Here is a 542,657-nt window from a genome sequence, read left to right as displayed (position 1 = left end):
TCAGATTCCTTGGATCCCTTCTGAATTTCCCTGCAGAATTCCACAGCTAGCACTCTGGACCTAGTACAGCCTAATAATTATCTTGCCTGTCACACCCAGCCTTCCCAAAGGCCTCTTTCTCCTGCCTTCTTACTTGAGTCTCTGAACTCCTTCCTGCACTATCTACTGTCAACTTCTGGCTGAGCCACCTAAGAAAGTAGAAACTCACACAGTTGCCTTCTCCCATCCACCCTCAATCTTACCAACCCACCTGGAATGATTGCCAGCGGCTTCTCTTGACCCTCTTTACCTCTGAGGAAAGGGACCACATTCGTAGGGAGGCTAGAAAGGCTTTCCTTGCCTTGGCAGGCAGGCTGGAGGAGGAGGCCTGAGACCTTCTGGAGGAGGTTTTTCCCTCCACTTGGCCTAATTGGGATCTAAACACATCAGGAGGGAAAAGAGCTTTGGACAAGTTTCACTGGTATTTCCTAGCGGGTATTAAGGGAGCTGCTTGGAAGTGCACGAATTTGTCCAAGACAACTGAAGTTGTCCAGGGGCCTGATGAGTTGCCTGTAGCATTTTTAGGGTGTCTCCAGGAGGCATATTGACTTTACACGCCATTTGATCCAGCAGCTCCTGAAAATGCCCGTGCTATTAATTTGGCACTTGTGGCCCAGGCAGCCCCAGATATTCAGGGAAAGTTACAAAAACTTGAGGGATTTGTCAGAATGAATATTTCTCAACTCCTAGATATAGCTCAAAAGGTTTATGACAATTGAGAACAAGAAAAACGGAAATAGGCAGCTCTGACAGCCGAAAAGGCAACTCATAAGGCATCAAAGAGGGAGGCAAAAATCATAGTTGCGGCAATCCAGGAATCTAAAGCAGATACTCCTACAAGAAAAAATTATACTGGGGGAAAGCCTGAGTCAAAAACGCAGGACCCCACAGGAGAAAAGAGAGAACTCCCCTACAACAGGATCAATGTGCTTATTGTAAAAAAAACTGGACACTGGAAGAATGAATGTCCAGAGAGTTAAAAAAAGGTTCTAACACTCCCAAAGACAGGAGACTGAAGAAGACTGATGGGGCCGGGGCTCCCTTTCCCTTGGCTGCTGGGAGCCCACGGTTACTGCTTCTGTGGGGGGCCAGCCTGTATGCTTCTTAATTGACACTGTGGCGGAGCACTCTGTACTGCAAGCACCCTTGGGTACTGTCTCTGACAAAAGGGTTGCCGTGCAAGGCACCACGGGAACTATCAGGAATATCCTGTCACCCACAAACGAGAAGTGAATTTGGTTCAAAAGAGAGTAACCCACTCGTTTCTTGTAATGCCAGAGTGCCCTTACCCCCTCCTTGGACAGGACCTACTCCATAAGCTACAGGTATCCATCTCTTTATTGGCAAGTCAAACCCACCTTACACTGGGGGCCACACCACCTCCTACCACACAGCTCCTACTAACAACCCCCTTGTCAGAAGAGTATCTCTTAACTTCATCCTCACAACCACTGAAGAGTAAAACTAACCCTCTCCTACAGGGTCTGCAGACTCTTTTCCCCCAAATCTGGGCAGAGTCAAATCCCCCAGGGCTAGCAAAACACCACCCGCCAGTGGTTGTAGAACTCCTGACCACTGCCCTCCTGGTATGAGTAAAGCAATATCCTGTAAGTCAGCAGGATCAAGAGGGAATCAGTCTCCACATTCAGCAACGATTACAGGCCAATATACTTTCACCTTGCCAGTCCACCTGGCATATCTGACTCTTGCCAATCCAGAAACCCAGAACAAATGACTACTGGCCTGTACAAGACCTGTGGGAAGTCAAGAAGCAGAGAGTTGCAGTAAGTATAACTATCCCTAATCTGTACACTCTCCTCAGTCTGCTCTCACAAGAACAGACAGTGTACACTGTCCTAGACTTAAAAGATGCCTTCTTTGCATCCCTCTGGCTCCCAAAAGCCAGCCAATTTTTGCTTTTGAATGGACAAATCCCAGTTCAGGTGACACCACCCAGCTCACTTGGGCTCGATTACCCCAGGGGTTTAAAAATTCCCCTACTCTTTTTAGGGAAGACCTTCAACAAGACCTTATACCTTTCCAAGCCAGCCATCCTAATGCACTCTATTCCAGTATGTAGATGACCTGTTCTTGGCTACTGAAATTACTGACAGCTGTCTACAGCATACTAGAGACTTGCTTCATCTCCTGCAGGAGCTTGGATATTGGTTCTTGGCCAAAAAGACCCAGCTTTGCCTCTCCAAAGTTTCCTACCTGGGGTACAAAATAAACAAGGCAAAAAGGGCACTCACCAGTGCTTGAAAAGAAGCCATCCTGGGAGTTCCCATTCCCACCACCAAAAAACAAGTATGTGAATTCCTGGGGGCTGTGGGATACTGCCGCCTATGGATACTGGAGTTCACAGAAATCACCAAGGCCCTGGACACAGCTAGAGGTGGGAATGGCCCGCTAGTTTGGACTGACACAGAAGAACAGGCTTTTTAAAACCTAAAGAAGGCACTAACTGAGGCCCCTGCTCTAGCCCTCTCGAATATTTCAAAACCATTTCACTGATTTGTTCATGAAACTCAGGGAGTTGCTTAAGGGATACTCACTCAAACCTTGGGGCCATGGCGACAGCCAGTGGCTTATCTGTCTAAAAGACTGGATCCTGTGGCCTCCGGGTGGCCGAGTTGTCTGTGAGCCATGGTGGCAACTGCAAGCCTGGTCCAGGAAGCTGATAAACTAACACTGGGCCAGAATTTAACCCTCACGGCTCCACACACCTTGGAAACACTGCTGCACAGCATTTCTGGTAAATGGATGTCAAATGCCTGCATATTACAGTACCAGAGTTTACTGTTAGATCAGCCTCGTTTAACTTTCTCCCCCACAAGGTGTTTAAATCCAGCTACTCTACTTCCTGATCCAGACTTCACCATGCCTGTCCATGACTGCCAAACTGCTGGAGATTATGGAGACTGGCCCACCCGATCTCCAGGACGTTCCGTTGGAAAAGGCAGATGCTAACGTCTTTACAGATGGTAGCAGTTTCCTTGAGCAAGGAGTGCGGAGAGCCAGTGTGGCCATCACCACAGAAACGGACATACTGTGGGCCCAAGCCCTGCCAGCCGGTACCTCTGCACAGAAGTCTGAATTAATTGCTGTCACCCAAGCGAAGTCCTCTGATGGGGTGAGGACAAATGTGTTAACATCTACACTGACAGCTGATATACTTTTGCCATAGTATATGTACCTGGAGCCATTTATTGAGAGCATTGGCTACTCACTTCAGCTGGAAAAACTATCAAAAACAAAGAAGAAATTCTAGCCCTGCTCAAGGCTGTCTGGCTCCCCCAAGAGGTGGCTGTGATTCACTGCAAAGGGCACCAGAAGGAGAACACGGGCTGTTGCCCGGGGAAACCAGAGGCGGATTTTACAGCTCGTAAAGCTGCTGCTCTCCTGGTCACCCCATTAACTTTGCTTCCAGCCGTCTCTTTCCCACAGCCTGATCTACCTGACCACTGAACATACTCTTCTGCCATCCAAGTACTAACCAGGCCTGACCCTGCTTAGCTTCCGAGATCAGACGAGATTAGGCGAGTTCAGGATGGTATGGCCATAGACAAACATACTCTTCTGAAGAAGAAAAGTAAGCATCAGATCTTCTGGCCAGCAAAAACCAAGATGGATGGTGTATCCTCCCAGATTCCAGAATCTTCCTGCCCCGAGGCCTCGGAAAAGCTTTAGTCAGTTGCCTCCACTCTTGCACCCACCTGGGAGGAACAAAGTTAGCCCAGCTTCTAAAAGTCCGTTTTAAAATTCTTCACCTCCAGGGCTTACCTGACCAAGCAGCCTCCCAATGTACAGCTTGTGTGCAGGTAAACACCAGACAGGGTCCAAGGCCAGAACTGGGCCATTGCCTCTGAGGATGTAGCCCAGGAGCAAGGTGGGAAATAGACTTCACAGAAGCAAAACCACATCGGGCAGGATATAAGTATCTCCTGGTGATGGTAGACACATCTTCTTCATGGACTGAGGCATTTGCCACCCAAAACAAAACTGCCTCTACGGTAATTAAATTCTTACTTGATGAAATGATCCCTCTATCTGGACTGCCATTTGCTATAGGGTCTGATAATGGGCCAGCCTTCACCGTGTCCATACCTCAATCAGTCAGCAAAGCTCTAAACATTCAGTGGAAACTCCACCGTGCCTACCGACCTCAGAGCTCTGGAAAGGTAGAATGCATGAGTCGGACCTTAAAGAGTACTCTTACAAAATTAATCTTGGAGAATGGTGAAAGTTGGACAAACCTCCTTCCTTTAGCCCTTCTCAGAGTCAGATGCACCCTTTATAAGGTGGGGTTCTCTCCTTTTGAAATCATGTATGGGAAGGCTCCCCCTATCTTGCCTAAGCTAAGGGGTACCCACTTGGCAGAACCATCCTGAACTAGCTTGTTATAGTCCTGCAGTCTCTCCAACAGGTTCAAGACATCATCCAGCCACTCATCTGGGAAGCACACCCTAATTCCGTTCCTGACCAGACTGGGCCCTGCCATTCTTTCTGTCCTGATGACTTGGTGTATGTCAAAAAGTTCCAGAAAGTAGGACTCACACCTGCCTGGAAGGAACCTCACACCGTCATCCTCAACACCCCAACAGCCGTGAAGGTTGATGGCATTCCTTCTTGGATTCACCATTCCCGCATCAAAAAGGCCAGCCAAACTCAGCAAGAGACATGGGTCTCCAAGCCCGGGCCAGGCCCCTTGAAGTTAAGACTGAGTCGTGCAAAGCCCTCCTGCTAGTCTTTCTTATTCATTTCTTTTGCCCATTTCCCCCAGTTATGTCCTCTACTCCCATCTATTTTTTTCTCCTCGCTAATTCCAAAACAGGACATGTGTATGCAAAGACCACCTGGAGAGAAGGTGCCTTTGATAAGGTTTCTCTTGTGGTCAGTTTGTGTGCTCTGTTCACAGGATCCAGCCCCCAGGTCACTACCCGCAATGTTGTCTCTGGAAAGCACTGAAGGAGAAATTACCAGAACCAAGTCGGTTGCAGAACCAAAGCAGAAAAATGGCTTCAGTCTGTTGCTTTTTATCTTTGTCCTGGAAATCACCCTGATACTAACTGCCAGGACACTTCCCAGCTTTTCTGCCCCTACTGGACTTGAGTAACCTTGGCCACTTATTCTGGAGGACCAACATCGTCCTCAACTCTTTCCATAGCTCACACTTCTCACCCTAAAACATGTACCATAGGGACTTGCAATCCTCTTACCACAACTGTTCATAACCCTAGTTTAACTCATTGGTACTGCAGTATGACAGGGGATTAAGACTCTCTTTTACAGGGTATGACCGTGGAACTCTGTTCATCATCCAAAGGAAAGTTCTGGTCTCTTACAACACTCCTAAGCCAATCGGACCTTTAATTAATTTAGGCGACTCTATGTTCCAAAGGCACCCAGACAGTGTCAGCTCAATTGTCCCATTGCCAATCCCAGCTCCTCAATCTCAGTTGCAACATCAATACCTCCAACCCAGCCTGATGTCCATTCTAGGTGGAGTGCACCACCACCTTAATATTGCTCAGCTGAAACTGGCCCGAGACTGTTGGTTATGCCTAAAGGCAAAATCCCCACATTATGTTGGACTGGGAGTTGAAGCCTCGCTTAACGTCGGCCCTCTTGCTTGTCACACACTCCCCCATTCCCTTACACTAGGAGACGTTTCAGGAAATGCTTCCTGCCTAATTAGCACTACGTATAACCTATATGCTTCTCCCTTTCAGGCTACCTGCAACCAGTCCTTACTCACTGTTATAAAACCCTCAGTCTCCTAGCAGGCACCCAAAAATACCTGGCCTCACCCCCTGCATTAATGGAACTGAACCGGGACCTCTTCTGTGCATGTTGGTTCATGTGCTTCCCCAGGTCTACGTGTTCAACGGACCAGAAGGACGACATCTCATCGCTCCTTCTGAACTACGTCCCAGGACTCGCCAAGCTGTTCCACTCCTTGTGCCCCTTCTGGCTGGCCTTAGCAGAGCTGGGTTGCAGCTATTGGCACTGCCACTGTGGTTCAAAGAGAAATTGGACTAATGTCCCTATCTCAACAAGTAGCTGCTGATTGAAGACATCTCCAGTCAGCTATAAGTGTGTTATATACCCAAGTAGAATCCCTAGATAAAGTTGTTCTGCAAAACCGTCAAGGCTTAAATTTACTGTTCCTCTCCCAGGGAGGTTTATGTGCTGCTTTGGGAGAGAGCTGCTGTTTTTATGCTAACCAGTCTGGAGTCATAAAGGACATTCTTCAAAGTGTTCAGGAAAATTTAGAAGGACACCGACAGGAATGGGAAAATAACACCGCATGGTACCAAAAAAATGTTTAACTGGAGTCCATAGCTAACTACCCTCATAACTGGGTTAGCGGGATGCTTTCTCCTTCTCCTATTGGGTTTAATCTTTGGGACTGTATACTAAAACTGGTTCCTTAATTTTGTAAAACGGCACATACCTTCTGTCAAAGTTATGTATCTCAGAATCCACTATAACCCCCTCGTTATAACCTAGGAGTCAATGATTTGACTCTCCAAAAACACAAGTGCAGAATGTGCTAACCTACGCTGTGTTAGCCAGACAGACTCCATCTTGCTAAAAGCCAGACAGACTCCATCTTAACCTCCGCCTCACCCCTCCCGCCATTTCTCCCTTAAGTGCATACCTGGGTCATGCTACTGTGCTGGGTCATGCTGTACTTAGAACTATAAAGGCATATAACCATTGTAACAATATCCTGCTTGGTAAGCCCACTTGCTATGGTGAACGCCCTCCCTTGATTGATTGTATGACAAGTACCGAATACCCCCCTTGGTAACCGGTAATCATGGGAACCATTTGTGTATACCCTCCTTGGAAATCAACAATCATGAGAACCTCCTGCCTTCTAGTTACCAGCCTCCTTATCTAACTTGCTTGTTCTGCTTCTGTAAATTCTGCTTCAGCTAGGCTCCCCCTCTCCTACCTTAAGCAAGGTATAAAAAGGAATCCTGCCCCTTCCTCAGGGCTGAGAGAATTTTGAGCATTAGCTATCTCTTGGTTGCCAGCTAATTAATAAAGGACTTGTGATTCAAACTCAGAGTGTGGCACTGTTCCATCTAACTCACTTGGGTATAACATGTTAGTGTATTAGTCTATTCTTGCACTGCTACAAAGAAACACTGAAGACTGGGCAATTTATAAAGAAGGGTTTAGGCCAGGCATGGTGGCTCACACCTGTAATCCCAACACTGTAGGAGGCTGAGGTGGGTAGATTGCCTGAGCTCAGAAATTTGAAACCAGCCTGGGCAATATGGCAAGACTCCATCTCTACAAAAAATACAAAAATTAGCCAGGCATGATGGTGTGTGCCTGTAGTCCCAGCTACTCAGGGGGCTGAGGTGGGAGGATTGCTTGAGCACAGGAAGCAGAGGTTGTAGTGAGCTGTGATTGTGCCACTGCATTCCAGCCTGGACGACAGAGTGAGAACTCTCTCTCAAAAAAAACCCAAAATAGGTTTAATTGGCTCAAGTTCCACCAGCTGTACAGGAACCATTGTGCTGGCATCTGCTTGGTTTCTGGGAGGCCTAAGGAACCTTACAATCATGGCGGAAGGTAAAGGGAAGCCAGTTCACACAGCCAGAGGAGGAGGAAGTAGGGAAGGTGCCACACACTTTTAAACAACCAGATCTTGTGAAAACAAGAACAGCACTAGGGAGATGGTGCTAAACTATTAGAAACTGCCTTCATGAGCCAATCACCTCCCACCAGACCCCACCTCCAACACTGGGGATTACACTTCGACATGAGATTTGAGTGGGGACACAGATCCAAACAATATCAGTAAGTTCTTTATTTTATGACTGTGATGGGAGTAACATCTGTGCTTCTCCATTGCTCCATTTTCCTGTAACTATTTGTAATATTATGATTATTTACACATACGTTTTTGCCCATGGTCCCTGGCTTATAACTCCCATAATCCTTGTTATAGTCTTTTGTTAAAATGTTGGGGTGCTTTAGGCCTCAGAAGCAAGCCCCAGAAAACAATCTCTGACCTTCTGTCTTACTTTTACCTGCCCAAAGCAGGACTCTAATCTGATTGTGGCTCAAAAGATCCTCATTCCAGAGAGGATCCTGCCCCATACTCTGGTACACAGAGCGGCCAGGAAGAATCTAGACAGGACTTGCTGGGTTTCTACACTCAGTCTACAAGTATGAGATCATTTTTTTTATTGTCCAATCACATTTCCACAGGCTTGTCAATCATGCCTATGTAATGAAGCCTCCTAAAAAACCCAGGAGGACAGGGTTCAGGGGCTTCCAGATAGTTGAACACATGGAGTTTCCCAGAGGGTGGTTTGGGCGTGGAAGCTCTGTGCCCCTTCCCCCATCCTTCGCCTTATGCATCTCTTTATCGGTATCCTTTCTGATACCCTTTAGAGTAAATCCATAAGTATATTTCCCTAAGTTCTGTGAGTCACTTGAGCAAATTAACTGAACCCAAAGATAGGGTTGTGGGAACCCCAAAGTAAAGCCAGTCAGTCAGAAGGTCCAGAGGCCCAGACATGTGACTGGTGTCTGACCTTGGGGATGGTCTTGAGGACTGAGCCCTCAACCTGTGGTTTCTGAAGCTGCCGATAGGTAGCTGGCATCAGAACTGAATTGAATTGGTGTCTGCTGCAGAATTAATTGCTTGCTGGTAGGGAGAAATCTTCACATATTTTAAGAGTCAGAAGTTTTCTGTGCCGACTGTGGTCTTGGAGATGAGAGTGGAGGAAAAACATCATGTGAAGAGTTTTTCCTAAACATCATCGGCTGACCCCTCACCATAGTGTCTGCTTCCACACAGGGCATTACTGTGGCTCCCAGGACCTTCCTGCTCTACCTCCGAATTAATGCTTCTTCATAATTCCTGCAAGAGGGGATTTGATGAGCTCACCTTTTCATCTTTTTCCATTGGCCCACATCATAAGGAGTTGCTCAGCATATGGACTAGGTGCCTTGCTTCCAGTAAACACATCTGACCCAGTCAGGTTCAGGTGGAAGTGGAACAAAATATGGCTCCTGTGGTGCTCCCATCTGCAGAGTGTTCAGTGGCACAGTTTCACCCTGTAGGGGCATTAGGTGTGAGCAAAACGCTGGTCCTAGCGCAGGGTAAAGTGCAAAATTGGATTCGGGTCCTGGCTCTAAGTGAAATAAATTCTCTGTATCTCAGCTTTGTCATCACCTCCCCTCCCCTCTGAGCTATCCAGAATAATTAGGAGGTCTGACTAAAATCATATGTGAAAGGGCTTGGAAAATTTCTAGGTGCTTCACAAATGTAACAGTAGCGACATATTTCTTCAATACCAGGATACTCATTTTTATTGCATTAAAGAAAGCAGAATCCTCTTCCAAGCTCACCAGTTGTTGGCAAAATTCGGTTCCTCGCAGCTGTAGGGGTGAGGGCTTCAGTGATTAGAGGCCATGCACAGTCTCCTGCTATGTGACCCTCTCCATAACACAGCAATGTGCTTCTTCAAGGTCAATAGGAGAGGGTGTCTGCAACCAGAAACCTCTCAGACTTCTTCCATCTCTGACCTCTGAACTCTCATTTGAAGGGTTGACCTGATTAGGTCGGGCTCACCTAGGATAATCTCCCTTCTGATTAACTCAAAATCAACTGATTAGGGGCTGTAATTACATCTGCAAAATCTCTTTACCTTCATCATATGACAACCTAATCAAAGAGCAAAATCTCATCATACTCTCATCTCCCTTAAGAGGAGGGGCTTAATTGTAGTACATACACCAGGGGTTAGGAATCTTGGGATCATCTTAGAACTCTGCTTACCGCAGTAACTAAAACTCTAGGAAACATGGCAGGATTACAAGGAACATTTATTATGAGCCCAATTTCCTTTTGTGTCTTCCTGTTCCACCTGACAGCTGTGACTCTCCAGACACCCCTAGTAAAAAATTTATTTTTAAAATTCTTTCCGTAGCCTTTCCTCCATTTCCTTCGGGTCACAGGGTGGCAAATAAACTTCATCTTGCTCACTAAGTCTGATAGATAGTTGCTGATAGATAGTTGCTGATAGATAGTTGCTGCCTAGTGTCCCCAGTGAGAAGAATTGTCAGATTGCTTTTGGGAGCGGTCCTCAGAGAATGAAGCCCTAATACTCAAAGACGCTGAGTGTAATGGATTAATTTCCCTCTTGTGCGTCTACAATGGGTCTACTTGGGTAGCATCAATTAGTCATTTCTGTTCTCTGTGATTCAGCTGAGGAACACTGGTTGAGATCAGGTGGGCTGATCAGTTACTGGCATCTGCTGTGGGGGCTTGCAAGGGGACTGATAGCATAGGTGTTGTGAACCTGCCATCCCTGATCCCCAGCCTTTGGTCTGTGGTGCATCACCATCCCCAACCCACCCCTCTTTTCGAATGTCTTCCGAGAAGATTCCAAGACCTCCACTGTGGTGTGTGCAGAACACATAAGAGAAAAGATACTACTAGCAGGTCAGTGCAAAAGTAATTGAGGTTTTTGCCATTACTTTTAATGGTTAAAACCATGATTACTTTTTCACCAATCTAAATAACCAATGAGCTAAGATAGTGCTCTCTCTCTCTCTCTCTCTCTCTCTCTCTGCACTCATTTTCTGTCTCTGTCCTGCTTTTCACTCTTCCCCCTTCCTCCAAATGTTAGGAAAATGAGTCCAATAAGAAATACATCCACAAAGCAAAGGCATTCTGGTGACTCCTGTACACATCATGACTGCCCACCCAAAGCCTGGCATTGCCTTTAGAAGGTCCTTAAGACACGATGGTCAGTAATGAGAAAATCTGGAAACCGTCAATCAAATCAGCAGATGTCATCCTTCCCTTGTCTTTAGCCTAAACCTGGTAACATACTTTACCATGGTAACACTCAAGCTTATTTACATTGACTCTCTTGTAAATACCTAGGGTGTTTGTTTGTCTCTGTGTTCTACTAGACTGAGTTCCTTGAGAGAAAGGGACTTGTTCTCCTTTTAATCCCTAATGCCTGGCATAGGGCTCAGTTCATAGTCACCTTCTGGTAAATTCTTAATGGAATGAACAAATTAATGAATGAATTTACTAAATTTCTTCCAGGTTCCTAGGACTAAATAGCCTGTTTGGTTCATCAGTTTCTTTCTTAATAGTGTCCAAAGAGGCTACCTCTCCTCTCCCTTTATCTTTATAAGGCAGTCTGGTTGGATGGCAAGGAAAAGAGAATGTGGGAAGAAGGTAAGTGAGTTACACCAGGATCTGAAAGGAAACAGATAATGCTGGTGATTGTTCTTGTCGGCTTGCAATAGGCAGGATATAAATACACGTTAGAGAAGAGGAAATTCAAAACAGATACAGGGAAGCAGGTTTGAGGCTTTGAAGAACAGCGTGTTCAGAACCTGCCTACTCAGGCAGTTAGACCCGTGACCCTAGGCAAATCATGTTTTGTTTTGCTGTCATTGTCGGAGATGACATTTTGTAAGCCTGGGAGCCCCACCCCTTCCTGCCCATTTCATTAGAGAAGAAATGATTTTTCAAGGGGTAAGGTTTGGTTTAACGACAAGCGCTTTCCCCTTTATCATGAGCCCAAGTCGTTGGAGAGGAGTGCCCCTTTTCTTCTTGGTGGCCCCCCAGTCTCACCTTTTTTGCTAAACCTTAATTTTTGAAACATTCATGAAACATAAAACCCCCAATTATAGCTTTCACTAGACCTACCATGGACAACTTAAATTTTTCTTGTGGTTGTTGCTGTTAATGTACTTGTTTTCATCTAGGGAAGAAAAAGTTGTTAACACACAGATGGATATTTTGAGTTCAGGAAGACAACTTCCCTTGCCCATGGCAGCTTGTAACCAAAGGACTCAGAGTCCTTTAACTATCGGGCCATACTGTGAACTCGAGGGTAGCTACCCTAGACAACAAGATGGAGTGGGCAAACTGTGCTTCCTGGAACTCCAGGGGTTCGGAGGCCAGCACTTTGCAAGGGAACCCACCGGCCTCATGCTGGTGTCTGGTTAAACTCCAGACCAGAAAGACAGGGTGTGCCATGGGAAACGGAGGGGCAAAAGTCAAGTGCTTGGCTATCATGCGGCTCGCAAGCTTGATAAAATGCAGAAGGACGCAGAGAGGAATTTTCAAGAGCCCAGCCAGCTCCTGCAGACCTTATGTAACTGCCCGGCACCTCCATGCATCCTAGTTGCCCGAGTACTATGTTCCAACTTGGAAAATGCCACTGCCCCCTGTTCCTAAGAACTCCCAGGAAGAACCCTGCAGGCTCAGTCTTTTATAACAGGCATGCAGAGCGCACATAACGGCTAGCTCACGAAGCAAAGCTCTTGCTTGCATCTGTTACCCTCCTCTACAGGAGAAAAGCCTGCATATTTTGTTTATTTATTTGTTTGTCTGTTTGTAGAGCTAGGATCTTGCTCTGTTGCCCAGGTTGCAGTACAATGGGATGATTGCAGCTCACTGTAGCCTTGAATTTCAGGGTTCAAGTGATCCCCACCACAGAGCCACGACTACAGATGTATGCCACCACTCCTAATTAAAAAAACATTTTTTTTAGAGACAGCGTCCTGCTGTTTCCCAGGCTGGTCTTGAGCTTCAGAACTCAGGGGCCCTAGCCATCCTCCCAAGTTGTTGAAGTTTACAGGTGTAAGCTACTGCACCCTGCAGTTGTGTATTAGATATTTAGATGCATGGATACAGTTGTGTATGAGATTATTTAAATATCTAAATATGTGGGCTCCAAGTCCCTGATTTATTTCTAGAGCAACTGGATAAAGGGCTCAGGAAAACTTCCTCAGCCAGCTTGTGATGCTAAAGAAAGGTTTTTCTAGAATGGAGTCCAAATTAATGCTCAAATGCCTTCTATGGCCGGGCTGGGAATAAGAGAGAGAAACAACAGGGGAAATTACCAAGTCAGTTGTTTGTGTTTTTTAAATCATTGGCCAATGAAACACTGCTATGGGTGGGCCATCTTTTGTTGCCAGGTGTGATTCTGAATTATTATTTGGTCTTTGTCCCCTTTCCTGGCATACAACTCCTAAAATCCTCAGAATCTCCAAAGTACTGTCTCTCTTTCTGTATGCTAGTGTTGACTGACAGCTTTAGGGTGGGGCTGGTCACAAGAAAGACCAAGGCATGATTAGAGGGTTGGGCTCTCAGCCGAACTCCCAACCTCCTGGGAGCAAGCAGAGGCTGAAGGTCAAGTTGATCACCAATGGCTAATGGTTTAATCAATCGTGCCAACGTAATGAAGCCTTTCTAAAAACCCAAGAGGAACATGGAGGCTCCCGGAGGGTGGCTTCCTGGGAGGCATGGCAGCTCTGAGCTCCTTCCCTCACACTTAGCCCTGATACAGGAACTAAAAAGAAATTATTCAGGCAGTTAGTGAGAGTAAGAGAGCCCTCGGTAAAGCTCCCCTTTAAACAAAAAGCAGCCCCCAAATCATTTCTTTTCTAACAAAAAGCAGCCAGAAAAATCAAGCTGCAGACATAGAAAAGCAAGCTAGAAGCTTGCCCGGGGAAATGCCAGCAGCTGTGCTAATAGGAAAAGGCTACCAGGCGGCCAGACAGTTCAACATGGAGGGTTCATCTTCCCTTTTCTTTGTCAACCACGTGTACTGTGAGGCACAGACAACATGGTGTTGACCAGGTACAGAACCCATTGATATAATAAAAGATTAGTGTGGAGAGGCCAGCTTCTTCGTGGGCTATATAAATGGCACACTTAGTCTGACCAATCTTTTGGGCCCTACATAAATCAGATATCACTTCCTTAAGCTCATCTATGAAACCCTCTGCATTTCACCACAAAACTGGAAGATCCACTCAGAAGCGCCTCTGTCTCTGCAGGAGAGAGATGTTCTCTCTCTCTCTATTAAACTTCCACCCTTAAACTCACTCCTTGTGGGTCCATGTCCTTGATTCCCTTGGTGTTAGGCAATAAAGCTCAGGTATTACCCCAGTCGACTGCACTTCAGCCCTATGCATCATCTCTTCATCTGCATCCTTTGTAATGTCCTTTATAGTAAACTGGTAAACCTAAGTGTTTGCTGAGTTCTGTCAGCTGCTCTAGCAAATACTCAAACCCAAAGAGAGGGCTGCAGGAACCCCAACTTGAAGCCAGTCGGTCAGAAGCTGCAGAGGCTGGGACTTGTGACTGGTGTCTGGACTAGAGGTCTGGGGCATTCTCAGAGACTGAGCCCTCAACTTGTGGGATCTGATGCCATCTCCGGGTAAATAGTGTCGGAATCAAATCAGAGGACACCCGGTTGGTGTCTGCTGCCAAATCAATTGCTCTCTTGGTAGTGGGGAGGAACCCTGGCCACATTTGGTTACAGAAGTCTTCTGTGTTGATAATTGTTGTGGTGGTGGGGTAAGGGACGCCACCAGACCAGAAGTCTGCAATCCCTGCCCACACGAAACGTTACCCTGGAAAGGTTGAACATGTTGTGTTTCCCCTCGTGGCCTTGGGTCAGGGATGAGGGGGTAGACAAACCCTCCCTACCCACAAGCTCCACCCCTTCAGCTCAACCCCATCTACTTGGTCAACGTTGTCTCCAGACTTCTCTGAGTCTCAGTGTCTTCATTTGTAAAATGGAGATAACACCCACTGCTCAGAGTGTGAGGATGAGGCAAGATTCTGCATAGAGAACATTTGCCACTGTTCCTGACACACATCAGAGATGGCAAGGAAACTGCGAGCCACTTGCACACACCAAGCCCCCAGTAAAAAGTAGCCCCAGGCAACCAGCCCGGTTGTGTCCGAAACCTCCCAGCTGCGGCTTCCACACCCGCCTGGCTCTGCACCTCCTGATCCTCTCCTGGGGCTCTTTGGTTCCAGCCCCCAGCACCCCCCTCCTTCCCAGGCCCACCACACTTGCTCCTGGGACGCCACTGCAGATTCAGCTTCTCTGGCTTTGCCTGTGTCCTCCTGACCCATCTGGAGGTAACTGACTCATCCCTCCAGCGTACCTGGAATGAGTTTCTCTGCTTCAAGTCTAGGTTCTGGGGAGCCCAGGCTGCAGCACCCATCAGTGAGGGAGACAATTGTGAAACTGAGAACTGATTGAAAATTTGCTGTGGAGCTCTGCTCATAGGGCCTTTTTGGGGTCCCACTAGGGGCCAAATTATCTGTGGCCTCAGAATCTTCACAGACACTGTTTTTTGGCCTCTCTATTTTCTCTGACTAAATTCTACTCATCCAGTAAGCCTCAGCTTAAATGTCCCCTCCTCAAAGAAGCCTTCCTTGACTGGCAATTAGAAACTAGTCCTTCCTTCCCTGCTATATTCTCAGGAAGACTTCTATGTTTCTTTCGTTATGTTTATTATCATTTGTACTTAATATACTTGAGTGATTATTTGTTCAATATTTTTCTTCCCTTATAGCTATTAGGATACATATATAAGAGAAACTCCAAAGGACAAAACAAGTTTATTTCTCTCTCACATGAAACTTAGAGTTGACTGCGCTCCACAGAGTCACTTGTTTTGCCATTCCCTGTGTGTCACCTTATTTATAAGATCTGAAAGAGCTCACCTCAATGTCCTCATTCCTGTCAGTGGAAGGGATGGGAGTGTGGAGGGGAGGGCCACAGGGAGGGTAGTCAGACCCTTTCACTTTAAGGGCTGGAGATTAAAGTTGCTCTTGTCATTTTCACTCAAATCCCATTGGTCTGAACCCAGTCACAAGACCACATGCAGCTGCAAAGTCGACTGGGAAGTGTAGTCTTTATTCTGGGCATCTGTTTACCCTGCTACTAACCAGAAAATCTATTGCTAGAGCAGAAGAATGAGCAGATATCAGGAGATACCTCATGGATATCTGCCTACCACACCTTGACTGTAAAAAAACATGATTTCAGGGACCCCATTTCTTTCTGTCAAGACTTTCAGCCTCAATCCCAGTGCTTCATCCAGATGAGAGATGGGGTGCCTTAAGGTATATGATAATGGAAATTTAGAGAAGTGGACAGGCTTAGGATGCAAGTTGGAGGTGGGACCTATGGGACCTGCAGATAGCTATAAGTGATACAGAAGATAGAAAACTATTTAGACAGATAGTGAGGGTCAAAGAGTTCTCAGCAAGATTTTCCTTTGAACAAAAGCAGCCCAAGAAATTATTTTTTTTCTAACAAAGAGCAGCCTAGAAAATTGAGCTGCAAACATAGATAAGCAAGCTGGAAGCTTGCACGGGTGAATGCTAGCAGCTGTGCCAATAGAAAAGGGCTACCTGGGGGCCAGGCATGTCCAATATGGAGGCTCCATCTTCCCTTTTCTTTGTTACCGTGTGTACAATAAAGAAACAAGCAGCATGGCACCTGCCAGGCAGAGAACCCATCTGCATTAATAGAAAATTAGGGTGGAGGTAGCCAAAAATTCGTGACCTCTGCAAATGGCACACCTACTCCTACCAGCTCATCTATAAAAACCCCTGCTTTTCACCGTGGAAGCAGAAACCTGTTTGAAACCCCTCTCTCTGCAGGAGAGAGCTGTTCTCTTTCTTTTGCCTATTAAACCTCTGTTCTTAACCTCACTCCTTGTGTGTCCACATCTTTGATTTCCTTGGCCAGGAGGCAATGAACCTCAGGTATCATCACCCCAGACAATGTGGCCGCTTCATAAGTACAAGAATCTGTGGCGAACCATGGAAAGGCGCCGCAGCCAGACAAATGTGAGCTTTCCACTTGTATTATTATTTGTCTTTTCAAGCATGTATTCTTTAATTATCCAACAAAATTCTAAGCTATTCAAGCTGGAAATCAAGGTAGAATATAAACATGGGTCCCCACCTCATTTCTGCCATTTAACTAGTTGTGGGAACTTGAGCCTCAGTCTTTTTACCTGTAAATTGAGGATTAACATGCCACATTGTGGGATGAAATGGGCTAATTCTGATGTAAATACAAATGTTGAGCACAGTGCCTGACATATATTAGGTACTGAATACATAAATTTGAGCTCTTCTACTGCTGCGTAACCCCTCACCCATCCCAGAACCTAGTGCAGGGAGTATCGATCACTACTTATTGATGAAGGGATATGCAGATGGGATAATCGTTACGCTCTGAACAAAGTCATCTAGCATTTTTTCCAGGATTGGTGTCTCTCGATCCCTACGGGACTTCAGACTCATAGTGGCGCCTTCTTTATGTGCTCCTCTTTCCCAAGAAACAGCTTCTTCCTGGATTGGACCCCCTGAGTTATGCGGAGATACCCATGACCCATTGTCATTGACCTAGCACCCACGCTCAGTTCAAATGTTACCTCTTAAGCCTTCCTTGGCCTCCTCCTTCCCTCTTGTTCCTGCCCAGGAAGACCTAGAAGAACTAGTCACTTCCTATGTACTCTTCCTGCTCCCTGCTCTTGTATCTGTTTGAGCATTTATCTCACTGATGACAGGGGAAGATTTGGGGGGCTGGTTCCATTTGGTATCAACCAAGCACAGCCTGTGAGGATTTTCCTTCTACACTTTTATTACTCGGGGACTTGGACCATTAAAAGAAGGTTATCTGTACAAGATTAGTCAGAATGTGATTGAGCAGAGCCTTGCAGGCACACGTGGGCACCACTTTTGCTAATTATCAGAGGGCAACATGCTGGTTGCGAAAGAGGTCAGATACCAAGGAGAAGACGTGCAGTGTAGCTTCCCAACAGAGGCAAAGTGCATTGCTCAGAAGTGTAGAAATGGCATAGGCTGCAGGTACTAATCAAGTTTTCAGGGAACCCTCTGGTTCTGACATTGACTCTGTTTGCTGGGATGGAAACCAGGCAGATCTAAGAAGACTGATTCTGCACGGCTCTGGTCTACATGGTTTCTTTAGGCTGGGAACTTTCATCTTGGTCCCCAACGATCCCACTGACATTGCCCCTTCAGAATTTCTGTAAAGAATCTTTTCTAGTATCAGAGGAAGAAAGTGAAGCTTTACTTGTAATAATGTCTCAACTTCAGATCTTATCAGGGACAAGCATTTTTTTTTTTGGAGACTTTGTCTCGCTCTGTCACCCAGGGTGGAGTGCAACGGCACAGTCTCGGCTCACTGCAACCTCTGCCTCCTGGGTTCAAGTGATTCTCCTGCCTCTGCCTCCCTAGTAGCTAGGATTACAGGTGTCTGCCACCACCCCCGGCTAATTTTTGTATTTTTAGTAGAGACTGGGTTTCACCATGTTGGCCAGGCTGGTCTCCAACTCCTGACCTCATGATCTGCCCACCTTGGCCTCCCAAAGTGCTGGGATTACAGGTGTGAGCCTCCATGCCCAGCCAGGGACAAACTTTTAACAAGACACTCGAAACCTTTTTCTATAATTCTTCTGTATCATCCCTTCACTGAGGCACAGGGGTAACTTATTCAGTCATCTGAACAAGGGAGGGGGCACAGGCAGCAAGAAGCATGAGTGGGTGCTTGTGGGAAATTTCAGTTATGAGTTCAAAGATCGACTGCATTACACTATCGTGTGAATGTTTACTCTCATCTCCCTGCAAGCCAAAACTGTGCACTAGCACTATTGTCTTTACGTGCAAGGCCTCTTTGGGACACATTTTTTGAAACACCACATTAGTAAGCCATAAATGTGAATGAACTTCCTTTGTTAGAAAATCATCAGCACTTCATTAGCCTCTCGGGGTTCAAAGTTAAAAAAAGGGAAAGAAAATGATCACAACTTCCATTTGCAGATTCGTCTCCATGACTTTATTTAATTCTCAGAACAATCCTGCTAAGAAAGGATAGCCATTATTTCTTACTGTATGCAGACCAGAGAACTAAGAAACATGTCCGGAGTCCCCACGGCTGGCTAAAAGCAGGGCTGAGGCTGAGATCAAGGTCTGCTTGTTTCATAGTCCATGTTCTTTCCATTAGGAGGAAGAACAGGAAAAGGAAGTGGGAAGCATGTGTTGTCATTATCAGAACCCTGGCTTCCCTGATAGCATCTTCGACCAAACTTGGAAGTGAAGTCCCTTATTTCAGGGTCACATGGAAGCCTAGGGTGGGTGAATAATCTGAGAAGGAATGCTAATGCTGGATAATGCCTCACTTGGTCACAGTGGCTAATAGGAGACTTCGCTACTTTAGCAAAGAGTCCCCCAGCTTTTTTGCCCCCCTGCATTCTTGAAAATTACTGAGGCCCTAAAAGAGCTTTTGTTTATATGGGTTGTACCTGTCTATCTTTGCAGTAGTAGAAATTAGAACAAAGAAAAATTTTTCAACTTTATTTTATGGAGTACATATGTGGGTTTGTTACCTAGGTATATTGCATCATGCTGAGGTTTGGAGTACGAATGAATTTATCACCCAGGTAGTAGGCACTGTACCCAGTATGTAGCTTTTTTCAATCCTCACTGCCTCCCTTCGTTTCACCTTGGTTTTCCCAGTGTCTGTTGTTCCCGTTTTTACAACAATGTGTACCCAATGTTTAGCTTCCTCTTATAAGTACGAATATGTGGTATTTGATTTTCTAAAACAAGAATTTCGACTGGAGCAGTGGCTTACACCTGTAATCCTAGCACTTTGGGAGGCCAAAGCCAGCAGATCACCTGAGGTCAGGAGTTCGAGACCAGCCTGGCCAACATGGCAAAACCCTGTCTCTGCTAAAAGAAAAAAAAAAAGAATACAAAAAATTGCCCGGGAGTGGTGGTGCATGCTTGTAATTCCAGCTACTCGGGAGACTGAGGCAGGAGAATCACTTGAACCCAGGAGGTGAAGGTTGCGGTGAGCCAAGATCACACCACTGCATTCCAGCCTGGGTGACAGAGTGAGACTACATCTCAAACATAAAAATAAAAATTAAACAGAGGGATTTTAAAAACATTCATTTATTAATTTAACAAAAACAAAAACAGTGTATGGAGTACCATCGCTTTACATCTTTGATCCCCAGCTTAACAGAAGACAGATTCTTCAATCAGCCTCTGCATTGAGTCTACTCCATGCATTCCTTTAGTTGAAATATATGCAGAATGTCCAGCTTCATACAGCTAGCTAATTGAGAAAGAGAAGAGTGTTTTCATAACCTCTTCAGATTATGGTGGATATTCTTTTTTGATACTACAGAAAACTCCGTAAGGAGAAGTTTTCTAAAGATGAGTTGCAAAATGGGATCTGAAATATATCAATGAAATGTTTATACTCTGTGACATTAAAACCCATTAATCTATATTATGCTTTGAATGGGTCTTCAAGTCATCCTAATTTGTACCAGAATGCACTGGTCACTAAAAAATTATTAGCTTATGGAAGTGTCCAGCTCCTTCAAGCGCAAGCATGTTTCTTTTTTCTTTTCCTTTTTTTTTGAGACAGAGTCTTGCTCTGTTGCCCAGGCTTGAGTGCAGTGGCACAATCTCGGCGCACTGCAACTTCCGCCTCCAGGGTTCAAGCAGTTCTCCTGCCTTATCCTCCCGAGTAGCTAGAACTACAGGTGCATGTCACCATGCTTAGCTAATTTTTGTATTTTTAGTATAGACAGGGTTTCACCATATTGGCCAGGCTGGTCTCGAACTCCTGACCTCGTGATCCATCAGCCTCGGCCTCCCAAAGTGTTGGGATTACAGGCATAAGCCACAGCACCCGGGCTGTAAGCACAAGCACATTTCTCTATGCAATAGCAAAACATCTCATTTATTAAATATGACCACTGATATCCTCAGAAATATCTTTAAGTATTGGAAAGCTATCAAGTGCATAATGGCAAATAAAATTTTTTTTCAAAACTTCCAATTTTCACTCAAAAGCTCAAATGTTGTCATTGGCGACAGTCGGTAGCATTCCTTGATGTGACAGGCACACTTTGGTCATTTGTTAAGAAAATGCCTGCCAAATACCCAAGTCTAAATAACTATAGTTTGTCAGCCATTCTCTCAAGTAAAACTTGTATTGCATTCAAAAAAGAAAAAAGAAGGAATAGCTCAGCTTGCAGCTTTAATTGCGGAAGCTCTTTTTCTCAAGACAACCGTTTTATTTTGGTATGCAGCAGAAATGCTTTTTGTGTACTTTCCATTTAGTAAGAAATCAGTGTGACGCTCCAAACCCCGGTGCATGCCATTCCTGCTTTAGAAACCCTCCTGACCTTCTCCTGACTAGCTTTCTCTTACTGTTTCTAGTGTGAGTGATTGAGGGAATGAAGAATGCAGGGCCACTGCCTTGATTGATGCTAAGGCAGTTTTACCTGTCTTTGCTTTGGCACCATAAGTGAAAATGTCAACATGGAGAAAAGGCAAATAATGTTTTTGCATTTTTGGGGAAATAGCTTTGACCTTGGGGACCCTCTGAAAAGGTCTTAGGGATCCCTAGGGGCCCATGGATCATCCTTTGAGAAACACTGGCCTTATGAAATAGCTGGTGGCAGAATTCACGATTCAGCTGGTAGAGAAGAACAATCATTCCTCTCCGTATCAGGAGATTTGTGTTCAGTCCCATCGCTTCTCTGGCCTCAGCTGTATCTTCTGTAAAAGGGGATAATCATATGTCTTCCCTACAGAGCTGTTATGAGACGTCAGCCATGACAAGGTACAGAATGAAAACATGTGATTGTGGATAAAGCTCTGGGTGAATCAAAGAACTAGACAATTCGTTCAGGGTCTGTGAGTATCACGGGGGAGGAAGAACCCTAAGCCTCCAGTCATATTGCCAAGATGACCATCTGCTCTGCCCACGTAACTCAAGCTAGAAGGGGAAGGAGCTAGCCATAGCCCCCCCCCACCTCCAGTGACAAGAAATAACCTTGAAGCCTGTTCCCTCTCCCATTCCTTTGCCCTTAGTGACCCCTCAGGTCTGCCCTCTCACACTGACTAAAGCAATGTAGTCATTGTTTTAGTCAATGTGAGAGGTAGGAAAGTTCTTCTTCAGAGTTTATACCTTAGACTGCATTATAAGGAGTTATATCTCTTGCTCTATGGCCACTATCCGCTATTAGCATAAACATATACCCATGTATATATATTCTCTAAATCAGCTATGTCTTAAATCAGCTACTTTGACTCGCTCCAGCATGTCTGAACAGGACTGGGCAAGCTCCAAACCCTGGTGCATGCCATTCCTTATTTAGAAACCCTCCTGACCTTCTCCTGACTAGCTTTCTCTTATTCCTTGTCTTCCTTCTCCTCTTATTTCCCCTTATCTATTCAGGAAATTTCCAAGTTTTTAGCCAATCAGATCAAGCATAGAATGTGAGGTCCCGTTCCAGCCAATGGAAACTGGACACAGCAGTAGGGCGATTGCATCAGGTCATGGAAGTTAATAAATGTCCCTGTCTCCTTTGTTCAGGTGTGCTCTTGTAGCAAGACTGCCAGTGAGTTGCACCCTTCCTGAAGGAAGTAAACTAGCCTTGCTGAGTGATTCATTGTCTTGGTGTGGATTCTTCCCCACGTCATAAACCCATTTCAAACAGTCAATTTACTCCTTCCCTTTCCAAGACAAACACAGGAGAAAATCTAGCTGCAGGGCTAGGCAAAGGGTTCTTACACTTGACATCAAAAGCACAATCCATAAAAGGTGAAATCGATCAATTGGACCTCATCAAAATTAAAAGCTTTTGCTCAGGAAGAGGCCCTATCAAGATGAAAAGGCAAGTGAGTCACAGACTGAGAGAAAATATTTGCAAGTCACACATCTGACTAAGGACTTGTGTCTAGAATACATAAAAAAAAAAAAAAAAATTCCCAAAGTGAACAGTGAAAAAACTGTTAGAAAGCAAAACACAAAACATAGAAAATGAGCAAAAGAGTGCCAGGCGAGTGCTGCGGACTGGGCTGCCACGGTCCAGCATGAAGGCCTGGGGTCTGGCTGCTGCCTGCTCCTAGCTGCAGCCCCATGAATGCCTGCAGAGCTTGCCTGGCCTTGGCATCGGATCTGACCTGTGTGGGCTCCAACGTGGCAGGTGAAATGCACCGGTTTAGAATTTCTCGTCTCTCAAGGCACTTTAGCCTGTGTAGCCCCAGTATTTACTGTAACAAACTATGACAAACAGGGAAATGTTACCCTTTTTGAGAGGAAGAAAAGTGACTTATACCAAGAGTTAGGTCTTTAGGTCAGAGATTTGAGACTTCAGGACGTCATTGACTATCACCATCAGAAACAAGAGGTTCATTATGAGAATGGAGGATTTGAAAGCTGTGATAACTTCAGCATGTCTCCTGATATTAGATTATTGTCATTTCAACTTAGAGCAATGGCTGTTCTGGGAACTCCCTTCACAGTTGTCAGAGAGGGTCAACTAGTTACATAACCCTTTATCTTTTGAGTTTAGAGCTATGGAAGCACCCCTGCAATACTGGATCAACACCCTATAGCGGAAACGTAGAGTTTTGCAGTCATTTGACAACAGATAACAGAAAACTGTGTATTTTACCTCAGAATGACAAAAATCTATCAGAGTTAGAAACCGATATTAAAATGTTCAAAGAGTCAATTTTGGAGATCTTGGATGAGGAAGAGTTACTAAATAGCTCTATCAAAATGGAGCACCCGGAAGTCTTTGAAAAGAGCAGTACTGGGATTGATCATGCAGAAGAAACGGACTTGCTATTGGAAAACTACTACTTATTGGCTGACAATCTCTCCAATGCAGTTTTGGAGCTTAGGGTACTAACTGATGATTCACAAAGTATTATTTTTATCAATCTGGACAGCCACGGTAATGTGATCATGAGGTTGAATCTACAGCTGACCATGGGAACCTCCTTTCTTTTGCTCTTTGGACTAATAGGAGTCACTTTTGGAATGAATTTGGAATCTTCCTTGAAAAGGATCATAGACTGTTTTGTCTGATTACAGGAGTTATGTTTATGGGACGTGGCCTTATCTGGAGGCACCTGCTTTCATTCCTTGGACAACAGCTAGAAGTTCCATTGCCTCCCACCAAAGTTCCTTTGCTGCAAAAGACTCTTCTGGCAGATAGAAGCATGGAATCGAAAAAACAGCCTCAGACTGGATGGACTTGGATCAGGCGGAAGCATCTTCACAAACCATTAGGAAGAACCCCATGAACACTGACGTGTTGTTATGGTAGTTACAGGAAACTTCTGATTCTCTTTTATTATTTTCTTGGTTAGCGTCAGACACTTGAAAAAAAAATAATGTCTGATGACAAAAATACTTTGGCAGTCACAATATTAGAACTTGATTGCATTTCCAGAATTCTGAGTTAAAGAAACAAAGTGCTTTGTAAAAGGCCAAAATTCTATTTTCTACAAACTTTAAATGCTGTTTCTGAAGACATAGGGTGAGCCTACACAAGAACAGACAGTGGTATAGATTTTATTTAATTTACACACCAAGAAAAGTGCGATTTTGTGCTGCATGAAGCCTCAGAACTTGACAAAACCACAGGTAGCCATAGTTCTTTGTCAGTATAGGAAATTACTTTCATGTGAATTTCCTGATTCTCAGGTTAACTGAAAAGCTAGCATTCTATGTATCAACCTTAAAACTCCGGAAGTTTGTGATTTAAAAACCAAACTTTGACATAACCTTATTTTCTTGTATTTGCACCCCTATTTAATATAAGGTGAATAAAAAGAAATGATAATTAAAAAAAGAAAATGAGCAGAAGACAGGAGCAAACATTTCACTGCAGAAGATGTACAGATGGTAAATATGCACATAAAAGGATGTTTAACATCATTACATTAGAATACAATTGAAAACCACAAAGAGATATCCTGTACCATATACAGTGTGGTAAGATATAATCATTGGGGAAAATGAGTGAAAGTTACACAGGTTCTCTCCGCACTATTTCTTATAATTATACATGGGTCTATAATTACCTTCAAATAAATAGTATCTTTTTTTTTTTTTTTTTTGAGACGGAGTTTCTCTCTTGTTACCCAGGCTGGAGTGCAATGGTGCGATCTCGGCTCACCCGCAACCTCCGCCTCCTGGGTTCAGGCAATTCTCCTGCCTCAGCCTCCCGAGTAGCTGGGATTACAGGCACGCACCACCATGCCCGGCTAATTTTTTGTATTTTTAGTAGAGACGGGGTTTCACCATGTTGACCAGGATGGTCTCGATCTCTTGACCTCGTGATCCACCCGCTTCGGCCTCCCAAAGTGCTGGGATTACAGGTGTGAGCCACCGCGCCCAGTCCATAAATAGTATCTTTTTAATAAATTAAGTAAATAAATAATGTCACAGCCTGCTCCAAATTTCCAAGATTTTCCCATCACACTTGACAAAGAGGGAAATGTTACCCTTTTTAAAAGGAAGAAAACTGACTTATACCAAAAGTTAGCTCTTCAAGCAGAGATTTGAAGCATGTCTTCAAGTTACTTCTTCAAGCACGTATCACTTCAGAGTGTCTCCTGATATTGTCATTTCAACTTAGAGCAGTGGCTGTTCTGGGAACTCCCTTCACAGTTGTCTGGAGAGGGTCAACTTGTTACATACCCTTTATCTTTTGAGTTTAGAGCTATGGAAGCACCCTGCAATACTGGATCAACACCCTTTGGTGGAAACGTAGCATTTCCACTAAATCCCAACTACTGATATGTCTTACAAGTCCAGCAGGCTATGGCCTCTGCCTCTAATTTCATCGCAGATGACTCTCCTCTACACATACTCCTTTCTCAGAACACTGGCTTTCTTGTGATTTCTTGAATATCCCACCTTATTCCTGCCTGATCAGGCCCTTTGAATTTTAAGTTCTTCTACTGGGAACCCTCTTTTCCCAGGTCTTTGCATGGTTTTCCTTCATCACTCTGGTCTTTGTATATCTGTATATTGCCTGCCTCCCTAAGTGGACTGTAGGCTCGCTCACTGTGGGTGGGGTATTTGCCTACACGGTTCACCATTGCATCCGTCATGTGTGACATGTGGTAAGTGCTCAATAAATGGTGTTGAATGAATGAATGAATGCATGAATGTTAAAATGGCAGGTTGATTTAGGTCGGTGTTTGCTTTGCCACATTCCTCTGTGCTGAGCCCTCTTTATGCTCCTTACAAAACAGATCTGCTTAGGCATGGGGAAATAGTTTCAGAGATAGAAAGATCTAGGTCTGAGTCCCACTCTTAACAGTCTTCTGCCCATTATCCATTTGAGCAAATCACAGCAACTTTTTGAGCTCTGTTTTCTCATCTGAAATATGGGTCCCCCTAAGGAGTCTGGGGATATTAAGGTATCAATATCTCTCCCCTAGACCTGCTCCTCTTCCTGGTTATTCCCATTTCAACTCATGGTGCCTCCAGCCACCCACACAGCCAAGCCAAGAACCTGAATGAATCAGCCTCAGTGCTTTCCTTCTTCACTCACCCCACACCCAAGCAATTGCCGAGTCTTGACTAGTCTACTCCTAAATCTCTCCCATCTATCTCTTCCACCTCTCTCTGTCTTCCCTGCTCATCATCTCTTGCCTAAACATTGCAATCCTCCCTAATTGGTCTTTCCCATTCATCATCCATACCGCTGATGGAATAATCTATTATGCAAATCTGATTATATCAGTGCCTTGCCTAAAACCCTTAAATCGTTCTCCATTGGTTTCTAGATATAAAGCAAATTCCTTCCCTTGGCACTGATCTGGCTCCGACCCATCTCTTAATCCCTTTATTCGCCCCTCCCTAATACTTCTCATTAGACGAGCAAGCCATATGCTGGAGCAAGCCGTCCTCAGCCACACCCCCTGACTTTGTACATGTTGTTCCATCTGTCTGGATGCCCCTCCTCACTGCCTGGCATCTCTAAGACTTCCAGAGTTCAGCTTAGCATCACCTGGTGGGTATCCCTAACTAGCCAGTCTATTTGGTGCTTCTCTCTGTACTTCCATGATAACTCAGGTCCAAGTCTATCACAGCACACAACAGAGCTCAGCACATAGTAGGCACTTAAACAGTCAGCAAATCGATAATTTGGGCTAGGCATTAGTAAGAGTGTTAAACCTACAAATCCTTGTACATGCTGCAATGAGTTGTGAAGGGATGGGGTTTTTTCTTCTTTGCTCTAGCACTAAACGAAGATTCTAATTATAATCCTTTGCTGATAATCTGGCTTCAGCCCTGCCCAAGGGCAAAAAAAAAAAAAAATGGACAAGATGATCTTGGAAATCCCCCAGCTTCAAAGTTCTTCCAGCTCAGTATGTGATCTTAGCTAATGAATGAAGTCTGAACTCAAAGAGATGAGGGTTTGAATCCCGGCTCTGCCACTTTGAGCCTTAAGCTCTGTCAGGAAAATAATGAACCTCCACAAAAGGTTGTCCTGAGGATTCAATCAAATCATGCAGGAAAAGCACTCTGAATGGTGCGTGGCAGTGATAGTAAGTGCTCAGTGAGTATTTGTATATCTCCATCTAGTGGTCTTGGCACAAGAAAGGAAGGTGAAAGAAGAAAATAAATAACAGGAGTCAAGAGGCACCCCAGAATCAAGGATGGACAGGGAGGGGCGGTGAGCTGAGCTTGGCTGAAAGAGCTGTAGCTCCTTCAATGTAGGGAAAATAAAGTGGATATAGACAGAGAGCTTGTGGGGAATGGGCATCGCCCTTTACAGACAATTAGGGAAGCTAAGGTTTAGGTCAAGATCATGAGGATGTAAGGGGAATATCCACCTGGGTGGATATTCTGGCGGATATTCCCAGCCTGCGAAAGGGTCATTATGCAGCCTGGCATTTTCTAGTTAGAGAAAGTAGATGCTTAGGCTTCTCTGCCAGCCCCTGGCATTCTAGCTGAAGGCCATTTTGGTGCCTTCACTCTACCAATGTGTGACAAGCACCTAGTCAACGCCAAGTAGGGCTGTGCCAAAGGGTGAGCCCCAGGGTGAGGGCTGCAAATGAAACCCAAATGATAACCTGGTTGGTGTTCAGCAAAGAGCACTAACTTCAGGGTCCTAGTGAAAAACCATCTGGGCCCAAGAAAATCAAAGAGACCAACTTGAACTGTTGTCAATAAAGATACAACTCATTGCACAATTCCCTTCCTGCATGCCCTATGACCTACTGTGAGGGGGGTCCTTCCCTGTGAACCTGGTAGCCCAGGTGGAGATGAGTTGGGTGGGCGTGGAAGTGGGGGTGTGGCAAGAGCTGCTTCAAGGCGGTCTGAACGCCCCTCCAGCCTGCTGTCCTCCTTCAGCTGTGTCAGGCATGAAGCTTTTCTGAGTCCATGGGCTGGAAAGATGTGGGAGATAAATGAGGGAGAGACAGGGAGCAGACAGTAAGCACCCAGAGCCTCAGCCTGAGATGGTTGGGCCTTCAATTATGATTTAATATTAGTGCTCCTTTTTGTGGCTTCTTCTGCATCTGTATCCCTAAGGAAATGAAAGCACTTCCTAGCATCCTCCCCTAGTACCCATCGCCAAATAAGCCGAGTGGAGGAGCAAGTCATTCTTTGATTCCAAAGGAAGAAGGAGGAAGCCAGGAGGATAAGGCCAACTTGCCTACACAGTGAATTAAGGAGGGAGGCAGGTGGCGGACCACCAAGTACGAGTGGGGAGGGGCCTCTGGAGATGGCCTGGAAACTGAGCCCGGCAGAGCGGCCTGAGAAGGGGCATGAGGGCTGCACTCCTGCTCTGCAAGCTGCAAGGCATTCACGAAGAGCCACTGGAATCTGATACTATCCTCTGCACAGTGGACCAGCCCTAGTCTCACCAGCCCCTTTGGGAATCTGAGGAATTGCGAACCCAAAGGGTAGCAGATGGCTCTTCCCACCTTTCCCGTGCTCTCTGTGGTCCCAGAGAAGCTGCTCCCCAGGCTCTGAGGGTCTCTGTTCGCCAAGCCATACTACAATCCAAAGGCATCAGTCAGTCACCAAGACACTCCTTTGTACACTAAGGGACATTCACGTCACACCCAATTATTATCACCCTCTCCAGGTGGCATGAAGAAATCAGGCCACAAACACCCACAGAGCACTAGCACACCAAGAAGAACAAGATCTGGTTCCTGGCCTCACCCATGGTGACAAACTAGGTCATAATGTGGGGTTCTGGCCACAGAAAAGCCCAAGGAAGGAAGAGGTCAGTACTCCAAGGGGCGGAGGTGGGAGGCAATCAGAAAAGGCTTCATGGAAGAAGTGACTTTTCAGCTGAAACTTGGGAGATAGTCTGCCAGACAGATTGCAATGGGAAGGCATCTTGGGGAAAGAAACAACTTGAACAAGGGCAGCAGAATGACATGAACACCGTGAGTCTTTACTGGGCTCAAGACTAGGGTTCAGGATGGAGCACAAAGAGGCAGAGCCTGGGTCACAAAGGACCCTGTGACCAAACCAAAGGTGTGCATTTTCCCCCAAAAGTCAAGATTTGGGGTCATTGAAGAGTAACATTTGACTAGACATTCCATTTTAATGGCTATGGGATCCCAGTCATGAAACCACTCTGGGCCTCAGTTTCCATATCTGTTAAATGGGAATAGTGAGAATATGTTTTTATAGGGTGCTTAGGGAGCATTTAAAGGATATTATATACATGTAAGGAACTCAGCATATAGACTAACACATAGTAAATGCTCCACAAGTCATAGCTGTAATAACAATAATAAATCATTAGCACTGGTACATTTTAGAAAGCTCACTCTAGTTTCTAGGTGGAGAATAAAGAAGAGAACAAGGATGAACCCAAAGGGACCATGTAGGAGGCTATTGCTCCAGTCCAGGCATCAAGTGATCATGGTCTCATGGAGGCCCCTCCTTGGGGAGGGTTGCATCAGGAGATACTGAGAACAGAGAATCATCTGGAATGTGTGGCTCTTGGGAAATGGGGGTGGTGAGGGAGAAGGAAAATGTGGATTTGCCTGCTAGTCACTGAGATGGGAATGACAGACTGTGGGAGATCAGAAAGGGGAATGATTCCATGGTTATTGACATTTCAAGTTGGAAAATGTCAACCGTCCAGGAGGAAGCAGTGAGGGGTTCATGGCTAGAGAAGTTGGTAGGGAGAAGTGACAGGCAGCAGCACAGAGCTGGCAGCAAACGCCATGGCTCAGGGGCAGTGTGTAGCCTTGAAGACAGGAAGAATAGAACAGATATGGTTTGGCTGTGTCCCCACCCAAATCTCATCTTGAATTGTAGCTCCCACAGTTCTCATGTGTTGTGGGAGGGACCCAGAAGGAGGCAACTGAATCATGGGAGCAGTTCTTTCCCATGCTGCTCTTGTGATAGTAAATAAGTCTAACAAAATCTGATGCTTTTATAAAGAACAGTTTCCATGTACAAGCTCTCTCTTGCCTGCTGCCATGTAAGAGGTGCCTTTTGCCTTCTGCCAGGATTGTGAGGCCTCCCCAGCCATGTGGAATGGTGAGTCCATTAAACCTCTTTTTCTTTATAAATTATCCCCTCTCGAGTGTGTCTTTATCAGCAGTGTGAGAACAGACTAATACAAGAACCCTGTCAAAATATCTGAGAGGGCAGGCTGAGGCCTCCTCTCACCCCACAACCAGAGTAGGAAATGAAGGGAACCTTAAAGTTGTTGGCTATATCCACCATTAAGAATGCCAGGTTTTCCGTAAATTAAACTTCATTTTCTGTGCTCCAAAAGTGGTTGAAGATGAAAGTGAATAATAGACTCTTAATGTGGACAGTTTTCTAAGTGGAAATCTTCATATCTCTGGTGACAGGACTCATTTGAAACATTTGAAATTTGAAACAGGGCATTGTCCCGTCCCATGATTTTAATCCCATGCCCTCTATGGACAGGGCAAAGTCTTCAGAAAAGCATGTCCCCACTCTCTAAACCGGAGCCCACCTGTCTTTCCAGACCTGACACAGACCCCACCTCCCTCCACCGGCTCTTCCTCGCCTGCCCGAGGCAGTCTTGGCACATGGATGTCTTTCTAAATGATGCTCCACAGCAAAAGCAATGGGACATGATTTTTGGTAAAATAAACGTCACAATTCTGCCTGCAGGTTAGAATGATCTATGACGTTTTTTATTGTTGTTTCCTTTAAAGTTCCAGTCCTGGACCTTCTCTCATGCTATTAGAATCCCCTGACTAAGGAACTGGTTTTCCTCATCTGACTAACCTGGTCACAGGTCACTGGTCGCTTGGGAGAAGACAGTGCCAGAGACCTGCATGGAGAAGTGCAGCCCCCAGCTGTACACCAGAGCCCCCAGGCCCACGGAAAAGGCACTTCTCTAGCAGGACCTCAAGCACAGCAGCCTGCTCCAGCTCAGGAGTGAGCTGAGCAAGGCCGGAGGGAGCCGGCGACTGTGATGGTTAGTACTGTCTTGTCTAGACAATCGCTGTCTGCAATCGTGTAGAAAGGCCATGAGCTGAAGTCTCAGCTCCACGGTATCCTAGGTCACCCCTCCACTGTGAAAACTTCCCAGGAATCGTCCTCCCAGTTAGTTTTCTGTTCACGGATCTTGGTTGGATGAGCTTCTGGCACAGTCACCTCTTTGCTTTTCTTCTGCCTTGCATGACAGTTTTCATGTCCATCACTACCAACATTTTGGATTAGATCATTTCAGGATGCAGGGACGATGAGTCGGGGGTGCTGTACTGTGTATTGTGGGAGACTTAGTAGCATCTCTGGCCTCTACCTAATAGATGCCAGTAATACTCCCCTCTTCCTGTCTAGTTGTGACAGCCAAAAATGTCTCCACACATGGCCAAATGTCACCTGGTTAAGGACCTCTGTTCTAGAGGAAGAACTCATTGAGAGCAGGGTCCATGTTTAGTTCAGCTTTGTTCTCTTCTGGTGCTTCACAGAGTGCCTGGTGCATTGTGGGTGTCCACCAGCTGACTGAGAGATGAATTTTCTGTGTGATGGCTCGTGTACTCCTAAAAGTGGGGGACAGAGAGCTTTATGAGATGTTAACCTATGATTGTCCCCTCCCACTCAAGAACATAGGTAACAGGCTCTGTGCTGCTTCTCTGCCTCTGGGGAGGTTTGTGACCTGACTTCTGTTTCCAAAGATCCACTGAGGTCAACAGGATTTAAGAATAAAATGATTTTTTCTGGGTTAAGAAGAGATTTCCAGAGACTCGAGTAAGAATTAAGAGAGGTTGGTGGGTCCTGGGAGTGTTCTGAAGCTGTGGCTGGAAATGATGCACCAGGAGGTTTGGTCCAGGGCTGAAGTCTCCGGGTTTAGCCAAGACCTAGAGTCCTAAGTGTGGTACAGACGCCGCAGGGACCTCCTGGGATGAGATAATGGACATCTGAGTGGATGGGGGATTGATAACAGGCCAGACTCTCCGAAAACCTGGGCATTGTATAAAATCGCAGATCCCTGCCACAAACTCTGGAGGACCCAGGGAAGAGAAATTCCAAGAATGACTGAGGCAATATGAAGTCTTGGAGTTGAAATAAAGTTGATTTACAGAAAATAGAGGTTCCAGCATTTCTGGCACACCTGACTCTTGGCTTGGGATTTGTACAAAGTACTCCATTCCTTTTCTACACTTGCTTAATCTTCACCTGCAGCATCTTTAGGAACACATCCCAGTATCTAATAGTAGCTAATATTTATTCAGTGTGTATTGTGTACTAGATACTTTCATCTTTTAGTGAATTATCTGTTTCAATCTTTGCAAGGTTCCTATTAATAGGTTCCATTGTAATCCCCAAGCTAGAGATAAAGAATTGGAAATATATTCTAGTTAGATTATTTGCTCAAGGCCTCACAACATCTCAGTGGTAGAGGTGGGATGATAAAAATAGCAAACACATATTCTCTATCAAGCACGTTTTACAGACTTTGACTATTTATTTAGTCCTCACAAGTACCTATTGAGAAAGATATTTTTGCCACTCCCATTATATAGATAAACAAATGGAGAAACAGAGATCAATAATTTGCCCACATCTCCCAGCTCATAGTCGGCAGACCTGCAATTTGAACTTGGGAAGATTGGCTGGAAAGTCTGTGCAATCTAACTACTAAGCCATGCTTTAAGAGACTCCAAGGCCTACACTCTTAACCATGCTCTGCTGGATGGACCACTGGATATTTGAAAATGACTAAGTGGTAAAACAGGATTTTAGTAGGAACCAATGGGTAGTTAGAATCAAAAGGGCTTGCTCATATCTGGAAAATGAGAATTAGGCAAAGCTCTGAGTTGATGGGCCAGGTCTGCATTTAAAACTAACACTGAGCTCAAGACCAACCCGCCTGCCTATAAAGTTATTAGCTCACTTTATCCTAAAATAGAAACACCAGTGCTGGTCCAAGCTCTGATAACTGAAGATAGCAGCTCCCTTGTAATACGTCTACTAGAGACATTCACCAACTGGAGCATGCTAAGAAGAGAAGAATAGAAAGGAAGAGAAAAATCGTGTCATAAGAGAAACAATGGAAAAAATTGAGAATGCGAACTTGGAGAAGAAAAATCTTAGGTGCCTTCAACAACCCTCCAGCTCTGGAGATCAAACCATCCTTGGGTTAGCCTGGTGGCTGTCCTTGAAAGTCTGTTTTATCTTTTGGTGAGAAAGCTCCTTTGGGTTCACACTTTTTGTCAGTTCATGCCCTGATTTGAACTAATGGCAAAAACAGGTTTTTGGGGCTTCCTGGAATTTTTTTTTTAAATAGAAAATTCTAAAATTAGACTGGATATTGGATGATAATAAAAAATGCTATTTTTATCATTTAGATACCAACCTTGTAGTTATGTAAGAAAATGCCCCTTCTTACCCCTCACCACCTACTTCTTTTAGAAAATCTACTTAAGATCAAAGTGATCTAATACATGGAATTTGCTTTAAAACACTTCAGAGAAACAAAGTTGGGATAGATGAAACAAGTATGGCAACATGTTGATGGTTGTTGAAACTGGGCAATGATTACATAGTTTGCTGCATTCTTTACTTTTGTTTATGTTTAAAATTTTTTAGAATAAAAAGTAACAAATTTATATGTAAAAATAAATTTATATTTATATGTAAAATTGACCCATAGATATTTTGATAGAAAATACAGAGATCACATGCCTAAAATGACCAAAAAATTTGACAACTCACTTAATGGAATTCAGTAGCTAATACAAAGTACAAGCACGGGGGTCTAGGTCTAGGTCAAGGTCACTCCACTCCTTTTCTACACTTGCTTAATCTTCACCTGCAGCATCTTTAGGGACACATCCCAGGCAAGGCAGGGAACATTTCTCTAAAGGAACTTTCTGTGGTCTCTAGTAAATTGCCTCACCTCAGCCATTTCTTTAATCAAGAACATCCTCATTTGTGGATACATGAACGACTTCTTGGCACATTTATCACCAGAAACAAGAGCTTCATCAGAGGTCAGATTTAGGGTAACTCCCAATCGCATGGGAGAAGTCAGCCATAGGATTTGAAACCTTGAAAATTTGACATTGAGTCACAGAAATGTCCTGGTATATCATTGTTTCTTCTCCATCGAAGGCTTGACTCTTAGTGCCTACCACCCAGCTTTGCATATAGTAGCCATTCAGATACTTCAATTAATACAGATACATAGAAATCCTAGCTCTTAGGTATACACACCAGTGTTTATAGTGTGCAGCCCTTTCCATAAGGGGGTAATAAATATAATAGACGTATAAACATGTAAATGCATATTGGCTTATATTTTTGTAAAGCAACAATGGAAGGATAAACCCCAAAACTAGTGAAAATAATTATTATAGACAATTGGAGGAAACAGAATGGAGAGATGGAATGGTGGCTTTTTTGGACAGTATCAGCTATTCAATATGTTTTACATGGCTGAAAAACAAAATTAAACTCAAATCAAACAAACTACCTGGGGACATATTTTTACTTTGGAACAATGTACATGTTTTACATTTTTGAGAAGAAGCAATATCTAAAACCTGAAAACCACAGAAACAAATGAACCTAACTATACGTCAAGTTGGTGATATAATCATGCAGGGAAAAGAAATAATTTCAAAACACTTCAAGTCTCAGTATTTTGACTGTATAGTCATAAAGTAGTGGCCTTTTATAATAATAAATTTCAAATAGTAATATTTGAATAATATTTCAAATATATATATAATAAGATGTATATTGTAGGATACATTATCTTATTTATCATATATATATTTATTGCATATATATTGTAAATCAGTGATTATGTTAACGAATGGCATTGGGATTCTAGATTTTGAGCATAGGAGAGATACAAGTATAGAATCAGATAAATTGTTAAAATTCTGTAATCTTAAAAGTTCTTGTGTCTGGTTCCTCATGACCCTTGGCCTCTCTCCCTCTCTCCAGTGGACCATGGGCTGCTCACAGCATAGTGGTCTCAGGGTCTAGACAAACTTCCTTCTTGGTAGCTGGCTTCCAAGAGACAGAAAGAAAAGCCACAGGGCCCATAAAAGGCTCAGCCTGGGAGTAGCACAGCATCACTGCCAGGGCCTGCCCAGCAATCCCAAGGCCTGCCCAGCTTCAAGGGATGGTGAAACAGACACCACCTCTTGATGGAAGAGTGGCAAGGTCACAGTTCAGGAAGCTACACAGGAGGGGACATATTGTTGTGGCCAACCTTGGAAAATACAATCAACCACAGTGAGGTGGTGGATAACAGAGCAGGGCCCAGCCTCCCCACCAATGGCTCAAACAGGGCTTCTGACTCCAGAAACAACAAGGAATGGCAAATTCCCAACCCACTTGCCACCTGACATTAGCTAATCAACTCTTTTAGGTCATTAAGAGGCTTCCAGAATTCTCCTGATTTGCAAACACACTTCCATTTCCCCCGAGGGAGTGGGCAGCCGAGAGGGAAATTTTCAGCAATCTCTGCACTGGAGAAGACTGAGTTTGAGGTCCCTGTGCTCTGGAAAGTGCTGCCTGTAGTGACTGCTGAAGAAGTAGCAAGGCCAAGAAAACATCCCTCAGGGCCATTCCATCACTCTGTGGTCAGAATGGGTTGATGAATCTGAAATATCAGGAAGCTGTTGTCCCAGGAACTCAGGGATAGTGGGAGTGCAGGAAGGATGCTGGGATGGAGGGGCACAATTGCAAAGGAACAAATTTGCCTCAGTGCTTTGTCATTCTGGCAGCTTCTCAAAACATGTGGGGATAAGAAGCTTTGTAGGCACAATGGCCATGCTCAGAAAGTTCTAGGATGGATACGTGGGTGAAGGAGAGCCAGTTGGGGCTTCCAGGTGGGATCATGGTGGGGGAGTGGAGGACCTGTGGACATGGGGGAGGAGCCTGCAGACTGAGACACTCCTATGAGTGGAAGAGTCCTGGTCTTAGGTTACATTTTGCTAATGGCTCTCTGGGTCCACACATTAACAAAGGTGATGAAAGGAGAGAAGACAGGCTGAGATTTCATTCCCTGATGACTGATTTGGCCAGCAAGGCTGGTATGGGAGGTGACTGGCCTCTGCCCTCGTCTACCTGCCACCAGCAGTGAAGGACTTCATTTCCGCACTCCTCGCTTCCAGCCAAGATTTTCTTCTTTACCCTGAGTGATTATATCACCGACTTGATGTACAGCTCAGTTTCACTCCACCCTCAGAGGACAGTGGAGGGGCCTGATTAAGGTAAGGATGCCAGGAGGAGGTTCTTTTGGTGAAAGAACAAAGAGAAAGAGGAGAGGGAGGAGAAAGACGTCTGATTCTGAGCTTTGTCTAGCAGGAACAGGACCAGGGGCAGGAGTGCACCAGACTTGGGCTAGACTAGCCGAGTTCTGCAGAGGAAATGCTTTGTCTCCATGTGGTCTCCACCCTGGCCTGCTCTGGGCATCTGAACTAACAGTGAGCTCTTGCAAAGGACACTTGCAGAGAGATGACCCAGATTTTAGCAAACCTTATTAAAAAGTAAGTATGATTGCATAGTTCCACCCATCTTTTCTAAGCCTTCCAGACCCCACGAGGACTGTGGCCCCTGCTGATGGCCAGATGTCTCGGGTGCCTTTCATTTTTTCTTGCCAAGCCTACCTTCCCCTTTTGTCTGACAGCACCTCCCTCTATTTCTTTTGGGAGGTAAAAGAGGGCCACCTCTTGTGTACTTTATGTGGTCCCAAATCAGATCCCTGTCGTGACACTCCCTGCTGCAGTGGGCAGATGTCCCAGGCTAGCCAAAGAACTCCATCCCATGGGCCTCATGATTGAGGTGGGTATTGGATGTTAACTGGGCCAATGAGGAACTTTTCTAATCCTTTATATATAGATGCTGAAGGAGCTTACGTATATCTTCCTAAAAAGTCAGATGTGGTAAGGACTCCGTAGGCTTAGGAACATTGATGAAGGCTACCTGAGAACCCAGAGGACAGCACAGACAAAAGATGCAGGGAGGGAGAGAGAGAGAGACCTTATGACAACGTTAGAGTCCTCAAGGAAACTCCAAAGAGTGTTAGCAAAAGCTCAGACTGTCCTCAAGCCTTCCTCAAGCACTGCTATCCAGAGCTCTCTTCCAGGTAACAGAAGCTCTGTCTGCTTCTCAAAGTGTTTAGATGGAGAGAGAGAGAGAGAGAGAGAGAGAGAGAGAGAGAGAGAGAGAGAGAGAGAGAGAGAGAAACTCATGACACTGAGTTCTCAAGGAAGCTCCAAAGTGTTAGCAAAGGCTCATCAGACTTTGTCCTCAAGCCTTCCTCAAGCCCGCTGCCAAGAGCTCTCTGCCATGTAACAGCAGCAAAGATCAAATCAAGGATGCTGCCTCTCATCCAAGCCTGTTTCTTCAGATAGACTCAGGACAACTGCATTTACATTGAGACATTGGGGTTAAGCAGAGGGTGGACGTCAATAAATGAAGTTTTTAGACTAAAAACATGCCAAACCAAATATTGTCTTTAGCTATTTGTGCATGAAATGGACCAGAAGCAAATATTCTTAAAATCTACATGGGTTTCTTAGGGGATTTTACTGCCCAGGAAACTGTAAGTCTGACTTGACAAAGCACTGGAGCCAGGGGGTGGCCTGGGCCCCAGTCATGCCCCTGCAGAAGGAACTGTAAAAGCTCTGCAGCCCTCACCGCCTCTCCCAGGGCCATCACCCTAATGCCTGCCTCGGATGGGCAAGGAAGAATCTTCCGAAGCATGCTTGCCAAGGGAGGCTCTCCTGGAAAGTAGAGGCGGGGTTGCCAGATGGGCTGACAGAGAGACTCACCTGGTAACACAGAGAAAAGGCTTCTCAGTTCTTGCTCAGCAAGATTTGAGCATTGCTATAGACCTGAGTAACTTACATGTGTTTTCTTATGTTTTTTCAGAATGGGAAATGTTATTGCAATTTTCCTATACATAACCACTGTTATATATGGGGCATGGGAGAGCTTGGGGGTGATGGGTGATCTAGTTTCTCCAGGAGCTCTCCCTGGTCCTGAGTGCTGTTCACGCAGGTGTTCCTGGTCTTTGCACTGAATCGAGGCATTTGGGCCTTTGTCTCCCTCAGAGAGAGGGTAGGTGTGCCCGTGAGGAGGACCCACAAATATTTGGTAGCCAAAAGCATGGACAGGGACAGACACTGTTAGATATCACTCAGAGCTAGTTCCTCCCTTCTTTTAGACTAAAAAACACCCCATGTTTTGGTCTGGGCATGGGCAGTATATTTCCAGTCTCCCTTGCTTCTGGTGTGGCCAAGTTCCCAGATAAAAATGAGCAGAAGAGACAGAGAAACTTCTGGGTCATGCTTTTCAGAGAAAAAGGTGCGTCTTTCCTTTCCCTTCCTTTCTTCACCCTGCTGCTGGAATTCAGATGTGCTTGTGCCCATCGTCGACCACACAGGCAAGGACAGTCCCAGGAATGGCCAGTTCTGTGTCAAAACTCCCGAACATATAAACTCAGCTGTTGTTCTGAAGTCCTATTTTTTTTTCCTTTGGGGGCTTTTGTAAATTCAGCAACTCTGTCTGGGAAAGTATAGAAATTTACCCTATAAAAATTACTGTGATACTGAAAACGTATAAAACTAATAACCTTGGGAAGCTATAAAGTTAAACAGTAAAAGTTAGAATGAAGAGAATAAAGAGGCAAATTTAAATTCATAGTGGACTATATTAGCACTTTTATGACCTGTTTTAGTAGTGCAAGCGGATACAGCTTTTCAGGGGGATTATAGCACTGGGGAGAAGAGACCTTTCTTGATCTTACTCTTGTGTGCTCACTCTTGTTCTACTTTTCACTGTAAAGTTCCTGACAGAATTAACCAAGGATGCAGAATGTGAACAGAAATCTGGGCCCATAAGAAGCTGGAGTACCAACACATATTCACGACACAGCAAGCTGTTGCCCCCAGAATTCCCAAAATAAATATACCCCTTCGGAAACAGAGTCCTTGGGATGGGAGACTAGCAGAGGTAAGGTGCTCATTTCTACTGTACTGCAGCCTGGTTTTGCTATGGAATTGTATCATCATTTCAGAAAGAGTTATGCCAACAGCTCATGCACTTAATTGAAAATATGCTGATAGACACCTCGTACTTTTCTTGCCACACAGCATCAGCAGGTGCTCCCTACAGAAGGAGGAGAAAACAGAGTGTGTATCCTTCACATCTGCGAGCAGTATCCTCTCTGGCTCTTCAGGGTCTCGGCAAGCCATTTCCCCATAGTATAATAATTTCTATAATCAAAGTGACATTCTGTGCATGTGTTGTCTGCTTCTTAAGGTGTTTAGAGCATGCCAAAAAATCCAATTTATTAGAGTCCTAGTTTTAATTATTTGTTTATCTAAGAGCTTGATTACAAATTTGTAATGAATGCTTAAATGTCTGGGGAGATTTAATGTGAAGTTTTGTGCTTTTGCTGATTATGTGTAAATAGTGAATAAATATTTAGAAATGTTAAATGCTAAATATTAGAAGAAGTGTTAATTCTTTATAGATTAATGAATTAGCACATTCATAAAAGACAGGTGAGTTTTTCTCTCTGCATTAATAGCCACTCAGACATCAATGGGTGGCAGTTTCCTTATTCATGCGGAGAAGGGGTTGAATTCAGTCATGGCTAAGTTTCCACACATCTCTAAAATGCTGGGTCATAATGAAAATTCAGAAATTCTTTCGCTCATGTTCACACCAGATTTTAACCATCCTGCAACAATCAGCTACAGAGACAAACGGAAGTCACACCCTCCATAACAACTTAGACCTTCAGCATGCTTTTCATTCTTTTATAATATCACAGCTGCCTCTGTGTAAATAGGCTGTCAGCATTACATCAAGGCACATGTCTGATTGAAAGGGCTACCAGGCTCCCTTACTTACAATCAAAACTCAGCCTGTCTTGGAGATAATTACCAGCTTCAGCATTTCTCAGCTGCTGTCAATAAACTTTCTTATTGTGGGTGCCAGCTTCCTATAGCAATGGAAGAAAACCAGAACTGCCCACTTCTTATGACATTTTCCATCCAATTTTTCCAGAGCCTGAGCATTTGAATAGTGCTTCACTGTTTACAGAGCAATTTCCCTTTCTCACAACAATCCTCATTTTACAGATGAAGGATCTAAAACCTGAAAAGAGGCCAGATGACTCCTCAAAACCACGCGAGTACTAAGTGGCAGAACAGATCTCAAACCCGGCTGTGTCTGACTTCCAGCCTAATGGCTTTTCCATAAAGACACCCCCAAACCCTCAGTAACATCTATGCACCAAAAGGGTTGTCATGAAAACTACTTCCCGGTTTGTTAAATTTTTATGCAGGTCTCCAGTAGCAGAAATGCTGAGTAACACTAATCTCAAGACCTTCTCTCTGCTATATGAGCCTGGCAGAGCTTGTCTCTAAGGGCTACACAGAAAAACAAAACAAAACAAAACTGGGTTCAATTAAAATATATCAATAAAGAGAAATAAAAAGAGCTCAAAATGTTGCTGCCTTTCTGCAGGCTGTCTTTGCTTAACGCTGGCTCCTTCACTCTGTTGTGGCGTCATGACTGAGTATGTTTTCCCTCCCAACTGTTAACTGCCAACTGTTAACTGCCCCAGGTTGCCCTGCTGATGTCATGCCTGACCATATGACTTGCTCCAGCCAATGAAATGTGAGCAGAAGTGACATGCGCAACCTATCAGGAGAAGCTGGAAAAGCTATTGCCAATTTCCACTCTCTCTCTTTTCCAGTCATGAGATCTGCATATTTTAGATAGAGGCTGCTTGCCTTAGTTTGGGCCCCTAATGGAAAAGATGTGGAGGCCAGGTGCAGTGGCTCATCCCAGGACTTTGGGAGGCCAAAGGAGGGGTGGATCACATGAGGTCAGGAGTTCAAGACCAGCCTGGCCAACATGGCAAAACCCTGTCTCTACTAAAAATACAAAAATTAGCTGGGTGTGGTGGTGTGCACCTGTACTCCAGCTACTTGGGAAGGCTGAGGCAGAAGAATCGCTTAAACCCGGGAAGTGGAGATTACGGTAAGCCAAGATCACACCACTGCACTCCAGCCTGGGTGACAGAGTGAGACTCTGTCTCAATCAAAAGAAAAAGATGTGAAGCAGAGATGTAGCCAATTTCTAAAGAATAAGTAATGTGTGGGAGAAACAAACCTCTGTTGTTGAAAGCCACTGAGATTTGGGGGATCATTTGTTGTTGCCACATAATTTAACCTATACCAAGAGACTCTAGCATTTGTGCCATTGTATTGGAAAGATCTGACAACTCCACAGGGCACTAGACTCCTTGTGAACAGGTACTATTCTCTGTCTTCAAATCCTAGAACCCAGCTCCCTTAGGTACCAAATGAATCTTCCATGACTGGCTGGCTGGGAAGAAGGAGGGATGGGTAACTCTCCTAGTAACTTAAAATAACACTGAGTTCAAAATCGAGCACAGTTTCTTCGGGATGAAACCATGCATCAGTAATGCTCACAAGGATGTCACTCTGTGCTGAGTTCATTAATTCCACTGCTCTCTAAATGATACTGTAAGATATGACTGATTAATACATTAATCCCACCATCCAAATCTACCCTTCCTAAAACATCATGTTTGGATCTTGCTATTCTTCTCCATTAGTCAGCAATTTGTGTTGCCTAGCCAGTAAAACCCAATAGAAAACAGGGCACAATAGTTATTTGCCCTATCCCCAAAACCTTAAGTATGGCTGACCCTCCAGCCCACTGTGCTCCTGCGAGTGGAAGAAAAGCAGGTTTAGGCAACAGCTGTTGGCCCAAGCATTCACTAAGAACACACCTATGATATTTCTTTGTCCGACTGTCTTCTGCATTGTTTCATGCTAGCAAAATAGCATAGAGTGTGGTATCTAGGTTCAGAAAGATCTTCAGCAAATAAATCTTGATTAAACCACTGACATGGCATTGATGCCATGGGGAACTCTAGAGCTAGGATGGCCCTTCAGAATTGTCCCAAGTTCAGCCAAGATGATTATGCCTTCATATCCCTGTGACAATCAGTCACTGAGTGCTGGCCAGTGCAGAAAGATCCATTTCTTGAACCCCTTCTCCCCTCTCCAAGTCCCTGGTCACGCTTTCAGCCTTTCAGCAGAACAGCTTGTTTGCTGTGACTCTTGAGTTCAGGAGACTGCTGGACCATGGCCAAGGAGCCAGAATATGCAGATTGAAAGAATCTGTCATGAGGTATGACCTATTATGACCCATCATCCTCTTCCAGCTCTGACAATGTCCCAACGTGTGTCTCCAGAATCTGCTATGGAAAAACCTGACCTGCACTGTTAAGATATGTCAGCTGTCACTTGCTGCATCACAAAAGTCCTCCAGACTCATCGGGAACTTTTCATCCTTGGCACCTGCCTCCTGAACCACAACCCGAACAGCTCTTTCTGTTGTCCCAGGTGAAGCAGAAGCAGCCATTCATTCCGTCTTCTTCCTTCCTTCCCCACGAGCATGATTCTCTCCCCTGGTTTTCTGTTCCAAGTCACAGTTAACACCTGTGGGCTAAAACATTCCCTTCCCCCAAAGGATGCTATTGACAGACTATGTAAAAAACGATGTCCCCAACAGCACAGTGCTGAGGTGTGCATGGCTGGACCCTGCAGCTAAAAATGTGGATTAAGATCCCCAGACTTTGCCTCTTTCCTGAGGTGGTTCCACCAAGTTGCAGATGTGTATGGAAGCTCCTCCTGCCAGGTCCCCTCACTGGCTGCCCCCTGCATGAGGCTGCCTCTCTCCAGCTCTGTCCTGAGCCACATCTGCTGCAGATAGTCTCCTTAACTAGCAGGGGCTGGGTACAGGGCTCTCTGCTTCATCCCTCCCTTAGAAGCTGTGAGTTATGCAATGAACTGGGAAGTGGTGAGGGGGGACAGGACACAGAAGCATAAGAGAGCACAAAAGTGATGGCAGGTGGCCTAACACAAGTCTGCTCTTATAAAGCCTATTCAACTTCAATTTCCAGTGACTTCATTGGAAATGTTAATTTGTGAAATTTTTTTTTTTCTGAAGAAATGCAAACACAAAGAGAACCACATGGCTAGTTTCTACCTGAACATTGTAAAATGATTTCATTCTTAGAAACATGGTTGTGAAGTGTGGACACAGCAGTCTGGGAACAACAAGAAGAAAATCTAATCCCTCAAGCTTGCTGTGTGCCAGCCCTGCTTGCAGAATTCCCAATGTGGAACTCTTTTACTTCTCCTTACAACTCCATGAGATAGGTTTGACTGATTGTTCTCGTATTGTTGTTAGGGAAACTGAAGCACGCAGGTGTTACAGAGCTCGCTGAAGTGGCAAGCTTTCTGAGTGATTACAGAGAGGCAGAGCTAGGGTATCCCATGATGTCACCACATTGCTATATGGAAAGGAACATTAATCGAGTACCTCACTGGCTGCCCCCTGCATGAGGCTGCCTCTCTCCAGCTCTGTCCTGAGCCACATCTGCTGCAGATAGTCTCCTTAACTAGCAGGGGCTGGGTACAGGGCTCTCTGCTTCATCCCTCCCTTAGAAGCTGCGAGTTATGCAATGAACTGGGAAGTGGTGAGGGGGGACAGGACTCCTGTGCTTGAGTCTCTAATTCTGTGACTGAACTCTCAAAAAACCCTGGGTAAGTATTAGCATCTCCTATGTCACAAAGGGAAAAACTGGGATTCAAAAAAATTAAGTGACTTACCAAACATTCCAGAGCTAGTAAGCCAAGACTTGACACTGAGATGGAATTCTACCTTTAAAGGTGGCTAAGTAACAGAAAGATGTTCCTTTCCCAAGGAGGTCAGAAGCCGTGGCCACGTTCAGCGCAATTGCCCTATCACAGGTTCCTGGCAGGGATCGTGAGCAGTGTGGATGGGCGCTGCCCTGTGTCCTAGCAGATGGCTGCCTTCTGGCTCCACAGTCTTGGCCAGCAGCCCTTCTATCTTCATGCCATGACCTATTTTTGCTCACCCAGTTAGTGTATGGCCTATTTCTTTCCTGAAGAATTATTTTATAACCGTCACAGAGTAATAGCACATGCTGAGCACAGCATTCATAAACTTGGACACACACACACACACAAAGCGTCTTCAAATTCAGAGAGCAGTATCTGAGATCCAGGTAGAAAGACCGACAGGAAAATTAAGAACAGACTCTCAGACCTGCCTTCCCCTTGCATTCAGATTGGTTTCCTTTTTACAACTGCCCGAGTCATGGGTTCAAAGCCGGATTGCTCTCCAGCTGGTCTCTCTGCATCCAGAAATTTCTACAATTCATTGGGATAAAATCTTTCTCAACCCCGCTTTTCATCATCACATCTTAAATACCTCAAGTTGGCTCCTTATTGCCAATAAATTCCACTGTCCGTGTAGGGTCCTGCTGCCGAAATCAGGAAAGAGTGAGTTAAATGTTGGTAGGTGTTGTAGAGGTAGTAATTAGATGCTGTTGAAAGAGCTGCGCTATAAAATGCATTGTGATAAAGGGGCTGCCTATGGAAGTAAATGGGCGTAATGACACATAACACTCCCTTTCTCTCTCTCTGCTTCACAGGCCTTTCTGCTTCTCAAGTCCAGACCTGCTGGCTTTGGGGTTTTCTTCCAATTTTTGGGCTGCATCCGGGGGGCCTTGGCTCCTGGACCTGCTGCCTCTTCCCACTCTACACCTTCGGTTTCCTTATCTTTGGATCCACCTTATTGCTCCATTCTCCAAAGACAAATCTACAAGGCATAAGATTTTACAGAATATGTGGTTATAAAAACAACATAAAGAAGTGTAAAAGCCTACAAGTTTCTTACCAACACAGCCCCTTGTCTGTAGTTCCTGACTCCTACCTGAACGTCTGTTGGAAGCACCCTTGGATAGCAGGACTCAGCTCTGAAGATGGGGTTCATCCACCATGCCCTCTCCTAACCTGACGCCCACCCAGATAATCTTTTCAACATGCAGACTAGAGCATATCACCCCCTGCTCAGAGCCTTCCTGTGGCCTCCCTTTACGCTTCATGGGACCTCCTTGCTTCTTACCCAGGCCTTCAGGTCCTCCGTGATCAGGTCTCTGCTCTTCTGCAGCCTCATCTCTGCCACTCTTTACCTTTTGTGCTCCAGCTCAATCTGTTTTTCTTCTCATGCTTTGAATATCCCAGGTCTCTCTGGTTCAGGAGCTTTGTACTGGCTAATCATTCACTGTAGCATATCCCATGTATAGGGCTGGCTCTCATACTATGGGTCTCAACTAAAATGTCATCCCCTTGAAGAGAACTTCTTGGACCACCCCAGCCACCCTCTATCCTATTTCCCTCTTTTATTTTCTTCAAAGTACTTACCCACTTTCAGAAACTATCTGGCTTGCTCATGTGTTTGTCTTAGATTGCCCAATTCCCCTGCTAGACTGTACTTTCCACATGAGGGCAAAGGCTGTTGCATTCACTGTTGTCTTCCCAGCAGCAAACAGCATGCTGGAGGCCCTCAGATACATGCGAAATGAAGGCACACCCTGTTTCATTTCACCTGTTTCCATCTGTTTCTACAAGGAGAAAAGCAGTATATTTCGAGACATGGGATGCAGGGCCTTTAGTCCCACGGTGTGAACACCACATGCACTGGGCTGATCTAAGTGGGCTCTGGGGACGTGTACCAGGCAGGGAGTTTAGAGAACTGGCTTCTGTCTAGTCCTTCTCTAACAAACTCTGTGACCTTGAATGCATCGTCTCCACTCTGAGTCTCAGATTCTCTTTCTGGCTAGCGTTTAATGAAACCTAAACTTAATATTCCAGACCTTCTACTTGTTCCATAAGTGCTCAGTCCTACACTCACTGTCCTCTGGCACCAATATACCAATTACTCATTTTTTTTTTTTTTGAGATGGAGTTTTGCTCTTGTTACCCAGGCTGGAGTGCAATGGCGTGATCTCAGCTCACCGCCATCTCCGCCTCCTGGGTTCAGGCAATTCTCCTGCCTCAGCCTCCTGAGTAGCTGGGATTACAGGCACACGTCACCATGCCCAGCTTATTTTTTGTATTTTTAGTAGAGACGGGGTTTCACCATGTTGACCAGGATGGTCTCGATCTCTTGACCTCGTGATCCACCTGCCTCGGCCTCCCAAAGTGCTGGGATTACAGGCGTGAGCCACCGCGCCCGGCCCCAATTACTCATTTTATGCCCAGCAGAGCACCAAGTGTTTTGAAAGATACAAATAGTGGAAAACAAAATTTTTGTTCTGGATGCAGTTATAATTTGGAAACAGAGGACATAAATTATAATAAAATTAGGGGAAAAGTAGTTTAGCATAACATGTTAAAACATTTGCTAATGATTTCACATGCATTGGTATTATTCCAATTAGAGGTCAAGCTTTAGGTCAGAAACTCTGTTCTTTTCTAATATAGTCTCTACCATTTTCTAGCTGTAAGAGATGGTTCTAATTACCTTCCGAAGCTTTCATTTTATCATCGTCAAATGAAGAAAGTACCTAATTTGTAGGGTTGCTGTGAGGAGTAATTGAGCTGTTGCACGGAAAGCACTTAGCATGGGGCCTGATACGTAATAATTACATCTTCCATGCTGCTAGACACAGAGGGATTGAAATGCAGAATAAAGAGACGAAACACAAAGAGTGATGAACAAAGATTGAGTGTACACACCTTCTGGAGGAGCCCTGATTGAGTTTTTAAAATAAGTGAACTAACTGCATTATTGTTGAGGAATTAGCAGCACGTCAGTAGAAAGCTGTTTTAATGACTCAAGTAGAAGGTGGGGTCAGAACTGGGATGGAGGCTAAGAAGGAGACACAGTAGAGAAAGAGTCAATAGGATCTTGAGGATGCTCTCAGTCGAGGGTTTTGGTATCTTCTCTGAATGGGCAAGCCGTTAGCATTTTTTCATTGCCCATGGCTACCTGTTGCAGGGACTTAATTACAAGTGAGTGCATCTGGGAGGTCTGGTGTTCCCTGGTTTCACTTAGCCCCTACTCATAGACAGGTACAGTGTGCTGAAAATTCTAAGGTCACAATTGCCCTCACCCTAGTTTGCTCATAAAGCCAGGAGAGGTAAGCCAATAAGAACAAAGGCCAGCACCTCCATGAAGTATCTGATCCTAAAGCAGGGGTATTACTCAGAGAGAAGTGCACCATTGTCCCTACACCCAACTCTGGAACCATAGTTCAGAGACTGCTGTCAGAGTAGGAGTTAACCCATCAAACAGCTCTGAACCTCTCCCCTAGAAACTAACTTTATCTGAAATTAAGTGTGGGGAAGTTCAAATCTACAAGCGCTCTAAAAAATAATGGAGGTTTTGATGGAAAGCATTTAAGAGAAGGCTGGATTTTCCATGGAAGGTGTAGGCTAAATCACAGGCCACATAGTTTGCCAGAGAGAATAAGGAGAAGAGACAGCTAAGAAGAGCCTGCCTGGGGTCGGTACAAACCTCAAACACTAATCTTGGAAACTACCTCTGCAAAGGAGCCCAAATTTGATTGGATCAATTGGATAATTGTTGAATGATTTATGCCCCCAAGGTATTGCCAAAAACAATAGAGCAATCGGCTGGAAATTAGCAAAGCCTAAAAACTGGGGTGATCAGAGAAAGAGACAAATAGAGACCTGGATTAAAAAAAAAAAACACCGTTATCCCAAAATGACTGTGTACATGTCCAAATCTGAGTCCTCTGAAAAGCAACATCAAAAGAGTCACACTGTGGGGAAAATACACTTTACTAAAACAGTTCAGTAAGTCACAAAAACAAATAAGTGTGAGCAGGGAGGGAAACTCTAGAATTGTCGTAATATGTTATCTGAAATGTCCAATTATCAACACTAACAGAAAATTATGAGACATGCAAAGAAATAGGAAAGTGTGACCCATTCACAGGGGAAAAAAAACAAAACAAAATACAAGTGGCAGAAATTATGTGTGTGGGGAAACAGGTATTGGATTTAGTATGTGAAGGTTTCAAAGTAGCCACTAACTATGTTCAAAGAACTAAAGGAAATTGTAATTAAAGAAGTAAAATGCCGTATAATAATGATGTCACATCAAATAGAGATCATCAATACAGAGATTTAAATTAGTAAAACCAATTGAAAGTTTTGGAGTTGAAAAATAAAATAAATACTTTTTATCTAAAAATAAAAATTTTAGAGAGACTCAACAATAGATTTGAAATGGCAGAGGGAAAAAACTGGCAAACTTGAAGTTAGATTGGTAGAGTATATAGTCTGAAGAACAAAGAGAAAAAATAAGGAAAAATGAACTGAGCCTCAATGTGGAACACCATGAAGCATGCTAACATATGAGCAATGGAAGTATCAGAAGGAAAAGAGAGAAAAAGGAGTAGAAAAAATATTCAAAAATAATAGCTGAAAACTTTCCAAATTTGATTTAAAAAAAATTAAACATTCAAGAAAATCAACAAACTTCAAGTGGAATAAATGCAAAGAGACAGATATAGCATAGAAAAACTCTGAAAGTCAATGATAAGGAGAAAATCTTAAAAGCGGCAAGAGAAAGATGACTTATCACATATAAGAGAACCTCAATAAGATTAACAGCTGATTTTTCATCAGAAACAATAGAGCCAAAAGGAAGTGGTATGGCAGATACAAGGTGCTGAAAGAAAAACTGTCAATCAAGAATCTTGTATTCAGCAAAGGTTTCCAATGAAGGAAAAATTGAGTGTTCTCAATTAAAAAAGAAACAGAATTTATTGCTAGTAGGTGTACCTTACAAGGAGTACTAAAGACAGTTCTTTTTTTTTTTTTTTTTTTTTTTTTTTTGAGATGGAGTAGTTTCACTCTTGTTACCCAGGCTGGAGTGCAATGACGTGATCTCGGCTCACCACAACCTCCGCCTCCTGGGTTCAGGCAATTCTCCTGCCTCAGCCTCCTGAGTAACTGGGATTACAGGTATGCGCCACCATGCCCAGCTAATTTTTTGTATTTTTAGCAGAGACGGGGTTTCACCATGTTGACCAGGATGGTCTCGATCTCTTGACCTCGTGATCCACCCACCTCAGCCTCCCAAAGTGCTGGGATTACAGGCATGAGCCACCGCTACCAGCCAAGACAGTTCTTTAAGCTGAAAACAAATGATCCCTGAAAGTTATCTGAATCCACACACACATACATTTAAGCACCAGTAAAAGTAATTATGCAATTATAAAAGATAATACACATGAATATTCTTTCTCCATTCTTCTGTCAACTGATTTAAAAAGCAATTGTATAAAACAATATATAGATAATTGTTTCATTCTAACATATTGAAATATGACTTATTTTCCAATAACAGCACAGAAGTGGGTGAGAGCAAAGTTGTATCAGAGTAAAACAATGACACCAAGCCAGAAGGGGTTATTGAAATCCACAGGAACAAATGAAGAGTACCAGAAATTGCAAATAAGGACAGAGTACCAGAAAGGAGAGAGATGTACAGAGAGAGAATTATGGAGGTGGCGCCCCTTGAGTATGCAGCTAAGTCATGATTAATGCATGCATATAAGAAACCCCTTGAAGACAGAGAAAGAACCACCTGTAGGGATTAAAGGTAACAGTGCCCAACACTCATATGACTGGAAATAGTGCCTTTTCCCACCTGCCAGACTGGAAAATTGCATGATCCACAGGACATTGAGTAGAGTTTTGCTTCATTAGTAGGAAACAATTAGCCCTAGCCTAAATACTGCTCTGGTTCCACCTATCAAATCTTAAGAGCAACACCTGAAAGGATCAATTATTTCCAAGTGTTAATAATTTAACTGAGCTCTAGAACAAACTCAAAAATATTTATTGGAATACAAAAATATCTAGATCCCAAAAAGATAATGTTTAAAGTATGTGTCAGCCAATAAAAAAAATTGCAATGCATGCAAAGAATCAAGAAGATCTGGTCCAGAGTAAGGAGATAAATGGATTAATCAAAACCAATCCGGAAACTGACACAGATGTTAAAATTAGCTGACAAAGACATTACAGATGCTGTTTGACTTGTGATGGGATTAAATCCTGATAAACCCTTGTAAATTGAAATTATCATAAGTTGAAAATGCATTTAATACATCAAACCTACCAAACATCATAGCTTAGCCTAGCCTATCTTTGTTTTTTTTTTTTTTTTTTTTTTTTTTTGAGACGAATTCTTGCTCTGTTGCCAGGCTGGAGCACAGTGGCACAGTCTTGGCTCACTGCAACCTCCGCCTCCCAGGTTCAAGCGATTCTTCTGCCTCAGCCTCCCAAGTAGCTGGGACTACAGGCGCTTGCCAAATGCCTGGCTAATTTTTGTATTTTTAGTAGAGATGGGGTTTCACCATGTTGGCCAGGATGGTCTCCATCTCTTGACCTTGTGATCCACCCTCCTCGGCCTCCCAAAGTGCTGGGATTACAGGCGTGAGCCACTGTGCCCAGCCCAGCCTAGCCTATCTTAAACATGCTCATTAGCCTATGGTTGAGCAAAATCATCTAACACAAAGGCAATTTTCTAATAAAGTATTGACTTTGGCTTCTAAATTCCATTCTCGACTAAAAGGAATCAAGGTTCTTTGGAGAAATGACTGATTCTAGGATTTGGACTAAAAAGTGCAAGATGGATCTAAAATATATTTTTGTGCCAGAAAGCAAGGAAGCTCTCAAAGACTTATGGAGTCCTATCAAAAGGACCCAGAAGCTAGCTTGTAGGTATTTCGCATAGCCAATTGGAGACAATTTGACCATCAAAATAAATAATATTCGTAAGGGATTATAATCCTTGTGGTAGGCAGAATAATGGTCTACAAAGATGTCTATGACTGAATCACTGGAATCTATGAACGTGGTATCTTGATTAAAGACCTGAAGATAGAAAGATTATCTTGGATTATGTGATGGCTAATACTGAGTGTCAACTTGATTGGATTGAAGGATGCAAAGTATAGTTTCTGGGTGTGTCTGTAAAGGTGTTGCCAAAGGAGATTAACATTTAAGTCAGTGGATACTGGGAGAGGCAGACCCACCCTCAGCGCAGGTGGGCCCAATCTAATCAGAGGCCAGCATGGCTAGAATAACGCAGCCAGAAGAGCCTGGAAGGACTAGACTGGCTGCGCCTTCTGGCTTTCACATTTCTCCCTTGCTGGATGCTTCCTGCCCTTGAACATTGAATTCCAAGTGCTTCAGCTTTTGGACTCTTGAACTTACACCCGCGGTTTGCCAGGGCCTCTCAGGCCTCCAGCCACAGACTGAAGGCTGCACTGTCAGCTTCCCTGCTTTTGAGGTTTTGAGACTTGGACTGACTTCCTTGCTTGCTCCTCAGCTTGCAGACGGCCTATGTGGAACTTCAACTTGTGATCGTGTGAGTCAATATTGCTAATAAACTCCCTTTTATATATACATCTATCCTCTTAGTTCTGTTCCTCTAGAGAACCCTGAGTAATAAAGATTATCTAGACAGGCCCGGCCCAGTATAATAACATGAGTCCTTAAAAATAGAAATCCTTCCTGATTACAGAGAACCAGAGAGATGGCAGCAAGAGAAGGACTCAACCGGTGTTGCTGGCTTCAAAATGCAGGGAGGGATCCAGGAACCAAGGAATGTGAGTGGCCTCTAGAAGACAGAAAAGGCAAGAAAACAGATTCATCCCTGGAGCCTCCAGGAAGCAATGTCACCCTGTCAACGCCTTGATTTTTGGCCCAATGAGCCCTGTGTCAGACTCCTGACATAAATAACTGTCAGATAATGCACTTATGTTTTAAGCCACTAAATTTTTGATCATTTGTCTCAGCAGCAATAGAAAACTAACACAATCCCTTTGAATGAAATAGAAAGGTGTTAAGTCCATAAAGATAGAAATAAATAAATGAATAAATTGAAAGTTTGATGAGGAATGGGATATCTATTTCAAAATAACTCTCCACAAAACACTTATCAATCGCAAAGGGTTAAAGAGCAATTTGGAACTTATTCCTAGTTCTCTGCGAGGAGGATCCTAGCAAATACCACCCTAATCGAGTGATCTAACTGAATATCAGCAGCAGTGGGACAGATGTAAATTGTGCCTCAGACAATAGTGCCAATGAAAAGAACGCAATACTTCTGTGGTGTTTCCACCCAAGATGCATTACTTAAGGAAACATTAGAAATACTGTAAAAGAAACTTAGATTGAAGGAAATTCTGTGTAATAACTGGTCAGCTATGATCAAAATTGTCAAGGTCATTTAAGTTGAGGAAAGACAAAGGAACTGTTCCAAGCCGAAGAACACTAAAGAGGCTTGAAAATTAAATGCAATGTGCGGTTCCGAACTGGATTCTTCTGTTGAAATCACTGGCAAACTTGAATGGGTTCTGAGGATTAGATTGTAGTTAGTATCATTGTTAATTTTTTTTTGAAAAGTCATACTAACAAAGATAAATAATTATCGTAGCTTGTCTCCAAGGTGGCTGACCAGCATAAATTTCTTCTCCCCATATCCACACGAGCCAGGGTTGCAGTTTATTCCTTTGTTTCCTTGACTGTGGCCTGATTTGTGACTGCTTTGGTCAACAGAACACTACCAAAGTCATGCTGTGTGACTTCTGAAGCTAGCTCTTAAGAAATCCTTGCAGCTTCTGCCTGCAACTTTTAGAATACTTGCTTTAAAGGACACCATACGCTGTGTTAAAGTCTGAACACTCTGAAACCACCATGCTGTGAGGAAGCCCAAGCTAGCCACATGAGCAAAAAGATGGCCTCTGACTGCCACCATTTAAGACTCTAAACTGCCTCATTGAGCCCATGAGGCCCTGTGAAAGATAATAATAAATTGTTGTTTTTAACCACTATGTGTTTGGATTTGTTATAAATTTATAGATAACAAGAAAAAGTTATATTTGCATGGTAATGAAATTATGGATATGTGTAAAATTGGTGTTTTGTTTCTTTTTTGTTTTGCATTAAGCCTGTATTACTATTGTAACTTAGAAAATCACTTATTTTCTTCCAGCACTTTGATGTAAGAGTGGCACTACTTAGAATGTACTTCTTAAGATATGGCTATACACAGAACAAATTATTCACCATGATTTCCTTAGCATCCAATGGAATACCTGAGCCTGAATGTAGTAGATGCTTAATAAATATTTGTTGAATAATTGACCTATGGGAGAGTGCTGCATAAAGCTGGATATACTTTGTGAGGATGACAGACTATTCATTTATCTACTTATAGTTATGTGAGTATGGCATCATTGTTTATTTTATTTTATTTTTCAACTAGTTCTATGCTGTCTTTTTTTTCTTTTTTCTTTTTTGAGATGAAGTCAAGCTCTGTCACCCAGACTGGAGTGCAGTGGTACTATCTCAGCTCATTGCAACCTCTGCCTTCTGGGTTCAAGTGATTCTCCTGCCTCAGCCTCCCAAGTAGCTGGGATTACAGGTGCCCGCCACCATGCCCAGCCAATTTTTGTATTTTTAGAGAAGTGGGGTTTCACTGTGTTGGCCAGGCTGGTCTCCTGACTTCGTGATCTGCCCACCTTGGCCTCCCAAAGTGCTGGGATTACAAGCGTGAACCACGGCACCCGGTCTATGCTGTCTTTAAAGAAACCAAGAAGAAAGGCCATGTGTTGAAGTTATGATTTATTGCTTCTGATCATCTCCTCTGCTTTCTTCTGTGACTAACTCAATGTAGCTGTGTGGACATTATGCCACCATTCTACTCCCTTATACATGCCTAGGCAAAGACTGCACGAAAAATGAAATGATAAACCAAGCTCTGTTGCAAACAAAACTTAGATGACATACCAACAGCTCACACCAGCCAATATATAAAAAGAATAATACCCACAGTCAACTAGGGTTAATTTCAAGAGTACAAGAATAATACTGGGTAATTGGTTAATATAAATAAGTCATGTTTCATAGATCAAAGGAAAAAATATAATCATCGGCTTCTAGAAAGTTCTTAGAAAACAAGACCTTGAGGAATACTTTATTAACATGATAAAGAAAATTTGCATTAAATAAGCATTTATTGAGACATAGCATATACAAGATAATGTTAAATTTTAGGGATTTAAGATATTAAATAAGGCAAGTCACTGTTCTCAAGAACTTAAAATATATAATATTAATCACAGAACCTTACCAGTCTCTTTTTCTGCAGTGGATCTATAAAATGTCACAACCGGACATTAATGCAAAGGAAATGTTGTGAATTAACACATTTGCATAATAATAATTGCAGTGCTATTTTTAGTAGCCAAATGTCCAACAAGGGGATAGTTACGTAAATTATTTCATATTAACTCAATGGAATATTATATACTCATTAAGTTTCATTCAGTAGGCATGATATACTGAATGAAACGACCTAACACACACATTAAATTAGTTCAAAGGCAATGTAGAAATATTGAACACTGTATATTAAGTAAAATTTGTTGCAAAAAGTAGGCACAGTGGCTCACGCCTGTAATCCCAACACTGCGAGGCCAAGATGGGCGGATCACCTGGGGTCAAGAGTTTGAGGCCACCTAGGCCAACGTGGTGAAACCCTGTCTCTACTAATACAAAAATTAGCTGAGTGTAGTAGCAGGTGCCTGTAATCCAGCTACTCAGGAGGTTGAGGCAGGAGAATCACTTGAACCTGGGAGGTGGAGGTTGCAGTGAGCCAAGATGGTGCCACTGCACTCCAGCCTGGGCAACAGAGCGAGACTCTGTCTCAAAAATAAATAAATAAATAAATAAAAATTTTAAAAATAAAATATTAATCACAGAACCTTATCAACCTCTCTTTCTGCAGCGGATCTAAAACGTCACATCTGGAAATTAATGCAAAGGAAATGCTTTTGAATTAAGACATTTGCATAATGATCATTGCAGAACTATTTTCAGTAGCGAAGTATCTTAACCTTAGTATCCGATAACAAGGGGATAGTTACATAAATGATTTCATATTAACTCAATGGAATATTATACACTAAGTTTCATTCGGTATGCATGGCATATAACTTAAGACACAGATTAAATTAGTTCAAAGGCATTGTAGGAATATTGAACACTGTATACTAAGTAAAATTAGTTGTAAAAGGTATAATGTGATACAGAGTTTCTGAATTCTGGACCAGATAATTCTTTGTCTTAGGGAGCTGTGTTGTACATTGCAGATGGTTAGCGGCATCCCTGGTCTCTACCCATTAGATGCCACCTCCCTCCCTTCACTGTGATGATCCAAAATGTCTCCACACATTGCCAAATGTCCCCTGGGAGGAAATTTGCCTTTGGTTGACAACCACTGGTATAACACGATATTTTATATAGTTTGACTACAACTATATTAAAAGCTGGTATGCAGGCTGAGCACAGTGGCTCATGCCTGTAATTACAGCACTTTGGTAGGCTAAGGCAGGAAGAACACTTGAGGTCAGGAGTTTGAGACTGGCCTGGCCAACATGGCGAAATCTCATCTCTACTAATAATACGAAAATTAGCCAGGTATGGTGGTGCATGCCTATAATCCCAGCTACTCAGGAGGAGGCTGAGGCAGGAGAATTGCTTGAACCCCAAGAGGCAGAGGTTGCAGTGAGTCGAGATATTGTGCCGCTGCACTCCAGCCTGGATGACAGAGAGAGACTCCTACTCAAAAATAAAAATAAATAAAATAAAATTGCTTAAACCAAAAGGTGTATGTGGCCGGGCACAGTGCCTCATGCCTTTAATCCCAGCACTTTGGGAGTCCAAGGCAGGTGGATCACTTGAAGTCAGGAGTTTGAGACCAGCCTGACCAACATGGTGAAACTCCATCTCTACTAAAAAAAAAATACAAAAATTAGCCAGGCATGATGGTGGGTGCCTGTAATCCCAGCTACTAGGGAGGCTGAGCCAGGAGAATTGGCTGAACCTGGGAGGCGGAGGTTGCAGTGAGCTGAGATCGTGCCATTGCACTCCAGCCTGGGCAATAAGAGCTAAACGCCATCTCAAAAAAGAAAAACAAAAAACTTATATGCAAATAAATAAAAATTAAAGGAAACAAATAATAACTGCTGTGATAATTGATGAAATTTTGGATGCAATCTTTTTCTTGGATTTTCTAATTGTTTTAGCAGTAAAAAGAGCCCAATTATAAAATTTGCTTTCTAAATGTTCCTAAATAAAGAACAGCTCTCTGCCCAGGGATACAGCAATGCTCTCTGGCAATGTCAACTCCCTCTGGTGGGCTGATGCATAATCTTAATTTCCTTTATGTCTCTCAATTTTTAGCACTCCACAAAGAGGCCTTGGCTCCTGCCTGTGTCCCTACATGGGTATGTCAGGATCACCAGCTCTGCTTATAGCAGTTTCCAGATGAAACTCTTCATAATTTCAGATACACCTTTAATACCAGCAAAGGTTTACCTCCAGGCCCACAGTCTGGGCCTTTCCAGAGACACCCACAGCAAGATGTCAACTGCTTTTTGTTATCATCAGAGTCAAACACAAACACCCACCACTCTGGTTTCCATGTCTAATTCTCAAATGGCTTTGACTTTGAGCTGGCCCACAATGTTGAATCAACCTCACTCAGATCTCATCTTTCTGTGGGTGGACCCATAGTGACCTTTCCTTCTGATTTTTTTTTTACTCTAAGGACATGATTTTGGCAGACTATGTACACGTACACTAGAAACAACTTCAATTTGATTTTGTGTTGATTTCACATCTCCAGTTTCAATGCTGAAAGCTAATCAGCAATGCCCTAAGTTACTGAGAGAGGACAATTCTCTCCCAGCCCATTGAGTTATGAGCATTCTTTTTTTAATGCAGCAAAAATGTATTCTGACAGATGCTCTTGGTCCCTTGGTGTCTTTGCTAGGACAGCTATAGAGAGTGGGCTCAATAAGGTGGGGCCTGTGATGGGACATTGCTTTTACTGCACTGGTGATAGAACACAAGTCAGACAGGACACAGCACACACTGATACAGCTGATCACCCGGTCACACTGCAGCCTTAGGAAACCAGCGAGCTTGTGGCAGCAGGCAAACTTACTTCAGAGTTCTGAGAATCCAGATGTTCCTGGAGTGTCTGTTGCCTTGTGATATAGACTGAGATCACAGATCGAAGATATTGTGTTCAACAGGACCTATAGAATTGTGACCAGAGTCATGCTGTTGAGATTGGCTGAGTCATGATGAAAAATAAACTTGGCCAATCTATGCTTAGTTTCTTTCTCTTTCATAACTGTTCAACCTACTTTGTAGGCTATTTGTGAGAGTCAAATGAAATAATAGCAATAATAATAGAAAATACATAGCACTTCTTACATCAGACAGGCACTGCTTTAAGCACTTTATTTGGAACTTAAAGCAATGGTAAAAACATTAAAAATAATAAAGCATTCTGCAATGGTCAATGCTATCATTAGAAATATAATTAGAGCTCAAGACACCAGCCTTGAGCAACATAGGAAGACCTCATTTCTACTAATTTTTTTTTAATTAGCCAGGTGCTGTGGTGTGTGCCTGTAGTCTCAGCTACTTGGGAGGCTGAGGTGGGAGGATCACTTGAGCCCAGGAGATCGAGGCTGCAGTGAGCCATGATGGTGCCACTGCAATCCAGCTTGGGCAACAGGGCAAGACCCTGTCTCAAAAAATGAAAAAGAAATATAGGCCAGGTGCAGAGGCTCATGCTTGTAATCCCAGTACTTTGGAAGGCCCAGGCAATGAGATCACTTGAGTTTAGGCATTCAAGACCAGCCTGGCCAACATGGTGAAAACCCATCTCTACTAAAAATACAAAAAAATTAGCCAAATATGGTGGCACACACCAGTAATTCCAGCTACTTGGGAGGCTGAGGCCAGGGAATCACTTGAACCCGGGAGGCAGAGGTTGTGATGAGCTGAGATGGCACCACTGCACTCCAGCCTGGGCAACAGAGCAAGACGTGGTCTCAAAAAAAAAAAAAGAAAACAAAAGATTTGGGTGGGTGCAGTGGCTCAGCCCTGTAATCCTAGCACTTTGGGAGGCCAAGATAGGAGGATCACTTGAGGCCAGGAGTTCAAGACCAACCTGGTCAATGTAGTGAGAAAGAAGGGAGGGAGGGAGAGAGGGAAATTACTAAATCATTTCATCCTGCTCTTCTATGGCAGCAACTACATCCAGGAGCAAGTGTTTGCCGTAACAGATACTGCAGTCACCACTGACATATTAGTGTTGACCAGAAAACAAATGGTCTAGCTAGCTAGGTGGAGGAGTCTACGCCCCACTCTGGGAAACCTCATGACCTCATCCACACTATAATATTTGCCTTTCCCAGCAGAGGCCCCAGACCAATGGTGACGCCCAAGTTGCTTGCTGCCCAGCTGTTGGAACTAGTTGCCCAGGTTGTCTCCTCTGACAGTTCTCATTGGCCTCGTTCTTTATTCTACAGGAGCCGAGTCATTTTTCTTTCCTTTACTCTTAGTTGTATCCACCAAACACTGGCCATATTTTTGGAGCCTTGGGGTCCAAACTGGTCAGATGCAGTGGCACAGAACAAAGGGAGGACTGGCTCCTAGTGACTGTGCTACTCCCAACTATGTCTGTTTATTGACCTTTGTTGCTCAACTGAAAAGCCACTTGCTTTCCAAAAGAGAGATGAAGATTTATGTCTCCTGCCAAAGGAAAGAAATGTCTGCTTCCGAGCCATGACAGCGTTCTCCCTGCTGTAGCAGATGAGCAGGGAGATGTACAGGGCTCCTCTGCTTTTTCCTTGTGATGCAGACAACCATTCTTCTAAAGTGTTCACAGGAGGGTCCAGTTTCCAGTTATTGTCTCAGCATAATTATTCATAGAGCCTCTTTTAGTCTCCAGAGGGTGTCAGTTTCAGTGATAAGTCATATGGTCACTCTTCTTAGCATCCAGCATGGGGTGCTGCATTCCGGTACAGTGGAAGACACACTACCATGGCGCTGGATGACCAGGACCCGAGGCCCGCCACCATCACTGCTTCCACCGGCTTGGGCAACCTGCTTCCCCCTCTCAGAAGCCTCGGTTTTCCTGCCCGTTGAAGGGACATATTTTCCTTCACAACTTGTGATGAGAATAGGTAGCATATTGGCATGAAAGCACTTGGTCAGCTTTGCACCACTAAACAGAAGAAAGTCCTTCTTATCATGACAACATACATCAGAAGCCCATAGTTTTGTCCTATTATCCAATCCTATTATCCCCAAGACAATAGCTTGGTAAATAATATCATTAACGTCTTGCAACAAAATCCTATTTTTCAATACGTTTCTCCTTTGTGCAGGTGAAGAGAATCCATTTTAGATTAGTCCCTTTCCCAGGTAACAAATGACTTGTTCTGCATGTGAACTTGACATTATGCAGCTGTCCCATTGTAAACTGCCACTCCCTTTGTGCATTTCCCCTTCCTCCTTCCTTCTCCCACTCTAATAATAATTGCTTCAAGCCAAGAGGCAGAGGTTGAAGTGAACCAAGATACTGTCCCATTGCATTCCAGCCTGGGTGACAGAGTGAGACTCCATCTCAAAAAAATAAATAAAATAAAATAAAATAGTTAAAAAAAAAAGTATATGCAGCTGAGCACAGTGGCTCACACCTTTAATCCCAGCACTTTGGGAGTCCAAGGCAGGTGGGTTGTAATTCATGTAATTGGAATTTCATGTAATTCATCCCAAAGGAACGTGGTTGAACTTTCTGGACACGAACAGACAAAGAACTTGATGGTTACAACCCTTTGTGAAGATGTGTATTCTTGATCACTTGGCCTGATGTTTCCCAGGACTGTGTGTGTGTGTGTATGTGTGTGTGTGTGTGTGTGTGTGTGTGTGTGCGTGTGTCCCAACAGTGATGGCCAAAACTCAGTGATCTGAATGCACAGGATTTCCTGCTAGAATTGTTTTCTAATGCAGAATCTTATCTTCACCTTTTCACCCCTACATACTTCCTGCAGAGATGATGGACAAGAAGGAGGTACCACTTCCTTCAGTGACATGACATGCTGCTCTCGGCAGCCGCATGAAGACCCAGGAACCTGTGAGGTTCTACTACTGAGAAGGGGTCACCAGTCACAGAAAGCATTCCCAGGTTTGCCTGCCAGGAAGAGGCAAGCGCCCAGGGCATCAACTCTATTTTATCAGTGCACTTTCTGAGCAATTAGTGGCCCGATGCCATTACAGATGCCATTTGTCACACCATAAACTTTGTAAAGGAATTCAAAAGGAGCAAACGTGGCATGCAGAACAATGAGCAACAAGTCAGAGATGCTCCTGTCCTTAGATCTCTCAGGATGAGATTTTATTAGGCCAGTTTCTAAATTTCCTCTGAAGTAGAGAAAAGCCAGTGCACAGCTTCAAAAACAAAAGCTTTTAAGATATGCTCTCCAATGAAATAATTTCTTCTTCTCTTTCTTTAGATGTTGCAGGGAAAGGAGGAGAAAAGAAAACTCATTTGTTCATTCAATTGATGTATTGAACTGCCAGGTACTGTTTTAGAGGCTGAGAATACAGCGGAAATTAGACGAAGAACTGCCTCATGGAGTTAACCTCCTAGTCAAAGAGAAAGATAATAAACAAAGAAACGAACAAATATAAAACAAAATGTCAAATAACCATAGGTGACTGGGGTGTAATTTTTAGACAGATGACTAAAAAGGCAGAAGGGGACAATAGCTCCCCCTCCCACTGTTACCGTTTTAAAATCTAAAGTCTTCACCTTCAGTCGAAGGACTTCCCCACCCCCTATCTCCTCATTTCGTCTTTCTGGAACTCCCTTAGGAAGAACTCTTTGACTGAACCCCAGACAGGCCCTTGATGTGTTCAAGAAGTTTAGACAGTTCTTTCTCAAGACAATAGCAAAGAATGCCATTAGTGTCTTGCAGCAAAATCTTATTTTTCTATGTTAAAAGCTGACGAGTGTCCCATTCTGCCTCTGCAGTCCTCGAGTAATAAGTCCTGCATGATATCCTCCCAAGCAGATGTATGGCTCAGGTGAACTGAGATGAAAGGCAAAATGCACAGACACACGCATAATGTTTAAAATATCATGCCCTCCCAATTATTAAGTTTCCACTGAGTGGCAGACACAAGGCTGGCCAATGGCAGGACAGAGATAAAGAAAATATGGTGTCTTCCCTCAAAGAAAAGTCTAATGGGTCATCTACAATGTGAAGAGTAGGGACCAGATTAATGTTTCTCAAGGAGATGCTATTTGTATTTGGGCAGGATTTTTGTTTAAGATGAGTTCTCACCTTGTCACCCAGGCTGGAGTGCAGTGGTGTAATCATGGCTCCCTGTAGCCTTGACATCCTAGGCTCAAGCAATCCACTTACCTGTCTCCCGAGTAGCTGGAACTACAGGAATGAGCCACTATGCCTCGCTAATTTTGTATATTTTGTAGAGACAAAGTCTCACTTTATTGCCCAGGTTGGTCTCAAACTCCTGGCCTTAAGCAATCCTCCCACCTCTCAGCCTTCCAAAGTGTGTGTATTACAGGCGTGAGCCACCATGTTCAGTCTGGGCAGGACAACTTTTGAGTGTGCAGAATCTGCCATCCTGTCCTTTGTAGGGTCTTTGGCATTCTTGCTTGTTACTGTCTTAGGTTGCTAGGGCTGCCATAACAACATGCTACAGACTGGGTGACTTGAATAACAGAAATTTATTTCTAACAATTCCAGAAGCTGGAAATCTAAGGCCAAGGTGTGGGCTGATCTGTTTCCGCCTGCAGCCTCTCTCCTTAGCTTGCAGATGGCCATCTTCTGACTGTGTCCTCATGTGGTCTTTCCCCTGCACATGCATCCCTTCCTCTTCTTAACCAACCCCAATCATGTTGGATAAGGATCCACTCATATGACCTCATTCAACCTTGATTACCTCTTTATATCTCCAAATATAGTCACATTGGGGGTTAGGGCGTCAACATATGAACTTTCAAATACTCGCCAGTCAACTCCTGATAGCACTGACCAAGAATAACACAAACAGTCCCACGCATTCTTAAATATTTCCTAGCACTGTAAGTAGAATTCCTATTCTGATGCACAATGTGCAGAATTTCCACATCTTCTTTAAATAATTACAAATACCTGTGCCCCTGCCAATTTGGCTATCATTTTCTGACAACAGGTGAAACATTTCTCTGAGAAAAGTGACTTTTTAATGGACTCTGGGAAATCCAATGCATTACTTACATCATTAGATAAAGCTGACAATATCTCTCTGTTCAGAGGTTGCTGGCACTGGAACAATACACTATTTACATGGCAGAAAGATTTAAAGTTGGTGTTTATGTACGTCTCCCTGAATCGAATACATTTTTTGACAAGTGAGTATTATAAAAGTCAATAACATTCTGTTCTGAGACCTAGTATAAAAAGAATTTAATAAAGAATTTAGAGGAAGGAAGAGTCTTGGGAGAATTAAAAGATGGGTTCCAGATAGAGGAAGAAGACAAAGGATTATCCCCCAGCGGAGCTGCGGCTATGATATTAAACACATTAACCTGGCCAGGTGCAGTGGCTTGCACCTGGGAAGATCGCTTGAGTTCAAGTTCGAGGCTACAGTAAGCTTGAACTGGGTGACAGAGCAAGACCCTGTCTCTAATAAATACATGAATGCATGATGAATAAACACATTAACCAGGAAGTCATTTGCATGCGATTTCCCTATTAATACTCATCCCGTGTACTGAGTAGTCACAATGTTAAGCACAATGCTCTAAACATTCCATATATACAACTGTTTGATTTAATATTGTGAAAGGGAGGTTGAAATATAAGGATACTTCTGTGGCTCTTCACTATTCTTCAACACGCCCCCCATCCCACCATGCACACCTGTTAATCCAACATGGAGCAGAGAGAGGCACGAACCAGAAACAATGGTCGGTGCCCTAGGAAAGTGACAGTGGGGATGCCGAGTAGGGGACTTTTCTTGAGTGTTATTTAGGAGGTGATAGCCACATAATTTGGGGCATGGTTGATTACGGGATAAGGGAAAAAGCATAGTCAAAGGTGGTGCCCAGGCTATGGTCTCATTTAGCTCATTGCCTGGGGATGCCATTCACGGTAGTACAAAACACAGGGGAGGGAACAGGTCCATGAATTCAAAAGAGATGGGTCAGGCTGCCCCCTGGGCAGGAGAAGGTTTTGTTGAGGGCTCGGCTACCTCTACCTCCTAGTGGTATCATGATTATCCTCAAGCTCTTTCTGTTTATCTCCTCAAAAGTGAAAAACTGAAATAGGAATCCCTTCCTCATACAGGATGATTGTGAGGTGAGAATGGATGTGACAGTGTTTGGGTCGTAGAAGATATTCACCAAATACTCCTATCCCTCGCCCGCTTTTCTCCTTCCAACTCTATATCTATATAATTCCACGAATGCCATTCAACCTGACCCTTGAAAATATCAGATCCTCCAAGGAAGCATTAAGAGACAAAGAATAAAATACAGGAGACTAAAGGAGGTGACACCTGGTGGGTGCTCACTGATGGTACATTAACCTAAAGTCGGAGAGCAGGTGCAGAGTTGAAGGTAGCGGGTAGGGTGTTGGCATTAGAAGAGAGTGCAGGAAGATATCCTGGAGAAATGTTGCTGTTCTCACAGTTGGACTGGCAAGCCCCCTGCTTTGCAGCATTTGCTATATTTAGAAATGCATCAGGCACTCTTCTCAGGCCATGTTTCATAACGTGTACTCAAGCATTTCCAATGGGTATCTTCCTCTCTCGGGGTCCTGCATAACCTGAAACAAGTCTTGTAGGTTTCCACAGCTTTGTGGCACCAAGAACTAGAACTGGCCCCCAAGCACCGGAATTCTCCTATAAAGCTGGGAATGAGAACGGCCTAATCTTGATGTTTTGTCTTCTGGAGGAAGCCTGGCTTGCAGAGGTATCAGTGAGTGGAAATGGGGGTGCCAAGATGAGAAGATTTGACAACAACTAACTTTAGAGAAAATCTGTGGCCCAGGAGGAAAAGTAACCCATAACATTCTGGAGCATGGCATTTGGCATCTAGGCACTCTCTCTCTAGTAATGAATTCCAAATGGTTCACATCAGAGGGTATCCATGCTCATAATCCTCTGTTACATCGCGTTTATTCATGTTAAATCTAATTGGTGCAAATATTGTTTTATGTTTGCATAAAAGATTCCTGGAGATTATGCGGGGCTGGTTTGCTCTGCAGCCTTTCATTTTGTTGCTGTCTTACCAAACGGCTGCCTCTGGAGCCACCTGCCGGCACAGCGTGGAATTTTGAGCATTTGACCTAACTAAGGAAAGGGCTATCCCAAGCTAATCAGAGAGAAGCCATAATCATGCCACTGCGCTCCAGCCCACTCAATCGATCCCCTGGGTTTGCTGTAGCACCAGAGTCAAATCATCTTGAGCAATTCTTTCCCCTCCCAAAGCTCACACCCACTCTTCCAGCCACGTTCAAAAGAGATCCATTTCAACATAGGCAAGCCTCTGCATCCACACTCTATGCTTCCTGGGCTTCCAGTAGCCTTGGTGCTCTGTGCCAGCCCATACTCACCACCTAAGCCATGCCTCTGCTCTGTTTCGCTCCACCCTAGAGGTGCTGAGTCAGGTGCACAGGTACTTAGAGCAGTGATCATTTCAGTAACAATTCTCTGTATACATGTCCAGGTCAAATGACGCAGGAAGGAGAAGGAGGGGAGAGGCTGGAGAGAAGAAAAAGAGGCGGAGATCTGCAAGCACCAGAAAGCCCGCCACTAAAACTAATCACAGCAAACCCCAAAACTGGAAGATGAGTATTACTTTATGCAAGTTACTGAGGCTCAGACAGACTCAATTTCTTGGTCAAGGGTCACAGATGTTGTTTCTGAGGCAAATAATTTGCCCTGATTATTGTTACAGTAGGTAGGTAGTTAGACATGAGCAGGGCAGGAGAGCGCCCGCCTCCCCCACTACCCAGCCATGAATGCCAGGTTACCATCATGTGATAGGCAGGCAGTTGTGAAACTGCCTCGCTAAAATGATAAATGGTTGCAGCTGGCACCTGGGAACCGCGGTCTCCCAATAACTAGAAACACCTGAAACTGGTGATCACCAGCTTCCAGTAAGATCTCAGGAGTCGGGCCAGTGGGCTCAAGCATGCGCACTGAGACAAAATGGCAGAGTTTAACTGGTGTATGACCTTCTACGGACACGTGACTGGTAAGGGAAAACAACCTCAAGTCACTAAGAGGCAAAATGGTGGAATCTAAATGGTATATGACATTCCTCCGGGAACACTCAGCTGTCAGTAAGAGGCAAAAATGGTGGAGTTTAAATGCCTGGGTAAGGGGAAAATGCCTCAATTGAGCATATGTACAACTCCATAAGCACACTGCGCATGCTCCCCTCCCAAGTGCTGGCATGCCCCTGTGTATGTGGACAGCCCACCCAAGGGAAGAATCAGGGGAGAAGGGACGCAAGACTCCAGAGCCATGCCAACATATAAAACCCCAAGTCAAAGATCAAACCACACACGTGATCTCTCAAGTCTCCTGCTTGGCCCTCTTTCAAGGGTACTTTCTTTCATTCCCACTCTAAACCTTTTTTTCTTTTTTTGAGATGGTGTCTCACTCTGTCGCCCAGATTGGAGTGCAGTGGCACAATCTCAGCTCACTGCAACCTCCGGCTCCTGGATTCAAGCAATTCTCCTGCCTCAGCCTCCCTAGGAGTTGGGATTACAGGTGAACACCACCTCGCCCAGCTAATTTTTGTATTTTCAGTAGAGATAGGGTTTCACCATATTGGCTAGGCTGGTCTCAAACTCCTAACCTCAGAGGATCTGCCTGCCTCAGCCTCCCAAAGTGCTGGAATTACAGGTGTGAGCCACTGTGCCCAGTCATTCCTGCTCCAAACCTTTTAATGAACGTTCACTCCTGCTCTAAAACTTGCCTCAGCCTCTCTCTCTGCCTTATGCCCATTGGTGGAATTCTTTCTTCTAAGGGGGCAAGAATTGAAGTTGTTGCAGACCTGTACAGATTCACCACTGCTAACAGTATGACATTACGCTGCCCCTCATTACACGGCTTCGCACCACCTGCCAATTAGTGGCCTCACTCATCATTTTAGCCACCTCCTCACTTAAAGTGCAAATACCCCTGTGAAGAATAAAACTTACTGACAACTGACTGCAAGCTGTTCTGATTGTAGAGTCAGCTCGGTACCAAACCCATCTCCTAGTGACAGGGGAATTCCTGGGCTTGCAGGAAGGAGGAGAGATTCTCATTGTTTTCCTCTGGTGGTGGTGGGAAATCAGCCGAGTTAAGAAACTTTTGCCATCTGAAGCAAGTAGGCAGTACAAGGAAGAGGATCAGATTAGTAGACAGGACGGCTGCTTTCACACAGTAAAGAATTTGGCTGGTCTTTGTCACTGGTTCCTAGAAAGGGGCCTCTCAACCCTTGTAATACCGCAAGTGGTAGGAGCACCATTGTTACTCATGGGGGGCCCCTCAGACCTCACTTGCACTTATGCTCATGAGGCCACTCTTGGTGCACCCCTGGAGAGTGTACACAAATGAGATGACTCAGGGTGGGGTCTGGCCACACTAGAAATGCCCCTTGTTTGATTAGGCTTTGAGTTGTAGCTACGCAGGAGGCTGAGACAGGAGAATCCCTTGAACCCAGGAGTTGGGGGCTACAGTGAACCATGATTGTACCACTGCACTCCCGTCTGGGTGACAGAGCGATACCCTGCCTCTGAAAAAAAAAAAGATAGGAGAAGGAGGGGAAGATAAGGCAAATCTCTAACCCCTTTCACCACACAGTGCATCCACTATTTTTACCCTCAAATGCTAGGTTGCAATGTGTAAGGGAATGCAGGATTGGTGGCTTAACAATTCCAAGAAGAGAGATTTTTAACTGGGGATCCTTGAGTCCTCTGCCTTCCCACATCCTTGGCTGGGCTTCAGAGTGGGTCTGAGGAGCCCTTAATATTACATGCAAAGCTTTTATAAGTCCGTCTATTTTGTTTTCTGGAGAGAGTATCCTGTCAGCTAGGTTCTTAAGAGGAAACGGATGGCATACTGAAAGATGGACAAGAAGCAGTTTCCTGTGTTACCCCTTCCCATGCAAAGGGGTAACAGAAGCCAGTTTACTGAACTGTTTACAGAGTTGTGAGCAGGGTTGTGCACCAAAGTGCACCAAGGACTTGGCAATGTTGTGAAGACATTCTGCCTGTAGGCCTGCAGGGGAATGGACAGGGAGCCATTGACAGAACCCAGGGAATTGCAGCCTTGAGATAGGGGCCACCCAACTACAGGTGTGAACTTGGGTAGAGGCACAGAGCCTCTGTCAAGTCACCACTAGCTGAGAGGGTGCCAGTGAACAGGCACACCCCTCCCATCTCCAGCCAAGGCTTCTCATTGGCCTAACACAAACACAGAGAAAGGAGTCAGGGTAACACAGTCCATAAAGCTCAGTCTCTGCCTACAAAGATCAGCCTCCTTGGGCGTAGAAAAGGTCAGAGAATACATTTGGAGGCAACAAATTAAAAATAACTAGCACAAGGTCCATGGTTCTTATCAAATTCCTGCAGAGGTACCTGCCAATAAAATTTTCAGAAGTCCTGGCTTTACATCCCACCCGGAGAACCTTCTTCCATTTACACCCCAAGTCCTCATTAAATCCATATTCTCTTTCTCTTCTGATGGAACTTTAAACACATTTATTCCTGATAATCAGAGGTTCTGGGTGCCAGTGCTAACCGGGAGCCTATTTCTCATTATTTTATGTGGGGAAAATTACAGTGCATTGCAGTGCAACCCCAAACCTCCAGATAACCTCCTAAAGGGTAACTCAACTATAAAAGGAACATGAATACTTACAATGTTAGAACATAAAATGTTTAAACTTTGCTTGGTGATCACCAGACAATACGATTCTTAAGAAAGAGCTGTTTAGTTGGCAGTAACATGGCCTCTCTCATGCTCATCTTAAAACATGGGCATTTTGCGGGGGGAAGGGGTGTGAGTAGGGTCTGACTCTGTCACCTAGGCCAGAGTGCAGTGTGGTGTGATCATAGTTCACTGCAGCCTTGACCTCCTGGGCTCTGGTGATCCTCCCACCTCAGCCTCCTGAGTAGCTGGGACTACAGGTGGGTGCCACCATGCCTGTCTAATTTTTTTTAACTTTAAAAATGTTTTTGTAAGTTGCCAGGCTGGTCTCGAACTCCTGGGCTCAAGTGATCCTCTCACCTCGGCCTCCCAAAGCCCTGGGATTACAGGCGTAAGCCATGTTGCCCGGCGTCAACATGGGGTATCTTGTCTGCTGGTATAGGACATGTTCTTCAGAATACCAACAGCAGTGCTTCTCAACCCTCTTTTCACTGTCATCCCCCACCCCATCTTTTCAGGCCTTTTTCATTAACCACTCCCACTGTTTTAACATTTAACACACCACAAATATACTGTATAACTGTTTAAGTCTTCTATGATGTATGCCTGTGTTTAATGAGGAAAGAGTATTTTTCTCATGCTCCCCCTGAAGAACCCTTTTGTCACCTTGGGGGCGATATCACCACTGTTGAGAATGCACCATCGACAATATTTCCGATGTTTCACCAATTGTATTTGGAATGTAACTCAAGACCTTCCTGCCTGTCATTTGGTTAAAACTGTTGTATAAAGTTTTAAAATATAAATGTATATTTTCCCACATAAATGTCTTAAGATACCTATAAACTTTTTTTTTTTTTTTTTTTTGAGATGGGTCTTGCTCTGTCACCCAGGCTGGAGTGCAGTGGTGTGATCATAGCTCACTGCAACCTCTGCCTCCTGGGCTCAACTGATCCTCCCACCTCAACCTCCTGAGTAGCTGACTAAAAGCATGCGTTACCACACCCAGCTATTTTTTTGTTTGTTTGTAGAGACAGGGTTTTGCCATTTTGCCCAGGCTGTTCTCAAACTCTTGAGCTCAAGCGATCCTCTTGCCTCTGCCTCCCAAAGTGCTGGGATTACAGGCCTGAGTCATGGTGCTCGGCCCACCCTATAAATTTGTATGACTGCCTTATTGAGATATAATTCCCATATCACAAAGAGTACCCGAGGCTGGGTATGATGTCTCAGCTACTTGGGAGGCTGAGGTAGGAAGATTGCTTGAGCCTGGGAGGTGGAGGCTGCAGTGAGCGGAGGTTGTACCACTGTACTCCAGCTTGGCCAACAGAGTGAGACTGTGCCTCAAAAAAAAAAATTGTATGCTTGTAAAGCATACAATTCAGTGATTTTCAGTATATTCCCAGACTTGAGTAACTCTGACTAGTATCTAACTTTATAACATTTTTGTCACCCTCAAAAGAAGCCCCATAGGTTGTATAAATTTTTGATGATAAAAAAGCAAAAAGAATTCTACTGAGAAATGTGAGCCAGAGAGACATTCTGCAAGATTGTTTGTATATATTTTCCCAGTTCTACATTTGAAACCTACATCACTCCCAGAATTCAAAAAGTGCATTGTGGGCCGGGCGCGGTGGTTCACGCATGTAATCCCAGCACTTTGGGAGGCTGAGGTGGGTGGATCACGAGGTCAAGAGATCGAAACCATCCTGGTCAACATGGTGAAACCCCGTCTCTACTAAAAATACAAAAAATTAGCTGGGCACGGTGGCTCGTGCCTGTAATCCCAGCTACTCAGGAGGCTGAGGCAGGAGAATTGCCTGAACCCAGGAGGCGGCGGTTGCGGTGAGCCGAGATTGCGCCATTGCACTCCAGCCTGGGTAACAAGAGTGAAACTCCGTCTCAAAAAAAAAAAAAAAAGTGCATTGTGGCCAGCGGCCACTGCATCTGAACTTCATGTCAGGAGTGTGTAGAGGGGAAAACAAAAATAAGAAACATAAACGACATTGCAGTGTCCTGTGGTTTCTCATTTTTGTTATCTCTTGGCTAGTTTCCCAAGGTAGAAATCGCAGTCATCACTGATTCCTTTCTTTCCCTTACCTCCCACATTGAATCAGACCCCAAACCCTATGACTTCTCCATTAATATGTATTTGAAATCCATGCTCAGCTACTCATCTACTCTGCCATGACTTTAGTTCTTTTTATTATTTTATTTATTTATTTTTTTTAGACAGGGTCCCACCCTGTCACACAGGCTACAGTGCAGTGGCATGATCTTGGCTCACTGCAGCCTTGACCTCTCCGGCTCAGGCAATCCTCCCACCTCAGCCTCCCAGGTAGCTGGACAACAGGTGCACACCACCATGCTTGGCTAATTTTTTAAAAAATTTTTATAGAGATGGGGTCTTCCCATGATGCCCAGGCTGATTTTTTTTTTTTGAGACAGGATTTCACTCTTGTCACTCAGGCTGGAGTACAGTGGTGTGCTCCTGGCTCACTATAACCTCCACCTCCTGGGCTCAAGTGATCCTCCTGCCTCAGCCTCCCAAGTAACTGGGACTACAGGCATGCACCAGGCTGATTTCAAACTTCTGGACTCAAGTGATCCTCCTGTCTCAGCCTCTAAAAGTGCTGGGATTACAGGCCTTAGTTCTGAACCTCATTCTCTCTTACCTAAATTATTATAAAAGTCTCCTGTTTAGTTTTTCTCCTTACCAGTTCAGCAGTCACATTTAAAAACAACAATTGAATTGAACTGAATTCCTATTACCTATAGATTTAAATTCAATTCCTCAACTTGGTCTATGTGACCTATTACGATGTGGCCTCTTCCAGTCTATTCACCCACTTCTCCTACCTGCTTCTCCCTTCTGCTCGACATACCAATAGGTATCAGGTTTTCTGCAAGCCCTGAATTGTTGACCATTCTCCAAACAACTGACCTTTACAGAACTCTGTTCCTATGCAGGTACAATTCCTTCTGCCTAATATGTCTTTCCACCCAATAAAGCCATCAAACTCTGCCTGGGAGTATTGGCTCACGCCTGTAATTCCAGCACTTTGGGAGAGCAAGGTGGGGAGTTAATTTGAGGTCAGGAGTTCGAGACCAGCCTGGTCAACATAGGGAAACCCCACCTCTATTAAAAATTACCTGGGCATGGTGGAGCACACCTGTAATCCCAGCTACTCAGGACACTGAGGCAGGTGAATTGCTTCAACCTGGGAGGTGGAGGTTGCAATGAGTTGAGACTGTGCCATTGCACTCCAGCCTGAGAGACAGAGTGAGGCTCCATCAAAAAAAAAACCAACCAAACAAACAAACAAACAAAACCCACTGTGGGAAGCAAAAAGGTTCCTCTTTAAAGTTTTCTTTCATGTTGAAGAATAAGTGTGCTAATAACTGTTTGTCAAGCCCTATCCCATGTAGCTGTTAAACATGCCATGCTTACAGGCACGTAGTACATTCTATGTCCTTGTACCTTAACCAAGATATCTGTGCTGGATGTGCTCACAGGCATGTCCCAGCTCGCCATTGCTTTTACCTATTTAGAAAAGTTTTAAGTTGTAGCCAATTGGGTTTTACTTTAGATTGTGAGGTCTGGCTCCAACCAATGGAGATCAGACACAGCAGTAAAGACGACTCCAAATGCATAAGGGACAAATATGTCTGCTTTCCTTTATTCATTGTACTCTTGTGGCAAGATGGCTAGTGAGAGTACCCTTCCTGCAGTCCAGGAAGTAAAAATTGGGTTGCTGAAAGATCCTTTGTCTTAATGCTAATTTTTCTTTGTGGCACCAAGCAACTGTTTCCAACATCCACCAAACTCATTCATCCTTCAAAGGCCAATTGATCTCTTTTCCAAAGTGTTTCCCTTGCTCTGGAAGGTAAAGAGTTAGTCTGACAAGGTCAACAGATCGAGACCATCCTGGTCAACATGGTGAAACCCCGTCTCTACTAAAAATACAAAAAATTAGCTAGGCATGGTAGTGCGTGCCTGTAATCCCAGCTACTCAGGAATCTGAGGCAGGAGAATTGCCTGAACCCAGGAGTCGGAGGTTGGCGGTGAGCCAAGATCGTGCCATTGCACTCCAGCCTGGGTAACAAGAGTGAAACTCTGTCTCAAAAAAAAAATAAATAAATAAAAAGAGTTAGTCTGCTCCCTAGGAGGGCAAAGTAATATTTTTGTTAATTTCTGTTGCAGCATTTACCAGGTTATGCTGTAATTTTCCTCTTCACACACCAGTCTTTCCCAACATCAGCTGTCCTGGTAGGTGTTGTATGCACAACACAGATCAGAAGAAAAAAGGCATGGATGAGGTGGTTTGTAGAACAATGAAAGTGTTACATTAGTTAAGTCCTGGGGCAACAATGAAAGTGTTACATTAGTTAAGTCCTGGGGAGCTTATGTAGTCAAGATAAGCGAAGAAGCTGCAAGCTCTGCAGAATGTTCTGACTCAAGCAGGGTCAACCAGTCACCTGTGCAAATGAAGCACAGTTGGAATCTGCCCACATGGAGCAGAGGCTCCCACGGAGGCCAAATTCAGCCTGCAGGGCTTCCAGCTGCCCTGTCTGCCAGCCTCTTTTTCCATGGGTTTGACATTATAATAACTTTTCTAAAAAAAGCACCACAAATGAGACACATAGTAATCACATCCAGGGTAGTCTATTAAATGTCCCTTGAGGGGAAGCTCAGGATTTTGGAAGAAGTTGTAAACCCTTCCTTGAGGGTTTACTTGAGGTCCCTTCCTTGATACACACAGCCAGACGATACACCTTGGGTTGCAGCAGAGAAAGAGGTTTAATCATAGCGTCACCAAGTGAGAAGATGAGAGAACACCTTAAATCCATCTGCCCCCAAGGAACTTAGGGTTCGGGTTTTTAGGGTTTTGGAGTGGGCTGAAGTGGAGAGATCACTGGGGGCATGGGAATGAAGAAGCTGTGTTCTCATGCTGCTTCTGTGCCTCTGTGAGGATCTTCAACCTGGTTTCTGGAATTTGGGGTCTGAAAAACATCTTCAGCAGTCCTGAAACAAAAGACAGGATTCTAATGTCAGAGATCCTATCTATAGGAACAAAGGGAATATAAATGGTCACTATCTAGTGACTTTTAGCAACAAGGAAGTGCGCCAAATTGCAGCTGATAAATGCATTCGTTACAAATAACTATATTTGTGTCCAGAACCCAGCATGCCATTTTTGTCAACCCTGTGGAGGTGGTTTCATTTGTGCTCCAAAAGAGTGAGGTCATAGGTGAAAGAATTTGTGTTTTAGATAAGGCGGTCATCCCAGGCCCATGCCCTTCAAAGAGCTTGTGGATACTGCAGCCCAGAGGCTTCTCTCGCTATTTTCTGCTCATGTCTGTTGTGGGAGAGGGTTGTTTACTAATTCAACTGTCAGTCTTCCCTTTTTACCTATTCGATTTGGGCAGCAATGTGCTCAGTTCCAGAGGATAAAACACAATTGGCCTCAGCCAATCACGGCACCTCCATTCCCCCTTGGCAGTGATCGGTCTAGTCAGTGGGTGTGTGATCAGGTTCTGGCCAGTGAAAACGAAGGGGAAATCTACTGGGGGGTTTTGAAAATATGTTTCTCCTCGATAGGAGAGAGGCACATGAAAATAAAGCCCCCTTTGCCCCTTCCCTTCCTGCTTTGAACACTATCGTGTTAGAATGTGATGGGAGGAGTTGCTGCAGCCATTTGTAGTCAAGAAATAAGAAGCCTAAGGGAAGATGTCATCAAAATGCTGAGAATGATGCACAGGAAGGAAGAAAATGGCCTGGGCCCTTGAAAGCATCACCCAGCTGCTCTATCCGTCACAGGACTGCTTGCTTTAAACATTTCTTCAGTGAAGAATAAAGTTCTTATGGTTTAAAGCAGTGTAAGACACACTGTCTATAACTTGAAACTGAAAACACTCTTAAGAGACCCATATCAACACAGTTTCAACTATTATCCTTATTGACACTGATGCGTGAAAACAGCCGTGGCTGAGGAAAGGCAAAAACTCACTCTTCCAGTGCCCTGTGTCAGCTGACCAGGAGTCAAGGCAGTCTCTACAAACGCCTGTCCAGGATGACCCTCTCCAGGAGTAAACAGCAAGAGACAGTAAATACTGTTTAATAAGTGAATGAAAGAACAAAGGAAATGAAAGTAAAAATATAAGAACCTGATAAATTTTCCATACTTTCCCATGCCCTCAATATCCTCCAGGCATCGTACCCTAAGAGTTTATTTAGTCATTGTAAGAATGAGACAAGATTGCTGTGTTCACATTGTTCGCCTGCTAGCCTGGATGACAGATGTCCACACAACATACTATAATATAAGACAATCTAATGAACAAATTCATTTTTTTAAGACAGAGTCTCAGAGTCTCACTTTTTTTTTTTTTTTTTTTTTGAAGTGGAATCTCACTCTGTCTCCCAGGCTAGAGTGCAGTGGTATGATCTTGGCTCACTGCAACCTCCACCTCCCAGGGTCAAGCTATTCTCCTGCCTCAGCCTCCTAAATAGCTGGGATTGCAGGCACCTGCCACCACATCCAGCTAATTTTTGTATTTTTAGTAGAGATGGGTTTTTACCGTGTTGGCCAGGCTGGTCTCAAACTCCTGACCTCAAGTGATGCACCCACCCCGACCTTCCAAAGTGTTAGGATTACAGGCGTGTGCCACCACGTCTGGCCTCATTTATTCATTCTTGATTTCAGCCAAAGATGTTTATTAAATGGCTTTTCAAGAAGCTTATAGGCCAGGCACGGTGGCTCACGCCTATAATCCCAGCACTTTGGGAGGCCAAGCCAGGCAGATCACAAGATGAGGAGTTTGAGACCAGCCTGGCAAAATCCTGTCTCTACTAAAAATACAAAAAATTAGCCAAGCATGGTGGCAGGCAGCTGTAATCCCACCTACTTGGGAGGCTGAGGCAGGAGAATCACTTGAACCTGGGAGGTGGAGGTGGCAAGAGAGCTGAGATTGCACCATTGCACTCCAACCCCAGGTGACAGTACAAGACTCTGTCTCAAAAAAAAAAAGAAGCTTAGAGATGTAAAAGAAAGTCATTCTTTCCTGTTGCCCACATTTCTACAGCCCCATAAAAGAAGAACTGCTTTCTTGGAAATAGTAGAAGATAACCTCTGCCCTTCATTTCATTGGCCCCATCCTTACCCTTTACCCATCTATAGGATCATGAAGACTGACTTCTATGATGGGTGAAATGGGGCAGGAAAGACTGAGCCTATGTGGTTTAGGCCCCCTTGAGTTCTCTAAGACCTTCCCACCCACAGAGCATTTGCTACCTGCGCTCTGCTTCTTGTGCATATGGTCAGTACAATTTCTTTGGCAGGGTTTTCTTCCATGGAAATGAGACAATCAACTGGTCTAATGCATGGGGATGGCGTAGGAGGCCTGCGCCCCCAGGCTATCTCTCCAATCCAGCTTTACCTGTGACAAAGCTGGTCATTTTGATACGGGTGCCAGATAGTCTCAATTGGTTCAGAACCTTTGGGCATGTAGAATACATGGTTGCAAGCTGGGGAGGAGAAAAGGTTTAAGTATTCCTGGGAAGAGTCAATGGAGGCTAATTGGTGAGATGATATTTCTGGTGAGAAGAGAAGGAGGGGACATTTGCTATACAGATAGATGGGAAGTAGGGGAGGAGGCAAGAGTAGGAGTGATGGGGCAGTGCCATGGTGGCAGAGGGTAAGACACAGAGGTGCAGAAGAGCAAGCTGTGTTCTAAGAGCCACAGGCAGTTTTGCATCTACTGGGAGGCTCATGGTGGTCAGAGTTGAGCCAGAACAGAAGCGTCTCAAAATTTAGATACCTTGATGGTAGTAACCCGTATTTGTGCCTGAGTAGTTTGCTCAGTCTGCTTCATGCAGTAGAAGTTTGGGATTCTGAAGACCTCTTGCTGTTTTGTACTGTCTCTGTGCCTATCAGTCCATGCTGACAGAATACTTTCAGAAACCTTGAGGCTTTTGGTGTGTTGATATATCATTCACTCTGTTAGACAAAAGGTATGCCCGCAAATGTCATGAGATAAGCCCTTTTCTCCCTCGGCTTTCTTATGTGGTTGCTCTGGTCCAGGCTCTTTGGTGTCCCACTGTTTAACACAGAAGTTCTTCAAGACATGTTCTGAAGACCTGCACAGGTTTTTTGTAGTTTGCTGACTCTTACTTAGAACATTTTTTCCTAGCAGTGCCCAATATTTGACCTTTTCTCAGAAGTCATTTCTTAATTTTAACATTATTAGCCATCTGGAGAGGCTGGGATGTGGCAAAAAAAAAAAAAAAATTGTTTCCAATGTAGCAGTTTCTAGCTCCTATATATTCAAGGGTTTGGTTCTTTAGCTTACCTCTTTTCTCTTGCATTTTACCATAGGCAATGAGAAGAAGCCAAGTGGCATGCTTAATGTTCTACCTTGAGATCTCTTAGCTAGCACAGAGGTCAGCTGGTGGACAAGCTGCCCATTTTCTTTCTTTCTTTCTTTTTTGAGACAGAGTCTCACTCTGTTGCCTAGGCTGGAGAAAAGGGGCACAATCTCGGCTCACTGCAACCTCCGCCTCCTGGGTTCAAGCGATTCTCCCGCCTCAGACTCCCAAGTAGCTGGGATTACAGGCATGTGCTACCACACCTGGCTAATTTTTGTATTTTTAGTAGAAACAGGGATTCACCATGTTGGCCAGGTTGGTCTCAAACTCCTAACCTCAAATAATCTGCCCACCTCCACCTCCCAAAGTGCTGGGATTACAGGTGTGAGCCACAGCTCCCGGTTGCTCATTTTCATATACAAAGTTTTACTGGAATGCACCCATGCCTGTATACTAGTCTTGCATATGTCTGCATTTGAGTTACTGTGGAGGAGTTGAGTAGCTGCAGCAGAGACCATGCAGCCCACAAGCATGGAATAGTTACTCTCTAGCCTTTTATAGAATGAATTTTCCAACCCCTGACCAAGATGTTTGAGTCGATTAGGTGCATTTCTAATTTTCTACATGTTAGCACAGGTGACAGTGTTACCAAATTTCTGCCATAACAATGACTCCTTTCCCCGCTCTTCCCATAACAGTTTCCTCACAGCTAGAGTAGATAGTAAGAAGGCAAACGTCACTCTTCATTCAGTTCAGAGCTGGATCTATGACGCCAGTCTCAGCCTGATTGCACACACCACATAGCCATCCTCCAGCTGGAAGTTCTGTCTGCAAGCTGGCCACTCCAGGGAACCCACACACTTTCTCTGTGTGCCCTCAACCCCAAATCTAGAGCCTCCCTAGCAATTTAGCTGTGTACTAACTCTAGTCAGTGACAGAGAATAGAATTCACTTGAGCTGACATAAGGAATAAAAGATATATTATGAGGATTAAAGAACTTTCCGAATCACTGGGAGAACTGAGGAAATGGGTGCGCTTCCAGGAGTATCAATCAAAGCTGCCATTACAGCTCTGCTATTATAGCTTCAAAGAAGTCTCAGAAATGTAATGTTTAGCTTTTTCAACTGTATTCATCTGTTTAGGCAACCATAGCAAAATACCAGACTGAGTGGCTTAAACGATGGAAATTCATTTTCTCAGAATTCTGGGGCTTTTTGGATGTTTTTTTTTTTTTTGACAGGGTCTCACTGTGTCATCCAGGCTGGAGTGCAGTGGTGCAATCATGGTTCACTGGAGCCTTGAACTCCTAGGTTCAAGCAAACCTCAGCCTCCTGAGTAGCTGGACTGTAGGTGCATGCCACCATGCAAAGCGTTTTTAAAATTTTATTTGTTTGTAGAGATGGAGTCTCACTAACTATTGCCTAAACTGGTCTCAAACTCCTGGGCTCAAGTGGTCCTCCTGCCTCAGCCTCCTGAAGTATGGGGGCTACAGGTGTAAGTCACCATGTGTAGCCTCATTTTCTCACACTTCTGGAAGGTAGAAGTCTATGAGCAAGGTATGGTCAGTGTTAGTTTCCATGATGCCTCTCTTCCGGGTGTGCAGATGGCCACCTTCTTGCTGTGTTCTCACCTGGCCTCTCACCTGGCCTTTCCTCTGTGTGTACACAGACAGGGATGTCTCTGTTGCCTCTTGTCTTCTTGCAAGGACACCAGTCCTATCAGATTAGAGCCCCACTCTATGACTTCACTTAACCTCAAACACTCCCTTGAGGGCCTGTCTCCAAGTACAGCTACACTGGGGGTTACAGGTTCAACATAAGAATTTTGGGTGAAGGCCAGACACGGTGTCTCAATCCTATAGTCCCAGCACTTTAGGAAGCTGAGGCAGGCAGATCATTTGAGGTCAGGAGTTAGAGACCAGCCTGACCAACATAATGAAACCCTGTCTCTACTAAAAATACAAAAATTAGCAGGTTGTGGTGGTGCATACCTGTAATCTCAGCTACTCGGAGACTGAGGCATGAGAATTGTTTGAATCCAGAAGACAGAGGCTGCAGTGAGCCAAGATGGCACCATTCTGTTCTACCCTGGGGGGATAAAGAGTGAGACTCCCATCTCAAAAAAACAAAAAGAATTTTCGGTGGACACAATTCAGTTCATAACATCAACTCTTCTCTGCAGGAAAGCATAATGAAAGAAAGTTAGAATGGATATTGAGCAAACCAATTCACAATATCCACCACAGCTTTAAAAAATAAAGGTTAAATTATTCATTGCAATATAATTGCAAAAGTTCAGAAGCAACATAAGAAACAGATTAAATAAATACTGGTATATTTACACAATGGAATACTATGCAACTGTTAAAGAAAAGCATACAGGGAGCTCTATGATGAATGTCTGTACTATTATATTGCTGGGTGCAGTGGCTCATGACTATAATCCCAGCACTTTGGGAGTCTGGAGTAGGTGAATCACTTAAGCCTGGGAGTTGGAGATCAGCCCGGGCCATAGTATGATCCTGTCTCCACAAAAAATAAAATTAGCTGTGTGTGGTAGCACACACCTGTGGTCCCGGATGCTTGAGAGGCTGAGGTGGTAGGATTGCTTGAACCCTGGAGGCTGAGATTGTAGTGAGTTGAGATCACACCACTGCACTCCAGCTTGGAGTGAGATCCTGCCTCAAAAATTAAAAAAAAAAAAAAAAAAAAAGGGAAGAAAAGAAAACTCTCTGTGATATGTTGTTAAGTGAACAAACTAAAATTTAGAACAAAGTGAATAGTTTACTATCATATGTGTAGCAAAATAAATGAATGAATACCTGTCATCTATTTATTACCTATGTATGTGTATATGTATGTATGTTTGGGAAGTAGAAAAGTTCCTCTTTAAAGTTTCCTTTCTTGTTAAAGAATAAATCATAAGTCTGCTAATAACTCTTTGTGAAGCCCTATCCTATGTAGTTGTTAGACAGGCCATGCTTACAGGCACGTAGTACATTCTATATCCTTGTACCTTAACCAAGATATCTGTGCTGGATGTCCCAGCTTTCCATTGCCTTTACCTGTTTAGAAAAGTTTTAAGTTGTTAGCCAATCGGGTTTTAGTTTAGATTGTGAGGTCTGACTCCAGCCAAAGGAGCTCAGACACAGCAGTAAGGATGATCCCCAGTGCATAAGGGATAAATATGTCTGCTTTCCTTTGTTCGTTGTACTCTCATGGCAAGATGGCTAGTGAGAGTACCCTTTCTGCAGTCCAGGAAGTGAAAGTTGCCTTGCTGAAAGATCCTTGGTCTCAGTGCTAATTTTTCCTTTGTGGCACCGAGCATCTGTTTCCAACAGTATCTATATATGTAAGTAGTTAGGTAGGTATTTGCTCACATTTGGCATATCTGTGAATAATACACAAGAAACACACAACATTGGTTGCCCCAGTGGAGAGAGGAACTGGATGGCTTGGAGCCAGGGTGAGAGAGGACATTTCATTTTTTGTATGTATTTTGGAGGTTTTTGTTCATTTGTTTGTTTGTTGAGAGCAGATTCTGAGACCAAGTTTAGTGTCCAGGGTGTTGATTAGGAAATGGCCTTGGTATCTAAACCTGTGGAAGGGTGGGAAAAGAATTAGGATTGAGCAGAGGGGGAAGACCTGCAATTTGGACAGATTCCTTCATCAAGGCCATCAAGAACTCAAAGAGTTGTCTGGGCACCATGGCTTAAACCTATAATCCCAACACTTTGGGAGGCCAAGGCAGGAGGATGCTTGAGCCCAAGAGTTCACATCGAGGCTGGGCAACAAACTGAGACCCCTCTCTACAAAAAAATTTAAAAATTATAGGGCATGGTAGCATGTGCCTGTAGTCCCAGTTACTCAAGAGGCTGAGATGGGAGGATTGCTAGAACCTGGGCAGTTGCAGCTGCAGTGAGCCATGACTGTGCCACTGCACTCCAGCCTAGGTGACAGAGCAAGATTGTCTTAAAAAACAAACAAACAAATAACACTCAGGAGCTGAAATGTGCATTTAAGAGTTATCCTGCTTTGGGCAACTTGGACAGGCTTTTATACTTCTGCCTTGATCAGTCACCAGACGTGGGCTGCCTTGGAAAGGGCATGTGCTCCAGAAAGCACTCTCAAAGGTGGGCAACATGTACTTCCTTGGAGTCTGCGTGATGCCTCGCTGTGTCTGTCACTTATGGCCTATATGATCTGGCCTCTTGAAATGTCTCTGACGTTATCTCCACGTACTGTTCATTTCACTTGCTCTGCTCCTTACTGTTTCTTGAGTTTCCATCTCAGAGTCTTTTTTCTTACTGTTCCTGTCTTAATTGTTCCTCCCTTAAATAACAAAGAGGCCCATGCCTTCCTTCCTTCATACTTCTGCTGAAATATCGCCTTACTGAGAGGACTTCCCTGACCTCCTTACCTGAAATAGTGCACACTTTCTTCAGCATCCTAGCGTGTCTGTTTCTTTAACTTGCTTTACTTCTTTTTCTAATACTCATCACTGCTTAACATACATTTCTTTGTTCACTTTTTGTTGATGTTCATTTGTGGTCTCACCCACATTGTTCGGTGCACTGGTGTATCCTCGGTGCCTAAGATAACACAGTAATAGGCACACAGTAGGCTTTCAACAAATATTTGTTAAATGAATGAATGAAGGAATCAGGCACTGTGCTAAGTTGTAAGACAGAATTATAAGCAAAACGGAGGCAGGCCCTGTTCTCATGGAGTTTGCTGTCTGAATAGAAAGGCAAAATAATACATCAATCACACAAACATAAAGCTTCAGTCATGACATGGGCTACAATGGGGAAAAAAAATATGGTAGGAGAAGACCATATAGAAGAGCCTGGAAAGCTTCTGTGAGAAAGTGATGTGTAAGCTGAAATCTGAAGGATGAATAAGCTTCAACTAGGTAAAGGAACATGAAAGAATCTGGTTCATTTTTGGAAAAGATCCCTCTGGATTCAACAAGGAAGAGTGAATGAGAGGGAACAAGGATGAGTATCTATAGGACTGTTAGTTAGGAGGGCATGGAAATTCTTCAAGTGAGGGGTGATGGTTGCCTGAATTAGTGGTAGCCCTGGTGGTTAGGAGAAACAACTACATGTGAGAATTATTTATTACACAATAGATGAGGCTTGTTTATAAATTGTATATGGAAGGTAAGGAAAGGGAAGTTAAAAGAAGGACTTCTGGGTTTCCATCTAGCTGGATGGTTGGTTGAAAGAATATTGGAAGAGAAACAAATTTGTTTTGTTTTGTGTTTACATGTGTATATGGGGAAGAACAGTGAGAGAAAAGACAGATTATGATTTTGATTTTTGACATTTTGGTTTTGAGTTGTTATTGAGACTTGCTGTATGAGATGCCAAGCAGACCATGGTTATAAGTGAGGAGCTCAGACATGTAGCTTGGGCTGGAGAAGAAAATTTTTGAGTTGTCTGTCTAGGTGGTATTTGAAAATGGGGGTATGAATGAGATTGCCTAGGCAGAGAACATTCAGTAATAAGAGGAGAGGGATAGAATGACCTTGAGGGACTGACTTGGAAAAGAGATTAACAGAACTGACTAGAGATGTTGGAGGAAAAGGAGGAGAATGTGGTATCACCTCAAAAGTGTTCTAGAAAACGAGTCCTTAGCCACGTCAAACCTCCTGAAAAGGGACCTGACAACTAAAAAATACCAGTTGCATTAACAACATGGAGGTCACTGGTGATGCTAGTGATTTTTTCTTGTTGTTACAGGAGAAATGTTAAGGTTAGTGGAAAATTGATGAAATGGAAACATTGTGAGTATAAAGAGAAAGGAAAAGCGGAGGGACTATTTGGGGGTGGAAGTGGAGGGATTGAGAGTTTAGTTGGTAGTGTAAAGTTTCCAAGAAGATGGGTAGGAAAGTGAGTACCAGTAAAGGGCTTATTAAAATGCCAAAGAGGGATTCTCTTGTAACCGGAGGGAAGAAAGAAAATGGCAGGGTGCCGACCTGAGTAGATTTCTGTTTGGTAGAAGTGAGATGAAGGGATTGCCTTCTCTTTTCTCTGTAATGAAAGAGGAGGGATTAACTACTTTTCCGGGTGTTAAGTAAACGGATTGTTTTATATGTGAATGGATGCCTTAGCTCTCTAACTTTCACAGATAAGTAAATATATATCCACTCTTACAGCGGTGGGAACAGAAACAGTAGGTGTTTAACAAATACTAGATTGATTTTGATTCTAATCGTGATGATAATCAATCTGATGATGCTCTGATGGCAAGGAAAAATATAAGCTCCAATCAGGCCCCTGTCGTAAGCTGCCTGAGAAGTGAGAGGAATGAGGTTCACAGTTGGCTGGTCACAGCACAAGGAAAGGAAATCCACCCTCACGCTCCTTCTGGGTCCAGGACCCTAAGGGTTAAGATCAACGAGAGTTGGCCATCACTGTTTCCTAGAGCGGCCCCAGCATAGCCGCTAGGGGATATGGGGTAACTTCCTGTTTCTGTCTGACGGGTTTGAGGGTTTAGGAACCTGGGTTGGTGGGGTCAGAGACAGGGTGGGGGCTCCTTCCTCCTGGACTTTTGGGGGTGCTGGCGCCTTGGGTGTAGCCCCCAGAACAGTGAGTTCCTTCTTTGGGGGAAGGGAGCCGAGGGTTGCGGGCTAGAGTGGAAACAGCTCCGACCAGGCTGCAGTGGACGTCCGGGAGAGAGATCCCGCTGCTGCTCCCGCCGGCAGGCCACCGTCATCCTTGCCTGCCAGGTCCCTTAAAGCATCTTGTCCGCCGGAGACCGTCTGGTATCCTGGAACTTCACCCCCTAGTGTCTCCAGCTTGTCCCTGTTAGCGGTTCTTAAAACTAGGCTTCAGGCAGTGCATTTTCTTTGAAGGCTTTCTGATCAAAGCACGGCCCCACCTTAATCACCTGTTTGCTCTATAACAGTGAAAACAGCCCTTCCCCGTGGAGTGACATCTTAATGGCAGCCTTTTATGGCCTTGAATTTGCCACCATTTTGCTGAGCCACTGTTCCTGGGGCTCCTTTGCTGCCAAATTTAATAGTATTTTAGTAGGGAAAATGGTCGGATGGTAATGTGTTACCCAGAAGGAACTGTTCCTTCATGCTTCTTTTGTAAATACTTCGATGACAATACGTAACTAGGACAGCAAAATATATAACTCCATTCGAAAAACACCCCCTCCCTTTTTTTGCATTCAGGTGTATGGTTCCCCACCTCCCATTCAAACACTGAGGATATTAGTAATGTAGACAGTTTCATGCTTCTCTAGAACAAATCTACTTGCTAATGACTGTACTTGTCGAATGTCAACTCACTTTGTTACAAGGCTTAGGAATGTAGATCTATTTTCTAAAATGCCAGCCAATATATTCTAAAATAAAGGGACTCTTTGAGGTTTATTTGCAATTTGGGATTATGTTCAGCTCTGCTTCCTGATCTAGTTTACGATAATAAGTAAGTGGGTTAAAAAACGTCTGCATCTAGTCAGACTTGGAGCTCAATCCTGCTCTACCACTTTCTAGGTAACCTTAGGAGAATTTCTTCATACCTTTTAAACTCATCTGTAAAATGTTGGTAGTTGTTCATACACCTCAGAGAGCTATTGTAAGAATTAAATGACAAATATATGCAAATTATTTCATTGACTACCTGGCACATACTAGGCAGTAATGGTGAAAATACAATATAAGTACAGATGCTATTTTTGTTTTAAAAATATGTACATTTGAATATCCTTTTAGGTCCGTATTTTCTCCCAAATTATGATATTCTTCATATTCTGAAATGGATGCCAAAAGTCCATATGTTACTGCCTTCCTGTGGTAGATCACATTTTCTGGTCCCTTAAAATAGGTTAATGATTGTTGCCTCCAGAAGACAAAGTTTAGGCTGAAATGGATTTTGTGAATATGATAGACTTAGAAAATAAGAGCAAGGAGGAGGAGGCCCCTCTTTAGCTTCCTTTTTATATTTCATGGTTATTGGCTCTAATTATTCCACCCCTGCTTTGTCCTGATTTCTCTTTAATGGTTATATAAATCCTAACTTTCCTTTGAAATTGACTTCAAAGGGTTCCTTCTGTCAAGACCAAGTTATTCTTTTGAAACTAAACAGAGTGCTTCTTTTTCTTTAGCTGCTTCTTATGCTTGTGTATTGATTCCTTGAAGTCTTTATATGTTTTTTAAACTAAAAGTGTTTCTAGGCTACGCTTGGACAATGAAGATTAGTATTCTATCTTTGAAGCTTGATCTTCAAACCTTTAATGTGGAGATTTAATTTTCTGCACTGTTATTTCTTTAGAAAAGTTTAATTGGGTTAACCGTTAATTCTAAATACTTGCATTAGAGATAAGATTTTCTAAAAGGGTTGCTAAGAGTTGTGTTTCTTATTTTCAGTATGGATCATGAACATTCTGTGCTTCCTATTGTTATGTTGGAATGGTTGGGAAGGAATGTTGGAATGGTTGGGAAGGAAGGAGGAAGAATAAGTATGAACAAATACCTCCAAACATAATTTATTTCCATCCACAGGGTTTTTGATCCATAACTTGGCTGTGATCATTGTGATGGAGCAAGAAAAAGAACTGTTGGTCTCAGACTATAACAGCTTCACAAAGAGGGAGAATTTGGAAAGCCCCTTCACAGGTGAGGGATCAAGAAAATGATCTGAATCCTTAGGAAATTTGATGTAGAAAGAACAAGACACTATAATGAGACAAACATTAATTTAATTCCTTGTGCTGTCACTTATAAGTTGTGTTAATTATTTCAGCCTCATTGTTCTCATCTTTAAGAAAATGAGTATCTGTCTCACACATATTTTAGGATTACTGAGATACCACATCCAAAGCCACTGTTCTTAATAAATAGTGGCTATTGTTATTTGTATAGTATTTGCTCAGATTTTAGCAAAGCTGTTGCCTAGTTTTTACCTGAGATGGTATTCTGTTCAATTTCACTCCTGTTCTTATCAGTCCTGTTTTTTTCTCTTAAGTCTTCTAGAATAAAATTTAATGCATTTATTTTTAGTTTGATGTTCCCTTTGCCAATAATGATTCAAATAATTCATCAGTATTGTTGCTAAGTACAAAAAAACATCCACCTGCTTCTGATAAACAGAGGAAAAGAAGTAAAACTGTCTTTAAAAACTTTTTTTTTTTTTAGATGGAGTTTCGCTCTTGTTACCCAGGCTGGAGTGCAATGGCGCGATCTCGGCTCACAGCAACCTCCGCCTCCTGGGTTCAGGCAATTCTCCTGCCTCAGCCTCCCGAGTAGCTGGAATTACAGGCACGTGCCACCATGCCCAGCTAATGTTTGTATTTTTAGTAGACGGGGTTTCACCATGTTGACCAGGATGGTCTTGATCTCTTGACCTCGTGATCCACCCGCCTTGGCCTCCCAAAGTGCTGGGATTACAGGCTTGAGCCACTGTGCCCGGCCTTAAAGACTTTTTTATATGTAATTACTTATGAGGTTTCACATTGTTATTTCCTCTCTTCCACTGCAATTTAGAATTTATTTCTCTGGCAGAGATTTAGGAATATGGTTAGGATATTTGTTTATTCTTGCAGGAGATGAAAGTATGAATAATTTGGAAACTGTTCACCACAATAATCCTAAGGCAGATAATCTTAAAGAGAAACCTTCAGAATGGTCTAAAAGACATAGACCACAACATTATAAGCATGATGATGCAAAAGAAATGCCATTGACATGGGTTCAAGATGAGATTTGGTGTCATGATTCCTATGAGAGTGATGGTAAGTCAGAGAATTGGGGAAACTCTATACCTAAAGAGGAGGAAAAACCCAATCACCAGGAATGGGACCTAGGAGAACATACCAATGCCTCTGTCCAGCAGAATTCATCCTTTGTAGACAGACCCTACAAATGTTCCGAATGTTGGAAAAGCTTCAATAATAGTTCTCACTTGCGTACTCACCAGAGGACCCACTCAGGAGAAAAGCCTTATAAATGCTCTGAGTGTGCGAAATGCTTTTGTAACAGTTCTCACCTGATTCAGCATCTGAGAATGCACACGGGAGAGAAGCCCTACAAGTGTGGTGAATGTGGGAAGAGCTTCAGCAATACCTCCCATCTTATTATCCATGAGAGAACTCACACGGGAGAGAAACCCTATAAATGTCCCGAGTGTGGGAAGAGATTCAGCAGCAGCTCTCACCTTATTCAGCATCACAGATCACATACAGGCGAAAAACCGTATGAATGTTCTGTCTGTGGAAAAGGCTTCAGTCACAGTTATGTCCTAATAGAACATCAGAGGACTCACACTGGAGAAAAACCTTATAAGTGCCCTGATTGTGGGAAGAGTTTTAGTCAGAGTTCCAGCCTCATTCGCCACCAGCGGACACACACAGGTGAGAAGCCCTACAAATGTCTTGAGTGTGGAAAAAGCTTTGGTTGTAATTCTACTCTAATAAAACATCAGAGAATACACACAGGAGAGAAGCCTTATCAATGTTCAGAATGTGGGAAGAATTTTAGTCGTAGTTCAAACCTTATTACACACCAGAAAACGCACAAAGGAGAGAAATCCTATGAAAGTTCTGAATATGAAGAAAGTTTGAATCAGAACTGCAGTGTGATAGAAGACTGCAGAATCCAGCTAGGAGAGAAACCATATAGATGTTGTGAATGTGGAAAGAGTTTTGGCCTTAGCTCCCATCTCATTAGACACCAGAGGACACATACAGGAGAAAAACCTTACAGATGTTCTGAGTGCTGGAAAACTTTCAGTCAGAGTTCCACCCTGGTGATTCACCAAAGGACACATACAGGAGAGAAACCTTATAAATGTCCTGATTGTGGTGAATGCTTCAGTCAGAGCTTTAACCTTATCAGGCACCGGAGGACCCATGTAGGGGAAAAACCTTACAAATGTACCAGCTGTGAGAAATGCTTCAGCAGAAGTGCCTACCTCAATCAGCATCGGAAAATTCACATAGAAAAGCCTTTTGAATCTCCTGATGTTGGGAATTTTCCTCATGAATGGACTTGGAAAAACTGTTTGGGGGAAGTGCCCCCCATCCCTTCATTTTCAGTATCAAATACATCTTCCTGAGTCCCAAAACCTGGTGACTGTTTTTTCTTTCTTGTTGGACCATGACAATTTAGGTATTCTCTGATTATTGTGATCTATAAAGTTTCTTTGGTGTGTTTGTCAAAACATTTGGAAAAAGTCAACCTCCCAGTTTAAAGGACGGGAAGAGCCCAATCACCAGGTTATTGGATCTGTCCAGTGAGAGATTCATCCACCAAGGATGAAGAAAGGAGGACTTTTTTGATTTAAGGTAAGATAGTAATAGCTTCAAAAGAACACCTACAGAGTAATCCTGAGAGTAAGCAAAGGAATCTGTGAGAACCTGAAGCTAGAATTCCCATTGATTTATGTTTTCTTCCTTTATTGGGTAGATATACATCATTACTGGCCTAGAGAAAAGGTCTTTTTGAGTAAATAATGTGATTTCCTGGCTATTTTGTTGGGGCTCAAGAAAGAAAATATTCTATTTTTTTTCATTTTTAGTCACTAAAAATGAACTATTATAGCATCTAGAAATATACTGTCCAATACCATAGCCTCTAGCCATATGTAGCTATTTGTATTAAGATTAATTGAAATTTTAAATCCAGTTCCTCACACTAGCCACTTTCTAAGTGCTCAGTAGCTCTGTGTGACCAGTGGCTTGTATAATATTGATTATACAACGTTCTTTCATTCAAGATCATCATTCTTGACAGACCCATAAATATTTTCTATAAGACTGTAGAAATGTGCTCTGAAGGATTTGCTCTCCAGAAGGAATTATACTGTAGAGTAGAATTGGGATAGAGTTTTGAAGACACTGGGTTTAGAGATTGGATATTTTAATGATTGTGTGTTCTAATTTATGTGCAGCCAACTGAGTTATCTAGTGATATGATCTCACTGTCTTGACCAAAGCCAGGATAGGAAGAAGGATTCCTGAATTCTGTCTTAAAATTTTTAATGAAGAGTCTTTTCCCCAAGTTATCCCATTATGTAATTCTAGGTCAGCTCAGGAACTGGGTTCTTTTTCTAATAATTAGCTCACTAATTCTGAGCTAGTGTCCAAGGACAGTTTGCCATTAAGGAGTACTGAGACTTCTTCACTTCAGTACTGACAGTTTTCTTTTGCCTCTTGACATAATTGGTATATGGATCTGATAACAGGCCTCATCTTCCCTACTCATTCATATGGAAATATTGCTTTGGAAAGTATTAGATATATCCGATTTCCTTCCTCCCATTTTTTCCTACTAGTGTAACAGGTAGATGAGTAGGAAGGTTAGGACTCCTGAGTTGCCCGTGATTTCATCTAATTTTTGGATTCAGAATATATTTTATGAATAATATGCAGAGACACATATTAGGAATGTGAAGCCAGAATGGGTCCATTGTAGCTGATGCAAAGGGCTGTAGCTGATGGTCATTTAATTGCCTGGGGATTATTTTATCTTTCATGATTGTGGTGCACCTGATGCTGGCAAGGCATTTGTGTGTTTTTGTATTGTTATTTGATTACAAAAATAAAGCAAAAACTAGCAAAGTTTTGAAGAAGAATTTGGGGGAAATGTTCTGCTTTCAAAATGGGGACAACATTGGGCATTGTTGGCTTTTAATTTTTTTCTTATTAATTTTTTTAAGAGATAAGGTCTCACACTGTCACTCAGACTGTAGTGCAATGGCACCATCATAGCTCACTGTAGCCTCAAACTCCTGGCCTTAAGGGATCTTCCCACCTCATGCTCATGAGTAGCTAGGACTACAGGTGCACGCCACTGCACCCAGCTAATTTTTAAATTTTTGTAGAGACAGGGTCTTGCCATGTTGCCCAGGCTGGTCTTGAACTCTCCTGGCCTCAAGTAGTTCTCCTCCCTCAGCCTCCCAAACTGCTGAGATTACAGGTGTGAGCCACCACACCCAGCCCATTATTGGCTTTTATGTGACCTCACCTGAGTATCCTTCTATCTTTGTATGTTATATAGTATTGCCCACATTTTCTTAAATTGTAATATTTTGGGACAGATTTTTACAGTAAATAGTTTGATTAATGCATTATAATTAAACTTAGGACTTTGCTGTTGAGGCTGAAATTCAGTTGCAAGTAAGCAGTAGTTGGGGTGATAAAAAATCAATCACATGCTGTGTGGCAGGTAACCACTCTGAGCCTCAGTTCCCTCATCTATAAAGCAGAAATAATGTCTACCTTACAGAGTTACGATAAACATTAAGTAAATGTTTGCAAAGCACATAGCTTAAACATAGCAGGGTATCAGTAAATGGTAATTAGTTGTTGCTATTATTAATTGAAACAAACTGAAAAAAAAAGTTATCTACGTTTTAAAAATAGTAGTATAGCCCCAAACTTATCTTACTTGTAGATTCTTTATGATCCAACTTCAGAAGTTTTAAGGGATAAAATGCTGGAAAAGAACAGGATTATATTGTTGGCAGATGGTCTAAAACACCTTTATTCACTCTGTAAGCAGCTATAACAGAGAGACAGGAAATTTTACTAAATTATCTTTTTATTCATGAAACAAAGGATTTGGTTTAAATTAGGAAAGAACAGAGTTGCAAGTTCAATTTAATTTAGTTTGCACCTGAAAAGATTAACAACAGGTACAATTTATGTCCTGTCACCATCACCTGTACAGTGTAACATGATGGCTGGCAATATATAAAACTTATTTTACTTGGGAGGCCGAGGTGGGTGGATCACGAGGTCAAGAGATCAAGACCATCCTGGTCAACATGGTGAAACCCCGTCTCTACTAAAAATACAAAAAATTAGCTGGGCACGGTGGCGCATGCCTGTAATCCCAGCTACTCAGGAGGCTGAAGCAGGAGAATTGCCTGAATCCAGGAGGTGGAGGTTGTGGTGAGCTGAGCTCACGCCATTGCACTCCAGCCTGGGTAACAAGAGCGAAACTCCGTTTCAAAAAAAACCAAACAACAAAAAACCTATTTTACAAACCTTGATGTCAACCAGAAAAAAGATGTACACATCTTAGATGGGTTAAGATGGGCTCCATTAGTAGAACAATTTGGCAAAAATCCTTATCTCTTTGGATTGAAAATGAGGAAAACAAAAGAGAGATTTGTACCTTATGATGGAGAATATAACATAGTCAAACATAATAAGTGATGCTTTTATTTCAGTTTCATTAATCAGCATGAGAAAGACATATTCTTTGTTTAGATCCATGAGAAAGACATATTCTATAGTCTCTCTTTTTCTTGCTAGCACAAAGGATTCAGCATGTGAATAAAGAAAGCATTTTTTATTTATCAGTGCTTTATTTCATAGTCTCTTTTTAATTAAATAGAAGACACCTATATGAATATTTTCCCTACTCAAAGAAGGAGCTCATGTATATTTTCATGCCATAGCATAGGGGAGAGCCATGTCAATGCATGTACTCACAACTATCACAGGGAACTCACTCCCTAACTGCTGTACAGCCTACCAGAGGGCATGTGACCATAAATCTGTATTGTAACTAAGATCTACTGTTTACTACTTGGGATTACCTCCATCATCCCAAGTCATCCAAATTGGGTCTACCAAATGGGCCTTCTCCTTAGTGCTGTAGAAGTTTCTTCACCGATGGTGAGAGGTAGTGGAGTTTAGCAGTACTGTGACTGTTGTTTTTAAGCATTAATTTGACACATGCATCTCAGCCAGTCTTATTTTCTGAAATCATGGTGTTAGTCTCTTCAGTGTTGCCATAATAGAATCCCTGAGGCCCGGTAATTTATAAAGAAAAGAGGTTTATTTGGCTCATGATTCTGGTGGCTGGAAAGTCCAAGAGCAGGGGCCAGCATCTGCTTGGCTTCTGGTGAGGGCTTCTGTGCTATGTCATAACATGGCAGAGGTCAAGGGGGAAGAGAACATGTATAGAGGGGCAAAACATGAGAGTTGTAATCGCTTCCTAACAGCTCGCTCTCAGAAACTAATCCTGTCTCATGTGAGAGAGAGGTCACTCACTAATGCAAGAATTGGCAGCACGCTGCCCATAAGGTCAGAGGGAGTCCCCATGACCCAGATGCCTCCCATTAGGCTCCACTTCTTAAAGGTTCCACCTCCCAATATTGCTGCACTGGGAATTAAGGTCCCAACATGAGTTTTAGTGGGGATACTAAAGCGTAGCATTTGGTAACAACAAGACTGCCATTACAGTAGTCCACCCTTATCCATGGTTTATTGGCTCCTGGCTGAAGTGATCCTCCTGCCTTGGCCTCCCGAAGTGCTGGGATTACAGGCATGAGCCACTGCACCTTACCTGAGATGGTTTTTTCAAAGATAGTCTTGTTCCTCCTCTCCTGGTCTTAGGATCAACTGAGATTCACCTTGGGTTGAGTCATTTTAAGAATTACTTTTTCCTTTTGCTGCCCTATGCATAATTTCAAGGAATATCATCAAGAACTGCCTTAAGAACTAGGGAAATAAGATGAGGGTTTGATACTAGGAGTACTTCCAGAGGAACAGAATTTTAAGGGATTTTCTTAATTGGTTTTGGGGTTTCTGGAATTGGCCCTCTAATCTAATTAGAGCTAAAAATGCTAGAGACTCTAACAGTACAGACAGCACTGATAGTCCATTGTCGAGCTGTTTATAGAGATATACAAAATAAATGCACGTGACAGTCCTAATTCACCACTTACAAGGGGCTATGCACTTGGTGATTCTGTATGTGATATTTTAGGACATTTGTGGAAAATCAAGAAACATAATGACATTAGTTGGTTGCTACTAATATTGCTGGACAAAGCAATGAAAGAAAAAGATGAGCTCAGAGATTTGAATTCTCAACTCCAGGTATACATAAATAGTCCAGAAACTTCTAAGTGTTCCCTGAAGGAGAATCTTCTCCCCAAGAGCCTTAGGGTTGAAATTACCAAAACCCAAATGCAAGCCCTGATCATGCAACTATTTTTACCTACAAAGAAAGGGGCACTCAGCCTCACAGGATGTTTACTGTTAAAGTGAGGTCACTGATTGGAAAAGAATGGGAAGAACTGGATTCCAAGGTGGCAAAACTCAACTGCCAAAGGCAAAGTGGGCATAGTTACCATAATGAAGGAATAGCAGAGGCAAAGCAACAATCAGAATAACTCATGTAGACCTTTGGCTTTGGCTAATTAATCTTGGTGTTCCTAGAAGTGAAATAGATGGGAAGCTTACTATCTTCTTACTTGATCTGTATAAGCAGAAAACTTCCAGGTCAAGTAAACAAAAGTCTAATTCAAATATTAAAAACATAATCATGGCTGCTCAATTTCCAGACTTGAACCAGTTTACAGACCCAGAACCCCTTGAATAAAGGGTACACTACCCTTTACTTGGGTATACTACCAAACATTTATACTGTTAATACCTACAGCTTTTTACTAGGATAACTGTGCATTGGGGAAAGAGAAGTAATCAGAACTTTCAGGGAACTACTAACAACTGGCTCTGAACTGACATTGATTTCAGGAGACCCAAAATATGGTGGCCCTCCAGTCAGAGTAGCAGCTTATAGAGGTCAGGTGATCAGTGGAGTTTTAGCTCAGGTTTGACTTACAGTGGGTCCAGTGAGTCCCCAAACCCATCCTGTGGTCACCTCCCCAGTTCAAGAATGCATAGTTGGAATAGACATACTTAGCATACTGAGCAGAATTTCCACATTGGTTGCCTCATCTGTGGAATGAGGGATATTATGATGAAAAAGGCCAAATGGAAGCCATTAGAGCTGTGTCTACCTGGGAAAATAGTAAATCAAAAATAATATCACATTTATGGAGGGATTTCAGAGATTAGTGCCACCATGAAGGACTTGAAAGATGCAGAGGTGGTGGTTCCCCGCCCATTCTCATTCAACTCTCCTATCTGCCCTCTGTAGAAGACAGACAGATCTTGGGGAATGACAGTGGATTATTGTAAGCTTAACCAAGTGCTGACTCCAATTGCAGCTGTTGTACCAAATGTGGTTTCATTGCTTGGGCAAATTAACACATCTCTGTGTACCTGGTATGCAGCTATTGATCTGGCAAATGCATTTTTCTCTATACGTGTCCATAACGGTCAGTAAAACACCTTCACTATCTTGCCTTAGGTGTATATCAAGTTTCTAGCCCTATGTTGTAACTTAGTTTACAGAGATCTTGATTGACTTTCCCTTTCACAAGATGTCATACTGGTCCATTACATTGATGACACTAAGCTGATTGTTCCTAGTAAGAAGTAGCAACCACTGTGGGCTTACTGGTAAAACATATGTGTGTCAGAGTGTGGGATATGAATCCAACTAAAATTCAAGGGCCTTCTATCTCAGTGAAATTTCTAGGAGTCCTGTAGTTTGGGGCCTGTTGAGCTGTCCCTTCTAAGATGAAGGATAAGTTCTTGCATCTGGCCTCTTCTGTAACCAAGAAACAATGCCTAGTGGGCCTTTTTGGATTTTGGAAGCAACACTTTCCTCACTTGGGTATGTTGCTTTGGCCCATTTACTGAGTGACTAGAAAAGCTTCTAGATGCAAGAGGGGCTGCAACAGATCCTGGCTATTATGCAAGCTGCATTGCCACTTGGGCCCTATGATCTAGCTGATTCAATGGTACTTATGATGTCACTGACAGATAGGGATGCTGTTTGGAGCCTTTGGTGGAACCCCATTGGTAAATCACAGTAGAGGCCTTTAGGATTTTGGAGCAAGGCCCCGCCATCATCCACAGATAACTACCCTCCTTTTGAATGATAGCTCTTGGCCTGCTGCTGGACCTTAGCAGAAACTGAATGCTTGATCATGGGCCACCAAGTTACCATGTGACCTGAACTCCCTATCATGAACTGGGTGTTATCTAACCCAGCAAGCCATAAAGTTGGGTGAGTACACAGCACTCCATCATCAAATGGAAGTGGGGTATACTTGATCAGCCTGAGCAAGTCCTGAAGGTAAAGGAGATTCCCTGAGGAAGGGACCCAAATGCCTATGTTTCCTGCTGCTAGTCTCTCTTCTCTCTCCCAACCTGCACTTATGGCCTCATGGGGAGGACCCTGTGACCAGCTGACAGAGGAAGAGAAGACTAGGGTCTAGTTGTCAGATGGTTCTTCATATATGCAAGCACCACCTGAAAGTGGACAGTCACAGCACTGCAGCCCCTTTCTAGAACATCCCTGAAGGAAAGTAGTGAAGGGAAATCCTCCTGTGAACAGAATTTCAGGCATTGCACCTGGTTGTGCACTTTGCTTGGAAGGAAAAATGGCCAGATGTGTGATGACATGTTGATTCATGGGCTATAGTGAATAGATTGGCTGAATGGTCAAGAACTTGGAAGGAACATGATTGGAAAACTGGTGATAAAGAAATTTGGGGAAGAGGTTTATGGATAGACCTCTCTGAGCAAAATATGTGATGATATTTGTGTGCCATATGAATGCTCACCAAAGGATGACCTCAGCAGAGGAGAATTTTAATAATCAAGTAAATAGAATGACTTGTTCTGTGGATACCAGTAGGCCTTTTTCCCTAGCTACCCCGTCATTGCCCAATGGGCTCATAAGCAAGGTGGCCATGATGGCAGAGATAGTGTTTACCCATGGACTCAGCAACATGGACCCCCACTTACCAATGCCAACCTGGCTACAGCTACTACTGAGTGTCCATTCTGCCAGCAAGCGACCAACATTGAACTCCTGATATGGCACCATTCCCCAGAGTGATCAGTTATCTGGTGGCAGGTTGATTACAGGGGCAGCTATATGTCTACTGGAATAGACACTTAACTTTAGATATGGATTTGTCTTCCATTCATGCAAGGCTTCTGCCAAAACTCTATCCATGGACTTACTGAAAGCCTTATTCACCATCATGTTATTCCACACAGCATTGCTTCTGACCAAGGAACTCATTTCACAGCCAAAGTGTGGCAGTGGGTTATGCTCATAGAATTCATTGGTTTTACTTTGTTACCTGTCATCCTGAAGCAGCTGGCTTGATAGAATGGCAGATTGACCTTCTGAAGTCACAGTTCCAGTGCTAGCTAGGTGCTAATACTGTGAAGGACTGGGACAAGGTTCTTTAGGAGGATGTATATACTCTGAATCAGCATCCAATATATAATACTGTTTTTCCCATAGCCAGGACTCATGGGTCCAGCAGTCAAGAGGTGAAAATGGGAGTGGTACCACTCATAATTGCCCCTAGTGACCCACCAGCAAAATGTTTGTTTTCTGTTACAGTGACTTGCTTCGCTGGCTTAAAGGCGTTAGTTCCAGAGGGAGGAATACTTTTACTGGCAGACACAACAGTAATTTCATTAAATTGGAAGTTTAAAACTGCCACCCGGCCAGTTGGTCTCCACATGCCTCTGAGTTAATAGGCTAAGAAGGGAGTTAAGGTGTTGGCTGGGGTAATTGATCTGCACTACCAAGGGTGAAATTGGACTATTACTCCACAATGGAGGGAAGGAAGAATTTGTGTGAAATACAGGAAATCCCTTCGTTTTACCATGCCCTTTGATTAAGGTCAATGGCAAACTATTATACAATAACTGAATCCAGGCAGGACTACAGCTGGCCCAGACACTTTAGGAATGAAGGTTTGTGTCACCCCACCAGGTGGAGAACCACAACCAGCTGAGGTTCTTGCTAAAGTTGAAGGCAAAGGGAATACAGCATATACAATAGAAAAAGGTAGTTATAAATACCAGCTATACCCACATGACCAGTTAACAGAATTGAGGATGTAATTGTCATGACTATTTCCTCCCTATTTTGTTAATACCTTCATGCGTAGATACATATATCTTACACAGATATCTTTGTTTTCTTTCCTCTTACTCATTTAGCATTAACATATAATTTATTGACTTTATTTTAGTGCTGACGTATTGTTAATTTTACCTCATAGTATTTAAGTTATAGGGTATCAGAAGAGTAAACATCACTAAAGTTCACTTCTTCTGGAGATGGGATTTGTGCGTTTTCAGTTGTACACAGGATAGTTGTATCACGTTAAGTGGAATTATGACCTTTTATTGTCTTTATTTGGAGAAGAAGTATGGTTTAAGGAGATGTGTATGGGTGATAAGTTTAACAAGGGGTGGACTTGCAATGGTTAATTTTAGGTGTCGACTGGATTGAGGGATGTGTAGGTGGCTAGTGAAACATGATGTCTGGATGTGTCTTTGAGGGTGTTTCCAGAGGAGACTGATGCAAGAGTCAGTGGCCTGAGAGAGGAAAACCTGTCCTCAATGTGGGCAGGCACCATCCAGGTAGCTAAGGGCCGGCTGAGACAAAGAAGAAGATGGGGGACCCTTGTTCTCTGCTGTCTGCTTTCCAGATCTGGATGCTTGTTCTTCTGCCCTTGGACATCAGATTCCAGGTTTTTTGGCTTTTGGACCCTGAGATTTGCACCAGTGTCCTCCCAAGATTGTCAGGCTTTTGTTTTCAAACTGGGGGCTGCATCATCTGAAGCTTCCAGACTAAGCCATGCTACGGGCTTTGCTGATGCTCTGGCCTGCACATGGCCTATGGTGGGACATCATCTCTGTGTCAGTGTGAGCCAGTTTCCCCTAATAAATCCCTTTCCATATATCCTATTTCTTCTGTCTCTCTGGAGAACCCTTACTAATTCAGGTGAATTCCTAGAAGTAGGATTATTGAATCAAAGGGAATACATTGTTTTAAAGGCATATTGCTTAATTACTTTCCAGAATCTTTACCAATTTAAATAATTTTGTTAAACCCTTTAAGGGAGAGGGGGAGAACAACAAATAATTGGTAAATAAATTACATATTATTGTAATTCATGGCCAATATATTAATATGATAAAAACCTTTTAAGGCAGCTTTTTTAGATATCTTTTTCCTCTTCACTCCCTTTCTCCTTGGCTTAGGATCAGCTGAAATTCACCTTGGGTTGAATCATTTTAATAATTACTCTGGCTTTTCTTTTACTGCCCTCAGCACAATTCCAGTGGATATACTAGGACCTACTCCCAAGAACCAGGGAAGTGAGCCAAGGCTCACAGCCTGAAGTGCCAAGAGGAAGAATGGTTGAGGAAGAGGCTGGCTAGTTCAATATATATTGCCACCCAGTTCAGAAAAGGAGGGGTACCCCATATCTAGGAGACTAGATTCAACTCTGATTTAGCAAGTGAATATTTTCTAGTTTTTAAAATTGATATTGTGAAAGTTGATTGTATAAAATGGAGTCATTCTTGTTATTACCAACTAAAATGGAGTAAAGAGGCATAGGAAAGGGCACCCAGTTCCCATACACCTATTCCATAAACTATTTTTCAATTCAACAAAAAACCTACAGTAACCTACCTGTGGCTTTAAGATTACATCTTACCTGATACGTGCTGCCACTCATCAATCAGAACTTGCCAGCTCCTGGCATTCACTGCCAGCACCAATGAATTTTCTTATAAAACAACTTACCTTCCTCCTTTTCCCAATAAAGCCCTTTGTTCTTTGGACACATGCAGGGGCTGCCCAGGTCTGAGTGTCCTGAATTGCAATTCTTGCACATTCCCAGATAAACTCTTTCTTAGAGATTGACCTCTATATATATTGAACGACAGGTTCTCCACGCACTCACGGCTCTCCCTACCGCCCACTCCACATACACAGGGCAGGGAAGCTGTGTCTGATTCGTCTTTCGAACTCCGGGGACTGATACATAATAAGCGCTCATTAAGTGCTTGCGGAATCAATGGAAACGTTCCGGACCGAGGCAGATCACCCCAGGTTTCTCCTCAGAGCACCTCTGCCCAGGGAGGGCGCAGGAGCTGGGACTGCTGCGGTGAACCGACCCCGACCCGGGTTACGGAGAGCGTCCCGGGCGACCCAGGCCCCACCCCCGCCCGAGCCGGCCCGCGCCCATCCCCACGCCCCCACCCGACACCACGCAACATCGCCCTAGAGTCTTTCGGGGCGTCGCCGCGCAGGCTACGCCGCCTGCGATTGGCCGAACGCAGCATAGCGCCATCTCGGCCTACCGCGCGGTGCGCGCCCTCATTGGCCGGCGGCGGCGGGAGCAGGGGCGGGTGCGGGGTGCGGGGCCGGCACGTAGGGCGCGCGGGACGGGCGGACTCGCGCCTGAGCCCCGCCCCTTGGTCCCTCGCCTGGGCCAAGCCCGCCGGGTCTGCGGAGGCGCGTGGGGCCCGGCGGCGAGAGGTGGCGCGCGGTGGTTACTCTGGTTACTGCGGCCGCGCCGCCCACGAGGGATGCTAGTGAGGAGGCCGTCGGGAGCCGCCGCAGCCGTCTGAGGGAGGCTCCCTGGAAACTGCCTTTCACCGGTGAGGAAGCGTAGTCGCGGCTGGCAGTTTCGGGGGCCGGCAAAGGGGGAGGCCGCTAAATCTTGAGGTTGAGGCTACGCTGCCCTGGAGCCGCACTCGAGTCCGAGGCCATCTTTTGTTGGAGAAGGCGGCGGCACAGGCGTTTTCCCGAGGGTGAGATGTGCAGCATCGCCATAGGCGGAAAAAGAAGCCTCTGAGCCCGCGTCGGCCCGCAGCCTTGGTGCCTTCCGGCCACTGCTCGCCACCGCTGTCTACAGAGACGAGGCCGCGTTTCCCCCAGTGCCAGGGTGTTTCTGTGACCCTCCCTCCACCTCCATTCCCATCTGAAAGGGCACCTGCTGCTGGTGAGAAAAGAAATAAATTACAACACGAAGAGCCAGCATCAGAATATCCCACCCCCAGCAACAGCCCCGGGAACCCCACCAAAAAAGAAAAAAGGGGATTCTGGATTTCTTGGGCGCGGAGGAGCGAGTCTGCTCGGGAGCTGTTACAGCAGGCAAATTTTAAGTATTGCTTTCTACGTCCTATACAACTTGGATTCACATACTTTTACACTAACTTTATATGATTTTTAAAAACTGGTCTGATCGGACTTCTCGTCCTGGGATACTGTTTACTGGAGTCTGGCCGGCTCCCTGTGCTCCTCTTGATACCGCATATTGGGGAGAACCTTAAACCCACCCGAGAAGAGAATCTCCGCCTTGACTGGTGCCACCAAAGAAGCCTTGGAACCATGTGGACTTTTCTGGGCATTGCCACTTTCACCTATTTTTATAAGAAATGCGGAGACGTCATCACTTTAGCCAACAGGGAGCTCCTGTTGTGCATGCTGGTGTTCCTCTCGCTGGGCCTGGTGCTCTCCTACCGTTGTCGCCACCGAAACGGGGGCGTCCTCGGGCGCCAGCAGAGCGGCTCTCAGTTCGCCCCCTTCTCGGATATTCTCTCTGCCTTGCCTTTCATTGGCTTCTTCTGGGCCAAGTCCCCCACTGGATCAGAAAATAAGGAACAGCTCGAGGCCAGGAGGGTAGGTTGATTTCAAAGCGGGCAGATGAATGAGTGTCTTATTTATCTCATTGGGTTCGCTCAAATCTAAGTTTTATTTAAAGGGTTAAAGGTGGCAGGTTAGTTGCTTGTATAAATTCTCATTTTTTTTTTAAACTCTACTGTGCCTTGGTTACTTACATGTACCTTCTTAAGGATGAGTAAAAACATTTGTTTCATTTAGCATCTGTTGAGCCTCAGATGGAGGTTGGATATTGATTTGATGATGAAAGATGGAACGAAATGTTAGAATTTCGTTTTGATGAAGAACAACCACTTTCCATGATGAAAAGGTTAAAAAAAATTCTTGGGTAAGCATTGGATTTGTGCCTGAGGGATAAAGAAACGTGCTGCGGGTAAGTCCACTGCTTGTAGGAAGTGACAGTTGAAAGTGACAGAACAGTTTAGAAAGCAGGCAGAAGGAAAATGCTCAAAAGGTCTCCTCCCCCGAATATTGAAGCATCTAGTAAATGCATGCAGTAATGTCCTAAAGCAAAGGCCGGGTCTTCAAATACTGGTGGAGTTCGGATTCCTGTAGAGAGCAGAGGCAGGCATTGGGAGATGAGGGGGAAGAGTCCTTTAGGCCAGATTATTTAGGGCCTGTTGGCCAGGAGTGTTTGGACTTTTTTTTCCAAGAGTTCTCCCAAGAGCACTGGAGGATTTTAAGCATGGGAGTAGCGTTCTTTGATGTTTACTTTTTTTTTTAATTTTTATTTTTTGAGACAAAGTCTCACTCTGTCGCCCAGGCTGGAATGCAGTGGCGTGACCTCAGCTCACTTCAATCTCCGCCTCCCTGGCGGAGAATCAAGGGATTCTCGTGCCTCAGCCTCCCAAGTAGCTGGGATTACAGGTGCAGGCCACCACTCCAGGCTATTTTTTTTTTTTTTTTTGTATTTTTATGGAGATAGAGTTTCACCATGTTGGCCAGGCTGGTCTCGAACTCCTGACCTCAAGTGATCCGCCGGCCTCCTTGGCCTCCCAAAGTGCTGGGATTACAGACATGAGTCACTGTGCCAGGCCTTTTACTTTTTAAAAAGAACATTGCAGTTGCTATATGGAGAATGGGTTGTTGGGGTACAAGGATGGAAGCAGGGATATCAGACAAGAGACTATAGCAGCAGACCCAGACTTGCTTTTTAAATTTTTGTGCCACCGTTTCTGAATGTGAGACCTTCGGCAAATTGCTTAATTTCTGGGAGAATCTGTTACCTCTTCCATTAGAAGGGAATGGCACCACCCTTTCTAGTAGTTAATACTAGTCTATAACTGCCTAATAAATAATAGTAGCTGTTAATATTAGTCTAGAGGTAGGATACATTTCTTAGGAGGAGCCTTTTGAGTAGTATATAGTTCAGTGACATGGTGAATGGGTTTGAGGAATGGGAAAGGAGAGAGGGAATCCTTCCTGTTCAATTTGAACTCTTTCGTATTGTGATCTGAGATAATTTCCCTTAGTCACTAAGCTCTAGTTCAGGTGGCTGGAATGCTGTTCCTGTTTTCATGGTATGTAGAGAAATTTTGGAGTAGGAAAATTGGGTTACCAGCAATCAATATTGGTTCCATTTTGTGAATGCCTCAGGATTTGTCTTTATTTTTGGTAAACCATGGAGTTGTTAGATTGTGATCTGTCGAATTCCCATTAGTGCCTCCTCTACTGAAGAGGCTTTGCAAGGCTTGTATTCCTCCAGAGCTCTCCTTTCAGAGAGAGAGAGAGAGAGAGTGTGTGTGTGTGTAAAACAGGAAAAACTTATGAAGAAGCACATTTTTTGGTTAAGATGACAAAAGGGACTTGCCTTTTCCCCCTACAGTAATTTAAATAGAGTCAGTTCTGGCCATTAATAAATACTAATGGGAAGAGTAGAATATTGACACCTTCTTGTAGTAAAGGACAGAAAAATATTTTTCTAAGATAAATTATTTTTAAAAAAAGAAATAGACAAGTTCCCAGTCCATTAGAGAAGTAAAAGAATGCTGAGTAGAAATTGGAATCACAGAGTAAAGTTATAAAGGATTTTAGGCTTCGTCTTCTTCCCTTTTGCCTGATTATTTTAAAAAAACCCCTTCAAATGGCATTTAGTCTTACCTTAATCATTAAGGTCAGAGAACTCAAGGAAGGTGGTTCCTTGCAATTCTGTATCTGAAATGTATTCAAATATGTGAATCCACCTACCAAGAAGAAATACTTATTACAAAATTATTCATTTAAAAAAGCCAGTGTGCACTATATTCTCAGTGGGCATAAATCTCTCAAGGCAAGACTTTACATCTTCTTATGATTAAAGTTGAAGTTTTGCTGTTAGTTCAGCCAGAAAATTTAGTGTTTTTCCTTGTTCCTTTTTTGGGGACCAACTGTTTGACTAGGATCTCTTACAGTATCAGGATGGGGAAAAAGGAGGGATAAGTTAAATAAGTGCTTGTAAGTTAAGGACCAAAATTGTAAACAAGTCAAATCCTAAGGGTCAGTATGAGTTATTTGTTTTCTTGTAATTTTGTTTATTTAGATAATCTTCAATTAATAGATTGGTAGCCAGGATTTGACAATCTTTTTGTCATATAAAAGAGGTATTAGGATAGATTTTTCAAATGAAAATCCAAAAGCAGAAAATATAGGTGAATGATGAAAATATCTAAGGGCGGTGGCTCACGCCTGAAATCCCAGAACTTTGGGAGGCAAAGGTGGGCAGATCACCTGAGGTCGGGAGTTCAAGACTAGTCTGACCAACGTGGAGAAGGCCCGTCTCTACTAAAAATACAAAATTAGCTGGGCGTGGTTGCTCACGCCTGTAATCCCAGCTACTCGGGAGGCTGAGGCAGGAGAATCGCTTGAACCCCGAAGGTGGAGGTTGTGTAAGCTGAGATCCGAGATCATGCCATTGCACTCCAGCCTGGGCAGTAAGAGTGAAACTCCATGTCAAAAACAGAAAAAGGTGCTGAATAGTTTGTAACATGAAGTCAAATCAGAAGTTGTAAGTGATAATGCATCTTGATGATACCTGGGATATATTTGAAGAATTTAGTTTTCAGTGATATGGTTTGTACTACAATAAGTCTTTGAAGCCCTTTATGAACATTTATTATATTTGGCCCCGTGTAGATTTCTAAATATGTCTGTATAACATTTTCCAAATATCATATTTAGAAAACAATAAATATTTAATTTTATTGGGATATTACAACTTTTACTTAATGAATATTTTGATGCTGATTTTTATATATTGTCTAGATTTTAAAATGTAATGGTTAGTTTGGTTTGATAATGTTTAGTATCTAGCTCTAATCCAGGATGCAAAAGTCCAATGTGTCTACATAGTAGTAGCACGATTTAAATTGAACAAATTTGAATATGTAATTTACCTTTTTTTTAAACAGCGCAGAAAAGGAACCAGTATTTCAGAAACAACCATAATAGGAGCAGCTGCCTCTACATCAACATCTTCTCAAAATGATCCGGAAGTTATCATCGTGGGCGCTGGCATACTTGGCTCTGCTTTGGCAGCAGTGCTTTCCAGAGATGGAAGAAAGGTGACAGTAATTGAAAGAGACTTAAAAGAGCCTGACAGAATAGTTGGAGAATTCCTGCAGCCGGGTGGTTATCAAGTTCTTAAAGACCTTGGTCTTGGAGGTAGGTTCATATTGATTTTCAGGAGAGTTATGTGGTATAAACAAACACTCTTCACTTAGACCATCCTATGACCAGTAAGAAAGTATTACATTTTATTTTCATTTACAAAATTTTCTATACTCATTTACCAATAAATTTGCATGAAAATGAAAGCAAAGGATAAAATAAGCATTTAATAGTATGATTAGATGTGAATTAGACTTAATGAGATATAAGAAAATGGCCAAAAGATTGTAATGGTCAAAATTAAGGACTGGAAAATCCTAGAATGAGGGCATTAAATTTTGTGAAAGGTGAAGGTAACCGTCATTGTAGAGCATATATTGTATAGTTGTTATAGTGTTACTACATAGAATCTTTTATTTAAGCACCATTCATGTATTCAGTCAGTGCTTTTTAAGCACTGGCTATTCATTTAGGAAATATTTGTTCACTGACTACTTTGTGTGAGGAAAGGGTGGTGGGGTGGGGTGGGGTGGGGAAGGTGGGAGAGAGACAAAGAAGCAAGCTGTCACCTGTCTTATTTTACAAGAGCACTAATCCTATCATGAGAGTCTACCCTCATGACCTAATCATTCCTAAAGGCTTCATCACCAAATATCATCACATTGGGGATTAGAGTTTTAGCTTAGGAATTTTGGGAGGACACAAACATCCAGTCAATACCATATTTAAACATTTTATGTCACTATTTTATTGAACATACTAGAGTCCACTTTTTCACCTGACATAAACATATTTCTCATACTGTTAACCATTCTTTATCATTATATTTTAAGCCCAAGCACAGTAGTTTTTCAGTTGACTTCATAATGTACTTCACTTTTCAAACTTAGATGAATGTTTACGTTATTTTCAGTTACCATCTTTTAGGTAACACTATAGTGAACCTATTCTTGCATGTAACTTTAAAGATTATTAAATATTATGTCTTTAGGATGAATTTCTTACATGGATTTCCAAGATTAAGATTATTACATCAAAGGATGCTAATTTCTTCATGGTTCTTGATAATTATTGTTATATTTTCTAAAATACATTAGTTCATAGTACCAGTAATATATGAATTCATCAGCTTTGTCATAATCTCATCAGTGACTTTGATGGTGTCCTGTTATTTCAATTTTCACTTAATTGATTTTTTTATCGTTCGAACATTTTTCCTGATTTGTTCAGTTTCTTTATTGCTTTATATGAATCATGTATACATGTTTTTGCCCATTACTATTGGGATCTTAATGTTTTTCCAGTGTTAATGAGCTTATTGTATATATACATATTAATCTTTTGTTCTATGTGATATATCTTTCCCAAAGTACTGTTTTAGTTTTTATTTTTAAAATTAAATTTTGAACTTTCAAATTTTCAGTTGGCACTTTAAAAATGTTATATTTTCTATTGAAAGTTTTTTCTTTTCCAACTTCTTTTACTGCTTTAAATTTAAGAAAGCAATTTTTACGTGAATCTGATGAATTCACTGTTTTGTTTGCTGCCATTTAAATTATTTGATTTACTAAAAAATTCTTTGCAGTTTGTCCTGAGTCAATTTTGATGGATAGTATGTAATCATCAACAGTTGGGAAATAATTCTACTCTTTCATTTGGTTCGGAAAATCTGCTTTTTCATATATTTAGTCTTTATGTATGAGCTGGGGTTTTTTTTTTTAGTTTCCATGCTGGTTTTATTTTCTTTTTATTTCTTTTTTGGTGACAAATCTACATGTTCATACATTGAAGAAAGTGTTCAGAAGTACTGAGTATGTTCCTATGCCTTTATGGCAGAACAGGTTTACTCAGGAGAGGATTATGGTTTATTTCATGTTGCATTTTCTTTCTGAAGTGAAGTGGAATTACAGACCTAAAATAGTTATGTTGTTATCTTTAAATGATATTATACATTTGCTAAGATTCTCATTGACCTCCACAAGCATCAAGGTTTCTGAAATAGTTACATTAGGTTTGTTCAATTCTCCAGATTTGAAGGCAGAGACTCATTTTTGATGTGTGTGTGTCCTCCTTGGTTCTTAGTTTAACTCTGGGTGTGTTAACAGAATTGATTGTTTTGAACTGGATTGTTTTGCAGATACAGTAGAAGGTCTTGATGCCCAGGTTGTAAATGGCTACATGATTCATGATCAGGAAAGCAAATCAGAGGTTCAGATTCCTTTCCCCCTGTCAGAAAACAATCAAGTGCAGAGTGGAAGAGCTTTCCATCATGGAAGATTCATCATGAGTCTCCGGAAAGCAGCTATGGCAGAGCCCAAGTAAGACCACAGTTTTAAATATATAGTTAACTAAAGAATCAGTGCATTTAAATTTGACCTTTGTACAAATAAGATTTTATAAATTCTAATGAATATAGAACATGTGTATATTAAACTATCAGAAGAGTGTTAAGATATTCAGTGCTTTTGTTAAGTATATCATATAGAGAATTTTCCTTTGATACAGAACTCTGAAGAGTTCTCCTTTGACTGAAAATGATATAATTTTTATGTGATTGGAATTTAGAGGATATATTTGTAACTAAGGCATAAGTCCATTGTATACATTTTGGAGTTTGAGTTTGTGGTTATGATACTTTCTATTAAAAGTCAGGACATAACATTGCAAGGAGAAATCTGTTTCATTCTCACTAAAGACCTAGTCTGACAGAAATGGCTTCTTCTCTTGATTATTAACTCATATTTACCAGTAGCCTTTAAACACTGTAACTGAAGAAGTTTTAAGCATGAGAACCCTAATGTGATTGACACAGACTAAAATGTTGACAAAGCAAGTGAAGAAGTAAATGGACTTATTCTTAGGACTGAAGAGACTTGATACCATTGAAGAATATGTTCATTGTGTGAAAATGGAAAAATACTCCCAAATATAAAGATTATCTTTCTGACTAGAAATAATTACTCATAACAGTTTGGTGGTTGCATTCTGACTCTGATCTTTCTGACTAGAAATAATTGCTTTCTTTTTTTTTTTGAGACAGAGTCATTTTGTTACCCAGGCTGGGGTGCAGTGGTGCAATCTCGGCTAACTGAAATTTCTGCTTTCCTGCCTCAGCCTCCCGAGTAGCTAGGATTAGATGTGCATGACACTACACCCGCCTAATTTTTTCGTATATTTAGTAGAGACAGGGTTTCACCATGTTGGCGAAGCTGGTCTTGAACTCCTGACCTCAGGAGATCTGCCGGCCTCAGCTTCCCCAAGTGCTGGGATTACAGGTGTGAGCCATCGTGCCCGGCGATATAATTACTCTTAACAGTTTGGTGGATACATGCAAATTCTTGTTTTCCCCTCTGTGTATGAACGTATGAGGGTATGTAAAGTTTCTCTGCCTATATTTTATTTTTTAATGAATAAAGATAAAAATCCAACGTTACTTTTTTAGATCCTTTAAAAATCATTACATTAGAAGTATGTATTGAATGTTGATGAATTAGAAAATAAAAACCACACATTGGACATGTGTTTGCACCCACATGCATATCCAGTTTATATGGATAAACTGGAGATAAGGAGTTTATATTGAATATAAATTGCTGAAATGTGCTGCTTTAGAAATGTGTTTTTTTTTTTTATTCTTTAGTGCAAAGTTTATTGAAGGTGTTGTGTTACAGTTATTAGAGGAAGATGATGCTGTAATGGGAGTTCAGTACAAGGATAAAGAGACTGGAGATACCAAGGTAAGAAATACCAAATGTCACCTCTTCCTAAGAGATGTTGTTTTTCCTTCTTTTTCACATACCCCTTTAAAAAAAGTAGGCTTATCAGTTTGCAGGTTGAGTATCTCTTACCTGAAATGCTTGGAATCAGAAGTGTTTCAGATTTTGGATGTTTTTCAGATGTTTGCATTATACTTACCAGTTGAGCATCTCTAATCTGAAAATCTGAAATTTGAAATGATCCAATGAGCATTTTCTTTGTCACATTGCTGCTCAAAAAGTTTTGCCTTTCAGATTTTTGGATTAGACTCAGCCTGTGTTATTTATCAAATGGACTGAGTTCTTTCTAAGCCCTATGCAACAGGATGGGTTTCAGATTGCAACAATTGTTCTTTAGAGGACCTCAGAATGCTGTACAAAAAACTTTTTAAAGGAAACTAACATGAATAGTTTTTGAAACTGAGTAATACACATTAGCAGAGAAGCAGAGGGGAATTAGCAGGGGGAAGAAGGCAAGATTCAAAATAAATGATTCAGATAAAACGAGCCATTGTTTAACTCAGAAAGGCAACAGTAAGAGAATCTTTTTAAAAACAATTTATCCTTTTTTAAAAAAACTTTATTGTAGTAGATATAATAACACATAATTCTGGACTGCGCCCTATAGGGTTACTACCTCTTAAAAATGGACTCTAATGAGGGTGACTGGAATATTTTCTTTGCTTATATTGTAGTATTATAAATACATGCAGTCATTTGTACAAAAATTCTTCTAAGCCCTAGCAGCTGACTAATAGCACTATACGAGGTTAGAAAATTTTAGAGGTCAGGCACGGTGGCTCATACCTGTAATCCCAGCACTTTGAGAGGTCGAGGCAGGTGGATCACAAGGTCAGGAGATCGAGACCATCCTGACCAACATGGTGAAACCCCATCTCTACTAAAAATACACAAAATTAGTCAGGCATGCTGGTGGGTGCCTATAATCCCAGCTACTCAGGAGGTTGAGGCAGGAGAATTGCTTGAACCAGGGAGTTGGAGGTTGCAGTGAACCAAGATCGTGCCACTGCATTCCATCCAGTCTGAGTGACAGAACGAGACTCGGTCTCAAAAAAAAAAAAACCCCAGAAAATTTTAGGATGAAAGAATCTGGCTAGTTCTTGGAATTTGTAATGAGATTCACTGCTCTGTGTTACGTGCCTGCCTTGTATTTGTTTCCCCTGTTGTCTATCAAAGTGAAGAGTAATCCCACGTGGTTTGCATGGGAGGGCTACAAAGGGAGATGATCCCCAGGGACTCAGAGGAAGTGTCTAAACACTGCTCATGCGTTATCCGAAGCCATAACAGTTTCTTCAATAGTGTTATCTTCAACTACCCTCTATAATGCTATCTGATAATATATTTAAATCTCTTCATGCACATTTTTAAAGAATGGCTTTTTTTACTGTGTGTTTCTCACTACTAAACTGAGTAGTCTTTATCTCTGTTATAGGAACTCCATGCTCCATTGACTGTTGTTGCAGATGGGCTTTTCTCCAAGTTCAGGAAAAGCCTGATCTCCAATAAAGTTTCTGTATCGTCTCATTTTGTTGGCTTTCTTATGAAGGTACTATAAGGAGAATATTATTTTAATTTCAATAAAAGCAACTTGAAATTTGAAAATTATTAAAACATTTTCTTTTTTTTAGAATGCACCACAGTTTAAAGCAAATCATGCTGAACTTATTTTAGCTAACCCAAGTCCAGTTCTCATCTACCAGATTTCATCCAGTGAAACTCGAGTACTTGTTGACGTTAGAGGAGAAATGCCAAGGAATTTAAGAGAATACATGTTTGAAAATATTTACCCACAAGTACCTGGTAAGAAATAGCATCTTCAGTTCTTACAAAAGCTGTGTCCAGTATAGGCCAGAGATAAGACGTCAGGTGAAACATTCATCCAGTTAACCAGATATGCTGGAACTGAACTGTTTAAACTAGCACATAAAAAAAAACAAACTCCAAATAAAAAAAAAAAAAGTTTTGGCTGGATGCCAGTGGCTCATACCTGTAATCCCAGCACTTTGGGAAACTGAGGTGGGCAGATCACCTGAGGTTGGGAGTTTGAGACCAGCCTGATGAACATGGAGAAATCCTGTCTCTACTAAAAATACAAAATTAGGCGAGTGTGGTGGTGCTACCTGTAATCCCAGCTACTCAGGAGGCTAAGGCAGAAGAATTGCTTGAACCCAGGAGGTGGAGGTTGCAGTGAGCTGAGATTGTGCCATTGCACTCCAGCCTGGGCAAGAAGGGCGAACTCCGTCTCAAAAAAAAAAAAAGTTTCAATATGTTTTTGTCATTTAATAGCATAGTTTTTAGAATAATTCTTGGAATATATGGTATTTTTTAAGGTAGTCTGTACAGGAATCTGTCTCTAAATTCTTTAAATATCTCTAATCCCTAAATGTACTTGGATTTTGTAATAATGATAGCCAAACATAATTTCATTTAATCTACGTAACCACCCTGTGAGGTAGGCATTGTCATTATTTGTGTTTTACAGATGGGAGAACTAAGCGAGAGATGAGTTAGCTCCTCCAACTATAAACTATTAGTTAGTAGTGGCAGAGCCAAGGTTGGTATCAGGTCTGCCTGGCTCATACGTGCCTGTTTGAACAGACATGTCCTGTCCACAGAACATGAGAATTGTAAGGAATCTTCAGGGTCATATTAGTTTTGAGTTGAATACAAAGGCTTCATGAGATTTAGATAGCTTTGTAAAAACATTTGTTTTTATGGTACTAGTTTGTATGATCTTTTTTTTGAGAATGGGTAGATGTAGGAAAGAAATGTAAAAACAAAATTAAGAATTTTGATAAAATGAAGGGAAACCTTGATTGTCAATTATAATATATTAGAGTAATAAGAAACTATTTTTGGTATGAGTACATTTTGATTAAATATTCTGTTTTTTTCAAGTTATTTTTTAAATTAAGTAAACCACTTTATTTAATAACAAATTATTAACATAAATGAAATGGAGTGGGCAAGCTTAGATTTTAAATAATGACATTTTCAACATATGTACATGGAAACATATAAATAAATTTTCATTTAGTTAAGCCACTTCTGAAGCTTTCAGATGGGGAAATTATAAAAAGGGTTGTCCATTACCTGATTAATTAGCTTTTTTTTAAACTGTAAGTGTGGTTCCCCACCCCACCAATCTAGGGGTTAACTAGAGTACACTGCCCTGAAATTATGGAGAGAAACCATTGGTAGGTTTATATTAATATTAAATTGCCAAGATTCTACTCCTTATATCAGTGGAATAATTTTCAACATAGGCTTCTGCTCCGCTGTTCCCAGATTATACTGGGAATTGTATGACAGTTCATTTTCTATATAAGTGGCACAGAAATTTAAAGCTTGCTTGGAGGTATCTCAGAGATGAGCCAATCTAACCATTTCATTTTTATAAATGACGAAGTTAAAGCTCAGAGAGGTAGGGCTGGTCTGTACTTCTAAATCTAATTCTTTTTCTAGTGTACATACCCCCTGCTGTTTGTGCATTGGTTACTACCAATTTCATCTGATTATTACCAGAATATATTGATTATAATATATTAAATATGACAGTAGTCTGTTAACATTTGGAAGAAAGGTGGGTGGTTTTCTCCATTTCATTTCATCTGATTTTACCTCATTCTTCATTCAATTGTATGTATATTATATTAACTTTTTTTTAGATGCCTTAGTCATTCCTTAGCATTAATAGCTAAGTGCTTAATGAATAATTTTATTAATAATCAGTTATTGATTTATCACAAAAGATATATGTAACAACCATAACAGATATATAGTAGGCATTTGTTTATACTTGATAAGAAAATATGTGATAATTTAAAATTGAAGTGTTATAACCCATTTCTTTGGGTGGGTGGGATTTATTGCAGATCACCTGAAAAAACCATTTTTAGAAGCCACTGAGAGTTCTCATCTGAGGTCCATGCCAGCAAGCTTCCTTCCTCCTTCACCAGTGAACAAACAAGGTATTTTTTTGGGGGGCTTATTTTAAAAAGGAGTCAGTATTCCAAATGATAAATATATGGTTAAATTTATACTGTTAGGAATAACATCTGGGACAGTTTGTTATTGTGGATTACTGCATTATTAATGCCAAAATTAGTTTTATGATCTATTTAGTCATTAACATTAAGTGTATAGAAGTACTGTGCTAGTCAGGGAAACAACAGTTAAAAACTGACCTTGACCGAGAGAAGGCAATTTTCTAGTTAGGAATGTAGACAGATAACTTTACAACACTCTTGATAAATTCTGTAATAAAATCTACAGATTCAGAGTCAAGGAGTGTGCAAAGCAGGGAGGGAAGCTTGTGAAATGTGAGGGATAGTTAGGGAGGACATTGCTCAGGAACAGTGGAAACAAAGGACCTTGGACCTGGAGGATGAGTGGGAGTTCATGGTGGACAGTAAGATGAGAAATTTCTGAGTAGATAGAATAACATTGCCAAGGGATGAGAAGTGGTGGCACTTTCAAGGAACTCTGAAGCAGTTTCCTATGGCTGGAGCATAGGGTGGGTGTCAGAGTGGTAGGATTTATGTTCAACATTTAATCTTAGAGACAGTGGAAAGTCATTCAAAGTTTTTTATTGAGATGTTTTCACGAGTCATTCTGTTTGTCTATTTAAAATGTATAATTCAGTCATTTTTTTAGTATATTCACAGGTGTGCGCATCACCACCACAATCAAATTTAGAACATTTTTATCATGCCCAAAGAAACTCCATACCCATTGGTATTCACTCCTCATTTCCTCCTAACACTCAGCCCTAGGCTACCCCTGATTTACTTTCTGCGTCTAGATTTGCCTGTTCAGGATGTTTCCTAAAGAAATTGTACAATATGTGGCCCTTTGTAACTGGCTTTTCATTTAGCACAGTATTTTTGAGATTCATTCATGTTGTAGTATGTTTCAGTCCTTCATTTGTTTTTATGGCCAAATAATATGCCATTTATGGCTGTATTACATTTTGTTTAGCCATTCATCAATTGATAGACATTTGGGTTGTTTCTATTTTTTGGTTATCACAAGCAGTGCTTCTGTGAACATCTGTGTATGAGTTTTTGTGTGGACATATATTTTCATTTTTCTTGGGTATATACCCAAGAGTGTTATTGCTGGATTGTATAGTAATTCATGTTTAAGTTTTTGCGGAACTGCTAGACTTGTTTTCCAAAATAGCTGTCCCATTTTACATTCCCTTCAGCAGTGTGAGTTCTAATTTCTCCACATCCTTGTCAGTGAACACTTGTATTTTACCCGTGCGTAGCTATCCTAGTAGCTGTGAACTAGGCCTTTTATCATTGTACTTTTGATTTGCATTTCTTATAGATGATGTTGAACATCTTTTCATATGCCTATAGGCCATTTGTTGTTTGGAAAAATGTATATTTAGACTGCATATTTTAAAAAATTGGGCAGATTTAAATATTATTTATTGTTGAGTTCCAAGAGTCTTTTATATATTTTAGATACAAGTCCCTTATTAGATGTGTGATTTGCAAAACTGTTCCCATTCTGTGTTTTCTTTCCACACTTCTTGATGGTTTCCATTAAAGTACAAATGTTTTTAGTTTTCATGTTTATTTTTTCTTTTGTTTCTTATACTTTTGATGTCATATTTAAGAAGGCTTTGCTCAATCTAAAGTCAAAAAGATTTACTCCTACATATTTTTTTCTTTTTGAGACAGTTTCACTCTTGTTGCCTAGGCTGGAGTGCAATGGCGTGATCTCAGCTCACTGCAACCTCCGCCTCCCCATGGAGGGGGGATTCTCCTGCCTCAGGAGATTCTCCTGCCTCAGCCTCCCAAGTAGCTGGGATTACAGGTGCCTGCCACCACGCCCAGCTAATTTTTGTATTTTTAGTAGATGAGGTTTCACCATGTTGGCCAGGCTGGTCTCGAACTCCTGACCTCAGGAGATCTGCCAGCCTCAGCTTCCCATAGTGCTGGGATTACAGGCGTGAGCCACCATGCCCAGCCCATTACTCCTATATTTTCTTCTAAGAGTTTTATTAAGTTTTACCTCTTACATTAAGGTCTTTGATCCATTTTGAGTTGTGTTATGTTGTGGGGAAGGAGTCCAACTTGATTTGTTTGTGGATATTCAGTTGTCCCAGTACCATTTGTTGAAAAGACCATTTGTTCCCTAGTGAATTGTCTTGTCATTGTTGTCAAAATTCCCTTGACTGAAATTTAAGGATTTATTTCTTTCAACAATTGTTTGTAGTTTTCAGAGTATAAGTTTTACATTTCTTTTGTTACATTTATTCCTAAGTATTTTACTTCTTTTGATACTATTGTAAATGGAATTTTCTTAATTTCATTTTAAGATTGCTCATTGCTAGCGTACAGGAATACAATTGATTTTTGCATATTTATCTTGTATCTTTTTTTTTTTAAGATGGAGTTTTGCTCTTGTTACCCAGTTATCGCTCTTGCGATCTTGGCTCACCTTAACCTCCTCCTCCTGGGTTCAGGCAATTCTCCTGCCGCAGCCACCTGAGTAGCTGGAATTACAGGCACGTGCTAACATGCCCAGCTAATTTTTTGTATTTTTAGTAGAGACCGGTTTCACCATGTTGACCAGGATGGTCTTGATCTCTTGACCTCGTGATCCACCCGCCTCAGCCTCCCAAAGTGCTGGGATTACAGGCGTGAGCCACCGCCCCTGGCTTTATCTTGTATCTTAAATCTTGCTGAGTAATTTATTATTATAGTAGTTCATTGAAAAGTTTTAAATGAGGCAGTGGCATGATTAGACTTGTATTTCAGGAATATACTCTTGACATTTTTGTGGAGAATGGTTTGGAGGAAAGTCCAGACTAAAACATATATTAAGATTATTTAATTATTCTATGTCAGTGATGATAAAGGGCTAGAACTAGGGTTGTAAAATGAAAGGTAGAGAATATATTTGGGTGATAATCTAGGATGTAGAATGTACAAAACATGGTAATGAATTGGATATTGTAATGAGAAAGTGAAATCTCTATGTAAATTCCAACTTTCTGACCTAGATAGTTTTGCCAGCCATTTGCTGACATAGGAATAGGGAAAGGAGGAGAGATCCAAGATGGCTGATCGCTAACAGCTCAGGATTGTAGCTCCCAGTGAAAGTGCAGAGAATGAGAGGACACCACACTTTCAGATGAATTTTCGTCGCTCACGGACCGGAAAATTCCCAGTGGAGGAGCCCCACAGGTCGCCAGCGTGACTCTTGTGGCCGGCGTAGCAGCTCTTCATGCAGAGTAAATGGGACTAGTTCCCCTACTGACCGATGCTTGGAGCTCTGGGAAGGCAGAGCTGCTTGTTACGGACTCAAGAAGGAAGCCAGACCGGAGATTCCCAGGTAGAAGAGCACCATCAGTCTTATTGCTGCTGTTTTGGCCGGCGCAGTGGGTTGCTCGGATTCCAGCACTGGGAATCAATAAATTGGACATCCACTCAGAAACCTAATTAGAAAGGTGGTAATTGTAAAGATGACAGATGGATAAATTTATAATAAAGGGAAGAAACCAGCCTAAAAAGGCCAAGAATACCCAAAATCAGAACCCGTCTCCCTCTACAGGGGATTGCAGTTCCTCATCAGCAACGGAACAAGCCCTGATGGAAAAGGACTGTGTACCATTATTGAAGTAGGCTTCAGAAGGTGGATGATAAGAAACTTCTAGGAGTTAAAAGAACTTGTTCTAACCCAATGTAAAGAAACTAAGAACTTTGAAAAAAGGTTTGACGAAATGCTAAAAAGAGTAAACAATATATAGAGAAATATAAATGAACTAACAGAGTTGAAAAATACAACATGAGAACTTAGTGAAATATGCACAAGTTTGAATAGCCGAATTGAACAAGCAGAAGAAAGGATATCAGAGGTCGAAGACCAACTTGATGAAATAAAACGAGAAGACAAGAATAGAGAAAAAAGGATAAAAAGGAATGAGCAAAGTCTCTAAGAAATATGGGACTATGTGAAAAGACCTAATCTGCGTTTGATAGATGTACCTGAATGTGATGGAGAGAATGAATCCAAGCTGGAAGGAAAATACCCTTGAGGATACTATCCAGGAAAATATTCCCAATCTAGCAAAGCAGGACACTATTCAACCCCAGGTAATACAGAGAACACCACAAAGATATTCCTCAAGAAGAGCAACCCCAAGGCACATAATTGTTAGATTCCCCAGGGTTGAAATGAAGGAGAAAATACTAAGAGCAGCCAGAGAGAAAGGTCAGGTTACCCACAAAGGCAAGCCTATCAGACTTACAGCAGATCTCTCAGCAGAAACCCTACAAGCCAGAAGAGAGTGGGGGCCAATATTCAACATACTTAAAGAACAGAACTTTCAGCCCAGAATTTCATATCCTGCCAAACTAAGCTTCACAATTGAAGGAAAAATAAAATCTTTTATGAACAAACAAGTACTCAGAGATTTTATTACTGCCAGGCCTGCTTTACAAGAACTTCTGAAAGAAGCATTACACACAAAAAGGAACAACCCGTATTAGCCTTTCTAAAAATATACCAAAAAGTACAGAGCATCAACATAAAGAAGAATTTACATCAACGAATGGATAAAATAGCCAGTTAACATCAAATGGCAGTAACCCTAAATTTAAATCAACTAAATCCCCCAATCAAAAGATACACCCAAAACCTAACAGTATGCTACATCCAGACCCATTTTATATCCAAAGATACACAAAGACTCAAAACAAAGGGTTGGAGAAAGATTTACTAACCAAATGGAGAGCAAAAATAAATAAACAAACAAAAAGCAGGAGTTGCAATTCTTGCATTTGATAAAATAGATTTCAAAGCAACAAAGATATAGTGGTAAAAGGATCAACGAGACAGAAGATTAATAAGGATATCCAGGACTTGAACTCAGATCCAGAACAAGTAAACTTAAATATTTATAGAGCTCTCCACTTTAAATATACAAAATATACATTTTCCACTTTAAATACACAAAATATTGATTGGCCATTATTAATACCCATTTTTAGAATAAAGCAATATTCCTGTTCTCTCTCCCTCTTTTTCTTCCCCTTTCTTCCTCTCCTTCTCTCCTTTTTTTTCTTTGAAAAGGAGTTAATTAATGGGTTTTCTTTCCATTTTCTTTGTTTTAAAGGTTTGTTGATTTTATCTTTTCAAAGAACCAACTTTTCATTTTGTTATCTTTTGTATTTTTTTAATTCATTTATTTTGGCTCTGATCTTTATTATTTTCTACTAATTTGGAGTTTGGTTTGTTCTGGCTTTTCTAGTTAAGATGCACTGTTAAATTGTTTATTTGAAGTTTTCCTGCTTTTTTGACGTAGGCACTTACTGCTGTAAACTTTCCTTTTAAGTATTGCTTTTGCTGTGTCTCATAGGTTTTGTATATTGTATTTCCATTTTTTTTTAATTTCAAGAAATTTTTATAATTACCTCTTAATTTCCTCATTGACCCACTGGTCATTCAAGAGCATATGGTTTAATTTCCATGTGTTTGTATAGTTTCCAAAGTTCCTCATATTACTGATTTCTAGTTTTATTCCACTGTGGCCAAAGAAGATACTTGATATTTCAATTTTTTAACTGTTTTAAGCCTTGTTTTGTGGCCTACCCATGATCTATGCTTGAGATTTGCTGAGGAGAAGAATGTGTATTCTGCAGTTGGATGAAATGTTTTGGGGTTAGGTTTCTTTGACCTATAGTGCAGATTAAGTCTGATGTTTCTTTGTTGTTTATCTGCCTGGATGATCTATTCAGTGCTGAAGGTGGGGTGCTGAAGTCTCCACCCATGATATATTGGGGTCTATCTTTCTCCTTAGCTCTAATAATTGCTTTACATATCTGGGTGCTCTGGTATTGGGTGCATATATATTTACAATTATTACATCCTCTTGCTGAATTGACCCCTTTATCATTATATAATGACCTTCTTTGCCTCTTGTATAGTTTTTGTTTTGAAATCTATTTTATCTGATGTATCACTACTGCTCTTTTTTGGTTTCCATTTGCACTTTATCTTTTCCATCCCTTCATTTTCAGTTTCTGTGTGTCTTTATAGGTGAAGTGTGTTTCTTGTAGGCAACAGATCTTTGGTTCTTTTTTTTCAATCCATTCAGCCACATTATGCCTTTGAGTGGAGAGTTCAGTCCACCTACATTCAGTGTTGTTATTGGTAAGTATGTACGTCTGCCATTTTGTCATTTGTTTTCTGGTTGTTTTGCCATCTTCTCTTCCTTCCTGTTTCCTTTTTTTGAAGGTAATTTTCTCTGGTGGTATGTTTTAATTTCTAGCTTTTTATTTTTTTGCCTATCTCTTGTAGGCTTTTGTTATGAAATTACCATGAAACTTGCAGATCACATCTTGTAATCCATTATTTTTAAACTGATGACAACTGATTCCAAAAACAAACATGCAAGCAAACTAACAAAAACTCTACACTTTAACTTTATCCCCTTGCTTTTTAACTTTTTTGAGTTTTGTACATGTTATTGCTCATTAATGTCCTTTTCTTTCAGATTGAAGAACTCATTCAGCATTTTTTGTGGGAAAGGTCTGGTGTTGATGAAGTCCCTCGGCTTTTGTTTGTCTGGGAAAGTCTTCATTTCTCCTTCATGTTTGAAGGATATTTTCACTGGATAAACTATTCTAGGATAACAGTTCTTTTCCTTCAGCACTTTAAGCATGTCATGCCACTCTATCCTGGCCTGTAAGATTCCCACCAAGTCTGCTGCCAGACATGCTAGAGCCCCATTGATTATTGTTTATCTCACTGCTTTAAGGATCTTCTGTTTGTCCTTGACCTTTGAGAGTTTGATTATTTAATGTCTTGAGATGGTCCAGTCTGGATTAAGTCAATCACTAATCCTTGCTTGGTGTTCTGTAGCTTTCTTATGCTTGAATATTGGTATCTTTCTCTAGATTTGGGAAGTTCTGTTATCTTTTGTTTGAATAAACTTTCTATCCTGATCTTTCTCTCTACGTCTTCTTAAAGGCCAAGAACTCAGATTTGCTCTTTTGAAGCTGTTTCTAGATCTTGTAGGTGTATCTCATTCTTGATTATTCTTTTTTCTATTGTATCCTCTGTGTATTTGCAAATAGCCAGTTTTCAAGCTAATTCTTTCTTCTGCTTGATCAGTTCTGCTGTTGAGATTCTGCTGTGTTTTTCAGTATGTTAATTGAATTTTTTATCTCCAGAATTTCTGCTTGATTCTTTTTATTTCAATTGTTTTGTTAAATTTATCTGATAGTATTCTGAGTTCCTTCTCTGCGTTGTCCTGAATTTTGTTGAGCTTCTTCAAAAGAGCTATTTTGAATTCCCTGAAAGCTCACATCTCTGTTACTCTCGGATTGGTCACTGGTGCCTTACTTATGATAGTTAATTTAGTGAGTTCATGTTTTCCTGGGAGGTCTTGATGTCTGTGGATGTTCGTCAATATCTGGGCACTGATGAGTTAGGTGTTTATTGTGGTCTTTGCAGTCTGGGCTTGTTTGTACCCATCCTTCCTGGGAAGGCTTTCTAAGTATTCAAACGGAAGTGAGTGTTGTGATCTAAGTCCTTGGTCACTGCTGCCATATCGGCATTAGGGGGCACCCCAAGCCCAGTAACGTTGTGACCCTTGCAGACTCGTAGAGGTACCACCTTGGTCGTCTTCGGTAATATCCAGGAGAATTCCCTGGATTGCCAGGAAAAGAACTCTTGATTCTCTTCCCTTACTTTCCCCCAAACAAAAAGAGTCTGTCTTTCCCTGCTGAGCTGCCTGGAGCTAGGGGAGGGGTGACACAAGTATGCCTGCGGCCACCACCACAGGGACTGTGCCAAATCAGACCTGAAGCCAGTGCAGCACTGGGTATCACCCAAGGCCTGTGCCGATGACTGCCTGGTTACCGCTGATGTTCCCTTGAGACTCAAAGGCTCTACAGTCAGCACAAATCCAGCCAGGCTTGTGTCCTTCCCTTGGAGAGAGCTCCTGGGGGCCCAGAACTGGTCCAGAAATGCTGGGTGGGAGCCAGGGCCTGGAGTTGGGAACCTTAGGAATCTGCTTGGTGCTCTTTTCTACTGCAGCTGAGCTGGCACCCAAACCTCAAGACATAGTCCTTCCCACTCTTCCCTCTCCTTTCCTCAAGCAGAAGGAGCCTCTCCCCGTGGCGAGTACTGCCTGGCTGCTACTGATGTTCTCCGAGCTCAAGGGCTCTTCAGTCAGCTTGCGGTGAACACTGCTAGACCTGGGTCTCTTCCTTCAGGACAGTGGGCTCCCCTCGCCCAGGATGGGTCCAAAAATGCTGTCCATGTGCCAAGACCTGGAATCAGGGACCCCAGGAACCCCATTGGTGCACTGGCCAAGCTGGTACCCAAGCTGATTTTTGGTTCTTACGAAGATGCTTTCCTGTGTGGATAGTTGTTCATTTTGGCATTCCCATGTGGGAGGGGGATCGGAAGAGGACTTGCTTTTTATGCCTGGATCCCTGTAGATTCTTTTTATTTTCTTCATATTTTAATTTTAAAGAGGCCTTATAACTATATTGACATTGGACTGATCATTAGGTTTATGTATGAATTTCATGAGGGCAGAGACCACACTCCTGTTATTACTGTATCCTCAGTGCCTGGCAACAACTCTTGAATTTTTGCCTCAGCAAATTTTAATCATTATTTGTTTGTGTGTTTTCACATTTTTCTTATTATTAGCTTATATCAGTAATCTTTATACATCGAGCAGTCATTTTTTTCTTTGTCTCAAAGGATGCTCTAAGATAGTCTTCATTACCTGTTTTCACAGGTGTTCTTCTTTTGGGAGATGCATATAATATGAGGCATCCACTTACTGGTGGAGGAATGACTGTTGCATTTAAAGATATAAAACTGTGGAGGAAACTGCTAAAGGGTATCCCTGACCTTTATGATGATGCAGCTATTTTCGAGGTAAGATCAATTATTTTGATAAAAATGTCGCAAAATGGATTTATTTCTGGGGGTTAAGAGCATGGGGGCTCTGATGGGGAGATCTGTATCAGGGAACCTGATGCTTTGTAATAGCTCTTAGGCATCTTGCTTAGGCTTAAAGAACCTGACTTGTAACCTGCGAATCTTAGAGAATTTATAAATTTGAATATTATATAACACTGGATTGCTATGAGCCACTTAGCTCATAGTGGTTGTAAATTTAGCTTCAATGTCATATAACCCATTGCTCTGAAAGTAATTTCTTTTTGTAAACATAAGGCAATATTACTTGTAGACAGTACTTAGTGTAAATATCGCTTTGAGGGGGTTATAAATATCAGTTCGTGCTTTTTTATCCTTACTATTTAATAAATGAGCTTTTTCTTTTTTAGGCCAAAAAATCATTTTACTGGGCAAGAAAAACATCTCATTCCTTTGTCGTAAATATCCTTGCTCAGGCTCTTTATGAATTATTTTCTGCCACAGATGGTAAGTATAGATGCTTTTTAGTGAATATTACTCAATTGCAGATTTTTAGCATAGGAAAGGAATAAAAAAGTTAGTGATTAGTCCAAAAATCAAAATGTTACCTGAGTTTGCTAACTCCCAAGTTGGTCGTTTTTGGTTTTTTTGAGGCGGAGTTTTGCTCTTGTTGCCCACGCTGGAGTGCAATGGCACTATCTCGGCTCATCACAATCTCTGCCTCCCGTGATTCTTCTGCCTCAGCCTCCCTGCCTCAGCTGGGTGGGATTACAGGCATGCACCACCATGCCCCACTAATTTTGTATTTTTAGTAGAGACGGGGTTTCTCCATGTTGGTCAGGCTAGTCTCGAGCTCCCAACCTCAAGTGATCCACCTGCCTCAGCCTCCCAAAGTGCTGGGATTACGGGTTTGAGCCACTGCACCCGGTCAGTTGGTAGTTTTTAAAAAAATTCCATTTTGAGCAATAATTTTGGTTTTAGTTTGGAAGGCAAACTTTAGTTTTAGTTTGGAAGGCAGTAGAATTTCCTTAGACAACATTAATAGCAATGCCTCAGTAACATTCTTATTTTGAATTCCTCTGGTCCAGATGAGATCATGCATTTCACCCCACACAAAAGATTGTGATGGAATGTGTTTTTCGCCATGTATTAAAAGGCAATGTAGTCCTTTTTCTTCCTGAACACTCGTTTCAATTTCTTTTTATACTAGTAGTTTATAAAATGAATACAAGCTGGTAATCTTGTCCCTGTTAAAAAGCACAAGTAACAGAATGCATTCACCCTTTACTTTTTGAACTAGTTTTGTGCTTTTGTTTCTGTTTGCATATTATAGAGAGGTCATGGTCAGTGTACATATTACAGAAAACACAACTTAGCAGAAGCAGTGTGAGAAAAGGAGGAAAAGAGGCCAGCTGAAGTAACTCAATGCCTGTAATCCCCGCACTTTGGGAGGCCAAGGCAGGAGGATCACTTAAAGCCAGGAGTTTCACACCAGTCTAGACAATAAAGCAAGACCCCATCTCTACAAAAAATTTAAAGATTAGCAAGGCATGGTGGCATGTGCCCGTAGTCCCAGCTATTTGGGAGGCAGACGTGGGAGGATCACTTAGGGCCAGGAGTTTCAGGCCACAGTGAGCTAATGGAGTGAGCTGTATATAGTGGGCAATATGAAGTGCTACTGCACTCAGCCTGGGCAACAGAGTGAGACTCCATCTTCTCCAACAAACAAAAAATAAGCAACTGTGCCACCTCCTTCCACAGCAGTGTACACATCAGTTTAGCAGGTCTATGAAACTAGGCTTTTCAGTTTTCAAGAATAAATATGACTCAAATCCCGTTACTCTAGCATATTTGCAACATAGCTATTTGTATGATCTGGCTGAGGCCCTAGTGATCAGTGCTGTGGTTATAATTACAAAAGATGATACAATAAAACTGCTTTATGTTGCCTCCATAACCATCAACTCTTCCTAAGGAGAAAAAAAAAACCCACCAACTTCACTGCTTGGGATTTTCCAAGCAAATTTCTCTTGCTAAATTGGCACTGAAGTTAAAATGGTTGGTTGGGCAAATGAAAGTAACTAAGTTTAGAGTTTTGGGCAAATAAAAAGAACTAAGTTCAGAGTTTTTCTGAGCTCTTCTAAGTTTTTCTAACTTCCTGAATTCTTACATCATGGATTTGAATCTACCAACAAAACAACATTTTTTTAAAGTTACAAGATTGGAGGAGGAAAGACCTTTATTAGAACAAAAGTTTACTTATTTCATTCTTTACTGTTTTAAATCTGTTGTAAAGAAAAATCTAGGCATACCTGAATTGAACGTTGATTCTAAACGGTTAAAAAGATTATTGATGACTATACTATGTTGTGAGGTTCTTCTGAGTTACTTTGAAAGGTATTTAAAACTTTATAGATATAAGGAATTATTATTGATTGCTACTCATGGCTCTTCTTTTTTACTTGATAATTTATTGCTTAGTTAGAGATAATGGGTTGGGCATCTTAGAGACTGGGAATTTGTTTTCTAGAATTGTTTTTTTAATAATAAAAATAGCTTCCAAAGTATTTTGCATCACTTAAAGAATTAACAACAAAATCAAGGAAGTGCCTTTTAAACAACTCTTCCAAGACTGAAATATTAGTAATATATTTAACAGAAATATATTGTTTTAGAAATGTTATTATATTCTGTTAGAAAATAATATTTCTTTAATAAATTTTACAGAAATGTATCATTATATTCTAACAGAAAAAAGTTTATTGATATTTGTATTACTCTCCATAATGCTGATTATGAAATTTAAAAGAAGTCCTGGATGTTGAAATTGTAGGAGTAGATATTTAAAAATTATCTGCAAGATGTATTTCTCGTTTTTTCTGACATTTACCTAGGTAATGTTTGATTATTTTTACAATTTTATTTTAGATTCCCTGCATCAACTAAGAAGAGCCTGTTTTCTTTATTTCAAACTTGGTGGCGAATGTGTTGCGGGTCCTGTTGGGCTGCTTTCTGTGTAAGTTGTGATGGCACAGAGGATACAGATCTGCCAGATTTTCTTAGGACTGTTCAGTCGATGAATTACTACAAATCTTTCTTCCTTACACATTTTGTCATTTTATTATCTTTTAGTATCCCGATGAGAAGGTAGCCCAAAGAAATGAAGGCAATATTTAGTACTGTTTTCTTTCTAGGGAACAGCAGTTAAAAGTGGTGGTAGAGGAAGCTATAACCCTTGATTAAAATAGAAGCTTGTTTTTTTGCCTATGGATTTATCCGTATGTTATGATCTATGGGAGGCAGGAATAACTGAAAATTTTTAATTTAAAAATTAGTTTCATTGAAGTACAGGGACTTCTACAACCCAGTTTTGCTTCTGACAGTACAGGCATATGTGAACTGCTCTTGGAAAGTCTGCAAAGTGATCCTGACTCATTTCTCATTAATCTATAATCTGAACAACAATACTGATATTTTTAAAAGCCCTACACCCTGACAGACCGGGCCATCTAGGTATTTCAGCACGGCATCTCGGATTGAGTAAAGAAAACAGCTAAAAATATATGACTTGCGTAAATTGGAGCTACAGGAGTCACTAGCTTCCCTGAAAGGATATATTCTAAGAAGTATTTTTCTTTCTTTTTTTTTAAAAAAAGGATTTGCTCCTACCATCATACTTAACTTGTAGACATAAGTTTGTGAAGTCCTCTAAAATGTAAAACATTTGATACAGAATTATGGTGCTTAGGTAAAAAAAAAAAGTAGGATGTTTGTTGAGCTTTATAGATGATATGTAATTGGAACCTTTGGAGTAAATTTTAGTTTTGGACTCTTACCAGTATGTATTTTTTTTCTATTACAGATTGTCTCCTAACCCTCTAGTTTTAATTGGACACTTCTTTGCTGTTGCAGTGTATGCCATATATTTTTGCTTTAAGTCGGAACCTTGGATTACAAAACCTCGAGCCTTTCTCAGTAGTGGTGCTGTATTGTACAAAGCTTGTTCTGTAATATTTCCTCTCATTTACTCAGAAATGAAGTATTATGGTTCACTAAGCTTAAAGGGGAACCGTTTGTGAATGAATATTTGGAACTTACCAAGTCCTAAGAGACTTTTGGAAGAGGATGTATATAGCATAGTTCCATACACTTTTAAAGTGGGAACTCTTGGACCAAGATTGGGATTGATTTGTTTTTGAAGTTTTTTGTATATAAATATGTAAAGACATGCTTTAATTTGCAATTTAAAATGAAGGGTAAAATAAGTTAGATGTGGAAAAGAAATGATTGTTACCATAAATTCGTGCTAATACTGAGGAACTACAGTTTTTCTTTTGAATTTAGTATCTGAGATGAGTTGTTGGGAAATGCAAATAAAATGAAGGATGGACTTTGGTGTCTTTTTGTTTCTGGTTGTGGACTCCTTTACATGGCTTCATGATAATGAGAAAGAAAACCAAAGTGGGATGAAAAGTGCAGAGGGAAACCTGTTCTACCAAATAGCTCTGACTTTGGGGAAGCTGCCTTGTCTTGACTTGTTTTCCTTATCATCTATCCAGTGAAGCAATTTGACACAGTTCTTTTCTTAAAAAACAAATTACCTATTTATTTTATTGTGTGGCTGTGACTCAGATTTGAACCAAAAGGGTCTTTGCTGAGTTCTGAAAATAACAGATTCTGACAGGAAAAGCAATTAAGGGCTTTATAAGTTACATGGTGTAAACATTAATAAATCAGGCCAGGATGACATCAAGAAACAGTGAGTGAATGAATAAGCACTTGTAATACCTGGCACAACACCTTAAGATCCATTAGAATTTACTGAGTTTAGTATCTATAGTAAATTTGAAGAGACTGGATATTCAAAGGGTATCACAAAAGTTCAGTAAATCTCCAAATATCTTGAAAGTAAACTGTTACCCCTGAAACAGCAGTAAAATATAACCTGTCAAATTAAGTTACTACTTGAAATTCTAACAGGCCTAAAATAATTTATAAAGCTTTTACAGTAAAAACTTCAATTTTTAAGTTATTTCAGTTGAGAAAAATATTTCACTGGCCAAATCACTAGCAAAATCAGTTTCAAGCATCACAGTCTTGTTTTGACAGAGCATAGGGTGGACCCATTTGCTTGGTTTCTTAAGACTCCTAACTGACTCGAAACTTCTATTTTCTGGTTAAAAACTTACTTTCCAAGATCTGGCCTTTTTAGCAGTTAGCTTTCTTTTTAGAGAACTAAAGCTCTCACTTCATGCGGTTAATGTTAACAAGATTACAAATGAAAAATAGTACGATAACTTTGAGGTTTAGATGTTCCCACATACCAGCTCTGCAGCTGGTGAGAATTCCAAGCTCCCTACATACCAAGCAACATTTCACTTAAAATTCTGCCCTGGCTTGATGCCCTTGTGGCCAGGATTCGAGGCTTTCCTTGTTCTCCACTGAGACTCCTTTAAAATCCTTTCTACTATGACAGTGAAATAATCAAAGCCTGTAAAGTCTTTTCTTCCCTTCAATATCAGAATTTGAGGCCTTCAGACAAAAGTGAGAAAACTGAAGGAACCTGAGAAATCCTTTAGTCTTAATTTCACAGATGATGCCAATGGGCTGGCTTGCGACAAGGTGGAGCTAGTGGCGGAACCAGGACCCAAGTTTTGTCTCCTGACCACAAATCAACGCATCTTTCCCCACTAGCAAAATGACTGTCAAACAGATTTTAGCTTTCATGTTTGGTTTGGTTTGTTCCTCTTCTCTCCAAAGGAGGACATAACCATAGAGATTCAGGGTGGAAACATCTTTCTTGCTCTCATCCAAGTTGTTGATTTCCAAGCTGCCACAGTAGGATGGCAGTGACAGGTTTGGTTCTGTGTCCCCACTCATATTCCTTCATAGCAGTGTGACAATAGACTGATACAGGCAGCTTCCTTTTCAGGGTCATTTTCATGAAGAAATGATTTAGGATTTCGAGGGAGTTAAGCTTATGGCAAGACTATTACCAAAAAGGCTTATGGATAATGATTATAGTTCTGGGGACTTGGGGCAGGACTCAGGTTGCTAAGGAAGACACTGGAAGGAGCAGCTTTGTTAGGAAGCCCTATAGAAGGAACGCTGCGAACTTCCTAGGGCATCTGGGATTGGAAGAGGATGGTAAGACACCAAGAAACTTCCATGGTACATAACAGATTGTGTGGCTACTACATTTGCTACTACTCTGGCTATCACCACATGCCTGCCAGCTTGTTGAGGGTGGGCTACCATAACTAGCAGAATCATTGCTTAGCTTCCAAACAGGGTTTTTTACAGGGTGAATATACAATTTTTGAATCATAAGCAGAGATGACTTTGGGTACTGGTAATACGATTTTACTGAAAATCTGGAGTTGCACAAATAGTTGCTTAGAACATAAAACTACATGGATTTATACATAACAGTTACAGTCGGCATTTATGAGAGGCAGTACAAAAATGTGTTCTGCTTCCACATGATAGAAATTGCATGTAATATCATGATTTAAACAGTATCAGTTATATTGACTAATGGCATGAGATACATCTTACTCAGAATGTCTGACGTTTCCGATAATGGAGGGCAAAAAACACAGTTATATGAGCAACTGAGTTTCTTTTCATTTTCAAATTTGTTTTAGTGATGGTGGGAAGATCTAAGGACAATCCTTCCATTGAAGAAGTAGAAAAAAGTTACAGCACTGTTCTGAACTCATCAAAAATGAAATTAGGCACATGTGCTTCGGCAACCTGAAAAATTAAAAGAATTAAATTACTCATAGTGTTATATTTGAACAATTTCAAAATCTTTATACAAAAAAGAAAAGATATCCTTGGAGCATGGTGCATTACAGGGAAGAGGAGACTCCCATGGGTCGACTACTACTTGAAACAGCCCCTTTCTGTTTCCGGTGCCCTCTGGACTACAGTCTCATTTCTTGGCGCTGCTAACATTTGAGGGGATGCAGTATAGCTCTCCCGCCTCCAAACGTGAGCTCCTTGGCTCTGAAAGGCACCTCAATCTGCAAAGACTGTTCACACTTCTGGGAAGTACTAACAAGTACTCAGGTCACCTAAGACTCTTTATTAACTGATGACCAACCAAGGAAGAACAGGATGTCTAGAAAGTGATGGGGTTGGAGAGGTAGGGGAGGGCAGGAATGAGACACCAAGGCCAGAAGGGGAAGAGCAGGATGGCCCTCAGGCATGCATTCCTGAACCGTTGTTAGGCAAAGCCCCGAGAAAACTAAATTGGGCTGAGTTGGGTAAGTATGTAGAGCTGGGTGATCTCCAAGGGCTGGAGATGAGTATTTTTTATGAGTAGTGTTTAATTTTTTTTCTGATCATAAAGGTATCACCTGCTTATTAGAGGAAATTTAGAAAATGCAAAAGAGTATAAAACTTATTTTTACAGGGGGTGGAGGGCAAGGGGAGGAAGAGAATTAGGACAAACACCTAATGCATATGGGGCTTAAAACCTAGATGACGGGTTGATAGGTGCAGTAAACCACCATGGCACATGTATAATATCTATGTAACAAACCTGCATGTTCTGCATATGTATCCCAGAGCTTAAAATTAAAAAAATTTTTTTAATCTTAATCCCTTAGAGAAAATAACTGGTAACTTTAGTATTGAATTCTTCCAGTTTACACACACACACATACACACACACACACACATCAAAATTAGGATCACATAATACTGTGTCCTTCATTTCTGCTAAATCTTATGAATATAGCAGAACATATCTTGTGCACATATCTTGGTGAACTTTTCATATAGATCCAGCAGGTAAATTCACAGCAGTGGAATTGCTGGGATCGGGGTAAATATATTACAAATGTTTTTAAAAATAGACAAAGCTGGCAGGGCACGGTGGCTCATGCCTGTAATCCCAGCACTTTGGGAGGCCGAGGTGGGTGGATCATGAGGTCCGGAGATCGTGACTATCCTGGAAACATGGTGAAACCCCGTCTCTACTAAAATACAAAAAAATTAGCCGGGCATGGTAGCATGCACCTGTAGTTCCAGCTCCTTGGGAGGCTGAGGCAGGGGAATCTCTTGAACCTGGGAGGCGGAGGTTACAGTGAGCCAAGATCACGCCACTGCACTCCAGCCTGGCGACAGAGCAAGACTGCATCTCAAAACAAAAAAAAGATAAAGCTAAATTGCCCTCCTAAAAAGCTGTTAATATACATATTGATTAACAGCACTGAGAAGTCCCATTTCTCCAAATGCTTCCAAGTAATGGGGGCCCAACATTTTACTTTTCACCAACCTGATGGGTGAAAACAGTCATTTTCTTATTTTTTGGATTTTTGTCCCTTGAATCTAAATGTTTGTCATTTGTATTTCTTTTCTTGAAAACTGCCTATTAATATCCTTTGCCCTTATTCATCTTTTTACAACTGGGTCATTACTATTGTTCTATTGTTCTAGGATCTCCATTCCTGCAACCTCCGCCTCCTGGCTTCAAGCGATTCTCCTGCCTCAGCTTCTGCAGTAGCTGGGATTACAGGTGCGTGCCACCACACCTGACTAATTTTTTCTATTTTTAGGAGAGACGGGGTTTCACCATGTTGGCCAGGCTGGTCTTGAACTCCTGACCTTGTGATCCACCCACCTCAGCCTCCTAAAGTGCTGGGATTATAGGTGTGAGCCACTGCACCTGGCCCACGTTAACCCTTTATGTGTAATTAATTTTGATAACATAGAAGATGTAAAAGGGACTAAGGTGCTATTTTTTATCTGTATGATGAACTTATCTCTGTTGACTAATATTCCTTTTCTCCCTTAATTTGAGATGCTACTTTTCCTTATATGCCACTGTGTGCAGAGGATTTGTTTCTAGGCTACACATTCTTGTTCATTATTCCTTCTGTTCAGTTGCAGACCAGTATATACCAGTACCGCCCTATTTTGGTTTTTATAGTTTTACAATGTTTTAATACTTGATATAATGTTTTAACATCTTTTTTTTAAAGTACTTGCCTAAGTCCTAAGAAATTTTAAAAATATATTTTTTGAAGTTGAAAAAGTACCTGAAATCTTGATTGTAACTGCAGTAAACCTAGAGAGAACTGTTATCTCTGTAATATTTGAGGATCCTCATTTAGAAACATGGACTTTCAGATTTTACATTTAAAATTTTTATAGTTTTTAAATAAAGTGTTCTTTCATATTTCTTATAGAGGTTATTCTTAGCTTTATTATTTCCCTGTCATTTCTGTGAATAGGTCCTTTTTCACACTGTATTTTTTTTAACTGATTAGTGTATTTATTTTGTACATTTATTCTGTAGCCAGCATGTTTTCTGAACTCTGTATTATTTTAATAGTTTTTCACATGATTTTATTGGGTATTCAAGGGACAGTTATCCAGCAATCCCACTACTGGGTATCTACCCAGAGGAAAATAAGTCATTCCTTGAAAAAGATACTTGCACATGCATGTTTATAGCAGCACAATTTACAAATGCAAAATCGTGGAACCAATCCAAATGCCTAACAATCAATGAGTGGATAAAGAAACTGGGATATACATATGATGAAATACTACGCAGCTATAAAAAAGGAATGAATTGGCAGCATTTGCAGTGACCTGGATGAGACTGGAGACTATTCTTCCAAGTGAAGTAACTCAGGGATGGAAAACCCAACATCGTATGTTCTCACTGATATATGGGAGCTAAGCTATGAGGACAAAAAGGCATAAGAAAGACACAATGGACTTTGGGGACCTGGGGGGAAGTATGGGAGGGGGATGAGGGATAAAAGACTACAACCAGGGTGCAATGTATCCTGCTAGGGTGATGGGTGCACCAAAATCTCATGGATCACCACTAAAGAACCTAGGTAACCAAAAACCACCTGTACCCCAGTAACTTATGGAAAAATAAAACAAAAAGGAAGACAATTATATCTCAAATAATAGTCTTTTTTCCAATGTGCATTTCATTTTCATTTCATTTCTTACGGTCTCGCACCTGCATAACAAAAGTAGTTGCAAGAGTCTGTATCGTTGTCATGTCACTGCGACAGTCCTGGTTTTAATGCCACTAGCATTTCACTATTATGTACTAACATTGCTAGTTAATTTTAAAAGTGTATCTTTGGCTCGTGTTGGAAGAAAGTATGTTTGATTCCTAATCTACTAATTTTTAAAAATCAGAAATGATCTTCAGTATCTACTCAAAGTCTTTACATGTCAGTGTCGAGCTCTCTACTTTGAGCTAAAATTTAACGAAGTGGAATTACTAATGAGAAGGGAAGAGGAAAGAATGTCTCAGCAGGTAAAAGGTAGTCTGTCATTTTTGGAAACAGTGGTCACATACAAGTTTAGTTGTGGCATGAACTTAACTGTACTTATTGTGAGAACCAGGCCAGTGGAGAGAGAAAGAACAAACCACACATGATTTTTTCTCTCCCCTGGCCACTTATGGAATTCTCTCCTGGCTTGCCTATTTCACTTAACTCCTGAACCAGGTGAATTCCTTTCAGGAGTACATGGTGGAGCGGAAGAAGGTGGGGAGGGGCATTGTGTTAAACTCTGCAGTTGGTGGAAAAGGCAGGGACATTTCAGCGCTGGGGGCAGAGCAGTGGCAAGAGGTACAGAGGCATCTGCTGTGAATGGCCCATTGGACTTTACTCCTAATGAATCTAGGGCCACTATTATTACCATCTTTTTACAACTGGGTCATTACTATTGTACTTTTCTTTGAGACGGAGTCTCTGTAGCCCAGGCTGGAGTGCAGTGGCACAATCTTGGCTCACTGCAACCTCTGCCTCCTGGATTCAAGCAATTCCCTGCCTCAGCCTCCCAAGTAGTTGAGATTATAGGCACCCACCACCACACCCAGCTAATTTTTATATTTTTAGTAGAGACAAGGTTTCACCATCTTGGCCAGGCTGGTCTGGAACTCCTGACCTTGTGATCTACCCACGTTGGCCTCCCAAAGTACTGGGATTACAGACATGAGTGAGCCACCACACCCGGCCAATATTGTTCTGTATTATCTATCACTTACCCTCCTGGGTAGCTTTGTGTACCGAACATAATCCTCCAGGAACAAAAGGGCACCCACAACATCTGCAGGTATTTCAGGTATCTTCTGGCTGTAATAGAAAAATCAATTAACTGCTTTGCATATAAGCCCTTGGTCAGAATACTGAAAGACTAAATTACCAACAGATTATCTAATGAAGTCAAAGATGAACAAAAACATTAAGCATGCTGTTGATTCCCATCAAGTCATTAACCTTGCTCACATATTTTCAGGAGCTTACACTATAGGGTAAATGTGAGCTTCTCTATATGGTTTATGTGGGCCTTTACAACATAGTCCTTGCTATCTGCGCAGACTCATCTCCCTCTGTTTACATGACTCAGCACCTAGCAGGTCCCATAGTTTCCCATCCCTGCACACTGATTTCAAAGTAAATTTCTAGACATTGTTCGAGTCCCAGGTTGGGTACTTCTTCTCCTGTGGGATCCTCCCTGATTCTCCAGGGCTCTCATAATAATTAGTAGCATTCTCCAAGCCTCTGAATTTTTCAACTGTGTGCTGGCTTCCCGACAAGAGTATCAGCTCCTCAAGGGCCTGGGTCATGTGTCCATCTTCGTATCTCCAGCATCTGGAATTGTGCCTGGCTTGTCCTGCTTATTTGAGGGTATCAAATAAATACAGCATCTAGCAATTTTTCATATGGGATTTTACTCATATATTCATTCATTCGGCAACTACAATCCCAAGGACTATCCCAGAACTGGGAACACAAGCAAAGTACATGCCAGTCTCTTTATAGAGCTAATGTTCCCTGTTGTTTACATCAAAATGAGTTTTTAGATGTTAAAACTATTTCCAACTTCTGTACCAATTGGCATTTTCTAACGAACAAATAATTTTTGGTACTATTAATAGATTACTGGCTAATTTCGCTGATGAATTGTTGCCTTTGGAAGGGTTGAGTGACTGTACCTAGCAAAGTTCTCCCTGCTCTCAGTCTTTCTGTCTGTGACCAGGGCTGTATTTGCTCTGCTTGGGGCAAAAGAAAGGCTGGAGTCACAGCTGGTCTCCTGTAGCCTGATCACCACCCTCAGGGTTGCCAGTAACATGCTGAGCCATACTTAAGCCTTTACTGCCATTAGTGAAGAAAAAATAGAAGAAGGAGGACCTGTCCAATTTGACAAGCAGGGAGCTATGACTGGAATAGCCAGTTTTGTGGAGGTTACTTGCTAATCATCCCCTCACCACCTGACCTGGAGTCCTTCGCCTCCTGTCCGGGATCCTGGGCCAGATGCGCTAGGTTTTTATGAGCCTACTGCTTTCCTTGTCAACTGATCTCACTTTGTGATTGTTACAATTTCATTTTTGAGATTTTTATCTTTGAATTCTCTTCTATTTTTCAATTGCTAAAAACTATGGTTTTGAAGCAAGTCTAAACATATATCCCAGGAAAACACCAGTGTTTGTTGTTCAGTTCATTAACTAAGATGAGGAGGAAATGGCCTGATGGCAGCTCATGGGAGGAAGCAATACTGGAATTTAGAAAAAATACAAAATCAGTATGAGCCACTGGTGTGCACTGGATGTCAAGAACCCATCACTGCAGAGCCGAGATCACGCCACTGCACTCCATCCTGGGTGACAGAGCAAGATTCTTTCTCAAACAACAACAACATAAAAACCCACCATTGCAATTACAGCTGCTCTACTGTCCACAGAGGGCCCAGAATGAAGAAGTGTAATACTCCTCTGCGCCAAGGGGAGGGCTGTGCTTGGAATCCCACTACAAGTTTGGGAAGCCACATTTTAAGATTGTTAATAACAGACTAGAACACCCAGAAGAAGTCACTCGCTATGGTGAGTAGCCTCTAAACTCCAACACATCAGGAAGAGGGGGCTTATCTAAACAAGGAGAAGACCTAAGACAGATGACATACCAAATTGGAAGTAATGTTGCAAAGTAGCCTGCATTTATTCCGTATGATTTCAAAGAGTAGAGAAAAGCTCAGTGAGTAAAATATCCAGAGACGTGGGCTCTAATAATCACAATCAGGAACTTTCTAATGAGAACCACACTTAGCCAGTGGACTGAGTGGCCTGGAGAGGTAGCAAGAGCCCCATCAGCGAGTGTTCCAGCGGTAGCTGGATGACGACATGTCTTAGAGCTCACTCATGCACTTAGTGGGAGGTCATCTAAATGACCTCAAAATTTCCAGTTCGAGGAGTCAGTAGTATTTTGTGTGGACTTAGAAGATCGCTTTTATTCATTTTACTTTTTTTTTTTTGAGATGAAGTCTCACTCTGTTGCCCAGGCTGGAGTGCAGTGGTGCAATCTCGGCTCACTGCACCTTCAGAGGCCTCCTGGGTTAAAGCAATTCTCCTGCCTCAGCCTCCCAAGTAGATGAGATTACAGGTGCCCACCACCACACCCAGCTAACTTTTGTGGGGTTCTTTTTTCAGTAGAGATGGGGTTTCACCATGTTGGTCAGGCTGGTCTTGAACTCCTAACCTCAAGTAATCTGCCCACCTTGGCCTCCCAAAGTGCTGGGATTACAGGCTTGAGCCATTGTGCCCAGCTACTTTAATAAGTTTTTAAGTTATAGTGGCAAAAATCACCAAGTGGACATGACAGAAAAGGTTATTTAGCCAGGCTGACCCTTTAGGATAGCAGAGAAGGAGGCTCAGGACCCAGCATCTCATGGAAATAACTTTTTTTCCTTATCCCAGAAAAGCCACATTTAGGGGCAGGGAGAAAGAACTGGCAGGAATGAAAGCTTTATAAGTACTGTATCAAATAGTGACTCCTGTGAAATTTGCTTCTCTACAGGCAGAGACTGCCCAGGCTTTGACACTGACATGTTCTCTGACTCCCACTGAAGTGAGTGGAATCATCTCTTGGCAGTGGCCCAGCAGGAGTTCAGGCTCTCTCTGAGATCGAAGAGCTGGATCCGAGAGTGCAGAGGAACAGGGCTACAGTTTCTTTCCCATGGCAGTTACTAATCATAGTCCTGAGTCACTCCTGGAAAATCACTGTGAGTATACCTAATGGAGTTCCCCTGGCAAGGTGACTAAGGATGGGCACAGCCATAATTGCTATAAACAAGGAGATATGCCCTGACTTGCTTTACAGAGAAGGGTGAGCAACCATTTCCCAGCTCTGTGAAGGCTATAAGAAGAGGAATTTGGTAATGTGAGGTTTAAGTTAGGTTTTGTGACATGAAGTCCCCTGTAGTCACGGTTGGTCTTCTGTACCTCGTACACTGCTCCACCGTGGAGCAGATGAACTGACCGATCAGCGCCAGGAACTGCTCGGTGTACCGGGAATGGAACTGCTTCAGCAGAGTGAGCAGTCCCAGGACAAGCGGCGGCCAGTCAACCGGGTCGGTTGGTTTTCGGCAGACCATCCCTGCAAGGGGACAAATTGCAACAGCACATGAATATTAGTTATTAACATGTTAAATGTTAACGCTGTGAATGTCAAAATGTTTGGGGCCCATAGCCTCACTGGCAGATGATTTTTTGGAAAGAATGACAACCCTGGACCATATTTTGAATTAGCCACAGGATGCTGGGGCATTAAAGTGGTCTGAAGGATTCAAAACCAATAAAACAGTTACTAAATTTTATAATTATCATTACTGGTTCTTTTGAATTATTCAATTAACATATACTATTGTAGCAAATTTTAAAGATATAGATAAATGCAAATGAGAAAAAAAAATCACTCTAACTGACTTCTGTTAACAGCACCATGACATAATAGATACCTTGGACTATAGATACACTTAAGTGAAAAGCTGGACTAAATATTTTTAGAGTATCTTTAAACAAATGTTGAGTATTTTATATATAATATATAAAAACATATATATAATATATATGTATTATTTATATATTATATATTTATATAAATATATATTATTTATATTATGTATACATATATATAAAAGAATCTGCAGAAGTTAAGACAGTGGAAGAAGGACATTTACAAAGTGAATGAGTATCAAAGCTGACCTTTACACTAAAGATTTTTTTTTAAATTGGAGATGGGATCTTGCTATGTTGCCCAGGCTGGAATGCAGTGGCTATTCACAGGTGCAATCATAGCACCATATAGCCTTGAATTCCTGGGCTCAAACAATGCTACTGCCTCTCAAACAATGCTGCTGCCTCAGCTTCCCGAGTAGCTGGGACTATAGTTGTGTACCACTGTACCTGGCTCTACACTAAAGATTTCTGTTGAAATGTGGAGACCCTGAAGTCTGCCTGGATGGCTGCATGGGAAACCACACAATGTTGAAAAAGAGTAACATCGGAAGACTTAGGTTGCCTGATTTCAAGCTCTCTCTAGTTTCAATAATCAAGACACTATGGCATAAGAATAGACAAATAGATCCATGGAACAAAATCGAGAATCTAGAGATAGTCCCGCCCTCATATGAGTAATTAAATAGCCACAAATATACAAAATAATTTTTAAAAAGATAAATCTTTCAATAAATGACACTGAAACTGGATAGCCTTATAGGGGAACAATAAACCTTGACCCCTACCTCACACTGTACACAAAGAACAATTAGAGATGGACCACTGGCCTCAATGTAAAAGCAAAGTTTATGGAACTTTTAGAAAAAATATCGAAGATATCACTGTGACCTTGGAGAAAACAGAGATTTCTCTTTTTTTTTGAGATGGAGTCTCACTATGCCGCCTAGGCTGGAGTGCAATGGTGCAATCTTGGCTCACTGCAACCTTTGTTTCCCAGGTTCTAGTGATTCTCCTGTCTCAGCCTCCTGCGTAGCTGGCATTATAGGCACATGCCACCATGCCCAGCTAATTTTTGTATTTTTAGTAGAGACAGGGTTTTACTATGTTGACCAGGCTGGTCTCAAACTCCTGACCTCAGGTGATGCTCTCATATCAGCCTCCCAAAGTGCTGGGATTACAGGCATGAGCCACTGTACCCAGCCTGGGAGATATTTCTTAGACAAGATCAAGAGGAATAATTATGGACAAAGGAAAAAAATGGACAAATTGGATGCTGTCAACAGCAAAAACTTCTGCTCATTAAAGTTACCAGTTAAAAAAAAAATACATAGATAAGCCACAGCTTGTAAGAAAATATTCTCAAAACATATATCTAACAAAGAACTTGTATCCATAATATATACATAACTCCTACAACTCCGTAATAAGAGGGCAAACAATTTAGAAGCGAGCAAGAGTAAAACAGGCACTTTGCAGAGAATATAAGGAATGACCAATAAGTAGATGAAAAAGTACTCAAATGATTAATCATCAGAAAAAGGCAAATTAAAGCTGCAACAAGATATCATACATACCCATCAGGATGGCTAAAATGGGCTGGGTGCAGTGGCTCATGCCTGTAATCTTAGCTCTTTGGGAGGCTGACGTGGGTGGAACACTTGAGGCCAAGAGTTCGAGACCAGTCTGGCCAACATGATAAAACCCGTCTCTAATAAAATGCAAACATTAGCTGGGCATAGTGATGATGCCTGTAGCCTGTAATTTTAGCTACTCAGGTGGCTGAGGCAGAACTGCTTGAACCTGGGAGGCAGAGGCAGCAGTGAGCTGAGATTGCAACACTGCATTCCAGCCTGGGTGACAGAGCAGACTCCGTCTCAAAAAAAAAAAAAAAATGGCTAAAATGAAAGTAACTGATGCCACCAAATAATGGTGAGGATGTGGAGTACACATATACTCACTCTTCGGACAAAGGGTTGGCAGTTTCTTATCAAGTAAACTGGTTAGACAGACTCTCAGATCCCATATTTGAGATCTTGTGAAGACTGGGAAATCTCTTCCCCAAACCAGAGAAGCCTAAACAAGTGATCCTGAATTACCCAACGTAGGCCTTGGCAATTCAGAACATGGAGGAATAATCCTAACAGGGCTCAGTATGGAAAAAGAATCCTTGGCTGGGCGTGGTGGTTCATTCCTATAACCCCAGCACCCTGGGAGGCCAAGACAGGCGGATCACGAGGTCAAGAGATGTAGACCATCCTGGTCAACATGGTGAAACCCCGTTTCTACTAAAAAAAATACAAAAATTAGCTGGGTGTGGTGACATGCGCCTGTAATCCCAGCTACTTGGGAGGCTGAGGCAGGAGAACAGCCTGAACCCAGGAGGCAGAGATTGCAATGAGCTGAGATCATGCCATTGCACTCCAGCTGGCAACAGAGCGAGACTCCCTCACAAAAAAGAATCCTTTCCAGGCGGAAAGCAAAAGTTAACAACAAACACCAGGCCCAGTATGCATTTCTTAGGTCAGTCTTGAGAACAGTGTTTATAAGATTAAATACATGTTTTTAGGATATATAGTTTCAAGGCTCTCTTTATAGTTTCGATAATCAAGACACTACTGGCATAAGAAAAGATAAATAGATCAGTGGAACAGAATAGAGAGTCTAGAGGCAGTCCCACCGTTATATGAGCAAGTGAATATCCACAAAGATACCAAACAATTGTTCCTTCCTGGTCCTACCGTAATTTAGTTCCTACATTAACACATCAGTCTTATTGACGAGAAGAATTAGTCAGTTATAAATACTACATTTCTACGATAAATAAAGGTTTTGTTGTGTTATGTTTTGTTTTAAGATCTGGGAATTCCAATGGAGAGTGCTACTTTCCATAAGCAGCTTTACAATCAAGGTGCCAGATGTAGGCCTTGGCAATTCAGAACATGGAGGAATAATCCTAACGGGACTCTGTACAGAAAAGTAATCCTTCCTAGGTGGAAAGCAATGAATCATATACACAATGAAAAAAAATATTATCTTAGAATGAGAATAGTTAACAAAGAGTTATTCTTTGATGAAAAGAAGATTCTTTCTGTACTGGCAATTCTTCATTATCAAGAATCATATATTCCTATTGAATAATATAGCGCAGAGAACAGAGAGAGAATATGAATCTCTGAATCTTGAGATGAACCTTTATATTATGCTTGGGATGGTCCTTTAAATGTATTTTGACCAATATTTAGATAGGGACTCAAAATCTGTTGGGCACTCAGTTTGTGGGTAACTTGGCCAAAGTAACATAGGTGATAAGTGGTGGGGCCAGAATCCAAACACCCATTTGTTCCCTGCCTCCTACAGCAAGTTTATTAAGGACATCATTCCCTACCCTCTGTGACAATCACAGGCATTGTCATGGAAGCAGTGTCTAGAATCAATGACTACTTTTGAATGAGAGAATAAAACCATTAAAGAGATTCCACATTTTCACCCTGAAAAAGCTTATGAAATAGGAAACTAAGGAAGAAACGTATTTAGGAATCTCTAGTTAAGAAAAAATAACGATTACATTTGTAGAAATGTTCTTATAATGTTTTTAAAGTAAATTAAAGTCTATAGTGAAATTCTTAAAAATTCATTCAGTTAGATACAAAGTTTGAAGGCAGAGGAAACACTTGCATACCTATTATGTAACTTCAAAAATATTCTGACCAATGACAAAAATAAATTAGGGTTATATTCCTGGAGAATGAAAGCCTTTGGTGTCCCTTGTTTGTTCTGAATATTATGACATATAATCAAACATAAAATATTAGATGTTCATATATTCATATAAGGCTCACACCTGTAATGCCAGCACTTTGGGAGGCTGAGGTGGGCGGATCATCTGAGGTCAGGAGCTTGAGACCAGCCTGGTCAACATGGTGAAACCCTGTCTCTACTAAAAATATAAAAAAAATTAGCCAGGTGTGGTAGTGCGCACCTGTAATCCCAGCTACTTGGGAGGCTGAATAAGGAGAATCGCTTGAACCTGGGAGGCAGAGGCCGAGACCGCACCACTGCACTCCAGCCTGGGCAACGAGCAAAACTCCATCTCTAAATAAATAAACAAATAAAAATAAATCCATTGTCTACAGTTCATGAAAGGGCATCGTATTTCAGAAGCATAAAGACTTGAATTTCATAAACACAAATTTAACTAAGAAAAGATCTCATATCTGACATAGGCATTCTATACAAAAAGCTATTTAGTTAGATGTAAATCTGTTGGTAGTGTTACTCACTGCAAAGAATAAATGTCATACGTACCTAGATTTTTGGTGTACTGAAGTTTTGGCAACTGAGCAATCAAAAATAGGAAGTTGACAATTGGAAAATAGGGTAAGCGCTTCGTTGTTATGTATATCTGGAAAGAGAAAGGTAAGAAAAATGGATGGTTAATTCATACTGTACAGTACCACAGAATAGGTTTCCAAGTGAAAAGCTTCAATTTTACTTCAATTTGCTCTTCGGCCTTCCTCAAACATGGATGGTTCCATTTATTTGCTGCCTTCCGAGTTTTATTTAACACACCTGGCCCTGCCCACATAAATACCTGTATCACAATTTGCCGAAAACAATTTTGCTTAGAGTGACATTCCCCCTGAATCCTGTTAATGTCATTAATAAAGAGAGGGAGGAATGAGTGATGAGCAACAATGGGAGGGGAAGGCAAAATGAAGAGCAGTGGCGGCAGAGCTGGAGGGGAATTCAGCGGGAGTGTAGGAGGAAGAAGAGGAGCAAGAGATGGAAAGAAGGAAGAAGGTGAGGAGGAGGAGGGAGAGTGAAGGGAAAAGATCTGTGTAGCAGTGAGTGGTGGTATCTAAGTAGAAAGAGAGCAAAATTCTTGTTTGTCATTTGCTGTCCCCTGGGCAATGTCACAGAGCAGTCTCTCTTCCAGATATCACAGCAGAAACTATAGTCAGGGAGTTCACGGCCAGGTCCAGACTCCCAGCTGGCTGATTCCACAGGAGACAAGGTAGCACACAGGTCAGGAGCACGGGCTCTGGTCAGACTGCCTGGCTCCTCCACTTGCCAGTTAGCCTCTGATCCTCAGGTTCCTCACCTCATAATGGCATCTTTCATAGGGCTTGTTGTGAGATTAAGTGAGATAATACATGATGAGGGTTAAGAGAGTCCACTTGTTACATAGTAAATATTCAAGACATTAGCTACTATTCAGGTTTGTAATCCTCTTTTTTTTTTTTTGAGGTGGAGTCTCGCACTGCCGCTGCCTGGGCTGGAGTGCAATGGCATGATCTCAGCTCACTGCAACCTCTGTCCTCTGGGTTCAATGTGATTCTCCTGCCTCAGTCTCCAGAATTTCAAATTTTATAGATTTTAGAAAGATAATATAGGGGATAGGGTGATGCACTATAATCAAAGTCTGCATCAAAACATTTGAATGTTTATAGAAAGGAAGATAAATAGTATAAACAGCCTTATGTCAGCTCAGGACAGATTTTGCCACCCAAAGAGATCTGGCACTGAGTTATGAAAAACCTTCAGTTCTTAAAGGTTTTCTGAGCTCAGAACTGCAGGAAAGAGTCTGTAGCTCCTATGATGACTGGGATTAGTGGCAGCCCCAAAGGGAAGCATCTCTGGGCAAGACAGATCAATGCTACCATTTTGGGTTTGCTGGGTCTTGATGATGAAACTGCAAACCCCAGTGAAACCCAAAACAAATCTCTTCCACTGATGCAGCACTTTTTGCTCTGTCAGGAGCTTTCACTAGCGCTATAGCACTTGATTCTCACAGACCTGAGCCAGGCGGGGAAAGTGTAATGATGGCTTAGAAAGGGCAGGGAACTGAATGGAATGAAGGCTCTGGGGTCTGAACCCAGGTTCTCCTGGTATCTCTGCACAGTGATCTGTTACCTGGGCTAAATCCCCTTTGTACCATTCTGTTCCCCTACCCCCACCATTATATATTTTAATTATTCACCTTATTCAGTGGGTTGTGAATGCCAGCTGCCTCCAGATAGGCTGTGATTTCATATAAAAGTGTGTTGTCTTCTTTGGGATAAGGAAGCGAAGGGTCCTGATAGTGGGCTTCAATGTCTGCTAGGAGAGCCCTAAATGAAGAAAAACCCCAGAGATAAACATTAGTGATTAAATAAATTTATACAAGAGTTAATTCAGGCCAGTGATGTAAACTTTTCAAGCCTTAGTTTCCTCATCTGTAAAATGAGAGCTTGATCCCCTTAATTCTCAATCCATGCCTGTGATTAGTTTTAAGTGGAAAATTTGACCTAGAATTACTTTATCTTTTGGAATCAACCTCAATTAAATGCATTCACCATTCAAATTTTCATGAATTGACTGAACTGTTCTTAATACCTGCTTTGTCAAAAACACTGACTTAGTGAGTGAGAAGCAGGGATTATTTATCTGTAAGTAGGCAGCCTCAAATGACAGCAGGTTGCTGGTGAGGCGGAGGATATGAGTTCCCTCTGGGACAGGCCTCCATAACCACTCTTGGTAATCAGCATACTTCCAACTGCCCTCTGGATGATGAGTGATCAGCCCTGTAGAAAGCCAGTTGTAGATTTTGGTATTAATTGCTTTCTAAAATCGGTGCAAGTATCTAGCAGTGGTCTGGTGTGTCTCTCACTCACTCTCTCTAATGGATTCATTTATTCAGCTGACATGTATTGAATCATGTGATCAGTAAATGTCAGCTGAAAAACAAATCCATTAGAGAAAGTGAGTGAGATACAGAGATACACGGAGGGGACAATAATGAGGAAAGAGGCTCCGGAAGACAGATTTGATTATCCATTGGCAAGGAAGCCTATAAATTCAGACCTCTCACCTAAAAGTAACTTAAAAGAGTAAGAAATGTGCTTAGATGATGAACAATCCAAGCCCACAGATGGCTGTTTCAAACCCTGGCACTTACTTATTGAGATTCTCCAGAGCAGCTGCCAGATGTTTAGAGTCAAACCGACAAGAATAATTTAATTCATTGGCAATCTGTTGTCTCAGAATCTGCATCTGCCCAACCTGTGCACAAGCAAGAGAAAGAATAGGTAGAATATTCAAGCATTTCAGAGTGACTGAGGAGGTAAACACAAAGATGGCAATTCTTCTCTGGGCCTTCACAACACTCTACAGGAAAAAAAATAAGGATTTCCTGGACTAATCTCTTGGCTAAGACTAGTACTGGACCTGATGGAGCACCAGAGGCCCTTCAAGGAATGTCTGGATGGACTCCCATACCCCAACCTATGGGAGTCATACCCCGAAAGTCTATGATTAACAAAGTGATCTATTAATGTTCAGTTGTTCATGTATCAAAGGTGTCTTTTTTGAAGCTGTATTTTTGACTTTTGGAATAAGTGCTCCGGGTTTAGTAGCTGCTGTGAGAAACCTTACTTCCTTTTATTTACCCTAAATGGAACTTTTTCAAGTCCTAAGAATGCCACTAGACCTTAGTATTCTCAAATTGGGTGAATATTAAGTCTGTCCATGCCACTCAGGATTATAGGTTATATAATTACCTGGATTACAAAATAATCTACATAAAATCTTTCATGAAAATTTTAACAATGATAGCCCCTTAATCCAGGAGTTCTTACATTTTATATCTGATATGGTTTGGCTATGTCCCCACCCAAATCTCATCTTGAATTGTAGTTCCCATAATCCCTATGTGTTGTGGGAGGGACCCAGTGGGAGGTAATTGAATCATGGGGGCAGTTACCTCCATACTGTTCTCATGATAGTGAGTTCTCATAAGATCTGATGGTTTTATAAGGGGCTTTTCTCCTATTGCTCATACTTCTCTTTCCTGCTGCCATGTGAAGAAGGACATATTTGCTTCCCCTTCCACGATGGCTGTAAGTTTCCTGAGGCCTCCGGAGCCATGCTGAACTGTGAGTCAATTAAACCTCTTTCCTTAATAAGTTACTCAGTCTTGAGTATGTCTTTATTATGTGACAATTGACTAATATAGCCTTGGGCCCCTTTGGGAATCTGGTGAAGCCTATGGATACCATTTCAGAATAATGCTTTTGAATGTACAAAATAAAGCATAGAGGGTAACAGTGGAAGCCAATTGTAATAAAATATAATTAACCATTCAAAAAACAAATCTGTGATATAGAATTATGCTAATATGGTGGATTAACTATGGTAATTTAAAAGTAGCTATGAGCATAAATGATATCTGGAGATTATCTACAATGGTTGGATGATAGGAAGCAATCTTTGGGTCAGGCTTGAGAGAGTTCAGTTTGACCTCATAATGTTGTCTACATCATAAGGTCAATAGCATACTCTAACTTTTTCTGCCTATAAATGTCTTATTTTCTACACTAGACAAGGTATTCCTAAAAGACTGGCAAAGGGGAGTGAGGGAGTAGGGGCAAGGGGGGAAGCCAATATTACCATGCAAGCACAATAAGGTGGAAATCAACAATTTCCTCTGAGTTGCTGGGGGCAGAGAAGAGTTAAGGAAAAGACAGTGGCTAAGGCCTGTAATCCCAGCACTTTGGGAAGCTAGGCAGGCTGATCACCTGAGGCCAGGAGTTCGAGACAAAGCCTGACCTAAATGGTGAAACCCCTTCTCTACTAAAATTATAAAAATTAGCTGGGTGCGGTGGTGGGTGCCTATAATCCCAGGTACTCGGGATTGTTTGAACCCAGGAGGTAGAGGTTCCAGTGAGCCAAGATTGTGCCACTGCACTCCAGCCTGGGTCACAGAGCAAGACTGTTTCAAAAAAAGAAAAAGAGAGTGGCCTTCTCTAAGAGTGAACAAAAGTTATTTAGCTGAATGGAGCTTGTAATGGTCAAAAGTGTTAAATGACCTCAGATGTATTATTTTTCAACACTATTCATATATTTTATTCTACTTATATGAAAAAAGTCAATCCAAAAATGCTATTTATAAATAAGAAGTCTTTAAATTTATAGAGTAGCATTATTTAAAAATCAGAATGCAGCAAAGCCAAGAAAATAGTAGGTTCTTTCAGGCCATGTAAAAATGACCCAGAAACCCTGTATCTAGCCCATATCATTCTTTGCTTAATTTTCTATGTCTAGTATACTCTATGTCAGGGATCCTCTTGAAAATATCAATCTAGAACTGGAAATAGAAATAAAGTCAGTTTAATATAACTTCCTCTCATTTAACTCACAATCAGTCTTTGTGAGTGACATTTTCCATTTTTGATACTCACAAACTTCAAGCTTTAATAAGCTGCTGGAGAGGCTAAGGAGCCTGGGATGGACGAGAAACTTATTTTACCCACTCACTTGCCTCTTTGAAGATATCTGGCTTACCATACTTTCTCCAAGACTTTTTTAGAGTTGCACTGTTGAGTATAGCAGCTACTAGTCACATGTGGCTATTTACATCTAATTAATATGAAATAAAATTTAAAATTATGTTTCCCAGTCCCACAACCCACATTTCACAAGCTCAACAGCTAGACAGGGCTGGGAACTGCTGTCATCATCAAATAGCACAGAACATTTCCACTGTCGTTTCTGATCATTAACACTGGCTCAGTGACTGCAAGCACCCTAATTCAAGACAAAAATACAAATTTGTCCTTGGGGCCTTTATTTAAAGATCACTGACTCAGACACAGTCACGTGGCCGATACTAATACTGGCAACTATAACTAATTAGGGTCTGTAACAGCTACTGGACTGAGAGAACCCTCTGGTGGACAAGGGAAAAACCTTCCAGTTTCTTGGAAGAATCCCTGTAATTCCCCCAATGTCTCCTACAGAGTTGGGACTCACAACTGTCCAAACATAAGTGATTTTTTATTCCTCCTAAAAGGTTTTCCAGCAATTAGAAACTTGGCCTGGGATGTGACAATCATGAGGCGAGGGGAAGGCAGACTCACATCACCAGAGGACATCGAGCAGAGCCACGGCTCCTTGCCTTACCCGTTCTGTTTAGTGATCCAAACAACAGCAACAACAGCTACAACTACTCACCAAAATTATGGGAAACATACTGTGAATGTGGCTGAGGTATCAACGAGTGCTGTCTCAATGAAACTTACATAACTGGGAATCAGAGAATGGAACTTTTCAAAATTCCCTTAGCATTCCAAAATTCTAGACTTTTCTACAGTATGTGATACTTTTAACTGCAAATCAGTTTTCCACCTGGAAGTCTACTCTTTTCTACTAGATTGTGAGTTGCTTTCTGAGGAGAGCAGTTGTGTTTCATTTAACTCTGTCTCTCACAACAACTGACAATGCCCTGGGTTTAAGGGATGTGTGAGAATGGGCTGCTGATGATCTCAGATTATCAGATGTTAAGAGAAGACTCACAGAAGATGCAGGAGTCCCTGGGAGCTCCTGCCACTGAGTAAAGGCAAGAAAGTAGGTGGCTGGATTCTAAAATAAGTCAGATTGCCACCCAGCAAATTAATCTCTTCATTTGTGTTTCTTACTCATTTCCAAAGTAAGAGTGCTTTATGCATAGTATAAGGATAATTTATGCCCCAAAAAACCTGGCTTCCTAACATCTATGCAGACACAAGAAGGGAGAGAGACAATGTTCTCTTCTAACAGCAGCTTGGAGCAGGTGAGGCCTGTATAAATGAACTTGTTATATAAGGAGGGAGGATTACTGTGTAAGGAAAAGTTCCATTTTCATATATAAAAGCACCTCTAGCCAAAAGGTATTTTACAAAGCCAGTTTTCTTGAACAAAAGGTAAATAGTAGGCTTCTAAAAAGCCTAGTCAAGAACAGCTCCAGAAAGGGATATAAACAAAATGAATTTTAAAATAATGATAAACTGAAGTATGAAAGTATTTTTATTTAATGACAAAAGACAGAAGAGTAGCTTTCTTTGGGCAACAAAGTTACAAGAAATTGAAAAACTGAAAACTGTAAGTATTGACTGTCACCCTCTCTCCCACAACATACCTTCATTATAGCTTCAAGGTATGCAGTCCAAATCTTCTGTGTTTTGGCAATAGCGGAAAAATAAATTTTATTTGAATTTGCTGAAAGGTGAAAACATAATTTTCTCTTTATTATATTCAAAAAGGCTACAGTGTCATCCCCACCTCAGGCTAGTTTGTAGGAGACTTACCTACAATACTTTTTAGGGGGCTGACAGCATTCATGAGGGTTTTTAAAGTCTCCTGAACAGTTCTGTCTCTCAGGATAATTTTCTGGAACATACTGAGGAAATTCTAAAAACAAAAATGGTCAAAGAACAAAACATAATGAATTAAACTAACAAATATTCCAGTTACTTAAAACACTATGCAGAGCAGAGACTGGCCCTAAGTCACATAAAACCTCTAAACAGGACGACAGCAAAAAGAAGCAACTTCAGGTTCCTGTTAGAAACCCCCCTTGCTAGGAAAAGTCATTGGTTTCAAAGATTAAAAAATCTTATCTTCCCAAGCTGAAACTCATGGAAACGGTCTAATCCTATAAAGTACTACACTGGCCAAAGAAATATTAGTTTACTCTCAGCTCTTATCTACATAATAGGTATCATATGTCTAAAGTCAGTATAAGAACTCATGGGAGAAAAGTTAAATGAGTTCAAACTGCCCATTAAGTTATGTTCTTGCCTCTCCCCAGGGTCGCAGAAAACAGGCATGAAAGCCAAAAGGCTCACCTGTAACTCTTTTACAATCATAAAGCACAGAAGCCTGTCTAAGCCATTCAGACCGAAAGTCCCCAAGGTGGTCTGGATTTCTGAGAAGAGGCGGCTGCTGGTCACTTCCTGATGAGTTTTCATGTCATACCAAGTGTTCAGCTGGTCTATGTGACATGTCATTCTAAAATGAAAACAATGCAAAAATCCCAGAATGGCTCAGGATTCAACCTTAAAGAGATGTTAGGACTCGACACGGGGCACCAAATTATGAAGAATGGCAGTTACATGATCTGTGCTTTCTAACCTCTGTATTCAGGCACCCAGTGCATCTTCCCAGTGAATACCCAAGGGAACAGGAAGGTAAAATTCAGTCGGACCCCCTTTTCCTGCCCTGTGTCATATCATTGGTTTGAATCACTTATTTCCATTGAGTTAGGCTGCTGACCTGGAATCATGCTGAGAAGACAAGGTCAGGTTCAGCTGTCAGGCTGGAATACTTTAGAGCTCACTTATCTCTCTATGTGGCCTTTCTTTAAATTTCCAGTTTGGAGCAAAAACAAGGCCATGTGTCATTTCCATTTGGTAAAAAAAAGAACCTAGAATCTCCACACGCTACCTAACATTTGAGACTATGATGACAAAGCCATTTGCTTTTGCCTCCCAGTTTCTTCAACTTGCAGATGACATCTTCTGGTCATCTCCAAATGATTCCTTGTAGACTCAGAAGTGTGATGATGACAATGACAATAACCACCCAACCATATTTACTGGGCACTTATTATGCACCAGGTACTGTGTGTGCTAAGACCTTTTCATCTTCATAATAGTTCTGTGGAACACAAATCATTTAATCCTCATTTTATAGATGAGATAACTGAGGCTCTCAAAGGTCTGACCACCACCCTTAACCACCATTTCAATGGTTTTCAAACACTGAGAGAGGGACCCTGAATCCGTGGTGGAGCTTGTTTGAAATAAAGACGCCCAGCTTCCACTCCTGGAGAATCTGATTTAGTAGTTCTGGGGGAGAGCCCCAGCCTTTGCATTTTCAGCAAGCTCCACAGGTGACAACCTACTGTCCAAAGCCACCACATATCTTTACCAGAAGGAGGCCTGAGGAGCTGAAAGAGCCTAGATGCAAGGGAGGTTTAAGCCGGGAAGTGAATGGGGAGAACAAAACGAGAGGATTCCCAAACTGCATGCAACTTCACCTGCTTGCTTCAGAGTTCTTCTGTCACCAAATATACTTTGATACATCACGGAAGAGGCCCCCAATTCTGATGATAAAATTTATACATGATGTGGAAATTCTGGTCGCACTTAATCTGCTCTGCCTGTCTTAATAGGGCACTGGGTAGTTTTCTAAAAAGGCTTCAGTGATTGAAGGGTACCAAGAAAGAAGGAGCTATAAAACTTTTGAATCACTTACTCTCTCTTTTTGTCCCATGAGTCAAAATTCCTTATTTCTGCTGGAAATTTTGGAGGAAGGTTATATATAGTTTGTCAACTTTCATAAGTTTTGAAGGACAAAATAAGCCTGGATTAGAAGACCGTACAAAGGATCCGGGTCCTAAGAACATTTAACCCACACAAGGCCAACGACATGTGCTTGGGCGGACAGAGAACAAAGAGAATCGCTTTCTCCCTGGGTAATTCCACCAACCCTTCTGCTCAGTGAGCCTGTACCCAGGGGTAGACATGAGAACCTGCTCTTCCTCGAACTGGTCTCGATACCAATAGCTTCTCCTGAGGCTCAAATGAAGAAAAAGGAGGAAATCTGGCTCAGCTGGACTTACTAGAGGCAGCATGCTAGTCTCTGCCGTGGTGCTTGCCTAAAATATTCTCAAAAGCAGTTTTAATTAAATGAGATTTTCATCCAGTTACTGCTGAAGGTAGAGCCCACATGACCTGTATGTAGACTGTGATTTCTGTATACAAAGCTATGCAGTCTGCCCTTCACCAGAGTTCTTCTGCCACCAAATATACTTTGATACATCACTGAAGAGGTCCCCAATTCTGATGATATTGAGGAGCTGGGAGCTGGGCTCTGGAGTCAAAGGGCCTAGAGTGTATTCTGGGTCCACCATTTATTAACTAACTGTGTAATGCTGGGCAAATGACTAAGCCCTTTTGTGCCTCAGTTAGTTCATCATTAAAATGGGTATAAGAATAATGCCAATCTCATAAGATTGCTGTAAATGGGTTAATGACTGGATATGTAAAATGTGCTGGGAAGAATGCATAAGTAAGTGTTCCATAAACATTAGTTGTTATTATCAAAAGTGCTACGAGGGTAATTCTTATAAAGAGTGCACAACCCAGATCCCTCACATGCAAAGTTCGTGCTCCTATGAGAATCTAATGCTGCCACTGATCTGACAGGGGTGGACTCAGGCAGTAATGCTTGCTTGCCCATCACTCACCTTTTGCTGTGCAGTCTGGTTTCTAACAAGCCACAGACCAGTATCAGTCTGCAGCCCAGGGGTTAGGGACCCTTGTCCTAAAGGGTCAGAATATGAGTTGACAAGTGCAGGACCCCCAAGACTGGAACGGGGGCTGTGCCACAGGGACAGAGGTGCAGATGAGACTGCCTATGCTATTCAGGACTCTGCGGAATTCAGATATACCTACTTAGGGTCCGTGATCCGCAGGATTTCTCTGCAGAGTCTACCAATAAACGTTACAGACTCATCCACAGGGGTAAACTTGGGTATTGGAATATGAGTGGACTGGTACATGCTTTGCCAATCTTGAATCTAGAAAACAAAACCATCAATATTTAGCACACCTTTGATAAGATAACCTAGTTATCCTTTTTCCACATAATTTTACAAAGATAATACTGCATAAAGACTGACAATAAAGGTTCTTTGTATTTTTTTTTTTTTTTTTTTTTTAGATGGAGTCTTGCATGGAGTGCAGTGGTGTGATCTCTGCTTACTGTACCCTCCACCTCCCAGGTACAAGTGATTCTTTTGCCTCAGCCTCCGGAGTAGCTGGGATTACAGGTGTCTGCCATTACGTCCAGCTAATGGCATAGAGATGAGGTTTTGCCATGTTAGCTAGGCTGGTCTTGAACTCCTGATCTCAAGTGATCCTCCCGCCTCGGCCTTCCAAAGTGCTGGGATTATAGGTATGTGCCACTATGTCTGGCTAATTTTTGTATTTTTAGTAGAGATGGGCTGGTCTTGAACTCCTGACCTCAGGTGATCCACTTGCCTTGGCCTTGAAAGTGCTAAGATTACAGGTGTGAGGCATTGTGCTTGGCTGGTTTGTTTTTTAGTTTAGAGACAGGATCTTGCTGTACTGCCCAGGCTAGAATGCCATGTGCAATCACAGCTTGTTGCAGCCTAACCTCCTGGGCTCAAGCAATCCTCCTGCCTCAGCCCCCAAGTAGGTGGGACTACAGGCAAGAGCTACTGTGTCTGGCCTGTTCCTTGGTTTTGAAGAGGAAACTTCTAAAACTGCATTAATAATAGTCTCCCAGAAATGCCACATGTAACATTTATTAAAAAAAAAGTTTGTGACAAGGTGAAGTGACAATGGAGACGTGAGAAGTAAGATGAGCCATGGGGACTTCTGGCTTTCTGCCTTCTAAGTTGACATGCATCCAGGTAAAAATCCAGAATATCCTAAGGCTGGAACAGACTTAAACTTTGGAGAATGTCACCCAAATCATGCCAGTTCCCACATAAAAACTTGCAGAGTGGCTCCTTGTTCATTACTTACTAAAAGCAAACTTCTCAGTATGGCTTTTGTGCATTTGGTGCTCTTTTTTTACCCAATTAAAGAAATGGGCAAAGGATTTTTTATGCACATTTTCCCAATGAAGACATATAATGGCCAATAAGCTGTTCATCATCATTAGCCATTAGAGAAATGCAAATCAAAACCATGATGAGACATCTTCATGTGCACTAGGGTGACTATAATTTAAAAAAGTGGAAAATAACATGCGTTGGTTACGACGTGGGAACCCTTGTACACTGCTGCTGGGCATATAAAATGCTGCCGTTATTGTGGTACAGTTTGGCAGTTCCTCAATAAGTTAAGTATAGAACTACCCATTATAGGTCCCAGTATATACCCTGCCAAACCCAACCCAAAGGAGTCCTAAGAGTCTTCTAAACTCTCAATCACGTGGATTATAACAATTACAACAAACAGCTTCATTCTGTAGCCATTTAATGATGTCTGCCTTCTTGGACAGTGAGCTCCCACAGGCCAGGTGCCATGTCTACTCCTCTGCAACCCTCCTGGCTCCTAAAGGTACTCTGAATGTACTGAGACTATCCAGTGTTTACAGATTTTTAGGAAATAAACTTTCTTGTTGGCATTTCTGAGGTTTGGGGTGTGTAGTTTAAACACGAGAAATAAATATAGTCAAAAATTTTAAAAATTATTAGATACCTTTGTTCTTAGGAAGTTATTACACTCTTGCTCCACATTGTAATTTATAATACGAGACACTTCTTCCTGCCAAATCTTCAGACCATAAATGTTGACATAGTCCTGTATGTATTCAAAAGAACGATGGAATCCATCCATGGTCGCTCCCAACTCTTTCAGCCTGGGCATCAGTTCACTTGGCTGTGGAAAAGGGGAAACATAAAGCTCTTATAATGGAGTAAGCTGTCAATGATTAATACTAATATCTACACTTGACTTTAAATAGTATAGCAGACTGGGTGTGGTGGTTCACACCTGTAACCCTAGCACCTTGGGAGGCCAAGGCAGACAGATCACTTGAGGACAGGAGTTTGAGATGAGCCTAACCAACATGGCGAAACCGCAACTCTACAAAAAAAAAAAAATACAAAAATTAGCCAGGTGTGGTGGTGCACACCTGTAATCCCAGCTACTCGGGAGGCTGAGGCAGGGGAACTGCTTGAATCTGGGAGGTGGAGGCTGTACTGCACTCCATCCTGGGTGACATAGTGAGACTTCATCTCAAAAAAAAAAAAAAAAAAAAAAATAGGCCGGGCACAGCGGCTCATTCCTGTAATCCCTGCACTTTGGGAGGCTGATATGGGGGGATCACTTGAGGTCAAGAGTTCAAGACCAGCCCAGCCAACATGGTGAAACCCCCTCAAAAATACAAAAATTAGTCAGGCATGATAGCAGGAGCCTAAATCCCAGCTACTCAGGAGCCTGAGGCATGAGAATCACTTGAGGTCAGGAGGCAGAGGTTGCAGTGAGTTGAGATCGTGCCACTGCATTCCGGCCTGAGTAACAGGGCAAGACTCCTTCTCAAAAAATAAATAGTACAGCAGCCAAGAGACCATAGTCATAGTTTAAGACATACTTTAAGTTTTGGAATTACTTCTTACTTCACCTAGGATGAGTAATAACTGATGTCAGAAATTCAGCAAAGAATTGATTTCATTCATTTGGGAAGGGAGCCTCATATAAAGGAATGTAAAAAAATAAATGACTACGATTTCTCTTTCATTTGATGAATATATCTAATCTTAGAGTACTTAAAACATTTTAAATTGAATTTACTATAATAAATACCTTAAATAGAAATTTCAGGCCTATTTTTTTTCTCCTGAGAAAAATTACCATATTCCCAGCAGATAAAGCAAAATAAAAAATTATAACCTTTATAGTTCTTATCTGCTTTAGGGTTAGCAAATTCTTTTAACTATAAGAAGTAATTCTGAATCATAAACATCAGTTTCATTCTGAAATGATGTTTCAGAATAGGTAGAGAAAAGATGTACTGGTTTTAAAAATATGAACTTTTAAATATAAAATCTAAAATTCACATTTATACTATGAATTTATAATATGAATGGATTATGTTGAAAATCACATATTAGATATACATTAGCTAGGAGGTAAGGTCTTGTTCACGATAGGTTAAAAATAGTATTCTAGTCCACTCTGCAAGCTGAGTGGAAAAGAGGACAGGCCCGCTTTGGTCACTGGGTACCTTGGCTCGAGGGTTGAATATCAGTCCCCTATGCAGGGCAAAGGCAACACGCTTCACAAGCTCCTTCCTTATTCCATCTTCCAGCAACTGCTTTGGATCCACCTAAGTGCCAATCAAAAGTATTAAATGATATTTATGAAAAACTCAGTCCTGATGAAATCCAGAAGAAAGATGGCTTCCAGAATCTGCAGGGGAACACGTTCCTACCTTCTCACAAATAATTTGAAATTTTTTCCTTTCCTGCCCCTGTGATCTTGCACAGCTTGGATGGAATTATTAAACCTGTCACTTTTTTAGGACTCTTGTTTATCTTAGCAAAGTTCATGACGATAATTTGACGACATGGCATTTCAAAGACGGTGAATAGGGAAAGTTTTAAATGGCCTCACATTCTAATTAATGCATTAAAAGCCTTTTCTTATTAGCAGGAGGGGCGGGATGAAGGAACTCCAGTTAAATTTGTAGATGCATGGTCTTCCTCCAGATTTTATTTCAAGGCACCCTATATCCATGTGAGCAAACTCAGATTTGAGGTTGGACCACTCTGTAAATGGAATACTTCTCTTTTCTTTCAGCATTCTTGGAATGCTGCTTGCTTGTAATTAGGGAGATAAAATAGGAAAGCAAATCTGCTATCTAACCCTATAAGCTTTTTAACTTATTCATTTTGCTAATTAATTATTCTATAATGAAAAAGCTTTTGTTATTCCTTAAAAAAGTCTCTTATCAGATCCATAAAACACCAAATGGTCTTTATATACTCCCTTGAATTCCCTGAGACTTGTTTCTTTTAACTTTCAATTTGTAAAGAACCATTATTTAAAAAAGTCATAAAGGCAATTAATGGGTTCCATCTGGTTTTGATTATATTTAAATTTCAAATAAGACAACTGCAGTGGGAGTTGCAAAAACACAAAATCCAGAGAAACACATTAAGCTACGTAATGAAGCTATGTAAAGACCATTCAATCTAAGCTATGTCAAGACCATTCAATCAGGGAAATCCAGACTGTGGACCAACTAAAGGCGAAAGGCCCTATGTTCTTCAACAGATGAATTACAGGGAAAGAAAGGAAAGGAGGAGAAGTCTGTAGATTAAAAAAAGACTTAAAAGACATATTTTTTTCAATGGGCAAGTCTAAGTTACAGTCTAGAAATTAATGACATATAGTTTCATTGGATAATAAAACTATACACAGGAGGCCTAAGATTAGCTCAGGGGGCATGAGGGGGCTTTCAGGACTGAGGCTGGCTAAATCCTATTTCTCCACTTAGGTGGTAGTTAGAACGATTGGTGTTTATCTTGTAATAATCCAACAGGCTACATCATTCTTTCTTTAGTTTTCAGTATCTGTGCTTTACTATACAATAAAAAGGTAAATTATAAAGATATAATCAATGAGTACAGAATCAAAGAAGTATCATGAAGCTTTCAAAGAAATATTCCTTATAAGAACAGATTTAGTGAAAGAGTTCAGTGCTTTCATGAATCTAAAGATCTCAGGTGGCTCCTCTAATCCTTCCCGGATTCTCACTCGTCTGTGGAAGTGTTCACAGCTAAGAGAAAACCATCTTCACACAGCCCCTTCCTCACATTTCTGTTCCCTTCCCCCGAAGTCACAACCGTAACTGTTTTCATATGGATCATCCAGACCTTTCTCTATTCATTTATATACATAAATATTCATGCTTAAACATATATTTAATTTCAAAAATCTAAATGGGATCATATACATATATATGTACAGAGACATATGCAGGTATATCACACACATATATACTATACATATACACACAGACACATGCATATATATCACATACATTTATATATATATAATCTGTGTGTATATATACATATATATGTTGTTCTGTAATTTGCTTTTTTCACTTTCCATCTTGGAGATTTTCCAGTGGTAAATTCTTTTGTAGACCAATCCGCAGTATGAATGCACCATGGTATACTTAACTATTCCCCTACTGATCGATGTTTAGCATACTTGACTTACAATGGGGTTGCATTCCAATAAACTCATCATAAGTCAAAAATATCAGAGGTCAAAGATGAATTGAATATACCAAATCTACCAAACATCAGAGTTCAGCTTAGCCTACCTCAGATGTGCTCAGGACACGACACTTACATTAGCCTATATTTGGGCAATATCATCCAACACAAAGCCTGTTTTATAACAAAGTATTGAATATGTCATGTAATTTACTGAATACTATACTGAAAGTGAAAAACAGTACAAGTATCATCATGAAGTTCAATCATCGTAAGTTCAAGACCATATATATATATATATATATATATATATATATATATATTTTTTTTTTTTTTTTTTGGCTGCCTCTAACTATGAAGATTATGCATATACCTTCACTTGTTTTCAACCAAAGAGAACCTACATTTTTTTTTTAAAGTGTTTGAAATACAACCTCAACATTCTGAGGTTAAAGATCAGTAAGGGCCACAGGATTCCTTTCAAAAGCCCTTAGTTGTTGTTGGTAGACTAGCAGAGAAAGTCTACTGGGTTGAATGGAGTTGGTCAGCAGGATATTCCTTCTGCTGTTGTCATCTGAAAGACTGTGGGAAAAGATTAATATTTTACCAAGCAGTCTTTCTTTTGATAATTATTGTTAATTACCTGTATTAGGTTTTATTACATCCTTCCTATGCTGGTCATTTTGGAGTCCTAGAATTATCATCCTATATGTAAGAAGTGAGTAAAATGCATGTACCTCTCTGCACATGCACTGAATTAACCTGGCATCAGGCCTAAAGCATGTTTAGCAAATTCTGTTCATATTCTAAAAACTACAATGTTATTTACTTGAGCATACTTCCAGAAAACACATACTAAAGTTCCATTTAGGTTCATTTCCTCTATTTTCTTTGATTTTAATAACACAAATGTTAATATGGCAATTAGAAATGTTTAGATTCTATTGGTGTCAGATAAATAGAAAAATAAAGAAAAGAAAGTACCATAAACTGTATGAATAGGCCCATCACTAGTCACCATAGCATTCCAAATTAAAAAGGCAATGAGATATCACTTTATACTTCTTGGGAGAGCAAAAACTAGAAAGTGAATAACATCAAGTATTGGCAAAGATATAAGCAGGTACACAGTCATTTGAGAAGGTAATCTGGGAGTACTGAAACAAAGCAAGTATAAATGGGCCTTAAGTCCCAAGGGCCTTCTGATATTTTCGGTTTTGTTTTTTTTTTTTTGAGGCGGAGTCTTGCTCTGTCACCCAGACTGGAGTGCAACGGCACGAATTCTGCTCACTGCAACCTCTGCTTCCCAGGTTCAAGTGATTTTCTCTGTCTCAGCCTCCTGAGTAGCTGGGATTACAGGTGTCTGCCACTATGCCCAGCTAATTTTTATATGTTTAGTAGAGACAGGGTTTCACCACGTTAGTCAGGCTGGTCTAGAACTCCTGACCTCAGGTGATCCGCCCACCTCGGCCTCCCAAAGTGCTGGGATTACAGGCATGAGCCACTGCACCCAGCTGCCTTGTGATATTTTCAACGTGCAATGAGTTTATTAGGATGTAACACCATTGAAAGTCAAAGAACACGTGTGTCTAAACATCCATCAGTAAGGGAATGGTTAAATATACCATGGTATATTTGTACTATGGATTGGTTTGCAGCCACTCGAAAAGAATGTAGATTTCAGAGGAATTCTTGCACAGGTCCGGAGTGGGGATATACTCAGAGACGCTCATCATGACATTGGTTGTGATAATCGGGGGGCATAGGTGTCTGTCCCAAGCCGGGTGGTTAGGAACAACATGGAATTCTGCGCAGCAATAAAAAGTAACTTACTATCTGACCTATAGCAATATAAATAAATTACAAAAGCAATAACCAGTAAGAGAAGTTGGAAAAAGAATGAGATTTAGAGCACCATACGATTGAGTTAAATCAAAAGCACATGCACACATCAAATAATGCCATCCGCTAAAAACAAGAATACCTGCACATTTAGGAGCATTTACCAAACACACACAGTTGGAAGCAGGGACCGGAAGAAGAAGAAAACAAACAAACAAACGAAAGATGAGAGGAGCTTGGATGCCCCAGTGATGACAGTGGTCTGTGAAAAGAGGGACATGATTATCTTAGCTCTCTGTACCTGGGGTATGAAATAAAAATACTAAAAATAAAGGAAGGAAAAGAGAGAAAGAAGAAAGCAATTTTGCCTAAGGAAATTGAATTTTTGTTTTTTTTGCTTTTCCCAAAATTAAATAAAATATTTTTTCTTAGATTTAAACAACTCTTTGGTAAAACAGTAATAGCACCACACATTTTCTGCAGAACTGCAAGGTAAAGAAATTCCCACTGCCCTCAAGTATTAAGAGAAATACAAATTACAATGCTTTCTCTTCCTCCATCAATGAGTAAAATGGGCCGGGCACAGTGGCTCATGCCTATAATCCCAGCACTTTAAAAGGCCAAGGCGGGCGGATCATTTGAGGTCAGGAGTCTGAGACCAGCCTGGCCAACATGGTGAAACCTGTCTCTACTAAAAATACAAAAAATAGCCGGGTGGTGTGTTGCGTGCCTGTAGTACCAGCTACTTGGGAGGCTGAGGCATGAGAATCATTTGAACCTGGGAGATGGAGGTTACAGTGAGCCAAGATTGCATCACTGCACTACAGCCTGGGCAACAGAGAATTCTGTCTCAAAAAATAAAATAAATGAATAAAATGAAGACCAAAATTGGAATGTGAAATAGCAAGATGATGTCACTCCCTTTTCCATACATAATTACCACAAAAGTCCAAACAGAGTCATGGTACGAGGCCACACTGACTAACAAAACTGTTACCTTGATGATGCCAACCAAAGTCGTTTTCATCATTAAGATGCCTTCAGTAAAAATGGAAATAGCATGAGTAAGCTTGGCAACCTTTAACAAAGAAAAAGAGGTATGAAAAGTACTTCAGATAAAAGACTCATCACTTCTGGGAAATCAGAAATCATTGGCTAATAGTCCTGGAATGGGCAAAGATAACAGAAAATGAACTTGTAGCTTGAGGATACCTGTGTCCACATGTTCTGGACAGAAATGTGGCTTTTATGCCCACTGTTAGACATATTGGGTAACTGAGTAAGAGGACATCAGTTCATTCTTTCACATTTGACAAAGCATTTCTTCTTTAGGCTTCATTTTTGCATGTCTAAAATTTAAGGCAGAACTCAATGATCTAGATCGGCCCTTCCGGCTAGAAAAGACTATGAGACTGAGAAGGCAACATCCCCTTCACTAGCCTCCCCATTATTTGCAAGCTACACCAGCAGATACTGATAAAGTAGACAGGTGCTAGCTATATTGTTCAATCAGAATAAATGTGGAAATACCAAGTTTGATAATCTAAGTCCCTGACGTATTTCTTGAACTTGTGTGAGAATGGGAAATTAACACTACATCATATTTTCTATTTTCACTTGATTTTACTTTTGATGTCTTTAAATTATAAGCTCAGGGAGAAAAAAACCAGAGGTGTTTGGTGAGAATAACCTCTGAGGCTGCTGAATTATTACTGAATGAGCTTAAAATCTGCCCACAGGAAACAGTTAACAGAATATAGATTATTTTGAGCTGCTCAAAAAGCAGGAACGTGAATATGAAAAGTCAGGTAATCTAGCTCAAAGAGAACAAGGGCTGCTTTACCAAGACTATTCTAGAAAAAAGTGACCAGCTGAGTGAGCTCCTTTTCCCCTGAGCATACTGAGGCAAACAAGGCCTTAAATGACACCAGGAAAATATCAAGAATAAAAGGTATAATTCTACTAAAATTGTAAACCATGTTTATCATTGCGAATGTTAGAAAACAAGTCAGAATTGGTCTGGTGGGTCCCCAGCAAATGGCAGGTGACACAGGCCTGTGATATTTCACGACTGTTAGTTTTTAATACGAAAAGGCAGAAGTCAGAGGGACATCATACCTCGTATCGTGGGCCCAGCTGGGCATAGTCCCTCAGCTTGTCTTTGTCCAGACGGGTAGGCACTTCAATAATATCGTGAGTCTGAAGCTTTATGATCTTTAGAAGAGATGTAAACATGCTTTCTGGGATGATCTGCAAAACCTTCAATGAAAAGGAAAGGAGGAAACGCAATGAACACCCGTTTTACTTTACTTGGCTGACAAATATTAGGATGACAGTAAAAGCAATTTGTCTTTAAAGGGGATGCTGAAGAACTTAAAAGAGCTGTTATAATAACTGCTAGGAGGCACAGGGCTCCATTCCATTAAACGTTAGTTGCTTACAGAATATAAAGTTAATTCTAAAATGCTGTAAAAGACTGTACATTTCCATGTTACAGATCTTAAAAAGATCGAGGTTCAAAAATGTTAAGTAACATCACTATAGAGGGCTCAGCTAGTATGTGACGCCCGTAAATTTTGAATTCAGGCCTGTCTGGCTCCATGTTCTATAAGAAGTTATTAAAATGAGGATCAAAATTCCCATGAAAACCTGAATTGTGCTCTGACCAGGAGATGCTGGATCTAGATGTGGCTCTGCGATTTAGAAGAAACTATTATAATTTCTGCTTCTACATCTAAAAAATAGAGGTGAATACCACCAACATTTAAAACACAGAAATCAAAGTTCCAGGCAAGTAAAAACAGCTGTACATCCACAGTAGCAATAAGAATAAGTTTATTTTAGGTGTTGCAAATTTCTGGAATCAAATTCTAAACAAGAAAAGAGACATGAATGTACTTTTGTACTTTTTAAAACCACAGTTATCTGGTAAGAGTAAATATCACCCTGATGCATTTCTTACTTTTCTCACATAGGATACCAACTCTCCAGAATAGTACTGCGACACACTGAGCAGATCAGGGCTATTTGCCTGATTAATACGAAGAAGGGGCAGATCGAGGGCAGAGGCAAGCTGGAAGAAAAATAAGGCATATCTGTTTCTGTTTCAGAAAGAGTCCTAGAAATCTTTCCTTCCAGAAATGTAACATACAACAAAACATTTGAGCTTTACCCAACAGAGGGCAACCACCACCAAATCTCATCCATATCATTAAGTTTCTGACAATATACTTTTTGAAAAACTCTAGTTAAACTGTGATGGCAGTGGTTATTTATTTATTTATTTAAGATGGAGTCTCGCTCTGTCACCCGCTCAGGCTGGAGTGCAGTGGCGCAATCTTGGCTCACTGCAACCTCCACCTCCTATGTTCAAGCGTTTCTCCTGCCTCAGCCTCCTGAGTAGCTGGGACTATAGGTGCGCACCACCACAACCAGCTAATTTTTGTATTTTTACTGGAGACAGTGTTGGTAAGGCTGGTCTCACACTCCTGACCTCGTGACCCGCCCACCTTTGCCTCCCAGAGTGCTGGAATTACAGGTGTAGTCCACCATGCCTGGCTGGCAGTGGTTCTTAAACTGTGCTCCCTGGACCAGTAGCTTTAGCATGACCTGGGAACTTGTTAGATATGCAAATTATTGGGCCCCACTCCACAATGATGTAGTCAGACAGACGCCCTGGCGGTGGGGCCCAGCAATCTGTGTTACAACCAGCCCTGCAGGTGATTCTGATGCATGCTCAAGTTTCAGGTGCCACAGAGGACAGCCACTCCTGTGTGGAAATCAAGACGTTCTGATTGATGCGCTACTGAATCTGTCCAATCTAATAATGCCGTCAAGTCTAAGAAGTGCCATTATTTTCTGTGCCACTCAGAAAAAAACAAAATGCTGACAACTAAACTATGATATACCATCAATTATAAACCCATCCCCAGTTACAGAAACGTTAACATATGAAAAACAGTGTAGTAGCCAGGCACAGTGGTGCACACCTATAATTAAAGCTACATGGGAGCTATGGCAGGAGGATCACTTGAGCCTGGGAGTTTGAGACCACCCTGGGCAACACAGTGAAAACCTATCCCCCTCACCCCCAACTCCCCCCAAAAAAAGGTGCATTTCAGAATTGATACATACGGTACATGGGAGCTCTGCCAGAAGACATTGAGTAGGCCAGGTGTGGTGGCTCATACCTGCAGTCCCATCACTTCGGGAGGCCGAGGCAGGAGGATCATTTGAGGTCAGGAGTTTGAGACAAGCCTAACCAACATGGTAAAACCCCATTTCTACTAAAAGTAGTAAAAATTAGATGGGCGTGGTGGTGAATGCCTGTAATTTCAGCTACTCGGGAGGCTGAGGCAGGAGAATTGCTTGAACCTGGGAGGCAGAGACTGCAGTGAGCCAAGATCATGCCACTGCACTCCAGCCTGGGCAACAAAGGGAGATTCCATCTCAAAAAAAAAAAAAAAAAAAGAGGAAGAAGACATTGAGTAGATTCTTCGTTCATTTACCATGAACTGAAATTACCATAAGAGCATGGGCTGTGCCTCTTATTTACCACTATTCTCTGTTATTGTAGATATTAATACTAGTTTGTAGCAGAGGCTCAGTAAGAATTTTTGGAATGAATAAGTAAAATAGCTTAATTCATGCCTAGGGAATAAAGGACACAAAGGTCTTGCATTTTTAGTACACAAATAAAACTTAAAAAAAAAACTATTCTTCACTTAAAAAATAGTATTCCTAAAGACACTCCAACTTATATTAATTCAAACTTTAAATATTTCTAGCATCTTTGATACTATGTTCTCATGGAAAAATTGCTAACAATTTCAGTCTATAAAAATACTGAAATGATTTACATTCCTAAAAGGATAAAATCCTGGGCTGAATTAATGGATGAGGTATAAATGAAGGCCAACTCTTTCCTAGTAATAGAGAATCTCATTGTTTTTGCTCACCTTTAGGAAGGTAGCTCTGAGTTTAGTAACCATGGATGGATTTACCCTTATGCTTTCTTGCATGATGGATGTGAAACTGTAAAAACAGAGAAATGGTAAGAAGATGCTCCCAGGGCCTTCCATCAAGGGCAAATGTCAGGCTGTCTACGCTGTCTACATTACCTGTCAATCAACTGCCAAGCAAAAGAAAGGTCCCCAACGATCTGCATTGTGATCAGAACCTCCTCTTTAATGTTAATAGTTCTGATCATTTGATGAAGAAATTTTCGAGTATCGGCAAGAAACTGACATACTTGCAGATTTGATTCCAACTGGTGGAATTCTTGAACCTGTGTTACAGAAATATACTTCATTTAAAAATCCTGAATGGACTCTATGGTGCTCATCTGTTCTTGAAAACACTTCAAATAAAGCACACTACTTCTGACAAGTTCTTGATAAAATTTTTATTTCAAATTATAATTTCAGAAATATGTTAGCCAAGCTATTTAAAAAATGCACAAGTTTCTAGGATTAGACAATGTTCCACCGCTTATTATTCTGTATATCATAACCAGTGTGTTGGCACTTGTATATTATTAAGTTCTTTTGATGCACTTTTAAAACAAAATAATGATTCTACAATGTCTTTAAATTTTAATGTATTTAACTCAAGATGCCTGGGTTATATGCCAAAATAAATAAGGCAATACAAGTGTGCAATTACTCTGGAATAAGAAACTTTGGTAGGAATATTTTACTGTGTTGCTGTTTCTAGTGACCATGCTAAAAATATTGCAGAACAAAGAAAACGCCTGTAAGAAAATCTTCCAAGGGAAAAAAGTATTAATTATATTTCTAAAAATATATATTCATACCATTTGGATAGGGTTATAGATTATGAATAAAAATTATGTTTTAAATAATAGAGTTGTCTGGGCATGCAGTGGCTCACGCCTGTAATCCCAGCACTTTGGGAGGCCAAGGTAGGTGGATCATTTGAGGTCTGGAGTTTGAGACCAGCCTGGCCAACATGGTGAAACCCCATCTCTACTAAAAATACAAAATTAGCTGGGAGTGGTGCCAGGTGTCTGTAGTCCCAGGTACCCTGGTGGTTGAGGTAGGAGAATCACTGGAACCCAGGAGGTGGAGGTTGCAGTGAGCTGAGATCACACCACTGCACTCCAGCTTGGGCGACAGAGCGATTGAGACTCCATCTCACCAAAAAAAAAAAAAGCTTATGGTTATTTTTCTGATGCTTTTCGTTACCATTTAAAATCCAGTTAAATACACAAATAAAATTTAAGAGTGGTGAGGTATAATTTTTTTAGTACAATCATTTTTAGTTGATAGAAAAACAAACTATTTTTTCAGAAAAGAAAATATACCACTGTAGGCATATGATCACTATATAATTATTTTCATTTTTTATGTTTTTTTCCCCAAGGCACACACTTTTTTTCAACCCTAAAAATGATATACACATGCAATTTTGGTTTTGCTTTTACCTCCTTCTCACAATTTGCCCAATGTTTCTATATTATTTTTATAATTATGTTTCTAAGATTACATGTTTCCTCAAGTTAAAATATTGTAATTTTTGCTACCATTCTCTTCATACTGGTCATTTATTTCCCCAAATTTAGGAAACTGTTACAGGAAACATATTAATTAATGTTGCTTTTATTTCTGATGAAATAGTCTCTTAGATATATTTACACAACACACTGCTGAGTGGGTCATAAGGTATGATTCATAATCTAAGAAACTTCATTTTAAAACTTTCCTTACCTCCTCCAAAGCTTGTATCAGTTGCACAGTTTTTCTGCCTGCAGCAGTGGAATCATCATAATTCAAAGACAATATTTGTTTTGAGATCTCTCTGAACCAAGCTTGAAGATTTTCTAGAATACAGAAATAAGAAAAGATTACTGAAATCCTCAAATTCCTGTAGCTGTGGCTTTGAATTGAATTACATAATCTCTTACAAATTCAGTTCTTCAGAGCTCTTACCATGGGCCTAACACTAGGAATTTTCCAAACGACAGAAATGCCTGGAGCATGCAACATCGTAGAATAAACTTTCTACATAAACAGCTTAGTCTATAACACTTGGCAGACAAATACTACAACATGCTATCAAGGGTAAGTGTGAAGGTGGTAGTGGCAGTGGAGAAGAGTCAGAAAGGAACTGAAGGGTGTCCCTAGTTCCCAGGGGGAGTTTTCTGGAGAAGCGAGTATAGGTAAAGATCTGGATGGTCGGAGAGATGAAGAAGGGTATACTGTATCAAGATGAAAGGCAGACACAGGCAGAGACATCAGGGCAGATGTCTACAGTACATCTACAGCAATTCTATAGTATAATTAACTTCATCAGAATTCGGTCTGATAATCAAAACAAAAAAGAGCCTATCTTGGAGGGGAAAGAAGAGACCAATATGACAAAAGTGTAAGGTGTGACTGGTGAGTCACAGGGATGTCTGAACAGTTCAGGGGGTGCCATTTGCATTTACGAACCAGCAGACATTTCATACAGTGGAGAAAGAGAAGGGTGTCCATATGCTCTAAGTACCCTCAGTATGTCAGACAAAGTTCTAAGTATTTAATCTTCACAGCAATATAGGGAGGTGGAAATTGTTAGCTATTTCCCAGATAAAGAGGCTGATGCTCAGAGACACTGAAAATGCTATGCGGGGTGACATGGTCACTAAATGGCAGAGCCAGGACCTAACGTCTGTTCAGGTTCAAAAACTCTGTGCTCTTTACCTCACCAAGTTGGTCCTCTAGTTTTTTTTTTTTTTTAAATCAATGGGGTGGTTTCACGTTATTAAAAGGACTTAATGACTTATAATCTAAGTTATTTCAAGAATCAGCATGACGAATACTCATAATTTTGTAGATTTTTGTAGGGCTGAGGGGCAGCGATTGGAGGAGTAGAAAGAGAATGACATTTCAGGTCTGAGATGAGTGAGACCCTGGCTCTCTACCTTCGTACCTTTGGCAAATGATTACATTTTTAAGCCGCAGTTTCCTTATATATAAAATAAAGATTAAGATGTGTATCTTATAGGGTTGTAAAGATCAAATGAGAAAAATGGTGAAAGTGTGTTCTAAGCTGTAATAAACTATACAGCCTGAAAAAAATGTAAAATTGTTATTTCATCTCTGAAACAATGTTGGTATTTGTAAGGACCTAAAAGAAACAATCACAGAGATGAATGTACTGATTCTAGACAGCTAATCAGGTCAGATTGTTACATGTGATTGTTTCGCAGGTCACAATATGATAACCATAATATTCATTTTAGACTTCAGGTTTCATATCACAATATGGTGACCTGCAAAACATGTTTCTAGTTTATATCATATCATTATACATTGGCTGATTTTTCCCTATAGGAACAACAATACAATTTGGAAATATATTTTTGACCAACCACTCTGCATCAAAGAAATAAACAAAAGCAAAAAATACAGTAATCACAAGCTCAGACTGATTAAAAATAATAAAGTTTTTAAACAAGAAGCTACACTACCAAGCAATTCTACAGTATAATTAACTTCATCAGAAATCGATCGGACAGTTAAACCAAAATTAAGCATTAAAAAAATAGTTTGTCACTATTCATTATTCTGAAAAACTTCAGAAAGCTTTGGGGAGCAGTTAGAAAATTTCTTATTTATAAAAATTTGAAATAGTGCCAGAATTTTCCTAAAAATAAAATTTCCTAGAAGCAGTAGGATCAAAATCATTAAAGTAAAACTTGGGCTGTGTTTTTCCCCAAAAATAGTCTGCAGTACCCTCTTCTGCCACTAGAGAGCAGGTGCACTGGCGGACAAGAACGGAGAAAGATCAGAAGAATTTTAGATATCGTCTATGTTAGTAGACTACTGACATTCATGGGTGATTTATCATCCTTGAAAAGATCATGAGAATTTCAGATCCTTTCCCCCTTTTCCCCAAATGCACATAAACTGACTCAATAGTTTTTCATACCACGGAGGTGGAGGCCAACTATGACTCTATAAACTTGTCTATGAACTGGTGCTACCAAAACCCCTGGTTTAGCCTAACCTCACATTTCAAAGATAAGATGTAAAACCTCAACTCTACAATGGACATGAACATTGCCCAGGAGAGCAGAAAGCTAGAAGCAGCCAAAACTAACCTTCAGATCTTTATTAGCAACACTAAAGAGGGAATATCATAGGATACAATAATGAGAACATAAAGCCTTTTCCAAGGTTTCAAATAACCTGTGCCTACATTTCAAACACACCAGTGTTTCCTCTTCAGCAATTACCATTTTTCTCCACTCTCGTTAGGGGTTTCACTCCTGAAAAGACATCAGCAAGCTCAGTCATCCGCTCTGAACCCTCTTTCTTGTAATGCTCCCATTTGGTTTGCTTTTCTGAAAGCATTTGCTTGAACATCTGTTGAAGTGACAAAAAAGATCTATTTACTTAAGAGAAAATCCAGACTAGACAGCTTATGAAGAGAGCTTGAGGAAACCCAATTTAAATTTTAAAGAAGAAGCTGCACTATAAATTAATATTGACCCTGATGTCATCTCCTAGTAGAAATTCAGAGACAAAGCTAGACCACCTCCAAAACAGTAGTTCTCACACCAACTGCACATAAGCACCACCAGGAGGGCTTTAAAGTTCCAGAACCCCAAGGCCTACCCTAAAGCTTCTGGTTCAGGTGGTCTTGAATAGGGCCAGAAATCAGCATTTTTGATGTGAGATTAAATTTGTGACCAGTGCTCTGTGGTTCTTTCTAGACAACAATGTCTGCAGTTTTAACTTAAATAGTCAGGGACAGTTTGCGTATTACCTTCTCCAATGACTGGAGAATGAACTAAATTACCTACAAAAGTTCTTCATTTTATCATTTAAGTTTCATTTTGTTTATTTTTATTTATTTATTTATTATACAAGTAATTGTTTCTTTGTATTTATTTATTTTTAGCAACAGGGTCTCACTCTGTTGCCCAGGCCAGAGTACAGTGAGGTGATTATGGCTCACTCAACCTTGAACTCCTGGGCTCAAGTGATTCTCCTGCCTTAGCCTCTCAAGGAGCTAGGGCTATGGGCATGTACCACTACGCCTGGGTAGTTTTCTTCTTATTATTTTTTGCAGGGATGGGAGTCTTGTTATGTTGCCCAGGCTGGTCTCAAACTCTTGGTCTCAAGTGATCCTCCCTCCTTGGTCTCCCACGGTGTTGGGATTACAGGCATGAGCCAACGTACTACCTTAATTCTGTTTAATTCACTCCTTCATAAAATTTAAATGCTATGAAGTCTTGGGCAGAGAAGAAAAGGGTGTAACTCAGGGCTGGGCTTTTTTTTTTAACCTGAAACAAAATTTAAAAACATACTTATTTCTCACTAAAGGACACACCATCTCAGACAAGAGTAGATGGTTCATTACACTGGGCTCTTACAAGGTAAACAGGCAATGAAATACTGATTCCTCGCTTAAGAAATTCCTCACTTGCCAGCATCATAATGAAACTTGAAAAGCTGAGTGATGGGCTAGGGAGACTCCATCTGCATGTGGAGAATCAGGGCTCTGTGGAATTTTGCGGGGCCTGTGGAGGAAGAATCTGAGTGATCTAGAAAATGACTAATCAATAAGATAATGAGGAATAATGAAATTATTTATAAAGTCTACCCTAACTTTCTGAGTGCCTCAGATCAATCAATGCCATTTGACAAGGGCAAAGCAATGACATAAATAAACACCCTGAGGCCTTTGTAAGAGACTACATGGCATCCAGCCTCTCCCAACATGCATTCACATGAACTTGCAGGTTTCATATCTTATAGGACAGAATTTGGGATAGGGGATGGTCCCTGAATTAGGAAATGTACTGTCATATAAAGATTAGAAGAAACACAGGTCCAATTACTGTGTCTACAGGAAACTCAGAAAGTGATTCTATAAACAGTGCAGGATGGGAAGTAGAAGAGAGAGAAAGCATGGGTTAAAGAACCAAGCTGAAGGCCAGGCACGGTGGCTCGTTCCTGCAACCCCAGCACTTTGGGAGGCCGAGGTGGGCGGATCATGGGAGGTCAGGAGTTCAAGACCAGCCTGGCCAACATGGTGAAATCCTGTCTCTACAAAAATTAGCCAGGCGTGGTGACAGGCGCCTGTAATCCCAGCTACTCAGGAGGTTGAGGCAGGAGAATCGCTTAAACCTGGGAGGTGGAGGCTGCAGTGAGTAAAAATCACACCACTGCACTCCAGCCCAGGTGAGAGAGCGAGACTCCATTTCAAACAAACAAACAAACAAACAAATGCTGAAATGTCAGAAATTCAAATCTGTCATTTCTTTGCTCAATTTTTATTAAGTATATTTTTTTCATTTTACCAGAGCTTTCCCAAAGACCTTTAATGAGTTTGTACTCCTTTATGTTGTCTTGTTTCCTGTCTACCTGAATAGACAGAAGGAAGCTGTCCATTTGGTTTCAATAGATTGCAGGGAACAGACTTATCATTAGAAATGTAGGGTTGGTCAGTCAGACTATGCTGAACTATGTATTTTCTATAGAACTCTTGGGTCCCTGGGGCTCCAGTTCATGATTCTAACTGGCCTCAGGGTATTTCTTCCTTCGGTTTTTTTTTTTTGAGAAGGAGTATTGCTCTGTCACCCAGGCTAGAGTGCGGTGGCGCAATCTCGGCTCACTACAACCTCTGCCTCCCGGGTTCAAGTAATTCTCCTGCCTCAGCCTCCTGAGGAGCTTGGATTACAGGTGTGCACACTATGCGCAGCTAATTTTTGTATTTTTACTTGAGTTGGGGTTTCCCTACGTTGGCCAGACTGGTCTTCATCTCCTGACCTCGGGTGATCCACCCTCCGTGGCCTCCCAAAGTGCTGGGATTATAGGCGTGAGCCACTGCGGCCTGACAGGGCACTTCTTCCCTGGGGGCATCATTTCACTTGCCTTTGAAAGGCCACTTTTGCTTTGACTTGGTTCCTGTTCTTGGATCTTTCCTGGTTTCTCATCTTGGCTTAATCTTTCTTCCCCCTAATACACTGACAGCTCCTAGATGATGGGGACACTTTGTTCATATTTAAATTTCCAGTACCTAGCAAAGAACAGAGTAGATACTCCATAACTATTTGCTATTCAGAGGGAAATCATTAAATTATTAATAGATCAAAAAGGAGCAGCATTTACCCGATTTGATAAAATAACACCCAGACAAATCACTGAAAATGCTCAGCACAGGAATTACCGTTATGTCAGCAGTTAGCATCTACTTTTTCTGAGCTACTTAATGGGGAATAGTGTCCTCAGACACCCAGAAGATAAACATCTAGAATTCCACTAACCAAACTGAAGCAAAAGGAGAATCTGTTCTGAATGGGTGTAAATATTTGATCTATTCCTGGCCCACCTGATCCAAACCCCAGGGTTACTGGGGTATTCCCAGCTACCTCTCATTTTTATTATGCTCATATAAGTTTCTTTGGAGGTAAGACTAACCTCAGCATTTCCTTCAGTGAACTCAGATGCCTTAAAGTCCTCAAGATGACTTTGTACAAATGCAAATTACCCATCCTACTTAATTCCTTTTTGGTAGGCTCTCAGGTTCCTACAATAAAGACCAAAGTCCTACAAGGCCTAGTATGGGCTGGCTCCTGCCTACCTTTCAGCCTCCTTTCACACTACCTTTCTCTCCCTCTCTCCCCTCCAGCCAACTGGTCTTTCAGGTCTTTGAATAGTTTACGCTCTTCCTCACCCAAGAAGACTTGATACTCTTCTTCTCACCGGAATGTTCTTCTGACTGGAATCCCTACCTTTGTCTAGCTAACACTCACAGACCCCTTCTCCAGGTCCTTTCAGAAGCTCTTGCTTTTATTCTCATGGAAGTCTCCCAGGCTGCAACAGGATACTTTATTTTAGGTACTTGGAGAACTACATTCCTTTCCTTCAGAGCAAATATCTCAGTTTGTATTTACATTTTTATTAGTGTGATTCTTTTTTTTTTGAGAGAGGGTCTCACTCTATTGCCCAGGCTGGAGTGCAGTGGTGCAACCTTGGCTCACCGTAACCTCTGCCTCCCTGGTTCAAGCAATTCTCATGCCTCAGCCTCCCCACTAGCTGAGACTACAGGCGTGCGCCACCACACCCAGCTAATTTTTGTATTTTTAGTGGAGATGAGGTTTTCACGTGTTGGCCAGGCTGGTCTGGAACTCCTGACCTCAGGTGATATGCCTGCCTGGGCCTCACAAAGTTGTGGGATTACAGGCATAAGCCACTGCACTTGGCCTAGTATGAGTGTCTGATTAATGTTTATATTCCTCCTTAGGCTAACCTCTACGATCTCATGTACCTTACCCCCAGTGAAAGGAGGTGTGACCTGCTTGTTAAATTTTTACTATAAGAACTATCTCAACAGCTGAAATCTGTACCCGATGGAGCAAGCAATCCTAGTCTTTTTAAAAAAAATATTTTTAAGCATAAAAAAGCTAAGACTGTGGTGATATTCAGTCAAATATTTTTACCTCTTTGAGTATAAACTCAAACTGTGCAGTATCCAGTAGCAACTGGAAGAGGATCCTGGGATTGTACCGAGAGTCCGTTAGAATCTGGTCCTTGATTTGACGAAGGCGTTTGTTGTTTGGGTCACAGGCTAGAAACAGGAAAAGTGTTACCTGCTTACAAAATGTGTAGAAAATATCTATAAAAATAAGATAAATTCTTAAAATACTTTCCTTCATTTTAAGCATTTGAAAAGTAATAAGCAAAATATATGTCAACAAAAGATAGTGAAATACAGTACCTCTATGCAATGGAGTACAATTAAAATGTTAAATGACAATTGAATCTGACACGGAGTATCATCCTTGAACCATTGTTAAATGAAAAAAAAACAAGCTGCAAAACAGTATTTCCAAATTTTGTGAATTTTCTGCAGCTTATTTATAGCAACTGCCCAACATGAAAGGGGGCGGTCTCCTTGTACCACTTCAGAGGTGGGCGGTTCCTCATGTCCTGTCTGTTTGGAGTTGCTCTTGCTTTAGGCAGTGATCCCTGCCATTCAGTTGCGGCCTGCTATCCCTAGAGAGGCCTGTTTGCAAGGCTAGCTCTTGGTTGGCATCTGGGAACTTGAATTTCATGAAGAGCTGCCATCATTTTGAGAACTTACAAGATCAGCTCACTTAGCCTTAACTGTCTGTACAAACAATGCTTTCCTTCTGGAAGTCTGGAATTTTGGTACATGCTGGGCAGAGGCTACCTAGGTGAGAAGCTCCCAATAAAAATTGAAGGAAGCTGAGTCTCCTGCCTTCCTAGTTCTCCCACCATCAACATCTCAGATGTCTGGCAGGTATAGAACAACAATGTTGTACATGCCATGGGTGGTTTTGATGCGTTAGTTATGATATAGCCTGTGGAAGGTCATTTTATATGCTGATTTCTAAGTTACTCCATCCGGAAGGGAGACTCATGACAACCTGGAAAAGAGGCTCAGTTTTCAAGAGAAGCTTCAGAGTTCTGATTTTTCATGAATTCTCCAGAACTATCTGGGAAGAAATATATTAGAATTGGTGACAATGATTACACAAAGAGAAAATTTTCAGCTCCATATTGACCTAACTAAACACAAATCAGACTCAGGAGTTCCACTTGTTTTTATATTAATTTTAATTCAACTAGAAACCTTCTGATTTTAATCTGCTTTCTTATTTGCATAGAGAATGTAAGTACCCAGTCATTGGACAAACACTCCATATTCCTCAATGTGCTTTAACATTTAGCTACTTCATATAAACCAGGAGCTTCTTGTGTTCCCAGGGCCTGACCATCTCTTTCAGATCTGACCCTTAAGGATTCATACCCAGAGAACTGCAGAATCATCACAATTTTCAGGTCAAACTTCGGTAGCCAGCCAGCCTTTCTCATCCAATATTTCCTAAGAGAATGTTTCTTCACAAGGTTCTGTGTAAGCATCCTATGCCTGGGAAATGCCTCCAGCAACTCAGTAGGAGGCAATCTGAGAATAAGCCTACCTTTCTGTACAGCATGACTGAAATTCCATAAAAGTTAAGTAAGCAGTTACTTTTCCTATGTGTGACTCACAATCAGATAGGCCAGTCATTTGTTTCTGATAAATAATGACCCTGGGCTGGGCATGTGTGGCTCAAGCCTATAATCCCAGCATTTTGGGAGGCCGAGGCAGGCAGATAACCTGAGATCAGGAGTTCGAGACCAGCCTGATCAACATGGAGAAAAAAACCTGTCTCTGCTAAAAATACAAAATTAGCAGGGTGCGGTGGCGCATGCCTGTAATCCCAGCTACTCGGGAAGCTGAGGCAGGAAAATCACTTGAACCAGGGAGGCGGAGGTTGCAGTGAGCCAAGATTGTACCATTGCACTCTAGCCTGGCCAATAAGAGCGAAACTCCATCTTAAAAAAAAAAACAAAAACAAAAAAACTATGACCCTGTGCGATACAATACAATCAGGTCAGGCAATTGCCAGGCACAAAAATGAAAGACAAATGTGGCTGAAGATAAACCACAGACCTGTGGCATGCCAAGGTTGGCCCTGGCATGAGTGCAAATTCAGGAGACTACTGGCTTTCCGAACACAGGCAGGGCTGTCAGGCAGAGTCACGCAGAAGACAAAGAGGAGGCTGAGTCACTAGAAAACCGTCGTTGGTTTTATGATAGGATAAAGTGAGGGCTTGAGTTGTTTATATGCTTGTGAATGTAAGACTTTTTGTAAAGAAGATTAAAAGCTGAGTCAATGTAGTAAAATCCTCAAATTAGAACTGGAGTTTATGTAAAAAATAAACTCAACTAATTAAAAACAGATGCAGTGATTAAAAACTTCAGCCGTGGTATTCAGATTGTGGGTGAATTGTAAATGGATATAGGCCAACAAGCACTTGATGAGCAAACTGGAAAGCAGCTCTCAGAATAAAGGTTGAAGAAGCTACACATTTTCAAAGATATGAAGGATGAGGAAGTCCAATTGCTGTTTTCGCTGTGGATCACCCATAGGAAGTGGAAACAGATGGTAGCTAGAGGGACTGTGAAGTCATCTTGGCTGGAAGAGCTGTGAGACAGGCTACATTACAAAAGGAGGCTACAGAGGAATCTGGTGTGCACAGTTTTTTAAAGAGACATAGTCTTATCTCAAAGAACAAAGAAGTGCTGCACGCACTGCCTGTCTCAGAGTTGTTCCTCAAGGAAAGTTTGTTGAGTGAAAAACAAAAAGCAGAGGGATTCACAGGTCTGCTGAATGACAACCTCTTAGGGGTTGGGTATACAGCCATGGATGAGGGATTGCATTGGTTAATTAGTGTTGATCCAGCATTTACTAAGAATAAGAAACTTTGCCAGCCCTGAACAAGCTCAGAGATGTTAGTTCAACTTATTTTTCTACCATTAAACCAAAGGTTGAGGTGTTTCTCACAATCTGAATTTGATGGTCAAACTGTTGGATAGAAGGTCTCAGAGACCATGACCCATAAAAGGCTCTAAGACCCAATCTACCTTAAATAAGCACTCGGGTCCAGCCAGGTCATCAACTCAGTGGGCCCATATATTTTTCTGTTATTTCCAAAATCGTAGCACTTATTCCATCATTTCTGCAGTCTAGAATTTCTTCTGCTTTTTGCTTTAAAACCTCATCACAGGCCTGGTTGGCTCGTGATTCCTGTATGGTGTTTTCCTGACTTCCTCTGCTCCGCTAACCCAAGCTATACTTCCCTCTCTGCTCTGGACTCAAATCACACCAACTGTCTGTTTGACACACCTGGTCTCTGTTTACTGCCTTGGGCCTTGGATTAATTTCCCATTGCGGTCCTAACAATTACCATAAACTCAGTGGCTTCAAACAACACAGATTTATTCTCTTATCATCCTAGAAGTGACAAATCTGAGATGGGGCTCACTGGGCTAAAATCAAGATGTTGGCTTGGCTGGGCTCCTTCTGGAGGCTCTAAGAATCTGTTGTCTTGCTGTTTTCAGCCATTAAAGGCTGCCTGTATTCCTTGGCTTGTGGCCCCTTCCATCTTTAATACCAGCAATGGCCAGTAAAGTTTTTTGTCACACTGCATCTCTCTGGTTCTGACACTCTGCCTCCCTCTTCCTGATTTAAGGACTCCTATTTACATGCTGGGCATGGTGGCTCAGGCCTGTAATCCTAGTACTTTGGGAGGCTGAGGTGGATAGACTGCTTGGGGTCAGGAGTTTGAGACCACCCTGGTCAACACAGTGAAATACTGTCTCTACAAAAAATACAAAAAAGTTAGCTAGGTGTGGTGGCACATGCCTATAGTCCCAGCTGCTTGGGGGGCTGAGGCAGGAGTATCACTCGAACCCAGGAGGTCAAGGTTATAATGAGCTGAGATTGTGCCACTGCACTCAAACCTGGAGGACTTGAGATCCTGTCTAAAAAAATAATTAACAAAAAAAATTTTAAAAAGGACTCTTATTTTATTATTTTTTGAAACATGATCTGGCTCTGTTGCTCAGGCTGCAGTGCAGTGGCACAATCTTGGCTCACTGCAGCTGCAACCTCCCAGGCTCAAGTGATTTTCCCACCTCAGTCTCCTGAGTAGCTGGGAATACAGGTGCCTGCCACCATGCTCAGTTAATTTTTTTACTTTTTGTAGAGATGGGGTCTCACTATGTTACCCAGGCTGGTTCTTAACTCCTGGGCTCAAGCTATCCTTCTGCCTTGGCCTCCCAAAGTGCTGGGATTACAGGTATGAACCACCACGCCCAGCAAGGACCTGTATGATTACATTGAGTCCACCAGGGCAATCCAGAAACATCTCTTTACTTTAAGATCAGCTAATAGGCAACCTCAATCCCCCTTTTTCATGTAATATATCTAATGGTTCAGGGACTAGGGTATGAACATCTTTGGAGGTGGGCTGGAAGGGATTATTCTGCCTAACACAGATGAGCAGTTCTATTTTTTTCATATGTCTACATTTGATCTCCCCAGTCTGATGAGTGACAAGCTCTTTGAACATGAGAGCAAAATGTCCTCTTATTCCCTAGCACCTAACAGTACCTGACAGGGGAGAGCTTTTCAAGTGTGCTAGTGGTCTATCCAAGTTGACACAAAAATGACTAACTTTAAAAAGCAACTTGATTCTCATCCAAGGCCCCTCTCCCTGCTAAACCACTCTGCATCGTGAAGTAGGTCCTGATTCTGAGAGTCTTGATGTGGAGCAATATAAACGGCCATGCCTTTTGTGTATTACCTGAGTCTGCTGTATGAAGCATCAGCCATCGGATGGCAACGTTACAGTCTCTCAGGCAGTTCAGAAGCCTCGGGATATTGTCCAGAACCATCTCCTCCCTTAAATAACCTTCTTTTAGAAACTGCTGCACTTGAGCATGCACTCTTTCACTGACGGTAGCATATCTGCTTGCCTGGAAAAATCAAAAACTTCAATTCCATTTAAAGAGTCATTTATCTTGAAAACAACTCACATTCAAATGAATCCACTGACAAACGGTAACATTTCTATATAATGTGAATGACATATGGACTCCAGTTATAGGGCTCGAAGACAACATTTTATATAACATGAATGACACAGACCATAGTGATAGGGCTCGAAGACAAAATTTCTATGTAACATGAATGACATATGGACTCCAGTTATAGGGCTCAAACACGAACATTTTCATATAATTTCTATATAAGTAACATATGGACTACAGTCCTAGGGCTTGAAGACAATGTTTCTATATAAGATGAATAACATATGGACTATAGTTCTAGGACTCGAAGACAACTGGCTTATTGAACATATTTAAAAAAAGCAATCGACTTAGAATTCTGAGACTACTTCCTAGTTCTGGCTGTGGATAAACTTTGGTGTGACTTGGGACTTAACCCCTGTGTATCGGTTTCTTCAAATTTCCAACGAAGACTTGGACCAAGCAGTTCCTAAGAACTCTTCTACTCTTAACTTAGATGAAAAAGAAACAAAGACAGAAGCTCAGTTGCTTATTCTTGCTAATACTGTTGACAAAGAAGGCAGAACAGAACAGAAATACTTCAAAGTTAAGAGTTCTTCTACAGGTTTATGAAAGCTTAGCAAAAAATACACCTTAGTGTATCAAAAATGAATTCCCAAGCCAGATTTTTGGAAATTTTGGTCATTCTGCTGTACTTAAAGCAAGTCAAATGTTAAACATCACTAACCTTGTCAAGTTAGTTTAAATCTATGGTATCAAGAAACCTCTTAAAAATGTCACAAATGAGAAAATGCAATTTTAGAAAGGGATTTTAGTAATGAAAAATTAATGTTCTGATGTTGGTAAGTATACAAGTGTCACTTTCTCTAATATCGTTCTAGGAGATGTGCCAACACTGAAATTGTTTTGTGCATTATTTATGGAATTCAATTTATTTGAATAGAACATGATGAAGTTTTTTTGAGTCAATATTGTTTTATCCACACAGGAAACTCAATAACTGAACCAGGATGAGGAACATAACCATTTAGAAATATCAAATATGCTCCCCAATAAAAAGATTTTATCTTTATTCCTCTACTTACGCCGATGTTTCCTTCTGCCTTGTGTAGAACAAAAGAGACAGAATATAAGCATTTAAACTTTAAGATGAATGTCTTGAGTCTTGTTGCTTACTTAGCACATCAGAAATGACAAATTTAAATGACAGTGACAGGACATATTATATGTATTCAGTTACCATCTTCATTCATCCTACTGATAAAAGCATATTAATTCTAGCTATTGGTAAAACCAGCTTTGGCCATAAGAATACAATCTTTAAGCAAAAGTAAACTGAGTCAATTGGGGCATAAGCCACACTTATTTGTCTGAGGGTACTGAATCTTCCTTAGAATCCTAATCTTCAATTTACATATGCTATATAACTTAAAAACCTACGATTACCTATCTTATTCTAACCTATAAAATTCACCTTTTATTAACACTGCATTAAATTGTCTGAGTGATTATTTTCCAAATTCCTTGGGAAATCTACTTAGCTTATTTGCTACTTCATAAACTAGGCCTGCAATTATTGGAGAATGTCCCCAGATTAGAACCTACCTGTTCTCTGACATTTGAAAGGTCCAAGGTATTATTTAAAGCAGTTTTTGCAGCTTTGTAAGGTTCCCAAGCATCTGCTAGATTAACTGTGATCCCCATGTAAATGCTAATTACCTGAAAGAGGAGACATTCATTCAGTATTTGTTAAATTCCTACTCACTTCAAGGCAAGGGGATGGATACATGAAAAGTTACAGAAGACAATACCCACTCCTTCATGTTTAAACTCCATTCCAACAAAAAATCAAGATTTTTCCAAATGTATAGGTAAGCGTTCCTGACTGTTAATTCCCCTTGTTAATAAAGGCCTCTTTATACCTATTAATGTTTCTTTTTGAAATTCTCTATCGTATAATATTAATGTTTTCTCACCAGTTGTTTTATTGGTTGGCATTTTCCTGGAATATTGTTTTAAAAATCCCTTTCAGTGTGCCAGGGCATTTTTTTTAGGTGTGTATCTTATATGTTTCATGTAATTGGATTTTGATCTTGTTTTTTTTTTTTGAGATAGTAGTCTTGCTCTGTCGCCAGGTAGAGCAACTTCCATCTCTCAGATGGAAGCTATTCTCCTGCCTCAACATCTGGAGTAGCTGGGACTATAGGCACATGCAGTCATGCCCAGCTAATTATTTGTATTTTAGTAGAGACAGAGTTTCACTGTGTTGCCCAGGCTAATCTCGAACTCCTGAGCTCAGGCAATCTGCCTGTTGCCTTGGCCTCCCAAAGTGCTGGGATTACAGGCGTGAGCCACTGCACCCAGCCTTGGTCTTTTTCAGTAATAAATATGTCTTTAATTATAGTGTTATGGCCAAAACTTCTTTATTAAACTCAGGAACATGAAGCCACACTATCAGTGTTTTCCTCTTGGTTGCTCAATTCCGAGCTCACTAATATGATTCACAATTGGCCAGGAACCATCACTTGCTAACGCAGGCTGTTCTCATACTACCAATAAATTGAAGGTCCCTCATAACAGATAGTTAATGTGATTCAAAGCTGATATAGAAGCAGAACAAAATCTGCTACCTATGACTATGATACAACTCACTACATTTTGTTAAAGCCTCTTTGTGTAAAGAAAACATTTAATATATATTAAGTATGAAGCAAGTTTTATTCCTATAATATTTTTGGCCAGGCATGGTGGCTCACATCTGTAATCCCAGCACTTTGGGAGGCTGAGGCAGGTGGATCACTTGGGGTCAGGAGTTTGAGACCAGCCTGTCCAACACAGTGAAACCCTGTCTCTACTGAAAATACAAAAATTAGACAGGCATGGTGGTGCACACCTGTAATGTCAGCTACTAGGGAGGCTGAGGCAGGAGAATTGCTTGAATTCGGGAGGCAGAGGTTGCAGTGAGCTGAGATTGCGCCACTGCACTCCAGCCTGGGTGACAGAGCAAGACTCCGTCTCAAAAAAAAACAAATTTTTAAATAAAACAATGCTTACAAAGGTACAAGCATATCCTTGCAATAATATAAACTTTAATAACACATCACAGTTAGCGTACACTTTTATTATAAAAGTGAAATTCCTATTCATAAAGTGACGAATTAGATGAATTCAGCTAGCTTACATTCAGAAAACAGAAAAAAATAAATCCTTACACAACTTAGTTGTAATCTCAGTAGGTAAAGCAAGATAAATTTTAATAAATGGTTTAATTTTGAGAGTATCCATTTTAGAAAAAGACTAATGGGTTCTTCAGGATATCTCCTGACTCATATATTCCTTCACATTACAATTATAAAATTTTCAATAGACTTAGAGCAACTTTACCTAAGTGATGTTATGTCTCGTTATTTACAACATTACAACCTCTGGGTTAAAGGCCAAAAGAATGGGAAATTAGTTCTCTAACACATTTACAGTAGGGGAAAAAAATTAGCAATACTTGCCCAATTATCTGGAAAGTATTTATCCACTATCTCTCTCATTTTTGCTGGATGGGTGTGAAGAATGGAAGGGTCGAAGTAGAGAATCACGTACAGCATGGCAGCTTGGTTTGCCAGGGCCGTGCTGCGATGCTCCGGCAAAGGATATGCTGAGACCTGCAATGTTGAGACAACACCCCAAGAGGGAGCTGTTGGCAAGATTTGCGTGTAGAATGCTCAAATTAAACTCTGGTTGTAGGACACACATCAGTTTCTCCCAAACCCATCACCTTTCAGGATCCTGGACACTGGAAGTCATTCTCAAGACTGTGCCATTGCTTGCCAAGGTCTTTCTTCTTATCCCTAACCCCATAATATTCTCTTCCTTCCAGCCCTTGACTGTACTGCAAATCTAAGTCTTCTCTTAAGGAAAAAAAAAGAAAAAAAGTCCTATCCCCGTGTCTCCCATCACTTGTCCTTTGTCATATCTTTCCTGTTAGAGACAACTCTTAGAATTGATAGGCTCTATTGGCTGTTGCTATTTTCTCACTTTCTGTTTATTATTCAACTCACTGAAATTTGACCTCCGCCATCATCCCAGTGGAATTCCCTAAGGTCGCTCATGACCTTATCCAATTCGCCAGCTTCTTTTAGGACTCTCACTTACATTCTCTGAGGAATGAAACCCTTTCCTCCTCTGGTTTCCCAGATACCACTCTCTCTTCTCAATCTCCTTTGCTGAGTCCTCATCTTCTACCTTTTAAATGCAAGTGTTACCTAGGGGTCCATCCCCTCATGTACTAGAAATCTTGGGCTGCACATATTAATTACCTTGAGCTCCCAGAAGCAAGAAGGAGAGACATTGTTAGAAGGACAGACATAGCCATGTCACATGAAACCTGCAGGCAGGAATGTTGGCCAGGCCACAGGCAGGGGCTGGGGCTGGGAATGGAAATGCCTTCTTTCTCCCCCTGATGTGTGGGCCCAACTTTTCTCTCCCTCCAGGCTACTCTCCATATACATGGCAGAATGAGGCTGCCTGCAGACTCCCAGTTTTGCATATTGTGGGTAAACTCCAATCCAGAAACTGGTTCTCAGGCCCAATTCTAAATTACCTGGAGACAGAGAATCTGATCTACCAGTGAAGACCAGGGATGGGGGAGGTGTAGGACAGAGAGTGGGGTGGACACACAGAACAACCACAATTGAACCCTTGTCCTAATAAATAATAAAGATCACAGGGCAAGGAGAAAATAGAAACACACTCTTTCAGAAAGACGTGGAATAAGAGGCAATCAGGAATGAGACACTCTGAATTCACACAGACCAAATTCCAATTATGGCTCTTCTACTTAGTAATAGGAACTCGAGGAAAGTATTTAAGCTCTCCAAGTCTTATTTTTCTCAACAGCAACATGGGGATAATGCCATCTTTACAGGGCTGTTGTGAGGAACAGAGAAATGGTATAGGAACAAAACCTCCTTTGTCGCTGGTTTGGACTGAATTCTCAATGAAAGGCAACAATTATTACAGAGACTTGGCATCTGCTGATTTTGAATTGTCCTAAAACAACAACCAAAAAAACCCCTCTTATTTATACTTAACATATTCACACAAAAAATTAACAAGTTACCTAAGAAACTGCACAGATCAGGTTCATTCTGTGATAAATGATACCCACAGTTATCACAGGCCTCTTTACTACTCCACCTTTTTTTTTTTTTTTGAGACAGAGTTTTGCTCTTGTTGCCCAGGCTGGAGTGCAATGGTGCGATCTCAGCTCACCAACACCTCCACCTCCCAGGTTCAAGCAATTCTCCTGCCTCTGTCTCCCAAGTAGCTGGGATTGCAGGCATGTGCCACCACGCCCAGCTAATTTTGTACTTTAGTAGAGATGGGGTTTATGCAAGTTGTTCTCGAGCTGTTCTCGAACTCTCGACCTCAGGTGATCTGCCCGTCTTGGCCTCCCAAAGTGCTGGGATACAGGTGTTAGCCACCGCACCTGGTCTCTTTACTCCCTAACAATAATTTGTACAAATATTTTAAAATATAACATCTAAAATTATGTTTTCTTCAGAACAATGAAGTCAAATGGTAATAACCCCATCTCTACTAAAAATACAAAAAATTAGCTGGGCATGGTGGCGTGTGCCTGTAATCCCAGCTACTCAGGAGGCTGAGGCAGGAGAATTGCCTGAACCCAGGAGGGGGAGGTTGCGGTGAGCCAAGATCGCGTCATTGCACTCCAGCCTGGGTAACGGGAGCGAAACTCCGTCTCAAAAAAATTAGAAATAAATAAATAAATAAAGGAAGTGAATAATAAATACTACACATACCAGCAAGGGGAGTGGGACAATTTTCAAATGCTGCTTGATCTTTACAGCCTTGCTCAGGTTGCCTCCTTTCCTGTTACCTTCCTTTTGTCACCTGTTGTGACCTTGCCGCTACTGCTGCATCCTCTAGTGGCACCCTTTGCTTCCGCTAAGATAACACCCATCCTGCTTTACTATAGTCTTGTCATCTGTCCTTCCTAAGCTACAAGCTCAGTATGAGTAGGGATGTGGCCAGGCTTCTTCGGTGATGGGTCCCCAGCACCTGGCATGTGAATGGGCACATATCACACATTCAACAACTACTTCTTGAATGAATGACTAAAATAATGCATCTTCTTCCCAATAGCTCAAATCCCATCTTCTCCCTGAAATCTCGAATTCTGCCAAAGTTAATAACCCTCTTTCCTTTATCATCCTACAGCACAGCTCAAAAGGTTTTAAAAAGTTTCTACCTGCTTTCACTCTTTTGGAAAAGAAAGAAGGAAAGGAGTAATTACAGAGGGAAGTGAAATCAGTCTGTTAAACTGTCTTAATAGGTCTTAACAGATTTAATTCTCACCTGGTTGTAAATATCATCAGATCTCAGTCGACCAATGACCATACTGATGAAGGATTCGTTGATAGGCACTCTCTGGAAATAGCTCTCGGGATAGTTGGGTGGTCTTTTGGCACCTGGTTGGCCAGAATAACCTGTACTTCGAAGCAGCTTACAAATATCATCCATATTTGAATCAGCAGAAGATCGCGCAGCACTGAGTCATATTCACAATGGGAAACAAAGGCCCAAACCACATATATTAGAAACTGAAAAGTCCAACAAAGGAGAAGAATTCCATTCTACTTTGACTCAATACAGTTTTAGATATGACTATAGATCCATCTATAGCCTCAAGATTCAAAATTATGTGTGTGTGTTTGTACACACATACACATGAGTGTGGTGGCGTGATCTTGGCTCACTGCAACCTCTGCCTCCAGGTTAAGGCAATTCTCCTGCCTCAGCCTCCTGAGTAGCTGGGATTACAGGCAACTGCCACCACACCTGGCTAATTTTTGTATTTTAGTAGAGATGGGGTTTCACCATGTTGGCTAGGCTGGTCTTGAACACCTGACCTCAACTGATCCACCCACCTCGGCCTTCCAAAGTGCTGGGATTACAGGTGTGAGCCACCGTGCCTGGCCTCAAAATTATATTTCTGAAAGCCTATTTAGAAGATGGGTATTCATACTATGTAAAGGTCCATAATCCCTTTTCCAAAATCCTTGGGACTGTATTTGTTTCAGAATATAGCATTTTTCAAATATAAGAAAGTAATATGGCACATAGATCATATACAATATATATTATATACAATATAACACTCCAGCAGGGTCTGAATTGGCATCCCATGATCAACACAGGTGAATAATTCTGGAGGAAAATTTATAAATACTTACAAAAGTGAGATAAGTGAAGAGTATAGATAGCCTCACATCTATTCCAGGCAAGTTTTGAATCCAAATGATTTCAGGTTAGATCAGGTTTTGCTGCCAAATGAATTATGACATATATACACATGTGTGTGGTGTATGTACTTGTGTATATACATTTTTTCACAGCTCTTTGAATTTGAAAACCGTGGATAAAGAAGGCGAACTTGACGTTTTACAAATTAATAAAAATATTAGGTCAATATAAACTGAAATATATACTAACTTTTTTCTTGGCAAGCTGTTCCTTCTACAGAGATCTAATAAACATGTCTGTGGTTTTCAGGATAGAACAGTAAGCTCTGAAAGAAATGAACTAGATTCAAAGAATCTGAGACTTGGGGATGACCTCCTATTTGCTGTAAGAATCTCTCTTGCCATGACTGTGGCTTGGAAGTGTTCACTGTCACTTCAATAATGAACGCTCACATTCTAATGAATTAGATGTTGTATAAAGCCGTATTTTCAAACTGGGCTTGATAAGCCAATATTTTTTTTCTTCTTCTTTATACTATTCATAGTTTTAGTTTTTCCAGGTACTCTCAGAAATACAAGAAAGGCCATTCGAATCTCATTTTCAAAATCATGGGTGTTAAAACAGCTTCGTCAGCTGGGTGCAGTGGCTCACGGTTATAATTCCAGCACTTTGGGAGGCCGAGGTGGGTAAATCATGAGGTGAAGAGATCAAGATCAGCCTGGCCAACATGGTGAAACCCCATCTCTACTAAAAATACAAAAATTAGCTGGTGTGGTGGCCTGCGCCTGTAGTCCAGCTACTCGGAAGGCTGAGGCAGGAGAATCGCTCGAACCTGGGAGGGGGAGGTTGCAGTGAGCTGAGATTGTGCCACTGTACTCCAGCCTGGCAACAGAGCGAGACTTCGTCTAAAAAAAAATACAACTTGGTCAAACTCACATGAATGAACACAGATAGAAAACCCCCTTCGCCTACTGATACAGCTGAAAGGAAAAGGCTAGTTGAGGAGCCTAAGATTAATTTCCTGCTGAGGACACACTAGTAACGGGTATCGCAAAAGTACAATGTCCCCAAAGAACCCCCTCTCCTTGAGAGTCTGCTTGTTTATTTTGTCCTGATTTTTAAGTTTGAAAATGTTAATTCTACTCCTTCCATCTTTAGCTCAAGCTCCTAATTGACTCCTTCTTACTGACAGTTTCTTCTCTGAATCTTCACTATTTCCAACACTGACCTGGTATTCCATTTTTAGCTCATTCCACAAATTGAAAACCTGTGTATTAGACACTAAAATTAAAAAGCTGGAAGGTGGCTCCTGGTTTCAAAACCTTACTTCCTGAAGAATCACAGTTCTGTTTAGATAGACACAACAAATAATTGTGGATATGTGCTACTGCTTGATTTGCTTTTGTTTCTATGCAAATATTTGAGAGAATTCATTTTCAACCTGCCTTTGAATGACAACTTTTCAGTCATCAAGCTGAAAATGACAACAGAAAGCACACTGATTCCCTTATATCTGCCAAGGAGTTTCTAGCTGCTTTTACTCAAAAACAAAAACAAAAACAATCTTCATTAGATTTCTAAGACTTTGAAATTTCGCCTCAAGGTAAAGAAAGTTCACAATATAGACTCCTTTTTAAAACTGTATTTATCATTAGGGACAGTATAATCCATACCTATAATAATCTATAATATATAGAATATTTTATATGTAATATATAGATTTTATAATCTATAATCTATTATTATGAAATATAATAGGGCATAATTGTTATATTCCTAAAATAAGCTCAGAAGAGATAAGAATCTTACACTTTTTTTTTTGAGACAGAGTCTTGCTCTGTCGCCCAGGTTAGAGTGCAGTGGTGTGATCTCGGCTCCCTGCAACATCCCAGGTTCAAGCAATTCTCCTGCCTCAACTTCCCCAGTAGCTGGGATTACAGGCACCCACCACCAAGACCGGCTGATTTTTGTAGTTTTGGTAGAAACAGGGATTCACCATGTTGGCCAGGCTGGTCTCGAACTCCTGACCTCAGATGATTTGCCTGCCTCGGCCTCCCAAAATGTTGGGATTATGGGCATGAGCCACCGCACCTGGCCGAACTGTATGAGACAGAGTCTCACTCTGTCGCCAGGCACCAGGCTGGAGTGCAGTGGCGCGATCTTGGCTCACTGAAACCTCTGCCTCCTAGGTTCAAGAAATTTTCCTGCCTCAGTCTCCTGAGTAGCTGGGACTACAGGAACACGCCACCACACCCAGCTAATTTTTGTATTGTACAAAAATACCATGTTGGCCAGGACGGTCTCAATCTCTTGACCTCGTGATCTGTCCACCTCAGCCTCCCAAACTGCTGGCCACTGTGCCTAGCCGGAATCATATACTTTCTTATTCATTTTTTTACAACTGCTGTTCACAGTAGAAGGAGTATGGGAACATAAACTGCATTTTACCAACAGCTGTGCTTTGGAAGTACAGTCCTAGCCCAGGAATACCTGTATCGGTAGTAAGAAACCAGCATCCTCTCTCTGACTTCTCCTTCAATCTTTTGGTCAATGACCAGTAGCATAACTCCATATAAGTATAGTGCTTCACACTAAGAAGAGAAGAGGACAAAAGCCAAAATCACATTTCTCCAAAAAGTTTCAGATTTCAAGGAAAAGGTAGTAGGCTTCCTCCAAAGAGCTCTTACCTTCTTGCAAAATGGGCCTTGAAGTTTATGTGAAATAGAGTTTAATTCCCAGTGATGATCTTTCAGTTGGCCTATTTTGGCTGTTTTGCTTGGGACACCAAAATAGTATCCCAATATTGTGAATACCTCTTCATCATAAAGTCATTCACTTATTCAATAAGCATTTCTTAAATGATCAGTAGGTACTAGGCACCAGGACAGATGCCTGGGATGCAAAAAGTAAGTAAGACAGAATTCTTACAATGAGGAAGCCCATAACTTCCTTTTTAATCGTTTTAAATTCTGTTCAAAGTCTATGTTCTAAACTCAGATATGGACCTGCCAGTTTGAAGATAATTAAAAGCTCATTTCACTTCTCTTTAATAAATGGTATTTCATATGTATTTGTGACTTAAAGGAAAAAAAAAAGTGGTACTAAGTTTGATATTCTTGAATTTCATTTTAAATAATCACTATTACTTACCAGAAGTTGTTTTCCATCTTCATTGAGAAGCACAGTTTCTAAGGTTTGCTGAATATAAACCCCTTCATTGAGATCATCTAGGTATCTAGAAATAAAATCCCAGAGCAAGTTATTAATTTATAATAGAAACTTTAACATCTTTAAACAAGGAAAGATTTTTAAAAGATAAGGCAGGATACCAGGCATTCTGGCCTTTAACTAGTTCATGGTCCTTCATGTTCTTAAGAATGGAGTCTTATAAACTGATTTAGGGCCACAGTTTGATATTTATGGCTGTTACAAGTAACACAAATATTCCCTGGTCCTGATTTATGAATTACAAGTATCCAGGAGTAAAGGGAGAAAAACATGGAATATCTATTTAGTTTAAAAGTTAATGAGCAATGAATTCTTAAGAAATATAGAAGAGACAGAAAGTTAATGATAAAAATAAGTTCTTTTTCCCAATTTTCACATATAATACACTAGAATATGATAATGACAGGATTGGAAGCTCTATGACTTAGCATAAACTAAGTTATATTATGATACCTCACAAGAGCAGGACATTATAGTACAACTTTAAAATTCTTTTTTTTTTTTTTTTTTTTAAAGATGGGGTTTCTCCATGATGGCCAGGCTGGTCTTGAACTCCTGACCTCAGGTGATCCACCCACCTTGGCCTCCCAAAGTGCTAGGATTACAGGTGTGAGCCACCGCACCCGGCACAACTTTAAAATTCTTAAGATGACCAGTGCCACAGGAAGAAAAAGACAACTACATATGGTATAAAGTAGGAAATTTTATAGTAACTCAGAGAGATTTACATGTTGTTGCGTGTCCTGTTCCCTCTCCACTATTTACTACCAGAATAAGCTATTACTAAATTGATCAGTACCTGTTTAAGTCTACAATATATTTATGCACACTTTGAAATGCTAAATAAAATCTGGTCACAATTTCTATGTTGTTCTCACGAAATTCTTCATCTAAATCCTGTAGCTCTGGTTTAGCATCCAGTTTGCTTTCCCATAATTCTGGACCCTAAGAAAAAAAAACACATGTATGTGAAATGTTAGTAAAAGCATACTTGTCGGTGACAATTTCTAAAGAGTCTCCTAAAAATTTGTTCTTATGTTTTTAAATATCTCAAACTTAAAGCAGAGCAACAGAAAGTAATGAAGATAACAGAAGCTTAGCTATAAAATCCCTTTGAGAAAAATAAATTTGAATTGCAACCAAGAATAGCATGCTTTGAGTATGGGGCCCTAAAATGTGAAATATCAAAGTTATCTTTTAAAAATACAATTATATTGTGTTAGGGCTTTCACATAATATCTTCAACTTACTTTCAAGTTAGTAGCTGTTATTAAATTTAGTCCAAAAGCTTTTCTCTTTAGCTTTTTCCATAATTACCTAACCTTACAGTTTCATGGTACCCAGAGAAAATATGCTTTTGCAGAAAAGACAACAATAAAAATTCTAGAGGAAGATTACCTTAAAATAGCTGAAATCAAATATGATATCGCCATATTTCTGTTGATCAGCTCTGTCTTTTAACCTGAATACAGCAGGAATAAACTCAGAGAGCCTCAAAAGTTCAGCAATGATGGCATTACCACAGGAAACAATCCTTAGGATTGCTTGGCCACAGAGGTTGTTCTCGGCTAGAAAGTCCACCATTGTGAGCAGGACTGACTACTCCGTGCCTGGACACTGGGAATGATTAAATGGCCTCAGAGATGGTGTCTGCAGATTATTAGATGAAACCAGGTGTGCAGAGAGATTGGCTGCTCCATTAAAAAACCTGTAACCAAAAAAAAAGTATGAAAATCTCAATTTATTCCTGCAGAAGGTTTGCTCAGCTGTGTCAAAGAAGAAAAAAAAAAAAAAAGAAAATCTCAATTTAAGGAAGCACATGTGTACCCATATGAAACACATATTTTTCTCCAAAACTCACTAAAATTTGTAAGAAATAATGAGTTCCTTTATGGGGGAAAGGGTATTTATCCTTCACTCTTCATATTTGCCATGTGGAGGGACTTCGCTAGATTAACACCCTTGGCCTCTTCTTCAACATGTTAGCCACCGCTCCTCTTGAGGAAAAGGTACAATATAACTCATCGCTGAGCTAGGGAGAAGGAACCCCTGGGCATGTGTGGCTTCCATGTACCCCACTGCTATCTAATCTCAGAAGTGGTATCTTTCATTTCTATCCTATTTCCTCTTTTCTTTTCTTTTTTTCGTTGAGATGGAGTCTCACTTTGTCACCCAGGTTGGAGTGCAGTGGTGTGATCTCAGTTCAGTGCAACCTCTGCCTCCTGGTTCATGGAATTCTCCTGCCTCAGCCTTCCCGAGTAGCTGGGATTACAGGTACATGCCACCACACCTGGCTAATTTTTGTATTTTTAGTAGAGACAGGGTTTCACCATGTTGGCTAGGCTGGTCTTGAACTCCTAACCTCAGGTGATCCTCCTACCTCAGCCTTCCCAAGTAGCTGGGATTACAGGTACATGCCACCACACCTGGCTAATTTTGGTACTTTTAGTAGAGACACGGTTTCACCATGTTGGCTAGGCTGGTCTCAAACTCCTAACTTCAGGTGATCCTCCTGCCTCAGCCTCCCAAAATGCTGGGATTACAAGAATGAGCTACCACACCTGGCCCTATTCTCTCCTTTAGGAGAGAGTAAGTAAGTCAGCTTATACTCAAGAGAAGGAGCCTATATAGGACATGAATACCAGGAGCCAGAGATCATTAGGGACTGCTTTAGAAGCTGCTGACCATCTGATATACCCAGATATACATACTCCTTGCTCTCTCATTTCCTTCTGACTTCTGCCCAAGGTGCTCTATGGAAACTAGTACGCTCCACCCTTTATTATGCTTTTTCTTCACAGCACTTATCACAACCTGATATACAAAGCTCACTTTCATAAATTTCAAGATATGTTTGTAATCAAAACCCTTTCTTCTCCTTTTTATGAAATGTTTTTCCATACTTTAGAATCACTCTAGCATTTTTCAGATGTGAACTATTCTTGATAGCAAGAATCTCCTATACTTGGCATGTGAGAAAACCTTTTTGTTTTTGAGACAGGGTTTCACTCTTGCCCAGGCAGGAGTACAGTAGCATGATCATCGCTCACTGCAGCCTCAACCTCCAGGGCTCAAGCAATCCTCCCACCCTCAGTCTCCCTTGTCAGTGGGACTACAGACATGCACCACCATATCTGGCTAACATTTCTTTTGATTTTTAATAGAGATGAGTTACCACTATTGTTGCCCAGACTGGTCTTGAACTCCTGAACTCAAGCAGTCCTCCTACCCTGGCCTTCCAAAGTGCTGGGATTACAGGTGTGAGCCACTGCTGCCAGGCCTAAACATTTCTAAAGAATGTTCCCTCACCTACTTCTAGTGGTTTTTAGGACACAGCTCTCTTTTTCCAAAGATAAGACAAATGGCACAATTCCTATAAGGCAATTGTAATACTCAGAAGCAGACAGCTGAAAAGAAAGAGACTGGAGGAAAATGCAGCAGCACAATACAAAAATATCTACATGGACATTATTAAACAGAAGCAGTGACTATTGCACAGCATTATAGAAAATGAAACATCACAATAACAGCATCAGCATGCTGTTTAAATTGACAACTTGTACTGTTAGTCCTCAAAACTATCTCAGTACTATGGCAAACTACCCGAAGACTTATTTGCCCAAAACAATACCATATTTTAAAAATTTGTCATGATTCTGTGGGTTAGGAATTGGGAAAAGGGACAGAGGGCTTGACTGGCTGCCGTAGCTGAATGCTTACATGTCTAGCACTTCAACTAGGAAGACTTCAAGAGCTGGGTGCTGAGTGGACCTCACGTCAGCACTTCAGTTTTTGCTGTCTGCTGGCTTTCTTCATGCTCTTCCGTGTCAGGACTTTTCCCTCACCATGGCCTTTCCTCTTTGTAACTCCTGTGATCTCTCTAGCAGGATTCCCAGACATCTTACATGGCAGCTTGGGACACCCAAAGAGAGCCAAAGGAGATACTGCCAGGCCTTCTCAAGGCTTTGGCCTAGAATTGATAGAGAGTTACTTCTACAGTATTCTTTGGGTTGAAGGAAGGAAGACACAAGCTGTTATGAGCTGAGTTGGGTCCCCCAGAATTTCTGTGTTGAATTCCTAACATTCAGTACCTCAGAACATGACTATATTTGGAGACAGGGTTTTTAAGGAGGTGATTGAGTTAAAATGAAGTCACTAGGATGGGCCCTAATCCAATATGACTGGTAACTTTGTAAGAAGAGGAAATTTGGATCCAGAAATATACAAAGGAGGGCCAGGCTCGATAGCACATGTCTATAATTGGGGCACTTTGGGAGGCTGGAATGGGAGGATCACTTGAGCCCAGGAGTTTGAGACTGCCCTGAACAACATAGTGAGACCCTATCTCTATAAAAAGAAAGGAACAATGGGAAGGCCATGTGAAGACACAGAAAGAAAATAGCCTGCTACAAGCCAATGAGAGAAGCCTGAGAAGAAAACAGTATACCAACACCTTGATCTTGAACTTCTGGCCTCCAGAATTGTGACAAAATAAATTTGGTTGTTTAAGTCACCCTGTCTGTAGTGCTTTGTTATGGCAGCCAAGCAAACTAATAAACATCCCCAATCCAGATTAAGTGAAAGGGAAAATAAGGTTCACTCCTTCACCTAAGGAGCTGTATGCGCTGACTTAATGGCAGGGAATTGTTGGGAACCATCTTTGGAAACCAGTTACCATATTATTATAATCAGATTGCCTTCCTAGCCCTGAGAACTAAGAAAAATGATTGTTGCAAGGGAAGGCATGCAGAGGGGGAGGCTGAGGCAGAATCCCATGAACCAGGAAGCAGAGGTTGCAGTGAACTCAGATCATGCCACTGCACTTCAACCTGGGTGACAGAGTGAGACTCCATCTCAAGGAAAAAAAAAAAAAGAAAAGAAGAGGAAATAGGATAGAAATGAAAGATACCACTTCTGAGATTAGATAGCAAAGAGACTAACTTCTGGCTTGGTCACCCTCTCTAGCTTGCTAGATTAGGGGAAGCAAGATACCATGGTGTGAAAGAACCCTATGGAGGAGCCCATATGACAAGGAACTGAGGCTTGCCAAAAACTACCTGAGTGAACTTGAAAGCAGATCTCTATAATCCCAGTCCAGCCTTCAGATAAGACCATAGCCCCTTGTTCCAAGGTTGACTGCAAAGTTCTAAAAGACCCAGAGCCAAAGACAGCCAGCTAAGCCAGAAGAGACTCCTGACCATAGGTACTATGAAGTTTATTGTCTAGGTTTTGGCATAGTTTATTATGCAGCAATAGATAAGGATCCTGAGAATAGCATTGCAAGCAGAGGTTACAAGTAAGGGCAAAGGCCCCAGGGCAGGAATGTGCTAGATGTACTAAGGAAAAGCAAGCTGACTAAAGCAGAGTCAGCTAGGGACAGAAACAGAAGAAGTAGACTGGATTGGGTCTGAGAGCCAAGAAGCCACTACAGCCGTCTAGAACGCTCACGAAGGTATCCACTAATATACATTAAGGCATATATTATTAACAAGTTCTTTTAGTTTCCTCTGTGATGCCTGCTTGTTAAACCACAACAGGCTGAATTTCAGAAAATTTTATTTTCTGCATGGCTATGGTCTGGCTCGGGAAAGGAGAGGGGAAAGGGAAATAATGGACAATGCACAAAAGAATCACCTATTAAAGCCCTCCGAAGACCACCAAACTAACGCAGGTCTAAGTAGGATAAAACTTTACACCAGGGGTGTCCAATCTTTTGGCTTTCCTGGGCCATATTGCAAGAAGAATTGTCTTGAGCCACACATAAAATAAACTAACACCGACAATAGCTGATGATCTTTAAAAAAACTGCAAAAAACTCAAAATGTGTTAAGAAAATTTACAAATTTGTCTTGGGCCACATTCAAAGCCATCCTGGGCCACATGTGGCCTGCAGGCCTTGGGTTGGAAACCCTTGATCTAGACTCATGAAGAGGAGGGGAAGCTATGATGAACAGTTCCAATGGCTGCCAGATTTTGGATACCATGACAGGGCAACACTGTCCCTGGGAAAAACATCTCAAAGCAAAGTAACATTACCTGCCCTTGACTCTACTCTCTCCCAACATACAGAAGGACAGACAGACTCAGCACCTGCATGCACACATTGAGGGAAGCTTCAGTCTGGGATAATGGCAGAAATCAAGGCCTTTATATGTCAATCTCCTATTTTAATCCTTAGGCCCTTACTCTAGAATTATACTGTAGATGACTTTAAAGGAACATGAGAAGGGTAATAATAATCAAGTATGTTTGGCAATAGTAAAACAAATATTATGGGTCTTTAATACCTAGGTGAATCACCTTCTAAAATTCTATATATAAACTTTATATTAAATTTTTTAATGCCAAAGCAAAATATGAATTATATTTAACAAAGTTACTGAAATGAACTCACTGCTTGTAATCTCTTTTGCCCCATGAAGAGCACTTGTGTTTTCTATTTCTAATAGTGTAAGTATCTCCTGCTAAGTTTTTGAAGATGGAAGGGGTTAAAACAAGATTATCTGAAAGAAGGAAATCACTTAGTTACATTTTATGTACTAGACCTCCTAACCTGGACTAGTTATATTTTCCATGTAACAAATGGAATTTCCATGATTTGCACAAATATAATTGGCTAGAGTATCTGGTAAATAGCCCTCAGTTGGTTGAAGTACTAGTCGTGAAGAACAGAATCTAAGAATCATCACTAAAAATGCCTAGCCAGGAGCAGTGGCTCACACCTGTAATCCCAGCACTTTGGGAGGCCAAGGTGGGCAGATCACATCAGGAGATTGAGACCATCCTGGCCAACATGGTGAAACCCCGTCTCTACTAAAAATATAAAAATTAGCTGGGCGTCTTGTCGCATGCTTATAGTCCCAGCTACTCGGAAGGCTGAGGCACGAGAATCCCTTGAACCCAGGAGCAAGACTCCATCTAAAAAAAAAAAAAAAAAAAGCCTAAGCAAGTTGCAGCTACCTAAGAAGTAGGTGGATAGCTTTACAAAGTGTTATGACTCAGTTAAGTCTTAAAAAACCGCTTTAGAATTAGGTCCAAATAAACACTGTAGAAGAAGCAATGCTAAATTATCCTTTCAGAGGTTCTCTTGGTGCTAGGGATTAAGAAAACTCTGAAAGATCAGTTTTCTCAATACAGGCTATATTACCATTGGCATCAAATGGAACCAGAGATCCCACTATATATATATTTTTTTTTTACAAGTTAGAGTGCCGGTAACTTCATTTTTAAGAATTTGGCATGGAACTGTGATTTTCAGTTTGGGAGACAATCCTAATCAAAAGACATGCTTTCAAGAATGAAGCATGGCATTATTACACCAATTACTCAGAGTACAGAACAATATTTCTTAAGGAAATCCAACTGTCGTGGGAAAACACTGTTTACCCTATTCAGAGGATAAAAGAAGGCAGTTCTTATTTTTAAGCCTTTCGCCAAACCTCAGTTCCATAAAGGAAGCACTAATCTCCATAAATACATTATCACAAACAAAATATAATGGTTGTTGATCAAGATAAATGCAAGCTGCATATGTTTTCCAGAAAAGTTCTGAAATGAGGCTGATCCTGAAATCATGGGAAAGGCAGGTGAAGGACAATTAGAGAAGGTGGCTCTCGTGCACAAAGACAGTAAGTAAAACTTCTCGCTCACTACCTCCTGCTGATGTTTGAAGGAGCTCCATACACTTGCAATCAGGAGACCCAGTTGCATGGCTCTGTGACTTTTTTCTTTTTCCTGTCCGATCATAGAGGAATCAGGACCCTGGGAACTTTTTTTCCCCCCAAAATAAAGAGGATTTTGGCATCAGTCTGTCACAGGTGAAGGCATTAAGGCGCAGCAAACAGCAATGACTTGCCCAAACTCACAGCCCATGGCATAACTAGAATGCAAACCTGGGCCCGTCAGACTGTAAAAGTCCTCACTAGCCTTTCAATTTTCTCAATAGCAAATAGAGAAATAACGACGATATCCACACAGCAGTGTTCCCGGAAACTTGGGAGGGTGAGATTCGGACCAAGCAGCGGAACGGCGCTTCCTAAAGCGAGGAAGGGGTGTGCAAAATGATTTCCCCCAAGCGGAGACGAAGAGCTGGACTGCAGCCCCCGCCCCAGAAGACTCCTAAGCCCTCCATCCCAAGTCTCCCACCCAGACTGCATGCGACGCTGCAAACCTCCCTGTGGCTAGCGCGGCACAGCGGGGAGGGGAAGAGGACAGTGCAAAAACGGGGAGCGGGCACCGCATCCCCACTCACCTGTCAGCAGGGCCGCGCCAGCGGCGCACGCGCAGGGCAGGCGGTCGCGCGCCGAGTCCGCACCTTGGTCTCACCCCTCCCTCACGGTGACGGTCCTCTTCTACCTACAGTCCCCGACCAGGAGCGGGTCCGAGTACTGCTTCCGCCCCCTGACGCCCAAGGCTGTCACATGACCGAAGCGGCGGGGAACAGGGAGGGACGTCATGTGATCACTCGCCGGCGACGGCTGATGACGCAAGAGCCCGCGCTCACTTTACAGAGGTAGGCGAAGGGGGATGAGGAAAGGAGGTGGGTCCAGGTGGGGGAAGTCGGTGTGGCACCAGACGGAGACAGCTCAGGCAGCCAGGTAGGGCAGAAGCGGGGGACAGCATTGGGGAGGGTGGCGGGAGTTGTCGCCTCCTTCCGGGGCGCTCCACGGGGACCCTGAGCCGGGGGTCCTTCGACCTGGATTATGGTTGTGGCACTTTTCACGCCACAGTAGTGAGTCTGGGACAGTTTACCCTCCTGTCCGAGACGCCATCTCCATCCTTTAGCCCCAGGTGTGGAGGGTAGGGGCAAGACCACAGATTTTTTGATCCAAATAGATCTAGTTTGAACTGACTTTAAAAGCAAGGCCAAGGGCAGGTCATTTGAATAAACTCTCTGGATCTGTTTCCTCTTCGCTTATGTAGATTGCGCTGAGAATTGGCGATAAGGAGAATGAAGTGCCGGGACACCAGTTTATGGCATTCTAGGTGACCTAGAAATGATGAAGTCTGTTGTTATTTTTGTAACTTGCCGAATCTTTATTGATCCCCCATTTTGTGTGAGAAACTGCTTTATATGCAGTAGCATATATCAGGGTTCTAGTTTTAAGAAGTTCTCAGAATAAAGTAGCTGCAGACATGTGAGCAAATAGCTGTGATGAGTTTCATAGTAAGAGTATGTGCATGTGATACGGATAATGGTAGCATGAGGGAAGGAACAGGCTATTGTATGAGAGAAGGATTCAGAGAGGGGTATATCCTTGCATGCTGAAAAAGAAGAGGCAGCTCTTGCTGACTTGTACAAGGCTCCCACGGATTTAAAGGAAGTCAGCATATTGTCTATAAATAACATGCAGAGAAAAAACTCAGGAAATGCACAACCTTGTTCTAAACTTTCTTGGAGATCATAGGTACCGGGAAGAAAAGATCAGTGTTATTAGCTGGGGAGACATCCAAGAGAGATTGATTTAAACCAGTTATTCTAACCGGACGCACTATTGACATTTTAGGCTAGATTCTTTTTTGCTGTGGGGTTGTGATGAGGGCTGTCCTGTGTATAGTAGGATGTTTACGAGCATCCCTGGCCTCTGCTTACTAGATGGCAACCATAATGTCTACAGATACTGCTAAATGTCCGTTGGGAGAAGGGTAAAAATCTTTCTTGGTTGAGAACCACTTAAACCAAGCGATGAAAGCTGGTGTCTTAGTCAATTTGGGCTTCTGTAACAGAATGCCATAAACTAGGTAGCTTATGAACAACAGGAATTTATTTCTCACAATTCTGGAGGCTGGAAAGTACAAGGTCAAGGTACCAGCAGATTTGGTTTCTGGTGAGGGCCTGTTTCCTGGTTCGTAGGTGGCTTCTGGCTGTATCCTGACATGGTGGGATGGCAAAGCACCTCTCTGGAGCATCTTTTAAAAAGGGCACTAATTTTACTCATGAAGGTGGGTTGGATCACCTCCCAAAAAAGCCCCAGCTCTTAATACTATCACCTTGGGAGTTAGGATTTCAACATATGAATTTTGGGTGACACAACATTAAGACTTTAGCATATGGGTAAGGTATGGGCAGATAGAAAACTGAAAAGAGGGCCAGGCATGGTGGTTCATGCCTGTAATCCCAGCACTTTGGGAGGCCGAGGTGGGCGAATCAAGACCAGCCCGGTCAACATAGCAAAACCCCTTCTCTACTAAAAATACAAAAAAATTAACCAGCATGTCCTGGTGCACACCTGTAATCCCAGCTACTTGGGAGGCAGGGGCAGGAGAATCCCTTGAACCCAGGAAGTGGAGGTTGTGGTGAGCCGAGATCAGGCCATTACACTCCAGCTTGGTGACAGAGCAAGACTGCCTCAAAAAAAAAAAAAAAAAAAAAAGAAAATTGAAGAGAAGGTTTTCTCACAGTGGGAGCAAGATGAGCAAAGTCCTTTTCCTTTTTGGAGACAGCATCTCACTATTGCCCAGGCTAGAGTGCCGTAGCGTGATCATAGCTCACTGCAGCCTTGGACTCCTGGGCTCTAGGAGTCCTCCCACCTCAGCTTCCCAAGAAGTTAGGACAATAGGTACAAGCCACCATGTCTGTGTAAGTTTAAATATTTTTGTTTTTGTAGAGATGGGGTCTCACTGTGTTGCCCAGGCTGGTTTTGAACTCCTAGCCTCAAGCAATCTTCCTGCCTTGCCCTCCTAAAGTGCTGGGATTATAGGCATGAGCCACGGTGCCCAGCCTGAACAAAGTCTGGAGCTAGGATTAAGACTGTTGGGTATGAATGGGAGAATGAAAGAAGAGAGCTGTGCATTTGACTGAGGCAGACAGTTTATTCATTTATTGACTATTTTCAGAGCACTAGCTGTGAAGCAAACATCTTTCAAGATAATCGCTAGCAAAGTAGAGTGACTGCTAAAGGCTCTAATTATATTAAAGAAGGTGCTGCTAGAGTCAGAGAAAGGAGTTGTCTTTGCCTTGTGCTTGGCTGTGTTTATTGGGAGAAATTGAGAAAAGTATGTCTATTCCATCTGTCTGCACCATCCATTGTCTTTGCTTCTCAATCCAATCTCAGTCTTAATCTTTTCCTTGCTCCAGAATCACAGAAGAGCAGGGTTTTTTTCCTTGGCCCTCTGCAAGAGTGAAGTTTCAATTGAGTAATGTGAGTTTTGCATTCAAGCAAATAGTGACAGCCACCATTTGGTAGATACTTTCCATTTATACTGCATTGCATTAATCTTCGTAGATATTGTCTTTGTTCAGGCTACCATAACACAGTATCATAGATTGGATGGCTTAAACAACAGAAATTTATTTCTTGCAGTTCTGGAGGCCAGAAGTTCAAGATCAGGTTGCCAGCATAGTTGAATTCTGGTGAGGACTTTCTTTTTGGCTTGTAGATGGCTGCCCTCTTTCTGTGTCTTCATGTGGTGGGGAGAGAGAGATAGAGCAATCCCTGGCATCTCTTCCTTTTCTTTTCTTTCTTTTTTTTTTTCAAGACAGGGTCTCGCTCTGTTGCCCAGGCTGGAGTGCAGTGGCATGATCATGGCTCACTGCAGGTTCAACCTCCCGGCTCAAGCGATCCTATCACATCTCCTCCTAAGGATCTGTGACTACAGGCCTGCATGACCACACCTAGCTAATGTTTTATTTTCAGTAAAGACAAGGTCTCACTTTGTTGCCCAGGCTGGTCTTGAACTTCTGGGCTCAAGCCATCCCCACACTGGCCTCTCAAAGTATTGGGATTATAGGCATGAGCCACCTTGAGTCAAACTAACCAGATCTTACATAATTAGTACACATGTGCCTAGGGCTTATCATATTGGACAGTGCAGACTATAGAACGTTTTCATCACAGAAAGTTCTATTGGACAGTGCTGCTCTAGTCGATTTAGACTTACACTAGAATCAAGACTGACTTGAAAACTGAATACTTTTGCCAAGCATGGTAGCTCACGCCTGTAATCCTAGCACTTTGGGAGGCCGAGGTGGGTGGATCATTTGTGGGCAGGAGTTCAAGACCAGCCTGGCCAACATGGTAAAACCCCGTCTCTACTAAAAGTACAGAAATTAGCTGGGTGTGGTGGTGGGTGCCTGTAATCCCAGCTACTGGGGAGGCTGAGGCAGAAGAATTGCTTGAACCTGGGAGGCAGAGGTTGCAGTGAGCCAAGATGACACCATTGCCACTCCAGCCCAAAGGACAAAGGTGAAACTCCATCTCAAAAAAAAAAAAGAAAGAAAAGAAAAGAAAACTGAATACTTGAATGATATCATTTGGTCCTTGCAGGTATGTGGTTTTTGATTAATATAGTCCTGTAACAGATAAACCCCACAAATCTAAATGGCTTTGCCCAGTTGAAGTTACTTTCATCCATGGAGCCTTATAGGTGAGTAGTTTTCCTGCAAGCAGTGATGTAGGGCCCTAGGCTCCTTCCATCTAGTAATTCTCCATCATCAGTATGTAGCTTTACTAAGGTCCCTGTGCTTGCCTGCATCAAGCTATCAAATGGGAAAATGTGGGTTTTCGCAAATGAGGCCTGGAAATGGCTCACATTTTATTGCCTTGGGTGCAATCATGGGCCACATCTAACTTCAAGGAAGGCTGCAAAATGTGGTGCATATATAAGTATATGACTAGGTTGAAGAGGAAATAGGTTTGGTGGGCACCTAACCAGTATTTGTTACAAGTGTTTGGTCCTTAGCCTGCCCTGAGAAATAGTCTGAAGAAACAGTCTTAGAAGTTTGCTGTGGCATTTACTGTAAGAATATTTGTGAGGATTATTTTTTCAGTATAACTCGTTATTTCCTATATGGTGATCCATACTTGCCTTGATTGCCATGGAAAGCTTAATATTTTCTTGAGTTCCTAGTGTACTTTTTTCTTTATGGAGAGAGTAACTGTCACTTTTTGTTTTGATTTTTAGGAAGCTCACTGCCGAATGTGTATGCAAGTATAGTACTGTGTAGAATCCCTTTTTTTTTTTTTTTTGATATGGAGTCTCACTCTGTGATCTGAGCTCACTGCAACCACTGCCACCCTGGTTCAAGCAATTCTCCTGCTTCAGCTTCCCAAGTAGCTGGGACTACCGGTGTGCACCATCACATCACATCTGGCTAATTTTTGTATTTTCAGTAGAAATAGGGTTTCACCATGTTGGCTAGGCTGATCTTGAACTCCTGACCTCTAGTGATCCACCACCTCTGCCTCCCAAAGTGCTGGGATTACAGGGTGAGCCACCACCCCCGGCCCCCTGTGTAGAATCACAAAGTGTGCATGACTGCATTATAACTTTCTCATGTGCTTGGTTTGCCCTTAAATTTCTGTATTTTGATCCTGATTTTTCTGAATTTGTATTTTTTCATCTTTTTGTGTATGTTTATATTTATATTGTGTAAAATGTCTCAACTTGTTTGGCGTAATAAAGTGAGATTGTAAACAAGCAGTCTCTTTCTCCAAAATGCGGATGTTTGAAAATCATCATTGGCTTTCATTCCTATTTGTATTTTCTCTTTTGTGGTGTGAAACCATAAAATCCCAGAAAAGAACACGACAAGAGCCCTTGTTTCATCACCCAGATTTTAACATCTTTAACATTTTGCCATATTTGTTTCAGGTCTTGATTTTTAAGATGAAGTTTTAAAAATACATTGAGCTCAAAGTCCCATGATGACCCCTAGATCCAGAGAATGAAATCAATTTATCGTCCCATTCCTTTGTCCCTGTGTGCCAGGCAAAGAGAACTCATGTCATAGTTCACTCCCTTACTGTCTTACTGTTTCCTTCATCTGAACAAAATTGGTGATGAGTTTGGTATAGGATATGAGGGGAGGAGGAGAAGGATCAAGTGTGTACCAAGATTTTTGGTCCAAGAAATGGAAGGATGGAGTTGCTATTTAGTAAGATGGGGCTCTCCCTGATAATTTAGACCTTTCCAAATCCTGAATACCTCTTATGGTCCAGCTTCAGTGCCTTCATTTCCACGAAGCCTATGTCTCCCCTGTTGTACCTATAATCCTTTCCTTTTTTGAACATCATAGTGTAGTGGGTTGTGTAATCGCTTTCTTTTTTCAACTCCATAGTACTTGGTTCGTACTTTTAATATGGCGCTTGTTCTCTGCCAAGCTTGTTTCAAGGGGTTGTGGCAGAAAGGAGTTGCATTTATTCTGAAATATCAGATGGTTAAGGTTATGTGAAATGTATGTTTTGTCTTGGTAAAAAGTAGAATCTGTGGTTTGAAAAACATGTTTGCATTGTATTGTAGAAAGCTTTGGATACTGTGCTAATTATGTTGAATTTTATTAGGTAGGCAGCAGGGAGTTAAGACCAACCCTTTCTACTTTTTTCTGTCTTTCTTACGGGCATCTCTGTCTTATTAGCAAGATCAAAGACCTTAAGGTGGAAGCATGCCTAGGTTATTGAAGTACTAGCAATGGCCAGATAATGTAGAACAATGGTGTTCAAAGTGCAGTTCTTGGATCAGCAAAATCTACATTACTTGGAAATTTGTTAGAAATGCAGATTCTTAGGTCCCCTCCCAGACATACTGAATCAGAAATTCTGAGGGTGAGGTCCAGAAATCAGTGTTTTAATGGGCACATGCCATGAGGTGATTCTAATACGCTGATACTGCATGTCTCCTAGATATATCAGTTAGAATTACATAGAGGACATGTTAAAACATAGATTGTTGGGGCCTGAGAATTTGCATTTCTAACAAGTTTATAGGTGATACTGGTGACGCTTGGTCAGGAACCATTTGGGGAACCACTGTTGTTGGTTATGATGAAGCTCTTTGGCCACTGCTCCCGGTGAGTCAGGAAATCCTAAGGAGTTTTTGAGCAGAGAAGTCACATGGTCTTACGTACATTTTCAAAGGTTTACTCTGGCTGCTGTGTTGAGAATTGGGTGGAAGAGGCAAGACTGAGAGCAGAGAGACCAGGTAGGAGCTGTTGGAGTAATTCAGGCAGGAGATGATTGTTTGAATCACAGTGGTAACAGTAGAATTGGTGAGAGGGGTTAGATTCTGGAGACATTTTGACTGCAGAGATGGCAAAATTGGTGATGAGTTTGGTATAGGATATGAGGGGAGGAGGAGAAGGATCACGTGTGTACCAAGATTATTGGTCCAAGGAATGGAAGGATGGAGTTGCTATTTAGTAAGATGGCACAGGTTGCAAAAGGAATAGGTTTGGGAGAGGGGTAAGGTAGGAGAGAAGGAACATGGGCCTTCCATGTTGGACATTTTAAGTTCTGGAGTGATCTGGCCAATGGTATTTAGATGGAATAGGCCTAGCCTGGAATACTAGGTGGATAGGAGAGGATGGAAAAGAGAGATTAGAGCACTGAGCTCTGGGCATGCCACCTGTACTACGGTTTTGGAGAGATGCGCTGTTTTAGGTGCTGGGGATACACAGACAGTATTCTATTCATTCCTTCTTTCAGTAAGCCTTTGTTGAATGGCCACTATGTGGCATGCATAGTAGGTGCTTGGAATGCAGCAGTGAACGAAATGGAAAAAGTCTGAAAGTCTGTCATTTTGAGGAACTTACAGTGTAATTGGGGACTAGAGACTGAAAACCTAATAAATACAAGAATGTTGTGTGGCAGTGCCTACCTTGAGGAAAGATAAAGCAGAAGCAGAAGGATGGGAATGCCTGGGGGTGGAGGTTGGGAGGGCTTGCATGGTATATCAGACAGCCAGGGAAGGCCTTACTGATGAGGTGATATTCCAAGGGAGACCTTAGGGAAGTCAGGGAATTGACCTAGTAGATATCTAGGGGACAAGTATCCTGGCAGAGGGAACCAGGAAGGCATAGCCCTGAGGCAGGGCTGTATTTGATTTGGGGATAGAAGGAGAAGAATTCTGAATTTTGGATTCTGAATCCTGGGGCCCTACAGCATTCGGAGCTCTAGGAGATGGAGAGGAACCAGTAAAGGAGAATGAGAACAAGAACAAGGGAGGCAGGTACAGAAAGTGCATCAGGAAGGGAGTGATTAACTGTGTTGCATACTGTTGGCTGATAGGTCAAAGGGGATAAGCGCTGAGCATTGATAATGAGTTTAACATTAGGTCTTGTCAAGTGACCTTGACAAGAGTAGTTGCAGTGAAGTAGTAGAGATGGAAACCTAGTGGGAGTGGGTTCAAGAGAGTATGGAAGGAGAGAATGTGGAGACAAATGTAGACAAACCTACAGAGGAGTTTTGCCCTAAGGCTGAGTGGAGAAATGGGGCTGGTAACCAGAGGGGTAGGTGGGAGGAAAGTCGGAGGATGTTTTTGAGATGGGAGAAGTAACGGTGTATTTGCGGAAGGGAACGATTCAGTGGAGAGGGAAAATGTAATGGTGCAGGAAAGCAAGGAGACTTGCTGGGAGAATGTCTTGGAGTAGGAGGGAGAGGTGGGATCTAGTGGGTAAATGGAGTAGAGGTGGCCTTATCTAGGAGCAACAGTTTATTCATTTTAACAGGAAAGAAGGCAGAGTGTATGAGAACTGACGTGGATAGGTGGGGAGGTAAGCGGTGGGAGCTTGCAAATCTCTCTTCTGACTGCTTCTGTTTCCTCAGGAAATTAGGAAAGAAGATCTTTCAGTGAGAGTGAGGGTGGAGGAGGACGTGTTGGAAGTTTATAATGAGTGGAGTCGTAAGGGAGCATAACAGGATCAGGAAAAGTCAAGTATTGTCTTGAGTTATGTACTCTGCAACGATTTGTGCTGTTCATTCCTACCTGCCTTTTCCTTTGCCCGAATGCCCTTCTCCATTGCCCTTCCATTTGCTAAACTTCGTCCTTTATCCTTTAAGCTCAGTTCTATGTTGCCTTCTCTGATCCGGTCAGGCAAAGTTGAGCATTTTCTTATCTGTGCCTCAGTTTTACAGTAACTCTCATGTTGCTTTGATTATTGAGTTTGTTTTATGTCTGTCTCTGCTGCTCAATGGTGAACCCCTGGAAGTAGAGGCTTTTTTTTTTTTTTGAGACTGAGTCTTGCTCTGTCACCCAGGCTGTGAAGTGCAGGTCTCAGCTCAGTGCAAACTCTGCCTCCCAGGTTCAAATGATTCTCCTTCCCAGCCTCCTGAGTAGATGGGATTAAGGCGCCTGCCACCATGCCCTCCTAATTTTTGTATTTTTAGTAGAGAGAGCGTTTCACCATGTTGGCCACGCTGGTCTCAAACTCCTGACCTCAGGTGATCGTCCTGCCTTGGCCTCCTAAAGTGCTGGGATTGCAGGTGTGAACCACCGTGCCTGGCCAGAGGCTGAACATCCTTAGTGCCTAGGATAGTGCCTGGCTCATGATAGGTTTTCATCAAATTAGAATAACAAAATGATGCTTTAAAAGGAAAGGATTTCTCATCTTGAAAACTGTGATATTCTCATGCTAAAGGAAGTGCCTGGCACTTAAGGAGATACTAAATATTTGAATTGACAATGAGTTGTACTGTGGATGTTTGCAGTAAACAAACACTTCGAATTAGAAATCTTATGTATCTCTGTATCTTACGTGTCTCTATGCCCTTCTGTTTTCATATCCTGTGTATTTTTGAATGGGTCTCATGATTGACATGGTAGGTACTCAATACTTATGAGTGAAATGAATGAATGAACCTAGTTAAAAAGGACTAATAACAGAGAAACTACAGAAGTAGTTCACCTGTGAGATGAAGGTGATAGCAATGATGAGGATGAAAATGCCAGAGATACTGCACAGTTCCCCACTTAGGTAGGGCAGAGGGAAGGTTTTCATGCTAATTAATTGTGTACTGTGTGCTATACCACACCATGATTATTCCTTCCCATTTTAAAGATGGTAAACCTGATATTCAGAGATGGTTAGCAGTTTTCATGTTATGTCTATCTGATTCCATGAAAATACCCACTTTGCTGCTGCTATACAGCCTTGATAATAGCCCTTGCGTCCCTTTACAGCTACTAATTTTCCCCACTTTTCTGGTTGGCTTCAGTGGATTGAATTTCAAATGGCCTCTGAATTAAGCAAAGCTGTCCTTTTGTAGGCAGCTTGACATTGCTTTACTAAGCTTAAAGAAACTGTGGTTGAAGATAGCGATTAGGAAGTGTTAAATATGAAGGTAATACCTGAAACTGCTACAGTGGATGTGCTGCCAGAAGACAGGAATATAGAGAAATTCTGCTTTTACTGACTCTGGGATCTCACCAAGTCTATTCATCTGTTTGAAGCCAGAGGAACTGGCAGGAAAATAGATTTTCTCTTTTTTTTTTACAGTTTGCAGAATTCAATACGCATATATGTTGGAGAGTTTAACAATTATGGGTTTTCAAAACAGTTTACTAATGAACTATTGTATCAGTATTTTTTTCCCTTTGGAAAATTGCATCATATGAGTGGTGTACTTTTTCTAACCCGTTTACCTTTTTGGCCTTTAAGAACGGTGCTGTTGTTGACTTCTCCACAGAATCAGGCTCTCTTTTGGAAAAGAGTAATATTCCTCCAAAAACCGAGGATGCTTACCTTCCACATCTATTGAGTCCAGCTGTGTTTGGTGGCCTAGGTGGGTGGCACAATGAGTTGGTGTCTTTTCTACAGGCTATACCTAACGGGCTATTTGTGGGATACATTTATGGGATATTGGATACATTCGTATGAATGTTTACAGCAGTTTTATGAATATTTTCCTATGCAGTTATTATTCTGACTTATGAATCTTGTTTTATTGTTTGAAAATATAGGTAATAATTTCAAGATGCCAGGACGTTCCAGTTCAAATTCAGGTTCAACTGGTTTCATCTCCTTCAGCGGTGTAGAGTCTGCTCTCTCCTCCTTGAAAAACTTCCAAGCCTGTATCAACTCTGGTATGGACACAGCTTCTAGTGTTGCTTTGGATCTTGTGGAAACTCAGAGTAAGCAAAATTAAGACTTCTTTTGTGTCTACTTTGAGGTAACACTGTGTGGTGGTATCACTCTGGGAGTACCTTTTGAGTATCCTTGGGGGAATGATTTAACCCCTTTAGGCATCTGTTTTCTCATCTAGTTCTACATACTGCAGCAGGGTACTGAGGGTGAAATGAGATTGATTCATTCATGTGTGTTCGGTTAAGTTCTGCTATAAACTGCACTAGAAATTTATGGGCAAAGATATGAAGATCCTGACCTCAAGGAGCATACAATCTAAAGTACGTGATATTTGTGAACTGCAAGGTATATAAATTTGTTATGATATTGTTATTTTCCAGTAGTTTTTACTTTGTTCGTACTTGATCGCCCAGTAGATAGACTAAGCTTATGCTAGGGATACCAGCAAAGAAAGTCCTGAACAAAAATGAGAAAAGTTCAACTTCAATGAATTTTACCTACATTTGTCCAATCAAGAAGATCTAGAAAGATGTTATTTGCAGGCTGGGCACCGTGGCTCGTGCCTGTAATCCCACCACTTTGGGAGGCTGAGGTGGGCAGATCACGAGGTCAGGAGTTCGAGACCAGTCTGGCCAACATGATGACACCCCATCTCTGCTAAAAATACAAAATATTAGCTGGGTGTAGTGGCAGGTGCCTGTAATCCCAGCTACTTGGGAGGCTGAGGCAGGGGAATTGCTTGAACCCAGGAGGCGGAGCTTATTTTAATATCCTTGAATTTTAATTCTGTCATCTCTGTGTATATTATGTTGTTGAGTGTTTGGATTTTGTTGTGTGCGTGCATGTGTGTGTGTGTGTGTGTGTGTGTGTGCATGTGTGACGGAGTTTCGCTCATGTTGCCCAGGCTGGAGTGCAATGATGCGATCTTGGCATACCACAACCTCTGCCTCCCAAGTTCAAGCGATTCTCCTGCCTCAGCCTCCCTAGTAGCTGGGATTATAGGCATGCACCACCATGCCTGGCTAATTTTGTATTTTTAGTAGAGATGGGGGTTTCTCCATGTTGGCCAGGCTGGTCTCGAACTCCTGACCTCATGTGCTCTGCCTGCCTTGGCCTCCCACAGTGCTGGGATTACAGGCATTAGCCATTGTGCCCAGCCTATTGTCTCTTCTAAACAGTGTTGGAGTTTGTTTTGGTGGGCAGCTGAGTGATTGTGGATTAAGCTGAACCTTTCCAGGCTTGTTGTTAAACTTCGTTAGGGCAAGTCTAGTGTAGCCTTTATGTTAGGGCTAATTTAGCCTTGTTGCAAAGCATGGCCCTTCTGGAGTCTCTCTTGATTTCCCCGAGGGTTTAGTGAGATAGCTGTACTCTGGCTCGATGGAATTTCAATGTCTCCCAGTCCTAGGTTCTGTGTAACTGAACATCTCCCAATTCTGGTAGTTTTTCACTTTATAGCTGTCAGCAGTTGTTCCTTGGCATGTTAGGATTCAGCATCAGATTCAAGAGGACCCCAGTGCAGATTCCTGGAGCTCTTTATCTACATAGTTCCTTCTCAGTGCTTTCTCTTGCAAACCCCTGCTGGTTGCCTCAGCCTCTTTGAACTCCAGTCTCTGTCTCCTCAATTCTTCAAGACTGCTGTGCTAGGTTAGGCATGGTAGCTCAAGCCTGTAATCCCAGTACTTTGGGAGGCTGAGGCAGGAGGATCACCTGAGGTCAGAAGTTCGAGGTTAACATGGTAAAACTCTGTCTCCACTAAAATACAAAAATTAGCCAGGCATGGTGGTGTATGCCAGTAGTCCCAGCTACTCAGGAGGCTGAGGCAGGAGAATCTCTTGAACCTGGGAGGTGGAGGTTGCAATGAGCCAAGATTATGCTACTACACTCCAGCCTAGGCAACAGAGCAAGACTCTGTCTCAAAAACAAAAAAAAGATTCCCTTGGATTTCTCCTCCCTTGTGAAGGGAAAAAGGCATTGCAAGACTCTCCCAGTTTTCCCTTCTTGCAGTAATTATAGTCCTGCCCTGCCTTTGTCCCACTGTCTAAGGCTGTTGTTTCATATATTTTGTTTGGTTTTTAGTCATTCATGGCAGGAGGACCAGTTCCTACAGTTATTCATTTATGGCTGACAGCAGGTATCACCCATAATGTTTTTCGTGGGTGGCCTCCAAATGTCTTAACCCTACCTAGTTTTGCAGTATAATTTTGGTGATGATAGATAATTTGGCTTTGATAGGTAGGCTTGGATAAAAGTCACAATAAAATCTTAAACCATAAGAGAGAAGACTGGAACATAACCCCCTTGGGAGATTGTATCAGTTTTTTTCAGGATACTCTTTGAAGACTTCTGAGAGTTTTAGCTGCAGAATTTTCGGGGTTTTTTTTCTCTTGGTTTTGTTTATTTTAAATAAGAATTTTTTGCTGTAAAAATACAACATAGCTTATGCAATTTAAAATGAATATAAAAATCATTTTTGAAGGGTTCATGCTCTAAAGCAGAAGTTGGTGAAGTTTTTCTATAAAGGGCCAGATAACAAATATTTTCAGCTCCGTGGGCCATATGGTTTCTGTCACAACCTGCTGTTGTAGTGCAAAAGCCACCATAGACAGTCTGTAAATGAATGGGCATAGCTGTGGTCTTGTAAAACTTGATTTGCAAAAATGGGCAGTGGGCCAGATTTGGCTCACAGGCTTTAGTTCATCAACCCCTGCTTTAGTGCCATAGTTTGTCATTAAGCAACTTCTAAAAGAAAGATTTATTTTTGTTATTTGGATTAATTTTACTTGGTTTTGCATTTACCAAAAAAAGTTAAAGAAAAATCTGAGGCTGGGTGCGGTGGTTCATGCCTATAATCCCAGCACGTTGGGAGGTCGAGGCGGGCAGAACATGAGGTCAAAAGATCAAGACCAACCTGGCCAACATGGTGAAACCCTGTCTCTACTGAAAAATAGAAAAATTAGCTGGGTGTGGTGGTGTGTGCCTGTAGTCCCAGCTACTTGGGAGGCTGAGGCAGGAGAATTGCTTGAACCTGGGAGACGGAGGTTGGAGTGAGCTGAGATTGCACCACTGCACTGCAGCCTGGTGCCTGGTGACAGAGCAAGACTCTGTCTTAAAAAAAAAAAAAGAAAAATTTGAGCAAATTATATGGGAAAAAGTGAACTAAAGAACTTGGACAGATACAGAGTCACCAGGAGCCTGGAATACTTGTGAACGCAATACATATATGGATATGTGTGCACATTCCCATGTGCGCACGTGCACGCACACGCACACACACACACACACACAGACACACAGTTTAATACCAAAAGTCAGAATAACAAAATAGTCAACATAAACTTACCCAGTGACTATTCTGCATATGATTCAGCTCTAGGTTTTAAAGAGAACATAAACAAGTATTAAGTAATTCCTCCCTTCATAGAGTTTACCGTTTTAGTGGGATGACAAGCACATATTAAAATACCAGAACAATGAGAAAACAGAAGAAATGTTATAAAGCTGCAAGTAATTAATATCATGGCTGATCTTATCAGAAAAGACATACGCTCTCAAATTTATAATGGTGAACACAAATTTTTCAAAGTTCTAATTTTTTCTTTAAAACTTTCATTTCGGCCAGGTGTGATAGCTCACGCTTGTAATCGTAGCACCTTAGGAAGCTGAGGCAGTTGGATCACCTCAGGTTAGTTTGAGATTAGCCTGGCCAACATGACAAAACCCCATCTCTACTAAAAATACAAAAAATTAAGTGGGCGTGGTGGCAGATGCCTGTAATCCCAGCTACTCGGGAAGCTGAGGCAGGAGAATCGCTTAAACCTGGGGGGCAGAGGTTGCAATGAGTGGAGATCATGCCACTGCATTCTAGCCTGGGTGAAAGAGTGAAATTCTGCCTCGAAAAAAAAACTTTCATTGTATCATTAGCAACAAATGCTGTTAGGTGTTGTCTTGGAAATTACAGATGCACAGGCCCACTTTCTTCATTTTTAAGAAAATATCTTTCAGGGGAGAGAGATCCAAGATGGCTGATTACTAGCAGCTCAGGATTGTAGCGCCCAGTGAAAGTGCAGAGAATGAGAGGACGCCACACTTTCAGACGAATTTTTGTTGCTCACAGACCAGAGATTCCCAGTGGAGGAGCCCCACGGGTTGCCAGTGTGACTCTTGTGGCCGGTGTGGCGGTTTTGCTGGCACCCCAGTGCGGCGGTTCTTGGTGTAGAGTAAATGGGACTGGGTCCCTTTTTGGTCGATATTTGGAGCTCCGGGAAGGCAGAGTCACCTATTCAGCTGATTGGAAAAGGGACTCAAGAAGGAAGCCAGACCGGAGATTCACAGGCAGAAAAGCACCACGAATCTTAACACTGCTGTTTTAGCCAGTGCAGTGGGTTGCTCAGATTCTGGAGCTGGGAATCAACAAGTTGGACTTCCACTCAGAGACCTAATTTGAAAGTCGGTAATTACAAAGATGACAGGTGGATAAATTTACAATGATGGGAAGAAACCAGTGTAAAAAGGCTGAGAATACCCAAAATCAGAATGCCTCTCCTTTTACAGGGGATCACAGTTCCTCATCAACAAGAGAACAAGGCCTGATGGAGAACAAGTGTGTTCCATTAACAGATTTAGGCTTCAGAAAGTGGATAATAAGAAACTTCTGTGAGTTAAAAGAACATGTTCTAGCCGAATGTAAAGAAACTTGACAATCTTGAAAAAAGGTTTGACAAAATCCTAACGAGAATAGACAATCTAGAGAGGAATATAAGTGAATTAATGGAACTGAAGAATACAATACGAGAACTCCACGAAGTATGCACAGGTTTTTAACAGTCAAATTGATCAAGCAGAAGAAAGGATATCGGAGGTTGAAGACCAACTTACGAAATGAAATGAGAAGACAAGACTAGAGAAGAAAGAGTAAAAAGGAATGAGCAAAGTCTCCAAGAAATATGGGACTATGTGAAAAGACCTAATTTACGTTTGATAGGTGTACCTGAATGTCATGAAGAGAATGAATCCAAGCTGGAAAATATTCTTCAGGATATTACTCGGGAAAACTTTCCTAACCTAGTAAGGCAGGACAATACTCAACTCCAAGTAAAACAGAGAACACCACAAAGATATTCCTCAAGTAGAGCAACCCCAAGACACGTAATCAATAGATTCACCAGGGTTGAAATAAAGGAGAAAATTCTAAGGGCAGCTAGAGAGAAAGTCAGGTTACCCATAAAGGGAAGCCTATCAGACTCACAGCAGATCTCTCAGCTGAAACCCTACAAACGAGAAGAGAGTGGGGGTCAATATTCAATATCATCAAAGAAAAGAATTTTCAACCCAGAATCTCATATCCAGCCAAATTAAGCTTCATAAATGAAGGAAAAATAAAATTTTTCACGAACAAGCAAGCACTCAGAGATTTCATCACCACCAGGCCTGCTTTACAAGAGCTTCTGAAAAAAGAATTATACACAGAAAGGAACAACCAGTATCAGTCATCCCAAAAACTTACCAAAAGGTAAAGAGTATCTCCATAATAAAGAATCTATATCAACTAATGGGCAAAATAACCAGCTAGCATTAAATGACAATATTAAACTTACAAATATCGGTATTGATCCTAAATTTAAATGGATTAAATGCCCCAATCAAAGACACAGGCAAATTGAATAAAAAGTCAACCCATTGGTTCGCTATATCCAGATCCATCTCATAAGCAAGGACACACAAAGACTCAAAACAAAGGGTTGGTGGAAGATTTACCAATCAAATGGTGAGAAAAAACAAAAAACAAAACAAAACAGGAGATGTAACTTTCGTCTCTGACAAAATAGACTTTAATAGTAACAAAGACTAAAAGAAACAAAGAAGGGCATTACGTAATGGTAAAAGGATCAATGCAACAACAGGAGTCAATGATCATAAATATATATGCACCCAATATAGGAGCACCCAGATACATAAGACAAGTTCTTAATGACTTATAAAGAGACTTGGACTCCTGCACAGTAATAGTGGGAGACTTTGACACCACATTGTTAATATTCGACAGATCAACGAGATAGAAAATTAACAGGAACATTAGAACTCAGACCTGGAGCAAGTAAACTCAGTGAATATTTATAGAATTCTTCACCCCAGGTCCACAGAACGTACATTTTTCTCAGTATCACATTATACCTGTTTTGAAAGTGACCACATAATTGGAAGTAAATCACTCTTCAGCATTTGCATAGTACTTCACAGACTTAAATGACATATTGGTTAGCTGTTTGTTTGTTATTTTCTTCCCTTATTCCTTCCTGTCTCCACTGTTAAGCACAATTATTGGCATAAAAGAGGTTTTTAATACCTATTTTTAGCTTGTATTCTAGCCTGGGCAATAAAGCAAGACTCCTGTTCTCTCTCCCCCTTTCTCTTTCTTTCTTTCAAAAAAAAAAATGTTGTTGCTTTTTTATTGCCTTGAAAGATTCACTTCTTATCACTATCCACCAAAAATTGGAGGGGGAGGGGGAAACTGCTCTGGAAAAGAAAAAAAAAAAAAAAAAAAGAAAATGTCTCAAATATCCAAACCTGAATAACCAGAGTTCATCTGTGAATTGTTCTAAGTTGTACTGTTTTATCAAGGTCATTCTTAAATGAAACTAGCTTTGTTTTATTATGAGTGCGTGGTGGAGAAGAATACAATGATCTATGAGAGTACAACAGTTCTGTGCCACTGGTCTGATTTTTGCTAAGGCATCATTTTTTTCCACAGTTGATTTTGCACAATCAGTACAAATGTTCAACACGGTTGAAAAAGGAAAGCAAACAAACCAACCCAGACAAATAGCATCGTAAAATTATGATGAAAATAGGCCAGGCATGGTGGCTCACACCCGTAATCCCAACACTTTGGGAGACCAAAGTGAGCAGATTGCTTGAGCTCAGGAGTTTGACACTAGCCTGGGGCAACACGGCAAAATGTATAAAAATTAGCCAGGAATGGTGGTGCACGCCTATAGTCCCAGCTACTCAGAAGTCTGAGATGGGAGGATAGCTTAAGTTCAGGCGGCAGGGGTTGCAGTGAGCTGAGCTGAGATCACATCACTGCACTGAGGCTGGTCTGACTCAGACCCTGTCTCAACAAAAACAACAAAAGTTATAATTAAAATAGTTTCGACTCACAGACCCCCTGAAAGGGCTAAGACCACACTGAGAACCACTGACTAATGAAACTGAGTTTGACTGCTTATGAGTAGAAGGTAGATGACAGGAGGAATCCTCTGCGGAGAGAAAGCCTAGGGCAACCCCTCCCACTGGGGTAATTCACTGCTCTCCTTGTTAGGGGAGCAGTGTTAATGTGATACCAGACCAAGGTGCTGTCAGAGGACCTGGAGAGTAGGAAACTACTGGAGTAGGAAAGCACTGGCTGTTTAAGGAAATTGGAAGGTAGCTCAGCCTGTAACTGTAGATGAAAGACTTGTCCAAGGCAGCCAGTACTAAGGCAGCCAGTATCAGTACTTAAGTGCAGGCTTGATATTGGGTCCAGTCCTAACTCTGTCATGAGTTCTGTAACTTCAAATAAGAACCTGGCTCCTTTTGGCTTCTAATTTCTTACCTGTGAAATAGGATTAAAATGCCAGCTTCGTGAGATTGTTGGGATTAAATGAGATAATATATGCTAAGTGCAGTTAGCCACAGTGTTAATTCAGTAGCTATCATATATGATAACCAGCAATTAGTAAAATTTGAGGGTCGGAACTTAGAAGAAAGGCCTGTGATCTGAAGAGGTTAACAAAGATGGATGAGTTTGGAAGTCTGTTTAAGACCAAGTCCAGCTAAGTCATGTTAGTCAAAACTACAAAGACAAATAAAGGTGTCTTCCTTTGAGTTGTTTACAGTCTAGCTAGGAAATAAGACATATATATGTTATTCAATCATTAAGTGAACATTGATTGCCTATAATGTGACGCTTTGCCAAGGAGTTTGAACCTTAGCGTTGGGAGGTTTAACGTAGAAAAAGAATATAGTAAGATCCAGTTTTAAAAAGATAAAGCCCATGGCAGTACTGAGGAAGAGGGAGAGACTTCATTCAGGTGGCCAAAGAGGAGATTATGCCAGTAGCTGAAGTGAAAAAATAACTTTGACTATGGTATTACAACTAAGATAAAAAGGATTTGATTTGTGTGCTTTGTATCTTATACCCTCATTGTAATACAGGCATAATAGTATAGTAGATGATTGCTTGGATTCCTATCCCAGTGCCCTTACTTATCTTTGTGACCTTGGGCAAATTCTATACCTTCCATTTGCCTCAGGTTTCTCACTTACAAAAGCCATTATTGTGGGGATTAGTGAGATCATATTTTACAGTTTACTTAGAATAGTACTAAGTGCTCAGTAAATGTTAGCTGTTATTAGAAATCTGGTGTGCATTTGAGTTTGAGTTGATGGGTGTGTTGGACAACAGTGAATGGATTGGGAGAAATTCAAGTGCAGAAGAGCAAGTGGGAATTCCATGGATTATCTCAGAACCAAATGCTCTGTTTTCCTTAGTCGTATGAGATTGTTGACTTTTTTTGTGTTGCTGATTTCATCTCAAATCAGAGTGAACCTTGATAAACCAGATGATAATGATCACATAGGTATCATTTTCTCACTTTGCCATAAAATTTTCTTGCTGTTGTACTATCAAGTGATTGGTAAAGGAGATTCTTGCTCCCAAAAACTTGGGATGGTGATGTGTTTTATTTTCTTACTGGTTGCAGATTCCTAATTCCTGTACCAGATGTTTGTCCCTGTTCAACTTTCTAGAGTATTAGAAATGACCGCCCTTGCCTGTGTTACGTTAGAATGTATGGTGTCTAGGCATTTAGGTTCAACACTACCATGTTTATTCATTTTTCTCTAAATTTGTTGACATTCTGATATTACCTTATTTATTTGACCTAACTGGGAAATGAGATTTATTACATTAGGAGATTTTTTTCATACTACTGAAGCTTATTTTTTCAGGTTTTTGAGTTTATTATATACTTTTCTGTTACTTTAAGCAGAATATACTGACCTAATTAACCATAATTATTTTTAAACCATCTTTAATCAGCGTTAATAAGTTCTTTAGGTTTAGTTAAGCAAATTTGAGGAATGTCCCTTCTCTAAAACGTTAATGTACCTCAAAGATGTAAACTACATCTTTGTAGTTTTCAAAGATGCGTCCTCTCCTTATGCCTCTCTGCCAGGACAAGTCTGTGGATGGGCTTCAGAGGTTTGGTTAATGTTCCGCAATTCTACCAAACTGTATGTGCATGAGAATTAAAGTTCTAGCAGATTCTTGCTAGATATTTGATAGGAACATTTAGAAGTAAAGGATTAAAATTTTCTCTATGTATTGCTTTTCTTTCTGTGACTTTGGAGCTATAGGACAGAAAGATGATAGTTACTATGGTCAGGCAGTTAAGTGGGTATTTGTTGAGCTATGCCAAAGTATGGTGAGGATGATGAATTTGTTGCATACTTACTGGTACTCTTTTTACATGTGATATCTCATTTGATCCTAACAGTCATCCTGTGAAGTAGGGACTGTTGCTGTCCCATTTACATATGAGAAAAACTGAGGCTTAGCGAAGTTACATGCCGTTTTTAAGGTCACAAAGTTAGTAAGTGTTTGAGTGGGGATTTGATTATAAGCAGTCTGACTTCATAGTTTCTGCCCTTCACCATTACGCTTTATAAAAAATGTATTGTGCCAGTGTCATGGCCTGTGCAGTCAAATAACATTTAGCCACGTTTTGCTTAGATAATTTTGGTTGTTTTTTTTTTTTTTGAGGACAATATTGTCTGATTTTTTTTTAATGCCCAATGAGGTTGCATGCTTTTTCTGAAACATCCTGTCATGGAGGTCATGTATGGTCAAGAGGGGAAGGAGCTGGGACCTCTCAGGGCCTTTGTACTGACCCTAGCCTGTCTTCTTTCAGTTGCTGTCATGGCAGGAAAAAAACTCCTATCTGGCTAAGCAATAGCTGTCATGTTTGCTCTTCCTTGCAACTGGTTACAGTCCTGACTCATGGAAGTGATATATCAAATTGACTGATGGTCTGGTCTTACATGTATCCACAATTTGTGTTCTGGCTAAGAATCATTACCTTTTTCAATCTAGTTCCTTTTTTTCTTGCCTTAGTCCCCACCAAGCCAAAAAACAAAGTTTTCACTGTGTGACAGTTACTTCAGAGTTCATGATGAGTAAAAAACAACCAGCAAAGTGAAAAATTACATGATCAGGGACATTTACTGCCCTCATGAATAACTGACCTTTCACATTTGCAAATTTCCTTGAGAGAATAGTTTTGAATCCGGGTTCTTTGGCGTTAAGATTCTCGTTTTACTCCTGAATAAGACATTCTTAAATCTAGAAATTTAAATATGGGTGAAAAAAAAAATCCTAGAAATTGTGATTATATATAACCCTATCACCCATCACCTTATTTTACGAAAAAGGATAAGCATTTTGCTTAAATCTTTTATGTTCAAAATGTTTTAAGGCTGGTTGCAGTGGCTCATGCCTATAATCCCAGCACTTTGAGAGACTGAGGTGAGCAGATCACTTGGGGTCAGGAGTTCGAGATCAGCCTGGCCAATATGGTGAAACCCCATCTCTACCAAAAATATAAAAATTAGTTGGGCGTGGTAGTATGGGCCCGTAATCCCAGCTACTAGGGAGGCTGAGGCATAAGAATGGCTTAAACCCAGGAGGCAGAGGTTGCAGCGAGCTGAGGTCATGCCACTGCACTGCAACCTAGGCAGTAGAGCGAGATTCTGTCTCAAGGAAAAAAAAATGTTTTGAAAATTACTTGATAATTTGATATGCCAACACAAAATCCAACCAACTGGATATTTTCAGGGTTTGTTTTTTTTAGGAAGCCTCACATTCTGGATTTTTCACTGTGTTGTGATACATTTCTTCATTATAGCACTACTTTTTGTTATTAGGAGTCTAGTTAAGTTGGGGAGGTTTCTTTTTGACCTTGTTCCTGTCCTTTATTTCAGAGTTATTGAATAGAAGCCGTAACTAGAAGTAGGTGATTTCTAGTGGAGGGTGGTGGCCACAATGATACTAAAAATAACAACCCTAAGAAGCCGATGTTCGCATTCTTACACAGCATTTATAACTGGAGCCAATTATACAAGCAAAATAGCATTATAACTTAAATAAGCGACGATTATTAAACATATATACTTAATTATGCTTTATGTCATACTAAAAGTCAAAGGCAATGCCTACACCAGGATGTAGAGAAAAAGGACACCCTTATGTATTGTTGCTGGGAATGTAAATCAGTACAGTGATTATAAAAAACAGCATGGAGTTTCCTTTAAAAATTAAAAATAGAACTACCGTATGATCTAGCAATCCCAATAATGGGTATGTATCCAGTGGAAATAAAATCAGTATGTCAAAGAGATATCTGCCTTCTCATATTCACTGCCACATTATTCACAATAGCCAAGATATGGAAGCAAACCTGAATGTCTATCAGTGGATGAATGGATAAAGAAAATTGTGTTGTGTACACACAATGGGTATGATTCAGCCTTGAAAAAGAATGAAATATGGGGCCTGGCGCGGTGGCTCACGCCTGTAATCCCAGCACTTTGGGAGGCTGAGGCGGGTGGATCACAAGGTCAAGAGATCAAGACCATCCTGGTCAACATGGTGAAACCCTGTCTCTACTAAAAATATAAAAAATTAACTGGGCATGGTGGCGCGTACCTGTAATCCCAGCTACTCAGGAGGCTGAGGCAGGAGAATTGCCTGAACCCAGGAGGCGGAGGTTGCAGTGAGCAGAGATCGCGCCATTGCACTCCAGCCTGGGTAACAAGACCGAAACTCCGTCTCAAAAAAAAAAAAAAAATGAAATACTGTCATTTGCAATAACATAGGGGAACCTGGAGGCTGTTATGCTAAGCAAAATAAGCCAGCCACAGAAAGATAAATACAATAAATCACTTGTATGTGGAATCTAAAAAAGTTGAACTCATAGAAGCAGAGAGTAGAATGATGGTTACTTGGGGATGGGGAGGGTGGGAGGAGTGGGGAAATGTAAGTCAAAGGAAACAAAATTACCATTAGGAGGAAAGAGTTCAAAAGATTAATATAGTACAATATGGTAACTATAGTTAATAACTTATATGCTTGAAAATTGCTAAGAGAGTAGATTTTAAGTGTTTTCACTACTAATAACTGATAAGTATGTGAGATCATGTTAATTAGCTTGATTTAGCCATTCCATAGCGTTTACATATTTAAAAATATATATATACCATAAATCTATTTAATTTGTGTCAAAAATAAATCGTAAAGTGAAGATTTATATATTAACAAAAAAATAGGGGGTGAGTGGATGCCTACAGAATATGAAAAATCTAGCTTTTGAAAACTCAGTTCATTTTTGCTGATATCTTCGTGTTTCTTAGGACTGTGTTTATGTGTTCATTTTAGTGGTAACATTGAAGACTTTATAGTTAAGCGAAGAACTGTTGTGGTGGCTCATACTTGTAAACCCAGTGCTTTGGGAGGCCAAGGCAGGAGGATCTCTTGAAGCCAGGAGCTTGAGACCACCCTGCACAGCATGGTGAGACCTCGTCTGTATAGAACTTTTTAAAATGAGTCAGGTATGGTAGCATGCACCTTTAGTCCCAGCTACTCCAGAGGCTGAGTTAGGAGGAGCCCAGGAGTTCAAGGCTGCATCGAGATATGATTATACCACTACACTTGGGCCTGGGCAACAGGGAAAGACGCTGTCTCTAAAAATTAATTAAGTAAAAATATATAGTTAAATGGGAAAAAAAAAACACCTTATGAGAAACATATTTCTGGAGGAGGAGATTAAAGTGTGCTAATAAAAAGATCACGGGGAAAATTTTCACAATGACATTGATTAGAACCAGCACACAATAAAGTTTAAAACAACCTTTTAACATCAGTTTGGGCCTGCAAAAAGATTAATAAACTTCATGATTCGTTCCCCCGTCATCCTCTCCTGTCTCATAGCAGTATCCACCATGTTCATATTGATGATCTGTTAATACCATCTTGATTCTGAAAGGGACCTTAGTGGTTAGGTCATCTCTCATGCCTGCTTTTGCCCACTGGTTGTTCAGGGAACGGGAGCTTTTCAGAATGAGTGAGGTTTAGCAGATTCCAGGGTTGGGCGGAGGGTAGAGGAGTAGTGTGACAACCCCTCCCTTCAATTTCATAGGGTTCCTCCTCCCTTTGGAGGAGGACCAAAATAAGTAAATTCCCAGTTATTAAGATTAAATCTAATTAGATTTAGACTTATTTTTAGATTGTATGCTCCAGAAGTTACCTATAAGCACAGGATCTTCTGAAAATTTGAACATAAATATTTTGCCTGGTTATGTCCAGGCCCTTGGAATTTCGAATTACAACATGTCCTTCATCCCACTTCTTTCAGAATCTCTTACCCACTTCTCTGCTTTATTTTTCTCTTGAATATTTAATACTTACCACTGCCTCACTTTCTAACCTGTGTAATTGCTTTATTAATGTTATTTAGTGTCTGTCTCTGCCCTGAAAGTATGCTCTGTGACAGCAGGGGTTTTTGTCAGATGCCCCTACCCACTGCTATTGCCTATAGGTGTGTGGTACACAGTAAGCACTTAATAAATGAATGAATATGTTTGAAACCTAAGAGGAAAATTGCTATAAAAATTTCCTCTGATTGTCTAACTCATTTATTCATATATACCCACACCCACGTTCATGGATTATGTACACACTCCATGCCTATACCCCTTCTATATCCATGTACACATACATATGTACATATGTATAAACAGCAGTGGGTGATTTTGACCTCCAGGGATCCTTCAGCAGTGTCTGGAGACATTTCTGGCTGTCACTGCTTGGGTGTGGGGAGCGTGTGGACCCTGGCCTCTAGGTGTTCAGATGCTGCTATAACAGCTTTCAATGAATAGGGCTGCCCCTGCACAGCAAAGAGCTGTGCAGACTAAGATGTCAGTAGTGCTGACGCTGAGAAACCAATACACACACTAATGTATGCATACATACATACATGTGCACATACACACAGTAACTGGTAAGAAAAACCTACTTAGAGAATTTTTGAAATTTAGAAATAGAAAGCATAGGCAATACTAAAGGATGTTTAGGTAAATAACACTTACTGCTCTTTTTGCTGGCAGTCAAGGCTTTTCCTTATTCGGAGGTGATAACAATCCTTGTGTTCCCCTTGTATTTTGTTTCTTTATGTGTCGGATTTCCCTTGCTGGACTGTAGGCCCTTGAGGGTAGGATTCCTGTATAGCCATCCTCATGCCCCAGCTCTCAGAGATTAGCAGTGGACTTTGTGTGTTTTAGGTTCTCTTTCAATGCTTATTGAGTGAACCAGTCAGTCAAACAAGTAGCTAAGAAATTTGGGTGTTGGATTGTAGAAGCCACAGTAGGAATATTGACTCCACTTATGGAAATGGGCAAATGTCACAAATTAGACCCTCCCCAGCAACTGGAGAGCTGGTTGTGAAGCAGTTACCAGCACACCCCTGGGCATATCTGATGTGGGATCAAATCTGCATTTGGTAGACAGGTTTGGAAAAGAGCTCTAAAGGTAACAAAGCCTATATACTGGAGGAGCATCAGTGTCACCCTTTTCTCCACCAGTGAGATTCCGTATACATTGATTTATGTCTTGGAAATATGTGTGAGATGTTTCTATTAAATTTTTCAGGCAAGGCATGGTGGCTCATGCTTATAATCCCAGCACTTTGGGAGGCAGAGTCAGGTGGGTCACCTGAGGTCAGGAGTTTGAGACCAGCCTGGCCAACATGTTGAAACCCCATCTCTACAAAAAATATAAAAATTAGCCAGACGTGGTGGCAGGCACCTCTTAATCCCAGCTACTTGCGAGGCTGAGGCAGGAGAAATGCTTGAACCTGGGAGGCGGAGGTTGCAGTGAGCTGAGATTGTGCCACTGCACTCCAGCCTGGGCAACAGAGCAAGACTCCATCTCAATCAGTCAGTCGATCAATCAATCAATCAGTCTTTCATGGCCATTAGTATATTGTTTAGTCTTGACCTGGGAGATGCTTACTGATGCAACTGTTTACAAAAATGCTAAAGTAGGTGAAGAAAAGGAAGCTGTCATAGCCTATAATAGGCAAATATGAAGTAAAGTTGTATGTTGTAGAAATCACTGAAAGAGGTCAATATCCTCATCCACACTCCACAGAAGGGGAAATTAGGCTCACTGAGTTGAAACAACTTACCATAAGGCACACACCCAAGTTGCAAATTGGGAATTTGCATTTGGACCCATTGCCCGATTCCAGCCCCATGACCTAGATTTATATGGGGTCTCTTTCCATTCTTTCCTCTTTCTGATAACTATAGATGAATGGCAGCAATCCTTAACAGCTGTTAGTGATGTATCAGACATCCACTTCTTATTGCAAATATATGAGGCTTGTAATATTACTTCTATTTTACAAATGACAAAACTTAAAGCTAAAAAGTTAATTTTTGGACCGAGGTCACAGAGCTAACGAATGGCAGAACATTTGAACTTGGCAAGGCAGTGTGGCACATAGGCCATACACTGCTCACCGCAGATCCTTCGGTGCAATGACAGTGACAACAAAATGAGATCAAAGATTTTTTTTGTGATGTTTAAAAAATTATTATTATTTCTAATTTACTTGACCCATCTTTCCATGACTTATTATTACCAACTTATTGCTGTGTACAGGGAAGGTTTGGAAGGAAGTCTTTTGTCAGAAACTCATCCTATTATGGGTAGTTGCTTTTGTGTTAGAATTAGTTGCTCTGTGTGTGTGTGTGTGTGTGTGTGTGTGTGTGTGTGTGCGCGCATGTGTGTAGGTATGCGTGGGAGTGACTAAGGTTATGTTTTGAAAGGACAAAATAAAAACTGATCAATAGAGCAAGTCTTTGAAATTCCTTGACCTGCTTATGTCATTGGCAGTCATGTCTGTGATGTTACCTGTAATGGAGGCTCGAGTTTGCAAGGCTAGCTTTTCAGAGGTGATTTGTTTTCTTCTAAGTGATAAGTTTGCAGTTTGAGCCACAGAGCGAGGAGGCATAGTGCTTAATTATTGGTATGTGGGCCAGTGGTCATACTGAATATATATCTCTTGATCCAGTTTTTTTGCTTAAGCATATAACTCTTTTTTTATTTTTTGAGATGGAGTCTCTCTCTGTCACCCACTCTGGAGGGCAGTGGCGCGATCTTGGCTCACTGCAGCCTCCACCTCCTGGGTTCAATCAGTTCTCCTGCCTCAGCCTCCCAAGTAGCTAGGACTACAGGCGCTCTCCTCTAAGACCTAAATGGAAAAGAAACAATTTAGCAGGGCTTTATCAGACTTGCTGTTTTATTGATTATTTTATAATATAATTACACAAAACAGATATATACAGTAGACTTGCAGTGGTGTCTATTATCGTTAGGGTACCTGATGCTTAATTTTAAATATCACCAATATTTAACCTCTTCTTTTTGAGACAGGGTCTTGCTCTGTCATCCCGGTTGGAGTGCAGTGGCATGATATCAGCTCACTGCAACCTCTACCTCCCAGGTTCAAGTGATTCTCACACCTCAGCCTCCCAAAGTGCTAGGATTACAGGTGTAAGCCACTGTCCCGGCCTTCAGTCTCTCTGCCTATTTGTGTGTTTCGAAGTAAGTTTTCTTTCTTCCTAAGGTATTTTAATTTTCCATGTCTCCATATCCTGATATCCTGATACCATTTAGTGCATTTTCTTTGTTCCATGGGGCATTTTGCCTTTATACCTGTTTTATTTTTATATTTTTTTTAGAGACGGAGCCTTATTCTCTGTCACCCAAGCTCACAGTAGCCTCTACTGCCCTGACTCAGCCTCCCAGAATAGCTGGGACCAGAGGCACACACCACCTTGCCCAGCTAATTTTTTTATTATTTGTAGAGACAAGGTCTTGCTCTGTTGCCCAGGCTGGTCACACTGGTCTTCCCTTTTAACTGGGTTTCCTGAGGAAGAAGATCTCAGTGTGTTCATCTGATGTCTTCAGAGACTAGGACTTATTTAATGCCTGTTAGGGGTTGAATCCATATCTAAATGTGTTAGTAACTGGCTTTCAAGACTGTGTTCTCATAATACAAATATCTGGATCAAGTATGTAGAAACTTACTTTCCAAAATGAGAAAGTAAGGTTAATTTTTTAATTTAATTTTTGTGTATGGAGTATCTTAGCCAGAGGTCCTCAAACTTGGTGGTGCATCTGCATCATTTTAGAGAACTTGCTGGGCCGGGCATGGCGAAGGCTCACTCCTGTAATCTTAGCTCTTTAGGAGGCCAGGGCAGATGGATCACCCGAGGTCAGATGACCTCAGCCTGGCCATCATGCCGAAACCCTATCTCTACTAAAAATATAAAAATTAGCTGGATGTGGTGCTGTGGTGCACGCCTGTAGTCCCAGCTTTTCAGGAGGCTGGGTTCACTTGAACCTAGGAGGCATAGGTTGAAGTGAGCCAAGATTGCGCCGCTGAATTCCAGCCTGGGTGACAGAGCGAGACTGTCTTAAAAAAAAAAAAAAAAAAAAAAACATAGCTGGGCATGGTGGTTCACGCCTGTAATCCCAGCACTTTGGGAGGCCAAGGTGGGTGGATCACAAGGTCAGGAGTAGAGACCAGCCTGACCAACATGGTGAAACCCATCTCTACTAAAAATACCAACATCAGCCAGGTGTGGTGGCGGGCGCCTATAATCCCAGCTACTCAGGAAGCTGAAGCAGGAGAATCGCTTGAACCCAGGAGGCGGAGGTTGCAGTGAGCAGAGATCACCCCACTGCACCCCAGGCTCCATCTCAAAAAACAAAACAAAAAAAATCAACACACACACACACACACACACACACACACACACTGCTGGACCCTGCCACTAGAGTGTCAGCAGGTCTAGAAGGAATCTAAGAATGTGCATTTCTAAGAATGTGCATTTCTGAAAAGTTCCTAGGTCTGCGGTACGCTTTGAGAACCCTGCTCTAGTCAATATTTTCCATTTGGTAGGATGTACCACTAGGTGGCACCAGAACACTTCTTATGAAGTAGCTATTGGCCTTTCGAACCGTCTGTTGATTGCAGTTTAGGATTATATAAAAGATACAATCACTAAATTATTGGAATTTGGAGCCCGAATTATTTCATGTATATAAAAAATAAAAATGTGTTACTTTTATTAGACCAGAGAAACTACAGGGCTATTAAGGTTACATTTTGAGATCACCTCTTCGAGGAGTGAGGACTATCCCTCTCACCTTTGCAGCTCTCATTTTCAGTTGTGCGGCTTAATTAGTTTCATTTACCAGTGACTGATGCAGATCCTTTCACAAAATAGAAATAAACATTTCATATGAATCATAAATGTAAATAATGTTTATTCTTCTAAGTTAATGGATCCTGATTTTGTTATCGATCACATTTAAAAATCACTTTTAAAATACTTACACATATTGTGCACATAAATTTCTTGTAATTTTGTCCTTCCTCCAGTGGGCCAGTTATATTTGGGACAGTTTTAAAATGTCAAAAAGGGTGAAATGTGCTTTCCTATTGACTTTCTTAGTCAGAAAGTTGAGTCGTTTCCTTTTTAAGAGCTATCAAGAGGAAAGTTTTGGCTGCCGTTCACCTCACCTAACCTCCTGTTACCGTGGAATCTCACTCCATAAATTTCCGATCATTCCAACACCTCCAGATTTTCTTTCCTCCACTGACTGTAACAACCTGAAAGTTGGCATGGTTTCTCCACATGATGGCGTGTGTGGAAATAATTACTTGCTGTATTCCCCTGCTTGCTAAGCTCTCCTATTCACATTAGGATGTCACTTTGTGAAACAGTAAATGAGTCACTTTTTAGTTTTTAAAACAGTGTGTATAATATCTGAACACCATCTGGGTTTTTCTAGAACCCTGAGAATTATTTTTCTATTAATTCTGCTTTTTTATCTTTGGAGCTGAAGCTTCGTTTAGGTTTCAGTGACCTAACAGGGTTTGAAAATGACCACCACAGAAAACATGGAATTGGAGTCACTTGATCAGATTAAAAATTAGACTAGCACTTTATTATATATCTTTGATCACTGAAAATAATTGAGACTAGTTTAATGCTAAGCAAAGATGACAGCTTATAGAAGTAGATAGAACAGACTTTAGGATTATTTTTGAGACATCAGATTCCTTTCTAAAAGACCTAAAATTTTATGTCTTCTAGTAAGCAGAAAGGAGCTTTTTGTAGGTTAGCAATTAACATAATTAAAGCAACATTATTATTCTAGAGAAGATTATTTTGTTATCCATACCTATTTTTTTCTCTCTCCTCTTTCTGTACTTTATAAATGAAATTATTTATGATTTATATAAATGTAAAGCATTATTTATATATAGTAGTACTATCCAATTAAAGTATAGTGCTAGCCACATGTGTAATTTAAAATTTTCTGCTGTCCTCATTACAAAAAGTAAAAAGAGGAAAAATTACTTTTAGAAATGTTTATTTAAACAAATGTCTAAACTATATTAATATAAAATCAATATGAAAGTTACTAATATTATTTTGCCTTTTTGATGCTAAAATTAGAATCTTACAGTACATGTCAGTCTGGACGAGCCATATTTCATATATTTAGTAGCCACATGTGAAAATGGGTACTGTATTAGATAGCAGCAAACACATAGCTTATTTCACTTGTCAGTGACTGTGTCGGAGAAGGGTAAGAAATCGTTATTGCATAATAAATTGATCGAAATGCCCTATTTGAGAAGTTTTGGAGGGTATTCAAATCAAACCAGTTGGGAAAACGAGTTATCTGTTGATTTCTTTTGTATTTGTCACTTTTCTACCCTAGGTGTGATTGATATTTTAATGCATAAAACACCAATTTAAAAAATAGTTTAGTCAGCCTAAAATGACTTACTTCTGAGGGTCCTGCTAACATTTGCTTCTGTTTGAAATGTCATGATAATGTGAATCCACATCTACAATGCTTTCATATTTTGTGGCTGATGTTGTAAATTAGTTTCTTATGGTATTGGGCAAGCCAGAGGTTAAGCCTGTTAACTTCAACAGCTACAATACTGTGCTTTTTAGTTACTATAAACAATTAGGGCTGTCAGCAATTTACCTTGGAAATGCTAATTTGCTTGTCCCTGGGTGCTGCCTCAGGCACTGGCTTTCTCTCTGTGGGTGGGAGTTATGAACCTAGTTTGGAGGAGAACTTGAGGCATTTGGGGCAAGCTCCAAACAGATGTGCTTCTTGCTTCATTTTTGCATGTGACCAAGTCGCAAGAGGCGCATTCCTTGCATGAATTTCTTTGAAGGCCTTGTAGAATCAGACATGTGTCTAAAGTTGAGAAGAAGCTTTATTATCTTTGAATTTACCCTTCCCTCTTCATTCTGCTGCACATCTGCTATAACGAAGATTGATTTTAAAATGCTACACAGTCATTTTCATCACTATTTCACTGTATTTCTTAAATTTATTGAAAAAGGACTTGGAAGGCATCTTTTATTAACTCTTTTGATTTTGTGTTTATTACTACTATTATAATAGATTCAGAAGAAAGTAGCCTGAATAAGTGAGGAGAAATAAATGTTAGTGGGAAAAGCTATATATATATACATGTGAGAAGTTATAAGTAGTGTGCTCAGTAGATGAAGGAAGGGAAGAGAGAATGTTTATAAAATTCAGAGTTACTGTCTTTTTAAACTGGTGGTGGCAGCAGTGGCAGTTTTTACTCCAAGACAAAGATTTGCGCTTTGTCTTCTTTGGGGCAGGTAATTTTGGACAAGGTAATTGTGTCCCTTTGTTGTACAATACTGATTCAAACATTTCTTTGAGGTTGGTTGATTGCCACTGTTCTTAGGTAATTGTTAGCATTTTGTGTTGATCAGCCAGCAATTATTATTGCTTGTGCCCTCAAAAGGCTAATAATTTAGTTAGCAGATAAGGCAAATAGGTATACATACAAAGATCAGGAGGACTACGTGGTAGTAAGTGATATGTGTCAGATGAGGAGACTGTGAGTCTGTATGTCCCAATCAGGAATCTGTGAATGACTTTTTACGTTTTATGACCGAGCAGCCTGATTCTGTATCCCATAGGCATACATCTTTTGTAGACTCTTCTTAATAGGCAACTTAATAATAGCCAACTTGTGATGCTTTTTGTGTACCTGACATGTTATAAATGCCTCATGTGTATCATTCATTTAATACTTACAAAAACACTTTCGGGTAGGTAGGTATCATTACCATTATACATATGAGTAAACTGAGCCTTGGGGTTGACCAAGGACTACGTACTGTATCTCTGAAGGAGTGGGGTTTTTTTCAGCCACAATAATGGATTTCAGATTGGAAATATACATTTTAATGATTTACTCCTTGCATATTCTCACCCATCATCCTTTGTAACCCTAACCCCTTCCCAATTGCAGTGAGCTCTGAGATAAGTTCTCTTATCTCCTCATTATTGACCTAGGCCCTGCTCAGTGTAGATAGCTCTTTTGCAGAGCTCTGACACCGTATACCTGATTAGTTCTTCATTCATTTGTAGAGTCCATTCTATGCTAACTGTGATGATTGACTTAGAAAGTTCTCCAGTTGAGCTTAAAAAAAAAAAAGCTGCCTATTATCTGAAATGTATTGTGGTACTATGCTAGAAATATAAAGACACGAAGATACTTCAGCTAATCTATAGATCCTCACTGGGACTAGAAGTCTTAATTACCATTAATTGCCTTCTTAGATCATCCTTGTTTGATTGGTTCTCTAGCCATAACCAAAGCATCTGGCATTTGCTCCCTGAAAAATGGTAGTTATTACCTTTTTTTTTTTTAAATGTCACTTTTTCTTTATGTTTTTATTTTTTGTTTTATTTTATTTTATTTTTTTTTGAGATGGAGTTTCGCTCTTGTTACCCAGGCTGGAGTGCAATGGCGCGATCTCGGCTCACAGCAACCTCCGCCTCCTGGGTTCAGGCAATTCTCCTGCCTCAGCCTCCCGAGCAGCTGGGATTACAGGCACGCACCACCGTGCCCAGCTAATTTTTTGTAATTTTAGTAGAGACGGGGTTTCACCATGTTGACCAAGATGGTCTCGATCTGTTGACCTCGTGATCCACCCGCCTCGGCCTCCCAAAGTGCTGGGATTGCAGGCTTGAGCCACCGCGCCCGGCCGGTAGTTATTACCTTCTACAGCTATTTTAAACCCTTGAGCATAATTTACAGAAGGTGCATGATGTCACTGGCTACATCCCTTTACATTCTATATACTCTAGTCATGGAGCCTGGGTCTAAGTGCTGTCAACATATGCTTTTTTTTTTTGAGAAGGAGTCTTGCTCTGTTGCCCAGTCTAGAGTGCAGCCTCCTTCTCCTGGGTTCAAGCAATTCTCCTGCCTCAGCCTCCCAAGTAGCTGGGATTACAGGTGCCTGCCACCACACCCAGCTAATGTTTTCTATTTTTTAGTAGAAACGGGGTTTCACCATATTAGCCAGGCTGGTCTCGAACTCCTGACATAGTGATTCACCTACCTCGGCCTCCCAAAGTGCTGGGATTACACAACATATGCTGTTTAAGCCTCTGCTGACATGACTTCCTCTCCCTAGAATGCCCTTTCTCTGTTGAGTGCTTTGAGGACACCAATTCATCTTTCAAGGATAAGCTTAAGTATCATCTTTTTTCTGCAGACATTCCTCTCTCACCCAAACCAAATTGATCTCTTCTTTGGTTCCTCTGTGTTTATTGTACTTTCATCCATCTAAACAATAGAGCACTTCTTTGCATTCAGTTGTTTATAAGTCTGTATTCTCACCACTAAATGCAGGGGTTTGAAAAGACCAGTTAATAATATCCTGTTTCCCAGCCGAGTTGTGGCCTTGTGCTCCAGTCTCTGCTGCACTACTCACCTCTGCCATTTTCACTCAAAACTAGCCATAAACAATAGGTTAACAAATGCATGTGATTTGACCAGTAGTGGGCTGTACTTTACTTATCCCTGATCTAGAAAAGAGTCATTCTTTGATAGTTTTGTCTCATGTCTTTAAAGGCTAAAAATGGGTTAAAATTTCCTAAAATCAAAATATAAAGTGAGACCTGAAAAGAGATTATAGTAAAGATAGCAGAAATGGTTCTTGCAAATAATTTTTTTTTTTACTGGCCAACTGATTAAATGAATGGTGGGAAATAATTTTTACAAAGAGCACAATATAAGCCTTGACGGCTTTTCTATCATGGGTTACTGAAAAATCTTACATGTAAAGTTCTCCAAGACTCAGATGTGTTTATAATAAAGTTTATGTTTTAGTTTCCTCCTTTCCAAAAGCCCTTTACATTTTCTGAAGTTAGTTCCACAATATTTACTAAGCACCTACTCTCTGAAATATAAAAATGTAAAGATATTGCTCAACAAACGTGTAGATCTTATTGCAGTTATTTTCTAACAATCCTATGAAAATGAAGGAGACACTTAACAGATAAAGAGCTGAAGCTCAAAGGGTTAAGTGACTTACCTGAAGTCACAGAGTTTAGTTTGCGATGCTACTCACATCCAGAATATCTTCTGCAATGCTGATCCACATGCGTGCGTGCGCACACACACGCACACACACACACGTGTGCATCTTGTGTACATCAGCATGTCCTCTGCCAATCCTAATTGCCTTTATGTGTAGAGCTATTAAGTTTGGAACATTAAGTAAAGAATCCCTCATTATAGGATGCAGTTTTGCTGTAATGAAATTCATTTCAGCAGATAATTAATTTAGTGTTTAATCACCTTAAATTCTTCTTAATAGTATTTCACCTCGTTTTTTTTTTTTAATTCCTCTCAGTCACTCCCTCTAAATTTCATTAGCTTTTTTATTCTTTTATTTGGTGACTTTTTAAAAATAAAAACTTTATTGAGGCAGGATTCACCCATTTAAAACGTACAAGTTTGTGGGTTTTAGAATATTCAGAGATACATGACCATCCCCACAGTCAATTTTAGAACATTTTCATCACTTCAAAAAAAGAAACCCTGTACCTTTAGCTATTGCCTTCGTATTTTCTTGTTCTCACCAGTCCTAAGGCGCCACTGTTCTACTTTCTGTCTCTAGATTTGCCTTTTCCCAGCATCTCATGTGAATGGAGTAATATCATATGTGGTCTTTTATGACTGGCTTCTTTCTTAGCATAAGGTTTTCAAGGTTCATTCATGTTGCATGTATCAGCCAGTATTTTATTCCTTTTTATAGCTGAATAATATTCCACTGTATATCTTTTAAATTATTCTCATAAACATTTTATTATTTATACTATTATAAATGGAATTGTTTTCCTAATTTCACTTTTAGATTGTTCATTGCAAGTGTATAAAAATACAGTTGACTTTTGGCCAGGCACGGTGGCTCACACATGTAATCCCAGCACTTTGGGTGGCTGAGGCGGGCAGATCACCTGAGGTCGGGAGTTCGAGATCAGCCTGACCAACATGGAGAAACTCCATCTCTACTAAAAATACAAAAAATTAGCCAGACGTAGTGGTGCAGACCTGTGGTCCCAGCTACTCGGGAGGCTGAGGTAGGAGAATAGCTTGAACCCAGAAGGCCGAGGTTGCGGTGAGCCGAGATCACACCATTGTACCCTAGCCTGGGCAACAAGAGCGAAATTCCATCTCAAAAAAAAAAAAAAAAAAAATACAATCAACATTTGTATATTGATCTTGCATCCTGAAACTTTGCTGAACTCATTTAAAAATTAGTTCTTATATTTTAATTTTCTGAAGTAGATTCCTCAGAATTTTTTTTCTCTCTCTCTCTGTAGACCAGGTCTCACTCTGTTGCCCAGGCTGAAGTTCAGTGGAGTGATTAACAGTTCACTGCAGCCTTGACTTTCTAGGTTTAAGTAATCCTCCCACCTCAGTTTCCTGAGTAGCTGGGACTGCAGACGTGCACCACCACACCTGGCTAATTTTTTTTTTTTTTTTTTAGAGACAAGGTCTTGCTATGTGGGGTAGACTGGTCTTGACCTCCTGGGCTCAAGCAATCCTCCTGCCTTGGCCTCCCAAACCCTCTGCACCCAGCCTCCTCAGGATTTTTTTCTTTTTTCTGAGACAGAGTCTCACTCCGTTGCTTAGTCTGGGGTACAGTAGCATGATCTCGGCTTACTGCAGCCTCCACCTCCTGGGTTCAAGTGATTCTCCTGCCTCATTCTCCCAAGTAGCTAGGACTACAGGTACCCAGCATCATGCTTGAATAATTTTTATATTTTTAGTAGAGATGGAGTTTTACTATATTGGCCAGGCTGGTGTGGAACTCCTGACCTCAAGTGATCTGCCCACCTTGGCCTCCAAAAGTGCTGGGACTATAGGTGTGAGCCCAGCTAAGATTTTCTGCACGTAAGATCATGTCATCTGTGAATGGAGATAGTTTTATTTTTTCCTTTCCAGTCTGGATGCCCTTTCTTTCTTTTTCTTGCCTAATGTTCCTGGATAGAACCTGCAGTACAGTGTTAAGTAAAAGTGTCAAGAGCATACATCCTTGTTGCTGATCTTAGGGCAGCAGCATCTTTCATTATTTAGTGTAAGGTTAGCTGGAGAGCTCCCTTCCTCCTGCAGTGGCCTTCTGACACCTCTATTGAGAAAGCTTCACATCATGTTCACTGTAAGAGAAAATGCTTTAAGTGGTTCCATCTGTTATCACAGAGCGGGTATTGAAGGGTGAATTTTGAGCTGAGAGGCAATTAATTGATAACTGGCACAGAACATGAATAAGCAAGTGGAATCAAACTGTGAAGGTGCTGTGATAGAAACCTCTTTGAAGGCACCATGGAGTTAGTGGTCAATTCTAGCTGAGGACCTTTGGTAGAAATTCTGTACTGGAAATGATGACATTAACGATGAGTCGGCCTTCCCTAGACAGTGGAAGAGGGTGTTTCTGTGGGTAGCAAAGATGAGAAGAGCTGTGAACAGCTTAGTGTCCAGATCTATGAAAGCTAACAGGTTAGTCTGCCACAGTGTGGCAGGATGCTGGCAGAAGATAAGAGCTTATGAGTCAGAGACAAAGGTCTTTCTCACTTGTTGCACAGTATCATAGTTCACCTTGTTGTCCCCTCTGTCCCAAATCCTCTGTTGGTGAGGAAGGGCCCAGGGTGATACTATGGAGGGTTTGTGTCACACCTGAGGAACATGGGGCCTAGGGGACCCAGATTTTTTAACGGGCAGTAAACTTGCCTGACCTTTGCCATGGAGAAAGACATCATCTTCTTACACTGCCCTCTGATGTAGGAGGCACGACTTCAGTCTTTCAGGGTTTTGTTCATTATACAGACATCCCTGAAAACTATAAAGGGGCAGTTAGTCATTCGGCTGCAGTGGCTCATGCCCGTAATTGCAGCACTTTCGGAGCACAAGGCAGGCAGATCACTTGAGGTCAGGAGTTCAAGACCAACTTGGCCAACATGGTGAAAACCATGTCTCTTTTAAAAATACAAAAATTAACTGAGCATGGTGGTGGGCGCCTCCGCAGGAGGCTGAGGCAGGAGAATCACTTGAACCTGGGAGGTGGAGGTTGAAATGAGTCACTCCAGCCTGGGTGACAGAAAGAGACTCCATCCCAAAAAAGAAAAAAGGAAGAAGATGTAGCACCTTCGTTGATGCAAGGAAGTCTTACTTGCTTCTGGGTTCCTTCTTTCCCTTTTCGGCAAAGAGGGCCCTATAGTACTTCAGTTGGAGAGGCAGAGTAACCTTGAGCTTTCAGAACCAATTCTGGAATCAGGTCACTAGGTTCAGACTCAGCTCTGACAGTTAGTGTTGTGTAAGTGTTGGTTTTCTCATTTGTAAAATGGGGATAATGTTGTAAAAATAGCAGTTAATATTTAGTGACTAACTTTGTAACCTCATACATCTCCCTTATTCTCACCTTATTTAGGGTTGATGTGAGAATTAAATACTGTATATAAAATGCTTTCACTGTACTTGTCACACAACATTCTCATTTTATCAGTCAGTTGTTTTGGTTATAATATTTGTATTTTTTGCAGGTGAGAGGTGGATGCTTTGGAGCTTTGGGCTCAGAATTGATACTGTACATAATACAGGCAGCCATTACTTAAAATACAAGTTCTGCTATCTTGTAGCTCTGTTAGTTTAAACCAATTACTTTACTTTTTTCTTCTGAGATGGAGTTTCACTCTTGTTACCCAGGCTGGAGTGCAATCGCGCTATCTCGGCTCACTGCAACCTCTGCCTCCTGGGTTCAAGTGATTCTCCTGCCTCAGCTTCCCGAGTAGATGGGATTACAGGTGCATGCCACCACATCCAGCTAATTTTTTGTATTTTTAGTAGAGATGGGGTTTCGCCATGTTGGCAATGCTGGTCTCGAACTCCTAACCTCAGGTGATCCCCTCACCTTGGCCTCCCAAAGTACTGGGATTACAGGCATGAGCCACTGCACCTAGCCAATTACTTCTTTAACATTCTTTTCCTTGCATGAAAAACATGGACACTATCGCCTTTTTTCTTTTCTTGTTTTTTTTTTTGAGACAATTTTGCTTTTGTTGCCCAGGCTGGAGTGCAGTGGCGGGACCTTGGCACACCACAATCTCCACTTCCAGGTTCAAGCGATTCTCCTGCCTCAGCCTCCCAAGTAGCTGGGATTATAGGCATGTGCCACCATGCCTGGCTAATTTTGTATTTTTAGTAGTGATGGGGTTTCTCCATGTCAGTCAGGCTGGTCTTGAACTCCGAACCTCAGTTGATTCGCCAGCCTCAGCCTCCCAAAGTGCTGGGATTACAGGCGTGAGCCACCTCACACGGCCTGTTATTTCCTTTTCATGGTTGTTCCTGGTTTGATGAAACAGTTACATGCTTTGTTGTGCACGACATACTTCTCACCTTGGCTGGTCAGCCTGTAAATGCTTGCTCGAGTTACAAAGGGAATTAGTGGAAAAACGATTTAAAGTGTATGTCTTAATATTAGGATGGGGGATGGTACTGTGAAAGTGTGCCGAGGTCAGGGGGAGTACATGATAGTGAGGGCCATGTGTGTTTCTGTGTCAGGGGACATTGTCTTCTTAATAGGAAAAAAACGACATTTATGAAATGGTTTAAGAAGCAGAAGTGTGTTCTAGTTTTAGAAAAATTAGTATGGGATTTCATTTCAAGCAAAAAAAAGATGAGTGCTCCTGTGGGATAGACTAAAATAGATGTTTAAACCAGTTAAAGAAAGATTATGTAATGTGTTACATAGAAGACACAGTTTTTGTTAGTTCCCCCTCTCTCTTCTGGAATGGAGCCTTCCAAAGTTCTCGGGTTGTTCTGGAGTTTGTTGAGCATGACCCTGTATCTGCCTTTTCTTTGTTTTCTCAGTGCTAAGCTTATGAGGTATTTGGAGTCCTGGCTGAAACTTGCAATACAGGTTGAGTATCCCTTATTGGAAATGTTTGGGACCAGAAGTGTTTCAGATTTCAGATTTTGGAATATTTACATATATATAATGAGATATCTTGGGGATTGGACCCAACTCTAAACATGAAATTCACTTACGTTTCTTATACACATAGCCTGAAGGTAATTTTATACAACATTTTAAGTAATTTTGTGCGTGAAACAAGGTTTGTGTTAAGTACTTATGTGTGGAATTTTCCACTTGTGGTGTCATGTCAGCATTCAAAAAAGTTATGGATTTTGGAGCATTGCAGATTTTGGATTTTGGGATTAGGGTTGTTCATCTATATTAGAAATATAGCATTGACTAAAATAGACATGCCGCTGTGCTCTGAGCAGAAGCTGGAGAGACTAGGAGAGGGCCAGCCAAGTAGTAGCAGGCTCTTGTAAGTCAAATTAAGAAGCTCAGACTTTAGGGCAATGGGAAGATATTAAAGAGTTTAAAAATGGGAATAGGATAATTAGTATTTTGTGTTATTCTCTGGCCATAATGTGGGAAATGCCTTCCTAGGAATGAGCCTGGAGGTGGGCCTAACAGCTGGGAGGCTGTTGCAATAGTTCCCAGGTATTAGGGAATAGAGACTTGGACTAGAAAGGTGGTAAGGGATTGATGGGAAGCAGATTAATTTATAAAGGACTAAGGAGGAATAACTGACAAAACTTGAGGGTGTATTGAATATGGAAATTGAGGAAAAGGAAGAAGTCAGCGGTGACACTCAAATTTCTGACCTAAGCATCTATGTTAGTGGAGGGCCCATTTTTTAAGGTGGTGTGATGCTTTGTTATTGCCACTGGAACAAAGTACCACGAACTCAGTGGCTAAAAACAACACAAATCTTAAGCCTGAAGTGAGTCTTATTGGGATAAAAGCAAAATGTGGCAGGGCTGCGTGCCCTTCTGGAGGCTCCAGGGTAAAATTATTGTCTTGCCTTTTCAGCTTCCAGAGGCAATGCATATTCCTTGGCTTCTAGCCGTCTTCAGTCTTCAAACCTGGCAGTGGCCCATTGAGTCTATCTCATCCTCCATCGCTGTGACATTGACTCCCCTGCTTTTCTCTTTCGTTAATAACAGGCCTTGTGATTACATTAGGTCCACTCAGATAAGCCTGGATCCTCTCTCCACTGCAAGGTCAGGTGATTAACAATCTTATTTCCATCTATAATCTTAATTCCCCCTTTCCATGTCACAGAACATAATTGTAGCACTGGGGGATTATTGGAGGGCCATTAATCTCCTCACAGTAGATGAGAACACGTTTTAGAGAGGAGATGAATTTAGTTTTAGAGATGTATCCAAGTGAAGGTGACAAATAAACTGTTGGTTTTTGAACTTGGGATAAAGCTATAGATTTGACAAAAGCCTGTACATGAGAATCGAAGCCATAGAATGAATGTATGTTTTTTGCCGGGGCGAGGTGGGGGGGTGGGAAATATGGGAAATGACAAGAGGGCTTGGGCCAGTGTTCTTAGGGTTTGGGTAAAGTTGCAGGCAGTGAGATTGAGAAGGAGCCACTGGAGGGGAGGAGAAAATCTAGAGGAATTTGGTTTTAGGGAGGTTGATAACGACCTTTGTAGACTATTGTCTGTTTGCCCTGAAAGGATGCTTAAACATCTTTCTAAATCTATTGCTGTTACAGATTAGGAAATTGAGGCCCAGAGGTGAAGTCACTTCTCTAAGACTGTGTAACTAGTTAATAGAAGTGCTTCTTTATTCCTACTTCAGTTTATTTGCCAACCTGCACCCCGGGTCCATTAAATCTTTTCATTTTGAAGATAGTGTTAGGAAATATTTGGCTGCGTGTGTGAGTGTGTGTGTGTGTGTGTGTGTGTGTGTGTGTTTCATTGATATTCTGAATACTGAGAGCAAATTGCTGGCATAATGTCTGACTGGTGCCTTATTTACATGCAAGTAAAAAAATTTTTATACTAAGTAGTAGGATTAAGAATTATTTTTTAAATCATGTAACCTTTTCTAAATGCAACGTCATCTGTTTTTGCAGTTTCACCTCATTTTGCAATCTCTCTCTCTGTCCTTTTTATTTTTTCAGTAAGCTTTTTATTTTGGAATGATATTAGATTTACAAAAGTTGTAGATAGTGGAGGTCCCATATACCCCCACACGGTTCCCTCAGTTGTTAAGAATATCTTATACCACCATGGTACATTTGTCAAAACTAAGCAACAACTCTGGTATATTACTATTGACTAAACTAAATAGTAAGCTCCAGACTTTATTTGGATTTCACTGATGTCCTTTTAAAGACATTGTCTGGGATTCAATCCACGATATCACATTGCATTTAATCATCATCTTCATAGACACTTCTTAGTTGGTTTCACTTTTTCTTTTTTATAATCCTGATGGTTTTAAGGAATCCTGCTTAGGTGTTTTGTTGTAGAATGTCTCGCAGTTGGAGTTTGTCTGATGTCTTATCCATGATTACAGATTTTTGGGAAGAAGAGCACAGGGGTCAAGGGCCCTTGTCACCACATCATATCAAAGCTAATGCAAGTCATCAGCCTGACCAGTAATGTCAGCCTTGATCACCTGGCTCCAGTAGTAGCTGTCAGATTTCTTTGCTAGAAATAAACTTTTTTATTTCTTTTCGCTCTACATATTGTTTTTTGGAACCAAGTAACTCACTGTATCCACACTCAAGGGGACATAATTAAACTCTACCTCCTGGAAGAGTATATACATACATTATTCAGAATTCTGTAAAGAGTTTTATTTTCTCCGCCTCTGCCCCTGCCTTGGGATCAGCTATTTTCCAAGGGCCCTGGTACTTTTTGATTGGAAAGTGGTGTTTAGAAGCCAAGATCTGGGCTCCGGATATGCTTGCTGCTACCAGAAAGTGACTACTTGAAAGCCCTTTCAGCAGACAGAGCTAGGAAATAATGTGTATGTAATCTAATGTATGTGTGTACATACATATCTGTCATTTGTATATGTTTTCATCTGTATCTATATTAAAGTGAACATGTGTTCACATCATTATCGTCAACTCCAATCTAGTGCTACGTGGTTAAATTCTACTCTTTTCCCCTGCTCATTTGTAACTTCCCTCACCAACATTAAGAAACTGGACTTTAACCATCCACCATACATTTGATTCTGTGTGTGCCTCCAGTATACATGTAAAGCATTTTCAGAATGATTAACCTGTACCTCTGTGACAAACAACTTCATCAGCCAGCTTAGGGTTTATGGACGGTTTTTTAGTGTTATGGTTTTCAATCAAAACACCATTTTCAAGGCTACTTAGGTCATTTCCCTTTGTCCCCCACTCCCTTTAGTGACATTTGGCATACATTTGCAGTACAGTTACATTGTTTTCTCTGTAGCCTGCATTCTGTTACAGGATCCCCTCATTCCTGATTATAGCGTTGCTGTTGTTTTTGTTTTTTGTATACATTATAATTCTTTGTGAGTTAAATTTACGTGGGTCTTAACATACTGCAATCTCTTTTTGAAAATATATACATACTTTGAAAATATATGCACTGAAGACATACTAGGATGTTTGCTGGCAGCAGTGTAAGGGTAAGACCAGGGCAGTGAATGAAGCTACGGTTGAATTTATGGGTCAGTAATCAGAGTTAAAGATGTTCTGCTTTCTGAGGTCAGAATTCACTCATATATAACAAACCTTTAGAGAATGAGGCAGATCTCAAATATGAGGCCAAGAGTTGAGTTACATCATTGCATCAAGATATCGATACTGGAACTTAACATGCACACCTTACCCAGCCAACAGGTACAACACCATGGTAGCTTTGCATTGAGTTCTGAAGTGAAAAAAAAATGCTTGGAGATAGCAAGTACTTGAGACGAGAGATTATGTCCCTTCACAACCCCTACAGAAATGTTTCTTAAACTGGAGTCTTAGAGGTGCCTGGGATGTGAATTTTAAAATTGCACAATTGGAGCTTCTGAAAGCAGAGCCCAGAAATCTGCATTTTAAACGAGCATCCCAAGTAATGCTGATACATCCTGAAGTTCGAGAGCCCTATCCCCTCACTTTGAATGGTGAGATGCCTTGCACTAATAGGTGCAACCTATGTGTTCACTAAATAGAATTCCAGATAAGTAAAAGTTCTTAATTGCCAGAATTCAAACCTGGGCAACCCATCTCCAGACTCTATGTTAATAACATTGTGAAAGCTTTGCTTTGGGGGATTCATGCCATGCATCCTTAGAGTTTCACAGATGAATTAACTAAGCCAAGAAAGATTTGCCATTTTGGTGTTTCAGCAACTAAAAATATATGTGTATTTATATTCTTCTTTTTATGGGAGGCTGGTGGGTACAGGATCTTGCTCTGTTGCCCAGGCGGGAGTAGAGTGGCACAATCATAGCTCACTGTAAACTCCAGCTCCTGGGTCATGCCATTCTTCTGCCTCAGCTTCCTGACTAGCTGGGACTACAAGTGCACACCAGTGCACCTGGCTAATTTTTCAAAAAATTTTTTTTACAGATAGGGTCTCACTATGTTGGCCAGCCCTAAGCAATTCTCCCACTTCCTTGGCCTCCCAAAGTGTTGAGATTACACGTATGAGCCCCTGTGCCTGACCTGTTCATATTCTTCTCTGTTCAGCTCTCTAGAAAGCAATGTGATAGCAGTGCTCTTGAATCCTAAGAAGAGGCATGTATCTTACAGTCATGAGAGTGAATCGGCAACCAACAGAATGGGAAAAAAAATTTTGCAGTCTACCCATCTGACAAAGAACTAAAACAGATTTACAAGAAAAAAAAACAAGCCCATTCAAAAGTGGGTGAAGGATATGAACAGACACTTTACAAAAGAAGACATATATGAGGCCAATAAACATACAAAAAAAATGCTCATCATCACTGATCATTAGAGAAATGCAAATCAAAACTACATTGAGATACCATCTCACGCCAGTTAGAATGGCAATCATTAAAAAATCTGGAGACAACAGATGCTGGAGAGGATGTGGAGAAATAGGAACACTTTTATACTGCTGGTGGGAGTGTAAGTTCAACCATTGTGGAAGACAGTGTGGCAATTCCTCAAGGACCTAGAAATAGAAATTCCATTTGACCCAGCAATCCCATTACTGGGTATATATCCAAAGGACTATAAATTGTTCTACTACAAGGACACATGCACACGAATGTTCATTGCAGCACTGTTCATAATAGCAAAGACCTGGAACCAACTGCCCATCGATGATAGACTGGACAGGGAAAATGTGGCACATATACACAATGGAATATTATACAGCTATCAAAAACAATGAGTTCGTGTCCTTTGTAGGGTCATGGATGAGCCTGGAGAACATCATTCTCAGCAAACTGACACAAGAACAGAAAATCAAACACCGCATGTTCTCGCTCATAGGTGGGTGTTGAACAATGAGAACACATGGACACAGGGAGAGGAGCATCACACACTGGGGTCTGTCAGGGGGAAATAGGGGACGGACAGTGGGGGGTGGGGAGTTGGGGAGAGATAGCATGTGGAGAAATGCCAGATATAGGTGATGGGGAGGAAGGCAGCAAATCACACTGCCATGTGTGTACCTTTGCAACAATCTTGCATGTTCTTCACATGTACCCCAAAACTTAAAATGCAATAAAAATAAATAAATTTTTTTTTTGGAGACAGGATCTCACTCTGTTGCCCAGGCTGGAGTGCACTAGTGCAGTCTCAGCTCACTGCAACCTCCACCTCCCCAGACTTAAGCAATCCTCCCACCTCAGCCTCACAAGTAGCTGGGACTACAGATACACAGTATCACACTCGGCTCATTCTTTGTATTTTTGGTAGAGATGGGGTTTTGCCATGTTGCCCAGGCTGGACTTGAACTCCTGACCCCAAGTGATCCATTCATCTCGGCCTCCCAAAGTGCTAGGATTATAGGTGTGACCCTCTTGCACCCAGCCCAATTTTTAAATTGTTAAAAATGGATGCAATGCTTAAGAAATAATTTGGCAATATCATGCGAATTTAAAAGTACGATAGCATAGAGCATGAGAGTAAGACTGTAGATTTATAGACCCTTAGATGCACTTTACAGGTCATCTAATCCAGCTCTCTCTTAAAAATAAGGAAACTGAGCACCAGTAAGATTATGTTATTAACCCAAACTCTCAGAGCGAATTATTGACAGTTGCAGACATCCTGATTCAATCCAATATAATATCCACTTTCATTCTGCTTCTGTCTTCAGTGTCTCTATGAAATGATTAAAAAATTTATTAGATTTTTAAAATCTATTTCATTTAGATGAACCTAATTAAAAACTGTGCAAATAGAGGATGACAATTTGTAGCTGAAATTAGAGGCAAATCTAGTAAATTTAGAAGGAATATTCAGTGCAGTTGCAAAAATAGTGAGTAAATGAGTAGGATATTTAAGTAGAAAAGTTTGTTTTAAAATATTTTTATGGAATGCTTTATTTTGGGATCTTACATCCAGTTCTGGTTTTCTATCTTAATGAAAGACTAAAATAATCCAGGGGTGTAAAATGGGAAAACAGCTGGTTGAGTTCTAGATTTGTTGAAAACATTGATTTGAAGTAATAGTTTATTTTTGTCTTTAAATTCAGCCAGGCGCGATGACTCATGCTTGTAATCCTAGCACTTTGGGAAGCCAAGGTGGGCGATTCGCTTGAGCTCAGAAGTTTCAGATCAGCCTGGCCAACATGGTGAAACCCTGTTTCCACTAAAATCACAAAAAATTAGCTGGGCATGGTGGCTTGCACCTGTAATCCCCCCCAGCTATTCAGGAGGCTAAGGCAGGAGAATTGCTTCAACCTGGGAGGCAGAGGTTGCAGTGAGCCAAGATCTTGCTACTGCACTCCAACCTGAGTGACAGAGCAAGACTCCATCTCAAAAAAAAAAAAAGAAAATCATACATTAGAACAGTGGATCTCAAATTTTATCACTAATCAGAATCACTTGAAGGACTTGTTAAAATACAGGTTGCTGGGCTCCTCCCAAGGGTTTCAGATTCAGGCCTCTGGGACAGGACTTAAGAATTTGCATTTCTAACAAATTCCCAGGTGATAGAGATGGTGCTGTTAGTCCAGTCCACGACCACACTTTGAGAATGACTAGATTAGATAAAGCAAATTATAGTACAAAGCAATCATACTCTGGTGAGGGGATTATACATTACAAGCTGGTTTCTTTTATATTTGTTAAGTAAAAAAAGTTGTATTAATGAATGTTTTCATACTTAACAGAAAAACCATAATAAGGGCACTGAGGCATTAATATTATGAAGACTTCTATTATGAGTCATTATGATGAGATTTCATTATAGTAAGTGTGGTTTAAATTATATAGTTAAATGTATTTTTTTAGTAATAGAGTTACTATTAGAAGTGGAAGTATTACGGCAGGTCTGAAAATAAGAGATCTATGTGTGGAGTAACTGTGTAGTCACTCCCCATCCTTGTCAACACTTCCTACAGGCAGTCTTCTTAGTTTTAGCCATTCTAATAGATGTGCAGTGGTATCTTATAGTGGTTTTAATTGGATTTTCCTAATGATCATTAAAATTGAGTGCCTTTTAATATGCTTATTTGGCATATACCTCTTTGGTGAAGTATCTATTCAAATCTTGGGTTCCCGTTTGTTATTGGACCAGTTTTTTAATCATTACATTGTAAGAGCTCTTTGTATACTCTCAATACAAATTCTTTATCATATATGATTTGTGAGTATTTCCTTCCAGCCTGTTTTTAACAGATAGATTTTTATTTTTTATTTTTTTTAGGAGACAGGGTCTTGCTCTGTCAACCAGGCTGGAGTGCAGATCATAGCTCACTGTAGCCTCTAACGCCTGGCCTCCAGTGAGCTTCCTGCCTCAGCTTCCTGAGTAATTGGGACTACCGACATATGCCACCACACCCAGCTAATAAAAAAAGAAATTTTTTTTTTTTTGAGACAGAATCCCACTCTGTCACTCAGGCTGGAGTGCAGTGGCTCAGTCTTCACTTTTTGCAAAGTCCACCTCCCAGGCTCAAGCAATCCTCCAACCTCAGCCTCCTGAGTAGGGGCCACATATGCCAACCTCCAAGTCTGGCTAATTTTTTGTATTTTTTTAGAGACAGGGTTTCACCATATTGTCCAGGCTGTTCTCGAACTTCTGAGCTCAAGTGATCCACCTGCCTCTGCCTCCCAAATTGCCAGGATTACAGTTGTGACCTGCCACACCTAACCTAAAAAATATTTTTTTAGGAACAAGGACTCGCTATGTTGCCCAGGTTAGTCTCAAACTCCTGGCCTCAGGTGATCCTCCCATCTCAACCTCTCAAGTAGCTGGAATTACAAGCTTGAGCCACTGTGCTTGGCTCAAACAGATTCTTTTGAAGAACAGAAGTTTTTAATTCCAGTGACATCCACTTTACCATGTTTTTCTCTTGTGGATTGTGCTTTGCTCTTGTATCTAAAAAAATCTTTATCTAACCCAAGTTCCCAAGTATTTTCTTCTTTATTTTTCTAGAAGTTTTGTAGTTTTAGGTTTTGTATATAAGTCTGCGATTCTTTCTGACCAAAGTTTTGTATATGGCATAAGGTACCATGTATAGATCAAAGTTTACTGTTTTCTTTCTTTTTTTTTTTTTTCCTTTTTATATGGATAGCCAATTGTCCTAGCACCATTTGTTGATGAGACTGTTTTTTCTCAGCTGAATTGCCTTTGCACTTTTGTCAATTTAGTTGTCCCTATAGGTTTGTATCCATTTCTGGACTTGATTCAATGCTGTTGATCTCTTTTTCAATCTTCATGCCAATACCATACTATCTCGATTACTGATGCTTTGTGATAAATCCTGAAATTAGCTAGTGTTAGTCCTCCAATATTGTCTTTTTCAAGGTTGTTTTGGCTGTTCTAGGTCCTTTGAATTTCCATGTGAATTTTAGACTTGGCTTGTCAATTTCTACGAAGAAGACTGCCGAGGTTTTTACTGATACTGTATGCCTTGCAGCCTGGAAGCTCTCTCAGGATACCAAGATGGGGCATTTATACATCTTACCTAGTATGCTTCTAGTCACTCTCCTTTCCTCCTTGCATGATGATGTCTAATGTCTTACAAACCTTTTTAAAAACTTTTTCTAGTTTTCATTTTTTTAGTTGTTTGAAACAGGAGACAAATCTAGCCCCTGTTAATGGCCAATGGAAGTATTATGGCAGGTTTTTGGTAAACAACAGGGTAACAGTAGACTTGTACTTGAGACAGAGAATTGGTAGCAACATGGAAGAACTATTAAAGGAAAGTGATTGGAAAAGGAAATCACTAAGGAAGCAAATCAATAATCTGAGGAAGAAACAAAGATTGGAATTAAAGCGCTATAGTTGGAAAGGAAATAATAGTTGACTTGAGCAGGCAGAACAGTTAGACTTTTGTGATAGATGTGGAGGACACTAATCGCGAGGAGTCTGAGATGACTTTGCGTTTTAGGTTTTGCATGTAATTTGGTTCTGTTTGATTGCAGAGACTAGATGTCTGCATGTGGGATATTATTGATTGGAACCTCCCATTTTATAAATGGTGCGGCAGTGTTATAATTGATACCCTGGAGTTTAGAGCCAGTTACTCAGTGTGTATTAATAGTTCATTATAATTGTCATCCAAAAACAGATACATTAGTGGGTGCTTATTCCCATTATAGAAGAAGTTTACTTTACTCAACAAAGATTTCTTTTGAGGCTTTTAGTAGGTTTAGATGTTTACGGATTTTTTTTTTCTTATAGGAAGCTTTTTTTTTTTTTGAGACAGAGTTGTGCACTTGTTGCCTGGGTTGGAGTGCAATGGCGCGATCTCAGCTCACCACAACCTCTGACTCCTGGGTTCAAGCAATTCTCCTGCCTCAGCCTCCCGAGTATCTGGGATTACAGACATGTGCCACCACGCCTGGCAAAGAAAACTTTTCTTTTTTTTTGAGACAGAGTTTCGCTCTTGTTACCCAGGCTGGAGTGCAATGGTGCGATCTCGGCTCACCTGCAACCTCCACCTGCTGGGTTCAGGCAATTCTCCTGCCTCAGCCTCCTGAGTAGCTGGGATTACAGGCGTGCGCCACCATGCCCAGCTAATTTTTTGTATTTTTAGTAGAGATGGGGTTTCACCATGTTGACCAGGATGGTCTCGATATCTTGACCTCGTGATCTACCCGCCTCGGCCTCCCAAAGTGCTGGGATTACAGGCTTGAGCCACCACGCCCGGCCAAAAACTTTTAAAGATGGAAAAACAAACAATCTTGGAAGTCACTGATGATTTCAGTCAATTAAATTGAAAATAAAATATCTTTAAAATGTCAGTATAAGTAAGGAAAAAATAAAAATTACTTTCTGAAATATGAGACATCTTTTCAGAAACTTGCAGTGTGTGGAAGTGTGTAAGGAGATATGAAAATTGGATGAGTATTGGATATGTATATGTATGTGCAAATTAGATAAGTATATTTGTAGTGAATTATGATAACTTACTTTTTAGTAGTGTCAGCAATTTAAATTTTAAAATATTATTTGCCATTATTTTCATGAAATCAAAATTTGTTTTTTTACTTTCCAAAAATAATCATAGAAATTATTCTCCAACAGATATGGAGTTGTTTCCTCCTTTTGTGATTGTGACATTTCCACTCTTTCCTGAAAGAAGTGTTTCTCCCCACAAAATACTTCTCATTTAGATGGACATTTGATAGTTAGGTAAATAACAGAGATTAGTCTTGTCATCATGGATCTTATAATCTGATAAACTTCTTGTCAGATATCTTGGAATCTTAATGCTTATGGGACTGATTTATTTAATTAAACTGTTCCTTCACTTTCTATTTTAAAGCAGGCTGATCCTATTCATATCTTTTTCTTGATATAAATATATTTAAAATAAGTGTAGAGATACGCTAATCTCAGGCAGTTGCTATCCACATGCAAGCTAAAGATAATTAGCCTTTTTTGAGTAGCTATCTCATTTATGAACTTATTTGATATTTTTGTTCTTGATCCCCCTGATTCTCCCCTGCCCCTTTTCTTACTGGTGTGGTTTATCTGATACAGCCAGCATGTTTTCTTATCTAACATGTATAAATCTTAAGAGCGAATTTGACAAAGTTTTATGACCTAGAAATGGTTTATGCCCAAAGGATGGTAATGATTGAGGTAGTTAGGCGAATGGACTCTGTTATTTAATAGGTGCTGATTTAAGTCCTCCTTCTGCAACTTATTACTGCATGACTTTAGTTCAAGGTACTTAACCTCTCTGAGCCTGTATTTCTTTCATAAGATGGGGATAGTGATAATGTCTTCTTCAGAGAGCTATTGTATTGTAGTAAGGAATAAATGAGATGATGCATGTAAATTGCTTAGCATAATGTCTGGCACATAGTTCACGTGCAATAAATGTTTGCTATTTATTTAACTTCCTGACAGAAAACTAAGAAAAATAACACTGTCAAATGTATGTATCACAGAAAATAAGAGAGACTAGCTGATGAATTAGATGACAGATGCAAATTCAGAAAGACCTTCTTTCTAACTCCTGAATGAAATGCAGTGTCAGATTTCAGATTCATGAAATCTGATAGTCTTAAGTTTTTAATTTTAGGTTGTAAAATTCAGCAGTACTAATATAGAAGGGAAGAGATCTGGCTTAATAGTACTTCTTGTTGAGTTTTTTCTTTCTAAATGTATTTTCTTTTTTAGAGCCCTGGTCTTTGTCCCTCAGGCTGGAGTGCAGTGGTGTGATCATAGGTAGCTACACCCTCAGACTCCTGGTTTCAAGTGATCCTCCCATCTCAGTCTCCTGAATATCTGGGACTTGACAGGTGCATGTTACCATGCCTGACTGATTTTTTTTTAATTGTGTTTTTAGTAGAGGTGGGGTCATGCTTGTTGCCCAGGCTAGTCTCAAACTTCTGGTCTCAAGTGATCCTCTTGCCTTGGCCTCTCAAAGTGCTGGGATTACAGATGTGAGCGACAGTGCCTGGCTGGATTTTTTGTTTCTGTGTTCGTTGTTGTTGTTTTAATTGACAAGGCCAGTGTGGGATCAAGCGGTGCAAGTGTAATGGTAGTATCATCATGGTCTTCATTGTTTAACTTACGGGTATAATTATTGCGTTTTATTCTGAATTCATCTTTAAGGTGACAAATGAAGCATGCTTAAGTAAGGCAGGTCAACTTGGTCAAAGGAATTTGATGATTGTTATTTATCCTGGCAAGCAAAGATTTGCAGGGGAGGAGATATTTAATGTCCACCTTCAGATCTTTGGAGCACTGGGATCTGGAAAAGAATTGAGACTTTCTGTTTGACCCAGGAGGTAGCTCTTCTGTAGCTCTGAAGTAGAGGATCAGAATTTAAGGCCTGCTTCTGATATTGCGGGGAAGTAGTTAACCTCTCTGAGACTCAATTTCCTTAACCAGGTGAAACAGAAAATAAAATCACTGTGTGCAGAAGTTACGTGGTGTGAGTAAGTTAATGTATGTGAACGAGCAATTTGTATTTATTGTTGTCATTGCCTGGCAATGTTCTAGGGAGGTGCTGAATCAGCTGTCTCTTTGGAAGGACTCTAATAAATAGAACTGTTCAGCGGTGGAACAAGCTTTCCCATCATACTAAGAGCCAAACTAAGACCAGAGAGTTACATCAGGGCTTTTTAGGAAATTTTACATGGAGTAGAAGTTTGTAAAAGCTCTTTGAGAGAGATGATACAGTGTTTGCCTTCTTCACCACTGTGATCAGGGCACCCTGTACATTGCTAGGCATATGGTCTGCTTGGTAAATATTAATTGAATGAGCAAATGGAAGCTCCTCCACTAACACTCATATACTAATCTTTGTTTAGCATCACTTTTTTTTTGTTTTTAATATGGTATATGTTGTCTTCTGTATTAGTCTGTTCTCATGCCGCTAATAAAGACTTACCCGAGACTGGTAATTTATAAAGGAAAGGGGTTTAATTGACTCATAGTTCCACATGGCTGGGGAGACCTCACAATCATGGTGGAAGGCAAAGGAGAAACAAAGTCATGTCCAGATTGGCAGCAGGTAAGAGAGCATGTGCAGGGGACTCCCCTTTATAGAATCATGAGCTCTCGTGAGATTTATTCACTATCACAAGAACAGCACAGGAAAGACCTGCCTCCATGATTCAGTTACCTCTCATTGGGTCCCTCCCATGATGCGTGGGAATTATGGGAGCTACAATTCAAGATGAGATTTGCGTGGGGACACAGCCAAAACCATATCATCCTCCCACCTGTATTTATTTGTCCTTATGTTGTTATTTTTAGAATGGAAATTTTGTCATTAAACTGAACCAGACACTTTTCTTTCTGTTCACCTACACTTACTAAAGGCTAGAGAACAGAGATACAGTTTTCATTGTGAAACTTCCTGGGAGTAGTTTCTCCTCAGGTGTAACCATTTTTAATTTATTTTTGCTGTTTCTAGAAGTATTTTAATTTCTATAATCTTTTTTAAAAGGGATGCCTTATACATGGAATATTTCCGTGGAATTACTGTCCCAAGAACCTCATGGCAGTAGTTGCCTCTAAAGAGAGCATTTGGGGATTGGAGATACCACATGCTAGTACTGTTTGAGATTTTCAATCATATACTTGATTACTTTGTTAGCCATAGGCTTTATTAATTTTAAAAACATCTCTTAAGTGAGTGTGGAAAAGTGATTCAGAAAATACTCGCTTAAATGGAGAAGAAGATTTGTATTGGGAATATTGCAAAGTGCAATTAATACAGCAAAATACCCCCATTTATTAAGAGTCTCCTGTGTTTGAGGCGTCATGTTGAGTACTATACCTACGTTCTCATTTAATTTTCTCAATAATCATATGAAGGCTGGATGCAGTGGCTCATGCCTGTCATCTCAGCAATTTGGGAGGCCAAGGTGGGAGGATCGCTTGAGGTCAGGAGTTTGAGATCAGTCTGTCCAACATGGTGAAACCCCATCCATCTCTACTGAAAGTACAAAAATTAGCTGGGCATGGTAGCAGGCGCCTGTAATCCCAGCTACTCAGGAGGCTGAGATTCAGTGAGCCTTGATTGTACCACTGCACTTCAGCCTGGATGACAGCGAGACTCCATCTCAAAAAAAAAAAATCATATGAGATTTGAGCCTTATTTTTTTTGGTCTTTGCTGCTCCAAATTCATGCAAGAGCTTTGGTATTTGGTCAAAGCCAGGCTCTATTTCTTAAGCCTCTTGGGTTTCTAATTCATGCAACTGTAGATAAGACTTGAGCACAGCCAAGGACTTGAAGACCAGGGAGAAATGGCAGTTGTTGAAATGATGTTGTTTATGAAATGCTCTTCTGGCCTTAAATTCACACTTTCTTTCCAGTCTACCAGGGATTAGACAGAAATTGACAAGAAGGAATGGAGAAAAGGTAAGTCAAATGAAAGACACCTGACCATGAAGATTTGGAGGCTTTAGGTAGCCAAAGAGGGTCTGTGGATATGCTTTAAAATGACAGATTTCCATAGCCTGGGATTCATAATGCTTTTGATGATTGGCAAAGTTTGATTCTATGATTTTATTAATTGAATTCATCATATAATTTATTTCAAACAGTATATTGAATTATACCACCCTCACGGTCATTTATAGAATATTAACATACATTCTAAAGAAATATCTGTCTAAGGGCCGGGCGCGGTAGCTCACGCCTGTAATCCCAGCACTTTGGGAGGCCGAGGCGGGTGGATCACGAGGTCAAGAGATCGAGACTATCGTGGTCAACATGGTGAAACCCCGTCTCTACTAAAAATACAAAAAATTAGCTGGGCATGGTGGCGCGTGCCTGTAATCCCAGCTACTCAGGAGGCTGAGGCAGGAGAATTGCCTGAACCCAGGAGGTGGAGGTTGTGGTGAGCCGAGATCGCGCCATCGCACTCCAGCCTGGGTAACGAGAGTGAAACTCCATCTTAAAAAAAAAAAAAAAAATATATATATATATAGATAGATAGATAGATAGATAGATAGATAGATAGATATAGATATATATCTGTCTACAGATGTGGTCTCCATCACTCTGAGGTAGAACTATTTGTTTAAATCAATCAGTCTCTCCTTCACTTTCTCTCTTTCCTAAAAGAAAGTAATGTTTAGGAGAATTCCTTTAGGTACAGAACAGATTATTCATTACTCCCTGACTTTTGCATGAAGTGTGTATTATTTATTTCTGTGCAGTAGTCCAGACGCTGGCTTGTGCCTTCCATGGTAACTTTGTCAGTCTTGAGTTCAGTCATAACTCCATTATTTATTAACTATGTGGCCTGGGGCAAATGATTAAGCATCTGGGAGCATCTGTTTCCTTATCTCTACAATATGTTTAATAATACTGAATTCACGTTGTTGAAACAAAGGACTGGGTAAGGTGGTAGGTGCAAAGTGCCTGGCATGGACTCAGTGCCCAGTGAAGAGCTGTTCCGTTTTAAAAATCTATGTCCTCCTTCTGTCATCATTCCCAGGTGTTTTTATTTGATGATTTTAACTCTAATGCAGTCTCTGTGGAGAGGAGTGAGGCCTTTGTTTAGCCTCTACCTCAGTCTGGTCAACATCTGATGAACACTTACTCATCCTTCAAGACGCAGTTCAAGTTTGCCCTCAGCAGCTACACCTGTTCTACTTTCTATAGGTAGTGTTAGCTGCCCCTTCTTGCTTCGAAACATTTTTCCCCTCTGCCTGACATGTGTGTCGGTCAATAAGCATTTGCTAGGCAAATGAGTTTCTGAACTTGGGGGAAGGGTATGGTGTTTACAAAACTTCTCATGGAGCACTGCGGTCTTATGAGTTCAGTTTCATGCTTTGGAAGTTAGTAACAACAGCCAAGAGAGCTAAGAAGATGGTTTTCACTTGCTACTTTTTCGTTCCAAGGGCAAAGTGCTTTCAGTATTTAGACTAATCCCATTTGCCGAGCAGTTATCCATGCTATAAGGATAATAATGACAAATATTTTGTTAGGGCTTACTGTGAGCCAGACCCTGTGCAGATCGTTTTACCTACATTATCTCATTTAGTCCTCATATCAGCTTTCTGAAGGAGGTAACTGTTATTGTACCCATTATATATAAAAGGAAATTGAGACTGTAGTAAAATGACTTGCCAAAGACTACCTAGCTAGCATGTAATTTCATAAGGCCTAGATTTGAATGAAATCGAATTCCAGAGCTGGCTTTGTTGGTTACTGTATTACATCATTGCTCTTCTGTATCACCATGATGAGGGAATTGTGTTCGCGGGTATACCTGACTATAAAGGTGACTATTTCTCGAGGATTTCTCCCATAGTCACTGTGTTTGTAAAGAAGCCCTGACACTACCTTGTGTCATGCACTGTTAACACTCTTCACTGTGGTTTCTGGTGGATGGCAGTTACAAAATGTGTATTCAGTCTTGTTTTTTTGTTTTGTTTTGTTTTTGAGACAGAGTTTTGCTTTTGCTTCCCAGGCTGAAGTGCAGTGGTGCCATGTTGGCTCACTGCAACTCCGCCTCCCAGGTTCAAGCAATTCGCCTGCTTCAGCCTCCTGAGTAGCTGGGATTACAGGCATGCACCACCACGCCTGGCTAATTTCGTATCTTTAGTAGAGACAGGGTCTCTCTATGTTGGTCAGGCTGGTCTCAAACTCCAGACCTCAGGAGATCCACCCACCTCAGCCTCCAGAGTGCTGGGATTACAGGTGTGAGCCACTGCGTCCAGCTGTGTATTCAGTTTTAATTTTGCCACACTAATATCTATGTCGAAGAATAATTGTAAGTTCAAAGTACAGTGTAGTGAGAATTAACCAAGTTCCTATTACATATTGCTCAAGGAGTGAGTAAGTCATTAAATTCAACTCCTGATGAATATGTGATTGCTTAACATTAGGCTGCCAGGGCACCCCCCCGTACACACACACACACTCATAGAGGTAGGTGCATGTGTAGATGTGTGCTGCTAGAGATAGTTGGAGCTATAGTAGAAAAGAAGCGTGTTTTTTTGTTTTCTGTGTTGTGTTTTGGTGGGTAGGGGTCAGGGATATGCTTGATACTGTGATTTGTTTTATCCAAAAAGAATAGATGTCTTGTTTATAAAATATCAAAAAATCGTGTTTTAATTTGAAGAGATTGGGAAATACTCATATTCTGTTTCAGAAGGTAAAATCTCCCAATATATGTCTTATTTATTCTAAGAAATGTAAAATACAATCAGGCGATCCTTCACCGCCTTTTCTTCCTTCTTCCTTGCCAAAATGGACATATGTACTTTATGACATTTAATATTTATCAGAGTCTTCTGAGTATATGAGTCATGTTGAATTGGAATCAGCAACCCCTTAAGAACACTAAATGTCTGCATTGTTTTAGCCTAGTGTTGTACTAATAAAATGTGCGGAGTTGAATTTAATCCGCCATGTATAATTGGTGGTGTTCCTGTTCAGACATGCCCGTACATGGCTTTGTAGAATTAAAAAACACTTGATTCTGCAGTTTTTATTTGTTTAGGACCAAATTTCAGGAAACAACTTGGCCATGGGCAAAATTATACAGTGGAATCAGACACAAAGAGTTGGAAGGAATAAATAGGTGAAATTTGTCTTGAGGGTGTGTCTCCCTAACAGACACATATACACACAGACACACATATACGTGTCCTAGTTGTAAAGGTAAAGAAAATTTATGGACCCATTAGGTATGAAGTGTTTGGTTCTGTTCTGAGGATTAAGGAGGATTCTGGAAAAGGGCTTTGTGGCTGAGATCATAAGAAACAGCAGAGCAAAGCAAAAAGATATCTGGTAGTGTAATGAAGTAGTATAGACATAAATGTTTATGGATATGAGAGGGAAAAGAGTAGGGAGAAAGTGTCTTTATTTTCATTAAAGGCAGTTCTACTGAAGCCTGAGGGGATGATGAGGGATCTCATTTGGCTCTGGGTATCATATGCTACAGGACCTGTTTCATCTTGCCTTCCCAAGCCTCAGGGCTGTGCCTCCGAGATTCTCTCCAGTGGTTGCCTTAGGCTACAGTATAGGGCAGATGTAGTTAGAGGAGGGCCCTATTTAGAATAATTGGTCAAAAAGCAGGTTATTTCCCTCCCTTTCTTGCTGGACTGGTTGCTGCTCTGGAATGAAAGTTTGATTGGTCTGTTGGCCATGCCCACCTGGACTTGGGGAAGCCAAGAGAAAGAATCTTCTGTTCCCCCATCTGCTGTTGCTTTTAAACCTGTGGCCTAGAAAATGGCATTATACTGAACAAATAGGATATGAATAGACCCGAGACAATGCTGGAACTGACACCGGATAAACTCATGAGTCCATGCTGTGCTCCATAAGGACTGTATTGCTACAGGCTTACTACTCACATCTCTTAGCCACAAAGAACCTGGAATTGGTCTTGCTTGAGAGTCTACATCTATAAAAATAGCTAGTTTGTTCCCTCCCTTCCTTTCCTTTCTTAGACGATCCCCTCTCCTTCATTTTGCCCCTGGGCCCTTCACAGTTGCCATAACCAGCATTGCTTTCATTCTTTCATACTTGTTCCTGCCTCATTCATCATCTTCCTCTCGTTGAAGTCTCATGAATTTTGAGTTGAATTTGATTATAACACAAAATCACCCATTTCTGCTTAATGTTCTGTTGATCTTAGAACTTTAATGCCTATTCAACACCTCAAAAAGAGAATAGCAATGTAGTTGTAATAATGCTGTTAGTGCGTTTTGACATTAACAGATGACATGTCTAATGAATAGTGTGGCTGCTTAGATTGCATAATTATAGGTTAGTTTAACTTTAGGAAAATCATATGCAGGCTATTTAGAGACTTTTTGTATAAGTATTAGAGCACTTAAGTCTAAAAAGAAACCCACTCCTTCAGTGCTGATCATTCTTTGTTTTTCCAGGGTTTGCTACTCAGTAGGAAAAAAACAAAATGAAATAGAAACTATCTTTAAAGGATGGGTTTAATTCAGTGGCCCTTCCTGGTTTAAATAACACTTCAGTTAACGTGGTTTAGCATTGTGCTTGTGACTGGGGTCATTGGGTACAGACATGCAGGGTTTATAGGAGGACAGCCTGGCACTGGCATACAGAAACAGCTAGAATTTTACAATGTAAATCAGGGATTATCTGTGCCCTTTGAACTTGATTTTCTGGGGTGGCAGTGGGGGACAGCTAGTTACTGTACTGACTTCTTGCAACAGTTTCTTAATTGGTATATCAGGTGACAGGTCTTATAGAGTCACCAAGGCACTGTGAGACTTCTCCATGTATTTATTGGCTTGTAAATGAATGTTCACATATATCATTTAGGTTCATTTGATTAACGAAAGCAAGGGCTGACTCTAATAAATAACTGCTACAGAATGGCTCAGTGAAGGAGTGAATATTCCTAGTTTCCCAGACTCTGCTTGGCAGAGCTGAGCAGGGGGTGTGGGATGGGGGGTGGTGGTGGGGGAGTCAAATGTGTGGCTAATAAAAGTGGTTTTTGACTTTGAACTGGATTCAGAAGTAATTCTGCCTTCCTGTACCTGAAGCCTTCCAGTACTCTCCCTACCCCTGAACATTTCTCTCCTGCTGCTCTTCATTTGCTGTCTGGTAGTCAGTCTGCAGCTGCTTTCATCTCTTGCCGCTGGTACTCTTGGCCTAGTACAGGCTTGACCTCTTAGCAGCTGAAGTTGACTTAGTTATTCTCCTAGCATTCTCTGGATGACTTGGTTGCTCTTACATAACTTCACATTAACTTTGCTGATATGAAAGGTCAGTTTTCACCAATGTCAAAACTTACTCATCTTTGAAAAGGGGGAAAACCCTTTTCTTTTTGTTATCAGATTCCTTAAGGAATCGGGAAAGAGCTTTCCAGATCCATGTCTGATAGCCACTGAGTGGCATTGCCTAGTGTCCCCCTTGGAAATGTTCTATGCTAACAGATCACCAGGGAGCTGAGCTGAGGCTCTGGGTCTTTGACTTTCTCCTGCCTGAAGGTTTTCGTTCCCTGGATATTCATGGAGGAGTTGGAGGTGCTTGTCCTTCTCCTTGTGTTTAATACCTTTTTGCACAGGTGGGCAAGTATGCAGACTTTGCAGTTAGAAAGCCAGAGTGGGAGGCCTGACACTGCTGCTTACTACCTTTGTGGCCTTGAGCAAGTTACTTCAGTTTTCTCATATGTAAAGTGGAAATTAAACTACCTAACTCTTACTTGCTCTGAGATTTGATGTAAGTATGAAGTGCCGGCACATAATAGTGTTCCCTAATTGTTAGCTACAGGTAATATATGTGTATATACATATAAAGTCCTTGTCATTACTTCCCATGTTTTATCATCTGCACTAAACTTCCCTAATGCCAGACTTGCAGAAGTGTTGTACAGCAATGCTTTTCTCTCTGGAGTCATCATTCTGTGAATTTGAACATCACTCTTGGTTTCTACCGACCACCCCAGTGCTGGTGCCATCTTTTTTCCTATGAGAAAATCACAATGAAAATATAAAATAGGCAAGTGAAGTGATATCACATGTTCTCTTTTACATTTTAATTCAGCTGAATCTCTTCGATAGGACAATTTATATTTTAGTGAAAGTTTAATTTTCAAATTTATGAAAATATAATGGTCTTAGAAGAATATCGAAGGAAGAGTTGCTGTAATTCTTTGTTGGATCCTAAGAACACTAAATCATTCTTGTCCTCAAATGGATTAAAATCTCTTTGGTGAAAGGAAACATGCAGATAAGAAAGGCAAGGTTGATCATGGTGCCGAAATATCAAGAGTATAGGTGTTAAGACAAATTAAGTGAAGGAGGACATTCTTCTAGGCTGGTATCATTTCAAAGCAGGTAAACCCTGAGCTCAGCCCTTGATTGATGTGTAGGATTTAATTTGGTATATATTCTCAAAAAGGGCTTTCAGTGAAAGTGGGAGAATTTTGATGGTGGGAAGATATACTGTGGAATCAAGGGAGCCCCTGGCTTGATCAGTCCCTCCACAACCACCCCAGCCCCCAGCATCTTTTTAGTCAGTAACCAGCTCTGTGTTTGTGTGTCTATGCCTTTTTCCCCCTCCAAAAGTCTCTAAGATTTATTTGACCTGTTTGCCTTTTTCATGAAACACTGTACTCTTCTTTTCCCACCTCATTTATTTTATAGAACAGGACACAGATTCCCTATGCTTTCCCTGGTCTGTTGTTTCAGAAACAGAAATGCAAGTCAAGTTCTTAAAAAGAGGTTATTACTGCAGTCGGGAAATAAAGATTAACAAGAAGAACAAAAAGAATTACAAAAATCGTATTAAAATGGCTGTGGCAGGTTGCTACTTGATAGGGGCGTTCTCATGACCTGTCTTCAAGATACTCTTGTGGGAGCTCTTCTAGTTCTCATCTTAGGTCTCTGGTCTCTCAGCTCCCTGCTGCAGCAGACCAAGACCCCCTGGCTACAGTTATCTGACTGGGCCCTGCTTCCAGATGTGCTGTGATCCTCAGTTCTTTTTAAAATTGCCTTCCTGGTCTCTTCTGGTGTTCCCCCTTCCTTTTGTTGCTTAGGCTGTACTGTTCTTCACTAGTGATCTTCAGCAGCTTGTCCCAACATTCTTGGGCCCTGGAGCCTGAACTGAGATGGCCTGTAAGCCACAGTTAGGCTCCAAAGATTCTTCCCTTAAGCTTTACATCATCAAAACTGACCCAAGCCTTGCCCATTTCCTCCTTTGCAGGAAGGTCTCTTTGGCCTTGAACCAGAGGTCTTCCTAGCATATATGGGACCCTGGAAATGAGAACTATCATCTTCATTTATTTTATTTTGCAGTTCTTCTATAGCATTTTGAATGTCTTAGGCACATTCTGAGTACTTTCAAAAATTAACTCGTTTAATCCCAGAGGGAGATTGCTAACATTCTGTTTCCACTGGTTTCAGCCCCTTGAAGACTCATTTCTTATGCTTCAGACTTTTGCTCCCAACAGATACTTTAGTGGGTATCTGTTTAGTTTTGGGGCACCTCTAATTATTCAGAGTTTTGGAAAAGCATTTTATACTGTTAGTCTTCGTCCAGGTTACCAGCTTTACCCACTTTTTTGACCAGTTTCAGTATCAGAATTTAATACCTATAACATATACTGACCCATTAAGAAAAACAAAATAAAACAATGCTTTCTTTTAACTAGATAAGGCTGGTGGTTTATTTTTCATTATTTTAAATGTAGTTTATTTTTCATTATTTTAAATGAAAAAAATAAAGTATGGGTTAACTAAAACCCCTAATCAATTTACTGAAATGTAACTAAGTACAGTGAAATGCCTAAATAAATTACAGAATATCTATTACATTAGGATATAAATTGTTTAAAATTCACTTCTTTATCATCAAACAATATGATTTTTAACAAACAGTTGCTATATCTGTAGCAACATCCACATGTTGGTACCAGCAATATCTAAGCAGCATGTCCATTTTGTTGACATTCAGAAATTTTCAAAATAACAAACTCTGACTCTAATGATCTAACGGTTTTATTTGGAATGTGACCTGAGCCTTTTCTCACTCACCATTTTGTTAAACATATTTTTAATTTAGGGAATTTAAATACAAATTTTTCTTACATAAACATTGCAACCTCCCCTGGCCCCCAAACTTACATTGAGAGGTACATTCTCAATGTTAAGTGTGGGAGCCTGGGGCGGAGGGTGGGGGGCGGGGGTGCGACCTAGATAGTAAAAGCTAAAAGGTCTTCTAACCAGAAGTGTATTAACCCAGGAGATAGTCTATGTAATATACTTATAAGTGACTATTGTAAAATTAAAGTAGATGTTTTAAGAGCTAAATGTAAATAATGGACTTTACATTATTTCATGACTTTGGAATGACCTGTGGTATTATTCTTCAGAGTAGACAAGAAAAACTGACATTTGTCTGTGCTAAGGTATTTGAATGGACAGTCTTTGAGTAGGTTTATTCCCAAATGTGATTTTAAAAAGTCAGCTTTATTTTCTTTTCATTTAATTATCTTAAATGCAAAGTTTTTAGTTGAAATTGTAATGATCCTGTGTTAACTATCTTTTCCTAATCGATGAAATTATGTTTAGAGCTTGAAGAAACGGTTTAAAAGCACTTTTAACAACATTGCCTGGCTCTTCTCATTTGCCAGTTCCCTTTTATAGACTCCTGTTCCCAGGGGGTATTTTAATTTTTTAAAGATAGTAAACATAGTTGTTTCTTATGCTGACTAATATAGTTACAATAACTGAAATATTTGTGGATCTGTTTCTGCTGATTCTTACTCTTAGTGGCTTTTTTTCTTGTGTATTATAGGTATGTAAGGTTTTTTGTTTTTATGTTTATTTTTGTTTTAGCTTTTTCTCCTGTGATCTGCTCATTCTTTTTTTTTAGCATAGTCTTGGGCACGTAGAAACACTCAGCACAGAGGCTGTGATATTTCTCAGTATCCCATTGTTTTTTTTTTTTATTGCATTTTAGGTTTTGGGGTACATGTGCAGAGCATGCAATACAGTTGCATAGGTACACACATGGCAGTGTGTTCTGTTTGCTTTCACCCCTTCACCCACATTTGGCGTTTCTCCCCAGGCTATCCCTCCCCGATCTGCTCATTCTCAAAAATTATTTGTAGGGATTATTTGATACCTAGATTAAGAGTGTCTTCTCCAGATGGTAGTTATGTTTGCTTCTGCCAGATGCCTGTGAGTGCCTGAGACCACCTCCCACCAAGATCAGAGATTGGGGTCTCTGGATCACTAAGGTTAGGGGAGCCCAGGCTGCAGATCCAGGAGGGCTGCCTTATGGCCAGTTTTTCTGAAACCAGTTTGTTTTCTCTTTCCTCTTCTGCTTCATGGCCAAGAGTAACCTCCCTTCAGTCCCAGGTTGCTGGGAGGGATTACTTTTCGTTCATCTTTGTGAGTTGGGATCTCAGCTTACTATATGAGTATGTGACTTCGGCATTCTGTGGCCCCACTTCTCATTTCTGTTTTATTCTAGATTTTGCCCTGGTTATTTCTTATTATCCTGTGACTCTTGTTTTTAAGATTTATTTATTTTTTCTACTTTATCTGTTATCTTTGGTTGTTTTCTCTTTTTTTGAGACAAAGTCTCGCTCTGTTGCCCAGGCTGGAATGCAGTGGCACGATCTTGGCTCACTGCAACCACTGCCACCAGGGTTCAAGCGATTTCCAGCTAAATTTGTAGTTTTAGTAGAGTTGGGGTTTCACCATGTTGGCCAAGCTGGTCTTGAACTCCTGACCTCAAGTGATCCACCCGTCTCAGCCTCCCAAAATTCTAGGATTACAGGTGTGAACCACCATGCCCAGCCACTATCTTTGGTTGTTTTTATTAGGAAGATTGGTCCAAATAATCTAGCTCACTGTTTATAAATAATCTTCCCTATTTGCCCTTTAGTAATCCTTCACGGTTTATGCAGCAGATATAAGACTGAGCTGCTGTAATGGATGAGGGAACTGAGGCTGGGAGAGGTAGTGATTGATGTAAGATCATATAAGCGAGGGTGCAGCCTGGAACTCCTGAATAGAAGTCTTCTTTCCAACCTGCCACTCCCTGTGAGCTGTCTTCTACTGAATGTATTAGAATTTTGAATGAAGCACCATATGGTAAGGGAATTTTTTTTAAAAAGATGTAATAGCTCTACAAAATTATTTAGACATTGACCAATGTAGATTATATTGATGTAACTTTTTCCAGATATGGCATTTGAAATGGAAAATAATAATTGCTTTTTTTTTTTCTTTCAGCTGAAGTGAGTAGTGAATATAGTATGGACAAGGCAATGGTTGAATTTGCTGTAATGGATCGGCAACTAAACCATTATGTAAAGGCTGTTCAATCTACGATAAATCATGTAAGTTTATGCCACTCACTGGTTATATATTTGATTATAAATGCACTGACCGAGAAATAGAAACACAAAATCAAAATTCTTCTCTATCCTTTAATGTTTTCTTATCCTTAGTGTAGCAGCTATTAATTTCCTCTAATTTGGAAGTCTCATAAAATTGGAATTCTAAATATTTTCCTGGAAAATATTAAATCTATTTTTTTGTCTCAAAATTTTAGTTAAGCCTTCTTTGAATGTGAATAGATTTTTATAAAAATGCTAAAAATTGCATGCAACTTGTTTTTATTGTTATTTGCTTAAGTCTAAAATTGAGGCCAGATTTAGTTACTCATTCTCTAATTTTAACTAATACACATCTATTGCCAAATTCTTAGAATCAGGTAATAAGGAAGGTTTTAGAGCAAGTTTAAAAATAAAGAAGATCAGTATTTTGGTTTTTCCAGCAGCCAAACTTATCTTTGTTGACTCCAGCTGTCACAGGAACCACACATGAGACAGTTAAGGTGGGAACATGGCAACATCCTTTTCAGTAGTACTGTGTTGAGTAAGAAATGAGCAATACGATTGCAGTAATGTTTCTGAGAAGTCCTTTGTCCTCTGAGCAGTGGAAACTCCCTGTTGAACTGATTTTGTATACCTGTGTAATAGGGTGTCTTGTATTTCTGGTTTCTTTATTTGCCTTTTCTTACTTACAGCTATGGGAAAATTCCAAAAATCAAATATTTTACAAGATCAGCAACTACTCAGTGTAAGATACATTTTTAAATAATGTTTAATACCTAAGCCAATGAAATGAGCATTATATAGTTATAGTAAGCTTTGTTTTCGTTCCTTTTTTTTTTTTTTTCTGAGACAGAGTCTCACTGTGTCACCCACAGTGGAGTGCAGTGGCACCATCTCGGCACACTGCAACCTCCACCTCCCGGATTCAAGCAATTCTCTGCTTTAGCCTCCCGAGTAGCTGTGATTACAGGCATCCACCACCATGCCTAACTAATTTTTGTATTTTTAGTAGAGACAGGATTTCACCGGCTTGGCCAGGCTGGTCTTGAGCTCCTGACCTTGCGATCCACCCACCTCAGCCTCCCAAAGTGTTGGGATTACAGGCATGAGTCACCGTGCCTGGCCAGTGAGCTTTTTTTAATGGTTTGTATTTAAGTATAGTATTTGACTAACTTTCAGAATATCTCCTTATATCCAAGTAATAAACTCATTCAGCTTGTAAAATTTTGATATTTCTGGCTATTGTGACTGTTAATCCTGGTCTTATAAATATTTCTTCCATAGGAAAATATGACAGTGCCGTCATGTTGACATCATATTTGAAACTGAATAGCACTAAGACTAGAGGCTTTCCATTTCAGCTGAACCCTAGAACCAGCCAGTTTCTGAACTCTCAGAGATTCTGATTTCATTAATCTGGAGCAGCAGTATTTTTTAGAAACTCATTCTAATATGTATTCAAGGGTGAAAACCACTGTCTTAAAAGAATAAGACAAATGTTTACTACCAAAGATTAGAGTTAGTGCTGTTATATGGATCAGTCTCGCTTTGAGCCTTACATTCTGTGGAGCTTACAATAAGGCTTTCTATCTTTAACTTTATACTGTGCAAATGCAGTAGCACAGTGGATATTATAGATAAGAAAAGAAGATTTTTCATGAAGTCAAAGAACTTTATGTTGTTTTTTTTTTTCCTATTAAACTCTAGAATTTACAGATACTTAAAGTATTTTTACCTAAAGAATTGAACTCTTGGCTGGGCATGGCGCCTCACGCCTGTAATCTCAGCACTTTGGGAGGCCAAGGTGGACAGATCCCCTGAGATTCCTAGCCAACATAGTAAAAGCCCATCTCTACTAAAATACAAAATTAGCTGGATGTAGTGGCATGCACCTGTAATCCCAGCTACTCAGGAGGCTGAGGCAGGAGAACTGCTTGGACCCGGCAGGCAGAGGTTGCAGTGAGCTGAGATCACATCACTGCACTCCAGCCTCTGTGACAGAGCAAGATTGTATTTAAAAAAAAAAAAAAAAATTGAATTCTTTCCCCTTCAGGACATCGAGTCACTCATTTAAAAAGTTTAAAAATTCTCACCCTTTCCCACACTCAATAGTTAACAACATTTATTTTATCTCCGTTTTCAGCCCTAACCTTAGACTAGAATAGACTGGAACAACTTGGATTTAGTGATTCCAATGCTTGTCAGGAAGGTCCCTGGTCTTTTATAGGAAGAAAAACATTTTTCTTTTATGATGCAAAGGTATGCTCTCTAAGCAAGCTGGCTACCAGACCAAGAATAATAAATCATCATTTCATAAGGTTTCTAAGACTTGACATTATATGTGGACATAATGGACATATGACCATTATTTTGAGGGAAATGTTTTGCACCACTGTATGTTCTTGAAGCTAAGGGTACTGCTATCTTATTGCTTGTTTTGGTGAGGGATAAAGAGTGAACAGCGGCTTGGGAGGGGCAAGGATGATACAATTGTTCAGAAACAGCAATGATCTAGGGATCTGAAGCTTTTCCAGCCCTGGTTCTTCTACTTTCTGAGTTATGATCCTCGATCAAGAAACCTAACCTCCTGAAACCTCATGTTCGTTGTCTGTAACATTCCTCCCTGTGTATTTCACAGAATGATTATGTGAATCAGATTAGATAATGTATAACAAAACACTTTGGCATTCATAAAATTTGATAGGGCTATAAGATAACATATTATTGCAAATTCAGATTTCCAAACAGAACTCCTTAGAGAGATGGATCAAAACCTTCTAAAAAGCAAGTGTTTCGTTTTGCTTGCTTTATTTCAGGGTATTTTTTTTTTGGCTTTGACCTGTCGTATTCTGGAATTCAAGAGTTATATAGGATTAAGTGTAAGCTACTTAAGTTATTGCACGGGTGTTTATGGCCTCTAAAGTGAATGAGTTGTTTTAAATAAATATTTTTTTAAAAGGCACATAATGGGAACCCATACAAGTCCCATTTAACCCACTGCTCTGTCATAGACTTCTACAAGCCGTGATACTTCCATTACTGTAATATGTGCCTAGATTTGGATCTACCCTGTGGTCTTTCTGTTCATGAATTTTTACATAGTCATAGAAAGTTGATTTTAAAACTTTTATAATCTTTAAAGAGCGCTCGAGTTTATTATTTAAATAGACATCTCTCCCACCCTCATCTTCGCAGAATTCTGAAGATTATGCTCCTTTTGAAAAAGTTTTGGAAGTTTACTTTGGAACCTTAGAGCTGTGGGTCACCTTACCAACAATCCCTGGAAAGTCCCTTTGGCAATTAGCAGAAGCTCTCAGATTGCCTTCCATTGTCTATCAAGAAAATAGAGCTCCTATAGTCCGCAGTGCCTGAAGATTTTATTTGGTATTGGCATCTATTTTAGTGCTTTGAAACTTAGTGGGGGAAAAAGGGACTTCATTCTGGCTAATTTGTTGAGAGAATATTACAAAGTGAATACTTACATTCTCATAAGTCATTTATAAAAACTTTCAGGTTAAATGGGTTATATACCTGTCACAACTCTTTAAAAACTTCATTTAGATCCTCAGAGAGTTCTATATGAACTTTTTCGATATTTTCAGCCATCAGACTACACGTCATAAAAGTGTTTTGAGAGCTGTAAGATGGTACACAGATACATACTTTTTTAAAATCACTATTACAGCCATGGAAAAACTCTTTTTTTAGTTTCATATTGAGAACAGTGATGTTCTGAACACTAACTAGGCTTCTGATGACCTAATGTTTCCTCCCTTGCTTCCTGTGCTTTTATTCAGTACATTGAGGAGACACTGTTGGCTGGCGTTTTGTTTTTGAGTTTTCATAAATAAATGAATAAATTTATGAACATTTGAATAAATGTTCAAATAAATGTTGGAACAAATATTTACTGAACAGCCATGTGCCAGGCACTTCTAGTTGCAAGAAATAGGAAATCAGAAGGTCCATATGACCTCACCTCAGGATATTTGAAGTACAGAACAGGACAAATATTTTACAAATGTTATTTAATTACTGTTGTGGTGTGTGCTACAAATTAAAAAAGCATTCAGGGAAAGTTAAGAACTCAGTGGGCAATAATGTCTTTGGGGCAGGGAAGAATTGGGAGACCCCTTCTGGAGGAAATGATATTTAAGATGCAAGTCAGATGAGTCTCAACATGGGGAGTATGATATATTCTGTGACTTTTGCATGAAATGGAAGCACCTTATTTCTGATTGTCATGATGTTAGTTTCAGAGTGCCTTAATCAATCAAAGACTTATTGTGAAAATTAGCCCAGAGAAGGCCTACCTTTATATATAGAAAGTTAATGTTTATAGAATTGTTGAGTAACCTATCTAAGGTTGGTCAGTGATTCATTTATTAATAGATTTTTTAGTGCCTGCTATGTGCCAGGAACTATGCTTAGTAATGCAAGTCATGGCAGTAGTTGAATTAAGAATTCTTTCTTTTTTTTTTTTTTTTTTTGAGATGGAGTCTCACTCTATTACCCAAGCTGGAGTGCAGTGGCACGATCATGACTCACTACCACCTCCACCTCCTAGGTTCAAGCAATCCTCCTGCCTCAGCCTCCAGAGTAGCTGGGACTACAGGCATACACCACCATGCCCAGCTAATTATTTTTGTATTTTTAATAGAGACAGGGTTTCACCATATTGGCTAGGCTGGTCTTGAACTGACCTTGTGATCTGCCCACCTCGGCCTCCCAGAGTGCTGGGATTACAGGCATAAAATTATTTCATTATTAATATTCTACTTCTTAACAGGTGTTTTCTCTCGTGAAATGAGACTTTTTACTGAATATTGAATAAACCCAGTGGTAGCACTGTGTGTTTCTGATTATGTGTTTATGATTATTTTAAACTAAACCTATAGTTCCAAACTGTGGGCTTCAAAGTGCTCAGGGTAGGTTTGGAGAGTGAACACCAGTTTAGTTCAGGGAATCCTCACATCTATTTCTAGGTATGTGCTTTTTCAAGTAATAGATGACAAATCCAACCATTATCATGGGAGTAGTCCTTGCAATGTTTTTATAACCTTAATTCTCACAGGGAAAATGACGGCTATGTAGCAAAATGAGAATGACCCAGCAAGTTCAGAGATTAGTGTCATATATATTTAGCAATTGATGATGAAATATACACCCTCTCAGCTAGATGTGTTGGCACAAGCCTGTAGTTCCAGCTACTTGAGAGGCTGAGGTAGGAGGATCGCTTGAACCCAGGAGTTTAAGACAAGCCTGGACAACATAGCAAGACTGTATCTCTTAAAAAAAAAAAAGTATACATCCTCTCATGATTTTGGTGGCCAGTATAGTCTCCGAGTTTAACAAAAGTAAAGCTTGAGAGTCACATTATACTTCAGTGTCTATTGTTTTTATTACGATCTTTAATTGTGTAGTTTTACTTTAAGAAATTTTATCTCTTAAAAGCATTTTCAAAAAGATGTTTCAAAAAAAGAATTTTCAGACTTTACCTATATATTATTCTTTTGGTATTTACTGCTTCTGGACGTTAATTTATTGGAAAATCTAAGTATGTCTTCCCTTTCCTCTAATACCGTCTTTTATGTTACTTGCATCTTATAGATTATATAAGATTTTAAAGCATTAATATTGGATTACAGCCACATATTTGTTTTTGTTCTTTAAGTCAGTGTTTTATAGCAATTCCTACCAGAAGCCTGGTGAGGGAGAATATTTTTCTTCTTAACTGGAGCAAGTAGGTGCTAGATTGGTCCATTTGTATTGCTTTTTGTAAATTGGTTCATGGGTATGCCCCATGGAGTGTGGTTTTTCACTTGATATGATAACCTGAACATTTCATATACTTTTAAAACTAATATGTTGAGAGTTAGAAGAGAAGAAATGTATTTGATGTATGCTGTTGAAACTAAAGCAATCTTAGATGTCATAAAGGAACATAGTGGGTCAAGGGTAGAGTTTATCTCAGCTCTGTCATTATGCAGCCGGTTTTGACTGTTTTTGACATAGCACTTCCCTGTGCCTCCTTGCTGTTCACCCTTCATCACCTGGTAAGTTGTGCCTTTTGCTTACTGTACGCTTACCTTAATACCCACTGCTTTAACGTAAAATCCTAGAGGGTAGCTTGCAGGTTGGAAGTTACCATTTTACTTTGGGAAGAATTTCTCCCTTCAAAAGCTAATAATTTATTTTATAGTGTCTGAAAGCAGTTCTAGGCCACAGGATATAACCTATTATATATGACCGCTTACTGACTGAATATAAGAATACACCCCACTCTATTAGGCATTGTGAATCATTGACAAAATAAGAAGGATGGGGAAATTCATTCGGTGGCTGTAAAATTTGAGAACAGAAGATTCCTGAGCATGAGATAAATTGCTGTTGTCAGCAGAATAGCAAGAAAGTAAGAGGTGACAGGAAAGTGAAATTAGTGAAAGTTCTTCGAGCCATAGGGGAAAGTACTGGGAGACTCACCTCTTCTCTACTCTCTGCATCTGGCATTCTACAGTGACGGAAACTCTTACATCTTTCTTGTCAAGAATTTTTAAATGAGTTATATATGAACCTTTTCATCTATAGGAACATTGCCCAGGTGTGCAAATTAACCAAAGAAAGTTGACTGTAGGTATTCACTCTTCAGCCACTTGAAATGTGTCTATTTCTGTGATTACTGGTAATTAACTTCGATTTCAGTGGTTCAGAACTTCCTGTATAGGTATTCTCAAATTAAGGTTGTGTTTGGTAATGTTTTGCCATTTTGCCTAATAAACAGAGATAGAGACAATGAGTTCCGAATATAGTGTTCCACTAATTGAATTGCCTCTGTAAAAAGAATCTAGATATAAAATGTCCTAGGTTACCAAGTAATATAGCTCCTAATAGGTGAAAATATGTTATATTGAGACTGATTTTCAGGTTATTTTATAGAAATCCATCTTAGTGTTTTAGAGTTATTAAATGTTGAGTTTTAATCAGAATTATGAACAGTTGCACTTTACTGGGCCTTAACATGCCTCTAGTGTAGCATTTTCAATAGTTTGCTCCATAATACTAATTAATCAGGATGTGAATAACTGTAATAGGACGATAGGATTTTGTGGTCAAATAAGTTTGGGGAATGCTTGATTAAAGGAATTTCCTTAAAGACTCCAAAGCCTTTAATGTGCTTTTATGCAACGTGATTCTCCCAAGAAAGAGGATATTCAGAAATTTTATAAACTTAGTTAACTAGAAAATCTCTCTGGAGGAGGGACTGATATTCTTCAGAACCTACTTTGGGAAGTGCTGCTGTAGTTTCAGCCCCTAATTTTACGAAGGAGGCTATAAAATAGGTCCAGCAGTCTGTGTTAGAGTTTTTGTGACATCCAGAAAAGTGAGGAGTATGTCAGGCTCCCTCCTGATATGACCCTTAAAAATGTTTTTAATTTTTTTTTTTTTTTTTTTTTTTTAGGTGGAGTTTCACTCTTCTTGCCCAGGATGGAGTGCAGTGGGGCAGTCTCGGCTCACTGCAACCTCCACCTGCTGGGTTCAAGCATTTCTCCTGCCTCAGCCTCCCAAGTAGCTGGGATTATAGGCACCTGCCACCAATGCCTGGCTAATTTTTTGTATTTTAGCTGGGGTTTCACCATGTTGGGCAGGCTAGTCTCAAACTCCTGACCTCAGGTGATCCACCCGCCTCATCCTCCCAAAGTGCCGGGATTATAAGCGTGAACCACTGCGCCTAGCCCCTTAAAGATGTTTTTATCTTTAGGGTCAGGAAAGGGCCTTTCACTGTTGCACTCCTCCAACAGTGAAAAAGAGGAAGGGACAGCTTTTAAAAACATGCTGTGATTGCTTAGTCTGTGTTTGAAGCAAAGAAGACCCCTTCGTGCAGTGATGATATGAGAAAGAGGAGAGAAGGAAATGTTTGAGAGGAAACAAAGAGAGGGGCGTACAGAAGAGGCAGGAGACAGCAGCAGCAGCAGAATGGGTAGGAAATGCCTATAGACCTTTGAAGGGCCTGGTTCACCACAGCACTCCAGGTAGGCACTAAGGTGCCCAGTGTGATTATTAAACACTTTAGCCTCGGTGGCACTAGGCCATCCTAGCAGCTAGTTCTTTAAAGTACCCAAATAATGTGAATGTTTTGTAATACAGCAAACTCCTGGTTATTTCTGACATTGGACACAGTCCACATACAACATCAAACCCTTATTTTAGATCATCAATTTAGCCTCCTTCCATCCTCACACTTTTCATGTAATTAATAAGTTACATGGTGAGGTTTAGGCCTTTCCCCCACTAACTGGCAGTGGTGCTGAATGGGCCAACTGCAGAAGAGAGATGGGAAAATCGACTGAACTGGGTAATGGATCAGCAAATGTGAAAATTCAGCGTAAATTCATGCATTTTCCGGCGTGGCATTGAAAGCACAGTAGTCACTGCTTGTCCACAGTTTCACTTTCCACTATTTCAGTTATCTGTGGCCACCTTTGATCCAAAAATATTAAATGGAAAATTCCAGAAATAAACAAATAAATAAGTAGCACCTCGTTCTAAGTAGTGTGATGATATCTTTTGCCCTGCTGCTCTGTCTTGTCTTTATCACAAGAGGAAGAATGAGTACAGTACAATAAGATATTTTGAGAGCAAGAAAGATGTTCACATAACTTATTGCAATATATTATTATAATTGTTCTATATTCTTAATAGTTGTTGTTAATCTCTTGCTTTGCATAATTTATAAATTGAACTTTATCATAGGTATATATGTATAGGAAAAAACATAGTCATACAGTCATGAATCACGTAACAATATTTCAGTTAAGGGGACCATACGTAACAATGGTGGTGCCATAAGATTAAAATATTGTATTTTACTGTACCTTTTCTATGTTGACTAGTGTTTAGCTGCTTAAATAGTAGTCTTGTTGCAGTTGCCTATAGTATTCAGTTTAGTAACATGCTGTACAGGTTTGTAGCCTAGGAGCAATAAGCTTACTATACAGCCCAGGTGTGTGGTTGGCTCTTCCATCTAGGTTTGTATAAGTATACTCCGTGGTGTTCCACAGCATTGCCTCATTTCTCAGAAAGTATCCCTGTCGTTAAGCAGTGCGTGATTGATTATACAGGGTTTGGTACTATCTGGAGTTTCAGGCATCTTCTGGGGGTCTTGGAATGTATGTTCTGTGGATAAGGGGGACTACTGCAATTGCTTATTAGTCTCTTAGTTAAATTATTCAGTTGGCAGATCACTTGTGGGCTGGACTTCAAGACCAGCCTGGCTAACATGGTGAAACCCCGTCTCCACTAAAAATAACGAAAATTAGCTCTGTGTGGTGGCTTGCGCCAGTAGTCCCAGCTACTTGGGAGGCTGAGGCAGGAAAATTGCTTCAACCCAGGAAGTGGAGGTTGCAGTGAGCCATGGTTGCACCCTGCACTCCAGCTTGGGTGACAGAGTGAGACTCTAGTCTCAAAAAAAAAAAAAAAACATGTTCAGTTGGTGCCAGTAGTATGTTTAGTCCAAGAAAGATACAAAAGCCTCGGGCATCACACTACCGGATTTCAAACTATACTACAAGGCTACAGTAATCAAAACAGCATGGTACTGGTACCAAAACAGAGATATAGACCAATGGAACAAAACAGAGGCACCGGAGGCAACACAACATATCTACAACTATACAATCTTTGATAAACCTGACAAAAAAAAGCAAGGGGGAAAGGATTCCCTGTTTAACAAATGGTGTTGGGAAAACTGGCTAGCCATGTGCAGAAAGCAGAAACTGGACCCCTTCCTGACACCTTACACTAAAATTAACTCCAGATGGATTAAAGACTTAAACATAAGACTTGGCACGGTAAAAACCCTAGAAGGAAATCTAGGCAGAACTATCCAGGACATAGGAGTAGGCAAGGACTTCATGAACAAAACACCAAAAGCATTGGCAACAAAAGCCAAAATAGACAAATGGGACCTAATGAAACTCCACAGCTTCTGCACGGCAAAAGAAACAGTCACTAGAGTGAATCGGCAACCAACAGAATGGGAAAAAATTTTCGCAGTTTACCCATCTGACAAAGGGCTGATATCCAGAATTTACAAAGAACTCAAACGGATTTACAGGAAAAAAACAAACAAGCCCATTCAAAAGTGGGCAAAGGATATGAACAGACACTTTACAAAAGAAGACATATATGAGGCCAACAATCATATGAAAAAATGCTCATCGTCACTGGTCATCAGAGAGATGCAAATCAAAACCACATTGAGATACCATCTCACGCCAGTTAGAATGGCGATCATTAAAAAATCTGGAGACAACAGATGCTGGAGAGGATGTGGAGAAAAAGGAACACTTTTACACTGTTGGTGGGAGTGTAAATTAGTTCAACCATTGTGGAAGACAGTGTGGCGATTCCTCAAGGCCTTAGAAATAGAAATTCCATTTGACCCAGCAATCCCATTACTGGGTATATATCCAAAGGACTATAAATCGTTCTACTATAAGGACACATGTACACGAATGTTCATTGCAGCACTGTTTACAATAGCAAAAACCTGGAATCAACCAAAATGCCCATTGATAATAGACTGGATTGGAAAAATGTGGCACATATACACCATGGAATATTATGCAGCAATCAGAAATGATGAGTTTGTGTCGTTTGTAGGGACATGGATGAATCTGGAGAACGTCATCCTCAGCAAACTGACACAAGAACAGAAAATGAAACACCGCATATTCTCACCCATAGGCGGGTGATGAAAAATGAGAACACATGGACACAGAAAGGGGAGTACTAAACACTGGGGTCTATTGGGGGGAAAAGGGGAGGGCCAGTGGGAGGGGGAGGTGGGGAGGGATAGCCTGGGGAGAAATGCCAAATGTGGGTGAAGGGGAGAAGCAAAGAAAAGCACACTGCCATGTGTGTTCCTACGCAACTGTCTTGCATGCTCTGCTCATGTACCCCAAAACCTAAAATCCAATAAAAAATTAAAAAAAAAAAAAAAAAAAGATACAAAAGCCTCTTAGACACACGTACATAAATAGCTACAAAATGATTTTAACCGTAAAATAGTTTGACAGAGACAATAAAAACATGCATAGGAAATTGAGAGTAAGGGGAAAGAGTTTTTGCTTAAATTCTGGCTTTCGTGCACTCTAACTCTGAGCCTCAGTTTCTTCTGAAAGTAGGGATAGTAGTTTAGGTCGTAGAGTTCTAGTAAGGATGCAAGTGATAGCATAAAGGCACCTAAAATGGTTCTGTCACACTAATTTATAAGGTTGCCTAGAACGTTCTGTAAAGGAGAACTCATTTCCCTGGGCCAGCTTCAAATAATATCTGGAAGGGAAGTTTGAGTTCAAGTTTGGAGGGTAGAGTGGGCAGCAGGAAACCATCGGGAAAGCCCGGAAGTGATGCTCCTTGAGAGGCTGAAGGAAAAGCCTCTTTCCTCGGAAGGGAGTTCTCTGGTATTTGGGGGTGGACTGGGGTGTGGAACTTAGTACTCGCAGTCAGTGTTGTGACCAGAAAGCATTGTTCAGAATCAGGGGAACTGGGCCAATGCAGAGGCCAGTGAACAACGTGACATGTGGCCTGATAGTCACCCTACCTGTAACAGTGAAAAAGATGCCACGCCCTTTAATATGTGCTCATTAATTGTGACAAGGGGGTCATTCTAGAGCTATGAAATGACCCCCAGACAACAGAGTAAACATTCACAGGTTTTAATTCAGGAATCACTTTTAATGTTTTCTTAGACATTTAAGTGAAGACAGAGGAAATGCAGCTTTAAAATTGATTGCTGTCTGGTCTGGGCACGAGTACATAAGCATGCTTGCTTACATTTTTATTAGATACTCTTACTTCCATTTTTAGGTAATTTTTATTTACTTTATCGGTAACATTCATTTGAAAAAGTAATTGGGAGAGAATCGTGTTGGATTTATTCCCCTGCTATACAGGTTGTCAGCTCTTGTTCAAGTGTGTGATCTCTATACATTGTTGACAAGTGAGAGAGCGAGAAGGATATAAATGGAGAGTATGTGAATGGATTTTATTTTTTCAAGCTCCTGTGTGAATTTGCAGCTGGGTTGTGAGGCAAAGTTCTTTCATTTTACAGTGGAGCCAGTGCCCAGTGAACTGTCTTTTTGAGCAGTATAAACTTTCTTTTTTTTTTAAATTGTATTTTGGGCTCTGGTGTACATGTGCACATCCAGCATCCTGCAGGATTGTTACGTAGGTACATACATGCCATGGTGGTTTGCTATCTCCATTCCCCTGTCCCCGCTTCCGTCACCTGCATCAGGCATTTCTCCCGGTGTTATCCCTCCCATCCTCTCTGCCCCCGTACTCTCCCTCCCCTCCAACCCCCCACTTAGCCCAATGACTGTTGTTCTCTTCCCTGTGCCCAAGTGTTCTCATTGTTCTTCATCCACCTATGAGTGAAAACATAGGGTGTTAGGGTTTCCGTTCTGGTGTCAGTTTGCTGAGAATGATGGTTTCTAGATTCATCCATGTCTCTACAAAGGACACGAACTCCCGTTTTTTATGGCTGCACAGTATTCCATGGTGTATAGGTGCCGTATTTTCTTTGTGAGAATGGAGAGGATTTCTTTCCATTGTTTCTCTCTCACAGCATCAAGTTTCTGGTAATGGTGGCACTTTCCTTCTGTTGCGTTGTGGCCAAAATGATATTTAAACCACTGGAGCTTTAAGAATTGTATTTCTTTCTGGACTTTCTTTTTTAAAAATGTCTCATAATACAGCATTCTTTAGTGGAAATCCTTATGTATGTTTATCATGGTTTAGAGTAATGCAGTCAGTTATGAATAGTTTTAAATTTAATGATCTTTTTTATCCTTGATTTCATCTTAAGATAATCATTTAATTATCTTCTCATGGAAATTGATATTCAGAAAGACCAAGTCGGTATTACTTAAAATTGGAAACAGTAAAGGCCAGGCGTGGTGACTCACACCTGTAATCCCAGCACTTTGGGAGGTGCGGGTGGATCATCTGAGGTCAGGAGTTCAAGACCAGCCTGGCCAACATGGTGAAACCCTATCACTACTAAAATATAAAAATTAACCAAGTATGGTGGCACATGCCTGTAATCCTGCTACTCGAGAGGCTGACATATAAGAATTGTTTGAACCCAGCAGGCAGAGGTTACAGTGGGCTGAGATCGCACCACTACACTCCAGCTTGGGTGACTCTCTCTCTCAAAAAAAAAAATTGGAAACAGTAACCAGAAATAGTAGAATATGATTGCACCACACGATTCATTTCCAGACATTCTGACTTGCCTGCTTTTTACCTTCCCCTTGGCTGACACTTGCAAGGTCTCACATGCTTCTCTGCCTGCCTTCCAGTTGCCTCAGCTATTTGTGTTTCTTGGAGTGCTATTGGGACCCCGAAGCAAGTCTTCTCAACCTATCAGATCACTCTCTGTCACCCTGACATTTATTTTAGCCCCTTATATGAAACAGAAGCCCAACTGAAATACTAAATAGGAACTTTAAGTGGAATATATTCTGGATATACTCAGAGAGTTCTTCTCTTACAAAATCAAAAATTGAATTTGACACATGAAGTATAGTTAGGCCATGTTTTGAAAAGCTGCAGCAATATTTCTCAGGAAGTTAGTAAAAAAAATTGTTTTTACTAACAATTAAACAATTTAACATTGTTTAAAAATAAAAAATTAAAAGCTTCACCGAAAGCATCATATGCTCAATTTTCTCTTGGAAGAAATTCTTGTTACTGCTTAAAGCACCTATAAATAACGTAGATGAAACTTCGCATGTTATACTCCATTTCCTGTAATAGCAGTGGAGCTGCCCTCGCAGAATATAGACTTAAACTGTTTTGGCTTTATAATATAACGTGTCGTATGTGGTCCTGTTACAATGGCAAATTGTCTAATGTTAGAGTGAAATTTAATTAAAGGGTGTTTTTCTATGCCTGCCCACTGAATAGCTGTGTGGTCGTAAGCAATTTTCATAGACTCTGCTCGTTTGCAAAATCAACTTAGTAATAATATCTGCCCCTCCTGTCTTAAAGTGATTTCTTGATTTAAAAAATGAGATAACGTTATGTGAAAGTACTTGTGAGGTAAGAGTGCTATGTAAGGGCAAGGTCTTACTGTTGTGTCCTGTTAACTTTTAACTTCTTTTCTCTTACCACAAAAATATATGCTACAGGCTGATTTCATTCAGTTGGTGAACTCTTTCTTCAAAACCACCTAAACTTGGAATAAATGGTGATAAACTTTCCTTATATTTATTTTCCCAACTCACAGCTTAAACTGGAAGGAAAAAGTGTATAAGATTCACATTTACCTGTTGACTTTAGTTATCCTTTTCCTAAAAGTTTATTCCTGTCTATCATCCTGCCCACTAAGAGTTTTGCATAAATCTCATGTAATGGTTCAACAAATGACTGGTGTAGACCGGGTCTGCTTCATCACTAAGTCACTTTATTATGAAACACTTAAAGTTGAACATCCGTATATAAAATGACGAAATAATGTTAAACAGTTTATACTTTCTAAGGCCAGGCTCAGTGGCTCATGCTTGTAATGCCAACACTTTGGGAGGCCAAGGCAGGTGGATTGAGCCCAGGAGTCTGAGACCAGCCTGGGCAACATGGAAAAGCCTGACTCTACAAAAAAACACAAAAACTACAAAAAAAATATAAAAAATAAAAGTAAATAAATAATTTTAAAATGTACACTTTCTGATCTGATGGTTTTCATGACTAACTCATTAGACTGCAATGAAAAATGAAATTAATAAAAATTCACAAAGCCATAAATAATGAGTTTAAAAATAAAGCCTGAATAAGCCATGATCCCCTTTACTTCCCTCTCCCCATTTTGTAAGCAGTTGGTGCTTGATTGATAAGCATGTCCAGCTGGGAAATAAAGGTCTGGCTTCTAATCCGTGTTTTACCAGACTGTGACCTTGGACAAGTCACGTAACTTCTGTATTTCAGCTTCCTCATTTCTAAAATGGAGTAATAATAGTACTTGTCCTACACACCTCATTGGGCAATTGTAGATAAAACAAGATTGTAGATAGGAATGTTTCAACTGCCCCCACCTCCAAAAGTGAAAGGTGGTTATATAGTTACCACATACAGTCCTTCTTGACAGCCCAGATCTGAAAGGCCACAAGACTGAAGAGTGAAAGAAACCCTGATTCTACCAACAAGGATGGGAAGGGAGTCTCTGTTAGCTCTTGGAGGAGGAAGAACGCATTCCCAGTGTTTAGATTTCTGAATCAAATTATGGAACACAGTTTCCCACAGAAATAACAGTCAGTGGCTGTGTTTCCAGACTAGCCAATAAAAAAGAAAAAAGAGATTTAACCACAAATAGTTCATCGTGATCCAGTTTCTATAAAGCTGTTAACAAAGCCTACTTGTAATAGGAATATTAGCTTGGTGTTTGCCTCAAGTATGTTAGAGGCCTTAGCCCAGGTCTGGATAACATAGTGAATCCACCTCTCTTCTAGCTTCCTCACTTATTTAATATTTGCACAAGCCTTGCTTAAGCCAGGTTTGTAAATATCGTCAGTTCATACTTCAGTCTACTGGCCCTTTGACTGAAATGCTTAAACCAACTTTCTTTCCCCCAGTGAAAGGGCGAGAAGCCCTTTCAGGTCCCCAGTCCCTTTAATGAGCACCAGTGACCTTACAAAGTTAGAAAAGGTGGTCGTTGTTGACTCTGAGCTTCAAGAAGATTAAGGGACTTGCTCAGATAGCTTGGTTAGTCTCAAGAGGTGAGACTTGAACCTCAGTGTTTTGACTTGTAAGTCAAGGCTCTCTTCGTGACGTTTCTGTTTCAAGGTGGATGCTATTCACTGAAATCACTTTGAGTTGTAGTTTTCAGTTGAGAGTAAGATGTTTTTAAGGGAGTCTTGGTTATAAAGTGTATTTATGATTTTGTACGTATCTTATTGTAAATTTCTCAAAGGTGACGTTTGGGGAAATTTAGTCTAAATAAAAATAAATAAATAATAAATAAATTAAATAAAAAGTGACTTCCCACACTGATGTGGCATGTGTTGGAGAGGGATTCTATCAAAATTAAAGAACTATTTGAAGGAAAGAATATTGTTATATGTAATGGTTATATTTAAAAAAGAAAAAACTTTTGAATAGCCAGCATTATTCACCCCTTTGAAGCCTAGCTAACATGTCTCCAGTGCTTGCGATGAGCCAGGCCATATTCAGTTATCTTTGGTTGAATAATTGTTTCCTTCTCGTCAGGTTAGCCTACAGATTTGCTCATGATCAAGTCTTAGAAGTAGTGAGGGATAAGTTTCATGACAGAAGACAGTGATAAGGTCTGTATGTGGCATTATATGGGACTTATAAAAATGTTTCACTGAACAGTGAAAAGGATACTGCAATTAGAGTCAGAAAACCTAGCCTTCCCTTTGTTCCTCCCCTGCCTAACACTGTGACATTGGGTTAGTGACTTGTCCTCATAAACCTTCACTTTTTCTTATCTTTAAAAAGAGAACAATGATACCTCATAGGGCTGTGGCAAGGATTAAATGAAATAATTTAGGTAAAGTACTTAATTTAAGCCTTCAAAAGACATGAGGCCTCATGTAGTAGGCATTCAGAAAATATTAATTGCCTCTTTTCATCTTCATGCACAAGGTGGTTGTGAAATTAAATTGGAAACAGAATATGAAAGCCGGTTTAAAAATGCCTAAATGTCATTCTAATATAAGATGGTATTTTTTGATGACTGCTGCCTTCTTCAGCACTTCCAGAGTAAAATATGTGAAAGAATTAAGGAAACTGGATTATAATCAAGATCTGGATTTTACTGGGTGGTGATCATATCCAGAAACATAGTGGTTTGATGATATTATCTTACAGTGCCCTGTGAAATAGTATTAATCTATTTGCAGAGTTGGTGATCACACTGTGTCTCAGTTCCATCACCTGTTGTTTGGTTTGGAGAAGTTATTTAATCTCTCTAATCACTGATTATCAAAATTATATACATTATTTTCAAAAGTACTCCGTAGGTTATGAAGCATCTAAATGTTTTTATATTGTTTATTGTTCTAATTTATGTATAATACAGCAGGTTTTTGATTAGGCTTGTGATGGTTAGAATTTATTTTTATTTAGTCAGGAAATCTTTCTAAACGGAGGAGAATTAGACGGCAAAAGGCAGCTTAATAGGTGTGCGATAGTGGGAAGTAACTTCAAATATCAGGAAGCCACATTAATTATAGAGAAGGCAGTGCCAGAGAATTTGATAGGCTGCTAGATGGGAGTGAACAGAGCAGGTAACGGATAAAGAGCTTTAATAAACTGATGGAGTATTGGTAATTCCATAGTCTTGATTGTGTTGGGTGAGATGTGATAATAGGAAAAAGATTCAGCTTCATATCCTTCAATTGTCCTCTTTCTGGGCTATAGACATGTGGTATAGTGTAAAGACAAGGGATTTGAACTCAGACTTAGTATTTATTAGAAAACTCCTGGCATTTTGGAAGTTAATTCACAGATTTGAAAAAATGTTATGATCTCAAAATTGATATTTTTGCTTATGTTTTCAGTTACTGTAGTCATACTAAATAGGTTTTCTTGTTGTTGCTGTTGTTGTGGTTGTTGTTTTGGGTTTTTTGTTGTTGTTGTTTGGAGACAGAGTCTCAGTCTGTCACCCAGGCTGGAGTGCAGTGGCGCAGTCTTGGCCTAAAGAAACCTTCACCTTCCAAGAGATTCAAGAGATTCTCATACCTCCGCCTCCCAAGTAGCTGGGATTACAGGCGTGCACCACCACACCTGGCTAATTTTTATATATTTTTTTCTTTTCTTTTCTTTTCTTTTTTAAAGATGGGGTTTTACCATGTTGCTCAGGCTGGTCTTGAACTCCCAACCTCAGGTGATCCACCCGCCTTGGCCTCTAAAGTGCTTGGATTACAGGCGTGGGCCACCATGCCCAGCCAATTTTTAGTAGAGATGGGGATTCACCATGTTGGTCAGGCTGGTCTCAAATTCCTGACCTCAAGTGATCTGCCTGCCTTGGCCTCCCAAAGTGCTGGGACTACAGGTGTGAGCCACTGCACCCAGCCCTATGTAGATATTTTTAAATGGATGCTTAGCAAGAACAGAAGGAAGAAAACAATTCCCATTTTCCTGTCTTTTTGTTGAATTAGTTCTTTGGATTCTTAAGATCTTCTAGTTCATGGAGGGTGTGACTGGAGAACCTAGGGAAGATGCTTCTGCTACCATCTAGCTGGGGTACTCCCCAGTGGCCCCAGCTCTGGAAGGCAGGTCTTCCTGGTTTAGAGTGCCTCAGTAAGAAAAGACTTCCATGAAACTTAGCACTATTTCATCTCCGTTCTCCTCCCAAGTCTTTTACGTTCCTCAAGATAGATAACACAAAGTTGGCCAGACCTGGTGGCATGCACCTATAGTCAGTCCTAGCTACTCATGAAGCCGAGGCAGGAGGATCACTTGAGCCCAGGAGTTTAAGAAGGCAGGGAGTTAAAAAGGTGCCACTGCACTCCAACCTGGGTGACAGAGCAAGACGTCTCAAAAAAAGCACCATGTGGCCAGGTGCGGTGGCTCATGCTTGTAATCCCAGCACTTTGGGAGGCTGAGGCAGGCAGATCACGAGGTTAGGAGTTCAAGACTACCCTGACCAATATGGTGAAACCCCGCCTCTACTAAAAAAAAAAATACAAAAAATTAGCCAGGCTTGGTGGCATGCACCTATAGTCCCAGCTAATCAGGAGGCTGAGGCAGGAGAATTGCTTGAACCCGGGAGGCGGAGGTTGTAATGAGCCAAGATCGCGCCACTGCACTCCAGCCTGGGTGACAGAGTAAGACCCTGTCTCAAAACAACAACAACAACAACAATAAAACAGCACCTTGTATGTGGATTCCTCCTCCACTGTCTCCCACCTCTTCTTCCCTCTACATATACTCTCACACAAAGACTGGAGCAAAGCAGACTTCTTTCACTGTGCCTTTGGTAGCTAATTGTTTCAATTCTAGTGCAAGATGGCTGTTTACCACCAGATAAGCTTTGGTATGAACCACCGCTACTGAGTTGGGTAGTAAAAGGAGGTTTATCTAAATATGCAGAAGAAAGTTGAGATTCTCATTAGTTAGAAATTTGATTGCTTGAAATCTTGAATTTGATATAAAACAGAATAAGCAGTTAGGGAAGGGACCATAGGACATAATATAGACTTTGTGTATTGAAAGTTGTATTAAAAGAATTGCAAAGTCAATCCTAAGGCAAAGAGGCTATGAAAGAAATTCTGCTAAAGGGATGGGAATAGTTAGGCTAGACATGGGGGAAAAATCAGTGGAATTCTTTTATTTTTTTCTTTTAAGAATGTTTTTTATTTTAGGAAACATGCTTTCTATATTAGAAATGCAAGCATTGGGGGAAGTTTTCTCAGTTCCACATGATGTGATGTCTTTGAGGAGGTGAGGACAGGAAAGGGTAGACAGAACTTTAATCCTTGATAGGAAAGTATATGTTGAATGCCATCTGGGAAACTTCTCTGTGACTCATTTTGTCAGTGTCGAAACCAAGCTGAAAGTCAGTTTGATTGTTCAAAGGTCTCTGTAATCATATAGATAGGGTATTTCATTTGATAAACATTACCTGGCTTATCATTTCAAAACCTGTTGGAAGAATTTTTGAAATCACTAGTTGATGGGTTTAATGTCTATGAAAGATTTTATTTTATTTTTTTATGGAGTGCTCATGAGTTTAAGCTGCCTCTTAAGAGCATAATGTCATCACAAGCTCATGAAGATTGTAGTGAATGTCAGCAAAATATTGTATTTTTATAAATACTAAGATATGCTTAAATAGGTCCCCTTGACAAGCTCTTGGGAATTTCTGTGTTATAAGCTGCATTTAGAAGGAATGAGAAAGGAAACATTGGGAGGTGAGTGGAAGAAAAGGAAAAAGACTGTATAGAGTCTTTCTCCCAGTTGCCCTTTCTCAAATTGTCTATTGACTCCATTTGTCTTGGTCCATTTGGTCTACTGTAACAGAATACCATAAGCTGGTAGCTTATGAACAACAGACGTGTTTCTTACAGTTCTGGAGTCTGGGAAATCTATGATGAAGGTGCTAGCATGTTCAGCATCTAATAGGGGCCTAGTTTCTGTTTCTTAGTGGCACCTTCTGGCTATGTCCTCACAAGATGGAACGAGCAAACAAGCTCTCTGGGGCCTCTTTGATGTTGGCACCAGTCCCATTAATGAGGGCTTTACCCTTGGGCTCTATATCTTCCCAGAGGCCTCACCTCCTAATGCCATCACCTTGAGGGTTAGGATTTCATCATACGAATTTGGAGGGCACACAGGCTTTCAGACTACAGGTATACATTGGTGCTTTCAATGCTTGTTCTTGTTACTTCAGCCTGCCTGTCTGACAAACAAGATACGTGGTAATAGGAATGAAGCCTATTTGTAGTGCCTCGTGTGTCTAACGCCAAGATGCTTTATACACATTACCATGTGTTCTCGTCCAGGGTATAGTAGATAATAAGAGCATTTTTGTGTAGATGAGGAAGCTAAGGCTGACAGTTACGTGACTCACCCAGGGTTACACACCTAGTAACAAATCCAGAGAATATTGTTCAGTTGTTCTCTTATTTGACCTCTCTGCTATTGACAACGGCTCCTTCCTTCCTGCATTTTTATTTTCCCCTGACTTTCATGACAACACATCTTTTTTTTTTCTTCTAGCTTCTGGTCACTCCTCCATAATCTCTTTGGTAGATTCTACTTCATCTCTTCACCCACTAAAGCTTGCTATTTCTACCCATTCTTTGATTTTCTTCCCTTCTCACACTGCATACTCTTCCTGAGAAACAACATCTATGCTCATAACTTAATTGCTCTCTTTATGCTGCTGAGTCCTAGATCTTTATTTCCATTCTAGATTTCTCATCTGAGAACCACACACATGAACGTAATGACGGATTTGATGTTTTCCACTTAAATGTGCTATAAGCGCCTTAAATTCAGTGTCCCACAGTGAAGTTTTCTCCTTGATTTCCTCCTGGGATTCTGTAACTTAGTAAATGGTAATATTATCCACCCAGTTTCTCCTATCAGATATGTGGCTGTCGTCCTCATTGTCCTAGCTCCTCATATTTTATATTCTATCTCCAAATTTTCCTGCTTCTCAGATTCATTCTCCTACCTCCATTCCCATTTTCATAGTCTTTAGTTCCCTTGGGAACACTGGCTGTACACAGTTGCTCTCTTCGTCTGTATTTCTTACCTGATAGCCCATGAGATCTTTCGAAAGTGAAAATTTGATTTTTTTTTTTTGCATGCCTTTTCCACATCCTTACCTTCTTCAGTTTTTCCTTGTTACTTTTAGCATTAAGCTCAAACTTCTTTACATGGGATAACCCCCTCCTTACCTGTCTAGTCTCATTTTGAGTGATTCTTTTACACTAGTTCTTGGAACATCCTCTTGCCTCTGGCCTTAGCACACACTGTCTACTGGGAGTGCTCTTTTTTCATTTCCAAAGGCTGACTCTTTCTCACTCTTCACAGATCGAGGCTAGCTCCTTACAGCCTTCCCTGACATCATCCCACCTCTGCCTGCCAAGCGGATTCCTCTCATGTGTTCTCATAACATAATGAAGTTAATCATTTTTCATAGCATTTGTAGCTGTAACCCAGTCCTCCTAAACCACATCTCAGACATATAACTGTCTTCTTTTCATTTTCACTTGATTTCATTCTCATAGGCATTGCACATTTAACCTTCCAAAACTAAACTCTTTTCTCCAAAAACAGCCGTTCCTCCTGACTTCCCCATCTTAGAAAATGGCAGTATTACTACTCCATTTTTAATTAGACCAAAATCCAGAGTTGTCCTTAGTTCCTTAATTTTTCACAGCCCATATCCAGTCCATCAATAAACCTTATTTTTTTTTTTTTTTTTTTTTTTTTAGACAGAGTGTCACTCTGTTGGTCAGGCTGGAATGCAAATGGCATGATCTTGGCTCACTGTAAACTCTGCCTCCTAAGATTCAAGTGATTTTCCTGCCTCAGCCTCCCAAGTAGCTGGGATTACAGGCATGTGCCATCATGCCAGGATAATTTTTGTATTTTTAGTAGAGATGTGGTTTCACCATGTTGTCTAGGCTGATCTCAGGTGATCCACCCGCCTCGGCCTCCTAAAGTTCTGGGATTACAGGCGTGAGCCACCTACAACGTGTATTTAGAGTCTGACCACCTCTCACTGTTTCTCCTACTATCACCCTAATCCATGCCATCCTCACCTTTTGCCTGGATGTCTGCAGCACCTACTGACTAGTCTCCTGCTTCTGCTCCTCTTCCCCAAAAGTAGTTCTTGTCGTAACAGCCAGAATGATCCCCTTTTAAAAAACAAATCAGAACTTCTCACTCCTCTGTGCAAAACCTTTACATCTCTCTCAGAGTAAAAGCTAAAGGACTCCATTATCTGTCCCACTTTACACTCTGATTAATACTTCTGACCTCATCTCCTATTACTAGCCTCCCCTTTTTCTGTGACTCCAACTATGTGGCTCACCCCCTCATTTTCTTTAGGTCTCTGGTTCAGATGTCATCTTTTTATTGAAGCCTGCCTTGACCATGCATCATAGAAGAGCTCACTTATTTCCACTCTGTTTAATTGTTCTCCATGGCATTTACTTCCATTTGGCTAGTTAAGTATTTTATTATTATTATTCTACTCAAGTAGAATACAGCCTGCACAAGAGCAGCAACTTGGTCTCTTGACTGCTGTGTTCCCAGCATCTGGAGCATTGTGTGACCCCTAATAGGCTCTAAGTAAATAGTTGAAATGTCATGGACTTAGTGATATAACAGACCTGCTAATGCAGTGGTGACTCCCAGCTCCAGTACTGAGCTCTCTGACCCCTTGTAGTTAGACCTCTCCTTAGCTTCAGTTCCTAATCAGTCATGCAGGATGTATTCATTCTTACCGCTAATGTTATTTGTTTGGGAGAAGGTTAAATAAAATAATCTGTATCAAGTGCTTACCTCAGTACCTTGCCAGTGATAAACAGTTGAGAGCAGCTGCTGCTACTAATACTGCTGTTATTTCTGATCAGATTACAATTTTTAAATTGCTTCTTACCTGTTCGTCTCTTCTACCAGATTTTGTCTGGCTACATCTTAAACTTGCTATAATGATAACAATAATAACAACAACAGTGTGACCAGAAGAATACCAAGTAATAATAATAGCAGCTGTTATCATTTGGGGACTTACGGAGTACTAGAAAGTATTCTCTAAGTCAGCACTTCCCAGTGCCACTTCCTGAAGTGATGGAAATGTTCTGCTCTGTCCAGAATGGTTGTCACTAGCCACGTGCAGCTATTGAGCACTTGGCAGTGTGACTGAGGAACTCAATTTTTAATTTTATTTAATTTTAATTTATTTATATTTTAATGACCATGGATAGCTAGTGGCTTCTGTATTGGATTTTAAAACTCAATTCTTTTAATTGAGTTAATTCATTTAATACTCAGAAGTTAAGGAGATTATAGTTGAAGAAATTGATTTTCTGAGTGGTGAAGTAACTCGCCAAAGATTACACAGCTAATACAAGGCAGAACTGGGATTTAAAGGTTAAATACCTAGATAATCTGGTTCCAGGGTCTGTTGCCAGCACGTTCTATGCTGCATCTCCTTCGTGTCATTCTCAAGAATTAAAATCTCAGAGGCAAAGGACCAAGGTGGCATATCTGTCTTCTTGCTACAGGGAAAGCTGAGAGTGAATTTCTGGTTCTTACTGCAGTGAAATATCAATCACTCCTAAGGTGAGAAATTCCCAGACTTAGGATAAGTGTTCAAACAATTCTAGACAGGTAAGCTTGGCTACTCAACCTCTGTGTGCACTTTTTTCCCATACTTAAATGTACAAAAACAGTGGCAGCAACAACAAAATGTTTCCTCCTAACGTGTTGCAGCTATTTTTCCTAAAAGCAAAAAACATGCTCTCTCCCACCCCAAAAGGGGGAATGACACATCTTACCAGGTATTGTTTCCAGCTTGAAGTCCAGGATGTCTGGGCTAAGCTTGTTCCTTTTGTTAAGGTTCCCTTATGTCACTCTATAACTAGTGAGCCACCAACTTCTTTTTATAAAATATTAGGAGAAAAGGAGAAGGGGAAATTAGTTAAAAACAGAAATGTGTCTATGTCAGACCAAGGAAGAAATATGAGTAGATGCTTCAGTCTTAGCTTTTGTCGTTGGGTCTGAATCCAAAGTTGGTGTTTTTAATTCCCTTCCTCCACAACTCATTCATTCCATGTTCTTTTTGCCCTCAGCCAGCTCTCAGCTAATTGTAGAGTTTTATCTGAGTCTCTTTTATCTGACAACATTGTAGACTATCATTCATAGGGGTAGGGGAGGGGGCTTTGCGTCCTTGGTGGTCCTGCCTGTATGGAGTCGTTTCTGTCTTCCATTATCTGTTACCGCTAGATGTGGTCAAACCAGGAGGTATTCCAGGTTCCAGACACACACCTCCCTTCTCTCATTCTGTTGCAACAATCTTCTTTACCCTTGACAATCAAGATTCATCAACACAACCAATTCTGTCACCTTCCTTTTTGTCTCTGTTCTGTGTCATGAGGAGTTCAGAATTGCTATGTTGCAGTTTAAGCTTCCAGATCAGTGGAAGCATTGTTGAGTCCCTTGGTGAAATCATTCTTCGCTTGGGTGCTGAGACTGTTAAACCAGCAGAACCAGAGTCGCAGTGAGGGGGAACTGCAAGTTGATCATTAGGTGTGATGACGGGGAGGAGAACATGTGTAACTAATTCTGCTTCTGTCCCTTGGTTATTGGGTCCTGCGTTACAGCTGTGGGAGAAACGATGTTATGTATTATTCACTGGTTCTGAGCATCTTGGGAGACACCACCCTATCTAATTTCATTTGGAACTGAATCTTCAGAAGATGATTTCAGCATTCTGAAAGATGATCTTGTAGATAATGGGGTATATGGTAAGAACAATAAATCCCATTAGCATCATTCCGTTGTTGTACTCGTTCGCTGTTCAATCCCGAGTGAGATACCGTGGTGATGAATGAGGCATTGGGTCATTCTGTGGATGGCAGAGGTGTGGTACACAGGAAAGGCAGTTTCATCTTCAGAATATGTGTCTTTTCGTACAAAGACCGACAAGTGGCCCCTAAAAGTTAGGATGTATGTCTGAAATCATGTGTGTTTTCATAAAATTAAGTCCATTCTAAGTTGTTACTTGGAGGCACAAGCCAAGCAAAACATTTAAGGTGAATGGGGGTTTGAATGAGTTGAAACTGGCTGACACTGACTCACTATGACCTTGAGCAAGACGCTTAACTACTGCAAGCTGCCTGTTCCTCATATCTGTGAAATTGGGATAATGATATTTTTATGTATTAAAGGCTTTGAACCAGTCAGATGAAAGGTGCTGTGCAAGTGAAAAGTGTTTGTTAACAACAGCAATAATAATCCTCTTCTCACCTTGCCCTCAGAATGACCTGTGTTTAAGCTGAGCACTGTTAAGAAGATTGTCTGTGAAATGGTATGCTGAATACTTATGTTGCTGCTATATGCTCTCACAGCACTCCATATATTTCCTTCCCAACCTTTTCATAGTTTGTGATAACCTGCTTGATCATTTGAATAATATTTGTTTCCCCCACTAGATCCAAAAGCCTCTGAGGACAATGGGGACCACTTTAGTCTGTTTATTATAACATCTCCAAGGCCTAGCATGGTTCCCGCATGTGGTAGACATTCAGCAAATATTTACTGAATGAATAAATGGAGAAATAAATAATGCATGTTTCTAGAATTCTGCCAAAACAACATGAAAAACCCAGAGATGTAAAATCAGTTTGGTTTCTTTTCCACCAGTATGGGAATCCTAATGCTGTATTCCGTATAAATAAATCATTCAAGTTGGTCATCATCTTATAGTGGGCATGGTGCCATGAGAAATTCATTGGAGTAATTTTTAACAGCAGAAATGTTTAGTAACAGATGCACATGGATGTCAGGTTGCCTCATTCAGCTTCCATCTGTTAGACAACTGTCTATTCTAACGAGACTGGTCCTTTAGAACTAGACAAATAGCACTCTCACCCATGTTTAACCTCATTCATTTTTACAGTTTTTTCCAAAAGGCTTGAAGGAGGAAAGGTGTTTCCATGTTTGGTTGGCTGCTACTTAATAATAGTATATTACAACACCTGGGCAAACCATAAAGTCCACTTGATGTGTCATAATGCTCAATGAGGAAGTATTCTTTCTTAAGTGTTTTGCCAAAAGTCAAACCCATGCTAAATAAATAGGAAACACACTCAGCTACAGATAATTTGGTCCAATAGATTTCAGTGTAGGTTGTGCAACTGGCAACAGAAACTGGCATGAGATGAAGGGGTATCATCCATGCTGGTCATCATTAGTGTGTGTGATTTTTAAATAGGGCAGAGGCAATATCCTAAACTCTAGAAAATATGGTATGTCCATATGTATATGCCATTAGGTTATACCCAGTGAAAACATGATGCTTGAGCATGCCTTTTAATAAAAACTTTACCAAGTTTTTTTTGCTACATAAAGGTGGAGACAGTGTTGGCGTATATAAATTTACCCTGTGCATGACCATTTAGGTTGGTGGTGTGTCATTAAGTGTGGGCCAACTTCCATAAATGTCTTGGTGCTTAGCATAATGCCTGGCACCCAACTGGAACTCAGTAATTATTTATTGAATGAATGTTCTAGGACCAATTGAGGCCATTCCCTCAGGATTTTCAGCATGAGAGCAGTTCCATAACTTTAGATCACTATGAATTAAAAGTCGAAATAAAAAGTTGGAAGGCTTAGAGTACTAAGCAGAACAAAAAGCAAATAGCTTATCACTAGTATGTGCCTGTAATAAACTTCTGAAGGCTGTGTCATTTCCAAAATGTAAAATCATTGGGTATGTGTTATTTTGGGAGGCAGACATCTAACAATGGATGTTTTGGAGAAAGTAAATCTATCTGGGTCTTGGTTCAGTTACAGGAATGACTAATTTTATACTAGATTCTCACATGATTCAAAAAATGTGTGAATGACTCAGCTCATTAATATCCTTAGCTCCTGTGATCAATGCCCCCCACCACCCCCAGTGAAACGATGACTATAAGGCCGTACTGATAATGGGAAGAGGTGGAGACTTTGACTTTGCCCTGTGGCAATAAAGTGACACACTTTAAGTAATTACATATGCATACAATATTGTTTGAAAGAAATGAGTTATAGTATCATGTAAATACATTTAATATTTGTGTTAAAATATGGCAAAAATACGATGTAGTTTCAGCATGGATGAGGACTGCGTTCTGCTTTTTGTTTCTACCCATTATCTTTTTACCTCAAACAACAAGCCTCTGTTCATAGGGACAGAGCCATTTGGAGGCCTGACTTAGTTGCTAACAGTCAGCTCATTGATTACCTTCTCCTTGTTGACATAGAGAAATGTTACAGTCACAGAGGTGTTGGGTTCCAATTACACGTAGCTAAGTATTCGCAAGTGATTTTGAGCTAAACTGAGCAATTCATTGAAGAGTTTTGTGGAATTTCAGGGGATTTGTGTGTTTCTTCCTGTTACTGTTTCCTTCTTTTTGAAGCAATTCCTTAAACAAAGACCTGGATATTTGGAGTCAGCCTTTGTGCATATGTCTGCTCTTGCTGGAGTCTCTAGTGACTCAAAAGTCTGACGCACACTTTTCGCTCCTTATTTAAAATAGCCTGACTTCTCTACAGCATTTGACAGATCTTGAAATTCCTTCCTAAACTTTGTGGATATTTCCTTTTGGTTGTTTCTTAACTCTTGTAGTTTTTCTTTTTAAACTCTTTTAGTTGCCCTTAAGATGTAATATCCTCCATAGTTTGGTCTTGATTTTTTTTTTGTTTCTATTTATTCAGTCTATTTATTCATTTATTTCAATGGTTTCCATTAAAATCCATACACTGCCGGACGATGTGGCTCATGCCTTTAATCCCAGCACTTTGGGAGGCCAAGGGGGGCAGATCACAAGGTTAGGAGATTGAGACCATCCTGGCTAACACAGTGAAACCGCATCTCCACTGAAAAAAAAAAAAAAAAGGATTAGTCAGGCATGGTGGCACGCACCTATAGTCCCAGCTACTCGGGAGGCCGAGGCAGGAGAATCACTTGAACTCAGGAGGCGGAGATTGCAGTGAGCCGAGATGGAGCCATTGCACTCCAGCCTGGGTGACAAAGTGAGACTCCATCTCAAAAAAAAAAAAATCCATACACTGGTTGCTCCATATGACTGTTTTTATGTCCGTCTTGATGAGCTACAGACCTGTATATTTAGCAACATTGGAGATACATATATATATATATACACACATACATATATATGAAATGATAATAGTAACAACAGTACTACAAGCTACTCGTTATTGAATCTTTTCTGCATCAGACAGGTGAGTACTTTATTGCTTCATTTATTTACCTCACAGCAAAACTATACATTCACTTAAAAAACAGAAAAATGTCTCATAAAAATCCCGATTTCTAACTGTCCTGGGAAAGCCTGCGCTTGCCTTCTCACCTGGCAGCAGACATCAGCAGCCAAGTAACAGCTTTCCTCTTACCTGGGGCTTGTACCATCTACTTCAACACAGTCCTCACCACTTCCTGTTAGCTGCACTTATTGTGAGTTTCCTTATATCCTTGCTTGTCTAGCCCCACAGGCATTTCTGACACCTGTAAGGACTATCAAAGGGCTTTCCCCGCTGGTTGCAGACTTCTCGTTTTTTTTGCCCTAGGACTGGAATGGTTTTCTCAAATGAAATTTGTTACTTGCTTTCTCTTAATAGTTTTTTTATGTTAGGTTTCTCTATCAGCTCTTCCACAACCCATGGCCATGTTGAAGTCTCTTCGGCTATGTTGAAGTCTCTTCACTGAACTTAGAAGGAACAGAATAAAAGTCTTTGGTCATTTACTATGGGCCAGAATTCAACACAGGTGTGATTTAGTTACATCTTTGAAGCACTGAAATTCTGATTCCTAATTAAGAGATGAGTAAAGTTCAAGACCCAGGGGATTGCCTCAAGATCCATACCCAGAGTGGATTCAGATCAGTCTGATCCTGAGCTCCAAGTTTTTTCCTCCTCCATCATAACAACTTCTAACTCCTATTCCTGTATACAAATAAACAAGTCTCTCTAGCGCTCTCATTCCCATGATCTGCTTCTTGTCTTGTTCTTCCTTTGCCACCAAACTTTATTCATTAGTTCACACAGAACTGTTAACCCCTTTTCTCGTCTCAACAGTGTAATTTAGCCATCCTAATTCACTCATTCACCCTCATCATCTGAGCATCCACTGTGCGACAGGCAGCATGCCAGACACCGCGGACATAACCCTTGGCGGAGAGAAGCTTCATGGAGCAGTAGTTCCAGCGCTGTGTGCAGAATGCCTTGTAATTAAGTCCAGTGGATTTAAGGATTAGCCCTTTTCTCACTTCAGCTCACTTGCATCACTTTCCCCATAGGACAAGCCCCTCTCTAATGGAAGTTTTCTCTTTCCTTTCTTCTGTTGCATTCCTCGCTGCCGGTTTTCTTCTTCAGTTTTTCAGAGTTCCTTTTGCATCTCTCTTCTTTTTCTTCCCATGCCTTCATTCTAAATGTTTCTAGCTGCATACTAGGTACCTTCACTTCGATGTCTTACAGATTCAGTGATTTCTGCTGTTTTCCTCAAGACAATGGCATTTGACTAGTTGTCCACATTAAATGTCTTGGAGGCATCATTACTCCCTTATCTCCTTCTCACAACAAGAGTTGGTGATTCTGCTTCAAAAACAGCATCACGGTCTGACCCAGTTGCCAGCACCTCTCCCATTAGTTATCATGTGGCAGCAACTGCCCTCTCCCTCCCTGTCAGTTGTGTGTCCTCCAGGCATTAACTATAGTAATCATTTTGTAAAATTCTCATTATCACTTTACTCCTCCACAATACAAAGATCTTGTAGTATCTTTCCCACTGCCTGTTGGGTCAGGTCTCAGTTCTATAACCTGATTTCCAGGGCTGTTCACCCTCTGCCCCTGATCAACTCTTCTGGTCCTCTCTCATTTTAGCTACAGTGCTTAGCACATAGAGAGCAATCATGGAATAGTGGATGAGTAAGTGGGTGGCACAGATAAATCTGACCTTTTGTCTTCAAAGGGCAGTAGTAAATTCTTACCATGTAAGTATGGTACCTGCCATTTACTTCCCAGTAGCTTCTCTCACTTTTAAATTATAATGGTAGAAACATTAATCCAGTATACTGTGTTTCTCCAAAATTCGTATGTTGATGTCCTAACCCCTAGGACCTCAGAATTTGGAAATCAGGTCTTTAAAGAAATCATGAAGTTAAAATGAGGTCGGTAAGTGGGCCTTCATCCAATATGACTGATGTCTTTGTGAGAGGAAATTTGGACACAGACCCTTGTAGAGGGAGGGCCATGTAATAACACAGAGAAAGATACCACCTACCAACCAAGGAGAGACGCCTCAGTAGGACCCAACCCTGCCGACACCTTGATCTTGGATTTCTTGATTCCAGAACTGTGACAAAAGAAATTTCTGTTGGTGAAGCCACCTAGTCTGTGGTACTTTGTTATTGCAGCCCTAGTAAATTAATAGACCTGGTATCTTTTAATTCACTGAGATTCTCAGTCCTGTATCTGGGGAGACTATTCTTGGGAAAAGGATGGACCTAATCTAATAGAACCTCTCCTTTCATCTCAAACTTCTTTGAGGTGTTTGAAATTTTTCCAAGGAAGTTCGAGGTTACAGTGAACTATATTCGCAATACTGTATTCCTATCTGGATGACCCAGAGACCCACCCTGTCTCTTAAAAAAAAAAAAAAATTCTCTTAGGGAAAGAGAGTCATCTTCATCTTTTTCATACTACATGATCAGCCATTTAATTTTTTTCCTCTCAATAATCTATTTCTCTTACATATTCAAACAAAGCAAGAAATCATTAAAAAAATAATGCCCATTTATTTTATTGATTTAAACAGATAATGAGTTGAATTTTTTAAAATTTCATTTTGATAGCTAGAATACAGTAAGATCTCTTTGCAATGAATGGCCCTGCAGACTGTAGCATCAAACCTGCAGAGAAGACATTTGCAGCAGTAAATTTATGTGCACTTTTCAAAAACAGCAGTTTTCTAAAGCTTCTGGTTTTGGGGGAAAAACACAGCGAATCACTAAAAATGTGGTGTATTCCGCTTTTCCTAGTCATATTATAGGTTGTCAGACCTCAAAATGCCTCTCCCCTCCATCCTCACTGCCCGCACCCCTACTCAGTCTTCACCTCCTCAGCAGTGGATGTAGTAGAACAGTGGGAGTGAAGTAGGTTGACTGTGTTAGAGACTTTGTTGGAAAACAACACTCAGATTTTACTTATCTGCTTAGATCATCCCAGATTACACCTTGACAAGGCTCACCTGAATGCCTTCCCGTAATGTTACCATTAATATCTTAGGTGGATGTGTGTCCATTTCATTTCATAAATCCAGAAAGAGAGCCTATAATCCTTTCTAAGAACCAGCAATTTATTTTCTAGGTCTACTCTCAATTCTTCATGCTATGATTTTGAACTTTTTGCATCTTGTTCTATTATGTAGAGGTAGAGGATAGTTAGTCACATGTATAATAGCTCTTTTTTTTTTTTTGAGACAGAGTCTTGCTCTGCTGCCAGGCTGGAGTGCAGTGGCGCAACCTTGGCTTGCTGCAACCTCCAGCTCTTCAAGCAGTTCTCCTGCCTCAGCCTCCCGAGTAGCTGGGACTAAAGACACATGCCACCACGTCCAGCTAATTTTTGTATTTTTAGTAGAGACGGGGTTTTACCATATTGTCCAGAATGGTCTTGCTCTCTTGACCTCGTGATCCACCTGCCTCGGCCTCCCAGGTGCTGGGATTACAGGTATGAGCCAGTGTGCCTGGCCAGTAGCTCTTATTCTTGAGATATTAGACATAATTAAGTTGCCTTTCTATCTTCTCTTTTCCAAACTGAGTTTTATTCTTTAGCCTTACAGAACTTCTGTTAAATCCTTAATTACATATAGCCTTTGTCATTAAAGCCTCTCCATGTTTTCTACAACTCTCTTTAATGGTGAATGCACCACTCGGGGGTTAGCAATACAAGAAGGCAGTCAGTCCCTACACTCTACTATAAATATAAATTTTAGACATTTTGGTTTCATGCTTAATTCTCATTTTCTATTTAGTAATTAAAATAAATAGCAATCAAGCAAAAGAAGATTATATTTTTTTCCTCTGTGACAAAAGTTAATCAAAGCAGATAATCTTTTGATTTCATATGCATTGATAACTCAGATTCAGAGACATTAGAAATATATCCCACTGACTCAAACCAAAATCTGGAATTTTCTGCATCTACCTTATGGTCTTTGCATTACATCTGACTAGTTGGATATAGACGATAAGTCATTTGACTTCTTTCCAAATCATTTTATTTATTTGTGAAACTAGGGGGAGGAGATTAAGATTAGATTATCTCTAAACTGTCTTCCAGCCTAGAAATTGTACTGTATTCTAATAATAATGGCAGCCAGTAAATTGTGGCTTTTAGTGTATAAGTATATTTGGAACTAATAAGATTAACTTATTTGAAATACATGTTGAGTACTACCTATTCTATGCTGGGCACTGGTAATACTATGATAAATCAGACATCTTTCAAGGAGTTTACACTTTGTTAGGAGAAAAGCATAAAAATAAGCAATCGAATATTCCTGGAGTGGAGGTAGAGGTCTGTCTCAAGTGTATGAGGGCACAATAGAGAGCTTGGTGAGTTTTGCTTGGCAGCAGGAGCATTAGGGAGAGGGCCAGTGATGAAAGGGAGCAATTATCAAAGCCTGATGCAGAGCAGCTGCATCGAAGTGGTGGGGTGCAGCTTGACTGTAGTGGCTAAAGCTGGAGGATGAGAAAGTGGAAAGGGTGGCTCCGTTTTTCCCCCAAGGAGATGGAACATGAACAGAAAATAACTGGGGGCAGGGAGCCAGGATTATAAGAGGTTGTTTGTTTTAGAATATGGATGTGAAGAGCCTCTGTAAAGGTTCTTGGGGAAAGAGGCTGTAGAGAGGAAAGTTCATTGTAAAGGAGACGAAGAAGATGTAATTAATAACAGGGTTGAGAATGGATAGAGAGATAGATGCATAGATGGATTGATACGTGATAACACACAGCAGAATGTTAATCGTGGCATCTAGGAAGTAGGTGAATGAGTCTTCACAGTATACTTCCTTCAACTTTTCTGCATATTTGAAAATTTCTAATATTAGGAAATAATTTTATAATTTTGGGGGTGGAGAAGAACATGGGTTGAGAATTTAGCCTTGAACAGAACCGGGGGGCACTTATTCCTTGGCATGGTAGGCCATTAGGGAAAGTCAAGGTTAAAGCCCCAGCCACTTTTGTAAAGTAGAAGTGACTCTCACCTGCTTGGGTGGAGGGCCAAAAAAAAAAAAGAATTGTTGAGCTTGAAGGATGGAATAACCACTGGTGAGTGTGAGAAAAGACTGAGTAGACCTGGGTGCTGATGCTCAGGTCTGGTGAAGTTGCCACATTTGTGATTTTCCCTGTTAGTTATCAGAAGACCACAACTTAGTAGGATCAGGCCAGGTGCAGTGGCTCACACCTGTAATCCCAATACTTTGGGAGGCTGAGGCAGCTGGATCACCTGAGTTCAGGAGTTCAAGACCAGCCTGGTCAACATGGTGAAACCCCATTTCTACTAAAAGTACAAAATTACCTGGGCGTGGTGGCACATACCTGTAATCCCAGCTATTCAGGAGGCTGAGGCAGGAGAACCGCTTGACCCAGAGGTGGAGGTTGCAGTGAACCGAGATGGTGCCATTGCACTCCAGCTTGGGCAACAAAAGCGACACTCCATCTCAAAAAAAAAATTAGTAGGATCATTGAAGGGCCATCAGCTTAAGGAAGCAAAAATAGAATGAGTAGTTAGCAAGTTGGCATGAATGATTCCCTTCAGTATTTGCCAGCAGTCTGTCCTAGAACATGTCCCAACCTCTTTGGTGCTTTGTTCAAGAGATTGTTTTCAACCTCACTATCTTTTGCTTTGAATTATCTGAAATAAAAATAATGTTGCAAAACTTTGTTAACACTATTATTGTTAGCATTTAACTCAGGTAATTTTATTGCCTCCCTTAGGTAAAAGAAGAACGTCCAGAAAAAATACCAGATTTAAAATTATTGGTGGAGAAGAAATTTTTGGCTTTACAGAACAAGAATTCTGATGCAGACTTTCAAAATAATGAAAAATTTGTACAGTTTAAACAACAGCTGAAAGAACTAAAGAAGCAATGTAAGTCAACATGCTTTGCTTTGGTTCGGCTTTTTGAAATTAGGGAACTGACTTGATGAACAGCCCCAGAAAACTGATTTTATAAAATTTGCTTATCTACTTGGCTTGATCCTCTTTCTAAGTTGCTTTTTAATGTTGTTGCTGTATTTTGTCTAATTTTTGGTTCAAAACAGCCCGTCCATTTCTAAAAGCCAACAGTTTCCACAAAGTGCTCTTGAAAATTTCCCAGCAGCTAGTTTTATGTATTTGTTCCATTGCTGGGGAGGGGAATTTGGAAAACAAAATATAACTGAAAACTCTTTTATTTAAATAACAATAGTAGTTTTCAAGTTTTAAACTGCTGTGCCAAGCTTTAAAATAAGCATACTTTGATTTGGGTTGTGCTGCTTTGGAGTAATATTAGCTATGTTTTCTTAGAAGACCACTTTTATCTTCTCAACTATGAACCAAAATCTCCTTGATCCACTTTAGCATTGTAGTAGTGTAAATTCCATGTGATTTTAAAATGTGTTGCCTTCTTAATAAACTATTACATTCAGGTTTTTTAGTGGACATAATTTTGACTTAAAAATTGGAGAAGAATTTAATTTTTTGGTATACAAAAAAATTTGTAAACAGTATTTACCAGAAATAATATTATATTTTCTGCACAGTCAAATACATATGCCCTTTCTTTTCTCATTCTTCCATGTGGTCCACATACCAATTTTATGTAAATTGGTTTTAGCACATTAGTATCTATTTAGTCCTATAGTCTCTGCTTCTTTTAGGATTGAGACTCTTGTATTGCTTAAAGAATTGAATAGTGAAGCAAACAGCCTTTTCTGACTTCAGTCTCCCATCACCTTCATTTACACACTGAGCAGGAATGTTGTATGATAGGAGACATAAATTTACTTCATGTCCTCATATGTGCTTAATGCAGGGATTCGTATTTTGAAATAGGCTTTCTTTTAAATATAAGCATTTTCTTTAAATTGATGCTGAGATCTCAAAAAATGACAGGAAGCTGCTTCACTTTTGTCTATTGTACAAATAACTCAAGTTTCACAATTTGGAATGTTTTGCAATCATGATGAGACTTTTGTTTTTACTGTAGATTTAACCAGTAAGCATTTTCCCCATATTTTAAGTCTATTTTTTGTTCTTTTTTGAATATCACAGCTCCCAACAGCCTTCTAATGTACTTTTCACTATTCTCTCAAATGATTAATAATACCCCAAAGAGATAATAATTTGCTGGTGGCTTTCTAATCTTAAAGATGCTAGTGAATTAATTGTACAGCCATGAGAATTAGACATTATTCCCCTTAAATATACATGGGCCAGATAGTCTTTATCTCTTATCTATGATACTTATTACTCAGCTGTGTGTGTGTGTGTGTGTGTGTGTGTGTGTGTGTGTGTGTAGTATCTGGCACATGGACCTGGGATTACCAGCCTGAGGCCACCAAATCTGCTCTGTTGGCATGTATAGGTTAAACAAAGCTTTTAAAAGCTCACATTACATGACCTCCAGGTTGTTTACCTGGTCATCTCATGGTAATTAGAAACTCTTGATTGGCAGTTTTAGATTTCTTGATGAAAAACCTAAGTAAACTGATTGTTTTAGGCATTTTTTTCAAAGGCATTCTAGGTGATAGGACTAGGAACTATTCTATATGGTGCTTAGTGAAAATATTTTGAACTAACGTATGTATCAGTTCTTCATATTTATTTATTAAATGCAAAAGTTTTCTGTCAAATAGTAATTTTTCAATCTTAAAAAAAAGATGCTAGTGAATTTCAGTTTCAGTGTTGGTCTAAGTAGCCAAATGTATTTTATTTGACTGTTTGGAGCCAGGATTCATAAATTGTGGCAGACTTAGCATCCAATCATAATTCCTGATTTTTTTTTTTTTTTTTAAGACGGGGTTTCACCATGTTGGTCAGGCTGGTCTTGAACTCCTGACCTCAGGTGATCCACCTGCCTTGGCCTCCAAAGTGCTTGGATTACAGGCATGAGCCACTACGTCCAGCCCATAATGCCTGAGTTTTAAGAAATTTTACAATACTGGTTGAAGGACAACTATTCAAAAATATAAATTTTCTTCTTTTGTTATTGTTCACAAAGTTATTATTCCATAAGGTAAATGATGAAGAATTTTAGAATCATATACTCATGGAGAAACACTTTCTAATTAAAAACATACAATTCAACAAAATGATACATGTTGAAATCGTGGCTGTTATTTCTTAAATCTTTCTAAAATGGGGGTGGGAGGGAAGAAAATGTTTCCTCAGGCCACCAGTACACATTATTTGGATAGACAGTCAAACCTTGTGTGTATTTATATTGAAAGAAATACTTCCTTATATAAGGTTTCCCTGTATATTGTAACACTGGAATTAAAATAACTTTCCCCTAAAATAATTAAAATAAAAATTTCCCCTAGAATTTTATTTTTAAAAGTTTATAGATTTCAAATGACAGAACAAGCAAAATATTAATACTTTTTAAAATCCTCTAGAAGATCTGTATCCTTACTTGCAAAATATATTTTTAGTGCAACATTATTAGCACTGTTAATTGAACTTGTATCATGTCTAGTGGATTTTCTTTCTTTAGATTTAACACTGCTGTGAGGGTTCTAATTAGGACCAGGCTCCCACAGTATTTGTGTAGCCAGGTCAAAGGTACACTATGATATATAAATGAGCTAATGAATCTATTTTGAGATATGTGTGGGCGGCAGGGAATAGCAATAATAATTTTTTTGTTTTTAAAGATTAGAAAATAGAGGTCAGGGAGAGAGACTTACTTGTAATTGCCTGTTTGACAGAGTAAAGGCGAAAGTGCTTTTATGGTCTACATAGATCCAAAGGGTTCTTTTATGAAAATAACCACCATGTTTTCACTAATTTTATTATGCAAGAACATAAATGCATGGGATTACATTTGACCAATCAGAATCTAATCAGAGAAATGCCAGGAATCTTTTAGGTGGGGAAAGGTCAAGATGGAGATGCAATGAAGTTGTCTCCCAGATGGTTTTGTTGCATGGGCAGGCCTAGGTACATTCTGCTGGCAATGCACCAGCTGTAAGTTAATCTAGCTATGGCTCAGCAGCTGGTTCTCACAATTTTTGGTCTTATGCTCCCTTTACATTCTTAAATTGTTTATTTGGGTTTTTTTTGAGACAGAGTCCCGCTCTGTTGCCCAAGCTGGAGTGCAGTGGTGCAATCCTGGCTCACTGCAACCTCTGCCTCCCAGGTTCAAGTAGTTATCCTGCCTCAGCCTCCCAAGTAGCTAGGATTGCAGGTGTATGCCCCACATCCAGCTAATTTTTGTATTTTTAGTAGAGACAGGGTTTCACCATGTTGGCCAAGCTGGTCTTGAACTCCTGACCTCAGGTGATCCCCCCACCTTGGCCTCCCAAAGTGCTGGAATTGCAGGCGTGAGCCACCATGTGTGGTCATGTTCTTAAAATTTACTGAGAGCCCCCAAAGAGCTTTTGTTCACTGGTTATATCAGCTGACATTTATCATATTAGAAATCAAAACCGAAGCATTTTTAAAGTATTAACATATTAAAAATAATAAGCCTATTACATGTTAACATAAACAGTATCTGATATGAAATACCACTGTATATTTTACAAACATAAAGGAAAAATTGTTGAGAAGAGTGGCATTGTTTACATTTTTGCCAGTCTCTTCGATTTCTGGCTTGTTTAATAGAAGGCAGCTAGATCCTCATATCTGTATGTATTTTGTGATGTACACAAAGAAAATCTTGTCTCACACATTGGTAATTGAACTTGCGGTAAAGATCTTGCAGACCACCAGAAGCTCTCACTTTGACAATTCTAGATCTAGGCCAGGGGTGGGTAAACTGGGCCATGGACCAAATTCAGCCTGCCTCCTAATTTTCTATGGCCTGCAAGCTAACGATGGTTTTTATATTTTTTAATTGTTGGAAGAAAAAAATCAAAAGAGGAATAATATTTGATGACATGAAAATTCGATTTCAGTGTCCATAAGTAGTTTCATTGGAACACAGGCATACTCACCTGTTTACGTATTTTCTGTGGGTACTATCACACTGTCATGGCAGGGTTGAGTGGGTGCGTCACAGACCATCTGGTTAGCAAAGCTTATCGTATTTATTATCTGGCTTTTTACGGTAAACATTTACTGACCCTTGATCTAAATTATATTGGGAAATAACGGCAGTTTTTGTTTTTTTAATTTTAGATTTTTCCCTAGATACCATCCATTTGTCTCAGTTCTATCAGAACGCTTTGAGGATTCACTGTGTATAAATTACCACAGTTGAGGCTCTGAAATAAATACAAAGCAAAAAGCAGGAATCTGTACATGCAGAAGACAGTGTATACAAACATGATATAATTTGAGAACCATTAATAACAAATAGCAAAGAAAAACGTCAGAAACAAATGTTATACAATGTGGACCTAAGTGAGGAGAGTCAAAACAGGAATACTGTGCCAGTCAACTGATAGGGGCTCTCTGAAGCAGTAAGTTCAGAAAGATTCTGAAGCTGGGTTCACCTCCAGTAAGAAAGAATGTGCTAAAGGAGAACAGTGGGAAAGGAGAGGGCACTACAGATTTCTAGTATTTACCATTCCCAGAATACAAACCTAACAGATACACTGCACTCATTTAAAGTTATCATTACTCTAAGTGTAGTATATTTCAGTTATACACAATAATTTTCCCAATGGTTATGTCTTATAGATATTACTAGGCATTAGATATAATATCTTTGAACAAAGAATTTTGTCCCTTAGATACCAGTGTCCTATATGTTAGAAATAATTATGTCTGCCTCAGCTTACATCTCAGGGTCATTACCAAGATTAAATGAGATACTGACTCTGCTAGTTTTAAAAGCCTTAGAGTTGGCCGGGCGCAGTGGCTCAAACCTGTAATCCCAGCACTTTGGGAGGCCGAGGCGGGTGGATCACGAGGTCAAGAGATCGAGACCATTCTGGTCAAAATGGTGAAACCCCGTCTCTACTAAAAATATTTTTTAAAAAATTAGCTGGACATGGTGGCGTGTGCCTGTAATCCCAGCTACTTGGGAGGCTGAGGCAGGAGAATTGCCTGAACCCAGGAGGCGGAGGTTGCGGTGAGCCGAGATCGTGCCATTGCGCTCCAGCCTGGGAAACAAGAGCGAAACTCTGTCTCAAAAAAAAAAAAAAAAGCCTTAGAGTTAAGTTATTGCAGAAGAGCTAGTACAGCATAATGTAAAGAATATGGCTTAGCAGCCAGAAGACCTGGATTTTAGTCACTTAATAGTAGCCTGATCTCCCTTCAAACACCACCCATTTTAGATACTTCTAATTCCTGGAGTCATTCAGAATCAAGATTGATTGAAGGTAACGTCTACACTTCTAAACAAGAGGCCTAGGATAATGATGGTGGTGATGACTGAGTTAGAGAACAGTTTCACAGAGAAGAATTTCTTAAACAGTAGTCATATTCTCGCTAACCCAAGTTGTGAAATGAAACAATATGATTTGGTTTAAGGCAGACATAACCAGACTTTCTTGGATGAAATAATTTTAATTTAGCTAAACAATGTGGATAATTTTCTATTCTCCTTGCCTTAAAGTGTCTTCACTATTACAGCTCATGGTTTCTTGCAATTTTAACATCAGGAGAACTTAATTAGAATGTGTGAACTCCTCTGTATAGACAGTTTTTCAAGTCATCAAGCAATCTTTCTGGTATCTTTTATTCATTTACCTGTTACGTGACTAGCAGGCATTGTAGATTTTAGTGTACATCAGCAAAAGCAGAAATTGAGGGCTGTTGACAAAGCTCTTATATTTGGAAAGTGTCTAAGACTGAGATTTAGAAACTTTCCAAATATAAGGGCATTGCTTTATGGTCAAAAATAGAATTGACTGTGAATCTGAAATTTTTTGTATTAATTTAATGTGTAATATAATTTTGTTAGTACATTTAAATTCTAAGCATAAAGGAGAACATATCTTTTAATGGAAAAATGCTAATCCGAAAAGCTTCACCACAGATTTAGACAAAATTAGACAGTATATTTAGGTCACTGTTATATATAGAATATTTGGGATGGAGATAATTGCCTCTATGAGTGAAGCTTATAAATCATTTTGAGTGACAGTGATATTTGTATCAGACATGTAGAGACATAGGAATTGACACTGTAATCTAGCAATTAATATGGATTCACTTTAAGCACACTAATCTAGATCTCAAAACTGGTAAGAAGAGGGAGGGGACATTCAGTTTACAAAAGGATTCTCTCAAGGATGCCACTGAGTAGGAAGTTCCTTCTCAGGAACATTAGAACACCTTCACTTTACTATTTTTAGTTGGTGGATTTTCCATCTCATTCACCATCTATTCAAAACCACAGTATAGCTGCACAAAGGTAGGGGTTTCTATGTTTTGCTTACTGCTGTATTCCTTGAACTCCAGCATGAGACCTAGGCACAGTGTAGTATTACCATAGCACAGGTCCCTGGTGGTCACAAGAATCTTCAGGAAAACCATCATGTGCTTGAGAGCTTCTGTGCTACTGAAAGAAGACACCTGTCATCCCTGCCAGCCTATTGTTGCTGTGAGTGGGCATGGACCCAGTGTTGCCAGATCTTCTGGTTCTTTTAGAAAACTCAGAAATCTAACTTACTAGATTTTTTAAACACTGTTCAGATAAAACTACTAGTTTGTAACCTTTGATTTTACCTTCTCTTAATATCATTTTTTAGTGCCTTGTTAGGCACTTCAAAGAGAGACAGCAGTCATTTAATTTACTGTTAATTTGTGATTTCTTCAAAAGAGTGGTCGGTTTTGCTTTCAAGATTCTGCAAACTAAGGCCAAAATGTGCAGTTTACTTCATTTGGGAATGTATATTGTAGAAACCTGTTGGGTTCTACTGAAAAAGCAGGTGGTGGTTCTGTGATGGGGAGCAGGTATGGGAGCCCCCTCATCCAGATGCAGGTGAATAGTGTGGTTCTAGGGAAGACTAGTGATTGGAAAGGTATGTGTGAGTTTTGAAAACTGGAAGGAGATAGATGAGAAGTAAATAAAGGTAGTGCCAACAGGGAAAATATTTGTCTTTGCCTAGAAATATATTGAGTGCATTTAAACTGGGCAAAAAGTTGACCATCTTGCCTTCGTTCTGATACTATTCAACCTGCAAATTTCTTGCTTTGTCATAAGGTACAACTGTCTGTCCAACTTCACAAATGATGTGAACTGCTGGCCTGCTATGAACCAAAGCCCAAGACTGTGTAAGGCAGGAATAATTTCTTATTAATCTCTGGGTTCTTTTTGTTTCTCATATAGTAGGAGCTCGGTTAATATTTATAGAACAGATTCATTCAATTGATCAGATAAGCTGCCTAGAAAAAGAGGCTCAGAACCTAGTTAGGGCAGTCTGATGATAAACATCCTTTTCCCATCAATACATCATCAGTAAGGAAGAGAATAAATAGAGGACAAAAATAAGCATTTATAGGGTTGATATCTGAAATTAGCAGAAAAGATTAAAAATTTATATTGCCTTTGAAAATACCTTAAATTGCTCAACAAAAGTAAATACGTAATTTTGTGTATATAACCCTTTACAATGATATGTTGGTACATATGTATAGTATATATAGCAATAAACAGTTTTTAATATCATGGAGTGTGACTGCTTAGAATATTTAAACCAATTTATGAAGTTTGCCGGCTTTTCTGTGGTTTTACCTTCTCTGTGACTCTCAGTGGGTCTTCGTTTTTTCCTTAAAGATGTCGATGAAGCCATTGCCATTCACTTGCAGCGTAGCTGTTAATTGTTGGGAAATGCTGAAAACCTTAAATGTTGCAACCAAGATGGACTTTTTCAGGCTGAATTGTATCCGTGGCCTGAGAGCTTATGTTCACTGAGTGAAATTTCTGCCCTAAACAAATTTTTAATTGAGTATTTGCCTCTCTCCTCTTCCCTCCTCTCTGAGTCAGTGTCTGTCTTTTCTGTGTGTCTCTTTCCTTCCTTCTGCTTTCTTTGTGCCTCCCACCCTGTATGTTTTCTCTTTTCCATAAATCTTGACTTACGTCATTGCAGCTGAAGAGTATCATCCCCATCTTAATGATAAAGTGGCCTCAGAGAGGTTAAGTGACATCCCCAAGACTCCAAAGCTAGTGAACAGTAGAACCAGAAGACAGACGATGCCAGAGATGAAGAGAAAACATTGGAGAGAAGGATAGCTACTCTACTTCTTCTCTTTTGTAAAGCTGTTACTTTTTAGGAGATTTGGGGGACCAAATAAATAATTAAGTTAAGAAAAAGATTAATTCAGATTAAAGGATTGATTCCATAGTGGTGGAGTTTTAATCAGGTCATTAAGTTGTCCAGGAGTTATTTTATACTGATAAATTAACTTTTCTACATGTCCTTTATGTCGTACAATGAAGACACTCATCTACTTTGCATTCATCTTAGGTTTGCCCTATTCCTATTGGAAGATGGTTACAATACAAGTCATAGGCAAGCTTTGTATAATGCCTAGTACCTACTCAGTGAGTGCCTGTCGAATTAATGAATAACAGCCAGTATTGTTTGAGTGCTTATCCATGTGGGCTATAGTACATGGAGACTTTATGTGCATTATTATTTATTTTTCTCATCTCTGTAGGATGGCTGTATCTATTTTATAGATTTGGAAAATAAGCAAGGAGATGTAATAGAACTTGCCTAAAATCCTGATGCTGAAATTCATACCCAGGTTTAAGTGACACCAAAGCTCATGTTCTTTCCCCTGTACCACACCAACTCTTGAAAACACTTTCATGTGTTATTCTTTCTCTCAATTCATGCATATCATTTATTTATTGGAAAAAAAAAGACTTTTAATAGGTCTCTTGAAGAGTAAATCACCTGTTTGGATCTTCTAGATCATAGAACTGCACTGATGTACTTTGATGACGCTGGAGGAATCTGCTGCATCTAGCTGAGAGAGAATCTTTTTTGGTCACTTGCATTTAGAGATTAGGGAGTAGGAACAATACCAGACATTACGTAGCAGTCATTCTTTCCCAGATCCCATGGTTTTGGCAATTTATTTAGAATATAGTGCTTAAGAGTGATGTTTCTGGTGTGAATAGTTGGTGTGTTATGGCAGAGAGGAGTAGGATATTTATGGCATCCCAAGTTTAGAACAAATTCCATGAAATTTATTTCAAACATAACAACAGTAATCTCTTGCACATACATCATCTCACGTAATCTTTACAACATCCACATGCAGGAAAGGAATGCATGAAAAGTACAAGTTCTGTTTTTAGCAGACTGAACACCATATAATAAGAATCTTGGAGGTGACATATTTACCCAGTGTCTCACAGTCAGGAGGCCACAAGGATAGCAAATACGTTCACAAGGAAAGGGGAAGTTTTAGAATGAGAGATAGCTATAATTAAAGTTAGTAAAGAAAGGTTCAGTTATCAAGGGACAAATGAGTCAGCTGCAAGTTTAAACACAAACTGTGAGCTATGGGTGTTTCTCTCATTGTGACTTATTTTAAGAGAGTATGAAGCCATCCATGCTCAGAAAGTAGCCCGAATCTGGAATAGGAGGACCAAGTCTTAAGTGTCCCAGAGATGACGTTACATTATACTTAATTATCTTGTCAAGTTATAATTCCTGCAGTTGGAATGATTTAAGTGCTGTATTTGTTAGATACTCTGGAAGTTTCAGGCAAAGTTATTAAGCATTTCTTTCTATTTCTACTTCATTTTTAAAAGATGTTTATGTTTGTTTTTTTGGAAAGAAACTTTAGAATTTTGGCAGCTTCCTGTGTGGTGTGTTATTGTATGTATAGCAAGTAGACATGTTTTACTCACTAACCATTCTGAAATTTTGAGGTCAGATGAAATGTATTATTTTAATATTATAATTTGGCTTTATAAAGCAGCTGTAATAGAATTTTATATGTATATGGTAGCAGTTATATAGGAAAAAACTGCATATAGAAATTCAGAGCTACTTGTATGGAAATGCATTGTTGATTCAGTCTCTACCCCAGTGATTGAAATTGAGTTTGTGTCGGTCGTAGGCCCGCAGGCATTGTTTTATTCCAACATTCTCCGGGAAATGCTAATGTACCATGAAGCTTGAAAGTAATCTGCTAAAAGTTGCTTACTAGGCACTCTAAAGGATATAAATCTGACACCAATTCCAGATCTAATGCAGCTTATTATTTAAAAGGGAGGATCTATACAAACATATCTTAGCATAGTCATAAGCACATACATATGTGTTACTTAGTAATTACCTAGTGAATTAAATTGTACTTGGTGTTCTGGTTTTGCATATAAACTAACTTCATTTACCTGTATCTCAGAGCCTGTTTTTAAAACTCCATGTTGTACTTAGCATCATTCATTCAACAGATGTTCATTGAATATGCTGGGAATATGGCAGTAAACAAACTTTTCAAGTCTCTGTGCTCGTGGAGCTTACATTCTGGCACTTAGCATCAACTCACTTTATAGTATTTTCATGGAAATATGTTTCTTTATAACTCTAAAACAAAGATGTCTATTTATTGATAGTCTTAATGATATTTGTGTTATGCTCAAGTACTGTCTTTCAGAGTTATTTGCTTTGTATTTGTTAAAATTTATATTACTAATTACATTCTTTTTCCTGGAAAATTTTTTTTTTTTGAGATGGAGTCTCGTTCTATCACCCAGGCTGGAGTGCAATGGCACAATCCTGGCTCACTGCAACCTCTGATTCCTGGGTTCAAGCGATTCTTCTGCCTCCCAAGTAGCTGGGATTACAGGTGCCTGCTACCACACCAAGCTAATTTTTGTATTTTTAGTAGAGATGGGGTTTCATCGTGTTGGCCAGGCTGCTGGTCCTGAACTTCTGACCTCATGTGGTCCTCCTGCCTTGGCCTCCTGAAGTGCTGGGATCACAGGCGTGAGCCACCACACCCGGCCCTGGAAAACTTTTTAAACTTATTTACTCACCTACGTATGTTGACAACAGTATTACAGATAGAGACTGTCTAAGCCATGGAAAGATACTGGAATCTGAAATGAGAAAATGTAAGTTCAGATAATGGCACAACCAAATAGTAGTTTGTAGTTTTCAAAGCACATCAATGAAATTATATTTTTATGGAAAGTATAGTAATATAATAATGGTAACTAACCCACAGAGTTGTTTATGGGTTAAATCAAATATTATATGTGAAAAGTGTTTAAAAAATATCATATACTCCCCAAATATTACTTACCTGATATTTTTTAACTTGTTAGAGGCATTTACTTTAATGATTTTTATTTATACATATGCTTAAATTGTATAAAGATAAACATTTTTAGAGTTATCAGTTGGCATGAATTCTTAAGTGTAAAGGAGCAAATAATGTTTTAGTAATTTTGTTAATATGGTTAAGATTTTAATGAAGGATAAAATGTTGCTAGACTATCTAGTTAAGGAATGTTCTGTAATTGGCAAGGGTGGGAACAAAAAATGTTGATAAAGTAAAAATCATTTTTCAGTACAATATTGGTTTTGGCAATCTTTTCTTGGTGGAAAGACAGAAACTGAAGTGTCAGGAATTCCTCTATTCACAATGAACCATTCTATGCTCTGATGAAAATATGAATATTCATTATAAGCGAATGTAATGGAGCTGCAGCCATCACTTCGTGCTCTGTGACCCTATAATATACTAGGGATTCTTTTTAGGTATACATAGATTTAACTTGAAAAAAAAAATTGTCTCTGCTGTTTGAGTTCAGTGTATAGTTAGCCTTAAAAAAAAAAAATCACCTGATGACTTTCTGTAAATGTGTGTGTGTCTGTGTGTATATATAGATAATTTTTTTTAGTGCCCACATCTCATGTCAGTCTATTTGCCACATTATAGACTGCATTATATCCATGGACCTTGCATAAATAAGATCTAGAAAGAGGAAAGGAAAGAGGCAGAAATGGCTTCCTAGGGAGACGCTTTTACTGAGAAGTAAGCCACGTGGCTCCACAGCCAGCCCATAGGTCCTTGAGATACATACAGCCCATGCTTCATCCTACCCCCACCTTGTAAATATTAATAGACTTTATTCTTAAATAATTATTGTTAATAGACTTTTTTTTAAGAGCAGTTTTAAGTTCATAGCAAAATTAAGCATAAGGTACAGAGATTTCCCATATACCCCATGTGCGCATAACTTCCCCCCATGTGCGCATAACTTCCCCCATTATCAGTATTTTAGTGAGTAGGCCCCTACTATGTTCAGAGCACAGCTAGCCACTAGGAATGTAAGTACGTAATTGATGCCTTGGAGGTGAGAAGAAAAGGAGACTGGTCTCTTGAGATTACAAGGTCCTAGAACTTTAACATGCAAAATCTCTAGAAGATAGAGAGTAGGGTAGGGGTTCATGAAAGGTTTTTAGTAGGGTTTTCCAAAGTAAACATAGTCAAGTTATTGTAAAAAGTAAAGTATAACTTGATACCTTGAACGTAGGATAAAAAGAATTTTAAAAAGTAATCAGGGTTAGATGTATTAGTCAGTTTTCTTTCCTATGGGATTCCTTAGTCCTTATCATGTAATTTACATTTGGTTAGAATACCACTGCAGTGAGAACAGATGCTTGTCTGCCTTCATCTGCTATATCCCTTGTGTCTAGAACAGTACCTGTCACGGAACCAATGCTTAGTGTATATTTGAGAAATAAATGAATGACTATAGAAGGGGGTTATAACTTAGTTCATGGGACCTTTTTTTCCCCATGGGACAAATATTTCGTGACAAATACTTTGACACATATTAGTCCTGGGAATAAAAGATAGGGCCAGCCCCTTTTTGCGAAGGTTACCTTGGCGGACTTGAGCAACAGCTGCACTCTTTACAAAGGGTGGCTGCCAGGAGGTGTTCTCAGACTTCCTGACAACCTTCCTTACCCAGTTTGACCATTGGGTCCTTCCTTATAGAAGGTGCTTCCTTTCTCTTTCCCTAAGGGACACTATACTTTAACTTCACTTCCGTTGCCTAAGGTAGGAAACTTAAAATTAGACTCAAGAACTTTTAATTTCTTCCTCCAATCATTAGCCTTAACAACCTCCATCTTTCTTTTATGTGGAAGCATTAATTTTTCCCTCTACACAAAGTATTAAGTTGACCATAATTCTTATATTTGATAGTGGTATGGAGTCAAAAAAAATACAGTAGTAGCTTGTTTATGTATATTTTCCTAATGCTTTAGAGCACAGGGTTTTATTTTACATTTACCAAAAGCAAAAAATTTCTACTGCAGCACTGGGTAAGAATTATGCCGTTCAATAAGATATGCTGTCTAACCCATTCCTAAAAGTCTAGTCCCCTTCCTAAAAATCCCTACCAGTTCCTCTCCATGTCTTTCTGTCCCCACTGCTTCGCTGCTCCACTTCTGATCTTACAGTCAGCCTTCTACATGCTCCCAGCTGCAGACTCGATCCTGTCAGTTTCTACCAGAGTGACCATTCCACAGAATATATCTGGTCATGCTTGCTCACAGGAAGCTGGCAGGAGTCAAGTAGGGCATGGGCTTTCCGTGGCTCCCTTCAACCCTTCTGGCTCCAGGCTCCTATTTCACTTTCTCGCCACTCTTCTCTCTAGCCCTTTGATCCACTTGCCATTCCTAGAAAGTACTGTGTTCTCTTCACCTCTAGACGGTCACTCTTGCTGATCTCTTCTTGGACTATTCCACCCCTCTTTCTCTTCCCTTGGTTAAGGCAAGTCCCTCCTTCTGCCTCAGTGCAGACATCACTGACTTCAGGGAGTCTTCCCTAAGGTAGAGCAAGTACATGTCTACAATGTACGACCTTTAAAGAAGCTTTCATATGGAGAGGAATATCTAATTACAAAAATTAGGGAAATTAGTATGTGCTTGGCAAGAAAAGGGATTTGGGGCAGATTTTATGGTAGCTTTGAAATATCTTAACTATTTCATTTAAATAATGTACTAAATGGAACCCCAGACTGAAATATTTAACTCATCTAATATTTGGTATGCATTCTACTGTCCCTTAACCATCAGTAAAATGTTCTGTATCCACTGCTTTTGGTGACAGTGCCTCCCAGCAGACACATGGACTAAAATACATGAACCTTCTCTCTTGACTGACTCATTCGATTCAAATAACAAGTTCCCCCATGACCCCGCTTCAAAAAGTAGAAAGTGTCTTATGTTTTTAGAATACCAAGCTTCGAGAAGCAGCTAGCAATTCTTCGTTTTTGTTACTCTTTGTTTACCATTGACCTAGTAATCACCCAGCTGGCGGCTGGAGATTGAAGCAGGGGAGTGGAGGAGGAGGACCTGAAGGAATAGAGAGTTGAGGAAAAAGTGGTAGAATTATAGGTTGTAAATACTAGCATTGTACTTAATAAAATGCACTAACTGTTATGGTCAAGTTTAAGCTTTCATAATACAATGATAATTTAAGATAATTATAATCGTTGAATTCGAAAGATACAAATGTGTGCCAAAACTCTTTAATATATTGTCCCGGTAAGTGTGCTTGTGGGAATCACTTTTAATATGATAGTCCAAAATGTAGATGCTTTATATACAGAGAGTTCTCTGTGACATTCAGCAAGCAACTTGGGCAACTGTCAAGAGCTTTGTGAAAATCATCTATAAAATGAGATATTCAGAAAATGTTTTATCATATACTGTTAAATTTTAAAGCAGTATAAATATTTATATGTATTCTGATCACCATGACCAGGTAAGGAAATACTGTAAGCCATGAGCAGAAATAGAACAGAAGCCACAGGACATGAGGAACAGCAAGTAATCCAGTTAGAGCAGATCATATGTATACAGGAGAGAAGATTACAAGGGTAGGTTGGGACTGATTGATGGAGTTACTTGTTGCCTTGAATAGGATAGTTTCATTAATAAGTAATGGGGAGGGTTACAAGTTTTTCCTTAGCTGAGCCATCTGATTAGATTTGAACTCTAAGAAAGTAAGTCTGGTTGTAGTATATAGGATAAGTTGGTATGGGAAGAGATCTTGTTACATTGGTCTAGTCAAGTGCTGATGATATACCTAACTGCCATGGACTAATTGGAAAGAAGAGGGTGAATGCAAGAAGTGTTGGTGAAGTAGAGTCTACATGATTTATCAACACATTTCAAATAAAGTAGACTTAAGAGAATAAGGAGTTGAAGTTGGCCGTGAGGTTTCTAGTTTCAGTAACTGGGAAAATGGTGATAGCATTAAAAAGTAGTAGTAGACTGTCTCATGGAAGAGCTGGTCCTTAGGTGGGGAAAATGACTTTCATTAATAGCAAGCATACTGAATTTAAGGTGCTGGATTTTGGTATAAATCTTCAACAAATGGTTGGCAATGAAAAGTGGAGTGTAAGACTATGGCTTAAGAGAATGGGAGAGAAAGGCTTTTCAGTTGCTCCCAGGTGATAGTTGGAGCTCTAGGAGCAGATGAACTCTGTAAGGGGAAGAGAGAGCCTAAGGAGAAGAAGAAGAGGCAGAGCCAGCAAGCAGTATGGGGATAGTGACCAACGGGCTTATGGGCCAAAAAGCATTAAAGGCAGAAACTTTGTCTTCTTAGTATCATGTTCTTATTTTAGTTGAATTTCCTGTTACCAAGGATGCATACATTTCTGAGTCCTAAATAAAATTTTTCGTACTTTTCATATTCAAAAATTCAAAAACTAAGTTCCATTACCTAGTAAGATTATGGGACCAGAGGGATAGAATTCACCAGTTTTTTTTTTCCCTCTGCTTCTACCCCATTGGTAGTATTGGTTAAGAGTTTCCTTCATAGCTTCTTTTCCTCTCCCAGAAATTGATATTTAAAGAGTAAAGGTCACACTTCTATTCAATTTTATAAGCAGGAAACACATTGTTTAGTTTAAAAAAATTCTCGTAGCACATAAAGGGATACGAAATGAGGTATACACATTTATTAGATAATAGATATTTTTAAAAAATCAGTTCAAAAGCTAGCAATTACTTTTTATTTCAAAATTGTGATTTAATCATAATTTGATTTTTAAGGTATTTAAATATAAATATTAAACAGAATGATTTTCAGTGGCTGTGGTTCAAAACTGCTCTGGAATAGAAATTAGTATTGTGACACCATTTATGTGTCCAGTTTTAAATTAAATGGTGATGAGTTTCCAGCTCTGTTAGTTTTTATTGTGGAACAAACCACCCCAAAATATAGTAGCTTAAAATAACAACCGTTTATTTGGCTCGTGATTATGTGGCTTTGTTATTTGGATGGGGTTTAACTGGGTGAGTCTTCTACCGGTTCAGAGGGGCTTTCTCACACTGCCAGAATGGCTGGGGGCTTCTGCATCTAGGATGCCTTCAACTGGGACAGCTGATACCCGCTCCATGTGGTTGCAGCCTCCGGCAGATGAGTTCAGATTTGTTCACATGGTGGCCGTGGGTAGGCTAGAGCCTCTAAAACTGAAGCTGAAGAGCTCTCGAGCCCTGGACTTGGAAATCTCACAGTGTAACTTTTGCCAGACTTTTGGTCAAATAAATTACAAGGCAACGCAGATTCTAAGGGTGGAAGAATAGACTCTGCTTCATGATGGGAGGGTGGTAGAAAGTATTGTGGCCAGATTGTCAGTCAGCCATATCAACTCATATTCACTTGTTCATTCTGAATACTCAGATACCAGTTTTTAACTGCTGAAATAGCATTGACTCTGTGTGTGTGTGTGTGTGTGTGTGTGTGTGTGTGTGTGTGTGTTTCATCCTCTTTTCTCAGTATATTACCTCTGCAAAAGGAGGTATTTGAAGTAATCTCACTTTTCTGATTCATCTGTTTGGTGAAGGACATGCTTGTTCATTCAGATATTAAAGCAACTTGAAAAGAGAATGTAACATAAATACAATAAAACTACAGCTTGTTTACCTATACATTATTTGTTAAATATCTTTGAAGTGACTGTTTCGTGCCTGGCACTAGGCTAGATGTATAGGAATAGAGAAAAAGAAACATGGGTCATAGTCCTTACTTTCAAGAAGTTTATATGCTTATAGCATGAGTAAAATTTATATCCAAGAAATAATTTATTAATGTACCAAGGACTATGCTTTAATCGAAAGTAGTACATAGATGGATATGACCTAGTCCTTTTAGTAGAAATAGATATTTAAAATACCTATAATTAAAAGCATGAGAGAAATACCAACTGAGTGCTGTTGAATTAGAAAAAGAATAGGAGGCGGCAAATGATTGAGTGCCAGCATAAGTGATTCATATAATTAACACCTGAGAAGGGCGACATCTTTGAAACCAGAGGGTGATGGCTTCATATAGAAAATGAGTCTTGAACAAGACTTTGAAGAAGAGGTAGAATTTGAATAAGTGGAGACGTAGGAATCCTACTCAATTTAGAATTGAGTTGTTTTGCCAAGAAGGTAATTATTTAATTAGAGTCTTTTCAAGTGGCAAGTACTAAAGAGCATGTGATAACATGACTGTAAAAAGACTCTGTAGAAAACATTACACTGGAAAGATTGCTGGCAACGTTTTTCCTCTCCAACGGTGCCAAGTCTTTTTTTTTTTTCTTTTTCTTTAAAAAAAAAACAAACCAAAAAACTTTATTTAGAGATGGGGTCTTGCTGTGTTGCCCAGTCTGGTCTTGAACTCCTGGGCTCAGATGATCCTCTCATCTCCTGAGTGGCTGGGACTACAGCTGTGTACCACCATGACTGACTTGATTTTTTGTCATCAGCTATTTCTGTACTTTAATTGGAAGATTGAGTAAAGAATAGTTATTTTTAAGGGAAACACACATTTTGTTTTTATTGAATAGTACTCTGTAGCCATATATTGATTGAAAAAAAAATAGAAACAAATAATGTGTATCTCTGCTGACAAAGAAGTACAACATTGAGAAAAGTAAGGAAACCCCCATTGAGTAATGTCAACGGGTACTTTCTACAAGTATATCTGGATCTGTTTAGGGACTAAACTGGTAGAAATAATTGGGGAATTTCCTTTCCTAAATTTGACAGGTAAATTTGCTTTTCACACTTTCTGTTTTAGTTGCTCATATTTAAACTACTTTGAGGAGAAGGATCAATTAAAATGTGTTTTATTTAATGCTAATTGAATAGTATCATATTTAAACACATACCAACTTCCAAAGTGCTTGATGTAACTATATATAATTAGAAAGAGAAGAATCATAATTTTTATTTTTGTAAATTAAATGTCGTTTTTCCCTGTTAAAATATCATTATGAATGAATCCCTTTATCTAGTTTATCATTGCCTTTCCTAAAAGCAGTGATACTTGACAAATATTGTCTAACTTAATTGCTACCATGTGATAAATTCTAGATAATTCTTTAGGGGGAACTTTCCTACTATCTCAGTTATTTTCAGTGACAAGAAATTGGGGGAATTTATAATAGGTCTTATCATTTCACATATTTTAATAGCTGGAATATATGTCTAATCCAAAGAGAATGCATCACAGGGTGATCACAAGTTGAAAACGAGATAACACATGAAAGTATTTTGTAAACTGCAAAGTCCTGTGCAAATAAGTGTAAGGTGATATTATTGTTCTGAGATTAGCATTTGTTATTTCAAGATCTCTATAGAACAGTCATAGTTCGTAGCTTAGAATCTGGAGCCACATGTTCTGAGATCAGGTCTAGGTTCAGCCCCTTACTAGTTCTGTAATCAAGGATAAGTTTCTAAACCTCTCTATACCTCAGTTCCTCTGTCTGTTAAAATGATGTAATAATAGTATACCTACTTCATAGGATTGTTGTGGCGATTCAATGAATTAGTATATGAAAGTCTTTTGCAACAGTGTTTTGGCACACAGTAAATGTTATATGTTACCTATTATTCTCGTCGTTACTGTCATTATCACTACATCATGTAGAATAGATAATTACTTCCTGATATATGCTAACCGTGTTTTTCTCTGTGGAATTCTTCCTGTCCTCTCCTAGTTTTGCATTTTTCTGAAAGAGAGCTCCTTGCGGATGAGGACTGAATCTCATCAATTTTTTTTTTTTGACAGGGTCTCACTCTGTTGCCAAGGCTGGAGTGCAGTGGCACGATCTCGGCTCACTGCTCACTGCAACCTCCACCTCTGGAGTTCAAGCGATTCCCATGCCTCAGCCTCCCAAGTAGCTAGGACTACAGGCATGCCCCAACACACAACCATGCCTGGCTAATTTTTTTTTTTTTTTTTTTTTTTTTGTAGAGACGGGGTTTCACTGTGTTGGATTGGCCAGGCTGGCTCAAACTCCTGGCCTCAAGTGATCCATCCAACTTGGCCTCCCAGAGTGTTGGGATTACAGGAATGAGCCACCATGCCTGGCCTCCCAGATTGATTTGATTCCATGTACCTTCTGTGGGAAACCTTTATTAACCACTTCTGCCCAAGACAATCTCTTCTGTTCTATTATACCTTTTATATATAGTTACACCTTTTATATATATATATATATATATATGTATAATAGCATTATTATATATTCTCTTCTCCTTTTTAAAGTTTTTTATCTTTTTGATTAGGTGATGTGTGTACATAGTACAGACTTCACGAAATGCAAAAGACTGTGGTGTTAAGTGGGCTTCTGCCTCCCTGGAGACAGTTACTCTACCAGTTCTTTACATATCCCTGCAGAAACAGTCATGGCATTGCACAGCTTGCACATGTGTTTTAATGGTAGCATACTGGACACTCTGTTCCACTTTGCCTTGTTCACATGCTATACTTTGAATATTCCATATCAGTACATATAACACTTTTGAATGGCTATATAAAATAGTGCTATGATTTTTAACCAGTCACCTGATGGTGGGCTTAGTAGTTATTCTGTGGCTGTTACCGACATCACTGCAATGTGCACTGGTACACATACAGAAGTCCACACAAGTAGGCCTGTATCTTTCAAGTAAATACGTGGAATTACTGAGTCAAAGAACATGTGCATTTTAAGATTTTTACTCTGAGAGACAAACTGCTCTTTATGGGGATTTTATTAATCTACAACCCGATCAACAATGTTTGAGAGCCCGCTTTTCCATACTGTTTGCCATCCTTTAGAATATTTCTGTCTTGCCTCCCTTGTTGCAGTAGCTCTTTGCAATCTTAGATAATCATATCTTCATTGACTTTCCTTAACTTCCAGGAGAGTTCTAGTTTCTCATATTCTGTTCCATTGACATGTGCTTGTCAAACCGGGTACCCTCAGTTACTTACGTGTCATAGTGCTTTGTAAATGTTTATGGATTGATTAGCCTAAGTGGCAAAGTCCATCTTCTCTGTAATTTTGAACTAGAGAGAGCCATTGCTTTCTAAATACTTTTTATTAGTTTCTGCCTTTGTGTTAATTTGTGTATTTCATATTTTCAGTATCTGTTACTACACGTGCGAATCTTTCTCAGTGTTCAAACTCGGCTTCTTTGCTACCAGCTTTTACCTTGTTAGCAAGGTGAACACATACTCATTTAAAGATATCAATAAGGTTTAATGACCTGTTTTCTAGTAGCCCAGTATAGAGTCTTTCTGGGTTCACTCTGCAGAGCTGGCTGAGTTAGGTGGGAAGAATCTTAAAAAAGATGCCGTCCTGGGATAGTAGGGGAGACTCAGGGACTTGGTTAAATCAACAGGGTACCCTCTGCAGTGGCTCATGCCTGTAATCCCAGCACTTTGGGAGACTGAGGCAGGAGGATGACAAGATGAGGAGTTCAAGACCAGCTGACCAACATGATGAAACCCCATCTCTATTAAACACAAAAATTAGCTGGGCATGGTGGCGTGTGCCTGTAATCCCAGCTATTCAGGAGGCTGAGGCAGTAGAATCGCTTGAACCTGGGAGGCAGAGGTTGCAGTGAGCCAAGATCACATCACTGTACTCCAGCCTGGGTGACAGAGCGAGACTCCATCCCAAAAAATATAAAGGAGTGCCCTCCTAGAGCCGAGACAATGAGATCCTGGTAACTGTGTAGGAAGTTTTATTCATGGCCAGACTACTGTGGGAACCTCTTGAACAACAAGGTGAAAAGACCGAAATGGGCCGGGAAATTGTGAGCCAGGCTGGGGTTTGAGTGGAGTGTTCAGGTACCAAACCATTGAAAGTCATTGTTAACTCTAGCAATTAATTATTTTGACACTTTAATCATTGACAAAATAATTAATTATTTTGACAGTTTAAAGAGTTTATATGCCAGACGCAGTGGCTCACACCTGTAATCCTAGCACTTTGGGAGGCCGAGGTGGGTGGATCACCTGAGGTCAGGAGTTCAAGACCAGCCTGGCCATCATGGAGAAACCCCATCTTTAAAAAAAAAAAAGTTTATAAATTAGGGATTGTTGATCAGATGAAAAGGCATGGTGGGCTAGAAAGCAATGACTGGCAGAATCTAAATAATTTATTGATTACAATAACTTTTTTTTAATGTAGGATAAGATCGGTTCATTGTATTCAGTTGCACAGTTTATTAGGTACTACACAAAACCACCTGCCTAAGGAGCCAGAGGGAGACTAAATCCCAGCCCAGGTTCTAATCACCGAGGCATGTACCTGGTGGTATGCCTGAAGAAAAGTGTGCCTTTTTCTTACTCATCTGCAAATTCAAATATTCAGGGTAGGCAAGTGGAGGCCTTGTTCTCTTTGCTTCATATGTTGTAGATTTAATGTGAAAAATATCCTCTAATCCGTTAAAAAAAATCAATATGTCATAGTATTTTCCTTTTTTTTTTTTAGATTATAAAAACTTCCTCTTTAATCAAGGCTTGTAACATGAACAGATTTCTTGAATAAAATGGAAAGTTTCCAGTACTGAAACATAAATCCACAAGTCACCATACATACAGCACCCAGCAGAAAAAAACAAAAACAAGTTTACACGATCCCTGTAACAGCCATGGTGTTCATCTCAGATGCTTCCTCCATCTGCCAAGTGTGTTCTAGATACACAGCACACTGTGGCTTCTGGGGTCACACTCAGCTGAGGCTGTGGGTCCACAGAGCACTCATCGGGCTGGGCTATGGTGGCGCTGGCTCTACTCAGGAAGCAAACCAGGACATTCAAACAGTTTATTGAACATCTTTTAAATCTCAGAGTGAGAAACAAGAAGGCAACACAATAATGTCATCAGGAAGATGTTAGGAAGTAAGGACAGCTGTGTAAAGCTTGAGGCTGAAAGTGGCTTGCCAGCTTCATTTCTTCGACTTCTTGGGTAGTGGGTGCCAGAACAGTAAGATGTGAGGTTCTGGTTTACGGATCATGTAATGGACCCAACCCTGACTCTGCTGAACGCCAAGATTCCTGCATTCAGATTCAGACATCAAATGGGTTTTAGGGACCAGCTTGGCTATGTCCTTGGGCAACATGACATGCCCATACTCAAACTCCTCGCCATCATATTTGTCCAAATAGTAAATTTATTTGTGTGACATGATTGCTCTGTCTGCCAGCCTTCAGCCCCACGCCGCCAACCTCCAAGGAACCGTTATAGTATTTTCTGATTCAAAAATTATATTCAGCAGTAAATGATGACTGGTCATCATTTAATTCTCATTTATAAAATGAGAATAGGGAAAAAGAAAAAAGGAAGTTAAATATTTGGCTTCTAAAGAGTAGACCTGTATGAAAAAGAAATGTTAAAACATTTGTACTGTTTCTTTTTAAGCTTTTTTTCTCTGTTGTAAGATTTTGCCCTTTGAGGACACTGCAAGCAAAATGAATCATGCCATTGGAGAATGCCCTCTAGATGTTCTTGGGGTTATCTGTAGCCAGCAGTGTACAGGAAACTAGTCACATTATTAATTGCATTCTCTCTTGGCCAAAGGGTTAGCTATTCTAAAATGTGATTTCACTGCCCGCATCAGTCATAGGCCTAAGCTTCTCTTTGTTACTTTAGTAAATATATGTGTGTATGGAGTGATTTAGTTCAGATTTAGTGTATTAAATGGTAGTTTACCTAAGGCACCCTCTCCTCCTGTTTCAAATTTTATACAGAGACCTGGAGGTCTACAGACCACATCTATTCTGAAATGTGAGTTTTGTTTGGCTCACACAGTTTTGGGATTTGTTGTGTTTCAAATGTGTTTAGGTAAGAGTCGCTCCTTTCCGTTACTCACTATTCTGACCATTCCCTTTTGTTTTATATCTGGCCCTCTTCAGCTGTCTTTCCTGCTGGCATTCCAGTTTGTAATTCTCACTTTATATCTGGACATTGTGAACACAGAATTAAGACAGGAAATTAGAAGGTAGAATAAAATCTGTCTTTCAGAAGCAATTTACATTAAACAAATAACTCTTATTTATAGTATCAAGAAATGTTTTCAAATATTATAATTGTATACCAATATCATTCCCCTAACTACTCTTCCCATTTAATTACGAGCAGGCTGGGCAAGATAAATACGAGGTTGGTAGGCAAAATTAGGGAACTGTGTCAAGGTTTAGAATACCAAGGGTCAATAGCAGGCCAGTCCCTGGAAGGCAGAATATACATAAACACTAAGGTCGAGACAAGTCATAGGTCAGAGCAGGGTGGACAGACTAGGAAATAGCAGTAGCAACCAGTGCCCATGGGAGCAGGAGCATCAGGTTCAAGCCTCTAGGACCAGGAAATGCATGAGCATTAAAGGAATGAGATCAGAATTGGGAGGCAAGGAGGCTGAGTCATGGGGGCTCAGGGTCTCAACAAGGAAATGGGTCACTGAGGGGAAGGGGGGGCAGTACAGGACCCTACATGAAATAAAGGAGTTTGCCACAGACGAACCCCCGTTGCCTCTGCTTAGAATTTTTTTTTAATTAATAGACTTTAGTTTCTAGGTTAACAAAATAGAACAGGTAGTACAGAGAGTTCCCAGTTACCATCCTCTCCCGCCATCCCCTCACACACCTGTTTCCCCTATTTTCCTGTTTTTAACATTGTACATTTGTATGATATTTTTTGCAATTGATGAACCATCAATATTGACACACCATTAATGAGTTAAGCTCATTTTTTACATTAGGGTTTATGCTGTGTTGTATATTTTATGGGGAGTGTGTTCGTGTATCAACATTTATATAACATAAAACTTACGATTTTGACCATTTGTTTTTTTTTTTGAGACAGAGTTTCGCTCTTGTTGCCCAGGCTGGAGTGCAATGGAGCAATCTCGGCTCACCACAACTTCTGCCTCCTGGGTTCAGGCAATTCTCCTGCCTCAGCCTCCTGAGTAGCTGGGATTACAGGCACGCACCACCGTGCCCAGCTAATTTTTTGTATTTTTAGTAGAGACAGGGTTTCACCATGTTGACCAGGATGGTCTCGATCTCTTGACCTTGTGATCCACCCGCCTCGGCCTCCCAAAGTGCTGGGATTACAGGCGTGAGCCACCGCGCCCGGCCTTATTTTGACCATTTTTAGGTGTGCTGTTCAGTGGCATTAAGTACATTCACACTGATGTGCAACCATCACCATTAGCCATCTCCAGAACTTTCTCAGTAACCCTAATGGAAACTGTACCCATTAAACAGTAACTCCCCATGTCCCTACCCTCACCCTCAGTAACACTGTTCCTTCTATCCTATGTATTTGACTATTTTGGGCACCTCATGTAAGTGGCATTGTACAATAATTGTGCTTTTATCACTTGAGCCCAGGAGTTCGAGACCAGCCTGGGCAACACAATGAGTCCGTGTCTCTACAAGAAATTAATAAATTAGCTGGGCGTGTTGGCACTTGCCTGTTGTCCTAGCTACTTGCGAGGCTGAGGCGGGAGGATCACTTGAGCCTAGGAGGTCTTGGCTGCAGTGAGCCATGATCATGCCACTGCACTCCAGCCTGGCAACAGAGAAAGACTCTCTCTCTTAAAACTAATAAACAAAAAAGTGTCCTTTTGTTTCTGGCATATTTTACTTCCCATGGTGGCTTTAAGGTTCACCTATGTTGTAGCATGTATTACCATTTTATTCTTTTTTAAGGCTGAATATTCCATGTTATATGCCACATTTCGTTGATCCATTCATCTGTCAATGGACATTTGGGTTTTCACCTTTTGCATAAAATGCTGCTGTGAACATCAGTGTACATATATCTGTTTGAGTTTCTGCTTTCAGCTCTTTTGTGTGTATATAGTCAGAAGTGACATTGCTGAAACAAATGGTCTATGGGTTTTCGGCAAATGCTTAATGTCATGTGTCCATAGTACAGAATCGTTTCACTGTCCAAAAACTACTTCAACCATCCTTCACTCTCCCACCTTTGCCTCTACTTAGGTTTTAATGTTCTTTTTGTAGGCATTTAACTACTGTTTATACTTCCAACCTGGAACTTTCAGGTAAAGATGAGTTAGTAAAATCAGGGATCAAGGGAAAGTAAGATGTTCTGGTAAATTATTGATAGTCCCTTAGGCTTTGAGATTTTGAAAATTACTTACACAGTTAACATACAGGTAACAAACACAGAGCTTTAGAATGCATTGGCTTCAAATAAGATTATTTATGTGGCTGCAATTATATATTGCATCCATTTATTCCACAAAGATGTATACTATACTCTGTCCAAACCCTGTGCTAGATACTTTCCATAGGAAACAAAGATTCCACTGAGGTAAGCTAGACTATTTTAGGAGTTTCCATCTTTGTTACCACCAAGGTACCTCTTTGATAGCTGTTCCCCAGGAGCCATGTGTTTTGAAAGATCCTGTCTATTACATATTATGCTTGTGCTAGGCTTTCTTAGAGTATTGAAAATAGCTTTTGAATCTCCACTATAATTTTCAGGGAGTCCTAGAGGTCTAGAGCTCTTCATAAGAAAGCTGATCACTTTTTAAATTCAGAGCATGAGTCTTCGATTAGGATGGTTTGTGTGATTGTCACTGTGCCCAGTCCTGTTATTACAGCTGTGCTGAGGTACTTTGTATGGCCGTTTTCCAGACTTGCTTTGCTCAGATTACCATTTCTCTATCTTCTCCAGTTGCTTGCTGACCCAGCCTTTTCCATGATACTTCCTTAGTGGCAGTGACCATCTAGATATGAAAAAAAAAATTATACTAGGACAGAAAATAGAGAGACAAGGACAAGAAAGCTCAGGCATTTGTGGTCATTAAAGCAGAAGTCTCTATACACTTTTTTAATTGTTGCTGTCAGATGAACCTCCTGATAATCTGTTTATTCATGTTTGTACATATTCTGCATAATATCAGTATATGCATTATTAGTGAAACCTAATTTTTCTCCTTTTTTAAATAAAAGTTAATTATAAATAGAAAATTCTGAGATTTTGCATGTACTCTGAGGTGCATGTATCCCACTTTAGTCCCCTGTGGTTTACATTGTCAGAAAAATGTGAGTGGTTGTGACTATTTTTTTTCCCAGACAGAGTTTCGCTCTTGTTGCCCAGGCTGGAGTGCAATGGCGTGATCTTGGCTCACCGCAACCTCTGCCTCCCGGGTTCAAGCGATTCTACTGCCTCAGCTTCTAATATCCCCTGGGAAGGTAGCTGGAATTACAAGCTTGCACCACCACACCAGAATCATTTTTTTATTTTTAGTAGAGACGGGGTTTCTCCATGTTGTTCAGGCTGGTCTGGAACTCCCGACCTCAGGTGATCCGCCCTCCTCGGCCTCCCAAAGTGCTGGGACCATCACGCCTGGCCAGTTGTGATTCTTAATATAGAGCCAAATAAAACCTGAATACCAGTCCACTAAAGCTGCTTTAATGGGATAAACTTTTAAATGAACCATTAATATATACTCCACATTAACCATTAATATATACTCCACATATTTTCTATTTGGGGTCTGAGGAGGCAGAAATACAGAAAGAGATGGAAGAAAAGCCTGAGTTGACTTTAGGACTTTCAGTGTTCCAATGCCTGGATATAAATGAAGGATGAGCATTTCTACTTAATTTATCTGGCTGGATTCCTGTGCCTAATGGCTGCATATATACCATAAACACTGTGAAGAAGCAACCATGGAAACACTTGTTTTCTTGTTGGGCTAAATTTACTCTGGATTGAATATTAACACAGGGCCTGGCAGTACTTTAAAAGCAAAAATAGCTTAAGTGTGATTCACTCTGAGTCATTTACTGCGGCTGCTGCTATACTGCCTAGAGCTTGACATTGAACAAGTTGGCAGCCTGTATTGCTACATTTTTTCTAGGAACTCTGAACACATTTCATTCTTGTGAATTTGCTTGTGCAACGATATTAAATAGAGTAATATGTTTATTTTGTTTCAAAGTCAAATGAATTTGAGAATGGTGAAACTGAATTATTTTTCTTGGGCTTTCTGGAAAAGCTAGATTCTCAGAATTCTCCTGTGGTTACAAGACTTACTCTATTTTATAAAGAATTAATAAAACGTCGTAGGAGTTTTGTTTTAGGCACTTTGGGCTTTTCTGATTGAAAACACCACATTAACTAAATTATTACTGTGAAAAAGAACCTGGTAGTACTGTCAGGATTCATTAATTTTCTGACATTACTGGAGAAGATGGTTTGTGCCATTCAGAAAGCTCTTTTGCTTCTTCTTTCCTAATACAACGAGGCATGCAACGTAGCCTGCCTTATGGTTAAATTGGGTGTATGACTTGTAAACTTCCCTCTTGCTATTAAAGATTATATAATGGGAAGTTCATTGGTTTTGAAAGGCAGACCAATCCCACCCACGGGATTTCTACTGGCCCTTTAAATGTATTGCATTCATTTCTCTGACTAAACCCATGTGGCTGAGAAATAGTGAGTAGCTTGTTGGCCGACTGTGGGAAAACCTATGAAGGATCAGTTGACCTCATCTGGGAAGGAGTCAGAAATGGCTGAGAATCTAAAACTATATATATGAGGATGGTTTTCTCTTGATGTTGCAATCTTTATTTTAACATGTTTTTGTGTTTAGCTTTTGGAGTTGCCTAACAGTATAATTTCAAATTAGGTTTAGTTTCAGCTGTTTAATTTTAAACTGTAGGGAACATGATTCAAAAAATAATAATAATAATAAGGCACTATCATTTTTCTTAGAATTTTAATGATTTGTATAGGAAGAGTTTTCCTTTGACAGCCTAAAACAAAAATGAGCCTAACCTAATTCTTGATATTATTTTGAAATTGTTTTACCATAAAATTCTTACATTAGAACGTGTAACTCTGTCAGAGAATTTCAACATAGTTGCATAAATTGTGTTTCATATTACAACTTGTTCTCTGCTTGACTTCATTGAAATTAATAAAGGGACTCTTTGAGAAAGATCTGGTGAGTTAGCATCATTATTAAAAAAAAAAAAAAGTAAAGAACTTACTCATAATGTATCCTGTGTTGCTAAGTTTTCAAAGTTAGCTATCTCAGCCACACCCAAAAGCCCTTTCAGAAGATTGAAATCCACTTATTCATTTATGCTGGCTTAGAATTTTCTTCCTAGTGAAGTAAGAACTGAGATCGATATAAATTTTCCATGAAATATATGATGATTGCAAGAAAAACTAACATTTGGAATTTGAGTTGCTGCCAAGTCTGATGTTGTAATATATAGTTCTTTATTCTGTGATTTAAAAGATTTCTTATAGCAAGGCTTTCTAACTTGGTCTCTGTGGGTGCTAAAAATATCTCCAAGGTATTTTTTATGGCCCAAAGGGATACTGTCACCCTTCCTCAGAGCTAGAGGATAGAATTCTAGTCCTGCAGTAGCGTTGTCCATATCATGGTCATGTCCACCTTCTACTGCTACATTCCCAAGTCATATAAATGAGTTTTTCATATGGCTTGAAAATTAGCTCACCAGAGTTAAATAACCAACCCATGTCAGGTTGTATACTAAAGGGGCTAGTCTAAATGAGTCTCAGCATTGCCCAGTAGCCACTGTGTTATTAATTCCTTTACATAGAGACATGAGATCTACTTAGTCACCCAGGCTGAAGTGCAGTGACACAGTCATGGCTCACGGCAGCCTTGACTTCCCTCAGGTGATCCTCCCACCCCAGACTCTTTAGTAGCTGACATTACAGGTGCACACCACCATGCCTGGCTAAGTTTTGTATTTTTTGTAGACACAGGGTTTTGCCATGTTGCCCAGGCTGGTCTTGAACTCCTGGGCTCAAGCAGTCCAACTGCCTCAGCTTTCCAGAGTTCTAGGATTACAGGCATAAGCCACTGTGCCCAGTCAGATGTGTCTTATCCATAGACATATTATAGGTTGAGTATCCCTTATGTGAAATGCTTGGTACCAAAAAGTATTTCAGATTTCAGGTTTTAGATTTCTTTAGATTTTGGAATATTTGTATATAGATAATGAAATATATTAAGGATGAGACCCAAGCCTAAACGCAGAATTCACTTCTGTTTCATATACAGCTTATACACATAGCCTGAAGGTAATTTTATACAATATTTTTAATAATTTTGTGCATGAAACAAAGATTTGACTGCCTTTTGACTGTAACCTATCACATGAGGTTAGGTGTGGAATTTTCCACATGTGGCAACGTGTCAGTTTTCAAAAAGTTTGGGATTTTAGAACATTTCAGATTTTCAGATTAAGGATGTTCAACCTATGAATGAGATAATGTGAAGGTCTTCACAGAGGGTAGCATAAAGTAGAAACTCAGTTTAAAAGCCCATTAAATCTGAATTTATGTTATAAATATTCACCTTATTTGGTCTGCAAGTTTTCTTTTTCTCTATTTATGTGTACACTTATTTTTCAAACTCGTATTATATGACAGAAACTATAGGATATTTGAGACAAATTAATAAGCCTTCAAGAATTACATTCTTCACTTGAAAAGGCAGGTGTGCAAATTATTGCATATATTAATCATATGCTTTTTAAAAAGATTAGGTACAAGGATGTCATTGCCTTAAAGAAGGAATGATTTTTTAATTGAGAAATAATTGCATATATTTATGGAATACAGTGTGATGTTTTGATATATGTATACATTGTGGAATGATTAAATCAAGTTAATTAACGTATCTGTCACCTCACTTCTTTTTTTATGGTGAAAACTCTTGAAATCTCGAAGTAATTTTGAAGTATACAAATACATTATTAATAACTGGGATTTCCATGCTGTGCAGTAGATCACTAAAACTTATTCCTTCTGAGACTTTGTAGTTTGATCAACATCTCCCCATTTCCCTAACCCCATTCCCCTGCCCCCTACCTCTTCTAACCACCATTCTACTCTCAATGTCTATGAATTAGCCGGTTTTAGATTCCACATGTAAGTGTGATCATGTATTCAACTTTCTGTGCCTGGCGTTATTTCACTTAGCGTAGCACCCTTCAGGTTCATCCATGTTGTTGCAAATGACAGAATTTATTTTTAAAGGCTAGCTAGTACTCCAGTGTGTGTGTGTGTGTGTGTGTGTGTGTGCATGCGCACGTGCACGCACACGTGCACGCACACATATGGGATTCCATGGTGTGTTTGTATTTATGTATATACACACCTGTATATCACTTTTTTATCCTTTCATCAATTGATAGACACTTAAGCGGCTGGATGCAGTGGCACAAACCTGTAATATCAGCACTTTTAGAGGCTGAGGCAGGTGGATTGCTTGAGCTCAGGATTTTAAGACCAGCCTGGGCAACATGGCAAAACTCCATCTCTACAAAAAAAAAAAAAAGCCAGGTGTGGTGGTGCATGCATGTAGTCCTGGCCACCCAGGAGGCTTAGGTGGGAGGATTGTGATCCTGACAAGGCTACAGTGAGCTGAGGTTATGCCGCTGCACTCCAGTCTGGGCAACACAGTGAGACCCTGTCTCAAAAATAAAATAAAAAAGACTGGGCATGGTGGTTCACACCTGTAATACCAGCAGTTTGAGAGGCCAAGGAGGGCAGCTCAGGAGTTTGAGACCAACCTGAGCAACATGGTGAAACCCCATCTCTACAAAATAATGCAAAAAATTAGTCAGACATGGTCGTGCGCACCGGTGGTCCCAGTTACTTAGGAGGCTGAGGTAGGAGGATTGCTTGAACCCAGGAGGTAGAGGTTGCTATGAGCCAAGATTGCACCACTGCACTACAGCCTGGACAACAGAGCAGGACCTTGTCTCAAAAAAATAAAAAGTAAAATAAAAGGTAGACACTCAGGTTGCTTCCATATCTTGACTATTGTGAGTGATGCTGCTGTGAATGTGGGCGTGCAGAAATCTCTGACACACCAATTTCAATTCATTTGAATGCGTACCCAGAAGTAGGATCATGTGGTAGCTCTCTTTGTAGTTTCTGAGGATCTTCCATACTGTTTTTCATAATAGCTGTGCTAATTTACATTTCCCACGAACAATGGACCAGGGTTGCCTCTTCTCCACATCCACACCAGTACTTGTTGTCTTGTCTTTTTGCTGATAGCCATTCTGACAGATGTGAAGTGATATCTCTTCGTGATTTTAATTTGCATTTCCCAGATGGTTGGAGAAGTTGAGCATTCTTTTCATATATTTCTTGGCCATTTATATGTCTTTCTTTTGAGAAATGTGTGTTCAGATCCTTTGCCCTTTTTTTTTTTTTTTTTTTTTGAGTCAGGGTCTTGCCTGGTTGCCCACGCTAGAGTGCAGTGGCATGATCAAAGCTCACTCCAGCCTTAAGCTTCCTGGCTCAAGAGATTCTCTCACTGTAGCCTCCCAAGTAGCTGGGACTACAGGCACACACAACCATGCCTGGCTAATTTTTAAAATTTTTAGTAGAGATGAGGTCTGGCTGTTTCGTCGACCGGTCTTAGACACCTGGGTTCAAGCAGTCCTCCTGCCTTGGCCTCCCAAAGTGCTGGGATTATAGGCATGAGCCACCAAACCCAGCCCTTTGCCTATTTTAAAATCAGGTTATTTGTTTTCTTGCTATTTAGTTGTCTGAATTCCTTATGTATTTTGGATGTTAGCTTATCATCACTTGTATGGTTCACAAATTTTCTCCCAGTCTGTGAATTATCTTTTCATTATGTTAATTGTTTCCTTTGCTGTACAGAGGCATTTTAGTTCGTTGCAATCCATTTGTCTATTTCTTTATTGCCTGTGCTGTTGGGGTCATATCTAGGAAATCATTGCTCAGCCCAATGTCATGGAGCTGTTCCCAGTTTTCTTCAAGTACTTTTACAGTTTCAGGTCTTAAATACTTAAGTCTTTCATCCATTTTGAGTTCATTTTTGCATATGTTGTGAGGTAACAGTCTAATTTCATTCTTCTGCATGTGTATATACAGTTTTCCCAACATTATTTATTGAAGAGATGTTCTTTCCCCATTGTGTGTTCTTGGCACATTTATCAAAAATCAATGGAGCATAAATTGATAGATTATTTTTGGGCTTTCTATTCTGTTCCACGATTGGTGAGTGGTAACAATTTTTTTTTTAATAATAACAACTATCGACCTTTGAGTACTTCCTATGTACCCAGCTCTATTTAAGGTGCAATAAGGTAAGTAGATGGTGTTATCCCCATTTTACAGAGGAGGATATTGAGGCTTATAAGAGGTTGAGCAATTTGCCCAACTTTACAATTCAAACCCAGGAAATCAAGCTGGAGAGTCCATGCCCTTAACTATTACTTGTTGCCTCTTGTTGATGGACTTTGTTGAGGAAAAAAGAAAAACTCTTAGAAGCTGGAGGAAATGGGAAGTCAGTACAGCAGTGATAATGTGATCTCTTTTGTAGGACATTAGATTTTTTAAATTAGTGATTATTTTGGAGTACTTTTGCTAAAGTCTATGTTTCTAAAACAAAGTGGTTTCATCCAGTAGGCTAAATCTGAGAAGAATTTACCACATATTCAGCATATCTTTCTTAGGCTGTATGTGCTAATCCCTAACATGAGCTGAGTTTGAGAACTTAATGTTCTTACATATTACCTCCGAGACTGAAATCAGTTCTTAAACCAGTGTTGGGTTTTGCCATTCAGAGAGGCACTGTGGGGGCCATGCCAAGAAACAAATTAGCTAAAAGCGAGGCTTTCCTTCATCGACAACAGTGGGTCTCCTTTCGTCTTGTGGCTCTCTTAAGCTCTCTAACAGCCTCTTTCTGTCTTTTCAACTCCATTCACCTCAAACCCAACAGTTCTTTTTTATAGTCAACACTGCTAAATAGTTATTCAGAGCCCTGCAGCTCTCATTTCATTCTTGGCTTTGTCTAAGTTCCTGCGAGAGCTGCAGAAAGAGGTTGAAGAAGTGAAAATCATCAGCTCACCCTGTTGATGATTTGCATATCCTGCAGTTTGCCAGCACCTCCTGAGAAAGTTCAAGGTCTAAGAGTACAGTGAGCAGAGAAGCCTCTCCAGGGAGTCTCCCAATAGCTTGTTTGTTTCACATGGTGCTCTGGGGAAGATTTGTTTTTATTCAGGAAGGTACTGCCTTTTTATTTCTTGATATATTTTATAAGAAAACATTTTCTCTTAACATGAGAGCAAATTATACTTATCTGCTGAACAAAGCAAAGCTGTCTGCAAGGACATTTTAGTTTTTGCTTCAAGCACCATTGCTTTTGGCAATTGTAGACAAAACAGCGTACTGTTTGAGGTGTAAAATAACACACTTTAACTGGAGAATGAACACATTTCCAGATACGATATTACCCTTCTTTTCTTTTTCAAGTAATAGTTTTCAAAAGATGAATTTTAATGGACTTCTACCATTTAACCAAAGTGAATCTTTGAATCTCTGAAGTTGCCCTCACTTCACACCTGCATATGTGACACATAACAATTATTTACACTTTTGATTAAATTCAACCTTTATGTCTTTTTGCAAAAAATGAATGCATACACTTTTCTTCACAAATACTCCGGTGTCAAACGTCTTGTTTTGAGCTTTTTCTTTGTATCTTAAGCTGACATTGGGCACCAAGATAATGCATTATGGAATTAGTGCATTCCTCCCCAGAGGGCCTCATGACTTGAACTAAATATTCTCATGGCCCAGTCATTGTGTGGATTTGCTTTTAAACATGCCCAGTCTTGGCATTTTAAAATAACATTTTAGAAATTCACCAGGAAAGGAAGGTGACCGTGCAGTTATCAGATGATAAATTCTAATCATGGGACTTTCGCGTGGGTCGTTTGTAATTGAAGACAGTGCATCCTTTGTAACTGAAGCTAGTGCAAATGAGGACAGGGGTGGCAGGGACAGAAAGCGGAGAGGTGTACAGCTGCTCTCCTTGCACTGTACCCCTCATATCTGCAGCCAGGATCAGTCTAGATCTCATTTGTGATGCTTGGGGGCCTTGGGGGCTTGGGAAGCCAGCTCAGGCCTTGTGATCTGCTTGGATTAGTGTTGTCCGGGGTTCTCACTTTCTGACTCCTGGTGGATGAAATGCTACTTGTCTGAGAGGGAGTGGGAGTGATTCTTGAGAAGAAAAACATGATTTGGGTAGTGAAGAGGCGTAGAAGAGAGGTCAGGGGATGTGGAAAAGAGGGACAAGTAGGGAAGTAAGCATGAATAAGGAGTAAATTGGGGAGGGAGAACAAGAAGGAAGACAGAGAGGAAGAACCCACTTTCTCTCTTCCCCCTACTCCTCCCTGTTTGGCAGTCTGCCTATTTCTGCTTTCTCCCTTAGTTTCCTCTTTTCTCTCCCCCTTTCATGGAACTGCTCTCCAAAATGTTCTCTCATCCCTCTGCCTCATCTTTTTGTGTCCTTCCCCAACTCCTGTCTCCACCCACCAGCCCAGTTCACTTCCTTTAGTTGCCCAGCCCCCTCTTCCTAGGGGCCCACCAAGTGAGTGCCACATTCACAGCTATGTCTGGTGCAGTCTGAAACACCTGAGGCCACTCAGGGTCTCTATTAGAATTAACCTATTCTAAAGGCTTAACCAGACTTTCCAGGTTCCTTTTAAGTCAGAATGAACTCCTGCCTTGACCTTGCCCAACCTCAAATTGGGGGGACAGCTTCCAGGTCCACAGGACATGAGAAGCAGGAGCAGGCCTGCCACGTCCCTGACATGGTGGTTGAGATTTTATGAATGGTAGCTCAGTGTCTCCATCAGTCCTTTAGACAGCAGTGAGAAGGTGTGGGCAACAGCAGTGTCCCTAACTCTTGGGTAGAGTGACTGCAACTCAGAGAGCAAGTCGTGCCAACCAGGGCCTTCCCCGCTAGAGCTGCTACTTTGCTGCCTACCGAATAACGAATCAAATGTTTCTTTCCTTTGCTTTCTGTTTAGAATTAAGGACAACTTTTATTAGCATCTTTGTCTAAGCTATAGCGTTAAGTCTCAGTTTTTAATTACATCCTTACAAATGTATTGCAATTAATGCTAAAATTCAGGAAGCCTTCTACTTTGCTAATAAACTCTGGTGTTTGCAAATCTGATTAAGCTTTAATTAGAATTCCTTTATATTCAGTCTTTTTCTAATTACTTTTCTGACTATAAAAATTTGTATATGATAAAAGATTCAGGTAATATAGAGGGCAAAATAAAAATTATCTCATTTTCCAGAGATAATTACATATTAACATTTTGTATTTTCTTTCAGTCTTTTTTTTCTTTAAACCATGTATATGCAAAACTGAGATCAGTTCAGTGTCCTAATTTTTTCATTCAGTATAATGTGAGCTCATTAAATATTTCAAAAACATGTTTTTAAATTGATCTCTAATATTTTATGTATGTGCCATTGCTTTATTCCTCTTTGAATCGTTGCCCTCTATTACTGTTACATACACTGGTTATCTTGCAGTGGATAGGAGTTCATATCAATTTTTAAAGTCAGTTTTATAGTTAAAAAATAGTATCTTGCACTACATATTCAGTCTTAAGTATCAAAATTGCCTAATTTTTAGATCATTTCTTGTTACTTTTATTTATGATTATAAAGATTAAATTATGGTATATTTTTCAGGTAAAGATTATTTTAAAAGTTGAAATAAGTGATTGGTGTTTGTTTTGGTAAAATTTTACTCCTTTTGAAAGCGTTTTGATGCATTTATTTATTCAGTCAGCAGATATTTATTCAATTCCTTCCAGTGCAAGGTGTTAATTGGTGAGAATAAAAAGAAGAAAAGGATGCTTTCTGCCTTCGAGAAGCTTACAATTCAGTGCTGGTAACATATAGGTAAACATGTGATGATGTAACACACAGAAATAAATATTAAAATAAAGCTGCCAGCAGGGTGCTGGGAAAACACAGAAGGAAAATGGAATTTTGACCAACAGAATCAGGGGAAGACTTCCTGGAAGAGCTGACATTTGAGCTGAGCCTTAAAGTATCGATTTAATTTCACTGAGGAAGGCAGTACAGGGCATTTGAAGCTGAGAGTATAGTATATTCAGAGCCAAAGGGGGCTGAGAGCACATGTCATATTTGAGAAAAGTGGATGTCCCAGAGAGCCAGGTGTGTTACATGCCATATGGTGGTCAAGTGTAAAGGGGGCAAGGCAGAGAGTGGTCGCAGCCAGTGAACCTACAGCAAGATGATCAATTCATATGTGCCTGGCTCTGTGCTAAGCTCCTTCTCATATGTAACTTATCTCATTGAATTCACGTGACAGTCCTGTGAACTATGTATATGGCCACTCACAGATGGAAGTAGAAACTCAGAATGCCTGAGTGATTCCAAGTTACAAAGTTTATAGGTGACAGACCAGTCCTGAAATCCATGCTTTTTTTTCATTATACCAGATTGAGATAAGATGTAGAAAGCCTTGAAAACTGTTAGGGTGTTGAGCCTATTTTATATTCATTGCTGTTTGTTTTTAATCAGTGCTATATATGATTAATGAAGATACTTTTAGTTGTATAAGGAAGGATGATGAATCAGAAAAAAACGTTGCAAGAAGCAAGACAAGATAGAAGACCACCACAGAAATCCAAGCAAGACCTGGAGAACCTGACCTACTGCAGTGGTAATGGAACTGGGAAAGAAAAGAGAGATGCAAGAGACTTGGAAAAAGAATCTAAGCACTTAGAAAGAAGCCTATATTACATTAGATTTGTAGTCTCAACTTTTTTTTATCATACATCCTTAACAGTAAAATATTTTTGAGCATGTATCCAGTAAAAAATGTTTAATATTTTAACTACCTTTCCCCCAGTGGATTTTCTTGTGTATACCCGTTTTAGAGGACACTGGAATTATTTAAGAAGAATGAGGGAAGGGGTTGCCAGGAAGAAAGGGTAGAAGAGAATCTGATTTTGGTTTTGGTCATCCTGTGAGTTTAAGATAGCTAAAAAAGTATTGACATTTTGAAGATGCTTCATACAAAGTTGGAAGTGGTATTAAAAATTTTAGGAAATGCAGTGACACCAAGCTTATGTTCTAGATGAAATTCAGTCTGTCTTCAAAATAGAGTCTGGTTTCCCCAGTTCTACTTTGTATATAAGGATAATTATGGATTAAAAAGCCAGGAGTCTGTTTTATATTATTTTTAGCTATGTATCTTTCGTTGATTGTTTTAGTGTTTTATTATATGATAGATGCTAAGTAATGACTTATTTGATAAAAGCTTTCAATGTTAAATTTTATTTTACCTTTATTTTATATAATTTTTGAGAGAAGAAATACTTAGGACTGTTAACTGGGAATAAACCTTGTAGTCTCAGAGAAAGCATTATTTATACAATATATTTTAAAAATTTAATTCTTAAAATCTATAAGTATTTAGTTGAGAATCAAATGAAACACTAAAACAACTTTAGTTTTAATTTTGAAAATGTTGAAGAATACAGCATATAACACAAAGATCTTTTTGAAAACCTTGCAGATTGTATGTAGTTCATTAATGTATTTAGATTTCTTTGGAACATTCAGTGTTATCAAGCTTAAATGTGTCTTTCAGACAAAGAGAATCATCCAAATATCAGAATGTCTTTACAAATGGCTCCTGCTTTTCAGTAACTTTTTCAAAGTACAATTCTTATTTCCTTCTGGCCAACCCTCTGTTACTGAGCTAATACCTATAAAGCCTCACCCAGAATCCTTTCAGTTTAACAAGGCCCTACAATTATATGATTAAAGACACAAGTGCTGATTGGTGTTTTGGGTTTGGTTCAGTTTCGTTTGATTTCAATTAAGAATATGATTTTTTAAAAACCTTCAGCCACCAAAATCATTTACTATTGATGTTCAAAGCGTGAACATCTCTTGGGGAAGTGGGAATGAGAAACAGCTGCAGTTCCTCTGTATCTCATGAAATCCAGTTCGCTTTCTTTTGTTTCTTTTCTGTTCAGTTTCAGTATCAGTATCTTCAATTAATTTTTATTGAACACCCAATGAATGATAGTATTATTATAAGCTGACTGTATGCTGATGAGGAAAAACACCTTTCTTTTTTATTGCTTAATGGCTAAAAGGTGCAAAGAAATTACCAATCTAGGTCAAGTTCACTAATTGGGCAAAATAGATTTGCAAAACAAATACCTAAAAATGGAAACATTCCTAATGGAGAAAATGGCAAAGAAAAATCATCTTCCAGATCTTGCCCCTGTCTTTCTTAGTCAGTAGGGGGCAGCAGCATGAGATACTAGCACCGGTAGACAGATCAGGGTTTGCTAACTCTTCACTGAACTCTACAGGGTGGGTACAACTGCCCTGGATCAAAAACAATTTTTAGAGACCCTGATAGAGGATGAAGGCATTAAACCAAATCACAGTATAGATTGGTGATTGATTAAAAATTGTATCAAAAAAAGAAAAAATAATAATTGTATCTAATTTTCTATCTAATATATATTATTCTGGTTTCTTGGCAAGTCTTTATAGAAATTTTGAGAGAAGAAATACTTAGGACTATGAACTATAGAATAAACCTTATAGTCACAGAGGGAAGCATTAATTTTGTGATTATTAGTAAGAGATGTTTATAGTTGTTTTACAGGTAGTAATAGGCTGATCTAATACACAGGAAGTGCTGTACCACATAATGAGGATTCAGTAGATGTAATTAAATGGTTGCTGACATCCCTTCAAGACAATGACTTGTCTTCATAACTCATCAGTGAGTTCACAGTCTATTGTTCCTTTTGATTTGGCCAACATAAAACAGCACAGTTATTGCAAGAACAAACATCTGAAGACCTTTGTTCGAGTTCTGCCACTTTAATATTGATATTTCTCAGAGACCAACCTCTTTAACACCTGTCCTTGCTCCCTGGAAGAGAGTTGGTGTTTCCTTTTGTGTTACCACAGAACTCTGGTCATACCCACCATAGCACTTTTGCACATTAGAGGTTGTAATCTACAGTATTTTTCTTAAAATATACTGAAAAGCTGGGTTAGAAAATACCAGTGTGTATCATGCATAGGAAAAATATTGTTTCATGAAAATTTTTTCACTTAAACATATGGTTGTATATACTGGGTTATGATATACAATATATTTCTTGCTGCAGGTCATAGTAAAAACAATTTTTGGAAACACTTAATTGTAGCATGGATGACATCATCGTGTAGTTATCAGTTTATAAATCTGTTCCCTCTACTATACTATGCACTTCTTTCCTTATAAATCTGTTAAAACAGATTTATAAACTTCTTTCAGGAAGCGCATAGTATAGTAGAGGGAACAGATTTATAAACTGATAACTACAAGATGATGTCATCCATGCTACAATTTTTCTTTATTTCTTTCTTTTTAACACTTAGGACAGGTCCATGGTATTTAGTATATGCTGGTGTACTGAATGAATGAATGAATGAAATGAAAGTCACCTGACTCCTCTGAACCTCGTGTTTCTTTTTCATAAATTAGAATGTTACCTGCTGTATCCACAGTATTATCTTGAGCATCAGTTGAGATGATGAACGTGAAAGTACTCTCTGTGAGCACTGTGCACATCATAAGAATTATTGTCTGACATAGTTTTTGTTATTATTGTTGAGCGAATAAGCCTCAGGTGCTTTTAGAATTTTAGTATTTTAAAGATGACACATTTATTACCATACTATTAATAGTACTGTAATGTTTCTTTTTAGGTGTAGAGTTAGGAGACAATCTTGAAAAATTAGATGAGAAGGAAATTATGATGGGAAATTGCAAACACATAAAGTAGGCCCAGTAGAATGTTTTGCGTACTCATCCCCAGCTTCAATATTGGGCAACTCATAGCCAATTTTGTTTCATCGCTACCCTCTCTCACCTACCCCTTCTCATGTTATCATAAAGCCAAGATGTATTTCTTTTCTTCTTTTTTAACCCTTTCAGATACGTAGAAATACTCTTAGCATTCTTTTAAAAATCAAATCATAAGTACTAAAAAACGATAGGTTGGTAGTTGAGATTGAAGGACTGTTATGTGAATGAGTTATTCTGACAGGAACTAACAGGTAAACAGGATATTTTATTTCTCAAGATTTTCCTATGATGGTGACCAACTCCATTGCAAAAGAATGGTCACATTCCAGGGCTGTAACTAGCTCTGGAGGCTTAGTTACGCAATTGCCAGCTCTGTCATCTTCTACAGGGATGTGACTGTACTGAAAAGTAAGGAATCTGAAGGGTGGCAGATTCTTTGAAGCTTTCCCAGTTTTTGCATGTTATCATGTAATTGTACTAAAACTTTTTGTCCTCCAGCTAGGCAACATAGGTGTGTAATGTAGACTTTGGGAATACTGTAAAGCCGTGATAAACCCTGCTTTAAGCTACATTCTGGGATCATAACATGTAATTTAGACATCAGAATCCACTTAGAAGAAAAGAATTTTTAAAGCACAGTAAATCAGAACCACTTATATGATTTTATTAATCTTTTTTAATTTTTCATAATTTTATGATTCTGGTTCTCATAAGAACAAATACACCTAATTTTAAACCCTAAAGATGTTTATTTCTGTTAAGTATTTTATTTATGTAGGATTTTTATTCCTTAGGGTCATATGTAGAGTTTTTATTTTGAACAAGGTATTGGTAAGTTTTACCCAATAAATTGAATATAGTGATTTTGTCTGTCTCAATTAGTTTAAGGTTTTATGCATAATTGAATTTTTTTCAAAATGAAATGAATGTAAATGCACTTTTATTTTAAAGTATTCTAAAACATCTTTTTATTAATGCAAGGAAGGTTGTGAGGTGAGACAGGGAAAACAGGTAGAGGAAAGGAAAGTCATAATAAGATTGTCATAACTCCGAAATATATTGTAATCACAGATCTAGACTGGTTTCTGTCAGAGACCACCGGTCTCCCTTCCTGGAAACCTAGAAATCCTCACCTTTTCCTCTTTCATTTTCTACATCTAATAAATAGATCCCTATTGATTATTTATTTAGAAAAATCTCTGGACTTTATCTTTTCCAGGTCCTTGACCAGGGTATAAGTTCTGACTTTTATCAACATTCATCTAGACTAATAGCACTTGAAAAGAAATGAAGTAATACATTTTGGCCATACCATTTTATGTACTTTTAATCCTTACAGGAATCCTGTGAGTTGAGGCAATTATCTGTATTTTTCAGATAGTGAAAACTAGGCAGACTTTTTGAAATGTGTTACACTGTGTAGGCACCTTCTTGCTCTGAATCTGTCTTCCTCTGTAATACATTCCATCCAAGAATGTCAGGATAATCTCCCTAAAGTGTAACTTTTAATATAATAACTTAATAAAACCTATAATTACTGGCAAATATATATTTTCACGTTTTGTCTCATTCTATACAAACTACCCCATAAGGTTCATATTATCTCATATACACCTTGTCTGTAATGACTTTTGTTTCCCATCAAATGAGTTATAAACTCTTAATATTGATGTTGTCCCACATTTTCTGCTGTGGCTCTATTATGCCCTTTCAATCATCTCTCTCAATATAAACTTGGAGCTAGCTTTAGCCAGCTTCCTTATGGCCCTCTTCAGATACCGTTTTTATTTCTTCCCTAAGGTCTACTCAAAACACAACTCTTGTCCACCGAATCCCCCCCAAGCCCCCTGCCACCTTTGTCCTCTAATTTAAACTCTGCCAGTCCTACAGAGCCCATTTCAAGTCCTGCCTTTTCCAAAAAGCTTTTCCCTGGCCAGGTGCAGTGGCTCAAGCATTCCAGCACTTAGGGAGGCTGAGGCAGGCGGATCACTTGAGGCCAGGAGTTCCAGTCCAGCCTGGCCAACATGGTGAAACCCCGTCTTTACTAAAAATACGAAAATTAGCCAGGTGTGGTGGCACGCGCCTGTAATCCCAGCTACTCAGGAGGCTGAGGCAGGAGAATTACTTGAACCCGGGAGGTGGAGGTTGCAGTAAACCGAGATTGCGCCACTGCACTCCAGCCTGGGTGACAGAGCGAGACTCCATCTCAATTAAAAAACAAAAACAAAACGCTAAAAACTTTTCCCAAGTATTTGTATCTTCCTGCATTTTTCTTCTTGATTTCCTTTATCATATCTATTTGCCGTTGAGCACATACTTCTTAATATGTTTTCTTCCTAACTGCAAAAGTCATATATGCTTGTGGCAAAAATATTATATGGGGTATTTGAAAGTGAAAAGGTAACTCCTCTGACCCCAATCCCAGTTTGTAGAAGTGTGTGTCATTTTTCTGTGCATAAGCAGGAATATGCATAGCCATGCATACATCTGCACCTGTGTACACATGAGAGCTTATCTATAGATGTATATATAGATATATAGAGTTATATTTTATACACATCAACCATTCTACGCCATTTGTTTTGACTTCAAAGTATATCGGAAATCTTTCCGTGTCAGTGAATACAAATAATTGTGTTTAAATTTATCTCTTTATTTCCTCAAATTGTTTCATGTCAAATTGTTTTATTCGTACACATCTTATCTTCCTTTGGAAAAGAAAATGGAAAGTCCTCCAGAGCAGGCGTAGTTACATACTCATTCTCAGCCATTCCATTATTCTTTACTCTTGGTGCATTTATTGCATATTTCACTATTTGTGCTGTGGGAAATGAAAGATGCCTGCCTTGTAATCCCTAAGGAGTTATGACTTAGTACGTAAGAATTCACATTTTTATATATAATGTTAACACAAGGAAGGAATTGAGAAGCAACACAGATTTCTATTCCTGGAAATATGGCAGTTAGTATATTTAAACAATCTTCTTGCTGAAACATAATTGAAACTGTTCAGTATTTGTAAGAAGACATCCTCAAAGCAGCAAAGGGTTGAAAAGAGGAGGAATTGAAGGCTAAAATCTGAAGGCAAGTGAGAATTCAGAGAGAATTAGAGAACTGAAACTTTTTGTGCTTAACATAGAATTCAGCACAATGATTTGGAGGTGGTGAGGTCAGGGAGTTTCTGGGGTGCTCAGAAATTTCTAGTTATAGACCTGGTGGTAGCCGTACAGGATAATTATTTTTCAAATTTAACGAATATATTTTGTGTACTTTTCTATGTACATGTTATAATTTATAACAAAGAATTAAATGTAAAAGAATGAGTTGCAAAACTATACCTATCGTATGATCCCACACATGTGTATTTTATATAAATGAGTGTGTGTGTGTTTGTGTATTATGTAAATAGGGGTCTGTAATACATAAATTTTACACATTTATATAATAAGTTTATAAATGTGTGTGTGTGTTGTGAATGGAAATGTTTCCATGTATGTATTTCATGTACTTAGAAAAAAAACGTGGAGGTACTCACTAAACTACTCACTGAGGGCATCTCTGAGAGACAGGAAGGGCACAGGGAGGGAGCGAGGAAGGAACTTACACTTTTTGCTTTATACCACTGCAATTATATTTTTAAATAATTGTCATCATTTAGTGTGTTTTAAAATCAGATTTCTAAAAAGATTTGACTAACACCTCTGCCCACTGATGGAAAAGTACTCCCTCTACAATGCTCTGTATCACTTGGTACAGTACCTTTCTTTTTTTTCTTTTTTTTATCTTTCTCCTTTACTAGACTTGGCTCTTAAAAGGGACAAGACCCATCATGTTTATTTTTAGATCTCTTGTACCTACTAAATCTTGGTACGTAGTAGAGGGTCTATAAATACTACTGAAAATTGAATAAGTAAATGTACCTTAAGTAGAACAAAGGGCTATAGGCACTCAGTAGATATACATTTCCTCTGAGGCTCTTGTTATATTTTTTAATATTCTTCTGTACCTGGCACAGCAGTGGGCATAAAGTTGGCACAGTCAATAAGAGGTTGATTTGAATTTCGACAACACTTTGTGGAACTGTAGGCAGATGTGGAGTCCACCATGTGGTGCCTCTCTTGATCCCAGACAGCAGAGACGTGAAATTACCCTCTGAAAATTAAACTGCGAACTGAACACCTAATAGGTTAAGGCCAAGAGAGGCAACATAATCTTAAGAGACATAAAGACTTTTGGGGGAGTAAGGTTTTTACATAACCTAATTGAGGTCATTGACTTCTTATACACACTCACAGTCTCCATCAGAATAGCAGTTTCTCTGTCTCGAAAACAGAGAAAATGTAAAGCCCTTAATGTCATTGTTATGGTTCCTAACAAAGCACTGTCAGATCAGCAACACCTGCCAGATTGAGGCCAGCATTCAGATGTCTAACCCATGTAGCACTGGAGTCCTGCGTAATGAACTCCACTTGCTCTGCATCCACACACCAGGCTTCCCTCTGGAAATTGCCTTCCCAAGAAGATGATTCACTATTAGGCTGATACAGTAATTCAGTTATGCTCTATTCTTCTACTGTTCACTGTGAATTAATAAAATCACATTCTTTTTTTCTCAATACATCAGTGTCTTGTGAATTTTGTTAGCATGAGTTTACATTCCCGGATCCAGTCAGGGAGATCAGCTATCAGTCTGCAAGACTCATCAAAGTAAATACTACCTTGTGGCCATGTGTTGGCATGGACTGCTGGATTACCAGGTGATGCCCACCTGCGTCATTGTGTGTCATGTTTCCTTTCCATTCCACACTAAAGCAGTAATTCTTCTCAGAAGTGAAGAACTCCCTAATAATGTGCACATTCCAGTTAGAGAGTACTAAGTTATATTACCCCACAACAGTTGACCTCTTCTTCTGGGTATTATCTGATTGGTTTTTCAAATTCCACACCTGTATGGATGAAGAGACTATATATTATGAATGCTAGATCACGAGGACTTCCAGCCCCTCATTTCAAGTTCTGGCTTCACAGCCTCTTCTGGTCCCCATCTCATTGTCAGCCTTTTCCCTGGCATTATATTCAAGTACCCTCCTAACCTGGGTCTCTCTTGCAGCAGTGAAAACTAAAGAAGATGGAAGACAGACTGATTTCAATGAGATTAAGGACAGGGATGCAAGTAGAGCAGTCAATGAACGAGGTTATAGAAACTTTTTATTCTGTTTCTATCTGTCTCTCTCTTTCCTCAAAACAGTCCCAAGAGCATTTCAAAGGGTTTCAAGTTCCATGTAAGTTATAGAAAAAAAAATAAAGCAAAAGTTCTCTGTGACATGTTTCAGCTTATCTATGAATATAACGGAACTGAAACCATATTTCAATAAATTATTAACAGCAATTCCTTGCCAAGAAGGATATCAGCATAGATAGCAGGGCAAACCCATTATAACTCTTAAGCGAATCCTGGAAGCTTTAACAAATTGAATAGTGTATCAAATAAGTGCACTGCTAGCTGGGACTTTGTTAAAGAGAACTTTTTTCCTTTCTTTCTTTTTTCTCCCCCTTTCCCACCAGCCCCCAGCCAGAATAATTGATAACTACATCTCACCATGAAGGTATTGGGAATTTACCCATAATAGTTTTCCATTTATTTTAGAATTTAAATAGTATTTAAATATTTTTAAATAGTAGATTAAGACTACAGAAATTTCAGATAGGATAGGTAAATACAGAACCGTGAAAAGACTTACTTTTTATAAACTTCCTTCTTAAAAATTCTTAATTGTTCTAACAATCACAATTGTGTTTATGTGTACAATCCGAGTTCTACAGTAAGACACTGTGGGCTTATTAGTACATAAAGCACATTCACGAGGCTCCTATTCCTGTACATTATTACAGAGCTGTTCTTGAATATTGATGTTTAATGATATGGGGCCAAATTGTTATTCAGATAATTACAGACCATTCCTTGATTATTTAGATGCTGATTAACCAGTCAATGACTTCTTGCCTTTGACAGAATTTCCACCCTCTGGCTTTCCTTTGATGTTAATGAAGAAGAGGGTTCGGTTTTCATCCTCTATGGCAAGGTTGGTTTCATGGACTGAGCCACCTTGCATGTAAAATCAGTAGTAATTCTGTAGACTTTACGTAATGGAAGTTAGGCTAGGTTGCATCGAAACACTCACAATCAAGCCTATCACCATTTTTAAGAAGAAACTCAAAGTATTTGATATCCCTTAGTGGATTTTAAACTACATCTTACAATACGAAAAAAAAAAATAGCATTTTAAAAATTAGGCCGTGCACTGTGGCCCACTCCTGTAATCTCAACACTTGGGGAGACCAAGGTGGGCAGATCACTTGAGGCCAGGAGTTCAAGACCAGCCTGGCCAACATGGTGAAACCCCATCTCTGGTCAAAATACAAAAATTGATGTGGTGGTACACACCTGTAGTCCCAGCCACTCAGGTGGCTGAGACATGAGAATCACTTTAACCCAGGAGGCAGAGGTTGCAGTGAGCCAGGATCATGCCACTGCACTCCAGCCTGGGTGGCAGGGCAACATTTTGTCTCAAAAACACACACACCAAAAATTCAAACCAGGCAGTATTAAATGTTATGTGCAAATACAAAAAATTACAAATTTAAAAGAAAAATCATACATCCTTCAATAAATAATTAATGAGGAGAGGCTGAACATAATTAACATTTATAAAAATATACCTAGAATTTTCAAAACTACCTGTATTTTTCAGAACTTACTTACATTTTCTCATTTTACCGAAGGGCATGAGATGGTATCAAGATCCCTGCAAATAGAAAAGTATATAACCTAGGCCATAAATAAAGACAAAAGAGTAGAGTGAGTCAGAGAAAGATGGTCCCCTGAGAAGTTAGGGAGTGTGATGCCTGCCCCTTCTTGCTCATTGCCGAGGCCACCGTCAGTCTTTTTTTTCTCTTTCCTACTGTTGAAGGTCAGGGTCTAAACAGGGATTCACTGGACTGAACTGAAAAGAAACTAGTTTGTAGAACAGAATCATCTTGAAGTTGGGCAGCATTAGGGCAAGCTGAAGTTTGCAGGTTTCTTTTTTTCCTTTTTCGAGATGGAGCCTTGCTCTGTCGCCCAGGCCAGAGAGTACAGTGGTGCAATCTCCTCTCACTGCAGCCTCCACCTCCCAGATTCAAGCAAGTCTGCCTCAGTCTCCCAAGTAGCTGGGTCTACAGACGCACGCCACCACACCAGCTAATTTTTGAATTTTTAGTAGAGATGGGATTTCACCATATTGGCCGGACGGGTCTCCAACTCCTGACTTCGTTATTCACCCACCTCAACCTCCCAGAGTGCTGGGATACAGGTTTGAGCCACTGCACCTGGCCTACAGTTTTCAGAATTACATTACTATCTTCAGACACTACATACTTTATAATGAAGCCAGTCTTTCACATACTGGCTGCACAGTATAATATGGCTGAGTAAGCAGAGGTAACTTTGCCTTCTGTTCTGCCTTTCTGAATTATTTTTCTGCATCATCTGGTCTTCCTCAGTCTTTCTGCAGCCCTCTAACTCTTCAAAATTTTGTCCCTTTATGGTAGTTTTACTGTAAGCCTTGAGAGCATTAAGTAAATCCCTGCACGTGTGTCTGTGTCTTGTGTGTAATGGTTATATTTTGTTTTTGTCCATTTGTAATACACTTAGCATATTCCTGTCCAATCAAATAAACACCAACAGTAATATTTCTTACATTTTTAGAATGGTTAGTTCTTGACAGCCTGAAAAATCATCCTCAAAAAAAGGTATATAAACCCAACATGTTAGGAACGACTGCATGGTATTCATGGACCCCAGTACCTATTTTTGGATCCCAACTGGGTTCAGATCCCTTTCCCGTTATATAGTTTCAAAGTTAGCGGCTTCCATGGTCACTAGTGGCATAGGTTGAGTATCCCTTATCCAAAATACTTGGGACCAGAAGTGTTTTGTATTTCAGACTTTTTTGAATATTGAATATTTGCATTGTTCTTATGGGCTGAACATCGCTAATCTGAAACGCTGAAGTCCAAAATGCTCCATTGAGCATTTCCTCTGAGCACTAGGGCAGTCCTCAAAAAGCTTTGGATTTTACAGCATTTCAGATTTTGTATTTTCATATTAGGGGTACTCAACCTGAATTTGGAAATACATGCACTCATCGGATACTCATGGAATGCTTACTGTGTGCCAGAAAATGTGCAAGGCACTGAGACAGAGTGAAAAAGACACTGTCCCACCCATAAAAATGTGTAATGCAGTTGAGGAGACAGGCAACCGAATGTACAATTGCAATAGAGAATACATTTAATAATAGTGGAAGTACGTATACTTAAGAGAGCATAGAGAGCACGTCAGATGAGTATTTAAGTAGACTGTAGGGCATCGAGAAATTCTTACAGTTACATCTGGGTTGTTTATTTTCTGAAGAAGAAGGAATGCTGTGTTTAAAGTCAAGTTACAGACTTATGCGTCATATTGAGAAATTTGGATTTGATTTTACAGGACCTTATGTTGAAGGATAATGAGAATTAATCTGTATCTAGAAAAGATAACTGTAACATGGCGGTAGGTTGAAGGAAGCAGGCTTGGAGGTTGGCAAACTGTGGTAGTAAGCCAGGTAAATAGATAAACAATAGAACAATAGTGATGATATTAACAAAAGTACTGATAGTGTAAGATGAAAAGAAGTGAATGAGTTGAAAATGTAAGAATTGGGAATCACAGAATTTAGTAATTGAATTTATTCCTTCCACAAATAACGTTGAGGTGCTGCTATGTGTTAGGGCATTCTGTTAGCTATGGTGGGGAACAAGAGGGACACCCTCTCTGTCCTTAAGTCTAGTGTTGTTGAATTCTGGGCTTTTGGAGTAGACAATTTCAGTAGATGATGATGCCACACCAGAAATGGAACAGACAGGTGTCTCAGATCAAAGATCCCCAGACATGAGAACTGCTTTTTTAATGCTCCTTTTGAGATTTTAAGATGGTCCTTGTGATTGAGAATCACTGTGTCTAATGAAGTGTATCTCTATATAAACAATATTTAGGGGAGGAGTTTGAGAACCACTGGGATTACAGGCCTGAGCCACTGTGCCTGGCCTGCAGTTTTCAGAATTAGAGTACTATCTTCAGACACTGACATACTTTATAATGAACAGTCTTTCACATACTGGTTGCACAAGGACCTTGTATAAAATGGCTGAGTAAGCAGAGGTAACTTTTCTTGTTCTTCAGTCTTCCTGCAGCCCTCTAACTCTTCTGATTTTTGTCCCTTTTTGGTAATTTTACCCTAAGGCTTGATAACGTTAAGTAAATCCCTGCTGGGCGCGGTGGCTCACACCTGTAATCCCAGCACTTTGGGAGGCCAAGACGGGTGGATCCCAAGGTCAAGAGATCAAGACCATCCTGGTCAACATGGTGAAACCCCGTCTCTACTAAAAATACAAAAAATTAGCTGGGCATGGTGGCACATGCCTGTAATCCCAGCTACTCGGGAGGCTGAGGCAGGAGAATTGCCTGAACCCAGGAGGCGGAGGTTGCAGTGAGCCGAAATCGCGCCATTGCACTCTAGCCTGGGTAACAAGAGTGAAACTCCATCTCCAAAAAAAAAAAAAGTAAATCCCTGCATATATGTTACAGGTGATAGTTGAAGCAAGGAAGTAGATATTACCCAAGAAATGTATGTAGAAAGAGAGGAAAGGATGACTGAGAATTGAACTTGGCAAAACCATGGAGAGAGAAGAGGAACTTGATGGGGAAACCAGGAGAGTATAAAGAATGTAATGTGTTTTCCAAGATGAAGCCAGTAGAATTAAAGAGAAGAAAAGCAATATGGCAGCAGCAGTCAGCTGCAGAATGGGCTTCTGGTTCCAGGTGATGACCTGAGCTTACATATGAAACGCCACATGTTCGCCACCATCCCACTCCAGTTGTATCACCTCTGAAGTGTCCAAATGGATTTAGTAGGAAAAAGTCTTTATCACTGCAGACAACCAGGAAAAGGTACCATGCAGATTCCTAGCTTAACAAAATTTGTTTCCAGCAGGAACTGTTAGCTTATGGTTCATCCCATGCTAAGTGGGACCTTGCCTGGAAAGTAAATGGAGGGGCCTCTGACCAGTGCTCACAAATACCCTTCACCTTACAATGGTGGGAGCTAGAGACCGGGGTGAACTGCAGAGTAGTTGTGGAAAAGGAGGAGGGACATATCTTGAAATTTCTGGAGCCTCTGGTAATTACATAGGTAGTAGAGAAGAGATTCCCCGACTCACAGCACAAACACATACCCATGCGATGGCTCAGAACTCTCACCTGGTTACTGTAGGCAAGGTCAGGCTAACGGCACAAGAGACTGCTAGCTGCCTGTGCGTCACAGCGATAGCAGGAAGAGGAGCGTCATCCTTGAGCTGCAGTCACCTTTTATTTTTTTGCTGGAACCTTAAAGATTTTATTAAAAACCCACAACACTGTTGATAGAACACTCTTAATTCTCAATATTGGTTACAGGTAGACTCTATATGGTAAGCACATGTAGAAAAAAATCACCAAACATGGAAATGTCTGTGCCAGAAACTATGCAGGGAACTGAGATAGAGTGAAAAAGACACCGACCCACCCATGAAAATTTATAATGCAGTTGAGGAGACAGGCAATCAAATATACAATTATAATACAGAAGACATTCAATAATAGAGGAAGTACATATACTTAAGAGAGCATATCAGAGGAGTATTTAAATCAGCTTTAGGGCGTTAAAAAATTCTCTTTACAGTGACATCTGGCTTGTTTGTTCTCTGAAGAAGCAATGCAGTGTTAAAGTCAAGAGAGTTGCAGACAATGTGTCATACTGAGAAATATGGATTCGATTTTAAAGGGCCCGAAGTTGAAAGATATTTCAAAAGGAAGATCCAAAAGGAGACGACTGTGAGCAACCCTAGCAAATGAGCTCCTCTGAAGCAACCTTGCAAAAATCGTGATTTTAAAAAAAGCCTCTAAAGTTCTCATGTGTATTGTCATTGAAAATTGAGGTGTGATTGTGTTGATAAAATCAAGAATCACATCTCAATAAAACTGTTATTAAAAAAGAAAGTAAAGATGATTCACTCTTAAACATATTCTAACAAAATTATATTTTAAGAGCTGTAAGAATTATAAAGAACTGTAGGCATCCAGATGTGTATGAGAGTGGGGAAGGTAGAGTGAGAGAAGAGATGGTTATCTCAAAAGAAAGAGAATAACTTTGAATCCAGTTACCTAATAGTATCCCATGCTAAAAATAATGGAACATCCATCACCTCAGGCATTAGAGGGAAAAAGGCTGTTGCTCAAATTTTACAGCTTGCTGAGGCATCTTCAAAGGGCAACAGCAAGATCGTCTTTGACACTGAAGGACTCACAACTTGTCCCACTTCTGTATAAATCCCCTGAAAAGCAACATTTATAAAGACATGCTGGAGCTACACAAGTAGTTAGAATAAAGAACTCAAGAAAGGGAAGATATTATAAGAGAATTTTTTAAGTAGTGTAGAATTAATTGTGACTAGCAGTTGTTAACATAGTGGTGAGCCATAATGCTGATGATAAATGATTCCTCAAAAAGGAATAATGTAACGGACTAGTAGCAGGGATCTGCAATTACAGAATGTTTTTCAGCAATAGGCAGGAAGAAGACAACAGAGTGCAAGGACAGTAAAAAATGGTTGTTTTATAATTAGCATTGATTTTTAAAAATACAGCATAAAGAAAGTTCAGAGTTGAGCAGTAGCAGAGTAGAAATAGGATGAATAACTTCCTAAGTTACTAATTCCATTGATTAAAGAAAGGAGAGGAAAAAAAACTTCTTAATCAATATGGCTAAGGGGAGAGGGAACTTCTATATGGCTAAGAGATAGAGAGATAAGCCATTCTAGAAGCATAAAAAAAAAAAATAGAGCTTTAAATTAAAACCAGGCCAGCACGGGGGCTCACACCTGTAATCCCAGAGCTTTGGGAGGCTGAGGTGGGCAGATCAGATCACAAGGTCAGGAGTTCGAGACCAGCCTGACCAACACAGTGAAACCCCATCTCTACTAAAAATACAAAAATTAGCCAGGTGTGGTGATGGGCACCTATAATCCCAGCTACTGGGGAGGCTGAGGCAGGAGAATAAGTAGTATAAAAAGGAGGTGGAGGTTGCAGTGAGCTGAGATCGCACCACTGCACCCCAGCCTAGGTGACAGAGCAAAACAGTGTCTTGAAAGAAAAATAAAAATTAATTAATTAATTATAACCAAACATCTATTACCATGCAGTGACTACTGTATGCTGTTAAAAGACAAGAATTCAAATTGGCTTTAAAAAACAATTCAACCTTTGTATGATCCAAAGGCACATCTTTTAAAAAACTAATGGATTAAATGGAAGTCACCAGGTGGAAAGAAAACACCAAGAAAAAAAAAAAAAAAACAATAATGGAGAGGGTGGAAATAAATACCAGCCAACAAACCAAACCATTTCGAGTGCTGCTGTTGAATGAGAGGCAAAAGTGTTATACTGTGCAACTTTCTTATTTTTTACTGTTAAAAATTCAGTAAACACTGGCAAAGCAATCTTCATTTAGAAGAACAAGGATTGGAAAAAATACAACTGCTGTTGCAATTTGGACTTCTTTTTCAGAGCAAATGAACATTCTTACACACAAAAAAGATATAGAGGAGTGACTGCTCAAAGCTTACGTTAATAACGCATTGTACTTTGTATGCTTCAGAAAGTAATTTACAAGGTCAATTAAATATTTATAAGATTTATACTGGCCACAAAGAGAATTTTAAAGGATTTTAAACATTGAAACTGGCCGAGGGCTGTGGCTCATGCCTGTAATCCCAACACTTTGGGAGGCTGAGGCAGCGGATCATCTGAGGTCAGGAGTTCAAGACCAGTTTGGCCAACATGGAGAAACCCCATCTCTACTAAAAATAAAAAAATTAGCCAGGCGTGGTGGCAGACACCTGTAAGCGCAGCTGCCCCGGAGGCTGAGACAGGAGAATCACTTGACCTGGGAGGCGGAGGTTGCAGTGAGCCAAGATCACGCCACTGCACTCCAGCCTGGGCAACAGAGCAAGACTCTGTCTAAATAAATAAATAAATGTAAACATTGAAATTGGACTTGCCGCATTCTCTGACCATAATGCAGACAAATACACATTTACATCAAATATTAACAAGTAATAATCACTTGAAATTAAAAAAAAAAGAACTTTATAACACAAGTCAAAGGCTACATCAAAACTCTAGTTAAAAATGATTCAGCGTGGCCAGGCACGGTGGCTCATGCCTGTAATCGCAGCACTTTGGAAGGCCAAAGTGGGCAGATCATTGGAGGTCGGGAGTTCCAGACCAACCTGACCAACATGGAGAAACCCCGTCTCTACTAAAAATACAAAATTAGCTGGGTATGGTGGCACATGCCTGTAATCCCAGCTACTTGGGAGGCTGAGGCAGGAGAATCACTTGAACCCGGGAGGCAGAGGTTGTGGTGAGCCGAGATTGAGCCATTACACTCCAGCCTGGGAAACAAGAGCGAAACTCCATCTCAAAAAAAAAAAAAGAAAAGAAAAATGGTTCAAAAGTTATTGGCAAGAACATACATGACTTATCAAAATGTGTAGGTGGGAAGAGGCTTTATCAAAATTAGAGGAAAACTGTTGCCTTATTAAGCTAGACAGCATAAACATAAGCAAGTTGTACAGCAATGCAAGAAAAAATCTTTTAAAAAATTAAGGATGACGCCGGGCGAGGTGGCTCACGCCTGTAATCCCAGCACTTTGGGAGGCCGAGGCAGGCGGATCATGAGGTCAAGAGATCGAGACCATGGTGAAACCCTGTCTTTAAAAAAAAAAAAAAATTAAGGATAGAAAAATGAAATAATAACAGGAGTAAGAATTAGAAAAGTAGAAAAAAATGAGTAAGAGCTGCTTTACTGAAAATTGAAACAAAATTAAGATCAAAAGAAAATATGAAGGCTGGTACCGTGGCTCACGCCTATAATCCCAGCACTCTGGAAGGCCCAGGCAGGCAGCAGATCACCTGAGGTCAGGAGTTCAAGACCAGCCTGGCCAACATGGTGAAACCCCGTCTCTACTAAAAATACAAAAACTAGCCAGGCGTAGGGTTGCAGCCACCTTTAATCTCAGCTACTCACGAGGCTGAGGCAGGAGAATAGCTTGAACCTGGGAGGCAAAGATTACAGTGAGCTGAGTTGCACCACTGCACTTCAGCCTGGGCAAGATTCCATCTCAAAGAAAATAGGAAATTAGGAATAAAAAGAGGTATATAGCCATAGATGCACTGGGAATTTTTTTTTTAATTGAAAAGTATATTTTTAACTCTGTGACAATTCAATTTTAACTCTGTGACAATTCAATCTACAAAATAAATGATCAAAAATGTTTTCTTTTTTTTTGAGACAGAGTCTTTCTCTCTTACCCACGCTGGAGTGCAATGGCACGATCTCAGCTCACCGCAACCTCTGCCTCCTGGGTTGAAGCAATTCTCCTGCCTCAGCCTCAAGTAGCTGGGATTAAGGTGTGTGCCACCATGCCCAGCTAATTTTTGTATTTTTAGTAGACACAGGGTTTCACCATATTGATCAGGCTGGTCTCAAACTCCTGACCTTGTGATCCACCCGCCTCAGCCTCCCAAAGTACTGGGATTACAGGCATGGGCCACTTTGCCCAGCCCCAAAAATATTTTTTTAAATGACCAAAATGAGCCTAAAATGCCTAACAACTATAAATGACATTGACAAAACAGAATTTAAAGAAAGATTCCTCCCTACCTAAAAATGCAAATTCCAGACATATTTATCAGTCAATTCTGTCAAACTTTGAAGGAACACAAATGTCCTATGCTATCTAATCTGTTTCAAAACATGGAAATATCTTGGGAAGCTTTGCATTTTATTTTGTAAAGCTAGGCTATCTATGACCAAATTATCTTTTCCTCATCTTTATTGAAGCATGATTGAAAAATAAAAACATATACAAGTCTACAACTTGATGTTTGATATAGATGTACATTGTGAAATAATCACCACAATCAAGCTAATTAACATATCTGACACCTTGCATAATTACTATTTTTTTTCTTTTTCTTTTGTGTGTGGTTAAAATACTCAAGATCAGCATTCTTAAGTATTTCAAACAAATCTCAAGTATACAATACAATATTGTTAACTACAGCCATGTTGCTTTTACTGTGATTAAGTTCTGTATTTTTTTCTTTTCTTCCTTCCTTCCTTTCCTTCCTTCCTTCCTTCCTTCCTTCCTTCCTTCCTTCCTTCCTTCCTTCCTTCCTTCCTTCCTTCCGTCTTCCTTCCCTCCCTTCCTTCCTATCTTCTTTCTCTCTCTTTCTTTCTTTCTTTCCTTTCTTTCTTTTCTTTCTTTCTTTCTTTCCTTTCTTTCCTTCTTTCTTTCTTTCTTTTCTTTCTTTCCTTTCTTTCTTTCTTTCCTTTCTTTTCTTTCTTTCTTTCTCTTTCTTTCTTTCTTTCTTTCTTTCTTTCTTTCTTTCTTTCTTTCTTTTTTTCTTTCTTTCTTCTTTCTCTTTCAAAAATTAAGAGGCGTGGGCAGTGACTTAGACCTACACCTTTAATTCTAGCACTTTGGGAGGCTGAGTTGGGCGGGATTGCTTGAGCCCAGGAGTTAAGAGACCAGCCTGGGCAACATGGTGAAACCCCATCTCCAAAAAATAACAAAAAAAAAAATTAGCTGAGAGTGGTGGCTTATGCCTGTAGTCCCAGCTACTCAGGAGGCTGAGGTGGGAAGATTACCTGAGCCCAGGAAGTCAAGGCTACAGTGAGCCATGTTCATGCCACCGCACTCGAGCATAGGCAACAGAATGAGACACTGTCTCAAAAAAAAAAGCAGTTAAGAACGCTTCCACTTAAACCACATTTAGAAAATCTTAAGTCAAATAGCAAATATTAATAAAATCTGGCAGAAAATAGAAAGAATCCTAAATGTGATCAGTTAAGATTTGTCTCACTAACGTAGTATTTGTTCATCATTAGAAATTCCGTAGAATGGTAATCACATTAAGAGATCAGGAGGAAAGCCATTTTCAGTCAGTATTACTATGAGACAAGCTGTAATATTACTCTAGATGCTACCAAACCAGCAATGAACTAAAGTGATCACTTTTCTTGTGAAACTTAAGTTCCAGTGGGAGAATGAAAATAAACAGACAACTATTATAGTAAGTGCATGAAAGATTTTGGTGTATGTTAGATTTTCGAATCAGTGGAGAAAAGTTGGCTCATTCAATAAAAAATTTTGAAACCATTGATTAATGTCTTAACTATGTTAAATCTAAAATATATACTTTACATTTAAATATATTACAAATGAATTGAAGGCTTTAACATTAAAAATTGAAACCAAAGTGTGAAAAGAAACAGTCCATGGTATTTCTATTACCTTATGTTCTGTCTGACCTTTTCAGTCATGTCAGAAGGAAGCATGCTTGGGAAGATTTATGAGCTGAGGGATAATATTGCCCTACTTCTGAGACAATAAGGACAAAACCAATTGCTTCAAACTGGGTGACAGAGCAAGTCTGTGTCTTAAAAAAAAAAAAAAAAAAAATTGGCAGAGCCATTTTTTTTGAAATTCAATCTTGTACCAGAGTCCACTGTATTATACTGTTTCAAACATGGTTCTTCATTTTAAAGATCTCAACAAACAGGTACCTTAAGATGAATTCAGAGAGGGGAGAAATTTCACTTAATCTGCTTCAAGAGTAAATGTGGATGAGCATCCTCACATCAGAGCTGGCAGTCCATTTGGAGCTTGTGAGAATCCTTTTCTCACCTACAGACAGTCTTTGCCAGAAGATATTCATGGGGAGCCTTTGGGACTCAAGTTTCATTCAGTTGACAAAATAACTTCCAGAAAATCACTTTGAAAAAATTTTGGGCAAAACATTTCCCTGTTTACTCCAAAACAAATAAGTGGACTTTGAATGCCACCCACTCACTTCACCAACATACATTTGCAGAGCTGGTTTTTCTCCATTTGTGACTATAAAACAAAGCAGTGCAATCAGCCTGGCCCACTTTGAGTTCTTTTCCCACACCAGTTTGATTGAAGGGCACAAAATTCCGTCAGGCGACAATGCACAGTGCTTATGTGGGCATCACATGATCAAAGTTCCTAAGCAAAAATATTTTTTTCCTAAAACCTGACACTGTTTTAGGTTTGGGGTGATGATGACGATGATGATTATTATTTCAAATATTAAAGGCAAGCCTGAAATTTTTAAGTTTATTTAAGGTGGAGTGAACTTTAAAAAACATTCAGAAATTACCAGCTGCTATTGGGAGGAATTAGAAAAGAAAAAGGAAAAAACATTGGGAAACACGGTTTTATTTTTATTTATTTATTTGTGAGACAGAGTTTCACACTTGTCGTCCAGGCTAGGATACAGTGGTGCAATCTTAGCTCACTACAACCTCTGCCTCCTGGGTTCAAGCGATTCTCCTGCCTCAGCCTCCCAAGTAGCTGGAACTACAGGGATGAGCCACCGTACCCAGCTAATTTTTTTTGTATTTTTAGTAGAGATGAAATTTCACCTCGTTGGCCAGGCTAGTCTTGAACTCCTGACCTTGAGTGATCCGCCCTCCTTGGCCTCCCAAACCACCATGCCCGGCAGCACTGTTTTATATGTATTATTTTTGGTATAGAAATGTAAAGATGCTCATAACAGATCGAGACCATCCTGGTCAACATGGTGAAACCCCGTCTCTACTAAAAATACAAAAAATTAGCTGGGCATGGTGGCGCGTGCCTGTAATCCCAGCTACTCAAGAGGCTGAGGCAGGAGAATTGCCTGAACTCAGGAGGCAGAGGTTGCGGTGAGCCGAGATTGCGCCATTGCACTCCAGCCTGGGTAACAAGAGTGAAACTCTGTCTCAAAATAATAATAATAATAATAATAAAGCATTCCTTCATCCACCTAGATTTTTCTAGCCTTCTTACTTTTATTTTAATTAATCCACAAAAGACTGAGATGTGTTATAGCCTATTAAGGTTAGACTGCCTCTATTGATATATTGCTGTGGAAATGTTTATAGCATTAAACAGCTACTATTTCCTTACTGTAAGTAAACATTTATTAACGAAAAACAACCTAATTTTGCTTGTTTCACTTATATTCTCATGAATTCAGATTTGTCTTAAATTTTTATAGCTGTATTTCATCCAATTCTTATTTTGTCATATGTCTCTTGCAGACATTTCTTAAGATTTGTTTTGTTTTGTTTTTTAAGAGACAGGGTCTTGTCCTGTCACTGAAGCTGGAGTGCAGTGGTGTCAGCATAGCTCATTACAGCCTCACCCTCCCCAGCTCAAGAGATCCTCCTACCTCAGCCTCCCAAGTAGCTGGGATAACAGGCATGAGCCACCACAAGCAGCCTATTTCTTGTTTTTTAGGTTTTAAATCAGTCTGAATCCTGATATTTACACAGGAACATTTATGTTGACAGTTGATAACAATGTTGATTATAACATTAATATTAACCTACATGCACTAAATCTTTATTAGGTGACAGTAAAACAACATGCGCAGTGTGATCCTATTTTTATAAAATATCTTTTAATCTATGATACGCCATGCAGAAAAGGTATATATGCAGCTATTAAAAGTAGTTGTCTTTCATGGTAGGACTGCAAATGATCTGAAATTTATTTATACGTGTGTTTACAATTTCTATAATAAAAGTGGCTGGGTGTGGTGACGTGTGCCTGTAGTCCCAGCTACTCGGGAGGCTGAGGCTGGAGGATCACTTGAGTCCAGGAGTTCTGGGCTGTAGTGCACTATGCCAGTCGGGTGTCCGCACTAAGTTCAGCATCAATATGGTGACCTCCCGGGAGTGAGGGACCACCAGGTTGCCTAAGGAGGGGTGAACCAGCCCAGGTCAGAAATGGAGCAGGTCAAAAATCCCGTGCTGATTCGTAGTGGGATCACACCTGTGAATAGCCACTGCACTCCAGCCTGGGCAACATAGCGAGACCCCATCTCTAAAAAATAAAATAAATAAAAGTGTACCAGTTCCATAATTTAAAAATTTAATAAGAGAATAATATGGTCAGCTATAGGACAGAGTAGATAAATGTCAGTAGATTTCCTGTGTACTACCCATACGCATTAGAAAGTATCATGGAGATGAAGGGAACAGAACATATAAGCAAACAAAAATTCCATTCTCAATAATGACATGATATATAAAATGCCCACTAATAAACTGAAGAGAATATATAAATCTTTTCAAAAAGAAAACTTAAATTTTTCTGAGATCTTTGAAACAATGGAAAATTAGATCACCGGTCTTAATGGGAAGACAGTGATTTTTAAATGGGAGAGACTTCAATATGATTGAATATTCATGTAAAAGAGGAAACTTAGAGTTTATATACAATGGAAGGAATAGTTTTTCTCAAGTACAATCAGTGAATATGAGTAGACATGGAGTCTACTCATATTGAGAGTGAGAGCTAGAAAACAAAGTTTTTTCAAAACCTGACATTGACATTTCCAAGTTTCCAGCATGTATTCCTGAGCAGAAGATCTCAATAATAACAAAAATAGCAACCATTTATTGGATGCCCATTGTCTTAGACGACATCATAGTTATTTTCATAATTAGCTGGCTTAATCTTTACCACCTTCTGCAAGCTGTCTTCATTAACTCCACTTTTTAAATAAAGAAGCGGGTTTTTAAAGCAAAGCTAAATCAGTTCCTCAAGGTCTTACAGGAGCTAAATGTCAGAGCTGGGATTTGAACTTAGACTTGTAGTCTAATATCTTTTTTCCCCACTAAGTATACTGCATTATACTGCCACCATAAGACCTGGACCTCAGAAGGGGAAGCAGGCTTAGGGTTAGGCTTTTTAACATGCGGAACCTAAGAGCTTTACACAATATCACTTTGAAGATAAACCATTGAAATATGGTCTGGAATCTGAAGAAATAATCAGCTGAAAATATATTTACAGATGTCATCTGGAGATGGTTGAATCCTTGTAATCCTAGCTGAGATTGCCCAGGAGAGAGTAGTCAGCAAAAAGAAGACAGCACCAATTCTAGGAACAGGAACTTTTAAGAGGCTAGTAAAGAGAAGCTGATGTATGAGACTGGAAAGAGATGACAAATTGAAGGAAGAGAAGCAAACGTGGAAAATAACGCACCCCTATTTCATCAGTGTTAAGATCTGTATTTTCCTGCATGTCAATACCTCAAAAATTGGCATGTGTCTTATTATCAATGAGGTCTTATAATTGGCAGTGCATAAATTAGCAGTGCATAAATGGGACATCTTATAGCTGAAGGAATATTTTAATTTGGTCCTTGATGGTTTAAAAATCAATCATGCTTATCCATTTCTAAATTATTTTAGAATGAAAGCATACATTTAACTTTTATATTCTATTTAAGCAGTACATAAATTAGATTAAATGAATAGTTGTTACCTGTTAGGTGGGTAGTTGCAGAGTTAAGAGCACAAGCGCTGGAAAGAGCCAAGGCTATTCAGAGTGTCCTCACCTACCTACCAGCTGGATTCTTTGGGTGAAACTCTTTACTCCCTTAAGCCTAAATTTTCTTACCTATAGAACACAGATTAAAAGTCTCTATTTCTTTAGATTGTTGTAAGGATTAAATGACATAGTTACATGTGAAGTACTTAGCACTGTGCCTGGTAAATGGTAAGCTCTTCATCAGTGATAGGCATTCTCATTATTTCCAATTTGAAAGAAATCAGTGTCCTTCCCATCCTACCCCAGGGTACTGCCATTTATCTTTGAGTAAAGCTAGATTATATCTGAAATAGGCAAATATGGAAGTTTATATATATTTATGGGAGCTACATGTTACCTTGTCTTGAAGAAGGTTAAACTATGGTATCTGCTACATAATTTGAATTAGCAGGTGTATGCAGATTCTGAGCCTTTTTTGTGTTCAGCCCAAAGCCTTGACCGTGCTGAATGCATAACAAAGTACTCATTGATAACATTTAACACCTGGGGGCAGGCTTCCCCTCCCCCCACCCTGAGCAAAAAAGATGCAATCTGTAGATGGGTGTTTGGGGAATTTCTGCAATATATCTTAGATAGATGGAGAGTTTTGGGTGGGGTTCTATTTTTATGTTTGCTTTGTTTTTACTTTCCATTGTAACTGTGATCCATTCCAGGGGATTTTGTAGTTTCTCAGATACTATACTGGATGAAAAGTAGTAACTGCATAAACATTAGTTTGAGAGTACAGATAATGTTATAAATCTTCATCTTAGTTTGTCTTGTAAACACACTATCTCATGTGACTTATCTTCATTATGGAACTGCTAAATTAGTATTGTGCATTTCCTCTAGAAAGCTTAAAATAAAGTCATATAGGCAACCTGATTTAAAAGATAATTACGATTCTATTTCCTGAATGTTCTACCATGCAAGAAGAATTTGGGGGAAAAAATGTTTATTGCTTTGGTGAACATTCAGTTTTCTTTGTCTTGGTAAAATGCTACCACATATGGTTAAATGACAGTTTCCCCCACAAAAACCTTTTTTGGCAGTCATAGTCATCATAACTTCTGTAAGATTATCCCCAGTCTTCAGGACACTCCTCAAAAGGCCTATAAAGATAATAAATATTTTTCTAAGTGTGTTTCTAAGGTCTGTAACTAAGCATCTCTCTTAATTCAGCAAACTATTTTTTTTATTCAGTAAAAATTTACCTTTTAAATTAGGCTTGTAATTTGATTGTTATTGGTGTTAAAGTATTCTCTTTTGACTTTAATAATTAATTACATTTAATAATTCGAACTCTAAATATCTGTTGAAACACTTTGTTTCAGTCGTGCTTGAAGATGTCTAAAAACAGAGGTCTTTTGCATTTTTCCTATTCTGTTTAATGGCCGGATACATGTAAGTGCATAGGATTTGAGTCATTTTACCAAGAAATGGTGCATCATCAAATAATTGAATTACAACGGTAACTGTAAATAGGACCCAATTTACAAAAGTATATAGTGTCCCCTTTTACAAGAAAGAAAATTAACCATTCTCATTCAGATTCTGAAGTTTAATTAGCTCTAACTTGCTCAAAGAAAGAAATTAAACAAGTAAATAGTATGTACTTCACCATAGATAGCAAATTCTGAATCACTGCCATTTTTTATATAACTGACCCACATGGATTCTTTACTTGTTCTTGTTTTCTGTGTACCTCAGATTTTCTTTGGTAAAATTCAGGACTATAATTTGATTGGCTTATAAATTCTTCCCATTTCTAAAATGCTGTAAGACTTTAAGCCTAATTTCCTTTGAACCTTAATTCTCTTGCTAATTGATGTGACTGAGTTGTCTGGACTCAACCTCCTTGGTGCAAATGACTGACTGGGATGTGATGTTCTCTGGAAGCAGTTTGGCCCAGGAATGAACCCTTCCATTCAGCAAACACATGCCATGAGTCTTGAAAGAGCTCATGATGTCATAAAGGAATGTAGTTGTTTTACAACATGGCCCCCAAAATTATTTGACACTCTTCTCATCAACAAGTGGGATTCTGCCCCCTCCACTTGGATCTGGGCTCTGTAACTGCCTGCCAATAGAATATGGCAGAAGTGACGCATTGTATCAGTTTGTGGGCCCAGACCTTAAGAACCTAGCAGCTTCCACTTCCTGTCTCCTGGTATGCTGACTCTTAGAACCCAACTACCATGCTGTGGTGAAGCCTAAAGATCCAAACAGAGAGGAACAAACAGCTTGTCCCAGCTTGTCAGCTATATGAATGAGCCATCTTGAAGGTGGATTCTCCAGCTCCAGGAGAGCTGCCCCAGCTCTTTCATGATGACATGAAACAGAGACAGGTCATCAGTCATCCATCCTCACTGCGCCCTGCCCAAGTTTGTGAGCAAAATAAATGACTGTTTAGTTAAGCCATAGAGTTTAGGAGTGATTTGTTGCTTGAACAAGGAGGTAGACACATAAACCATTTTGAAGCAATGTAGAACTACAATGACAGTGATATGTATTGTGTGTCACAGGAACACTGAGGTGAGACACCTAATCCTTCCTTCATCATCAAGGAAGATTTCCTCAATGAGATGGCAACTAAACTGAATCTCAGGTTAACCAGGTTGGAGAATAAAGGGTGGCGTATTCTAGGCAGAGGGGAACAGTGTGATCACAAACAGAGAGGAAGGAAGCAGCATGGTATGTAGAAGGACTTATGAGAACTTAGCTGTTGCTGGAGCATAAAGCTGGAATAGGAAATACTATTTATGTAGCCAGAGATATTGGCAAAGGTTGAATCATGGAGGCCCTTGTATGCCAGGTGAAGGCATATTATGTACAGACAACTTGTTGTTTTCATTGTTGTTGTATTGTATGTCAGATTGGAGCAGTCTGATCCAGTTTGTGTTTTAAACAAATCCTTCTATCAACAGTGGGGAAGGTGGATTTCAGGGTATGAATCCTGAAGCATGAAGACTAGTCAGATGGCCATTGCAGCAGTCCAGGCAGGCATAATGAGGCCTAAGTTAAGACTGCGGTGGTGAAGATGGGGAAGAGAAACTAGAATCAAGCAATAGGTGGTCTTAAAAAGAAGTATCTAGAGGGTAAAAAGAATACTAACTGATTATGGGAAGGAAGGAGACAGTGAAAGAAGAGCCTCAGATTTTTTTCTTTTTTCTTTTTTTGAGGTGGAGCCTCGCTCTGTTGCCCAGGCTGGAGTGCACTGGTGTGATCTCGGCTCACTGCAACCTCCGCCTCCCGGGTTCAAGTGATTCTCCTGCCTCAGCCTCCCGAGTAGCTGGGATTACAGGCACATGCCACCATGCCTGACTAATTGTTTATTTGTTTGTTTTTTCTTTGCAGCCCCAGCTGTTGCAATAATTGTTGTATTTTTAGTAGAGACAGAGTTTCACCATGCTGGCCAGGCTGGTCTCAAACTCCTGACCTCAGGTGATCCGCCCACCTTGGCCTCCCAAAGTGCTGTGATTACAGGCGTGATCCACTGCACCCGGCCTGAAGCCTCAGATTTCTAAGTTAGGTAAAAGTTAGATGCCAGTGCACCAGAAAGGAGTGAGGGGGAATATGAGGAGGATAATGCAGGGGCAAAGCTAATGAGTACAGCTTTGACACGCTGGATTTGTAAAGTCTCTGGCATCCTTGTAGTGATATCAGTGAGGCAGTTCAAAATACATGTCAAAAATTAAAGGAGGTTTCAGCTGCAAGTAAAGATTTTGCAGCCATTGTCACAAAGGCGGTAGCTGAAATTATGAATAGACAAGTTTACCCAGGGGAAGAATGTTCAGTTAAAAAAGAAGTGGGCTGAAGGTGAAACTCTGGGAGCACCCTGACATGTAAAAGTTAGTTAAAGGAGTCCAGGTGTGGTGGCTCATGCCTGTAATCCAAGCACTTTGGTAGGCCAAGGCGAGCAGATCACTTGAGGTCAGTAGTTCGAGACCAGCCTGGCCAACATGGTGAACCCCCGTCTCTACTCAAAATACAAAAATTAGTCAGGCGTGGTAGTATGTGCCTGTAAACCCAGCTACTTGGGAGGCTGAAGCAGGAGAATCACTTGAACCTGGAAGGCAGAGGTTGCAGTGAGTGGAGACTGTGCCACTGTACTCCAGCCTGGGCAACAGAGTGAGACTCCATCTCAAAACAAACAAACAAAAAAGCAGACAGTTAAAGGAAAATTTGCCCACAAAAGAGATGGGAAAAGAATGATTCAGGAAGTTCTAGGATAACCAAGATGGAGTCATCTCAGAAACCAAAGGCGGGGAGTTTCAAAAAGAGGGTAATCTCCTGTGTCAAATGTAAACAGTCAGTCCAGTAAGATGAGGTTAGAGGAGGGGTCATTGGTGACTTTAGCCAGGCTGGGCAAAACCAAATTTCAATGGATACGTGCATGGGAAGTAAGAACATAGAACCAGTGGTACACCAAGGCAATGAAGAATAGCCAGAGAAGAACACAGAAGCATGAGAGAGCAGTGGTGGTTTTGGAGGGACAGAAAGTACGTAAACGGTTTATGACCCAAAGAGCTCATGCTATTAAAAGAAGGAGGTTGAAGAGAGAAGAAAGAGAAGATGTGATTCACATAGCAGCATCTATTCAGAGACAGAAGGGCGAAGAGTCAAGAGCAGTCTTTTGGAATCCAGTAAGTGTGGGTATAGATGTCAATAATTTTATAAGAGGAGGGCAGGAGACTGAAGATTAAAGCTGATGGACTCGATATTTTTCTATGAAACAGGAGACAAGTTTGTTTGCTGAGGGAATGGAGTATAGCAGGGATTGATAGCTGTATTAAAGACTGGTGAATCTTAGAGTAATCTTTTAAGAAAATGAAAACAAGGGCTAGCTCACAAGAGGCAAGAACGATTGATAGGTGACCCAGAGGCCCAGCTGTCATTGGAGATTATGGTCTTACACTAGTCATCATCTGCATAGTTGGGTGCTTTTATTCAAGGGAATACCCCACCCCCATCCCATTCACCCCCACTTTCCTGCCTCCCCTGAGGTGGAGAGAATGGGCAGGCCTCCATAGGAAAGTAGGCTCAGCCTGGGCAAGAGCTAAGTTTTGTGTAAGGCAAGAAGATGGAGCGATGGCTTGTTCTTTATAATGGTATGAGGGTTCCAGAAAGCAAGATAGTAAAGATTAGAAGGAACCCAAGAATGAGAAAAGCTACAGATAAGAAAACACAGAGGAGTAAGAGGATGAGGGTTATGGAGAAAGGTGGGGGGTTATGGGAGTGGCAACGTGATTTGCTTCTTATTTAGTCCCCAGAGGTTACTTAAAGGATAGACTTGGTTGGAAGCTATAGCCTGACATTTCCTTGGTATAAGACATGTGGTCACACAACTGACCAGTGGTCCCTAGCAGTTTCTGGTCTGCTCACAGAGCTTTGTTATTTTGTGTGTGTGTTTGTTTGTTTGTTTGTTTTTTGAGATGGAGTCTTGTTGCCCAGGCTAGAGTGCAGTGGTGTGATCTCGACTCACCGCAACCTCTGCCTTCTGCATTCAAGTGATTTTCCAGCTTCAGCCTCCCAAGTAGCTGGGATTACAGGCACATGCCACCACATCCAGCTAATTTTTTATTTTTATTAGAGACGGGATTTCTCCATGTTGGTCAGGCTGTTCTTGAATTCCCGACCTCAGGTGATCTGCCTGCCTCAGCCTCCCAAAGTGCTGGAATTACAGGCATGAGCCACTGCACCCGGCCTAATCACAGAACTTTGTAAAGAGAAAGTTTGAGTCCTGTGTTAGCCAGAGATGGGTTCCTTCTGAGTGAATGCTGCCAGCCACAGGATTTACAGTAGGGCAGGGGTTCCCAGGCCATGGCCTGTTAGGAACTGGGCTACATAGCAGGAGGTGAGTGGCCTGCGAGCAAGCATTACCACCTGAGCTCCGCCTTCTGTCAGATCAGCAGTGGCATTAGATTCTTATAGAAACATATCCCTAGGCGGGGCGAGGTGGCTCACGCCTGTATTCCCAGTACTTTAGGACGCCGAGGCAGGTGGATCACAAGGTAAGGAGTCCAAAACCAGCCTGACCAACATGGTGAAACCCCATCTCTACTAAAAATACAAAAATTAGCCGGACATGGTGCACACCTAATCCCAGTTACAGGAGGCTGAGGCAGGGGAATCACTTGAACCCGAGGCAGAGGTTGCAGTGAGCTGAGATCACGCCACTGCACTCCAGCCTGGGCAATAGAGCATGACTCCGTCTCAAAAAAAAAAAGAAGTATGAGCCCTGTTGGTTGTGCACTCCTTATGAAAATCTAACTAATGCCTGATGATCTAAGGTGGAACAGTTTCATTCAGAAACCATTGTCATATTCCCTCTTCCCCCAACCTACCACACCCCAGTCTGTGGATAAATTGTCTTCTACAACACTGGACCCTGGCGCCAAAAAGGTTGGAGACCACTGCAGTCGAGCACTTGGTTGAGTCATCCCATAGAGCTGTGGAACAGCAGCGTCTTACCCTTGTGGTCTACTCTTGTTATTGCAGTACCCACAAATTTAACAGTAATCATCATATAAACAATAGCTTATATTTGTATGGCTTTATGTTTATCAAATGATGCTTTCAACAACTCTAAAACAGGGCAGGTAATGTTATCTCATTCATAGGTCAGAAAGTGTCAATCTCAGAGGTTAGGGTCATACTGCTAATAAATGGATAAGATAAAAATAGAAATCAGACTTCTAGCTCTTTTCAGCTATGCCACACTGCAGTTTTGTAGCTGGAAACTGCACTGGGCTCATCTAATCCAACCTCTTGTCTTATAGGTGAAGCAATTGAGGCAGCAGCTTGGTGAAACAAAAAGAAAGCAGATATTGCAGGTTGGATATTCTGGGATAAATATTTTATTTAAAAATCTTTTGGCTGGATGCTGTGGCTCACACCTGCAGGGAGGCCGAGGCAGGCAGATCACCTGAGGTTGGGAGTTTGAGACCAGCCTGACCAACATGGAGAAACCTCATCTCTACTAAAAATACAAAATTAGCCAGACATGATGGTGCTACTCGGGAGGATAAGGTAAGGAGAATCACTTGAACCCAGGAGGCAGAGGTTGCAGTGACTGTACTCTAGCTGGGCAACAGCAAAACTCCATCTCAAAAAAAACAAAAAACAAAAAACTTTTAACGTTCCAGAAAGGTTCGGTAACTTTTTTTTCACTTTTTTTTTTTCTCACCCATGGACCCATGTCATAGAAAGAGGTTCAGTAACTTTCTAGTGGCCACAGTCAGTGTCAAAGCCAGAGCTGGAACACACCCTACTACATGACTCTTGGGCTTGGGTTTCAAATCAAGAAATATGGGAGGACATATCTCTGATGAGTCAGAGTAGTGGAAGGGAGTGGCCCCCAAATGTGACTGACTGCCTAGAAGAATCTGGTTCCTTAGGCTAAGTCACTAGTGTTAGCCCAGTGTAAAAATGTGTTTTTCAGAATGGAATCAGGAGGGTAAAATTAAAGATGAATTCATCTGCATAGCAGTTCTCCACCAAGGCAGCATTTTAGCTAAAGGATGATTACAATGTGGGGCAGTTCATTTTGACTCACAGGTGCTGTATATACCTCTATACTTCTGTGTGTAGTGGCTGCTTTCCCCACTAGATCTGGGTACTAGCCCTCCCTGCTGGCTCCCTCACTTAGGGGACATTGAACCATTCGCTTTCCTTCTCTGGGCCTGAGTTTCCTCAGTAATATGAGAGTTTGGATCTACGTGGACCTCTTCTTAATTGATTGTGGTTTAATTCCTTAATTTCATTTTATTTATTTTATTTTGAGATGGAGTCTCGTTCTGTTACCCAGGCTGGAGTACCGTTACATGATCTCAGCTCACTGCAACCTCGGCCTCCCTGATTCAAGTGAGACTCATGCCTCAGCCTCCTGAGTAGCTGGGATTACAAGTGTGCACCACCATACTCAGCTAATTTTGTATTTTTAGTAGAGATCAGGATTCACTATGTTGGTCTTTAACTCCTGACTTCAGGTGATCTGCCCGCCTCGGCCTCCCGAAGTGCTGGGATCAAGGCATGAGCCACCATGCCTAGCCAAATTCCTTAATTTCACATATATCCTATGGAACAGATATTTTAAGGCAAAACATGGGTATATTATGCCATACATAAGTGTATTGGATGAAGCCTACCAAGAAAAGTATATTCTCTCTAAGAAAAGAAGCCTCAATATTTACATGTCAGTGAAAAGGGGGAGTAAATTACTGTTTTGTAAGTCAACCAAAGTACTCCATAGTCATTACAGAAGCATGTATTACCTGTAGTTTTTTTTGTGGAATTGTTCAAAGTTTATTGTTTAACACTTACTGCCAATAGCTATTATGCTGCATACTATGAGAGCAAGTTTATGCAAGCTAATCCCCTGCTGTGTTAATCTAGGGAAAGAACGGAACTGTGCTCAAATTTGCAAGGTTAGAAATGCTAAAACTCTTGCTTTCCGTCAGAAAACTCCAGTTCCATATTCAAATTTAGTCTAGATTCAGTATCAGAAAGCCTTTATTGTTTATTGAAGCATCTGCTCTTCCTACTTTTTCAGTGTGGTTTCTATGCTCTGTGGTTACTATTCTCAGGTAATTTGGGGTATGACTTTCGTCACTCGAAATACTGAGAACTAAATTCTCTCTTTGGAGATTCAGCGCGCCTTAGGCATTTAATAAAACTCTAGCATCTTGAATTCTGGAAATTTAATCAGCATACTTACACTTTGAATTTTTTCTTGACTGAACCATTACACATTTTTACAGAACAAATATTTAATCCTTAAGATTTCATAACCCAGGGATTTAAAAATTAGCTCTGAAAATAGGTTAGGGAAAATATCTACTTTGGTTAAAAGCTAATCAGGTAAAGGAGTAAAAAACAAAAACCACTGCTTAGAAGCTTTTGAAGAACATTTTTAAAAATCAGTTTTATGGGCCAGGCGCAGTGGATCACATCTGTAATCTCATCACTTTGGGAGGCCAACGTGGGTGGATCACCTGAGGTCAGGAGTTTGAGACCAGCTTGACCAACACAGTGAAACTCTGTCTCTACTAAAAATACAAAAATTAGCCAGATGTGATGGCGCCCACCTGTCATCCCAGTTACTTGGGAGGCTGAGACTGGAAAATCACTTGAACCCAGGAGGTGGAGGTTGCAGTGAGCCAAGATCACACCACTGCAGATGAGACTCCATCTCAGAATAAAGTAAATAAAATATAAAATGTATATAATTTTGTGAAAAATATACGATTCAAACTTTCCTTTAGTTAGCCCCTCATTCATTCATCCATTTATTAGTATTTATCCACTTATTGTTCATTCATTCACCAAAAATTGTTCTGGACATTAGAGTAGCAACAATAAATAAGACAGTCAGTGTGCCTGGCACTTCGAAATTTGGAGCTCCATGCTTTTAGCTCCACAATCTGGTGTCATGGGGTAAACATCACAGTGGAAGTCTAGTTTCTTCCTAAACTCACTGGTAGGCTGTGTGACTTTAGGTGAGACCCATTCTGTATCCGTTTCCTCCTTTCTGCAATCATATTGCTCACTCCATTTACTTCATAGCTTTGATGTAAGAATGAAATGAAATGATGGTTTTGAAAGAGCTTTGGAAGTCCCAGGTGTTATGTAAAGCTAGCAGTATTCTTGTAAATGTGGCAGTGGTTTTGACATTTCAGTGTCTGCAAAAAAGGTTGAAAATGAGTGCCTTCATGTTGTTCTCTTGAACTACATGTAGATCTGTATGTTTATGCTGGTCAGCCTTACCATTTCTTCCACTTCCTGTGCCGGTGGCAGAGACCTCATAATGAGGTCGCTGGGGGGATGATAACTATGGTGAATGAAACTCATTTAGAAAATAGTATTCAATCCATACATTGCATTAAATCAGCAAGTAATGATTAAGTGATTAAGGGAGCAGAGAGAAGGATAAGGTAGGAGATGGCATCTGTCTTCAAGAAGCCTAGACTTGGATTTAAAAATTCAAAGTGATTGAACATAAATCATTACCTAATTGCCATTTCCCAGAGTGTCAGTCTGGGTCTGTAACATTTGTAGGGGTCTTCTCTTAGACATTGGAATACTCACTTATACCTATTGGCTCATGGGACAGATGTTCTTAGGAAGAAACTGAAAAGTTACTTCTAGCTTCATGTTAATTTTACCTCTAGGTCCTAGGTCTACCATGTTCATGTTCTAGAAAGAAGTAAGAGGGCCAGGCGCAGTGGCTCATACCTATAATCCCAGCGCTTTGGGAGGCCGCGGCAGGCGGATCACCTGAGGTCAGGAGTTTGACACCAGCCTTGCCAACATGGCAAAACCCTGTCTCTACTAAAACTACAAAAAATTAGCTGGGCATGGTGGCATGCTCCTGTCACCTGTAATCCCAGCTACTCAGAAGGCTGAGGCACAAGAATCGCTTGAACCCGGGAGGCAGGGGTTGCAGTGAGCTGAGATCATGCCATTGCACACCAGCCTTGTCGACAGAGCAATACACCGTCTTAAAAAAAAAGAAAAAAAGTAAGAGGCCTATTGTGACCTAGAGTAGGTTTAATCCTGGACTAACTCAAGAATCCCTCTCAAATATCAGCTCTAGAGTGTAAAGAGATTTTTGCGTTTTACTCAACTGCTGTCTCCCCAGTGCCTAGAACAATTCCTAACACCTGGCACTCACTGAAAATGTTGAAATGAATGAAAACTGCTGTTCAGTGTTTAGAGTTCTTCAACTTTTCTGATGTCTCAGATAGATGACTGCTTGAAGACAAGGACTATACATTATGAATCTTCAGATTTCCCATGTCTGGCACATAACTGGCCCTCTGAATTTTCTCAGATGAACATAGAAACAAGCTTAACCCAGGTCCGTGAGGGAGTCTCTCCCAAGAGTAAGCCCTAAAGCAGTAGATGTGCTTGTCCAGGAAGTCTGAGGCATAGCCCAAAGTAGACTGTCATGAGTATGAATTTCATTGACTTTTTTTTAATCTTAGCATTTCTGTTTATTTTCAAGTTTGTATTCCATTCATATTCCTTTAAAAAGATAACCCTAAAAAGGATGGAGAACATATGCCTTGTGTATATCCTCTGTGGAGTCCCATTTATGTCTTTCACTCTCAGCAGCGCCTGGCCTAGGACAGGATAGGCTGTTCTTTTTTTTTTTTTTTTTGAAAGGGAGTCTCACTCTGTCACCCAGGCTGGAATGCGATGACGAGAGTTCGGCTCACTGCAGCCTCCGCCTCCCAGGTTAAAGCGATTCTCCTGCCTCAGCCTCCTGAGTACCTGGGACCATCTGCGCAGGCTGTCACGCCTAGCTAATTTTTGTATTTTTAGTAGAGATGGGGTTTCACCATGTTGGCCAGGCTGGTCTCAAACCCCTGACCTCAGGTGATCAGGGTGGGCTGTTGTTGAAGCTACTTCAGAACCACATAAGAGCTGAAAGACTCAGAGAAAATTGTCACAGAGTAGGGAAGAAAAGTAGGACAATTCACTAGACTCATTTTCGGGGAGTTTTTCTTATACCATCTTTCAGCCTCATTAAGTCTTCCAACTCTTTATAAAATGATAATACTGAAAACTTGCCTAATCTCTTCTAGTACCTTGACGCATGCAAATTTCTCATTTAATCCTCACACCAATCCTGGGAATGTGGCTTTTGTTTTGTTTTGATTGTTACTGCCATACAAATGAGAGATCTCAGACCAGGAGCAGGCTGAAACTTGGGTGAGGGTACGCATCTCAGCCACAAAACTTAAGAGGATGCCAGAAACTCAGTAATCAAGTCATAGTTTATGTAGTATCCTAAAAATCAAAGTTTATGTACAGTCCAACAGGGTTAGAATTAAGGAGAGACAAGTGAAGTGAGTTATGCCAACTGCAAAGTTGGATCCTGGCTTAACTTAAAAAAAAATTTTTGGGCCGGGCGCGGTGGCTCACGTCTGTAATCCCAGCACTTTGGGAGGCCGAGGCGGGTGGATCACAAGGTCAGGCGATCGAGACCATCCTGGTCAACATGGTGAAACCTCGTCTCTACTAAAAATACAAAAAAATTAGCTGGGCATGGTGGCGCGTGCCTGTAATCCCAGCTACTCAGGAGAGTGAGGCAGGAGAATTGCCTGAACCCAAGAGGCGGAGGTTGAGGTGAGCCGAGATTACGCCATTGCACTCCAGCCTGGGTAACAAGAGCGAAACTCCGTCTCAAAAAAAAAAAAATTTTTTTTTACGTCATGAATTTTTTGCATTAACTTTATTATTATTTGAGATGGAGTTTCACTCTTGTTGCTCAGGCTGGAGTACAATGGCACCATCTCAGCTCACTGCAACCTCCATCTCCTGGGCTCAAGTGATTCTCTTGCCTCAGCCTCCCCAGTAGCTGGGATACAGGCATGTACCACCACTCCTGGCTAATTTTGTATTTTTAGTAGAGATAGGGTTTCATCATGTTGGTCAGACTGGTTTCAAACTCTTGACCTCAGATAATCCACTCACCTCAGCCTCTCAAATTGCTGGGATTACAGGTGAGGCATCATGCCCGGCCTTTTGCATTAACTTTGATTTTTACATTATTGCATTAAAATGCTTCTATCTTGATTTTTTTTTTTGCACCCTCTTAAATTTCGCCCCTAAGGCAGGTGGCCCCTTTACCTTACCCTAGTCCAGGCCCTGCCTTAGAGATTGAATTCTGCAGGTCATATGACTTATAAGAGGCAGAGCCTGCATTAGAAACAAGACTTTCTGACTCCAAATCATACCCTGTTCTCATCATACATACTTTGTCTCTGAACATCTATTGATCCTTAGTTGAGTTGTTTTTTAAATTTTCTTAGACTTTTAGGGCCCATAGTTTGTGAATGGCTTTAATGCTTCCTTTTGACCGTTCTGTACGTTTTCTTCCTGTAAATGTGTATCATGCAGCATCTGTTATTTTAAGTTATTTGATTTGTAAGCATTTCTGGATGAATTGTCTCTCAAGGGCACACTTCAAAATAGTTGCCTTACCTAGAACAAAATCCTGTGACCTGAATGAAGAACAAATGAATGTAACTAACCCTGTGTGAGCTTGCGGGGCAGGTCTGTTTTTTAAACCCCATCAAACTGTAGAGCGAAATAGTGGTTAGAAAAGCAACTGTAAGTTCAGTAGCATATCTTATACAGTGAGAATTCCTATACACTTTACTTTTTAGTGAAGTTTCTTTTTTTTTTTTTTTTTTTTTGAGATGGAGTTTCGCTCTTGTTACCCAGACTGGAGCGCAATGGCACGATCTCGGCTCACCGCAACCTCTGCCTCCTGGGTTCAAGTAATTCACCCGCCACAGCCTCCTCAGTAGCTGGGACTACAGGCGCGCACCACCATGCCCAGCTAATTTTTGTATTTTTAGTAGAGACGGGGTTTCACCTTGTTGACCAGGATGGTCTCGATCTCTTGACCTCGTGATCCACCCGCCTCGGCCTCCCAAAGTGCTGGGATTATAGGCGTGAGCCACCATGCCCAGCTAGTGAAGTTTCTTGAATAATGAAAATAGTCCATAACAATAGCAAACACAAATAACACTGTCTGTATTGCTGTACGAAGGCATAATTCACCTTTTCCTGTTAAGATTTTGTTTTATACAATGTGTTATCAATGTCCTGCTATGTTGTTGGAAAGAACAGAATGCTGTCTCCAACTGATCATTTTCCTTATAGTTGACCTTACTCCTGAATAATAGTCAGGCTTTCATGAGAATTTCAGGTCCAGTATACCTGTTGGGGATGACTAGAAAGAGAAAGTGCTAGGAGTTTGGGATTAGAAATAGAAGATAAAAGAGCAGTAGTAGACTTGTGTTTCTTTGCAATTCGGACTCAGTAAAGGAAGCTGGAGGCAAGGAAACTTAGACCTTGGAATTACACTCCAGTGTCTGGTAAAGAGGAAGAAGGAGAGATGTTCAGAATTACTATGTTCCTGGGAATATCACAGGACAAAAACTCTGATTCATAAATGAAGGTGATCTGAACATTTGATTTGAGCATCAAACACAGAAACAGGAAATTGTAGCTTTTCTTTTTTTTTTTTGTTTAAACAGAGTCTTGCTTTGTCTCCCAGGTTGTGGGGCAGTGGCAGAGTATCAGCTTACTGCAGCCTGCGCCTCCTGGGTGCAAGCAATTCTCCTGCCTCAGCCTTGAGAGTAGCTGGGATTACAGGTATGTGTTGCCACGCCCGGCTAATTTTTGTATTTTTAGTAGAGACAGAGTTTGGCCATGTTGACCAGGCTGGTGTCGCACTCCTGTGCTCAGATAATCCGCCGCCTTCTGCCTCCCAAGTGCTAGGATTACAGGCGTGAGCTGAGCCCAGCCAAGGGTACCTTTTCTAAATATATGTTTTCAGCCAGGCGCAGTGGCTCACACCTGTAATCCAAGCACCTTCGGAGGCCGAGGCTGGCGGATCACTTGAGGACAGAGGTTGAGACCAGCCTGGCCAGCATGCTGAAATCCCGTTTCTACTAAAAATACAAAAATTAGGTGACAGGTGCCTATAATTCCAGCTACTTGGAAGTCTGAGGCAGGAGAATCACTTGAACCTTGGAAGTGAAGGTTGCAGTGAACTGAGATCATGCAACTGCACTTTAGCCTGGGTGACAGAGCGAGACTCAATCTCAAAAAAAAAAAAAAAGAAAATGCAAATTAAGATCTTGGAGGAGGAAGAGTGTCAGAAAGTAGGAATTTTTTAATTTGGCACATATTGGAGAAGAGATCATGACTTTTTAAAAAATATATTGTTTAGTTTCAGGCCGGGCGCAGTGGCTCACCCCTGTAATCCCAGCACTTTGGGAGGCCGAGGCGGGTGGATCACGAGGTCAAGAGATCGGGACCATCCTGGTTACCGTGGTGAAACCCCGTCTCTACTAAAAATACAAAAAATTAGCTGGGCATAGTGGCACACGCCTGTAATCCCGGCTACTCAGGAGGCTGAGTCAGGAGAATTGCCTGAACCCAGGAGGCGGAGGTTGTGGTGAGCCGAGATAGCGCCATTGCACTCCAGCCTGGGTAACAAAGAGTGAAACTCCATCTCAAAAAAAAAAAAAAAATATATATATATATATATATAGTTTAGTTTCATGATTCTCTTTTTTATTTTCACAAAATATGAACTCATGCATAGCTATCTTTGCTTACTACCCGAAACGGATTAAGATATATTTGACTCTTTTAACTTTGTTTTTTGTTTGTTTGTTTGAGACGGAGTCTCACCCTGTAGCCCAGGCTGGAGTGCAAGTGATTCGATCTTGTGACAATCTCTTGACAATCTCCATTCCTGGGTTCCAGTGATTCTGTTGCCTCAGCCTCCCATGTAGCTGAGACTATGCGTACATGCTACCACACCCAGCTAATTTTTGTATTTTTAGTAGAGACGGGGTTTCACCATGTTAGCCAGGCTGATCTCAAACTCCTGACCGCATGTGATTTGCCCTCCTCATCCTCCCAAAGTGCTGGGATTACAGGCATGAGCCACCACACCTGGCTGACTCTTTGAGTAAGAGAAGCTGGTTCATATATGGATGTTTTAGTTATTAAAATACTGTTTAACTTTGTATCTATGGAGCAAAACCATGCCACTGTAAAATGACATTCCTCTGTAATCTGCTCACTGCTTGATTAATTTATGTCCTGTGCCTATCATGACTTGGATGAAGAGAAGTTTTTTACAGCAGGGGTCTGATGAATGTGAATATGCAGTGATCATAGCTTTCTACAAGATCATTAAGATCATTGTTTTATGTTTTGAGTATTTGCCTCTTCGCAATAGCTCATGGAATCTGATTAAACCTATAAGCTTGGAAAGCAAATCGTTTAAGTCTGTATTGCAAAGGATAGCTTATTTCACTTGAGTCTCAATAATAGGACATCCTGAATCAGTCATCATCAATAGTTAACAACATCAATGAAGTTAATTGCTCAGGAGCCTTTTACTGAGCTGAAAGTATAACAAAGTAACATAACTTGTTAGCCTGTCTTCTGGAAGCCTTCATTCATTCATTTAACATTTATTGATTACATATGTACTTTATACCACACTGAACTAAAAGATGAGCACGGCCCTTCTGGTTCTTTAGGACTAGTCTTTTTACAAATATTAAGAATTTTAGTACAGTCTCGTATGCAGTAAGCATAAGGAACTATAAGAAGAGTGAAAGTGTGGCTAGAATATAAGAAGAGGTAAAAAATGAACTTGGAGAGAGTATACAGGAGACAGATTATGAACATCCTTATATGACTTACTAAAGAATCTGAAAGGTCCAGGCATGGTGGCTCATGCCTGTAATCCTAGCACTTTGGGATGCCAAGGCGGGAGTATCGTTTGAGGTCAGGAGTTCAAGAACACCCTGGGGAACATGGTGAAACCCCATCTCTACTAAAAATACAAGAAGTAGTGGAGAGTGGTAGTGGCCACCTGTAAACCCAGCTACTCAGGAGGCTGAGGCATGAGAATCGCTTGAACCCAGGAGGTGGAGGGTGCAGTGAGCTGAGATCACACCACTGCACTCAAGCCAGGGTGACAGAGTGAGACTCCATCTCAAAAGAAGAAAAAAAAAACAAACAGAATCTGAATGTTCTCCTGTAGGCAATGGCATGTGTTGAATTGCTTTAAATAGAAGCAAGTTATGATCACTGGTGTGTTACATTCTGGGTAGGATACAAGACAGACCTAGCCGGGTGCAGTGGGGCACACCTGTAGCCCCAGCTACTGAGTAGGTTGAGATGGGAGGATCACTTGAGGCCAGGAATTCTGGGCTGTACTGCATTATGCTGATTGGGTGTCCACACTAAGTTCAGCATTAATATGGTGACCCCTGAGGACCAGGGAACCACCAGGTTGCCTAAGGGTGGGGTGAACTGGCCCAGGCTGAAAATGGAGCAGGTGAAAACTTTGCTGCTGAGTTATGAGATCACACTTGTGAATAGCCACTGCACTCCAACCTGGGCAACATAGTGACACACCATCTCTGAAGAAGGAGAGGAAGAGGAAGAGGAAGGAAAAAGAAGAGGAAGGGAAAGGGGAAGGAGGAGGAGATGGAGAAGGAGAAGGAGAAGAAGAAGAAATGTAAGGGGGAGGGAAAAGTGGAGGCAGGGAAGCCAGTAAAAGATTACTCTAGTGATGAGGTAAGTAGTGAGGGAGGTCTAAGTTAAGATACTGTCAAAGTGGACATAAAGAGGAGGAATTGAATTTGAAAGAAACAATTGAATTTGAAAGGTATTTGGAATGTTGTGGTAATCACTTGGGTGGAAGAGATAGGCGGGAATAAGAAACAAGGTAGACTCAAGGATAAGTTTCAGCTTAAATACTCAGGCATTGGGGGTACATAGGACTAATGTCAGCCTTTGGCTATCTTGAACATGAAAGATTACAGCAACTGAGTCATCGAAGCCTGATTCAGTCCCTGACCTGAATCCTAGCTGTTCGTCTTTGAAACTAATAATGAAATGGCTTTTGGCCCCTTAAACTGAGACCTTTGGAACAGTGCTGAATAGGTATGAATCAGGTTTCATGGGCAGGAGCTCCTAGGGTTTCAATATCAGCGTTCTGGAGGATGCATGCTTGTTTTATTGCTTTTGATACGTTTTTCACTCATGCTTTTTAATGACTCTGTAGTCATGTGTATGCTTTATGTTTCATCTCGAGAATGGTTATTATACTTAGCACTTTATATCTTCAAAGAATTCAGCAATATTAAATAATTCATCTGCATAACATCTCTGTGAGTTAGTAGGTGGGGATCATTGCTCCATGTTTCAGGTGGGAAAACCGAGAGATATTCGGTGACTTGCCCAAGGCTGTTTGCCCTTACGCTGACAATTGAATTATGAATCTGCAGTTTCTTTATCTTATCACACTTACACTAGAAGTTTATTGTCCATCTTATTACGTCATATTTGCCTTTATTCAAAAATCTCAGCATTTCGATCTAGAAAAGGACATACAAGATACAGGAAAAAGTGGAGGTGACCCAATGAGTAAGCCCAGCACATGAGGACAGAGTGTGATGTCACTAGGTCTCAACTAAAAGGTTGTTTCTTTTCCGGTGGAGCTGTGACATCATTTCAGCTAACAGACCAGCCAGCCCTTGTGTCACGGAGTATCCTGTGACATTCTAGTATAACTTTAACACTTTATACTGCAGCAATAAAGCAGTTATAGAAATTGCCTTATTTTATATATATGTAGGATTGTGTAATCCTGTGGAAGGAGAACTGACTTTGGAGCTAGACTTTACTAGCTTGAAATCTCTTTTGAAATCCTCTTTTGCTTCATAAATGGTTGCTGTTATTTTTATTCTCATTCAGGGACCAAGTATAATACTCAAAAGGCCAGTGACTTCCTTGTTGAAAGTCAGGACCAGGTAAATTCAACTGTTGAGGTGTTACAGCTTATTAAAGACGCCAATGAGACATTTCGGTATTGAGTCACCCAGATACTGATACCATCCCTTGTTCACTGACAAATATGGGAAGGTAATTTCAGTAGGTCAGCCATCAGTGTGTGCCTTCCAAAACATTATAGTCATGTTACAGTAAACTTTTTATATTTGTTGCGTCACAAAGATTTATTGAAGTGATAAAAGTTATTATGGAAAACAGTGTGCAGTAACTATGGTAACAGTTATTTGATCTCACAGTAATTAGCTAAGCATGTAGTTGCACAATACTTTCACAATGCCTTCCTGGTTAGTTCATTAAACAAAATTAGCTTTTGTTTGAACTGCCTTCCTACTGCGTCCTAAATTTGATTTTAATTCAAAGGAATTGGAAAGTGTATTTTAAACTACCTTTCCAACTTACAGTTTATGGACATATTTGAGGTTGCAACTGGCTTTTATTTAACTCTTTATTTATACTACACTATGATAATGATTCACTGGATTATCCTCTGAATTTCTCTTGGGGTTTAGTAGAGTAACCTGAGAAATGAACAGTAAATTTGGAGACCAGTGCCTTAACTCTGGTCCTGTTCCTTGTTCGTATTGCAGATAGGGGTCAACAGGTATGCTTCATAAGACTTTGTTTGTATACCTGTGAGTTTGGGGTGCTGTATAAATGTTAGAGTATCAGGATCACACAAGTGGAGTCATTTCTGGATCATCTGCATATCTCCTGCTGGGACCTGGCGCTAGCAGGTAACCAGGCTTTTCTAAAGCCACCCTCTCCCAGGTGCGTCCTCCGTCCTGCTCAGGGTAGCTTGTGCTGTGTTTACCACCTCTTTTTGCAAGTTGGAATGTGCTGCAGATGATTCACCTGAATGCTGATGTCATCCTCAGAGGACTTCAGAGCTCTTGAGACAAGGGCCTCTCAGACTGTTTTACTCTGCACCCACTCTCCACTCACTCCCAGCAGACAGGGAAGCTTAACCTATACTGCTTGGCAGATTGGAGATCCGAAGCACAAAAGAAAGCTTCAAGCATTCAAGACTTTGAAACAGAAACATATGGAAAATGAAACCAAAAAAAACCCCTGTTTTTACTTATTTGCCAAACATGAAGGGATTCCAAAGTAAATTAGTCAAACCGGATTTTTAAAAATTTAGTCAGTGTTCCTTATATTAATTTCATTTTAATTCCTGTCACCTCAGTGGTTTTCTTTATTTTAATTAATTAATTTTCATTTAATTATTTTCAAGATAATATTAGCTTTTAAAAAAATGAATTGCTGTCTAAGTTGTGAGTCAAACTCTAATCTCAGTTAGTTAACTCCATGTCACCTACCAGTTTTCAGTTAGACAAGTTTTTTGCATATGATCCATAACATTTCCAGTTCTTTGTGTTATTTGCCTAATTAGGTCATTCTTTTTTTTCTTTTCTTTCTTTTTTTTTTTTTTTAGGACAGAATTTCACTCTTGTTGCCCAGTTGGAGTACAATGGTGCAACATCAGCTCATCACAACCTCTGCCTCCCAGGTTCAAGTGATTCTCTTTCCTCAGCCTCCCAAGTAGCTGGGATTATGGGTATTTGCCGCCATGCCCTGCTAATTTTGTATTTTCAGTAGATATGGGGTTTCTCCGTGTTGGTCAGGCTGGTCTTGAACTCCAGGCCTCAGGTGATCCACCTGCCTAGGCCTTCCAAAGTGCTGGAATTACAAGTGTCAGCCACCGCACCCAGCCTGGTCATTATTATCTAGGTAGGAGAAATGCATCTTCAGCTTCACTGACAAAGGATAGAATTTTAATGGTAAGTACCTATTTGAGACCAGGCACAGTGTTCGTGCCGGTAGTCCCAAGGGCAGATCACCTGAGGTCAGGAATTCAAGACCTAGCCAACATGATGAAACCCCATCTCTACTAAAAATACAAAAATTAGCCAGACATGGCAGCTCATGCCTCTAATCCCAGCTACTCTGGAGGCTGAGGCAGGAGAATTGCTTGAACCCAGGAGGCAGAAGTTACAGTAATCCGAGATTGCACCACTGCACTCCAGCCTGGGCTTCAGAGGGAGACTCCATCTCAAAAAAAACCTGTTTGTTCTTGAGTAGTCTTGTAATTTTTCAGGACAATCTGAAGATGATGATAACAATAATAATAGAAAATAGAATAATAAGTTATCCTAGATGGCTTCAGCACCTGACTCCTTTTTCACCCATCTTCCCTGTACCTGCTTTTATCCTGTACGATATTCACATCTCAGCTGATGTCAAGGCCCCTAAAACTCTTCACACCCTCCGTTCCTTCTATATACTTTTCCTGTCCATAGGAGAATGTCTTTCTCTCACACCATTTGGAAAACATTTGATGTCCTTTGATGCAACTCTCATTTCAGCTTCTGAGAAACTTTCTCCAATTTCCCTCATACCTCATCCCGTCTTCTAGCCCTCCCATGTCATTTGTACCTAATTCTTAACCACACATCATTATTCATGATAATTTACGGTTAAAAACTATCTTTTCCAGTGGACTATGAACTCCACTAGCAGAATGCCACACTTTATCCCTCCCTGGACCTCCCCCCACTTGGTATCCAGCACGTAAGACCATGCCCTGTGGATAGCCAACCAAATCAATGGTTAGCTTCCTCTCACTGCCCTCTGACTTTCTGAACTCTACTCATTTGTATTTTCTTGTTGGCTGCCCAGCCCAGCCACACTGGATGGTCCCCCTCCCAACTCTCTCAATTTTGATTCCTTTTCTCTAGACCTAGAAAATGTTTTATGTCCTGACCTCCAGTCACTTCAGGAAAGGAGGAAGCGAAGTAGTATTTATTGAGTCACCTAATGTGTTTTGGATACTGTATGGGGTGTTTTGCTTATTTGCACAATTCTATGAATAAATATTAATATCCATATTTTTTATCATAAGAGACTGAGATTCCAAATGATTAGGTGACATAATGAGCTGGTAATTGAAAGAGCTGGAATTCACACCCAGGACACTCTGCCTACAAAACTCAAGCATCTTTGCTTTTTCCAGTCCAGTAACTTTGTTTTGTCTTCAGCCCAACCTAAATTCCAAGCTTAGCCAATTTCTTAAGAGTAACCAGCACCCTATATTCCTTTGATCTCACGGCCTTCTTCTGTACTATCAATTAGCCAGAGGTCTGCCTCACTCACTGGGTCTTCTGTCCTGCTGCTCAAGGTCTGTGCCAAAGAAATTCAGAGATTTTTCCAGAAGTGACTTTTTACAAAGACCGGATACTCTATTTCATTTAGACAAAGAAAGCCCAGTTCACCACTCACATAGCACCCCAGCCCCTGCATTGCCCAGGGCCAGCATTGACAATCATGAGTTCATTGTCAATACAGCCTTCCAGGAAGCTCTTAGCCAATCAAACAGAATGGAAACTGTAGATTAAATCTATTTCCCACTCTGATTTGCCTCCAACTTGCTCTTGCTGCGCAGTTTTCCTGCTCTTTTCTGTTGGTCTTACCATGCATTCTTCATGCCCTAAAACTTTTCTTCCTTATTCTTGACAAACTGGAGGACCGACTGTATTTTGAGCATTCCTTTTACTTTGCTTTTGCTCACACTGATTTTTCTGTTTGCCCTACCTTCCTTCTATCACTGATGTAGAAATAGTCTCATCTGAGTGTAAACTTCGTAAAGGCAGGTGCATATAGATATTAACTCTCATTGTGTATACAGTCCCTCATACAGTGTGTGACATATAGAAGCTCTGTGAACCTCTGAATAAAGAAGGAAGGAGAAGGGGAAAGAAGGATGGATTTAGCACAGGTATTATGCTGTATACAGACATATTTTTGTTTCATCCTAAAACCCAATGAAATTAGTGTTATTCCTATTACAGATAAGCAAATGGAATCTCATGGAGGTCACTGTGCTAGTAAGTGGAAGAGCTTCCTGTTTTTCACTGACCTCCCAAATGCCATCTCTTCTGAAAAGCCTTTTGTTATTCCTCCTACCTTGACCACTGCCTTGCACAACTGTGGGGGACACCATTCACATAGATGACAGTGTGATTGGCTTCCCCTGGAGGTGTGCAATCGGTGGCCTTGGTAATCACTTGCACATGAGAGTATTCTTACTCTGCCTTGCACCCTGCACTCAAGTCCTATTTCCTCTACCAGGTTATGAATTCCTTGAAGGAAGGGAAAGTGCTTTCTTCATCTTTGTGTCCCCTACTAGTTATACACAAAGGGACTACTGAATGGTCAGATATCCTGACTGCTGGTTTACTGAGTCCGAGGCTTTGTGACGTGGGTTTTATCAACCATTCTTTTCCTCACCTAGGCTTCCCTTCCCCCACGCTCACCCTGCATCTTTCTCGCTAGTTCCTGAGGGAGGCATCTCCTCCTCAAATCACCTCTACAGTCAAGGCCATGATATTCCTTAGGCACTAGAGGCACAATGACTAAATAGTATGGTACTTTTCAGGGACCTAAAAAATTTTAGAGATCTCAAAAAAAAATGGCTTTGAAACACAAAAAGGTGCAGGATCAAATATAAGTGTTTGTACAAAGATAAAAGCAAATAATTTGTCATCTTCTTTAAGTGTTAAATTTAGCAGTCATCACTGAGAAATCATAGCAAACTATAAATTAAATGAATAACCAGCAACCAAGTAATTTCAAAAACAAAGATACAAAAAATATTTCAAAAATGTTTTGGGCAGAAAATAATTTGTAATTGGATATGAATACAACTTTTAATATGTTAGGTACGATATCAGTGGGAGAGGCTTCAGAAAATGAACATACTTGCGATCCTAAAAATAAACTGTCTGGGTCTAAAACGCTGTGCACATAGCCCATCAAATATTGGCTGGATTTTCATTGATTCCAGTTAAATGGTGATGGTCTTTTTTTTGTTGTGGAAGGAAGGATGCATGTGTATTCTACATTATTATTTTATTTTGTTTTATTTATAAAAAGAAAAAGGAGTTAAGGGAATTTTCCCAGCTTAGGTGGAATGAGTGCCACATTCCTGCGGAAATATTGAGCAATCTTTGGGGCCCTTGAATGGCACCAGGAAGGCCCGTCAGAGCACTCTGTCTTGGCCCTGCTCTCAGGTTTGCTCACCACACTGTCTGATTCCTTCAGAGTGTAGGAAGTTGGGGGTGGCACAGAAGCCCCGAGGGCAGAATACTAGTGCAGAGGAAGCAAAGGCAAGCCATTGCCAGGTGCTGCCAGCAGAGCAGAGCGTGTGCTTTTGTGAGGCACGAGGGAACTGACCTTTCCACTTGCCCTTCACACTCAGGGTGACTCAAAGTGCTGACCCATTGTTTTAGGTACCGATTATGCAGCGAACACGTTGACGATATAGTAGAGGTATTTCCTCAGCAATGAGTGCTGAATGTTTAAAGTTGGGTAGATTTTTGGTATGCTTTTGCTTTGGTTAGGAGGGTCTTCATTTTTCTTTCTTTTTGTCTTTTGGATGTCGTTTTGGTTTTCTTTCTATAATATAAATTGCAAACCCAGAAGCTGAGATTCACGTCCACCTGTTCAAAAACTGTTGCAGACTTTAATGCTTTTACTAGCTATGCATAGTATTGATGTGCCCTTGCTGCTGAAATGTTATATCTAAGATTATCTTCCTACTATCTAGCCAGGATTCAACTCGCACTTAGAACCAGGATGAGATTGGAAATGAGGTATATTTAGCTGGAGGTTAGAGCCATAGTCAAATGTGAAAATAGAAAGCCTATTAAATATATTGTGTTTGTGGAAATGAGGTATATTTAGCTGGAGGTTAGAGCCATAGTCAAATGTGAAAATAGAAAGCCTATTAAATATATTGTGTTTGTATTATCATTATATTAGAATCAGCTATAACCACCATGAAGGGAAGTGTTTGAATAAGTGGATTCGTGTGATATGCCATCTCCAAAAGTTTAGAGTTGCCAGTTAAATACATATGTATGTTTCAAAAGAAATCATCCAAAAGGACATTCCACTCATATTACAAAGCTATTTTGGATAAATATTTTGATAGATGTGGTTCAGTGCACCTGGGGGCTGAGACATGGCTGAGCCTGGGGCAGTTAGCACAGATAGAGCACTGAGATACAGCAAGGGTGGATTTTTTTTCCTTGTATAAATTGCAAATGGTTGATTATGATAGCACGAACATTACGTTTTCCATTACATGCTTCTCTCAGAAAAGTAGCTTCCTTATGACAAATGATTTGTTATTTGAGAATGATAATGATAATGACCATACTAAGACTTCTCTCACAAATAAATGTATAATGGGGCATGTTACAATATGAGCATTTTGTTAAATAAGAGTACTAATTAGAATCAGTTGAGCAGACTGGGTAAGTAAGGTCAAGTCTGCTTTGTGTCAGATATAATGGGAGCTTTTGGGGCTAGGGTATTTATCTGGTCATAAGTGGCAAAATGCAAAAGATAGAAATGCATTAAGACAGAAAGATTGCTGCTTTGATTTCTCTCTCTCTTGATTTTTTGAAGCTGAGTTGAATCATAACTTACAATTTATTAAAATAATCAAGGGTGTCATCTTTGTTATTAGGAAATAAGCATCCACATTTATAATGTTGACTGTTTTATACTTGCCTACCATCTTAGTGGATGGATTGCCTGTTGAGTAACATTATGAAATCGTAACACTGTTTTCCTCCTTTGAGCCTTAAGTTTGCTCTTCAGAAGGTGGCATTGTTTTCATTGCTTTGTTATTAGCAGAGGAATGATTTAGTTATCCCAGCACAGTTGTCTATCCTCTCTATCAATTAGTAAGAAATGGTGTGAACCACATAACAATGAGCATACTTTTTATTTGTCATTTTTTGTTTTCCTTTTGGGCTATAAATCCTCGAGGGCAGGAACCATCTTTATTTTCTCATCTAGTGGTTGTCAAGCAAATGTTGGAGGACTCATGGCTAAGAAAGAGATGATTTTCTTTAACACCGCAAAAGCTGTCAGTAAACACATGGAAAAGAAGATTTTTTAAAAGCTGTCTTTATTAACGTAAGCAAGAACATGGATAATATGAGCTAATTAGAAGAGTTACAACTCCCTCTTCCCTGCCTTTGGTGGAAATTGGTTCATTGTAAACTTAGTCTTATGTTTATAACTAGAGAGAAATAGACCCAAATCCTTCCTCAGAGAGAGATTCCATAAATTCAGCAACTGAATTTGATTTTCCAGAGTGTTTCTAAACTAATGAAATGTCCTTTCTAAACCATTTACCTAAAATGTTCTGTGATTGCAACATCTGCTAAGCCTATTATATTCTTTTATTAAACAGTTTTATTGTCCTGTGTGCAAACTGCTTCTTTGAAGCAATAAAGCCGAGTTGACTGTGAACTTTCTAAAAAACAGGATTGTTTTTCAACGGTGAGAGAAACTACATATTCCCATCATCATACTTAGTTTTAAAACCATCTGTTCAGAAATGATGCTATTAATCTTGTTATTTTTTTTTAAAAAAAAAGCATTTGAAGTCCAGATGATTGTAATAAAAGTGATGCTGAATGTGTAATCTAGCAGTGCTTTTGACCTCTCATACGCTTTTAGGGTTTTTTTTGTTTGGGTCCCAGATAGGAGAAAGCTTTTAAATGCCTGTAGATTCTTTAAGGCACAGGCACAGGATTCAACAGCCATTCACTGACTAATGGAGGAAATATTTTTATCACATAAAATTTAAAGTTTGGTAAGGGAAATCTCATTATAAGCTGGTGTAGTTCATCTGTAACTATATTTGGATTGAATAAGCATGTTAGTAATTTCTCAAATGCATACTTGCCTCCCTGCCCACTGCCCTACAAACCTCATGTCTTCTTGAATAGTAGCACAGCTGCACAGACCACAGATGTTTTCAGGAAGAAAACTGCCTGTCTTTCCAGAATGGGTCAGTGAATGCAGATGTCACCTTTTCTTTTGGTCTACAATTTTTGTGACCTTTATAAGCTGATTAAGATAGCTTGAAAGAATTCAGATTTTGCCACTGACAGTCTTTCTTCCTTAAAACACTTGAGAAAGACATAGCTAGCTACTTTCCCAGCTGTGGAGAGCACTGCAAAACAACAGCATGGGTCATTCATCTTGAAGCCAATAAAAGGATATTGGCCCAATTTGTAATTTTTGTGGTAGTGCATTAATATTGGAGACATTCTAGTTTTGGAGACAGACTCAATTTGAGATTGATCTGTTAGTTTATTTTGTCAACTGAGGCAAAGATAAAAGCCTGAGCTTTTATCTTTAGTGACTAAATGACTAAAATTTTAATGCATTATACAGCAAAGTTGCCAGAAGAGACCACTGGGTATATTGAGAGGGTGACTTTTTTTTTTTTCCTAGAAAGGATCTTGCCCTGTTACCCAGGTTGGAGTCCAGTGGCACAATCTTGGCTTACTGCAACCTCCACCTCCTGGGTTCAACTGAATCTCTTTCCTCCCTCTCCTGAGTAACTATGATTACAGGAGTGCACCATCATGCTCAGCTGATTTTTGTATTTTTAGTAGAGCAGTGTTTTGCCATGTTGACCAGGCTGGTCTCGAACTCCTGGCCTCAAGCGATATACCCACCTCGGCCTCCCAAAGTGCTGGGATTACAAGCATGAGCCACCATGCATGGCCATACATTTTTTTTTTTTTTTTTTTTTTTTTAGAGATGGGGTCTTGCCATGTTGCCCAGGCTGGTATCAAACTCCTGGCCTCAAGTAATTCTCCCACCTCTGCCTCCCAAAGTACTGGGATTACAGACATGAGCAACCATGCCTAAAAGGGTGATTTAAGAATCTTAGAAGGCTCCAGTGTATTTCCCAATCTCCCTTCATGTTCTGTCTAGCTCGTAGCTTGCAAACTCTAAATCCTATAGGGGCTCGGGAGGGAAGTAAATGGATAAAACTGGCCCCATTGAAATTGGTGAGCTAGAGAGCAAATACTCTGTCTAGTGTTACATCTTCCAGTTTTTCTAGAGAAATTGGATGTTTGGATTATTTTATGTGACCCCTTAATTGTTTTTTGTTGTTTTTTTTTTTGAGACAGAGTCTCACTCTGTTGTCACCCAGGCTGGAATGCAGTGGCACAATCTTGGCTTATTGCAACTTCCGCCTCTCAGGCTTAAGAGATTCTCCTACCTCAGCCTCCCAAGTAGCTGGGATTATAGACGCACGCCACCACAGCCTGGCAAATTTTTGTATTTTTAGTAGAGCTGGGGTTTCACCATGTTGGCCAGGCTGGTCTCAAACTCCTGACTTCAAGTGATCCACCTGCCTCAGCCTCCCAAACTGCTGGGATTACAGGTGTGAGCCTCCGCACCCGACAGGATCTCTTACTTTTAAAATATTGTCTATTGATTGAAATTGAAATGCTGCGCTTAGCTAAACAAAACCTATTTGCAGGCTACATATGGTTGGTGGGTGGCATATTTACTTCTGCTCCACTAACTCCTTTGAGTTAGTTAGTTCTAACTCTTAAGTTAGAACTTATTATTTGGTTTGGGGCTTTTGTCTTTTAATTTTCAAATAGCTCTAACCTAGAGAAAGGCTGTACTTTAGACTGTGTCAATGAAGACTTAGTAATTTCCATTGAGTTCAATTCAGGACAGAGTTACTTCCCATTGTCTGTGTATAACATACTGTGCTTGAGTACCAGTGATAATGCCACACAGCTTATCCCTTCAAAATATCTGTTGACTGTGCAAGAGTAGGGTTCCCTGACACCAGTGACCTGTGTTAGATACAGTGTCATGTGTAACAACACAGTGTAGAGCCCTACTGGGCAGTTCTGGGCTCTCCTTGAAAATATTTTTACTGAAATTATGGACAGAAACTGTGAGAATCATTCTGATGGGAGCATCTATGCTAGTTGTAGGAAGGTAGTCTAGGATAATTGTTGAAAGCAAGTCATAAAGCCAGACTGCCTGAATTAGAGTCTTGATTGTGCCTCTTGACAGCTGTGTGACTTTCAGTATATTATGTAACCTCTCTGTGGTCTCATTTTTCACATCAGTAAGTGGGAAGAGTAATAATATCTGCATCGTAGAGTTATGATGATGATTAAGTAAGATAACTTTCTATGCAAAGCTCTTAGCACAAGGCCTGATATATAGTAAATATAAAGTAATTATTAGCTACTTCTGCTGCTATTGTTTTTAAGTAAGAAAGCACTGAACTTAGAATCAAGGGCTAGGCATGGTAGCTCATGCCTGTAATCCCAGCACTTTGGGAGGCTTAAACGGGTGATCACTTAGTCTAGGAGTTCAAAACCACCCTGACCAACATGACAAAACCCCACCTATACAGAAAATACAAAAATTAGCCACTTGTGGTGGCCTGCACCTGTAGTCCCAGCTACTCGGGAGGCTGAGGTGGGAGGTGGAGGTTGCAGTGAGCCAAGATCACACCACTGCACACCAGTCTGGGTGAGTGAGACCTTGTGTCAAAAAAATTAAAAAGAATCATCCGAGCTCAGTGGCTCACACCTGTAATCCCAGCACTTTGAGATGCTGAGTGGGTGGATCACCTGAAGCCAGAAGTTTGAGACCAGCTTGGCCAACATGGTGAAACCCTGTCTCTACTAAAACTACAAAAACTTAGCCAGGTATGGTGACACATGCCTGTAATCCCAGCTACTCAGGAGGCTGAGGCAGTAGAATCACTTGAACCTGGGAGGTAGAGGTTGCAGTGAGCTGAGATCACGCCATTGTACCCCAGCTTGGGCAACAAGAGCAAAACTCCATCTTAGAAAAAAAGAATCAAGAGATCTCAGTTTAGGTACCATTTTGCCTCTTAGTGGCTGTGAACAACTGGAAATTGACTAATTAACCTCTGTGAATATCAATAAGATCAGGATAGCATGAAGATTAAATGTAATTATGTATCAAGACACATAAAGCAATGCACAAAGGTGAGGTATTGTTTGGTGGCAGGGAGGGCTCTCCAGCTGGAGAGGAGGCACTGCCCTCATGATACAGCACAGTCAGTATGTAGACCCTAGAGGAACCCAGTGCCCATTTTGCCTCTGTTTTGACTCAGGCACTTGATCCACAGCACAGCATTGGACTATTATTGGCTTTAGAATTACTAAAGTAAACATTTAGAGAGTAAAAAAAAAAAAAAAAATTGTTTTTGAATATTGCCACTTTGTTTAAAAAAAAAAAAAAAAAAACCTGAAAGAGAGAGTATGTCTTCAACTGTCTCTCTCTCTTTTTTTGAGACGGAGTTTTGCTCTTGTTGCCCAGGTTGGAGGGTAATGGCTTGATCTTGGCTCACCGCAACCTCCACCTCCTGGGTTCAGGCAATTCTCCTGCCTCAGCCTCTTGAGTAGCTGGAATTATAGACATGGGCCACCACTCCTGACTAATTTTTTATTTTTTATTTTTAGTAGAGACAGGATTTCTCCATGTTGGTCAGGTTGGTCTCGAACTCCTGACCTAAGGTGATCCACTCGCCTTGGCCTCCCAAAGTGCTGAGATTACAGGTGTCAGCCACATCGCCTGGCCATGTCTTCAACTCTCACAACTCCTTTATTAGACTTGCTTTGGAAGAGTTCCAAACTGTGGCTGAGAGGGTGGCTGAGACACAGCTAAGGCTGCCAACCACTTCAAAGAAGGAGGAATTCTAGTGGAGCCACATGGGGGCTTGAGACCAACCAACCCATTGGTCTTTGTTTCAGAAATGAGGAAACAGTCAGAGGTTCTGTCCTTACCGAGGATTATTCAACTAATGACCTTTCCCCTACCCTAAGATACTTAGACTCAGCTGTATTCAGGATTTTTGGTTGTTTCTCTGACTTTCTCACATTTTCAAAGATATGCCATTCAAATTTGTTTAGGTATTTTTAAATCACTTGTAAGAAAAGGACATAGTGGATCTGTAAGCACTCAGAGCGTTTCTGCACCATGTTCAGTACTTGAATCTGAATCTAAAAAAAATGGGCTTTATTGGATCACTATTCTGGGATAATACTGAAATAACTACTAGCAACAATAACAATTTTTGTTTTGTGAAAAAATAATACAACCATTCAAAAATAGATTAATGAATACAGTGAAAACCCTGTCCCCTTCTCTGAGCTTATGGAAAGAGAACCTAATTTATAGGCATTCTTTTTATAACTAATGTGCTAATTGCCTCAGAGATAACACCTGTGTAATTTATTTTTAAAAATCTTATGAAAATCCACATCTTAGTGAGATTCTAGGAAAGAATAGCAACAGCTGGGCCCACATCTGTTTGAATGATACAGCGTGAAAAGGATTCTAAATATAGTCAGAATTAGAGGCGAATGCACTTTCATGCTGTAGTACAAATTCAACTAGTATCAATCCAACTAGATCTGAAGGAGCTTACCATTAAAATAACCTAAAATTAAAATGGTACAGTTTGCTTTGGAAAGCAACAAATATTTACCTTAAGCAGTCTTTGTTAGCAAACTTGAAATATAACTGGTCCATTCCCACTTGCCAGATGGAGAGAAAGATTATACCAGCGCCTAGGAGAGTAAAAATAAATCACATCGACACAAGAAAGTGACTTTTTACAAGAAGTTTTCATCGCGTTCAATGGCTTAGGGGTGCCTTGCTTCTATTTTTCTCACTTCTTGAATTTCATAGAGCCTGAGTTAGCAGCTCTCAACAGTTCTCCCTTCCTCCCTCCTCCCCTCCCTCCCTTCCTTCTTTTAACAAATACTTACATGCCCATTCTTTGCTGGGTATTTTTTTTACATACCCAGATAGGAATAGGGTAGACACAGGTTCTACTCTAGTAGGGTTTTGAAGACTACATGACATAACAGATATTTTACTTTAAACATGTGCGTTTAGATAATACTGTACTATAAAGCTCTCCCAAGTGTCTGGGACGTAGTATCAATAAATAACAGCTGTATGTGAAAACAATACAAGAATCTCTGAAGCCTCTAATAGCAGATCCAGTATACTAGCTAGCATGTATTGAGCACTTAAAGTATGCCAAGAATTCTTCATACACACACACACACACACACACACACACACACACACACTTAGCTATACACACAGTTGTATTTCCAAGGGTTCATCATATTACCCCAATTTACAGATGAAGTAACTGAAGCTTGGTGAGGTTAAGTTGTCCAAGGGTACATGCATGTCTAAGTGACTGGGCCAGGATTTGAATTCAGGTTTGACATGACCAAAACTTGAGCCCTTAGCCATTAGGATGTACCTTGGAATCCCATTTTTACAACCTCCATTGCCACACACTACCCCTGAGAACAGTCCACTAGCGGCACTTGTTTCTCTACCCTCCAGGGCCTGGGAGAATTAATTTGGACACCACTCTCACCACCTTACCTTTGGGGCCTCTTCTCAGGATCACAAGACTGCCAGAAAATCAAGAGGAATTAATCATCAGTGAAAACCAAAGATCTTTACTTCAGTATGTATTTTCCTTTCTGTTGGCAATATGCCTTTACAGTGATAAGACCACCACCAAAAAATTATCCAATGGTCCGTTTCTTCCAGATTTTTCAGGGACTCCAAATAAGATCTTTATATATATATATATAAAATATTTATTATATATATTATATATAATTTTATTTTAAAATAAAATAAAATAAAAAATATATATATATAAAACATATATATATGGAGTCTCACCCTGTTGCCCAGACTGGAGTGCACTGGCTGCAATCTTGGCTCACTGCAACCTCTGCCTCCTGGGTTCAAGTGACGCTCCTGCCTCAACTTCTCAAGTAGCTGGGATTACAGGTGCCCACCACCATGACTGGCTAATTTTTTTGTATTTTTAGTAGAGATGGGTTTCAACATGTCGGCCAGGCTGGTCTCAAAACTCCTGACCTCCAGCCATCCACCCGCCTCGACCTCCCACAGTGGTGGGATTACATACGTGAGCCACTGCACCCAGCCCAAATAACATCTTCTATGTCCATGATACACCGTGTATTTCAATTAAGCATTATATATTACACGCCGCTTTCATGTCCATGAACTTGCTAAAGCTTCACCAAGCCTTGTTTATAGCATCACTTCTCCATTTTATAGATGAAGAAACTGAAGCCTAGAGCAAAATAAAAAATTACCCAAAGCCAATAGGTAATTTTCAGCAAACCTGGGATTCCAACTCAGCTCTGGTTCCTTTGCATCCTAAGCAAATCATATGTGTGTGGTGATTGTAATCCCCTGGATTGGGGGCCATGTTTGATTGTTTATCTCAGAACTTCAATAGACACTGACTGGGAGGTGAACTTCCCCCGATCTCACTATAACGTGCCTCCTCCACAGGGTTTTATCACATGTGTAACAAGCCTTCACATTAATAAAATACAGAATTTGGCTGGGTGTGGTGGTTCACTTCTGTAATCCCAGCACTTTGGGAGGCTGAGGGGGGCAGATCACTTGAGGTCTGGAGTTCAAGACCAGCCTGGCCAACATGGTGAAACCCCATCTCTACTGAAACTACAAAAATTGGCCAGGCTTGGTGGCGGGCACCTGTAGTCCCAGCTACTCAGGAGGCTGAGGCAGGAGGATCACCTGAACCTGGGAGGCAGAGGTTGCAGTGAGCCAAGATTGTGCTACTCACTGCACTTCAGCCCGAGTGACAGAGGGAGACTCCATCTCAAAAAAATAAAATAATAAAATAAAATACAGAATTTGCCTCGAGCTGTTTGGAGTTGCTGCAAGCTCAGTGCCACTGTCTCATGCCTGCCGCTGCTGCTTTCCACAGATGCCTGCCTTTGGACATAACACTGCTTGACAGCTCTCCTGGCTAGAGACGACTAGAAGCTAAAACATGTTAAAATAGATGACCTAACTAAGACAACTTTCTCCTCCAGGACGTGGCCCTTCCGTTATCTCTTCTTTCCTTATCATTCATGTCATTAGACTCTGCTGGCTTTCCTCTCAGGCTACCAATCCACTCAACCCTTTAAAATGAAACAGAGGAGAGAGAGATTAGCCCTGTAACTAGCTGATGCCCCTTCTCTCCTTTTCCTGTCTTAAAAGAGTGGTCTGACTCCCCAGGGACCACTGTTCACTTCCATTTCCTCCTTACATGGGCAGCCTGATCTCTTCCACCACCCCCATGAACGCTTTCTGCAGAGTATTTCCAGTGACCTGCGTGTTGCCAGTTCTCGAGTCCGTATCTTTCTAAGTCTCTTTGTGCCGTTTAAAATTTTTGACTACTTGATGCCCCCAGGTACTCATTACTCCTTTGTCTGGGATCCTTTTCAACTAACTCTGGCATCCACACCTAAATAGGACTTTTTAGGATTCTCTCTGTTTTTCTTGTGGAGATAGGGTCTCAGTATGTTGCCTGGGCTGGTCTCAAACTTCTGGCCTCAAGAGATCCTCCTGCCTCAGCCTCCCAAAGCACTGTGAGCCACCATCCTGGCTGATGTTTTAGGATCCTCATTCTGGCCAATTGCCTTTCTTCTACTGACTTTCTATTGTCATTTCATTTATTATCACACTGCAGCTCCCACACTCACCTTTATGCTGCTGCACGAGCTCCCTCACCATAATCTTGTCGTTACTGCTCCTCTGACCACTGGGATGTAACAGGAGCCCCTCAGCCTCAACATGACTTTTTTCTTCTGATATCAACTCTTCCTCCTGCATTCCCTACCTCAGGTAGTGCATCATGCACTCAAATAGAAAACTTAGAGTCGTAATTAGACTAACCCCCTTCCTTCGTTCCCAGTAATCATGTTTCAGTTATTTTGCCTCTGAGATATTTGTGTTGATTGATTGATTGCTTATATCTCCTCAAATTCCTTTTACCGGAGATATTTCTCAAATCTGGCCTCCCTCTATGCCCTGGTCCTCTTTCCTGGCAGACCTCTGTACTTACACTGTTCTCTGTATCTGAAATGCTTCTCTCACTTTCGTCATTGTTACTGTTGACATTTATTCGTTCTTATAGACTTACTTCCAGCTTCATTGCCCCTTTACTTCTATGCATGTTTCTTTCTTAACACTAGAGATACTGTGTACCTGCCTTTCCCACTAGACTAGGAGGTTTTTTTAGGACAAGTCTTTTCCTCAGTCTTTATTTTTTTAATTTATTTATTTTTATTTTTGAGACAGGGTTTGCACTCTCGCCCTAGCTGGAGTGCAGTGGCACGATCTTGACTCACTGCAGCCTCAACCTCCCAGCCTCAAACCCTTTTCCCACCTCAACCTCCCAAGTAGCTGGGATCACAGGCATGCATACCACCATGCCCACCTAATTTTTTTTGACTTTTTATAGAGATGGTGAGTGCTGACCAGGCCGGTCTGAAACTCCTGAGCTCAAGCAATCCTGCCTTAACCTCCCAAAGTGCTGGGATTTACAGGTGTGAGCCACCATACTTGGCCTTTTTCCCAGTCTTTAATTCATCTTTTTACTTCCAAGGCCAGTAGCAGTACCTAAAACTTACCACATCCTCAATAAATATTTGTTGAACCGGATCATACTTACTTCCTAGAGTAATCAGAGCACATGAAAAGCACTGGAAATGGGAACTTTGGAGGAAAAATATAGGCAGTTACCCAAAGTATCACTCATGCAGCTGTTGCAGGACTCCTGGATGTTAACATGTAGACTTTCTTCTGCTTCCCATCTTTGCCTTTGAACGCATAGTGCTAAGTGGCCCTCTCTCTCACCCAATCTGTCTTTGTCTCTGCTCTAAGTCTGCCCAAGTCCTGCTTATTCTCTTCGACTCAGCTCTTGGTCCACCTCAGAATGGGTTAGAGGCTGCTGTGTCTAGCAGGGCACTTATCAGAGGGCATTCTTGTTATCAAAGGGTTTCCTGTTTCCTTGTCTGTCTTCCCCAGTTAACTGTGAGCACATTTAGAACGAAGACCAAGTCGTGCTCCTGTTACGTTTTCAGTGCCTGACATGGCTCTGCTTATTAAATGTTTGATGAATAATGAAGGAATATACTTTTAAAAGTAGCAGATGTTTGTGGGTATGCTGTTACTGAAACCCCCACCCACCTGGAAGATAAAGCTTAGGTTTCCTTTCTTGAGTAGGACCTTAAAAGCCATGTATTTTGGGTGCATTCAAATTCTGATGTCTCCAGTTAGCAGTTGTTAATCACACTAGCTGATCAACTACTGGTCTTAAATCAAAGCATTTATTATCAAAGCCTTTTTGTTTATGAGTACAAACATACCATTGATGTTTATAAGAAGAATTATTTTCTCCCCTGAATGTGAACTAGCCACAAAAGCTGGTGTACACATGTGATCATGTTTTTCATGGAGTTTAAAGAATGTTGGCCTTTGATGTTCTGCCCTTGAATGGAAATGAGTCTGTATTACAAAATCACTAGTGAGGAAAATGGGGAACTTCTAGGCAAGCACCTGAGAAGCATTATTAGAATTCCTGAGCATTAAAATCCAACAGATGCATCTTTCATGACATTAAAAGCAGTTCCACTTTCTGGTAATAGCCCATATGCCTTATGTTATAAAAATGAATGCTATTAAGTAGAATCTGTTAATATTCGTATTAAGTAGAAAACATGACTGAAAGCAAAAGACACTAACACAAGGTAGCTTTAGCAAAAAAAAAAAAAAAAAAGAAGTAGAAAACATTTTAAATAAGCTGTAAGGAAAAAGGAATGTGTCATGGGAAAAGGGTCTAGGAATGGGACTCTAAGAGGAGGCCCTTTTGGTCTTTCTCAGACGGTAAGATCTCTCATCGCTACTTCTTTGCATGACTAGCTTTTTTTTTTCTTTCTCTCAGCCTAGCTTGCTCAGTTTGCCTGGCCATCTGGTAGAAGGTAGCTACCTCATAGAATTCTAGGTTATGGATCCTCTTTCAGTTCACCTAAAGAGCCCAGACTGAATTAGAATCTCTCAGTTGCAGTTCCGGCCTCACAGAAGAGAGAAGTTAGTCGAGGCAGCATAGGTAGGTCACAAGTCCAGCGTGGTCCAGGCAACTGTGGTCAAGGAGACAGACCCATGTGACACAAATACGGTTACCTTGGCACACGTCTGAATGCAAAGAGACAGTTCTCAGACAGGATGGGCTATCGTGAGCTAGACAAACAACCCCTACCAACACCAAAAACCAAGGAAGTACAAAGTAAAAAGGACAGTGTAGTAGCATTCATCTCAGCGTATATCATTTATAGATTTATTGCCTTTTTCCTCCACCAAACTATGTGTACCGTGAGACCAGGCACCATATTTATGTCTTAATTCTCTAGTACCTGGCAGTACTAGAGGTGGAGGTTGCAGTGAGCTGGTCAGTGATTAATCAAGTACACAATAAGAGATATACATTGGCCAACGCTGCAAGGAGATTTAGATTAAGATTACCCAACAATAGGCATTCAGTAAATATTGGACGAACAGAAAGTAATGTAAGCTCTGCCTTCGTGGGACTTACAGTCTGGTCATGAAAGCAGGCAGTAAACAAACAAGCAAATAAAAAGATGTAATTGTGGTGAATACTAAGAAAGTTAAAACGGGGAGGGGCTAAAGGAGGGTTACAAACTACAACAGAAACTTTCAGAAGGCAGGTGCTGGTGTTAAAACCCAGGGTGTCTGTACTAACTTTACTTACTCATCCCCAGAGGCTGGAGGTGGTAATCATGAAGGATAACATTTCTGTTTTGTTTCAGTCATCATGTTAACTCATTAAGAAATACAGTTTACATTAAAGCGTAGGCTGCTAAAAGGTTGTTATAAAGAACCATATAAAACTTTAAATAAATTTAATATTTGTCATATCTTTTCATTTCTATCTTCCATTTTTCAACTTGTACAGTCTTAGCCCAGAGCTCGATGTAATTATATAACAGTTCTATGAGCTGGTCAGTGATTAATCAAGTACACAATAAGAGATATACATTGGCCAACGCTGCAAGGAGATTTCGATTAAGATTACAAATAACACAATGTGAAAGACATGTTCTCCAAAGGAGGGTCAGGCAGGATCAGATGATACATCTGGATGTGTTTTTCAGTGTGATGGAAAGATTGTTTCCAGTAATCTTAGTGATGGTAAAAGATAGAGAAGAAGGGATCTAGGGAATGTGTTTTTCTGGAGTTATATTAGTGTTCATGTTGCCAGTATCTAATAGTGTTTCCAGAACTCCTAAACAATGATTAGCAGAGCTTTTTACCTAGCTTTATTAATTAGAGTAACTAACAGGAGCTTCTATATAAACAACTCCAAAACCCCAGTGGCTTATTAAACTGCAGATTTTTTTTTTACGTAAAGTTCAGTGCAGATAAAAGGGGTGTTTGTTCCATAAATTTATTCAGGGATCCAGGCTCTTTCCATCTTGTGGTTCTGTCCTCCTGTACTGTGTTTATTCAAGCTCATCCCTGGGGAAAGAATGAGATTGGGCCAGGACTACACCAGGAAGTGCATGCACATCACTTCCACTCTCATTTCATTGGCCAGGATTGAATTACAAGTACCACACCTACCTAGAAGGAGGGCTGGACAGAGGTATAGTTGGGGACCCAGGAGAAAGAGAGTATTGGTGACTATTCTCAGTGTCCACCACACTGGCAATATGTAGATTCAAGAAGCTATGGAAGAAAGAAAAAGAAAAAGAAGAAGAAAAGAAGAAGCTATAGGAGGCCAGGAACAGTGGCTGACACCTATAATCCCAGCACTTTGGGAGGCTGAGGTGGGTATATCACTTGAGGTCAGGAGTTTGAGACTAGCCTGAACAACATGGTGAAACCCTGTCTCTATTAAAAATACAAAATTAGTCTGGTGTGGTAGCACATGCCTGTAATCCTAGCTACTCAGGAAGCTAAGGCAGGAGAATCGCTTGAACCCAGGAGGTGGAGGTTGCAGTGAGCTGAGATCGCACCATTGCACTCCAACCTGGGTGACAAAGCGAGACGCTGTCTCAAAAAAAAGAAGCTATGGGAAACATGAAAAAGATAATATTGTAGAAAAGCCCTTTGTTTCTTCAAAAGAATTTTGTTGCTAAAATTTGAGATGATTTCAGATAAGTTAACTTTCCAAAAGCTTCTTACCGCGGGTAGTGCTGTTGGCTTCTACAAATCACATACGATTACCTGGTTCTGTCAGTGCTGGAAAATTCAGAAGAAAAATCATAGCAAATCGATTCTGAAAAGTAGTCATCTAATCAGAATGGTGGTAGTTCGTGCCTTCCCTTCCAGAGCATAACTATGAGTTACATGCCCATCAAAGCCTATCATCATCTCCTCTTGGAGTGTTCCTCAACGTGAATGAGTTTCAAATGTTGGCAGGTTATACTTGTTGAAGACTTATTTAGTCTGGAGCTCCAGTTCCCAATCAAAAATTTAGGACAGAGTGTAATTTTATAATTTTACTTAGACCTGTCCCAGGGGGCCTCTTTTAGGTCTGATACCAAATGCTCTTGTCCATGGTGACAGTAGATGTGTCCCAGCTCTGTTTCAGGGATTCTGCAAATTTGAATTCTACAACAATAGCTTACACTGCTGAGCACTTACTATATTCTGTACCATTCTAAGAATGTTATATCCTCATGAGAATCCATGTGGCATTTATTACTGTTATGCTCATGTCCGGGAAATAGGATGCTGCTCAACCCTGCACTCTCAGGGATCTTGTCCATTAATCCACACTGGAAGTTACCACTGCCCAAGAAGTTTATCAAGGGAGATACAAACTTGGCAGTTTATTCTTACTGTTATAACGAGGTTATGGTTCTTATCGTTATAACCAGGACTGATGAAAATTTGAACAATTGTATTTTTACATGCCTCAGATTTAGTTTGGCAAATGGCTGTTGTGCTGCTGACCAGCTTTCCCCATACAGAGCACAGTATTCTTTGTTTATTTTTATTTCCTGACTCCAGTGGGTTAATTTTGAAATTTATTTGAACTCAATTCAATAAATGATCACTGAGCATCCACTCTGTAGAAAGCTCCATGCTAGTTATTATAAGGAACACAAACAGGAGGAAGGCGTAGTCATCAAGCATACTGATGTATCGAGGTAGCAGGATTATCCTAAACATTATGAGGTCGCTGAGACTTTTGAAGACCATTCTGTAGGTCTTGAACCTTTAGCTGATGGGTTAAACACTGAATGTTGTGAAAGATGATGGCCTTAGGATCCCGAGTTAGACAGTTACATTCCTACTATATGATATGCTAATATTCTTTTTTTTATAACAGTTTTATTACGATGTAATCTACATATCATACAGTTCACCCACTTGAAGTGAGCAGTGCCGGGGTTTGGTTTGGTTTTTGTATATTCACAGAGCTATGCAGCCATCACCACAATCAATTTTAGAACATTTTCAAAAAGAAACCCTGTATTTCATTCACTTTCTGTTAGCTCTAGGCAACCACTAAATCTACTTTCCATCTCTGTAATTTGCTGTTTGGGACATTTCATATAAACATGCATATGTGGTCTTTTGTGACTGGATTCTTTCACTTGGCATAATGTTTTCAAGGTTCATCCGTGTTGTAGCCTGTATCAGTACTTCATTCCTTCCTAGTGCTGAATAACGTTTCATTACATGAATCCACCACATTTTATTTCTCATTCTTCAGTTGATGGTCATCCGGGTTGTTTCTGTCTTTTGGCTATTATGGATAGTGCTGCTGTGAACATTCATGTACAGTGGATATTTGTTTTTATTTCCATTTCTCGTGGTATTTATCTAGCAATGTAATTGCTGGATCATATGGTAACTCTGTGTTTACCCTCTTTAGGAACTGCCAGACTGTTTTCCAAAGAGACTGCGCCATTTTATATTTCCACCAGCAGTGCATGAGGGTTCCAATTGCTCTACATCTTCGGCAACACTTATTATTATCTGTTTTTTATTGTAGCCATCCTAGTGGGTGTGAAGTGGTATTTCATTATTTTGATTTGCACTTTACTGATGGATTAAGGTGGTAATATTTATTTTACCAGTCTAGGGCTGAGGTTTCGATCATATACTTTCTTATGCACACGGTAGAAATTGTTTTACATTACTGGATTCACTTTCTGAAACAATAGCATAGTTCTATACAAAATGAATGTCGTTTATGGGGTTAGAATTATATCTGAAAAAAACATAAAGTAAAACAACATGGAGTTAAGATTATGCACTCATCTGGAAAATTTGTTTTGCAGTATGAATTCATTCACAGTGTTTCCAGGCCTTTATCTGAGCTACTCAAGTACTACTATGTGACATTTACTGGATAATCCAGACAGCACTTTGGTTAAATCCACAGTGTGATGTCACCCAGTAAACACTTGAAAATGGAGATGTGTGTCTCTTCTGGTTTCATCAGTTGAGATTAGTGGTGGTTCACAGCGCGGTGAACTTTTTCTCCTCTGTGATCCATGAGGCTGTGTCTCATTGTGGGCCAATAATCTGTCGCCTGAAACTACTTAAAATAGTTTGGACTTTCTTGAATGTCGTGTTGCTGTGATGACATGGGGTTTTGGCTGCACAAGGGAAATAACTTTTTATAACTTTTAGTTGCCTCGGTATTCCTTGTAAAAGGGATACAGTAAAAGCACTGTGATTTGTAGCCCCTTGCTTATATAAGTAGACTACTTTCTGAAGCAGTTTTTCCATCCGTCGCTTTACCTTCTGGGGCCCCTAATCTGGTTACTTTTGTGTTTTCTGTCAAAGAAAGAAAATGACATGGGGCTTGAAAGGTGACAGAGTTTCACCATCTTGGTTTGACCGACTAGCAGATAGACAAAAAGAGCATCCAAAAAGGCCATTTGATGAGAAAAGAAAAAAATTAAAAGTTGAAGAGAATTCAGAGGATGCTTTCTTCAGAGAAGTGCTTTGGGTTTCTCAGAAATTTCCCCAGAAAAGAGGCCTTAACAATAGACTGATCATCCTTTCTGACCCACTGAGAGAGTAACATACAGGTCAAAATTCTCTTCACTGGGCTGCACACCCTGTCTCCACTTAGTACAGCTTTGGGAAGCTCTAAGAGGGACAAAGCAGGCTAAGAACTGAGAGTGGAGCGTGAACCCTTCATAATACATCATCTTATGTTCTGCCTCATTGGTTTCTTAACTTTCAGTGTGTGATTGTGTGACTCGGTTGGGGAATAGTTGGAGCTTGAATTTTGTCTCCCCCAAAGTAAAAGGAAGCAACAACTTTATACATTTATAGAGCTGGACTTTTTTGTTTGTTTTTTAAACTCTAGCGAATTCTGTTTTGAGCATTCTATTCACTAAAATTTTATTTTGGATGAAACTGAAGCATAACATGACCCAATACTAACTGTTGCCTCTACTGAAGATCTTAAACTACTGCATAATCCTGAACCATGTGCCTTCACAACTATCAAAGGAGAAATAACTAATATTTATTCAAGTACAAGTAGGAATTACAGCTTAGATTCTGATTTTTGCAAATGATTAGCTCTAGATTAATTTTAAAAACAATACCTAGCACTTATTGAACATTTAGTACATGCTAGGCATTATAATAATAGCCTTGCATAGGTTATCTCATTTAATTCCTTCCATGGCCCTATGAAACAGGTACTGTTATTATCTTCTTTTTACAAACTGAGGTAAATTTAGTGCTGTCATATACATTTTGCACCCTTAACTTCCAACGCTCAACTTCCGCTGAGTACATGACATATTGAATGAATACTACGTTTGTAAAGGAAAGAGAATATGCATGAGTGAATAAGAGATAGCATATCCAAACAGGGAAGCAAACTCATGGGTTTTTGGCTGTTGTCAAATTCTGTTGTTTTTGCCATGGTAATTTTTTTGTTTTTGAGACAGAGTCTTCTCTGTCACCCAGGCTGGAGTGCAGTGGCACAATCTTGGCTCACTGCAACCTCTAGTTCCTGGATTCAAGTGATTCTTCTGCTTCAGCCTCCCTAGTAGCTGGGATTATAGGCACGTGCCACCACGCCAGGCTAATTTTTCTGTATTTTTAGTAGGTACGCGGTTTCACCATGTTTGCCAGGCTGGTTGGTCTCAAACTCCTGATCTCAAGTGATCTGCCCACCTGGACCTCCCAAAGTGCTGAGATTACAGGTGTGAGCAACCATGTCCCACCTTCCATGGTAATTTTTAAGAAAGCTTTTAACATTTTCTTTTCCTCTTTCATATTGTTGCTTACAAACATAAGGCAATAATTGCTGAGAAGCAGATTCAAGGTGGGGCATTCCTGCAGGAAAATGGCCAAGATGTACTTCACAGAAAAAATATGGGTCAGAGAATTTGCTGATTTTTTTCTCTTAAGAAATTAGTGGCCGGGCGCGGTGGCTCACACCTGTAATCCCAGCACTTTGGGAGGCCAAGGCGGGTGGATCATGAGGTCAAGAGATCGAGACCATCCTGGTCAACATGGTGAAACCCCGTCTCTACTAAAAATACAAAAAATTAGCTGGGCACAGAGGCATGTGCCTGTAATCCCAGCTACTCAGGAGGCTGAGGCAAGAGAATTGCCTGAACCCAGGAGGCGGAGGTTGCAGTGAGCCGAGATCGGGCCATTGCACTCCAGCCTGGGTAACAAGAGTGAAACTCCGTCTCAAAAAAAAAAAAAAAAGAAACCAAATACCTCTGATTACTTATTTTGCATAGAAAATATAGAGTATATATAGAAATTCAGGAAGTATTTTCCTTCTCATTGCAAACATTAAGTTATTCATAGTCACTTATTCAATTAAATTGTTAAAATCACTTCACTGGGCCATTTTACTATGAGATACCCTAAAATTAATGAATTCATTAACATCTCTGTCGCATTCACTCACACACCCATTTTTAACAACGTCTATTTCATGTTTTCATGCTTTTCAGTTAGAGTATATGTCTGAATATAATATAACTAAAGCTACATTCCTATAAAAATGCCTGGCCAAAATGCCAAGCCAGCAGTCATCGCCAGGATAATACATCCGATCTGCAGTTTCTTTTACCCAGTCTTTCTCCTCCCCTACAAAGGCAATCTTTAACCTGCTCTATAAAGTCTCTACTAAGAAGTCATCTTTGGTTGAGGGACCACCTGGGACAGGCAGCTCATTCCATTTTCATATAGTTCTAAATGGTGGAGATGATTTTCGTTGTTTAGCCAAATTTTGTGTTCTTTAAGGCCTGCTTCTCCACAATAACTCTTCCTTCTGGAATGAGACACAGTCAAAATTAGGGTGAAATATCTTAATGAGCAAACACTTAACGTGTAATCCCAGCACTTGGAAGGCCTAGACAGAAAGATCAGTTTTAAAGCAAGCAGTTCGAGACCAGCCTAGACAACAAAGTGAGACTATGTCTCTCCAAAAAAAGATTTTAAAGCAGGCATAGTAGTGTGTGCTTGTAGTCCTAGCTACTTGGGAGGCTGAAGTAGGAGGATCACTTGAGCCCAGGAATTTGAGGCTACAGTGAGCTATGATTGAGTCAAGCAACAGAGTAGGACTCTTGTCAAAAAAAAAATTATTGATGACTTTTACAATATGCAAAGCAATTATGAAATGTATCAGAATATGAATACATATGCTTCATAATATTAATGTGGATGAATAAACATGGACTTTGAAGTCACATGATAGTAAAAATAGTGCCGACTGAGCTGGGCACAGTGGGGCACACCTGTAATCCCAGTACTTTGGGAAGCCAAAGCCAGAGGATCACCTGAGATCAGAAGTTCGAGACCAGCATGGCCAACATGGTAGAACCCCATCTTTACTAAAAATACAAAAAATTGCTGGGCACAGTGGCTCACGCCTGTAATCCCAGCACTTTGGGAGGCCGAGGCAGGTAGATCACCTGAGGTCGGGAGTTTGAGACTAGCCTGGCCAACGTGGTGAAACCCTGTCTCTTAAAAAAAATAAAAATAAAGTAAAGTTAAAAATACAAAAATTTTCCTGGGTGTGGTGGTGCACACCTGTAGTCCCAGCTACTAGGGAGGCTGAAGCCAGAGGATCACTTGAACCTGGAAGGCAGAGATTGCAGTGAGCTGAGATCAGGCTACTGCACTCCATCCTGGGTGACAAAGTGAGACTCCATCTCAAAAAGTAAATAACTGTAATAGTGCTGACTGTATGCCAAGCACTGTTGCAAGTACTTTATATAAATTAACTCATTTATCCTGACCACAGCCCTTAAACTGAGACACAGAGTTAAGACACTTGCTCAAAATCACCCAGCCAGTAAACATGAGAGCCAGCATTTACAGTCAAGCAGTTTTCCTGATCCCTTAGCTCTGCGGACCCAGAGCCAGATCTTCCAGTACAGATGCTGTGCCACATTAGCAGGATGATGCAGGAAATTTACTTAAACCATCTTCATTTTTGTTTCCTCATCTGTAAAAACAGGCAGAGTTGTTATAGTAATTAAATGGAATATCACTGAAAGTGACCAGTGGTTCTTAGCAGGGATTGCATATCAAATTCATCTGTGGGTTTTTGTTTTTTGTTTTGTTTTGCTTTTTTCCAGTTTGGGTCCTACCAGGAACTTCTGATTCATGTAAATACTATGTGGTTTGTTGTCACCAGTTTGAGACTCATGTCAACACTGGTTCAGAATAAGCAGGGTGAGTCTATAAATTCATCTTCCTGATAACTACAAAACTTAGGACAGTGTTAGTCAGCATCGATGGGATTAAGTTTTGGGTGACATTAAAGTCTGATTTCAAAATCTCATAGTAGTTGTTCCTGTGAACCTTAAAATGAACTTCCTTGCCCATTTATTGCTGAAACATTTATCTGCATGCATACCCAAGGTAGCACATTTTATGAATAGTTGATGCTAGTGAAAGTGTTTTGTTATTTTCTTCTGTATTTGCTAACTCCTTTACTGTGACCCAGTGAACCATTCTGAAAATAAACCTTTAAAGTATTTGTATAGCATCACCTACAAATATTTTGTATTTTAAATGTGTATACAGTGAAATGCATGAGGTTATCAATAGTCTAGTTGATACAGGATTCTTGTCAATCAAGAGGAGATTCTTTGTCAGTGTGCTCCCTTTTTAACAAGAAATGAGCACTGTATTAGTTTGTTTTCACACTGCTATAAGGAACCACCTGAGACTGGGTAATTTATTTAAAAAAAAAACAAGAGGTTTAATTGACTCACAGTTCCTCATGGCTGGTGAGGCCTCAGGAAACTTAAAATCATAGCAGAATGTGAAGGGGAAGCAAGGAACGTCTTACGTGGCAGCAGGAGAGAGTTGGGTGGGGGGGAACTGACACACACTTTTAAACCATCACGTCTCATGAGAACTTGCTCACTATGACAGGAACAGCATGAGGGAAACTGTCCCCATGACCCCATCACCTCCCAGGTCCCCATCACCTCCCAGGTCCCTCCCTCAATATTTGAGATGAGATTTGGGTAGGGACACAGAGCCAAACCATATTAAGCACCTCTAAGGAAAATGTAACAACCCCTTTCATTTATTTATTGTGAGTGTGGGCAATTAATTTCACTGAGAATAACCTAAGAACTTTTGGCTTATGGAAAGAGAATGCCATGTCATTTGAATACTTTTACCCTGACCTCATAATTTTAGCTTTTTTTTTTTTAAAGACAGAGTCTCACTCTGTCATTCAGGCTGGAGTGCAGTGGCACAATCTTGGCTCACTGCAACCTCCGCCTCCTGGGTTGAAATGATTCTCCTGCCTCAGCCTCCTGAGTAGCTGGGACTCCAGGCATGCACCATCACGCTCAGCTAATTTTTGTATTTTTAGTAGAGATAGGGTTTCAACATATTGGCCAGGCTGGTCTGGAACTTCTAACCTCAGGTGATTCATCTGCCTTGGCCTCCCAACATGCTGGGATTACAGGCATGAGCCACCCTACCTAGACAATTTTGGCTTTCTTATACTGGAAGTGGGTCACTTCAAGGGCTGTGCCTGTTTTGTTTTTTTTTTTCTTTTTTTTTTTTTTTGAGACAAGTCTTGCTCTGTCACCCAAGCTGAAGTGCAGTGGTGCAGTCCTGGTTCAATGCAGTCTCAACCTCCCAGGATCAATTGATTCTCACACCTTCACCTCCCAAGTAGCTGGGACTACATCCGGCTAATTTTTTTATGTTTTAGAAGAGATGGGGTTTCACCATATTGCCCAGGCTGGTCTCGAACTCCTAAGCTCAAGTGATCCTCTTGCTTCAGCCTCCCAAAGTGCTGGGTTTACAGACATGAACCATCACACCTGGCTGTCCCATTTAGACCTCATTCTAAGCCAGATCAAAGGTGACAAGGCAGATTCAGAGATTAATTGTGGTATCTCAGTAAGTTGGCACTGTTCCATTCAACAGTCATTTATTGAGCATCTGTCATTCGCTATGCAGTGGGGGTACAAAGATGCAAAGAACATTGTCTCTGCACTGAAGGTTACCGTCTGTGGGCGGTCGGGGAGGAACAGGTGGTTTCGGTAAAGTTCAGCAAGTGTGTTATGGTGGAGGAGGTACGGCGTGCTTTGAGAGTAGAAAGGAAGGTCGCCTGATGTAGCCTGGGGAAGGAGGAAGAAAGATGGGAAAAGGCTGGTCTGCAAAGGCCTTCTGGTGGGGGAAAATACTGAGATGAGTGTTAAAGGATGGATTGATGCTAGCAAAGCGAAGAGTGGCTGGAAGAACATTCCACCTGGGCTCTGCAGCCCCTCAAGCAATCTTATAAATCATCCTACCTAACCAGTGGTCATCTCAGTTCCAAATAGTGTCCTTTCTGACTCACTGACTTTCCATCCTCTCATTATTTAACTGTTAGATTAGTTCTATGTCACAGTCATTAACTCGTTTTGTGAAGTATGGCTACAAAGAGGGAAAAAAAAAACTTTGAGCCATGCCTTTTTGTCCCTGAAATAAACAGTCTGTGTGAGCCATTTAGCCTGACCTCTCTCAGAACGTGAGCAGGATTAGCTGGGGAGTGTGCTAGAACCCCAGCAGCACAGGCTGGTGGGAAAGGGGGCCTGTACAGTTGGCATCCAGCGGGGGTTGGAAAACCAGCAAAAGTGGGACAGCAAGCAGCATCCCAAGTAGTCATCCAACCCGAGGTTTTCCTGGCCAAAGGTAGTAGAATGCAGCAGTTCATGGTATCCAGCATCTGTCACAAACTAGCTTTGTGACCTTCACAAATTCACCTCTCAGTGCTTGGTCTTCTCGAAAATAAGTAATAGCAATGGTACCTGACTACATGGAGGTGGCGTTGGGTGGTGGTAAGGCTTAAGTGAACATATTCACCAAAAGTACTTAGAAGCTTTTGTTGTTAATTGTTAGGAGACAAAGTCCCAGTTCCCTCAGAAGGGGACCCAGGCATGGCATCAGGACCTCTATAGTTAGTGAGCTCCCCTTCTCCACAAGACATGAGTTTTCCATACAAGCCAATTTTTTTTTTTTTTGAGACGGAGTCTCACTCTGTCACCCAGTCTGGAGTACAGTGGCATGATCTCGGTTCATTGCAACCTCCGCCTCCCAGATTCAAGCAATTCTCCTGCCTCAGCCTCCCGAGTAGCAGGACTGCAGGCACGTGCTGCCATGCCTGGCCAGTTTTTTTGTATTTTTACTAGAGATGGGGTTTTACCCTGTTGCCCAGGCTGGTCTTGAACTCCTGGCCTCAAGCGATCCACCCACCTGGACTTCCCAAAGTGCTGAGATTACAAGCGTGAGCCATCACACCTAGCCCCAGTTTCATTTTTAACACATACTTATTGAATGCTTCCTATGTGCTAGGTACTGTTCAAAGCACTGGGGATACATTAGAGGAATCAGTCCATGCAGAGGCCCTGGTGTGGGAGTTGGCCTGACACACGTTCCAGGAGTGACAAGGACGTTCCCTTGGAATGAGTGAGTGAAAGGAAAGTAGGAGATGAGATCAGAGAGCTAACAAGGTGGATGGCACAGGGCTTCTCAGGCCATTGGAAGGACTTTGGCTTTTACTTAGAGGTTAATATGGGGTGAGAATTGAGAGAAGAATGATAACTACTGTTGATTATTGAGCTTATAGAAGATAGCTGGCACTGTGCTAAGTGGTTGACCTATGTTATCCTTCTCAATCAGAACCAGCAGATTAGAACAATGATGTAAGGCAAATGGACTGTCCCCAGGGAGGACACTGAGACAGGGGGGTTGGGGAGTGTGCAGGGGCAGTATTTGAACCCAGATCTATGTGGCTTCCTGATGTCATACTGTCATTTAATGAATATCGGCATGTGCTTTCCACCAGATTGCTGTAGCAAAACTAATCTTAGCCTCTATTTGACCACTCTGCAAGACCACTGCTCAGGAACCAGATAGGAAGTTGGTGTCTGTGCCTCCAAACCACTCTGGGAATCCAGGACGAAGAATCTGAGCGCACAGCATGCACCACACACGCATTTTCCCCAGGGCACAACGCAGGGTAATGCAGTGCCCATGCTGCCACTCCACACTCCAGGCATCTCTGTTTCGCAAGTGGAGAGTTTCAGCGCCTCACTCTTTCCATATTTAAAGACTCAGTGTTTCTGAGTGCCTTTTAAGGGCAGGGTGGAATCAAAGCCCAAAAATACCAAAGGTTCAGTTTCCTGTTACTGACCACACTAGACCAGAAAATGAGGCAGCTTTCAGAGCAGCTGCCTCCCGCTGTGAACCTGCAGTTCAGCTTTGACTCAGGGGAGCCTGTGGGAACTGTCAGGCTCCTTCATCTGCAAGCTGTTGTTCTCAACTGAATGGACACACCCTAAGTCAAGCTGTGTGTTCAAGACCAATCTGCAGTGCAGAACATGAAGAACACACAGAATTCTTGTGGAATTCTCATTCTAATCTATTTGCAGAACTAAATAAGGACCTACCCAATAATCCTCTTAACTCATTGCTCCACTAATTTGAAGCTTCTGACGACCATTGAAGGAACTAAACTCTAAAATGAAAGGGCAAGGGTATCCATTTTTTTAAATAAGTATATAAATTAGCTGCCTATTTTGTTCAAAGTATAATACTGGGTGCCAAGAATGTCAAAATAAGTGCTTATGAAAAGGAGATAATTTATAAGTACTTATGGTATACTGTAAATATTATTAACTATATATTCCAATTACTGCACACAAATTCAGCTCTACATACTCAACAAAAATGGAAATTTAAATAGTACAGGTAATTTTGTCCACCAGTCCCACACTGAGCATAAGATGGCAGGGATGCATCCGTGATTCCCTCCGTTGCTCTCAGCTTCTTTATTGCTCTCATGGTGTAAAGTTTCATTGCATCAAGTGTGATTGTGTGTTTAAAGATACACATTGTTCATATCGCATGTCACTGACTTCTTGTGCTGGCCAAAGAAATACTGTTCTTCCCAGTGCAAAGAGAAATCCTGGTTGTGTTTGACCTTCTAAGAAATTGTCAACTCGGCTTTGACATACATGAGATTTTCATCTTATGCTTTGACTTTAGAGTTTATTCTCTACGTAAGATATTAATTCATTGTGCTGATAGATGTACAGTGTAGAGTCAAACGTGGCTGTGAATTTCAGTTTTTGACTGATTTAGACTGTGAACAAGTTATTTGACTTCCCTTGGTGCTTAATGATTACCTTATTCAACTCTAATCTATAAAACTAAGATATTTATATTCATTTCATTAGCATTGTTGTAATGATTAAATGAATAATATGTATAAAGATCCTGACAAGATATTTAGCATAATAAGTGATAGTTGCCACCGCATTCCTAGCAGGTAAAGATGTGGACTTTACCTATCGGAGCCTTTGAAGTCTTTTAGCAGAGGTGTGACATGACCCATGTAGGTTTCAGGAGAGAAAAGTAGAATTGCTAGAACTTGGAGACTTTGAAATAAAAGGGAGTGGGAAGATCTTCACAAGTGAAGAATGGCTTTATGTTTTCCAGCTTCAGAAGTTGGATAAATGGAGATATTAAACTAACTGGTACAAAGAATAATAAAAGCCTGCTTTACTTCAGGCTGAAACGACGTACCTGGCATTAAGCTAAGGAATTTAATGCGTTATTTGATTTAGTCACCATAATGATCCTACAGAATAAGTAGTATCATTGCCATTTTACAACAGAGAAAACCTAAGCTCAGAGGAGCCTAGTGTCTCCCAGCTAGTCAGTGTCTCCCTAGGATTCGAACATGGATTTGTCTGACACCAAAGCCTCACTTTAGACTACAGCAGTGAATAAGCCCTCACTCTGGAAGAGGAGAAATGGAGAAGGGACACAAGGGTAAAGAGAAATCTTAGTTCTGGAAGCATTAAGCTATCAGGCAGGGATATCTTGAAGGCAGCTGGAAAATCAGACCTGTGGCTCAGGGCTGGGTGGGGGGAAATTTTAAAAATGTGGGTGTTGCTGGCTTATGGTGTTGGGAAGTGAGTGAGTTCACTCAGCAAGAAGTGTATGGTTAAAGAGAAACAGACCCTGAGTAAATGAAGGTTAGAAGGGGGATGCTAGCCTCGTTTAGAAACTCATATACCTGGGGGTCCAAAGTCGCTCCCGCCGGAGGTCATGGCGCTCGCGAAGGCGAGGTCATCAGTTCAAGGCTAACCTGAGCAACCTCATAAGCTCAAACTGATTGGCAAAAAAAAAAGAAACTCATATACCTGCATACTCAGTTTAAGAGTTTAGAAACGCTCGTATACCTATATACAGTGTAATTTTTTCTGACCAAAGTATACCCTTATGCTTTGGTGTATGAATTTTTAGTCAGCTTGGTATTGAGGGTTCCCTGTTAGAGCTTGGGCCCCGCCCTCACAGAGCTTATAGCCTAGTGGAGAGGCTTAATAGAAGAGCCGTTAAACAGCAATAACAATCAGTTGCAGTAATCAGCTCCATGTTACTTTAGGGTGCTGTTATGGGACGCTGCATAAGATTGGCTCCTAAGCCAGACTTGAGAGTCAGTAGCCAGGGAATTAGGATCACAGGTCATAGCATGGAATAAGTTTGTACTTGGCGGGGCCCGGTGGCTCATACCTGTAATTTTAGCACTTTGAGAAGCTGAGACAGGAGGATTGCTTGAGCACAGGAGCTCAAGACCAGCCTGCAATATAAGGAGACCCCATCTCTATAAAAATTTTTAAAAATAGCCAGCCAGGTGTCATGGCATGCGCCTGTAACCCCAGCTGCTTGGGAGGCTGAGGCAAGATAATGGCTTCAGCCCAGGAGGTCGAGGCTGCAGTAAGCCATGATTGCCCCACTGCACTCCAGCCTGGACGACAGATACCCTGTCTCAAAACGAAACAAAAACAAAAAGCTTAGATTTAAAAAACAAAAAACTGAGCAACAGCTGTTTTTGCCTCTCGTTGTCCTATCTTGGGCCCTACTGCCCAATTTAAATTTCTCTCTTTCTCTCTATCTTCTCCCCACTTCCTCCCTCCTGCACAAAGAGATATGATGCAGCTCCATGTAACAATCTGTCAAATGTATACACTGAAATTGTTTAGATTTTTTTCCTGAACACGTAATTGCCCTAGGAGACCTGCATAAACTGTGGAAATAGCACATTTCTTTTCCACTGACCATCAGAACAGAAAATTCCCAAGCTTTCCTATTGTACAGTGAATAACCAGTCTCAAATTTGGCCTTTATCTTGATATCCAGTTTTTATTTTGAGAGGTTATCTAGTGTCATGGTTAAAAGTTCAGGTCCTGGGGGCTAGACTGTCTGGATTTGAATTCTTGTCCTACCACTTGCTAACTGTGTGACCTTGGGCAAAATACTTAACCTCTCTGTGCTTGTTTTCACATCTGTAAGATGGGGATATCATAATATTACCTACATCCTTAGCATTATGTGAGGAATCATAAGTTAGTACATGTGAAATGCCTAGAACATGGCATATATAGAGTAAGCAATTTATAAAGATTTGATATTCGTGCTTCTACTGAATTATACCGGCTGATAAAATAGCGTGTTAAGATGGGAGCCACTGGCCCGTGAGGACAGATTCCCCAGCCCATTGTAAATCACTCACAGAGCAGCTCCCTGTTCACTTAACATAGAGGAGAGTCCAGCATTTGTTTCTTTTTCCTCTCTATTAACATTGCAGGTACTGGTCCATGGTAGATTTCATGGGTAGTAATTTTAATCCCCCTAGGTAGAGACAAGGAAACTTTTTCTTTTTAAAATAGAAGTCTCCTTCCTTCCAATCACATGTGCAATGGCTATGTTTAGAAATCTTCCAGGAGCAGTCTGGGAAGATAACTGAAAGCATGGTGTATGGCAAGATGCCTAGTATATGATAAGGAAGGTAGGCAGGCGGCCAGCCAGCCAGCCATCGTATTGTCTGTTTCATAATGTGTTGTCAAATCACGAAGGGAATCTGATGCTTTTCTCCGTGGCTGAACTTTTCCATCAGTCCTGTTGAGTTGCCAATTGGAAGACCCTGGTTGATACATCTCTGGACCCATCTGTCTGGAGTGGCAGCAAAGAACAAACCACAGATTCTATACCTTCTTGTGAAGCAACTGAACATCACCCTCACTGAGCATTTCCCCTAGCTTGCCCTAGAGATCTCAGAAAACCTTTCTTCCAACAGGAAGCTACAGGGTTGTAGGCTTGATATTGTTAATGGAAGAAACTCATCAACTTCTTGAACTTGCCTCTAAAACCCCACAAAGTAGAGGGATTTTGACTAAGCAAGTGTCATTTACTCCCTGGAGGATGTGTCAGCTCTTGTTTCTTTTCAATTGCTTAAGAGTTAAAAAAGTATTACTGTGGTCTCAGAGGTCAGACACCAGCACTGTGAGCTGGATCTCACCCACAGATGTGTTTGGATTGGCCCACATTCTTGTATATGCATATGTCAGTTAGTTGCAACATACAAAAATTGGGGGGTTTCACATAAAAATCTGCGCTTCCAATTTCTTTAACTGCCAAATCTGACAACACTGTATCTTCCCTCCCTCCCCTGTAGAAACAGTCTGCTTGTCTGGGTAACGGTGGCCCCATAGTCCCTACTCTTTGCCATAGTCCCCACCTGGCCCACTTCCTCCACTCCATTTGTTTCCTAGCCTCAGGGGCATGGGAGTTTACATAATCTTCTCTTAGAACCTGGTGTCAAGTTCTCTACAATATAATCCCAAATGAAAAGTGAAAATTCTTATTACACTCCTTAACCTAGTTTTAATATGATGCTAACTACTGAGTCTCAGACCTTTGCTCTTTGATTTAAGATCAAAAAAATCCAAAGTATTTCCTCTGGATCTTTTGTGGGGGAAAAGAATCCTAAGTAACAACTTTATTTTTTTTGTCATTTATTTAAATATCACAGTTGGCAGTGATCCTCGCCTAATGGTCTCCTTCAGTCAGAGAAGGCTTTTTCCTTTAACCTTTCTCATGGTAGCATTTTACGCTACTCTGGTTACTACCAGCAATGCAGGCTAAACAGCAACCCAAAGTTGGACCCTCTGGCCTTGTCCTTAGTCAACTACTTTTGCTGCTGTAAGTTGTATCTGGGGAAGAGAGCATGGAGATCTAGAGAGGAAATAAGTTACCTGTTTTAACTTCCACAGAGTTGAAAACTGAGTCATGGGGCCACGCAATACAAAGGTGATGTACACAAAAGTATTTGCAAATCGCTTTTATTGGGAAGTCATTTGCCTCCGCCCTTTCTAGCCACATGGCCAGCCCAGCCCCTGAGATTCTGCAGGCCCCCCATTCCAGTGAGCATACCTCGGTTGGTGAAATCTGCCCCAGCACAAGTTCTTCCCCCACTTTTACTATTTCCTTATACCGAAGATGGATGGACAAGTGCATTTTCCTTACCCCCGCCAGCTGCCTGAGGACAATTTGAGCTTGATAACATGGGGCCAGTGTGCGGTTGTCCATGAAAGATTTGTGTTGTGAAACCACAGAGTGTGATTACTGCATTGTAGAAGCTTAATCAGTGTATAAAAATTCGTTAAGCACTTTAGGAGCTTTGGAGAAAAAGTCATATGTGAATATTAGTCATTTATTTTATTGCCATCATTGTCTCACTTTACCATAGAAATGTTTTATCAAGGCCAGGCACAGTGGCTCATGCCTGTAATCCTAGCACTTTGGGAGGCCGACGGAGGAGGATCACTTGAACTCAGGAGTTTGAGAGGAAGCTGGACAACATAGTGAGACCCCTTTTATCTACTGAAAGTCAAAAAAGTTTGCTAGGCGTGGTGGCACATGCTTGCAGTCCCAGCTACTCAGGAGACTGAGGTAGAAGGATTACTTTGAGCTAGGGAGATCAAGGCTGCAGTGAGCTATGATCGTGCCAGTGCACTTCAGCCTGGGCTCAGAGTGAGACCCAATCTCAAAAAAAAAAAAAAAAAAGTTTTATTAATTTGTTCAAATTCCCATGACTCCAGTTTCACTTGAGGTCATGGACTTCTCAATCAAAAAGTTTTTAGTAGCTTCAGTAGGTCTGAAAATTCAGAGTATTGAGCAAGGCCTACACTGAGCTAGAACATGATCTAATAAGATTGGACTGTCAAAACAAGAAGCACCAGTCTGTGGTCAAAAGGTTTTTAAGAAGGAAATGTTAAAACTCTGCTGTGAGAAACTCAAGAAGATCATAAAGCATGTGAGCTGGAAGGCTGTTTCTTTCTCATTTCTACTATGATGGGGGGGAACCCTCATCCTAGCTAAACAGAGACACTGAAGCAAAATTAGCTGTGATTAAACAGAAACCATAGATGGTATCTTTCCATTGGGAAACTAATCATTTGTGTAACTGGCAGGATGAAACCTCAGAAAATACTTGAAACATTTTGCTTAGAGTCCAGACAGGCACCTAGGAAGACTAACTCCAAAATGTCAAAATATAGAAAATACGTAACTCAGACTAGAATGAGACAGAAGTGAGTTCCATTCCCAGCCCATCAGCGTCAGATGTGGGGCAAGTTATTTAACCTTTTTTGCTCCTTAGTTTTTTTTTATCTCTAAAATGGGGATATCTCTAAATTGGAACATTTACAGGATTGTCATGGAGATTCAAAGAAAAACAGCACCTCCCATATGAGTGCTCAATCAATGATAGCAACTGCAGTTACATAAAAGAGAAAGGTGTAATAGCTTTTTGTCTGTTGTATTAACATGGTTTTCAAAATAAAGACCACCAACTCATAGTTTTATTGCTGTTTCTCCTAACTACATTTAAATCCCAGTTACTCGAAGCCCCTTTGATTTGTCTTCAAGTACCTCATCCATTCTCCTGTAATGTTCTCCTCCCTTAGCCAATACCATTCCAATGAATAAATGCTCAAGATCAAATGTGAACAAAGGTTTAGGCTGACTTTAGGACTGAATCACTGTGATCTGTTTCAGCTTCCTGGAGCTCTTTTTCTTCCTGCTCATTTACTGGGGAGTATAATGTTTGCATCTGCTGTAGAATTACCATGTAACCATTGAGACATTTTAATTGATGAGATATATTTATGAAATGCCTTATGTTTATGATCACTTGTAATAAAACTAATAAAGAATATGGTTTATTGATGAATATATTAGACTGCAAGGGGGGAAACCCAGTGCTAATGATGATCTCACTTTTAATATGTTAGATAATTACTCCAACTGAAACCGAATTGATTTTTATCAGATAAATTGGGGGTCAAAGTTACACCACAGTAATCACTGCTTTCAAACTGTCTTTGTGTAACGTGGGGGAAGATTTTACTCTGGGGACCCTACAAGGCATTTGCCCTTGCCACCCGCAGAGAACTTGGATCTGCACACCCACAGCCAGAAGCAGAAGCATATATTTCCTTTATTTTACCAAATAATAGAAACCATGGAGAAAACAACTCTCTTCAATAATGGGTGAAATTAGACATCAAAGAAGAATTCCCTTTCACTCAGCCCTCTGCTTCATTTAACCCAGAATCTTTGTAGAAATAGGGGGAAAATGCACAAATTGTTTAATGTTTTCGTTTCCCATAAAATCTCCAAAGACAGAATCGTATTTTCACCTTTGATATTCAAAAACATAGACAATCATAGCATTTCATTTGCCCTAACATAGTTTGTGATGTCACTAGAAATTCTTGATAAAATTGTCAGCATGAGTATGCCATTGAATTAATAAACCATGCTTTATCCATGGTATGTTGTGCAATATGTCAGCATTTCCCCTTTCTTTCCTGTAAATTGTAACTTTTCTGATGACTAGCATTTAAAATCCTTTCCTGATTAAGGAATTGTCAGCTGAAATCATCAGGGATTCCCCCTTAACCATTTTGGAAGAAATCTGAAGAATTTAATGTGTTGCTTGGAAATTAAGAAATTTGGAATAATTCATGTGAAACTCAATGGTGAAATAGAATCAAGAAATGATAGTTTTCTTGAAAATGCGATAATGATAGGGTTGCAGAAAGAATAATAAAAACCACAGAAATAATGAACTCTTTAAAACATTTAATAAACTTTAATGGCTTTGTTCAGTGCTTTTCAAAAGATTTGTTACATTATAAGAGCTAAACTGAAAGAGAAATCATTTCAGATGCTTAGGAAATGCTTTTTAAATTTAATTTCTCCAATTACTCGAGGTTAACAGAAACTTCTGTTATAAATGTGTGTTGCATCCACAGTGCCACTAGAACAAGGATAGCCGACTGATGTGGTAGAAAGCCAACTCACCAGGGCAGAAGTTAAGAGATCTGTTTCAAGTGCAAGGGGTATATAACAAGCCTTCTGTTCAGTGGCAGGATGGGGTGGGGTGAGCGGGAGACAGCTGGCTAGTGTGATAAAGAGTAGGGATCGGTTGGAGAAGAATCATTAAAAAGCCTCTCTGAGGAAGTGACCTTTGAGCTGCACCAGCATGGGGAGAGCACAGACAAGAGCTCAGCAAGCACGCAGAAAGCAAACAGCACATGCAAAGGCCCTGGGGCTACAGTGAATTTGATTATCAAGAAACAGTGAGTAGAAGACAGGTCAATAGGTGCAGCAAACCACCGTGGCACATGTATACCTGTGTACCAAACCTGCATGTTCTACACATGTATTCCGGAACTTAAAGTGAAAAAAAAAAACAACCAGTGAGAAGGCAGGTATAGCTAGAGCATAGGGGAAGAGTGGTGAGGCTCAGATCTACAAGGTAGGAAGAGGCAGCCCTCATGAAAGTCAACTATGGGGAGAAAAAGTTAACAGTTGAGTTCATTTACTGTGTTTTAGAATTATCCCAATTCTGTAAATGGCACGTGGAAAACACTTTAAAGAAGAAGGAAGGGTCTGTATGCCAAATCTCAACCAGCTGCAAGCTCCAAATTTGTATTTGGTGACAGACAGGCCTTACTCTTGGTAACTCTTAGAAAGAGAAGAGCCTCACGACTTGCCAGCTTAGCTCTTTTCTTGTCACCTACCACATAAACGAAGGAGACTGAAGCAAAGGAAATGTGTCCTCAAAGTTGGTCATCCTGTGCCTCCTGCATCCGCCCTCAACCCCATGTATGTGTTACACTTGCCGCGAGTTCCTCCATGGGCATAGTGTGACACTTCAGTCTGGTGGCCGAGAAGGAAACAAAGAAACAGAACTTTACTTTTCATCTCTCAACAGTCTTTGCAGAACAAAATGAAAAATCAAAGGGAGCCAAAATGCTAGAGCTGAGATTGAGTCCACCAGCTATTACAACAAAATAGTGGCAGAGGGCAACTGATACTTTCTCACTCTGTTTTCCAGCCAACTAAGACCCCCTAGAAGCCCTGCATGAGCAACTTTAGGCTATCCGGCACTTCCAGGAGAGTTATTTAGAATAATGGAAAGTGAAAAAGATTGGCATGTGTTTTTCAAAGACTGGCAGGGTAGCAAACATGTAGAGATTTGAATTGAATGAATGTAGGAGATGATTTGTTTAAAATAATTTAGCAACTAGAAGCAAAGTCTTTAATGCTTAAGTGGATATCTAAGCAGTAGGCCAATTCCTCCCAGCCATTAAAAGCTTACACCAATCCCATATATCAGTAATGTGCTTTTTAGGTTTGCAATTTCCTTTCAAGGAGCCTTGCTTTTTTTTTTTGAGATGGAGTTTCACTCTTATCACCTAGGCTGGAGTGCAGTGGCACAATATTGGCTCACTGCAATCTCTGCCTCCCGGGTTCAAGCAATTCTCCTGCCTCAGCCTCCTGAGTAGCTGGGGCTACAGGCGCCTGCCACCACACCTGTCTGATTTTTTGTGTTTTCAGCAGAGACGGGGTTTCTCCACGTTAGGCAGGCTGGTCTCGAACTCCCACCTCAGCCTTCCATAGTGCTGGGATTACAGATGAGCCACACCACGCCCAGACGAGCCTTGAATTTTTAGACACTCAACCACTCCCTGAAAATAACCGAGCCAGGTGGTGGTTGTCTGTCAGTAATATTTTGTCACACCTCTGGAAGTGGAACTGTAATCCTGCCAATAGCTTTCCTTCTTGATGTAAATGCTGTATAGGGACTTGCAGGCTTTCCTTCAATCTATTTTCATTCATTCATTGTGTACCAAGCCTGAGCAGTATGCCAGCTGTTGGTGATACAGCAATTAAATCAAATGCTGGATGAGGCCCTATGGGGAGATGGGCAAAGTGTGAGAAGTACTAGAATAGCAGAGAAATAAACAAAGCGAGATGTCAGGGTGGAATGGGAGCAACTAATCCCAGCGGGGGAGGTGGGGATCAAGGAGGACCTCAAAGATGTAACTAGACTCACACTGAAGGGTTTAAAGGAAGAAGATATAATTAGACACAGAGAATCACATGAAGCAAGGCAGACACAGAATAACCACATAGGCCATGTTTTCTTCATCATGACTTTTCTTATTGACTAGAATCTTTTTTTATTTCCTTTTCATGTGTGTTTTTGTGTGTTAGGAACAGATGGAGGAGTTACAGGGATAGAAGGGTAGGGACGGGAGAAGTAGATGGGTAAGGAATGTGAGGCCCCAAGTCCCAGACAGAGCAATGTATGAGCTTTAGTGTCAGAAAGACCTGGGTGGGTCTTAGGCTGTTCCATTACCTCAGCCCCAGCTTCCATATCAGCAAAGTGGGTAGGCATCCTCTTGGGTTGCTCTGAGGGTGAAATGAGGTGCACTGTAGCACAGCGAGGGGCTGGGTTTTGAGTCAGACAGACCTGCTTTCAAATCACACTGACTTCTTGTATTAGCTAAGGCATTTTGCATGCCAAAACCTCAGTTTTCTCATCTGTGAAATGGGAATAATAGTATCTCCCTCATGGGCCCATAAGGATTCAACTAGCTCATTCATGAAAAGTGTTTATTAGCACAGGGCTGGGTACACGGTCAGCAGTGTTAGCTTTCCCCCTCTTTCTAATAGAATCTTGCTAAAGGTTAGTTCCCTTTCCCCTAAGGAAATGTGAGAGTTTACAGTTTTAAATCCTTTGGTAATTTATTCACTGTAACTGTACGAAGAAAGAATGTGACCTTTTTAGCAATTATATTGTCCATGGAGTCTTCCATTCAGGCTCACCACATTCATTTTCCTTTGCTGGTAGCCTTTTTTTCTCTCTCTCTTTTTTAAAGACAAGGTCTCACTCTGTCACCCAGGCTGGAGTGCAGTAATGCAGTCACAGCCACTGCAGCCTCAACCTTCTGGGCTCAAGCGATCCTCCTACCTTATCCTCCTGAGTATCTGGGACCACAGGTACGCACCACCACACCCAGCTAATGTTTTTTTGTTTTTTAACAGAGATGAGGTCTCTGTGTTGCCCAGGCTGGTCTCAAATTCCTGGGCTAAAGTGATCCTCCCATCTCAGCCTCCCAAAGTGCTGGGATTACAGGCATGAGCCACTATGCCTGGTTTAGCCTGATTCTTATCAATACGTGATGATAACAAATGCCATCCCAGGGCAATCAAGTGAATGGCATGTCTTCTTTTTTGGCTCTAGTCTCCTAATTAGAGGTAGTTTCTATACAGTTTTCTTACCTTCAACAACACATACTTAAGCTCAGTATAACTCAATTCAGAACAACTCACCTATATGTAAGCTTAGTATCGTGTGAAGCATGTGGCCCAAGGCCCTGCTCTCAAGCAGCTAACGGCCTTCTTGGGAAAGTAATAGAACTTCCAGAAAACAATTAGGCAACAATATGAAGAAAGTATATGAAAAGGTACAAAGTCTATTCCAACTATGTTTATGACACTGGCAGTACGTGTATTAGTCGGAAGCTGGAATTTTCAGGGGAGGCTCCAGACTTTAGGAATTATGTTATGATCAACCAGCAGGTCTCAGAATAACCATTTTCCTCCCTCCCTCTTCTCCTTCTTTCCTTTTGAGATAGGGTCTTGCTCTGCTGCCCAGGCTGAAGTGAAGTAGCATGATCACAGTTCACTGCAGTTCACTTCTTAGGCTCAAGCAATCTCCCACCTCAGCCTCCTGAGTAGCTGGGACTACAGGTGTGCATCACCACACCCAGCTGATTTTTTTTTTTTTTTTTTTTGAGACAGAGTCTTGCTCTGTCACCAGGCTAGAGTGCAATGGCACAGTCTCGGCTCACTGTAACCTCCACCTCCCGGGTTCAAGTGATCCTTCTGCCTCAGCCTCCTGAGTAGCTGGGACTACAGGTGTGCATCACCACACCCAGCTGATTTTTTTTTTTTTTTTTTTTGAGACTGAGTCTTGCTCTGTCACCAGGCTAGAGTGCAATGGCACAGTCTCGGCTCACTGTAACCTCCACCTCCCGGGTTCAAGTGATCCTTCTGCCTCAGCCTCCTGAGTAGCTGGGACTACAGGTGCATGCCACCATGCCCGGCTAATTTTTGTATTTTTAGTAGAGATGGTATTTCACCATGTTGGCCAGTATGTTTTCTTTCTCTTGATCTTGTGATCCACCCACCTCAGCCTCCCAAAGTGCTGGGAATACAGTCGTGACCCACCGCACCCAGCCTTGTGTTTTGTATTTTTTAAGAGATGGGGTTTCACCATGTTGCCCAGGCTGGTCTTGAACTTATGATCTCAAGCCATCCACCTGCCTTGGCCTCCCAAAGTGCTGGGATTCTAGGCTGGGTCACCACTCCTGGCCCATTGTTTCTGATTTCACATCATCACTCCAGCTTCCTAGAATACCCTAAAGATGAGTCCATCTTGGGAAAAAATAAGACTGTGATTTAAAGTCAGGTTCCCTAAAGATCTCCCCCTTTTTTTGAGAGAGAGAGAGAGAGAGAGAGGGTCTCACTCTATCAACCAGGCTGGAGTGCAGTGGTGCGATCATGGCTCACTGCAGCCTCAACCTCCTGGGCTTAAGCAATCTTCCCACCCCAGCATCTGAGTAGCTAGGACTATAGACACATGCCACAATGCCTGCTACCCTGCCTGGCTAATGGGATTTCACCACGTTGCCTAGGCTGGCCTCGAACTCTAGAGCTCAAATGAGCCGCCCACCTTGGCCTCCATAAATTCTGGGATTACAGGTGTGCACCACCACACCTGACCAAGATTTCTTTTTTAATATGTACTTCCTCCTCCATGCTTTGAAATTCTTTCCTACCAAATTGTATTTATACATAATAATTTTTGTCTTCCATGTTTTATTAATCAAAGACGGTTGTTTATCAGAGATCTTGGTCAGCATAAGCCAACATGAATTCAGTATAGCAACACTATCTGAATCCAGGTTACAGGGGAGGAAAGAAGCTAGGGTATTTCACTTATTAATTATTCATTTGAGATATACAGTCTTACTAATATCATGTACATATAAATCCAGAAAATATGCAAAATCTAGAAGCCATGCAGAAAAAGATTGATAATTTGAACTACATAAAAGTAAAAATTAGCTGGGTGCAGTGGCTCATGCCTGCAATCACTGCACTTTGGGAGGCCAAGACAGGTGGATCATGAGGTCAGGAGTTCAAGACCAGCCTGACCAACATGGTGAAACCATGTCTCTACTAAAAATACAAAAATTAGCCGGGCATGGTGGCACACGTCTCTAATCCCAGCTACTCAGGAGGATGAGGCAGGAGAATTGCTTGAACTCGGGAGGCAGAGGTTTCAGTGATCTGAGATCATGCCATTGCACTCCAGCCTGGGCAACAAAGCAAGACTGCATCTCAAAAAATAAAATAAAATAATAAAAATTATCAGACTAGGATGCCAGTTAAATTTTTAAAAATTATTTATATTTTAAAATCCCTTCAGTAAAGTCACAAGACAAACTATCAGCTGAAGAGGAAAATTATAATTTATGTGATAGAGGATTAATTTCCTGCACAAAATCTTACAGATCAATGTGAAAATGACAAATTAACATTCTACAAAATCAAAGCACATAAATAGTTTCAGAAAAAGCAGTACCAATCACCAATAACAATATAAGATATGGCTGGGCGCGGTGGCTCACACCTGTAATCCCAGCACTTTGGGAGGCCGAGGTGGGTGGATCACAAGGTCAAGGATCGAGACCATCCTGGTCAACATGGTGAAACCCTGTCTCTACTAAAAATACAAAAAAATTAGCTGGGCGTGGTGGCTCGTGCCTATAATCCCAGCTACTCGGGAGGCTGAGGCAGGAGAATTGCCTGAACTCAGGAGGCAGAGGTTGCGATGAGCCGAGATTGCGCCATTGCACTCCAGCCTGGGTAACAAGAGCGAAACTCTGTCTCAAAAAAAAAAAAAAGAAAAAAACAATATAAGATGTTTAACTTTACAAAAGAAATGAAAATAAAATAGGGCCAGGTACGGTGGCACATGCCTATAATCACAGCACTTTGGGAGGCTGAGGCAGGTGGATCACTTGATCTCAGGAGTTTGAGGCTAGCCTGGGAAACACAGTGAAACCCCATATCTACAAAAAATACAGAAACTAGCCAGATGTGGTGCCTGTAGTCCCAGCTACTTAGTGGGGCTGAGGTGGGAAGATTGCTTGAGCCTGGGAGGTTGAGGCTGCAATGAGCCAAGATCATGCCACTGCACTTCATTCCAGCCTGGGTGACAGAGTGAGATCCTGTCTCAGAAATAAAATAATGTTTACCTATCAAATTGGAAAAAATGTACACTTTTGATAATGTTCAGTGTTGTAGTCTGTATTGGGGGAAACAGACACCTTAAATAATTTATTTAACACATAAGTCCACACATAGACCCAAAGGTATGTATACAGTGATGTTGATGGCAATATCTATTATAACAGCCAAAAACTAGAAGCAAACGTTAAGCTTCTGATCAAAATGAAATAACAGGGACCACACTGAACTTCCCTCCTAAAAAAACAGAGGGAAAAAAAGAAGACAAAATATATGAAACAACCATGGCACTCAAGGCATTGACATCAGGCATGGAAAAGCAATGATCCTTGAAGACAGGAAACAAATGAAATGGGTCCTGTGCTTGTTCCAGCTTACTGTTAAGAAAGTTTTTAGGCCATCGTACAGGGAGGGGGAACCTAGGCAGATCCTCGTGGTCTCCCTGAATGGAGGAAATACAACAAAGAGTCCAGGGAAGCCGAGATAGCTAGACTAGAGTAGAGAGATGCACAAAGAGAGAAATCTGGAAATGTGAGGAGATCTCCTGAATACTGATGAGCACATGTATGTGAAGAAGCTATCCAAGGCCAGGGAAAGAACTATCTAATGGATTAGAAAGAACAGTGCCTGGAACTCACACAGGGATGAGAACAGTACCTGTTCTCAACAGCCAGAAAGAAAAGAAATCCATAATTCAGAGATATTGGTTAAAGTCTTGCTTCAGTAGTAGAAAAAAAATGAATCATAGATTAAACACCGCTCTGGTTGTCCTGAACACAACTTTAAAATAAGACCCAAAAGCATCAAAGTGTAGTTTTCAATTAAATAACTACATCCCAGAACAAAACTCAAGAATATTTATTAAAGAGACAAAAATAAACGGCACCCAGAATGTCTAGATTCCAATTAGAATTACCAGGCAAACAAGTAGCAGGAAAATACAACCCATAATAAGGGAAGGAAAATCAACTCATCAAAACTGACCTAGAAATGACACAGATATAAAAATTAATAGGAAAAGGCATTAAAACAATTATTGTGATTGCATTCCATATGTTCAGAAAACTAGAATAAGGATTGCCCATGTTAATTAGACACATGGAAGATAGACATGTATGTGTTTATGGGTGTGTATGTGTATACATATGTAAAGACCCAGTGAGATGAAACCTACTGTGGCTGAAATTTATAAAAAGATAAAACACAACACTGGATGAGATTAGTGACAGCTTAGACACTGCAGAAGAAGAGACTAGTGAACTGGACAACATAGCAATGAAAACTACCCAAAATTAAACAAAAAACAAATCTTAAAAAAATGAACAGGGAACCAGTGAACTGTGGGACAGTTTCAGGAAGTCAAATATATGTTTTTAGTGAAGTCTCCAAAAGAAGAAAGCTATGAGGAGACCAAAAAATATTTAAGGAAATAATGGCTGGCCAGGCATGGTGGCTCACACCTATAATCCAACACTTTGGGAGGCCAACACGCCTGAGGTCACGAGTTCCAGACCAGCCTGTCCAAGATGGTGAAACCCCACCTCTATGAAAAATATAGAAATTATCCAGGCATGGTGGCATGTGTCTGTAGTCCCACCTACTCAGGAGGCTGTGGCAGAAGAATAGCTTGAACCCAGGAGGTGGAGGTTGTAGTGAGATTGTGACACCGCACTCCAGCCTAGGCGACAGAGTGAGACTCCATCTCAAAGAAAAGTAAATAAACAATGGCTGAAAAGTTTCTAAATTTCATGAAAACTGTGAACCCACAGTTTTCAGATATAACAAACCCTCAAAAAAAGATATATGGGGAAAAATACTACACCAAGGGATCTTATGATCAAATTGTTTAAAATAAGTGATAAGGAGAAAACAGCAACTAAAAGGGGAAAAGATACCTTACATATAAAATAACAAATATGAAGTTCACAGCAGATTTCTCAAAAAAATAAAATAAAATAAAAAGTAAGGTAGAAGACAGTGAAATGAAATTTTTAAGGTACTGAAAGGAAGAAAAAAACTTTCGGACTAGAATTTCATACCCAGCAAAAATATCTTTTCTTTAAAAAAGGTGAGATGTAAAGACCTTTTCAGACATACAAACAATAGAAGAATTCATCACCAGCAAACCTGCATTACAAGAAATGTTAAAGGGAAACCCTTCAAGAAGAAAAAAAAATGATACAGTATTAGTTCATGCTCATGTAGCTGTAAAGAAATGCCTGAGACTGGGTAATTTATAAAGCAAAAAGGTTTAATTGGCTCACAGTTCATCAGGCTGTACAGGAAACATGATGCTGGCATCTGCTCAGCTTCTGTGGAGGCCTCAGGAAACTGTCAATCATGGCAGAAGGCAAAGTGGGAGCAGGGATGTCTTACATGGCCAGAGCAGGAAAGAGAGGGGCTACATACTTTTCAAACACGAGATCTCACAAGAACTCTATCATGAGAACAGCACAAGGGGGATGGTGCTAAACTGTTAGAAACTGCCCCCATGATCCAATCACCTCCCACCAAGCCCCACCTCCAGTATTGGTGATTACATTTTAATATGAGATTTGGGCAAGGACACAGATCCAAACCATATCAGATACCAAGTCGAAACCTGGATCTACACAAAGAAGTAAAGAATATTATAAATGGTAACTACATAGGTATACACAGGATTTTTTTTCTTAATATTTTAACCTCCTTAATCATTAAGTTTTTCAAGCAAAAATAATATCAATGTTTATATCACATGTAAAAGTAAAATGTATGACACTAGCGGAAGACTAGCAGGGAGAAATGGAATTATACTATTTTAAGGTTCTCACACTATACAAGCTCAGGCAACTGGTTTCATGGTAAATTCTACCCAGTATTTAAGGAAAAAGTAATACCAAGTCTACAAAAACCATCAGAAAACTGAAGAGGAGAAAATATTACCCAAAACATTCTACAAGGATAGCATTACCCTGATGCCAAAACCAGGCAAAGTTATTACAAGAAAAGAAAATCACAAATTATTATCCCTCATAAACATAGATGCAAAAATTCTAAATAAGTTTTTAGCATATGGAATCCAAATATATACAAAAAAAGATAATACATTATGACCAAGTGGGGGTTATTCCAGAAATGCAAGGTTGGTTTGACATTTGAAAAATTAATCTGTATAATTCACCATATTAACAGACCAAAAAAAGAAAAACCAGGCCAGGCACAGAGGCTCTTGCCTGTAATCCCAGGCATGATAGTCAGTTTTTGTTGTTGTTGTTGTTGTTGTTGTTGTTATGTTTTGAACTTTAGCCATCCTAATAGGTGTGTAGTAGTATCTCATTATGGTTTTAATCTGCATTTCCCTAATGACACTGGAGGTTGAGCATCTTTACATATGGTTATTTGTCGCTTGTATATTTTAAGTGTTCATTCACATCAATATTTTTGGTTCATTTCAATATCTTTTAAGATCTTTTTTCCATTTTTTTTGGTTTTTTTAATTATTAAGTTTTGAGAGATCTTTTTATATTCTGGATATGAGCTCAAACTGACCACTTTGGGAGTCTAAAGTGGGATAGTCACTTGAGCCCAGGAGTTTGAGACCAACTTGGGCAACATAATGAGACTCTGTCTCTACAAAGAAATTTTAAAATTATGCAGGTGTGGTGGTGAGTACCTGTAGTCCTAGCTACTCAAGAGACTGAGGCAGGAGAATCACATGAACCCACAAATTGGTGGAGCTATGGTTGTGCTACTGCACTCCAGTCTGAGAGGGAGTGAGGGAGAAAGAAGGAAAATCATATGATCATCTCAATAGATGCAGAAAAAGCATTTGACAAAATCCCATATTGATTCTTGATTTTAAAAATTCTCGGCCAGGCACAGTGTGTCATGCCTGTAATCTCTCAACACCTTGGAAGGCCAAGGCAGGTGGATCACCTGAGGTCAGGAGTTCGAGACCAGCCTGACCAACATCATGAAACCCCATCTCTACTAAAAATACAAAAATTAGCTGGGTATGGTGGCACAGGCCTGTAATCCCAGCTACTCAAGAGGCTGAGACAGGAGAATCGCTTGAACCTGGGAGGCGGAGGTTGCAGTTAGCCGAGATTGTGCCACTGCACTCCAGCCTGGGAGACAGAGCAAGACTCTGTCTCAAAAAAAAAAAAAAAAAAAACAACTCAGCAAAAGACAATAGAAGAGAACTTTTTTTTTTTTTAATGGAGTCTAGCTCAGGATGGTCTCCATCTCCTGACCTTGTGATTCACCCACCTCAACCTCCCAAACTGCTGGGATTACAGGCATGAGCCACCATGCCCCGTCAAAAGAAGTTAAATCTACTAATGGACATCTATGACAAGCCTATATATAAGATTAAATTCATGGTGAAAAACTGAAAGCATGTCCCCTAAGGAAAATAGCAAGGTTGTCTACTCTTACTACTTCTATTTAGCATTGCACAGTGCTAAATAGGTAAGAAAAAGCAATAAAGGCATCCATTGGAAAAGGAGTAGTAAAACTTGTAGATAACGTGATCACCTGTGCTCAAAATCCAATGAAATCTACAAAAAAAGCTGCTAGAACTAATAAGTGAGTGTAGCAAATTTGCAAAATATAAGACTAATTAAAAATAACCGGTTACATTTCTATATACTAGCAACAATCAGAATTTTAAAATTTTAAATGCCATTTATGATATCATCAAAAATATGAAATACCGCCAATATGGCAAAACCTATCTCTACTTAAAATACAAGGAGTAGCTGGACTTAGTACATGCCTGTGATCCCAGCTACTTGGTATCTTTGGGAGAATCACTTGAACCCAGGAGGCAGAGGTTGCAGTGAGCGGAGATCGTGCTACTGCACTCTAGCCTGGGCAACAGAGTGAGACTCAGTCTCAAAATATATATATATATGAAATACTTATTGATGTATCTGTCTAAAGGTGTGCAAAAACCGTATACTGAAGGAAAACTGTGAGAAATTAGATGAATGAATTGCTTTAGTTTTCCAGGGCTTAACATCTTGACTGATGCAAAAAAAAAAAAATTAAGAATAAAAGTAAAGAAAAAGAAAAAGAAATCAGAGACCTAAATTAATGGAGAGATATACCATGTTAATGAATACGTAGACTCAATATACTTAAGATGCCATTTCTTACCAAATGGATCTGTTGATTCAAAGAAACCATAATCAAAATCCCAGCAGGAGTTTTTGTAGATACTGACAAGATTATTCTGGAATTTCTATAGAACCACAAAGGACATACAGCATCCAAACTAACTTTGAAAAAAAGAACAAAGTTAGAGAACTTATTCTACCTGACTTCAAGACTTATGAAACTATAGTAACCAGGGTAGTCTAATAAGATAGATAACAGTTAAATAAATCAGTGGAATGGAATAAAGTCCAAAAATAGATCCAGGCATAGACAGGCAATTAATTTTCTACATATGTGCAAAGACAGTTCCATGGTTTTCCACAAACATGCAAAGATAATGCAGTGAGAAAAGGATAGCCTTTGCAACAAATGGTCCTGTAACAATCAAATATTCATGTATTCAGAAAGTAAACTTTGAACCGTATCTCACACCATATGTAAAAATTAACTCAAAGTGGATCATAGAGCTGAATATAAAACCTAAAGCTCTAGAAGCCCTAGAAGAAAACATGGGAGAAACTGTGACCTTGGTTCAGGCAAAGAGCAATCTACATTTTAAAAAATTATAATTTGGACTTCATCAAAATTGGGAACTTCTGTTCTTCAAGAGATACTCTTAGGAGTAAAAAAGGCCAAGTGACAGTCTGGGAAATGTTATTTTCAAATCACAAATCTGATAAAGGACCTGTATCCAGAATACTAAAGGATCTCTCAAAACTCAATAAGAAGAAAGCATTTTCTGTTTCCAAAAATAGAAAAAAGATTTTGAAAATATACTGAAATTAACAAAAAAATACTGACATGAACAGACACTTAAAATGTATGTGACAAGCCCATGTAAATATGCTCAGTGTCTTTTAGTCATTAGGGAAATACAGGTTAACACTATAATGAAATACCACTACACACCTATTAGAATTGTTAAAGTTTAAAAAAAAATAACAAAAACTGATCATGTCATGTGTTGGGAAGTATATGCAGAATCTGAGTCTCTTCACATTGCTGGTAGAAATGTAAAATGATACAACCACTTAAAAAGTTTAATATATATTACCTAGGCATCCCACTTTGAGATATTTATTCAAGATCATTGGAAGCATATGCCCATAGAAAGACTTCTACTACACAAATGTTCATAGCAGCTTTATTTCTAATAACTCAAATTGGAAACAAGCCCAATGTCCCTAACTGATAAATGAACAGACAGTATATGGCATATGCATAGAATACTACTGAGCAAAAAAAAAAAAAAAAAAAATCAGGAACAGATTATTGATACATGCAGCAAGGTGCCAGACCAATAAAAGAGCATATCCTAGGTGATTCCATTTAGATGAAATTCTTTATGGTGCAAATTGATGTAAGGTGTCCGAAAACAGATCAGTTGTGTCGGGGTAGGAAGTAGGAGCCTAAAGGTGCGAGGGCACAAGGCAACTTTGTGAACAATCAAGATATGTTAGCCGGGCGCGGTGGCTCACACCTGTAATCCCAGCACTTTGGGAGGCTGAGGCGGGTGGATCACGAGGTCAAGAGATCGAGACCATCCTGGTCAACATGGTGAAACCCCATCTGTACTAAAAATACAAAAAATTAGCTGGGCATGGTGGCGCGTGCCTGTAATCCCAGCTACTCAGGAGGCTGAGGCAGGAGAATTGCCTGAACCCAGGAGATGGAGGTTGCCATGAGCTGAGATTGCGCCATTGCACTCCAGCCTGGGTAACAAGAGCAAAAACTCCATCTCAAAAAAAAAAAAAGATATGTTTACTGTCTCCATTGTGGTGATGATTTGCACAGATGTGTACATATGTCAGACTTATCAAATTATATCCTTTAAATGCATAGTTAATTGTATATCAATTATGCAGGCAATATGGGGACAGGAAGCTACTTACTTAAATGTTTATTATAGTCTCAGCTACTCGGGAGGCTGAGGCAGGAGGTTCAGTTGAGTCCAGGAGTTCAAAGCTGCAGTGCACTATGATAGCACCTGTGAATAGCCACTGTACTCCAGCCTGGATAACATAGCCAAACCCCGTCTCTATAAAAAAAATTAAAATAAAATGTATATCGTTAGGGGTATTAATTAGATGAATTCTGGGGTCTCGCTCTGTTGCCCAGGCTGGAGTGCATTGGCATGATCTCAGCTCACTGCGGCCTCCACCTCCTGGCTCAAGTGCTCCTCCACTTCAGCCTCCCAAGAAGCTGGAACCACAGGCATATATACCACCATGCCTGACTAATTTGTTTTTTGTTGTTTTTTTTTTGAGACGGAGTTTCACTCTTGTTACCCAGGCTGGAGTGCAATGGCACAATGTTGGCTCACTGCTACCTCCTCCTCCTGGGTTCAGGCAATTCTCCTGCCTCAGCCTCCTGAGTAGCTGGGATCACAGGCACGCGCCACCACGCCCAGCTAATTTTTTTTGTATTTTTAGTAGAGACGGGGTTTCACCATGTTGACCAGGATGGTCTCGATCTCTTGACCTCATGATCTACCCGCCTCGGCCTCCCAAAGTACTGGGATTACAGGCTTGAGCCACCGCACCCGGCCCTAATTTGTATTTTTGGTACAGATAGCATTTTGCCATGTTGCCCAGGCTGGTCTTGAACTCCTGAGCTCAAGCAATCTGCCCTCCTTATCCTCCCAAAGTGCTAGGATTATAGGCATGAACCACTGTGTCTAGCTTAAGCAGCTATTTTTTAAAATGAAGTCAGGCGCAGTGGCTCACACCTGTAATCCCAGCATTTTGGGAGACCAAGGAAGGAGGATCACCTGAGTTCAGGAGTTTGAGGACTAGCCTGTCCAACATGGTGAAATCCCCACTCTACTAAAAATACAAAAGTTAGCTGGGCATGGTAGTGGGCACTTGTAATCCCAGCTACTTAGGAGTCGCTTGAACCTAGGAGGCAGAGGTTGCAGTGAGCCAAGATCGTGCCATTGTACTCCAGCCTGGGCAACAAGAGTGAAACTTCGTCTCAAAAAATTAAATAAATAAATAAAAATGAAGTCAACCTGTATATGTCAATAGGGAATGATCCCCCAAATAAATTATTAGATGTAAAAATGCAAGGTACAAAACAATATATATTAACATATAACTTTTTGAGTAAAAATCGGCATTATATATGTGTGTGTGTTTTTGTAGATATGTATGTATGTGTCTGTTTATATATGTACATAGTTTGCATATATACATACATCTTGTGTGTGTGAGGGATTTCTTGAGCATATACAAAAGCTTACAGTAGTGGTTTCTGAGAATTGGGCTTTTGGGCTTATGGAAAAGAGAGAGAGGACTTCTAATTTTACTAACTTGTGTTGAATTTTTTTAAAAAACATACATATGCATATTCTTTTATAATTTTAAAAAGAAGATAGGTTAAAAAGTTAGAGAGGGCAGGCTGGGCACAGTGGCTCACACCTGTAATCCCAGCACTTTGGGAGGCCAAGGCAGGTGGATCACCTGAGGTCAGGAGTTCAAGATCAGCCTGGTCAACATGGTGAAACCCCGTCTCTACTAAAAGTAGAAAAATTAGCCCAGCACGGTGGCAGGTGCTTGTAATCTCAGCTACTCAGGAGGCTGAGGCAAGAGAAATGCTTAACTCTGGAGACAGAGGTTGCAGTGAGCTGAGATGGTGCCACTGCACTCCAGCCTGGACCACAAGAGGGAAACTCCGTCTCAAAAAAAAAAAAAAAAAAAAGATAGGGCCAGGTGCAGTGGCTCATACCTGTAATCCCAGCACTTTGGGATGCCAAAACAGATGGATCACCTGAGGTCAGGAGTTCCAGACCAGCCTCGGCAACATGGTAAAACCCTGTCTCTACTAAAAATCCAAAAAAAATTAGCCAGTGTGGTGGCAAGCACTTGTAATCCCAGCTGTTCAGGAGGCTGAGGCAAAACGAATCACTTGAACCTCAAAAGTGGAGGTTGCAGTGAGCTGAAATCACACCACTGCACTCCAGCCTGGGCAATATAGCAAGACTCCATCTCAAAAAAAAAAAAAAAAAAGAGAAAAAAGAGATAGAAACCAAAATTGGGAACTATCAATTGAAATATAAGTACTGAATGAATATAGTATCATTACCAATTGAAAACTATATGATTGAAACATAATCCAGTTTATTTATTCATTCAAATAGCTTCCATCTTTTTAGGAGGCGTTAAAGATAATTCTGTGTTAAGAAATTGATATTATGGGTTTATCCCAAATAACTAAATATTTGATGCCTCATTTCTTGATCAGATTGAAGAGAGTGTTTTTTTAAGTCTTTAATTTGAGGTAAAACATCTGTCTTTTTGCAGTATGTGAAAGCTAGCCAAGAGAGCAGGTACAGAACTAAGGAGGCTGGAAGTCTTTGTCCATACAGGTGTTGGGCACAGAATGGAAGGAAATAAAAAGTGTTAAAAGAAGGATTTCTTTAGGAGTATTACAAGACATGAAGGTTTGACCTGAAGCACTCCATTTCTCCAATAGAGTATAAGCAATCACAAAATATATGTATACAGTTGTTTTAGGGTTTAAAGGCATAACTATATTAGGTAATTAATTACCATGTGGATTATCACTAATGGGTTTACAGAGATTCGTGACATCTCTAAATGGGTCTGAATGGATTCCTATGGAGGTAATCCGGGAACTCCCTTTGAGCCTTCTGAGATTTATATATATTTAAGAGCTCCCCCTCAATAAAACATTGCCATATTCAAGAACTATCATAATTATGGGTGAGGTTTTCTAGCACAAGGAAATACATTTTTTAAGACTATTTGCTTTAGTGAGGCTAACATTTAAGGAAATAAATAGCACTGGCCATTTTTCCAGGTTGGATACTTTTCTTTTTTGAGACAGAGTTTCTCTCTTGTTACCCAGGCTGGAGGGCAATGGCGCGATCTCACCTCACAGCAACCTCAGCCTCCTGAGTAGCTGGGATTACAGGCACGAGCCACCACGCCCAGCTAATTTTTTGTATTTTTAGTAGAGATGGGGTTTCACCATGTTGACCTGGATGGTCTCGATCTCTTGACCTCATGATCCACCCGCCTCGGCCTCCCAAAGTGCTGGGATTACAGGCGTGAGCCACTGCGCCTGGCCAATAGGTACTTTTAAGAGGCAGGTATCATCCAAACACTTCTGACTGGCCTTTTTTTTTTTCCCCCTTAAATGGAGTCTCGCTCTGTTGCCCAGGCTGGAGTGCAATGGTGGGATCTGGGCTCACTGCAACCTCCGCCTCCCGGGTTCAATCAGTTCTCTGCCTTGGCCTCCCGAGTAGCTGGGAACAGCTGCCCACCACCATGCCTGGCTAACTTTTGTATTTTTAGTAGAGACAAGATTTCACCATATTGGCCAAACTGGTCTCAAACTCCTGACCTTGTGATCCACCCACCTTGGCCTCCCAAAGTGCTGAGCCACCATGCCCGGCCACTTTTTTACAGATTCTTAAGTTATGAATTGAAATTGATGGTCAGAATCATGTCCACAAGGAACAATATTCTAAACTTGATGTATGAATCTTCATGATGCCTCTGCCTTTGGAAAATTTTTTAATTATGTATAAGGTCATGGGATGGAGCTTAGTATAATAACTGTATTCTCCATTTAAGAACCAATTTCCATGCCTGTCTCACCAGAGTCTAGTGAAAGAGAATAAAAGAAAGGTTTATAAAAGCACATGGAGAGCTATGACTGTAGATGACTGAGCACCTCGAGGGCCTAGACTGGGTTTTGTGCCAGGCACAAGGAGTATCTTAACACACGTTTTCACTGGAGTGGATCTGGACACCAAGCCCTGCTGGTTTCAGAATTTGCTGCCAAGCCAGAGGATGAGTAGTTCTCTCATGAGAGCCCAACACAGGGATTTTAAAAAATGTGGTCTTGAGGATTCTCCACATGATTCACAGGCTGCTGCACAAATTCTCAGTGTGTAGTGTTTCATTTCTGGCATGAATCAGTGATTTGCTATCCATCATCAGTGTTTCCTCAGAAACAGTATCAGCCTTTTCATTCATTCCCGTCATCTGGGTTTCCACTTTCTGGTTTTGTCTTTTTAGTGGCAGGGGCGTTATAATCTTAAAATGTCACTGCTAGAAATAATATCCAAGGTCATTTTAGTTCCAGCCTTCTCAGAGATGAGGAAATGTCTAGTCACTGTTTCAGTGAGACCCGAAGTCAGAACTCCTGGCCCCCAGCTAAGCACCTTCTCTGCTGCCTGCATCAGGCCTGTCCTATCAGACAGTCTGCAGACCAAGGAAATGTGAGCAGTGCTGTCCAGACTCATCCAAGACTGAGTTGTGGCTGAGAGCTGAGACAGCTACTGTATCAGTTAAGATGCAGAGGCTGGGTGCAGTGGCTCACGCCTGTAATCCCAGCACTTTGGGAGGCTGAGGCAGGTGGATCACCTGAGGTCAGGAGTTCAAGACCAGCATCACCAATCTGGTGAAACCCCATCTCTACCAAAAATACAAAACTTAGCCAGGAGTGGTGGCGGATGCCTGTGGTCCTAGCTACTCGGGAGGCTGAGACAGGAGAATTGCTTGAACCGGGGAGGTAGAAGTTGCAGTGAGCCAAGATTGTGCCGCTGCACTCCAGCCTGGGTGGGTGACAAAGCGAGACTCTGTCTCAAAAAAAAAAAAAATGCAGAGACAGCTGGGCATGGTGGCTCACCCCTATAATCCCAGAACTTTGGAAGGACGAGGTGAGCAGATCACCTGAGGTTGGGAGTTTGAGACCAGCCCGACCAACATGGAGAAACCCTGTCTCTACCAAAAATATAAAATTATCCAGGTGTGGTGGTGCATGTCTGTCATCCCAGCTACTCGGGAGGGTGAAGCAGGAGAATCACTTGAACCCAGGAGGCAGAGGTTGCGGTGAGCCGAGACCACACCGTTGCATTCCAGCCTGGGCAACAAGAGCAAAACTCCATCTCAAAAAAGATGCCAAAAAGCCACCCTTGAATCATGTTGCAGCAACATCAAGGTACAGCCCCATGCTTGGTAAAATCCCCCACCTGGGAAACCAGGTCTGAATGACAGCAAGACCAGCCTGACCCCAGTCCCCAGCAGCATGCATCCTTTCTTACCAGATTATCTCGGTGAGACTGTAACTAGGATGTTCTTGGATGTATAAAACCTGGCACGGCCTTGCAGTTTCAGCCCAGGTCCTTTCAATCTGGGGATAGCAGGAGCTCCACTACAGGAGCTTTTGGCTGTGAGCAGGGCTCTTATCGGCTTGGCTCTTCAGAGCTGTCACAAAACCTGACCATTGTTTTTTGATATCCTGTTTCCTTTCTTTTTAGTTACCTAGAAGATTTCCTTTTGAACAAGTGTCATGTTTTGTTTTCAGTGAGGGTGAGGTTTTTATGTTGATGTTTTCATTGGAATCCACATCTGCCTTTGGTCATAGACAACCTCAATCTTAGTCCTCAGCCACACACCTGTCTACCTTGTTCCGATATCCTGGGACAACCTTTGAGTCTGGGGACCCTTTTTTATCCTGTGGCTCCATCACAGTAGAGAATGATAAGTAAGGCCTCTGGGATCAGACTTATTAGCTGCCTGGCAAGTATCAGGCCAGTTTACCTCTCTGCACCTTGGCTTCCTCATCTGTAAAATGGGGATAATATTCGCAACCTGCCTTATAGAGTTGTTGTGAGACACATCGTGAATTAATTCACACAGTTTTCACTCAGTTGAGGGCCCGGTAGATAGTTAGCACTCAGGAAACTGACAGGTGGCCATGGAGGTGGTGGTGGTGACACCATGTAGTAAGAGTGGTTGTTACTGTTTTTGTTATTATCACTTCTCTCCAGTCCCCTCCGAAAGAACCGTCATCACTTACAACCATTGACCCTGAGGTTGGGAGTTAAAAGCCAAAGCTGGGTAAGCTTCAGGAGAAAGGAGGATGATCTAGGAATGGGAGGGAATAGGTAGCTTTACAGATTTGAGTGTGTTGCTTTTAGAAGGATGGAAAGAGGGCTGCTTTCTTGTTAGGGGAGAAGAGAACTTTTTTTTTTTTTTTTTGAGACAGAGTATCTCTCTGTCACCCAGGCTGGAGTGCAGTGGCACAATCCTGGTTCACTGCAACCTCCATCTCCCAGGTTCAAGTGATTCTCCTGCCTCAGCCTCCCAAGTAGCTGGGATTACAAGCATGCACCATCACACCTGGCTAATTTGTGTATGTTTTAGTAGACGGGGGTTTCACCATGTTCGCCAGGCTGGTCTTGAACAACTGATCTCAAGTGATCCACCGCTCGGCCTCCCAAAGTGCTGGGATTACAGGTGTAAGCCACCATGCCCAGCCCCCAGAACTAGCTTTTGGACACACCATGAAGAAGTGTAGAAATCTCCTGCCCTCTTGACAACTCTGGCCTCAGGGAGGAAGGCTCCCTTAGAGAAACACCTATCTGCTCTAAGGAATGCGTGGACCAAAGATAAGCCCACACCTGGGCGACTCCAGATTTCACTCCATGTCTAATGACATTTATTTTTTAAGCCTTGTATGTACACTAGGTACTAAAGAAAACAGAACTTAGAGCTAGAACTTCCCAATAAGAAGCAGGATGGGTGGGGAATGCAGGAGGCTTTGGAGGAGCATGGTCCCTTGACACTGCCTTTCCCAAGCATATGGCCAGGAGCACTTACCTCTCTCTAGGCCCCAGCTGTGAAGCGCAGGGTTTGGACTAGGTGACCACAGCTCCTTTCAGTTTTAATGTAATGCAGAATCCACTAAAAGAGAAACCCAACCTTGTTCCCTTTATGCATTAGATTTTTCTGTTACCACCTCTTTCACACACATGATGTGAAAAAGCTGGTAACATGTCATATATTAAGAAAGAAAGGTGGCCGGGCGGGTGGCTTATGCCTGTCATCCCAGCACTTTGGGAGGCTGAGGCAGGCAGATCACAAGGTCAATAGATCAAGACCATCCTGGCCAACATGGTAAAACCCTGTCTCTACTAAAAATACAAAAATTAGCTGGGCATGGTGGCACATGCCTGTAGTCCCAGCTACTCTGTGGAGGCTGAGGTAGGAGAATCACTTGAACTCGGGAGGCAGAAGTTGCAGTGAGCCAAGATCATGCCACTGCACTCCAGCCTGGCAACAGAGTGAGCCTCCGTCTCAAAATAACAAAAAGGATAATAATTGTTTTAAAAGATAAAAAAACGTTTCTCATAATTTTGAACAAGTCATTAGATGTCTGTGACCGTTTCCTCACCTGTAAAATGGTTATCAGTCCTCAGGGCCCTCCCTCGTGGGGTGCTTATGGACATTAGATAATAAAAAGATTGTAAAGCACTGTGTAAATGTCGAGTGCTGAGTAATGGGGACAGGGTAGGAAAAGTCAGCATGGGAAAGAAAGATGAAAACTAGGGATTTTCTTCTCCCTGAAGTTTAGAAATTATGTTTTTGCTTTTGCTTTTAACAGAAAATGGCTGAATTCTTCTTACACACTTTTCTCTTACTGCTTTAGAATAGCACAATTTGAGGGACTGCCTTCGACCACATTGTTAGAAATTACTTCACTGCTTCAGAACCCAAATCCCCAGCAAAGAATGTCAGAGTAGCTTACTGTCTTTAAATTGCATTCAGCAGGAAAGTTGCGCCGCATAGCATGGTCCACTTCTTGAAATCACAAATTTACTCGCGGGGCAAAATTCAGAAAGTGTGGAGAGCAATAGAAGAAGTCTGGTCTCCAGGGCGCTCTGCTAAGCTTCAGGCAGCTATGACCTGTGCAAGGGCAAACGGTAGTTCCGTATTTCATTAGTTGGCGCTTTCTCTAAGGAGATCAAAGCTGCTTTGTGGACTTAATCTAATTCTCACCACATCCCTGCCGTGTCAGGAGCTGCTATCACCCTCCCTCTGCTGATATGAAGCCCACAGCCAGATATGAAAACTGGCTTTTCAAGGGCACAAGCAAATTGACATCAAGAACAGGAGTTGGACTCTAACTTTTATTTATTATCCTCTTCCCACGTGAATACATTCTCCAAAGTCAAGCAAATTTAAGAGTTCCTTATTTTACCAGTCACCAATGCTAAGCCAGAATTGGAGAATTCTATAAAGGGCGTACTTGTTTGTTTCCAGTTAATAGATTCTTAGAAAACTGGCAGATTTGCTGAGCCTTCCTCTTCACTGTTAGATACTCTAGATATTTTGACCTTAGATACATGAGGAAGTAAGGCCAGGCTAATAGTATTGCCTGGTTTACAGAGTCAAATATACCTGGGCTTGGCTAGCTCTGTGAACTAGTTTTCATTAAAATGTGAATAATATAGTACTTGCATCAGAGTTGTATCAATTAAATGGTGCCATGTCTATAAAATACTTAGCATAGAAGCTGATGCTTAGTAACCCTTCAGTAAACAATAGTTCTCACATTACAAAACAAACAGGTTCTTAGGTTAGTTCTTTCCTTGTTAAGATTTTCACTGACTATTTAAGCTCTAGTCAAGCTAATCCAGATATATTACACGTTTTCTTTTAAACAGAATGCTGCGTATGTTGCTATAGCAAGCCTGCTCTGTTTTCCTTTCCGCTTTCCCGGTCAGTGTTCCATTTTAGTTACAAGAAGCTTCGGGGAGAGGTTCCTGCACTTTAGCTTGGACTCTGTCAAAACAAGATTACCTCTTTAGTTGACCCTGTGAGAAGCCGTTTAGTCTTGTGAACCAACCTTTGATTTCAGAATTCTTTGAGTTACTGTGAATGTGGCAAGCTACCCTGCAATGTGCTTGGAGATTTGGGACCTCCGTTTGGGGCCTCCTCAAGAGAGGGATAAGATCAGTTTTGGAACCTGGAAGGGACGAAATTGTCTGAGTGGAACACTAAGCTGTGAACCTAGTATCATAGACATGATTGTTGCCGCTGGCCTTCGTTCCCACGTGGCGGGGGAGGCATACAGAAAATAAAGGTGACCTGGGCCCCACTCCAGACCTTCAGAATCAGAGCCTCCAAGAATGGACCTGAGAATCTAGATTTCTTTTTTCTTCTTTTTCTTTTTTTAGAAACAAGAGTTTCGCTCTGTCGCCCAGGCTGGAATACAGTGGCACGATCATGGCTCACTGCAGCTTCTACCTCCTGGGCCCACCTCCTCCTTCAGCCTCCCAAGTAGCTGGGACTATAGGCGCATGCCACCATGCCTGGGTAATTTTTATTATTTTTTTTATTTTAGAGACAGGATGTCACTAAGTTGCCCAGGCTGGTCTCGAACTGGCCTCAAGTGATCCTCCTACCTCAGGCTCCAGAGTCACTGAGATTACAGGTGCAAACCACCATGCCCTGCTAGCTAGTTTTTTTTTTAAGACAGCATTTCATGCTTGTTTTCCAGGCTGGAGTGCAGCAGTATGATCTCGGCTCACCACAACCTCTGCCTCCTGGGTTCAAGCAATTCTTCTGCCTCAGCCTCCCAAGTAGCTGGGATTACAGGCATGTGCCACTATGCCCAGCTAATTTTGTATTTTCAGTAGAGATGGGGTTTCTCCTTGTTAATGAGGCTGGTCTTGAACTCCCAACCCCTCAGGTGATCTGCCCGCCTTGGCCTTCCAAAGTGCTGCGATTATAGCCATGAGCCACCACACAGGCCTAGATTTCTTTCTAATGTAGTTTTCCTTGTAGTTCTGATACCACCAAGTTTGGGAACCATGCTCGAGGCCATTTTCCAGATGGGAAAATGAGGCCGAAGGGGAGGAGCACCTCCTCCAAGGTCATTGGCATGCTGAGCTCATGAATGGCAGAGGTCCACCCAGAGCTCGGATCACCCTCACAGTCAGTGCAGGTTTTCTTCCACTACTCCTTTGTGCTCCTGGGTCCGCTGTTGACTCAGGATAAGCAGCCGAAACTGTCTGTGTCTGTACTTTCTCATCTGTATTGTAGAGTTAATAACTGCTGACTTTAAAGGGCCATTGTGAGGTTATATTAGTTAAAGTGTGTTCAGTTCACTTTGTCCTTTACTCAGAGTCTGTTCTTTAGACAACTGAAAGGGTGCTAAATTAAGCCATTTTGCAGAGAGGTCTGAGTCATCTAGTGGCAGCTGTCTGTGCCTCACTGGAGGTGCTTTGATCATTGTCATCTAAATGCATGCGTTAAGTACTGTCTGTAGCACAGCGCTCCAGGCTGTGCTAAGTGAGTTACCCAGATAATGGTCTCTGCCCTTGAGAACTGCACTGAGGCAAGGGACATAAAGGTTATTCATACAGCAACAGAACAGGGGATCCATGAATGTTGAATTCAGAAAGCCTAGAAGGAGCATGGGGACACCCATTATGTGCCCCTGGCTTATAGAACTGAACTGCTGCAGCTCAGGTCACATGGTACATTGAGAGCAGGATGTGTGATGCAACCAGGCAGAGTCCTTCCCACCTCCCCTGCTGGTTGGAATGTGGCAAGTGTCCATTATAGTCAATCTTGAAAGGCTTTAGTTTGGAGTTGGTTTTAAGGATATCTTGAAATGAGGCCTTTAAGGGCCAGGCATGGTGGCTCACACCTGACGCCTGTAATCCAGCACTTTGGGAGGCCGAGGCGGGCAGATCACAAGGTCAGGAGTTCAAGACTAGCCTGGCCAATATGGTGAAACTCCGTCTCTACTAAAAATACAAAAATAGCCAGGCATAGTGGCATGCACCTGTAATCCCAGGTACTCGGGAGGATGAGGCAAAAGAATCGCTCGAACCCGGGAGATGGAGGTTGCAGTGAGCCGGGTTCATGCCACTGCACTCCAGCCTGGGTGACAGTGAGACTCTGTCAGAAAAAAGTAAAAGAGAGAGAGAAAGAGGGACAGAGAGGAAGGAAGGAAGGAGGGAAGGAAGGAAGGAAGGGAGGGAGGGAGGGAGGGAGGGAGGGAGGGAGGGAGGGAGGGAGGAAGGGAGGAAGGGAGGGAAGGAGGGAAGGAAAAGAAAAAGAGAAAGAAAGGAGGGAGGCCTTAGGAGCTCAGAAGATGGCTTAGGGGATGGTGGGCAGACTGCGTGTATGAAGGATTTGGCCAAAAAAAGATTATGAAGTATCTTTTTTTTATTTTGAGACAGAGTCTCGCTGTCACCCATGCTGGAGTGCAGTGACCTCCCAGGCTCAAGCAGTCTTCCCACCTCAGCCTCCTGGTAGCTGGGACTACAGAATGTAGTACCACCACACTCAGCTAATTTTTTATTTTTTTGTAGAGGCGCAGTCTCACTATTTTGTGCAGGCTTATCTCAAACGCATGGCCTCAAGCAATCCTCCCACCTCAGCCTCCCAAAGTGCTGGGATTACAGGCATGAGCCACAGTGCCCGACCAGATTGCGAAGCATATTGAAGCAATCTGAAAAGAAGTCCTAAAGCAGTGGATATGGTTCTTGAGGGTGTTTTGTACCACAGAGCAAAGTCCCAACAGGACTCTGCGAAGGAAGCCAGCCACTCAGAATTACTGCCAAGGGAGGGGCTGCGATGGCACTTGATGGAGTGAGGGGGGTGGGAAGCAGCTCTGGAGGGTTAAGGAATCATTGCTACCATTTTTAAACAGCAATTATGTGCCAAGCCCCGTGTTTAGCATTTTACATAAAATGCCTTTATCCTCAGAACAGCCTTACCAGACAGGTATTTTCATCTGGACAGGTGTTTCCCCTGTAATATGACAAAATGCACTGAGGGTGATTAAGTAGCTTGCTCAAAAACACAGAGGGACTGAGAAAGGCAGTATTTAAGCCCCTGCTGGATCCTTCCAAATCTGTCAGCTACACCTTGAGGCCTCTTTAAGAATATTAAAGCTAGTTATGGAAAGTCAGCCAGGAGGTAACTAAAAATTTTCATTATTGTCTATAAACAAAAAAAAAGGAGCAAAATGGGGGTGATATTCCATACAGTAAGGTGGGGGAAGCCTCACAGGCTCTCTCAGTGTTCTAAATTATGCCCAAGAAAGGATGAGCAGAAGATGACTAAGGTTCCTTAGTTGGCAGATCAGTGACCCGGTGAGATGGAGGAGAGGAAGGATCTCCAAAGGGAGATAAGCATATGTCATTGATAGTAAGAGTTACTGATGATTAGGGTGTTTAAGATTGAGAACTAGGCATTGCTCAACCAAAGGGGAAAGTTCAAAGTGAGTAGGTAAGTTGGTGTGTCATCTAAAGAGATGATACCGTGTCAAGTGAGATAGAGCCTCGGAAAACATCACTTTTGGACCTGTGTACATATCGCATTGTACTAAGACACTATAGCAAGGAAGTGAATAGATAAGAATTAGGAAAATTGCCGGGCAGTGGTTCACGCCTATAATCCTAACACTTTGGGAGGCCGAGGTGGGCGGATCACCTGAGGTCAGGAGTTTGAGACCAGCCTGACCAACATGGAGAAACCCTGTCTCTACTAAAAGAAAAAAAAAAGAATTAGGAAAATTACAAACTAGGAGAAGACATATGTTCTCACACAGCACCTTGTAATAAAGGGAGAAGCACAGGGAAAGTTAAGCCTAGCGGAACCCCACTCCCAGTAGAAATGGACCACTGATATGGTTTTGAAGATAGGAAGGACAGAGCACTGAGGCAGAATGTAAAAGCAAGCACCTCTAGTATCGTGAAATCCAGGGAAGAAGGAAAGGAAAGGAAGAGAAGACGTGTTGAGCATTTTATTATGTGCTGGGCATATTCATCAATTACTCCATTAAATTAAATTTGATATTCAGTTAAATACTCAGTCCTTACAGTAGTTCTGCCAGTGAAGTGTTGTCCCATTTTACAGATGGAGAAACCAAGGCTCTGAGAGGTGGTCATTTTCCCAAGATCAAACAGCTAAGGGAGGCAGGATTGCCCCAGGTCTGACTCTGAACCCCTTGTTTTTACCACACTGCCTCAGCCAGAAGTTGGAGAAGGGAAAGGAGGATTGGTTATATGCAGAGTCAGAAGCTCTGAGAGGGTGGTGAGGATCAGAGTGGATTTGGAGAAGTGATGAGGATACGGGTGGCCTTGTTGGGTGATACTACTGCAGGGTAGAAATGGGAGAAGTTGGCCACAAGGAAATTCACATGGTTGGGTTCACAGTTTCATCTACCATGTGTGGCATTTTACTACCTGGTATATGGAAGATTAAATATTAACTGCATTTAATTCTCCTTTTTGGGAACTGTGAGTTCCTTTTTGAACAAATTCTTTGCAAGCCACTTTTAGTCTACATGGTTGGGCTTCCAGGTTGATGCATCTTCAGATTATAGTTCCAAGAAAAATACTGACTCCAGTAGGTGGTTTTTCACATTTTTAAACTGACGGTCCTGTTGGCAGCATAAACATTCATACATTCATTCCTTTCTGGGAGCTATGAGAATCTTCTCCTCCAACTAACACTGTGATCTGGTCATCTGTGTTCAGTAATAGCCCAACATCTGATCTTCTTGCCGTTTTCAGTGACATAGGCTTCTCATTGTTTGTGAAATTATGGGTTTGCATGAATTGCAACTAATGGTAGAGGTCTTTGAAAAAATAATTATAATTTGAGAAAATGGGGTTAGCCTACATTAGGTTTCTGTAGTCTTGAGGTACAGAAAGAAGAATCGCAAACATTTGCCTTTCAAAGTAGGTAAGAGTCCATAGCACAGTAAGAAGTCTGTTTCCTTTCACCGGGAAAACATACTCCAGCCACTGATTTACCTTCTGTTCTTGTTGCTGACTTGCAGCCCTACTCCCAGTCTAAGTCTGTGACAGGTCTGAACATAATTCTTCTTTGTAGTCCATGGACTCTTATAAAATAATGCTGTGATTATAAGGTTTCCTGAATACGATTTTCAGAATGTTAGTAATAACCACATTGCACCTGCCTGCCATACTTGGGTAGTCATCTTGGTTGCTCAATGTAGTCAGTGTTGGTCATAGTGAAACATGTCTTCATCACTTGAAATCCAAATTTTATTTGCCAGGTTACTAATGGCCACCTCTTTCTGTGACATAAGGTAGAACGTTGTGCTGGTTTGACTTGCAAGCAGTATATGTCGACTCTTGAAAGCAACAGGTTTGCCTGGAGATACCAGTATAAGGAGTCATTTGAATTGACAAAGTATTCATGAAAATGTCTCCATCTTTTTCAGATAGTCTGATTCCTCTCAGGATAAAATGTTGCTAATGCTTCAAATGATAAAGCACTTAAAGCTGGAACCAATTTTTGACACTAGAGGGACTACTGTCTAATTCTCATCCCTTTTCAGGCTGGAGAGGAAACAAGGTGGAGACAGCTGGTATACTTGGTGACCTCCCAGGTTACATAGCTGACTAGTGGCAGAGCCAGGACTTTCAATCATCTTAGTGCTCTTCCCACCAAAGCACTATTTTCTTCTAAATGGCAAACAGTTGTCCTGAAGGCGCTGTCTTTTTCTACCTACATGTTGGTTGGAAAAAAAATCTTCCTGCGGCTGGGCGCGGTGGCTCAAGCCTGTAATCCCAGCACTTTGGGAGGCCGAGGCGGGTGGATCACGAGGTCAAGAGATCGAGACCATCCTGGTCAACATGGTGAAACCCCGTCTCTACTAAAAATACAAAAAATTAGGTGGGCGTTGTGGCGCGCGCCTGTAATCCCAGCTACTCGGGAGGCTGAGGCAGGAGAATTGCCTGAACCCAGGAGGCGGAGGTAGCGGTGAGCCGAGATTGTGCCATTGCACTCCAGCCTGGGTAACAAGAGCGAAACTCCGTCTCAAAAAAAAAAAAAAATAAATAAATCTTCCTGCAGGATCTCCCAAAGTCCTCTTGGCTTGAATTATCTTCTCACTTTTCTTTTAAAAAGCTTTGTTCCTTTTTTGCACCTTGGAAAAATAAATCTTGTTTATCCTGACAGCAGTGTACAAGCATCTATTGCATCAAAATTCCCAAGTGGAGTAAAAAACCAGTGGTCCTTTTCTGAATTTCGTTAGCAGTAGCAACAAACATTTCATCATAACCTCAGAAGCAATACAAAAGAAGAAAAGAAAAGTCAAGTTAGCAATTACAGCTAACATCGCACAAGATGAAAGCCTGGCATGATAAAATCCTTGCTGTTGTAAACTCTACTTTACTTCTGGATCTGTCTGCAGGCAGCCTACCCTTTCAAAATCCAGTATCTGTTGTCAGCAGTTGGGTTACAAATGAAATTTATTCCTGGAGTAATAAATACGGGATGCATGATAAAACTGAACGACTGTGGAAAAGGTTTCTTGACAAGGACCGAATTAGGCTATCATGGTGCTTCTGACATCTTAGCATCTCAGTTTGGGCCAAAGATTTCTAAAGGATTCCCTGAAAACTAAATTAAAGCTCTGCCCTAGATTTACAGTTGACATGAAGGTCAAGGATGAGCAGGCCGGGAGAGCACAAAGTGCCTCATCATCACAAGATGTGCCTTACCCTGAGACATCCTGTCAAAACTGTTCCATGTTGGTAATTCACATGGGGAGAGGATGTGTTTTTAAAAGCTCTCTGGCACCTCGTTGCTGTTGAAGGAAGGGTCACTGCCCTGCAGTGTCTTGTGACAGGTCTGCCTTGAGTCCTGTCCACCCTCAACTTTCTCTCCCCAGCTTACAGTTCTCCAAATGCACCTAGTCTCTCTCTCCTTGGGGGTGAGAGTGAACTTCCCACGCTGCTCGGAACAGTCTTTTTTCTTAGGAGTCCACTGCAGAAGCTCATAGGACTTATCCCATGTATGCTAATGGTACTGTCTGTTCCAACACTAGGCTGGAGTCCTTTGGACTGGGGGCTCGGTCTTGTTAATCTTGGTGTTTGCAGAACCTACCATGCGTGAGAGGCACACGGTTAGTAGTGGTGGGCGGGTGGTTGGAAGAGGAAGCACGCGGGCAAGGCAAGCTTCTGTGTAGCTTACGTTTTGGGAGACATTTAAATAACCATAATCCTGAGAAAATATCAAGTAACATTAGAAAAGCTGCCTTTCAGATGCTCTTATTCCCTAGTGTATCATAATGGACATAATGAAGCATTTGTACGTATCATTAGAATTGCTGCCTTCAAATCCCTCCACTAAGAATGGCAGAGTGGCATCCGTGCTTTCTCTCACACTTTCGCCTTTGCTCCTCCTACCTCCTTCTCCTTCAGGATTCCTCCCACTGTCACTGTGCCTCCAGTCGTTTTAAGAAGCCCCCGGTGAGTTCCCATGGTCCCCTAAGCTTGCCTCTCTCCTGGTGCCCATCATACAGTGCTACAATCATGGGTTTCCTTGTCTATTTCAACCCCATCCTCTGTGCCTAGGAAATGGTAGGTGGTCAGCAGACATTTACTAAATGAAAGTTGCATGAGTCATACCTTGGGCTCCTGAATGAGGAAGAGAAAATAAATTTTCTTTAAATTTTGCTCCTGATCCTGGGAAATCATAAACGCTGTAGTTTTTTAATACAGCATGACATTTGACCATATTTAGGGTTACAAGTTTCAGTTATCCAACCACTGTGAAAATACCACTCGACTGTCATTGTGAAACCAAGTTAAAATTTCAAAGCTAATGCTCTTTACCATTTAGTGACAATGGTTAGTTGAGTTGTTCCATGGCCGTCTTTGTATTACTTCTGAAAAATAAAATAACTGAATTAGCTCTGAAAAATATGAGATACAAGTCCTATTTTTTTTGAGACAGAGTCTCACTCCGTCACCAGGTACCAGGCTGGAGTGCAGTGGCGCAGCCTTGGCTCACTGCAATGTCTGCCTCCCGGGTTCAAGCAATTCTCCTGCCTCAGCCTCCTGAGTAGCTGGGACTACAGGCACACAGCTGGGACTACAGGCACGCGCCACCACACCCAGCTAATTTTTTTGTATTTTTAGTAGAGATGGGGTTTCACCATGTTGAACAGGATGATCTCGATCTCTTGACCTCGTGATCCACCCTCCTTGGCCTCCCAAAGTGCTTACAGGCGTGAGCCACCGCGCCCGGCCAACAAGTCCTATTTTTAATATTCCCTTCTAATCTATAAATCTGTTGTGAATTGAGCATATTTGACTGTAGTTCATTTGCTTTACTCATTCCTGCTTTGCCATTTTGGTCTCCTTAGATGCTGAATTATATTTTTGGAACAAAATAGTCATTGGCTTTTTTATCACTAGCTATTTTACTATTTAATTTAGAATAAAGGACAGAATGATAAAATTAGATATGAGAGGCCACTGTGTCATCAAATAACCTAACTACTTTTGGTAACGAAAATAAAATTCTCTTTAAATAATTGCTAGCTCATTTTGAACCAGCTTTGTTCAGATGAATAGGCCTCAGTCTGGGTGAAGAGGATGAGAAATTCATCTCTCACTCACAAGGTCTTTCTGACAATTAAAATTCTCCTTTTCTTAATTTCGTTTCATTGCTCCTAATTATGACCCTGATAATTAGTGTGCTAATTACATACCCTGCGTAATTTCTCTTCCTCCTTGATGTTCACCCTTCATTTATTTTTAGCCTGCCTCCTTTATTTGCTTCTGAATTCCCTGCTTACCTGTTCCCTCACTGGGCTTGTGGTCAAGGGCCTCAAACTGAGAGAGAAGTTTCCCAATCCCTTTAACCAGTCGCCTCTCCGTATTTTTTTTTTTTTTTTGTCTTAAGGGAATTTTTAGCTAAGGCATAAAAGTGTAGTTAGAGGAATCTGAGAGCCGAAATCTAGCCCGGTCCTTCTGTGATGCTGGGGGAGGGGCACTCTTACTTGGTGCCGGCTGACTGCCAACTGCAAGACCCAGATGTCATCCACACTCCAGGCTGCAGACTATGCTAGTGACCCAATTGCATATTCTTCATTGTGGGCTCAGGAAAGTCACCATTTGGGATCTTTATATATTCCTGTAGAATCCAAAAAGCAAGTTGTGAGAGTCTTTCTTCTCTCTTTTTCTCCTTTCTTGCTTCCTCTGTTTTGCCCCGCTCATGACCGCTGGGAGCGTGTACGCTGTAGTGGTAAGACTCAGGCCCATAGGCTTTGAAAATGAAAGGCAAGATCAACCAGTCACCCTGCCTTGCCCTTTCAGGAACTATTTCCAGAGTTCTCCTTATGTGGTTTTTGTTACTGCCTTGATTCATTTATTAGGTTTTTTTTCCCTCTAATGAGGGAGAAACACTTGATCCCATCTTGACCGTATCCTAATGATACAGAGAAGAAGCAAGTGACAGCCTACGGGAAATGTAACACCTATCCCCCAATTTATGGTAGAGCCAAGGTCCGGACTTAACCTACCCTCCCGAAGTCCACGCCTGTATGGAAGTACACAACAGTTATCTCTGGGTCTTGCAGAGCACTCCTTTAACTCCTTTGCAGAAGAGATAGAAAATGGGCAGAACCAAGGTGAAACCACCAGGGACCCCTTAGGATCGGGAGTCCATGTACAACGCACTGGGGATCTAGAGATGAAAAAAAAAAAACTGTCTCAGGCCAGGCACGGTGGCTCACACCTGTAATCCCAGCACTTTGGAAGGCCGAGGCAGGCAGATCACGAGGTTAGGAGATCCAGACCATCTTGGCTAATGTGGTGAAACCCATTCTCTACTAAAAATACAAAAATTAGCTGGACATGGTGGCACACACCTGTAATCTCAGCTACGTGGGAGGCTGAGGCATGAGAATCGCTTGAACCCAGGAGGTGGCGGTTGCAGTGAGCCAAAATCGCACCACTGCATTTCAGCCAGGACGACAGAGCAAGACAAAAAAAAAACTAAAAAAAACAACAACTGTCTCTGCCCATGGAGCTTACAGATTCCTGGGGAAACAGCCATACAAATCATTATGAATGATATGTTTGAAATGTTAATTGCCTCGGGTGGTGGGGGAGTTAAAGGGAGACCCTGGGGGCCCCTGAGTGAGTTTTCCCAGAGGAAGGCAGTGGCTTTGATAAAATGCCCTCCTGGACTGCTTCTCAATCCTCTGTACTTCTGGGTGGCGCAGCCTAGGCTCACAGACATCATTCTCTGTAATTTTACTTGTGCTCACTCATAATTGTCACCTGCCCTGGAATATATGAGCTTTCAATGAGAAAGAACGTCTGTGCCCCTTGACACCTTTGGGCATGGGTAAGGAAAAGAGTCAATGTTCCATGCTAAGCATTTTGTCAAGCGCTGTGAATGTCATGAAGGAGGAAGTTTGAAAAGTGTGATTTCTTCATGTTTACAAAATGAACAAATGACTCAGATCTGTTGTACACATTCATAAGAGCTGTGTCCTAAGCTGATCCTGATTTTGAAGTCATGTGTCTTCCTTTGCCTGTGGGGAGGATTTTAAAGAGGATGGAAAGTGGACAAGGAGGGGGTGGGTGAGAGGAAGGAAGGCTTGGGGGCAGGGACTTTGTTCCAGGACACTGACTCAGTGGTGTGTTCCCTTGGGCTCTGCAGAAATAAAGGTTTTCCTCATCCTTTAGCTCCTTCCTTCCCTCCCCTCTTCCTCCCTCTTTCCCTCCCTGTCTCTCACTTTCATTTTATTTCTTCCTTCCAGTCAACAGGATTTTGTCAAGGATGTTTTCTGTTAGGCTGACTTCAGACCGGACCCTGAAAACTAAGTACAGATGTCAGCACAGATCAGAGGGTCCCTTACTCTAGGAAGTTCAGGTAGCCCTGCCCCCAGTTGGCTCTGACCACTTTGCCAGGCTGTGGAGCTGAGCTACATTTTGGGGGGTTTCACCCACATTGTTGTTGACAGGACTGTTAGGCTTCACTAGATTTGCACCTTTGGGCTTTGACCTTTTCAATTTCTTCCATATTGAATATCGTTTTGGGATTGTTCTCCTGACTTTTTTTTTTTTTTTTTTTGAGACGGAGTTTCGCTCTTGTTACCCAGGCTGGAGTGCAATGGCGCGATCTTGGCTCACCGCAACCTCCGCCTCCTGGGTTCAGGCAATTCTCCTGCCTCAGCCTCCTGAGTAGCTGGGATTACAGGCACGCGCCACCATGCCCAGCTAATTTTTTTTGTATTTTTAGTAGAGACGGGGTTTCACCATGTTGACCGGGATGGTCTCGATCTCTTGACCTCGTGATCCACCCGCCTCGGCCTCCGAAAGTGCTGGGATTACAGCCGTGAGGACTTTTCTTTTTTTTTTTTTTTTTTTTAACATAAGGACATTGTGCCACTAGAAAGAATAATTTTTTTTTTCTTTGACATGGAGTCTCACTCTTGCCCAGGCTGGAGTGCACTGGCACGATCTCGGCTCACCACAACCTCCACCTCCCAGTTCAAGAGATTCTCCTGACTTGACATCCTTAGTAGTTGGGATTACAGGCATGCGCCACCACACCCGACTAATTTTTATATTTTTAGTAGAAACGGGGTTTCACCACGTTGGTCAGGCTGGTCTCGAACTCCTGATCTTGTGATCCGCCCGCCTCGGCCTCTCAAAGTGCTGGGATTACAGGTGTAAGCCACCTCGCCTGGCCACAAGTCATCTTAAACAATGGTATATAGAAGAAAGATTGAAGGAATATATGATGAAGTGTTGCAGTCCATCCTGTGCGGGTGACATAACTACTGTATATTTGCACTAGGAGTAAAGGAACCAAAATTTCTGAGATATTTGGAGAGTAACTATTTAGCTTGAGCTTTTTATATCTAGTACTCTTCATGTGACCAAGTAATATTGATGAGTTAAGCAGGATTGATGGCAATGAGGGTGGATGGATTTGTTTACTCAATTAGTCAAACTGAAACAAATGATGAAATAAAGTCCAGAGATCATAATAGTAAAAAAGGGAACTTTAAGATTTACAATTGCTCAACTTTAAAACTGCAGCGTTTCAATTTTGGGTAAGATAGGGGCTATGACAGCATTTTAATCCCTTCCACTTTCTAGATGTATTGTCTTAAAGCAGTTGTGGTATTTTAAACTTCTTGGATCCCCTACAAGGTTGTATGTCATACTTTAATTTTTTTTAGTTTTATTTTTAGACAGGGTCTTGCCTGTCACCCAGCCTGAAGTGCCGTGGAACAATCTGGGCTCGCTGTAGCCTTGACCTCCTGGGCTCAAGCCATCCTTCTACCTGAGCTCCCGAGTAGCTGGGACTACAGGAACATACCACCATGCCCAACTAATTTATACTTTAAATTTATATAATATGTTTTCTTCTGTCTCTTCTAATTTCAGAGTCCTAGACAAACAATAATAAAATACTTGTATAGAATGTGAGACTTTAATAACAGAATGAAGCTAGCCTGATATAATTTGTTTTCTAAAGCTTCTCATTTCCTTTAAGGATAAAGGTAAAGAACCTCTGAAGATCTCTATTTTGAGGTAAAGTGCAGTGAAGGAGGAAATACCTGTGTTACTTAGTTGTCACATCTGTACCTATAAGCCCAGCACTTTGGGAGGCCAAGGTGTGGGGATCACCTGAGGTCAGGAGTTCGAGACCAGCCTGGCCAACATGGTGAAACCTCATCTCTACTAAAAAGACAAAAATTAGCTGGGTGTGGTGGTAGGTGCCTATAATCCCAGCTCCTTAGGAGGCTGAGGCAGGAGAATCACTTGAACCCAGGAGGTGGAGGCTACAGTGAGCCGAAATTGTACCACTGCACTCCAGCGTGGGTGACAGAGCAAGACTCCCATCTCAAAAAAAATTTTTTAAAGCTTAATTGTACTACATGTACATTTTAATTTCAGTTTTTCACCTCATGTAATATAAGCATTTCCTCATGATGATTATTTTTAATAACGATCAGATTTTTTTAACCTGAGAAAAGAACCTTAGATTTTGTGAGTCATAATCCTACAGTTCTCTTAAATTCTCAGTCTGTCAGATATCTATACTTCTCTAGTGTTTCTCTATTATAAAAACAATAGTAATCGAATGTCTTTCTTTCCTTGGCAAAGTCAACAAACTTAAAAAAAAAATGCATTTTGACAACTGATGACTACTGTACTTTTCCGGGGACATAGATGGTTGCAGGCCAGGGAGTAGAGTCAGAGGTGATCTCAAGACACACGTGGAGTCGTTTATTTCTTGAACTACTATGACCTCCATCATCTTCCTTTTTGGTAATTTGCTTTTGTACAGAAGTGGAACAGAGAATGTACAATGGTATGACCTACATGGTATAATGCGACTTTCTTTCTGGAAAAGCAGTAATTAGCTCAAGGACCAAACTGTCTTATTCGAAGATGTTTGTCTTCAAAACAATCCTCTTTGCTATTTTCATCTTCTTATTGTGATAAATTTGTACATGACAGTATTCAAAGCATTCTCTTATTTCAGCAACCATTCATTCACCAAACGTTTACGAAGTTCCTGTACATTGCTTGGCTCATTGAGAATGTGAAGCTGAATCAGAGTTCCTTCCCTTAAAGAATCCACATTCTGGTAGGGAAGATAGAGAAGTAAACAAATGATGGCAGTAGGTTCAAAAGGTACCCTGGAGTCCTAAGGAGGAATCACCTCTGCTTTGGCACGTCACAGAGGAAATGCCTGAATTGAGTCCTGAAGGGTGGTCAGAGATTGCTAGATGAAGAGATAGCAGCAGAAGCACAAAATAACATGGCAAATATGGGTAAACTGTAGTTAGTCTGGGATGGATGTAGGGCATAGGATTGAAGTGAGTAGAGAGGAGATGAAGATACTTAATCTGGACCAGCTAATGAAGAGGCTTGTTGTTATGCTTAGAAGGCCATGGTTTTGTTCTATTAATTTTTTTTTTTTTTTTTTGAGATGGAGTTTTGCTCTTGTTGCCCAGGCTGGAGTACAATGGCAAAATCTCAGCTCACCGCAACCTCTGCCTCCCAGGTTCAAGCAATTCTCCTGCCTCAGCCTCCCAGGTAGCTGGGATTACAGGCATGAGCCACCATACCTGGCTAATTTTTGTATTTTTAGTAGAGACAAGGTTTCTCCATGTTGGTCAGGCTGGTCTCAAACTACCAACCTCAGGTGATCCTCCTGCCTTGGCCTCCCAAAGTGCTGGGATTACAGGAGTGAACTACTGCACCCAGCCGAAGGCCATAGTTTTAGAAAGATGACCAGCTGGAATAGAAAGAATAGACTGTGGCGACTGAGTCAGAGAGATGAATAAAGAACTTTTTTCAGTAATCCAAATTGGAAATGCTGGGGGATTGAAGTAGAACAGCAGCAGTGAAACTGAAGAGGAGGAGTCACAATCAAGATAAAGATGGAGAATAGACAAGGTATATGACCAACTCATATGTACTGGCTTGGGTACCTGCACAGGTGTTATTTACTACTCTCTAAAAGAAGACAATGTAAACAGATGAGTACAAAGGGGCCTCATCTTCTGATCTTTGCTTTCTTCAGACTTTACTATGGATGTAAATAATGGAAAGTTATAGACCTTCTTAATGCTGGCTGATCAGACTTTTCTCATTGTGTGGTTTTCCTAGTTCATTACCCAGATCGAAGAAATAGAATGGGCCAGGCACAGTGGCTCATGCCTGTAATCCCAGCACTCTGGAAGGCCAAGGCAGGTGGATCACAAAGTCAGGAGATCGAGACCATCCTGGCCAACATGGTGAAACCCCGTCTCTTCTAAAATTCAAAAAATTAGCCAGGCATGATGACATGTGCCTCTAGTTCCAGCTACTCAGGAGGCTGCAGGGGAATCACTTGAACCCAGAAGGTGGAGGTTGCGTTGAGCTGAGATTGCACCACTGCGCTTCAGCCTGGCGACAAAGCAAGACTCAGTCTCACAAAAAAAGAAAGAAAAGAAATAGAATATGTGCATTTAATTTTCTGCTTCTGCTTGGTGACCTAGAGATGATCATCAAGCCCTTTCTTCTAAGAGGTATTAAATGCAAGTGCTCAGTTTGGGAGTGTTTTTAGTATTATTGGTTTGAAGTAGATATCATATGACTAAATCTTAACTGACTGATTTTTGTCCTATCAGTTGAATGCACTGGGTTTTGATTATTTTAAACCTAATACTTTGACAGTATTTAATAGCTGGAGGCAAATTAATAACATGTCAGTTGAGGACAAAGGACATGTCTGAAACAATAGTAGATAAATCATAAGCATGTGATAACATGAAAGGGTATATCTTACTCAAATGTCAGCTCATTTGGAGGAAACGCTTCATTCAGTTTACTTTCTTTTTTTTTTTTTTTTTAAGATGGGGTTTCACCGTGTTGGTCAGGCTGGTCTTAAACTCCCGACCTCAGGTGATCCGCTCGCCTTGGCCTCCAAAGTGCTTGGATTACAGGTGTGAGCCACCGTGCCTGGCCATTCAGTTTACTTTTGAGATCTTCAGAGGAGTGTGTTGAAAGAGCCATGGAAGTGGAAGCAGACAGCAAAAAAACTGAAGATGCTGATAGTGCTGTGTCAGCCATCTACAGCTTGCTATTTGCCAGGACCCATGCTAAGAACTTTTCAGACATTAACTCACTTAATCCTCAGACAGTACTATGAAGTAAGGGCCAATTGTAGCTCCATTTCATAGCTGAGAAGATTGACACAAAGAAAGATGGAGTAATTTCCCCAAGAGCACCCAGCTAAAAAATGATAGAACCAGGCAAATCGAAGCAGGCCTGTTTCCAGAGCCCATGTTCCTAAATACTGTAATTCTCATTGCCTCAATATCCTTCCCTCTTCTCATAGCACTTCCCCGGGGAGCCTGGCTGAGTCATTACCTTCTTCTAGGAGGTTCACCTTGACTCTTCTTCACCGTATCTCCAGAGATACTTTTGTACTTTGTACAAAATGGATATATTTCACTTATCGCACAGGATGTAAATATTCATATCTGTCTCTCCTACAAGAACCGATTTTAGTCCTTTTTGTATCTATACCTGGAATTTGATGCAAGTGTTCAATAAATGCAAGTCTAGTTGAGTTAGCTTCACTTGAACACACAGTGCTTGTCCTCAAGGAGCTTTTGGTGTATCTGGAAAAGAAAGTTCCATTCACCTGAAACAACAGATAAGAAAGAAGATTGAGCTAAGAGTGTGGTATAGACCGTGGATATGATGAGATCTCAGAGAAAGGAGATTGGCCTTGGAGATTGGGTTGGGTGGATTGAGTTGCATTGGGTTGGACCGGATAGAGATAGCTTCTCCACGTACATAGACTCTGAGATGAGGATGGATTATAGTTAAGAGACGAAAAGGAGGAAGGACATTGATCAGAATGTTGACCTGAGGTGGCGATGAATAAAATGCTCACATTTAAGGGGGCAGTAGAGTTGTTCAGAAAATAGACACGATGGATCCTCCTCACTGACCCGGATCAGACATCAGCTCCTCAGAGAGGCTGACCCTGCTCTCTCCGGAGACCTTTCCTCCACAGTATCTTGTATATATGCATGACCTTCACAAGAATACTTTGCTTTGTAGATGTCTATTCTGTGTGACTGAGCTCCCTGAAGGCCAGGATTACTTTTTGCCAAGACCAAGCGTGTCTAGCACATAACCGTGGTAAAAATAATAATAATAGCAGTAACAATTTTGTAATTACAGAAGTATATAACATTGATTTTAATAAACATATGTACAAAGTAAGTAACCTATTGGATCCTTATTGTGTTCTAGCCATTTTTCTGATTGCATTATATTAATTCAACCATTGTTCATCAAGTATTTTTGTTGAATTTATGTTTGTTGAACTTTGTCATTTAGTGAGGGTTGTCACGTCTAGGGAATCTTTCATTATGTAGGCCCTATCTGATCATGACCTCCATCTGAATCCTGCAAAAGCTGTTCACATGCAGCAGAGTCTTAACTGGTGCCAGGGAGTATTGGAATTGATATGGTTTGGCTGTGTCCCCACCCAAATCTCATCTTGGATTATAGCTCCCATAATTTCCATGTGTTGTGAGAGGGACCCAGTAGGAGATAACTGTATCATGGGGCGGTTTCCCCCTACTGTTCTCGTGGTAGTGAATAAGTCTCACAAGATCTGATGGTTTGATAAGGGGAAACCCCTTTGGCTTGATTCTCATCTCTCTTGCCTGCTGCCATGTAAGACGTCCTTTTGCTCTTCCTTCATATTCTTGCATGTTTGGGAGGCCTCTCCAGCCAAGTGGAACTTGAGTCCATTAAACCTCTTTCCTTTCAATATTACCTTGTCTTGGATGTGTCTTTATTGGCAGTGTGAGAACAGAATAATACAGAAACCTAGGATTCCATTTCCTGCAGAAGGGAAAATGGTAACCTGGGCCAACCAGGATAGGCCACCAGTCCCATGAAGAAACTGAGGTACAAAGCTGGACACCCAAGTGTACCAAGGAGTGGATCTCAACACACACACATACACACACACACACACACACACACACACACACACACACAGCTCTTAATTCCAAACCAAAAGAACTGAGCCTACTGAATATCTCTTTTTCCACATAGAGTCTTAGATGTGTCCAAATCTACAGGTGGGATCACTGGTAGCCCCAGCTATAGGTTACTAAGTAGGAGAAACAAATCAGGAATTGGCACAGATAGATACTCACATGCTATAACTAAAGAATTTCAAACTTGGAATCAAGGTGCTTTTGCACAGTAGCATGCCCCCAAATTTTCCATGCACGAGCTCGGCCTTTCCAAATTAACTGTCTTTGGAATAATGCAAGTAAAATAATATGGGCAGTCAAATAAGCATTTCAAGCAGGCAACAAATGTTTGTAAAGTGTTTTCTTCATATGCTACTTTCATAGTTTCAAGAGAAAAGTGCGTTTAGGAAAATGTTCAGGCTTAGGCCAGGCATGGTGGCTCATGCCTACAATCCCAGAACTTTGGAAGGCCAAGGTAGGAGAGGATCCTTTGAGGCCAGGAGTTCAAGACCAGCCTCAGCAACAGAGAGACCTTGCCTCTCTCAAAGAAAAAAGAAAGAAAAAAATGTTCCAGCCTAATTGAAAAAGCACATAGCAATCAAATGTTATTCCCAGCTGGCATAAAACTTTGTAACTGGTAGCCAAATTTGGGATGCCTGAAGACAGATAAGTGACTAATGCTAGGGCTGTGTGTGGCCAGTACCAAATGTATTTTCTGACCACAAGCCCATGTCTGGATTCTCCTTTGTAATTACCACACAGCCTACTGTAATTTTCAAGCTTATATTTACTTCCTGCCTTTGACATGTAATTCAGGGTCCAGGGCTGCATCCCGAGCGAGAGTGAAGTCCTGTTATTTGGCTAAAACCTATAAAATCATCATTGTGTGAGGATGTGTGTATGTGTTTTTGTTGCCACGTCTGCTAAATATGTTAAGTGTAATCTTGTGAAAAATATGCCCACTCCTGCCTTGTTGGATGAGGCACTTTGCTTGTCAGATGTTTATTGAACACCTACTACTCTATGCCAAGGACTATTTTAAATTCTAGGAAGCATCCATGAGCAAGAGAATGAAGGCCCTGCTTTCCTGGAAGAGAATGAGGGAGGGGGGAGGGGGGTAGAAAGACAGAAAATGAGCACTTAGGGACGTGCTATGCAAAGAACAAGAGTGGTGTGATAGAGAAAGTCTGTGTGGCTTCTTTAGCTTGGGTCATCAGAGAAGGCCTCACCAAGGAGATGACATTTAAACTGACATTTTAAAATGACAAGAAGGAGTAGGACAGGCACAGAGCAGGAGGAAGAGCATTCCAGAGAAGTTAGTGTTAAGACTCAAAGACAGGAGGAGCTTGGCATGTTCCAGAAACAGAAAAGGCCAGTGTGCCTTGAGCAAGGTGGGAGACAGGGCAACTGAGCAGAGAGGTTGTGTATACTAGTCCATTTTCATGCTGCTGATAAAGATGTACCAGAGACTGGGGAAAAAAAGAGGTTTAATGGACTTAAGGTTTCATATGACTGGAGAAGCCTCACAATCGTGGCGGAAGGCAAAGGAGGGGCAAGTCACATTTTACATGGCAGCAGGCAAAGAGAGAAAGAGCTTGTGCAGGGAAACTCCTCTTTTTAAAACCATCAGATCTCGTGAGACTTACTCACTATCACGAGAATAGCACTGGAAAGATCTGCCCCCATGATTCCATTGCCTACCATTGGGTCCTTCCCATAATGCATGGGAATTCAAGATGAGATCTGGGTGGGGACACAGACAAACCATATTAGGTTGTCAGGGACAGTTACACAGTGTTGTCTAGGCCACTGCAAGAGGTGGATGTGGTAGGCTGTGGCCCTTGATGAGGGACACTAGTTGGGAAGCAACTGCAGAGGGCTGGGTGGGAGGCAGTGGTGGTTTGGGCCAAGGCATGAAGTAGAGAATGGGAGAAGGGGCTGGATTTGGAATATGGTTTAGAACCAGGATCGGGAGAACCTGCCAGTGGAATGGATATGAGGAATGAAGAAAAATAACCAAGAAAGATTCCAAAGGCTTTGGCTTTGAGCAACTCAGTGGATGGTGACTGAGAAGAAGAGGACCAAAGGCAGAGCTGCTTGGTTCTTCCCTGAGTCATAACTGATGAGTCACAAAAACTGGGAACTTACATCTTGGGGTCCAGTGTCCTCACTACACCTCCCACCCAACTTTACATCACTGGAGCACATTTACAGACCTTTGGAAATACTACTTCAAACATGTCTATGGTTTCTCCTTTTTGATGTTCATTTTGTGATATCAAAAACAACAACAAAAACGTATTCAAGTTACCAAACTCTACCTTGCTCCATCCCTCATGGGTGCACTGTAAATGTTAGTTCTTGTGCAGGCTTCCTGCCTCAGCACAGTGCTGGGGCACCCTGGGCCCGGGCATCTGGAAGTCAGGTAGAGGTCCAAGATCAATCCATCGGTCAGAAGTTGACAGCCGGTATATGCTTCTCACAGCATCATCTATGTATACAGAAAATAATGTGACTACTTTGCTGTTTTTCTACTTAGAGTTAGGAAAATTTTATAATCTCTTTACTAAAAATTAAACTGATTTAATCCAATTATTGTTTTATTATAAGGCGAACATTTTCTACATTTGCCTTAAAAATATTGTGGGGTTGGCTGGGCATGGTGGCTCACGCCTGTAATCCTAGCACTTTGGGAGGCTGAGACAGGCAGATCACTTGAAGTCAGGAGTTCCAGACCAGTCTGGCCAACATGGTGAAACTCCGTCTCTACTAAAATTACAAAAATTAATCAGGCATGGTCATGGGCACCTGTAATCCCAGCTACTCAGTAGGCTGAGGAACAAGAATCACTTGAACCTGAGAGGCAGAGGTTGCAGTGCACCAAGATTGTGCCACTGCACTCCAGTCTGGGCGACAGAGTGAGATTCCATCTCTCTCTCTCTCTCTATATATATATATATATACATATATATGGTGGGGCTTCAAATTTCTTGCTACACAATAGGAATAACAATATAGTCATTCTTCATGGGTATTTTGTTAAGAATAAATAAATAATGTATATGAAGTGCTTAGCACAGTAGCTGCTATATAACATTCAATACATTTCAAGTGTTATTACCAATGAAGTAATGATTTGGGAGCAGAGGAGCCCCCAGAACCAGTACATAGATTTTAATATTCAAATGAATCAGTCCAAGAAAACAGAGCAACACATTGATTTATTAAATTCCTGCGTGACTTTGGACACAACCTCCACTTTCTTTGGATCTCGATTTTCTCAGGTAAATGCCAGACTTAGGATAGATAACCTCGACTTTAAAACTTCTGTGATTCTAGTAGATGATCAATATTTTCTCTCCCATCTTCCTCTTACCAGGCTTATTACAGAGTTTTGTCTTTGGGTCATCTAAATCAGTGTAAGTGGTATTTGTTGCCAGATGTGACCTTTTGTTAGCACACTGGAGAATCCCAAGGCTAATGTCAATTTCTATAAATATAGATTGAGAGTGAGGAAATGTTCTGTCTCTAGGGAAGTTTACCTATTGAATATCTTTCTCTTTTTAGACCCTTGGTCTGTGGTCTCTTACTCACTGGTGACATTCTTCCCAGTCTCACTTTTGTTACCTTCTTCTTTTGTGAGCACTGATGATGGTAGCCACCTACAATTTTGAAGTTCCCCACTCAGCCTTTGCTAGGGGTTGGCATTGCATTTGAGTTGTGCTTGCTTACTTCCTCTACCTTTTGAAATTTAAAAATAGAAAATAGCAAACAAACCCACGGTCTTTCACATCAGCTGAACTCTGTTATTCATCTAACAGATTTTCTGGTGAATTCTATGGTATAACGTATACAGTCAGAAACCAGCCATCAGTTCAGAATAAATGGTGTGCAAAATTAGCAAAGAGCTCCTTCTATTTTTACTATCAAACACGCTATCGGAAATGGGAGGCCACAGCCCACAGGAGGAGACTTTGAAAAGTGAATCCAAGAGACAGACAGCTCCTGGCATGCTCCCTAGCTTTTTTCTTTACCGGTTCAACTTTATCGACCCATGGTGAAGAGTCAATGGATTGATAAAGGGATTCTCTTAGGAGTCTAACTCTTGCATTATGAATACCAAAGAAGGCCCTGGGAAGCGTGAAAACTCATCTAGGCATGAGCAATATAATTTCCAGAGACCCCATCCCACAGCAAACATACTATAATATGGTACACTCCCTGTTAAAGATCATTTTATTTCTGGTGGTTGGTTTTTTTTTTTTTGAGATGGAGTCTCGCTCTGTTGCCCAGGCCGGAGTGCAATGGCACAATCTCCGCTCACTGCAATCTCCACATCCAGGGTTCAAGGCTGAGGTTCTCCTGCCTCAGCCTCCTGAGTAGCTTGGATTACAGGTGCCTGCCACCATGCCCAGCTAATTTTTGTACTTTTAGTAGAGACGAGGTTTCACTATGTTGGTGAGGCTGGTCTCAACCTCCTGACCTCGTGATCCACCCACCTCGGCCTCCCAAAGTGCTGGGATTACAGACGTGAGCCACTGCGCCCAGCCAATTTGAACTTTTTAAATGTTGTTTGTAGTAACATTAGTACCATGAAGTGGGATTATTATTATTTTCTAATGAATTTTAAATTCCTCAGTTGTAATGTCTAATATGCTAAATATTGATAAATATAACTACATAGAGAAAGCTCTAAAGAATTCATACCTACAACTAAAAAGTTTGAGAAGCCCTGTAATGACCATTTATTGATTATTACTTTGTACTATGAGCTGTCCAGAGCATACCACATTCTTCATCTCTTTTAATCTTTGCAACAAGGCTGTAAAGCAGAGGCTTCTAAAAAAGGGGAGCACTTTGCTAGCCCAGCGTCTCACCGCTGGACAAGAAAGAGATAACCAGGTCGGTTCTCTGACTCTGAAGCCACACTCTTGGTCACTTTCTCTGTAACTTAAAAAAAAATTTTTTTTTTACTGCCGTGAACCTCAGAATGTGGTACCCTGTAGTGTCCTCTAAAAAGCAGAAAAGTTTCTATTCATCCAGTGCTACATGGGGGCCAAAGTGCACCCTCAGAAACTCCTCCCCTCCCTCCCTTCCGTTCCTTCCTTTTCTTTGACATTAGACCAGAGAGGCTAACCAACTCTCTACTTTCCTCCAGATGGTCTTCAAGCTGACAGAGAGGCTGACGGAACAGGAGTGGATGAAGATATGATTGTGACCCAAAGTCAGACCAACTTCATCTGCCCCATTACACAGGTACCGCTTCCTCCTCCTTCCCTTGAAAGAAACACGAGTCACTCCACAGAGACAGAAAGGTTCCTGTTTGCTTTCTGCTTTGATTTCACTTAGGGAGTGAAAGAGGGAGAAAAGAAAAGTGCTGGGAAGAGAATCCGTGGGAGGTTCCTGGGCTGGAGAGAGCTGTCAGCCAATGGTGCCCTTAAGGATCTGGGACTAAAGTCCCGGCCCACAGGCCAAGTGACAGTACTGACTGGATTCCCTGCTTTTCCTTATCTAAACCCTAATCATTATCTAAAGCCATGAGATTGGGGACTAGGGAAAAACAGCTACTGGAAGTTGATCGTTATCATTCCTGAAATCAGCATCTCCTTGATTACAGTTGGAAATGAAGAAGCCAGTGAAAAATAAAGTGTGTGGCCACACCTACGAAGAGGAAGCCATTGTTCGCATGATTGAGTCCAAGCACAGGCGGAAGAAAAAGGCATGGTGAGTGGAGCAGGGAAGGAAGTGGAGCCTTTCCTTCCGGTAGTCACTCAGAGATGGGTGCTCACACTAGAGGAAAAGACACTTCAGTGTCTCTAAGTTCCGTTCACCTCCCGAATACTGTAAACATGGAAGTGGGCTTTCTGGAAAAACAATACATGAGGAAAAAATTAGTAATCTGTTCAGGAAGAAGCTGAGGGAACTTCAACCACACCCTCAAAACAGAATAAGGCCAGGCATGGTAGCTCACGCCTGTAATCCCAGCACTTTGAGAACTCAAGGCAGGCAGATCACCTGAGGTCAGGAGTTCGAGACCAGCTTGGCCAACATGGTGAAACCCCGTCTCTACTAAAAATACAAAAATTAGCCAAGTGTGGTGGCAGGTGCCTGTAATTCCAGCTACTTGAGAGGCTGAGGCAGGAGAATCTCTTGAACCCAGGAGGCAGAGGTTGCAGTGAGCTGAGATTGTGACACTGCACTCCAGACTGGGCAAGAGAGCTAGACTCTGTCTCAAAAAAACAGATTTCAGTAAATTTGTGGATAACTCATGATTATAAATTATTTTTTAATTGGAAGTTTCAAAGAATCTTTAAAAGTATACATAATATATGTTACATACTATGTTATTTTATATGAATATCATATTATTTATCTTTAAATATACATAATACACACACACACACACACACACACAATCTCGTCTTCCTTCCCTTCTTCCCATGACCACAGAGGACCATGCTCTGTTCTTGTAATAACATAGAATCCTGAGTTAGCCAGACTGACTGGCATTGACTCAGTTTGGCATTTCTTGTGCTCTTATGGATTTGTTGACTTCTGATAACAGACTCAATTGACTTCTGATAACAGTCCCTTTGATGTGTGGCTTGCTTGTCCACTGCTCAGAAATTTGCTGGACCTAGAATTGAAATTCCCCAGCACTCCTCATCTGGGTGTGGACTTAGATATATTGGAGACTGTAGATATCTCAATGGTCATTAAGGCTAGTAACTTATCCTATTTATTCTAGAAGAATAGTGGCTTTGCAGCCTAATGGTTGCAAAAAGTAGACATTCTTAATACATTTTGGTCTGTTTTGAGTTTGTGACTTACAGTTGAAATGTCAGATTTCTTTAGTGAACCTGTCATGTTCCCTGTGAATATAATTTTCTTGGCTCCTGGCCTTCCAACCTTCTCTTTCTACTGAATTTATTCTGTGTTCATTCTCTGAAAAGCAAAAATGATTGCTAAGAATAGGTATTCCTAGTTTGTTTTGTTCAACAGCCCTTCTTTCTTAAAGTATGTGATATTCTCCTCGAGTCAGATGTGAAGAGAGCAGGGACTGATACAAAGCACATTTCTCACCACCAGTAGCAACTCCCAGAATGGACATCACATTGAGATGCATCCTCTTTATTACACATTTTGATTTTCTAATGTCCTTTGGCCAACAAAGTGCTTTTGTGAGGGTTGGCATCAGATGCACCTGTGGAACAGATGCACTTGCCAGCAGAGAAACAACAAGCCAGGACCCAGGCCTGCCCTCGAGCTCCGGGAGACCAGGGCTGCATTTGCTCACTGTGATGCCTCAGCACCTGGCACACAGCCTGATGCCAACCCTCAAAAAAGTACTTTGTTGACCCCAGAAAAGATCCGTCAGTGGAAGAAGACTCTAGCAAACCAGTCTAAAACATAGCCAAGAGCCAGGAGGAGTGATAAGGAGTAGAGGCTCATGGGAACTTATGGGCAGGATGGGCAGGGTTCCAAAGACCAGGTGCATTTGGACAGCAATAGATTAGAACTCAGGGCCTTCTTGAAACTGACCCTAGAGGTTTCTGATTAAGCATAAAGTTGTGTCATTTCCCATGATGCATGTTAGAGTGATGAGTAGTTCTGGGCTCTCTTTGTTTAGAAATGTCCATGACACATCGTCTCATTTCTTCCTCCTAGATTGTCCTAGCTATGTTTGTTTGTTTAGACTGGAGCTTCAGGTCCATTGTGTTCTGGCTACTGCCTGAATTTTACTGTGCAAGCTTCAGGCCCTGGGAAGGCTCTCTGCACTGGCTTGAGTCAGATTAATGTTGTTGACACTTTAGCCCCAGCCAAACACAGTAGTTAGAATAATTTCCTAAAATATATCTGTTAACAATAAGCCTATTTATTATCTTAAAAATAAAGCTGCCTTATGATTTTTTTCCTTTTTTTTTTTTGAGACAGAGTCTCAGTCTGTCTCCCAGGCTGGAGTACAATCTCTGCCTCCCAGGTTCAAGCAATTCTTGTGCCTCAGTCTCCCAAGTAGCTGGGATTACAGGCACACACCATCATGCCCAGCTAATTTTTGTATTTTTAGTAGAGATAGGGCTCCACCATGTTGGCCAGGCTGGTCCCGAACTCCTGGCCTCAAGCGACCTGCCCACCTTGGCCCCCCAACCTTATGATTCTCATATATTATTATTTCCAATTTGGCCACAGTCATTTTTTTTTTTTTTTTTTTGAGAACAGGAAAGGTTTTTTAAAAAGTCACATTTAAGAGCATGTAGAGGGACCAGGCACGGTGGCTCATGCCTGTAACCCCAGCACTTTGGGAGGCTGAGGTGGGCAGATCACCTGAGGTCGGGAGTTCTAGACCAGCCTGACCAACATGGAGAAACCCCATCTCTACTAAAACTACAAAATTAGCCGGGCATGGTGGCACATGCCTGTAATCCCAGCTACACAGGAGGCTGAGGGAGGAGAATTGCTTGAACCCAGGGGGAGGAGGTTGCAGTGAGCTGAGATCGCGCCATTGCACTCAAGCCTTGGCAATAAGAGCAAAACTCCATCTCAAAAAAAAAAAAAAGCATGTAGAATAAAATGGATTGAATAGAAATGGGTCATTCAACAGCAGAACTCCCAGAACTCCAGCTTTGTGCTTGGAGTTCCTGTTTCAACACTTACCAAGCCATTCAGCCTTTCCACCTTGGTTTCCTCATCTGTAAAACTGAAATAACATCAGCATCTCACAGCATTTCAGGGACAAAGAAATGGTAGGGAATTCCATTCTAGGTCTGGACTAGCACATTTCTTGGCAGAAGAGAAGTAAAAGCACTTAGGTGAAAGCTCTTTGGGGAGCAAAGAGCGCAGCAAATAGCAGTAAGGTTGTGGAGACAGACTGATAGAGTTATCACTCCCTGTGCCACTCAGTGACACATGATTTTAGACTCAGGGTGTAGGATAGAATGACTGTGTTGAGGTATGACAGGAACCCCTCCCACTCAGATTTCCAGAGGTATCTATAGACTTTCTCTGTATAGTTTGTGGACTAAACCTTGGAATTCTTGGGACCCAGTTCTAGGAACTGTTAAGACTTGGGACCCAGATCCAGGAACTCTCAGAATCGTGTACTCTTGAGTGTTTGCAGAGACCAAGGTTCCCCACAGCCTTGTGGAACCCCAATCCCAGTTCCCTTTGCTCAGCAGTCACCTTTGCGCTTGCCCTGTACTGTGGTGAGATGCTCTGGCCAGGCAGTGCCTGGAGGTGGGGACCCAGCTGCTCCACAGAGGCCTGAAGGTCTGACTCCTGCACAGCGATGACGCAGCAGCTGAAGATCGGGTGTTGCCACACAGAACTCGCTCACCAGGATGTCGTGGGATTAATGCCGAATGCTTACAGAGACAGTTGTTTCTCCGGGGGACATACCCTGATTCAGCACTGTGGCATGATGGCCTTCCCTTGTCCTTTCTGCTTTAAAAACTTATGTTTATTGGCGATGAACTGAGAAGGTTCTTCCCGGTTCCAGCCTCAGCCTCTCCTCCAGGAAGTCTTCCCTGAGCCCTTATTCATGCTGGACACGACGTCGTGAGCACCCCATGGCCTGCCAACATTGTTGGTGAGGCTGGCTCCTCTCCACAAGCTTCTTGAGAGCGGAAGCTGTGGACCAGGACAGGGACTGGCACACACCGGGACCTGGCGTGAACTCCCTAGTCCTTGACACACATCGGCCTGCTTATTTCTCAGCCTTGTATGAAGCCTTGTGCTCTGCCTTCATGTTCTTAAAGGGAAAAACTGAGGCACAGAGAATTTAGTCACGTACCCAGAGTGACACAGCCAGGGGGTTTAAGCTGAGGACTTTCTCACTCTTGAGCCTGCAGTTCTGTCAGTAGCCATCCGGCTCCTGTTGGGAAGGATATCTGTTGTTGTTGTTTTGGTTTTGTTTGTTCATTTGTTTGTTTTTGTTGTTGTTTCTTGTTTTTTTGAGATGGAGTCTTGTTCTGTCGCCCAGGCTGGAGTTCAGTGGTACAATCTCGGCTCACTGCAACCTCTGCCTCCTGGGTTCAAGGTACTCTCCTGCTTCGGCTTCCAAAATAGCTGGGTTTACAGGCACATGCCACCATACCCAGCTGATTTTTGTAGTTTTAGTAGAGATGGGATTTCACCATATTGGCCAGGATAGTCTCAATCCCCTGACCTCCCAGTGGAATTACAGGCATGAGCCACTGTGCCCGGCCTGAGAGGGCTATTTGGTTCAGGCCCCTACCACCAGAGTCCATCCTCTCCATGACCTCAGACCTCGTTATTTGACATGGCTTACCCTGGACTCCATCCCACTGAAATGAAGGTGGGTGCCTGCTCTGCCCCTGAGTGTGTGGTTAAGTCCATCAGACATTCTCAGCGTGCTGCTCTCATGCACTGACTAAAACCATGGTGTCATCAGGAAGTCCTCACCACCTCACTCTCCACTTCCCTATTCACGGCTTATTCACTGTCTGGCGATCAGAGTTAAGGCCTTTGCTCGGTGGAATGGGAGAGACCAAGGCCAGGCAGTCCCAAGTGGATGTTCTGGGTTAGTGTATTAAGGGAGGGTCATCCCAGCAACCTACTTAGGGTTCCATTTCAGTGTCATGGAAGCCAAAGTTATGTTACTCGCCTTTTCTAGTCACAAAAGTGTCTATATCCTTTTCATGATCTTAGCTGCTTATTTTCATACTTAAAGACATAATTCACCAGGCGCAGTGGCTCATGCCTATAATCCCAACACTTTGGGAGGCTGAGGCAGTGAATCACTTGAGCTCAAGAGTTCAGGACCAGCCTGGGCAACATGGTGAAACTTTATCAAAAATTTTTTTTTAATTAACCAGGCATAATGGTGCACACCTGTGGGCCCAGCTACTCAGGAGGCTGAGGTAGGAGGATCGCTTGAGCCTGGGAGGCAGAGGTTGCAGTAACCCAAGATAGTGCCCCTGCACTCCAGCCTAGGTGACAGTGAGACCCTGTCAAAGAAAGAAAGAGAAAGAGACACAGAAAGAGAGAGGAAAGAAGGAAGGAAGGAAGGAAGGAGGAAGGAGAGAAGGAAAGAAAAGAAAAAGAATTCACTCTGAGACTTCACAGGATAGGGGGATGGGCTAGGAAAAAAAACAGATTTTTAAACTACTGTAAAACATTTCTCTAGCCTTGCCCTAATGCAAAGCCAAATCATCAAAACATTGCATACCTGGGCTAAGTCACCCTGAGCCTCTTTGTATAATTATGATTTAACACATCCTGCCCCTGAGGTATATAGGGCACTTTTTTTTTTTTTTTTGAGACAATCTCGCTCTGTTGCCCAGGCTGGAGTGCAGTGGTGCTATCTCAGCTCACCACAACCTTACCATCCGGGTTCAAGCGATTCTCCTGCCTCAACCTCCCCTAGTAGCTGAGATTACAGGCCCCCGCCACCACGCCTGGCTAATTTTTGTATTTTTAGTAAAGATGGGGTTTCACCATGTTGGCCAGGCTGGTCTCAAACTCCTGACCTCATGATCCACCCACCTCGGCCTCCCAAAGTGCTGAAATTACAGTTGTGAGCCACGGCGCCTGGACATATTTTAAAAATAAATATTGTTACTAAGCATATTATTTATTTTGTTGATTAATGCCCCTCTAATGTAAGGACTCCTTAATCCACAGATCAGGGCCAAGAAATACTTTCTCTTTCCTACCACTAGACACACTGGAGCTCCCATGAGCAATTTCTTTCCTTCTGGTTTGCATCTTTAGTGTGGTTTGCATATTTGTTGTTTTTGGTCTTAATATGCTGTGTTTTACGGAGAGCTATCTTGGAACACTGGGCTGGAGCTGAATGTGGGCAGGAACCATATATTTCTGTTTCCTTTTTTTTTTTTTTAGACCGAGTTTCACTCTGTCACCCAGGCTGGAGTGCAGTGGCATGATCTCGGCTCATTGCAACCTCCACCTCCCAGGTTCAAGTGATTCTCCTGCCTCAGCCTCCCAAGTAGCTGGGACTACAGGCACATGCCACCATGCCTGGCTAACTTTTTTGTATTTTTAGTAGAGACAGGTTCTACCGTGTTAGCCAGGATGGTCTTGAACTCCTGACCTCGTGATCCCAGCACCTCGGTCTCCCAAAATTCTGGGATTATAGGCGTGAGCCACTGCACCTGGACTTATATTTGTATTTCACAGTTGCATGCATAGAACCTAGCACAAGGCTGATCCCTAGAAGAGTCAGTTAATGGGTGCATGCATGTGTTGGATATATGCAAGATAGAAATAGATCCAGAGCTTTAAAACTTCTTGGAAGAATGATGATGAGGGAACAAATGGTAGTCACAGGGGATCAGGAAGGGAATGAACATTACTGAGCACTGTGTTGCCTGTCACCCTGGGAAAGAGGGATTCTCCCCATTTTAAATCAGAGGAAAGAGAGGCTCAAGAAGGTTACATGGGGCAGGGCATGGTGGCTCACATCTATAATCCCAGCACTTTGGGAGACCAAAGTGGACAGATCACAAGGTCAGGAGTTCAAGACCAGCCTGACCAACATGGTGAAACCCCGTCTTTATTAAAAATAAAAAAATTAGCCGGGCATGGTAGCACGTGCCTGTAATCCCAGCTACTTAGGAGGCCCAGGCAGGAGAATCTCTTGAACCTGGGAGGCAGAGGTTGCAGTGAGCCGAGATCGTGCTATTGCACTCCAGCCTGGATGACACAGCAAGACTCCATCTCAAAACAAAGAAAGAAGGTTACGTGAATTGCCTGAGGTCTCATAACTAGCAAGTAGGTGGTAGAGAGAAAATTCAGACCTAGGTTAGCTTGACTCCAAACACTGGGCCTCTAAATCTACCAAAGTTTGAGAACCAAATTCTTTGAGAAGAAATCAGGTGACTTCATCCAGCCCACTGCCTTCAGATAAGACCACATCTGAGCAGAGCCGTGGCTTAAGTTCCACCCCTTTCTGGGCAACTCACACTGATTTCTTCAGCCGCAGCCTTTCCACCAAGTCCCAGTGGCCCACTCATCCTTTATTCTCGGAGGGCTACTGGGCATGCGTTCCAGAGGAAACAGATACCAACCAGGACTGTGGTTCTGTGCCGCAGCCTGTTTTGGCCCATCATTTCCCATCATGATAAATGGCAGTACCAGTCACTGATCTGCCCAGATGAAGCTCGCCTCTTCCCTTTCCGTTACGCTCCATGGCAGCTCCATCGGCCAGTCCTATGGGTTCCACAGTCAAGCATGTCCTGAAGCTGATCGCCTTACCACCCTCAGCCGAGCTGTCCTCCTCTCTCTCCTGCACTTGCGGGATCCTCCATACTATTTTCCCTGCCCCTCTCTTACCTCTCTGCTTTGTGTTCTCCATAAGCAGCCAGAGAAACATTGTCCAGATGTAAACCAAACCAAAGCCCTCCCCTATCTCAAAACCTTCCAGCGTTTTATCTTCATATTTAAAATAAAATCCAAGTCTGGGCACGGTGGCTCACACCTGTAACTCCCAGCCTTTGGGAGGCCGAGGCAGGTGGATTACTTGAAGTCAGGAGTTCAAGACCAGCCTAACCAACATGGTGAAACTCTGTCTCTACTAAAAATACACAAAATTGCTGGGCACAGTGGCTCACACCTATAATCCCAGCACTCTGGGAGGCCAAGGCAGGTGGATCACAAGGTCAGGAATTCAAGACCAGCCTGGCCAATATAGTGAAACCCTGTCTCTACTAAAGATACAAAAATTAGCCGGAGTCCCAGCTACTCAGGAGGCTGAGGCACAAGAATTGCTTGAACCTGAGAGGTGGAGGTTGCAGTGAGCCAAGATCAAGCCACTGCACTCCAGCCTGGCGACGGAGTGAGACTCATTCTCAAAAAAAAAAAAAAAGAAAGAAAGAAATTTAGCTCCATGATGGTGTAGGCACTACTCACATGTTGGTATTGCTTGTGTCCCCAGCACCTGGACAGGGCCTGGTTCAGGGAGGGGCTCAGTGAATAAATGAATGAGCACACTTTGGTCCTGATTTTTAATGCTTTTCCTTTTCTGGTAAAATGCCTCACTTAAATACTTGAGTATAAAAGAAGTTTCTGCTTAAGACAGTAAAGGGGACTGACTTGACGTTCTTTCTCCCTCACAGTTGCCCTAAAATTGGCTGTAGCCACACGGATATGAGAATGTCGGATCTCGTCCAGGATGAAGCACTTAGAAGGGCGATTGAGAACCATAACAAGAAAAGACATCGTCATTCCGAATAGGAAAAGCCACCTGCCCGCAAGGCATCCGCAGCCTACCTCCTACCCCAGCCGTCTGTTGAGAGCAGTGCTGAACCCGGCGGTTAGGGACTGGCTGCAGAGCATACTTGTTTGGGGTAAAACAAGTGTGCTTGAAAACATTTTTCTAAGTTACACAACAGAAATGCAAGCATATTGTTTATTTTTAAGTGTTCTATAATGTTGAATAAAACTTTGATCATCTGCGGTGTCCTGCCTGCACACCTCCTAATATATGGATTATTCCAGAGGCGCAGGCATTGCCATTTCGAGGACATCAGACTGATTTTTATAATAGTTTTGACTAAAGAATGGCTTTCAGGTGGCTCATACCTTTAATCCCAGTACTTTGGGAAGCCAAGGTGGCCAGATCACTTGAGGTCAGGAGTTCAAGACCAGCCTGGGCAACATAGTGAAACTCCATCTCTACCAAAAATACAAAAATCAGCCACGTGGGGTGGTGCACACCTGTAATCCTAGCTACTCGGGAGTCTAAGGCAGGCGAATCAGTTGAATCCAGGAAGTAGAGGTTACAGTGAGCTGAGATCGCACCACTGCACTCCAGCCTGGGAGACAGAGCAAGACTCTATCTTAAAAAAAAAAAAAAAGGTATGTCTTTCAAGTGATATTTGAAATTAAAACATATAGAAATACCCCCACTCACGTATAGTAAATAATGCCATTGAGTTATAAAGCAAAGCCAGTTTGCTTTCCTGTATTTACATTGTATATTGACAGTTCCAAACATAAATGCTTTTAGTGTCATTCTGAATGGAATAGAATGCTCCAGTAGACTGGCTTATCAGTGCATTGCAGTGATGATGGATGTCTATAGTGGAACTCTGCTGCAGCCCTCCAAGAGCCTAAACTGCCATCAACAGGAACTACATTCCAGCTGCTCTCTATTTTTCTGGATGGCTGGCTGCAAGTGACCCTGGGCGCTGGTGTCTTCAGCCATGAAATGAAGGTGTTTAGCAAGATGCTCTCTAACGTCCTATGACCCCTGAGAGTCTGTGGATTTACACCAGCAGGATCTTTAAGTTGAATGTCTTCAATTACATTCTAATTGTGTGATGAGCACCAATCTATTGCCTCCATTAGCAACCTTTTATCAAGCTTACTATTTAATTAAACCAAATGAAACATACCCTGGTGACACTGGAAAACCAAGAATAGCCAATAATAGCTAACATTTATTGAGTACTTACTGTATACCAGGTGCTATTCCAAGTGCTTTACATATATATTAACTCCTATAATCTTCATAGCCTATCGAGAGAGGTACAGTTCTTACAGATAAGGAAAACTAGGCACAGAGAAGCAAAGCCACCCATGGAAAGTCATAGAGCTAGGAGATGGCTGAACTGGGAGCAGAATCTGGAGATCCCAGTCCTAAAATCTCCACTTTTAATTCCATACTCTACTCCTCTCTATTGACTTTATTTAGAAACTGAAAATATATTCAAAGCCCACATTTAGAAACCAACGCTTTTGTAAATAAACAATGCGTGTGTGTGTGTGTGTGTGTCCATGTACAAAAAAAAGTCTAATTAAAATGGAGGCCTAGGCGGGAGGATCACTTAAGCCCAGGAGTTTGAGACCATAAAACTTTTAATAGAGATGGCAAGTCCCCATCTCTATTAAAAAAGAGGCAGGTCGAGGTGGCTCATTCCTGTAATCCCAGCACTTTGGGAGGCCTGCCTCGGCTGATGACCCCCCCACCTCACACAGCCCCCGCAACCCGTGTTTGCCATTATCCCTGATTGCCCTGTGGAGCTTCCCCCTCCACCCACATAAGCTTCCCCTCACCCCACCCTGCCATCTTAACGGTTATTATGATAATGTGACTACTCCTCACCCCACCCTGCTATCTTAACTACTCTTATCCCACCCACCATTGCAACTGAACTTATGGTAATGTTATACTCCTTGCCTGGACCCCCCACCACTGTAACTGATCTTACTCTGTAACTTTCCACTGCCCACCCCAAACCTATAAAACCAACTCCTGTCCCACTGCCCTTTGCTAATGTCCTTTTCGGCCTTAGCCCACCAGCACCCAGGTGAATAAACAGCCATGTTGCTCACACAAAGCCTGTTTGGGGGGGGTCTCTTCATTCAAAGCATGCGTTTTTAATAATTATCAGGTCAGGAGTTTGAGACCAGCCTGGTACAAAAATTAGCCGGGCAAGGTGGCGCATGCCTGTAATCTCAGCTACTCGGGAGGCTGAGGCAGGAGAATCACTTGAACCTGGGAGGCGGAGGTTGCAGTGAGCCAAGATCATACCACTGCACTCCAGCCTGGACAACAGAGCAGACTCTGTCTCAAAAAAAATAAAAAGAAAAAAAGAAAGAAAAGAAAAAAGACCACGTGCAGTGGCTCACATCTGTAATTTCAGCATTTTGGGAGGCCACGGTGGGCAGATCATCTGAGGTCAGGAGTTCAAGACCAGCTTGGCCAACATGGAGAAACCCTGTCTTAACTAAAAATATACAACTTAGCCAGGTACAGTGGCTCACACCTGTAATCCCAGCACTTTGGGTAGCCAAGACGGGCAGATCATGAGGTCATAAGTTCGAGACAGCCTGGCCAACATGGTGTAACCCATCTCTACTAAAAATATGAAAATTAACCTTGGTGTGATCCTGTAATCCCAGCTACTCAGGAGGCTGAGGTATGAGAATTGCTTGAACCTGGGAGGCAGAGGTTGCAGTGAGCTGAGATTGTGCCACTGCACTCCAGCCTGGGCAACAGAGCGAGACTCTACCTGAAAAAAAAAAAAAGACCCACCTCTATAATTTAATCACCTCCCACTGGGTTCCTCCCACGGCATGTGAGAACTGTGGGAGTTACAATTAAAGATAAGATTTGGGTGGGGACACAGCCAAACCATATCATTCTGCCCCTGGCCCCTCCTAAATTTCATGTCCACACATTTCAAAACCAATCATGCCTTCTCAGCAGTCCCTCAAAGTCTTAAGTCATTTCAGCATTAATTCAAAAGTCCACAGTCCACTTGCCAGTCTCATCTGAGACAAGGCAAGTCCCTTCTGCCTATAATCTGTAAAATCAAAAGCAAGCTAGTTACTTCCTAAATACAATGAAGGTACAGGTATCGAGTAAATATGGCCATTCCAAATGGGAGAAATTGACCAAAACAAAAGGCTACAGGGTGTATGCAAGTCTGAAGTCCAGTGCGGAAGTCAAATTTTAAAGCTCCGAAATGACTTCCTTTGACTTCATGTCTTACATCCAGGTCACAATGATACAAGAGGTAGGCTCCCATGGCCTTGGGCAGCTCCACCCCTGTGGCTTTGCAGGGTGTAGCCCCCTTCTGGCTGCTTTCATGGGCTGGTGTTGAGTATGTGCAGCTTTTCCAGGCACATGGTGCCACCATTCTGGGGTCTGGAGGATGGTGGCCCTCTTCTTACAGCTCCACTAGGCAGTGCCCCAGTAGGGACTCTGTGTGGGGACTCCAACCCCACATTTCCCTTTTACACTGCCCTAGCGGAGGTTGTCCATGCAGGTCCCGCCCCTGCAACAAACTCCTGCCTGGGCATTCAAGTGTTCCCATACATCCTCTGAAATCTAAGCGGAGGTTCCCAATCCTCAGTTCTTGACTTCTGTGCACCTGCAGGCCCACTATCACATGGAAGCTGCCAAGGCTTGGGGTTTCCACCCTCTGAAGCAACAGCCCAATCTACCTTGGCCCTTTTAGTCACAGCTGGAGTGGCTGGGAAGCAGGGTACCGAGTCACTAGACTGCACACAACAGAGGGACCCTGGGCCCAGCCCATGAAACCAGTTTTTTCCTCCTAAACCTCTGGGTCTGTGACAGGAGGGTCTGCCGCAAGGGTCGCTGACATGCCCTGGAGACATTTTCCCCATTGTCTTGGTGATTAACATTTGGCTTCTCACTATTTATGCAAATTTCTGCAGCTGGCTATAATTTCTCCTCAGAAAATAAGATTTTCTTTCCTATTCCATTGTCAGGCTGCAAATTTTCCAAACTTTTATGCTCTGTTTCCCTTCTAAAACTGAATGCCTTTGACAGCACCCAAGTCACCTTTACTTTGCTGCTTAGAAATTTCTTCCACCAGATACCCTAAATCATCTCTGTCAAGCTCAAAGTTCCACAGATCTCTAGGGCAGGGACAAAATGCCACTAGTCTCTTTGCTAAAATGTAACAAGAGTCACCTTTGCTCCCCTTCCCGAAAAGTTCCTCATCTCTATCTGAGACCACCTCAGCCTGGATTTCATTGTCCATATCATTATCAACAAGTCTCTAGGGAGTTCCAAACTTTCCCATATTTTTCTGTCTTTTTCTGAGCCCTCAAAACGGTTCCAACCTCTTCCTGTTACCCAGTTCCAATGTCACTTCCACATTTTCGGGTATCTTTTCAGCGGCACCGCACTCTACTGGTACCAATTTACTGTGTTGTTCATTTTCATGCTGCTGATAAAGACATACCTGAGACTGGGCAATTTACAAAAGAAAGCGGTTTTATGGACTTACAGTTCCAGATGGCTGCAGAGGCCTCACAATCATGGAGGAAGGCAAGGAGGGACAGGGCACGTCTTACATGGATGGCAGCAGGCAAAACAAGAGCTTGTGCAGGGAAACTCCATTTTTAAAACCATCAGATCTCGTGATTCACTATCACGAGAACAGCACAGGAAAACCTGACCCCATAATTCAGTCACCACCCACTAGGTTCTTCCCACAATACGTTGGAATTGTGACAGTTACAATTCAAGATGAGATTTGGGTGGGGACACAGCCAAGCCATATCACTAGCCAACATTGTGAAACCCCATCTCTACCAAAAGTACAAAATAATTAGCTGGGCACAGTGGTGTACACCTGTAATCCCAGCTACTCATGAAGCTGAGAGACAAGATTCACTTGAACTTGGGAGGCAGAGGTTGCAGTGAGCCAAGATCACATTGCTCCACTCCAACCTGGGCAACAGAGTGAGACTGTCTCAAAAGAAAGAAAGAAAGATAGAAAAAAATTAATTTTTTTTAAATGCAGGAAATAACTGAATTTGACATCTACCGGGCAGTAAAAGCCACTAAATAACAACATACATTTGGGTTTAAAAGCATAGTCTAACATGGTAGAATGAATTGTGAAAGCACTTTTATGGAATTCAGAAAGTAGTATGACGTTCAGTTGTGTACAAACTAAATGCTTTTGGATTTCCTAAGATACTCTATCTGAATCAGACTTTACAGAGAAAATGATTGTGTTTAAGCCCGAACAAATATACTTTTCATGGAATGTCGTTCTTTTGTGAAATAGTTTGCTTACTAAACAGATGGAGTAAGCATGAAATGCTTCCCAAGATTGGGTCTGCATTTTTCCCAACTCTTTCTAAAGAGAATTTTGGAATATTTGTATGGGTACCAATACCAGTTAGAAAAATGCAAAATAACAGTATTTCACTTTTGAAAAGGTATGATATTTATATCCTCTGAAATTTTCCCTTCTTTAGCCTTCAGAAACTATGCTTCATAAATTTGTCTAGCGATTGTTGCTATCAATCTGGCATCTTAGTAGCTTTTCCTTATTTTCTTTCCTTTTTTTATTTTATTTTATTTTTTTGAGATGGTGCCTCACTCTGTCACCCAGGCTGGAATGCAGTGGCGAAATCTCAGCTCACTGCAACCTCCACCTCCTGGGTTCAAGTAATTCTCCTGACTCAGCCTCCCGAGTAGCTGGGATTACAGGTGTGAGCCATCACACCTGGCCCAATATGGCATATTTATTAAGTTTCTGTTATAGGAGGTTTTTTTGGAACTTTTTCTTCAAGTAAAGTTATATTCATCTTCTTAAGTAACCCAACATATGATAGTTTAAAGGGTAGCAGTCCTACTCAAAGAGGAGGTAGGAGTTCCAGCTCTTCTTTTCCTAGGACAATCCCAGTATCCTATCTGAGATTACCCCAAGGCCACATGAGTGGCATTTGAAAAAACTGCACAAGACATTGTAGCAATTGTAGCTAAATAATTTTTCAGATATTACTGATTTAAGACTAGGACGATTGTGTGGACAGGGCATTTTTAAAAACATGCTAATTATTTTAAGAAACTTTCAACTAGCACATTTAAAACATTACTACATGGCCGGGCATGGTGGCTTACACCTGTAATCTCAGCATTTTGGGAGGCCAAGGCAAGCAGATTGTCGAGGTCAGGAGTTCCAGACCAGCCTGGCCAACGTGGTGAAACCCCTTCTCTACTAGAAGTACAAAAAAATTAGCCAGGCATGGTGGTGTGTGCCTGTAATCCCAGCTACTCGGGAGGCTGAGGCAGGAGAATCATTTGAACCCAGAAGGTTACAGTGAGCCAAGATGGCACCACTGCACTCCAGCCTGGGCAACAGACTGGGACACCGCCTCAAAATAAATAAATAAATAAGTAAAACACTACAAACTCCAAGAGATAATTTCTCTCTCACCTTATATAAAACTTCAAACACGAAGTGTCCAGCTTGAAGCAGGCTGTGTCTGAGAGGAGCACTGCTTTCAGCTGGACACACCCCGACTGAGGTTTGATGTGAAGACAGAGATAAATTACAGAACTGAGAGGAACCAAGGCAGGTATGAATCGACTGCTTGCCATGCCCCAGGCACAGGGCTAAGTCCCTTAAATGTCTCCCCTAAGCTAATTCTCCTGAACCCTCATCGTTACTACTTCCGTTGTACAGATGAGGAAACCGAGGCTTAGAGTCCTCAAGTCATTTGCCCATTTACACACTCATGCGCAGTCAGGCCCGTCTTGGAATGGAACAGTGAGTGAGCGGAAGCACTCCGCCCCTCTAAGCTCTTTGCCCCAGGGCCGTGGAGGGCACATATAGGATCAGCAGACCCGAACTTCTATCTCATCATCCTTATTGCTGTTACTGAGACCATTTCCCGGTTCGAAGACTCCAGTTACCCACGAATTTAGCATAGCTGGGTGATCCTCCGTTTTCTTTCCTTGTTCTTTCTGCTACCACCACCAGATCCAGGCCCTCCCTCCTTACTTTGCACTAAGACTATTCACCAGCTCCCAGTTGGCCTCCTGACTCAAATCTTGCCCCTCTCATATTAACCTACTAGAATACTGATGGGTAATTTCACATTCTATCCAAAAGCCTTCCTTTCCTACAGAATGATGTCCAGGCCTGGCATTCAGGATTTTACCACAGGGCAGCCCCCTTCCTTTCTGCAACACTGCCCTCTTTTCCTGCCATTCCAACACCCCCTCTCTTTAGGCAAAGTTTCTTCCAGGACGGGAACTAACTCTCCATGTCCCTGACTAGCACATACAAGTGACATTGGGCAAGTCACTTCCCTACCCCAGGTCTCAGATTCTCTACATAAACTAAAAGACTTGTACATCTCCCTAAAGTTTCTTTAAAAGCTGTAAGATTTTAGCTGGGTGTGGTGGCTTACTCCTGTAATCCCAGCACTTTGGGAGGCCAAGGCAGGAGGGTCTCCTGAGATCAGGATGTCAAGAACAGCCTGGCCAACATGATGAAACCCCGTCTCTACAAAAATGCAAAATTACCCAGGCATGATGGTGGATGCCTGTAATCCCAGCTACTCAGGAGGCTAAAGCAGGAGAATTGCTTGAACCTGGGAGGCGGAGGATGCAATGAGCCGAGATTGCGCCACTGCATTCTAGCCTGGGCAATTGAGCAAGACACAATCTCCAAAAAAAAAAAAAAAGCTATAAGATTCCATGTCATATTGTCAATGACTACATGACTATGTCCTATGGGAAGTATAAGGCCCTTTGGAAGGACAGCAGACTGACATGGGAATTAGTACACACACACACACACACACACACACACACACACACCCTGTCCATATATTTTAGAGACAGGGTCTTGCTCTGCCACCAAGTCTGGAGTACAGTGGCACATTCATAGCTCACTATAACCAACTCCTAGGCTCAGGTGATCCTCATGTGTCTCAAGTAGCCGGCACCACAGCCCAGCTACTGGGCATGCCACCATGCCCAGCTAATGTTTTTTTTATTTGTAGGGACAGGGTCTTGATGTGTTGCCCAGGCTGATCTCAAACTCCTGAGCTCAAGCAATCCTCTCACTTCAGCCTCCCAAAGAGCTGGGATTACAGGCATGAGTCACAGTGCCCAGCCACAAATTAGTAGATAATTGACCCAAATGTATATATGGAATCATGATGGTGGGTGCCTGTAATCCCAGCTACTCAGGAGGCTGAGGCAGGAGAGTTGCTTGAACCTGGGAGCTGGAGGTCAGTGAGCTCAGATCGTGCCACTGCACTCCAACCTGAGTGACACAGTGAGACTCCACCTCAAAATAAATAAATAAATAAAATTTTTAAAACTAAAAATAAAAAGTCGGGAACCTTCTGACTGGGAGACGGGATGGGGTGACTCATGTGGTAGATCACCCAGCTGTATGAAGATTATTGTTTTGGAAATCTGCCTTCTAGCTTGTGTCAGATTTGTGGAGGAAGGATGACTGTTCTAAAAAGGCAGGTACGACTGAAGGCAGCAGGAATGCTTTTACGTTGCTGGCGGAAATGCAAGTTGATGCAGCCACTTTGAAAACTGTTTGGCTCTTTAAAAATAAATGTCAGCACAAAACCCAGTAATATCTACCCAAGAGAATCAAAAATATGTTCATACAAAGTCTTCTGTATTAAAGTTCAGTCCAGGCATGGTGGCTCATGCCTGTAATCCCAGCACTTTGGGAGGCTGACACAGGTGAATCACCTGAGGTCAGGAGTTTGAGGCCAACATGGTGAAACCGCATCTCTACTAAAACCATAAAATTAGCCGAGCGTGGTGGCACGTGCCTGTATTCCCAGCTACTTGGGAGGCTGAGGCAGGAGGATCGTTTGAACCTAGGAGGCAGAGGTTGCAGTGAGCTGAGATCATGCCACTTCACTCCAGCCTGGGTGACAGAAGAAGACTCTTTCTCAAAAAAAAAAAAAAAAATAGGCTGGGTGTGGTGGCTTATGCCTATAATCCCAGCACTTTGGGAGGCCAAAGCAGGCGGATTGCCTGAGCTCAGGAGTTCGAGACCAGCCTGGCAACATGGTAAAACCCTGTCTCTACTAAAATACAAAAAAACTAGCTGGGCGTGGTGGCATGTGCCTGTAGTCCCAGCTACTCAAGAGGCTGAGGCAGAGGAATTATTTGAACCCAGGAGGCGGAGGTTGCAGTGAGGAGGCAGAGGTTGCAGTGAGCCAAGATTGTGCCACTGCACTCCAGCCTGGGTGACAGAGCAAAAGCAAAACTCTGGGAGAAAAATACTCCGTGTGTGTGTGTGTGTGTGTGTGTGTGTGTGTGTGTGTGTTGTGTTGAGGGTATTTAGGATCTATTAGTATTAGTACATTTCAAGTGTACAATGCTTTATGATTAACTGTGGTCATCATGCTGTACATTAGGTCAGCTGATAACTGTAAGTTTGTACCCTTCAACCCATGTCTGTGCATTTCCCTACCCCAGACCCTGGAAACCTCCCTCCAACTCTGTTTCTGTGAATAGGAGTGAGGCACATACTGATGTGGAACACAGGCTCAGTGAAAGAAGCCGGGCACAGAGATCACATAAGCTATGAATCCTCTCACACGAAATGTTCCGAAAAGCCAAATCTAGAGGAACCAAAAGATTAGTGGCGGCCAGCTGTGGGGTGGCAAAGGAGAGGGAATGCACGGGGGACTCTCTGGGGGTTAGGGACATTGGATTGTGGTGGAGCTTGCACAACTCTAAACTCACCAAATATCATTGAATCCAGTACTTTTTGGTTTTTGGTATTTTTTTGAGACAGAGTCTTGCTCTGTTCCCCAGGCTGGAGTGCAATGGCACAGTCTCGGCTCACTGTAGCCTCCACCTCCAGGGTTCAAGCGATTCTCCTGCTTCAGCCTCCCAAGTAGTTGGGATTACAGGCATCCACCACTACTACGCCCAGGTAAGTTTTTGTATTTTAGTCGAGAGGGGGGTTTCACTGTGTTGCCCAGGCTGGTCTTGAACTCCTGACCTCATGATCTGCCCATCTTGGCCTCTGAAAGTGCTGGGATTACAGGTGTGAGTCACGAAGCCCAGCCTTTTTTTTTTTTTTTTTTTTAATTGAGATAGGGTCTCGCTCTGTTGCCCAGGCTGGAGTGCAGTGGTGTGATTTTGGCTCACTGCAGCCTCCCAGGATTAAACCTCCCAGGCTTGAACAATATTCCTACCTCAGCCTCCCCAGTAGCTGGGACTGCAGGTGTGCACCACCACGCCCAGCTATTTTGTTTATTTGTTTGTTTTTGTAGAGCTGGGATTGCATGGAGTTGCCCAAGCCCATCTCGAGCTCCTAGGCTCAAGCGATCCACCCTACCTAAGCTTCCTGTAGTGGTGGGATTACAGGTGTGAGCCACCGCACCTGGCCAGGATTTCTTTCTTTTTAGTGAACAAATACCGAATTGGTTTTCAAACAGAAACAAAAAGCAGTATACAGTTATGAAAGGAAGCAACTCAAGGATCATCTTTTGTCATAAACGACAGAAACCAGAAGAGCAGCGCTGTTAAGAAACGACTCTGCATGCTGCTGGAATGTATGGAAAAGGCTGCTGTGCGTCAGGAAGACGGGCCACGAGGCCCTGCCTGAGGCTCGGAGGTGAGTTTTTAGGCCAGTTATGGTGATTGCAGTTCACAAAGAATGTGAAGACGCTGATTCCTCCAGAGAACAGCATAAACAAGGCTATTTAGGGATGGTAAAACTTGGATGCTATGCTGAAAAGAACTGAGATGTTTTTCCCCACAGAGAAAAAAACTCAGGCTTCTTTTATATAAAATATGGGACTTTGGCCCAGAGCAATGGCTCATGCCTGCAATCCCACCACTTTGGGAGGCCTAGGCAGGCAGATCACTTGAGGTCAGGAGATAGAGACCAGCCTGGCCAACTTGGTGAAACCCCGTCTCTACTAAAAAATACAAAAATTAGCTGGGTGTGGTAGCGCACACCTGTAATCCCAGCTACTCAGGAGGCTGAGACAGAATTACTTAAACCTGGGAGGCAGAGGTTGCAGTGAGCCGAGATCACGCCACTTCACTCCAGCCTGGGTGACAGAGCGAGACTCAAAAAAAGGAAAATATGGGACTATGTCAGGAATATGCCACAACATGATTAACTGTACCATGAAAACGCCAATGAAATGCTCTTTGAGACTCAGAAGAAGGAAAACAGCATAAACTGGCTGCTCCTCATTTATACCCCAGCATTTATGCTAAATTTTCCTTCTTCTGAGTCTCAAAGAGGGTTTAATTGGCATTTTCGTGCAGGGACCCCGTTTCATGCAGGGACCCTGGTCGACTCCCAAGGAACTATGGATAAAATTCAGGAAGTTCATAAATTGATGTGGGGAAAACTTGTTCCTTTACTAACCTGTAATTGGAATTTAGCATCTCGCACAATTCTGAATGCAGGCAATGAACTCCAATAGAATTAGCAGTACTTGTGACTTTATCACTAACAAAAGTGATAAATAGGCCACTATTTATAGGCTCACCCCTATAATGCCAGCACTTTGGGAGGCCGAGACAGGCGGATCACGAGGTCAGGAGTTCAAGATCAGCCTGACCAATATAGTGAAATCCTGTCTCTACTAAAAATACAAAAGTTAGCTGGGTGTGGTGGTGCTCACCTGTAGTCCCAGCTACTCAGGAGGCTGAGGCAGGAGAATCACTTGAACTTGGGAGGAGGTTGAGATCACACCACTGCTCTCCAGCCTGGGCGACAGAGCAAGATTTCATCTCAAAAAAAAAAAGCCATGGTTTCAAATTATATTACTGTTGCTATGGAAATAAATTTATCCTCAGTTATAAAATGCATTACTTAGTTTGTTTCTTGCAATTACAGACTAACAGAGACTGGATTGATCCTCCCACCTTTAACAACTAAAAATCCAGATGTCATTGATGAAACAGTGTTTTTCAGCCATTAGACAACAGGTAGCAAAGGACAGTGATAGAGAAGGGAAACAAACCAGCTGAGCCCAATGATTGCTTGCTGCCCAGAGAGTGCCCAGGCCACTGTAGAGCGAGGGCAGTCCAGGTGGGCCTGCCGGTCTGTCTGCACTGAGTGGACAGAGCTGGTGAAGGAGGCCCAGCAGCTGGAATTCGCAGGGCATCACTGAAAGGAAGAGAGCTGCTCAGCCAGCCCTGGAGATGCGCAGAGGGCTCCGGGGAGCCTGCCGCAGAGTCATCATCAGCATGTGCCTGTGAGGAAACTACCTGAGGCTGGGAAAGAACCAGAGGAGGCTGGGCATGGTGGCCTGTAATCCCAGCACTTTGAGAGGCCAAGGCAGGCAGATCACCTGAGATCAGGAGTTCAAGACCAGCCTGGCCAACATGGTGAAACCACATCTTTACCAAAAATACAAAAATTAGCTGGGCGTGGTAGCACACGTCTATAATCTTAGCTACTTGGGAGGCTGAGGCAAGAGAATCTTTTGAACCTGGGAGGTGAAGGCTGCAGTGAGCCAAGATGGTACCACTGTACTCCAGCCTGGGCCACACAGTGAGACGCTGTCTAAAGAACCACAAAGGAGGAGACGTAACAAAATCTGGAGCTCACACAGACCCAAGAATAGTTCCTTTTTCCACCATCCTAGAGTAGAAAGCCTCATAATTGATGAGACATCAGGTAGAGTGGAAAACTGGCCCGAGACTAAAGGAGGTTCTCGTATTGCTTAACGATGCTTAAAGATACGCCTTCAGGCCAGACATGGTGGCTTACGCCTATAATCCCAGCACATTGGGAGGCCAAGGCGAGCGGATCACCTAAGGTTGGGAGTTCAAGACCAGCCCAACCAACATGGAGAAACCCCATCGCTACTCAAAATACAAAATTAGCTGGGTGTGGTGTCACATGCTTGTGATCCCAGCTACTTGGAAGGCTGAAGCAGGACAATGGCTTGAACCTGAGAGGCAGAAGTTGCAGTGAGCCAAGATTGTGCCATTACACTCCAGTTTAGGCAACAAGAGCAAAACTGTGTCTCAAAAAAAAAAAAGGTATGCCTCCAAAGCAGGAGTAGCGGAAGCATATGTGAAGGGCCAGAGAGTGAATATTCTCAGCTTTCCAGGACATACAGTCTCTGTTGCAGCAACTCAGCTCTGCCCTTGTAGCATGAAATGACGACAATATGTAAATGCATGAGGGGCTATGTTCCATAAAAAGTTATTTATAGACTGAGTACTTAATTTAATTTTCACCTTCTACAAAATATTATTCTTTGGATACTTTCAACCACTTAAAAATGCAAAAAGCATTCTTACCTCATGAGCCATCCAAAATCAGAGGTGAGCAGGGGGCAGATTTGGCCTATGGGCTATAGCTTGCTGACTTTTATTTTTTATTTTTTGAGATGGAATCTCACTCTGTTGCCCAGACTGAACTGCAGTGGTGTGATCTCGGCCCACGGCAACCTCTGCCTACTGGGTTCAAGCCATTCTCCTGCCTCAGCCTCCCAAGTAGCTAGTAGCTGGGACTACAGGCGCCCACTTTTTTGTATATTTAGTGGATATTTTTGTATATTTTGTATATTTAGTGGGTTTCACTATGTTGGCCAGGCTGGTCTCGAACTCCTGACTTCAGGTGATCCGCCCACCTCAGCCTCCCAAAGTGCTGGGATTACAGGCGTAAGCCACCTCACCTGGCCCACTTGCTGACCTTTGATCAAGAGGACTGAATTGTTTCTCATTAACTGTGTACCAGAGCAAGGCTCAAAAATATTTAAAAGAATACAAAATAAATAAACAAATCCAGCAACCAACAATGTCAAATTCACAATGTCTGACATCCAGTCAGAGAGTTCCTGTTACGTGCTGGAAGCAGTGACTCATGCCTATAATCCTAGTGCTTTGTGATGGCTTGAGCCCAGGAGTTTGAGGCCGCAGTTACCTATGATCATTTCACTGCACTCTAGCCTGGGTAACAGAGCAAAACCCTGTCTCTAAAAAAAATAATAAACCGGCGGGGTGTGGTGGCTCATGCCTGTAATCCCAGCACTTTGGGAGGCTGAGGCGGGTGGATCACCTGAGGTCAGGAGTTCGAGAGCATCCTGACCAAGATGGAGAAACCCCATCTCTACTGAAAATACAAAATTAGCTGGGCATGGTGGTACATGCCTATAATCCCAGCTACTCAGGAGGCTGAGGCAGGAGAATCACTAGAACCTGGGAGACGGAGGTTGTAGTGAGCCAGTGAGTGATGCGCAAGGAGGACTGAAACCAGACCCCACCCCTGCCCCTGCCAAAACAGCCCCACTAAGCCAGGCAGATCAAGTTCTAGGTCAGACCATGGAGCCAGTGCGGGAAGTCCTTAGCAGTTCTGGTCCTCTCAGAGGAGTCCCCAGTTTCTTCTAACACATGGGCCTAATTCTTTTTTCTTAAAGTGAATTTATATCAGGGTGTCTCAGTCCATTTTCTGCTACTATAACAGAATACCACAGGTTAGGTGATTTATAAAGAAAATAAATGTATTTAATGCACAGTTCTGGAGGTTGGGAAATCAAAGAGTACAGTGCCAGCATCTGGTGAGGGCCTTTGTGCCCCATTATAAAGTCATGAAGGACATCACTGGGCCAGAGGGCAAGAGTATTTCAGCTCAAGTCTCTCTCTTCTTATAAAGCCACGAGTTCCATCATAGTCACCCCACTCTGATGACCTTATCTAGTCCTAATGACCTCCCAAAGGCCCCACCTTCAAATAACATAAACACATAAATTTGGGAATCAAGTTTCCAACACATGAAATTTGGAAGACACGTTCAAACCACAGCACACGGGGACTCTAGGAGGGGCAGTCGTGGTGGGGAATTGAAAGCACAGGGAGAGGATGTCTCCACTCTTGGCCCTGCCTTCGCTACTCACAGCGAGTCTTCAAAGGATTCCTCAGACGTGTTTCTTGATTCTGTTGATAAGCAGAAAGGGTGGGGTCTTGGGAGGCTGTATTTGTTTTCAGCAGCACCTCACAAAAAGCCACACTGTTTAAAAAGATCACAAGTTCTTGCAGCTAGCATCTGACTTCTAATATCTAAGACAAGTAATGGGAAATTTTTCCCCACTACCCTTCAACAAAAGGAGAGAGGAGATCCTACAGAGTTGAAATGATTCTTTGGTTAGATGTAGGAGTAATACTGTGAAAAAATAATTCTGGGGAGGTTGGAATACAACATGCAAACATATGCAACCTTCAGAAGCAGAGGGTCAAGCCGCAGCACCCAAGGGTGTGTGGGCGGTGGTGGTGGGAGAGAGGAATACCAGAAAGGTCTATTTAGACCATCCTCCCCCAACTCACCTGCCTTAAAACAAAACCCGTCATGCATCTCACGGAGATTTGTTGGATGAACAAACACCATCTAAAAAGAAGACCCTATCCTTGGAAAAAGTTCCTCTCCCTCCCTCCACCTGTCTGTCTACCCCTCCCGCCAGCCATGGGTCAGTCCCATTGCAGTCCTAGTTCTGTGCTAGACACTGAGTTTAAAGATGACCAAGACCTGGGGTCAGGTCATGATGGCTCACACCTGTAATCCCAGCACTTTGGGAAGCCAAGGTGGGTGAATCACGAGGTCAGGAGTTTGAGACCAGCCTGGCCAAGAGACCAGTCTAACCAATATGGTGAAACCCCGTCTCTACTAAAAATATAAAAATTAGCCAGGCGTGGTGGTGGGTGCCTGTAATCCCAGCTACTTGGGAGGCTGAGGCAGGAGAACTGCTTGAACCCGGGAGCCAGAGGTTGCAGTGAGCGGAGATCACACCATTGAACTCCAGCCTGGGCGACAGAGTGAGACTCCCATTCAAAAAAAAAAGATGACCAAGATCGAGATCCCACCCTGAAAGGACGACTTCTCACTAGTCAAGGACAAAAAATAATGAAGCTTATTATCAGAGCAATGCATGAGTGCATGAGGGACATGTTGTTTGAAGCAGTTTTACCCTCCTTAGAGCTGCCTTGCACTTCTTCATATTCTCCTACTGCACTGGGTCCTTTCTACTTTGTGAGTTATTGTAGGCGTCTCATCTGCCTCCTTGGCTGTGCTCTCCTCAGGATAGAGTCCATGTCTTGAGTCATGTTTCTACCCTACGCATCGGGATTTCTCCAAGTGAGGTCCAGGCTCGCCTTTATCAGTCAACTGGAAGAGCTGGTTAAAATGCATATAACTGGCCGGGGCAGTGACTCACGCCTGTAATCCCAGCACTTTGGGAGGCCGAAGCGGGTGGGTCACCTGAGGTTGGGAGTTCAAGACCAGCCTCGCCAATTCAGTGAAACTCTGTTTCCACTAAAAATACAAAAATTAGCCAGGTGTGGTGGTAGGCACCTGTAATCCCAGCCACTCGGGAGGTTGAGGTAGGAGAATGACTTGAACCCAGGAGGCGGAGGTTGCAGTGGGCCGAGATAGCACCATTGCACTCCAGCGTGGGCAACAAAGCCAGACACCATCTCAGAAAATAAAATTTTAAAAATGCATATTCCCAGGCCCACCCTAGACTGACCTTACACTGACCAGACTGGCTGGGTCAGAATACTGGGAGGAATTCTGCATTTTAACAAGCTTCCCAGGTGATTCTGTTGTAGAAGAAATGGGTCTTTGTCACACGGCCATGAAAAATTAGGTGCACAGACAATTTGAAGGGTGAGAATGATAGAATTGATTGGGCAAAAAGGGAAAAAAGGGAAAGAGGGACCCTCCGCAAAGCCAGGGTCCTGCTAGTGTGTTTCCTGCCTGGCAGGTGGAATCCCAGGTTCCACCCAGGAAAAGGCAAGGCCAGGCTTCTCCCCACTGTACATGGCATGAACTTCTGTGGCTCTGCCCCAGTGTGCATTCCTCCCAGGGAGCCAGGGGGTTGGAGTTTCTCTGGGGACTCCTTCCTGCCTAGCTGTCTCAATTCTAATTCATGCCCATGCGAGGACTCTGTACCTGATGCACCTTGCATGTAAGGGAAAAACCCAGATGAATTAATGTTTGATTCATAAAGCCAAGCAGAAAAACAGATATTCACACTATCGTTTTAGCTATTTAAAACACCACATTCTCTTTCTTTTTCTTTTTCTTTTTTTTTGAGATGGAGTCTCCCTCTGTAATCCAGGCTGGAGTGCAGTGGCGCGATCCCGGCTCACTGCAACCTCCACCTCTCAGGTTCCAGCAGTTCTCCTGCCTCAGCCTTCCAAGTAGCTGGGAATACAGGCATGCACCACCACGCCCAGCTAATTTTTGAATTTTTTTAGTAGAGACCGGGTTTCATCATGTTTGCCAGAAGTCTCCATCTCTTGACCTCTTGATCCACCCATCTCATCCTCCCAAAGTGCTGGGATTACAGGCGTGAGCCACCACACTCGGCCTAACACACCATATTCTTAAGCAAAAAGCTCAAAAAAGACCATAGATGCACTTTGTACAAAAATGTGCAGAGTTGTACTTCTTTCTTTTCTTTTTAACATTTTTATTTTTTTGAGACGGAGTTTCGCTCTTGTTACCCAGGCTGGAGTGCAATGGCGCGATCTCAGCTCACCGAAACCTCCACCTCCTGGGTTGAAGCAATTCTCCCGCCTCAGCCCCCTGAGTAGCTGGGATTACAGGCACGAGCTACTATGCCCAGCTAATTTGATTTTTAGTAGAGACAGGGTTTTACCATGTTGACCAGGATGGTCTCGGTCTCTTGACCTTGTGATCCACCTGCCTTGGCCTCCCAAGGTGCTGGGATTACAGGCTTGAGCCACCGCGCCCGGCCTCTTTATAACATTCTGTCTCTAGACCCGAGGGCCCACTACGTGGTATAGTCTTGATGATAACAAACCAACACACAAAAAAAACCTCTCGTTCCAACCAATCTAGATTTCATATGTGTCGGAAGCTTGGAAACGGGCTAACGCTGTTTCAGAGAGAGATCTCTACCATCTGCTCAGCTAGAGCACGGCTCAGTTGCTATTTTTGGCATGAATACTGGATTCTCCAAGAAAGCAGCGTTTCCCAAACTCCAAATGTTCTAATTTCCCCATCAGTTTCACCATATCCACCTGTGGCCTGTACAGTTATTTGCTGAATTTTTTCTAATTCAGCCTTCTCCTAAATAATAAAATCATGAGTTTGATGCGCTACGTATACCCTTAAATACATTGAAATCAATATGTAACATTAAATGAAAACAAACGAGTGGTTTTTTTGTTTTGTTTGTTTTTGAGACAAAATTGTTTTCAAACAACTTCGTTGCCTGGGCGGGAGTGCGGTGGCGCCATCTTAGCTCACTGCAAGCTGTGCCTCCTGGGGTCAAACCATCTTCCCACCTCAGCCCTCCTGAGTAGCTGGGACTACAGATGCGCACCACCACGCCAGCTAATTTTTGTATTTTTTTTGTACAGATGAGGCTTCTTTCATTGTGTATGCCAAGCTGGTTTTGAACTCATGAGCTCAAGAGATCCACCTGCCTTGGCCTCCCAAAGTGCTGGGATTACAGACATAAGTCACTGCACCTGGCTGAAACTGGTGTTCTTGTGTTCTTTTTCTTTCTTTCTTTCTTTTTTTTTTTTTTGAGGCAGAGTTTCGCTCTTGTCAGGGCTGAAGTGCAATGACGCGATCTCGGCTCACTGCAACCTCTGCTTCCCAGGTTCAAGCGATTCTCCTGCCTCAGCCTCCCGAGTAGCTGGGATTACAGGCACGTGCCACCACGCCTGGCTAATTTTGTATTTTTAGTAGGGACTGGGGGTTCTCCATATTGATCGGGTGGGTCTCGAACTCCCGACCTCAGGTGATCCTCCTGCCTCAGCCTCTCAAAGTGCTAGGATTACAGGCGTGAGCCACAGTGCCCAGCCAAAACTGGTGTTCTTAAAGCTCTAACAGAATCCTAGGTGACCCTTTGGGAGGCTGCTGCTGGAGTGGGGCAGGGCCCCAGGCCAGAGCCCAAAGCCTTTCTACACTCTCTAGTGTTCTAAGTTTCCTCCACACTGCCTTGCATTGAAATGAAGAAGTCCCAGGAGAGCATGGTGACACCAGCATGAAGCTTCGACTATTAATCATCCAGGCATACCCGCCCACCCACTGGGGTTGAGATTTCAGCATGGACTGTCAGAAAGGACAGCCCCTGAGCAGCAGTGCTGACTAGCAGATCTGAGTTTCACAGAAGTGTGAGCTGGGGCCCAGGTTTCCCGGGCCTCTGCTGCCATCCCAGGTCACACCCACACAGCTCAGCCAGGCGTTCCCGCTGCTTCCACGAGCCACCAAGCATGAGCTCCCCAGCATGTCCCCATCTGTCTCCTTGAAGCAGGTGACATCCCTCCCAGCCCTGGGAGTCTGAAGGAGAAGTCGGCTCTTGGCCCAGGAGATTTGCATGCTACACATCTATTTTTCCTGTGGGTCTGTCTGCCTTTGACGCCACGAATGTCCCGCATCCAACCACTTGTCAGAGGTGGCTGTTTAATGCCAGCCAAAGAAAACAAGCTTCCCACCGCCCTGCACTAAAGGTGAGGTGACAGCTGGCAGATGGTTAGTGACTCACTCCAGTGGACACCGACCCACAGACGCGTTTTGAGGGGCTGCTACCGAGGGCATGTATCAAGCCAAGGGGCTGGTCCGCGAACAATGAGGGATTGCAACAGCTCTTTAGTTAACCTCAGCTCTGCAGAGACAGGCACTCAGGGGGTGAGGTTTAGGGAAGTCAAACACCCCCAGCATTTTCCCCAGAACAGCTAGACATGTCAGAAGACCTGAGTTCCAATTTCACTCTCTTTCTTACCAGCTCTGTGACCTGAAGTGACTCGCAGTGACTTCTCCGCGCCTTGGTGCCTTCACCTGTGAAAAGGAGGTGGCCCCGGCTCTGCAGGGCTCTCGGGGCTGAATCGAGTGTGCTCTTACCCCAGAGACGCTGAACCTTCAGGCAGCATTCCTTCCTCAGCGGGCAGGAATCAAGCACGCAGGAGAGGGGGCTACCTGGCTGCACCCCTGGAGAGCCTGGGATGTAGCAGCCTCTGTTCCTGCTTCCGGTCAGTCATGGCCTATTAAATGCATGTGAATGCACGAAGATTAAATAACAAAAAGCACCAAGGCAGTCAGAATGAATTCACTTGGGGGTGGCTGGGGGTGGGGAGGGACCAGGATGGAGGGTGGTGGGGTAGTTAATTTTTCTTTTCTTTTTTTTTTTTTTGAGACAGAGTCTCACTCTGTCTCCCAGGTTGGAGTGCAGTGGCACGGTCTTGGCTCACTGCAACCTCTGACTCTCTGGTTCAAACGCTTCTCCTGCCTCAGCCTCCTGAGTAGCTGGAATTACAGGCGCGCACCACTATGCCTGGCTAAATTTTGTATTTTTAGTAGAGATGGGGTTTCAACACTTTGGTCAGACTGGTCTTGAACTCCTGACTTTATGATCTGCCCGCCTCGGCCTCCCAAAGTGCTGGGATTACAGGCATGAGCCACCACGCCTGGCCCCAGGGTAGTTAATTTTTTTTAAATGCTATTCATGTCTTTGCAATTAATGTAGTCTTTCTCAAGATAATTATAGAGGGTCACATTATGCCACCAGATCAGTGAGGCAGGCAGTAACCTTTCAGGAGGCAGGAGTGGGAAGGTGCTCAGGATACAGTGCTCAGAAAAGGCTTTACGGGCCAGGGGAACTTGCTTTGGGTAATGAGAAGGGTACCAGTTTGGACAGGTGAGACTCGAAGGCCTTCTCTTACAGGGGCTAATGGCCAGAGGCTGGATCACAGAGGGGCAAGACTGCAAGGAGATGGGAGGCAGGCCCAGGAGACCTAGATTCATCTGGGAAACTTGAACTCAGAGGGATCCACTGGACAGACACCAGGTCAGTGTGCACCTGCTGTCCAGTATTCAAGGCCTGTACATAGCAAATATTGGAAATGTTAGTACTTGGGGCTGGCCTTGGTGGCTTACGCCCGCAATCCCAGCACTTCGGGAGGACGATCACCAAGACCAGCCTGGCCAACATGGCAAAAACGTCTCTCTACTAAAAATACAAAAATCAGCTGAGAGTGGTGGCGCGCCTGTAATTCCAGCTATTCCAGAGGCTGAGGCACGAGAATCGCTTGAACCTGGGAGGCAGAGGTTACAGTGAGCCAAGATTATACCACTGCACTCCAGCCTGGGCAACAGAGTGAGCCTCTGTCTCAAAACAAAACCAGGAAATGTTAGTACTAGGCTCATTTAAGAAACAATGGAGAAAAAAAAAAAAAGAAGAAGAGAGAGACTCTCACGTTTAAAGAGAAAAAACCAAAAGCCAAAACCTAAGCAAAAAGACCCAGGGAGAGTTAAACCACAGAAAGTATAGAATGAAGCTGAGTTGAGGGATTTAATAAAATTTCCGAATCTTAAAAGGACACTGGGCCGGGTCTGGGAAGTGAAAGATACAGTCATCGGTATCATCCTTTTCTCCCCCACAGGAAACCAACAAAGAGCCACTCAGAATTGGGAGACGTTGGCTGATGGGGGAAAAGGTTGGGGAGCCGTTCTGGCGCCTGTGCTGAAATCTGGCTTCTCTCCACTCAGGTGAATGAGCTGGGAGGCACAGCTTCTGGAGTGATTTGCAAGAGATGCATCGGAGCTCAAGAAGGACAGCAGCCTGGCCAACAGCTTCTCACCCTCTCTGGGCAACAGTCTTTCCCAAATGAACAGTGGACAGAACAAGGCTCTGGAGGCTGGTGTCCTGGTCTGGAGTTCCCCGTCCCTGAAGCCCTGAGACTGCAGGGTTCAGAGCAGGTCCCTGACCTCTCTCAGCCTCAGGACCTCATTGGTGAGATGAGAACACACCTGGCACCCTCCAGGGGCAGCTGCGGGGTGGGAGGATACAGGGCCCTAGTCAGCGTCCCTCTGTCGGTCCATGTGGTTTATTTGCATGGTGGTGAGAGTGGGCTCCCAGGGAGGAAACACTTTTTCTCTGTCAGTTTCACCCACCAGCAACCTCCCATCTGGCTCTCCTAAAATTCTTGGCGTTGAGGCTCATTCTGAACTCAGGAAGGATGCAGGAATTAACAGGCTTCCTGGGCTAGCCTAGGAGCCACCCCACACAGGCCGTGGGAAGGTGCATCCCCGTCTCAGGAGTTCTACTCAACAGATTCACCAGCACACTCATGGCCCACGTCTGTGAGTTGGAGGTTTCTGCCAATAACTGCCAATGTCACCACTCTGGCAAATCTGCCCTCTGAATGTGAACATGGAGTTGTTGGAATTTATTTTTTAAAATATGTGCTTGTGCGCAGTGTGGGGAGGGATGTAAAAACACATGCCCTTCCTAGATGTTGTCTATTCTTGGAGATGCTAAAGCTGTTCTCCAGAGGGAACTCAGCAGCAGCAACTGTATATACTATATCTAAGGGTTTGAACCCCGGCTCTGCCGCTTAGTAGATGTGGATTTGGAACAACTTTTTTGTGTGTCCCTTGGCCTCAGTTTACTCATCTGTAAAATGGGAGTGGTTGTGTGGATAAATGAGAGAATGCTTGCAAAATATGAAGGCTGAGTCAGGTGCATTGTTAAGTATTAAACAAGAGAGATTGGCCAGGCACAGGGGCTCACGTCTGTAATTCCAGCACCTTGCAAGCTGAGGTAGGTGGATCCCTTGAGGTCAGGAGTTCAAGACCAGCCAGGCCAACATGGTGAAACCCCATCTCTACTAAAAATACAAAAATTAGCCGGGAGCGGTGGTGGGTGCCTGTAATCCCAGCTACCTGGAAGGCTGAGGCACAAGAATCTTTTGAACCCAGAAGATGGAGGTTGCCGTGAGCCAAGATCGCACCACTGCCATCTGGCCTGGATGACAAAGTGAGACTCTGTCTCAAAAAAAAAAAAAAAAAAAGCGATTGTTAGTATTTTATTCCATAAATACTTAGTGAATGCCTGTAGTCACAGCACTTTGGGAGGCTAAGGTGGGCGGATCACAAAGTCAGGAGTTCAAGACCAGCCTGACCAACATGGTGAAACCCCATCTTTACTAAAAATACAAAAATTAGGCGGGAATGGTGGCACGAGCCTGTAATCCCAGCTGTTCAGGAGGCTGAGGCAGGAGAATCTCTTGAACCTGGGAGACAAAGGTTGCAGTGAGCTGAGATAGCATCACTGCACTCAGCCTCGGCAACAGGGTGAGACTCCTTCTCAAAAAAAAAAACCCAACCAAACAAACAAAACCATATACACAAGAAGTGAGAGGAGATGGACGATGCCAGGCAGGTGAATAAAATGCTGGGGGGAGAATGGTGATAAGAGCCATGGAGAGAAACAGCGAAGGGCAGGGGAAAGAGTGGGAGAAGTTGCAATAGGGTAATTAGGAGAAAAGTGATATTCAGGCACAGAGAGGTGCGCAGCCTAGCCACGCCACACTGGGGAGGCGTGTTCCAGAAAGAGAGCCCCCACGCTGCTGCTGCTGCCACCAGACCTTCTGGGGCTCGGGGAGACAGGGTGCCGCTCTGGGTAATTCCCAAAGGGGCTGCTCTTGGCTTTGTCTCAGTGACAATTTCCTCACTCCCAGGACCTCCAGTTCTTCCCGGGACGCCCCTTGTCTTGGTGGTCTTGGTGGCACCAGCTGTTTATTCTCTTCTCAGGCCCCGCCCACCGGCCAGCTCTGCCCTCCTCCGCCCCTTGGCTTCCTCAACCCTCTGCCTTTGAGCCACGCAGAATGTTGTGCCTTCCTTGAAGCTCTGAGGCTGTCACTGGCCCATGACCTTGGCAGGTGCCGTTCCCCTTGCCCAGACTCTTCCCTGGGCTCTCAACTCCGCCCCTTTCTCCCTCAATTTCTCCTCTTCCAGGTCTCAGCTTAACTACCCTCTCCTCCCCCAGGTCTTTGCTGACTCCCTGATCCCCACCTGCTGTTTGCCCTGGGTGTTTTCTCCACTGCAGCAGCATTTAACACAGGATTACATGTCACTGCAGGGCGGGGCTGGTGCTGTGCTGCCCTATGGGAAGCGTGCCATGAATATTTGCTAAAGGAACATGTAAAAGAGGGAATATGTCTCCTCCTCCCAACCACTCCCCTGTCACAAGCTTACTCTCTTAGGCTCACAGTCACGACCACCGCACCCCCTTCCCCCCACCGCTGGGACCCAGGTGAAGCTTGTCCCTTCAGAGTTGGGCGCTCTGGGCAGCATTTCCTCTTCTTTCCAGAAGCTTCCTAAGTGGAGGAAGAAGCATAATCTTCCGTAGTGGAGGAGTGAGGCTGGGAGGGGCCTTTTTTCTTGGGGTGGGGATAATCAGTTATCTGGTCAACGAATCAGCCAAGGAATTATTTTTATCTCTTTTTTTTTCTTTTCTTTTCTTTTTTTTTTTTTTTGAGATGGAATCTCACTCCCTCACCCAGGCTGGAGTGCAGTGGCACAATCTTGGCTCACTGCAACCTCCACCTCCTGTCTCAGCCTCCCGAGTAGCTGGGATTACAGGCATGTGCCACCACACCCGGCTAATTTTTTTTGTATTTTCAGTAGAGATGGAGCTTCACTGCGTTGGCCAGGCTGGTCTTGAACTCCTGACCTCAAGTGATCTGCCCGCCTCAGCCTGCCAAAGTGTTGGGATTACAGGTGTGAGCCACTGCACCCGGCCTGCCAAGGAATTCTTCCATCCACCATGGGTGACATGAAAGAAATCACCTTCTCTTTCCCCAGCATCAAAGAAGTCCTGAGTACTGAAAATGGAAGCAAAAGCCCAGAAAAAAAACTAGGGAGAAAGAGAGAAAAGAAACTCAAGATGTTGATATTTTTACATTGACATCATTTTTATGCTGTTCTTCCGAGAGTGAACCAATAATGGACTTACTGTCTCCCAAGGGGCTCCTGGAGGTGCGCTCCTACTGTTCTTTTCTTTTGAGACAGTCTTGCTCTGTCATCCAGGCTGGAGTGCAATGGCGCAATCTCAGCTCGCCACAATCTCCGCCTCTTGGGTTCGAGCAATTCTCCTGTCTCAGCCTCCTGAGTACTTGGGATTACAGGCACCTGCCACCACACCCAGCTAATTTTTGTATTTTTAGTAGAGACAGTCTTTCACCATGTTGGTCAGGCTGGTCTCGAACTCCTGACCTCATGATCCACCCGCTTTGACCTCCCAAAGTGCTGGGATTACAGGCGTGAGCATTCTCGCCTGCTGTTCTCAATGGGGACATCAGAGGCCTGATCCCATGGAACAGTGAAGAATAAAGGAGAGCGTGAACTCATCTTGGTCCCTGTAGCAGACGTGCAGGAAACTGCACCCCAAGCACGCTCCCTCCAGGATGAAGGAACTTATTATTTCTCCAGTGGCCAGGAGCATGGGCTGCCAGCCAGTCCCTCTCCCTTCCCTGAAGGAGCCAGCACCTAATGACTGGATGAGAGGGGGTTACAAAGGGACCAGCTCTTCAGGCTGAGGTCCCTGTTGCATCCATGTTGCCCAGTCAGCTTCCTGCACACCTCATGATTTTGTTCCCAAGAGCACCTCCCCTACTCTCCATCTTAGGAACTGTTTCCAGATAACCTGACACAAGACAAACCAATATTTCAGAACTGTTAATATAAAAATTAGCCAGGTGTGGTGGCACATTCCTGTAATCCCCACTACTCAGGAGGCCGAGGAAGGAGAATTGGTTGAACCCAGGAAGTGGAGGTTGCAGTGAGCCAAGATCACGCCACTGCACTCCAGCCTGCCTGACAGAGGGAGACTCTATCTCAAAAAACAATAATAAAAATAAATAAATCAATAAAGTACTGCTATGTACTCTGTATGTCAGCTCCATCATGGGTCCTGCTGCAGGTGTGGGCTAGCCTTGGAACCTATACCTGTCACTGTGGACCTGGAGGAATACCTTGAGAAGTCAAATGACCAATTCTAATGACCTTTGAGGACAGAGAGATTTGAGCCCATATTTAGCCCACCCCACCCCACCCCAGGACCGTGGGGAGTGGTGGGACCTCAGGATTCCCAGGCTGGCAAAGTTCTTTTTGGCATTTTAATCCAGCGCTTGGCAGCCTTCACTCTTTGGAATTTCTTCCTCACTTCAATACCGGAATCCCTCCTTCTGTAATGTGTCCCTGTTTCCTCTCCCTTTTCCTCCCTGGAGCTGTGTTCTTGCCAAGAAAGAAAGTTAAAAGGGAACAAAGGCATATGGTTTTTCTATTAAGACAGACACCCACATTTTAGGGAAGCCAGAGGAAAGCGTTCAAATAAGGGCAACGGAAATACATTTGCACGACACCAGCAAATCTTTGAAACTGATTTTTTGAAAGGCAACCACAACCATGAGTGCTCCTCTGTGCCCAGTTTATTAAATTTGGGGGATAGTAAGAATATATTGGAGACCCCCCTACTCAGAGCAGGGTATTACAGGAGAGCCCTGGTTTTGGAGTCTGAGGACATGCGTTCAAAATTTGTTTCTGCCACTCACTAACAGTGTAACCATAAGGAAAGGCGTTTGTCTTTCAGAGCCTCAGTTTCCCTTATTGTACAATAGGGGACATCAGCTACACCATGTTCATCTACGTCACAGGTTTGTTGAGAGAGTTAAGTTTAAGGTAGGAAAATCTTTAGCAAACCACGAAGCACTGTAGAAGTGTTAATAATCAAGATTGAAGTCCAGAACAACTTCCTCAGCAACTACTTGGTACAAAGTCCCACCATACGTTTTTGTTTTGAGAAATTGACTAACACTAAACCTCATATTAAAGTGCAAAAGACTTAGAACAAATAACTTCAAAAAACAGAAAAAAGTTGGAAGACCAATACTACCTGATTTGAAGTCTTGTTATAAAGCTATAGTAATCAAAACAGTGTGGCATTGGCACAGAGACAGACCAATAGATACATGGAAGAGATGAGAGTCCAGAAAATGATAGATCAGCACATACATGAATAACTGCCTTTTTTTTTTTTTGCAGAAGCATAAGGGCAATTGTGTGAAGAAAAGATATTCTTTTTGGCAAAGGGTGCTGAGTTCAAGACCATCCTGGGCAATGTGGTGAAACCGTGCCCCCATCTTTACAAAAAATACAAAAATTAGCCAGGCATGGTGGTGGCAGTGCATGCCTGTACTCCCAGCTACTCAGGAGGCTGAGGAGGAAAGATCACTTTAGCAGGGGAGGTCGAGGCTTCAGTGAGCCAAGATGGTGCCACTGCACTTCAGTTTGGGTGACAGAGCTAAACCCTGTCTCAGAAAAGAAAAAAACACAAACAAACAAACAAAAAGAGCCAGGACAACTGGAGGCACCATGTCCTGCCAGAAATAACTTAAAATTCAATAATATTTAACTCAATCAAGACAGTTGCAGGTTAAAAAAAAATTCAATAATAAGAAAACAAACAACCTCATTATTTCTTTAAAATGAGCAAGATAGGCCAGGCACAATGGCTCAAGCTTGTAATCCCTGCACTTTGGGAGGCCAAAGCAGGTGGGTCACTTGAGGTCAGGAGTTTGAGACCAGCCTGGTCAACATGGTAAAACACCACCTCTACTAAAAATACAAAAATTAGCTGGGAGTGGTGGCACATACCTATAGTCCCAGCTACTCAGGAGGCTGAGGTAGGAGAATCGCTTGGACCCGGGAAGCAGAGATTGCAGTGAGCTGAGACTGCACCACTGCACTCCAGCCTGGGTGACAGAGCAAGACTCCATCTCAAAATAAATTATTAAATAAATAAATAAATAAAATGGGCACGAGATTTGAAAAGACACATCACCAAAGAACATAAACAGAAGCCAAATAAATATATTCAAAGATGCTCACAGTTGTCAATCCTTGGAGAAATGCAAATCGAAGCCACAGCGAGTCACCACAACAACACATCTCTTACATTGGTTGAAATTAAAAAGACTGACTATACTAAGTGCTGTTAGGGAACACGGTGAAAACAGAACGAGGCACAGCTACTTTGGAAAACACTTTAGCAGTTTCTTTAAAAGTTAAATGTGGCTGGGCACAGTGGCTCACACCTGTAATCCCAGCACTTTGGGAGGCCAAGGTGGGTGGATCATGAGGTCAGGAGTTTGAGACCAGCCTGGCCAAGATGGTGAAACCCCATCTCTACTAAAAATACAAAAATTAGCTGAGCTCGGTGGCAGATGCCTGTAATCCCAGCTACTTGGGAGGCTGAGGCAGAGAATTGCTTCAACCCAGGAGGTAGAGGTTGCAGTGAGCCAAGATCACACCGACTGTACTCCAGTCTGGGTGACAGAGTGATACTCTGTCTCAAAAAAAAAAAAAAGGCTGGGCGTGGTGGCTCACGCCTGTAATCTAAGCACTTTGGAGGCCAAGGCAGGTGGATCACCTGAGGTTGAGAGTTCAAGACCAGTCTGACCAACATGGTGAAACCCTGTCTTTCTTTTTTTTTTTGAGACGGAGTTTCAATCTTGTTACCCAGGCTGGAGTGCAATGGCCCGATCTCGGCTCACTGCAACCTCCACCTCCTGGGTTCAGGCAATTCTCCTGCCTCAGCCTCCTGAGTAGCTGGGATTACAGGCACGCGCCACCATGCCCAGCTAATTTTTTGTATTTTTAGTAGAGACGGGGTTTCACCATGTTGACCAGGATGGTCTCGATCTCTTGACCTTGTGATCCACCCGCCTTGGCCTCCCAGAGCGCTGGGATTACAGACATGAGCCACTGCGCCTGGCGCACCCTGTCTTTAAAAAATAAAAATAAAAATAAAAGTTAAATGTATGCCTACCACAACTCAGCTCTTCTCCTAGGAATTTACCCAAGGGGAATGAAAATATATGCCGCCCACACAAAGTCTTGCTTACAAATATTCATAGCAGCTTTATTTATAGTAACCCAAAACTAGAAATATCCGAATGACCATCAGCAGGTGAATGGAGGAGCAGCTGAGGCAGCCAAGGCTGAAGCCCCTGAGGAGTGCGCTGGGTTAGAGACTTGGAAGCCTCTGGGCAGGGATGTTACTGCTGGGTTGACTCTAACCTAGAGCTGACCAGCTCCACTCACCTGGACCCTCTAAGGCTTCCTGGGGCCCTGGGAGGTGTGTAGTCTGAAGCCTGGGTTTGAGCACTGACGTTGCCACTGCTTGCCGTATGACTTAGAGTCGAACAGAAATAAGAGGCCACCTTCACCATCTCTTACTCTGAATTCTTTACCTCCAACCCTCTGGCCAGAACCTTCCCATGCTGGGCTCTGTCTGCTCCATGAGGACAGTGACCTGCTTGTTCACTTGGCGCACAATAGGTGTTCAATAAGTGTTTGCCAACTGACTGAAGCACCTACTGTGTACTAAGCATTTGGCATTTAACAGCTCATTTAATTTTTTTCTTTTCTTTTTTTCTTTCTTTATTTTCCAGCAGGGTCTCTCTGTTACCCAAGCTGAAGTACAGTGGTTTGAACATGGCTCACTGCAGTCTCCGGGGCTCAAGTAATCCTCCCACCTCAGCCTCCTAAGTAGCTAGGACCACAGATGCACATCACCATGCCCAGCTAATTTTTGTATTTTTTGTAGAGATGGAGTTTCACTATGTTGTCTAGGCTGGTCTCAAACTCCTGGGCTCAAGTGATCCTCCTGTCTTGGCCTCCTAAAGTGCTGGGATTATAGGTATGAGCCACCACACTCGGCCCAGCTCATTTAATTTTTTAAGCAATCTTGCACTGTGGGTTGCCCATTTGAGAGCTGAGGAAACTGAGGCTGAGTGAGATGACTTAAGTTGTCCAGAGACACACAGCTTTTAAGAAGGGGTGCTGGCATTTGTTTTGTTTTGTTTTTGAGACACAGTCTCTCTCTCTTGCCCAGGCTGGAGTGTAGTGGCGCGATCTCAGCTCACTGCAACCTCCGTCTCCTAGGTTCAAGCGATTCTCCTGCCTTTGCCTCCCAAGCAGCTGGGATTATAGGTGCCTGCCACCAGGCCCAGCTAATTTTTGCATTTTAGTAGAGACAGGGTTTTACCATGTTGGCCAGGCTGGGTTCAAACTCCTGACCTCAAGTGATCCACCCGCCTCAGCCTTCCAAAGTGCTGGGATTATAGGCATGAGCCACCACACCTGGCTGGTGCTGGTATTTGAACCTGGCTTCTTAGTGAGATTCCTAAGACACTGAGCTTATGGCCACACTGAACTCCCTGAGCCTGTAATATGAGGACAACCTTCCCTTCCCCTCCCAGGGCCCCATACAGCAGAGATGAGAGAGTGCCGGCAAGCTCTCCCTTTGCCCCCAGCACTGCTCCTGGGTCCCTGGAGTTGAGAGCTTGTGGCCCCATATGGGGTGAGCTCACCTTGTGGAGTGGGTGCAGGGCTGGGGGCCTCACGTTTGCCCAACTGGTTCATGTTTGGGATGTGGCACCTGTGACCCTGGTTGGGTTTCTCATAGGTTCCCACGGAGATCAGCCTTTTCTGGTAGGTATTGGATGCTGCCTTTCCTCACCCCTCCAGAGGCCTTAGTCGTCAGCCCGGCAGAATTACTCAGGGGAAGTCAGAGCTCATAATTATTTGACTAATCCTCGTGTGGCAACATATCGGAGGTTGTTTTTTTAGCACGAGGCAGGGCCAGAGTGAGAGCTTTTCCCACTGCAGCCTTGCCTGTCTGGGTCTGCAGGCTGGGAGCAGAGAGGCGTGGAAATGCGGCTGTGAAGGTGCAGAGCTGGGTCTCTGAGCCCCTGAAAACCCGCATCACTCCATACCTCAGCTTCCTAGGGCTGCTATCCAATGGCTTGATGGTTAAAACAAGAGAAATGTGCTGGGTGTGCGGCTCACGCCTGTAATCCCACTGCTTTAGGAGGCCAAGGTGGGTGGATCACAAGGTCAGGAGTTTGAGACCAGCCTGACTAACATGGTGATATCCCATCTCTACTAAAAATATAAAAATTAGCTGGGTGTGGATTACATGCTTGTAATCCCAGCTACTCAGAAGGCTGAGGCAGGAGAATTGCTTGAACCCAAGAGGCGAAGGTTGCAGTGAGCTGAGATTGAGCCATTGCACTCCAGCCTGGGCGACAAGAGCAAAACTCCGTCTCAAAAAAAATTTTTTTTTAAACCCAAAAACTGAGAAATGTATTCTCTCACAGTTCTGGAGCCCAGAAGTCCTCGATCAGGTGCCAGCATGGCTGTACTCTCTGGAGGGCTCTAGAAGCTACTCCTCGTGGCTCTTCCAGCTTCTAGTGGCTCCAGGTGCTTCTTGGCTTGTGGTTGCTTCACTCCAGTCTCCACCTCCATCTTCACGTGGCCTTCACCTCTGTGTCACTATAAGGACACTTATCGTTGGACTTAGGACCTATCAGGATAGTCCAAAATGATCTCATCCACAGTTCATTAACTTAATCACAGGGACAGAGATCCTTTGTCCATGTAAGGTCATAGCCACAGATTATCAGTGGACAAATCTTTCTGGGGGCTGCCTTTCAACCCCCTACACCCTGGAAGCTGCCCTGCCCAAGCCAATCAATGGCCCTGACCTTTCCCTCCTTGCTAGGTGCTTTTCTCATTGTTCTATTCTCTTTTTTTTTTTTTCTTGAGATGGACTCTCACTCTGTCACCCAGGCTGGAGTGCAGTAGTGCAGTAGTGAGATCTCAGCTCACTGCAACCTCCACCTCCTGGGTACAAGTGATTCTCCTGCCTCAGCCTCCTGAGTACCTGAAATCACAGGTGTGTACTACCGCACCCGGCTAAATTTTTGTATTTTTAGTAGAGGCAGGGTTTCATCATGTTGACCAGGCTGGTCTTGAACTCCTGACCTCAGATGATCCACGAGCCTTGGCCTCCCAAAGTGCTGGGATTACATGCGTGAGCCACCACGCCCGCCTGTTTTATCATCTTCCTCCACTGCCCTATGCAGAAGCTTTCTTCTCTTGCTAGGACTGGTGTGGTAGTCTTCTAAGCTGCCCCTTTCCTCGTCTTCTCCTCTCCATTTCTTCGACTGCTGCAGAGTGATTTTCCTAACCCTCAAATCGCCTGGTACCCTTCCTTCCTTCTTCAGACACTTCCAAGGGCAAACCCAGTCTCCTTGGAGTGGTGTCCAACAGCTCATCACTCATTGTAGCTGTCCACATTCTTGATCTAGGCCCCAGGCTGCCCTTTCTTTGTTTTTTTTTGGTTTTTATTTTATTTATTTATTTTTTTATTGAGATGGAGTCTTGCTGTGTCACCCTGGCTGGAGTGCAGTGGCCTGATCTTGGCTCACTGCAACCCCTGCCTCCCAACTTCAGGCAATTATTCTCTTGCCTCAGCCTCCTGAATAGCTGGGATTGCAGGCATGCACCACCACACCTGACATTTTCATTTTTTTTTTTTTTTTTTTGAGATGGAGTTTTGCTCTTGTCGCCCAGGCTGGAGTGCAATGGTGCCATCTCCAATCAATGCAGCCTCTGCTGCTCAGGTTCAAGCAATTCTCCTGCCTCAGCCTCCGAGTAGCTGGGATTACAGGCACTTGCCACCTTGCCCAGCTATGCTTTTTGTTTGTTTTTTTAGTAGACACAGGGGTTTTACCAGGTTGGCCAGTCTGGTCTTGAACTCCTGACCTCAGGTAAGTCACCCACCTTGGCCTCCCAAAGTGCTGGGATTACAGGCGTGAGTCACCACACCTGGCCCACACCTCACAAATTTCTATATTTTTAAAATAGAAATGGGGTTTCTCCATGTTGGTCAGGCTGATCTCAAACTCCTGGCCTCAAGTGATCCACCCACCTCTGCCTCCCAAAGTGTTGGGATTATAAGTGTGAGCCACCACAGGGACCCAGGTTGCCTTTTCTGTGCCCACGAAGCCAAGTCGGCTCCGTCCCGCTGACCTGGCCCAGTGCTTGGCTACAGTGTTGCTTGGAACAACCAGGGATTATACAAAGCCGCAAGCCAGGGCTCACCCCTGCAGCTTCCTTGCATACTTTCCCCCAAGGGCTTTTTAATTTAAATTTTAATTAATTTTATTTATTTATTTATTTTGAGATGGAGTTTCGCTCTTGTTGCCTAGGCTGGAGTGCAATGGTGCGATCTCGACTCACTGCAACCTCCGCCTCCCAGGTTCAAGCAATTCTCATGCCTCAGCCTCCCAAGTAGCTGGGATTACAGGCATGTGCCACCACACATGGCTAGTTTTTGCATTATTTGTAGAGACAGGGTTTCTCCATGTTGGTCAGGCTGGTTTCGAACTCCCAACCTCAGGTGATCCACCTGCCTTGGTCTCCCAAAGTGCTGGGATTATAGGCCTGAGCCACTGCGCACAGCCTATTTATTAATTTTGAGACAGTCTTACTCTTGTTGACCAGGCTGGAGCACAGTGGCACCATCACAGATCATTGCAGTCTCAAATTCTTGGGCTCAAGTGATTCCTCCCTCAGCCTACAGAGTAGCTGGGACTATAGGTGGGTGCCACCCCATACCCAGCTAATTTTCTTGATTTTTAGTAGAGACGGGGGTCTCACTCTGTTGCCCAGGCTGGTCTTGAACTCCTGAGCTCAAGCGATCCTCCTGCCTCAGCCTAACAAAGTTCTGAGATTACAGGCGTGAGCCACTGCACCCAGCTCCCAAAAGGTTTTAATCAAGCCGCAGAATGGGTTCATGGTTGGGCTATGGCAGGCAGAATGAAGAAGCTGTGTGATCCTGGGCAGGTTCCCTTTCCTCTGACCTTCGTTGATAGGATCCACTTCCCAGGAGCACCCAGGAAGACACCCAAGTGGGGATGTGTCCCCTGCGTGTCCGTGCTGGGTGACTGGTTTCTCTGTTTCCAACCCAGCCTGCAGGTTTCATGAGGATGAGAATGGGACCTTTACTGTCTACTGACAGTTACTCGGTGCCTGGCACAGTGCCTGGGACACAGGAGGTACATGTTTGTGATAAGAAAAAGAATGAATGAGTATAGGAAAGAGGATCACAAGGAAGAATGCATATAGTTCCACATCCCACTCCCTCCATCACAGCAGCCACCTGGCTCTCCGCCCACCTCTCTGGCTGCTTCTCTTCCGTCTGCACCATGAAGGTCAGTATTCCTCACTTTCTTCCTGCATTCACTGGCTGTTCATTGAGTGCTCATCACGTGCTGAGTGCCGTGCGTGGTGCAGTGTGCTTTCAATTTCAGTAGTTGCTGCCAGATGGTTTTCCAAAGTGGCTGTTCCTGTGTCTGCTCCCACCAGCAATGGATGAGTGTCCCCATGGCCCCACATCCTCATCAGTGCTTGATCGGGGGGACCCACCCTTTCATTCTTTTTTTTTTTTTTGAGACAGGGTCTTCCACTGTTACCAGGCTGGAGTGCAGTGGTGTTATCTCAGCTCACTGCAACCTCAGCCTCCCAGGTTCAAGCGATTTACCTTGCCCAGCCTTCACTCTTCTTAAAAATTCTGGCTAGGGTTGGTGGCTTATGCCTGTAATCCCAGCACTTTGGGAGGTCGAGGCGGGTGGATTACTGGAGGTCAGGAGTTCCAGACCAGCCTGGACAACATGGTGAAACCCTGTCTCTACTAAAAATACAAAATTAGCCGGGTGTGGTGGTGTGTATCTGTAATCCCAGCTACTCGGGAGGCTGAGGCAGAAGAATCACTTGAACTTGGGAGGCAGAGGTTGCAGGGAGCCGAGATTGCACCATTGCACTCCAGCTTGGGCAACAAGAGTGAAACTCTGTCTCAAAAAAAAAAAAAAAAAAAAAAAGTTATAGGCCAGGCACAGTGGCTCATACTTGTAATCCCAGCACTTTGGGAGGCCGAAGTGGGAGGATTACTTAAGCCCAGATGTTCTAGACCAGCCTGGGTAACAGAGTAAGACCCTGTTTCTACAAAAGTTCTTAAAACAAATTCTAAAAGGGAGCTTTAAAAAGTCACCCTTGGCTGGGCGCAGTGGCTCACGCCTATAATCCCAGCACTTTGGGAGGCCAAGGCGGGGGGATCGTGAAGTCAATAGATTGAGACCATCCTGGCCAGCATGATGAAAAATACAAAAATTAGCTGGGCATGGTGGCTCGTGCCTATAATCCCAGCTACTCGGTGGCTAAGGCAGGAAAATCACTTGAACCTGGGAGGCAGAGGTTGCAGTGGGCCAAGATCAAGCCACTGCACTCCAGCCTGGCAACAGAGAGAGACTCTGTCTTAAATTAAAAAAAAGCCACGCTTGACCATAAAAAAAGAACGAGTTCATGTCCTTTGCAGAAACATGGATGAAGCTGGAAGCTATCATTCTCAGCAAATTAGCACAGGAACAGAAAACCAAACACCGCATGTTCTCACTCGTAAGTGGGAGTTGAACAGTGAGACCACAGGGACACAGGGAGGGGAACATCACACTCCAGGGCCTGTCAGGGGAGTTGGGGGCTAAGGGAAGGAGAGCATTGGGACAAATACCTAATGCACACGGAGCTTTAAACTTAGATGACGGGTTGATGGGTGCAGCAAACCACCATGGCACATGTACACCTATGTAATAAACCTGCACGTTCTGCACATGCATCCCAGAACTTAAAGTAAAATAAAAATAAACAAATAAATAAAATAAAAAATAAAAAAGGCACCTGGAATCACAGGGCCAGCCATGCTAACCTCCCTGCCTGCTCCCCAGGGCCTCTGGAATCAAGTCTATACATCCTATTCTGGTACTATAGCCCCTCCACGTGTGGCCTTTTCTGCTCACCTCCCCTTTCCCTCCCACTCCCTTCCCCCTCTCCAAACTACTCAGCATTCTGGAACCCAAGCAGCCTCTCTTGCCTAGTCTCTCTGCCTGACATCCAGCATGCATTTCAGCTGCCACCTTCTCCAGGAAGCTTTCCCTGATCTCAGCTGGATTTATGAGGTAGCCCTGCCCTGTGCCCCAAGAATCCCCTGCTTCTATCTTTCTGCACTCTGCCAAGTGCCTGTCAAAGCATCTTTCCCCACAAAGGGCCGGAAGCCTGACTGCATCTAGTTGGCCTCTGTACCCCAATATCTGGCTTGCGGACAGCAGCATCCAATGACCGGCTGGATGGAGTCAAACCCTCTCCTCCACCTGGGAATCTGACTTTACATAAGGCCCTAAAGCCTGTGTTCTTATTTAAGAATGCTGGAAACGGGTTCTCACCACAGCCAGAGGTACACTGGGCCTCAACGTGTAAGTCTGACCTGAAAGACAGTGATTTTTCAGGGCCTGGAACCTCCTTCCATTTTTAGCTGTGAGTCATTCACTCAACTGAAAAGGCTTTGGGCACATGTAGAAAATTTGAAAGGGGGCCGGGTGCAGTGGCTCACGCCTGTAATCCCAGCACTGTGGGAAAATAAGGCAGGCAGATCACGATGTCGGGAGATTGAGACCATCCTGGCTAATATGGTGAAACCCTGTCTCTACTAAAAATACAAACAGCTGGGCATAGTGACACGTGCCTGTAGTTTCAGCTACTCAGGAGGCTGAGGCAGGACAATCGCTTGAACTTGGGAGGTAGAGGTTGCAGTGAGCCAAGATCGAGCCATTGCACTCTAGCCTGGGTGACAGAGTGAGACTCTGTGTCGACAAAAAAAGTAAAAGAAAATTTGACAGGTGTACAGGCTCCTAGCTCCTCCAGCCCTCCACGTCCCCTTCCACCTTGCATCTCAGCTGACACAGGCCTGGCTCTAAGGGCAGGATTGGACCTCGACGACCCTAGCTGGCTCTCCGGATAAAAAGGATCCACTTATTTTTCATGATCTCACAGAAGAATGACCCATGATGTTTAAAAAATCTGTTGTACATTGGTTCCAGGTAATGACCCCTATATTTCAGTCAAGAGGGCACATGGAGATGGCTTGGAACAGTGAGGGGAGGAACTTTGGGATGACCCTGCTGTGGGTCAGCTTGGCCTGATGACTCTGGGACTTCCAGCAGATTAAAAATGAACAAGAGGGGCTGGGGGAGGTGGCTCACACCTGTCATCCCAGCACGTTGGGAGGCGGAGGTGGGCAGATCACTTGAGGCTAGGAGTCAGCCTGGCCAACTTGGTGAAACCATGCCTCTACTAAAGACACAAAAAAATTGCTGGACGAGGTGGCTCATGCCTGTAATCCCAGCATTTTAGGAGGCCAAGGAGGGTGGATAATGAGGTCAGGAGTTTGAGACCAGCCTGACTAATATGGTGAAACCCCATCTCTACTAAAAATATAAAAATTACCTGGGCATGGTGGCATGTGCCTGTAATCCCAGCTACTCAGGAGGCTGAGGCAGGAAAATTGCTTGAACCCAGGAGGCAGAGGTTGCAGTGAGCTGAGATTGCGCCACTGCACTCCAGCCTGGGCAACAGAGTGATGAGACTACATCTCAAAAAAAAAAAAATAGTTTCCATTTTAATTTCTTATAAAATAAGAAGAAAAAAATGAATATAATAATAAATTCAGACTAGATTGTATTCATTATTATACCAATGTAGTCATAAAAGATAATTATATATAAAAATATACATAAATATAATGTAATCAAAATATTATGTGTGTATATATACATACATGTATGCATGTATATATGTGTGTGTGTATGTATACACACACACACACACACACATACACACACAAGGGCTCAGTAAATAGACTCTGCCTCTTTAGTGAGAAGTGCTGCAAAGAACTATGGCCACTTCTGCAACCTACTTGCACCAGCTGAGTAGCCCCAATGGGAGAAAGGGCCTATGGAAGCAAAACTGACTGAGGCTCACAAAAGTTATAATGAAGCCCTGACAAAGAACAGGACACAGGAAGCAAGGAATATGCTGTCCTGGAAGTAGATGTTTGAGGCCATTCAGCTAGTGTAAGTAGATTCTAGAAATGGCCACAGTTCTTTGTAGCACTTCTCACTAAAGAGGCAGAATCTATTTAATGAGCCCCTCAATGCAGGCAAGCCCTTCTCACTGGCTTTGGACAATTAATAGGGAAGAAGTGACATTGTGTGAATTCTGAGACTAGCCCTCAAGAAGTCTTGTAGCTTTCATTCTCTTGCTCTTAGAATGCTGAGATCACTGTGTGAATAATCCTGGGCTAGCCTGATGGATGATGAAGGACATGGGCACTGGCCCAGTTGCTTTGTCATTCTGGCAACAATCAGCCAATTCCCTGAAGCAGAGACACATAGCTGACCACTGACATTGGGTACGACCACCAGAGATCAGCAGAAGAACCAGCCAGCTGAGCCCAGCCCAAATTGCTGACTCACATCATTGTTAGCTACTACTCATTTAAGCCACTAAGTTTTGTTATGGCTTATTAGCAGCAAAAGCCTAACTGATGCAGCTGTTATTTGCCCTTAGGATTTACTTGCAAATGAGGAGGAATAGGCTGTTAACTCATTTTCTAATCCAACCAGGTCAAGGCCTGAGTAATCAACTAGCCCAATGTCATCCAACAGAAATGTAACGTGAGCCACAAATGTGAGCGTATATGTACTTTTAAATTTTCTAGTAGCCATATATATATATATATATATATATTTTTTTTTTTTTTTTTTAGATAAGGTCTTGCTCTGTTGCCCAGGCTGGAGTGGAGTGGCACGATCTTGGCTCACTGCAGCCTTAACCTCCTGGGCTCAAGCAATCTTTCCCCCTCTGTCTCCAGAGTGGCTGGGATTACTGGCACATAGCACCATGCCCAGCCAATTTTTGTATTTTTTTGTAGAGACAGTGTCTTGCAACGTTGCCCAGGCTGGTCTCAAACTCCTGGGCTCAAGCAATCCACCCTCCCTGGCCTCCCAAAGTGCTGGGACTACAAGCGTAAGCCACCACACCTAGCCTAGTAGCTATATGTTTTTTAGAGTACAAAGCAATAGGGGAAAACCAACTTTAATAATATATTTAATTTTTTTATATTTTGAAATTTAAAAAATTATTTTATTATTTATTTATTTTTTTGAGACAGAGCCTCATTCTGTCACCCAGGCTGGAATGCAGTTGCACCTCAGCTCACTGCAACCTCTGCCTTAAGCAATTCTCCTGCCTTAGCCTCCCAAGTAGCTGGAATCATAGGCGTAAGCCATCACGCCTGGCCAAATTTTTTGTAATTTTAGTAGAGGTGGGGTTTTGTTATGTTGGCCAGGCTGGTCTCGAACTCCTGACCTCAAAGGATCTACCCTCCTTGGCCTCCCAAACTGCTGAGATTACAGGTGTGAGCAACTGCACCCGGCCTCCCCAGATAATTCTAATGTGTAGTCTGTGCTGAGAACCGCTGGTTTCATTAAAAATTTTAACCCCTTTTCTGAGCAAAGTTGTGTGAAAAAAAAATAACCCCTTTATTTCAGAGATGGGCAAACTGAGGCCAAGAGAAGGGAGGTGAGTTAGTGCTGCAGCTAGGCAGAGAACCAGGACATCTCAGACCCCACCAAAGCCCTGTCCCCCACACCCTTCCTCATTTATTATTTATTTATTTATTTATTATTTTTTAGACGGAGTTTCGCTCTTGTTACCCAGGCTGGAGTGCAATGGTGCGATCTCGACTCACCGCAACCTCCACCTCCTGGGTTCAGGTAATTCTCCTGCCTCAGCCTCCTGAGAAGCTGGGATTACAGGCACATGCCACCATTCCCAGCTAATCTTTTTGTTTTTTTAGTAGAGACAGGGTTTCACCATGTTGACCAGGATGGTCTTGATCTCTTGACCTTGTGATCCACCTGCCTCGGCCTCCCAAAGTGCTGGGATTATAGGCGTAAGCCACTGCGCCCGGCACCCTTCCTCATTTAACAAGGAAAGTGAGTGGGGTCCAGGGGCCTCCCTGGGCTCAAATGCAGCCAATGCAGAGACTGAAGTCAGCAGGTCAGCGAAGAGGAGAGAAAGCAGCGCTCACACAGTGAAAGGCTCAGATCTTGTCTGGAAAAATAAAATCCCGGTGTGGCACATACACCAAACCACCTTGAACACCCAGATGACTTTGTTCCTGGTGTTTCTCTTGGCTTTTTACCTCTGTGAGAGATGGAGCAACCCTTGTTAGGGATTTTCTAGCTTCAAATAAAAGAGAATCCACCAGACTCCCTGTGCAACTGCGACCAGGCTCCGCCACTTGCTAGCAGCGTGACTGGCTCAAGGTCACCTCACCTCTCAGGACTAGTTCCTAAGTTCAGGGGTCCTTGGGAGGTGTTTAGCCAAAGCCAGGGAGGGGTAGCACATCCAATGAAGGACAGCTATTATCATGTTAATTATAGAATAATTAGGCCTTCCTGCATGCCAGGTATTGTCTGAAGGCCTTCAGAGGCACAGAGTGACTGAGTAACGTGCTATGCTCACACAACTAGTTAGTGGCAGAGTCATGATTCAAACATAGGCAGACTAGAATTCTTTTTTTTTTGAGACGGAGTCTTGCACTATGGGCTGGAGTGCAGAGGCGTGATCTTGGCTCACTGCAACCTCCGCCTCCCGGGTTCAAGCGATTCTCCTGCCTCAGCCCCCCAAGTAGCTGGGATTACAGGCGCCCACCACCACGCCTGGCTGATATTTTGTATTTTTAGTAGAGACGGGGTTTCATCATGTTGGTCTTGAAGGTCACAAGGTCAGGCTGGTCTTGAACTCCTGACCTTGTGATCCACCTGCCTCGGCCTCCCAAAGTGCTGGGATGACAGACACGAGCCACTGTGATCCACCAGCAGACTAGATTTCTTACTCTGAAGTGCTCCCGGAGCTGTTAACGCTACTTCCATCCTTTCCTTCTCTCCCTGTCTGCCTCTTGGTTCCTACGTGAACACAGACATTGGTCCACAGGAGGTGGTAGGGGAAAGACTGAGACTCCAGCCAATGAGGAGTGAGGAGAAGGATCTGCGAGGGGGGTTGCAGTTGCTGAACACCTGTTTGGGGCCAGACGCGATGCTGGTGTTCCAGGGCTGCTGTCTCCTTCCCTCCCTTAGACCCCATCCTTTATCTAAGCCCAAATAGAGGCTGGGCTTTAGGGGATGGAAGGAGACGGCAGTCCTGGAGCACCAGTCTTTAGATAAAGCGTTTGGATAAAGTTCAGACCTTTCTTTCATCTTACGGAAGAGCCAAGTGAGGCTCCCTAAATCAAGGATCTCTAGATTCGGAGCTGCTGTGAGGCAGAGCCAGGAAGCTGCTCTAAGGGGCTGTGCAGGGCTGGGCACTGCCGGAGGTGGGCTCTGGCCTGCCGTTCTCTGCCTCCTTCTTCCCACCTGAGAAGCCTTCACCCAGCTGTGGCTGAACACTCCAGGGAAGGAAAGAGAGCAGATGATGTGGTGGCTCACGCCTGTAATCCCAGCACTTTCAGAGGCTGAGGTGGGTGGATCACCTGAGGTCAGAAGTTTGAGACCAGCCAGACCAACATAGAGAAACCCTGTCTCTACTAAAAATACAAAAAAAAGCCAGGTGTGGTGGCACATGCCTGTACCCCCAGCTAAGGGCAGGAGGCTGAGGCAGGAGAATCACTGGAACTCTGGAGGTGGAGGTTGCAGTGAGCTGAGGTCACACCATTGCACTCCAGCCTGGAGAGCAAGAGTGAAACTCCATCTCAAAAAAAAAAAAAAAAAAGTGGCTCATGCCTGTAATCCGAGCACTTTGGGAGGTTGTGGAGAGTGGATCATGAGGTCAGGAGATCAAGACCATCCTGGCTAACACGATGAAACCCTGTCTCTAAAAAAAAAAAAGAGGAAGAAGAAGAAAAAAGAAAGAAAGAGAGCAGACGGGGATTGGGGGTGAGACGGCAGATCGGGCAGTACTATGCAGGTCAGCCTCCCCTCAGGGATTGCTCCCGTCTGCTGCTGCTGGCATGGGAGGCAGTGCTTCCTCTCTCTCTTTCTCTCTCTGTCTCTCTCTCTCTTTCCTTCCCTCCCTTCCTCCCTCCTTTCCTTCCTCCCTTTCTTCCTTCTCTCCTTCCTTTTTTCCTTCCTTCCTCCCTTCTTCCCTCCCACCTTTCTCTCTTCCTCTCTTCGTTTCCCTTCCTTCCTTTCTTCCTTCCTTCTTGCCTGCCTGCCTACCTTCTAGTCTTCCGGCCTTCCTCCTACCCTCCTTCCCTTCCTTCTTCACAACAAAGGATGCCCGAGGATGCACTGGTAAATGGAAGCAGACATGGCCGATACTCTGACAGCGCTTGTAGCGTGCCTAGGGGGTGTCAGGCACTAAGTAAATAATTGCACAAAGAATTTTCTTATGGTCAGTGATGCAAAGGCAATCACTAGGAGCAGGAGTAAGAGTGGTCCAGCTAGTTTAGCGTGGGGGCTCAGGGAGGCAGCACTGCAGCTGAAACCAGAAGGAGAAGTGGGAACTGGGGAGAAGCAGAGGGGTGGGGGTGAGGAAGAGGCCCCTGGAAGAGGACTCTGCCTGTACAGAGGCCCTGAAGCAGAAAGTGCTTGCCGCTGTTACACAGATAAGAAGGCGTGGCTGGAGCATGGTGAGATGAGGTTAGAGCAGGCAAGGTCAGGTGCGGCAGCTGACCGGAGTTTGGATTTTATTCTATTTGATGAGGATGTGGCATGTTTTGGGATGTCACATTTGGCCGCTCCACTGAGCCATACCATTTCCTTCCCTGAGGTCCAACCAGCCGAGTGCACTTGATGGGTCTGTTTTCTGTGCACACCGAGGGTGCCCTGGCTTAGAGACATGTTTGTGTCTGACGAGAGGTGTTCAGAATCCATTCGCCAAGCACCCCTGGGTGCTGGGCAGAGGCCCTCCGCTCTTTCTCTCTCTGTGTGCCTCAGACAAGGTGGAGCTCTGCCCTCCTGGCTCCGGAAAGACACCTCATACTCCCCAACCCTTGTCTGTGCCTCTACCTGGGAACCGCCCCCTTCGATAGCCTTCTGTTCCGCCGTTACTCACACGGATTCCTGTGCCAGCAGAGCGACAATGGGTCACAATCCACCTAGCGTTTTCCGGGAGGACCTGGCAGCGGGGCTCTGAGTCACACAAAGGTCAGTTCCACAGCAGGCTTGGCTCTTCCTACCCTGCGCAGGCCTCTCCTGGGAAGTGCACTCAGACCCCACCCCACTTCCTGCTCTCTTCGGGGAAGAGAGGCCAGAGCACATGGGGACTAACAGGGTTTAAAGCTCTGGCTCTGTGGGGGTCACGGTAGCTCACCCCTGTAATCCCAGCACTTTGGGAGGCCAAGGTGGGCGGATAACATGGTCAAGAGATCAAGACCATCCTGGCCAACATGCTGAAACCCTGTCTACTAAAAATACAAAACTTAGCTGGGTGTGGTGGCAGGCGCCTGTAGTCCCAGCTACTTGGGAGGCTGAGGCAGAAGAATCGCTTGAACCCAAGAGGTGGAAGTTGCAGTGAGCTGAGATTGTGCCACTGCACTCCAGCCTGGCAACAGAGTGAGACTCCATCTCAAACAAACAAACAAACAAACAAACAAACAAAAGCTCTGGCTGTGCAGTCAGACGGATGTGCCCCTTTCCAGCGGCTGCGTGGCCTTGGCCATGTTACTCACAGCGCTGACTCCTCAGGACACAGGGAGCAAGGAGTACACCTCACAGGGCTCTGTGAGGCCTGAGTGCCTGCCAAGGGCCTGTCACATGGAGGGAGCTCAGAAAATGCAGATGGGACAATGACACCAGTGACAATGAGGATGCCGACGATGAGGATGCTGATGATGAAGGCGTTTGGCGCAGGGCTCTGCAGAAGTGGGAGGTGACCAGATGGCCCAGGAGCCTCTGGGAATGTTCTCAATGCCTGCCTCTGACTGGCTACTGCCCCAGTTCAGGGGACTGTTCTGTGGAGAGTGACAGGCCTGCAGGACAGGGGCCTTGCCAGGGACGGATCCCACCTAAGGAATGTGAAACAGCCAGGGAAATGGACCCTCTCAGGGGAGGTCCATTTTTTTTTATCAGTTCCAGTAAAAACAACTATCAAAAACTTACGACGTCAGGGCAGATACTGTGGCTAATGCCTGTAATCCCACCACTTTGGGAGGCCGAAGAGGAAGATCACCTGAGGTCAGGAGACCAGCCTGACCAACATGGTGAAACCCTGTCTCCACTAAAAATGCAAGAATTAGTCAGGCATGGTGGTGCTTGCCTGTAATCCCAGCTACTTGGGAGGCTGAGGCACAAGAATCACTCGAACCTGGGAGGCAAAGGTTGTGGTGAGCCGAGATTGCACCACTGCACTCCAGCCTGGGAGACAGAGTGAGACTCTGTCTCAAAAAATAAATAAGTAAATAAAACAGTACATCCATTTTCCCATTTCATCACGAGGATGGCTCTGCAACAAGCCCATTTTACAGAAGAGGAAACAGAGGCTTAGAATGAAGGATTTGCACCTGTGGCTGAACTTGAGCTTAATCTTTTCCAGCTATTCCTACTCAACCGCGAAATTGAGCTCTTATTATTATTATTTGAGATAAAGTCTTGCTCTGCTGCCCAGGTTGGAGTGCAGTGGTGTGACCTCAGCTCACTGTAACCTCTGCCTCCTAGGTTCACAGGATTCTCCTGCCTCAGCCTCTCAAGTAGCTGGGACGATAGGTGTGCGCCTCCACACCTGGCTAATTTTTGTATTTTTGGTAGAGACGGGGTTCAGTATGTTAGCCAGGCTCAAACTCCTGACCCCAAGTGACTTGCCTGCCTCAGCCTCCCAAAGTGCTGGATTACAGGCATAAGCCACTGCACCTGGCCAAGTGCTAACTTAAATCTCAATGAAATAACAGGAAAAACATCCTCATATTCACTGGGACTCTCCCTATAAAATCTTAGTAAACCTTAAACGATCGTGCCCCTGGGCATTAATTAGGCTGTCCCCTCTTCTGGAATTCCCTTCCAAGCCGGGAACATTCTACTTAGCCTTCAAGATTTTCTTTTCTTTTTTTTTTTTTGAGGCGGAGTTTCGCTCTTGTTACCCAGGCTGGAGTGCAGTGGCGCCATCTCGGCTCACTGCAACCTCTGCTTCCTGGGTTCAGGCAATTCTCCTGCCTCAGCCTCCTGAGTAGCTGGGATTACAGGCATGCGCCACCATGCCCAGCTAATTTTTTGTATTTTTAGTAGAGACGGGGTTTCACCATGTTGACCAGGATGGTCTCGATCTGTTGACCTCGTGATCCACCTGCCTCGGCCTCCCAAAGTGCTAGGATTACAGGCTTTAGCCACCACGCCCGGCCCAGCCTTCAAGATTTTCTGTAGGTGTCCTTCCTCCCCAAAGAGGCCGAACGAAGTAACCTTTGGAAGAAGCAGCCAATGGAACTGTCTGAACATGGAAACTCTCTTTCCCAACTTATAAAAGATGGTGGAAGGTCTTGGAGCTTCTTGGGGTCCACAGCTCTGTCCCCAGCTACCCATCTCATCACTGCACATGTCTTAAAGGCAGAGACTGCTGTTTGCATCTCTGTCCTTGATCCTGGTGCCTGGCACATAGTAGGCTCACAAGAAATGTTTGTTGAATGAATCCCTGGATGGGTGGGTAGAAGAGGACCAGCGTCGTAGCTCTGTTCCTGGCTCCCTCAGCCCTACCGGCTTTTCCCAAAGCACAGAGGACAGTGCCCGTGTAAGTGGAGAAAGCAAGTGCACGCATTGTGTAAAAGCCAGTTTATCAAAGAGCCCCCCGGAGTCTGAGAGAAGCGCCCGTGGACAGAGCAGTGGAAAGCCTCCATTCACATGCAGGGGACATCTCTCTCTCGATGTGGGGTTTTCACGCCCTCTATCTTTTCTACTCGCTATAGCAACCCAGTGAAGGGGGCAGGCTGAGTGTTTGATACCCATTTTACAGATGAGGAAACCAAGACCCCGAGAGACTGCACAAGGTTTGTGCAGTCACAAAACTAAAGGCTGGTAAAACCAAGGGTCCCACACAAGTATTACAATTAATATAATTGTGCAAGTCATACTAATTAATTATTTCTTTTTCTTTCTTTCTTTTTTTTTTTTGAGATAAAAAAAAAGTTGCCCGGGCTGGAGTGCAGTGGCACAATCTTGGCTCACTGTAATTGCCTTCTCCTGGGGTCCAGCTACTGTGAAGCCTCCCGAGTAGCTGGGATCACAGGCGTGCTCTACTACACCCAGCAAATTTTTGCATTTTTAGTGGAGACGGGGGTTTCATCATGTTGGCCAGGCTGGTCCTGAACTCCTGACCTCATGATCTGCCTGCCTCAGCCTCCCAGAGTGTTAGGATTACAACCAGCGTATCACAACTCTTTAATTATGTTCTTTTTGTATGTTCTTTTAATATTTTATTGTAAAATAGCTTAAGTATATATATGTATATATGTTTGTACACACTCATATATACACATACATATAAAAACTCTTTTTTTTTTTGAGACGGAGTTTTGCTTTTGTTGCCCAGGCTGGAGTATAATGTCGCAAACTTGACTTACCGCAACCTCCCCCTCCTGAGTTCAAGCGATTCTCCTGCCTCAGCCTCCTGAGTAATTGGGATTACAGGCATGTAACACCATGCCCAGCTAATTTTGTATTTTTAGTAGAGACATAGTTTCTCTATGTTGGTCAGGTTGGTCTTGAACTACTGACCTCAGGTGATCAACCCATCTCGGCCTCCCAAAGTGCTGGGATTACAGGCGTGAGCCACTGCCCTATGTGGTCTTGAGCTTCTGAGCTCAAGCGATCCAGCTACCTGTCTCCCAAGGTACTGGGATTATAGGTCTGAGGCAGCCTGAAAACCAATTTTTAACAGTTGTAATATGTCCATCTAATCTCTCTACTTTTGAAAAAGAAATACAAATTAGAGCTTCAGCCACATTCCCATCACCTCTCCTGTCATATTTGTCTTTTTTTTTTTACTACAGAGTCTTTATCTGTAAGCAATTTATACCAATGTTTTATGTGTTTTGCAATTTACATCAATGATGTTGTTGTTTCTTGCTTTTTTCACAGAAGATGTTTTTGTGAATTATTCAAGTTGAAGTGTGAGGACTTGGTTCATTCATTCTAACCAACATAAATACTCCTGTCATCTAACTAGAGTTTCCTTGTCTACCCCTGTCAGAGGCACTGTTGCTTCCATTTACTCTTCACAATCGGGCTGCAGTGAACACCCTTGTACATACCTTCTCTTGTCCAGGAGGGTTAGTGTCTCCAAGGTTTGCAGGCTCCTTGAGAACAGGGATGACAGCCCTCTGCTATCCAGGCCCATTCAGACATGAGCACATAGCAGGTTCTTGATATTTGGTTGTTTATTTGGTGAATAATTGAACTCAATTTGGAACTACCTGGAAAAACAGGTAGGGCAAAGTTTGCTGACTTCCTACTCACTATCCATTCTCCTTTCTTTGCTAACAGATCATGCCAGCCCCAGGGATGGATCACTATTGGCCTAAAGCAGTCATGATCATCCTTCTGGTCTTCCCAGCACCCCCTGTAGCTAGGAGTGGTCATGTGACCCAGCATGGGCCAATGAAAGGTAAGGGATATATGGTGGGGGATTTCTGGGAAATTTTGCCCTCCTGATAAGAGGGAATTCTGGGACCGGGTCACCTGAGGTCGGGAGTTGGAGACCAGCCTGACCAACATGGAGAAACCCCATCTCTACTAAAACTACAAAATTAGCCGGGCATGGTTGCGCATGCCTGTAATCCCAACACCTCGGGAGGCCGAGGAAGGAGAATCACTTGAACCCGGGAGGCGGACATTTTGGTGAGCCGAGTTTGCGCCATTGCACTCTAGCCTGGGCAACAAGAGTGAAACTCCATCTCAAAAAGGAAAAAAAAAGGGAACTCTGATAGATTCCCCGAAGGTGGCCACAGAGCTATCTCCTACCCCTGAATACACCCTTCTTTGCAATGTGACTTTGCCATTTCTCCATCAAGAGAAAGAGTTTATTTCTCATCCCTTAAATTTGGGCTGGCCTTGTGATTTGCTTTGACCAACAAAATAAATGTGGTGGAGGTGACTTTGTGGGACTTCTAAGCCTAGGTCTCCAGAAACTTTGAAACCAACACTTGCTCTTTTGCTCCCCCACGACCACCGTGCAAAGAAGCCTCGGCTAGTGTCCTGGAATTCGGGCTGGCAAACTTCTTGTAAAGAGCCAGCTATGGTGGCTCTCCAGAGCCTTGGTCTTGTAGGCCACATGATCTCTGTCACAGCTACTGTGCTAGCAGAAAGGCAAACATAGAAAACATGGAAAGGAATGAGCATGGTTGTGTTCCAGTAAAACTTTATTGACAAAATCAGGTGGTGGGCCATAATTGGCTAAGCCCTGTCTTAGAGAGCAGTGGAGGGATATAGTTTCATATGGCTGCTGCAACCAACTACCACAAACTTAGTGGCTTAAAACAACATCAATCAGGCTGGGCGCAGTGGCTCACTCCTGTAATCCCAGCACTTTGGGAGGCCGAGGCGGGTGGATCACGAAGTCAAGAGATGGAGACCATCCTGGTCAACGAGGTGAAACCCCGTCTGTACTAAAAATACAAAAATTAGCTGGGCATGGTGGCGCGTGCCTGTAGTCCCAGCTACTCGGGAGGCTGAGGCAGGAGAATTGCTTGAACCCAGAAGGCGAAGGTTGCGGTGAGCCGAGATCATGCCATTGTACTCCAGTTTGGGTAACAAGAGCGAAATTCCATCTCAAAAAAAAGAGTACAAGAACTGGTGGGGCACGGTGGCTCACTCCTGTAATCCCAGCACTTTGGGAAGCTGAGGCAGGCAGATCACCTGACGTCAGGAGCTCGAGACCAGCCTGACTAACATGGAGAAACCCCGACTCTACTAAAAATACAAAATTACCTGAGTGTAATGGTGCATGCCTGTCATCCCAGCTACTCAGGATGCTGAGACAGGAGAATCGCTTGAACCTGGAAGGTGGAGGTCTCGGTGAGCCCGGATCGTGCCATTGTACTCCAGCCTGGGCAACAAGAGTGAAGCTCCGTCTCAAAACAAACAAACAAACAAACAAACAAGAGTAAAAGAACTGCCAGCTGATCCCACCCCAAAATGCTGACTCTTAGACCTGTGAGCTAATAAGGACTGCTGTTCGAAGCCTCTAAACTTGGCCATGGTAGTTTGTGCAACAATAGGTAATAGATATAGGAACAGACACCAACAGCACCACCATTTTGTGCTCTTTTCTCCTTTTTCTGCCTTGAGAGTGGAGGCGATATGTGGAGCAGCAGCAGCCATCTTGCAACCTTGAGGGAAAGACCCACAGAATCGTGGGATGATTGGCTCTGTCATCACTCTGCTATCAAAAAAGCAAGAACTGTTCTTCTGTTTTGAATTTCTTTTAATGTGAAAAAATAAACCCCTATTTATTATAATACTGTAATTTCAGTTACCTGTAAACTAAAGAATTTCTAATGAATACGTGGCAGGTCGCCAGGCCTCTGAGGTAGCTGGCAAAGGATCTTCAGTGGCTGAGAAGGAAGAAGGCAGAAACGATGTTTGATGCGGGAAATTTGTGACCTGGGTCCAAGCGGGTTCTGTTCCCTCTTCTGAACCTTGACATGCCTTCAGCACAAACATCCAAGCACATCCTTCCGGTGGAGAGAACTTGGAGTGGACTCGAGTGAAGAATGCCTGGAAAGGCACTTAAGTCCACCCTCACTGATCAGACTCTGAGCGCTTGTCCCTCTGCCATGTCTTCTGTGAAGGGAAGTGACTCACGGCAGTTATGAAACTCCAAGGCCAATGTGTATTTACATTTTTGCCCTCTCACTACCCTGAGCAGGAAGATTTCCAGCTTGAGCTAATTATCCCCAGGGAATCTCTGCTGGGAGGGAGGAATGGCTGAAGGAGGTGGGATTGCGCTCAAGGAAGAGTGAATAGGGCACAAAGATGAGGACCACGTGGGTGCTTCAAAAGGAAATATCCCACAGCTGGCCCGGGGCCAGCCTGGGTCCCCTTCCCGTGTTTCTTTCTCCTTTCTGGAAGGTTCCAATTCAATCTGTGGAGGGAGAACTCTCCTGCACTTCCCCTCAACCACACCCTACCCCCATGCCCCCAAATGTGCTGTTTCCTTTAATTTACAAAGGCTCTTTTTTTTTTTTTTTTCTGCGACAGAGTTTCACTCTGTTGCCCAGGCTGGAGTGCAGTGGTCTCAGCTCACAGCAACCTCTGTCTCCCGGGTTCAGATGATTCTCCTGCCTCAGCCCTCTGAGTAGCTGGGATTATAAACACGGGCCGCCACACACGGCTCGTTTTTGTATTTTTAGTAGAGATGGAGTATCACCATATTGGCCAGGCTGGTCTGGAACTCCTGACCTCAAGAGATCTGCCCGCCTCAGCCTCCCAAAGTACTGGGATTACAGGCATGAGCTACCACACAGAGCCTACAAAGCTCTTTTCTTCTCTGTTTTACAGGCAATATTCATGGCTAATATTGACTGACTTTACCATATGCCAGGTTTATGCTAAGAACCCTACTTGCAGCCGGGCGCAGTGGCTCATGCCTGTAATCCCAGTACTTTGGGAGGCTGAGGCGGGTGGATCACGAGGTCAAGAGATCGAGACCATCCTGGTCAACATGGTGAAACCCCGTCTCTACTAAAAATACAAAAAAAATTAGCTGGGCATGGTGGCGCATGCCTGTAATCCCAGCTACTCAGGAGGCTGAGGCAGGAGAATTGCCTGAACCCAGGAGGTGGAGGTTGCGGTGAGCCAAGATCTTGCCATTGTACTCCAGCCTGGGTAACAAGAGCGAAACTCCGTCTCAAAAAAAAAAAAAAGAACCCTACTTGCATTAGTTAAGAAAATCCTCATAGCAAGGCTGGGTGCGGTGGCTCACTCCTGTAATCCCAGCACGTTGGGAGGTGGAGGGGGGCAGACCACAAGGTCAGGAGATCCAGACCATCCTGGCTAACACAGTGAAACCCCATCTCTTAAAAAAAAATAAAACGTTCAGAGGGTCAAATATTAAGCTACTCAGAAAAAAATAAAATAAAATAAAACAAGAACATCCTCACAGCAAGCCTATAGGTCGGTTTTAAAAGGCTCATTTGGGCCGGGTGTAGTGGCTCACGCCTGTAATCCAAGCACTTTGGAGGCCAAGGCGGGCGGATCACCTGAGGTCAGGAGTTCAAGACTAGCCTGACCAACATGGTGAAACCCTATCTTTAAAAAAATAAAAAAATAAAAGGCTCATTTGACGGATAAGGAAACTGAGCCAGAGAGGTTAAGTGACTTGTCCAAGGTCACACAGCCTAGCCTGTAAGTAGGGCAGCCAAGATTACAATCCAGACATTTTGACTTCAGAGTGCAAACTCTTCACCGTCATCTCCCTGTCCCACCTGCGGAGGAGGAAGGTTCAGAAAGGTTAAGTGACTTGCCTGATGCTGCTGAGCCATGATTTGCACTTGGGCAGTCTGGCTGCAGGCCCCTCATGTTTGCTGTCCTCCTGTCACCTCTGCCATTCTCTGGCCCCTTCTAATAGCATTACCCGTTGCCTTCAGTGATTCGGACTTTCAGACTCCTGGTCTACTGTTCATTTCTCCACAGTTAGGAGAAATGAACAGTAGACCAGGAGTCTGAAAGTTCGAATCCTTGTTTTTTTTGAGATGGACTCTCACTCTGTCACCAGGCTGGAGTGTAGTGGTGTGATCTTGGCTCACTGCAACCTCGCCTCCCGGGTTCAAGTGATTCTTCTGCCTCAGTCTCCCGAGTAGCTGGTACTATAGGTATGCACCACCACACTCAGTTAATTTTTTTGTATTTTTGGTAGAGATGGGGTTTCACCGTGTTTGCCAGGATGGTCTCAAACACCTGACCTCCTGATCTGTGCACCTCAGCTTCCCAAAGTGCTGTGATTACAGGCATGAGCCACCACTGTGCTTGGCCCGGAATCCTTTATTTATCCAGTGACCTTGAACAAATCAATGTCCTCATCCGTGAATTGAGACTTGCGTTTGCTCCTCCCACCTGAGAGGACCTAGTGCAGCAAATGGGATTCGGGTGTGGAAGAGCTGGATCCCCATGGGGCTATTGTTGGTGCTCCCTTTGTTTATCGGACAGCCAGCCTGGGGGTAACTGCTCTTCTTCCCTATCGATTGAGCTGCAGGGCTGTGTTCTGGCAGCTGGGTGAGTTTGGGATTTCCTGGTGCCGCTTAGAATTACCACCCTCCATAAAACACTCAGGGATGCAAGAGTTTTGCAATCAGTTATTGCATCAGGAAAACTCTCTGAATAGCCTCATTCTACCCTTTTCCCCGCCCAGGTGCTGGCTTAGCCAACGGGAGGCTGGGCACGGAGGAGAAGGATAAAGATTTCCTTTCCTATCACGCAGACAGAGCTTGTGGCAGGAACTTCGGGACCTTGGATCTATCCCAAACACGGCTAGGGAAAGTGCTCGTCCTCTGGAGGGCTAGGGAGACCCCAGGAACCAAAGCTAGACTGTGGAGTGAGGTGGGGAGTGGGGTGCAACCTTCCTGCCCACCCCTCCCACCCCAAGGGGCTTCAGTCCTGTCCTGCTGCAGGAACAGAGCTCACGATGCCTCCCCTCTTGGAGCCTGGAGTTTCTCATCTGCAGATTGGGAACCAGAGTATCTCACAGAGCAGTGATGAGGATTCAATCAGCCCACAAGCATGTACATCCTCATTTCCAAAATTAAGTCTTCAGGCCAGGCGCGGTGGCTCACACCTGTAATCTCAACACTTTGGAAGACCAAGGCAGGTGGACCACTTGAGGTCAGGAGTTTGAGACCAGCCTGGCCAACATGGTAAAACCCGTCTCTATTAAAAATACAAAAATTAGCCAGGCATGGTGGTACTTGCCTGTAGTTCCAGCTACTCAAGAGGCTGAGGTGGGAGGATCACTTGAACCCAGGAGGCAGAGGTTGCAGTGAGCTGAAACTGTGCCACTGCACTCCAACCTGGGTGACAGAGCAAGACTGTCAAAAAAAAAAGAAAGAAAGAAAGAAAGAAAATTAAGTCCTCAGTAAACACTAGCCATGGCCATTGTTGTTATTATTCTGTGACTTCACGTGTGCTATCTGACCCTGGAAGCACTGTGGAAATCCCAGCCCTGCCACTGGGACCCTGAAACCCTTCCTCTGACTTCCCTAAACCTCATCTTTCTGGTGAGACTACGCTCACCAAGCCCGTGGGCAGTGGCATGAATTCCATGAAAATCGGGTCTGGAGGACCCAGTCCAGCACGGGATGCAGAGGAAGTGCTGGTCAATGGTGGTTTTTATCCTGACTCCAGCTTGGATGGGACTCTGAGGGAAGCTGAATGCTGGAGCTCCGGGAACAGAGGAAGTGATTGTGCAGGGGTGAAGGGGGGAGGGCCCCTCCTGGAGAGGGCAGTGAGAGTCCAGCCGAGCCCTACTTCCAATTATTATCCACAGGGGCATTCATCCTCCTAGCCTGGGAACAAGCGGGGATCCTTCCAGGACATGGCAACCCCAAGATTTTCTCATGCCCTCTGTTTGCTCACAGGTTCTCCCCCCACCTCCACGGCCACCCCCCACCTCCCCCACCCCCCACCCCCGCCTCCAGAGGACATAACATATTTTTAACTCTCTCCTACCCTGTGAGCCATTTTCTCATAAACATCATTTGAGCTGGGCTCAGTGGCTCAACTTGTAATCCCAGCACTTTGGGAGGCTGAGGCAGGTGGATCTGAGGTTGAGAGTTCGAGACCAGCCTGACCAACATGGTGAAACCCCCGCCTCTCTACTAAAAGTATAAACATTAGCTGGGCGTAGCGGCATGAGCCTGTAATCCTAGCTACTAAGGAGGCTGAGGCAGAAGAATCAAGTCAACCAGGGATGCAGAGGTTGCAGTGAGCTGAGACTGTGTCACGGCATTCTAACCCAGGTGACAGAGTAAGACTCCATCCAAAAAACAAACAAAAAAACCCCATCATTTGAGTCTTAAGCTCAGAATGGATGATAAGAGACTGCCCATTGTCACCGCTGAAGGCAATGCAGAGGTGCCCCCTAGGCAGGGGTGTGTGTGCCAGAGCTGCCCAACTCTGTGTGCACTGACCTCACTCAAGCTCCAAATGGCCCAGGGTGGGAGCATTTCCAGCATGGAAATCGGCAAACACTGCCACCAGAACCAGCTGTTCATACACTCACCAGTACACCCCTGCTCCCAAGAACTTGGCAGTGAGGTTGCTGTCAGAGTTAAAGTAGAAATCCCATCCCCAGGGGATATGATTGGCCTTTGGTGGAGGAAACCCAGGGCAGACCATAGAGTGAGAGAAGGGTTGGGAGAGCACCCCAAAACTCCTGTCAAGGTAAACCAGATAGATAAAGAACTGGAGAGTGGGCTGGGCGAGGTGGCTCATGCCTGTGATCCCAGCACTTTGAGAGGCTGAGGCAGGTGGATCACCTGAGGCCAAGAGTTCGAGACCAGCCTGGGCAACATGGAGGAACCCTGTTTCTACTAAAAATATGAAAATTAGCCAGGCATAGTGGTGGGCACCTGTAATCCCAGCTACTAGAGAGGCTGAGGTGGGAGAATGGCTTGAATCTGGAGGCGGAGGTTGTAGTGAGCCAAAATCTTGCCACTGCACTCCAGCCTGGGTGACAGAGTAAGACTGTCTTAAAATAATAAATAAATAAAAGGAGGCCGGGCACTGTGGCTCATGCCTGTAATCCTAGCACTTTGGGAGGCCGAAGTGGGTGGATCACCTGAGGTCAGGAGTTCAAGACCAACCTGGCCATCCTGGTGAAACCCCATCTTTAAAAAAAATTAAAATTAAAATTAAAAAAAAAAAACCAAAAAAACAAAAAGGCCTGACACGGTGGCTCACGCCTATAATCTCAGCACTTTGGGAGGCCGAGGTGGGCACATCACGAGGTCAGGAGATCAAGACCATCCTGGTCAATGTGGTGAAACCCCGTCTCAAAAAAAAGAAAAAGAAAAAACACTGGAGACTGATGGTAATTTGGGAAGCAGAAATCTAATTGGTTAGTTGTCCTGATGCTAGGCAGAGAAGGATCTGATCTGGTGGGAACAGGAAAGGAACTGCTCTGACCGGCAAGGCCCACCTATTACCGGCTTTGCTGCCCAATCGCCAGCCCTGTGGCCTTCCTCTCTGCAGACCCTGACTTCCCTCTTTCAGATCACTGTGTGCTGCACTGCGTCCACCCCTTTTGTGGACCAGATGCATCCATTCCTAGTGCCAGTTGTATTAGCCAGTTAGGGCTGCTAAAGCAAAGTACTACAGGCTGGGTGGCTGAAACAACAGAAATTTATTCATTTATTTATTTATTTTTTAGAAACAGGGTCTCACCATGTTGCCCAGGCTGGAGTGTAGTGGCTATTCACAGGTGCGGTCCCACTACTGATCAGCACAGGAGTTTTCACCTACTCCGTTTCAGACCTGGGCCGGTTCACCCCTCCTTAGGCAACCTGATGGTCCCCGGCTCCAGGGAGGTCACCATATTGATGCTGAACTTAGTGCAGACACTCGATCAGCATATCTCATTACAGCCCAGAACTCCTGGACTCAAGTGATCCTTCAGCCTCAGCCTCCGGAATAGTTGGGACGACAGGCATGTGCCATCGTGCCCGGCTAAAACAACAGAAATGTATTTATTTGAGACAGGGTCTCGCCATGTTGCCCAGGCTGGAGTGCAGTGGCTATTCACAGGTGCGATTCCACTGCTGATCAGCACGGGAGTTTTGACCTGCTCCATTTCGGATCTGGGCCAGTTCACCCCTCCTTAGGTAACCTGGTGGTCCCCGGCTCCCAGGAGGTCACCATATATATATATTTTTTTTCTGTTTTTTTTGTTTTTCATTTTTTTTTTTTGGGAGGTCACCATATTGATGCCGAACTTAGTGCAGACACCCGATCGACATAGCGCACTACAGCCCAGAACTCCTGGACTGAAGCTATCCTCCAGCCTCAATCTCCCGAATAGTTGGGACCCAGGCACATGCCACCGTGCCCGGCTGAAACAACAGAAATTTATTTTCCTCATTGTTCTGGAGGCTAGAAGTTCAAGATGGAGGTGGAGGTGTCGGCAGGGTTGATTACTTTTTTTTTGAGAGCCTTGCTCTGTGGCCACTGGAATACAGTGTTGTGGTGCAATCTCCATTCACTGCAATCTCTGCATGGGGCTGAGGTGATCTTCCGGCTTCAGCCACCTGAGCAGCTGGGACTACAGGCGCACACCACCACACCCAACAAACTTCTCTTTTCTTTTCTTTTTGTTTTTTTTTGAGATGTAGTTTCACTCGTCACCCAAGCTGGAGAGCAATGGCGTGATCTCAGCTCATTGCAAACTCCGCCTCCTGTGTTCAAGTGATTCTCCTGCCTCAGCCTCTGGAGTAGCTGGGATTACAGGTGCCCATCACCATGTCCAGCTGATTTTTTTGTATTTTTAGTAGAGACAGGATTTCTCCATGTTGCCCAGGCTGGTCTCAAACTCCTGGATTCAAGTGATCCACCCGCCTTGGCCTCCCAAAGTTCGGGGATTACAGGCATTGAGCCGCCACACCTGGCCAGGTTTGGTTAATTCTCAGGTCTCTCTTGACTGGTCAATGGCATCTTTTTCCTGTCTTTCCAGGGTCGTCCCTCAGTCTGTCTTCTAATCACCCTTTTATTTTTTTATTATTTTTTTTTTAACTAAGGACATCAGTCCGACTAGATTAGGACCCACCCATATGACCTCATTTTATTTTACCTCTTTGAAGGCCTTATCTCCGAATATAGTCACCCTGGGGCTTAGGACTTCATCATATGAATGTGGGGCGTGGGGGAGGCAGGCATTTAGCCCATTGCTGCAGTAATTGACGCAGATGTGGGCATGTGACCCACATCTGACCAATGATAGGAGAGAGGATATCTGCTCGGGTGGGGGAGTGCCAGCCTCTGGGGAAACGCTTCTTTCCTAAGGGAAAGCTCAGAAAGAGTGCTCTGCTCCTTCTTTGAATATTGCCATGTTGAGATGTGATACTGGACCCACTGTAGCCAAGCTGAGGCCGCCTGAGTGCGGAGCTGACGCCTAGGATGGAGATGAGGTGGTGAATCAACCAACCGTGAAGCCTCCTCCAAGCTGTCCTGTGGGGTTAAGCTGATTTAAATGAAGGTTGTTTGTGTGTGTGTGTGTGTTGTTGTTGTTTTTTTTTTTGAGACAGAGTCTCACTCTGTCACCCAGGATGGAGTGCAGTGGTGCAATCTCAGCTCACTGCAACCTCTGCCTCCTGGGTTCAAGCAATGTTCCTGCCTCAGCCTCCCAAATAGCTGGGACCACAAGTGTGTGCCACCATGCCCGGCTAATTTTTGTATTTTTAGTAGAGATGGGTTTTCACCATGTGGTCCAGGCTGATCTTGAACTCCTGAGCTCAGGCAATCCGCCCACCTCGGCCTCCCAAAGTACTGAGATTACAGATGTGAGTCCTCGTGCCCGGCCCTTTAAGTGAAGGTTTTGGTTACACCTGCAAACATCCCAACTCCCATCTGAAGCAGAGACCACCTCCTTGAGTTGGTCTTGAGCTCCTGAACTCGGTCCACCTACACCCGCTCTCTGTCTTCCTGGACTTATATCCCAGCTGGCCTTGTCACTGGGTGAGAACATGTCCTCGCTGACATGGGAAATGTAAATGGGAGTGGAGGCTCTCTGTGCCATTGCCAGGCCGAGTGGGCGTGCCTGCCTCATGCTCTTGTCCTCTGCCAGCCAGCTGGAACCTGGATGTGGCGGAGACCTGGGCTTGATGGTGCAGATGGGATACTAGAGCCACCACATGGAAGGAGACTACGTCCCTAAATTCCACCAACTGGGAATGGTCCCCTCAGAAAGTGACAGGGGGTGTGAAACAGACTTCTGCATCCCTTAAACCACTTTTTTTGGGGGCTGTCTTTGTTATTGAAGCAGAGCTATGCTTTAACTAATACACCATCTGTGCTCTGTAGAGAGTGGAGGGAGTCCTGCCAGTGCAAACTTAGCTAGAACTGTATCCTAGGATGACTTTCCCTTTAGAGACAGAGATGGCTTCAAGCTATCCTGGCTACAAAATACTTCCCAATATCCGCCACATTTGCAGGTTCCGTTTATACAATTCACTTTCTGATAATGTGGCTTCCTGTGGGTGGCTCATCTGGGCAAAGTGAATGTTTTCATTGATCGGCTGATGCGGACATCCTGGCTTGCTGGATGGCTGCCTGTCTCAATGTGATTCTCGCTGTCTATCAAATTCCAGGCACCAGTTCAAGTGAATCTGCCTTGGACATGGCTCCACTCTCAACAAGGACAACCTCACGTTCCCGGGGCTGGCCCATGAGGGGTTTTGTGGCAGAAGTGACCTCTCCTTCCTGTGTCCCTCTTCTAGGATCCATTTCATTCTTCTCATCCTTCAGTTCTCTGGACCCTTCCTTTCCCATCGCGCCGTGAGTTCACAGAGGACAGGGCTGCTCTACTTCCCGTGTTGAATAGGATGCTCGGCACACAGCAGAAGCTCAATAAATGTGGTCCGAAGGACACATGACTCTGGCCCAAGGACAAGGATCCCTTCTACAGCCCGGTCCAGGTTTGTTCCAGTACACAAAAGGTCTTATACAGACAAGTTTTGGTAAATTGAATTGTGTTGAATCTTAGCTAGGTAAGCCCTCCCTCCAACCAACAGGTGAGGCCATATGTAATTTCGCTGAAGCGGTACTTAGGTAGAGGTACTTGTGATGCAGTTTCCCAAGTAGTGGAGCAAAGAGAAAGCAAGCCTAGGTCAGGCGCAGTGGTGCACACCTGTAATCCCAGCACTTTGGGAGGCCGAGGTGGGCGGATCACCCGAGGTCGGGAGTTCAAGACCAGCCAGACCAACATGGAGAAACCTCATCTCTACTAAAAATACAAAATTAGCCCGGCGTGGTGGTGCATGCCTGTAATCCCAGCTACTGGGGAGGCTGAGGCAGGAGAATTGCTTGAACCTGGGAGGCGGAGGTTGCAGTGAGCCAAGATGGCACCATTGCACTCCAGCCTGGGCAACAAGAGCAAAACTCCATCTCAAAAACAAAAACAAAAAAAAGCAAGCCTGGGAAGGAAGTGGAGAGAGAGGAGAGGGAACTATAAGTGTCTTGCTGTGGGCCAACCTGGGGTTTGCTTGAATCCTCACTCCCAGTCTTTTATTTTGATTGATAGATTGATTGATTGAAACAGGGTCTCACTGTTGCCCAGGCTGGAGTGCAGGGGCATGATCATGGTTCACGGTTCACTGCATCCTCGACCTCCCAGGCTCAAGTGATACTCCCACCCCAGCCTCCTGAGTAGCTGAGACTAAAGGTGGTGCCACCATGCCCTGCTAATTTTTCAATTTTTTGTAGCGATGGCGGGGATGTGGGGGGGTCTCACTATGTTGCCCGGGTTGGTCTTGAACTCCTGAACTCAAGTGATAATCCCACCTCAGCCTCCCTAAGTGCCGGGATTACAGGTATGAGCCACTGTGTCTGGCCCACTGACCCCCAGTCTTTTTATCTGTGTGACCTTGGGAAAGTGACTTAACCTCTCTGAGCCTCCCTTTCCTCAGATGGGAAATGGAGATAATAATAACCACTTGAGGGCTGTTTCCAGGATGAATGAGATAATGTATACCAAGTACAGCAAGTGACATTGAGTCAGTGCTCAGCAACGATGGGTTTCTTTTTTCAACAAAGACAAGTAATCCATGATCACACATCCTCCCAAGGCAGGAGGCTGCCTAAACCCACAGGCGCTGTGGACAATTGCCCCTCTGCAATCCTTCACAGAAAGTCAGATTGTTGTCTACCGGGTTTGCATAAAGTGAGGTTTAGCGTCTGTGAACACGGTCATGGTATCTTAACAGCTGTGGCTTCTGAGGCCCTAGCAGCTATTACTCAGCCCAGAGGACAAAAGACTTCTATGCCTCAGACCCTTGGTGACCTGGTATGATGGTGACCTGATATGATTTGCCCCTGGCCCACTTTATCTTATCTCTTTTTTTCCTTTCCCTTTCTTTTCTTTTTTTTGAGACAGAGTTTTGCTTTTGTTGCCCAGGCTGGAGTGCAATGGTGCGATCTCTGCTCACTACACGCTCCACCTCCCAGTTCAATTCTCCTGCCTCAGCCTCCCAAGTAGCTGGGATGGCAGGCATGTGCCACCATGCCGGGCTAATTTTGTATTTTTAGTAGAGACAGGGTTTCTCCATGTTGGTTAGGCTGGTCCCGAACTCCCAACCTCAGATGATCTGCCCGCCTCGGCCTCCCAAAGTGCTGGGATTACAGGCATGAGCCACCATGCCCTGCCCACTTTATCTTTCATTCATGGTCTGCAGTCCTCACTAATACTGCAGATGAGCCACCAGCCTAGAGTCCAAATGGTCCTTTGCTTGGGCTGGCTTCATTTAAGAATGAAGGCAGATGGTCTTGGCAGGCTGAATGAGAGAAAATAATCTGTTTGAAGGGGCAAGATGAATTACTTCAAAATAGCCTGTAGACCTCAGATCAGATCATGGTAGGGTGGGGACTTTTTTCTTTAATAAGAAAAAGGAAAATGCAATTTGTGGATATACGTGTGTGCATGTATACGTTTTTGATGAGTGCTTTTTTTTTTCTTTGTTTGAGGCGAAGTTTCACTCCTGTTGCCCAGGCTAGAGTGCAATGGCACCACTTGGCTCACTGAAACTTCCACCTCCTGAACTCAAGCGATTCTCCTGCCTCAGCCTCCCAGGTAGCTGGGATTACAAGCGCCTGTCACCATGCCTGGCTAATTTTTGTATTTTTAGTAGAAACGGGGTTTCACCATATTGGTCAGGCTGGTCTTGAACTCCCGACTTCACATGATCCACCCGCCTTGGCCTCCCAAAGTGCTGGGATTACAGGCCTGAGCCACTGAGGCTGGCTGATAAGTGCTTTATGTGCCAAGATGACTCACTGGTGTGGGAGAGCTTGTAAGATCTGAGCACAGGGACCTTTCTGAGTCTTGGGAGATGCTCACTGGGATTGCAGGGCAATTGTAGGAGTGTTTACAAAATGGCTTTTTTCCTTTCAGCTCAGCTCACACTGATCCTGGCAGGACAGAAGGCATCTCTAGGGCCCCCTTGCATATGGTTGTACAGGGCTGAAATCCAGCCTGCTCTCTGCTGGCCAAGCCCTCTTCTTGCTGTGGGGGCTACCTGTACCCTGCTGCAACCCATCCAGAGGGTGGGGCACCCTTTTCTAGCCAGCACTGAAAGGTGTGCTATGGGCTGAGGAGGCTCTGCCTGTCAGACTTCCTGACTCACCTGGAAGAGGTCCGGAGTGTTGTTCTGGTTGTCTATGGCTGTGTTACAAACTACTCCTAAACTTGGGTCATAAAGCTGTTCTGTGGGTCAGGCCACACAGAACTAGGGGTGAGGAGGCAGGGTTGGGGTGAGATGGCGCTTGTCTGCTCTGTGATATCATTTGCTCCTAGGCTTCCTCACCCACCTGTGTGGTGCCTGGGCTGGGACAGCTGCAGGACAGGCTCAGCTGAGTCTGTCATCTGGAGGGGCTCCCTGTGGCCTCTATGCACTGCGTCCTCAGGGTAGAGGGGATTCTTACCTGGCTGCTCAGGGCTGCAACAGCAAGTGTCCAGTGGAACCAAGTAGAGTCCGCATGGGCTTTTATGACTCAGCCTGGAAAGTCTCACTTTCTTTTTCTTTTCTTTCTTTCTTTTTTTTTTTTTGAGATGAAATCTCACTCTGTTGTCCAGGCTGGAGTGCAGTGGCACGATCTCAGCTCACTGCATCCTCCGTCACCCGGGTTCAAACCATTCTCCTGCCTCGGCCTCCCGAGCAGCTGGGACTATAGGCATGTGCCACCACACCCAGCTAATTTTTGTATTGTTCTTTTTATTTTTTTTCTTCAGTAGAGACTGGGTTTCACAATATTGGTCAGGCTGGTCTTGAACTCCTGAACCTCGGCCTCCCAAAGTGATGTTATTAGAGGCCTGTGCCACTGAGTCTGGCCTCAGAGTGTCATTTTCATTGTGACATTGGTCAAAGCAGTCATAAGCCCACCCAGATTCAAGAGACTCCACCTTTTGATGGAAAAGTGGCAAAGAATTTGCAATTGCATTTTTAAAACTATCAAGAGGGGCTGGGCATGATGGCTCATGCCTGTAATCCCAGCACTTTGGGAGTCTGAGGAAGAGGATCACTTGAGGTCAGGAGTTCGAGACCAGCCTGGCCAACGTGGTGAAACCCTGTTTCTACTGAAAATACAAAAAATTAGCTAGGTGTGGTGGCACACACTTGTAATCCTAGTTACTTGGGAGGCTGAAATGGAATCCCTTGAACCTGGGAGGTGGAGGTTGCAGTGAGATGAGATTGTGCCACTGCACTCCAGCCTGGGCAACAAAGCAAGACCCTGTCTTAATAAATAAATAAATAATGAAAAAATAAAATGATTGCAGGGGTATTCCGGGTGGGGCAAATAGGAAGAAAGGAGGCATTCCTTATTCTTTAAACGTCCCTCTCCCCTTTTGTCCTCTCTCTAGGTTGGGGGACATCTGTTTCCAGGCTCTGAGCCCCTTTTCTGCTATCTGGAGGGTCTCTTAGGAAGACAGCCTCCCAGGGGAGCATTTCTGGGGAGTAAACTCAAAGGTCGCCAGGGTCTGGGCTGCTAAACTAAATGCGAGGCGGTGCATATTAGACAGTAAGGAGTAGTGGGGACTGTGGTGAACTGGACAGTGCATGCCTCACTTCCCAAAGAATCGCCAGCACTGAGATGGGCTAACAAACATGGCTGAAGACTGGATTTGGCCTGTGAGTTCCTGCTTCTTGATTTCTGACATTAAATAAGAGAATTAGTGTCAGAGATGAATGGGACTCAGAGATCACTGAACCCACCAAGGTCAGTGGTTTTCATTTTTTTATTCAAGAGCAGTGGAAGCCTTTTCTCTAACAAGATCTTACACAAGAAGCGTAATCTAGAACATTTGATTAAAGCTGGGATGGGTAGCTCAGAGTCCCACATTAGCTTCCTGCTCTCTCCCCAGATTCCACCATGGTAACTTGAGGGTTGCAGGGAACTCAGTGTGAATATCACCAGTTCAGCATCTTCATTCAAAACAAGGAAAAAAGCGGCCAGGCTCTATGGCTCACACCTGTAATCCCAGTGCTTTGGGAGGCTGAGGTGGGCTGATCACTTTAGGTCAGGAGTTTGAGACTAGCCTGGCCAACATGGTGAAACCCCAGCTCTACTAAAAATACAAAAATTAGCCAGGTGTGGTGGCAGGTGCCTGTAATCCCAGCTGCTTGGGAGGCAGAGGCGCTAGAATCACTTGAGCCAGGGAGGTGGGGGTTGCAGTGAGCTAAGATCGCACCACTGCACTTCAACCTGGGTGACAGACAGAAACTGTCTCAGAAAAATAAGAGTATGAAAGAAAGAAGTGACCTACTGTGAGCTAACAACACATCAGGCCTCAAACCCAGGTCTATTTTTTTTTTCCTTGAGATGGAGTCTCACTCTGTCACCCAGGCTGGAGTGCAGTGGTGCAATCTCAGCTCAATGCAACCTCTGCCTCTTGGGTTCAAGCAGTTCTCCTGCCTCTGCCTCCAGAGTAGCTGGGACTACAGGTGTGCGCCACCATACCTGGCTAATGTTTTTGTATTTTTAATTGAGATGGGGTTTCGCCATGTTGTCCTGGCTGGTCTTGAACTCCTGTCCTCAAGTGATCTGCCCGACTCAGCCTCCAAAAGTGCTGGGATTATAGGAATGAGCCACTGTGCCTGGCCCTCAAACTTTTTAATTCATTGTTTTTAGAATGTGGGGTCGGAAGCATAATGCACTGGACACATACCCTCTGTGTGCGGCTGCAAAGCCTCATGTGCCATGAGACAGGAACATGGAAACTGGGGACCCTGGTCTCTGAGGATTTCTGCTTTAGAATGGGTAGAACACTCAGAGCCTTCCTAATGTTGCTGCCGTGCACCTACCTTGGCATGAATGAAAATGAATCAAGCCAGAGGTCAGCAGCCTAACCTTGCCCAAAAAATCAATACAGGTTTCCCCATGTTACATAATATATGAGCTCCTGAAAAGTCAGAGGTAAATCAATTTTCTTGCAGTTGGACATGTATTGAGCATCCAGTATCAGCTGAGCATTGTGCTGAGGCTATGCGGGACACACACGCATGTGTGGTCATTGATGATTCCAGCTTTCAAGCCTGATCGTAAATGTACCAGAGGAGCTTGTGAATGTCATCCCTTGGTAGAGACCCTTTAATATGGGAAGAATGACTTCCTCATTTCCATTCTATTTATTTTGATATTCTTATTTGTTGATTTGAATTTTCTTTTCCTTTTTTTTTGTTAAACATTTTAAAATTATACTTTAAGTTCTGGGGTACATGTGCAGAACGTGCAGGTTTGTTACATAGGTATACACGTGGCATGGTGGTTTGCTGCATCCACCCCGTCATCTACATTAGCTGTTTCTCCTAATGCTATCCCTCCACTATTCCCTCACTCCCTGCTCTCCCTCCCCTAGCCTCCCACATCCAACAGACCCCAGTGTGTGATGCTCCCTTCCCTGTGTCCGTGTGTTCTCATTGTTCAACACCCACTATGAGCGAGAACATGCCATGTTTGGTTTTCTGTTCCTGTGTTAGTTTGCTGAGAATGATGGTTTCTAGCTTCATCCATGTGACATGAACTCATCCTTTTTTAATGGCTGCATAGTATTCCATGGTATATATTTGTCATATTTTCTTTATCCAGTCTATCATTGATTGGCATTTGGGTTGGTTCTAAATCTTTGCTATTGTGAACAGTGCTGCAATAAACATACGTGTGCATGTCTTTATGGTAGAATGATTGATAACCCTTTGGGTATATACCCAGTAACGGGAATGCCAGGTCAAATGGCATTTCTAGTTCTAGATCCTTGAGGAATCACCACACTGTCTTCCACAATGGTTGAACTAATTTACACTCCCAAGTCATTCTCCTGGCTCACCTCTCAAGCAGCTGGGACTACCGGCACACGCCATCACGTCTGCCTAATACTTGTATTTTTAGTAGAGACGAGGTTTCAGCATGTTGACCAGGGTGGCCTCGATCTCTTGACCTCGTGATCTGCCTGCCTCAGCCTCCCAAAGTGCTGGGATTACAGGCATGAGCCACCTTGCCTGTAACAGGGGTGGAGGCCAGGCTCAGTGGCTCACACCTGTAATCCCAGCACTTTAGGAGGCTGAGGTGGGAGGATTGGTTGAGCCCAGAAGTTTGAGACTAGCCTGGGCAATCTCCACAACAAAACAAAACTGCGTAGGAGAGGAAAACTAGGCCATTATTAGGCCCATTTCACCAGTGACACAACCGAGGCTCATAAAGAGCCACTGGCTTCCTCAAGTGAGTATGTGAAAAGTCTGAGGGAAGTTCAGTCCAGATTTTGTTGTTAGTGAAGCTCTCTGTAAAGAAATCAAGACCATTTTAGCTGACTTATGCCTCAGCCTGCCTGATCTCAGGCCTTGCCAAAGGTCCATGTCCACTTTCCCCTGAATGCAGGCTGGGAGCCCCCCAAGCTTAAGCCCCTACACTCCACCTCCCATTACCTCTCCAGGGCCAGACATTGAACTCTGAAATCCGACTCCTACTTTCCAGCCCCCATCTCTGTTGGAAGGCCAGTTTTTCCTCTCCATCTGTCATCTCAGGCTCTTCCTATGGGTGACCCTTTGCCCTGGAGTGCATTTATTCGGTTAACACTTACTAAGCACCCCCCTTATTTTTGGGAGATGGAGCTCTGTTGCCCAGGCTGGAGTGCAGTGGTGAGATCTCGGCTCACCACAACCTCCCCCTCTTAGGTTCAATCGATTCTTGTGCCTCAGCCTCCAGACTAGCTGGGACTACAGGTGCCTGCCACTACCCCCGGCTACTTTTTGTATTTTGAGTAGAGATGGGGTTTCACCATGTTGGCCAGACTGCTCTCCAACTCCCAACCTCAAGTGATTCACCTGGCTGGTCTTTCCAGAGTGCTGGGATTATAGGTGCGAGCCACTGTGCTTGGCCTTAGTCCCTTTTTGATAATGGACACTGGGCTGGGGGCTGGATGAACATGAATGAACAAGACACAACCCCTGACCTCTGGGAACACAGTTGTGTGGAAAGGGTTGTGGGATTGGCTTGACAGAGGACTCGACAGCATTTGGTAAGACACTGAGATCTGACTGCAGGTGCTGGGGAAATCCAGATGGTGTTTTGAAGGATGAGTAAGAGTTCCTTTTCTTGGAAAAGGAAGAGAGGGAATTCCAGTGGGAGGGACCAGCACAGGCTGGAGCGCAGAGGTGTGAATTGGCAGATTGATGAGTTTGGGGCCCTGCCAGGAGCTGGCATGGGTAGGACAGAGGGGAGGAGGTGAGAAAGGTGCGGGCTGGAAGGGAAGCGGGGCCTGGAAGAGGGCCTACTTTTCCATACTTCGGTGTTTGTATTTTATCAAGGGGTGGGGTTCCCTGCAAGGTTTTAGGTGAGTGCCTTATATGATCACATTCAGATTTTAGGAAAATGACTAACAGCTGTGTGGGAATGGATCAAAGGGATACAGGACATACTGTATTATATGCATCACTGTGTCTCCAGAGCTTAGTAGGTGCTGGCACAGAGTAGGAGCTCAATGTTTGTTATACAGGACATACTGTATTATATGCATCACTGTGTCTCCAGAGCTTAGTAGGTGCTGGCACAGAGTAGGGGCTCAATGTTTGTTGAAGGGATGAATGAGTGGCTCCGTTAGGAGCTTACAGCAGGAATGCAGGGGAAGGTTGTGAACTAGGACTATAGAGGTCTGCATGTGGGAAAAGGATAGGGTTTCTATTAAACAGGGTCTGGGCAGAAAAATGGAACTCAGGCCAGGAATTTCAGTAGAAAGAATTTATGTGGGCTGGGTGTGATGGCTCACACCTGTAATTTCAGGACTTTGGGAGGAGGCCTAAGCAGGGAGTTCACGAGGTCAGGAGTTTGAGACCAGCCTGGCCAACATGGTGAAACCCTGTCTCAACTAAAAATGCAAAAATTAGCTGGGCACGGTAGTGCACGCCTGTAGTCCCAGCTAGTTGGGAGGGTGAGGCAGGAGAATTGCTTGAACTTGGGAGGCGGAGGTTGTGGTGAGCTGAGACTGTGCCACTGCCCTCCAGCCTGGGTGACAGAGCGAGGCTCTGTCTCAAAAAAAAAAAAGAAAAAAGAAAAAAGAATTTATGTGGAGAACTAGTTACAAAGGTATAGAAAGGGCAGAAACAAAACGGAACAAAAGATGGTGCTGGGGGCCACCCAGAGGTTAGCAGCATCTGGAAGCAGCTGGAGGGACAAAAGTGGTTTCGCCTGCTCCCAGAAGCCAGAGTCCTCGGAGTGAGCTTGGACCATGAAGAGGGGGTGCCACGGCTTGAGCTCCCCAGGAAGCCGACTCTGAGATGCAGGCCAGCCTGCGGGAGGTTTATTAGGGGATACCATGGGAAGAAGGCCAGGAAGGAACAGGATTGGGCAGAGGAAAAAGCTGGCCTGTGATGCAATTTTAGGAAGGCCTCAATTGACCCAGTCTGGGAGCTCTGAAGCTGGGATGCCTTTGAGAGGTGGCCGAAGTTGGGACAAGGGGACCTTTATTCTCCCATGATCAGCAGTCACTAGATGTGGACCCCTTGGGAAGGGAGTGTGAACTCCAGCAAGGTGGCTCTTCTCAGTCAAGGCCATTTCCGAAACAGCTCCTGATAAGCACTCCCAGCAGCCGGGGAGATACCTTCTCCAGTTGGGCAGTGGGATCCGGCGGCAACGCAGAGGGGCTGCCTCCCCGGAGCCCCAGAGGAGGTGTGGCCGGCTGCTCCAAGCAAAAAGTAGTTCTCTCCTTCCTCCCGCCTTCCAATCTCCCTCCAGGGCCTCCCACTGGGAAAATTGGGCTGGAGGCCAATGGGCAAGAGAGCCTGAGAAGCAGAGCTAGCAAGGGCCAGCCCCAGGGAGCTGAACAGAGCGGGGTACGGCACAGCACCGAGAGCTTGTAGGTCTAGGGTAGACTATGGGAGAGAGGAAAAAGGCAGATTGAAGGGGAACCTACAATGAGTGCCTGTGATTCTGGCCCCCGGGTGGGTGGGGCTGGGTGGATGGTGGCATGCCTTTCTCTCAGAAGAGGCAGAGAAGGAGGCACACGTTGGGGAGGAAGATGCTCCAGGGCCATATTGACATTGCCATTCAAGTACTGGCAGCTCAGTGGATCTTAAATTCTGGCACAGAATTATCTTCGAAGACAAAAAAACCTTAAGTGGGGCCGGGCGTGGTGGCTCAAGCCTGTAATCCTAGCACTTTGGGAGGCCAAGGTGGGTATATCACTTAAAGTTAGGAGTTCGAGACCAACCTGGCCAACATGGTGAAATCTCGTCTCTACTACATGTATAAAAATTAGCCAGGTGCGGGGTGCCAGGTGCCTGTAATCCCAACTACTTGGGAGGCTGAGGCAGGAGAATCACTTGAACCTGGGAGGCAGAGGTTGCAGTGAGCCGAGATCAGGCCACTGCACTCCAGCCTATAGGCAACAGAGGGAGACTGTTTGAAAACCAACCAACCAACCCACCCACCCTGAGGCGGGCTCTCTTCTGGCCACAGGACCAAGTGCAACATGGCCTTCAGGCCCTTCCCAACATTGTCCCAGGCGATCCCTGCAGGCTCAGCTCCCACCACCATTGTAGTTCCCCTAGCCTGCCCACTCTGCCAGCCCTGCCTTTCCTCACACCCCTTGGCTGGCTGGCCTGGCCTCCCACCACTCATAGCCTCCCTTGAGCATCTCCCTTACAGTCCTGCACCTCTCCCAGGTCAAATGGTTTCCAAAGAGAGTCCTCCCTCCCTAACTCCTGTTTTCCCCTGCAAATTGTAATCTCTCCTTCCAGCCGCCATAAGTGCTTAGGAGCTTGGCTGGGCCATCCCTTATGAGTTACTTAACTTCAGCAAGTAACTTCGTCTTTCCTTTTTTTGAGACTAAGTCTTGCTCTGTCCTGAAGGCTGGAATGCATTGGTTTTATCTTGGTTCACTGCAACCTCTGCCTCCCGGGTTCAAGTGACTCCCATTTCAGCCTCCCCAGCAGCTGGGATTACAGGTGTGCCCCACCACACCCAGCTAATTTTTGTACTTTTAGCAGACAGGATTTCACCATGTTGGCCAGACTGGTCTCAAACTGCTGACCTCAGGTGATCCACCCACCGTGGCCTCCCGTAGTGCTGGGTTTACAGGGGGGAGCCACCTCACCTAGAGTGACTCATCTTCCTAAGGCTTCAGTTTCTTCCCTGTGAAATGGGGCAAAAAATAACCCCATAGTGTGGTTGGAAAACTGAAGTAATATATGTAAAGTGCTAAGAATAGTGTCCTCACACATTGTAGGCCTCGATTCATATTGGCTATTATTATTTTAATTTTCTTTTTTTTAAAGATGGGGTTTCACCAGGTTGGTCAGGCTGGTCTTGAACTCCGGACCTCAGGTGATCCGCCCGCCGTGGCCTCCAAAGTGCTTGGATTACAGGCGTGAGCCACCACGCCCGGCCCTATTATTTTAATTTTCATCTTCTGGTTCCCAGTGTTTAGCTTTTAGTAGATGCTTAATTAGTATTTGTTGAATGGAGAACTAATCAGGAAAATGATTTATTCTTGGGGCTCAACCTGGTTTTAGAAAATTAAGTATTTAGCAGAAGTGCGAGGAAGAGCTCTCTGATAAGTTATATTGTTGGGTGCCCAGGGACTCCAGATTGACATGGTTCTCTAAAGAAAGAAAAACGACAGATTCCAAGTTGTTTCATGCACAACTTTCATGATCACCCAAATCAAGCGGCATGAATGCACGCACACCACCTGGCGGGGCTGCCCGGCTGCAGGCGGTATCCCTGGCAGTGGCCAGGACTTCCACAAGCCTACCCACCTACCCGGGTTGGCACTGAGGACTTAGACCCAGCAGCGCTTGTGGAGGCTGGGGAGGGAGCAGGAATCCGGCGGCAGCCACGTGGGCCCCTTCCGCCAGCTCCCCACATCCTTTGTTTCCCACTGGCCCTGGCTCAGGAAGCTCTTTCTGCGAGTCACTGCGAAGGGGCGGCCCGGGAGCCAGGAGAAGCTATTTCCGTGCAATCCGGGCGGGCGGCAGGCGCGGGGGATTGGCGGGGCGGCGGGGGGGGGGGGGGCGTGGAGGTGGAGGCAGCGCAGAAGGCCCAGTGTTTGCTTTTCTTTCATCCAACAGAAGGTTCTATTTGTGGAAGCGAACAGACGCTGGGGATTAGAGCTGGGAGGGAGCAGGAAAAGGGGGGAAAAAAGCCACATCCATTACCACGCACAGGTCTTCCCCGGAACTACCGCGTGGGGGTGAATGACTGATTCTGGAATTCATCACCTCTCTATCCCCCACTTCCTTGGCGGCGCCCACGGCTCCAACCGGAGCTCCCCAAGCGCTGGGCGGTGGGGAGATCCCCGGGGCCAAAGGCGTCGCCGCGGGGCTGCAGCGAGCAGCCGGTGCAGAGGACCGTGGTGCGCGCTCCCGCTTCGCGCCCGCAGCCCATTGTGCTTGCTGTGAATGAGGCGCGCGCACCAATCAGCGGTCGCTTCTCCCTCCACCCCCCGCCCACTTCCCGGGACCCTGACGTCACGGGAACTTTTCCTCCGCCCCCTCCTTCGGCTTCTCGAGCTGAGCCGGGGGCCGGCCGGAGGGCGCGCACCGCCTGCTGCCCAGCCCAGCCCAGCCCAGGGGGCGTGTGCGCGCGCCCAGGCTGGCCCGGGGCGCACCACCTGCGCCCGAGCGTGCGCTGCCCGGAGTATCCCCTGCCCTCGGGCCACCCCTATCCCCCCAACTCCCGCTCCTCCTCCCCTCCCCCCAGTCTCCTCCCTCCGCTCCGGAGACGGCTCGCCGGGCGGCGGGGCCGGAGTCGTCGCAGCCACCTCATTGCACAACCCGGCTTCCCAACTGTTTACACAGCCCGGCCTGTGAGTGTGTGTGTATACAGCGTGAGTCACCGGGAGGCGGAGGAGGTGGAGGAAAAGGAGAAGGAGGAGTGCACTGGCCGGGATCGGTGCAGCGCACACACTCACTCGCAGTCACTCTCTCTGAGCGCGTCTCGCTCGCTCTCACACACGCCCGGAGCCCAGGAGCGCGCGGGATCCCGAGCGCCGCGAAAAAGTTCCCCCGGCTTGCGCTCGAGACTCATCGCTTTGGGAAGTGCATTTGCTTCGTGGCTCTGCCGAGTCCTGTCCTCGCGGCTCGGGACGCCGGGATCGCCGGCCGCCGCCGCCGCCGCTTCTGCCTCCCGGACTGTCTGTCGGCAGCCTCGGCAACAATAGTGGCGGCCGCCCCCAGCGAGGCTCCCGGAGCCCTTGCCTGCAGGGGTCGGGGGACCCGAGCCGGCCTCTGCTTCCCGGACTCACAGCCTGCGTGGTCCCCGCGTGCAGCGCGAACGCCGGGGAGCGACTCCTGCTTTGCCCCTCGTGGGGGCCGAGCCCAGCCCCATCTGCAAACTCCATCCCCACGGGTGGAAGAAGTCGCGGCGCCGGCGCCAAGCCCGCAGCGCCTTCCCGCGCGGATCCCGGGACTTACAAAGCCGGGGCTGCTCCGGCCCGGGACGGGATGCGGGTCGGTCCGGTGCGCTCTGCCATGAGCGGCGCCTCGCAGCCCCGCGGCCCGGCCCTGCTGTTCCCGGCCGCCCGAGGTGTTCCGGCCAAACGCCTGCTGGACGCGGACGACTCGGCGGCTGTGGCGGCCAAGTGCCCGCGCCTCTCCGAGTGCTCCAGTCCCCCGGACTACCTCAGCCCCCCCGGCTCGCCCTGCACCCCGCAGCCCCCGCCTGCTGCGGCGGGGGCCAGCGGCGGCTCCGGGAGCGCCCCGGGGCCCAGCCGCATCGCCGACTACCTGCTGCTGCCCCTAGCCGAGCGCGAGCATGTGTCCCGGGCCCTGTGCATTCACACTGGCCGCGAGCTGCGCTGCAAGGTAGGCGCTCCCGGGCCAGGACCCGGCGGGGTTCTGAGGCTTGGGACAGGGTGGTCGGCAAAGGTGCTTGGGGTCCGGCCAACGCTTGAACTGGGCACAGGACGGATCAGTGGATTGGGTCCGATAAGACTGCTTTTGACCAGGTTCACCTTTTTGTGGATTGGGCGGTTTCCCATGGAGTGGGTTAAGGGGGCTCCTAGAGGAAGTGCAGCGTTCAGTTGCTTTCTCTCTCTGATCCTTTCCTTAGCGTCTCAGGGTAGCGCGTGGCGTTCCATATAAGTTGTGGAATTGAAATGGATTCCAGGGCCATGCCATTCCCCTTCTCTCATTATCCTCACTCTCCACCTCCCGCAACGCTCCCCCCCCTCCCCGCCTTGTCCTGGAAGGACGCCCTGCAGTGGGTGCCTCCTGGGAGCTTGAAGCAGCTGGTAGCTTTCTTGCCCGGCTTAGTTGTAGGTGGTAAGGGGGCTGGAAGACTGTGTCCGGCTCCTGCCTTGGGGATTCCGAATTGACTCCGCGCGGCGACTAGAACACGCCCTCCCAAGGGAGCAGTCCCAAAGCCTTCCACCCGAGGCAGAGGAATCTGTGCGGAGTAGAACTGTTGGAAAGCCCACACCGGCCAGAAACCCTCGCTTCGATTCACTTTATTTTCCAGCCAGCGATTTTTCCTTTGAACCTGGGGATCCCATCCAGGAGGAGGAGACACAGCACCTAGAAATGGGATCCGCCGAGTCCTCCTCCTGCGCCTGTAGACGCAGAAGGTTCCCACAGTCTACTTTCTGCGAGCCTGACACCCCTGTTTGAGTCACCACAGAGCACCCTCGGGCTGCTCCTTTTCACCCGAAAGATAGGATCACCCCCAGTTAAGCCGCTTCTGGGTTTTCCGCAACTCACCTGACACTCCCAACACCCGGACCCTGTCCCGGGGCTCGCTGCTGCCACCTACTGTCCAACTTTAATGAAATTTCAAACGCACGATCAAGCCTAGTTGAATAGGCGGAAAAAAAAACCCCCCTTTTCTTCATGACCGGGGTTAAGAGCTGTTCTGGGAGAGGCATGTGTGTGTGGTGGGATGGGGTGGGGTGGGAGGAGGGGGCAACAGGGGCTTTTTCTAGCTGGTGCCAGAGCAGCCAGGCCTCAGAGGTGGGGTGAGCCTGGCCATTGTGCAACCCTTCCAGTTCCTCTGAGCAGATAATAGCTGAATCCAGATGGTGACAGCCGTGTGTCACCGTTTCCAGTTGAGTCTAGGATATGAGTAACTGGACTAAACAAAAGGCCTTTAAAGGACCAGCCAGCTTTCTAGAAGAGAAGAGATACTACTCATTTCTAGGGGTGGGGTCGGGTGTGTGAGGGGGATAAACAAACAAATGAAAAAGCCTTTCTCGGGATCCCTTACCCCTCCTGTGAGAATTGTAACTCAAGGCTGCTTACACTTGAGTCAGACTCTAGGCAGGTTGCTTAAGGCTGCATTGTCCCTGCCTCCCCCTCCGAGTCATCTGCTCTTTCTGATTAATGACAACTCTGCATGTTCTCTGGCCCCTGCTTCCCCTTGGAGGCTGCAGAGTCACCACTTTCTGTGCCCTTTCTGTGCTGAGCACGTTGGGTCTGCAGGAGGCACATGTATATGCATGTCTGGGGTCCGCTTTTCAGTTCCTGGACATGCCAGGGGTGTCCTATCAGCCATTCACGAATGTAGCCTGCAAACAGGGCAGGGCCAGTGAGGGTGAGGGCTTTGCTTAGCTGTCAGGAGCTGATGGAAGACGGGAACATGTACATAAGACAGTTTTTTTTTTTTTTTTTTTTTTTTTTTGAGATGGAGTCTTGCCCGGTCCCCCAGGCTGGAGTGCAATGGCATGATCTCCGCTCACTGCAACCTCCACCTCCTGGGTTCAAGTGATTCTCCTGCCTCAGCCTCCCAAGTAGCTGGGATTACAGTCACCTCTCTCCACGACTGGCTAATTTTTGATTTTTAGTAGAGGCAGGGTTTCACCATGTTGGCCAGGCTGATTTCGAACTCCTGACCTCATGATTCGCCTGCCTCGGCCTCTCAAAGTGCTGGGATTACAGGTGTGAGCCACTGCGCCCGGCCAGAAGACAGTTCTTTCAAATAATCTGTGTGAATGCAGGAAACCCTTTCAGTGTTTGCAACTCTAGAGCCCTAGGGGTTACTGGTTTTAAAGGCGTTGCTAGCCGCTGTGGCTTTGGAAGGTAAAGGGGAGTAGATGAATGGAACTTACATCCTAAGCCCAAAGGTTGAGAACTTCGGATCAGCTCGGTAAGGGGTTTGGGAGCCACCTTTGCTGTTCTACCTCTAAATGGACCCCTTCTCTCTGCAGGTGTTCCCCATTAAACACTACCAGGACAAAATCAGGCCTTATATCCAGCTGCCCTCACACAGCAACATTACCGGCATCGTGGAAGTGATCCTTGGGGAAACCAAGGCCTACGTCTTCTTTGAGAAGGACTTTGGGGACATGCACTCCTATGTGCGAAGCCGGAAGAGGCTGCGGGAAGAGGAAGCCGCTCGGCTCTTCAAGCAGATTGTCTCCGCCGTCGCCCACTGCCACCAGTCAGCCATTGTACTGGGAGACCTGAAGCTTAGGAAGTTTGTCTTCTCCACGGAGGAGAGGTGAGCGGCCGCCACGGCTTCTCCTGTGGCCTTTTGGAACCAAATGGAAGGAGCAGGTCGTGTAGTTAGGTGCTGTGTGCTGGTGCAAAATGAAGTCGAGGGTTCATATGTCCCAGATTTAGTATTTAGAGCTTCTTTTCCTAAGGAGTCACAGCCAAGGTTGGTTTATTCTGCATTCTCTTGGATGGGGCCTGGGGGCACTGTGGCACATCTGTGGGATGGCACGTGTTGACAGGGTGCCCTCCCCTCTCCTCCCGCAGGATCAGGTTCATTCGCCATTGTTATCAGAAAGGTCAGCTGTTTGGGGTACAAATATTAAACCGCCCTTTACAATATTGCCTTCTAAAGGAAGTGTTCAAATCTGCTTATGCCAAGTGTTGCTTTGTACCTAGAAGGTTTCGCAGAGCTAGTGAGACTGTCATGTTTGCAGAATTCCCAGCCTCTTCTTTCACACTGCATTCCTGTCCCATCTCAGACCGGGTCCTCCGTACTCGCTTCACATTCTCTGGTGACTTTTTAGACATCTTATTTGGATACGTCTTCAGAAAATAGCCACACTGAATGATAAATGGAAGTTGGCTAGGATGGATTGCTAAATATAGATCATAGCTTACCTCATAAAGAACAAGATGAGCTTGATAAGAGGGTAATGAGGCATTAAGATTCAAAGCTGAGGTTTCAGACTAGAGAATTCAGGAAGCCGCATGAGATAGACCACACTTGATTTTAAGAGCCGGGGCCACATCCCTTGTGGAAAGATTAAGAGCAGTGAGACTGTAGTGTTGTAGAGGTGAGAGAGTGAGTTATTTTGTTGTAAGAAGTGGGCTTATTTCACCTGTGCATTTTTACCTTTGATTCCAGAGCATATGAAACAGTACAGGGTTGAGCTGTCATAAAGCATGAGTTGGTATCTGACCTCGCAATAATTATTGGAACATACTGATTAGCAAAGCAAAGCAAACTGTTGGCAGTGAAGAAGTTTCTAATTCCTAGAATATGCTCCTTTGATACGGTGATGCACTTTCTGAAACATGCCTTACACACCTCCTAACTAGCTTTTGAAATCCGCATTGCACAGGCGAATGTCATGGGCATGGGGTTTGGCAACCTGAGGGTTAAGCAATGTCAGGCTGACGCTATTCATGTAACCAGCACAGGTGCAGGGTTTTAGTGCTGTAGCAGCCAATCATGGGGAGACAGTGTGGGTTGAGTCATATTTTCCGTTTACAGAACCAATGGGTATTTTACATAACGACAGGGAGGTCACGCTGAGGACATACTGAAGTTAGCACATGTATACTACACTCCAGGGAACAGGAAGGCAGGAAGAAAAAAAAAATACCAGACCTTTGAGAGGAAAAGGAATTGACCCATCAGCCAGTACCAAATGTTTGCATTTAACTTCACTAGTGACTTACTGAAACAGGGCGATTTCAGAGAAGCAGGCAGAGGCAGGGTGTCACCAGATATTAGAGCTTTCCCACCTGGCTTTGGGCTTTGGGGAATCCAGGAGACATGGGTGGTTGGTTCTGAATCAGGAGGCACCTGCAGCTTCATAAGAGAGCCTTTGACTGAGGTTTCTGGGACTTTCGTAGTTACCTGAAGACAGACGCCCCTGTAGAATAAATATGCCCACATGTTAATGTGCCGTCGAGGGGAGTGTGTGTCCCTATAGAAGAATTTCCGGGGCCCTGCCTCCCTGAAATCCCTCATACTTTTGTTTGTGGGCATAACCTCTTTGTCCAGGCAAAGTGTTCTTTGCAGTTAAACACCCCAATAAATGTAATTAACATTCCTTACAACTTTCCCATCATAATTGTCACAGCCTGGGCCTAGGTGGACAAAGTTCATTCTGCGTGCGTGTATCAGTGTGGGCACCCGCGCTGAAAACCTGTGTATGTAATAGCAGTGACTTTAGGCTCCGTGTTCTGTAATGCAGTGTGGGTCCAGGGAGCCCCGGCAGTTAGCGGCATAAGAGAAAAGATGGGCTCGTAGGATGCTCAGGCCCTCCCTGAAGAAGCAAGATCTGCTGCTCTTCCCTGATAGCTTTTGTAGAGAACGCAGCACTCCCCTGAGACAAGCTCCCAGTTCTGCAATGCGAACTTAGTAGATTGTGTAACTCCTATTAGGATATCTCTTGTAAGCTCTAGCATTATGAATACTATTTGGGGCTTTGCATCATACCCTCCACCCCAGGCGCTCTGTCGATACTTTGCAAACATGTATTGCAGTTTGTGTTGGTTTGTGAAATCACGAGTCCCCAGCAGTTGCAGGCGCTGCTTACTGGATGAAGGGGTAAATAGCATTCCTTGAGCCTTTGCTGTTAGTGCCTGTGGGCGCTGTTATTGGGAAGGCTTTGTTTTTCATAGCAGCTGGTATGGCAATAATGGCTCGGTTCCTCTCTCTTGCAGAACCCAGCTCAGACTAGAAAGTCTGGAAGACACACACATCATCAAGGGGGAGGATGATGCTTTGTCAGACAAACACGGCTGCCCAGCCTACGTGAGCCCTGAGATCCTCAACACCACCGGGACCTACTCTGGAAAGGCTGCGGATGTTTGGAGCTTAGGGGTGATGCTGTATACCCTTCTGGTTGGACGATACCCCTTCCATGACTCGGACCCCAGTGCCCTTTTCTCCAAAATCCGGCGTGGACAGTTCTGCATTCCTGAACACATTTCCCCCAAAGCCAGGTGCCTCATTCGCAGCCTCTTGAGACGGGAGCCCTCTGAGAGACTCACTGCCCCCGAGATCTTACTGCACCCCTGGTTTGAGTCCATCTTGGAACCTGGGTACATCGACTCAGAAATAGGAACTTCAGACCAGATTGTTCCAGAGTACCAGGAGGACAGTGACATGAGTTCCTTCTTCTGCTAATCCCCAAAACCTCAGAAACCTCATAATTCTTACACCTGGTATTTCCATTTCTAAAGATGGACAGGCCCTTTGGCATGGTATCAACCAGATAATGACTGCGTTAGGATGAAGGCTGCTGAACTCGGCATGGCGCCACCTCTTATCTGTTGGGAGGAGTGACTTTACTGATGTGAGCGGCATACGCTGTGATTGGCTGCCCTGCAAAGTTATTTCTCTTAAGGAACTCTCGCCAACTCTCTGCTGGATTTGGGAGTTCCGCACCTTTTACGGATGGCAGGAGTATGGACATCCTACACCCGGTGGTCAAGTGTGTCATAAACTCGAGCATTTGAATGGGAGAAAAAGCAGATCGTATGATGACATATTTTGGGCAATAACCGTATTTTAACAGGGTGACACATTGGGCCGTTCAGTCTGCCATCTTTGAACTCATCTCTGGTAGCTAGACGTGCTACCGCAGCTTCTCTGACGGGAAGGTTCCTTTTTTGATTTAACACTCACCCATTCTTCACACTCACATTCAATGACTCTGCTCCGTTTTTGGAGCAGACCGTTTTAAGTTGCTCAGGAGCTGATGGAACCATGAACCCAGACTCTCCTCTGTTTCCTGCCAAGACCACATCTGCACTAATGCCTTCTCCCTGACCTTGACACTTTCCCCCTCTAGCTATGAAAGCACTTACCAGCCAAACGTGGACAGCATCGCAAAAGATTCCACCTCCCCACGATTTCAGAACTCTGAGGTCAGACAGAGAGACTCCAGATTTTAAGAAATAATATGAGTGCTTGGAAACTATTTGCTTTTTAAGTTCCTTCTAAATATGTTAGTACCTACCCTTTTTACCCACCCTTTACTTTTTCCCCAAGACCATCTCAGGGTGGAGCGTTCTGTCTAGGAGGAGGAAGATAAGGAGGCTCCTACCCACCTCTCCCAAAAGCAGACATTAAACATCTCTGCGCTTTGAAGAGAGTGAATTTCGGATAGTCTTCTGATTCTCAGACTAACTTCCAGAAGTACACTTAAGCCCTCCCAGACATGGTCCGCCTCTGGCGTTGTGTGTGCAACTGCAGTTTTGCATGATGGGTTGTTGATATTTCAGATGTGTGGTTTATGAATATATCTGTATAATCGGCTTCTGGAGCGAAACAGCAAACCCCAAATCTTTAAAGTTGGAAGGGTCTTCAGCAATCATCCGGTCCAATCTCTTTCCTCTTTCTGCCACCTCCCAAGGCAGAAATCCCCCCTTCAGCTTCTTTCGTAGGTGGGAATCCAGCCTCTGTTAGATACGTCCAGAGATGGGAACTCACTCCCTCCAAAAGACAGAGCTTTAATGGAGAAACTATAACTTCCATTAAAAAGCAAGTTCAGATGAAATATCAGTAACTGTCTTGGACAGTGCTGAAATCAGGTGGTTAAACGGGTAAACAAAAACATACTGTATTTTGAGAAATGGCACAAACATAGGCAGTCATCCTTAAGGGCTACGCCTAGGCAAACTACTAACATGCATTGTGAGAATGCCGTGTATACCTCACGTACTGTGTACTTTGTAATACATTTTACCTTTTATACCTGTGTCCGATTTGTTGTGTTTTGTTCTGGCTTTGAGGCTTGTTTTGTTGTCTGTGTCTGTCTGAATCACCTGCGTGTCTAAAACCACGTGAAATGTGAATGATTATTGGCAATATTACCTTGACAGAATCATGGGACTTGGAGAAGTGGGGACAGAGGCCTCTGTCTATAATGCTCTCGTGGTTGCTCGACTGTTGTATCTGTGATACATTATCCGGCTAAGGACGCTGGGTTGGCAGGGGCTTCTGCCGGGAAAGCTAGAAACACTAGGTTCTTCCTGTACATATGTGTATATATGTGAACAGTGAGATGGCCGTTTCTGACTTGTAGAGAAATTTTAATAAATCTGGTTTCGTAAATAGGTGTGGTGAATTGCTTTCGAGTTCAATCTGCTTTGCTTTATGCAGCTTCACCCAGAGGTTGCAAAGGTCTCCGGCCTCAGGGCTTACCATCTGGTTGGGGATGGGCAGCAAGGGGAAGGTGGAAGAGGAGACATGTTGATGGTGATCAACAGTGACCTTTGTCGGACTTGAACCCATTTGCTTTTGTCTTTCCAGTGGGCAGATTTATTTTGATGGGATGGAGTCCATTTGGTGACACCAAGTTGGTGGGTGCTTTGGATTAGATTTAGACTCAAAAAACATTTTTTATTTTTATTTATTTATTTATTTATTTATTGAGACGGAGTTTCGCTCTTGTTACCCAGGCTGGAGTGCAATGGCGCCATCTCGGCTCACTGCCTCCTGGGTTCAGGCAATTCTCCTGCCTCAGCCTCCTGAGTAGCTGGGATTATAGGCACACACCACCATGCCCAGCTAATTTTTTGTATTTTTAGTAGAGACGGGGTTTCACCCATGTTGACCAGGATGGTCTCGATCTCTTGACCTCGTGATCCACCCGCCTTGGCCTCCCAAAGTGCTGGGATTACAGGCGTGAGCCACCGCGCCCGACTCATTTTTTATTTTTTTTATGCTCTCTTTATTTTTATAAGACAGGGTTTCATTGTATTAGCCGGCTGGTCTTGATCTCCTGACCTTGTAATCCACCTGCCTTGGCCTCCCAAAGTGTTGGGATTATAGGTGTGAGCCACCGCGCCCAGCCTATTTTTTATGCTCTAAGCAGAATCAGAATCAAGAAATATTTGAAGATGAGCATGCATAAATTAACCTTGAGTTCTAAAAATCAACTTGTCTGTTTTGGGCCATGGACCCCTGGGAATTTGAGAAAGCTGAGAACAGTGTCACGTGCA

At 42.1% G+C, this 542,657-nt stretch overlaps 5 protein-coding genes, 3 long non-coding RNA genes and 2 pseudogenes across 29 annotated transcripts; 6 read left to right on the top strand and 4 right to left on the bottom strand.

Moving 5' to 3' along the window:
* Positions 1-22,838: 22,838 nt before the first annotated feature.
* On the top strand, positions 22,839-23,999 carry LOC100414593 (magnesium transporter MRS2 homolog, mitochondrial pseudogene; annotated as a pseudogene).
* Positions 24,000-65,607: 41,608 nt separating this feature from the next.
* On the top strand, positions 65,608-88,894 carry ZNF572 (zinc finger protein 572). 11 transcript variants are annotated; one of them, XM_078353225.1, is made up of 4 exons: positions 65,608-65,791; positions 84,826-84,939; positions 85,459-85,581; positions 85,866-88,894. In XM_078353225.1, exons 2-4 carry the CDS (start codon positions 84,861-84,863, stop codon positions 87,374-87,376), a joined length of 1,713 nt encoding a protein of 570 aa, XP_078209351.1. In that variant the 5' UTR covers positions 65,608-65,791; positions 84,826-84,860; the 3' UTR covers positions 87,377-88,894. The 11 variants fall into 11 exon arrangements, with proteins under 11 accessions (XP_078209351.1, XP_054102734.1, XP_078209346.1 ...); XM_078353220.1 differs by lacking the exon at positions 65,608-65,791 and adding an exon at positions 82,780-82,900; XM_078353223.1 differs by lacking the exon at positions 65,608-65,791 and adding an exon at positions 82,907-83,040.
* Positions 72,719-97,946, bottom strand: LOC144579760 (uncharacterized). 2 transcript variants are annotated; one of them, XR_013528106.1, is made up of 3 exons: positions 97,765-97,946; positions 89,710-89,757; positions 72,719-72,962 (listed from the first exon to the last, which is right to left on the bottom strand). It is a non-coding gene; the product is annotated as an uncharacterized LOC144579760 (long non-coding RNA). The 2 variants fall into 2 exon arrangements; XR_013528107.1 differs by lacking the exon at positions 89,710-89,757 and having other exon boundaries at positions 72,835-72,962.
* Positions 97,947-98,474: 528 nt separating this feature from the next.
* On the top strand, positions 98,475-124,323 carry SQLE (squalene epoxidase). The gene is made up of 11 exons (XM_002759235.7): positions 98,475-99,648; positions 103,035-103,287; positions 105,371-105,551; positions 106,874-106,970; positions 108,442-108,555; positions 108,638-108,809; positions 110,885-110,980; positions 119,788-119,930; positions 120,344-120,440; positions 122,862-122,949; positions 123,796-124,323. The coding sequence occupies exons 1-11, from the start codon at positions 99,358-99,360 to the stop codon at positions 124,010-124,012; spliced, it is 1,749 nt and encodes a 582-aa protein (XP_002759281.1). The 5' UTR covers positions 98,475-99,357; the 3' UTR covers positions 124,013-124,323.
* A 1,957-nt stretch (positions 124,324-126,280) lies between these two features.
* WASHC5 (WASH complex subunit 5) lies at positions 126,281-193,445 on the bottom strand. Of its 4 annotated transcripts, none has more exons than XM_054246751.2 (30): positions 193,266-193,445; positions 186,413-186,722; positions 185,814-185,959; positions 184,937-185,021; positions 184,277-184,377; positions 180,899-181,091; positions 178,030-178,182; positions 176,132-176,245; positions 174,301-174,472; positions 169,581-169,708; positions 165,366-165,495; positions 162,853-162,965; positions 161,245-161,411; positions 161,083-161,158; positions 160,259-160,381; positions 159,087-159,197; positions 158,243-158,383; positions 157,122-157,202; positions 152,278-152,379; positions 150,750-150,929; positions 148,971-149,095; positions 146,358-146,520; positions 145,818-145,920; positions 145,649-145,728; positions 141,653-141,756; positions 140,696-140,825; positions 139,021-139,117; positions 134,200-134,353; positions 130,969-131,056; positions 126,281-126,689 (listed from the first exon to the last, which is right to left on the bottom strand). In XM_054246751.2, exons 2-30 carry the CDS (start codon positions 186,596-186,598, stop codon positions 126,633-126,635), a joined length of 3,603 nt encoding a protein of 1,200 aa, XP_054102726.2. In that variant the 5' UTR covers positions 186,599-186,722; positions 193,266-193,445; the 3' UTR covers positions 126,281-126,632. The 4 variants fall into 4 exon arrangements, with proteins under 4 accessions (XP_054102726.2, XP_054102727.2, XP_002759279.2 ...); XM_054246752.2 differs by having other exon boundaries at positions 186,535-186,722; XM_002759233.6 differs by lacking the exon at positions 160,259-160,381.
* A 48-nt stretch (positions 193,446-193,493) lies between these two features.
* Positions 193,494-464,893, top strand: NSMCE2 (NSE2 SUMO ligase component of SMC5/6 complex). Of its 4 annotated transcripts, none has more exons than XM_008983273.5 (8): positions 193,523-193,611; positions 203,416-203,511; positions 203,690-203,860; positions 257,004-257,110; positions 291,379-291,532; positions 453,730-453,827; positions 454,189-454,295; positions 462,668-464,893. In XM_008983273.5, the coding sequence occupies exons 3-8, from the start codon at positions 203,704-203,706 to the stop codon at positions 462,783-462,785; spliced, it is 741 nt and encodes a 246-aa protein (XP_008981521.1). In that variant the 5' UTR covers positions 193,523-193,611; positions 203,416-203,511; positions 203,690-203,703; the 3' UTR covers positions 462,786-464,893. The 4 variants fall into 4 exon arrangements, with proteins under 4 accessions (XP_008981522.1, XP_008981521.1, XP_002759278.1 ...); XM_078353226.1 differs by having other exon boundaries at positions 193,543-193,611; positions 203,388-203,511; XM_008983274.5 differs by lacking the exon at positions 203,416-203,511 and having other exon boundaries at positions 193,494-193,526.
* Positions 313,674-314,114, bottom strand: LOC118148276 (cyclin-dependent kinases regulatory subunit 1 pseudogene; annotated as a pseudogene).
* Positions 446,646-482,689, bottom strand: LOC144579761 (uncharacterized). The gene is made up of 3 exons (XR_013528111.1): positions 482,556-482,689; positions 450,893-451,062; positions 446,646-447,211 (listed from the first exon to the last, which is right to left on the bottom strand). It is a non-coding gene; the product is annotated as an uncharacterized LOC144579761 (long non-coding RNA).
* Positions 472,634-509,945, top strand: LOC108588708 (uncharacterized). Of its 4 annotated transcripts, none has more exons than XR_013528108.1 (5): positions 472,634-472,756; positions 473,265-473,443; positions 482,559-482,802; positions 484,319-484,562; positions 509,824-509,945. It is a non-coding gene; the product is annotated as an uncharacterized LOC108588708 (long non-coding RNA). The 4 variants fall into 4 exon arrangements; XR_013528110.1 differs by lacking the exon at positions 509,824-509,945 and adding an exon at positions 483,495-483,617 and having other exon boundaries at positions 484,319-485,331; XR_013528109.1 differs by lacking the exon at positions 509,824-509,945 and adding an exon at positions 483,495-483,617 and having other exon boundaries at positions 472,636-472,756; positions 473,332-473,443; positions 484,319-485,331.
* Positions 509,946-533,411: 23,466 nt separating this feature from the next.
* Positions 533,412-541,767, top strand: TRIB1 (tribbles pseudokinase 1). 2 transcript variants are annotated; one of them, XM_002759231.7, is made up of 3 exons: positions 533,412-534,329; positions 536,666-536,958; positions 539,370-541,767. In XM_002759231.7, exons 1-3 carry the CDS (start codon positions 533,970-533,972, stop codon positions 539,833-539,835), a joined length of 1,119 nt encoding a protein of 372 aa, XP_002759277.1. In that variant the 5' UTR covers positions 533,412-533,969; the 3' UTR covers positions 539,836-541,767. The 2 variants fall into 2 exon arrangements, with proteins under 2 accessions (XP_002759277.1, XP_078209343.1); XM_078353217.1 differs by lacking the exon at positions 533,412-534,329 and adding an exon at positions 534,778-536,052.
* Positions 541,768-542,657: the final 890 nt, after the last annotated feature.

This window comes from Callithrix jacchus, chromosome 16 (genome assembly GCF_049354715.1).
Source record: "Callithrix jacchus isolate 240 chromosome 16, calJac240_pri, whole genome shotgun sequence".
NCBI classification, from domain to species: Eukaryota; Metazoa; Chordata; class Mammalia; order Primates; family Cebidae; genus Callithrix; species Callithrix jacchus.
This window is presented reverse-complemented; position numbering and strand designations above follow the sequence as displayed.

Coding starts and splice junctions, on each gene's coding strand:
- ZNF572 (XM_078353225.1), top strand. CDS start 84,861: ATGGAGCAAGAAAAAGAACTGTTGGTCTCAGACTATAACAGCTTCACA. Junction 84,940..85,458: donor TTTGGAAAGCCCCTTCACAG/GTGAGGGATCAA, acceptor TTTTTTTTTTAG/ATGGAGTTTCGCTCTTGTTA. Junction 85,582..85,865: donor CCGAGTAGCTGGAATTACAG/GCACGTGCCACC, acceptor TTATTCTTGCAG/GAGATGAAAGTATGAATAAT.
- SQLE (XM_002759235.7), top strand. CDS start 99,358: ATGTGGACTTTTCTGGGCATTGCCACTTTCACCTATTTTTATAAGAAA. Junction 106,971..108,441: donor AAGAGACTGGAGATACCAAG/GTAAGAAATACC, acceptor TCTCTGTTATAG/GAACTCCATGCTCCATTGAC. Junction 122,950..123,795: donor CCTGTTGGGCTGCTTTCTGT/GTAAGTTGTGAT, acceptor TTTCTATTACAG/ATTGTCTCCTAACCCTCTAG.
- WASHC5 (XM_054246751.2), bottom strand. CDS start 186,598: ATGGTGGACTTTCTAGCCGAGAACAACCTCTGTGGCCAAGCAATCCTA. Junction 145,921..146,357: donor TGATTGTAAAAGAGTTACAG/GTGAGCCTTTTG, acceptor TTTTGTTTTTAG/AATTTCCTCAGTATGTTCCA. Junction 140,826..141,652: donor GCTCTGGAGAATCTCAATAA/GTAAGTGCCAGG, acceptor TTCTTCATTTAG/GGCTCTCCTAGCAGACATTG.
- NSMCE2 (XM_008983274.5), top strand. CDS start 203,704: ATGCCAGGACGTTCCAGTTCAAATTCAGGTTCAACTGGTTTCATCTCC. Junction 203,861..257,003: donor GGATCTTGTGGAAACTCAGA/GTAAGCAAAATT, acceptor TTTTTCTTTCAG/CTGAAGTGAGTAGTGAATAT. Junction 453,828..454,188: donor TCATCTGCCCCATTACACAG/GTACCGCTTCCT, acceptor CCTTGATTACAG/TTGGAAATGAAGAAGCCAGT.
- TRIB1 (XM_002759231.7), top strand. CDS start 533,970: ATGCGGGTCGGTCCGGTGCGCTCTGCCATGAGCGGCGCCTCGCAGCCC. Junction 534,330..536,665: donor GCCGCGAGCTGCGCTGCAAG/GTAGGCGCTCCC, acceptor TTCTCTCTGCAG/GTGTTCCCCATTAAACACTA. Junction 536,959..539,369: donor GTCTTCTCCACGGAGGAGAG/GTGAGCGGCCGC, acceptor TCTCTCTTGCAG/AACCCAGCTCAGACTAGAAA.